Consider the following 526,496-nt stretch of genomic DNA (forward strand, 5'->3'; position numbering starts at 1 on the left):
CAGCAGAGGAGGAGGGGGGCATTGAGCGGTGGTTGGCTCGGGGAGGAAGCAGACAGCTCGGCACCTTGGTTGCCTGCTCCACTAGGGGAGCTGACATCCTTGTCTTGCCGGCCAGGACGTGGAGGAAGTGGACCCAGGACGTAGCTGGGTGGCATTTGACCAACATGGTGGCTAGAATAGCACCTAGCCGTCAGTGGGCATTAACCACATACAGAAGTCTTGCCGTTGCATTCTCTCATGAAGCCTGTCTTTACCTAAGCTAGGTCCTGATTATTCACCTGTTCTATAGACGAGGAGGATGAAGCATAGAGCGGTAAGTAGCCTGCCGAGGTCAGAGAGCCTGGTGGAGCTTGGGATTTGGACCCCAAGACTCCGACTTGAGAGCCCGATTCCTTCATCCCTGGCCTGTACAGCAGGTGGCAAGAGACAGATGTTCCTTTCCTTCCAGACCTTCCCTCCTCCTCTCCCCAGCCGGAGGGGGCCTGTGGGAGGGCTGGTCAATGCTGTCTGGTGCCCCTCCCACCTCTGGGACAAAAGCAGAGCCAGGGGGGCGATCCACAGTGTCTGCCCCTTGCCTCCTCTCCCTGGGGTAAGGTGGGGGTTTGCCTGTTGGAGAGGTCCCTTGGGACATCGGCGGCATCCACAGCATGGCATTCTGCCCGAGGAATGTACCAGGGGCTTGGGGAAGGCCTCCCCCAAAAGGCAGGATCTCGCTAGTGAAGCCACATTGCAGTCCCGATGGGAAGAGTTCCAGAGGGATCAACAAGGGCAAGGCAGAAACACACCGGGGACAGCGTGTCATGTTGAGGGACCCGGAAGCAGTTCAGGGTGTCCCTGGTACCCTGATGCGGTGTAGGAGTCGGGGGAGGTGGGCAGGAGAGGGAAGGCTAAGGTGACCCCTGAGGACCTGGGAAGGCCACACTGAGCAACATGTACATTATTCCATGGGCGCAGGGGTTTCAAGCAGGGGAGAGTTTCTGAGCAGGGAGACATATGGTTGGGTCTGTGTTATAGAAATATCCTTTGGGATCTAACACCCTGCCGGTCCGGGGGTTGGAGGATGGAGTCTGGGGGAGGGAGAGCTTAGGCTGAACAAGACATGATGAAGCCAGACTGAGGCCAAACAAACAAGGACACTAGAAGAACTTAAGGCCACTGGCACCTAAAGCTACAGGAACCATTAAACCGAACCAACTCCTAGCCAGACTAACATCAAACTTGACGTTAAAGGTCTGTATCAGTCCCTTTAGCTAATAAATCATGCATTACAAGCCTTGCTAAAAGGCAAGAAAAAAAAAAACAGACTGAAGAAAAGAGAGCAAGAATCAGAACCAAACTCAGATATGACACAGAGTTTGGAATTACAGATAGGAAATTTAAAATAACTATGACTCGTATGTTAAGGGCTTGGGATATTATGATTTGTCAGAAATATATATTTGGTCATTCAGATGACCAAAAGATATTTCTTCTCATATATTTGGTCTCCATCCATGGTTCCTGGCTCACAGCTCATAAAAACCCTTGGCATTTCCTCAGTAATAAGAGCAATGGGAGCATCTTTGGTTATAATATTTGGTCTCTTGTCCTCAGTTCTGGAAATCATTGAGAGCCGTAAAGGTGAAATGGGTGTCTTATTATTCATTATAAGCCCCTTAATACTACAACTGGGTTTATGGGGTTTTTTTCCTAAGATTTATTTATTTATTTTAGAGAGAAAGAGAAAGTGCACAAGCAGGGGAGGGGCAGAGGGAGAGAGAGAGAGATTCTCAATCAGATTCAGTGCTGAGCTCATGGCCTGAGCCAAAACCAAGAGTCAGATGCTCAGCTCACTGAGCCACCCAGGTGCCCCTCATTTTTAGCTTGAATAATTTGTGTGTGTGTGTGTGTGTGCATTCTTTAGGATTTTCTATATATGGGATTATGTAATATGTAAATAGAAATAGTTTTTCTTCTTCCTTTCCAATATAGGTGCCTTTAATTTCTTTTTATTGCCTACTTGCCATGGCTAGAACCTTCAGTACAATGTTGAATAGAAGTGACAAGAACAGACATCCTTGTTTTGTTCTTGATCTTAGGGAGAAAGCTTTGTTTTTCAACACTAAGTGTGATGTTAGCCCTGTGGTTTTTGTAGATATCCTTCAACAGGTTGAGGAAGTTCCCTTATACTTCAAATTTTTTGAGTGTGTTTATCATGAAGAGGTGTTGAATTTTGTCAAATGTTTTCTCTGCATCTATTGAGATGATGATCATGTGGTTTTTGTCCTTTATTGATATGGTGTATTGCATAATTGATTTTCAGATATTAAACCAACCTTTATTCTTTTTATTTTATTTTTAAAATATTTTATTTAAAACCAACCTTTATTCCTGAGATGAATCCCACTTGGTTATGGTATATATACCTTTTTTATACATTACTGGGTTCAATTTTCTAGTATTATGTTGAGGATTTTTGGGTACACTTTAATGAGAGATATTGGTGTGTGGTTTTCTTGTAATATCTTTGGTTTTGGTATCAGGGAATACTGGCTTCAAAGAATGAGTTAGAAAGTGTTCCTTCCTCTTCTGTTTTTTTTTTTTTTTTAAAGATTTATTTATTTATTTATTTGAGAGAGAGAGAATGAGAGAGCAAGCACATGAGAGGGGGGAGGGTCAGAGGGAGAAGCAGACTCCCTGCCGAGCAGGGAGCCCGATGCGGGACTCGATCCAGGGACTCCAGGATCATGACCCGAGCCGAAGGCAGTCGCTTAACCAACTGAGCCACCCAGGCGCCCTCCTCTTCTGTTTTTTGGAAGAGTTTGTGAGGAAACTGAATTTGTTTGTGAGGAAACTCATTCATTTTTTCTTCAAATGTTCGATAGAATTCTCCAGTGAAGTCATCTGGGCTTGCGTTCTCTGTGTGTGTGTGTGTGTGTGTGTGTGTGTGTGTGTGTGTGTGTGTGTGTGTTTGTGTGTCAAATTTTTTAATGACTAATTCAGTCTTTTTCCTTGTTGTAGGTCTGTTCAAGTTTTCTATTTCATCTTGAGTCAGTTTTGGTCATTCGTGACTTCCTAGGAATTTGTTCATTTCATCTAATTTATCTAATTTGCCAGCATACAGTGCATAATATTCCCTTATACTTCTTTTTATTTCTGTAAGGTTGATAGTAATATTCCCTCTTTCATTCCTGACTTGAGTAATTTGAATTCTCTCTCCTTTCTCTCTCTCTGTCTCTCTGGATGTTCCCTCCACCCCTTACTCCCAGTCAGTCTAGGTAAAGGTTTGATAATTTAAAAAAAAAGGTTTGATAATTTTGTTGGTCCTTTCAAAGAACCAAGTTTTGGCTCCATTGATTTTTCTCAATTTTTTTAATTCTTTATATCATTAATTTTTACTCTAATCTTCATTAGTTCCTTTCTTCCTCTTGCTTTGGGTTTAGTTTGCTCTTCTTTTTCCAGTGTCTACATATATATAGTTAGGTTATTGATTTGAAATCTTTTCATTTATTAATATAGTTGTTTACAGCTGTAGGTTTCCCTCGAGCCTCTGTGTTAGCTACAGCCCCTAAATGTTGGTATGTTGTGTTTTCTCTTTCATTCATCTCAAAGTATTTTCTAATTTCTCCTGTGATTTCTTCTCTGGCTAATTGGTTAGTTAGGTGTGTGTTGTTTAATTTCCACATATTTGTGAAATCTCCAAATTTCCTTCTGTTATTAATTTCTAATTTCCCTCCATTGTGGTCAGAGAATGTGCTTTCCACAATTTTGATCCTTTTAAATTTACCGAGGCTTATTTTATGGCCTATCATATGGTCCCTTCTGGAGAAGTTTCCAGATGTACTTGAGAAGAATGTGTTTTCCGCTACTGTTGGGTGATTCTGTACCGTCTTTGGTTTTTTGACATTTAAAAAAATAAATAATGTTTATCCAAATTAATTTCACCACTTCCAGATATTTGCAAATTATCAGACTCACTTCTCATACCAGGATTTATCTAAGGTGTCCCGTAAAACCAGATGAGCCCTGCTCAAAAAGTCCTCTACTCATTGCAGGAATATCATTGAAATAGCCATTTCTGACAGGTAGCATATCCTAACACACACTACAGACTTTCCACTCTTGAGTGGATTGCTTAATCTCCAACTGCAGTTTCCTCACCTCAAAAATGCAATACCTGCTTTGCAACTTTGCTTTGAGTATTAGGAACACTGCATAAAGCACCCATGTCAATGTCTGCCATGTGATAATGCTCAATAAACATGAGTCATAATCAGTATTAGGCTATTTATATGCATCCTGTCTAGTTTAATATGTAGTACACCATAAACTAGATATTATTAAATAATGATATTAGGAGCGCCTGGGTGGCTCAGGTGGTTAAGTGACTGACTTGATTTCAGCTCAGGTCATGATCTCAGGGATCAAACCCGCATCGGGCTCCATGCTCAGCCCTGAGTCTGCTTGAGATTCTAACTCTCCTCCCTCTGTCCTCCCCCTGCTCGCTCTCTCTCTAAATACATACATACATACATACATAAATCTTTTAAAACAATAATGACATTATTAAATCTGTATTTCCTTCCTTCATAAATTAGACATTATTGGAAAAACTGAGGCTATAGTTAAGTGACTTGCTTAAGTTACCTACACGGAGAGTAAATGCCTGAATTTCAACTCTGGTTTATTTCATTGGAAAGTCAATTTTCCTACCACTGTTGGAAAAATCCTTTCCTCTAGCCTTTTTTTTTTTTTTTTTTTTTTTTTTTTGCATTTGGGGTTTAAGAACAGAAAGAAAGAAACTTGAATCAGGCTATGCTGAATTATCAGAGGAGAAATAATAAGGAAGCAGAGACCATGACATATTTTTTTAAGTTTTTATTTTATTCACCCGGTGCTCATCCCAAGTGCCCTCCTTAATTCCCATCACCTATTTCCCCCATCCCCCCACCCACCTCCCTTCTGGTAACCCTCAGTTTGTGCTCCGTAGTTAAGAGTCGGTGTCTTGGTTTGTTTCTCTCTCTCTCTCTTCCTTTGCTCCTGTGTTTTGCTTCTTAAATTCCACATATGAGTGAAATCAAATGGTGTTTGTCTTTCTCTGACTGACTTATTTCACTCAGCATACTACCCTCTAGCTCCATCCACATTGTTGCAAGTGGCAAGATTTCATTCTTTTTCATCGCTCAATAATATTCCTATATATATATATATATATATATATATATATATATATATATACACACACACACATATACCACATCTTCTTTATCCATTCATCTATTGATGGACACTTGCTTGTTTCCCTATTTTGGTTATTGTAAATAATGCTGCTACAAACATAGAGGTGCATGTATCCCTTTTGAATTAGTGTTCTTGTATTCTTTGGGTAAATACACAGTAGTGTGATTGCTGGATCATAAGGTAGTTCTATTTTTAACTTCTTGAGGAGTCTCCATACTGTTTTCCAGAGTGGCTGCACCAGTTTGCATTCCCACCAACAGTGTAAGAAGGTTCCCCTTTCTCCACATCCTTGCCAACACCTGTTGTTTCTTATATTGTTGACTTCAGGCATTCTGACAGGTGTGAGGTGATATCTCATGTAGTTCTGATTTGCATTTCCTTGATGATCAGTGATTTTGACATCTTTTCATGTGTCTGTTGGCCATGTGGATGTCTTCTTTGGAGAAATGTCTGTTCATGTCTTCTGCCCATCTTTAAATTGGATTATTTTGGGGGGGGGGTGTTGAGTTGTGTAAGTTCTGTATGTATTTTGGATACTAAGCCTTTGTCAGATATGTCATTTGCAAATATCTTCTCCCATTCTGTAGGTTGCCTTTTAGTTTTGTTAATTGTTCTCTTTGCTGGGCAGAAGCTTTTCATTTTGATGGAGTCCCAATAGTTTATTTTTGCTTTTATTTCCCTGGGCTCAGGGGACCTACCTAGAAAAAAGTAGCTGTGGCCAGTGTCAGAGAAATTTGCTCTCTTCTAGGATTTTTATAGTTTCAGGTCTCATATTTAGGCTTTAAATGCATTTTGAATTTATTTTTGTATACAGTCTAAGAAAATAGGGGCACCTGGGTGGCTCAGTCGGTTAAGCATCTGCCTTCGGCTCAGGTTCCTGGGATCAAGCGCCATGTTGGGCTCTCTGCTCGCCAGGGAGTCTGCTTCTCCCTCTCCCTTTGTCTGCCACTCCCCCTGCTTGTGCTCTCTCTCTGTCAAACAAATAAATAAAATCTTAAAAAAAAAAAATAACATGGTGTAGATATGAAGTGCCTAGCACAGATAATAGGTGCTCAAATTTAATTATTTTTTACCTATCCTGGGAGACAGGGGGATTTATTCTTCCTGAAAAATGAGAGACCATTTTTTTTAGATGTATTTTCTTGCTTCCAAGCACAGCTTCTGCTAGTCAAGGTCCTATCACAGCTGTGGAGATTTTTTTTTTTAAGTTTATTTATTGATTTAAGTAATCTCTACACCCAACATGGGGCTCGAACTCACCGCCCCGAGATTGAGAGTCGCATGCTCTACGACTGAGCCAGCCAGGTGCCCCAAAGCGTGGAAAATTAAAGCGTGTTGACATTTCTTTTTTTCTCACACCTATTGCTCTTGAACGACTTACACAATTTGGATGAGCCAAGCATAAAAGGGAGGACGTCACTAAGTTTGGTTCAGATGACTAGGGAAATTCTGAGATTAGGACATGAGCTATTTCTGGCTTTTAGGTCTGAACCCAGATCTCTACTTTTAGAGGATTTTTCTCACATTGTACATTCTCATGAGTAGTAACAGTAACTAGCACGTTTCAGTGACTGGGGGCAGGAAACCCTCACTTTGCAGATGGGGAAATAGGTTCAGGGAGGATAAGGTTCTTGCCCACTAGAAAGGGGTGGGAGGCTGGTCTTCCAACCCAGTCTGTCTGCACTTTTCAATGGTTCTATGTTGAGTGACTTTACCCAAGCCTTGGGCCCTACCTCATTACAGTCGGGAGATTTCCCCTTTAACAGGGTCCTGTGTTGGCACTCTCCTCTCTTTGATAGACCCTCGCTTTGGCTTTCCTTTTCACAACTTCTACTCCTGCCTTCCCAGAGAGGACCCCTGATGGGATGAAGTATGTTCCCAATAGAAGGAAACTCTAGGGAGAGTTTATTTTCCTGGGAAAAATGGAGAAAACATTCTAGGCTCATTGGTTAAAATCAAGTCTACCTACAAAGCCCTATAATCTGAGCTGCTGTTCCCCCCACCATCCCCTTCCAAGTTTAACTAAACATAGAGAGCGCAGAATGTTGCATGACAGCCTATACAAGAGGAAAATGGTCCCCCCAGACATTTAACCACAAGAATTTTGTTGTTTTGGGGGGCACCTAGGTGGCACAGTCAGTTGGGCATCTGACTCTTGGTTTTGGCTCAGGTTGTGATCTCAGGCTTGTGGTATTGAGCCCCGTGTCGGGCTCCGCACTCAGCACAGAGTCTGCTTGAGATTCTCTCTCTCTCTCTCTCTCCTTCTGCCTCCCCCTCTAAAATGAATAGATAAATCTTTAAAAAAAAAGAGGTTTTTTTTGTTTTTAATTTAATTTGAATGCCTCTGTGCAGAGTACCACCACCCTGCTGTAGAAACCAGCTGTTTCACCTTTTCCAAGGTATTTAAGTTTTTCAACCCTTGATCCCCCCATTTTCTGAAGAAGCACTAAGTAGACCCTCAGGGAAGACCCTGCTTCATTTCTAGAAGAGATGCAGAGTCAAATCTTTTAATTTCAGCAATTCTTGAAAAGCTGCATTTTGGTTGATCTTAAGTAAGTGGGAGGCTCTGGGAAGCACTGACATATATGTCCCGGTCATGAATTGTAGACAGGCTGGTTAAATAGCTTCTTTTTGTGGCGACTCTGACCTGAGTGTCTACAGGGAGGAAGTTTGCAGGACCATAAACCCCTTCCAGGAAGAACAAAAGGAGGCACACCTCTTTATGGAGGCCTTCCTGAGGCTAATCTCTCGGACTTCTAGAAGGACGGTATGAGTTCGCATCGTGTGCATTGGCAATGGAGGGCACTGTGTGTTCACAGCTGTGGTTTAGTTGAGATGTGGTTATGTGAATGCACTGGAAATCACCCAGGGCTTGAAGACTAAAGAAAACTGAGGAAGATGTCAACAGGACTCCCATTTTAATCTCTTTAGAAAAAAAAGCAGAGGCGTTATTTATTTATTTATTTTTAAAGATTTTATTTATTTATTTGAGAGACAGAAAGAGAGCACAAGCAGGGCGAACAGCAGAGGGAGAGGGAGAAACAAACTCCCCACTGAGCAAGGAGCCCGACACAGGGCTCAATCCCAGAACCCTGAGATCATGACCTGAGCTGAAGGCAGATGTTTAATGGACTGAGCCACCCAGGCACCGCAAAAAAGCAGAGGTTTTGTTTTTTTTTTTTAAAGATTTTATTTATTTATTTGAGACAGAGAGAATGAGAGAGAGAGAGAGAGCACATGAGAGGGGTGAGGGTCATAGGGAGAAGCAGGCTCCCTGCCGAGCAGGGAGCCCGATGCGGGACTCGATCCAGGGACTCCAGGATCATGACCTGAGCCGAAGGCAGTCGCTTAACCAACTGAGCCACCCAGGCGCCCAAAGCAGAGGTTTTAAATGACAAAAGGAAAGTGTACTGTTTAAGACAAGACTTTATGTGGAAGTAACACAAGAGTAGGAAACTCTGAATTGACAAATGACCACCACCACCAAAAGACACTTTTACTCTTTTTTTTTTTAAGATTTTTATTTGTTGGGGCGCCTGGGTGGCTCAGTCGGTGAAGCATCTGCCTTCAGCTCAGGTCATGATCCCAGGGACTTGGGATCGAGCCCCGCATCGGGCTCCTTGCTCAGCAGGGAGTCTGCTTCTCCCTCTGACCCTACCCCCTCTTGCATCCTTCTTTCTCAAATAAATAAATAAATAAGTAAGTAAGTAAGTAAGTAAAAAGACTTGCCCTCCAGCTTTGAACAGCCCAGAACAGACTGCCCGCACCGGTGGCCCGGGAACCAATCGCCGTCATACACTATCGCCCTGATTAACCTGCTCGGTCCCTAACAAGGAGGAAGATTCAGGAACCAGCGTGTCTTCAAGGCCAGGATCACCGGGCTCTCCCTTTTGCTCAAGGAGAGTAAAAGAAACAGGGAGTGGTCAGTCCTTCAGTAATTATCTGTTGAACCAAGTGCTGTGCAGCAGTGACTGACCCCCCCTCCCCGGAGCAGACAGCCTGATGAGGACCTCAGACAGCACACACATTAGCCAAGGGGACCGTGGTTACAAAAGGTAAGCATGGGATATATGGGAACATGAATGGGGAGCCGATCTACTCCAGGACGCGAGATGAGGGAACCCTTCTCTCCGACGGTGGCTTGCCTTTCATTGCCATTTGAAATTTCTTCATAAAAAAATAAAATAAAGTAAAATAAAGAAATAAATAAAATAATAAAATTAAATTAAATTAATAAAAAATAAAAAAAGAAATTTCCTCATGAAGAGCAGACCCGGTGAGAGGGCTTTCTCAGGCTGAATCCTGAGATTCAGGCTATGTGAATGCACTGGAAATCACCCAGGGCTAAGAGACTAAAGAAAACTTTAGGGGTCCACCCTAAAGAAAAATAAAGTTGGACTACTATTCAGCCATCAAAAAAAAAAGAAAAAGAAAAAAGAAATCTTGCCATTTGCAACGACGTGGATTGAACTAGAGGGTATGATGCTAAGCGAAATAAGTCAGTCAGAGAAAGACATGTATCATATGATCTCACTTATATGAGGAATTTAAGAAACAAAACAGAGGAGCATAGGGGAAGGGAGGAAAAAAATAAAAGACGAAACCAGAGAGGGAGACAAACCCTAAGGGATTCTTAACCATAGGAAACGGAGGGTTGCTGGAGGGGGCGTAGGTGGGGAGATGGGGTAACTGGGTGATGGGCAGTAAGGAGGGCACGTCATGCAATGAGCACTGGGTGTTATATAAGACGAGGAATCACTGACCTCTACCTCTGAAACCTCTGAAATTAATTGAATTTAAATTAAAATTAAAAATGGGGAAAAAAAGAATCCTGGGAGCTCCTGTTTTTGATGTCTTGAAATGGCTTGAAAAAGCTCAAGTTAGATTGCTGCTGGGTGAGAGACCACAGGGACAGAGAGGTTCTGGATGATGAGAGGCTCTCTTGGACATTGGGCCTCAGCCAAGCTCCCAGCAGAGTGCTGCTTCATGAGTGAGCTCAGCCTACACCAGCAAGAAACCGCCAACTGAGCCCAGACAACCTCCAGAATTCTAGGAAATAAATTATTGTCGCTTTAAAAAAATAATAAAATAAAAATAATAAGATAAAAATAAAGTAAGCTCTACACCCAACATGGGGCTTGAACTCACGACCCTGAGATCAAGGGAGATATGCTCTGCCCACTGAGTACAGCCAGGTGCTATACTTGTCTATTTAGACATCTGTTTGCCTTCTACACTCGTTCCTCAAGTGCAAGAAGGTGTTTTATGTAACTATATGGAACTCAAACATAAGCTATCCATAAATAGACCTCAATTTTCCAGGCTTTAGGAATCATTCTTTTCTTTAAACCCCTGGGGAAGCAACAATCCAGACCCCAGGAACTCGCCAGTCCCCGCACACTCACTCTCTGTGGGTCACTTTGCCACTGTCACCACCCTCCCCATCCCATGTGGCCTGAGTATGAGCAGGAGACCCTCTTCTTATTCCCCCAAATAAAGATAACAGGATATAATAGGAAAACCTTATTGAAGACTCCGGGACAACAGAAAAGAACTTCTGTTTCAGTGCAGAAAAGGTAATTTAAAAATAAGATAGATACCAATTATTTCATTCAACACATACTCTTAAGCTTCTGTGCCAAGCACTGTTCAAGGTTTTGGGCATAGGGGCACCTGGGTGGCTCAGTCAGTTAAGCGTCTGCCTCCGGCTCAGGTCATGATTCCGGGGTCCTGGGATCAAGTCCCGTGTCAGGCTCCCTGCTCAGCGGGGAGCCAGCTTCTCCCTCCCCCTCTGCCCCTCCCCCTCTGCCCCTCCCCCTCTGCCCCTCCCCCTGCTTGTGCTCGCTTGTGCTCTCTCTCAAACAAATAAATAAAATCTTAAAAAAAAAAAAAAGATATTGAGCATATAGCGATTAACGAGACAGACACAAAGTCCCTACTTTGAGGGGCTTGCATTCCTGCCAGGGGGAGAGAGAGAATATGAACACACTCTGATTTCAGGGAGTGGTAAGAGCTAGAGCTATGATAAGCCAGGTTGATGAAGGGGCTACTTACTGACAGGGATGGCGGTGCTTCTGGGGGGGGGGGGGTGGGAGGAAGGATCTTCAGCCAGATTTTCTGTTCAAACCAGGATTTGAGGCCAGATAGTAGTAGCTTTGAGACAGGATCATTAAAAAAAAAAAAAAAAAAATGTAGGCACACGGTTAAACTCCCATGGGGGGCAGGGCAGCAGGGGCAATGCTGGGGAAGAGGGGTGGGCGGTGGTGAAATTCTCACCCCAGCTGCTGCCCAGATTGGTGAAAAGGAAGGTGTGGGCACAACTTGTTAATGAGCGTGGAGCTCAGGGCCTCTTACAGACAGCTTGCTCGGGTGGGTCTGAATCATCCATCTTGAGTCCCCTTTCCTGCAAGCTACAAAGAGCGCCTCCTAAAAAAGCCAGCTCCTTTCTACCTCCCTGGAGAAGTCAGAGGAGGTTTCTTCAGGAGGCAACAGGAGGAACACTGGTTTTAAGTATCGTCCCTATGTTAATTACAATTCTTGTTCCCCAGGAATAGGACACAGAGGAACAGAGACGTGAGCTGGTTTGGTTCTCCTCCCTATTAATGCATGGCCCCACTGGTGGCAAACTGCAGTGTTTTTGCTTATAAAAATATCTTAATGAGGGGGTGCCTGGGTGGCTCAGTCGTTTAGGCGGCTGCCTTCAGCTCAGGTCATGATCCCAGGATCCTGGGATCGAGTCCCGCATCCGGCTCCCTGCTCAATGGAGAGCCTGCTTCTCCCTCTCCCTCTGCCTGCCTCTCTGCCTACTTGTGCTCTTTCTCTAGCTGTCTGTCAAATAAATAAATAAAATCTTTAAATATATATATATATCTTAATGATTCCTCTGATGTCTTAAAAATGACGCAGCCAAGAGTTTGCAAGCTAATAAGCTTCTCACACTCAAACCAATGACTCCCTGGTGACTGTTTTTCTAGATCTTTGCATTTTAATTCTATTCCTTTCCTCTGTTGGACTCAGCCTCCTTTTGGTTAAATATCATTCTGGAAAAGAGGGGGGACCTTTAAGATTTGGGCGGTTTAGGTCTTTATGCAACAAAATTATTCAGCCTCTGAGCCTTTCTAAATGAGAGGTAAAAGTACCTCTGAATCTTGAGGATTAGGTGAGACCCTCATCATATGGAAAGTCTATTAACTCTTCATGCCGACAAACCCAGAGGTTCACATTCTATTCCACAAAAAGGATGTAACTTTGCTCTATATACAAACATAAAGTAAAATGGCATTAGATAGTTTTTCCAGGGACTTCAAACAAGGAAGGAAAAGATTCCCCAAAGAGCTAAACACAGACATTTGCAACGACGTGGATGGAGCTGGAGAGTATGAGGCTAAGTGAAATAAGTCAGTCGGAGAAAGACAAATACCGTACGATTTCACTCACATGTGGAATTTAAGAAACAAAACAAACTAGCAAAGGGAAAAAAATAAGAGAGAGAGACAAACCAAGAAACAGACTCTTAACTATAGAGAGGTCACCAGAGGGGAAGGGGAGGTGGTGGGGGGATGGGGGAAACAGGTGAAGGGGATTGAGGTGTGCACTTGTGATGAGCACTGGATGTTGTATGTAAGTGTTGAATCACTAAATTGTACACCTGAAACTAATATTATACTATATGTTAACTAACTGGAATTTATTTTTAAGATTTTATTTATTTGAGAGAGAGAGAGCACATGAGCAGGGGGGAGGGGCAGAGGGAGCCGAAGGAGTAGACTCCCTGCCAAGCAGGGAGCCTGATGCGGGGCTCAATCCCAGGACCCTGGGATCATGACCTGAGCCGAAGGCAGACGTACAACAGACAGAGCCACCCAGGCAACCAACCAACTGAAATTTAAATAAAAGCTAAAAAAAAAAAAGGGCTAAACATAGAATTAGCATATGACCCAGCAATTCCACGCCTAAGTATATGCCCCAAAGAATCGAAGACAGCGACTCAAACAGACACTTGCCCATCAATGTTCTAAACAGCACTATTCACAATGGTCAAAAGGTGGAAACAACGCAGTGTCTACCAACAGTTGAATGGATAAACAAAATGCAGCCTATCCATGCAAGGGGACATTAGTCAGCCCTAAGAAGGAATGAAGTTCTGACATGTGCTATGACATGGATGAACCTTGGAAACATTATGCCAAGTGAAAGAAACCTGACACAAAAGGACACATATTGTATAATTCCACTTGTATGAAATATCTAGAACTAGGATCCAAGTGCCCCGTCTTACTGATTTTTTGAAAAGTTATGCAAGTAATACATAAATGTTCTCATTGGAAACCCATGCATTTTTTTCCCAGGAAAATTCAAAAGTTCCAAATTGCCATATCTCTCTGGATATCTGAGGCTGGATGAGCTTTCATGATCGCAAACCAGATTCTACCTTTTGATTTCCCTACTTTTTTTTTTTTTTTAGTGAGGTGAACTCCAAACCTCAGAACTATCCTCAGTGCTTTCCTCTCCCCAGCTCCACATTCCAGTCAATCCGTAAACTCTTCCTTCGAAATGACGGGTCCTTAAGCTCCCCTCTGCCAAGCTCCCCTCATCACCTTGTGACTCCGTCCTTTTGCATCCCTGACCTGAGCTCCTTGCTGTCTGATGTAGGTCTCTCTACTCTGTGCTGTACACCAGGGATTGGCCAATTCTTCCTGTGAGAAGAGCCACATAACAAATATTTTAGGCTCTGTGGGCCATACAGTCTCTATAGCAATGACTCAATTCTGCCTTTTTGGCATGAAAACAGATAGACGTAAAAGAATGGAAGTGGCTGTGTTCCAATAAAACTTTATTTACAAAAACAGGTGGGGGGCCAGAGTTTGACAACCTCTGGTGTACCCCACAGAGTATACACCTCCACCCTCAAATGTCATTTAAAATAAGATTCCCCTTTATAAAGCAATCATCAATGGCTCCTCGCCACCTAGAAGACAAATTTCAAACTCTACAGCTTAGTGTTCGGGGTTCTCCTGATCAGATCTCTACCTGCCTTTTCCAAGCCTAAAAGTGCCTCTGCTAATTGAATAACTCCTCTGTTCCAGCCAGATGGTCACCTAAGGAAGTCAATTCAATTTTTCCCATCTTAACTTTACTCTTCACATGTCTCTTACCCAGAAGGTCTCTTTTCTCCCCCAAGATATTCGGATTATACCCCTTCTTCACCCCCTGTCTCAAGCCCTACCTCTCATGGAAGGCATCCCTGACAAACCCAACTTTTTTTTTTTTTTTTTAAGATTTTATTTATTTTTTGACAGAGAGAGACACAGCGAGAGAGGGAACACAAACAGGGAGAGTGGGAGAGGGAGAAGCAGGCTTCCCACTGAGCAGGGAGCCCGATGTGGGACTCGATCCCAGGACCCTGGGATCATGACCGGAGCCGAAGGCAGACGCTCAACGACTGAGCCACCCAGGCGCCCCGACAAGCCCAACTTTTGACAATTACTCCTTCTGGCACACCTCGTCTCTCTTGGCATTTAGCCTAGAGTTTTTGTTTGAGTTGTAATAAAGAGAACGAAGTACAGCTACTGTTTGTCTGGAGGTACCAGGCTTCTCAGAGGACACGGCTTGCTGTGTTTGTTGTGATCCACAGTCTGAGTCTCAACTTGGAGTCCAGAAATGGAATACAGCCAGGACTCATGAATGGCTTCAACTGGGTAAATGAGACACCGAAACAGTAATTTATAGTGAACCAGGTTAACAAATTTCTTAAATGAGAGTCCCCCAGGGAGAGTGTAATGATTACTGGAAGGTCGCTTGAGCCAGATCGACCCTCAATGACAGAGGTCCTCAGGCCCAGACAGGATGCCACCACCATCTCACTGCAGGGACAGACCCGCCCGGGACACTAACATGGTCTGACTCTCTGGCTCTGCTTTCCTGGGTATAAGCCCCATTCTTTAAACACAGCTTCTCTGAGGCTCAGTAGAATGGATTGGATTTCAATTTTGGTTAAACGCAGTTCCTAAGGACGTACTGGCCTGTTTGGTTGGATGTTTGCAAATTTCTTTGGACAGATGCCTCCTGAAATGTCTGCAGTAACTATCCTCATCCTCGTGTATTGGTTCTTTCAAGATTCAGTCTCTACCCTTGGAGATCGTTTTTCAAGTTTGGAGGGTAATGTATTTCGCCTCCTTTTTTACTGACCATATTGTGTTTATGTCTTATATGCCTAGTAAGCATGGAAGCTTCTGTAGGAAAGAACTGTCTGTAATCCCCTTGCTACTCAAAACTATCTCCTTACCACAGACTTACTAAGTCACACCTGCATTTTAACATCTTGATGAATCGTGCAAATTTTTAACAGCTTTAATTCACCCAGTTAAGGTATACTATTCAGTGGTTTTCAACATTTTTACAGGGCTGTGAAACCATTACAAAATCCATTTTTAAAACATTTTCTTGACCTCCAAGAGAAACCAGTATCTATTAGCAGTCACTCCTCCCTCCATTTTCCCACTGCTGTCCTCCTCAGTCCTTGGCAACTAATAATCTATTTTCTGTCTTTCTAGATTAATCTATTCTGAATACTTTATATACATGGAATCATACAACATGTGGTTTTTTGTGACTGGCATCTTCCATTTAGCATAATGTTTTCAAGGTTCATCCATGTTGTAATCTGTCAGTACTTCATTCCTTTCTATGACTGAATAATATTCTATTGTATGGACATACCACATTTGGTTTATCCGTTCATCCATTCATGGACATATGAGTTCACAAAGCTATTGTAAATAGTGCCACTGTGAAACATGTGTGTACATGTTTGTTTGGTGCTTGTGTTCAGTTTTCTTGGAATGGGACTGCTGGATCAACTGGCAACTCTGTTCAAGTTCTGGAGGAACCGCCAAAGTGTTCTGTAAAGACACTGTGCCATTTTAGATTTTCATCATCACTGCACACGGATTCTAGTTTCTCCACATCTTATCTGCCTTTTTGATTATAGCCATCCTAATAGGTATAAAGTGGTATCTCATCACGGTTTTGATTTGTCATTCCCTAATGACTAATGATGTTGAGCATCTTTTCATGAGCTTATTGCCAGAACACGTAACTTCTTTGGAGAAATATCTACTCAGATCCTTTGCCCACTTTTAAATTAGGTTATTTACCTATTTAAATTAGGTTTAGCATCTGACTGGCTCAGTTGGTAGAGCACACAACTCTTGATCTCGGGGTGGCGAGTTCAAGCCCGAGGCTGGGCGGAGAGCCTACTTAAAAAATACATAAATAAATAAGTTAGGTTTTTTACCTTTTTATTTTTTAAAAAAGATTTCATTTATTTATTTGACAGAGAGAGAGATGGTGAGAGAGGGAACACAAGCAGGGGGAGTGGCAGAGGGAGAAGCAGGCTTCCCACTGAGCAGGGAGCCTGACACGGGGCTCGATCCCAGGACGCCGGGATCACGACCTGAGCCGAAGGCAGACGCTTAACGACTGAGCCACCCAGGCGCCCCTACCTTTTTACTGTTGAGTTGTAGGAATTCTTTATGTATGCTGCATACTAGACTCTTCTCAGATATAAGATATGTGAATATTTTCTGTGGGTTGTCTTTTCACTTTCTTGTTTTAATCACATTGTCATAAATGTATGCACATGTATAAAAGATGATTCTAAGAGTGCTTGTATTTTGTTGTTCTTTTCACTTTCTTGATATTGATGCACAAATTGCTAAGTGTTGATGAAGTCTAATTTCTCTATTTTTTATTTTGTTGTGTGCTTTTGGTGTCATGTCACAAACCCTTTGCCTGACAAGAAGTTGCCCTTTGTTTTCTTCTAAGTCTTTTATAGTTTTAGCTCTTGATTTGTGTGTATGGAGTGAAGTTGGGACCCGACTTCATTCTTTTGCAAGTGGATATCCAGTTGTCCCAGCACCGTTTGTTGAAGAGACTATTCTTTCCACATTTGTTAGAACAACTGTTCTGTATCCTTAGCACATTTGTCTTAGCACCCTTGTCAAAAGTCAACTGACCACAAATGTATGAGTTTATTTGTGGATTCTTTATTTTATTTCATCGATATATATGCCTAACTTTATGTGAGTCCCACGTTTTTTTTCTTTTTAGATTTTTAAAAATTTTTAAGTAATCTCTACACCCAACATGGGGCTCAAACTCAAAACCCCGAGATTAAGAGTCGCATGCTCTACTGACTGAGCCAACCAGGTGCCCCCAGGTTGTCTTGATAATTGCATTTTTGTAGTAACTTTTGATATCAGGAAGTATGGGTCCTCCCAACTTCTTTTTCAAGATGTGTTGGCCATTCTGGGTTCCTAAAATTTGCAAATGAACACCAGGATGAACCTTGAAAACATTATGCTAAATGGAAGATGCCAGTCACAAAAAACCACATGTTGTATGATTCCATGTATATAAAGTATTCAGAATAGATTAATCTAGAAAGACAGAAAATAGATTATTAGTTGCCAAGGACTGAGAAGGAAGCTTGTCAATTTCTGCAAGCAAGCTAGATGGGGTTTTGATGGGGATTGCACTGAGTCTGTAAGTCAATGTGAGAAGTATTGCCATCATAACAATTTTAATGATCCATGAACATAGAAGGTTTGTTACATCCCATACATTTCAGTATGTTGTATTTCCTATTTTATTCATCCCAGAATGTTTTCTATGTGTGATTTCTTCTTTGACTCATTGACTATTTAGGAGTGTGATATTTGATTTCCATATATTTGTGAATTTCCAAAAGTTCTTCTATTATTGAAATCTAACTTCCATTGTGGGCATAGGCCAGACTTTGTATGATTTCAATCCTTTTTAATTTATTGAAGCTTGTTTTGTGGCCTAGCATATGATCTGTCCTGGAGAATGTACTATGTGTGCTTGAAAAGAATGTGTATTCTGCTATTGTTGGATGGAGTATTATTCTAGAGATGTCTGTTGGGTCTGTTGGATTATAGTGTTCTTTGAGTCCTCTACATCCTTGTTGCTCTTTTGCCTGATTGCTGTATCTATTCTTGAAAGTTGAGAATTGAGGTTTCCAAATATGATCGTTTAATTGTCCATTTCTCCTTGTTATTCTGTTGTTCATTTATGCATCATATTTTGGGGGCTCTTTTGCTAGTTGCATATGTTTATAAAAAGTTGTAACAGAATAGATAAAACTTTATGGCAAACATCTTACTCTAAAGTTAAAACTAAAGCATTGCTTTTATGAAGCATAAAAACAAGGAAGAAATAACAGCAGCTGGGGTAGAAATTGTGAGCAAATAGGATAAGATAAAACATAATCTGTCAGAGCTCAGGAAAGAAGTGGAAGAATAATAAAATAAATTCATCACTGCAATGATAATGAAATTCAAAGACCTCTGAAGCAGATAAAGACCCTAAAGTACCCTAATAGAGGACACATATGGAGAAAGCAATCAGGATGAAGTTGAACTAAAGGTATTAAAAGAGGGGCGCCTGGCTGGCTCAGTTGATAGAGCATGCAACTCTTGATCTCGGGGTTGTGAGTTTGAGCCCCACATTGAGTGTAAAGATTACTTGAAAATAAAATCTTTAAAAAAAAAAGGTATTAAAAGGACTAGAGGGAAAATTACAGCTATAGAGAACAGACAGAAAGACTCATGTAAGGACAGTCCTTCAACAGGAAAATCAAAATAAGATAACAGAATATGTAAATATTTAAAAAAGACAAGAAGATTATAAGTTTCTAAATTACAGACCTGTACTGTCCAATACAGTAGCAACTAGCCACATGTGGTTATGGAAACTATAATTAAGTAAAATGTAAAATTCAGTTCTTCAGTCACACTAGCCACATTTCGAGTGTTCAGTAGCCACGTGTGCCTAGTGGCTGCCATACTGGACCACACAAGATCAGAACATTACATCATCACTGAACGTTCTATTGGACAGCACTGTTACAGACCAATAACTTCTCATGAACAGAGGTACAAAATTTTTTTTTTTAAGATTTTATTTATTTATTTGACAGAGAGACACAGCAAGAGAGGGAACACAAGCAGGGGGAGTGGGAGAGGGAGAAGCAGGCTTCCCGAGGAGCAGGGAGCCTCACATGGGGCTCGATCCCAGGACCCTGGGATCATGACCTGAGCCGAAGGCAGATGCTTAACGACTGAGCCACCCAGGCACCCCCAGAGGTACAAAATTTCTCAAAAAAATATTAGCAAATCAAATCCAGTGGCATACAAAAAGGATGATATATCTGACTAAGGCGGGTTATCCCAGAAATACAAGGTTGCTTTAACATTAGAAATATCAACCAACCACCACATTAACCGAATAAGAGAGAAAAGACACAAGATTAGATGTCGAAAAAGCATCTGGAAAAATTCAAAACCCATTAATGATTAAAAAAAAATACCTTGGTAAATTAAGAGGTGAAGGGAATTTCTTCAATCTGATAAAAGTCATCTACAAAAAAACCTCAACTAACATCTTAATTAATGGTGAAATACTGAATGACTTTCCCCCAAGATTAGGAAGAAGGTAAGGATGTCTGCTCTCATGATTACTATTCAGTGGTGCCCTGGAGATGCCAGCAAGAGCAGTATGTCAGGAAAAATAAATAGAAAGCACAAAGATTGAAAACAAGGACGTAGGGGCGCCTGGCTGGCTCAGTCAGTGGAGCGTACCACTCTTGATCTCAGGGTCATGAATTTAAGCACCACGTAGGGTGCAGAGCTTACTTAAAATTAAAAAAAAAAAAAAGGAAAAACATGAAGAAGTAAAGTGGTCTTTATTCACAAATGCCATGATTGTATACATAGAAAATCCTAAGAAACATACCAAGAAAAAAACCCCACTTGGAGTAATAAGTGAATTTAGCAAATCACAGGTGAAAGGCCAATTCACAAATTTAATTGTATTTCCATATACTACCAAAAAAGAAGTGAAAAACAAAGTTTTTTAAAAATACATTTTATAATAGCATCAAAGACATAAGATACTTAAAAATGAATTTGCAAAATATTTGCAAGACTTTTTCATACTTGCAACTACAAAACATTTCTCAGAGAATTTAAATACCTAAATAAATGGAGAGATATACCACGCTCATGGATTAGAGATTTACATATTATTAGGATGTTAATTCTCCCCAATTTGATATATAGGCCAATAAACACATGAAAATTTGCTCAATATCATTGGTCATCAGAGAAATGCACACTAAAACTACAATGAAATACACTTCACACTCACAAAAAAATGGAGCTCATATTACAAAGACTGACTATACCAAATATTGTCAATGATGTGGCATGATTGGAATTCTCGTACATTTCTGATGAGAGTGTAAAATGGTACAATCACTTTGAAAAAGAGTTTGGCATATTCTTATGAAATTAAACATACACTGACCCTATAACCCAGCAATTCCACCCCATCTATTCACCCAGAAGAAATGAAAACATGCCCCAAAATACACTTGTTCAAGGATATTCATAAGAGTTTTACTCATAATTGCCCCAAGCTGAAAACAAACCAAATGTCCATTAATGGGAAAATAAATAGACAAATTGTGGTATACTCACACAATGGAATACTACTCAGCAATAAAAAGGACTTACTTATACATGCAACATCATGGAAGCATTTCACTTGTTTTTTTGAAGATTTTATTTATTTATTTATTTGTCAGAGAGAGAGGGAACACAAGCTAGGGAGTGGCGGGCAGAAGGAGAAGCAGGATCCCTGCTGAGCAAGGAGCCCCATGCAGGACTTGATCCCAGGACCCTGGGATCATGACCTGAGCCGAAGGCAGATGCCCAACTGACTGGGTGCCACCCAGGCATCCCAGCATGGAAGCTTTTCAAAAACATTATTTAGAGGCACCTAGCTGGCTCAGTCAGTGGAGTGTGCGACTCTTGATCTTGGGGTCATCAGTTTGAGCCCCACATTGGGTATAGAGATTACTTAAAAAATATATATTTAAGTATTTTTTTTAAAACTCACATTATTTAAGCAAAAGAAGCCAGACACAAATAGTACATACTCTATGATCCCATTTCTGTGAAGTTCAATAATGGATAAACTATTATTATTATGTTACAGAACAGAGCCTAGCACTTCTCCCCAGACTGACCTATAGATTTCAATACAATACCAATCAACATCCCTAAAAATTTTTTGTGTGGAAATTGTCAAGCTCCTTCTAAGATTTATATGGAAATGCAGAGGGCTGAGACTACACAGACTCCGAGAAGAAGAATGAAGTAGGGGGACCTTCCTACAGGACAAAGAGATGAAATCTACACTGTGGTGTTGGCACATGGCTAACAGACCAAGAGAATAGCCTAGAAACAGGCTCAGGCATACATAGATATTAGGTTGACAACAAAGATATTAAATCAGAACAGTGTGGAAAGAACAGTTATTTATTTATTTTAGAGAGAGAGAGGGGAGGGGCAGAGGGAGGGAGAGAATCTCAAGTAGACACCCCGCTGAGCACAGAGCCGGATAGGGGGCTCGATATAACGACCCTGAGATCATGACCTGAGTCAAAATCAAGAGTCGGACGCTTAACTGCTTAATCAACTCAGTCACCCAGGTGCCCCAAGATTTTATTTTTAAGTAATCTCTACACCCAGCATGGAGCTCAAACTCACAACCCCGAGATCAAGGGTCCCAGGCTCCACTGACTGAGCCAGCCAGGCGCTCCTCAGTTTCAATAAATCTTGCTCAGACAATTGGGTATCTACATGGAAAATATAAAAACAACCCATATGTCACCTACACACAAATACCAGTTCTCGGTGGATTACAGATTTGTTTGGAAGAGGTGACTTGATACGGCTTCTAGAAAATAATAAAAGAAAATGTCTCCATGACTTTGGGCTAGAGAAGGATTTTTTAAATAGAACTAAGAAACTGTAACCATAAAGGAAAATATTGACCAAGCAGACTATTTTAAGAACTCTTAATCCTGTGACACAATTGAGAGAACAAAGAGGCAAGCCACAGAGTAGAAGTAAATATTTGCAACACAAATAACCAAGAAAAGGTCTGTGTGTCCAGAATATCCAAAGAGACTCTGTCAATCAATAAGGCAGACAACCTGATAAAACACAGGCAAAAAATCTCTTCAGGAGGACAGCTAAATGGCTAACACAGGGGCGCCTGGGGGGCTCAGTCAGGAGGACAGCTAAATGGCTAACACGGGGGCGCCTGGGGCGCTCAGTCAGGAGGACAGCTAAATGGCTAACACGGGGGCGCCTGGGTGGCTCAGTCGGTTAAGCGTCTGACTCTTGATTTCAGCTCAGATCATGATCTCAGGGTCATGAGTTCAAGCCCTGTGATAGGCTCCAAGGTCAGCATGGACTCAGCTTAAGATTCTCTCCCTTTCGCTCTGCCCCTCCCCACACTATTGCGCTCTCTAAAATAAATAAATAAATCTTTTAAAAAATGGCCAACATAGCATGTTTTTGCTCAATGTTACTGGGAATCAGGGAAATGCAAATGAAGACTACATTAAAATGCCAGTCACCTACAAAAAAGCTAAAATTAGAAAGATTGGCAAGATGGTGTATTGGTGTGAATGTGAAACATTTAGAACACTCATACACTGCTGAGAGTGGTGTGAACTGGTTCAAACACCTAGAAGACAGCTTGGCACCACCCTCTACAGTTGAAGATATGCATACCTTGTGGCCCAGCGATCTCAACCCTTAGCTCTCCCCAACGAACGTGTGCAAACGTGTAGCAAGAAACACGTGCAAGAACGAACAGTAGCATCATTTATTTTTTTTTTTAAGATTTTATTTATTTATTTATTTGACAGAGAGAGAGATAGCAAGAGCAGGAACACAAGCAGGGGGAGTGTGAGAGGGAGAAGCAGGCTTCCCGCTGAGCAGGGAGCCCGATGCGGGGCTCGATCCCAGGACCCTGGGATCGTGACCTGAGCTGAAGGCAGACGCTTGACGACTGAGCCACCCAGGCGCCCACGGTAGCATCATTTATAATGGTAAAAACTGGAAACACTCCAGATGTTTACCAACGGTAGAAAAGAAGGGATGCCTGGGTGGCTCAGTCCGGTAAGCATTTGCCTTCAGCTCAGGTCGTGATCCCAGGGTCTTGGGATTGAGTCCCCGCATTGGGCTCCTTGCTCAGCGGGGAGCCTGCTTCTCCCTCTCACCCTATTGCTCCCCCACCACCACCACTTGTGCTCTCTCACTCTCACTCTCTCACAAATAAATAAATAAAATCTTAAAAAAAAAAAATAAATGCACCATGGTGTATACATATAATGGAATATCACAGAGCCATGAACATGAGTGAATTATGGTTTTCCACAATACTGATGAAGCACACAAACATGGTTAATGAAATAAGCCACATTGGGGCACCTGGGTGGCTCAGATGGTTAAGCGTCTGCCTTTGGCTCAGGTCATGATCCCAGGGTCCTGGGATCGAGCCCCGCATTGGGCTCCCTGCTTGGTGGGGAGCCTGCTTCTCCCTCTCCCTCTACTGTCCCCCCTGCTTGTGCTCTCTTGCTCTATCAAATAAATAAATAAAATCTTTAAAAAAAAAAGAAATAAGCCACATTAAAAATATATATATATTCTATTATTCCACTTATATTAAGTTCAAAACTGACAAACCCAAACAACAGTGTTTCAGGGTATACATTCTTGGATGGTAAAACCATGAATATGAAGGCTGGGTGGTGATCAGGAGGGAGCCCGAGGAGAGCTTCTGGGGTTCTGACAGTGTTCTTGCCCCGACTGGTGGTTATAAGGACATTTGCTTCATGGTCTCACTGAACTTTACGTTTTTGTTTCATCCCCCTTTCAGGGTGTTGTATTTCACAACTGAAACAAGTTTTTTGGTTTTTTTTTTTCAAGACTTTATTTATTTGAGAGAGCGAGCAGGAGCGGGGTGAGGGGCAGAGGGAGAAGCAGACTATCCTCTGAGCAGGGAGCCCGACATGGGGCTCAATCCCAGGACCCCAGGATCATGACCCGAGCCTAAGGCAGACGCTCAACTGACTGAGCCACCCAGATACCCTGAGCTGTTTTTTTGTTTTGTTTTGTTTTGTTTTGTTTTTTTAAGTAATCTCTACACTCAGCGTGGGGCTCAAACTCACAACTCGGAGATCAAGTGTCACATGGTCCACCGATGGAGCCAGCCAGGCACCCCACAACTGAAACAAGTTTAATAGTTCACAAAAACTTTCCCGAAGTGAAAGTAGACTTGAATCTACATGTTGGAAGGGAACTCTGCATCCCCCCAAAATATGATCAAATTGGACTAAACTGAGTCACATCCTAAGAAAAGTAACTGAGTTTTAAATATAAAGATAGACTCCTTTATGCAGCTAAGCAAACAGATAAGGTTACTTACGGGGGGCGTGGGGAATCAAGCTGGCCTCATACTTTCCCACAGCAATTCAATTTTAGAAGAAAATGGAATAACAGCTACAAAATTATCATTGAAAATTGACCCAACAGACTATAAGAACATCCAGGAATCACAACATTCACATACACAAAAAATAACCAGTAAGAAGGAAGGCCTGGAAGAGAAGATCCCCATTCACAGTAGCAACAAGAAAGAGAAATTACGTAGGCTTAAGCCTTTCAAGAAATACGAAAACCAAAAAAAGAAAAGAAACATGCAAAACTCCATAAGGAGAACTAAAACACTCTTGAGAGACAAAAGTAGACCTGAACAAATGGAAAAACATTTGTTCTTAGATAGGACGACTCAACATGACAAAGATGACAATTCCAAGTTAATTTATAAATTAAAGGATGTCAACTGAAAAACACAAACAGGCTTTTTTTTCTCTGATGCTAGATAAGTTGATCTAGTTGATATGGAAAAATAAGTAAGAATAGGCATTTTATTTTATTTATTTTTATTAAATTTTTTTTTTTAATATTTTTTTATTCGACAGAGAGAGACACAGCGAGAGAGGGAACACAAGCAGGGGGAGTGGGAGAGGGAGAAGCAGGCTTCCCACTGAGCAGAGAGCCCGACGCAGGGCTCGATCCCAGGACCCCGACGCAGGGCTCGATCCCAGGACCCTGAGATCATGACCTGAGCCGAAGGCAGACGCTTAACGACTGAGCCACCCAGGCGCCCCTATTTTTATTAAATATTTTATTAAGTAATCTCTATACCCAGCGTGGGGCTTGAACCCACAACCCCGAGATCAAGAGTCTCCTGCACTCCACCGACTGAGGTAGTCGGGTACCCCAAGAATAGGTATTTCCTTTTTTCTTTTCTTTTTTTAAGATTTTATTTATGTAATTGAGAGAAAGAGACCGAGAGAGAGCATGAGCAGGGAGGAGAGGGACACTTGATCCCAGAACCGGGGGATCATGACCTGAGCCAAAGCAGACGCGTATCTGACTAAGCCACCCAGGTGTCCCAAGAGTAGGCATTTTCAATAAAACCCTTAAAATTAGCCGTTAGGGCGAGCTAGCCCTACCAAATATTAAAACATTTTATAGAGCTCTATAATATGTGGTATTGGTGCATAAACAGAATAATGGAACAGAACAGGAAACCCAGAGATAGACCATCATGCAGAGGCAAATTTAGCACAGTATAAAGAAGGCATATTAATTTAGTGGGGAAGGGGTGCCTGGGTGGCTCAGTTGGTTCAGTGTCTGCCTTCCGCTCAGGTCATGATCCCACCATCCTGGGATCGAGTCCCCGCGTGGGGCTCCCTGCTCAGTGGGGAGTCTGCTTCTCCCTCCCCCTCCGCTTGCGCTCTCTCTCTAAAATAGAGAAAATCTTAAAAAAAAAAAAAAAAAAAAACTACTTAAAAAAATCAGTGGGCAAAAATAAAAATCTGGATAGGCGAATGGCCACTTGGGGAAAGATAAAATGGGATCCACTGTGCACTTCATGCACCAGAGTCGAAAGCGTAAAACCATGAAACCAACCTCGGAGCAAGTGATGAGGGGACGTTTTCTCTTTGTGCTGAATCATTCGCTTGTCAGCGGGGCTAGTGTGGCTCTTCCCAGAATCCCCTTCCCCCCGTTGGCCAAAAGAGGAACTCGCAGGTGGCGTGCGAGGTGGCCGGGAGGCCGTGGCTGTGACATTCTGAAGACCAGCGCGGGCAGGGCCGTGGTGACAAAGCATGCACGGGGGCCAGCGAGCTCGGTGGGTCCGCTCCTTCTCTTCTGCACCCTTCCAACGTGTGGCCTCGGGGCCACCACCGAGGGTTTGGCTGTGGTCATACCGAGGCACCAGCTCCCCCTGCGTGGCCCCACCTCAGCTTCCCTGATTGGCTGGTGGCTGCTCCCAGCCTCCAACCTTGACTTCCGGAGCTCCCCTCACACTTAGGGAAGATTGAGTTCCAATATGAGATCTTTCCGCTTCCCTGGTTGAACCCCAGGCCGATGGATTTACTGGTGCTGGAAACAAAACCCTAAAGGCGTTGGTTTGGGGTCAGCTAGAAAGTGGCAGAGCAGCAAGGAAGTTGTCATGAAATGTATTTTTTCTTTTTTTTTTTTAAGATTTTGTTTACTGGGGCACCTGAGTGGCTCAGTCGTTAAGCGTCTGCCTTGGGCTCAGGTCATGATCCCAGGGTCCTGGGATCGAGCCCCGCATCGGGCTCCCTGCTCGGTGGGAAGCCTGCTTCTCCCTCTCCCACTCCCCCTACTTGTGTTCCTGCTCTCACCGTGTCTCTCTCTGTCAAATAAATAAATACAATCTTTAAAAAAAAAAAAAAAAGCCACTCCATGCTAGACACAGGTCATTCCCTTTAGAATAGGATTTCTTAGTGAAGTCAAGAGCCACTGGGAACAACGAACGGCCTAGGAAACCACTCCCAGAAAGCAGATCTGGGTCCTAATCAAGAAACATTCCCTGCTTCTGGAACATTCCTGGAATATTCCCTGAACATGTGTGCCTTGCTGAATTTCAGAGTTTTTATGGGATCTGTGATTGTTTCATGTGTCCCATTCTTTCCCTTTTTGAACAGCCAGGTTTATTGTGGTTTTCCTTATCTGGTTTTAATATTGCACATTGGATGTATGGGGGGGTGGGGGTGCGGACAAAAGAGGAATCGTGTGTATTGAGTGCCATCTATATTTGAACCTGATTTAGATAATGAGATAGACTTTAAACCTGACTAATGATATTATAATGAGATAGGATCTTTGGGGACCTTGGGAAGGGGTGAGGTATTTTGCATCTGGGAAGGGTGGAGCTTCCCAGAAGGGCTATGGTAGATAGTCTCCAAACTTCCTTCCCTCTCTAACAATACATGTCACCTCTCACAGCATGTGGTGGGTTCCATCCTATCTCTTGAAACAGGGCAGATCTTCTGACTTGCTTTGACCAATAAAATGTGAAAAGAAGTGATGCTGTTGCAGTGATCGACCTAACCTTTAAGAGGACTGCGGGGTTCCACTTCATCTCTTGGAAGTCTCCCTCCATATAAGAATTCCAACTGCCCTGAGACCATCATGCTGAGGGGAAGCCCAAGCTAGCCATTCGGAGAGGCCACACAAGATGAAGAGATGCCTGGCAGGCCCTCGGACGTGCTAGCCACCTGACCATGCCCCAGACTAGCAAGTGAAAAGCCCTCTTGTATATTCCAGGGCCAGAAAACACCACCTGCAGGACAGATCTGGTTTCAGAATCATGAAAAATAACAGATTGTTTTAAGCTACTAAGTTTTGGAGCTATACACCAACAGAAAGCGACCTCAGTGATACATTGTTGAAAAGGCACGCCTGGCTGGCTCACTTGGTGGTGTGGGCGACTTTGACCTTGGGGTTGTAAATTTGAGCCCCAGGTGGGGTGTCCAGATTACTTAAAAATAAAACTAAAAAGACAAAGAAAAGGCACAGAACAATGTATACAGCAAGCTATCGTTCATGTGAGGGAGGAAGGGAGATATGAGTATGTGCGTGTGTGTGTCTTTGTATGTGCAAAACAGATTCATTTAAAAAAATGCACAAATTAAAAAAAAAAAAAACAGATGCAATGCAGTTCCTGGCAAAATCTCAAGAGGGCTTTCTCATAGAGCTTGATAAGCGAATCTTAAAATTTATATGGTAAAACAAAGGCCAAGAATATTTAGGCACTCCTGAAAAGGTACAAGGTAGGGAATTTGCCTACCAGATATCGAGACTTATTATAATGCCATGGTAATTACCATAGTACAGTACCGGCAAAGGGACAGACAAGCAGATCAGTGAAACTAAATAGAAAGCCCAAAGACAGGACTGTAAATGGGTGTTTGAGCCCATAGGAGGTGAGGAAGGCGTTCAGAGGACATACCTCTTGAAACATACATACTGAAATGTTTACATGTGCAAACATACGATTTGTTTGAAATAAGGATGTGGAGGGCGCCTGGGTGGCTCAGTCGGTTAAGCGTCTGCCTTCGGCTCAGGTCATGATCTCAGGGTCCTGGGATCAAGCCCTGCATTGAGCTCCTTGCTCAGCGGGGAGCCTGCTTCTCCCTCTGCCTGCAGCTCCCCCTGCTTGTGCTCTCTCTCTGACAAATAAATAAATAAAATCTTAAAAAAAAAGATTTACTTACTCTGAGAGAGAGAGGGCATGTGGGAGGGGCAGAGGGAGAGAGAATCTTAGGCAGACTCTGCACTGAGCACAGAGCCAGACATGGGGCTCGATCTCACCACCCCAAAGTCAGGACCTGAGATGAAACCAAGAGTCGCCGCTTAATTGATTGCACCACCCAGGCGCCCCGAAGTCTTCTAATTAAATCATCACTTCTACTTATTTGGAAAGCCTCCTTCAGACTTAGTTTCTTCTGTAAAACAGGCATAATTGCTACCTTATGGGGTTATTGTGAAAATTACATGAAATTATCTAGGCTCGAGATGCAAGGAACGGAAATCTTTCTTTTTCAAATTACATTAGACAACAGCTCCAGCACCTGGTGGGAATCTAATCTTACCTGGGGGGTGGGGGGTGGGAAAGAGCCCCCCCCTTTCTGCATCATCATAAGACTCTCCCATGCTCCCACAGTCCCAAGAAGGTCACTGGAGATTAAGAACACCTAAGGGACACATCCACCAATTGCAACGTGTGGACTTTAGGTGGATCCTGAGCCAGACCAATGGACCATAAAAACACACTCTTGAGCAAACCAAGAAAATGTCAACAAGGATCGAGTATGGGAAGATGCCAAGGTGTGATAATGGTATTGTGCTTGGGTTCCAAAAAACATGCTTATCTTTTAGAGATACAGCCTAAAATATGTGTGGCTAAAATGGGATCATGTCTAGGATTTGCAGTAACAAAATCCAGTGGTGGAAATGGAGAGGAGATGGATACAGGGGTAGCTGGCTGGTAGGTCCAAGGGAGTTCATTGTTCTCCTGTTCTACTTTTAGGTACGTGTGAAATCTTCCATGGAGTGGGGAGGGAAGGGAGAGGAGCAGGGAGGGAGGGAAAGATGGAGGAGAGAAGATGCTGGGAACATTCCCTGCCAGGTAGAGAAGAGCTCCCTTCTCTCAGAGCACAGCTCAGCTCTGCGTGGGGACGCGGGCTGCCTCCTGCAAGACATAACGTTGCTCGCCCACGGGAGCTTCAGAGGACAATGGTTCCCCACACCCTGCCACTTTTGCCCAGCCTTTTTGGGGGTCAAACCCACCCAAAAGGCTGCTGTATCAGTCTGAGCAGGTTCAGGCCCCGGTCCCTCCTGGATCCCGCAAGCCCTGTACTTCTCAGTCCCGGGAAACCATGACTAAGAGGTGGGGCCACTTCCCTTTCTCGACGCCCTCAAAGACCACAGCAGTCCCTCCTCCCTCTTGAAATACACCAAACATTTCCGCCCCTTTGGGCACAGCCTGGCAGCCCTCGGGGAGCTCTGATCTGAGAACCAAAGAGCCTGGCCACCCCTCCCCCACCCCCCTGCCCCTTCCTCCCAGTAATTCCTGTTCTTCCCCCAGCCAAATGCAGACAAGACTTCTTGCTCTAGAAGTGCCACGATAAACGTGAAGTGCCACGGGTCCCCATGCTACCAGTAACGGGAACCTCCAGGGCGTCCCCAGTACTGAACGGCAGCCGTCCCTTCCCTCCAGGAGGAGCTCCTCGCGCATCCACCAGCTCTTACTGCCCCCTTGTGGTCACTTGCTTCCCATCACTGTTCTCGCCAGATTCCCGCCCCCCCCCACCCGCCGCCCTAGGTGACAAAATTGCCAACCCCCCCCCCCCGCAAACCTTACACTGGGCCAGTCTTCAGAGGGGTAGACATTTGGCTCCATAGTGAGAAAACTTCGTTCATACATGAGTATCTTCCCATTTCTTTGCTCTTTAAAAACTTTATTGGTTGAGATTTTTTTCTTTTTTTAAGATTTATTTGAGAGAGAGCACGAGCGGGAGGGGCAGAGGGAGAGGAAAGACAATTTCAGACAGACTCCGCACTGAGCGAGGAGCCCCACGCCGGGCTCGACCTCAGGACCCCCGAGATCACGACTTAAGCCAGAACCAAGAGCCCACCGACTGCGCCCTGAAATTTCTCAAAGGTGGGGATAAAGAAACCTTGCGAGGTGGCGATGGGGAAAGGGGTCGGGATAAATGCTCCCTGCTTCTATATAGGTGACAGAAGCTCTAATTCCTATAAAAATGCCCCCAGCGGACACTGCACTTGCTCCTAGTGTGGTGTGACTGGATCTAACTCCCACGCACCTTTTTCGGGGGCCCTGGTCGCTGTCGGTGACTTAGCCTCTGGTCACAGCAGAACAGCGTGTCACAGCAGAACAGCGTTTGGAGGCGCAGTGTGAACTGGGGCGGCAGTGGTATCCCAGGCTGGGGCAGGCCACGTGACCCTCCTGTTTGCTGCCTCCACTTCAGGGGTACGGAGGGTGAGGTTCTAGACCCCAGGGAGAGGAGGGCACAGGCAAACGATCTGATGAAACCAGTTGGTGGCTGGACCACTGTTTTCTCTCTTTTTTTTTTTAATTTAATTTATTTATCTGAGAGAGAGAGAGAGCACCCATGAGCAGGGGAAGCAGCAGAGGGAGAGGGAGAAGCCGACTTCCCGCTGAGCGGGGAGCCGGACGCGGGACTCGATCCCAGGACTTTGAGATCATGACTTGAGCGAAAGGCAGACGCTTAACCAACTGAGCCACCCAGGCGCCCCTGGCCCAATCCTTTCCGTCTGGTGTGAGCCGGTTCTCAGCACCCCAGAGAGCAGATCTGTCCCCAGCTGCTCCAGATGTCTTACCCCTGAGCAGACAGCGCCAAAACAGCGGGAATCCTTCCAACTTACTCCTACAGTCTAGAAACCATGTCCTCTGCCTCATCGCTGTAGCGTAAAGCACCGCACAGTTGGGTGGCTTTTTGTTTTGTTTTGTTTTTTGTTGTTTTTAAATGTATTGCAATGCAAGTGCCAACTTAAGCTTTTGATTAAGCTTTAGACTGCGGAGGCACACATCAAAGACTGCTATCTTGAACAAACCCATTACCAGCCTTGTGACTTGGTACTGAGCCGGCCTGAGTCCCGGCAGATCCTTTTACAGACCTTTGCTCTGGCCACTTGTTTTTCTTCCCAAGCTGAGCTCTAATTCCCCTTCTTGGGTTTTACGTTCACCGACAAAGAGTGAGCCCAAGAAACCGAGGCCCCTACCCTTGACCTCAAGAGCAGCAGAACCCCAGGTTCTCCCTCTACCTGTAACCTTGACGGTGTGGCCCCAGGCATGGCGTGTACCCTCCAGGACTCGTAATAAACCCTGCTTTCTTTTTTCAAAGTTTCCTGGGTTTTGCTGAGATGTGTCTTGCAGTCCTATCAGGAACCACAAGGGCTGGTCCAGCCACATCCCTAGTTATTGAGATGCTAAGATGAGCACCAAACACCTGCTTTGCCCAAAGGTGCCTTCTTTCTCTCTGGCTTCTGGAATTCACCATCAGCAATGTGCCTGCAAGGTAGTGTTTTCCCATGACTTGGAGGAAAGCTTGCCTTTCTGACTGGTGCAGCTACAGCTCTGGAGAACTGGGAGGGAGGCCCGTGCAGCGTAGATGCCCAGGCTGGGTAGCCAATAGTCCCAGATTCAATAACCACACATCCTTGGGAAACCCGGCTAACCCCCAAAGCCTCTTTTCTCAGCTCTAAAAGAAGGAGAACACCAGCACCCACCCCAAGAGTGTTGGTGTGATATGTGTGGAGGATGGTTGAGATATGCCCATATCACTGTTTCCATGTGCAAAGTAAATGTGGTCAAGTGCATCTCCTTCACAAGTCATGGGGGTGGGGGCTGGGGTGTCAAGACTTCAGCCCAGCAACTCAATCTCCTCTGGTCCAAACCATCTCTTCCGTGTCCCTTTGCATGTACAACTTTGAATTCGGGATGTCTGACAGTCTCTTCAGCAACCATCTCTTTCAGATGAACTTTCTGTCATTTGATGGAAATGATATTGTAGCCCATCCTTGTGTGCCTCTCCAAGATGGCACCGGGGTGCACGTGGGAGTAGGGGCAGAAGGGCCAGGAATCCACTGCACATCCACGCTGATCCCTGCAGCAGAGGGTCAATCTGGTTTGGTCTGGCCGTGGATATGTGAGTGTTGGGGGGTGACTGGTCCCATCTGACCTTTGGGCCACTACTGAAGTCTCTGGGTCCAGCCATTTGCCTGTGACCATAAAGGCCATGCATCTTGCAGCCCATCTGTCCCTACCCTAGACCTGTCTGCTGGCCCACTGGCCCCCTCAACCCTTTCATGTTCTCCCCATGAGGTAGGTGGGAACTTCTGGATCCCTGCATGCCTCCCCCAGGCCATCAGGAGCCAGAAACCCTGTCTCAGGCTCATCTACCAGCTGCTTCCCCCTGCCCTTGTGTTAGGGACAGAATGTTAGTGCCCCCTCCATCATATGTTTAAATCCCAACTTCTGGGGCGCCTGGGTGTCTCAGTTGGTTGAGCATCCGACTCTTGATTTCGGCTCAGGTCATGATCTCAGGGTCGTGGGATCGAGTCCCACGTCGGGCTCCACGTTCAGCGGGAAGTCTGCTTACGATTCTCTCTCTCCCTCGCCCTCTGCCCCTCCCCCCACTCGAACTCTCTCTAAAATAATAAATAAATAAATCTTAAAAAAAAAAAAAAAGAAACCTAACTTCCAATGTGAATGGGATCAGTGTCCTTATCAAAGAGACCGGAGAGAGTCCCCCTGCCCTCTCTGTATGTAAGGACACAGCAGGAAAACCACCTGCAGCCCAGAGGAGGGCCCCCGCCAGCACCCAGACATGCTGGCACCCTAATCTCAGACTTCCAGCTTCCCAAACTGTGAGAAATACATTTCTGTTGTTCACAAGCCACCCAGTCTGTGGTTTTGTCGTAGCAGCCTGAACTGACTCAGACACCTGCGACTGCTCTCCTGCTCCTCCCTGGATGTATCTATCAGGCCTCCCAGACCGTGCTTTCACCCTGACATGGAAGCAAATGGAACATTCGCCTCTGACCTCTCGATCCTCTCTCGGCCTCTCTGCTCCTGCCCTCATTCTTTTTTTTTTTTTTTTTTAAGATTTTATTTATTTGACAGAGAGCACAAGCAGAGGGAGAGAGAGGGAGAAGCAGGCTCCCTGCTGAGCAAGGAGCCCGATGTGGGGCTCGATCCCAGGACCCTGGGATCATGACCTGAGCCGAAGGCAGATGCTTAACAACTGAGCCACCCAGGCGCCCCTCCTGCCCTCATTCTGTGGGGGCAGGAGGAAGGGACATGCTGGACCTCCCTCTGCCATAGTCCCTTTGGCTCAGGGCCTTCGTGGGATCACTCAGTTTCTTCTATGATCTGGCCCATTGGGTCTCCAAACCGAGCCTGTTCGGGCGCCTGGCTGGCTCAATTGGTAGACCGTGTGACTCTTGATCTTGGGGTCGTGAGTATTGGGCCCCATGGAGGACGGAGAGATTACTTTAAAAATAATAAGAAGATTTAAAAAACAAACACGCAGGGCACCTGGGTGGCTCAGTTGGTTAAGCATCTGCCTTTGACTCAGGTCATGATCCTGGGGTCCTGGGATCGAGTCCCACATTGGGCTTCCCACTTAACAGGGAGTCTGCTTCTCCCTCTCCCCCCCATCGTGCTCTCTCTCTCTCTCTGTGTCTCTCTCTCAAATAGATAAAATCTTGAAAGAAAGAAAGAAAGAAAGAAAGAAAGAAAGAAAGAAAGAAAGAAAGAAAAACTGTGTGTACCCTCTTACACATTTTTAAGATGACATCTAAAATAATCACTAAATAGATTTTTGCAAAGGGATAGAATTTCCCACCTTTGTAAATACTAATATTTAACATAAAAAACTGTTAATGTCAGTATTCTAAATGTATCCAGTGGAATCTAAATATCATGGGACACCTGGGTGGCTCAGTTGGCTAAGTGACCGACTCTTGATTTTGGCTCAGGTCATGATATTGGGGTCGTGAGACTGAGCCCCGAGTCGGGCCCACTGCGGGGCATGGAGCCTGCTTAAGAGTCTCTCTGTCCGGGCGCCTGGGTGGCTCAGTTGGTTAAGCAACTGCCTTCGGCTCAGGTCATGATCCTGGAGTCCCGGGATCGAGTCCCGCATCGGGCTCCCTGCTCGGCAGGGAGTCTGCTTCTCCCTCTCCCGCTTCCCCCCTCTTGTGCTCTCTCTCTCTCAATAAAATAAATAAAATCTTTAAAAAAAAAAAAAAAGAGTCTCTCTGTCCCTCTCCCTCTGCCCCTCCCCTCCCCACTCTCTCTCTCAAAATAAATAAGTAAATAAATAAATAAATATTGAAACACTTTTTACCCATTATCTTCAAGTTTTTTTTTTTTAAGGTTTTATTTATTTATTTGACAGAGAGAGACACAGCGAGAGCAGGAACACAAGCAGGGGGAGTGGGAGAGGGAGAAGCAGGCTTCCAGCTGAGCAGGGAGCCCAATGAGGGACTTGATCCCAGGACCCTGGGATCATGACCTGAGCTGAAGGCAGACACTTAACCGACTGAGCCACCCAGGCGCCCCTATCTTCAGGATTTTAAATCCACGAACAACCTCTTCTTCAACATTTGGAAATTTTACATTTTTTCCTTTTTCTCCTTAAATTCATGTTTCCATTCCACATCCTCTGTATATATTCGCCATAAGGGGATGTATTTTTAGGCTTTAAAGTCTTTTATCGACCTTTATCATATTTAGCTAGAACAAAAAAGTATATAAACTGAAATATTGAAGTTTACTTTATTCCTGATCAACTGTAAATCCTAAGTGTTAAACATGTCTTCTGAATTGAATTATTAATACAAATAGAATGAGTACACATTTGACCAAAACGACAGAAATACAAATTTTGACAAATAATTCTTAAACATAAAAAGCATCTTTTATTGAGGTATATACTGCTTAAAACAAATTGATCTGGTGCTAGCAATTCTTTTTTATAATAAAATATATTAAACATTTTGTAAGATGAAAACTGTAATTAGAATAGTTTATACGATTTGATAAAACAGGTTACACTCCATTCTTGAAAAACACGAAGAATCTGAAAGAAATACGGAAATACTGGGGTGCTTGGTTGGCTCAGTTGGAAGACCATGTGATTCCTTTTTTTTTTTTTTAAGATTTTATTTATTTATTTGAGAGAGAGAGAGAGCATGAGAGGGGTGAGGGTCAGAGGGAGAAGCAGGCTTCCCGACAAGCAGGGAGCCCGATGCAGGACTCGATCCCTGGGCCCCGGGATCATGACCTGAGCCGAAGGCAGATGCTTAACCAACTGAGCCACCCAGGCATCCCAAGACCATGTGATTCTTGATCTCGGGGTTGTGAGTTTGAGCCCCATGTTCGGTATAGAGATTACTTAAATAAATAAACAAAAAAAAAGAAATATGGAAATAGCATCTGTCAGTTTCAGCCAATGTGTCCTGAGAAGGCTGGTATTCCCAGAGACCAAGCACATTGCTCAGCATCACTAACCTCCACGGTACCTGCTTTCAGAGGCTCGTCCCCCCTAACTAAGGATAATTCTTCGGATGAGCGCTGAGAACACAGAGCTGCCTCCCAGGGATGTGTTTCCTACCTGTGATCTTTGCTTTGCTCCTAGGGAATTTGTTCAAGAGCAGTGCATTTCTAGACAAAAGGAGAGGTGAGTAAGACAGTAGATCTTAAAAGCTCTCATCACAAGAAAAATATGTTCGTTAACTATGTATGGTGGCGGCCATTACCTAGATTTTTTGTGCTGATCATTTCGTAATATAGAAAAATATCAAATCATAATGTTGTACACCTGAAACTAATATAATGTTATAGGTTAATTATACCTCAATTTAAAAAAAAAGGAAAAAAGGAGAGGTTGAAAAGGTAAAGCAGGGGCGCCTTGGGTGGCTCAGTTGGTTAAGCGTCTGCCTTCAGATCAAACCCCACATGGGCTCCCTGCTCAGCAGGGAGTCTGCTTCTCCCTCTCCCTCTGTTACTCCCCCTGGTTGTGCGTGCTCTCTCTCTCTCTCTCAAATAAATAAATAAAATCTTTAAAGAAAAAAGATTTTTTTCAGATTCTATGTATTAGTCAATAAAGTAGTAAAACCTATTTTCTGGTTTCCCCAGCCCCCACTCCTGGAAAGACACTGTGCACCCCAGAAGTTTGTGTACCCTTGATTTGAAGACATCTGAGCATGTCTACGGGGCCTGGGGCCTAAACAAGTTTACAAAATCCTTCCCATTTTCAATCCTGTCGGCTCTCAGCTCTGAGCCGGAGTAAAAGCTTTGGATTCCAGCAGCAAGACCAAGGCAAAAAAAAAAAAAAGACTTTGGCAGGGAGGTCACATCCAAAGGAAAGCAAGAGAAAAAAAATCATAATAACACAATTCAAAACTCTTGCCCGCATTATGCCTGTAAAGTGCTCAGCGCAGTGAGTGGCTAAGCAGTAAATAAAGGGGAGAACCTAGCAGACAGATTTCACATGCACACGCCTCAGTGCCCATTGCGGTTCTGAGCCTCAAATGTCATTCACTGTGGGCTTTAGTAGCTTGGTGCAGAGCTGTTCCTGCCGAGCGAACAAGGTAAGATTTCCACCACCCAGATGTGAACAGTGTACACACTGTGCCCACCCCCCCAGCCACTCTGGCAGCCCCCTCCCCCCTTCCCAGAGCCACTGTGTCCTCTAAGTACTGAAGGACACCACTGCGGGCTTCAGGCAGGGGAGATGGAGATGGAGAGTCCCTGGTAGGTGGCTGGGAGCCTGCCAGTCACCCCGGGTGGTCGCTCCAGTCCCCCTCCCCTGACTGCAAGCTGGGATCTGGGGAAGAAAAGGCAGAGAAAGGCTCAGAGCGGAGGAAGCCCACCCTTCCGCCTACCCTGGCTGGAAGCTCCTGGAGAGCTGGCCCCTCTTTGCTAACCAGCAACCCTCAAGGAGAATGAACACGAGGGCTGGAGTCAGGCAGACCCAGACACCCATACGGCCCTGCCTGGTCGCCCACAAAGCCAACAGCCGCCAACTACTCTGCCTTGGCGGTCTACCCCCCTCCTCCGCATGTGCGGATTGGAAGCGCCTCATCTGATCATCACAGCCATTACCCGATTAACCGCGACGCCCAAGGAAGAGCTGCCGCCCTGCTCCAACGGGCTGCTCCGCATGGTCATTCCCCTCACCCCCCACGCTCTGTCCCCTTGATTTTATAACCCAAGCCACGTTGGGACAGCCTCTTCCCGTATCCGATTTCATCTCCCCACCCTCTTGAGAGCTACCTTTTTTCATCATCTCCAGGGTCAAGACCTCGGTCTGTGCTGTACTGACCTCGTTCTGTCCGACAGTGAACACTCTGCCTTTCCCACTGGTCCATAACTGAATCGCGGGAAAGACAGACTCTATGAAGGCAGATACCTCCCTCCTCCAATGAAACCCAGGGGAAGGAGGAGGGCCCAAGTTTTGGGGTTGGAAAAATTGCAATTAACATACAGCAGCTGCAGGCGGAAGGCGCGCTCGTGGCAAAGACTGTCCTGCAGGGGGTGCTGTCCCCTCAGTGACCCTCAGCCGCCCTGGCGGTCGGCGAGGAGTTTGGCTTTTTGCCCGGCTCAGTCCCGAGTGCTGGGAGGTGATTTACTAAGTGTGTAATTATTAAAATGTTTGCTTTGCTATAAGCAGTCCCAGAGAGCTCAAGCAAATAACACTCTTCTTTAAAGTTACAAGAAAGTACATGTATCCTGCAACACACACACACACACACACACAATTATTTTAGAAATACGCCATCAAACCACTTCTACAAGCTTTAGCAAAGTTCAGGGATTGTTGAGCAGTTCTTAGCCTTGGAAAATGCTGTTAGTGGGTACTGCAATCTAAGCCCCTTAAGTGTGTGTGGTAATGTTATGGATTTGATACATGATTAGGTATGTTTTTTCTAATCGTAGTCAGTTTCAGGTTTCCTTTTTTCCCCCTCTCTTTTGGTTTAACTTTACTTTTAGGGATATGAAAAACAATTTTGTGATTCTAAAGTAAAAAACTATATAAAAAAGTGAACTCAGAGAAGTCTATTCCTTTAATTCCAACCTGTGGGTGTTTTCCCCCCCACCTAGTGATTCTCGGGCACCAACGGGGCATGCTGTGATTCAACTCAGTTCGACACTGTCTACAAGGAGAGTCAGACGCCACAGGGTGAGGGCTCAACCCGATAAGCCCACCCCCACCCCCACCCCTTCAGATGCTAATCCCAAATCCAGGTAGTCGCCTGTGCTTTTAACTGATTGGCTACAGACGGCAGGTTCCAATGACCTCCTCCCGGGTTTTTATGAACTTGCTTGAAGAGCGGGTCACAGAATTCAGGGGAACACTCCCCTTACTAGATTCCCAGTTTATTATAAAAGACAGAACTCAGGAACAGCCAGATGGAAGAGATGCATCGGGCAGGGTATGGGGAAGGGGCGCGGAGCGTCCGTGACCTCTCCAGGAGCGCCGTTCTCCCCAAATCTCCCTGTGTTCACCCACCCGGACGGATGCTCTCAGAACCCCATCCTTTTGGGTTTTATGGAGGCATCATGACGTAGATGTGAGTGATGAAATCACCGGCCACTGGTGAGATTGGTTCAACCTCCAGCGCCTCTCCCCTCCCCTCAGTTCAGAGAATAGGACTGACATTTCCAACTCTCTAATCACATGGTTGGTTCTCCTGGCAATCAGCTCCCCCCTTAAGGGGGGGGTCCCCAAAGTCGCCTCATTAACATAACAAAAGACACCTTGGAGGCTCTCACCACTTAAGAAATGCAGAGGGTTTTAGGAGCTCTGAGGCAGAAATTGGGACGAAGACCAAATATGTATCTGTTGTTACAAGTCACAGTATCACAGCTCCCTTTCCCATCTTGGAAGTATATTTACAGTAGCTGCCTCCAGTAAGTCCTCCACGCCCACTGCTCTGGCCTCCACTCTGTCTCTCTTGGATGGAGGGCTCAGCCGTCCAGGTGTCTGTCAGGGCATCGGGGGGCCCGGAGCAGGCAGGGCCCCTCCACGTCATGCAACGAGACTTAAAATCGGGTAAGTCAGGCTTCTGGCCATCTGGGCAGGACCAGAACCCCGGCCTTGGGCACACTCCCTCCAGGAATGGTAAGGCCTCTGGCAGGGCATTGGCGGGGGGAGGCGCCCACCTTTATCCAGCTGCTTCTACCAACCGGCGGTGTTTTTCCCTCTAAATCTTTACAACCCTGTAGGAGGGGTACTTTACCACGGGAGACACAGAGAGGCACGTGAAGGTTAAAAGACCCGACGGCCCCGACCCAAAGCCCCCGCTTATCACGCTGCACCACAAAAAACATCCTGCCCCTCCTGCTACTCACTTGCATCCTAAATTCCCCACTTGTCCCACCAGCAGCCAGCTTCCAAGCCATCTTTAGCTCTTCCGGCTCCTAACCCCTGGCATCCTCTCTGTGGGCACAGAATCCAGCCCTCTAGGGCTGGAAGAAACTACAAAGGGCATGCAGTTTGGCTGCCCACGCAACGATCGGATTCCCTGTAAAGCGTGGTGGCGAAGCACCTGCCCACGCTCAGCCCAAACGCTGCCCCCCAGCTCTGTGCCAGGGAGTTGGCCACTTCCTGACATTATCAGTTGCATCTTGAAGCGGTTCTGATCTTCAGGAGTCCGCCTTATGTGGCGCTCAGTCGGCCTCCCAGCTGTCTCTCCTTCCCACCTCCTTCACACACGTTTCCACCAGTCCTAGATTTTTTCTGGGGATTCACAGAACAGACTTGTTCCCCCCCCCAATCTTAGTCCTTTATTTTCTTTTATTTTTTAAGATTTATTTATTTATTTGAGAGAGCGCACATGCAGGGTGAGAGAGGGGCAGAGAGAGAGAGAGACTCCCAAGCAGACTCCATGCTGAGCGCAGAGCCCGATGTGGAGCTAGATCCCGCAACCCAGAGATCAGGACCTGAGCTGAGATCATGACTTGAGCTGCAATCAAGAGTCAGACGCCCAACCGACTGCAATACCCAGGCGCCCCCCCCATCTTAGTCCTTTAAATGTGAAGGCTAGGATCATGCCCCCAGAGGGTGAATATCCCCCATGGCTCCAGACCCAGACCATAGGACATGGTTTCAAGTCACTAGCCAGTCTGGCCCCTACTCAAACACGCTCCGGTTTATCCAAATCAAGCATGGTAAACTCTGCCTGTGAGGGTCAAGCGAGTGACCGCAGTGAGTGAGGTGGGTAGGGCGCAGAACAGGGAGTGGTGGGGACTGTGGCAAAGAGAGTACGTCTCCCGTCTATTGCAAACAGCAATCTCAGTATCAGCCAATGGTTGCCATAAAGAAGGGAGGCTCCGCATGGCCAGATCTCATTTTCCAGCAGCAACAGGAAATTTAGATTTGAAACGCCTGCATTTTTTTAGGTCCGTGATTCATTTAACACGTGTGCACGCCTGCATTATAGGAGTCCAACACTAGGCAGGCAAACAAAAACTGTGGGCACCAGTATGCAACTTCTATTTTTCTTTTTCTTTTTTTTTTTTAAGATTTTATTTATTTACTTGAGATAGTGAGTGCACGAGAGGGGTGAGGGTCAGAGGGAGAAGCAGACTCCCAGCAGGGAGTCCGCCTGCAGGGCTCAATCCTGGGACTCCAAGATCAGGACCTGAGCCGAAGGCAGACACCACCGACTGAGCCACCCAGGCGCCCCCACCAGTATGCAGCTCCCACAGGCGTGTGAACACGTGACCTGTCCCATCCATCCCTCCTTGGGAAGGCCTATTCCCTCCCCCCCCCATATTCACCATTTCAGGTCTTTATCATCTGTCACCCGACCAGGCCCGGAGTGTCCTGACCAGCCAACCGTCTCTCCTTCCCCAGCCCTCCTCACCATGGCCCAGTGCACCCCCTGTCACCAAGGCCCCTGCCCTAGGACCTGCCGTGGCCAGGCCTCAGTCAGCCAGGTCTGGCTCTTTCTGGAGAGCAGGCCCCCTCAGCCTCTCCCCTCTTCTGACTCCATACCTGTGCTCAAGCCAGGCCTCCCTCTAGGAGGCTCAGTGCTGATCCCACATCTTAGGCTCTTCCACATCTGCTCCTCTTATCTTTCCAGCAAATAAGAACTCAGAACGTGGAGACTGGCAGACCTGGGTCTGAATCCATCTCTGCCATGTCTTACCTGGTGAAGTCATGCAGCCTCTCAGCCTCTGGAAAGTGGAGCTAATGGTTTTCACCTGTCAAGCTGGTGACACGAAGCAACGAGGCAATGTCTGCAAAGGTTCTAAGTAAACTGGGAAGAACAGCTGGGAGAAGCGCCAGTTCCCAGGGGAGGAGATTCCAGACCAGCCACCAGACTGCGGGAGTCCAGGGAGACCCGGAATGTTCGGCAAGTAGCTCCTGAGCAGCTACTCTGGGCCAAGATGAAGGCTCAGTCCTTGAAGTAAAGGCTGTCAAACCACCTTGAAACCTCCCACCACTGGCCCTCGGCTCAGTCCGCCACCCGCCCTCCCTCTCTGTGCACACCCTCACCCTTTCCACACCTGCTCACTTCCCTTCCCAGACTCTGCCCGTCCCTTCCTGGGACATGTTCGTTCACTTACTCCTTCATGCATTACACAATGATTTATTCAAGAGTTACCCGATGTTCTGAAAACAAACACCAGAATCCCTGCCCCTCGTGGGTCTTATATTCTAGTAACTCTGGTAACTCATTACATCACTTCTTTGCTTTAACAATTCCACTGGTTGCCAGTTACTTACACCTTTGTCGAACATCTTAAACTTGGCCTTGGGGACAGGTCAGGACCTGGCTTCCCCCCTTTTCAGTCTCTACCCGCTCCCCTAGGAAAGAAGGCTCTCACGGGCTGCAACGGCCCCACACCCCCCCCAGACTGGGTGCCTTTGCTCTGGTTGTTGCCTCAGTCCCACGAAACCGCCTGCCAAGTGAGAGGCAGCTGAGTTTTCTCAGTAGGGGAACCTCTTCTCAGCCCTGCCCGCAGCCTGGGTCAGGGGCCTCTCCTCTCCAGGGCGCTCCCAGAGGTTAACTGTCCTTGTTCTTTCCCCAGCATCTGCACCATGGATGCTCAGCCTTGGGAATCTATTTGCATGTGTCCACACGCACTGAGGAAGTGGCTGGTAATGTATCAGTCGTTTGTGGATGGCCAAAGAAGTGAGCGGAGAGCACCCTTCAGAGGAGAGATTACAGAGAGGGTCTCATGGGGGATGTCCATGTGGCCTGGGCCAGGATGAATGAGCAGGACGTGATCACAGAGAGGAGGATCACCTACTGGGTGGCTGGAGGGAGCAGCGGGTGAGGCGACAGGATGGTGTAGGGGCGCAAAAGTCTCCTTCCTTCTGAGGTCTTTGGCTGGTCTAATAATTAAACTGATGCAAGATGAACAGGAGAAAAGCATACAGAAGTTTAATAACATGTATACCTCCTGTATACAAGGGAGAGACCCAGGAAAACTGAGGAACACCCCTCCCACCCCACCCCAGCTCCTCGCTCCCCACCCCTCCCCACCAAATGGCCCAAGCTCCTCATCTTAAATACCATCTTCAGCTAAAGACAAAGGATGTTGGGGGTGGGAGTCAGTTATGGGAGGGTTTACCAGGAAAAGCCCGGTAAACAAGAGTCAAGTTGTAATGCAGATTTAAATGCGGGCCTTATCCACCAACAGCAGATCCTAGAGATTTGGATCTTCCTCTTCCTGGTACTTAAGGGGAGACACCCTAACAAATGATTTCTCTTGTAAATGTTTCTTACTAAAGGGTAACCTACTTAGTTTCCAGAACTTCGCCTGTGGCTGCTTTTTTTTGTTTTGTTTTTTTAAGATTATTTATGTATTTGAGAGAGAGAGAGAGAGCACGAGCGGGGGGGGGGGGGGGGGGGGGGGGTGCCGAGGGCGAGGGAGAAGCAGGCTCCCCACAGAGCAGGGAGCCTGCGGGGCTCAATCCCAGTACCCTGAGATTGTGACCTGAGCCAAAGACCAATGCTTTGCTTAACTGACTGAGCCACGCAGGTGCCCCGTGTCTATTGTTTCTGAACAATAACCAGCATTTAAAATATATATATATAGCCAGCATAAAATAATCAATATGCCAAAGAGGCATATTTGGGGGTGATCTATTTTGCCCCCCTTCAGGGGCCAGACGCATCATGGGACACACTAAGGAGCCATCCAGCATGCCATGGGCGAGGATAGGAAGGCAAGAAACAGAACAGAGAAAGAAGGTGGGAGGGAGGTCACCTGCCCGGGGAAAGGCCTGGAGAGCCAAGCTGGGGAATCTGATCTCAGCAGGCCAGGGGTCAAAAGCTCAGAGGGGACAAGGACAGGTTATGGAGATGAGGCCCAGGGGATCCAGGATAAGGGGAGACTGGGGCCTTCTAAAAAGGAGAAGCAGGAGCACCTGGGGGTCTCAATCGGTTGAGCTTCCGACTCTTGCTTTCAGCTCAGGTGGTGATCTCAGGGTCGTGAGATCGAGCCCCCCGTCAGGCTCCACGCTCATGGGGGAGTCTGCTGGAGATTCTCTCCCTCTCTCTCTGCCCTTCCCCTGCTTACGCGTGCTCTCTCTCTCAAATAAATAAATCAATCTTAAAAATAAAAAATAAAAGGGCGCCCAGGTGGCTCAGTCGTTGAGCTTCTGCCTTCCGCTCAGGTCATGATCCCAGGGTCCTGCGATCAAGCCCCTCATCGGGCTCCCTGCTCAGTGGGGAGTCTGCTTCTCCCTCTCCCACTCCTCCTGCTTGTGTTCGCTCTCTCTCGCTGTGTGTGTGTGTGTCTCTCTCTCTGTCAAATAAATAAATAAAATCTTTAAAAAAAATAAAATTAAAAATAAAAATAAATAAATAAATAAATTAAAAGGAGAAGTATTCTCAGCTCCTTAGTGATGAAGACAACGTGGATAAACAGGCTCAAGGCTGCCGTGGCCTCATACTTCCTTGAGAAGCCGGAAACCCAGTCTTTGTAGTGAACTGTCCTGATTGCACACACACACCGCACCCCCCAACAAAACATGATCCCGGGACTTCAGTTTGCAGCCTCGGGGGGAAGGGGTTTGGGCGGCAAGATCAGAGCTGTGCACCGGCCTGCTAAGGCTGGTGACTGGCGTGGAAAATGGCCCGGAAGGGTCCAGAGTGAAGGCAGGGGACTGCTGCAAAGGGGCGGCCGTCCTTGCTGCGGGCCTGAGTCAGGGGTGGGGTAAAACGGAGAGGGGTAAGGTTGCCAGACAAAATACATAAATCCCCTAGTTAATTTTAATTTTAGATAAAAAACTTTTTTTTCTGGAGTAGAGCTGACACTCAACGTTACGTTAGTATCAGGCGTACAACTTAAGTGACGCAAAACAAATTTTTTTTGGATTAAAAAATGGTACAAAAAATAACTTCGTTTATCTTAACTTCCAACTTACTTGGGGGTTCTGTATTTTTTTTAAGATTTATTTATTCGTTTATTTATTTGAGAGAGAGAGAGGACATGAAGGGGGGAGGGTCAGAGGGAGAAGCCGACTCCCCGCTGAGCAGGGAGCCGGACGTGGGACTCGATCCCGGGACTCCAGGATCAGGACCTGAGCCGAAGGTAGTCGCTTAACCAACTGAGCCACCCAGGCGCCCCTAGGTGTTCTGTGTTTTTATTTGCTAAATAAACCTGGCCATTCTAGAGAGGGGCCCTATGGCAAACAACCAGGTATATGGGGAGTGGGCGGCCGCGGTGGTGCAAGGTGTCCGGTGGACGAGGTCAGGGCAGCAGCACCTCCCTGGGGTGCCTGGTGAGGGCAGACGGGACCCCATAAACCCAGGCAGCCATCCTGGAGGAAAGAGCCAATTGAATCCCAGACGTCCCCACCCCGCCTCCTGGCCCCAGGCCATTCTCTGCAGGGTGACTCTTAGGCTGGGCTCCGGAACAACAAGGAGACTCTGGGTCCCTGGAGGAGGAAAAACGGAACCCCTTTCTCGGGGTCTCTTCCCACAGCACAGCCTAGCGCTGCCTGCCTCCCCTCGTCCCGGTCCTCTGCCCCCTGCTTAGGAGGATGGCTCCCCATCCCTCAGATCTCCCAGACCAGCCTTGTGCTGGAGTGGGTGGGTGGGCTGGGTGTTGTAGTGCGGGTGGGGGTCCGCCTGGCCCGCTACTCCTCCTCCTTGAACTGCCTTCACCAAGGGCCTTCAGCCTTGACCTTGAGCCCTGTTCTGTCTCCAGACATCTCATTACCTCTGGGGCTTCAGTGACCATCTGTATGCTGAGTACTAAAGCAGGATTTTGATCCTGCCTGTTTGAACGCCAAGGGCATATCTGACCTGCTATACTGGGCATCCTTTTCAGCCTGCCCACCCCTCTCCCCCTCTCCTTCCCTCCCTCCCTCTCTCCTTCTCTCCCTCCGCCTCGGTCCCTCCTTCTCTCCCCTCCTTCCCTCTCTCCCCAAGTCCTTGTATCTCTTCACTTTTCTTTTCTCTCTCCATTTCTGTCTTGTTCACAAAACCGCTTCAGAATTTCTCCTGGAGGGGCGCCTGGGTGGCTTAGTCGGCTGAGCGTCAGAGTCTTCATTTTGGCTCAGGTCATGGTCTCAGGGTCCTGAGATCCAACCCCACGTGAGCCCCACATGAGCCCCACATGGGGCTCCATGCTCAGGGGGGAGTCTGCTTGAGATTCTTTCCCTCTCCCTCTGTGCTCTCCCCACCCCACTTGCGCACCCTCATGCACTCTCCCTCTCTAAAATCAATCAATCTTTTCTCTATTAAGATTTTATTTATTTACTTGACAGAGTGAAAGAGAGAGAGAGCACAGAGAGAGAGGCAGATGCAGGCTCCCCGCTGAGCAGGGAACCCGATGCGGGGCTCGATCCCAGGACCCCGGAATCATGACCTGAGCTGAAGGCAGACGCTTGATGCCACCCAGGCGCCCCATAAATAAATAAATCTTAAAAAAAAGTTTTTTCTCTCCTGGATTCCCTAAGAAATGTAGACCTTCCCTCCTCCACCCAACCACACAAAACGAAACTGATAAAGAAACCCGCACATGGTAAGAAATCCGCACACGGTAAAATGTATGATTGCCTTAAAAATGTTGGAAAAGTCGCCTCTGCTTGACACAACGGAGACCTGCAAAATCTGATCCAGGAGACTGGCACTGACAGAAGTAAAAGTTGCGGAAGTAAATACAAACTGACTGATGCAGAAATTGACTTTGTTTAGATTGAATAGGGCGCCTGGGTGGCTCTGTCGGTTGGGCGTCTGCCTTCGGCTCGGGTCCTGATCCTGAGGTCCTGGGATCGAGTACCACATCGGGCTCCCTGCTCAGCGGGGAGTCTGCTTCTTCCTCTGCCTGCCGCTCCCCCTGCTGGTGCTCTCTCCCTCTCTAATAAATAAATAAATCTTTTTAAAAAATTAGATTGAATAAAATTAAATTGAAAGGAAGGGATAGCCATGAAAGTAATTTTAGCAAAATAAAATTTAAATGCAAAAAATAAGAAATGGCTTGACTGTGCTGTACTTAATTTGAGATCAAGAAGTTAATTTGCTTTGGGTAGCCACGTGCAAAAGAATGAAATGGGGACACTATCTTATACCAAACACAAAAGTGAACTCACAATGAATTAAATTAAAGACTTAAACGGAAGACCTGAAACCATAAAACTCCCAGAAGAAAACATAGGCGGTAAGCTCTCTGACATCAGTGTTGGCAATGATTTTTTGGATTTGATCCCAAAAGCAAAGGGCAAATGGGCAGAGGATCGGAATAGACATCTGTCCAAGGAAGACATCCAGATGGCCAAGAGGTACATGAAAAGGTGCTCAACATCACTCGTCATCAGGGAAATGCAAGTCAAAACCACAAGGAGACATCACCTCACACCTGTCAGAAGGCTATTATCAGTATGGAGGTTCCTCAATAATTTAAAAAGAGAACTACCCTATGATCCAGCAATTCTATTTCTGGGTTATGTACCCGAAGAAAACGAAAACACGAACTCAGAAAGACATATGCACCCCCATGTTCATTGCAGCATGATTTACAATAGCCAAAGGATGGAAGCAGCCTAAGTGTCCATCAATGGATGAATGGATAAAGAAAATGTGACGTATTTATACCATGGAACATTTAGCCATAAAAAAGAAGGGAATCTTGCCACTTGTGGCAATGCAGATGGACCTTGACAGCATTATGTTAAGTGAAACCAGTCAGACAGAGAAAGACAAATACCACACGATCTCACTTATACGTGGTATCTAAAAAACAAAGATAAACACAAAACCAAGCTCAAAGATAGAGCAGACTGGTGGTTGCCAGAGGCAGGGGGTGGGGTGCAGGGCATGGCTGAAATGGATGACAGAGTTCAAATGGTACAAATTTCCAGTTATAAATTAAATAAGTCATGGGGATGTATGGTATTGAGTAGCACATGATGACTATAGTTGCTGATACTGTATTGCATATTTGAAAGTTGCTAAGAAAGTAGATCTTGAAAGTTCTCATCACAAGAAAAAAAATTCTGTAATCATGTATGGTGACAGATGTTACCTAGACTTATTGTACTGATCATTCACAATATATACAAATTTGAATCGTAATATTGTATACCTATAACTAATATAATGTTGTGTGTCAATTATAGAAAAAAAAGAAGTTAATTTGCTTTAGTGTAATTTACTCCAAAAATGCTTTATTGACCCAAGAAGAAAAATCATAATTCTAATTAAAATAAAAAATTCTAGGGGTGCCTGGGTGACTCAGTCAGTTAAGCGTCTGCCTTCAGCTCAGGTCATGATCCCAGGGTCCTGGGATTGAGCCCCGCGTTGGGCTCCCTGCTCAGCAGGGTATCTGCTTCTCCCTCTCCCTCTGTGTCTCCCCAGGCTTGTGCTCTCCCTCTCTCTCTCTCTCAAATAAATAAATAAAAATCTTTGAAAAAAATTCTAATCAAGATATTTCCATTCAAGGAAACCACAGGGTCAAAATGCCCCTCACCTGTTGAAGACTAGTAATTTTATATAATTGCCTGAACTCCAGACACAAATATGCAACTCCCCACAGAACGTTCTCACTTAGACATCCCAAAGCCTCATCAAATATAGATGCCCAAAACCAAACTGTTGATTTTCTCTTACCAAATTGTTCCTCCTCTCAGACATCTGTCTTTGATTTTGGGACCATCACCCATTTCGTTACTCATGACCAAGACTAACAAGATAGGAATGGCTGTGTGGAGGTCTGGGAGAGGATAAGATTTCAGAGAGGTGACCTTGATACTTGAGGACGCAATTGCCCTAGAAGCTTTTGCCAATTGAAAATAAGTGGCTGGGAGGGCAAGCTCACTTCTAGTGGCCTTGCGCAGCTAGAGACAAAAATCAGAGTCAGGATGGGGCACCTGGCTGGCTCAGTTGGTAGAGCATGCGATTCTTGATCTCAGGGTTGTGAGTTTGAGTCCCACATTAGGTGTAGAGATTACTTAAAAATAAAATCTTAAAAAAAAAAAACAAAACAGAGTCGGGGGCCTGCCATAGGTTGGGTCCCAATAAACCCTACATTGGGTTAAGCCCCAAAGGACTGCACCCTAGAAGTAAAGGTGAACTGAAAGCAAACCAGCCCTTCCCTGAATCACAGTCCAGCTCTGAGTCATCCTGGGGCAACATCATGCCCTAAGTATGAACTAACATGATCTCAGTTTGCTGATCCCTCTGGGCACCTGGCAAAAGCAATAGAAAATTCTCTTTGGCAAATGACAAAATCACCCCCCCGCAAATTATTTCTACAAATAATATCATAACTGTAATGTTCAATGTACAAAAACAACCAGACACATGAGGAGGCAAGACTCCTTGAACTAAAACCTTGAACTAAGCCCATCCGCAATGACAGTCAACAGAAATAGAACCGGAAGAATTCCAGACTATAAAACAAATTACACCTACTATGCTCAAGAAATTAAGTACCAAAATTGAAACTTTCAGCAGGGAGCAGGAAACTCTATGAAAGTCTATAGCACATGTGAAAAAGGAATAAACTGAAACTAAAAACTGAAATTATAAATTTCATGGACTGTTTAACAGCAGATTTTACAACACGTCTAAAGAATGAATTACAGAACTGGAAGGCTGGTCAGAAGAAACAACCCGGGAAGAAGTATGGAGAGAAAAAACAGGATGGAAAATACAGAAGAAAAGTTTACAGATATGGAAGTTACAGAGAGAAGATCTCACATATGTCTAATTTCAGTCCCAGAAGAAGAGAAGAAAGAGAGACCGGAACAGAGACAATATTTGAAAAGATGATGGTTGAGAATTTTCCAGAATGGATGGAAGATATCTATCTATAGGTTTAAGAGCTGAAATGGATCCCAAGCAGAATAAATAAAAAGAAATCCACACCTTGACCCTTGATCATGGTAAAAATGTAGAAAATCCAAGACAAAGAGAAGAACGGTAAAAGCACCCAGAGGAAAATAATAGATAATAGTGCTGGTTACCTCTTGTCTCTCAGGTTACTACTCAGGCTCCAACCTGTTCTGTGATGCTGGGGCTAGGGTGTGCAAACTACATTTCCCAGGCTGCCTTGCCAACTGACTTCCTGTTTGGTTGGGCCAGTAGGAGGCACTAGAGGGAGATTAGCAGGTGGAAGAAGGGGATTCCTGCCTGTGGGCTTCACTTCAGGCACCTCCAGCTCCTTTCAACACTCCCAGCACCATCCGGGCCAAATCCCCTTGCAGGCAATAGCCCAAGCCATCAGGACCCCTCTTCTGAGGGTCCCCAGGTGGGGGTCCTCCTCCAAGACCCTAGCTGCTATTAACCTTACCTCTTCCCAAGCCCAGGAGAGGAAACTGTAAACTGGGCTAACCTCAGCACCCTCTTTTGCTCTTTCGGCCTTCCAAAATCTGTGTAAACAATCCACTTTGTGTATTATATCCCCTTTGAAAAAACTAGCATGGTTTATGTTTTCCTAAGTGGACCCTAAGGGATCCAGAACTCCTTAAAGGAGCCACAGAGGGGGAACCTGGGTGGCTGAGTCCGTTGAGCGTCTGACTCTTGGTTTTGGCTCAGGTCATGATCTCAGGGTCATGAGATTGAGCCCCGTGTTGGGCTCTGCACTCAGCATGGAGTCTGCTTGGGATTCTCTCTCCCTCTCCCTCTGCCCCTCCCCCCTGCTCGCAATTGCACGCACGCTCTAAACAAACAAACAAACAAACAAACAAAATCTTTTTTAAAAAATTAAGGAGCCACAGAGAACATGGTAGATCGCATCTTTGTCCCCGATTATTTGCCACCAGTTCCTGTGGGAAGCTAGTATTTTTCTACCCTGGTGACATGAGGCTTTAGCCAGTGACATGCAAGGGTAATGATATTTAAGGATAAGCAACACCTGCTGTCACTTCTCAGAAAAAGCTTTAAGAGCCATCCCATGATTTTGCCATGGCTCTTTTCCCTCTGCCAGGAGACTAGCGAGTCCCAGGTAGGAGTTGCAGCCGACTACCCCAGGGCATGAAAAGCGAGCTAAAAATAAACCTTTGTTGTTGCAAGCCGAGGAGACAGAGGGGGATGTTTGTCATAGCGACACCTGCCTGATGCACACAATTGGACTGCACCTCACTCCTCAACAGCAAAAATGGAAGGCAGCAGACGGTCAAACAATAGCTTCCATGTACTGAAAGAAAATTACTGACAACTTAGAATTCTATACTCAGAGAAACAATCCTCCAAGAAGAAACACTATCAAGATGTCCTCAGGCAAAAACTGGGAGACCAGGCCACCAGCAGACCGCTACACATTAAGGGAAGCTAACGACTGTTTCTGCAGAGAGACAGAAAATGATCCGCGAAGGAAGATCGTGGACACAGGAAGGAAGGAAGGAAGGACAAAATCCATGGTCAATAGATGGGTCCATCTAGCAGAAGACCGAGTGTATGAAAGAACAGGAACAGATACAGCACACAGCACGTGGCTGGATCCTGAACCAGAAAAGGGTGTTGGTGGGAAGCTGGCTGAATCTAGATGAAGCCTGTAGTTTATAAGACTGGGCCTCTGCTAAGCCCTTCACTGTCATCACTGTGCTGTATGTATGATGTACGTATGATGTTAACACAGGGGGAAGCTGAGTCAAGGATCAAGGATATCAGCGAACTCTACTTTTTTTTTTTCTGCAACTTTTCTCTACGTCTCAAACTGTTTCCAAATAACAGAACCACTGGGGTCCTGTGCTGCCGGGCGGTGCCCTCTGCCCAATCCTGCTTCCTCTCCTTTCTTTCCCAGGTGCTCCCGCCCATAAACCCTTGCACCCCGAACCCCATGTCAGCATCTGCTTCCCAGAGGATCGCCCCACAACAGGCTCTTTGGTAGGCTGTGTGACCTTCCCACCGGCTCATGTGGGGGACCTAGCCCAGGGATGGCGGGTGGTCTGTGTCCCCATCAGCCTGGTAAGCCCCCTGAGGCTAGCAGCTGTATGCAAAGTAAGAGGCTGGTACAGGGCCTGAACCCCCGACCTCCACACCTGCCAAGGGCATGATGAACACAGGCGTGGAGGACCTTGCTGACCCCGGGAGGGTCTGTGTGTGGGCCTGGGTGGGTGGACAGAGTGGGAGGGGAGCTGCTGCCCAGGTAGGTTGGGCTGGAGGGTGGGGTGGGGGCGTGGCAGTGCCGGGCAGGTAAGGGTGTGTGAGCCTATCTGGCTCCCCTGGGTGGGGCTGGGTAAATGTTCAGGTGCATGGCTCCGTGAGTCGGGCCTGCTGTGGGCTGGGGACGGAAGCCAGATAGCAAGGCTGTGTCGTGCACATCTACTCAGCAGGCCGAGGAAGCAGGAGAGCTGAGGCCGAGGAAAATCTCTGCCTCAGCAGAAGAGGCAGGGGAGAGGGTGCTGATTTTCAGACTCTAAGGTCTGGGACGCCTTAAGTACCAGGGCCCAGGGCAGCGAGGGCCGTGCCCCGACTTGGCTGACCGGCAGGATGTGGGCAGATGGAAGGGTGGGTGAGGGGCCCACTGGGTGGACACGTAAGTAAGGGAGTGGGTGGGTAGCCAGGTGCCTGAGACCCTCCCCCCGAGCCCAGGACCTGACCGCTCAGGGCTGTGGCTCCTGTACTCTGTGGAAAACAGCCCCCTCCTGGCACCGAGACAGTGTGAACTGGCATATGAGCTCATTTCTCCACATGGGCAGGAGTCCCACAGGTGACCCCAAGATCACTCCTCCTGGCCTTTCCTAGAGGGGAGAGCTTCCCCATTCTCCCTCAGGAGAGCCGTGTCCATGGGCAGGTGGCCCGAGGGCTGGTGGAGGGCACAGCAGAGAGGCCTGCCTGGCCGATTCCCCAGGAGCCTGAACCCTTCAGCTTTGTCTTTGGCCATCGTACCGGATCAACCACACACCCCAAAATGAACGCCAATTACAATGTAAAATGTTTGTCTACACTGAAAATATCGATGGACGAAATATCATAATGTCCCGAATTGGCTTTCAAGTAACCTGGGAGTGGGGGAGGGGCGGGGGCATGGAGGGAGGGTTTATATGGAGACGAATAAAATCCTAAAGTGCGGTGATGAGTACCTGGGAGGGTTTTCATTCTCTCCTCTTGACCTTTGTGCATATTTGGAAATTTCTGTAATGAAGCTTTAAAAGTAATCTAGGTGAAAAAATAAAAAAAATAAATAAGTAAACGTAATCTAGGTGAAGTCCTTGTTCAAAGGGAAATGACTGACCCTCCACCAGCGTCTTTAAGGGGATGCGGGAATGTGAGGATTCAAGTTCACTCCAGCGTACCGCTGGTTTTTCTTTCTTTTTCATTTCTTTTGTTTTTTTTAATTTTGAGTGTAGTGGACACACAATGTTACATTCATGTCGGTGTTCAATGTGGTGACCTGACTTTTTTTTTTTTAAGATTTTACTTATTTGTCAGAGAGAGAGAGAGAGAGAGCACAAGCAGGGGGAGCGGCAGAGGCAGAGGGAGAAGCAGGCTTCCCGCCAAGCAAGGAGCCCGATGTGGGACTCGATCCCAGGACCCTGGGATCATGACCTGAGCCGAAGGCAGACACTTAATCGACTGAGCCACCCAGGCGTCCATAACCTGACGTTTTTTTTCCTCCCTTTGTACATTTTCTCAGTTGTGGTAAGATACACATAACACGCAATTTGCCATGGTAACCATTTGTAAGCGTGCAGTTCAGCGGTGTTAGGCACATTCGTGCTGTGGTGCAACTGATTTCTAGAACACCTTCATCCTGTTGATGTGCAGTTTTGCAGTGACTTCCCCAGGTTTCTCTTAATACTCCCTTCACCCCGTCCCACCCATAACTCCCTTTGATGGAGGGATGGGAGAGGCCAGGTCTCCCCACCTCCATCCGGGTGGCAGCCGGGCCTGGGGCCAGGTTTCTGGGGACCCGCCAGTGGGCCAGCCGGGCGGCCTCGACTTGGGGCGGCGTTGGCACTGCAGTCCCAGCTGGCTCCTGCAGGTCTGAGCTCTCTGCCCCAGGACAGGCACCCGAGCAAGCCCTGGCAGCTCTCAGCTTCCACCCTAACCCGCAGCCTGGGGCTGCCCCGGTCACTGGGGGAGGGCGGGCAGCGGGGGTGAATAAAGGCTCCTCCCCTGCACGGGTGACTCAGGGAGGGCCGTCCAGGTCCCGGGAGTCCACTTTCACCCCAGGGTGGGGGGCACGTCTCCCTGGGTGTGGTGGCGGGGCGGCCGCACTTGGTCGTACCGGCTTGACCCTGACAGTCACAATGCCACAAAGTGGCTTTTTTGCAGACGGTGTGTTGGAGCTGAACCCAGCCAACCGTCAGGTCCTGGAGGAGGCCCTGGGGGAGTCTGGACATAGACTGGGGGCCGGTCGCTGTGTGTTTGGGGCTTGCTGTCTCCTGAGGGTGACAGACAGATGAGCCACAAATCTGCACTGCGACTCGTGTTGCCACAGTAACAGCGGATGGGGGCGGGGGCGGGAAGAGGGACACAGTGCCCTCAATGCATTCTCCCCAAGACTGGCGCGTACAGATGAGGACACTGAGGCAGCCCCCAGGGCAGAGGCGCACCGGGCCGGGGCAGGGGTCAGGCCCGAAGGAGCTGCAGGACCGGTCCTAAAGCTGGGGACGCCATCGCTCCAGCAGGGGAGACTGGGGACAGAATGCGTGGGCTGGGATGCACCCTCTGGGGCAGGGTGGGCGACAGCTGGGAGCCCAGGCAGCCAGAGTCAAGTGGACCATTCCTAGGCTCCACGAGCGGCTCCTGGATGTTAGAGTCCCGGCCAGTCTCATGCATATCCTCGCCTGGGGAGACAGACCCAAGGCACCACAAGTGCACGCTGGGTGGGGGCCAGCCACTTCAAGACGGGCTCCAGGAAGCATTCTGTCCTTCTGACAACCTTTCCTCCTTTTCCCGTCAGAAGGGAGAAGGACAAACTAACATGTTCAGACGCCTACCATCTGCCAGGAGCCGCGTTGCGTGCTTTGCAGACGTTATTTCACACGAGCCCCTTGTTTGAGATGAGAAAACGGAGGTGCACAGACAGAAAGTAAATGGACCAAGGTCAGCCGATTCCGGAAGTGGTTGCAGCCACGGAGCTTGCTTCCTTTCTCGTGGCCTCGTGCCCTCAGGGCCTCAGCCCTTGGCACCTGGGCGTTGTGGCTGAACCTGGCAGGCTAGGAGGCAAGAGACCCAGCTCTGCCAGTAACTAGCTCTGATGTGTGTTTTGGGGGAGTTTTTCCATCAGAGGAGGTTGGACAGAAGGGACCCAAGGGTTCAATGTGAATGCTCTATGGTTTACGCCCTAAGGTATGTGCTTGTGAATCTGTGTAGGAGGGCATGAAGGTGAAGGGCACAGGGTATGAGGAGGCGGACAAGGAGGCACTCCTTGGATTGGGACCAAAGCTGCCTCTCCCCTGGGGCAGCTGGTCCCCTTGGGTCCCCGCACTCCCCATCCAGGGGGAGCAGGACAAACTCCAAAGGCTCAGAGAAGCCAGGCAGGAAGGAGCATCTGCCAGGCCGGCTTCCCAACTTCCAGGGAGGGGTGGTGGTGGTGTGGGGTGTTCTTGGCAGCCTGGAGCCCAGAGCCCGTGCAAGAGGTGAGGGACAGACAGCCTTGTCCAGGCTGGAGGGGGCGTGGACAGTTTAGTTTCTTTGACCGAGAGCTCTGCTAGAGGGATAGAGCCAGGCTGCTCTGGTGCACCTCCCCCGACCCCGCCAGCTCCAGCCCCCTGCACTCTGCACCCAGCCCGCTTCAGAGAAGTTCAACAGGTTCAACAGGCCTCTGCTCTGCAGTTGCCCTTCTTTGCTGGGGGAGCCGCTTTCTAGGGATTCCGTTCAGCCAGGACCCTCCTGCCCTTCCCTCCCCTCTCGGTGCTAAACAACCCTCCTGTTGGGAGGTTCCAAAATACTGCACATCCTTCCCCTCCTGCCTCCCTCTGGCAGCCTGGTGCCGGGAAAGAACACTGGACTCGGGGGTCACGATCTTGAATAAGTTGCCATGTTTATAACAACAAAAAGGGGAGGGGGGTGAATCTGAGTTTTCACCAGAACCTATCTTTGATGCCCCACCTTCTCCTCATGTAATTTCTTGCCAAAACAAGACAATTCTGCATTCAAACTATCTCATGAACCTCCTCCATCTCTTCCTCTCCCCACTGCCCCTGCCTTCTGTGGCTCTGTTTCCTTTTCTTTTTTTTTTTTAATTTTTTAAAAAAATTTATTTGACAGGGAGAGAGAGCACAAGCAGGGGGAGCGGCAGAGGGAGAGGGAGAAGCAGGCTCCCCTCAGAGCAGGGAGACCGAGGGGCGGGGCTCGATCCCAGGACCCCGGTATCATGACCTGAGCAGAAGGCTGACGCTTAACCGACTGAGCCACCCAGGCGCCCCGCGTGGCTCTGTTTCTGTTCCCTGAGATCCCTATAGTCCAGCCTCCCTGCCTGGACCTCTACACAGGGCCTGGGTACACAACACCCCAAAGTCCAGCTTGGTCCTCACACCTCCCTCTCTCAACAACTCAGAGGCTCCTGGCATGTAGTTGGTTTGTTTTTTTTTTAAGATTTATTTATTTATTTGAAAGAGAGAGAGCACGAGCGGGGGAAGGGCAGAGGAAGAGGGAGACAAAGCAAGACAAAGCAAGCCCCAACTCAGGGCTCCATCCCAGGACCCTGAGATCATGACCTGAGCTGAAATCAAGAATCAGAGGCTTAACCAACTGAGCCACCTGGGAGCCACCCTCCCCAGCACCTATTTCTAATTAATAAGCTTGCATTCCCCAGAATGTGCTCTGCCTTCTCTGGCTAGAGGCTCCTGACCACGGTGAGCCCTTTCCTCCATGGAAATGCTTCCCATCCGTCAAGTACCACCTCAAAAGCCATCTCCCCAATGAGGCCTTTCCTCGGGTCGCCCGAAAGGTGAAGCGTGTCCTTGTGCTGAACCTTCATCTGTCCCAGCGAGTAACCCCACCAGACTGGGGTGCTCCTCGAGGGCTAACATCCAGAGTAGTAGAGAGTTTTCTTAGAGATGAGTCCCCTTAAGTTTGGCACTTCCATCGTTAGCAAATGGGTAAGGACAGCACTAAAGACAAGGGGTTGCAAATTGGTGACCCATGGGCCCAGAATGATCCACGGGGGACACAATTTCTCTTCTTCATTGTGGTAAAATTCCCACACCATAAAATCAACCATTTTCAAGTGTACAGTTCAAAGGCATTTAGTACATTCACAAGGTTGTGCAACCACCACCTCTCTCTGGTTCCAAAACATTTCCTCATCCCAAAAGGAAACTCCATGCCCATTAAGGAGTCACTCCTCATTTGTCTCTCCCTACAGCCTCTGGCACTAATCTGCTTTGTGTCTCTCTGGACTTACCTACCTCATCTAAATGGAATCTTACCATAGGGGGCCTTTTGTGTCTGGTTTATTGCACTTAGCCTCATTTTTTTGGAGGTTCATCCATGTTGTAGCAGGTATGAGCACTTCGTTCTTTTTTATGGCTGAATACTATTCCATTGCGTTGATATACCACAGTGTGTTTATCCATTCATCAGTGGATGGGCAATTTGGATCTTGTCGCCCACCTTCGGCTATTGTAAAGAGTCCGGCGGCAAACATTCGAGTACAAACACTTGCCTGGGTCCCTGTTTTCAATTGTGGGGATATACCTAAGAGTGGAATTGCTGGGTCATAGGATGACTAGGTTTAACTTTTTGAGGAAGGCACGCGCTTTAATTGTTTGAATCTGGATACCTTCAAGTGTCCATCTCTGTCTGTCTCCATCTTTCCTGCATTGTCTTACGCCCGTTTGACTCACATTATTTGTCTGGCCCCTGAAGGCATCTGAACTTGCTGCCCCTAGAAGGCTCTGGCGGCAATAAATAAATAAATAAATAAAAATAAAATGCTTAGCGCTGAATTCAGTCGCTCAGGAGCCAGAGACCTCGGTCTATCTCTCCATCTCTCGGAGTACTATTTTGCTCCACCTCCGAACCGGTAATAATGCTTACCTAAGAGGAGGCGGCGAGGATCTGTGGGTGATGGACGGAAGGCGCCTCTCCGGGAGCTGCCGAGTTCTGGAAACGGAGAGGGGCTGGCGAGGCCAGGAGGAGGAGGAGCGGGGCGGGCAGGGCGCCCTCCGGGGACCTCGGCGGCGCCGCGGGGGCTGCCGACCCTTCGGGGATCGGCGCGGCGCGCACGGGGCGGCGGCGGCGCGGGGCGCAGCCGGCAGGGAACCTCGGGCGGCTCGGGCGCGGGACGCCTCGGCCGGCCGCGGCGGCGTTGGCGCGGCGAGTCCGGGCGGGGCTCAGGTTGGCTCGCGGTGGGCGGGGGTTGCCCCCCGTCCCCGCCCCCCACATCCGGGGGCCCGGCCGGGCTCTGGGCTGGCGGCGCGCGGGTGAGTCAGGCCGGGTTTTCCCTCCGCCTCTGGGCCAGGCGAGCGAGCGCCGCGGAGCGCGCGTCCCTCCCTCGCCAATCCGGCTCCGGCGTCCGCCCGCCCGCCCGGCCGCGTTTTCCCCGGCGTCTGCCGGCCGGCCGCTCCGGGCCGCCTCGCAGTCTCGCCCGGAGCCGGTGCCTGGAGGGAGGGTTCGAATCCGCGCGAGGGAATTGCAGCGCGCGGGGGGCACGGAGCGGCGCCAGCATGGTGAGTGCGACGCGCCGGGGGCCGGGGACTGGGCTCGGGGGTGGGGCGGGCCGCCGAGGTCTCGCTTTCCCGGCGACCTTGGTCAAGCCGCAGCCCTTGGCCGGCGAGGTGCCCGTCTGAGAAGTGCGCGGGGGTGACGGGGTGCGGTGTGCGCCCAGGTGCCCCCTGCTTCCAGACACTGAAGCACCGAAGCGCGGGATCAGGGACCGACCGCGACGGTCCTCTGGAGGGGCAGGGGGCAGGTTACGCTGCTCTCTGCAACCCCTGCAAATGTGCTCTCCTCGGAGCAGCGCCCGGGACCCCTGCGCCGCGGCTGGGGTGGGGCAGGCGCCCTTGGCGCGGGAGTCTGACCCGGGCTTCGGTACCCCAGCTCCGCCGCTCCCGGTAGGCCCAGGGAGGGGCCAGCAAGAGACGCCCCCTCCCGCCCCCCAGGTAGCCCGCGGACCTCCCGCAGTTCTGGGGAGCCCACGCCTCCGCCACGATCTTCCCGGCGGGGAAATTCTGTGGGGATGCCAACATCGTCTGTTCCTCCACCTTCGCCACGAGACCCCTCTCCCGCCCCCTCTGGGATACCCCCTTCCTGCTCCGGTCTCCTGTAAGGGCGGCAGCTGCCGGCCCGCTGCTAGTGACCAGGGATCCCCGTCCTGTGGGGACACTACCAGTTCTTGGAGGCCGGAGCACCATCCCAGTCTGGCCAGAGCCTTTGGCCAAAGCGAGGGCCTGCCTGGGGCCAGGGCGACATCAGGACCCTGACTGTGTCTGGAAAGAGGACTGAGCTGGGACCTGTCGCCTCCCACCCTGTACCCAGCCCCCCAGTGCAGATTGGGGCTTTCCTCATTTGCATCTGGGGCTTAGCCTGGCTGACCTGCGACATTGGCCCCCGTGCCCTCTCCCTGCCCAGCCAAGGAGGGAGTGGAGGCAGGAGGCCATCCTGGGCCCAATGATCAGCCTCCTCCCAGGGCCCTCCTGGGCAGGGCTCCCCTGCTGGCTGGCTGAGTGTGGGTGTGTATGTGCGAGACTGTGAATGAATGCGGCCAGCCTGCTCCCGCCACCGCCTCTAGAACTAGCAGCTTCCAGGGCTCCGAGTCCCCAAGCAGCAATGCTTCCGCTATTTCTCTCTGACCCAGGCGAGGCAGGAGGAGTTCCATGCTGAGGGGACTGGGGTCCAAACCTGCCTGGTTTCAGATGCCCTTGGGGGATTCCGCAGCTGTGGGGGGCTGGGCGGACATACATACACTGCCGCGTGTGCCCATGGAGGGCAGCTGGTGATCCCTGCCTGGGACAGCAGTAGAGAAGGGCCTTGCCCAGGGAGTTGGAATTGTTCATCATTGTGGGATCTTGGGCAACTGGCTCCTGGGCTTCAGTTTCCTTGCCTGCCCCCCACTAGGCTGTTACAGAGATGAGCTCAGATGATGAAATAAAAGGGCTCAGAGAAATTGTGGAGTGGTATACATCTCTACGTGACTCTGTGGTGATACTAAGACTCACTCCTATGGGGTTAGATGCAGGGCTCTGACTCTTCAGGTGTCTCAGTGGAACTGGGGTATGCTGGCCTCTCCCATCAGGGCCCTGGGCCCCCCTCACCCACTGCCCCTCCTTTGGAGCTGGGACATTCCAGTCCAATTCCTCAGGGGCAGCTGCAGACACTCCCTTCAGTGAAGCTGATCCCCCAGCAGGTGGTGGGACCCTCCCCTGGGGCCTGGGCTCTGGAGGGGCTAACCACAGCCAAGGCCAGACTGGGAGCTTCAGGCCCACATGCTCTTGGATGGGCCAGTCTAGAGGAGAGGCACGCTGGGGTCAGGGTGGGCTTCTTCTTGTTTTTTTTTTTTTTAAGTTTTTTTTTTTTTTAAGATTTTTTATTTATTTATTTGAGAGAGAGAGAGAACAAGTGGGTGGGGGGAGGGGGAGAGTCAGAGGGAGAAGCAGACTCCCCACTGATCAGGGAGCCCGACAGTGGCTCGAGCCCAGGACCCTGGGATCGTGACCTGAGCAGAAGGCAGGTGCTTAACAACTGAGCCATCAGGGTGGGCTTCTAAACCTGAGGAGCTGTGTACTTTCTCCAGTGCGGCTGAACATGACCTCAGGCACGTGCTTTTACCTCCTGGGCCTCAGTTTCCTCTTCCGAAGGGGAGGATGTCAGTATTCCCAGGTCTTGTGAGGCTGGGGTGAGCCCCATGTCAGGCTGACTAACGGACGCCGGGGTGCTTCCCTGCGTGTCCTGTCTCTGTTTCATGGCCAGGGTGGCTCCCTAGCCTCGTGTTCCTGTCTCCACCAAGGGCTGATCTGAAAGAGATGCCCCTCTGTGTCCAGGGCTTTCAGTGCTGCTGGCTAATCTTGGGGCCAGGGGTTGGGGAACAGGAGCTCAGGGGTCCTGTTGGGGCCAACTGGGTCCTGTGCAGAATATGGCCCAGCCCAAACCTAGCCAGCACGGTGGTGGGGGGCGGGGGCGGGTTTCAGCTCAGTATGGAGCTCTGAGCCCCAGGGCGCGTACTGAGCTCTGGGCAGAGGAGCCCTTGGAGGCACTCGGAAGAGGCCCTGCTTTTTGCTCTGATGTTCCCAGAGGGGCGGCAAGGCACTTGCCTTCCTCCCTCCTCCCCCACCAGATCCTCTCCAGCCCAGCCAGCACAGCTGCCCTGGCCTGATCAGGCCAGTCCCTGGGCCTCCAAGCAACGGGGAAGGAATGTGTGTGTTGGGGGGGAGGTGGGATGGACCCCTTTAGGAAAAGGGACTGTCCCCAGACTGAGACCTGGGCAGGGTGGAGCCTCCTAGAAGCCCGGGGCCTCAGCCCTGCTGGGAGAGCTGATAATACAGCCTGAGAAGTTACCTAGGAAGGCTTGGGTGGAGGGCGAGGGCCTTGGGGAAAGACAAAAGGAAGGGGCTGTCTTTGTCCCCTTCATCCAGTTCCACAACTCTTTCTAATTGCTTAGGTCACACATGGAGAGAAGCCCCTCATCTCACTCACACACACACACACACACACACACACACACACACCTCTCTGTATCTAGCGCACACACACACCTCTCTGCATCCAGCGCGCGCACACACAGACACACACCTCTCTGCATCTAGCGCGCGCACACACACACACACCTCTCTGCATCTAGCGCACACACACACACCTCTGCATCTAGCGCGCGCACACACACACACACCTCTCTGCATCTAGCGCACACACACACACCTCTGCATCTAGCGCACACACACACACACATCTCTGCATCTAGCGCGCGCACACACACACCTCTGCATCTAGCGCACGCACACACACACCTCTCTGCATCTAGCGCACGCACACACACACCTCTCTGCATCTAGCGCACACACACACATCTCTCTGCATCTAGCGCACACACACACACCTCTCTGCATCTAGCGCACACACACACACCTCTCTGCATCTAGCGCACACACACACACACCTCTCTGCATCTAGCGCGCGCACACACACCTCTCTGCATCTAGCGCGCGCACACACACACCTCTCTGCATCTAGCGCGTGCGCACACACACCTCTGCATCTAGCGCACGCACACACACATCTCTGCATCTAGCGCGCGTGTGCACACACACATCTCTCTGCATCTAGCGCGCACACACACACCTCTCTGCATCTAGCGCGCACACACACATCTCTCTGCATCTAGCGCACACACACACACATCTCTCTGCATCTAGCGCACACACACACACCTCTCTGCATCTAGCGCGCACACACACACACCTCTCTGCATCTAGCGCGCACACACACACCTCTCTGCATCTAGCACGCACACACACACACCTCTCTGCATCTAGCACGCACACACACACATCTCTCTGCATCTAGTGCGCACACACACACACACCTCTCTGCATCTAGCACGCACACACACATCTCTGCATCTAGCACGCGCACACGCACACACACCTCTCTGCATCTAGCGCGCACACACACACATCTCTCTGCATCTAGCGCGCGCACGCACACACACACCTCTGCATCTAGCGCGCTCGCGTGCACACACACCCACACACACACACACCCTCTCTGCATCTAGCCTGGTGGCTGAGTAGGACAACTGGGTCTTCTTGCTAGTGTAGTGCTAGAGCATTCGCATGTCATGTGTGTGTCCCAGAGGGTGCTCAGCACTGTGAGGGTGACCTTGTCCGTGACTGCTGTTGGACGTGACCGTCCGTGCTATGTCCTCTAACACAGGAACTACCATGCTGCTCACTGACTGGACTGCGGTTTGTGGGGGAGGTATGTTCTCTTCTGGCCCATGACTGCCTCTAGTTCAAGGACTCTCTCCTGGGACCTGAGATCCTTTGTGGGGAACAGAGGATGCCTCTTATCCCTCCCTGAGACAGGAAGTCAGGATCTGTGTTTGGGGGCAGGTGGGCGTATTCGGCACCCCTGCTACCATCCCCACCCCCATGCTTGCACTCGGCTCCTGGTTCCTGAGACCCTTCACCTCAATTGTCTCTGTGATGGAAACCCAAAAGAAAGACAGGGCAGGCAGTCTCGCCCACTTCAGAGATGGGGCAACTGAGGCATGGCAAAGGGAGAAGCCATAGTGGCCAGGTCCCTGTGGAGAGACAGTGGGAGGACAGGGCTGGAGACCGGGTTCTTGGCTGTCCACCTCCCTGAGAAGCAGCGACAAGAGCTGAGTGGGCTCAGACACAATGGGTGGGTGTCACTGGGTAGGCCTGTCACAGTAAGGAGGTGTCAGATTGGGAGGGCAGGATACTTCAGTTCTAACCCTTTGGGCTGTGGGTGCTATCCGGCGCCCCCCCAGACATTCAACAGCCATCCTGCTGAGATCACAGGCATCTCATTCCAACCAGCTCTGTGACCTTGGGCAAGCCACTTCACCTTTGGGAGCCCCAGTGCCCTTGCCTTCAAAGAGGGACAACAGCTCTATCATGGGACTCAGACCCCTACGCAGGGCTGTGTCGCTGGAGCTGGCCAGCACCTATGATTCCTTAACTGGATGAGTCCCCCGACCCTGTGTGCCCTGTGACCTCCTCAGAGGCTATTAGCTGGCCACGGGGTGGGGGTGGGGAGCAGGGCCCTGCCCCCCATCCCTCCCACTCCCAGAGAGCTTTGTCTTCCACAAACACAAAACCTGGAAATGGTTGAGGAAGATGGAGCCTCCTAACGACCATTGTTTGAGGTGGGAGTGGGTGTCCCGGAAGCAAATTGGGGTGGGTGGGGGGTGCACAGCTGCTGCATACCGGCTGGGTGTCTGTACGGGAATGGGAGCAGTTGCTCGCAGGGGGGCGGAGGCAGAGAAGAAGGTGGCATTCGCTCATTCGGCAGGTCCTGTCTGCACATCTACCGTGTGCCAGGCCCTGGACTGGACAGGGGATCCGGAGGGGAACTAGGGCCAGGCCCCACCCTCCAGGGTGTGATCTCAGCACAGGTGGGAGCTGGTCCCTAACCTGGTTTCTGGGCCGCCTGCCGGGGAGGAGGTCATGTCTGAGCAGCTGAGCTCAGCTTCAGGCAGCCTGTGTTGACCCTGGCTATGGGCCAGGCCCTGAACTGGACACTTTGTCCTGTTATCTCAGCCCATCCTCCCAGCATCCCTGAGTGATAAGACTGCTCAAGGAAGCTAGGGCCCACACGTGATTGGCCCCACGCTGGGTCAAGATCTGGGACACCCCCCCTCCGGTGGTGGGTTTTGGGGTGGCAGGGGTTCCCACTGTCCCTTCCCTCTGTCTCCCACCACTGCCCCTATGACTACGTGAACACCTGTTCCGGAAACTGGCCATTGTTCCCGCCATCCTTCCTCCCCTAGGCCCTTCCTGTTTGTGTCCCTCCCACTGCAGCCCCCAACCCCACCCGTGCCAGGTGCTTCCCTAGGGGAACTCTGACCCACTGCAGGAAGAGGGGCTGAACTGGGTTTTCCCCCTCCCTGGAGAAAAAGAAGGAATGGGAAGCCATAGGCCACCTCTCCAATTTGGGTGAGGAGCCTGGCAGGAGAGCGAACAAGGTCAGAGTCACACAGAGCCTGAGTCCTCAGCTGGCCCAGTCCTGGGAGGGACCCTATCCCACTGCTTTGGGCCTGTTGCCCCATGTCCCCCAGTCACACTGGCCCGTAGCTGCAGCTGGGGCACCAGGCTGGTGGCTTGGGGGCCTCTACCCCCTTTCTCTTGCCAGCCTGGGAATCCTGTCCTGGATTCTGTCCAGGACCCATATCTGCCTCCTGGGCCTGGGCCAGGTAGGGAGCTGACACAGAGAACACATACCTGGTTTTAGGGGATCAGGGAAGTTGGGCAGCAAGTGCCCACCTGCCCCTGATGGAGCCTCCCGATCCCCAGAAGCAGCTGCCTGTGCCCTGTTGAAACTTCATGGCCACAGCCCCAGGCCCTGCTGGCATTGCCATGGGCAGCGTGGGCAGCCTGTTGGAACGGCAGGACTTCTCCCCCGAAGAGCTACGGGCAGCACTCGCGGGGTCCCGGACTTCCCGCCAGCCTGATGGGCTCCTCCGGAAGGGCTTGGGCCAGCGTGAGCTCTTCAGCTACCTGCACCTCCCCAAGAAGGACGGCAAGAACACCAAGAGGGCCCCTCGGAACGAGCCTGCTGACTACCCCACCCTCTACTACCAGGAACATCCTCGGGCTGGCGACTTCAGCAAGACTTCGCTGCCCGAGCGGGGTCGCTTTGACAAGGTGCATCTCTGCCCACTTCCCTCCCTAGTGTTGGAGGGTGGGGATGGGGGCGGCTTGGGGTCCCCTCGGAGACCCGGGTCCTCGGATGGGGCTGGGACATGAACCTCCTGCTGTAGGCCGGCCTGAGGCTTGGTCACAGGTCACCGCCCCCTGGGGATGTGCACCCCAGAGTCTCAGGATCCCGGGGGGCTGTGGGGACGTTGGAGGGCAGAGGTGAGGTCTGCCCGGGGCCTCAAACCTGCCCTTTTTCTTCCTGGCAGTGCCGCATCCGCCCATCGGTGTTCAAGCCCGTGGTGGGCACTGGGAAAGGCTTCCTGTCCATGCAGAGCCTGGCCGCCCACAAGGGCCAGAAGCTGTGGCGCAGCAATGGCAGCCTGCACACGCTGGCCTGCCACCCCCCCCTGAGCCCAGGGCCCCGGGCCAGCCAGGCACAGGCCCGCGCCCAACTCTTGCATGCCCTCAGCCTGGATGAGGGTGGCCCCGAGCCCGAGCCCAGCCTGTCTGACTCCTCCAGCGGGGGCAGCTTCGGCCGCAGTCCTGGCACCGGCCCAGGCCCCTTCAGCTCTTCGCTGGGCCACATTAACCACCTGGGGGGCTCCCTGGACCGGGCCTCACGGGTCCCCAAAGAGGCTGGGCCCCTGGCTATGCTGAGCTGCCTGCCTGAGCCACCACCCCCCTATGAGTTCTCCTGCCCCACTGCAGAGGAGGTGGTGGCCATGCTGCCCGACACCTGTGAGGATCTCAAGAGGGGCCTTGGTGATGAGGATGGCTCCAACCCCTTCACACAGGTGAGGGCGCCCCCCTCCACACCTTGGGGTCCTGTTCTGCCCCTTGGCATTGGGGTGAAGGGAAGACTGGAGGGGCCCCAGCCAGCTCACCTAGGTGGCTCTGGCCACAAGAGAGTAAGGAAGATGGAGGTGATCCAGTCCCCCACCCCCCACGTGATGGGGATGTCGTGTCACTGGCTGCCCTGGCTAGCGAGGAGTTGGGTGGAAGGGAGGAGGAGAGACCTCTTGGGAGGGTCGTGTGTTGGGGACACTTCCCCTCCAGCCACGGCTGGGGTGTTGTGGAGGGGTCTAGCTATGGGAGCGGGGCCGTGTGCGGATTTCCCAGCGTGGCAAGCGCCTCTTGCCCTTGGTAGGTGCTGGAGGAGCGCCAGCGGCTGTGGCTGGCTGAGCTGAAGCGCCTGTACGTGGAGCGGCTGCACGAGGTGGCTCAGAAGGCAGAGCGCAGTGAGCGCAACCTCCAGCTACAGCTCTTCGTGGCCCAGCAGGAGCAGCGGCGGCTGCGCAAAGAGCTGCGGGCGCAGCAGGGCCTGGGCCCCGAGCCTCGGCCCCCCGGCGCCCTCCCAGAGGCCGACCCTAGCGCCCGACCCGAGGAGGAGGCCCGATGGGAGGTGAGAGACCAGGCATCCTATAAACCTTCCGTCCCCTCCGCCGCCTGCGGTCGCGTCCTCTGCCGCCCGCCACCCGCCCTTACCCGCTCTCGCCTGTCCTGTGTCCCTCCAGGTGTGCCAGAAGACAGCAGAGATCAGCCTCCTGAAGCAGCAGCTGCGGGAGGCCCAGGCTGAGCTGGCGCAGAAGCTGGCGGAGATCTTCAGCCTGAAGACGCAGCTGCGGGGCAGCCGGGCGCAGGCGCAGGCGCAGGACGCGGAGCTGGCCCAGCTGCGCCAGGCGGTGCGGAGCCTGCGGGAGCCGGGCCCGCGGGAGGAAGGCCCGGGCAGCTGTGAGACGGACGACTGCAAGAGCAGGGGGCTGCTGGCCGAGGCGGGCGGCAGCGAGGCCGGAGGGGGCGGAGGGGGCGCCGAGCAGCTGCGGGCCCAGCTGGTACAGGAGCGGCTCCGCGCCCAGGAGCAGGCGCTGTGCTTCGAGCGCGAGCGGCGGACATGGCAGGAGGAGAAAGAACGGGTGCTGCGCTACCAGCGGGAGATCCAGGGAGGCTACCTGGACATGTACCGCCGCAACCAGGCGCTGGAACAAGAGCTGCGGGCACTGCGGGAGCCCCCAGCGCCCTGGAGCCCTCGACTGGAGTCCTCCAAGATCTGAGGCCAGCGGCTGAGCGGGCGGCAGGAGCACCGCCGGAAAAATGGCCTGGACAAGCCCGCCCCGAGATGATGGCCGGCTCCTTCCTTACACTGGTCTGCGGCAGAAGCTGCGGAGGCCGGCCAGGGGTGGGGAGGCCCACAGCGAGGAGGACTACCGTGGTGTCGTGGGCTGGATAGGCTGCCAGCGGCAGGAGCCAGGGCAAGGCTTCCAGGCAGAGGAGCCCCTTGGCAGGGCCTCGCCCCGCTCCCGGGAGTGAGAGGTGGCCCAGAGGAGGAGGTTGGGGAATGGAGAGCCCCATGATGCAGAAGGGCAGGCGTGAGGAAGGGAGGCTGGGATGGGAACACTGGCCTCCCCCAGAATAAAGCCACATTTTCTACAAGGAGCCCCCTCCCCCTCTCCCCCCCCCCCCCCCCCCCCCGCCAGGGGCTACATTGGGCCTGTCCCTGGCCTGAGTCTATAGAGAATTGTGGATGGTTGGTGTCGGGGGCCCTTTGACTGGGCTGTAGCTCCCCTCCATGGTCATGGTCCGTGGGAGGGTGTGCCCTGTGCCCATGTGTGTGTGTGCGCGCGCGTGTGCAGCTGCTGGGCATGCGCGTTGGGGAGTGGAGGAATCCTTTTGTCCCGGCACCACACGGTTCCTTAGCTCCCGTGTGGGCTGAAATGCCTTTCTTCAGCACCAGTGGGATTTTGCAGAAGGAACAAGGCCAGAGAACCCAGAAAAAAGCAAAAGGGCAAGTCAACCAAGGCATGGCTAGAACATGAAACATTCTCTTGGTAGGAAGTCTGGGCCCTGGGTACCCAGACCCCTGCTGGGTTTGGGGCTGGCCTAATACAGCTTCCCCCTGGAGCACCCAAAGGCTCCAGGAGGGCCCTGCCCCTCCTAGAACGCACCTCCCATCTTTCCGTCCGCCTGTGGCACACCCCTCCCTCCACAGGAATGGGGGGCCCCAGGAAGGTGCAGGAAACAGGCAGAGAAAACTTGTGGGTTGGTTACTTGGTAAACGGCCTGCACTGCAGCAGGGAATGTGGCCATTTCCCTGTAGGCAATGGAAGGCCAAGGGATATTTTTAAGCAGGGGTGAGATGTGATCTGACTTGTATTCTTGAAAGCTCTGTGCTGAGAGGAAGCAACCCTCCACCTCCAGCCCCACACCAGGCTCCCTGACCCTTGGTCTCAGCCCAGGCTGATCCTCTGACCCCTCCAGCCTACTCCCACCCCTAGCCTCTCAGCAGTCCGGTTTCCCTTCTGGACTTTTGCTCCCTCCTGGGTGGGTGGCCCAGAGCACAGACCTAGTCTGGCACGCAGGTGGCCCGTCCCCACTCCTTGCAGTAAAGTTCAGCATCCTTATGGGCGCATCACTGTAACTGCTGCCGGGCATTGAGCACCTCCCGTCTGTTAGGCCTTCGGTGCGTGGGCTCTCGGGGTTGAATTAGATGGTGCTCCCCGCTGCAGGGGAGCCAGCCCACAGACCTCCCAGTCTCTGCTCTGATGGGGCAGCTGCAACCTCTGACAAGTTCTCTGCAGAAACCCCAGTTTGCTCCCGTCACCCATGATTCCCCCTTCCCAGGCCATGCCTGGCCACTCCTCACGCCCCAGCAAGTGGGTCCTGGTGGAGTCGCTGTGCTAGGGTACCCACGGGGCTGTGGAGCATGCGCTGATGTGCCCTGCCTTTTCAGGATGGAAAATGGGGTGTGTGAGTTGTCTGCCGTGGGTATGGTGTGTTTATGGCCATGTAAGTGGCAGGTGGATGTGGAGCCGTCTTGTGGGTGGTGGGTGTGTCTGGGGGTGTGTTTGGGGCTCCCGGGTTGGGAGGCCGGGAGGGCTGCTTCCTGGCTGTTCCTTCTGCTCCATTTCTTCCCACCAGCCCCAGCCCAGCCCCTCTTGGCTCTGGCCAGGCTTAGGTCGAGCCTGTGGCCAGGACAGACCCCCGCGTGTAGCTGAGCCTGGGTCCTCTGCCGGGGGAGGGAAACTGGGAGCACTCAAGTTAAGCAGGCCTGTCTCCCACAGGCCTTGGAACCTGTTTCACAGATCCCTCCAAACCAAGGTCTCTGGGCCAGTGACCCTCCAGACCCTCTAGTGATCTAAAGCCTGGGTCACTCCCTCCCTGCAACCTGGAGCTGGTCAGGCTGGGTGCCCACGTGCCCCACCGCGGCTGGGGTCCACCTTCCGGTGTACCATCTCTGCAGAAGGGCTCCCCACCCAGCAATTAGAGAGCTGGGCCGGCCAGTACAGCCAGCGGGGAGTGGGTGGGCGGTACCAAAACTTGGCAGCTCTGCCAGAAACCAGGGCCAGACCCAGATGCAGGGGGAGGGCGCGAGAGAAAACTGAAGCTGGGGTGGCTCCGAGGGAACCAGATCCCTGCCGGGCAAACCAGTTCCCAGGTCCCCAAGCCGGCTGGGTGGCTCTGGGACCAGCCGATCACAGGTGCCACGGCCGCGGCCCCTGCTCTGGAGCAGCCCCTCCCTCCTGCGCCCGGTGGGCCTGCCCCTCAGCTGCCCAGAGGCCCCCTCCCCCAGCAGACTAGGGCCAGACAGCCAATTTCCAGAACTGAGGTGAGCTCCCCAAGCTGGGCTCTGTGCCTCTGATGTCTCCTGTTCACAGTTCAGAGTGTCACATCTTCCAGTGTCTCCCTGGGCCCCCTTAGTCTATCACTCAAAGCATCTGACAGCCTGACTTCCAGATAATGGTGCCCTTTCTGACCCCAGCAGGCCCTCGCAGGCCCTCGTCTTCCAGGTAGAGCCTCCTCACAGATCTTACTTCCTCGAGAAAGCCTTCCTTGAACTCATGCCCTGCCCTGCCTGGGCATTCCCCCCCCCCCACCCCCCCTGCTTCGCGTCCACAGACCCGTATGTTTGCTGACATTGTGGGTCTCTCTCCACGGGGCTGTGGGCATTGCCAGGCAGGGCTGTGTGTTTTTACCCCCAGAGTCTGCTCTGGCTCCAGCCTAGAAGGCACTGGGGGTGGGGGCGGGGGCTTTGGAGTCAAGAGGGACCAGACCTCTCCCTGACTGGCATGGGTTCGAGCTGGGGGTGGAGTGGCGTGGGTGGGGAAGTCTCCAGCTCTGGGTGTTCATTCATCATTCATGGACACCTGGGCCAAGCACTGGAGCTGCAGAGCTGGTCACCATTTCCTGCCCAGTGAGGTACGACATGCCTCCCTCAGGGCCAGGCCTGGATCTCAGATGAGGAAGCCATAGTGGCCAAGGCCTCTCTGCCCGCATGACCCCTGTGGGGGGAGGGAGACAGCCACACACATACGTCCATGGTAGTGACCAGACCAGAAGAATGCAAACATATACACACACGGGAACAACGGAGGGCCTCCACGGTGGCAGGTCAGCAGAGCATGGAAAAGTACATTTCTCTGAGACCGGGGAGGGGGGGCTATAGGTATTAGGGAGCCTTTCTTCAAAGACTGTGCATGCCCCACAGTGACAATTCAGACTGAGTAACTCACCACCTGAGTAGGTGGGGCTTAGTCCTCTATATTGGATTCAGAAAAGAAGAATGTGCTATTTCTTGCAACAAAACAAGAGTGAAATAGGTCATGAGAGGTGGGGCATGAGTACAGTGGGATTCGGAGGAAAGTTGTTTCACTTTTCACTACAGGTGATGAGGGGTGTGCCTTGGGGGGGGGGGGCTGGTGTGTGTGACAAAGATTGACCAGACTTGGGTCCAGCACTTGTAACCTCTCTTTGCTCCTGACCTTGGAAGGTAGCCCTCCTTTACAGTCCAGTTCTAGCAAGATTCCTGCTAAGTTAGTTTAGCCAGAATCCCCATCTTCCATATCTGACTCCCCTCCATATGTAATCTGGTTCTTCATCTTCCACCATCCCCCAGGTGATGGCTGGCCTGCCTTCAGCAAGACTCCTGTGAGGTACAGTTAGCCAGGCTACCTCCTGGCCGTCCCCCCGCCCCCCCACCCCGGAGGTGTCCTCTTAGTAATTTTTCATCTACTGATCCCCCACACCTGCTCCTTGGCCATCAATTCTACTTTTCCTTGTTGTATTTGGAGTTGAGCCCACTCTCTCTCCCCTACTACAAAACCCCCATTGCAGTATCCCCTCTTGAATAAAGTCTTCCTTACCACTCTTTGACAAGTGCCGTGAGTACTTTTTTCCTTAACAGGGATAAACTTCTCTGAGGAAGGGAAATTGGGGGGATTTCCTCAGGAGCAGGGTGGGATGAGGGCATCCAGGATCAGCCTGGAACTGAACACAGGGAGGTGTGGGGCAGTTCGGAGGGAGGGTCCTGTCTAGAAGGACTTGAGGGGAGGCAAGGCAGCCCCTAGACAGACTGGTAAGTTGGCAGAGGAGGACTTCAGGCTGTGAGTGGGTCCCTCAGGCAGCCAAAGGGGAGGGCCAGAACCAGGACTAGCTTTACATGTGTGACCTGTGTGGTCACTCAGGACCACACTCAGAAGGGCCCAACACTAACTGCGAGGCGCTGCTGTTGCCATTTTTTTTTTAAGATTTTATTTATTTATTAGAGAGGGAGAGAGAGAAGCAGAGTCCCTGCTGAGCAGGAAGCCCAACACGGGGCTCCATCCCAGGACCCCGGAAATCATGACCTGTGCTGAAGGCAGACACAACCGAATGAGCCACCCACACGCCCCATCTGCTGTTGCCATCTTGAACTTCTTAATCATGCTCGAGCAAGGGGCCTCACATTTCCATTTTGCTCCAGAGCCTGCAAATGATGTAGCTGCTCCTGGCCTAAACCAAGGCCTTACAAGGAGGGGCAGAAACAGAGAGGAGGAGGAGACTGGTTGGGTGCCACCTGGAGGGTGGAAGGAAGAGGCCTGAGTAGGCAACCTGAGCTCCATGGGCTGAGGCCCGATGCTCCCAGGTTCCACAAAGGGTAGGCAGTGTCTGCCTCACCTGCTGTTGCCCTAACCCCAACCAGCTATCAGGGGAGGGTCCATCTTTTCCTAGCCTGGCCTTCCAGGGCTCAACTCAGAGAAGCAAGGAAGGCTGTATTTTCAGGAGAACGCTTGTCTTGTCTGCCATGAACCTTTTTTCTTTCTTTTTTTTTAATCTAGTGTGTTCTTTGTGTACCTGGTTCCCCCCCCCCCCCAGCATTTTTTTAAGGTATAATTTACATACAGGAAAATGCTTCCTTTGTAGAGTACAGTTTTTAGAACTTTGACAAACGCAGAAAGTTGCATAACCAACACTACAATCAAGATACAGAATAGCTCCATCATGCCCCCCAAATTCCCCTGTGTCTCAGTCAGCCCTCCCCCCATTCCCCAACAACCAGTGATCTGCTTTCTTTTTTTTATTTTTATTTTTATTTTTTTAGAAGATTTGTTTCTTTTTTTTTTTTTTTTTAAGATTTTTTTATTTATTTATTCATGAGAGAGCGAGAGAGAAAGGCAGAGGGAGAAGCAGGCTCCCAAGGAGCAGGGAGCCCGATGTGGGACTCGATCCCAGGACCCTGAGATCATGACCTGAGCCGAAGGCAGACGTTTAACCATCTGAGCCACCCAGGCGCCCAGTGATCTGCTTTCTTAATACCCTTCCTTTCCTTTTTTTTCCTCTTTGTGAGCCGTGTATAACCCCTCCACATATTAGAACATATTACAAAGTAGCAAGTAAAACAATAATACTACACCTCAATGGAAAGAATGAAGAGCCAGAAATAGATTCCATTCTGTAGAAAATCTTAACGTTAGGATAAAAGGCTTCCAAATGAGAGGAAAAAGGTACGATTATTTAGTAAGAGGTACTGGGGTAACTGGACAAAAATTTGGGGGAAAAAATAAGCCATACTTTGCACTACCCCCTGCAAAATAAAATGGACATGTATTGAGGAGTTAAATTTAAAAAAAAATCAAATCCTAGGAAACTAGCAAAAGATTAAAGGGACAATTACTGCGTTAGTGGAGACCTGCTAAGTTTTTCTGCTTCGAAGCAGCCCCACCCCTCAACACAAACAAAACAAAACAAAAGCCACAGTCCCACCGAGCAAAGATTGGCACAATCATCTGTGTAATAAAACGGTGCACGCTGAGAAGTAACAAAGCTGCCGTGCAAGGAGAGCCACCTTTGGGGTGGACGACAATGACAGATAGAGGTGGAATGGCCTGGTATGGGTGTGTGCGTGTGCGTGTGTGTAATGCGCGTGCGCGCGGGCGGGACATTCAAAGTCCTTGGAGAAGCCAGGCTTTGCTCACGCCCACCTGGGCTGTGAGGCAGGCAAGGGCTCCCCCAGAGGAAGTGAGGAAGCCTGGGGCGTTTGGGCAGGTCTGTGAGGTCCTGCCGGCTTGGAGGCGGCTTCAGCCTAGCCGGTGGCCCCAGGAAGGGTTCACTCAACTCTCCGCCCCCGCCGCCCCCGCGTGGGCCAGGACCACCCAGGCTGGAGGTGCACAGACAGGCCTCTCTGGGATGCTCCGAGGACGCCCCCGCGGGCTCCCCGTGGGGCCGCGGACCGCCCTCTTCCCTGTATGTGTCATATGGTTTTGGAGCCGCCGGTTCCCTCATTCATAAGTAGAGCATATTGGCTACCTGGGAGTATTTTTTTTTTTTTAAGATTTTATTTATTTAAGAGAGAGAGAATGAGAGAGAGCACATGAGAGGGGATAAGGTCAGAGGGCAAAGCAGACTCCCTGCCGAGCAGGGAGCCCGATGCGGGACTCGATCCAGGGACTCCAGGATCATGACCTGAGCCGAAGGCAGTCGCTTAACCAACTGAGCCACCCAGGCGCCCTACCTGGGAGTATTTTTGAGCACTCACTGTGTTCCAAGTACATGGTGTTGGGGATACAGCAGTGATGAGTACAAAGTCCTGGCCCCAATGGACCTTTTATCCTAAAAGGCGTGTGTGTGTGTGTGTGTGTGTGTGTGTGTCTGTGTGCGTTAGGGGCAGGAAGACAGAATGAACGAATAAACACACAATTTCGAGTCAAATGCTATAAACAAAACAAAACTGGATTGTGCAAACGCTAAACAGAAAACAAGATTGTGCAAGGTGTTTAGGGGGGTGGGGGGGAGGGAGGGGAGGTTGCTCTGGAATGACATTGATCCCCAAAGGGAGCAGGAAGTCAGGGAAACAGAGATAGAGCCTTTTCTCTTGGGCTGTTTCTAGTCAAAGTCCCTGAGGCCTGCGGAGGAAATGGGGGTTGGGGGACTTCTCTGCCCCTCCCCTGCATAGCAAGGGGGCCTGGCAGGATCGTGAATTCAGTCCTGGCCTGCGTTTGGGGTCACCGCCTTTCTCTTCCTTCTTAACCTTTACCCTTCCTCCTTAGGACGGTTGTGCAATCCCCCTCTCTCCCCCTCCTCGGCCCCCCAAGGAGGGCGGTCACCGAGGGCGGCAAGACAGGGTAGATCAAGTACAGGCTTAGGGGACCAGCGAGGCTGGGGTAGAAAAAAAAGGACTTTTCTTTTAAAGATCACTTGATACTTTTTAAAAAGAGCACCAAGGAGCCACAGCAGGAAAGCTTAACTCTTGGACCCCTGGCATGCACTGTGCTGTTCGGGTTTGTCTTCATTTTGAAGGAGGGCGAAAGGCAGGGCGCCGAGAAGGCAGAGTCGTTTCGGGGTTCGGGTTTCCGAGAGCCGAGTTGGGGCGCTGGGACCCCGGGAAGGAAGGGGAAGCCCGGCCCCGCAGGCCCGCGCACCCCCACTGGCCCGCAAGTGGGTCGGTCCGATTCCTTCCCGCCGAGAGGGAGGGTCGCGGCTCCCCCTGCGGCTGTGGGCACCCGGGGAAGTCCCGGGGGCGACAGCCGAGCGGCGGGAAGCCCGGCTTCCAGCGGCAACCCAGCTCCTGCAGGCGACTCCACTCCAGGCTCCCGGGAGGGGGAAGCGCGGCGCTCGAGCAGAAAGCCGCGGGCCCGCGGGACGGCCACCCCTCCCCGAAGCCGCGAGTGGGCGGGTCCAGATCCGCCGCGCAACCGCTGCGGCTTCCGGTTCCGATGACAGAGGCGCTGGAAGCCAGGGCCCCGGCTGCGGGGATAAGGTGAGAGCCGGCTGGCTTCCGGGCCGGGAGGTGCGGGCGGAGGGCGAGGTACGCCGGGCGGGCCGACGGGGGCGAGGGAGACGGCAGCTCGGCCGGGCTCCCAGGCCCCAGGCCTTCTCCGGAGCCCCGACAAACCGCGGCCCCAGCCTGCCCCTGCGCTGGCTTTCCCCTCAGTCGTCGGGCCGGGGCCGGGAGCTGGAGTCCCACGGACTCGTAGGACCCTCGAGGAGCCGCCTCTGCCAGGGGAGTCGCGCGAACTGAGACGTCCGGTCCCGGTGCGACCCGGTCGGGTCGGAGGTAACCCGGTGTGGACGAGGGGGCCAGACGGGGCATTCGAGCAGGGAGGGTCTTTGGAAGGATGAGTGGGAGTTTGCCAGTCATTTTGCACGTTAATACAGGTGAAATTCTAGTAGGAGCTGCAGCCTAGGGGAGATGGTGAGCTTTGCCCTCCCTCCGGTTTCCGTTAATAACCAAAAAAAAAAAAAAAAAGATTTGAAACTTTAAATAGAGATGTGCAGTGAAGAAAAGGAACAGAGTGATAAGATGGAGTGTCTGGCGTGGGTGTGGAGCAGAGGGGTCAGCATTAGATATGGGTAGGAGAACATCTCTGAAGAGGTGACGTGGACACAGGACCCTGATAAGGAGCAAGTCATGGGAACATTTTGGGGAAGAGTTGTATCAGGCAGAGGGAACAGCTAGTGCAAAGGCCCTCAGACAGAAATAAACTCTTGTCAAGGACAGGAAGGAGGCTAGTGTGGTTGGAGTATAGCCAGTGAGGGGGAGAGTGGTAGATGAGGCTGGAGGGGTGGTTGGGAGTCAACTCATATAGAGATTCCTAGGCCATAAAAGGGAGGGTGGGGGGGCGGCAGGCGGGCTCAGTCAGAGGAGCATGCGACTCTTGATCTCTGGGTGGTGAATTCCAGCCCCACATTGGGTGTGGAGATTACTAAAAATAAATAAATAAAGGAAGGGGGGGTATTCTGAATACAGTAGGAATCTATTGGGTTTTAAGCAGAGGAGTGGTGGGTAGGGTGGAGAATGGATAGAGTTGAGGGGTGCAGAAGTGTAAGAGTTGGGTCAATGGAGGCTGCCCAATTCTGTGTCAGGCAAAGAGGACCTTTCTATGATTTGCACAAACTTCTTTCCTTTCGCCCCAGAAGGGTCCCTTCTGTTTCACGATGCTGAAGTCTGGGGACAAAACCCATGCATGCCTTAGTGGGGATTTTAATACTTCAGTCGTAACTCTTCCTGTCAACCCCCCTGCAGGTTTGAGCCCAGGCCCCCTAGCCCAAGAGTTAGGATGTGGATGCACCATTTAATCAGCAACCATTCACTGAACAGTCACTGTGGACCAGGCCCTGGGCTGGGCACTGCGGGGAGAAAGAGGACAAGACTGGCCTCCAGGCCTGAGCAGCTCACTGTCTGGTGGGGGGAGACCTGTAGACAGGCAGTTACTGTGCCACAGAGCTGAGGACTCAGAGGTGTGCAGTATGGGTGTCCTCCACAGAGGTGTATGAAGCAGAGGAGACTGGGGGATTTCACTGAGGGCTTTTTGGGGAGCTGGTGATTAAACTGCATCTTGGGGTCTCTGTGCAGAGAAGTGCAGAGGGCATTCTGGACACAGGAACAGCTTGTGCAAAGGAAGTGAATGTGTAATTACACAGGGCTTGTGTGTCAGACCATGCAGTGTTGAGTCAAGGGGTGACAGGATTTGATGTGTTGTTTTGGAGAGATCACCTGGTGGATCATTTCTGTACAGGTGAGACCTTGGGGAGGAGGGCTTGAAATGGACATGAAATTCCACTGGATTCATTATGAAGTTGTGAAAGACAAATGCACATACTCATCCGCCCCAGTGCCAGATGACCGAGTGGGGTTCAGGCAGAGTGGCTCACCAGGGACAGACTGAGTTAGCCTCCTGGGCTTTCTGGGTGGGATACAGGCAAGCCATTCTGTTTCCCCAGCTTCTTTTTCTTACTTTCCCCAGCTTCTTTATTTTATTTTAGATTTTTTTATTGAGTTAATCAGACTTCTCAGTTCATTATACATTTAATTGGTTCAGGCAGGGCCTTCATCTCTTTTGTATTTATTGATGTATTCCCTTTTATCCCCATTCCTCCTCCCCCACCCACCGTAGGAAACCATTCTGATGTGTTTGCATGTGTCTTTGGTTGTATGCATAGATTTTTTTCTTTAAGGACACACTCTAGGGCACCTGGGTGGCTCCGTTGGTTAGGCGGCTGCCTTCCGCTTGGGTCGTGGTCCTGGGGTCCTGGGATCAAGTCCCGCGGCGGGATCTCTGCTCAGCAGGGAGTCTCCTTCTCCCTCTGATCCTCCCCTCATGCTCTCTCTCAAATGAATAGATAAAATCTTAAAAGAAAAAAAAAGACACACTCTAGAGGCACCTGGGTGGCTCAGTTGGTTAAGCATCTGCCTTCAGGGGCGCCTGGGTGGCTCAGTTGGTTAAGCGACTGCCTTCAGCTCAGGTCATGATCCCAGGGTCGTGGGATCGAGCCCCGCATCGGGCTCCCTGCTCGGCGGGAAGCCTGCGTCTCCCTCTCCCACTCCCCCTGCTTGTGTTCCTGCTCTCACTATCTCTCTCTCTGTCAAATAAATAAATAAATAAAATCTTTAAAAAAAAAAAGCATCTGCCTTCAACTCAGGTCATGATCACAGGGTCCTGGGATCGAGCCCCCACATCAGGCTCCCTCCTCAGTGGAGAGCCTGCTTCTCCCTCTCCCTCTGACACCCCACCCCTGTCCTGTGCTTGCTTGCTTGCTCTCTCTGTCTCGTGCTCAGTCTCACAAATAAATAAAATCTTTTGGGCGCCTGGGTGGCTCAGTTGGTTAAGCGACTGCCTTCGGCTCAGGTCATGATCCCGGAGTCCCGGGATCGAGTCCCACATCGGGCTCCCTGCTCGGCGGGGAGTCTGCTTCTCCCTCTAACCCTACCCCCTCTTGCGCTCTCTCTCTCTCTCAAATAAATAAATAAAATCTTTAAAAAAAAAAAATAAAATAAAATAAAAAATAAAAAATAAAATCTTTTAAAAAATTTTTTAAAAGACACACTTTATTTATTCTTAAGATTTTTTTTTTTTTTTAAGATTTTATTTATTTATTTGACAGAGAGAGACACAACGAGAGAGGGAACACAAGCAGGGGGAGAAGGAGAGGGAGAAGCAGGCTTCCTGCTGAGCAGGGAGCCCGATGCGGGGCTCGATCCCAGGATCCTGAGATCATGACCTGAGCCGAAGGCAGACGCCTAATGACTGAGCCACCCAGGCACCCCTTATTAAGATTTTTTAAATTTAATTTTTATTGAGAGAGAGACCTCCTATGTGCACATGCACGAGGTGGGGAGCGGGAGAGGGAGAGAGAATCTCAAGCAGACTCCGCTCTGAGAGTGACCCTGAACACATGACTTGAGCCAAAATCAAGAATCCGACGCTCAACCAACTGAGCCCCCCAGACACCCCTATTTTCTTTTTTTCTTTCTTTTTTAAGTAGGCTCCATGCCCAACATGGGGCTTGAACTCACAATCCTGAGAACAAGAGTCGCACGCTGTACTGACTGAGCCAGGCAGGTGCCCCTGCATGTATACATTTTTAATTTACATAAATGGTATTCTGCCTAGAGTTCATTTTGCTTCTTTATTTCCCCCTCAGTACCATGTTTGGGGATGTTATCGATGCTCCTGTGAGTATATCTAGAACATGGTTTCTAAGTGCTATGCAGGTTTCCATAGATGCCTCTCCCACGTTTTACTTACTTATCAGTTCCCCCAGTGCTGAGGCTCCTAGATCGTCTGCCCCTTCCTGCCACAATACAGAGTGCTGGGATGAAAATCCTTATGCATCTCCTTCCTCAGCTTTTTTTTTTTTTTTTTTTTTAAAGATTGTATTTATTTGAGAGAGAGCAAGCAAGCAAGCATGAGTGGGGGAGGAGCGGAGGGAGAGGGACAAGCAGATTCCCCGCTGAGCAGGGAACCCAACGTGGCTGGATCCCAGGACCCTGAGATCATGCCCTGAGCCGAAGGCAGATGCTTAACCCACTGAGCCACCCAGGCGCCCCCTTCCTCAGCTCTTTAATACAATTTCAAGATGCTGACTTGGGCTTCCCTGAGATAATCCTTTCATCAGTTGGTGTCCGCAGGGCTAGTCTGTTTGACCTTGGTGAGGTCCTGACCTTTTAAATTTTATTTATTTATTTGACAGAGGCAGAGAGCACAAGCAGGGGGAGCGGCAGGCAGAGGGAGAAGCAGGCTCCCTACTGAGCCCGATGCGGGACTTGATCCCAGGAACCTGGGACCATGACCTGAGCCGAAGGCAGACGCTTAACCGACTGAGCCACCCAGGCGCCCCGGTCCTGACCTTTCTTGAGCTGTATTTATATTTGGTAAATTGTGATTCTGGTTCCCAGACTCTTGGCAAACATTTCTCTTGTGCTGCCATCTTTCCTAGGTGACCGTCTCACAGCCTCTGTGGTTAATTTCCCATTTCTTGTCATCATTAATCATTGCTATACACTTATTCCAACCACACATCTTGGCCACTTTCCCTTCCTGGTGAGATAGTGGGCTGTTAAGCTGGTCCAGAGAGTAATGTGATGCGAAGTGCTTCTGAGAAGGGCTCTGGAGCCAGAAACCCTGGCTTCACTTCCCAGGTCCTCCCTTTCTCAGCCGCGTGACCTTGGGCAACTTATTTAATCTTCCTGTGTCTCATTCTCTTATCTGTAAAGTGGGTCTAATAACTGTACCTACCTTATAGTGTTTTGGTAAGAATTAAATAAATTAGTTGATGCATGCAACGTTGTTAGAATGGTGCTTGACACATAATAAGCCCCAATGAAATGATAACAAATAATAGCAGTAATAATTATGATTATGATATTGTTTCAGACAGGAGTCCCTGGTATATTTTGCTCATAATGGATCATATTCAGTTGTAGGGTGTTTGCTTAGGGGGCACAAAGAGGAAGGCATGTCTTCCGGACATCATGATTATGATTACAAATTCTAGTGTGAAGGCATCAACCATAAGGAGAGAGGGCAAAAACACATCTCAGTCCCTGGTTGCCATTTCCCCACCGCTCATCCACTATAAGGAGACAGTAGCTACGGGCTGGGCCAGGAGGATGAGGCCAGGACTGGCAGTGCCAGGGGGAACGGGGAGTCTGGTGAAACCGGGAGCATCCCAGTGGTCACCTTGGCCGTAGGATTCTTGTGATGTTACTCTGTACCCTTCTTTGAGAGAATGGACAGCTGGCCAGATTTGAACATTTGAGAGAGCCCTTCATTTCAAATCCTTTAGACAGAAGGATAGGGAGGAAAGTCTGTCGCCAGCATTTTGAGGGCTGTTCACATGGTCAGCATCAAAGGCTGCTCTGGAATAGAGGGGGGCAGTGGCCCAGAGTGGAAGGGACTTAGGAAGGGCACCTCGCTGGTGGGACCAGAAAAGTCAGCTTTCTTTTAGTGGTATAATGAGGAGGGAGGGGTGTGTTACATCGACAGGAGATGTTCTAGTCTGATGGGGGGGAAGTGGGCCCTGAAATAGGTCCTTACCTGGTGATCAAAACTGAAACAGAAGGGTGCCACGCGGGAGCTGAGGGAGCCAGGTGGCAGCAGGGAGGAGGGGATGGCTGCTGGAGGAGGTGGTCTCTGAGCCGACCTGGAAAGGATGAGCCGGCTTCTCAAGCAGTTGATGAGGGGAGGGCTAACAATCTATCAGGGAGAGGAAGCAGCATGAACCCGGGCCCGGAGCTGGGAGGGAGCAGCGGTTCTGGCTGGCTGGACACAGGGTGAGCAGCAGGGGAGACTGAGGCTGGAGTGGTGGGCAAAGCCCATCAGGCCCACGTGCTTGGCATTTGTTCCTTAGGCTGGGTTTTCAGTTATCAGCCATTCAAGGGCTGCCTTCATGGCTTCTATCACTGTAGTCTGTGGAAAACCAAGTCCACTAATTGAAGAGAAGGTACTTATGATGAGTATATAAATATACATGCAATATGAAAGTAGGTGGTATTTGTATGTATTTCTAGTAGATAGCATTGCCTGCTGAGGACTCTGTGAGGCCTGCTCTCTCCCCTGATTCAAAAGAATGAAAAGAGTTGGAAATGGTAATTTGGTCACCATGACTCAAAACACCTGTCCTCACGCCCGCCTGGTCCCTCTGGGGCACCCTGGCTCGGGGTGACAGGCGCTGTGGACACGTATGTTAAGCCGGGAATTTCTGCGTGAGGATAAATGATGTGGGTGTGGTGAGGGGGGCCTGGGGACCCTCCGCGGCGAGCCCCCCAGCCCAGGTGGGGCCTGCCGCAGCCGACCCCTCCCGCCCGCAGGCAGAGGCCACCATGGAGCAGTGTGCGAGTGTGGAGAGGGAGGTGGACAGGGTCCTGCAGAAGTTCCTGACCTACGGGCAGCACTGCGAGCAGAGCCTGGAGGAGCTGCTGCACTACGTGGGCCAGCTGAGGGCTGAGCTGGCCAGCGCAGGTGCGTGTGTCCCCCCCACCCCCAGAGCCCCAACTCTGCCTCCCCGGGGGCCTGGGAGCTCCCCAAGGCCGCTTGGTGACAGGCTTCTAGAAGGATGATGGTTTGGACATCAGTCCGTGGATGCCTAGGCCTCCTTCGGGTGGGGTCATGGAAGTCATTCCAAGCTATTTCAGAAAGCCCAACAGAAATTATTAGTTTACCTGAGATTATTTTCACTTAGATTTTCATTTTATTTATTTATTTATTTATGTAAAATTTTATTGTTATGTTAATCGCCATACATTACATCATTAGTTTTTGATGTAGTGTTCCTAGATTTTCATTTTATATTCTGTTTTCCATTTGCTTTTCTACTTTGAATTTTTTTTTTTTTAAATTTATTTTTTTTAAAGATTTTATTTATTCATTTGAGACACAGAGATAGAGAGAGAGAGAGCATGAGCAGTGGGAGAGGCAGAGGGAGAGGAAGAAGCAGACTCCCCGCTGAGTCAGGAGCCTGATGTGGGACTCGATCCCAGGACCCTGGGATCATGACCTGAGCCGAAGGCAGACGCTTAACCATCTGAGCCACCCAGGCGCCCCTCTACTTTGAATTTTTAAGACATTTTGAGATCGTTTCAAATTTACAGAAAACACCAACTGCTGATACGGTGCCATGCTGGCTTTATCGCTTCTTTTGCCTACTCTTACTTTTTAACCATTTGAAAGTCAGTTGCAGCTATCGTACCACTTTGCCCCTAAACTTTCAGTGTGTATTTCCTAAGGTCAAGGGCATTCTTTTATGTAAATACAGCGTAATTATTAAATCAAGAAGTTAAACATTAATACAGTATTATGACCTAATGAATATAGCTCATACTTCAGTTTTGTCACTGTCCAATAATTTTCAGAAAACATTTTAATTTTAGTCTCCATTCTAGGATCCAATCCAAGATCAGGCACTGCGTGTGGTTTCTCATGTCTCATCTTTGGGTTTTTTTTTTTTTAAGATTTTATTTATTTGACAGAGAGAGACAGCGAGAGAAGGAACACAAGCAGGGGGAGTGGGAGAAGCAGGCTTCCCGCCCAGTAGGGAGCCCGATGCGGGGCTCGATCCCAGGACCCCAGGATCATGACCTGAGCAGAAGGCAGACGCTTAACGACTGAGCCACCCAGGCGCCCCTCATCTTTGGTTTTTTTAACCGGGGACATTTCTCCCACTTGCTTGTCTTTCATGACATTCACGATTTCGAAGCAGTAAGGCTAATGATTTTGCAGAATATCTCTTGGTTTAGGCTTGCCTGCTGTTTCCTCCTCCTCGCCCAGATGTTGCATCTTGGGCAGCACAGTACTTTGGAAGTGATCTGGTTCTCAGGGCGTCAGTCACATCAGGAGGTACAGGGTGTCAGCTCGTTCCCTGATTGGCAGTGTGAACTGTGATCACTTGGTTAAGACGGTGTCGGCCAGGTTCCCCCCGTGTAAAGTTAATATTTCTTTACAGTTAATTAGTAAGAAATTTTAGGGGAGATGCTTTGAGCCTCTACAAATGGCCTGCACTTTATTGTATTTGAGCCCACTGGCCCAGGGGTGATTCTTGCCTGATTCAGTTATTATAAAGCAACACGGGTGACTTTTCCTGCTCTTTCATTCCTTACATACAGTTGGCCCTTGAACAACACAGGTTTGAACTGTGCGGGTCCACTTACATGCAGATTTGTTTTTCAGTAAATACAATAATGTAAATGCATTTTCTTTTTTTATGACTTTCTCAATGACATTTTCTCTTTTTTTTTAGCTTTATTGTAAGAATACAGTATATAACACAGGTGACATACCAAATATGTGTCATTTGACTGTGTTATTGGTAAGGCTTCCTGTCACCAATAGGCTATTAGTAGTTGTGTTTTGGGGGAGTCAAAAATTATACACAGATTTTCGACTGTGCACGGGGTGGTGCCCTTAACCCCCATGTTGCTTAAGGGTCAACTGTAGTTGTTGGCATTCAGCTTTCCTTTTTCCCTTATTTATTACCAGCTCATGCCTCATAGATTCTTATTTTATTCGTTGGGTTAAAATCCGTTACTGTTATTATTTATTTTGATGCTTAAATTGTCTTAGATTTGACCAGAGGTCACCCCTGATTCCTATGTCCTTTTTTTTTAATTGAGCTATAATTCACATTAAAATTCACCTTCTAAAAGTGTACAATTTTTGAGTTTATTTTTAGTATATTTACAGAGTTGTACCATTATTACTACTGTATAATTTTAGAACATTTTCATCACCCCAAAAACAAATGCTACCCACTAACAGTCACACCGTTTCTCCCCCTCTTTCAGACCCTGCAACCACTTACCTACTTTCTCTGTGGATTACCTGTTCTGGATACTTCATATAAATGCAGTCTTACGATGTGCAGCCTTTTGTGTCTGGCTTCTTTCACTGAGCATGTTTTCAAGGTTCATACCTGTTGTAGCATGAATCAGTATTTGATTCTTTTCTGTCCTGGGTCATATGGTAACTCTGTTAACTTTTTGAGGAACAGGCAAACTGTTTTCCAAATGTAGTTGCAATAATTTACTTGTTCCCACCAGCAATGCATGAGGGTTCCAATTTCTCTGTATCCTCACCAAGGCTTGTTTTTATCTGTCTTTTTGATTATGGCCATCCTAGTGGGTATGAAGGGCTATCTTACTGTGGTTTTGCTCTGCATTTCCCTAGTGACTAATGATGCTGAGCATCTTTTCATGAGTGAGCTTGTTGACCATTTGTTTATCTTCATTGAAGAACTGTCTACTTAAATTGCTTCCCATTTTTTAATTGGGTTGTTTCTCTTTTTATTGTTGAGTTGTACGAGTTCTTTATGTACTCTTTAATACTAGACCCACACTGGATATTCTATCATATGGGTTGTCTTTTCATTTTTTTTTTTTTATATTTTATTTATTTATTTGTCAGAGAGAGAGCACAAGCAGGGGGAGTGGCAGACAGAGGGAGAGGGAGAAGCAGGCTCCCCGCTGAGCAGGGAGCCCGATGTGGGACTCGATCCCGGGACTCCAGGATCATGACCTGAGCCGAAGGCAGTCGCTTAACTGACTGAGCCACCCAGGCACCCAGTCTTTTCACTTTTTTGATAGTATCCTTTGAAGCATAAAAGTTTTTAATATTGATTAAGTCCAATTTATTTTTTCTTGGGCTGCTTATGCCTTTGTTGTCTTATCTAAGAAACCATTGCCTAGCCCAAGGCCACAAAGATTATACCTCTGCGTTTTCTAAGAGTTTATAGTTTTGGCTCTTACACTTGGGTCTTTGATCCGTTTTGAGTTAATTTTTAGATATGGTGTAAGATCCAACTTCGTTCTTTTACATGTGGATATTCAGTGTTGCACTCTTCTTTCTGTTCTTTCTCCTCCTGTGTCCTTTTCACATGGCCCATCCTTTTTTTTTTTTTTTTTAAAGATGTTATTTTATTTGAGAGAGAGAGTGAGAGAGAACACAAGAGGGGGTCGGGTCAGAGGGAGAAGCAGACTCCCCACTGAGCAGGGAGCCCGATGTGGGACTCGATCCTGGGACTCCAGGATCATGACCTGAGCCGAAGGCAGTCGCTTAACCAACTGAGCCACCCAGGCACCCTAGCCCAGCCTTTTTATTTATTACTATTATTATTTAGCACTTCCTAGCTTTCTGGCACATTAAGATAATTCCTGGAGTAAGTAATTTCTGCAAGGAGATATTCTTTGGGTGAAAAATGGTATTTGGAAACCAAGGTCTGGGTTGTTACTGAGGTGTCGTTTCTGTTTTTTTAGCAGACAGATCTGTCTCTGCATGTTGCAGGCCATGAGTTTACAGATACCCAGTTTCAATCCTGTATCACAGGGTTCCTCCTAGACCTCCCCAATCCATAGCTATATCTCTTTTCTGCAACAGTGCGTATGGTGACTCCAAACACCGGCAATACATCTCCCATCTGCTTGATTTCTACGGTACATAGAGAGTATTTTCGGAATTGCTACACTTTGTACCTCCGTGAAAAACAAATCTGCAGAGTAGAGTTTGTTTCCTTTTAATGTTTTTTTTTTTTTAAAGAAAGCATGCACATAGGAAAGACTTCAAAGTCAGAAGAGCTTACAGGGAAAGTGAGTCTCCCCTTCAGCCCACCCCACCCCCCGAGTCACCCCTGCCCCCAACTTCCCAGGCACGCCTCCCAGACAGCGTCTGTGTGCACACACAGGTGGCATGTGTGTCTATCCCCTCCCTTTTTTTAAACACAAAGGGTAGCCTCAAGCGTGTGCTTTCCTGCACCTTTTCCCCCCTCCAGTTTGTCTCCGAGAGTATTCTGTCTCACTACGTAGAATTCTGCCTCATTCTTGCACCTGGTTGCTTACCATTGCATCGTGTGGTTGTGCCATGCTGTAGTAAATGCCCAGGCCTGGGTCCTTGCTTCCGATGGCAGGTTAACCGTTGGTAGAATGGGTATGAAATGCTCTTATGCTGTGCCGTTGGTTAACAGGTGGTGGTGGCCTGCTGCAGGGTGTTTACAGGGAGACCACGTTTTCTCAGATGGGGGTTTGTCAGCGCTAATGGTTTCAGGGGCGTCCTTGGGCAGAGAAGATTTGGGGGTTTCAGGTTAAAAGGCTTTGGTTTCGGGGTGCCTGGCTGGCTCAGCCAGTGGAGCATGTGACGTTCGATCTTGGGGTTGTGAGTTCAAGCCCCATGTTGGGCCTGGAGCTTACTTTAAAGAAAGGATGGGGAGCTTTGGTTTCCTGAGAGCTGTTGCTTTGTCCTAAAGGGAATGTGGCCAGGGACTGTACAGAGTGTGGTCCTCTGTGACCTGGATGGAGCAGAATGTGAGAGATGAGTGGCAAGCTGGGGTTTGGGTGGGTGGCAGTGTCAGAGTGGAATGTGGTCCTGCCCCGTCTCCCTGTGTAGGTGGGGGGCCTCCAGTCGTTATTTGTCAGAGGCATTCAGTTACAGGTGCCAGCAACCCAGCTCAGACCAGGTTAAATGAACAGGCGGGGGTGGGGAACACTGGATTCATGGACTCAGGTAACTTAAATGTCCAGGCCCGGCTGGATCCAGGTGCTCATGGGATCCCCTCAGTCTACACTGTCTTCATTCTCAGAGCAGTGCCCCCCCGCCCCCCCCCAGGAGGTCACGGTGCTCCAGCAGCTCCAGTTCCCATTCTGTGTTCAGTGACTTGGTAGAATGCATCTCTCTTCCAGGGCTTCTGGTCTTGGAGCCGAGACGCTCCCTGGCTCTCCTGGGTCATGTTTCTTTCCCTGAACCAAGGCGTTGCCATCTAAAGAAGGCACCTAGATGCTGGGCTGGAGAAAGGGGCGGATGTTCTGTCTGTCCTCCTCTCTTCCAAGTCCCATGTGCTCTTGGCGGTGCGTCTGGTTCTGGCCCAGCCATGGGGGTGGGAACCGCACAGGCTTGGAGTCCTGAGCCAGAAACATCCCTGAACTTCCCTGGCAGTATCCTCTGGGTTGGTAAGAGGCATTAACCTGGGGACAGCGCTCATGGCCCAAAGCCTTCTCACACGTGGTGTCTCACTCAAGATAGTAAAGAGCCATCCGGTGTGGTGGTGAGGAGCATGTGCTTTAGCTCTGTCATTGCTGTCACTCAGCAAGCTACCGCCTCAGCTCCCCCAGCTACAGGACAGGATACTAACAGTGTCCACTGCAGGGCACAGTGGGGAGGATTAAATGAGCTGAAATATAGTACTTTCCCGTAGGAAGTGCCGAATCAGCTACAATTCACAGCAAAGGACAGGGCCGGTACTATCACCCCATTTTACAGGTGAGGAAATGAACCGAGAGATGAAGCCACTCGCCCCACTTGACCAGTTCCAAGGCATGCAGTTAAAAAGTGGCAGGACCTGGAACAGAAGCTGGGGTTTTTCACCCTGGAGTTCAGGGCTCCCTCCTGGGCCTCCGGGCTGGTGTGGAGAAGAGAGGTAGCAGGGGCCAGATGTGCTCCTCTGTGTCCTGATTCACTGCCAGTGTTTCCCTGCAGCCCTCCAGGGGACCCCTCTGTCAGCCACCCTCTCCCTGGTGATGTCCCAGTGCTGCCGGAAGATCAAAGACACCGTGCAGAAACTGGCTTCGGACCACAAGGACATTCACAGCAGCGTCTCCCGAGTGGGCAAAGCCATCGACAGGGTGAGCGTGCAGGCAGCCTCGGGCTGGGGGTGGGGATACCCCGGAGCTAGTGCCTGGGGGGCGGGGCTCAGCAGGAAAGGCGAATGCTGAGTCACAGGGCCCTGTCTCTTGTCCTCGTCAGAACTTTGACTCTGAGATTTGCGGCGTCGTCTCCGATGCGGTGTGGGACTCGCGGGAGAAGCAGCAGCAGGTCCTGCAGATGGCCATTGTGGAGCACCTGTACCAGCAGGGCATGCTTAGCGTTGCCGAGGAGCTGTGCCAGGTAATGGCCTCGCCGGCAAGGCGCTGGAACCTGTCTCTTCTGCTTCTATTCGATGGCTGTCTTTATATTTGGTTTCCTATTCTTTATATAAACTTATTTTAGAAGGGAAATCATTGCCCCTGCCATAAATAGAAGATAGCTCTAAAAATACATACGATGGCAAGTGAAGCCATGAATCTCTAGCTAGAGTTGGTTGCCGGCCAAGGTTCTGAGCTGACGCCTGATATCGTTTTCTTAAAAAGGGAGATTAGTAACATGACAAAGTAGCACTTGTTAGGTGTTAAAAACACACTAGCAGTAAAAGTAAGGGTACTTTCTCAATGTGATTAAGAGGACTGAAGAGGAATCATTTTCTCACCATGCTACTCAACACAGGTCTCTAAGACCCTGGGGCTGGGTTGGGTTTTGTAGTCTGCACTCCGGGAGGCCAGCCCGCAACACTCAGCCTTACAGAACTGGAATGTTCTGGAAACACACTCCTTCAGCGGTGGGATTGTGCTCTCCCCACAGGAGTCAACACTGAACGTGGACTTGGACTTTAAGCAGCCTTTCCTCGAGTTGAATCGAATCCTGGAAGCTCTGCACGAACAAGACCTAGGGCCGGCATTGGAGTAAGTTGGCCCTCGGATGGGCCAGTGAGGGGACGGGGCCTGTCTGTGGTCTTCCTGTCACCTGGTGTACTCGACACGCCTCCAGCCCTGTCTCATGGGCCTCACTTTGGCTTTGGGAGCCCACCTCTCAGTCCCGGCTCCACCAGGGCCCCTTCTCCTGCCCCACCAGCTCCCTTTCTCCCCAGATGGGCCGTCTCCCACAGGCAGCGCCTGCTCGAGCTCAACAGCTCCCTGGAGTTCAAGCTGCACCGCCTACACTTCATCCGCCTCCTGGCAGGCGGCCCTGAGAAGCAGCTGGAGGCCCTCAGCTATGCCCGGCACTTTCAGCCGTTTGCACGGCTGCACCAGCGAGGTAAGTGCTCAGGGTGCTGGGGTGGGGGCTGCCGGGCTCCGGCAGGTGTCAGCAGGGCTCAGGGGGTTGGGCTCCGAGTCCCTGCCCCACCTGAGGGGCTGTGTGTAACCAGGATGCCTTTCCCCAGCCTGAGAACTCTGACCCCTCCCTCACCGTCTCCCAGGTGAAGTCCAAACCCCACGCTCTTCCCCTGCATCCGCCTCTGCCATATTCTTCCAGCTTCTTCTCAGGCCGCTCTGCACACCTGCTGTGGGGCACACCCACACTCAGCACACAGGGCCGTGTGCACCCCTGAGCCTTAGCCCGGGCCTCGCCCACCTAGAAGCAGCCCACTCGTTTCCTTAAAACTCACTTGGCGCCTCTCCACGGCTTCCTTCCGTCACACCAGGATTTCCAGACCTCAGTCCGTGGAGTCTCCCCTTCCAGATGCTCACCATTAGTAACCACTCCTACTGGTAGTAACTGGTTCTCTAGCTCCACTCCTACCCATTTGTTACCTCACATTTTGTGAAATCATAAAGACCAAGCACTGTCAGTAAATCTAGATACCACCTGAAAGTTTTTAAAAGGGAGAGTAGCTAGTGTTGGAGAAGAAAAACGTGAGCGCTAACCTGAGACTCGCTCCTTGGTGCACTTGGAAGGATGGGAAGAGAACTCAAACTCAGCTCCCTACTGGATTGCCTTGTGCCTGATGCTTGTCCTTGTCCCGCAGAAGCAGCCCTGAGACTCCGCCTCCACACTGGATTTTAGTGAAAATCAGTTTTGCCTGAGGGCATCTCAGGGCCCGTTCCTCCTGGTCAGGGGCCTGGGATCTGCGAGGCCCAGCCTGCGCCCTCTGATCCCCTGCTCGCCCTGACCTGTGCCTGCCTTGCAGAGATCCAGGTGATGATGGGCAGCCTGGTGTACCTGCGGCTGGGCTTGGAGAAGTCCCCCTACTGCCACCTCCTGGACAACAGCCACTGGGCGGAGATCTGCGAGACCTTTACCCGCGATGCTTGTTCCCTGCTGGGGCTCTCGGTGGAGTCGCCCCTCAGCGTCAGGTACGGGGCAGCCCTGTGGGGGCAGCACAAGTGGGAGGGTCTCAGGGGAAACAATTGGTGGAGGCCATTCCATGTGCCAGGGGTGGTCCTTGGTTCTTTCAGACCTAAACTGGCTCTCTTAGTCATGCTTCCGGGGAGGAATTATCTGATTTTACGGTTGGAGAAACTGAGGTTAGGAAGAGTTGTGGCCTGCCGTCACTGCAAGGTCAGTAGCAGGTCAAGGTTCCCCTTTTTTTCTTTTAAAAAAGATTTTATTTATTTATTTGACAGAGAGAGATAGCAAGAGCAGGAACACAAGCAGGGGGAGTGGGAGAGGGAGAAGCAGACCCCCCGCTGAGCAGGGAGCCCAGTGTGGGGCTCGATCCCAGGACCCTGGGATTATGACCTGAGCTGAAGGCAGACGCTTAACGACTGAGCCACCCAGGCGCCCAAGGTTCCCCTTCTGTAAGGTCTTGAATGAGGTCTCTGTCTCGCCTGCAAGGTCGGTGGCAGGGTCAGGGTTCCTTCTTTTTTTTTTTTTTTTTTTAAGATTTTATTTATTTGACAGAGAGAGATAGCGAGAGCAGGAACACAAGCAGGGGGAGTGGGAGAGGGAGAAGCAGACTTGCCGCTGAGCAGAGAGCCCGATGCAGGGCTCCATCCCTGAGCCAAAGGCAGATGCTTAACGACTGAGCCACCCAGGCGCCCAAGGTTCCCCTTCTGTAAGGTCTTGAATGAGGTCTCTGTCTCGCCTGCAAGGTCGGTGGCAGGGTCAGGGTTCCTTCTTTTTTTTTTTTTTTTTTAAGATTTTATTTATTTGACAGAGAGAGATAGCGAGAGCAGGAACACAAGCAGGGGGAGTGGGAGAGGGAGAAGTAGACTTGCCGCTGAGCAGAGAGCCCGATGTAGGGCTCCATCCCTGAGCCCAAGGCAGATGCTTAACGACTGAGCCACCCAGGCGCCCAAGGTTCCCCTTCTGTAAGGTCTTTTGAATGAGGTCTCTGTCTTGCCTGCACCTCCCCCCTCAGTTATCACAAGACCCTCTGCAGCCTGGCTTTCCCTCAGACCACTTTCCTTTGGGGAGATTTGAAAGTGCCTGAGTAACACATATGTAGACTTTTCCCCTGGAAGGCTCCTGCACAGTAACGTTCTCATGACTCCACGAGGCCCTAGGAATTACAGGTAGTTTTCCTCATTTTACAGATGACAAAACACACAGGCCCAAGGCACACGCGGACTTGCCCAGGGCCTCGCAGGGCATAAAGGGCACATGGACCCGGTCCCAGAATCCCACGCTGCACCACAGTGCATCTCCCGCCCCACCCCAGGGGGAAGGTTTCCAGTTAAAGGACAGTGTTTCCCAGCAGGAACGCCAGGGACACCTCACGATGGTTCTCGGGTGCACAATTTTCCTGAGCATCATAGGTACTTAGCCCTCGAGGCGCCAGCCAGTTGACTCCCCGCCCCTGCCTGAGTCACTGCGAGATTCGGATCTGCCCCCGTGTCTGAGTGTCCGCGTTGACGGTAACCGGTTGCAGATGGGCATTACGACAGCAGAGTGGGGGAGACAGGCAGGCTGGGGCCCTTTGAAACTGATCGCTGGCTCCATCACACCAGTGGCATTCCAGTGGTTTGGGTGAGCAGGTATCTGCCCCCTAGATCTTCCTTTTGTTTTTCCCATAGGCCCCCAAACTCTGGGGTGCATTAGAATGACGCTAGGGTCGGACACACATAGCTACCTGTGTGGCGCTTTATGAGCGACCGGGGAGATTTTCAAGGATCAGTCTGACCATGTGCCACTTGAGCACCCCGCCCCAAGACACAGGCCGACGACCAGTGTGCTGGTGCCTCTGTCTGTCCGCCGGGCTCTCGGTGTGGGCCGCTGCAGCCCCTGCTCTTTGTTCCGCAGCTTTGCTTCTGGCTGTGTGGCGCTGCCTGTGCTGATGAACATTAAGGCTGTGATTGAGCAGAGGCAGTGCACGGGGGTCTGGAGTCACAAGGACGAGCTACCGGTGAGGCCTGGCAGGGCGGGGTGGGGCATGGGGGTGTGTGTGGGCAGAAGGCCCTGGAAAGGGCGGCCGCAGCTGGAAGTGGGACTCAGCCCTCCGCTGGCTTCCCCAGATTGAGATTGAACTGGGCATGAAGTGCTGGTACCACTCGGTGTTCGCCTGCCCCATCCTCCGGCAGCAGACGTCAGATTCCAACCCTCCCATCAAGCTCATCTGTGGCCACGTGATCTCCCGAGACGCCCTCAACAAGCTCATCAATGGAGGAAAGTAAGTGCCCCGGGCTCTGCTCCATCTTGGCTCAGTTCCCCCCCACCGGCCAGCCGCCGAGACATTGTCTGTTCTCCCTGTGCAGGCTGAAGTGTCCCTACTGCCCCATGGAGCAGAACCCAGCCGATGGGAAGCGCATCATATTCTGATACCTGCCTCGAAGGAACTTTGTCAGAAGGGCTTTCCAGCCATGAGCCTTGCTCTGTCCTGGTGGGGGTGGCTGGCTTCAGTGGACTGTGGTTCATTTCCGAACGACTGGCTGAGCGCCACCGTGGGCAGAGGCCAAGAAGGGAGATGAACCCGTCTGTGCCGGGCAGCCAGCTCCTTGGCCGGAAGGACAGGAAGACACTGGCCTCGGCATTCCCGCGGTTGCCCTGTTTCTCTCGGCCAGTGACTTCGTAGCAGCCCACAGAGAAGCAAAGCACTTGGCCAGCAACGCAGACCTTTTCAGCCCTGCCCCCAGCACCGCGCCCGCTCCTCCCATTGTATGTATCCAGTCCCCACTGTAAATAGTCCGGTTCGAACCGAATGCCCTGGTTTTATAACTGAGCAAATATATTCACAGGCCTTCTCCTTACCTCACCTGCCTTTAGCTTCACAGACAAGGAATTACTGCAGGCTCACCGTGCCCAGAGAGAACCCAGCGTGCATCTCTGCCTGGGTGAAAAGGCCCGGGGATGTCACCCCAGACCACGGGCCTGAGGCTGTTATACAAACGTGTCAAATCTGATGCCCTCCTTACTAGGAATAGGAAGCGGAGCGAGGGGATTTAGGAAGATGAACGGACTTGCCCTACAGGGCTCACAGCTTGTAAAGGAGACAGTTCGGAATCGAAACTGGATCCGACCCTCCATCCCAAGCTCTTTGCGGTTGACTCCAGGGTGCCTAGAGCTTGGTCGCTTTGTGTCCCCACTAAGCCCCGTGCTGGGCCTCAGGGAGCAGGAAGACACCCGAAGTCTGAGACGTCTGAAGGGACTGGGTCACCGGGGTCATTACACCAAGCAGGAGAGCTGGCCTGGGGTTCGTCTCTAGCTTCATATGCCTACTTCAGATGTGCTGTATGCGTGGCTAAATGGCTTCCAGAGGTTTCCCAGTGGCATTTCGGGCTTGTAGGGGCAGGGGAAGGAAGAAAGAGGAACGGGGGTGTCCCCAACACAGGGGCCGCAGGCTTTTGTGTATGGCATCTGCTGCGGCAGCCTTATGGTGTGGCTCCCACCAGTGGGAGGCGGAAGCCGGGGGTGGGCAGCAAAGAGTGCTCTCAGCTGGGGTCTGGCACCAGCCCCGGCTGCCCAGCAGAAGCAACACCCTGAGTCCGTCGGGTTCTCTGGTGAGAAAGGCTGTATCCACTCTCCCCTGCCCACCACCTCCTTGGCCCCACCAGCAGCTGCTGCCGAAAAACACACCCACAGGCTCAGCACACTTTAGTCTTAGCATTTACTTCCCCCACGCTCCATTCTCGGACCGTCTGCACATGCGCGCAACAGAAGATGCTGGATGCTGGCTCCCGCCTTCCGGAAAGAGCTGATGGAGCAGCCTGGGAAGAAGGCAGGCCGCGGGGCCCCGGGAGATGTGTGAGCATGGGCGGCAGGAGGCCAGCCAGCTGGCCCACCGCCAGCCCCGCAGCTTCCAGAGCAGGTGCCCGAGTCTTTCACATGGGGGGGGGCAGGGCCTGCACCTCCTCCAGGCACTCGTCATAAGCCTCCTGGTACTCCTCGTGTGGCTTGACCATGATCACGCAGGTGGGGCGCTTGGAGCCCGCGGCTGCACCCAGGTCCTGCGGACAAGGGAAGGAAGGCCTATGCGGGGGGGGGGAAGGCTGCACCGCCTGTATGCCGGGGAGTCATGGACCCCTGACCCACTGGCCCCATCCAGCCCTCAGACACGTCACACTGGCATTTCAACTCTGCCAACTTTCAAGCCTCAGGCCCACCACGCTGGGCCTACACTGGGCTTCTGGTCCCAGAGGCTGCCGCCTGAGGCAGGGCCTGTGTTCTGGTCCTTACGTGAGGACCAGGCCAGCTAACGGTCCCTTGAACACCCCCCTCTTCCCCGAGCACCGCAACCACCCATCAGGACTAACACGGGCTTGGCATCTGCACTGACGGAGCATGTCCAAGCACACCTCCTTTGTCATTCCTGCAGTCCACAAGGGCAGGAATTCCCAGTTTCTGAGAAGGAGACTGAGCCAGGGACCAGCAGAGCCAAGGATCCATCCACATCAGTCTCAACTCCAAAGCCTGCATTTTCCCCCACTATGGCCTGCTCCCACAGACCCGCTACCAGAACCCCCTCCTCCAATGCTGACCAAGATCCGGGGGGGATCGTGTGTGCCTTACCGTCTTAGAGGGGATATAGACGTAGGGCAAGTTCCGGTCCTCACACATAACTGGGAGATGGCAGTAGACCTCAATGGGCAACGTGTCTCCTGCCAAAACCATGATCCTGTGGTGAGAGAAACACCGTCATTTCTAACTTGCCCATTCCTTCTTTCAGTCAATAGTGCTACCCTACCTCTGGACAGAGAAAATGGCCTCAGCCCTCAAGGACCCCAGATGTGAATCTCCCACCTTCTGAAAGTGCATGCAAATTTGTGTTTGGTGATCACTTCCTCTGGGGAGGTGAGCCCTAGTTCTTGGCAAATAAGTAAATGCCACGCAGGGCGACAAGTGGGATTCCACTGGGACAGGTGAGCTATGGGAGTGACACCAAGGAGTGAGGAGAGCTCAGCTCTCCTTGGAGAGTCAAAAAAGGAATCAGGAGGCGACACTAGATCAGAAACCTGAATGAAGGTGTCAGGCAGCCCTTGGAGGGGCTGGAGGAGAGGAAAGCATTTGAGGCTGAGAGAATCCAAATGGCTGCACATAACCCAGGAGCTGGCGGATGGGGGCCTGGGATGGCTTTGAAATCCAGGGTAGGGATGGGGGCAGACAAGGAGGCTAGAGAGATGGGCAGCAGCCACACCCCGGGACCTTGAGTGCCAGGCTGGGAAGCCTGAGCTCAGTCCCCAGAGTCACAGGGAACTAATGAAGGCTTGCCCGAGAGCCCTCAGGTAGGACTCCTGGCTGGCAAGGTGTCAGGGCTCTGGGGCAAGGGCCTTGGGAGTCCTGAAGACACCAAGGAAGAGTGTTGTCCGGGGGGGTGAGAGGCAAACACAAGGAAAGAGCTCTTGGTTCCACGTACTGGGCCCACTCTCCTAGTTTTCCTTTTGTCTTCCAGGCTCCTCTGTTGGCACCCCTTCCTTCGAGTGGCCTTTCAGTGCTGGTTCCTCACAGCCTAATCCTTGGCTGCCCTCTCAGTACCTTCTCCCTGGCTGACCTGGGCCACGGCCACGGCATTAGGTGCCATGTATGTGCTGACAACTCCCAAATCTGTTCTCTCCTGCCTGGCCTCTCCCTTCCAAGCCCCCAGTCTGTATGGCCATCTGCCTATTTGACAGTTCTGCTGGGGGGAGGGGGGTGTCACATGTCTAAAAGGCACCAAACTCGTGATCTTCCCACACAAACCTGGGCCCCTCCACTGTTCACTGTATCAGTGAGTGGGCCCTCTACTCAGCTGGAATCAAGACCTCCTCACTCCGCATCCCAAAGTCCTCTCAGATTCACCCACTTTAATTCTGTTTCAGCCACCAATAACCTAATCAACATCGCCCTCACCTCTCCTACACTGGGGCAGCCTCCTAGCTCAATTTCGTCTACTCTTGTGCCCCTGATTCTTTGCAGAGTTGCCAGAAAAATCTTCGCAAGGGTAAACACAATCATGTCACTCCCTGGCTTTAACCCTCGGTGGCCTGCAAAGCTCTGAGTACAAAAACTCAATTCACCATGGCTTAGGAAGCCCAAGGAGAAGGCAATGCTTCTGTGGACCACTATCCTCTCTCCTGCCTGGGACCCAGTATCTTCTGGCAGAACCCCTGCGCCCTAGGTCAGACTTCCCACTAAGCATCACATCCCCCCAGCACGATTTATCTCTTGAGCACCAACAAGGTACCGGGATACTTCAGAGACCGAGCACTGAGAGGCTTTAGGGTCTGGCCTGACGGGGAGAAAGATGTCATGAAGGCATTCTCACTGCACCCTGTACATTCCTTCGCAGGTATCTCAGGACTTTCTATGAGGGAATGAAGCTGGGCTCGACCCTGCGTGAGCCCCGGAACTCACTTTCCCGGTGGTGTTCCTCTGAGCTCTTGTGAGTGACGTGTACCGGAGGGAACTCACCGGCGGCTCCATTACCTCGTGTATAGGGGGCGGATCACATTTACCGACTTTTCGCCAAGCACCTCCCAAGCAGTGGGGATACCCGTGCTACCGTCCAGAAACGCAACACCCGGCGGGAGGGGGGCCTTACCCTTTCTCGCCTTTGTTGATAAACTTCTGAACCTCCTTCACCCCGCGCCGAATCTGCTTCTGCTTCACGGCTGCAACGACAGAAGAGTCAGTCGGGGGGCGTCGGCCCGCCCCCCGCGCCACCACCGGCCACCGCGGCAGCCGCAAGCACCTTTCTTGATGCACTTGTAGAGCTTCCGCGTGAGACGGCGAGAGGCCAGGGGCTGCGCGATGGGGTTCAGATTCACCAGCAGCTCGTGGTAAGTGCGCTCCCCGAGGCACGCCTCCGCCTGAGCCTCCGGCCCGTCCGGATCTGTCTTTATTTTGGTCATCGCAGCGGCCGCGGCAAACGGATACCCCGCGCCAGGCGAATCCACGCGGCCCGGGCCTCAGGAATCACTTCCGGGTTATCCCGTACTGCGGGAAGCCGGCAGTACAGCACAGCCAATTAGGGGACGAAGTCTCTGACTCAAACCAATCGCTGACGCTCAGCTCTTTAAATACAGACCGGGAGGGGCGGAGTCTCGGCTGAAGGGGCGGGACTCGCCCAGGGGACTCGGAGGCGAGGGGCGGGGCCCGGCGGGAGGCGGGGCCCGGCGAGGGCGGGAAGGGACGAGGACGCAGGCTTGGGCTGGTCTGAGAGCCCCGCCTCGCGCGTACTGGGAGCGGAGGAGGAGGCCGTGGCTGTGGGGGCGTAGACATGTCTAAGGGGGCGGGATCTTCCTGCCTGAGAGGCGGGGTCTGCGGCGGAGCGGAAGAACGGGGATTCTAAACCACCTTAGAGTAAGATCCTCACGTGGTCCTGGGAGAGGTGCCACAGGTGCCAAGGTTAAGGTAGAGCCTGGCGCTGCTAAGGGCTTCTTCCGTTGTAGCAAATTTTCTCACACTCTGCTCTCTCTGTGGCCCCACTCACGGGCGCCTCTCTTCACGCAGCGACCTGCACTAATGTTACCCCCCGGGAGAGGTTCACTTTTGCCACCCTATCTGAAACTGCGGTCCCCGTCGACCTCCACCGACATCCCCTACTCCCTTTGTTTTCCTCCTAGTTCCTACGGCTGCCTGGCATTAAGCACAATCCAAGGCCTGGCGGAGACGCCGGCGGGGGCGAGGGGGAGGAGAGCGTGAGCCCCCCCTCCCTGGGAACACTGGGGGCGCCGGCACTGGGCCCGAGACTGCGGGGCGCGGTGGGGGACAGCTCCGAGTAGGCGCCCCCTCTGCAGGTATCCCTAGAGCATTAGTAGACGGTGACGCTGGGGAGGTGAGCAGGCCCAGACTCAGGTGGATCTCGTTTCTCCGGCTAATTTCTTCCACTGTGTCCTGGAACACTGGATGGATATGAATTATATCGTTGCTACAAATTAATTGCCTTTGATCATGCTGTGGTAGGCCTGACATTTTTGTGGTGGTGGAATAGGCCAGTAAGTGGAACTTTAGAAGTATGCAGGTGGCCGTTGGGAGCACAGGTTGGTTAAGCCAACTTAAAAATTGAACTTTTAACCCTGTAACCAAGTGCAAAGTCATTCAATAAAAAACAAATCAGTCTTCTCTATTTTGCATTTCAGTAAGAAAAATCGGGATGCAAGCCATCCTAACCTTGGACCCCAACTAGTTTTCACAAGTAGCAACGTATGTCAATTGAACAATGAAAATGCGTTCTATAAGTAATGAAAAAATAATTTGAACAATTTGTACGCACAAGGTAACAGGATAATGACCTTTTATAAATGTTCTCACTTTGGAATTTCTTTTTTTTTAACGATTTTATCTATCCATTTAAGACACACACAGAGGGAGAGAGAGAGAGAGACTGAGAGCGAGCATGAGCAAGGGGAAGGGGCACAAACAGGCTCCCTGCTGAGCAGGGAGCCCCATGTGGGACTCTACCCCAGGAGCCTGGGATCATGACCTGAGCCGAAAGCAGACGCTTAACCAACTGAGCCACCCAGGTGCCCCACCCACCATGCTTTATTTATTTATTTATTTATTTATTTATTTATTTATTTATTTATTTATTTATTTTAAAGATTTATTTATTTATTTGAGAGAGCGAGAATGAGAGAGAGAGCGAGTACCTGAGAGGGGGGAGGGTCAGAGGGAGAAGCAGGCTCCCCACTGAGCAGGGAGCCTGATGCGGGACTCGATCCCGGGACTCGATCCCGGGACTCTGGGATCATGACCTGAGCTGAAGGCAGTCGCCCAACCAACTGAGCCACCCAGGCGTCCTTTTTTTTTTTTTTTTTTTTAAACCAGGCTCAGACCTGTATGCCAAGTGTGAAGTGGCTTGTGTAACTTTGCTGATTTCTTTCCAACGGCTATTGGAGCTCACTTGAAGCAGTATAGACTGGGTGAGACCATATGGCTATGCCCAATGGGCAGTAGACCAGGGCTCTAAAGGACAAGTGACTTTGGGCAATTCATTTAAACTCTCTAGGCTTCAGCCCCTTGTCTATAAAGTGAGAAAGTTGGACCCAGCTGCACTAAGGTCCCATCTTTTGAAAAGTTGGGGAGGGTGATTTTTTTTTTTAATTGTGATAAAATTCACAAACCATACAGGTTGCCCATTTAAAGTGTACACATCAGTGGTTTTATTTTATTTTATTTTTTAAGATTTTACTTATTTGAGAGAGAGTGAGCGAGAGAGCACAAGCAGGGGGAGAGGCAAAGGGACAAACAGACTCCCCACTGAGCAGGGAGCCCAATACAGGACTCGATCCCAGGGCACAGAGATCATGACCTGAGCCCTGAAGGCAGACACTTAACCGACTGAGCCACCCAGGTGCCCCCAAATCAGTGGTTTTAGTATATTTAGTGAGTTGCGCAGACATCACCACAATCAATTTGAGGACATTTTCATCCCTTCAATAAAAACCCCTGCACCCTGTGGTTATCACCCTCTGACCCCATCAGTCTCCCCAGCCGTAAGCCACCCCTAATTTACTTTCTGTTTCTATAGAGTTCCCTGTTCTGGACATTCCACTGAAAGGGAATCATATAGTATGTGGCCTTTTGTGTCTGGCTTCTTTCACTTAGTATAATGTTTTCAAGGTTCATCCATGTTATAACAGGTATCAGCATGTGTGAATATTTTTCTGTAAAATTCCATTGTATGGATATTCTGCATTTTATCCATCCATCAGTTAATGGATGATTGGGTTATTTCTACCTTTTGGCTATTGTGAATAGTGGTGCTAGTTTTCTTGTGGGCATATGTTTTCAATTCTCCTGGATATACACCCAGAACTAGAATTTTTGGGTCTATGTTTAACTTTTTGGGGAACCGCCAAGCTATTTCCCAAAGTGGCTGCACATTTTTATGTTCCTAGCAGCAGCATACGAGCATTCCAGTTTCCCCAAATTCTTACCAACACTTGATGTTATCTGACTTTTTTATTGTAGTAATTCCGGTGGTTGTGAAATTCAATCTCCCTGTGGTTTCCATTTGCATTTCCCTGATGGCTAATGATCCTGAGCAACTTTCCAATAAGCTATTTGCATTCCTTTGGAGAAACGTCTATTCAGATCTTTTGCCCATTTTTAAATTGAGGAAGACTTTTTTTTAAGATTTATTTATTTGAGAGGCACCTGGGTGGCTCAGTCATTAAGCATCTGCCTTCAGCTCAGGTCATGATCCTGGGGTCCTGGGATCGAGCCCTGCATCGGGCTCCCTGCTCAGCGGGAGGCCTGCTTCTCCCTCTCCCACTACCCCCTGCTTGTATTCCCTCTCTCTCTCTGTCAAATAAATAAATAAAAAATCTTAAAAAAAAAAAAAGATTATTTGAGAGAGAGAGAGAGAGAGCAAGGACACGAGCACAAGGGGGGAGAAAGGGATAGAGGGAGAGGGAGAGAGAGAATCTCAAGCAGACTCCCCACTGAGCGTGGGATCCCAAGACGTGGGGCTTGATCTCAAGACCCTGAGATCAAATGACCTGAGCTGAAATCAAGAGTCTGGCACAACTGATTGGGACACCCAGGTGCCCCTTGAGGATGACTTTTTGTTTGTTTGTTTGTTTAAAGATTTTATTTAGGGGCTCCTGGGTGGCTCAGTCGTTAAGCGTCTGCCTTCAGCTCAGGTCATGATTCCAGGGTCCTGGGATCGAGCCCCGCATCGGGCTCCCTGATTAGCCAGGAGTCTGCTTCTTCCTCTCCCACTCCCCCTGCTCCCACTGTTCCTGCTCTCGCTGTGTCTCTCTCTGTCAAATAAATAAAACTTAAAAAATATATATAAAGATTTTATTTATTTATTTGACACAGAGAGAGAGACAGCACCCAAGCAGGGGGAGCAGCAGGCAGAGAGAGAAGCAGACTCCCCGCTGAGCAGGGAGCCCGATGCGGGGCTCGATCCCAGGACCCCGGGATCATGACCTGAACTGAAGGCAGATGCTTAACCAACTGAGCCACCCAGGCACCCCCAGAGATACGATTTATAATTGCTCCAAATAGTATCTCGCCAACACTTGCCAAGACTGGGTTTTCGCAACTTTTTGGAGAAGGGAGAAGGTTGGTGATGATCCAGTAGGGACAAATGGTGTCTTGTGTTCATTTACATTTCTTTAGTTCTCAGGGAAGCTGGATATTTCACATTTTTATAGCTCTTTTGTGTTCTATTCTTGTCCAGTTTTTCTGTAGGGTTTGTCTCTTACCGCTTTAGAAAAGCTTTTAGGACTTTAAGGAAAGTTTTCTAGTGCTTTTGTGGTTTCACTGTTTGTATGAAAATGTTTGATCCATCAGGTTTAATGTGATGTTAGGAGCAAAGCTGGGCTCCAGCTTGATTTTCTTCCGGATGGCTGAGCCATTGTCCTGATGCCATCTACTGAACTCTTACTGGTGCCGTGCATTCATTTAAAATGCCTCTGTTGCATACTAGATTCTAATATGGGTTTGGGCAGTCCTAAACTGTTTTGATGGTTGTAGCATTTGCTTGCTTGTTTTTAATTTCTTTTTGAACTATTTTTGGTATCTACTGGGGCTTTGGCAGCTCACCAGTTTTAAAGCAAGCTTGGGGGGACACCTGGGTGGCACAGTCGTTAAGCGTCTACCTTCGGCTCAGGTCATGATCCCAGGGTCCTGAATTCAAGTCCCGTGTCAGGCTCCTTGCTCGGTGGGGAGCCTGCTTCTCACTCTGTTTGCTGCTCCCCCTGCTTGTGCTTTCTCTCTCTGACAAATAAATAAAGTCTTTAAAAAAGAATAAAATAAAACCAAGCCTGGGGAAAGGCTTGATACCAGGAAAGACAAAGGCTCTGGGAGTCCAACAGGCCAGGATTTGAATCCCAGGTATACAGGTTATCAGCTTTTCTCCCCCTGGGCAAATTGTTTAACGTTACTGTGCTGGTTTCTTGCCTTTAAAATCAGATGAGGATTGAAGGAGCTGTCTGTCGCCAGGAAAGCCCCCGGGGCTGCTGTTAGGCTTCTGCTGGCTGTGTGGCGGTTCTCTCCTGGGCCTGAGCTTGAGAGGGCCAGGGTGAGGAAATGTGCAGGCCCAAGACCTGGAGATCAGGTCCCCCCACCCCCAGTCCTCCGGCCGGTCCATTAGCAGGGCCTGCTCAGCCCTCTCCCACAATCTACTCTTCTGAGGGAAAGCTGTCCCCATGGATCTAAAGGGCGGCTGAGGTATGGGTGGGCAGCGTGTGGACAGACTGCAGACATCTGGCTTAGGGCATCCACCTATGTGCCAGTGGGTCCCTCCCTATAAGAATAGAGGGGGGCTTGTAGGAATAGAAGAGGGGGTTCAGGGGCTCCATCCGTACTGTTGCTCTGAACCCCTCCAATGTGAGGGGTGGGCCTCCTTCTTTTCTTTCTCTCTCACTGATAGATTGCCGGCAGGAGGCGTCAGGGCTGGGGGGAGTGGGGAGGAGTGGGATGTATTCATCTGTTCAACGAGCAGGGACTGGGAACCGACTGACTCGGTGTCTTAACTGCCCAGGGCTGCCCTAATAAAGTACCACAAAGCGAGTGGCTTAAAGCAGCACAGATGTATCGTCTGACCATTCTAGAGATGAGAAATCCAAACACAAAGTATCAGCGGGGGCATACTGTCTATGAAGGCTCTAGGGGAACATGTGGTCCCTGCTTTTCTCTTAGCTTCTTGGAATGGCTGCCAGGCCCTGGTGTTCCTTGGCTTATAGACATGTCACTCCCACCTCTGCCTCCCTCCTCATGTGCTTGCTTTCTGGGCGTCTCTCTCCTGCAAAGGACACTGGTCCTATGGGGTCAGGACCCGCCCTCCTAGCCTCATCTTGACTTGATTGCATCTGCAAAGACCCTATTTCTAAAGAAGGTCATGTGTACAGGTAAGGGGTTAAGACTTGAACAGATCTTTTTTTGGGGGGGGTGGGGGGGCCACAATTCAACCCAGCCCTGGAAACTTGACCATCAGCGGGGCATGAGCTGGAGGTCTGCGGGCAGCCGAGGTCGGGTGAGGCTGTGACAGCCTCATGGGCCATCTGGCCGGGGCTGAGGTGGTGATAGGACTGAGTGCTGGGCCTGGAGGGGCTCCTGTCACTAGGCCGTAGGGCTTGGGCACTGACGCTCCCTTCCACGCCCCCAGCTGGTGGCCCAGGGCAGGCAGTGACATGTGGCTCTCATTTCTGGCGGGATATAATTAGAAGGGAGGCCTGGACTTTTGGAAGCCAGAGGCGCCCTGGGGACCGCCTAGTGCAGACATTTCACGGACGGGAAGCCAAGGCACTTCCCCGAGCCGCTCCGTGTTCTGTGTCGGGTGCCAGCCCGGAGATGGGCAGTGAGGGGGGGCTGTGGGCCCCTCGGCTCCCTTGGGGCGGGGGAGGGGGTGGCTGCGGTCATCCACCCCCGGGCCCTGATCAAAGCCTGAAGCAGGGTCTACGGCAGGCCACCAGTACCCGTCCACAGTGTGTTTTTCTCCGCTGGGATTTTGTTTTTTAATCTGGGGCTGCCTGGAGGAAGAGGTGGGGTGGGTGAGGGGAGGGTGTCGCCCTGTGTCAGTCTGACTCACGCTGCCACCATCCCGGTGCCTGTGGGTGTCAGGAGGGGCGGCCTTTGTCTCTTACCCTCGGCCGTGGGCTTTGCCCGCTCCCAGGATCTCTCCTCTGCTGGAGACTCTTCTCTGGCGTTTACTCTCCTGTTTTGGTAGCTTGGCGGGGCTGTAACTGTGTGTGTGTGTGTGTGCGTGTGTGTGCGCCCGCGCGTGCACAGGTGCGCGTGTAACCTGCCCCCTTTGCAGGGCACCATGCTGCCTCCACGCTGTTGAACAGGATTCTGGAGTCCGTGCTTCCTGAACATGTTCTGTTCTGGCGCCCTCTCTCCGCGGCCCCCTGGAACCAGCATCGGCAGGCCCGCCAGACTTATGCCGCGGAGCTCCTTCCGTTCCCTAAATAGCTCATCCCCACGCAGCACCATCCTGGGCTCCAGCTGCAGGTCACAGCTAAGGCCAGGGCCCACGGGGCCAGCGTGGGCACCCAGGGGCTGGAAGGCTGAGCAGCCAGACTCTTTGCACTTTCCATTCATTCCAGAACATGTACTGAGCACCTGGAGTGTGGCAAAGTCTGTGCTAGGCATTGGAGGGAGCCATAGTGAACTAGAGAGAGAAAGCCCTTGCCTCTCCAGAGGTTCCTAAGAGCTGGCAGAAGATGGAACTGGCACCTGGGAGGGCATCTGGGAGAACCTGCTCCCGACTGTGATTTGCTGGGTGGGTGGGGGAGGGGTGCCGGGCATGCCTTGAGGTAAGGAGAGGAGGGGCGAGGTCAGGGCCGAAGTCGCTAGGTGGCCAGGCCCACTGGGATGGCCACCCTCAGTGCTCACTGCAGCCATGCTCACTGTTGGGGATCTGCTATGTTACGACACAGAAAGCTCCAGAAGGGCATACCTGGCAGGGAGTCAGTGCTCGGAAAACACTGGAGTGAATAAACTTCGTGGGGGGGTGGGGTGGGGGGGAGTGTTGGCGGGGGCACAGCAGGAGTTTAAATTGGGGAGTAGGTACCCCTGGCTGGCTCAGTCGGAAGAGCATGCGATTCTTGATCTTCTTTTTTTTAAGATTTTATTTATTTATTTGACAGAGGGAGAGCACAAGTAGGCAGAGCGGCAGGCAGAGGGAGAGGGAGATGCGGGGCTCGATGGGATCATGACCTGAGCTGAAGGCAGACGCTTAACCAACTGAACCACCCAGGCGCCCCGCAACTCTTGATCTTGGGGTCGTGAGTTTGAGCCTATGTTGGGTGTAGCGATTACCAAACAAACAAACAAACAAAAAACCCTAAAAATAAATAAGTAGGGGCAACTGGGTGGCTCAGTCAGTTGAGCATCAGACTCTTGGTTTTGGCTCAGGTCATGATCTCAAGGTCGTAGGATCAAGCCCCTTCGTGCTCAGCAGGGAGTCTGCTTGGGATTCTCTCTCTCCCTCCCTCTGCCCCTCCCCCCCACGCATTCTCTCTCTCTCTCTCTCTCTCAAATAAATACATAAATAAATCTTAAAAACAAATAAATTTAAAAAGGGGCTCCTGGGTGGCTCAGTCATATAAGCCACTCTTGATTTCAAGTCCAACTCTTGATTTTGGCTATTTTGGCTCAGGCTCAGGTTGTGTTCTCAGGGTCGTGGGATCACTCAGTGGGGAGTCTGTTTGGGATTCTCTCGCCCTCTGCCCCTCCCCCTCCTCCTCCCTAAAATAAATAAATAAAATCTTTTTTTTTTTAAAGATTTTATTTATTTGACAGAGAGAGAGACAGTGAGAGAGGGAACACAAGCAGGGGGAGTGGGAGAGGGAGAAGCAGGCTGCCCGCAGAGCAGGGAGCCCGATGTGGGGCTCAATCCCAGGACCCTGTGATCATGACCTGAGCCGAAGGCAGACGCTTAACAACTGAGCCACCCAGGCACCCCAAATAAAATCTTTTAAAATAAATAAACTTAAAAAACTAGTAAAATAAATTGAGGAGTAAGCCAGTTAGCTTTGTGCTTTTGGAAGATCATTTGGCCACCGTGGGAAAAGAGGGCCGTGGACAGTGGAGCCTGGGGATGGGGGAGAAAGATGAGCCATGAGAGGAGCCCAGGGTGGTGGGCGTGAGGCCTGCGCTCAGGGAATCTGTGTGAGCGATGTGTAGGACATGGCAGGACTTTGAGACTGGGTGTGGTAGTGGGGAAGCGGGCAGGTGGGGAGAATTTCTAAAATGGCCCCCCAGAGAGGTCCTGCCCTAAACCCCAGAACCTATGAGTGCTGGGGTATCCCCTGCTGTGAGCATGTTATTTGGCACCCTGACTGTCCTGGATTATCCAGGCTGGAAAGCAGAGCGCTTCTCTGGCTGGTGGCAGCGGGACAGCCAGAGATTAGAAACCGGCTGTGAAGATGGGAGCCCTGGGCAAGGACCGAAGAGGAGCTGCAAGGAGCTGGAGGGACCCCGGCTAGGAGGAAGGGGGAACCCCACTCCAGCGGGTTCCCATAAGGCACTGAATCCTGCCAACAACAGGAACGAGCTTGGAAGAGGAGCCTGAGTGTCAGGTGAGATCACAGCAGGCGGAAACTTTGACTTCACCTCCTTGTAAAGGGCTGAGCAGAGCACCCAGCTGGGTGCCATCCTGGATTTCTGATCTGGGAGAGAAGAAATGGATGTGGGTTTTTTTGTTTTTTGGGTTTTTTTAAAAGATTTTATTTACTTATTTGACAGAGAGCACAAGTAGGCAGAGTGGCAGGCAGAGAGGCAGGCAGAGGGAGAGGGAGAAGCAGGCTGAGCTGAGCAGGGAGCCCGACGCAGGGCTCCATCCCAGGACCCTGGGATCATGACCTGAGCCAAAGGCAGACATTCAACCGACTGAGCCACCCAGGCGCCCCTGCATGGTTCAAAATTATACAAAAAAGTTATACAGTGAAAATTGTCCCTTCCATGCTTGTTTCAGTTTCCTGTTTTTCTAACCAGAAGCAGCCCGTGAGAGGCAGTTCCTACTTTGCCTTCCATAGACAGTCTCCATCTATCTATCTATCTACCTACCTACCTACCTTCCTACCCACCTGCTTATCCCCAGATACTGTTTTTTTCCTCCTTTTTACAGAAGTGGTCCAGACCGTGCACGACATTTTTGCATCTTGCTTTTTTCAATAGGAGATTGTTCCTATGAAATTGCTAGTGTTTTTGTTAGGATAGCAGTAACAAGTTAATCAAATGTCGATGGGAGGTTTGACATCTTCATGATCTTGACTCTTCCTGTTCAGGAACACGATAGGCCTTTCCATTCGCTCACGTGTTTTGTGTGCTCAGCATTTCCTATATTCTTCATCTTTATCTTGAATATTTGTTAAGTGTATTCCTAGGTGTTTTGTATCCTTTCTTCCTTTGTATCTTCTGATTCTTGTTAGCATATATAAAAGGCACCTTGCTGAATTCTCTTATTGTTTATTTAGAATAGTGTTTTGGCTAATTCTCTTTGGGTTTTCCACGTATGTAATCATATGATCTGCAAATGGTGATGAATTTACCTACCCTTTCCCTATTTCATGCCTCTAATTTCTTTCTCTTGTCCAATTACATTAGCTGTTCCTCCCGGAAAGGTTAAAGAATAAATGGAAGAAGGTATTGTTTCATACTTTAATGAAAGTGCTTCAGGAAGATGACATTTGGATTGTTGTTTTTTTTTTAAAGATTTTATTTATTTATTTGAGAGAGAGAGTGAGAGAGAGAGAGAGCACAAGAGGGGGGAGCGGGAGAGGGAGAAGCAGACTCCCCGCTGAGCAGGGAGCCCGATGCGGGACTCGATCCCGGGACTCCAGGATCATGACCTGAGCCGAAGGCAGTCGCTTAACCAACTGAGCCATCCAGGCGCCCTGGATTGTTTTTATAAGTGTTTATCTTATTCTATTTTGTCAAGAATGTTTATTAAAAATGTATGTTGAAGTTTATCAAATGCCCTGTTCATATATATTGATAAGACTTTTATCCCCCTTATTTTTCCTATTAATATTATCATTATATTAGCAGAGTTCCTAATATTAAACCATCCTTGGCTTTCTGGAAGAAGCCTTGCTTCGTTATGATTTAAAGTTATTATTAGGGACACTTGGCTGGCTCAGTCGGTGGAGCATGTGACTCTTGATCTGGGGGTCATGAGTTCAAGCCCCACACTGGGTGTAGAGTTTATTTAAAAATTTTTTTTAAAGATTTAAAATTACTGGGATGCCTGGGTGGCTAAGTCGGTTAAGCATCTGACTTTGACTCAGGTCATGGTCTCCAGGTCCTGGGATCGAGCCCGGCTGGATCTGCTTGTCCCCCCCTCTCTCTCTGGCCCTTGTGCTCTCTCACTCTCTCTCAAATAAATAAATAAAATCTTAAAAAATATATTTAAAATTACTAACTTGCTGTTGGATTGTATTTACTTATACTAACATTCTTTCTTTCTTTTCTTTCTTTTTTTTTTTAAGTAAACTCCACACCCAACATGGGGCTTGAACTCATGATCCTGAGATTAAGATCTGATATGAGCTCAAGAGTTGGACGCTCAACGGACTGAGCCACCAAGGTGCCCCTACTCACTAGCATTCTCGAATCAATATTCATAACTGAACTCCGTCTATGGTTTTCTTATATTGGGCGTGTCGTCTGATGCCTGAGTTGACCTCCATGCAGAGGTGTGGAGGCCGCTCCAGGACCTTCTGCATCTGGAGCTTGTGAGGAACGGCCAGACTGGAGAGATAGGTTGGTGAATCTTTCACATATAGGCAATATCTTGTGCTGAAACATGGATAAACCTGGAAAACATCATGCTAAGTGAAAGAAGCCAGACACAAAAGGCCACATATATGATTCCATTTAAAGATTTTTTTTTTTAAGATTTTATTTATTTGACACAGAGAGAGAGACAGCGAGAGAGAGAACACAAGCAGGGGGAGTGGGAGAGGGAGAAGTAGGCTTCCTGCTGAGCAGGGAGCCCGACGTGGGTCTCGATTCCAGGAATCCTGGGATCATGACCTGAGCCGAAGGCAGACACTTAACGACTGAGCCACCCAGGCACCCCTAAAGATTTTTTTTTTTGACAGAGAGAGAGAGAGACAGCACAAGCAGGGGAGAGGGAGAAGCAGGACCCTGGGATCATGATCTGAGCGGAAGGCAGACGCTTAACCGACTGAGCCACCCAGGCGTCTCTATGATTCCATTTCTAAAAACTGTCTAGAATATGTAAATCTAGAGAGACAGAAAGTAGATTAGTGGTTGCAGGGGCTGAGGTTGGGTGGGTGGGGATGGGAATGACTGCTAATGGGTAAGGGGTTTCTCTTTAGGTGAAGTGAATGTTCTAAACTTAGGTTGTGGTGACGAATTGCCCAACTCTGTGAATATATGAAAACCATTGAATTGTCCTTTTTTTTTTTTTTTTTTTAAGATTTTATTTATTTGACAGAGAGAGCGAGAGCAGGAACACAGCAGGGGGAGTGGGAGAGGGAGAAGCAGGCTTCCCGCTGAGCAGGGAGCCCCATGCAGGGCTCAATCCCAGGATCCTGGGGCCATTACCTGAGCAGAAGGCAGAGGCCTAAAGACTAAGCCACCCAGGCGCCCCACAATTGTACATTTTAACCGGGTGGATTTTATGGTATGTCAATTATATCCCGAGTAGAATGTGGGGGGAGGAAAAAAGAAACTGAGAAGTGGCTAGACTGTGGAAGTAAAATTTGCTAACTGGCATGAGGAAGCTGCTCTCATCCTGGGTCAGGGCTGGAAGCCCCAGTGGGAGGCCACTTCTCACCTTTTTGGCAAAATGGAGGAATGTGGACTGGGGACAGGAGTACTTGGCAACAAGATCCATTCTAGGGTATCATTCTTTCTTGCTGGAAGTAGTTCTGACCCAGCAGCCAAAGGGAGGATCAGTTTTAGAAGGAACACTTCCCCAGGAGGAAAAGATTTGCTGGCAGGACGCGACAGGAAGATGGGTGGGCCAGGCGGGAGAGCCTAGACTAGCCCAACATAAAGAGGTGGCCAGGTCGGCGGTGGACGGGACGAGAGCAGTACAGGAGGAGGTTCTGGAAAGTCAGACGCCCTCAGAAGGCCTGGCCGAGGTCGGCGATGGGGTGTCTGGAGGACATAGTCCTGGCAATCTGGCCCACGTCTCCCTAAGCCAGTGGGGAGTATCTCTCGGGAGCCCTGCGAGCACGAGAAGTCTGCCCAGGAAGGCGCACGATTTAGTCCTAGCCGGCAGCGACCTGAGCCGCGCATGCCCAGAGCACCCGGTGGGCGTGCCGGAGGTGGGCGGGGCGAGCGGGGGCGGGGCGGAGCTGTGAGTGGGGCGCGCTGCTGGGGCGGTGGGCGACCTCTGGGATGGTGGGACGCTGTTCGAAGCAGGTGGAGGATTGCACTGCCAAAGTGATCCAGAAGCCACCGAGGTGGGGCTCCGGCCATTGGAGGCGGGGATCGATGAGGATGCTGGGAGAAGGCGACAGGTGTGGCGTCACCTGCACGAAGTACTGAGTCCGGTGAGGGGGTGCTCGATGGGCCGGTGCTGCAGGTGGAGGTGTGAAGACTGGAAACTTGAGAAGGGGAGACTGGAAACGAGTCACCAGTTCTATGGCCGGCGCTGGAGTGTCACTCTTAGACCCATTTGAGTGCTGGCCCGATTTTCAAATGAAGAAAGGGAAAATGACTTGTTCTGAATCCCAGAGTTGGGATGCTGGGTGGGAGGCAGGATTTGAACTGGATCCCCTGATTCCAAAGCCACATCTGGCACTCCTGTATTGGAGTTTAAGGGACAGGTGAATGGCCTAGAACAGAACTGGACAAATATTACCCCTACGGGATCAGATAGTAAATACTGTATTTTCTGCCTTGAGGGTCAAGAGGCATGCTATTATATAGGTAAGTACATAGTATAAGAAGAGATGAGGGGCGCCTGGGTGGCTCAGTCGTTAAGCATCTGCCTTCGGCTCAGGTCATGATCCCAGGGTTCTGGGATCGAGCCCCACATCGGGCTCCCTGCTCGGCGGGAAGCCTGCTTCTCCCTCTCCCACTCCCCCTACTTGTGTTCCCTCTCTCCCTGTGTCTCTCTCTGTCAAATAAATAAATAAAATCTTTAAAAAAAAAAAAAAAGAAGAGATGAAACGGGTGTCAGCTGGATCAGTCGGTAAAGCATGCGGCTCTTGATCTCAGGATGGTGAGTTTGAGCCCCACCTTGGGCATAAAGATTACTTTAAAAAGGAGGGAAAAAGGAAAATAAAAAAAAAAAAGAAGAGATGAGACATATCTCCATATGCTTTTTACTGACAGACTATCTTTATTTACAGACTCTAACTTTGAAATTCATGGAATTTATGTGTCATGAAATACTATTTTGTTTGTTTTTGAGAGAGAGAGACCGAAGTGTAGGAGTGGGGTAGGAGCAGAGGGAGAGAGATAATTTTTTAAACTTTTTTTTAAAAGATTTTATTTATTTGTCAGAGAGAGAGAAAGCATGCACAAGCAAGGGGAGCGGGATGAGGAGCAGAGGGAGAAACAGTTTCCCCACTGAGCAAGGAGATGGAAGTGGGACTCCACAGGACCCTGGGATCATGCCCTGAGCCGAAGGCAGACCCTCAACGACTGAGCCACCCAGGCGCCCCAGGAAATGTTAAATTATACATGTGTTTGCATTTGTGGCTTGCATCATATTTCTGTGATGCAGCACCGCTGGAGGTGTAGGCTGGGGGGACATGGGATGGGATGGCCCCTCCATTTGTGTTGAGGGAGGCGGGAGGAGATGTGGCCTGGCTTCAAGCAGTGGAATGTTGGGCCACGTGGGGACAGCGGGTTTCATTAAGGAGAGGTGGAGGGGCAGGCTGGGGGGGGGTACCAGACCGAGGAGGCTTCTGCAGGACTCTGTTTGAGATGGGGGGATGCTTCAGGGACTAGGAGGAAGGAGCTGTTTTGGGGGGCAGCCCCAGCTAGCTTTGCCTTGCCCTTGGCTGTGGAGGGAGTAGGGAGGTGCCAAGAAGAGGGTACCAGCCCGTGGCTTCCTGTTTCTGGGGGGAGGAAGGCAGAGTTCCTGCGTCCATGTCTGAGCTCCCTGGGCGTAGGAGGTGGAAACCTCAGCGGGCCCCTGGTCTCTTGCCTGCAGCTGCCTGGGGCTCGGAGCGGAGCCCCCGGGTGGAGAGGACCCGACCGAGAGAAGCGCGGGTTCCAGGCCTGGTGGCACTGGACGGTTACCCGCACTCCACCTCCACGCTGAATGTCTGTGCCCTCCCCCAGCTCATATGTTGCAATCCTAACCCCCAATGGGATGGTATTCAGAAGTGGGGCATTTGGGGGGCTGGAGCCTTCCACCCTGTGAGGATGCAGGGAGAATCAGCCATCCGTGAGCTGGGAAGCGGACCCCGCCAGGCACTGGGTCAGCCAGCGCCTTGATCTTGGACCTCCAGCCTCCAGAGCTGTGAGAAATAAATGTCTGTTGTCGTAAGCCGCCTAATCTACCGTAGGTTTGTTGTAGCAGCTTGAACGGACTGAGGCCCTTTCCTTCTATGACCTTTGGTTTTCTTCTCTGTTAACGAGGGGCTTGGACTTACCTTTGAAATGGATCCTCTCTTGATCCCTTGCTAGCCATTGCAAGAAATGGGTGACGTGAGATTAGAGTCAGGTGTAGCCCGGAAGCGAGGGGGCTTTCCCCCGTGGTGCGGGTGGTTTCCTCCTTGACAGAAGCAGACAGTATCTGCCCACCACCTTCCCTGCCAGGCTCGGCTTTCAAAGCCCACCCCTGGGTAGTTCTGGTCCAGCTTTCCAGCCTTCCTGCCCATCCGCCCCCCCATGCCTGGGCCAGGGTCATAACTATGTATAGACACAAAATTCTGCCCACTCACCCTCCTTAATTTTTTTAAGTTTTTTTTTTTTTTTTTAAGATTTTATTTATTTGTTTGACAAAGAGAGGTAGAGAGAGTAGGGGGAGCAGCAGAGGGAGAGGGAGAAGCAAGCTCCCTGCTGATCAGGGAGCCCGACGCGGGGCTCGATCCCAGGACCCTGAGATCATGACCTGAGCTGAAGGCAGACGCTTCACCGACTGAGCCACCCAGGCGCCCCACCCCCCCTTTTTTAAAGCTTTATTTATTTAAGTAATCTGTATACCCAACGTGGGGCTCGAACTCACGACCCTGAGATCCAGTGTCTCCCGCTCCCTGCCCGAGCCAGCCGGGCTCCCCGTCCTCCTTAATGCCTCTCATTGCCTCTCCTTTCCTGGACTCCTGCCATCGCCATCATCACTGGCTTCCTGTTTCCTGTGGATAAACGGATCCCTTCGTCAGGGCACAGTCTAGATCCCCTCTGTCGGGTGGGGCTCCTTGCAGTCTTTGAACCCTCTGTGCCTTCGCTGGGTGGGTCTCTGCCTGCACCCACTCCTCCCCCATCTCTGCCCGGAGAACCCCCCCATCCAGTGCTCATGGTGCAGCAGGGCATCTGTCCTTCTCACCCACCTACCTGACTTGGCTCGGCATCCCTCCCACATGTCTTGTCCCCCTGTGCCGGGGGGGGGGGGGGTGGCCTCTGATGGTGGAGGCCAGCAGGTTACCCAAGACAGGGGCCTGGTGACCTCCTCCGAAAATCGAGTGGAGGACAGCTTGCCTCTTACGTCTCCCTTCGTCATCATCGACACTTCGGTTGTCGGAAGCCTGTCGTGAAGCAGGGGCCCCAGGGTGTCCTTGCCTTCCTCGTGCAAGTAGCTAAGCTCGTTTCTCAGTGGCCCTTGCGAGGCGGCCCGACAGCTCCAGGCGCACGGTGTGAGTAGAAGCCAGGCCTGCTCCTCCCAGGCCTGGGCCCCCAGGACGCACACGGTCCTTCCTGCTTGCTTCCTTCTGCCGGCTGCAGGCGCCTGATAAGGCGCGAGGGGGGCTGGCGCCCCAAGATGAAGGGGACTGTGCCTTTAAATGTCGCATGGAGGAGAGCCACTTCTCTGCGCATGACGGAGGAAGAGAGACAGGTTGTTGGGGCCCAGACGGCAGATCGGGTGGGGGAGGCGAGGGAAAGAGGGCCACCGAGGCTGAGCCACCCCTGCTCTGGGCCTGCGCACGGAGCTAATAGCAGATGTGTTCTCTGTAGCCAAGGACACCATGGAGGGGCCGGGCTGGGGGGGCGGGGGTGTCCCGTCTGGGACATGCTGAGATGGAGGGGCTTGGTGACACGTCAGGAGGACTGTTCAGGGTGGTTATCCTTGAGGGGTTAGAGCTCAGGAAACGAGTCCGTCCTGAGGGCCGTGGGCATGCCGATGGCGCGGGGTTGAGGGGAAGCCCAGGCGTTAACAGGTGAGCGAATGGGAGGCATTCTTGCAGAACCAGAAACTGAGGCTCCAAGGGACAGCGCGACCCCATAAAGAAAAGAGCCTCCCGGGCTGGTCTTTGGCGAGACCTCTGAGAAGCAGCAGTGCCCTTCCCAGTTTCGTCGGCCGTCCCCGGCCTGGTCTGCAGCAGTGGGGTCCTCGGTTTGTCCGCGTTCCAATGCCTGGTGCCCAGAATGCTTTGTAACAGTGAGGTGGGGGGGTCCAGGCCCGGGGCGGGGGGAGCGGCAGCTGGGAATCTGGTTTCTGAGCTTTGCTGGGGATCGGGACGTGAAGGCCGGGCGTTCCCTGTAGGCAGCCCCAGGGAGCTCCTGAGGACACTGGGAGGGTCAGGTCTGTCCATGAGCCACGTGTTCCATTCCTGATTCCGGAAGGGTGGCCCAGGCATTTCTGATTGGCCTCTGGTGGGCCCGGGGCGGCTGTTGTAAGAATGTGCCCGAGGGGAGGGGGCTGCTGCTGGCTAGCGGAGCTCCTTCAGCTCGTCCAGGTCTGTTTGGAGGATCTGACTTGAGAGGGTCGCAGGGGAACTCAGCAGGTGAAGGAGTCTTCCCTTAGATCTGTTGCTATTGTTGTTAGTAATCCAAGCTGCTCTGCTTTCCACCCCCTGCCTGCCAGGCCCTGTGCTAGACCCCGTGCAGATCTTTCCTCCGGTCCCTGCTGCGGTGCTGCCATCCCTGTTTTTTTTTTTAAAGATTTTATTTAGTTCTTTGACAGAGAGACACAGTGAGAGAGGGAACGCAAGCAGGGGGAGTGGGAGAGGGAGAAGCAGGCTTCCTGCTGAGCAGGGAGCCCAATGTGGGGCTCGATCCCAGGACCCTGGGATCATGACCCGAGCCGAAGGCAGACACTTAACGACTGAGCCACCCAGGCGCCCCTGCCATCCCTGTTTTAAAAGATGAAGAAACCCTTTAAAAGATGAAGAAGGTGCCTTCAGCTCAGGTCATGATCCCAGGGTCCTGAGATCGAGCCCTACGTTGGGCTCCTTGCTCAGCGGGGAGTCTGCTTCTCCCTCTCTCTCTCTGCCCTTCCCCCCCTGCTCGTTCTCTCTCTCTCGCAAATAGATAAAATCTTAAAAAAAGAGAGAGAGAGACTGTTTATTCATTCTGCAGGTGCTGGGGTGCTCACTGGAGGTGCTGGGATGAAGGAGACCGACCTGGTGAGGATATCATTGAGCTCAGTGTCCGTGCTCTGAGAGGGGCCCTTCCTTGGGCCATGACAGAGCACTTCCTGGAGGAAGTGGAAATCTCGTGGAGGTTGTATTAGTCAGCTCAGGCTGCTGTAACAAAGCAGCACAAGTTGGGGGGCATACAACAGAAATTTGTTGTCTCACGGTGGTGGGAGTGCCGTGCTCCAGCTGAAGGCCCTAGGAGAGAATCTGTTATGTGCCTCTCTCTAAGCTTCTGGTCTCCCCAGCCCTCCTTGGTGCCCCTTTGTGCCATGGACTGAATGTTTCTGTCTCCCGCCGATTCATATGTTGAAGCGCTAGTCCCCGGTGGGATGGTATTTGGGAATGGGGCCTTTGGGAGGCAATTCAGTTTAGATGAGGTCATGAGGGTGGGGCCCCCACCACAGGGTTAGTGCCCTCATAGGAGGAGACATGAGAGGGCTTGCTTCTCCCTTCCTTCTCTGCCGTGTGAAGATATAAGAAGACAGCCGTCTGCAAGTTAGGAAGCGGGTCCTCACCAGATACCAGATCTGCGGGCACCTTGATCGTGGGCCTCCCAGCCTCCAGAACCGTGAGAAGTAAGTTTGTGGTTTAAGGGGCACCTGGGTGGCTCAGATGGTTGAGCATCTGCCTTCGGCTCAGGTCATGATCCCGGGGTCCTGGGATGGAGTCCTGCCTGGGGCTCCTTACTCAGCAGGGAGTCTGCTTCTCCCTCTCTCTCTGCTGCTCCCCCTGCTTGTGCTCTCTGTCAAATAAATAAATAAAATCTTAAAAAAAAAAAAAAAGAAGTTTGTTGTTTAAGCCGCCCAGCCAGAGCTGATTTAGACACCTGGCTTGTAGACCCGTCCCTCCAACCTCGGCCCCTGTCATCATGGTGTTTTCCTTCTGTCTCTGTCCCTGTGTGTCTTCTCTTCTCAGAAGGCACCAGTCAAGTTGGAGTAAGGGCCCACACTACTCCCGGGGGACCTCATCTTAACTCGCCTGCATCTGCAGAGACCCTGTTTCCAAATCAGGTCACATGCACCGTCGACCGTATCTTTTGGGGGGCATACAATTCAACCTCCACCAGATACGTAGAGCAGGCAGGCAAGGTTTGGGGAAGAGTATTCTGGGGAGAGAAAACAGCCGGTGGAGAGGCTCCTCCAGAGGCAGAAGGATGCAGGTGGGTTTCTGGAAATAAATTCAGCGCAGCTGGAGTGGAGAGTGGCCGTGAGATGCTGCCGGGGTGGCTCCTGCTGGACCCCACATATTGTGTGGAATGCTCAGGGCTGGCTAGGCTGCCATTAGAGATATACCCCGAAATCTCAGTGGCTTGACATAGTTACAGCATCGTTTCTTGCTCAGGGCAAGTCTGTCCTAGGTTGGGCATTCGTTGGCGGTGACATAGCTCCGCTCTGCAGAACATGTGGTCTCCAGGGCAAGAGAGGTCTGGGGGAGGCCCCTGGGCTCACGTGCCCAGACCTGGAAGCGACGCTGCCATTCACACCCCACCCTGCAAGGGAGGCTGGCGGGGAGCATGGGCTTCCGTGAGCCCCCACTCTCTCCCTCTCTCACCCGAATTCAGGGCTAGGACTTCATCCTCAGAGCGCTGGGAAGCCCAGCCAGGGTCTCCATGAGGCCTGAAGATGCCACTTGCATGTTAGAAAGCTTCCTCCAGCTGGAGCCAGACTCAGCCCTGGCACAGGGGGGCTGGAGCCCGGGGAGCTGAGGAGTGTGGCCTGGCCCGCAGTCACAATGCCCTGGCAGCTTACTCTTGCGACTTCCAGCTTGCAGGCTCAGCCGAGAAAAACAAACAAACAAACAACAAAAGAATAAAGGAGAATGCGAGGAAAATCAATTCATGTACAGCTGACCCTTGAACATGGGTTTGAACTGTGCGGATCCACTTACACACAGATTTTTTTTTTGTAGATTTTTTTTTTTTGTAGATTTTTTTTTTTAAAGATTGTATTTATTTATTAGGGAGAGCGGGGGGAGAGAGAGCAAGAGAGCACAAGCACGGGGAGCGGCAGAGGGAGAGGGAGAAGACTCCCTGCTGAGCTCGGAGCTCAATCCCAGGACCCCCGAGACCACAACCTTGAGCCGAAGTCAGATGCTCAACTTGACTGAGCCACCCGGGTGCCCCCTTTTTAGATTTTTTTTTTTTTTGATAAATACAATACAGTACTGTGAATGTATTCTCTTCCTTATGACTTTCCTAATAATGTTTGTCTTTTCAGTAGCTCACTTTATTGTAAGAATATAGTATATACTACATATAACATACAAAATACTTGTTAATTGCCTATATTATGGGTAAGGTTTCTGGTCAACGGTAGGCTATGAGTAGTTCAGTTTTGGGGGGAGTCAAAAGTTATATGCAGATTTTTGACTCTACAGGGGGTTGGCACCCCTAACCCCTGCATTGTTCAAGGGTCAACTGAAGTTTTAAAAACTTGCAAAATGCATTTTGTTCTCTCTCTTCTAGGTTGGTTATTTTTTTAAAAGATTTTATTTATTTGAGAGAGAGAGAGAATGAGCAGTGGGGAGGGGCAGAGGGAGAGAGAGAGAGAGAGAAGATTTCCTGTTGAGCAGGGAGTCTGATCCAGGGCTCCATCCCAGGACCCTGGAATCATAACCTGAGCCAAAGACAGACGTTTAACAGACTGAGCCAGCCAGGTGCCCCTAGGTTGGTTAATGTATGTATTCTTACACATACGCTGCCCGACAGCCTCAATCCCCAAAGCCAGGAGATTGTACTATATGGGTCTCTTAAGGGCATTTCAGGGGATAACTGGGCTCCTTGCTGATTTGAGAACCTCACACAAAGATGTCCTCTATTCAGGGTCTGTAACGGGGACCCAATAACTGGAGTGGGATCCTTGCATCAAAGGGACTTCCTGCTGCTTTCAAAGAGCCTGGTGCCCTGCCCATGTCAGAGACACCATTGGGGGCAATGTAAAAGCATTCTGTGCTGAGACTGACCACCTCTTGTCTGCAATTCTTTAGAGTTTACAAATTTTCTTTCTTTTTTTTCTTTCTTCTTTCTTCTTTCTTTCTTTCTTTCTCTTTCTTTCTTTCTTTCTTCCCTTCCTTCCTTCCTTCCTTCCTTTTGTTTTTAAGATGTATTTATAGGGTGCCTGGGTGGCTCAGTTGGTTAAACGTCTGCCTTCGGCTCAGGTCATGATCTCAGGGTCTTGGGATGGAGCCCCGCATCAGGCTCCCTGCTCAGCGGGAGTCTGCTTCTCCCTCTTCCTCTGCCTTTCCCCCCTGCTCGTGCTCTCTTTCACTCTCAAAAAAAAAAAAAAAAATCTTAAAAAAACAAGAGAGTTATTTATTTATTTGAGAGGAGGGGGAGGAGAAGAGGGAGAGGGAGAGAGAATCTCAAGCAGACTCCGTCCTGAGTGTGGAGACCCACGAGGGGCTTGATCCCACAACCCTGAGATCACAACCTGAGCTGAAACCAAAAGTCAGACTCTTTTTTTTTTTTTTTTTTTTTAAAGATTTTATTTATTTATTTGAGAGAGAGAGAATGAGAGACAGAGAGCATGAGAGGGAGGAGGGTCAGAGGGAGAAGCAGACTCCCTGCCGAGCAGGGAGCCTGATGCGGGACTCGATCCCGGGACTCCAGGATCATGACCTGAGCCGAAGGCAGTCGCTTAACCAACTGAGCCACCCAGGCGTCCCCCAAAAGTCAGACTCTTAACTGACTGCGCCACCTAGGCACCCCATAAATTATTTTCTAAGCTATTGTTTCATTTGAGCCTCAAAATAATTTAATCTGATAAGAGATCTAATTCAGACCAAGGAACTCAGGAACTCAGAGACCCCTTGTCCTTCGGTAGCCAGGAGCCCTGGAATCAATGCAGGGTTGGAGGTACTGGCTTCGTGCCTACAATTTTAGATGTGATTTCAGTGTTTTTGGGTATAAACTACGGATACCCTCACACAAAAATTATTTTGAGGCTCCAATGAAGCAATGTTGGGGAAAGCATTTTGCAAACTGTGAAGCGCTGTCCAAATGCTGTCATCCTCAGATTTGACATGTCTAGGAAAGTGTTTCCCAAGTTATGGGAAAAGGCATCTGTGTGGAGCAGAGCAGGAGATTAAGTGAATGTAGGCTCTCATCAGTAGTTATGTCCTGTGGCTGTATTTAGACTATTTGACTTTGAACTTAATTGCCTGTATTATCTTCACGCTGGAGCAGCTGTGTCCATCAGCCCCTGTGCACAGCATCCCTCCCTGGCCCTTATTTCTGTGGGAGGGCACGGGCTGGGGTGGAGAGTTTGTGAAGGACTTCCTGCAAGCCTTTTTATCAGCTTTCAGTGACATGACCCCAGTTTTATGGAGATACTCTGGGTTTTAGTTGTGGAATCTGGCCTGAAAGTGACGCAGTCAGGTGGGCCTTGGGGTGAACCAGAGGGTATTTGCTCCTCTGGGGACAGGTGCCCCTGCCCTAGTTGATGGATACCTTGGGGGAATGCAGTGCTGTGTGGCCAAGTCTTCGGGTTTTCTATAGTCGATTATTTTTTCGAAATGTGAAATGGGTCACATTTTTCATTCCCTCTGCAACTCCACTGGCAGGCCGGATTCGGGAGTGAGTCTTGGGCCAACGCCCTGGGCTTCAGTTTTCTCATTTATAAATTTGTGATGGTATCACCTTCCACTGGGTTGTTAGGTGACCAGATGAGGCACTAGAACCCCCAGCCCCCAACACCGGGCCTGGCTGCAGGAACCCAGCGGGAAACGTCAGCCACTTGTGTTCTGTTGCTATCTGGTAATCCCCAGGCTTCAGAGGTTGTAATCCTGGTCCATGTGGGGCCCCGTCACCCATATGATTAAAAGGAATCATGGGATTACGCCGGCCTTCCAAGCTTGGTGGTCAAGGAGATCAGATGAAGGGGTTTAGTGTATTAGAGAAAGAGAACCGTCCCGCCCCGCCTCCAACTTCATGATTTCAGGGAAGTGGTGTATTTTCCTTAAAAAGAAATTTCAGCAGGAATACATGAATTAACTCAAATAAAAAACGTTAACCCAAAGTGTGAAGACAAGGCTAATCGTCTAGGTGGTGCCGGACGACCTAAGATTGGGGAACACCGCCGTCCCACCGTTTCTCCCGCCGCATCCTGCCCGAGCACCATTGGCACCAGACGCCCGGCGGGCTCCACCCCCTCTCCGCTGCTCGCCACTGGGGGAGGCGGCAGAAAGGGCGGGAGCGCGGGGCCGTGAGGGCACCAAGGTCAAGGGGGAGGGCGGGCCGCGTCCGGGTCCCTTCGAGCCGTGCCGCTGGCCTTGGGGGAACCCTGCGCGCCCAAGCTCGGCAGCCCGAGTTCTCCCACTTCCAGCCGGGCGACCTTGGTTTGCGAGACTTCCTGGAGCCCCGTTTCCTTTTGGGGGAAAACAGTGGGCGAAGCTGCCAGTGCTGGGATGGGGCGCACCGGGACGAGAGACTGCGGCCTCACAGGGCGGAGGGGTCGGTCTCCGGCTCCCGGGCCGCGGGGTTCCGGTTGCCGGCGCCGCTCAGGAGGACGCTGTGGTCCCGCCCGGCCCCGGCAGCCCTCGGCAGGGCCCTGACTCGCGCGGGTTCTAAAATGAGGACAAAGCCCGCCCGGATTTAGCGTGCGCGCGCCGCTGCGGCCAATGGGACGCTGGCGCGGGGTTGAGTGGCGGGCGGGCACAGCCAATGAGCACGCGCCTTGTTGCGAGGTGCGCCCGGCCCCCGGCATTATAAAGAGCGCCACGAGTCGGCATTGTCAGGCGGCGGCACCGCGCGGGCCCGAGTGAGCCAGTCGGTCGGTGGGCTCCGAGCGGCGCGGCGGAGGGCGCGAGGTCGCGGCGGCTCCGTCGGCGGACGGAGGGGAGGCCCGGCAGCGCGGGCGTGAGCGCGGCCGAGCCCGCGGCGCCTTTCCGGCGGGTGGGGACGAGCGGGCCCCGCGGCGTCATCGGCGGCGAGGTGAGCTGCCGGGCCCGCGGACGGCGGGCGGGAGCCTGGGCGGGAGCCGCGCGGGCCTGACGCGCTGGGGCCGCTCGTTGCAGGAGCCGCCGCGCCCCGGCCTAGGATGTCGGAAGTGGGTGAGGAGCAGCCCATGGAGACGACGGGCGCCACCGAGAACGGACACGAGGCCGCCCCCGAAGGCGAGTCGCCGGCGGGGGCCGGCGGCGGGGCCGCGGCGGGCGCCGGAGGCGGGAGCGCGGCGCCCCCGGCCGGCAACCAGAACGGCGCCGAGGGCGACCAGATCAACGCCAGCAAGAACGAGGAGGACGCGGGGTAGGTGCGGCCGCGGGCCGACCGGGGCCGACCGGGGCGCCGCCTTTGTTCCCGGGCAGCCTTTTGTTGGCGCCACGCGGCGGGGGGAGGGGCGGGCGGGCGGCCGGGGCCTTCTCGCCGCCCGCCGCCCGGCTCCTCGTCGCCCGCCGCCCGCCGCCCGCGCCGGAGTTTGCAGGAGTTTGTTGGGTCGACTTTGGCGCCGCCCCGGGGCCGCTCGCGCGGGGCCGGGGGTGGGGGTGGGAGCGGGCGGCACGGAAGGGGGAGTGCGCTCGGACCCGGGGTCGGGCCGGCCTCGGGCTCCGCGGGGCTGCGTGGGCGGAGTTGGCGCGCGCCCCGGCCGCGGCCTGCCTCTCACCCCCCACCCCTGCGGAGGGCGGAGTCACGGTCTGAACGCGGTCTCCGGCCCCCGGAAGCTTCGAGTTCCTTGAGAGCGAGCTCTCGGCGGGGTGGGGGGGGTGAGGCCGGGCCGGCGGCCTTTTGCCTTACGTGCTCCACGTTAGTCAAATGACTTCCAGTTGTGAGGGTTCAGGGCCTCTACCCCAGGCCAGAGTGCCCTTCCTTCCCCTGCCCGGTCGGGGGCTGCGCAGTCTGAAGCTTCTCCCCGGTCAGGGTTGTGTGCGAGGGTAGTGAAGATTGGGTGACACTTAGGACCCTTGGGGACTCTCAGGGCAGGCCCGTGTTCCGGATGGCGGCTTTGCTTCTGAGCCTTTAGCAGTGAAGGTATCGTCGGGGCCAGTCCTCAAATCACGCTCTCTTGTGAGGCTCGTTGGCACGTGTCTTTACTGTTTCAGAAAAATGTTCGTTGGTGGCCTGAGCTGGGATACCAGCAAAAAGGACCTAAAGGATTACTTTACCAAATTTGGAGAGGTCGTTGACTGTACAATAAAAATGGATCCCAACACTGGTCGGTCAAGAGGGTTTGGGTTTATCCTCTTCAAAGACGCAGCCAGCGTGGAGAAGGTAAGCTGGGCGCTTGGTGTCTGCAGCCTTAAGTTTGTTCTAAGAGGATAGCAGTCTGAGAGCATGATGAGTTCGTGTGTTCTGTAGGTGGTTGAGGTGAGGAACTTTTACTGTTTTTGAAGGGATTAAAGAATAGATTAAGTGGTGAGGGGTATGGGTTTGAGTGGTCCAGGAGGATCATCGTTGGTGTTTATTGCCTTTTTTGTGTCTCTCCTGGGCACTGATAAAGCAAATGTGCTATTGTGAGGACTAGAATGAAGAGTCCAGGGTTGCTATGAATGAACTAGGCATTATTGTAGCTCCATTTTGTGGAAAATGAAACAAAGGCTCAGAAGTGTAAGTAGAAGAGCTCACAGCCAAAAAGGGGTGGACTCCAACCCTAGCAGCCCACCTCCAGCCTTTCTCACTGCTGCTTAACTCATGAAAGAGACGGGCTTTAAACAGACTGTCCCCCTCGGGTAAAGCAGTGTGGGGGGGTGAGGCCTGTAGGCGTTCAGATAAACGAGCTGTACTTGAAGTTTGGAGATGAAGTTGGGTTGCTAAGTCAGGTTAGGGGTGGAGTTTGGAGGGGCCAAACACGTTTTGTGTACCAGCGTTGGGGTCTCTGTGGCTGAGAGAGAGGGCCTTGTTGAGGGTGGTGCTGCTGAGTTACAACCTAATTTTCTTCTGTTGGGACAGGTCCTAGACCAGAAGGAACACAGGCTGGATGGCCGTGTCATTGACCCCAAAAAGGCCATGGCCATGAAGAAGGACCCGGTAAAGAAAATTTTTGTGGGGGGTCTGAATCCTGAAGCCACTGAGGAGAAGATCAGGGAGTACTTCCGCGAGTTTGGGGAGGTGAGTATGGGACCCTGGGAGTGGCCTGCCGGTTGCTTTCTCCCTGCTCCTTGGCAGCCTTGGCTGGCTATAGCCCTCCTCTACAGACAGGGCTGCTGTATTCACTCAGGCCTTCATGGGTCTTTTCTCCTGGGAGTTCCCTATGAGCCCTGGGGGTGGGAAGAGGCATTGAATCTGAGCTTTGCATATGTTTCCAGATCGAGGCCATTGAACTTCCAATGGATCCAAAGTTGAACAAAAGACGAGGCTTTGTTTTCATCACCTTTAAAGAAGAGGAACCTGTGAAGAAAGTTCTGGAGAAAAAGTTCCATACCATCAGTGGAAGTAAGGTAAGGTGGTTCCAGCTCTGTCTCTGGCCTGCTGCTGGATAGCTGGCTCTTACAGGGGTGGGTTAGCAGTTGGGCTACCTCTCCAGGGCAGTCTGACCCCACTGTATTTCTGCCATGCCTGCTGTCCTGATTGGGGCCGATGGTCCTGTCCTTCAGGGAGTTCCAGGCTGGTAGAATTGGCGGAAACCCAGGATGTGTGGGAGGCAGGAGAAAGGGTGGTTTCTAAGGGCTAGAGCATGTTGAGTAGCCCCTTTGATTCCTGATTGAAAGCTAGAGGTCACGGTGTTCCCAATCTAGGGTCCAAGGTGAATATGGCCTGCAGTTAGTCTCAGAAGATTCTAGAACTTCTGCTATTTATGGGTTTCTTTCCTTTGGGTAAAGTCTTTCCTGCCGTGGAGCTTTTTCCTCTTTTCTGTCACAACCAAATCTTTGTTCACTTCCACCCCCTTTGGATCTGGTTTAGTCAATTCCCACCTCAGGTGAAGATTCTTCCCAAAGCTCCCAGGGTTTTAGCAGCTCGTGTCCATGGTCCGTTTTTGCCTGAGGTGAGCAGTGCTGTGCCTGAGAACTGCAGCCCTTCCCTCTGAACTCTGGCCAGGCCGGAGGGGAGGAGGGGAGGGAGTTTGCTTCAGGTATTCTCTAGGTGGCCTCGAGGCAGGTGAGGGTGTGGCTCGCTGGCCGGGTGTGGCAGGTCTGAGCGGGAGTGGCAGCCAGATAAGGTGGGACGGGTAGTAGGGTGGGGCTTCTAGAAGTCTTAATCCTGGCTGGGAAGTTAGACTGGATTTAGGATCGGGCCCTTAGAGTTTACGTCAAATGAGTTTGAATCCTAGGCGCAGCAGCTGGTTAAGAGCTGTTCCCCCAGTGGACAGTGAATGCACAGGACTTTTTTTTTCCTGTGTCTTAATGTGAAGCGGGCAGGAAGTACCTGTAAGGTAGGCAATTGCTACTGGTGGTGGGTTTTGAAATAAATGTATTCAGCGTTCTTAATTAAACAGAAGAAATCAAATGGCATCACTTGGTGGGGGTGGTTTCCTGGTTCGTTAGAGTATGCTTGAATGGTGACATACCGTATAAAATGGTATTTTACAGGTCCTGATTAGGGGAGCATATGTGCTAGGGTACTTTAAAAAGTAAACTGATTTACTTACAAGAGCACTGGGTGGTGGGAGGTCCCTGACCCTAACCCCACCCACAGTGGGCAGATTTTTGAGCAAAAAGGAAACTGACTCTTTGGCTCCTAAGGGGACACCGCTATCTGGCCCTTCCCAACAACAGGACAGTGGTTGGGGGAAGGGGGGAGCAGTGTGGCTGCAGGGAAGCCCCGCCCTGAGCGTCAGTGGCTTTCTTCCTCAAAGCCAGAGGTCAGGGTCGCCGCCTCAGTGTGTTTGAGTGGGGTGCTTCATTTCTTCTGTAAAGAAAAGACAAAATGAGAAAGTGTCCCCTCCGCCTTAAGGCCCCTGATCTGAGAAGCCAGCTCTGATCGCCCTTGCCCAGTAGGACGGCTGGCATCAGACCTGCGCCCGGTGTGGGCTCTTGCTACACTAGGTTGGCATTGGCTTCGCTGTCTCTCCTCCCAGTCGTTAGATGCGGAGTTGCCCCTGGGCTGCCATCAGCAGGCCTGGGGTATAGCTGTCACCGCAGTAACTTCTCTGGGGAAAGGTTTTGGCCAAAAAGGCCCTAGTGAGCCCTGGTCCATTGAGATTTTAGTTCTACCGAAAGCTGCTAGCCCAAACGTGGCTTCCCACTTCAGCATATTTTTTTTTGTTGGTTTGTTTTTCTAAGGATTTACAGAGAGTGCGCGCGTGTTGGGGGGACAGGGAGAGAGAAACCTTAGCAGACTTTGCTCGGCGCAGAGCCCCATGTGGGACTCAATCCCACGACCCTGCGCCCAAACCAAGAGTCGGGACACTTCACCGACCCCGCTGACTGCACCCCTGGGCAGATTTTGTTCTTGAGCAGACGGTCCCGATTGGCCATCTGAGTCTCCGTCAGCAAAGGTCTTTGTCCACCGTGCCTGCCCAGAGCTTGTCGCAGTGGTGTGACCCATTGTTCTCTCTGCTTTCAGTGTGAGATCAAGGTGGCCCAGCCCAAAGAGGTCTATCAGCAGCAGCAGTATGGCTCTGGGGGCCGTGGGAGCCGCAACCGAGGGAACCGAGGCAGCGGCGGCGGCAGTGGAGGTGAGTGGAACCTGGCTCAGTGAAGATGGGTGCTTGTCTGGGGGGCTCTCGCCGGCCTCCGGTGCATGCTGCGCTAGGCCGGGCGAGTCACGGCGGTGCTGCTGCTTGGCATGGCATGGGGGAGCCTGGCTCTCTTGGGGCCTGGGGCCCCAGGGCAGAGGGGCATCCACATTGCAGTCAGGGTGTGGGGGGCATGAGGGGGCGCGCTTGGCTCGGTGGCGGTCCTGAGTCTCGGGACACCCGTGGGCGGGTGAGCAGAAGGTAGGGCAGGGCTGTGCCAGGCGCTTTACCTCCTTCTGTCCAGGCCCCTCTGACTCCAAAGCCTGAACTTCATCCTTTTTTAAGGCCAAGCTGCCAGGGAGCGTGGGGGGGGTGAGGAGAGGGACATTTGAGAGAGAGTGAGCTCCTGCCTCATTTGCCCCGAGAGGAGTTAGCCGTCTGGTCTCTCCTGGCCGATCCCAGGCTTGGGTTTCCGACGCGGGGCCGGGCCCAGGGCCCTCGACCCCAGGACAGCAGCCCCTTGGCTTCTACCTCTGAGTTGCCATAGTAACCCCGCCACCCGAAGGGCAGGATTTCCTCCATCCTAGCTCCTGCGTGTGCTAAATGGTCCATGGGCCCCTGTGCCCTGCTCCCCCCACAGGTCAGAGTCAGAGTTGGAATCAGGGCTACGGCAGCTACTGGAACCAGGGCTACGGCTACCAGCAGGGCTACGGGCCCGGCTATGGCGGCTACGACTACTCGCCCTATGGCTATTACGGCTACGGCCCCGGCTACGACTACAGTAAGTAGGAGAGAGGGAGGCCCCCGCCGCTCACCACCCCTCCCCCGGGAGGCAGGACAGACAGTGCAGGGGCCACCGGCAGCAGGGGCTTTGGAGTCGGACAGGCTGGGCTCGGGGGTCTGGCGCGGCCGCTGGCAGCAGGGAGGAAGCGCTTGAGCTTCTGGGCCTCGGGGAGCCCGTCCCCGCCAAGCGCCTGGCACAGCGGGGAAGGCTCAGGAAGGCGGAGCTGCGACCATTGTCGTTCTTGTCCCCAGGTCAGGGCAGCACAAATTACGGGAAGAGCCAGCGCCGCGGCGGCCACCAGAACAACTACAAGCCGTACTGAGGCTTCGGCAGGACGCCCGACCGATCGCACACGCTTGTTTGGATCTCGAGTGAACACAATTATGTACCAAATTTAACTTGGCATACTTTCTATGGCCTGTCCCATGTGCATCTTATTTAAAATTTCCCCCTTGGAAATCACTCTCCTGTTGACTATTTCCAGAGCTCTAGTTGTTGTAGGCAGCGTGTGGGGGTCTCCGAGGCCGGAGCGGCGTGAGAGGCTGATTGTATTCCCAGGTCCCCCAGAGCCCAGCTGCCAGGGTCTGCTTCCTGCTGCCGCGCCTGGACCTGTGGACCCTGGTTGTAAAGAGTAAACTGTATCTTAGGAAACCAGTGTCACCTTTTTTTCACCTTTTAATTTTATATTATTTGTGTCATACATTTCCTGTTAATGGAAGTGTTAATTTTACTGTACTTTTTGGTACCTTTTGGGAATCTAATGTATTGTAAGGTATTTTACACGTGTCCTGATTTTGCCACGACCTGGATATTGAAGCTATCCAAGCTTTTGAAATAAAAATTTAAAAACCCCCAAAGCCTGGGTGAGTGTGGGGTGTGCTGTGAAGAGCGGGGAAGGGCCTCCTGAGCCTTCGAAGCTCTAGTACCCTCCATGACCAAACCGCAGTTCTCTCAGGCGGGGCCGTGGACGCTCAGCATCGCCAGTGAGCTGCTTGTAAGGACCGGTCCTGCCCAGGACTTGAGCCCTTTTAGAGAAAGTTAAAGGACTCTGACTGGAGGCAGCTTCAAAGGGGTGAAGGTGGTACCGTGAGGGATGCTGCCCCCAGGGCAGTGGGGTCTGAGGCACCTGCAGACTTTTCTGTCTTTCCTTGCTGGTGTTAGTGGGATTCGGTTTCCCAGCAAGGACAGTGTGAAGGCAGTGTCCTAGGGACCGGCTGGATGGGACACAAAGTGCCCCCTCTGGCTGAGCCTCGTTGCTGGCTGGACTGAGGCCCCCCAGAGCTGGTGGTTGAGGCCTCAGACCAGCAAAGACTTGTTTCCCCTCACTTCTAGAACTGGCTTGGGGAAGGCGCTACTTCTGCCCTCTCCCATCAGCTATCAAGTGCAAACTGCTGGGAGAGGTTTCTGGCAGGATGGCTGGAGAGGACCCGGTTAAGAGCAAGGTTTGGCTTGCTGAGGGTGCAGACCCTGGCGGAGGGTCACAAGGAGCGAGGCCCACTCACCTGGGGGAGGGAGGATGTGACGTGGCAGGGCTGCCTCAGGGCCGGAGCCTCAGGGTCTCACAGCTTCTCACCTTTTCTTCCATGTCTGAAAAACAGCACAAAGCGCCCCCGCTTAGCCTGTCTCCAGCATCCAAGCTTCTTGGATGACGGTTTGGAGACTGGGCCCTAGTCCAGCCCCTTGACCATGTACACAGGCCAAGCCACAGGGTCAGCAACGCTGTCCCGAAAGGACAAAGCCAGACCTCCATCAGGTTTCCTGAGACTTGAGGCTCAACGGCAGCCCCCTCTGCCCAGGAGAGCAAAGCCAGGTCCATGCCCAGTCAGCCTGCCTCTCCTCCCCTGGGCAACCCCCCCCACAGCGGGGGCGGGTTTCTGCAAGGAGCTGGGATTTTGCCCACTGGCCACCCCTGCTCCCAGCTCTGCACGTGCAGCATGGCCTGGAGAGACCTGTCCGCTTCCGTCGCTCTGGGGGGCCCGGTGAGTGCATTTTAGGGGAGACCCTGGACTGATCCTCATGTTTCCTCGGGGACCGGAAACCTGTGGAGGAGTCTCCTTTTGCATTTCATCGGTTCTGGGTGCAAATCTCATTCCAGCCGCTCAGCAGCTCAGCCGCCGAAGGGGATACTGGCCTTCTAAGTAAGGCACCAGGCTCCTGCCACCCACGTAGTACGTCCCCGCGGCTTCACGGGTAACACGATGGGGGTGCTTCCCTGGAGCTCCGATTCCCTTGCCCGGCGTCCAGACTGGTGCCGCCCAGGCAGGATGGCGAGCGGCTCAGGAAGCCCTTCCTGTCACACCGCAGTTCCTTGGTCCCTGCACGGTCTGCAGGACTCGCGGCCTGCTGCAGAGCCCCCTTCCTGGGCGCCCGGGAAGGTCCTAGCTCCTGGCCGCAGGTTGGGCTCTAGAGTCGAGGGCCCCCAGCTCACCTGTCAGGATGGTATCCATCTTGGCCACCACGTGTCGCGCGTTGTCCACACTGAAGCACATCGGGGGTTTAAACTTCAGGACGTTCCTCCCAGGGCCGTCGGTGCTCAGCAAAATGTAGTTCTCTTTCAGCCTGGGGGTGGGGGGCGGGCAGCACATGGTAAGGCCCTGCTGCCCAGCAGCCAAGGAGCCCTTCATGGGGCCTCCCCGCCCCCCCCAGGCCGTCCTGTCCCCGGGAGCCCCACCCCTGTCCAGGTCCCACCAGGACACGGCCCTGGCTGCCTCTGCCCGACCTCCTGCCCGCCCGTCCTCCGGAGCCCAGCATTAAGGGCTCCCGTGTGGGGTGCCCTGCCCCTGGCCCCCCCGCCGCCACCCCCGGAGCCCCGGCCTGAGCCAAGCATTCCTGCACTGCACCGATGCTCACAGGCTGGTACCGTGAACCCCACGCGCCCCCGACCTAGCTTCAGCAGCTTCCCTGCCAACCCTGTTTCTGCTTCCTGCCCCAAAGTAATCTTGAAATCCCAGGGTACTCTCCAGTTTTAATTTCCAATTCTTTCTAGGAAGATGACTTCACTCTCCTTAATATTATTGGTACCTAATGACGTTAACATTCCACATTTGCACTTCGACCTAGGAAGGTAATTTGGCCAGAAAGAAAGGGTCTGACGTGATTGTATTTACGTTCTGACCCCCACTTCCATTCTTTCTCATTCCTTCGTTATTTTTAAGTCTTGCCAGTTTGGCTCCTTTCGCCCGTACCGTTCTTGCCGGCACGGACCGTGGTCCTATTAGAAAGAACAAGGTCTGGACTTGCGATCCAGCCCCACCACCTACCAGTGGGGCCCCCGTGGGTGCCACCCCCCACCCCCACCCCGGTTCTGGTTTCCTCTCTGCACTGGAGAACTCAGGTCTGGCTGCCTCGTTCCCACTGACCCTGAGCCCCGAGGCTCCCCGGAAGGGAAGGCGGTGGGTGAGCTGCTGAGTGCACCTGACCTGCAGAGAAGGCAGGGCTCGGGCGGCAATGGGGGAGGGGGGTCAGTCTCAAAAATCCCAAGGAAGGGAACATTTTTACATTGTTTCTGTTCACAGCTCTTAGAATGATGTGCATTGCACGATCTGAGTAAGGACACACATGGAACACCAGAGGAGTTTGCCAAGGTGGGGGAAGGGTGCTAAGAAGAGAGTCACAAGGAAAAGGGTTGTGAGGCTCAGGCCCCGCCTGGGGTCGGCTGAAACAACACGCGAACTGGGGCTGCGGTGGGGGACCCCGGAGTCCTGCGATCCCGGTCCTCCACATGCCTTCCACCCAGACAAGGAGCAGGAGGTCTGTCCGTCCCGAAAGCCCACTGCTGTGGGAACGGGGAGCCCCAAGTCCGCCTCTGCCACCGTCCCTGGTGTGGCTGCAGGGAAGCTGCTTCCCTTGGGGCCGCCAGGGGCTGTGAAACGCGGCTTTCGGCTCTGGCACCCTCGGCTGGGAACCGGGAACACGCCGCCCCCACCTGAAGCCTTTGTGCAGGGCCCTGGCCACGGAGCTGGCAGGGGACACACAGAAGGGGGCCCCTACCCCGCTCCGGCCCAGATGCCACCTCCTTCAGGTCACCCTCTGTGGGCCTCCAGCCGAAGCAGAAGGGAGGCTCCTTCCCAGGCAGGGCCCCAGAGGCTGCAAAGGCAACTTGTTTCGAGCAAAAGTACCTGGACACCACGTAGTTCGCCTCTTCAGTTGCTGGTGTCCTGGTTGCCGTGTCTTTGATCAGGTCCACACCAATAAAGAGCCCGACGCCCCTGAAGCACAAAGGTGACATCTTTGGAGGCCAGGCTGAGGGGCCGCGGTCCTTGCTCTCCCCCCGCCGCCTGCGCCTGTGGAAAGCACTGGGGCCTGTGCCTCTGCTTCCTGGGGAGGCTGGGAGCTGCAGAACCCTTGGAGGGTGGTGACCCAGTGGCAGGAAGTGACTGCGAGGGGAGGGGCCCCAGGTGTGACAGCGGAAAGGCTGGGGGTCAGAGCCCAGGTGGACCCTGCTTTCTCTTTCCCTAGAAGCGCCATCTTGGGCAATAGCCCCCCTCGGCGCTTTAGCTCCTCCTCTGTGGGCACACAAGTCCCCACCGACCCGGGTGGCGATGAAGTGACCGAGGAAGCCCCCCTCCGCCCCTGGCCGGTGTTCAGTTAGCGGGTAAGGACCGCTGCCCGAGCCTCACCTGACGTCCCCGATGATGGGATGTTTGGCTTTCTGCTGTCCGAGGAGCCCCATCAGGACGCTGCCCACGGAGGCGGCGTGGGCCTGCAGCTGCTCCTTCGCCAGAACGTCCAGGACGGCCAGGCCCACAGCGCAGGACACCGGGCTGCCCCCAAACTGCGCCAGGGGACAAACGGCGGCTCAGATGCCGAACCCCTCAGAACTCCAAGTACTTGGGGCTAAACGGGCTCCCCCTGAAGCCCCCATGGGCTGTCCTCTTGCCTTTCCCGGTGCTAACATGACTGGGACTCAGGCAAGCTACCCTGGGGGGTACAGGAGGAAGCCCCAAGAGGCAGAATCAGAGGAGAGGGTCCTGTGCATCCCCACAGAGCTGGCTCTCGCTGAGAGGCGCTAGGGCCCCAGCTCACAGGGTAGGCACGGACCCAAAGCGTCCGACTAGGCCCCATCACCTCCGAGCCTGAGCCACATCCAGGAAAAGCCACTTTGTAACTGTACTCAAGGCTCTGGTGGAGCTCCGGGCGGATTCTAGGGCCGAGAGCGTAAGCCGGCTGCCTGCAAGCACGTGTGGCCTGAGGGTCGCTGCGTCCGGCTCGGGCGGCATTATGAACAGCTCTCAATTCGGTGCTCACGTTAACTATGTGGTCCTGACTGACACCTGGCCCACCTGGCTCCGCCGGCAGGGCTGTCCCCTCCAGGCCCCCCGGAGCTTCGGCCCCCTTCCTCCACCTGGCCCTGCAGGTGTCCGAGCGGGGGGGCCTGTGTCACAGAGAGGGAGGCGCGAGGGTGTCTCTTGCGGACCGCTTTTTTTTTTTTTAAACTGTATTTAAAAAGAAAACTTTATTGAGGTAGACTTCACGTCCAATAAGCTGCAAATACAGTGTATATAGTTCAATGCGACTCGACAAGTACACATACCCGTGGAACCTCCACCACAACGAAGATACAGAACATTTCCATCACTTCCCAAAGTTCCTTGTGCCCCTCCACTGCTGGCTCAGGCGACCACTGACCTGCTTTCTGTCACTACAGTTTTGCTGTTTCTGGAATGTTCTCTTTTGTGCCTGGCCGCTTCTGCTCTCCCTGTTTTTGCGATTTCCTGGCTTGTCCTGTGTCTCAGGAGCATGTTCATTTTACTGGTGCATAGTATCCCACTGTATGGACGTACCATCCTTTGTTTATCCAATCTCCTGTTAGTGGTCCCTTGGTTATTTTGATTTTTGGCTACTACGAATAAAGCTGTTTAAGAACATTTATAACAGGGCGCCTGGGTGGCTCAGTCGTTAAGCATCTGCCTTTGGCTCAGGTCATGATCCCAGGGTCCTGGGATCAAGCCCCACATCGGGCTCCCTGCTCAGCGGGAAGCCTGCTTCTCCCTCTCCCACTCCCCCTGCTTGTGTTCCTGCTCTCGCTGTCTCTCTCTCTGTCAAATAAATAAAATCTTAAAAAAAAAAAAAAAAGAACATTTATAACAAATCTCGGTGTAAACAGATGTCCTCATTTCTCTTGGGTAAAACCTAGGAGTGGAATTGCTGGGTTGTAATCATAAATGTAATAGCTTTCTAAAGAAACGGTGAGACTTTCCCGAGGTAGTCGTATCGTATTACATTCCCACCATTAGCCTACAAAATTCCAGGAGCTCCCACCCTCAAAATGATTTGGAATTGTCAGTCTTTTTAACTGCAGCCATTCTAAAGGGTGTATAGTTGCGTCCTCTAGATCATCTTCAAACTGGGTGTGCAGAGCCCCGTATTTGAGATCATACAAAGCTTCCTAGGTGATTCTGCCATGAGGCAGATTTCTGATATGTCCAAAACAAATTATGTGTGGAACGGACACAGAGGATGGATTGAGGCTACTTCTTGTATAATATTATTAACCACGAACTTGTTAAAAAGTGGAGTGTACGTATTAATAGCATCTTTTGTTTAGAATCATGACCCAGCCGAGATGCTGAACTAGCACAGTAGGTAGGTCATTGCCCCAAGATCACCCCAGAGGAGCAAGAGGAGGAAAATGAACAAGTTCTGACATAGTCCTGGGCATCTAGAAGGTCATGCATACACATAGGGCTATGCGCATGCCCTGTGCCATGTGCATGTTCAGGAAAGACCTGAAAAACTCTAAGCTCTTGCCGGTGGTGAGCTTAGACAAGTTGTAGGCTGAGACAGAGTTGTAAGCTGCTTGGCTGGAAGCCAAGATGGTAAGTCTTATTAGACAAAGACATTAAATCAGATGTTATGCATGTATTAAAACAACTAAAGGAAACCATACTGCAAGAACTAAAAAGCAGGGCGCCTGGGTGGCTCAGTTGGTTAAGCGACTGCCTTCGGCTCAGGTCATGATCCTGGAGTCCCGGGATCGAGTCCCACATCGGGCTCCCTGCTCAGCGGGGGGTCTGCTTCTCCCTCTGCCCTCTTCCCTCTCGTGCCCTCTGTCTCTCATTCTCTCTCTCTCTCAAATAAATAAATAAAAATCTTAAAAAAAAAAAAAAAAGAACTAAAAAGCAAAGCATGAAGATGTCTCACCAAACATGAATATCATTAAAGAGAAATTTTTAAAAAGAACTAAATAGAAATTCTGGAGTTGAAAAGCATGGTAACTGTAATGAAAAATTCACCAGAGAGGCTCAACAACAGATCTGGGCAAACAGATGAAGGAATCAGCAAATTTGAAGATAATGTCAACTGAGACTGTCTGGTCCAACCAGAAAGAAGAAATGAACAGAGCTTCGGCAACCCATGGGACACAATGAAGCAAACCAACATTTGCATATGAGAGTCCCAGAAGGAGAGGAGAGAGAAAGACACACAAAGACAAAGAGGGGGGGAGAAATGGGTAAAGGTGGTCAAAAGCTAACACATTTCCAGTTATAAAATAAGTAGGTCATGGGGATGTAATGTACAGCATGGTGACTATAGTTAATAATATTGTATTATATATTTGAAAGTTGCTAAGACAGATCTTTTAAATTTAAATTTAATCAGCCAACATATAGTACATCATCAGTTTCAGGTGTAGTGTTCAGTAATTCATCAGTTAACGTATAACACTCAGTGCTCATCACATCATGTGCCCTCCTTAATGTCCGTCACCCAGTTATCCTGTCCCCCCATTCACCTCCCCTCCAGCAACCCTCAGTTTGTTTCTTATAGTTAAGAGTCTCTCATGGTTGAGACAGTAGATCTTCAAAGTTCTCATCATGAGGAAAAAAAATTATAACTATATGTGATGATGGATGCTAACTAGACTTCTGATCATTTCACAATATATACAAATAATTGAATCATTATGTTGTATGAAACTAATAGAATACCGTATGCTAATTATATCTCAATTAATAAAAGACAATACTGCAATCAGCAAGAGAGAAGTGACTCATCACATGCAAGAGATCCTCAACAAGATTAACAGTTGATTCCTCATCAGAAACCATAAAGGCCAGAGGCAGTGGGTTGACATATTTAAAGTAATGAAAGAAAAAGACTGCCAGTCAAAAATTCTACGTAAAAGTATCCTTTAAAAATGGGGAAACTAAAGACAATTCCAGATAAATAAAAACTGAAAAAATGTGCCACTAACATATACTTCACAAAAATTACTAATGGTATGTCTCCAGGCTGAGATGAAAAGACATCAGATAGGGATGGCTGGGTGGTTCAGTCGTTAAGCATCTGCCCTCTGCTCAGGTCATGATACCAGGGTCCTGGGATCCAGTCCTGCGTCGGGCTCTCTGCTCAGTGGGGAGCCTGCTTCTCCCGCCGCCTGCTGCTCCCCCTGCTTGTGCTCGTTCTCTCTCTCTCTCTCTGACAAGTAAATAAAATCTTAAAAAAAAAAGACATCAGATAGTAACTCAAATCCACATGAATAAAGAGCACTGGTAAAGACACAAAGAGGTTGAAAGCAAAAGGGTGGAGAAGATACACCATGCAAACAGTAACCAGAAGAGTTGAAGTAGCTGTACTAATATCAGACATAAGAGACTTGCAGATTAAAATTGGTATTAGCAACATAGAGAAACATTTCATAATGCCAAGAGTTAATCTATCAAAAGGATATAACCATTACAGACACATTTGTACTTAAAAACAGCCTCAAAATATGTAAAGCAAAAACTGACAGAAGTGAAAGCAGAAATGCACCATTCAGTGACAAATGGAGCGTTCAGTCTCTCCTTTTCAGTACCTGATAGAACTATACAGAAGATCCACACAGAAAGAGGGGATCTGAACAACACTATAAGCGGACTAGACCTAACAGACACATACAGAACACTCCAAAAAAGCAGAAAAAACACTTCCCAAGTGCACCAATGGACCAAAGAAGTCACAAGGAGATTTAAAAATATAGATTAATGAAAAGGAAAACCTAGCAAAACTTACAGGATGCAGCCAAAGTAGTACTAATGTGAAAATTTCTGTCTGTAAACATGTATGTTAAAAAAGAAAGATCTCAAATGAATAATCTAACTTTCCACTTTAAGAAACCATAAAAAAGAGCAATCAAAACCAAAAGCAAGAAGGAAGGGAATGCTAAAGACTGAAGTGGAAATAAACAGAAATACACTTCTCTGCACTGGGAGCAGCTCTCCTTCCACGGCCCCTCATCCCCTGAAAATGTCCGCCTGTGCAAAGTTCGTCTCCACCCCCTTCTTGGTCAGGAGCACCTCTCAGCTGTTGAGCCCATCACTGTCTGCAGTGGTGCTAAAAGCACCGGAGACACTGACAGATGAGGTACCTTATAAGAGCCTCAGCAGCTTGGCAGCCCCACGTCCCCTGACCTCACTTATTCCTAGCTGCAGCTTCCAAACCAGTGCCATTTCAAGGGACATCGACACAGCAGTCAAGTTCATTGGGGCTGGGGCTGTCACGGTAGGGGTGGCTGGCTCTGGGGCTGGAATTGGGACTGTGTTTGGGAGCCTCATCATTGGTTATGCCAGGACTCCCTCTCTGAAGCAACAGCTCTTCTACGCCATTCTGGGCTTTGCCCTCTTGGAGGCCATGGGGCTCTTTTGCCTGATGGTGGCCTTTCTCATCCTCTTCGCCATGTGAAGGAGCCGTCTCCACCTCCCATAGGTCTTTCTCCCGTGTCTTGTCTGCCCTGTATGTTCCTTTTCCTATACCTCCCCAGGCAGCCTGGGGAAAGTGGTTGACTCAGGGTTTGACAGAGGGAAGACAAATAAATACTGTATTAATAAGATCTTTAAAAAAAAAAAAAAATAGAAATACAGAAAAATAAAAAAAACCCAACAAAATCAAAAGTGGGTTCTTTGAGAAGATCAATAAAATTGACCAACTTCAGCTAGAATGACCAACATAAAGACTCAAATTCTAAAAGCAGGAATGAAAGAGGACCCATCACTACCAAACTAACAAACTTAAAGAAGCAAAAAGTATTATAAGGGAATAATATGAACAAATGTATGTCGACAAGCTAGATAACTAGGATGAAATGCACAAATTCATAAAAGATAAAAAATACTGACGCTGACTCAAGAAGAAACAGAAAATCTAATAGACATATGCAAGTAAAAAGGAAAAAATAGTAATAAGTTCCCATAAAGAAAAGCCTAGAACCAGATGGCTCCACTGGTGAATTCTACCACAGTGTTTAAAGAAGAATTAGCACCAATCCTTTGAAAAGCCTTCCAGAAAACAGAAGGGGCATAAACATTTCTCAGCTCATTTTTTTTTTTTTTAAAGATTTTATTTATTTATTTGACAGAGAGAGACACAGCAAGAGAAGGAACACAAGCAGGGGGAGTGGGAGAGGGAGAAGCAGGCTTCCCACCAAGCAGGGAGCCCGATGCGGGGCTCGATGCCAGGACCCTGGGATCATGACCTGAGCCGAAGGCAGACGCTTAATGACTGAGCCACCCAGTCGCCCCTCTCGGCTCATTTTTTGAGGCCAATATTACACCGTGATACCAAAACCTGACAAAGACATCAAAAGAAAACTACAGATCAGTATCTCTTAAGAATACAGATGTGGAGGAAAGGTTCAAGATGGAGGTGTAGGAAGATCCTGAGCTTACCTCCTCCCCAGGACACAACAAATCTACAACTACCTATAGGATAATTCCCTCTGAAGGGGACCGAGAAATTGGAGGAACAGAGCCTCTGCAAGAAGGGACAGCACTGAGACAGATAGCAGAGACAGAGATATACTCTCACTAAGGGAAAAAACCATACCCCAGGGGCAGCATTCCACAGTCAGGAGGGATCTTAAAGGCCCACAACTTTTCCCTGAGGAGTGAGCGATTTGAGCGCCGCATCAGGCACTCCAACCCTTAGATCCCGAACAAAAGAGACAAGATCCCCAAACACCTAGCTTTTAAAACCAACAGGGAGTACATCTCAGAAAACTCTAGAACTACAGGGAAATGAAAACTCTCTCTTAAAAAGCTTACACATAGATCAACTTGACTCGGAAACCAGTGCAAAACACCAGATCGAAAGGTACATGGACCAAAGGTGAAGGAGTCCCACTTACTAATCTTGGAGGGTCTGTTGGAAACATAGGAGGCAGCTGGGCCACTCTTCGAGGACTGAGACTGTGGTGGCAGCCATTTTTTTTTTTTTTTTTTTTTTAAAGATTTTATTTATTTATTTGACAGAGAGAGAGCGAGAGCAGGAACACAAGCAGGGGGAGTGGGAGAGGGAGAAGCAGGCTTCCTGCCGAGCAGGGAGCCCGATGTGGGACTCGATCCCAGGACCCTGGGACCATGACCTGAGCCGAAGGCAGACGCTTAACGACTGAGCCACCCAGGCGCCCTGGTGGCAGCCATTTTTGCTATCCTCTGTTCTGATCTGATCCTGGCACTGGTAGGTACCATTCTGGAATCCTCCCTCCAGACTGCTAACCCTATGCAACCATGCACCTCAGCTGGGCTTCACAGCTGAATGATAGCCCCTCCCACCAGCATGCTCACAGCAATACCAGCCGGGCAGGGGACCAGCCCCACCCAACAGCACGCCCACAGGAGTTGCAGGCCTGCCACAACACAAGGGTGCACACAGCCCACACAGGGGACACCCCTGGAGCACCTGGGTCTTGTGGCCAGGAGGGACTGCACTTCTGGGCCCCACAGGACATCTTCTACATAAGGCCACTCCTTCAAGATGGGGAGATGTAGTTGAACTATCTAATGCATACAAACAGAGAATTGAGCAAAAGGAGGAGACAGAGGAATATGTTCCAAATGAAAGAATAAGACAAAACCCCAGAAAAAGAATTAGATAAAATGGAGATGCTTATCTACTAATCTACCCAATAAAGAGTTCAAAGTAATGGTCATAAAGATGCTTACCAAACTTGGGAGAAGAAAGGATAACCATGGTGAGAACTTCAACAAAGAGAGAGAAAATAAAAAAAAATACCAATCAGAGCCAAAGAATACAATACTAAAAACAAAATACGCACTTGAGGGAATAAACAACAGATTAGATGGTACAGAAGAATGGATCAGTGATCTGGAAGACAGGGTAATAGAAATCGTCCAATTAGGACAGTAAAAAAGAAAAAAGAATTTTTTAAAAAAGGAGGATAGTTTAAGGGACCTCTGGGACAACATCAAGTGTACTAACATTCACTGACTGCAGTCCCAGAAGGAGAAGAGAGAGTCAAGAGACAAAACACCTATTTGAAGAAATAATGGCTGAAAACTTCCCTAACCTGGCAGAAGAAACATACAGGTCCAGAAAGCACAGAAAGTCCAAGTTAAGATGAACCCAAAGAGACCCACACCAAGACACATTATCATTAAAATGTCAACAATTAAAGGTAAAGATAAAAGCAGCAAGAGAAAAGCAACTAGATATGTATAAGGGAACCCTGATAAGACTATCAGCTGAATTTTCAGCAGAAACTTTGTAGGCTAGATGACAGTGGCACAATATATTCAAAGTGCCGAAAGGAAAAAAAAAAAACACCTTACAATCAAGAATACTCTACCTGGCAAGGTTATCATTCAGAACATAGGCAGAGATAAAAGAATTTCCCAGACAGCAAAAGCTAGAAGTTCATCACCACTAAACTGGCTTCACAAAAAATATTAAAGGAACTTCTTCGAGCAGAAAAGACAGTAACTAGAAATAAGGAAATATATGAAAGAAAAAAATCTCACTGGCAAGCTGAGCCACTAATAAAACTAATGAGGGTTAAAGACAAAAGTACTAAAATCAACTACATCTGCAACAATTAATGAATACACAAAATAGATGTAAAATATGATATCAAAACAAAATGTACGTGTGCGTGGGTTGGGGGGAGTAAAATGTGGTTTATGTATTTATTAAAGATTTTATTTATTTGAGAGGGAGGAGGAGGGAGGAAGGGAATGGGGGGAGGGAGGGAGGGAGAGGGAGAGGGAGAGGGAGAGAGAGGGAGAGAGAGAGAGAACAAGCATGAGCACAGGAGCAGGGCAGAGGGAGAAGCAGAGTTCCCACTGAGCAGGGAGCCTGATGCGGGGCTCAATCCCGGGACCTGGAGATCTTGACCTGAGCCAAAGGTAGACACTTAACTGACTGAGCCACCCAGGCAACCCCAAATGTGGTATTTTTAGAATGAGTCTGAACTTAACCACCAACTGAAAATAGACTGCTACACACAGGTTGTTATATATGAACCTCATGGTAACCACAAACCAAAAACCTATAATAGATACACAAAAAATAAACAGAGAGGAATCTAAACATAACACTAAAGTCATCAAATCACAAGGGAAGAGAATAAGAGAAAAAGTAATAGAAAAGAACTGCAAAAACAACCAGAACACAGCAAACAAAATGTTAGTAAATACATACCTATCAATAATCACTGTAAATGGACTAAATGATCCAATCAAAAGACACAGGGTAGCTGAATAGATTAAAAAAAAACCCAGGACCCATCTACATGTTGCCTACAAGAGACTCACTTCAGCATTAAAGATATATAAACTTAAAGTAAAGAGATGGAAAAGGATATTCCATGCAAATTGAAGTGAAAAGAAAGCTGGCGTAGCAATTATTATATCAGGCAAAATAGACTTTATTTTTTCAAAGATTTTATTTATTGGGGCACCTGGGTGGCTCAGTCAGCTAAGCATCTGCCTTCGGCTCAGGTCATGATCCCAGGGTCCTGGGATCAAGTCCCGCACCAGGCTCCCTGCTTCTCCCTCTGCCTCTGCTTCTCTCTCTCTCTGTCTCTCATGAATAAATAAATAAAATCTTAAAAAAAAGGATTTATTTATTTGAGAGAGCGAGAGACTGCAAGCATGAGCAGGGGGAGGGGTAGAGGGAGAGGGAGAAGCAGACTCCCCACTGAGCAGAAGCCTGACGTGGGTCTCGATCCCAGGACCCTGAGATCATGACCTGAGCCGAAGGCAGACGCTTAACTGACTGAGCCACCGAAGCGCCCCAGACAAAATAGACTTTATTTTTTTTTAAGATTTTATTTATTTATTTAATTGACAGAGAAAGAGAGAGACAGCGAGAGAGGGAACACAAGCAGGGGGAGTGGGAGAGGGAGAAGCTGGCCTCCCGCGGAGCAGGGAGCCCGATGCAGGGCTCGATCCCAGGACCCTGGGATCATGACCTGAGCCAAAGGCAGTCGCTTTACCGACTGAGCCACCCAGGCGCCCCGACAAAATAGACTTTAAAACAAAAACTGTAATGAGAGACAAAGAAAGGTATTATATAATAAAGGGATTAATCCAACAAGAAGATAAAACACTTGTAAATATTTATGCTTCCAATGTAGGTGCACCTAAATATATAAAGCAAATGTTAACATATGCAAAGGGAGAAACTGATGGTAATACAATAATAGTAGGAGGACTTTAACACCCCACTTACATCAATGGAGAGATCATCCAGACAGAAAATAAGGAAACACTGGCATTGAATGACACATTAGACCACATGGACTTAACAGAACATTCAGAATACTCCATCAAAAAACAGCAAAACACACATTTTTCTTAAGTGCACATGGAACATTCTCCAATACAGATCACAAGGCCATAAAACAAGTCTCAATAAATTTAACATTGAGCATCTTTTCCAACCACAACAGTATGAAAGTAGAAATCAATTACAATAAAAGAATTGGAAGAAACACAAACACATGGAGGCTAAACAAGGTGCTATTAAACAACCAATGGGTCAATGAATAAATCAAAGAGGAAATAAAAAAAACCTTGAGACAAAAATAAAAACACAATGGTCCAAAATCTATGAGAAACAGCAAAAGCAGTTCTAAGAGGGAAGTAAAGTGACACAGATCCAGATCAAGAAACAGGAAAAATCTTAAATCAACGATCTAACCTCATACCTAAAGGAATGAGGAAAAAAAAGAACAAACAAAGCCCAAAGTTAGTAGAAGGAAGAAAATAAAGATCAGAGTGGAAGTAAATAAAATGGAGATTAAAAAGAAAAAAAAATAGAAAAGATCAATGAAATTAAGAGCTGGTTCTTTAAAAAAATAAACAAAACCGAAAAATCTATAGCCAGACTTGTCAAGAAAAAAGAGAGAGGAACAAATAAAATTAGAAGTGAAAGAGAAGTTACAACCGATACCACAGAAATACAAAGGATCATAAAAGATTTTCATGAACAATTATATGCCAATAAATTGGACAACCTAGAAGAAATGGATAAATTCCTAGAGACATCCAATCTTCCAAGACTGTATCAGGAAGCAGAAAACCTGAACAGATTATTACTAGTAATGAAATTTAATCAGTAATCCAAAAACTCCCCAAAACCAAAAGTCTAAGACCGGAGAGCTTCACAGGTGAATTCTACCAAATATTTATTTTTATTTATTTATTTTTAAAGATTTTATTTATTTATTTTACAGAGAGAGAGAAAGAGAGAGCACAAGCAGGAGGAGGGGCAGAGGGAGAGGCAGGCTTCCCGCTGAACAAGCAGCCCAAAGTGGGACTCAATCCCAGGACCCTGGGATCATGACCTGAGCCGAGGGCAGATGCTTAACCAACGCGCCCCTCTACCAAACATTTAAAGAGTTAATACCTATCCTTCCCAAAATTTCAATTTATTTCAAAAAACTGAAAGGGAAGGAATGCTTCCAAACTTATTTATGAGGCCAGTATTACTGTGATACCTAAATCAAAGACACTGTTAAAAAAAAAAAAAGAATAAAATTACAAGCCAATATCCCTGATGAACATAGATGCAAAAATCCTCAACGAAATATTAGTAAAGCAAATTCGGTTAATACATTAAAAGGATCATACACCATGATCAAATGGGACTTAGTCCCAGGATGCAAGGATGGTTCAATATCTGCAAATCATTCAATGTAATACACCACATTAACAAGACAAAGAACAACATACTTAATAGTGAAAAGTTGAAAGCTTTTTCTCAAGATCAGGAACAAGACAAGGACGCTCACCCTTGCCACTTTTACTGAACACAGTACTTGCAGGTCCTAGCCATAGCAGTCAGGCAAGAAAAGGAAATAAAAGGCATCCATATTGGAAAGGAAGAAGTAAAACTGTCACTATTCACAGATGAGCTACTGCAATATAGGAAACTATAAAGCCTGCACCCAAAAACTATTAGTTTAACAGAATTCAGTAAAGTTGCAGGATACAAAATGTACAGAAATCTGTTCTTTCCTTTTTTTTTTTTTTTTAAGATTTATTTATTTATTTTAGAGAGTGAGAGAGAAGGATGAAGGGTAGGGAGAATCTTAAGGAGACTCCCCGCTGAGCCTAGACCCTGACGTGGGGCTCAATCCCACAACCCTGAGATCATGACTCTAGCCAAAACCAAGAGTTGGGTATTGAAGCGACTGCACTACCCAAGTGCCCCTGTTGTGTTTTCATCTACTAGTAACAAACTACTGCAGAAATTAAGGAAACTATCCCATTTACAATTGCATCAAAAAGAATAAAATAACTAGGAATAAATTTGAGGAGATGAAACACCTGTAGTCTGAAAATGGTTAAGACAATGATGAAAGAAATTGAAGATGACACAAATAAATGATAAGATATACAGTGCTCATGGATTGGAGGAATTAATATTATTAAAATGTCCATACTATCAAAAGCAATCTACAGATTCAATGCAATCCCTATCAAAATACCCAATGACATTTTTCACAGAACTGGAACAAATAATCCTAAAATTTGTATGGAACCACAAAAGACTCTGAAGAGCCAAAGCAACCTTGAAAAAGAGGAACAAAGCTGGGGGTATCATGCTCCCAGATTTCAAACTATACTACAAATTATAGTAATCAAAACAGTATGGTACTGGCACAAAACCAAACACATAGATGAATGGATCAGAATAGAGAGCCCAGAAACAAAATCACACTTATATGGCCAATTAATCTACAACAAAGGAGGCAAGAATATACAATGGGGAAAAGACAATCTCTTCAATGAATGGTGTTAGAAAAACTGGACCACTTTCTTACATCATATATAAAACTAAGCTCAAAATGGATTAAAGATTTAAATATAAGATGTAAAACTATAAAACTCCTAGAAGAAAATAGGCAGTAAACTCTTGTACATTTGTTTCAGCAATACCTTTTTGGATCTAGAGAAGGACAACAAAAGCAAAAACAAACAACTGGGACTACATCAAATTGAAAAACTTTTGCACAGTGAAGGAAATCATCAATAAAACCTACCAAATGGCAGAAGATAGGCAAATAACAGATCTCATAAGGAGTTAATATCCAAAATATATAAAAACTCGGAAAACTCAGAATCAATTGTTTTTTAGATTCCATACAAAAGTGAAATCATATGGTATTTGTCTTTCTCTGACTGGCTTATTTCATTAGCATTATGCCCTCCATCTCCATCTGTGTTGTTTCAGATGGCAAGATTTCATTCCTTTTTTATGGCTGAATAAAATTCCATTGTGTGTGTGTGTGTGTGTGTGTGTGTGTGTGTGTGTGTGTGTAAGAGAACTTACAACTGACTGAACTACCCAGGCATGCGCGCACATGCGCGTGCACGCACACACACACACACACTACATCTTTTTTTTTTTTTTTTTTTTAAGATTTTATTTATTTGACAGGGAGAGACACAGCGAGAGAGGGAACACAAGCAGGGGGAGTGGGAGAGGGAGAAGCAGGCTTCCCACGGAGCAGGGAGACTGATGCGGGGCTCGATCCCAGGACCCTGGGATCATGACCTGAGCCGAAGGCAGACGCTTAACGACTGAGCCACCCAGGTGCCCCTCACACTACATCTTTATCCATTCATCAACTGATGGGCTGCTTCCCTATCGTAGCTCTTGTAAATAATGTTGCAATGAACACAGCAGTACATAGGTCTTTTTGGATTGGTTTTAATTTTCTTCAGATAAATTGCTAGAAGTGGAATTGCTGGGTCATACGGTAGTTCTATTTTAACTTTTTCCAGGACCCTCTGCACTGTTTTCCATGGTGGCTGCACCAATGTACATTCCCACCAACAGTGAGTGCACAAGGGTTCCCTTTTCTCCATATCCTCGCCAACACCTGTTATTTTTTTGTCTTTCTGATAACAGCCATGCTGACAGGTGTGAGGAGATATCTCACTGTGGTTTTGATCTGCATTTCCCTGATGATGAGTGATGTTCAGTATCTTTTAATGTGTTTGTTGACCATCTGTATGTCTTCTTTGGAAAAATGTCTATTCAGGTCTTCTGTCCATTTTTCAACTGTGTTTTTTTGTTTTTATGTTGTGTAAATTCTTTACATATTTTGGATATTAACCCCTTACTAGATGTCTGATTTGCAAATATCGTCTCCCAATCAGTACGCTGCCTTTTTGTTTTTTTGATAGTTTTCTTCTCTGTACAAAAGCTTTTTAATTTGATGTAATCCTATTTGCTTATTTTAGCTTTTGATGCTGGTCAACTTGGACCAGGATGCCAAGACCATTCAATGGGATAAAAATAGTCTTTTCAGCAAATGGTGTTGGGACAACTGGTATCCACATGCAAGTGAGTCAAGTTACCCCACCTCATCCCATATGCAAAATATTAGGTTGAAATAAACCAAAGACCTAAGTTTAAAAGCTAAAATTATAAAATCCTTAGAAGAAAGCAAAAGTGTAAATCTTCATGACCTTGGATTAGGCAGTGGTTTGTTAGATAGGACTCCAAAGCACTAGCAAGCAAAGAAAAAATAAATTGGACTCCAACAAAATTAAAAACCTTTGTGCTTCAGAGGAGACTACGAAGAAAGTGAAAAGACAACTCAGAAATGGGAGAAAATATTTCCAAATTATCTGATAAGGATTAGTACCTGATAAAGAATTCTTACAATTCAGCAAAAAGAAACAAGTAACCCAATTTAAAAATGGGCAAAGGACATGAGTAGACATTTTCCAAAGGATATATACGAATGGTCAATAACCACATAAAAAGATGCTCAACATCATTAGCCACGAGGGAAATGCAAATCACAATGAAATACTATTTTGCACTCACTGGGATGGCTATAATAAAAGACGGAAAATTACAAATGCTGGAGAGGATACAGAGGAGCTGGAACCCTCATACATTGTTGGTGGGCGTGTAAAGCGGTACAGCTACTTGAAAAAAGTCTGTCAATCCTCAAAAAGTTAAACCTAGGATTGCCATATGATCTAGCAATTCCACTCATAGGGACATACTCAGTAGAACAGAAAATATATGTCCAAACAAACACATGGACGCAAATGTTCACTGCAGCATTATTCATAATAGCCAAGAAGGGGAAATGACCCAAATGTTCATTAAGCGAAGAAGGGATAAGTGAAATGTGGCATATTCATACAATGGGATTATTATTCATCCCTAAAAAAGAATGAACTACTGATTCATGCTAGAACATGGATGAACCTTGAAAGTATTAGGCTACAGGGCAGAAGTCAGACACAAAAGATCACGTTTTTGTGATTCCATTTATATGAAATGTCAAGAATAGGTAAATCTGTTAAGACGGAAAGAAGGTTAGTGACTGCCAGGACGTAGAGAGAGAAGGCGATGGGGGAGTGACTGCTAATGGGGCTGCATTTTGGGTGATGAAAATGTTCCAGAATTAAGACAGTAATGGTGGCTGCACAACTTAATGAGTACACTAAACACCACTGATTTGTACGTGAATTTGAACCCACTGAATTTGTATTTAAAGTTTATTTATGTGTTGAAGTAATTCCTACACACAACATGAGGTTTGAACTCACGACCCCGAGATCAAGAGTTGCACGCTCTTCTGACTGAGCCAGCCAGGTGCCCCTGAATTTGTATTTATTTATTAGATATTTATTTATTTGTTTATAAGAGAGTGTGTACGTCCACGAGTGGGGGGAGGGGCAGAGGGAGAAGCAGGCTCCCCGATGAGGAGGGAGCCTGATGCGGAACTCAAGACCAGGACCCTGAGGTCATGACCTGAGCTGAAAGCAGCCGCTTAACCGACTGAGCCACCCAGATGCCCCAATTGTATTTAAAAGAGTGAATTTTATGAGTATGTAAATTATATTTCAACTGAAAAAGAATGGATGATTTCAGCTTTTTCTATATCAATACTACATGCAGGGTTACAATGGAATATACTTTTAACATGTTGGAGGAAAATAGGACCTAGATTTTATATTTAGTTAAAATATATAAATATGGGAGTGCCTTGGTGGCTCAGTCAATTAAGTGTCCGCCTTCAGATTGGGTCATGATCTCAGGGTCCTGGGATCGAGCCCCACATCGGGCTCCCTGTTCAGCGGGAGGCCTGCTTCTCCCTCTCTCTGCCGCTCCCCGTCTGTGCTCTCTCATTTGCGTGTTCTCTAATAAATAAATAAAATCTTTAAAAAAAATAAAATATATAAATATGAGGGCCTGATAAAAATATTCCTAAGCACACAAGATTTCAGAAGCCTTGCAATATAAAGGCTTGCACTGAAAATAATTCGGGATGAAATACATTTTAATTTTTTTTTTTGGTAGATTTTATTTATTTATTCATTTGACAGAGAGAGAGAGAACACAAGCAGGGAGAGCAGCAGAGGGTGAGGGAGAGGGAGAAGCAGACTCCACTGAGCAGGGAGCCCGATGTGGGGCTCGATCCCAGGACCCTGGGATCATGACCCAAGCTGAAGGTAGACAACTGACTGAGCCACCGAGGCACCCGGAATGAAATACTTTTAATACAGATACCAAATAAAATAGGAAGGATTAAAAGAGACAGAAAAATATGATAAACTGAAATTATAAATGAAGGTGTTAGCAAGAGGCCTAAATATATCAATAGTTACATTAAACTTAAATTGTCTAATCACTTTAAAGTCAAATATTGACAGATTTGGACAAAAAACCAAATTCTAGATACATGCTTGTTAAAACAAACATACCTAAAGCTAATTGAGAGCTGGAGCAGCTTTACAACATCAGATAAAATACAATTTAAGAGCCAAAGTCATTATTAGGAAAAAATTATTCCTTATGATAGATTCAATTCCTGGAAAACTGGACTACTATTTTATACCATGTATAAAAATTAACTCAAAATGGATTAAAGATTTGAATGTAAGACCTGAAACCATAAAACTCCTGGGAGAAAACATACATGGTAAGTTCCTTGACATCATTCTTGGCAATTTTTTGGATTGAACATCAAAAGCAAAGGCAACAGAAAGCAGAAATAAACAAATGGGACTACATCAAACTAAAAAGCTTCTGCAGAGCAGAGGAAACCACCCACAAAACGAAAAGGCAGTTGACCAAATGGGAGATAATATTTGCAAATCATTTATTTGATAAGGAGAGAATATCCAAAACATAAAGATTTCATACAATAGCCAAAAAACGAAGAATACGATTAAAATGGGCAGAATATCTGAATAGACATTTTCCTGAAAAGACATACAGATGGCCAATAGGTACACGAAAAGGTGCCCAACATCACTCAGCATCAAAACCACAATGAGATATCGCCTCACAACCTCTGAGAATGGCTATTACCGAAAAGACAAGAAATAGCAAGTGTTGGCGAAGATGTGGAGAAAGGGAACCCTCGTGCACTGTTGGTGGGAATGTAAATTGGGGCAGCCACTCTGGAAAACAGTATGGAGGTTCCTCAAAAAATTAAAAATAGAGCTACCATATGATCCAGAAATTCCACTTCTGGGTATATATCAGAGGGAAACGAAAACGCATTATCTTGAAGAGATATCTGCACTCCCGTGTCAATTGCAGCACTATTTTCTTTTTCTTCTCTCTTTTTTTAAGATTTTATTTATTTATTTGACAGAGAGAGAGATAGCGAGAGCAGGAACACAAGCAGGGGGAGTGGGAGAGGGAGAAGCAGGCTTCCCGCTGAGCAGGGAGCCTGATGCGGGGCTTGATCCCAGGACTCTGGGATCATGACCTGAGCTGAAGGCAGACACCCAACCGACTGAGCCACCCAGGTGCCCCAACAGCACTATTTTCAATAGCCAAGACACAGAAGCAACCTAAGTGTCCACACATGGTTGAATGGATACAGAAAATGCAGTATATATACACAATGGAATATGATCCTACCATAAAAAGGAAGGAAATCTTGCCATTTGTGACAGCATGCCTTGTACCTTGAGGACATTATGTTAAGTGAAATCAGTCCGATAGAGAAAGACAAATTCTGCATCTCACTTACTTGTGGAATCAAAACAAAAAGCAAAAAACAGGGGTGCCTGGGTGGCTCAGTTGGTTAAGCGTCTGCCTTTGGCTCAGGTCACGATCTCAGGGTCCTGGGATCGAGCCCCGCATTGGGCTCCCTGCTCAGTGGGGAGTCTGCTTCTCTCTCTGCCTCCACCTGCTGCTCCCTGCCCTGCTCGTGCTCTAAGAAATAAAATCTTAAAAAAAAAAAAAAAAAAGCAAAAAACAAACCCAAAATGGAATGCTTCGATCCAGAGAACATATCGGTAGTTGCCACAGGTGGTGGTGGTGGGGGATGGGTGAAATGAGTGCAGTTTGTCAAAAGGTACAAACTTCCAGTTACAATAAATAAGTTCTGGGGGTAAAATGTGCAGAATGGGGACTATAGGTAATAACACTCTACCGTATTTTTGAAAGTTGCTAAGAGAGTAGACCTTAGAAGTTCTCACTGCAAGAAAAAAAAATCTGTAACTATGTGTGGTGATGGATGTTAACTAGACTTGTTTTGGTGATCATTTTGAGATAAATATCGAATCATTATGTTGTGTACCTGAAACGAATATGTCAGTCATACCTCAAGTTTTAAAAAAGATTCAAGAGGTGCCTGGGTGGCTCAGTCGGTTCAGCGTCTGACTTTGGCTCAGGTCATGAGTCCAGGGCCCTGGGATCGAGCCCCGCATTGGGCTCCCTGCTTAGTGGGGAGTCTGCTTCTCCTTCTCCCTCTGCTCATGTTGTCTCTCTCTTTCTCAAATAAATAAATAAAATCTTAAAAAAAAAAATAAAGAATCAATTCCCAGGGTGCCCGGCTGGCTCAGTAGGTAGAGCATGTGACTTTTTTTTTTTTTTAAAGATTTTTTATTTATTTGACAGAGAGAGACACAGTGAGAGCAGGAACACAAGCAGGGGGAGTGGGAGAGGGAGAAGCAGACTCCCCGTGGAGCAAGGAGCCCGATGCAGGGCTCGATCCCAGGACCCTGGGATCATGACCTGAGCCGAAGGCAGACACTTAACGACTGAGCCACCCACGCGCCCCTATAGCAGGATTATTTATTTATTTATTTTTAAAGATTTTATTTATTTATTCGGGAGCGAGAGCGAGAGAGAGAGAATGAGAGAGAGAACACGAGAGGGGGTAAGGTCAGAGGGAGAAGTAGACTCCCTGCCAAGCAGGGAGCCCGATGCGGGACTCGATCCCAGGACTCCAGGATCATGACCTGAGCCGAAGGCAGTCGCTTAACCAACTGAGCCACCCAGGCGCCCTAGCAGGATTATTTATAATAGCCAAGATATGAAAGCAGCCCAAGTGTCCACTGACTGATGAATGCATAAAAAAGAAGTGGTATATTTATGCAATGGAATATTACTCATCCATAAAAAAGAACAAAATCTTGCTTTTGCAACGATATGGATGGACCTAGAGAGTATGAGGCTAAACGAAATAAGTCAGAGACAGACAAAATACTATGATTTCACTCATGTGGAATTTAAGAAACAAAACAGACAAGCAAAGGGAAAAAAGAGAGAGAGAAACAAGTCAAGAAACAGACTCTTAACTACAGAGCACAAACTGATGGTTAGCAGAGGGGAGGGGGTGGGGGACGGCTGAAGTAGGTGAAGGGGATTGAGGTGTGCACTTGTGATGAGCACCGGGTGATGTATGAAGTGTTGAATCACTACGTTGTACATCTGAAACTAATATTACACTGTATGTTAACTGGAATTACATTAAAATAAGAAAAAAAAATACATAAAGATGTTTCACATAATTTGAAACCAGGCAAGGGCATGTCAAGACCATTACCTGATTTGAGGGGTTACCATTTTACACCCCACTTGCCTGGTGAGCATTAAAAGGTGTTTGAGAGGAAGTAGACCCATAGAATCTCTTATCCACCACTGGTGGTTAACTTGTGAACTACTTTGGAAAACAGATGTCATCATCTCTTAAAAATGGAGAGTGAACACAGACCCCATGACCCAGCAAGTCCACTTTTAGGTCTATTCCTAAGAAAAACTCTTGCACGTGCACAATAGAAACTTATAAAAATTGTTTATAGCAGCAAAAACCATCCCCAAAGCACATCACCAGGAATGGACAAATAGATCACGGCACATTCAGACAGTGGGATATTAGGAAGCAGTCCAACTTCGGTGACCAGCCATGTGGACGACTCTCAGTAATATCATGTTAGGTGCAAAAAACCAATCTCCCAAGAGAACACACAGCATGATACACTTTTTATAAGGATAAAAAACAACTAGAATGAACAATGAACCCGGAGGTGGTTATCGGGTGGGGGGGTGGGGGGGGTAGCCAGCCATATGGGTAGATGCAGGTTACCGTCCAGGGCCTAACTTTTACTTGGAATGATGGCTTCTTGGATGCTTACGACATTAATAAAAGTTATTGTTACTTTAACTGGTTAACGAGGAGAGAACCGCGCAGGGACAGAGGTTTATATAATCTAACTATGTGCACTTCAGGTCAAGACAAAGAAACAAAAAAAAAGCTGTATCGTGCTCCACTGGGTAGTGTGCCCCCAGGGCTAGTCCTCCCACACCTCTCCTCTTCTTGGCAACCCCGCCCCCCGCATCCCTTGTGCTGTCCCCGTGCTCTCCGAGCGCTGACGTCACACCCCTTCCATCAAGCCCTTCTCTACACCTCTGATCAGGTGTCTGTCTGTCTTCCTCAACAGGGAGCTTGTCCAGGGCAGAGGCTCTGTCTGCGTGTCCCCTGGGCATTGAGTGACCATTTGCCGAATTGTCAGCCCTCACCCTTCACGACCTTCTCTGCCAACTCTCGACCATCTTGCCCAATCCTGACATGTTTCCGTCTCCAATTCAACCTGACTCTTTCTGGGAAGTCACAGTGAGTTCTTCTTCCCCTCGATGCTTTCCCTTCCTATTTCTTCTCTGTGGCTGGTGCCCAGATTTGGGCCTCCTCCTCTCTTGCCTGCATCAGGCTCCCCACCTTTGGTTCTTTCTCCACACTGATCGCCAGAGATCCTTCTAAAGTGTATTTCACATCTCCTCTATCCCCAGTGAAAACCCTTCCATAGGTTGTCACTGCCCTCGGGACCAGTCCGGACTCCTCAGCTGTTTCTAAGGAAGCCCCTGGGACCACCATGCTCCCCTCACCCGCTGTGTGTTCTCAGCCAGCAAACACGCTGTGGCTTCTCCTGCAACACAAGGACCCACTTCACTTAGGGGAAGCTCTCTAGTCTGTACCCCAAGGACGAGGAGCCATGTTCTCCTCGAAGCTCCTACTGGAATATCAACTCTGTCCCCAGACCATTCGTCATCCAAACAGGTGGAGCTCCTCACACATCTGCATCGGCTCAGGCACAGGGCCTGGCACAGAGCAGGTCGTGCCTGCTGGAAGGGAGGGAGGGAGAGCCCCTTGTATTCTTTCTGTATACTTTACAAGGCACGATCTCTTGTGACAGTCTTTGGATTGATGCTAGTTTTTAAGGTTGTATGTTTTTTTCCTCTGACCTGCGGTAACCCCCAAGGATAGCATCTTAGGAATCTCTGTGCTGGGCACAATGCTAGGCCTGAGGCCTTTGCTCATTAAGGACAAGGAGGGTGAGGCCTAACAGACCCCACAGTGCTCCCTTGCCCTGGAGCCTTCACTCACCGTGTTGAAATACTCGACGCCGGTGGCTTCAAAGGCCCTTGCCACAGCTTGGGTTGTGGCCACACAGGCTACTGGGTGGCCATTGCCAATGGACTTGCCCATGGTGACAATGTCGGGGACAAAGTCTTCTCCCTGTAGCTGGAAGGCCCAGAAGTGCTTGCCTACTCGGCCAAAGCCCACTTGAATCTCGTCTGCGATGAAGAGCCCTCCAGCCCTGCGGACGTGCCTATGGCAGAGGACAGACGGCTGACGGGGTCTGCGGTAAGAGTGGATTGGACCAGGAGCTGGGGGGTCTCGGACTCTGAACCCTGGCTCTGCCAGCAGTAAGGCGGGGGCATTAGGCAGGTGGCTGGCTTTCTCGGGGCCACCATTTCTTCTCAAAATTCTGGCCAATAGGCCAGGCTGAGGCTGGAATTTGGAACAAAAGGTCGGGAAGCCCCATTACGGCCCTGCCCTCCCTGAGGCACCCTGTCCCAGCTACTCACTCTGCCACTTCGGGGAAGTAGCCAGCCGGGAGAATGATCTGCCCCGCAACACTGGGCAGAGACTCCACAAAGAAGGCTGCGATCTGTGGAGGAGAGAGAACGCTGGGGACACCACCGGGGAGGCACTGGGTGCTAGGCGAGGTGCATCCTGCCAATGCTGGCTCAGCGCTGGCTCCTGGCGGGACGAGTCACCAGCGTCGCCGTGTGGCCCCTTTGGGCTCCAGATCACATCTGGTCTGGGACTGGGTTTTCTTTCGGGCTGCAAACCAACTCTTACCACGGGGAATTCTCCAGACTCCTTGTACTTAGCATGTCCCGGATGAAAGGCACTGATTTCTCCCTCCTTGGCCTGTTCCCTCCCTGCCCCGGTCAGTGACTCCCATCACCCCCACCGAGAGAAATGAGGCCCCCCTCCGTGATCCATCGGTCAGCACAGCTCTGCCTCTCCACCGTCTGTACGCCCCCCGCGTCCCCTCCACCCCGACACACCTGTCTCGGCCTCCCGCGGGTGTCACCTAACAGGATGCCTCCTGCAGTCAGTCCGTCCTCCAGTGGCCACCAGGGCGATCCTCGGCCCAGTCACTGTCCTGCTTAAACCCCTTCAGGGACCCCACTTCTCACAGCTGTGACCTCCAAGCTATGTCGGGTCTCGGAACTGCTTCAGAGACTACCGCCCAGATGGAGGGCCAATGGGGCAGGAACTGGTCGCCCCTGCTGCCCCCAGAGCTGTCACTTTCCTGGTTTTCTGTAAGCGGAGGCAAAGCGTCTGAAACGCACACGCCAACCTCCCCTGATCCGGTTCTGCCCATCTGTCTGGCTTCACCGCCTGCTTGTCTTGGCCATCCATCCTGCGTTCAGCTGTCACTGCATCAGCGAGGCCTTCCAGAAAGCCCTCCCGCCACGAGCTGACTCCCTCCTGCTGCTGTCACCACGGCCACTGCTCCCCTAGAGCACACACACCTCTCCGGTTTGCCCTTGCGCTCCATCTCGCTGCAACACCCTGGGTGGGGCCTCCTCACGGCAGCAGGCCGGCCCCACGCACGTGCATCCCCCCGACTCGTCACTCTCCCTCTGAACACCCTTCAGAGCTGCCCAGTGGCCTCCAGCCCCTCAGCACAGCCCTGTGGTCCTGTGGCACGGGGGTCCTGCCCGCCTCTCTCGGCTCGTCTCCTGCCAGCTCAGCCGGGCCCCACACTGGTGAGGTTCCACCTCTGCAGGCCGCCCCTCTGCTTAGCATGCCTTTCCTCTCCTCCCCCCAGTCCCCACCTTGAGCGCTAACCCCCCTACTCACTGCAATCAGGCAGCACCTCCTCCAAGGACCCTCCATGCCCACAGCAGTCCAGCCCAGGCCCCTGCACGCCTGTCACACCCAGGACAAGTCTTTAGCTAAACTCTCTCCTGAGCACCTAAACCTCCTCCTAGATTCCTAAAGGGTGGGCCCCGGTTCCGGGGTCTCTCAGGGTGCCTGGCCTCTAGCACTGCACTGACAACAGAGGAAATGACGGGTGCCGTTCTGTTCACGGGGCCTGTGCAGACGCAGTTACCTTCCTGCCCTTCTCCTGCACGCTGTTCACCACGCGCTTCACCTCGCTGGCATAGGCCCCAGCTGGATCGGGGTGGTCCTCCCGGTAAAGACCCCGGTAGGTGTCTGGGAGAGGTGCCTGTGGGGAGTGACAGCACCATGTCATCTGGGCTGGGGGGTGGGCACCGACCTGTTGCCCGCTTGGGCAGTGCATACCACATGGACCCACTCCTTCTGGCCATCCAGGTCTCGGAACTTGTAGGGACTGATGTCGATCAGGGAGCTCAGGTGACCGTGATAAGCACTGAGAGGAGAACGGAGAGGGGCTCAGGCCCAGGTGGCACACACTCCATGGCCCGGCCCCGACAACTGTCTCCCCACCTCAGGAGCTTCAGGACAGACCAACCTGACACAGCCCCCGAGTCCTAGGGCTGGGAACCAGCACAGGCCTGGGAGCCTGGGAGCAAGACTTCCTGAGAGGCTGCTTACTAGCTAGGTAATGGTGACTAATCATTTAACCTCTCTGGGTTCAGTGCTCTCCTCTGTGAAGTTGGGGGCTGGGGGCTTGGTTTCCTCCTACAGAACTGTAATGAATCCTGGATGGGATAATGCTCCAGCCCTGGGCCTGGGCCCCGTGCATAGCAGATACTCAATAGCATCAGGACAATTTTAATACCTAAAATGTGGGGCCAAGTCTCACCACCTTAAAGAGCATCCTCTGCTCCCAGAAAAGAGGCCCGGGGGAAAGAGCCCCCTGGTGTATGCAGGGGTGTCTCTATGGCCGGGTCCTCATGCTTCCCTCCACGAGCCCAGGCCCCTCATCCTCCTGCCCAAGGCACTCAAAGCTAGAGCCTCAATGACCCCCAGTAAGTGGTGGGCCCTGGCTTCTGGAAAGGGCACTTACTGGTCTAATACCACCACATCCCAGTGTTCCGTGTACTGGCGGGCCAGCCTCAGGGCCAGGTCATTGGCTTCTGACCTATGACAGAAAAGGAGAGCAGTGCTCAGACAGCTGTCCAGGTCTTTCCTCCTGGATACCTGCTTCCTACAGAGAACAGGGAACGAGGAGCCCTTCCAGCAGCAGGAAGAGTCTCAGGATGCTATTTGTGAGTCGTCTGAGTTCATTCATTCAATGAAAATTTTACCAAATGCCTTCTATGTTCTATGAGCTGGGGGGGCGGGGCAAGTAGTAAGTCAAACAGGTCCTGGCCCTTCTGGAACTTATATTCTAGTATGCGTCATGAAAGCCAAGCCAAAACAAACCAAAAACAACAAAAAAAGGAAAGAATGATCATTTTGGTAAGTGCCCCCAAGAGAACCACACAGGGCCTCCCTTTAGATAAAGGGGTGTGATGGGCTGAATTGTGTCCCCCCAAATTCCTATGTTGAAGTCCTAACTCCTAGCACCTAAGAACATGACTGGATTTGGAGACAGGGCTTTCAAAGAGGTGATTCAATTAAAATGAGGGCAGCAGAGTGGGCCCTAGACCGGTTGGACTCGTGTCCTCCTAAGAGGAACTGTGGACACACAGAGACACAGGAGGGGTGCAGGCACAGAAGACTGAGTGAAGACACAGCAGGAAGGCGGCCAATCACAAACCAGCGAGAGAGCCTCAAGGAAGCCAAAGCTGCTGACCCCTTCTTTTGGATGTTGGCCTCCAGGAATAGGGGAAATACATTTGTCACTTAGGTCTCCCAGTCTGTGGTGTTTTGTTACGGCAGCCTAACCTAATACAGGGGTCAGAGAAAAACTGTGAGGAGACACCATCTGAGCTGTGGCCCCACAGGGAAGGTTCTAGGCTGCGTGAGCAACACGCTCAAAGGCCCTGTGCAGGAAAAGTGCTCAAGTGTGCTCAGGGAACCGAGACGGCACAAGGGAGGCCGGGGGCAGCACGGGAGAGGAAGTGGGGAGACACTCAGGGGCCCTGGAAGGTGCTGGATTTTCTTGTCAGTGCTGTGCCAAGCTATTGAAGAGAGTGTTTTTTCCAAAACATTTTAAGTTATCTCCACACCTGATGTGGGGCTCGAACTCACAACCCAAGATCAAGAGTCACATGCTGCACCGACGGAGCCAGCCAGGCACCCTCGAGAGTTTTAATTGGAGAAGGGACATGATTTAGCTCCTACCTGGGGAGGAAGTCTCTGGCTGGGTGGGGCTAATGGAGTAGAAGGGGATGGGAGGAGAGCTAGGAGGACACCATGAACAGCAGAAAGATGGACGGAGTTAGAAGACAACCTGCGGACAGACGACAGGGACGTGATGGGGGCCTGGGAGGAGGGTGTGTGGCTCCTGCCTGGAGCAGAGATGCAGATAGTGCCGCCTTTACGAGGTGAGACAGGGTGGGCGTGGCAGTGGGGGGGTGTCCTCCTGGGAATACCCGGGAGAGCCAGTGCCACGGTCCCACACCAGCTGTTGGCGGAAGACCACCAACTCTGGACACATCAAGTTGGAGACGGTCCGGTTGGAACCTTGAGGCTGGAACACATGGGAAGCACCTGGGCTTGAGGCACAAATTTGGGAGTCACCAGCACGCGGATACTATGCTGGCCCACAAGACGGGGTAAGACCACGGAGGGAGAGGGCTCAGAGAACCAGCTCCTTAGGACCGGCCCTGAGCAAGAGAGGAGGAGCAATCAGCTGAGGAGACAGGAGACTGAGGCATGGCCAGAAGCTGGCAGAAACCCCGCAGCATGAAGCGTCCTGGAAGCAAGACCAGAGAGCACTTCCAGACAGTGGTAATGCTGAGTCCACTGCTGGGACAGGGTAAGACAAGGACAGCAAAGACATCACTGGATTTGGCAACGTGGAAGTCACTGGAATCCAGCCTGAATGTGGCGGCATCAACCAGCAACCCTGCCCCCACTGCCCAGCCCAGGAAGCTGACTCCTGGACCCAACTCTCTGCTCTTCCCGGAGAGGCTCTGGTTCCGGCTCTGCCTTCTCCCACGTGGATGACCCCGGGCAAGCTGGATCCTTTCTCTGAACTACCATTTCCTCATCCGCAAAGCGAGGATGGGAAATTCCACTTCCTAGAAATGACCGGGGACTGGTGCATGAAGAGGACATCACTTTGATCCAAATGCCGCGATGCGGGATTTGTGGGAATGTTCTCTCCCAGACAGGCTGGGCTGGTTCTATGCACAAGTCATCGTGTGCTGATGTGCATCATCGCTTCTGTCCCCACTGCCACTCCGGGTGTGAGCGACCATCACCTGTCAGCTGGCTGTTCAACTGGTGCCTAACCCTGTCCATTCTCACTCTTCCTTGGCCCCCGATGACATCACTTGCCTGATTAAAACCCTCAGACGGCTTCCTGAATGCTCTCAGGATCAAAACAAACTCCTCACTTTGAATGTATCCGCTCGTACCTGCTCCTCTCCCTTTGGGTCCTCAAGTGTGCACAGGGCCTTTGCACAGGCTGTTCTGTGGGCTGAGGAACCCTGACAAGAATACTTCCAACGGGGTGGGTAGCTTCCTTCCTGCTCATCAGCTCCGTGCCTGGTAGTGCTCCTTCAGAGCAGCCTTCTCTGACCGTCTCTGAGCAGGAGCAGGCCCAGGGCCCCCCACTGCTTCTCCATCTCATCAGGCCCCTTACTTCTCCTCCAGACAATGACCCCCCAACCTTAGGAATTCTGCATTTATGTGAAGGACCCCTAGTGACGAGGGCGGGGATGTTGGCTGTAAGCCCCCAGTTGTGCCAGTGTACTCATAGGGCAGAAATAAAGGAACGTATGACCTGGGTAAGCCCCAAGGACGATCATGGAACGGAGGTAAAGGCATGCCTTACGAAGAGACCAGAAAACTGGATCCAACAGAGCCAGCACCCAGGTCTACAGGCTGAGCCGGGGCAAGCCTGGCTCTCCCCCAGAACACATTGGGTCCACTACACGAGGTTTCGCCTGCGGGAGCAGTTCTGTCTGTCTCCACCATCTCACCCTCTGGCCCGGGGAGGCGGGGGCGGGGAGCTGGCCGAAGTCCACTTACCCAGAATTCAGGAAATAAAACACACAGAGCTTTTCTGGCAGGGTCTCTGCCAGCCTCTGTGCGTAGTCCACGATGTTGTCGTGCAGGTACCGGCTGTTGGTGTTGAGCACCTGGTTCTGTCCGTGTGCGGCCTGGACCACGAGAGGGTGGCAGTGCCCGACTGGGAGAGAAACACCTGCGTCACTCAGCGGCTCCGCTCAGCTGGCCCCACTGGGCCTCCCCCAGCCCCGGGCCATAAACCTAGCCAGAGGAGAGCAGTTGGGTGGGAGAGGAAAAGGGGGGGGCTCAAGATGGTGTGTGTGTGTTGGAGTGGGGGGGACGGAGATGGCGGTTCTGGACAGGGAGACCTGGAAAGGAGTCCCTGAGATTCTGGCAGAAGGAAAGGCTGCTGGCGGAGACCCTATCTAGAGAATCCAGGTCTTTAGGGAAGCTTCTTGAGGCCGGTTAGGCAAAGACGGGATGTGGGGAATGTCTGTCAGCAGGCTTGACTTCAACTAGTCAGTGGGGGGCTGGAGGTAATGTGGATTGCCAGCAGCCGGGGATTATAACAGTGACCATGTGCCGAGAGCTTGCCACGTGCCAGGCACACTCAAAGCAAATTATCTGAATTAACTCATTTATTTCTCCAAAACACGTTGAGGTGAGGTGCTAGTATGATCGTGTCTGTTTTGCAGATCAGCAAACTGAGGCACAGAGAATTAAGTAGCTTGCCCAAGATCACAAAGTAAGTGGAGGGGAGGGATATGAACCCAGTAGTCTGGACTAGAGCCCCGGCTTTTAACCTCTACTTCATTAACCCCTAACGTGCCTGTTGGGTCAGACTCCCTTTTGTTCCATCAGTTCTGGGGGCCCCACCTGGGTAACTGAATTCCTACCTCAGTTTCCTCGTCTAGCACCTGAGAAGGTCCCTGGGGCTGAAGCCCTGCCATGACCCCCAGCACTTGGCCAGGGCCCTGCCGTGTGGCTGGTCATGGCCAGGCTGACTGACACTCTCTGAGCTCACCATCAGTCCCAAGTGGGCCTGGACTTCAGACCTAGGTTTCTGACTCCTGTCTGGTTTAGCACAGCTACCACCTGGATACTCTAGAGTAGCTACACCAGAAAGACTGGGCTCCTCTCCTCAGCTTAACCCAAGTTCTCCACACCTCTCTGCAATCTCAGGATCCCCCTGGGACCAGGTTCACAGCCTCAGCCCGCTCCCCTGCCCTGCCAGCCCGAGGGATGATACTAACCATGAGCCACATTGTTGATACAATCCAGGTATTCTGCACCCTGTTCGTCATACAAGTACTGTCCTTGACCCCGGACAATCTTAATAGGATCCTCCGGAAAAAAGAGTCTGCAAGAATCGCTGTGAGAACAAGTGGACAGCCATGTCTGAAGATCTGAATGGAAAAGTCCACCCACCACAGCCTCCCCCCGCCCTTTTCTGGAAGGGACAAAAGGTTGAAGGGCACAGTGGTGCTTCCTTGTTTCTGGTCCCCCACTGTATAGGTGGCTGGAAAGGAGGAAAGTGATGTGTTAAAAAGCTGCTAAAACTGAAATTGCTGAAGTCATCTGAAGGCTGTATGACCTTGCTCATTTCTGCATGTGCCCCCATTAGTCCCTGGGATCCCAAGGAAAGGTGGCTGCCCCAGACCCATGGGGACTCCTTAGGGCAGTGTTTCTTTGCTGGGATGGGCGCGAGGGAGGGCGCCCCCTTCACGTGGCTGGCGCTCAGCCCCGAGTGGTCCTTGCCAGCCAAGTGTCTCTGCTGTCCCGCTGGGTGTCAGCCCCAAGCTCTGGCCAGAAGCTGCCTCACGCCCCAAGTGCCGCGGAGAGCACGGGTGGACTTTCTCTAAGGCTTCTTGGGAAACGCCCCTCCCCGCCCATGCCCACCCTTCGTCCGAACTTTCAGCCTCTTCCCGGGTCACCCGCAGGCCAGGCCCAGGTCTGGGGGGCGGGCCAACCCTGGGGGAGGTCCTCCCAGGTGCCAGGGCAGAGGCCTCCTCCGAGGGGCAAAGGCTGCCCAGAGCCGGGCAGCGGCCGCCGCTGGGGGCGGCCCGGGGAGGACGCAGTGCGGGACGCGGCCGCGGGGACCAGCTGCTGGCCGCCGGGTCTGGCGGGCCGGGGAGCTGGAGCCCGCTCGGGGCCCAGGGGCTGGGGTTCCTGGGCTCCGCGGGCTCCGCGCCCGACGTGCGTGCGTCGTGCGTGAGCGCACCGCCCCGCGCCGCCGTCTCGGTACCTTATCAGCCGCCGCCTCAGGGCCAGAGTCTCGGCCTTCCCGCGCCGATCGGCGGCCATGGCACCCGGCGGCTGGTCGCGCGGAGACACTGCGCCGAGAAGCCTCTCGCCTGCTCGGCCGCCAGGCCCCGCCCCCGCCGCGGCCCCGCCCCCGCCGCTTCCCTCCCTGGGAAGGGCTCCTGGGTGACCCCGCGGCTGCTCTGTATCGCTGCAGAGTTCTGAGCCCAGGGTGTCTTTATACACCAGCCTTCCTGGTGTATAAAATGGGTTGCCCCGTGAGCGTTAACTGGGAATGTGTGACAGACACCTATCCCAGGGCCTGGTTCACAACAGGAGCCTCAGGGGAGGAGATGAGATCATCAGGGCTGGGGCCCGACCTAGGACTCCCCAGTCTCAGGAACAAGCAGCAGGAGGGCGCAGTGTCACTGCTGGGACTGACCAAGGGGGTCATGGGCCTGGCTAGAATCCAGGCAGGGTGAAGGGACACACGCAGTGTTTTGGCAGGAAGAGCGTTGGGAGGCCTGCTGGGAGACCCCGGGGCCCGGAAAGGACAGGGATTGTGCTCCCCAGACACACAGCAAGTGTGCAGCCGAGGCCAGACTCCAGCTCGGCTCTGCCTGTCAGTCCAGTGAGTGAGAAGCAATCGCTGGCCCCCAAGGCGCTGGGAAGCTGGGCAACCAGAGAGATAACCCCGACTCGGGTGGGGCCCGGGACTTTCTGCCTTGACAAACCCAGAACAAGGGCCCTAGGTTGCAGCCTGAGCAAGCTGGGGAAGGGGAGGTTCCTGCTGTCCCTCCTGTCACCTTTCAAGAGTCTGAACCCTCTGCTTTGCTCCCTCATTGCTGATTTCTTCATCTCTTCCCCCCACGCCGTAAAATGCTTAAGGTATTTATTAAAGAACATTTGGAGTTTCTTTTTTTTTAAGTTGTGGTAAAGTGTACAGTTCAGTGGCATTTTAAGTACATTCACGTTGGGCAACCATCACCACCATCCAGCTCCAGAACTTCTTTGTCTTCCCAAACTGAGTTAGAAAGGAGTGGGGGAAGGGCGCCTGGGTGGCTCAGTCGGTTAAGCATCTGCCTTCTGCTCAGGTCATGATCCCAGGGTCGTGGGATCGAGGCCCACATTGGGCTCCCTGCTCAGCGGGCAGCTTGCTTCTCCCTCTCCCACTCCCCCTGCTTGTGTTCCTGCTCTCACTATCTCTCTCTCTCTGTCAAAAAATAAATAAAATCTTGGGGCGCCTGGGTGGCTCAGTAGTTAAGCGTCTGCCTTCGGCTCAGGTCATGATCCCAGAGTCCTGGGATCGAGCCCCGCATCGGGCTCCCTGCTCCGCGGGGAGCCTGCTTCTCCCTCTGCCACTCCCCCTACTTGTGTTCCCTCTCTTACTGTGTCTCTCTCTGTCAAATAAATAAATAAAATCTTAAAAACAAAAAAAAAAACAAAAAAAACAAAAAATAAATAAAATCTTAAAAAAAAAGGAGTGGGGGAGGGGAAGTCTGAGAGTCCCGTTTGGGCCCCATCTTTGGCCCGGTCTCTTGCCCACACACAAGCCTCTTGTGGCCCAGGGCAGCGCAGACAAGTCAGGTTGGCTCAGGGACTGTCCCTGCCTTGGGGTAAGGGTGAGAAGGTTGCAGTCAGGCCCATATCATAGCTCATCTACTCCTGGGGTGTCTGGGTCCAGGAGGCAGTACCAGGAGGCTGGAGGTCAGAGCGGGCTGGGCCATTTCTGGGCCAAGAGTGTCTCCAACACGGTCAGGACCACAGCAGGAAGCTTCGCCTTCTTCCTGCTCAGAAAAGCCCACTCCTTGCCTCCACGCTCAGCACTCCTCCGTTACCTCGAGGTACCACCGGAGGCCTAGAGGGCAGGGGGTGGGAGGAAGGGGCTGAATCCGGATTTGAGTGTCAGCAGTGTCCCCCAGTCACTGTGACAACCACTAGCACCCCGTGTGTTTCTAGCAGTATCCTGGGGATCAGGAGGCCTGCGTAGACCTCCTCTTCCACCTCAGTTCATCTGGAAAAGGAGATAGTAATCCTTGTGGTTAGTCTAGCCGCCATGGCCCACAGCGGGGCTCAGTAAATGTGCTTCCCTCGCTTTGGAAGGGGGGAGTCTGAGGCAGAGAGACACGAGGCTCTCAGTCCTTGAGGCTCAGCTGTGAGGCCGGGAACAAATCCCGAGTCTCAGCTGGGACCTCGAGCACATCATTCTTCTCCAGTCTCTTGCCCCACCAACCCAAGGTTTTGGAGGACTCCACCCGCTCTGTACTTTGAAGCTTGTTGGAATTTGTAGACCTGATGATACACGGTCCGAGGCCACAAGGGGACAACAATGGGCTATGAATGGACTTGTCTGGCCAAGGGAGCTCGGAGGTCTGGGGGGAAGAGGGTACGTGTGGTTGCCACCCCCAGGAGGATCGGACTGCCAATCACCCAACATCTTGACCCTGCCTAGCCGACTCCATGCCCTGCCAAACAATTTGGAAGGACCAACTGGAGGCTATCCAAGAACCTGGGCCCAGTCTGCCTGTCACCCTGTCTTGGCTGTACATCCCTGGGCAGGTGACGAACTGCTCAAGAACCTCAGTTCCCTCATATGTACAATGGAAACAGGGACACGGATCACATAGACCCTGTCCTTCACAGGACTGGTTATGGGATCCAGTGAGGCACCTGGGTGGAGGGAGGAGCGGATTACAAACTGTTGAGTACATTCGATCTGTGAGGTTCTGCTGGGGCTCCAAAGGATGCTTGGATACCCAGTGATCTCCATCAGGCACCCGAGCCCCACTGTGCTTCTGTCCCTGTCCACAATCCTGACTTCCCCAGTGAGCCCCACAACCACCCAGCTGAGCCCATTACCCCCAGAATGGTAAGAGAGAAATATTGTTGTTTCAAGGTAAGCTCTGGGGTGATATGTCACGCAGCATTCATTGGTCATCGGATCAGGGGGGCATACGAGGACTCCGTGATATGAGTGAGTGGACGCAGGGCTCAGACGGTATATGGCAGGGCCAGGCCTTGGGTCTTTCTAACTCCAAACCCTCTCTTTGCCCTGACCCTGAACAATCCTCTGGTTTGTTCCTCTGGTTTCTGGGGTGGGTCTGACCCAGGGAGCGTCCCCCTTGTCCCTCCCCACCCAGAGGTGCTCAGGGGCAGTGTGCAAGGACAGGCACACCCAGACACACATTGGGGTTTATTACACGCAGTGATATCCATCTATACAGAGAAGGGGGGCAAGCTGCTGCGCTGGAGGTGGCAGCTGGGGACTCTTGTTGGAGGTGGGGAAGCCTCTTTCCAGAGCACTGGTGGCTGGGTCTCAGACCCTCCTGCGCAGGCTGGCCCGGAACCAGCCCCAAGGCCCTCTTTGTCTGCACAGCTCATCCAAAGGACCAGTTTTGGCAGGCTGGCCAGAGTCTTCTCCCGTGGGAGAGTTGGGGCCAGTGAGACCCAAACTCTGAGCTGCAGGCCAGTCTCCTTGGGCTGGCAAAGTCTCATCGTGACCCTCTTCTGGGTGCTGCGAGATACCTGGGAAGCATCAGCCCCTCCCGTCTGGGACCCCGCCGTCCTCCGCACTCGGGGAGCATGAGGCTTCTTTGCAGTTGGGTCCTCAGGTGGTGGTCAGAGTGCTTGGCCTCTCCTCCAGACCAGAGGACACGTGTTCTCATGGCAGGCTGCACTCCTGAGGCCTCCTGAACTCGGTGGGAGCTAGAGCCCCTGGGGGCTGGGCAGGAATCTTGTCCTGCCCAGGGGAACCTGGGACCCAGAGGGGTCCCGAGGGGTGGGCAGCTAACTGTGGCTGAGTCCAGAGGCCAGAGAGGCTGGGACAGCTGCATTTACTGTCCAAGCTCTGGGCCTTTCTGGATGGAGCCGGCCCCAGGGCTCTGGAGCTTCGGGGGTGGGGTGGGGTGGGGTAAGTCTCTCTGCTAATCAGGTGGCTGAGGGCCCAACCCAGCATCTCTGCAGCCTCTCCTGAGCCAGGCGCTTTCACCTTCGTCTCCTTCCTGGGAAAGCCAAGTCCCACGGCTGTCCCCCCACGAGGACACAATTCCCCTGGACTGGACTGTCCGCTTTCCTGCCAGCTTCCAATGCTGATCATTCTGGGGCTGGGCCACGCACCCTCTTGAATGTTATAAGGACACAGGGGGTGTATCCCGTGAAAAAAGATCAATATATTACTGTTTTTTGTTTTTGTTTTTGTTTTTTTACAAAAATTAAAAATGTCCACACTCATCTGTACAGGTTGTGAGCTGGGTGCGGGGGTCACTGGAAGAGAAGGGAGAGACCGAAGGTGAGCAAGGAGGCCCCAGAGGCCCCGCCCTGGTCTGGACGTCCTGTCCTGCCCATTTCTTCTAGAACACGCGTGCCCCAGTCCTCTCATCCCCGGCTCAGGGCTTCTACCTCCTCTCAGTGGGGCAGTTTGGACAAAATCCCAGGCTTTGTCCTGGCTGGGCCAGGCACTGAGTGAGCCCTGAATGACCACCAGGGTGGGCTGTGCCCAATCACCCAGGACCACGGCCCCAAGCCTTGAGCCACCTGATGGGAGAGTCAAAACTAGGGTCATGTCATCATGGGGAAACCCAGCTATTCAGGTGCTGTTGGGGAGCTGCAGATATCAGCCCCTGGGGGCCCCCTTGTTGTCCCCCTCCTCCCAGCCTGCCCTAGAGACTCTTCCCTGCAAGGTACCTTATGCCAGCAGCCGGGCACAGGCAGCCCATCGGGGCCCTGGAAAAGAAAAAGGTTTCAGTGATGGGGCTGGGGGACTGATGAGCTCCCTGCACTCCATACACTCTTGCCCTGGGTGTTGGGAGGTGTAGGCCTGGGAGCTGCCACGCGAGGCCAATGGACCCCACCGAGGCAGGGCGCGAATGCTTGTCCACCTGGGTAGTCGGGTCACGAGACAGGTGGGCCTCTCACTGCGCGTGCTCTGAGTGCGTCCCTACGGGGCTTTGTTTGTTGGGACACCTGAGCAGGGGACAGAACCGGGGCACCGTGGAGGATCGGGGATTGTGCTGGAATCTGCTGGCCAGGAGATCGAAGCTCCTGACGCTGGCTCTGGCCCCTCACGCGGGAGCCTGACAGCTCTCGGGAGTTTCTTCAAGAGCATTTGAAGGACAGTCCAGGAAGCAGGATGCCCCTGCGGCCTGTCCTGGTCCCTGTGTCTGGGTCTGAGGGGCAGACGGGGCAGGACGATGCTCTCAGGGTAGAGAGCGGGGTGGGGGCTGGGGCACCAGCAAAGCCAATGCTGGCTCAGCACTCAGACACAAGGTGGGGTGGGGCGGGTGTCCCAGGCAGCCCGGAGGGCGGGGGAGCTGGAGAGGGGCCATGGTTGACCCGTCAGTCAGCCTTGAGTCCCTGGGGAAACCCGGCACGGAAAACACTTCACTCTGGAGGCACCCATGGGAGCACAGAACTGCCGTGGCCCCACCAAAGGGAAGGGGGCAGGAGGGGCTGGAAGGAAGGGAAGGCAGGATAGAGGAGAGGGGGGTCAGAGTGGTGGGCACAGGTGCCCGGAATGCCCTGCCCTGCCCAGCCCCACCCAGCCCAGCACACAGCACACAGCAGGCCACATCTCATACCGCAGGGCAGGGCCCCCCGGAGCCCGGCGCCCCTCGCTTGCCTCCACATTTGGGATTCTCCTGTTTCAAAGACAAAGGCTGAATGACTTGGATGAAGTCTCGGCCCAGGGCCTGGAGCAGCGAGGCTGGGCCCCCCGTGTCCCCCTGGTGTCCCTGCACTTTGTGTGTATGCCTACCACTCTGCTCTTCTTGTCTTTTTCTCATTCACCCCTCAAGCCATCTGGGGGTAGGGATTAGCACCCTCACTGCATGGATGGGAAGACTGAAGAACAGAGGACCGGGCCTCTGGGATCCCTCACCCCGATCCCCCTTTGTTAGGCGGCCGGCACGCACTGGGGCTGGGGATGGCTGGGTATGGCTATCTGCTCGGTCTTAGTCTGGAAACGCCCTGCTTTGCTGAGCTCCACGTCAGAGTCTGATGTGTGAACCCTCCCAGCCCTGCGGGGAAGGGAAGTGAAGTGTAGTTCCTTCAGGTCTGTGGTCTGGTGGGCCGAGAGAAGGAAAGGAGGAAGGTGTGGGGAGCAGGGAAGGATTCTGGGGCATGCAGAGGAGGTGCAGGGGCCAGGTGGGGCCACCCACACCAGCCAAAGCCTCCTAACCCCCTTTAGGGACAAGGAAGCTGAGAAAAGAGGGGCGGTGACGCTGGCAAGGACTCTGCCCCGGGGAGGGGGTGGGTCCCCCTGAACCATGCCCCTGGAGGGGATTCAGGACCAGAGCGAGGGGAGCCTCCATGATGGCAGGGACAGCCATGGTGGTCTCTTGGGACTTGCAAGTGAGCTCTGAGGACAGAGAAGACACAGTCCCGAGGCGGCGAAGACCTGGGGTGGGGCTCCCACTCTGCTCCGACACGTACCACAGGACATGGCTGGTCCAGGCCCGGCGGTCCTGGCTCACCCTTCTGGCCCTTCACGCCTTTCCGGCCCGGGACGCCTCGCTCCCCCTGCACAAGGAGGGAGATAGGGGCATGGCCATGGCTGCCAGGCCCAGGACCCCTTTTCCACTTCTCAGAGGGATGGGCCTCCAGCTGGCAGCCACCCCTGTCGTGCTGCGCCCGCCTCCAACCTCCCCCTGCCCTGGCTCCTTTCCTGCTGCCCCCCTTCTCTCCACCTGCTCCCCACCTTCTCTCCACGTTCGCTCCGGTCACCTTTCTCTCCTCGGGGTCCAGGGAACCCCTGGCCAAAGGAATAAAATGAGGTTTGAGGTTTGCTCTTGCTCTCCGTTCATCTCCATGCCCTTCCCATCCGTCACTGCCCTGCCCCCATGCCTATTGGTGGCAAAAACTGGGCCCGGTCCAGCTCCTAGGTGACACGTAGGCTGGGTACAAGGCTGGTTTAGAGACAAGCATGCATTCAGGACACCAGCGCTGCTTCCTCCACGGGAGAACAGTGCCGGTGTCTCTGAACAGACGCCCTCAGGCAGAGTGGCCGGCCAGGGGCTTTCTCTCGTGTCTCTGTCCCATGCAGCTGGTGCTGGCCCAAGCGTGGCTAGGGACAGAGACCCAGGAAACTCGGGATGTTTGTGTCACTATATTTGCCAGACTAAGAAATCATGACCTCCATTCTCTGCCTCTGGCTTGATCTCTTATGCCCCTACCCGCTCATCCATCCATCTGTCCATTCATCCATTTGTCTATCCACTCATGCAACCAACATTTCTAAGCATCCACTAGGAACTGCGTTGTGGGCTGGATACTGAAGACAGAGAAACGGATTTGATGGGTCTCTCCTCTCCCCCTTTTTATTTTCTGTGTCTGAGGATGTTTTGACATCTTGAACTTGCTGGGCAGGGACAGGCTGCCCCGCCCTCACGCCTGCTCTTAGGGGTAACAAAGGGCGGGCCTGGGAGCACGTTTCATATGTAAACCAACAATCCCCCCCGCCCCCCCCTCCCCCGTCATCCCCCTTATCTGCCTCTCACGCACAAGCTGATACTTCCTCTGCCCTAAATCATCCCCAGGCCGGGTACCAGGACGCCAGGGGCCACCCCTCCAGCCCGGAGCCCGCCTGCATCGTTCATACTTGCCCGTCTTCAACTATTTCCTGTGCCCGGCCTGCCTTCCCCGAGGAAACCCCCATAAAAGCTCTGCCCCCCACCCCTTTCTTTCCCTCCACCAAACCTGGTGCTTCCCCATGGGGCCCTGCATAGCGAGGTGAGCCCTTCCCTCGGGAACCCTAATAACCCACTTTCTCTTCAATGGCATTGACCTCTCTGGGTCGTCACTCGGTCACCTCCGTAAATTAAAACCCCGCAGGAACAAATGGGACTCTTCCCTCACGGTCTAACATGACAGGCAAGAGGGCAGAGAAGATGATGGTCGATGCTCAGTGACACAGGATGAACCAGATGCCACGGGGTCCTGGGGAGAGGGGCTGTTCTACCCGGGTCTGAGATCAGGGAGGCTGAGCAGAATCCCCATGGCAGCTGGGCCTGGTGGAGTGGGCGCGGGGCTGGAGGCTTGCCAGCTAGAGCAGGTGGGCATGGCTTTGAGATGCTGCTCTGAGCCATGAAGGCCACCGAGGCCACACTCTGGACCTCCCTGGGTCCAGAGGGTGAACAGGATTCAGCATTGGCTTCTTCTCTGGACCGTCTCAGGGATGGACCACCATCCTCCCAGTCAGAAACTCTGTGTGTCTGCAGTTGCTCTCCAAGGGGACATTCTCTCCTCCAAGTCCAGGGTGGACACCAGAGTCCCTGATTCTGGTCAGGGAGCATGTGATCAGGCCCAGCCAACCAGGGCACTGCATTTCTTATGGCCAAGTTGATGTTTCAACATTGACCCAACTGGGGTCAGTGAGAACTGATGAGTCTTTTCTAAAAGGAGAGTGAAGCACATAGTCTTTCTCCAGGGTTTGGGTCTGGGAGGATGTGGGTCTGGGGCTACTGCCTCCATCGCATCACCACACCTAACTTGAAATGATACCCCCACAGCAGAAGCACAGATAATAAGCTCGAGAGGCTGGGTTGTGTGGATTGTGCATTGTCCCTCTGGATTTTTCAGTTAGGAGTCAGTTTAAGCCAGTTTGAACTGTTTTCTGTTGCTGGCAACCCAGACACTTGATCCAATCAACTTTGGACTAATATTTCCCCTCCTCTCCTTCCCACAGTAATGTCCTAGCTGAAGCTTCATCATCTCTCACCAGGATATTGCAACACTGCTCTCCTCACCTTCCTGTTTCAATGCATCATCCTTCTGTCCAGTTATCCATCATCCATTCACCCATCATCCATCTACCCATCTTCCATCCACCCATCATCCATCACCCATCTTCCATCCTTCCACCCATCCATCATCCATCCACCCATCTTCCATCCTTCCACCCATCCATCATCCATCCATCCATCTTCCATCCTTCCACCCATCCATCATCCATCCACCCATCTTCCATCCATCCATCATCCATCCACCCATCATCCATTCATCCACCATCCATCTACCCATCATCCATTCTTCCACCCATCCATCACCCATCCACCCATCTTCCATCCATCCATCACCCATCCACCCATCATCTATCCATCCATCCACCATCCATCCAACCATCATCCATTCATCCACCATCCATTCATCCACTATCCATCTACCCATCTTCCATCTACCCATCATCCATCTACCCATCATCCATCCACCCATCTTCCATCCACCCATCATCCATCCTTCCACCCATCCATCACCCATCCACCCATCTTCCATCCACCCATCACCCATCCACCCATCATCCATCCATCCATCCACCATCCATCCAATCATCATCCATTCATCCACCATCCATTCATCCACCATCCATTCATCCACCATCCATCCACCCACCATCCATCCACCCATCTTCCATCTACCCATCATCCATCCACCCATCATCCATCCACCCATCTTCCATCTTCCACCCATCCATCACCCATCCACCCATCTTCCATCCATCCATCATCCATTCATCCACCATCCATTCATCCACCATCCATCCACCCATCTTCCATCCATCCATCCACCATCCTTCAACCATCATCCATCCACCCATCTTCCATCCATCATCCATCCACCCATTCATTCATCCATCCATCCATCATCCATCCACCCAACTTCCATCCTTCCACCCATCCATCATCCATCCATCCATCTTCCATCCTTCCACCCATCCATCATCCATCCACCCATCTTCCATCCTTCCACCCATCCATCATCCATCCATCCATCTTCCATCCTTCCACCCATCCATCATCCATCCACCCATCTTCCATCCATCCATCATCCATCCACCCATCATCCATTCATCCACCATCCATCTACCCATCATCCATTCTTCCACCCATCCATCACCCATCCACCCATCTTCCATCCATCCATCACCCATCCACCCATCATCTATCCATCCATCCACCATCCATCCAACCATCATCCATTCATCCACCATCCATTCATCCACTATCCATCTACCCACCTTCCATCTACCCATCATCCATCTACCCATCATCCATCCACCCATCTTCCATCCACCCATCATCCATCCTTCCACCCATCCATCACCCATCCACCCATCTTCCATCCACCCATCACCCATCCACCCATCATCCATCCATCCATCCACCATCCATCCAATCATCATCCATTCATCCACCATCCATCCACCCACCATCCATCCACCCATCTTCCATCTACCCATCATCCATCCACCCATCATCCATCCACCCATCTTCCATCCATCCATCACCCATCCACCCATCATCTATCCATCCATCCACCATCCATCCAACCATCATCCATTCATCCACCATCCATTCATCCACCATCCATCCACCCATCTTCCATCCATCCATCCACCATCCTTCAACCATCATCCATCCACCCATCTTCCATCCATCATCCATCCACCCATTCATTCATCCATCCATCCATCATCCATCCACCCAACTTCCATCCATTACCCATCCACCCATTATCCATCCATCCATCCATCTTCCATCCACCCATCACCCATCCATCCACCCATTATCCATCCACCCATCATCCATCTACCCATCATCCATCCACCCATCATCCGTCCACCCATCTTCCATCCATCCATCCACCATCCATCCACCCATCATCCATTCATCCACCACCCATCCAACCATCATCCATCCACCCATCATCCATCCACCCATCATCCATCCACCCAACTTCCATCCATTACCCATCCACCCATCATCCATCTACCCATCAACCACCCATCACCCATTCACCATCACCCATCCACCCATCATCCATCCATCCATCATCCATCCACCCATCATCCATCCACCCATCATCCACCCATCACCCATTCACCATCACCCGTCCATCCATCATCCATCCATCCATCCATTCATCCATCCATCCACCATCCATCCACCCATCTTCCATCCATGCATTCACCATCCATCCACCCATCCACCATCCATCCACCCACCCATCATCCATCCAACCATCATCCATCTACCCATCATCCACCCATCACCCATCCACCCATCATCCATTCATCCACCATCCATCCACCCATCTTCCATCCATCCATCATTCAACCACCCATCATCCATCCATCCACCATCCATCCACCCACCCATCTTCCATCCATCCATCTTCTATCCATCCATCCACCATCCATTCATCCACCCATCATCCATCCACCCATCTTCCATCTACCTATCATCCATCTACCCATCATCCATCCATCCACCATCCATCCAACCATCATCCATCTACCCATCTTCCATCCATCATCCATCCACCCATCGTCCATCTACCCATCATCCACCCATCACCCATCCACCCATCATCCATCCATTCATCCATCCATCCATCATCCATCCATCCACCCATCTTCCATCTACCCATCATCCATCCACCCATCTTCCATCCATCCATCCATCCACCATCCATCCATCCATCCACCATTCATTCATCCAACCATCATCCATCTACCTATCTTCCATCCATCATCCATCCACCCATCATCCATCTACCCATCATCCACCCATCACCCAGCCACCCATCATCCATCCACTCATCATCCATCCACCCATCATCCATCCATCCATCCATCCACCCACCCAACTTCCATCCATTACCCATCCACCATCATCCATCCACCCATCACCCATCCATCCACCCATCACCCATCCATCCATCTTCCAGCCACCCATCATCCATCCATCCACCCTCATCCATCCATCCATTATCCATCCACCCATCTTTCACCCACCCATTATCCATCCATCATCCACCGATCCATCATCCCTCCACCCATCTTCCATCCACCTATCACCCATCCATCCATCCATCCATCCACCCATCAAGTACCTACTCTGGGCTGTGAACTAGACTTGGCACTGGGGACCCAGAGGGAACCAGTCAGTTGGGAGTCCCAGCCCTGGAGAAGGGGGTCACATCCAAGCCCAGCAGATGAGATTACTGTATGGCCAGTGCAAGGGCAGAAGCTACACACAAGAAGAGCCTGATCACTGTGAACGATGAGATACTTACATCTAGTCCTGGCTCCCCAGGTCTTCCCTGAGGAGAGACAAAGAGGACATGTAAGGGGCCAGGGAGGGGGTGTTGGGAGCACTACTGCTGGGATGTTCAGCCTTGTGAGTTGTCCACAAGCCTGATTTCTGGCCCTGGGATGGTGTAGTGCAGGGGGTTGAGTCCCCAAGGCCGAGTGACACTGTAAATGTGCAGCCATACTTGGTAGGCATTAAAGGAAGGTCGTTACCTTCTCTCCTTTGGTTCCTGGCAGCCCGATAAGGCCTGGCGGGCCAGCTGGCCCCTGGGTGGAAAAGGAATGGGTCAATTACAGGAATTAGTTATAGGAATTAGTGCCCCAGAGGGATAAACGAGGCTCATGACACTCACAGGCAGGCCGCTGGGGCCTCTCTCACCCGACACACCCTTCTCTCCCTTTACTCCGTCCAAGCCCTGGAAGCAAAGAGGAGACATCGGTCAGGGGGAAGGGCTCAGACAGACAGCAGGACAGGAAAGCTTGGGGCCTCAGTGTGAGCTGGGGAGTGCAGGGCAGAAAGGACACCAGGCTCTCACGGGCTTGACCCCAGCTTCCTTCCAGTACAAACAGTAACCAGAACCCACACATGGGCTCCTTCACACCCATTTCACAGATGAGTAAAGACAGGCAGAGCGAGGGGCAGGGACAGGTCCAGCCGCACAGCCAAGAAGCAGCAAGGCTGAGGACCCGTCGGGTTTCTGAGCCCCAGCCTTGGACCTCATCCCTGACAGCAGCTGCCTCTTCTAAATACGACCTGGGGAGGGCCGTGGGGCCAAACAGAACCAGAAGCAGCACATCTGGTCGGGCCACGTGCTCGGCCCCGCTCGGCTGTGGGATTCATGTCTGAGTCCTGCTGGCCTCTGGGCTGGGGAGTCAGAGATGTACTCTCCCCCAGAGTGAGTGGAAGAGAAACCAGACCTAGCAAGCTGTGAAGCCAGCTGGCCTCCCCCACACGGGGCACATGGGCAGGCCACACTCATGGTTTTAATTTAAGAGCAGAGATCATGACATTATGTAATACACACCAAACCCAAGACTTCATGTCCAGCCTGTGGGCAGTTGAGAGACAGCTGTGTGCGTAGGGGGCAGGGGGGAAGCATGTACAGAAGGGGGGCGTGGCACAGGGAGGCAGAGGCTGCAGATGAGGGCTCGGGCAGAGGGACAGGGTGAAAGTACAAAGTCCCAGTGTAGGGCTAGGGGGCACCAGCTCCGAGGACATTGGGGAGGTTGTGCTCCAGGGGATTCAGAATGTTCAGGCCCTGGGATAATACAGAGCTGGTTTGGGGCCAAGTGCGGGGCTCTCACTGCTCATTAGCAAGGCTTTCTGGAACTATCCAGGCTGGGCATCTGCAGTGAGTAGAGGGGTTTCCAGAACTTACCTTGGGACCCTGGATTCCCTGAAGGCCCTGGAGGAGGAGGAGAGTGGTCACAAAGGCTTATAGGCCACTCACTAGCCCCGTGGCCCTGACCTCTACAGACTCCCAAGCCCAGACCCAGGCTCTCCCATATTGCTTGATGTGCCCCCTCCCCACCGGAAATCCTGTCCTCCCCTGGGTCACAGCTCCAGGCCTGGGCTCACCACCCCCTGCGTATCTCAGCTACTTCACGCCAAACGTTCTTACCATGGGGCCTGGGGGACCAGGGGGGCCGGGGGGCCCCGGTGCCACTATGATCTGGGCCTAGGAAGCAGTCAGAGATGGGTTAGTCACCCCCGCCCCGTCATACCTCAACTCGCCCATGCTTGAACGCACTGGACATCAGATGAGCACTCCTGGCGGGGTGGTGCTGGGCCCTGAGCCACTGGGCTGAGTCCCTCCAGAAGGGCACTGCCTGGTGGAGGGCCCAGGGGCTGGCCTTTGGGGTTCTCAGACGGGCCTCAGTTGGAGGACACAGCCCGAGGTGCCCCCTTCCCCCTCCCTCGCTGCCCACAGAAAGGTGGCCTTTCTGTCCCAAGGTTCGGGGCCCCCAGGCATTGAGGGGAGACCCTGGTCCTCAGCAGCCCCCCTTACCAGGCTCTCCCGTAGGCTGTCAGATGCCGACTCTCCCTTTTCGCCCTTGCGACCATCGGTGCCCTGTAGGACAGCCTGGCCTTCAGCCCTTTCTGCCCATCACCAGACCCACCACCCACGGTGGTCATCACCTCCCCTGCCTTCCCCATGAGGCCTCCAGCAGCAACGATGAGTTGGCCTTTGCAGCTTGAAGCAGTTTCCCCTAAATTGGTGACACGCTTCGGGTGCCCAGCAAGTGGGTGTTTGGAGAGCACATTGACAGCTGTATAAATTGTTTCCTGGGGGGCAAGGGGGCACCCAGCTCTCTAGCTGAGGGAGCCCCGTGGATGGACATCAAATGCGAAGAGGGGGCACCTGCTGGCCACTTGAACCCACAGCTCTTTCTGTCCAGCCACAATGACTGTGACGGTGGGTATTTTATCACGTGGCCAGCCACCACTCTCAGCCCTGTCGGGCAGGCCCTCGTGAGTGGGAGGAGGTTATCATCCCCATTTTAGAGGTGGGGAAACTAAGGCCCAGGGAGATCAGGACACTCGTGCAGGCTTCCAGAGCCAGCAGGGGACAGAGCAGGATGCAAACTTGAGCAGTCAGGGTGGGCTCTAACCACCCTTTGTGCCACCTTTGTGGAGGCCTTGGGAGGTAGGCGGTAGGTCCGTGTACAGAGGCTCAGAAGACCAAGCAGCGAGGGCTGAGTCCGAGCTTTCTTTCCAAGGCTCAGTGCCCCTGGGCCAGGTGGAGTTGGCAGGGCCCCAGCGGTGCCCCCCTTCTCCGCGGCTGCTGTTTTGGGCACACATTGGCCCTGGAACCCCACAGGGGGCAGAGTAGGGTGGGGCCCGCGCAGCCACCTACCGGGAGGCCCGACAGGCCCATTTCGCCCGCCTCCCCTTTGGGTCCGGTCGGCCCAGCCTCTCCCGGGTCTCCTTTGGCTCCTTTGGGACCCTGCGAACCACAAGAACAAGGGGTCGGTAGAACTCAGCAGCTATGCTCCCTTCCCCCATCCCAGAGGGTCCCCAGAGCTTAGTCCTGGACAGACTAGATCCCCACCCCCATGTCTTCATCTTGGGTCCCTGCCTCTGGCCCAGGCGGTGAATGCACCGAGGGGCCTGGATGAAGACAAGGGTGCAAGGGGGTAGGGGTGGAGGGAGTGGGACTGGGCAGCCCCTGCAGGGGCGCTTACAGAGCTTGGGGAGGGTCAACCCTGAGCTCGCATCTCAGGAGCCTGCACCGGGAGCCCGCAACCCCCACGTACAACCAACCATCCACCCAGTGCCCCTTCCGGCCACTCATTCTCTCTCTCAGCCAATCATGGAAAGTCCAAGACACGGCCCTAAAGCCACCGCCATGAATGTCCAGTGATGCCCCTGACACCGTGCTGTGTGTGGAGGGACACACAGGTGTGTACTTACAGCAATACTTATAGGGCCCAGAATAACGGGAACGACATTAGCTAGCATTTGAAGACTCTTCCCTAGATTGCGCCCCGCACACTGCTCTGTGTTTTCCACACACACAATTATATAAGTCTTACAACTGTGACCATCCTCCCCTCCAGGTGAGGATCTGAGGCTGCCAGAAAGTGAGCAGCTTGCCCGAGGCCTAAGGGCAGAACCAGGACGTGTGCCCAGGCAGCGCACTCTGTCCTGTGGCCTCTAACTCTGCACACACACACACACACACACACACGTATGCACGCACACACATGCACACACGCAGCCCACCACTAGGCACCAGGATCACCAAGCAAACGAAAGGCCCAGAGACCTTCTCTCCGTCGATTCCCGGGACACCAGGCAATCCCAGCTCGCCCTGGAAGGGAACAGAAAGCAAGGGAGGTTACGGTGTCCCGTGGTCCCCAAGAGGGCCTTGTGGCTGGGCTGCCTCCTCTCCCCGATCAGCACGACGTCCCTGGGTTGGATCCCTAAAGTGGGTGGGGTCCAGGAAGGTGCCCACTGGGTGCCCAGCACCCTCCTCAGCTCCTCTGGGCAGATGCACACCAGGGCTATAATTTACAGTCTGGGAAGTTACAGCTTGGGAAACTGAGGCTCGGGGGGGGGGGGGATCCAATGACTCGTTGCAGGCCACACAGCCCAGGGCAATGGCCGGGACCAGATCTTGCGATTTCCATGTCTCCTGAGCCACGCAGGCAGGCGGTAAATGATGTGTACGGGCCATAAGAACGGCTATGTCTGTCATCTATGGGACCTGGGGACATCCCAAGGGCTTACGCGTGTGACTGGGGCTTCCAGGGAGGAGCTAGGGCTGGGAGCAAGGCATCCAGCTTGGTTAGGAAGGAGCGGGGCCACGTCCTCTGAGCCCCCAGGAGCTGGGCCAGGATGCCAGGAGAGAAGAGGGGTGAGCATGGCAGAGAGGAGAGGGGAGGTGGGCGCTGGAGTTAAGGGGCTTGGAGGGGGCCCCACAACAGGCCTGTGAACTCACCTTGGCTCCGGGGATCCCAGGTGGCCCTGGGGGTCCCTGTGGCCCAGGAGGACCCTGTATGTGAAAGTCAAGCTGGTCAGTGTTTACGCAGGTCCTCCCCCGCATTGCTGGCTCACCCCTTCCCCCCAGGGGCCAGGGCTCTGTTGGGCTGGCCTGCAACAGGTTGAGGGCCCTCATAGCCTGCTTCCCACCCAGTCCCCCGACTCTTGTCTTGCAGCGGGGGGGGGGGCAGGGAGGTGGCACCAGGGACCAGGTGGGATACCACGGTGTCCACTGCCACAGTGGGTCCAGAATCCCCCTACCTTCAGAGCTAGTATCCCTCAAATATAGATTTCTTCACAATACTCCCCTGCTCAAGATCCTGCGATGGCTCCCTATGGCCTCTTGCAGCAAGCATAAATCCCCCGTTGGCATTCAAGGCCAGCTAACAATGTTATCCCTGACGGTGGCCCAGCACTGCCCTCTCTGTCCCTCCCATGAGCTCTCTGCCCATCGACTCTGCTGCCTGCTGTCTGCTAGTGCTGGAGAGTCCTGGGTAAGGGATGGCACCTGCAGCATCTCTAGGTCTGACCCCGCTCCCAAGCTCCCGCTCTGGCCCAGGCTTCCCACAAACCACCCGCCCACTGTGGCTCATCGTTGCCCTCCAGACTTGTGCCACCTCCTCAAGGCTGCACCCCACCCAGCCCCTCCTCCCAGCGACCTGTGCCCTCCTTGCTGGCACCTCCATGGAGACATCTCTGGTCTTCCTATCTTCCTCCATCCCCCCACCCAGGCCCAGAGCCCACCCCCACCCCGCCATGGCCTCCCTGCCTCCAGTTGCCCCCACACCCACTTTTATTCACCTTCCATGCCATTCCTCAGCTAACCTGCCCACAATATGTATGTGTATATATATATTTTAAAGATTTTATTTATTTATTTGACAGAGAGAGAGAGAGAGAGAGAGAGAGCGCACAAGCAGGGGGAGGGGCAGAGGGAAAGGGAGAAGCAGGGAGCCCAACTCGGGGATCAATCCCAGGACCCTGAGATCATGACCTGAGCCGAAGGCAGACGTTTAACCGATGGAGCCACCCAGACACCCCACAATATGTATTGTGAACCCCACTTCTTGGCTCAAGAACCAACTGTGGCAGCCCACTGCCCATTGGCTGGAGGCATCATTCCAATCTGGCATCCAGAATCTTCCTCCTGCCTCCCTGCACTCAGGCTGCTTCTCCAAGCGGGGCCTGGACACACCATGCCTGTGCATGCCCTTGGGCCACGCCACGCCACACCACGCCACACCACACCATGCAGGCCTGGGGTGGGCCACAGTTACCATCAGCTTGTACTTCCCCGAGGCCTGTGGGAGAGAACTGGAATGGAGCTCAGGTGGGGTCAGGTGCCGAGGGCCCAGTCTGGTCTCTGATGCCTGCCCTTCGCCCTCCCGAGCTCCCTTCCTCGGGAGTCGTGAGTGGCTGGCACCCAACCCCTCTCCCCACGGGGGATGGGTCCCAAGTCTGTCGGCCACCGGGCAGGGCTCAGTGGCCGCGCATCTCCTGAGGCTCCTTGGGGGCAGGCCGGGCCGCTGTCATCCCCCCACCCCAACAGCTACTAGAAGACCTAGCCCTCCAGTCTGTGTTCCCCGGGAAGGTGCCAGGAGGTCCTGCGGAGACCGGACATCAGGAAAGGCTCTGCCTCCTGCCCGTGAGCGGGAAGCTTCCCTTTTTGCTTTGGCCTCCGGGGAGCTTGGGGCCACATAAGCCATATTCACGGCAGCTCTTAGCATCCATGGGGGGGCTCAGCATAGCCCTGATTTCCTTATTGGGGTGCACCCCTCCCCCCCCCCCCCCCCCCCCCCCCCCCCCCCCCCCCGGCCGTAAAGAAATGCAGGATTGATATGCAAAGTATGTGGTTGTGTTCTCCGGAGAAGAACCAGGATGTATCCTGCTCCTGCCAGGAAACTACCTTAAGGGCATCCAGGATCCTGCCATCGTAGTCAATCACCACTGTGTCTCCTTGCTCACCCTTGAGGCCCTGGGGACCCTGAGGCAGAGGAAAAGAGAAAGAGTAAGAATTTCAGGGCAGAGCCTTGGCAGCCGCGTCTGTATCTCAACCAGGGACCCTAGGAACCTGACCCCCACGAAGGAAGGTCCGTGTGCCGTGTGCTGGCTCAGCTGTAACCCGATGGGACCCCCGCGAGTTCATCCTCTGGAATCTACGTGCCCACCGGCACCCTAGTCCCTGAGAGAGCGTTCCAGGGCCCAGGCAGCAGGCATCCCGGAGGAAAGCCGGGAGGGAGGCCTAGAGCCAACGGAGGAACCTGCCCGCGCCGGGTCTGGCTGCCTTTGCGTGGGACTTGAAGTCCGCTGAGGTCTTATCCCGGAGTGCTCCGATTTTTAATCTCTTCCGATTTTGAAATGTCGGCCAACAAAGGCGCAAAAATCAACACACTCCCCCAAACGCCCAGACACTGTGTAGACCAAGTGCAACTGTCCCAGCTGGATCTTGGCCTTGTGCCCCCGACTCCTAGGCTCTGGTCGAGGCTGTGCATGCCACGCACTCGCAACGAGCACACGTCCACCCAGGCCCGCACGCTCGGTCTGCGAACGCACGTGTCCCCGCCCACCTGTCCCGGCCCGCACGTGCTCGGCTGCCGGCCCTGCCCTTCCTTTCCGAGCCCCAGGCTGCTCTCTGCGGGGGCCCACCGTGAGAGGCGGGCAGCGCTCTGGTCAGGGGCCGGGGCCTCAGCTGCCAGCAGCCTCCTCGGTCATGGTCACACAGAATCCCACAGCCAGTGCCTCATCCAGCCCCGGCCACCTGCGTGATCTTGTTTTTTCGGAGGAGAAAAGCAGCCTCCGGGAGCATGAGGGCACCGAGCAGAGAGAACAGGATCCCGGATGTTGACTTAAAAAGGTGGGTTGATAGCGACTGGTCACAAAAGGTCACAAAAGATCGGAGACCAGCTGGGGAGGCTGTGGGTCTGGAGACAGGAGCGAACCTCAAGGTGGGGCAAGGCCCCCCGCAGGGGGAGGGTTCCCCCCTCCCCAGGTGGCGCGTTGGAGGTTTGTGCTTGAATATGAGAAGACAAGACTCTGGGAGGGTTAACACTCACCTGGCGAGGCCTTGCTTTCGCACATGTGTATTTGAACGTTTTACCAAAAGCAGGTATTGTGAGATTAAAAAAAATTTTTTTTTAAATCGCTAATGAATGATTATTAAAAAAAGACTCCCATTTCCTGGGACTCTACTGCTCCTCTGGGGCCTCCCCGGGGGACAGGGCCTTCTGAAGAACCCGGCCCGTGGGTCCCCTCGGTGTGGCCAGAGGGGAGACTTGCTTACCCGCAGTCCTGACACTCCATCGGCGCCTCGCGGGCCAGGCTCTCCCTGTGGAGACGTGAGGTTGCAGCCATGTGCGCACGGCCGCCCCACGCCCCTCCAGTCTCCAAGTCACCAAAAAGTGCAGGGCCCACGTGCTGGAGCCCCAAGGGACCAATGTACACGGCTGGCACCCCAGGAACAGGGATCCTGGAAGGAGGGCCTGTGGGAGCCTCCTTGGCCCCACGGTGTGTAGAGATGGGCCACCGAGGGAGACCCTGGCGCCCCTGGCTACAAGGTGATTTAGCCACATGGCTGCGCTTGGTGGAGGCTTGTCACTCACCCAAACCCGTGGCCACCCCCCCGGCCAGCCTCTGACTGCCTGTGGAACGAGACCCCCAGGCCCATGCCCTCCCAGGACTCCCCAGTTTCACCCCAGGATGGGGGCACTGGTCTGAGCCGCACACTGTAAGGCACCTTTGGCCCTGGGGCGCCGTCCACACCATTTTCTCCTCGAGGCCCCACGTTCCCTGGCTCGCCCTGTAACAGAGACATTCACAGCTGAGTGAGGGCCAGGGGCAGGCTGGGGGCCACCTGGGCCTGCTGGCTTTGAGAGCTTCCTGGGGAACACGCCTTAGCCCCTGTGGGGTTGAGAGGAGATGGGCCTCAGGACTCCCCCCAGCCCTGGGGACTCCGGACCACGCCACCTTCTCTGGTCTGGGTCTTGGCATATAAGTTAGGGCCCCTCAGGGGCTCTGGAGATATTTTGGAGGCAGGCTGGCGGTCTCCATGGTCTGAGGAAGCAAGGATGATATCCTGGTCCTAGCTGGGGGACAGGATAGAGCGGGGGGGCCACCTGAGATGGGAACTAGGAGGGCCTGAGGGTGTACGGGGAGGCAAATGGCTGGATGGGATGCCCCACCTGGTGTCAAGTGGGATCCGGGGCCTCCCCTGGTCTCTCTCTGGCCTGCCCTCGGTGTCAGCAGGTGCCCCCCCCCACTGTGAAAGGGTCAGCTGGGGGCCTCACCAGACCGATGGGAACTGAGGGAGGTGTGAGGCAGGGGGCCCTGTGGGGGAGGCACAGGTACCTACCTTGGGGCCTGGGGGTCCAGGGAGCCCTGGCTGGCTTGGCGTCCCGTCATCCCCCTGAGGAGAGAGCAGCTGACGTGCAGCCCTCAGGCCTGGGCAGACCGCTTGGCTGTCTCCGCCCCCGTCCCCGCCCCCACACCAGCCCTCTGCTGGCACCAGCCCTGGTCACACTGGGTGGGGACACGGGTGGGGCAGGTCCCCTGGGGCCAGCCCAGAGCACGCGTCAGCAAGGGTGCACTGAAGGAAGGGGTGGGTAGGTGGAGGGGAGGGGATTCGTTCCTTCAGTCAACACATAGCTTGTGAGCACCGTGAGCACCGTCTGTGGGCCAGGCAGGCGGGGTCCCTGCTCAGTGGGGGAGAGAGAGGCCTGAGGGCAAAGAAATGTCCAGATAAACACCTAGGGCCAGGCCAGGAGGTAGAAGCAGTGCTGGGAAGAGAGTGTAAGAGGGTGGCAGATGGAGGGACTGAGAGGGATGGTCACCTGGGAGAGGGGACAGCTTTTTGGAGACCTGGCAAGGGATGGGGTGGGGGGAGATCACCCCAGGCCAGTGGTTCCCAAATTTGAGTGCGTGCCACCATCACCCCAGGGGGGCTGCTGGACAGACGACGGCTACAAGTTCTGGTCACCAGGGGGACGCGTGCGTGGCTCAGTCGGTTAAGCGTCTGCCTTGGGCTCAGGTCATGATCCCAGGGTCCTGGGATCGAGCCCCTCATTGGGCTCCCTGCTCAGCTAGGAGCCTGCTTCTCCCTCTCCCTCTGCCCCTCCCCACTGCTTGTGCTCTTTCTCTCTCTGTGTCTCAAATAAATAAAAAAAAATTTTTTTTAAAAATAAACAACAAAAAAATAAAAGTTCTGGTCACCAATTCTGATGGGCACGGGGTATGTCCATACCCCCCAAGCGATTCCCCACCACCAGCCAGGCGTCCTACAATTCAACCCAATTCTGATACTTGTCTACCTGGAGAGAACGTCGGATCCCACCGGTTAAGGGCCCAGTCCTACAAGACTGCCCCAGCCCCCCAGCCCACTCCGGGGAACCAGGAGTAAGCCGGCTCTCACTTGTGTTACAGATCAACCCGCCATAGACTGAAGATTCCCACCACCTCGTCCTTGGGTTCCATTAACTTGCTAGAGCGGCTCACAGAACTCAGGGAAACACTCTGCTTACTAGATTCCCAGTTTATTATAAAGGACAGAACTCAGGAACAGCCAGATGGAAGAGATGCAGCGGGCAAGGTATGGGGAAGGGGCGTGGAGCGTCTGTGACCTCTCCAGGCATGCTGCTCTCCCCAAATCTCCCTGTGTTCACCCACCCGGACTCTCTCAGAACCCCATCCTTTTGGGTTTTTATGGAGGCTTCATTCCATAGGTGTGAGTGATGAAATCACTGGCCACTGATGAGATTGGTTCAACCTCCAGCCCCTCCCTGGAAGGGTGGTGACCAGGACTGAAAGTTCCAACCCTCCAATCATGTGGTTGTTTCTCCAGGCAACGAGCCCCCATCCTGGGGGGGGCTGTGTGTCCCCAAAGTCGCCTCATTAACATAACAATAGACACCTTCAAATCAGGTTCATCACCCAGGACATTCCAAGGGTTTTAGGAGCTCTGCTCCAGAAACCAGAGGACTGAGACCAAATATGGATTTATGATAAATCACAACATCCCAGTGGCCCACCCCTAGTGTCTCTGACTAGGTGGCTCTGAGGTCGGCCCTGAAATGTGCCCGTCTAACAAGCCCCCAGCGATGCTGATACTAGCTGGTCCCAGGAACACACTCTGAGAACCACTGTCCAGACCCCTGAAGTGGGAATAAATTTGCTGTGTTTGAGGAAAGGAAAGAATGCGCGAATAAGTAGTGAATGAACGAAATCGGGCTTCAGAGACAGAGGATGGAGCAGTCATCCACAGTGAGGGCTTGGGTCTGGTGAGGACTTCCCTGTGGCCAGCCCCTGGCCCTGCCCCATGGGGAGCCCCTGCCCATCTCCCCAGCCACTTCCCACACCCCCACCAAAAAGCCCCTCCTGGGGGCCCCCCTCACCTTCTTTCCAGGAATGCCGGGCTCACCCTGAGGGGGGAGGCAGGGGGATGCAAGAGAGAGATCAGAGCCCTCAGAGCATGGCCCAGACACCAGACCACTTGCTCTGGTAGAAGTGGCCTCGATGACTGGATACAGCCAAGAGATCCCGGCCCCCCAGAGAGGTGCACATGGATGGTGGGTGGGGCTGACAGTCCTGGACTCCACTCCTGACCCGGTCCCTCCCACGCTGAATGACCCTGGGCAAGTCACTGCTCTTGCAAGTGGGGATGTGACGTCCCAGCCTCCAGGGGGTGTTTCTGAGATGAGGAAGAAAGCAAGGAAAGCCCTTCTCCTTCGGGGCAGAGCCCAGCTCCACCCCCACCCCAGCAGGCAGAGAGGAAAAGGAAGAGCTGACCTGTGGGGTAGGGGAGGTGAGGTGAGCCCATCCCTCCCAGGCCTGGGGCAGCGGACAGGGAGGGGACAGGGAGTGAGGAGCACTCACCTTGGGCCCTGGGGGTCCCTTCAGGCCCTGGAACAAGAGAAGAGAAAGTATTAAATGGGGTCCTGGAGGCTGCTTCTGGGCCTCCTCCTCTTCTTCATTGTACAGAGGGTGATATCAAGTGCCAGAGGCCAGGCCTGATGCCCTGTGTCGAGGGCCGGCCTCCCCAAATGCCCTGGATACTGACCATCTCGCCGTCCTGTCCAGTCTCTCCTTTGGGACCCTGAGGAGGCAGAAGAGGAGAGCCTCTTGAGGGGACGCAGGGGATGAGGGGACACAGGGACTCCCCGGTTAACAGAGCCCACTCCCCGCGCCAGGCCCTGGGCTGGGGCTGCAAGCAGTCTCTTGTTTCATGAGTTCTTATTCCCACTTTGCAGATGAGAATGTTGAGGCTCGGGGAGTTAGGTGCCCAACGTGAATAGGAATGGATGAGCCATCTGTGTAGCTGGCTGCCCTGAGAGTGGACCCTGGTGGCAGTCTGGTGGCAGTCTGGTGGCAGAGCTGGCTCTGCGTGGGATGGGAAGGACAGGCCTGAGTCCCTGCAGTAGGGGAAGGGGTAGTACCACGGAGTCTGGCCTCCAGGCTCTGGGTAGAACTATAGGAGGACAACTGAGCCTAACTAGTTAGTACTGGAGGGAGGGAGGGAAGGAGGAGGAGAGAAAGCCAGAGCTGGGGGGGGGGCGTAAAATCTGGGGAGGAAGCGCCCCCATATGGGTCTCAGGGTCAGGGTTAGGAATGCGACTAAAATTGCAACCAAGGTCAGGTTTAGGGGTCAGAGGTAGAGTCTGGATAATAGCCAGAAATGAGGGTGCGGACCAGGATTTGGGAATGAGTTTGGGGTCAAGGTCTTAAACGGCATGAGGTATAAGGCTGGAGTGCGGCAGGTGTCTGGGTTGGGGCTGGGGTTGGGGTGCGGCATGGGTCTGGGTCTGGACTGGGGACAGGGGTATTCCACCTTTGTGCCCTCTCTTACCGCCGGGCCTTGTGCTCCCCTGGGGCCATCTTTCCCTGTGTCTCCGGGAGGGCCCCGGGCCCCAGGGGGTCCAGGGGGCCCCGGAGGCCCAGCAGCTCCATCTCGCCCTTGGTCTCCCTGGAAGAGATGGGGCCTGGCTTACTGTGAGGGGGAGGGAAGGGGCTCTGGTCTCCAGAGAGGAGCCTCTGCAGACGGACGGCCCGATGCCTTCTCTTCCCCAGCCCTTGGTGGGCTCAGAGCAAAGTGTTGGGCTTCTCCCTGCTTCTTGGCGGCCGCAGGAAGGGACAGGTCCCTGTACTTTGGCGTAAAAGGCTAACAGGACCTTCTACACTCCAAGGGATGTGCCATCTTCCCAGCCCTTAGTGCCCGGAGCCCAGCTCTGGTGTTTCGTTGAGAGATGAGACACGCTGGGTGCGGGAGTGAAGCATGTGGGCCCCACCAGCCCCCTTCTTCCTGGAAAGGGGGCGGCACACGTCCTGAAGGACCCTCCTCATTGGTCAGCTCCTACTTTATTCAGTGCTGGAGGTGCACTTCTGGGCACTTACCCAGAGAGATGAAAACTCACGCAAATCCTCACAGCAGCTCTTAGGTGTAACGGCCCCAAACTAGAAGCAACCCAAATTGTCCTTCCGTGGGTGGATGGTTAAGGGACGGGGCTACAGCCCTGTCACGGAGCACTGCTCGGCAATAAATGGAAAGGAACAAGGAGGCACAGCCACGTTGCAACGACTCGGATGCATCTTGAGGGAATGTTGCTGAGTCAGAAAAGCCGATCTTACAAGGTGACCATACTCTATGGCTGCAAATACACCACACGGCTGACACGGAAGGATCACAGAGATGGAGCATGGGTCAGTGGCTGCCCGGGGCGGGGGTAGGGATGGGCGACTGTAGCAGCACAAGGGATCTTCGTGCGGTGGTCACTGGAATCTCCTGAGCGTGATGACGTCGCCCAGACTTAAGCACACCCAGATGGGCAAAATGGCTGAGCTCCGAATGGGGCAGGTGGATTGTGCCAATTTCCTGTTGGTGAGACTGTACTCCGGGGGAGGCAGGATGTCACCATCGGGGGAATGTGGAGGACAGGTGCACGGGGTATCATTTCGTACAACTAATTGTGAACCTACAGTTATCTCAAGATAAAAAGTTGAAAAAAAAAAAAAAAGAGCAACGAAGGGCCACAAAGTCTCAGTCATGCAGCATCCTGTCCCCGACTCAAGGACCCAGTGTTAGTACGGGGTCAGACCTCAGGCAGCCGGAGCCCTCACCTTGTGGTCCCAGCTGCAAGGATGGGGGAACCACGGCGCCACCCGTGCTTTCTGTGGCCCCCGTGGTTCCCGCCCAGCACTGGCGCCGAGCATAGTCATGGGGCTTGGCTGGCTCACTACGACAGCAGCCCCCAAACTTCCCGTGGACAGGAAAGGAGGAAGCCTCTTGTGGAGGTAACCCCCGCTGCGTGCCCAGCTCTGACCTCCCCGGAAGCTGGCTCGCCCAACCCTTGCGACCACCTGGCCAAGGCCCTGCTATGGACCCATTTTACAGATGGAGCGGTCGGGAACAGAGAGGGTAACTGCCTCCCCAGGGTTACAGAGCTAAGAAAGGCAGCACCTCTTCTGGCCACTGAGGCAAGCGATGCCTTTTGGATGCATTTTTAATCCCTGGATCCCATGATGTGAAGGTTCACCTTTCTGGCCAACTGGACTTTCAGACACAGTTCATTTGTTTCCCCCAATTAAAGAATTAACTGAGGCTCTCAGTGTCCACCACTCAGGGTCCCGATGCAGAGGCCATGACTCCAGTCCGAAGTAAAGAAAACCGACAGTTTGGTTAGCTCGCCCAGGCGCAGTTGGGGATGGTGGTGGGTAATTCCTGTTCCATTTGATGCTGTGTCAGGAAGACTTGGAAGATACCCCATCCCCCGCTGTTCCCTCCACAGCCCAGGGGCCCCACGATGGGCACCACTGGCCGGACTCTACTTAATGAGAAGGAAAATGGGTTTCGACACTTGAGCAGGCCCCAGCAGAGGTTTGTAGGCTTGGCCTTGAGTGACTTGGGACACGAGGCTGGCCTTGTATGCGCACTGGGATCGGCTGGCTGAGGTCTAACCCTGGAAATGCAGGGGTGAGTCAAGGGAGCACGCAGACCAGCAGGCCCGGACACGCCACGGGGCCAGGCTACCTTGAAGACGCGGCGACTGTACCCGTGATGGTCTCTACTTATAAAGCCTGGATTGAGCCGTGGGAAAACCATCTGGCCAGCAAACAGGTTGTGTGGTCAGGAAGGCAGAAAGGGTGACTTAGGAAAGGACAAGGCTGTTTCTGAGGGCAAAGCCACTTCACCCAGACCAGCGACCGGGAGAGGCAGACTACGTTCTCCAAAGGTAGTCACTACGCTCGTTCCCATCCCACAGGCCCCTTGCAATGGGGTCCCACCCACCACGCCCCATCGAGAGCTGGGGGCCTGTTCCTCTCTCCCCACCTTGACTTTGGATGGGCCCCGTGACTGATGGGACGGACAGGATGCTGAAGAAGTAAGGCCTGCCAGGCTCTTAACTGGCCTGGCAGGTACGCTTCCAGCCTCCTGGAATGCTAGTCTTGGGATGCCCCTCTGGGAGGCCCACTGCCACACTGGGAGAAGCCCTGAAGCACAGAGATCCCCCCCAGCCGAGCTCCCAGCCAACAGCCGCACCGACCGAGGCCAAGGGAGGGTGCCATTGTCTTGGGCTGCAGGCCCAGCAGCCTCTGCCTTCGATGAGCGAGATCCCCCCACCAGCCCACGGGGTCATGCGGGACAGTGACACGTTGCTGTTTTAAGCCCTGGAACTCTCAAGGGCAGAGGTTGTTTTGGAGGTGGCTTGAACCTTGGGACAACGAGAGGACACCCATGAAGGGCGGAAGAAGGGCTTTGGAAAGGATGTCTCGTGACTCCCGGGCTGGGGGAGTTCTAGTCTTTTGAGGCGTGGGCACCCCCTTTTCAGAAGATCAGCGTGGCCAGCCGGGGCTCTCAGCTCCTGCTTGTGATCATCTGTGATGTGGGCCCTCCCGGCCTGGTGCACAAAGCAGGCTCGGAGCTGTGAGGCTGCAGAGCTGGGACTGGGACCCTGCCCACACCTGGTCCTGCAGCTGCTTTCCCTTCCCATCCCCCATCCACAGTGCCCACCTCTCAGCCCTGCTCCATCCCTGCCTCTAGGGCTTACAGAGGCTGGCTGGGGGGACTCGCTCACCCACTACAATTTCCACCCATAACCTTGAAAACCCCTGGGAGCACACCCCTCTAGTGCAGTCAGGCCTCCACCCCGGTGGTGGTAGGAATGGTGGCGGCATGCCTTTGGGGCCCCTTACATGACCCTCCCTCTGCCCAGATCTGCTTTGTGGGGCCCACCCCACCCGGGCTCCGCACTCTGCTTCGTTGAAGAGACCCCAGGTTTGGCATGAGGCGCTTCTGGGTCCCTTGGGCCTTGGGGACACTGAGGGCCAGGGGATCTACTGTCCCCATGCTGGGTGCTGGGTGCCCATGTTTATGACTGCAATGAACCTTCGCCACAGCAGCTTGGGTCAGGGGCTGTCAGTCCCATCCACCACAGTTGGAGAAACTGAGTCACAGAGGGGAAAGTGAGTCGCTCAAGTTTACTTGGCTGGTAAGTGGCTGAGCTCAGCTGCTGACCCATAACCTTCCCTCTTCCTGGGGTGCCAGCCATCCTCAGGAAGGTTAGTCTCGGGTCTGGGGCCAGTGCTAGCCCTGCTGTCTCCCCCGCCCCCCATCCATGGTGACAAGTAGGACTGGGAGGAAGCCCTGGGACTTCCATCCTGTGGCCACTTAAGTGAAACCACACAGAAGGACGGACGGTGGGTGGTGGGCAGAGACCGTGGGCCCATGTGGTAAGGTGTAGGGAGCCAGAAGAAATGCTAGATACGCCTTATTATACGATAACACAAACTGTGTGGGGCGGGTGAGGGGGTCTTGCGTCAGCTCTTACCCGAGGGCCAAGGTCTCCAGGTGCACCCTAAAGACAAGAAGCAGGAAGACAGATCACTGCTACTATTATTACTTTATCATATGTATTGAGCATTTACTCTGTGCTCCATGCTTTACACGCGTAGTGTCACCCAAGTCTAACAAACATAACACACGGGCTCTATTTTTAATCTCCGTTTCCAGTGAGGAAACCGAGGCACAGAGAAGCTAAGTAACCAGCCCAAGGTCACACAGCCAGCACACGCAGGGCTTGGAACCAGGCACTGTGTTGTCTGGGGCCAGCCCCTAGACACAGCGGAGCAGAGACGAGCTGCTCCCACCGTGTCCTCTTGGAATCCTAGAACCTCGACACAGTGAGGGCTGGTAATTACTTGATTGTTTGAAGTAACCAAGTTTTGGGGCAGGATGTTACGAAGTGACGGATGCCAAGATGCCAATTTCTCTCTGGGTTCAAAACCTCTGCTTTGTTCAGCCGGAGCCAACGAGAAGGAAATCTCTGTGAGGTTGCTTTAACTGACAGATGGAGAAACTGAGGCCCACGGAGCCGGCCAACCCATCGAAAGCCATGCAGTTGGTGGTGGAGCCCTAACGCAAACCTGGATGCTCTGAGCCCCGGCTCCTGTACCCGGCACAGCTCTGAGGGTGGATGGGGACCCTGGCCACCCTTACTTACCTCAGTGGGCACATCAGAGCGGGGGGCTGGGGTGGACGCGGCTGGGGTTCGCCCAGCCTTCCCTAGAAGCGTCCTGCCACACCTGCATCTGCTCTGGCCCCTCCCTAGCTCTGATCCCACAGTGGGACACACAGGTGGCCCCTCTCGCCCCCTCCCTTCCGTGGCACTTGGAGGTCCCAGCCCTCCAGGGGTCTGCCGTGACATTTCATGCCGAATGCCAGGGAAGCCTTTCTCACAAGGGGCTGTAAAGATCACAGGGGCAGCTCTTGGCCATCTGTTTGCCTGGGGGGGGGGCATGCACTTGTCACAAAGAATACGATCTATAATGACTGTTCAACTCTTCCCCCCACCAGGCTCTCCTCCCCCCCTCCCCCCCCCGCCACCTTCATGATTACTTGCTTTGGAAACTCCTTATTCTGGGAAGACTGTGCTTTGAGTTTTGTCTTTCTCCGGTGGAGGGTGGGACTCCAATGTCACCCCCTGGGCACTTGAAATTGTTAAACATAAGCCGTGTAATCATTAGGAGGGAGGCACTCTTAGCCCCACTTTCCAGATGGGGAAACTGAGGCTCCAGGAGGGGTGTGACGTGCCCGGGGCCACACTCCGGAGCTGGGGTTTGGGAGCAGGTTTCTGGCGTCCATCATATCCCCAACTAGACAGCTGCCAGCATCACTTACCTTTTCCCCTTTGGGGCCTGGAAGTCCCTGTAGAAAAAAGGTGCAGAAAGACAGGCATGAGCGAGGAGGACTGGGCTGGCTTCCCTTCTGGCTTCCCTAAGGCTGTGGGGGCAGAAGGCCCTGTGAAGCTGAGCAGAGCTGTGGGTAGCTGGGTGGGGAAACACGTAAGTCTGTCTGCTTTTAATGAGGGCTGCCCTTGCCGGCCCCAAGGAAGCTCCACACCCCAGTCCTCTGCATGAGGGAGGCAGGGGACTTGAGGGTCGCCGGGACCTCTCAGTTGGGGTAGGGGCGCATGTGCTGTCACTCCCCCCAGAGAGCAGAGCCCTTCCAGCTCAGCCCCTGCTGTGCCCGGCGGCCACTGCCCCCTAACTGTCCATTATCCCTTCAGTCCATAATGGTTTTGCTGGTTCATTCACTTAACAACTTGTCCATCTAGGAGGTCAGTTCATTCCTCCATCCTCTAATACGGTACACATCATCTGGCAACACCTCAATCACTTCTTTCATTTATTCCTCACTTCCTTGTCTGCTCAACCATCATGCATCTGACTGTTGGTACAATTACTGATTCATTACCTCATTTGACTATCTTTCCGTCCAAACATCCTTCCTTCCTTCCATCCACCCACCCATCCATCTGTTCATCAGCCCATTCATCTATCTATCCATCTGTCTATCCTTCCATCTAAACATTCATCAATCCATTTGCCCATCCATCCATCCATCCATCCATCCATCCATCCATCCATCCATCTACTGTACCTTCCTTCCTTCTATCCTTCCATCTATTCATGCATCCATGCATGCATCCATCCATACTTCCATCTATCCATTCATACATCTTACCTTCCATCCACTCACATATCCATCTGTTCATCAAACCATTCATCTATCTGTCCATCTGTCTGTCCTTCCAGCCAACCATTCACCAATCCGTTTGTTCATCCATCCATCCATCCTACCTTCCTTCCTTCCACCCAACCATCCATCCATTCTTCCATCAATCCATCATACATCCTCCCTTCCATCCACTCACCCATCCATCTATTCATCAACCCATTCATCTATTTATCCGTCTGTCTGTCCTTCCATCCAACCATTCGCCAATCCATTTGTCCATCCATCCATCCATCCACCCATCCATCCATCCCTCCTTCCATCCTTCCCTCCTTCCATCAATCCATCCATATATCCATCCTTCCATCGATCCATTCATATATCCTTCCTTCCATCCACCCACTCATCCATCTGTTCATCAACCCATTCATCTATCTATCCATCCAACCATTCATTATCTAACTATTCATTATTCATCCATCCATCCATCCATCCACCCACCCACCTACCTATACATCCAAATCCAACTATATATTTAATTATGCTGTCTCCCTGAGCAGCTTATTCATTGTGCTGAAGATGCCTGTGGACTGCAGGCTCCTGCCCCAGATGTTGAGACCTCATCAGCCCGATGCCTACCACTGAAGTCTTGAGACTGCATGGGGAGATGCTCTGTGCCTGGGGCTGGCTAGGAGGGGCTTGTTTGTTTTGAAGGCTGACTAGATGTCAGGGATGGTGCTATCCACACTTCTCCACATCCCCAGCATGTTGGGCTGGGTAATGTGGGGAGCGTTAACAGACCCATTTGACAGGGCCTCAGGCTTGGGACGTGAAGGGGCCTCCCCAAGGCTGAATAGTCAGCAGGTAGTGAAACCGGATTTGAACTTCAGTCTGATGCCTAAATGACTTCTCTCCATGCTGAGCCATGTATCCAGTGGCCCCTTCCCTCCGGCACCCCACCATCACTTCCAGCCCCACAAGTGGCCCAGTCCCAGGACCACTTAGAATTGCCCTGTCATCACTTACGGGCTTGCCATCCAGACCCAGTGGCCCCTGGAAATGAGAGAGACAGAGAGCACAGGTTACACACCAGAAAGGCATTTCCTGAGTGTTTTATGACCCAGAGGCACTACTGAGTATCAGAGACCAAGACCTGACATGAGCCCACGGTCTGAGTACATTTCACACGGACCTGGAGTGCAGGCATCTGGATCTTGCTGCCCAGAATCCCCTCCTCTGACAAAAGAGCCCCTCTTCTTCTCCAGGACCACCCCCATCTGCACATACGGGGCTTGGGCGTGTGGTCACATTCCCTCAACCAGAGTGAGTGGTTCAGGGATGAGCATCATGTCTGGGACTTTGAATGGTGGCCCCTTTAGGAGAAAGAGGGCTCTTTTCTCCTGATGGGGCTAAGGTGGAGCTCCTGGGGGTACCAGGTGGCTTGAGGAAGAGCCAACAAAGAGGAAGTCAGAGTTGAAAGACAGAGAGAAAAACGGGGCAAGGGGTCTGAAGCTGAAATCACCCACCCCTGCACACTTCCATTTGTCCACGGTTTTTCTTTAAGCCAGTTCGAATTGAGTTCTGTCACATGTAAGTTGGCAGGGACTGAATGTGTCCCCACCCCCCAAATGCATGTGTTGAAACCCAGTGTGATGGCGCTAGGAGGGGGGTCTTTTGGGAAGCGATTAGGTCATGAGGGTGGAGCTTCATGAAGGGATGGCAGCCTATTTAGAAGAGAGGTTCCAGAGAGCTGCCTGCCTTTGTGTCCACCACAGGACACAGGGAGGAGACGGGCGCCTGCAGCCTGGAAGAGGGCCTCCACCAGAACCCGACCACGCCGGCACCCTGACCTCAGACCTCCAGCTTCTAGGACTGCAAGAAGTCAATTTCTGTTGTTTCTAAGCCACCCGGTCTGTGGTGCTTTGTTGGGGCAGCCAAAACAGGCTAAGACAGGACTGGAAGAGTCCTGAAGGCTCTTTGAGTTCCCTGCACTGCTGTGGCCTTTGCAGGCCAAAGTCAAGGTCAAGAGAAGCCAAATCGCTCAAGGCTGGGTCCCAAGGGCTGGGGCATCTCAGAGGCTCTCGGGGCTCCGTGGTGTCAGGGACCGCTGCCAAGCAGCCCCCACAAGCGCCCTCCGCCTGTCCAGCCGCTGCCCACTTAGAAAGCTCCGCTGAGCTCCACCACCCGGTGGGAGTATACAAGAATCCAAGGGCAGTGCCGCAAACCGGGTCCATCCGTTCTCTGTCAACCCCTGTCCTCCTCCCTGCCACGGCCTCCTCATCCCCACAGACACCGCAAATGTTCTAGTCAACTCCACTCTCCCGAGTCTTCGCGCACACCGCCTGCCCGCCTGGCACACCCTTCGCCCCCTTGTGCGCCATCTTCAGCTCAGTCACCTCCTCCTCCATGAAGCCCTCCAGGCTCCTCCACTCCCCAGAGTCAGGCCATCTGCTCCTGCACCCAGCACTTTTTCTAGGTGTCGCACATGACACCATGCATTGTTACCGGGTGGTCTACACAAGTCTTCCAGTGGATCCAGGAAAACGGTCTGATCCCCGTGTCGCCAGTGCTCGGATGAAGCCTGGCGCAGAGCGTGCACCTCTCAATGTGTATTGGGTCAAAGCAAGGAAAGGTAGCGAGAAAGAAGCGTGTGCAGACACATAGGGGATAAGACGGAAAGTTCAGGGGCAGGACAGACAAAGGGTTCTGCCAATTCTGAGCAGGATGACAGCCTGCCAGGCTCTGGGGGTTACTGGGAAAGATTAGGGAGCGCTAGCCTGAGAAAATAGCATTTGGGCATTTAGGGAGGGCACCATGGGCAGAAAGCACAGCCCAGAGGCAGAGGGCCTGTGGGCAGAGGGGCAGCTCTGCCTCGCATCAACCTCCCTCCCATCCTGGTCTCTCTCACATGGGTCTGTCCCTGTCACTGTGGAGGCTGTGCTCCCCGGCCCAGCTCTGGAGTCCTCTTGGCCAGGGCCGGCCTCTGCCTTGTGGTTGTCCTGTGTCCCTGGTCTTCCCAAGCTCTCTGCTTCTTTCCCATCTTCATGCCTTCGCATGGGCTGTTCCCTCTGCTCGCTGGGCCCTTCCCTGGCTCCTCCATCTGGGAGACACTCTCTGGCTCCGGGAAGCCAGTCTCTCCTCCCTCGGGTCTGCACACGGCCTGGGAGCCAGCAGCCCTGGCAGCCGGGCCCAGCAGGGAATAGCCAGTTTCCCTGGCTCAGCCACCAGAACTCCCTGAACCATACAAGTTCCCAGATGCCCTAAGAGGGGCTACTCCTTGAGGCGTTCACACCAGGGCCTCGCTCCAGGCAGGAAACCAGGGCAATTCTGAAAATTTGTCCCTTAAGTGCCTCTGGCCACCAGCCTCGAGGTCGGCTGAGGGTCTGGACTTCGGGGCAATGCCCTGGGGGCAGATGGAATCCCAGGAGATGGGTAGTGGGGCCATTCCAAAGTCTTGGGGGTCTCGGCTCTAGGGGCTCCTGGTCAGGTCCTCAGCCCCAGCCCCAGGCCGAGGCCTTGTTGCTGAGGCTCACCAGGAGCTGCCCTCACTGGCCCATCTGCTGGCTCCTGGCTGTTCTGACCCCTGGATCCACATGCCTGAGGCCTCCTCCCCTTAGTCTGCTAACACTGGGCCCTGCACCTCCTCTACTCCCCACGCTCAGGCCCTGCTAGGCCTCATGGGGCTCAGTCCCACCCTGGGTCTCACCTGGGGGCTCTTCGTGGCCCCCATACTCAGTCTGAATCACCACAGCAAGCGTGTAAGGCAGGTCTTGTCATCCCTCTCTTACAGAGGAGTAGACTGAGGCCCAGGGAGGGAAGGCCTTGCCCCAGGCCAGGCAGCCAGTAACGAGGCAGGGCTGGAGCCCAGAAAGGCACTTCAGGTCTCTGTCCTCTGGGCGCCGATATTCCTGGCCACGCACCCTCATCTGCCCAAATCCATCCTGCAGATGAAGAAGACTGAGATGAAAAAGAGACGAAGGTGCAGCTTAGAGCTAAGTTAATCTCCTTTCTCTTCACGCACTGGGAGGGAGGACACAGTGGGCCTCACGGCCAAGTCACTGGCAGCTAGGGGCCCCTGACAGGGCCTGGGACGCCGTGCAGGGCTGGTCTGAGGGAAGCGGGCACCCCTCCCCTTGGGGCCACAGAGGCAGAGACTCTCCAGGGCAAGTCTACGAATGCTCCAATGCTCATCCACATGGACCCCACTGAACCCTGCCATACCCTGCACGGCTTCTGCTCTCACTGCCGCCCTGGGAGGCGGACCCCGGGGCCCCATCCTGCAGATGAAGAAGCTGAGCCGGTGGGACCGCCCAAGGGCTGAAACAGGCTCTCCTCTCTACGCAGTGCTCCCTCCCCTGCAGCATAGGGCAGCACGGTTGACAAGTGGCTGTCCTGGGGGACCTAGGATGGAGCCTTGCAAGCCTTGCCTTCCTTCTGGGATTCCTGGGATGTCTGTCTCCCCAGCTGAACAGACCTTCTCTGGGCAGGGCTCTCTGGGCCCTCTGTCACCCTAGCCCTCTAGCAGAGGGAGTGCTGTGTGGACCTGGGAGAGCCAGTCAACCTCTCTGAGCCTTAGCATCTTCCTTACCTGTTCTCCCCAGCAGGGCTGTTCCTGCCCTGGGTTCGCCCCAGTTTTCCCCTAAACTCTGCCACACCACAGCCTCCTGGTGGCCCCTGGGATTTGGAGAGAGCTGCTCCAGAGGTCTCAGGGCTACATCGGGTGCCTCTGGAGGCCCACGGACTTTCACCCATCATGCTGTTTCCTGGCCCCAAGCTCTGCTTTCCCAGTTCTCTCCACTGCACACAGTCCTGCCTCCACCTGGAGAACTCGTACTCATTCCCCAAGGCCCAGCTCAGATGGCCCTTCTGGGAGCCTCCCCAAGGAGAAGAAGCATCCCCTGAGTCTGTCTGCCCCAGAGCTGGGTCCCCATCCTTCTGGAAGAGAGCCCCGTGGCCGAGCTCCAGGAGACACGCCAGGCGGTCAGAGGAAGCTGGCTCTGGATTCAGACACACCTGGGACCAAATTCAGCCTTTCCCACATGCCAGCTGGTGACCTGGGCCTCATCATCTGTGACAGGGAGATGCAGACCTCCCTGCGTTGCTGGCCTGTGTGTGCGTGTGTGTGCTGCTGAGAAGGGGCTATGTGTGCTGAGTGAAACATAGGAACTGTGCAGACAGAGACAGGACAAAGCAAGCCTCCTTCTCTTCTCCCCAGCTACTCTCCTGGGGGGCAGCACAGGCACCGGTGTCAGCATGACCCCCCCCAGGAAGCAGTCCGTGCCCTGGAGAAGCACATACGTGGACCCCCGCCTTTTTTATTTTGAAAGCCCTCTATGGGCTGAGCAGCATACATCTGTGGGTCCATCTGCCTTAATGGTGCCAGGGAATCTGGTCCCTAGCCCTGCAAGGCACATCATAGCCCTCCTCACTGCATTCCAGGAAAGGCCTATGACATATACCGAGACCCGAGCATCATCCCCATGGTCCTTCCCTAACACCTGTGGTCTCTCCCATGCAATGCCCTGGAGAACTTTCTAGAATGCAAATCTGCTCTCCTGCTTGAGCCCCTCTGGGGTGGCCTCACTCCTGAAGGATAATGTCCAGACCTCCCGGTCTGGTGCCCAAAGCCCGCCTGCCCCATCCTGGCACGGGGAGCATGTGTCCTGGTTTGGCCTTTCCTGGGGCTGGGGCTCCCTCTGGTCCATCGCTGGGTCCCCAGGCCCTGTTCCAGGATGTCCGCTGGGTGGACAGAAAACACACAGAGCTGTAGGTGCCCTGCTTTTCTAGAAGCGTCTGCTGCAGAAGGGAACCTGGGGTATTCCCTTAGCTTGGACCCCACAGGAAGAATCTCTTGTTGCCAACCGTCTCTGAAAGTATTCCAACGGCAAGACCTTGCTGTCTCTTCTTGAGAGTGACCTTGGACCTCCTGTCTCCTGGGAGGGATTCTGCCCTCTTTCAACTCCCAGATTATTCCCGGGGGGTCCCCAAGGCCTCTTTCTGGTGTGTGACAAAACCTACAAGTGGCAAAAACCCAATTTTCCTCCCTAGGGCCCTGACTCTATCTGGCATCCTAGAGCTCTCAGTTCCCAGGAGTTTTCCAAAAAAAGTCAATGAAGTTTGTAGTTTCCGATAAATAAAGGCAGATGGTGCAGTCTGAGCAAGAGGCTGAAGGGAGGTCATCCCCAATCCCCAGGAACCAAGATTGGAGCCACGGGTGGTTGGATCTGATGCTGAGCAGATTCCCGGGGCAAACACAGAAACCCCACGTGTGCATATTTGCGGAGCAAAGGGTGCTAGCCTGGCCTTGGGGTTGGAGCTGACCCACGGTGTGGCCCCGGGGTCTGGGCAGGTGGCTCTGGGCTCATCTCTGATGACACCTAGGCAAGAGAGCTGTGCTCAGGCCCCTGAATTCTCTGTCTGGGGAAAGAGCTGACCCCTGGAGAGGCTGCGGGGTGACAAGGGGTCACTGGGAGTCACTAAGGAGGGGACTCAGTGGGGTGGAGGAAGGAAGCAGCCTGGCTTTGGAGCCAGATGGACCTGCCTGGCTTGGGGGGGAGTGAGTGGATTCCTCTTGTCCCGGGGACGTCTGGGCCCTGGGCTGTGAACCCCCAGAGGACAGGCCCTGCTCCTAGTTATCCCACATACTATCTTGCCCAAACTGGTGTCCCAGGGAACACTATCCTGCAGGGAATGGATTCGCTAGTCAAGTAAGTGTGAGAAACACCGGGTTCCACGCTGTGAAATAGGTTTCTTTCCGGCAACTTGTCTTGTCTGAACCCTGGTTCTGCTTGTGGCTCCTCAGGAGGGCAGCGTTCCCAGCCTCACCAGGAGGCCTTGTGGACCATCTATGAACCAGGCGTTTCCATGGGCTGGAGGGGAGCCCGAGCCTGGCTCTGGGTGCTCTGGGAGGAGCAGAAACACTCCAGGGAAGGGCCCGGGGTTGGTCTGACGGGAGCCAAGGACAAACACGGGGTGGAGGGCATGGTCAGCCTGGACTGAAGTGGGGCAGGGTCCAGGCTAAGTGTCCTCGCCGACCACAAGCCAGTTTTGGGCAGAGCAGGGCCATCTGGGAAGCCAAACGGTCTGGAATAGGAGAGCTCCAGCCTGGGTGGGGGCATGTCCTTGGTGGCAGGGGTCTTGTCTCGCCAAGGCAGCCCGCCCCCGCCCCAGACCAGGGGCATCTCCCACAAGAGGAGCGGGGAAGGAAGGCACACGGGGCAGCCCACAGGTGAAGGCAGAGTTTCGGCCTTGCCAGGGTTCAAATCCTCTCTCTGAGCCTCCGCTTCCTCAGGACGGGCGCTCCGGAGGGTCAGACGCCAATAGCGCCATGCCCACAGGCACTCGGTTCCCACGGGCTCCCTCTCCTGCCTGATCAAAGCCATGGAATTCACCAGAGGTTTTCAACACTTTCTGCCTTCCACGAAACCCCACAACTGTTTACAAGCCTCGGTTCTGCTTTAAATCACTCTTCCCACCCTGTGCAGATCAGCAGAGCCCTGGGACGGCTTCCGGATGTGCTGCGCATGAGGTGCGGGCCAGGCGGGCAGAGAGCCTCTGTGTGCTGGCTCCTCGCCTTGCTCAGCGACCTGAGCCACCCAGGGCCTCAGTTCTCTTATCTGCAAAATGGGGGACATGTCCTTCTCCTCTCCAAGGACACGTCCAACAGGAGCCCCAGGTCTGTCTCCTCTCCCTCCTCTTCTCCCAGACCAACCAGACCCTGTAGGCAGGCTGACACAGGCGTGGGGTCTGCATTAGCCCTGGTGGGGGTGGGTGGGCAGTGCTGGGGGGTGACCTTGTGCGGTCTTCGGAATGGCAGGCGGTGGGACTCCGGCTGCACCGTCGTGGCTCTGCTCCCTCCCTCCCTCCCACCACTGAATATTTCCTAAGCAGGGTTCCACAGAGCCATCTTTTGGGGAAAATTAACAGGAGCGCAAAGGAGGGGAGGTTTTTTCATGAAATAAGTTTGGGAAGTGGAGTCTGCTGGCTCCATTGCTGGAGGCTCCATGTGCATCAGCTTGCGGGGGGGTGGGGGGGTGGGGGGAGGGACCCTGAAGCAAAAGGGCTGGGCCAACTGTTTACCCGACATGGGGGGCTGGCTCTGTTCTCCCCTGATTAGATGGAGCGCAGGCTTCCCAATCTGCGAGAGTGTCTGCTGCATTGAACTAAATCCATAAACGGGCTGTGTTTAGATGCAGACAGGAGTCAATGCTCAGACCGGCTGGAGCAGGGTGACTGTCTGGCTTGCCGGTTGTAATTCATGCTGATGGCTCCCGTCGGGGAATGGAGCCTCCAAATTGCACCAGGACCAGGCCCCTGGATGTGAAGGGCTTACCAGGATTATCAGTCCAGGGACCAGTAATTATGGCCCAGATGTTGACAATTCATCAAATTACAAGGCTGTTGGGCCCCAGGGTCCCAGGCTGGGACGTGCGCATTCCTGTGTGAAGGCTCCCTCATTAGAGTGGGTGGGCAGCCCCCACGGGGCAGGTCAGCCCCATGTGGTTCTGATTTCTCAGACCAGGCTTCACACACATGGACCACAGCAAGACTGTCCGGGTCTAGCGATTTCCCAGACTCGAATTCCGCCCTGGGGTAAAGAGAGGACCCTTGCTTCTTAGGTCCAGCCCCTGGTGGTGGCCCCCCCCCCCGTTCCTGCAGGGAACCCCGTCCTGGGATCTGGGGCCCTCTGTAGAGCCACCAATGAATCACGCCCCAACTCAGCCAGCCGTGAAGACTTTAGCTGGGCGGGGTTCGAGGAACCTGCCGAGGTTAGGGGCCTTCTCCTGCTGCCACTCTCCTACTATTTGTAGGGCGAAGGGCTGGCCTGGAGCCAGGTTTGGTTTGGTCCGTACAGTTAAAAAACCCAAACCCAAACCCAACGAACTGAATTAGTTGCAGTCTTTTAAAATTGTGATGTTGCGAATAAACATCCGGAATTCGTACTTTTCTAGAAGCGCTGGAAGATGGTGCCCGCCCCGCCCCGCCCCAGGTCTGCATGCCGGGCAAAGCCACTGAGGCAAGAGCTCCTTTAGCGTGGCTCGGGCCACAGGCTCCGCCCCACCCTACTGCCCCACGCATGGCCCACCCAGTCCAGGTGACCTGCCAGCTCTGTAGACGCATCTCAGTTTGTAACCCTCGGCTTAGAAAATCTCCTGGGTCCCTTTCAGCTCTACGGTTCTGTGAGGCCAGGAAGCCAGCTGGCTTCTATTTTGGGAGGAGGACATGCTCAGTATATCCTGTGTGCGCTGGAAGCAATTACGCGTATGTCCGTATTATACATCATGGCTGGAAGAGGTGGTGCTATGCCTTTGAACGGATCCCCAAATACCTGCTTAAATTACACATTTGCCTGCTACATGATTAGCTTGTCAGGTATCGGGAAAGCTCGTTCCTGGGTGGGGTGAAGGGAGTCTTGACTCCCATTGGGTGTGGGACCCTGGAGGATGGGTCTGGGAGGTGCGCCGTGTGTGCCTGAGCGGCCCGGCCTCTGGGCTGGGTTCTCCAGCTCGGGCACGTGGGGCTGGTCTGGTGGAAGGCACTGGAAGTAGCAGACAGGCTGGGGCACCCATTCTGGTGGCAGACAGGCCAGGGTGGGGAGCTAGCAGGACGGAGCCACTGACGAGGCGGGTATGGTCTGAGTGTGGCGTGAACCACAGATGGAGATAGTCTAAGAGAGGCTGAAGGTGCAACCGAGACCAGGGGACAGAGGAATAGGGGACAGACTCTGAGGCTGCAGGTCCTCCGTGGGGACCCGTGGGGTCCCGGCCATGCCCAGGACTCTCCGGTCGCCACCCCCTGGGCTGTGGGGCCGGCCCTCCTTGGTTTCCAGACAATGCAATTATCACTCACTGGTAGTGAATTGGATCCCTTAAGGATCCAAAGATTTTGTGTGAAATCTTGATTTCCAGCTTCTCTTGAACAGTTGGAAGCTGAGATAATGATCAAGGTGCGTGGGCTGCACTGTGGCGCCCCCTTGAGGTGGGACGTGTGCCCCCCAGTTCAGCCTGGGCCACGCTCCCCCCATTCCCTGCGCTTTCTCACACCCAGTCAGCCTCACCTACTCCTCATCTGGCTGGCCCATATAGGGAATGCATCAAGGGGCGTGTGTCTGCATTTCCAGCTCTCAACCATCTATCCAAACTGTGGACCCCTCTCCAGCCCCCCACCTGTCCCCGCCTAGACTTGGCCTCTCTCCCACACCAGCCTCCACCAGCCTCCCTGTCTCCAGCCCCCACATTCCCAGCCTTCCTTGGGGAGTCCAGGCATGGTCAGGTCTGCCTGGGACACAAGCCTGAATCTCGTGCCTAAATCCTGCCTCATCATCCTCCTCTGGCTTCGGCAAGCACCTGGCAAGTACCCCCACACCAGGCTCCCCAAGCTAGGTTTGTGCCATCCTCTTGCACTGAGTTTGGGTCTGAGTAGCCCCCCAAAGAGGCCCTATTGGTGGAACAACTCACTTGTGGGAAGATGACCCACTGGAGCCAGCCTCTCCTTAGATGTCCTTCCTGGTAAGTGGGTGTGCAGCCCTTGCATACCTCCAGTGATGGGGAACTCACTGCTTCCTGGGCAGCCTGATGGGTTTGCAAATTTTTTGTGTCCATCTGGTCCTCCCCAGGTTGGAAGCTGTTGCAAATTCCCTCCACCTTGAGGCCTCTGGGGAGGCAGCCAACCGGCTTAGAGATGCTGGGTATGTCAGGGCCACTGGCCTCTTCCTCTCCCACCCCCACCCTTTCCCTAGTCAGCCTGGCCTGCATCCTCTGTCTGGATATTCCTCTGCAACTCCCTGTGTCAGCACCTACTTGCCTTTTGCCCTCAGCTCACATCTCCCTCCCCCAGGGCAGGACCCCTGACCCCCACCAAGCTAGGCCATGGTTGCAGGTGGTCTCAGCCCTGACCTTGGTGCAGAGTGAGGTTGAACTTTGTTTGAGTCTCTCTCCCACTCAGCCACAACCTCTAAGGGGGTAGGGACCCCTGGATGTTTTTCTCGCTCTTCTGTCCCAAGTGCCAAACAAAGTCCTTCATACATAGTGAGAACACAATATACAGTTGTTGAAAGCACCAGCTGCCAAGTGGATGCCTCTGTGAATCAGTGTCCAGTTTCCCACTGGCCCTGGTGTCTAACCCCTGGGGTCACCAGAGGGCGCTCTCGACCTGCTGAAGGCTGCCCTGGGCGCCTGAGGACTGCTGCCCTCTGGTCACCGCCAGGGTGCTGGGCATGGGGGACACTGGCCCAAAAGGGGCTCCTTCAGCCTCAAGGGCTCCTCTCGCTGAGGTCAGTGGCCATCATGATGGCGGGAACTGTCACTCACTGAACCTAGCTTGTTTGCCCAGCATTAGGGCTCTTGTGGGGTCATTTGCGGGTTACCCCAGTGGCCGAAGACAGGTTAGGGATGTGCCTGAGGCCATGCCTACCCCGTGCTGGTGTGGGACCCTGGGGAGGAAATCCCATCGAGGTGGCCCTTTCCCTTGAGCCCAGCTGTGTCTCCCTGAGGTTCCAACCTGGGGGCCATTATCGGGGGCTCGGGAAGTCTCCTTTCATCCCATCCCACTCCACCCGGAATCTGGGGGGCTGGGGAGCGGCGCCACAGGGGGCCAGATGAAAATTTGGTTGTCGAAATCTAAAAACAGATGAATTTGGAATATTACAGATGAATCATTTAACTAATTACATTTTTACAATCAAAGCTGTTTTTGAACTTCGAGAGTGCAAGAAAGCATATGGATGTGTGGTGCTCTGTGGTCCTTTTTGGCTCACTTGATTAATTCCAAACGGTCTAACTGAGTTTTGCAGTTCAAAATTGGTCCCAGGCTGAGACTCTGTCTCATCTACCACAGTTCAGCTCAGAGCTAGGCTAGGCTTTCCCTGGGACCTGGGTGCTGGTTTCCCTAGTCTGGGGGTGCACCCATTGCTGATTCTGGAGACACAGTGCAGGTCCTGCCCCTCTGCCCTTCCCCATGCATTTCTCCTGATAGATCCAGGTGGTGCTCAGGGGGTGCGGCTCTGCCCAGCCTGCCCAAGGAGCTCTGGTTCCAGTCCCTCACCTGTCACCTGGCCTGCAATTCCTGCCAGCTCATTTCTGACATCTGTCCCCTTTCACTCCGTCCTCCCCGGGGCCGTCTTGACCCCAGCTTCATCTGCGAATTACTGCCCCCGCCTCCTACCTGGACCGCCTTCCTCCAATTTCTGCCCCGTTGCCAGGGAGGTCTGTCTCTTCAGTGTTCACACCCATCCACGTCACTCGGGGTTTCTGTGGCCTCCAAACTCTGCTGCTGGGTGGGTGGGCGCCCCGCACTCAGCTTCAGCTCCTTCCTTTCCCTGCTGTCCCCAGAGTCACTGTCCCCGGGGGACAAGGGACCACATTGTATGCTCTGTGGGGTTAACGGCGCCTACGTGAGTGCCGAATGGAATGTCTTCCCAGCTTGCCCTCCTGCCAAACTCCTGCTCCTCCCTCAAGACACACCTCAGGCATCCCCCGGGCCCAGGCAGAGTTAGCCACTTCTTCCTCCACGGGGCCCAAAGCCCTGTCCCTATGTATTACAGCCCTACCCATGGCGCCGGAAAGTTCTCTGTATGGGAGGCTCTCATGGCCTGGGTTTTTGGGGGTTTTCAGGAGGGAAGCCAGGGCCCCCGTCCTTGCCCACTGTAAGCTTCAGCTTTTCAAGACATCCAATGGGCACAAATCAGCACGTATAGGGTTGGGACGTGCTTTGAAATTATGAAGTGCCGCACAGATCTGATTCCTGATGTTGTCACCAGGCCAAGCCTCACACTTGGCCAACGTGGACACAGAGGCTCATAAGGCCTAAGTGATTGTTGGGGCCCTGCTCCATTCGGCTGCTCGATGACAGGGACAGGATGCTGGCCACGGAAACAGGATTGCACATTTCATCACAAGGGGGATGCCTTTCTTCCTAATTCCAAATAGTGGAACAAACACATGAACGAGGAATAGCAAAGATGGTGGAAGGGAAAAACGGACTTCTTTAAGTTAGGCTTGGCTTTCCATTTTGGTTTTTCCGGAGAGCAGGAAAGGGTCTGGACAAGCTGGTAATGGGTGTGGCATGCAGGGTGAGTTCCAGCCCAGGATAAAAGCAAGGGTTGAGGACGAGAGAAGAAATTGGCTCCAAATAGCGGTGTCCCTGGGTGCTAAGAGGAGAAAGACCCTCCTGAGCCCCACCTGCTGCTCCAGCCCACTTGCTGATAGGGTGGCTGGTGTTCTGGAGGAGTCCCCAGCCTGTGCGCGAATCTGGGCTTTGTCATGCGGGTGGGCCTTGTGTCTCAGCCAAGTGCTGTTAGCCTGGGCGCTCAGCCTCCTCATCTGTCAAGTAGGGAGGAGACCATGGACCTCCCAGGGCGAGAGCCAGCACTCAATAAGTGCACTTGCTTCCCGGGCACGTTGGAAGGGCTTGGGAGGAGGGGGGAGGGGAGGAGACAGTCCTGTCTTCCCTCAGGAGTGGGGGATCTCTGAGCCCCTGGCAAGGCAGCTTGTGGTTTCTATGAACACAAAGCCAAGTTTCCTTGGCCTCCAGCCTTGGTCAGTCTGTTAGCCTACAGCCTACAAGCTTCTGCACCACGCAGCTCTGGAGATCTCTCCGGCTTCACCACCCCCCCCGCCCCATATCCCTCTCGTGTACTCTGGATGCATGAAGGTCGACCCCACCCCATGACCTCATGCACTTGCTTTTTTCTCTCCACAAGATCTCTGCATCATTTTCACCATTAAAAGCTCAGCTTAAACGTCATCCTCCCCAAGAGCCTTCCAATGACTTAATCCCAGTTATCCCCACCCATGCACCCAGCTGGTACTCTCGATACATCCCTGCTTTATTCTCTTCCTAGCACATTTCACTGTTGGTTGGTTTGTTGGTTTCCTTGTTCATTGTTTTTCTCCCCTTGTCTCTCTCTCTTTTTTTTTTTTTTTAATTTATTTATTTGACAGAGAGAGATACAGCGAGAGAGGGAACACAAGCAGGGGGAGTGGGAGAGGGAGAAGCAGGCTTCTCGCCAAGCAGGGAGCCCGATGCGGGGCTCGATCCCAGGACCCTGGGACCATGACCTGAGCTGAAGGCAGATACTTAACGACTGAGCCACCCAGGCGCCTCTCCCCTGTCTGTCTTGTTCAGTGCTGGTCCAAAGACCCAGGAAAGCATCTAGCATAGAGTTACTGACCAACGGCTCGGTGAGCACAGTTCCCCACCCTGGCTTCACTGGATTTCATCATCTCTATGCACCTCTAGCCTCACAACCTGACGCTCTCCTCATACCTTCAGGTACACAGAAACCTGTAAGATATGCCACAAACACATTCTTGGAAAAATGTTTAAATTGCTCTCTGAAGGTATAAAACAAACCAGAAAGTCACTCAAGCTCAATGTTAAGAGTCAAAAGAATCAAAACACCAAAGAGGAAGAGTTTCGATGTTGTAATCAGTGGATGATGAGAGTCTGATGTTTTCCGTGCAAAAGTCAAGGTGTAGGCAAGATTGAGCCTTTTCGTCTTAGACAGAAGCCACGGTTTGGAGCAAAGAAAGGGTCTGTATAAGAAATCTCCAGGGAGTCACAGTGACCCCTAACATTTCCTTCCTCTCTATCCCATGGCAAATTGGTTGTGTTGGTCCGACTCCGTCACAGCTCCCCAAAGACTATGAGTGATTCATCTTTGTGCTAGCGCAGTACCCAGCACAGGGCATTACACCGTCCAGATCTGTTGAACAGTCCAAGCCTCCTATGTATGAGATGGCAAAAATCCCTTTATCAACATAAATGTTGATTACTGCCCCCCAAATGCAAGATGAGCACAGTGCCTAGGGCTCCTCTGTGGGTCCCACCTCTGACTCACAATATTTGGAGCTCAGAATTCCCCCTAGGCTGCTGATTGCATGATGTCCCGGGACCAAAGGGGATCCAGAAGCTCTTAAATGCGGATTTCCTCTTTCAACTATACCTGCAATTCTAAGCTCTACCACCAGGTGGCAGTTAGGTTTACACAAACTTTATTAAAACTAATTTAATCTCCAAGACTGTACTTCTCATTAAAATATACCTTAAATTAAAACAAGATACATATATGCACACATTTTTTTAACTTATCATATTGGCATAGATTTAAAAGTATGATAATACCCACAGTTGGTCAGGGTTTGGGGAAATATGCAACATTCCTACACTGTTGGTGGGAATGTAAATTAGAATAGCCTCCAGGAGGGCAATTTGCCACACATCAAAAGCCTTCAACATGTGCAAACCCTTTGGTCCAGCAATTCAACTTCTAGACATTGATTCTAAGGAGATAATCATGGAAATACACCTACATTTATTCCCAGGATGTTGACCATAGGGGTTAAGAAATTGTCAATATAAACACCATAACTTGGACATGGGTTGAATTATACAGATGATAAAATACTATGTAGCTACTACCATCTAGAAGAATTCTGAAGGATGTGGAAACATCTCATGCTATGTTAAATGAAAAGAAAAAAAAGGCTCCAAAAAAGTATGTCCAGTAATCCCATTTTTAGAATAATAAACATAAAAACAAACTCACACATAAGAAGTCTGAAAAGAACAACCACGGAGATATTGGGAAGACTTATCTGTGGGTGGTAGAATTATGGATGATTGCTTTTTCCTTTTTTGTGCTTTTCTCTATTTTGGGACGGTTCCCTTTTTTTTTTTTTAAGATTTTATTTATTTATTTGACAGAGAGAGACACAGTGAGAGGGAACACAAGCAGGGGGAGAGGGAGAGGGATGGTTTTCTAATAAACATGCTTCTGTTGTCATTGGCAGGGAGCTATTTGTGAACTCTTGCAGGGACGGGGCAGGCTGGCCTCTTTGCAAGGAGGCTGTGCCCTTGTCAGTCCACAACCTGCCCCACCGTCGTGCTTGGCTCCTGTGCCCCAGTCCACATATGGACCTGGTTTCAGCTGGTCTCGCTCAGGGGAGGGGCCGGCCTGGATTAATCCAGAACACACAGCCGGCACAGTCTCCAGCACGACCCTCCTGCTTGACATTTTTCTTGCCCTCACTTCCTTTTAGGAAGTGACATTTTTCTAACACAAAGAAAAAAAAAATCCTCCCTGAGGCTGGTCCTGAAGTTTCCTAAGCTGCAGAAAAACACCTTTTCCTAAAACTGACCGTTCTCAAAGCCATTTTCCTTTCCCAACACTGCCAGTGTATGCTGGTGGGTGAGAGTGATTTCCCAGGCGCCTGGGTGGCTCAGTCGTTAAGTGTCTGCCTTCGGCTCAGGGCAGGATCTCAGGGTCCTGGGATCGAGCCCCGCATAGGGCTCCCTGCTCAGCGGGGAGTCTGCTTCTCCCTCTCTGTCTGCCCCTCCCCCCGCTCTCTCTCTCTCAAATAAAAAAAAAGTCGTTTCCTCAACCTGTCTTTCCTCCTCTTTCAGCTTTCCTTGGTGAGGAAAGACAGCAGCATGATCAAGGGTCTGCCGCATCTACACTGCGTTTGGACCCTGCATATGTTACCCTATTTTAACCTTCCAACTCTGTGCCTGTGACCTCCCCAGGCTCCGAGAGGCCGCGTACCCTGCCTGAAGCCACAGAGCAGAGCCAGGATCCTGAGTTGGGTCTGAACGACTCCAAGCCCGTGGATACTCAGTACATGAGGTGTCTCTTAGGCGGCCCGGGCCTCTCCAGCGGCGGCAGTCACCCTAACCTCTGGGATGAGCACGGTGGAGCCGTCTGTACCCGCCCCCCAGGCTGGGAGCCAGGCCCTCCGCGGGCCAAGAGATCTGAATTTCAGCTCAAAACACATGGGCCCCACGAGCCCACAGAAGATCGTCCCACCTGCCTCCTGCCCGCATGGGCCTGCTTTCCTCCCTTGCAGGAGCACGGCGGGGTGTCACTCCCAGCCCGTGGGCCCCCTGCAGGGGACCACGTGAGCAGTAGGACTGCTGGAATAAGGGTGCTGGGAGGCACACGGCAGGGCCTGGCTGGCTCCTGGTGCTCAAGGCTTGGACACCTGGGACTCAGCCCAGCTGGGGAGGATGCCCATATCTGTGTGGAGAGGGCAGCACGGGTTCAAGCCGGGGCTAGGTGACCTCGGGAAGAGGGGCGCCCCGGCCCTGTACGCTCACGGGTGTGTGACCCGAGATTTTGACAAGGTCCCCTCACCCTTCACCGGGCCCAGCCACTCCCTTCCCAGAAAGCTCCCAACTTCACACCAGAGGGACACACTGCCCTTGCATCCATCCCCTTACCTCCCCTCCCCCAACTCACGGAGCCCCATCTCTGGCCCAGGCTGGGCACCAAGCCCCCCACATGCTAAACCCCAGGCTTCATTCCCCGACAGTCCTGGAGCAGCCCCAGTCATGTGTCCGCAGTGACCTTTGGTGTTGGGATGCTCCAGGCAGGACCTCACTTCTCCTGAACCCCACTGCTGTCTTCACAGGGAGGGAGCTCACAGCCAGTGAGCAGGCACTCGAGCCCTGACTTCCTAACTCCCCACCTGGACCTGGGGGCTGGTCTGGAACCCTCGTCCTTTACCCGGGAAAAATTATTCCCACCATCAGCCAACATCCTCTCTCATGCTCACAGCCCCGGAGAAAGGAGTCAATGTCACTCTGCGCTCAGAAAAGCCAATATGGGGGACGAGGGAAGAAACCCATTCACCCCAGCCACCACCCACTCTCCCTGGGGCACCCAGCTGGGAGGCACAGCACTGACCTGCAAGCTCAGATCTTTCTGGTGCTAGGTGCTGGATTGCCATCCACAGCCTCCTGGGAAGGCAGCTCCAGCAGGACTGGGGGACACCCCCCTTCGCCCTCCATCACCAGCCTGTCCTGACTCTGGACAGAGCTGGTCATTAGCAAGGGCTCTGAATCAACCAACATTTTACTCCCTGCATCTTCTTGGCCTGAGAGCACAGAACAACTTCTGTCCCCCAACCACACCCCAGGTCCCACCATGCTCTCCTTCCACGAGGTCACCCCCCTGCTCTGACACCTCAGGATTTCTGGACGCTGGGGTCACGGTCTTTAACCTCTCTGAGCAGGACTGGACATCAGCACAGCTCCATGTAATTTTGCTTTTCATGCAGTGCTCACCCAGCCCGGGAGGGGGACGTCGATTCCAAATATAAGCCAACTTTGAGGTTTAATTCAAAAGATCTGAGAAGTGATGACACCACAGAGACCACACTGGAACCAACCAGTCTCCGGATCCCAAGTGCTGACAGATCGCGGTGGGCTGGGACAGGCAGCCCCCTTCCCACTGGGGAGAGGCTGACAGCCGAGCCAGCCCCGGGGGGCGCTCCACAGCCAAGGGCCGGACCCTTGGCTCAGGGTGGACAGGCTGGGCAGCAAGAGTGTCCGGAGGATTCGAGATGCCAAGGAGCCTCCTCCTTGAGCCTCTTTGCTTTGCCTGCAGGACAGCTGGAGCGGCAGACAGATTCGCAGAGCTACTGCTAACCCCCCTCTACAGACAGACCTCAGCCACTGAGAGAAGGGGGGGTGGGCAGGAGCGTAGACAGAGTTAAATAAAGGCTCAGAAGAAGAAGATCAGCTCGAGAGAAAAGGGCACAAAGAGCAAAAAATAAATGGCAAATTACCGGGTAGCCATCTCGTCCTGATTGCCCCTGTGGTAATTAATACGTCATTAATAATCAGACTTTGAGCAGAAAACCATATGGCAACACTTACAACTCAAACGGGGCCCCCTGGTCCCCCCATGTTCTGCGGGGTTTGCAGCAAAGGCTGATGGTTTAGTAATGACTCCTGGTGGTGGTGGTGGTGGGGGGACACTCAGGGCTCCGCTGGGTCTGGGAGACAGAGCACCCATTTCCTGCCTCTTGGAGCCAAGCTGGAGGGGCCACCAGGAAGCACACCCATGCGGTTCAGGGAGGGGGGGGACATGGTGAGGACCACAGGGGGTCCTGAAGGGTGGTGTCACCGCCACCATGGAAAAGGCTCCCCGAGTCGGGTCTAGAGAGCAGAAATGGCTCTTCCTGCCTGTTGCCACTGGGAGAAGGTAGACGGAGGAAGACAGCCTTGGAAGCCGGAGATATGGGGGTGGGGGGGTGGGGCATTTCTCGCTACTGGATGCTTCTCTGCTCCCCACCAGCTCAGAGCATTGACTGCCAGGGCCAGTGTCCCACACATTGGCATCCATCTCAGGCTGCAGCTTGAGAATTCTGCAGAGTTTAACAGCCAAGTCAAAAAAAAAAAAAAAAAAAAGAGAGAATCACTCCACTGCCCTCCGCGTTACGCACTTCAAGCAAGTTCACACAGGCTAGCCTCCGCGTGACAGCCAGGAATGACTCAACAGCCAGAAACTGCTTGTGGCCAATAAATCTACACATTCTCGCAGGCTCGCTCCCTGGCTCAGTGCGGTGCCGCCTCATGCACGGAGGAGCCCGGCTTCTGAAGGGTGCCGATTGGGAAGTGAATCACGGTAAGGGGAAGTCAAAAATAAAACTGTTCACCCGAAAGGAATTCCTTTAGAAGGTTCACTTTGGCCCAAGCGAACTGTCAGTGTGCTCCTTGAATTGATTCGTCAGGATTCATCGGGCTCTGAAAAACTGCCAGGATGAATCAAAGACCAACTCGTCACATGTCTTTGGAGAAGGACCTGGGAGTTCCGGGGCGCTGACCATCCCCTGCGTTCTATGCTGTCCCCTGGCGACCAGTCCCTCCCACGCACCCTCGTCCCACTGGCCAGTGAGTGGTGTTCCCCGTGCTCCTGCGAGGGCTCAGCTGCTCGAGCCAGGGAGGCAAACACATTTTGGCAAATCGGGGAAAGGGACCCCATGAGTCCTGGCACCGCTGCCTGACTCCGGGGCCCTTTGTGCCTAAGCACGCGAGACAGAAACATTTAAACAGATTAACTGCCGCAGAGCATTTGGAAAACGAGGACACGGTGCTTGCATCTCTGTGCACCAAGTTGAGCCGAGACCCGGCGAGGAGCAGCCAGGCCCAAGAGTGCCAGCTCTCTTGGAAGGAAAAGGGTCACAGAGTGCTTCACAGGGCAAGTCAAGCCCATAGAATTCTGTGCCGGCATTCATCTACGAATTAAAAAAATAATATATGGCCCCTGTCCAGGACTGATTTTTTTTTGTTTTAAAGGACACAACACACCTCTCTAACTAAAAATTATTTTCATGGAATAGTTACGGAAGAGGACAAAATGTCTTATCTTTCAGGAGCAGAAAGCATCATCCAGGACACTTACGGGAGGACCTGCAAAACACAAGCAGAGAACCTACAGTCAGCATCACAGGGAGAGAAGGTCCCTTTGCCCAGGCCAGCCTCTCTCTTGCACAGCTACAGGCCACCCCTCCTTGCAAGCCTTTGATGCTCTCACGGGCCCCAAAGCCAAGTGGCAGGGCAGAGGGGGTGCTTTTGCCCTTGCAGGGGCAGGTGTATGGGTGGTAATGACAATCCTGTGTGTATTGGTTCTGGTGTTCGTTTCCCGGGGCTACGGTTGATCCCTGCCTGGGGCCCATCCGGGTCCGGTTTTGGCAAGCCAGGTAGGAATCAGACCTGTTCCTGCTTGAAGAACAAATTTTGGTGCTCACCTGGGGTCAGTTCATTTCTACTGAAGGGGAAAGACTTGGGGGAGAAAACATTTGGGGCAGAGGGCAGAGCACTCCTAAGGGTGCAGGTCTGGGTGGGGCTGAACAGACACGCAGGGGGTGCCTGTGGCTCAGCCTGGGGTTAGGGGCACCGAGTCTGGGTGTGCGTGGGGAAGCTGAAGGGGCTCAGTCCAGAAGTACAGGGGGCTGCTCTGGGAAAGGCTCGTGCAGCACGCTGACACCTGTCCACCCCCAGCAGATGAGGGCTTGCTGAGAACATTCGCGAAACCCACAGGTGTCTTCTTCACCTTCTGGGGTGCAAACCACACTGCATTTGACCTTCTCAGCCATCTTTGCGGGAGGTGTGATAACAACACAGACGCTCAGGGAGAAAGCAGGGACTTGTCCAAGGCCAAATGGTTGGTTAAGGGTTGGAATTCATCCTGGAAAGAGCTCTCCCAACTCTTGAACCCCATACACTTTCCGCTAAAGGCATGCCGCTGCCAATCCAGTAAACTCTCTGCTCCCCCGCAGACCCTGGGCCTCAGTCTGGGTAGCTCGGCTGGCAGTAGGCCCACACATATTTATGGATCGCCACCTATGAGCTGCCGCCTCCCCGGGGGGGCAAGTAAGGGGACCCACTGGTGAGTACAAGAGGCAGGATCTCTGACTCGCAGAATTTTTTCTGGGAAGGATAGATGCTTAGGAAAACAGTGACTCAGGGAGAAGCGCAGCAAGTTCCTAGGCAGGTGGGGTCCTGAAGGTGAGACATGGTTATCTCAGGGAGGAGAGGGGAAGGAGCCGTGGGGCAGGGATGGCAAAGCTCCCAATGCGCCAGATCACTGGGCTTCTGAGGGGCTGGGATCCACAGAGATGGGGCAGGGAAGGCGTGGGGAGAAGGCCAGCCAGAGCTCGGGGCCCTGTGTCCATGCCATGGCCTGGGATTTGAAAGGCAGGGGGAGGCAGGGGGCACAGAAGGGTCCTGCTCGGAGGAGGGGTGGGAGGGGGTGAGAGTGGGTGCAGGGCAGCTGTCTCCATGTAGGTGACGGTGGCCAGGACTCTGCATGCTCACAGTGGAGAGAAGTGAGTCAGAAGACACTTGTCAGTGAGGACCCACAGGACTTGTTCATCCAATTAATGGTGTGTGTGGGGGGCTTGTGCATGGGGCATAGAGAAAGGAGAGACAAGACAAAGATCTCTGGCCTGAAAAACTGATGTACGGTGGTGCTAATACCCGAGAATGGTAACATGGGGGGCTGTGGGTCCCCTGAGTCTAGACTAGGGTGGGGCAAGGCGTTGGCCATGTGGACAGACTTTTTCACCTTCAGCTAGGGACCTCGTGCCTTGTTTTCCCAGGAAAAGAAAAGCCACTGGACGGATGCCACACGCACGTCATCTCTCCGATGCCACACGCACACACCAGCCTGCCCCTGCGTCTGTGCCCAGCCTCCTGTCTGTGTCCCTCCGGGGAAGTCGCAGGAGCCAACCCGCCCCACCTTCCAGGGGCCCTGCACCCACCACTGCCTCCCTGCCTATTGCATCGAACCCACTTTCTCCAGCAGATGCTTCCCAGCAGCTCTGGAACAGCTCCAATTTCTCTGCTGAAAGCCCATCCTTTGCTCACACGCCCTCCTCTGCTCCGGCCCTGGCTCTCCTCTCCCTCACCGCTGGGGAGAGGGGTTTCCTGTCACTGTCTCTAAATTTCACACCTTCCATGCACCTCGTGACCCTCTGATATGGGTTCCATCCCTATCACCACCAGAACGGCTCTCACCCAGTCCCCAACCACCTGCCTCCACATCAGTCAGCCCGCCAAGGATTTCTCCTCCTCACCCCACGCTGCTGAGCACGCCTGCCTTCTGGAAGCGCTCTCTCCCTTCGGCTTCCAAAAGGTCATGTTCCTCCCACTTCGCTGGCTGTTCAGCTGGCTCCATTTCTCCCAGCCTCACGCAGAGGCTCCTCAGAGCTCATGGCAAAGGCTTTCTTCTCTTCAGTTCTTCGCTGGGCTCATCTGTCCCCGCTCTCTCCTGTCTTCCCCAGGGATCTCATCACGCTCTTGACTACCCTAGGCAGCAGTGTCCCAAGTGGGTGCCTCCTGCCTCAACTGTGCCTCAGAAGCCCAGACTCCCTCCCTCCAGCTGTCTGCTTGCCATCTTCCCTTTAACAGTCCCCAAGACTCCTCAAGCCAAGGTGCACAGACACGCTCATGGTCTTCTGCCCACAAACATGCTCCTCTCCTGGTTCCTAGTCTCTGTGGGGAGATTCCCTCCCGCCCAGTTGGTGACCCGGACAATGACGAGTCCCCCTCGACACGCTCTCCCTCCCCAATCTATTGGCACATCCAATCCAGACATTCACGGAGGGCCTGCTGTTCTGGATGCTGTTCTGGGCATGTGGGATATGGCAGTGATGATGGCAAAGATCCCCGTCCTAAGGAGCTCACCTTCTAGTGAGGGAGGTAGCCAAGATACCATAAGCATAACGAACAAGTACATCACCTACGAGATGACACGTACAACGGAGAGAGAGGCAGCGGGGCAGGGGCAGGGGTGCAAGGGGATGGACTCTGGATGGATTCTGAAGGTAGAGCCAAGTGGATTTTTCTCCGGAGTGAGAGAGAGAGGAGTCAAGAAAGATGCCACGATTCTAGCTGGAACAACTGCAGGGATGGAGTTGCCATCAGCAGAGGTGGGGAGACTGGGGGTCGGGTGGGTTTGGCTGGAAGGATCAGGAGCTCAGCCTTATATACACGTGGCGCTCGGGGGTGTCCCAACAGTTCGAGGTTGGGAAGAAGAGAAGGAATTCCTAGAGGAGGCTGTTGCCTGTGCCTCTCACTGCGGACAGCTGAGTAAGATGAAGACCAAGACCAGCCCACTGGGGGCGCCTTGGCGGCTCAGTCAGTTCAGCATCTGTCTTCAGCTCGGGTCATAATCTCAGGGTCCTGGGATCGAGTCCCATGTTGGGCTCCCCACTCAGCGGGGAGCCTGCTTCTCCCTCTGCCCTTCACCCTGCTCGTGCGCACTCTCTCTCTCTTTCTCTCAAATAAATAAATAAAATCTTAAAAAAAAAAAAAAAAGACCATCCCACTGGCTCTAGCCACACAGGGGTAAGGGCAGGGGGAGTGATGGGTGTGCAAATCTGGCTGGAGATGGTTTCCAGGAGAAGGACAACGAGGAATATGGGCAGCGAGCACTTTCAAGCAGTTTCGCTGCAAAGGGAAGCAAAGACACAGAGCAGGTGCTTTGGGGACATGGGGTCCAGAGAGGGCTACTTCTTCAAGATGAGAGACACAACTGTATGTGTGTATAACGGGAGTCATCCGCAGGGAGGGGAGGATCCAACATGTTGGAGAATGGGGGATTCCTGGAGGGACGACCATGAGGATGGCACATAGAGGTGGCCCTGCTGGAGGCAGGGGCTGGACATCCGCATGTGGGTCTGGCATTCAAAGTGTCACCGGCCACACGGGTGCTGGAGTGCGTGTGTGGGATTTGAGCCAGACTGGGCAACACAGTGGGATCCATGGGTTGGAAGATGCAGGAGATGGAAGGAATGTGGGGGTCAGGGAAGAGGCAGTGGGCTCGGGTGAATTGTGTGAATTGGGGTACAGTGACGCTGTATTTGCTGGTGATGATGAGGCATTGGTCAATACCATGGGAGGGAGGGCGGCTGGAGGTCCAGCTCACTGAAGGAGGCCTGGGTCTGTGAGGGGCTTCTGTGTGCATATCAAGATCCCCAGGAACTGACCCAGAAGGAGTGTTGGTGGGAGGGCTGCAGACCCAGGAGGTCAAACCCACAAGCAATGAGGGGGATGTGCCGGGGTCAGGGCTGACATATCGCTACTCCAATCTCCACTCTGGGGCCAGGGTGCTGTTTTCAAGATGCAGATCTGAGCATGGCACGCCTTCTCCCCCCAGTCCTCATTTTCCCATTGTTCTTAGGGACAAAGGCCCCAGTCCTACATCACATGCTGCGATCTGTCCCTGACTCTCCACCTGAGCCCCTTGAACCCATGGGAAGAGGGGCGGTGTTACTAAGGGGTGCTGGGCAGACTGGTGGTTATCAGGACAAAGTGAAGCTGGATCTGTGCCTCAGCATGAGCCATGATAAATTCCAGAAGGATCAAAAGACTTACAGGTTAAAAAAAATTCTTAAAAATCTTAGAGGAAAACAGACCCATAAATACGGAGAACAAACTGGTGGTGGCCAGAAGAAGAGGGGGATGGGCAAGACGGGTGAAGGCTTGGGGGGGATGCAGGCTTCCAGTTATGGAATGAACAAGTCACGGGGATGAAAGGTACAGCATAGGGAATATAGTCAATGATACTGTAATAATGTTGTATGGTGACAGATGGTAGCTACACGTGTAATGAGCACACACAACCTATAGAGAAGTTGAATCACTATGTTGTATACCTGAAACTAATGTAACACGGCGTGGCAACTATACTTCAATTAAAAAAAAAAAATCCTAGAGGAAAATTCCTTTCTAACCGTGGAGAGGGACAGGCTTTTCCAACTACAGTCCCTAATCCAGAAGCCATAAAATGAAAGTCTGATTCAACCGTATAAAACCAAAAATGCCTACAAAGCAGAAAGCACCATAAGCAAAGTCAAAAGCCAAAGTGGGAAAGATATTTCTGACTCATGTCACAAAGGCTGATGTACCTTGATGTAAAAATGCCCCTACAAATCAACTCTAAAAACATCGACGACCTAAGAGAAAAATAGTCAAAAGATATGAACAGAGAGGTCAGAGAAAACATAAATAGCATAGGGGCGTCTGGGTGGCTCAGTCGGTTAAGCGTCTGCCTTCGGCTCAGGTCATGATCCCAGGGTCCTGGGATTGAGTCCCGCATTGGGTTCTTTGCTCAGTGGGGAGTCTGCTTCTCCCTCCGCCCCTCCCCCCACCCAACCCCCAGCTCATGCTTGCACTCTCTCTCTCTCACTGAAATAAGTAAAATCTTTAAATATGTAACAGCTTGTTCTCCATGAGAGCACATAGAATCACATTAGTCTTTTTCATAACTGCATGGTATTCCATTTAGAGTTGAAACATACCTCCGCATTTCCACTGTGCTATTTCTAATTTTTGGCCATTGCAAACAGTTCTGCTATGGATATTTTTATAAACCTGTCCTTTTAACATATATTTGTAACATATATTTGTAACATATATGTAACACATATATGTAATACAGATGTGTTAACGCATCTACAGAATACATTTCTAGAAGGATCACCGTTGTGGCAATTAGCACAAACATTTTAAGTCCTAATTAGCATTGCCAAATGGGTATCTGCTGTGATTATAGTTTTAACCATCATTTCTCATATTATGAATGAAGATTCGCTTTTGTTTCATATACTTAAAGGCTATTTATGTTTTCTTTCTTTCTTTTTTTTTTTTAAGATTTTATTTACGTGACAGAGCCCGTGAGCAAGCAGAGTGAGCAGGAGAGGGAGAAGCAGGCTCGCTGCTAAGCAGGGACTCAACTGACTGAGCCACCCAGGCGCCCCTTACTGTTACATTTTTAAAAAGGTATGCAACAGTGTATTACTATTTATTTAGCCATTTGAGCTAAGTAAAAAAACCGAGAGGCTTTTGTTTGGATAAACATGGTACATCTCTGGGTGTGGACACAGACAGTGTTCATCAGGTTGCCTGTGGGGAGGGGCACTGAATGGCGGGAGGATAGAAGCCTGGGGGGGGAGGGGAGACTGACTCCCCCCGCCCCCCCCCCCCCCCCCCCCCCCCGCTCTTTGATGTCACTGGATGCATGTGCGGGGCTTGCCAAGTCAGAAAAGGCAATAAGCTTTAACTGAAAACTGGCTGGAGTGAGGTCTGTGTTTTTGTCTGGTCCTCTGGCTGTGGCTGCCCTTTCTCACCCTCCGCTCTAAGCTCCCTCCAAGAAAGCTCAGACGGGGGCGGGGGGGGGGGGGCAGCGCGCAGTCGGCTGAGCCTCCGACTCTTGGTTTCGGCTCAGGTCCTGATCTTAGGGTCGTGAGATCGAGCCCCATGTCAGGCTCCGTGCTCAGCGTGGAGTCTGCTTGAGATTCTCTCTCTCCCACTCCCTCTGCCCCTCCTGCTCATGCTCGCTCAAATAAATACATCTTTAAAAACAAAAACCCAGAAAGCTCAGACTGGATTATCATTGGGAGCACCCGGGGTCCTGAGTGTGCAGCCCGGGGGGCCGGCAGGAGGAGGGGCTATAAGAGTAGCCATCACTCACGCCCGACTCCTCGAGCGCGCTGGGAACCACGCGGTTTCCCCAAACATCTCATTTAACCCCCGCTGCGTCCTCCCCGGGCACAGGTTACAGATGAGAAGACAGGCTCAGAAAGGTTACCCGGCCCAGAGTCACGTCCCGTTCCCCTCAGGCCAGAACCCAGGCTGTCTGATTCTAAGCCTAACAAACGGGGCGGAGAGAAACAGCTTTGGCAGCAAAAGCTTCCCCCAAGGTGCCAGGGAGCATGCGTGGCACGTCTGAGGTCACCAAGCTAGTGAGGGGGCAGCCCGGGCTGGAGGCAGGTCTCGTGGGACCCCAAACCCACAGCACCATCCGTGTCTCCAGAGGGGCGGCCAGCGCGGGAACGGCGGCATTCCGGAGAGTGGTCCCATTGCTAGGGGGACAGGTCACATTTAACCCACCGGAGAGTCTCCAAAGCACCCTAGCCACCACCTCTCTTGGGTGCTGCTGGCCTGACATCACCAGGCCACCACTGCTTTCTATCAGCACTACCCCACAGCCTCCTAACTGACCACCTCTGGGCCCCCCGGGACCCACCAAGTGGTGGGGCCTCTTAAAAATGCCCAGCCCTTCCCAGGGCTTTCCCTGGCGCATGGAATAGCATCCGAATTCCCCTGCACAGCTCTTTGGCCTGGCCCTGCACCTCCCCAGTGCCCATGGCCTTGGTCTCAGGACATCCATGTCCACCCCGGCCCCACGGTCGACAGGCTGTGGCTTTCCCTCCTTTGCCCTCACTGGTATCCATCACAGCTTCCTGCTCTATTTCCCTTCCAAGCACTTATCACCATCTTTAATTAGTAACCCAATTTCCTTGTGGGTTGTTTATGGTCTGCCAGCCCCCCCCAGCGAGGCCGCTCCCTGAGAGGTGGGACCCCAGCTGCCAGCTTGCTGCCGTCTCCCTGCTGCCTTGCACAGGGCCTGGCAGGCAGAGCTCTTAGGGGATCAGGGGGGACAGACAGGCAGCTCATCACCACTTCCAAGCCCTGGGCAACCGACCATGCACAGGGTTTGGGCTGTGGCGGCCGTGGCCTCTGGACACGGACGCTACGGCCTTCAGGGAGCTGAGCAGCCATGGGTGATGGATCGGGCGGAGGGCTGGGCTCAGGCCGTCCAGGGGTCCCTGTTTAGAAAGTGAGGCAGGCTGCAGGGCCTCCCACGGCCCGGCCCCGTTCTGCACACAGCTGTCCAACATGTGTGCCAGGCATTGCCTGGATCCATTGACTTTGCTGTCAGGAATGTGGGGAGCAATGAAATAAGAGCCAGATGACTTGGGAACTAAATAAAATGGGTCAGAGTAGAGGGTTCACTGATCCTGTGGCTTCTTGAACTGAACCGATGTAGCCCAAAAGGGGTTCCCAAACCAGGAGCTCTTCGTCCCTCTGGGGAATAGACATTTCCCGAGGGTTTCCCAAAGGGTATATTCCTGGAAAAGCAAACTGGGAAGAATATTTCCCACTGCCTGGCAGGTGCCCAGCCCACACACCAGTGGGGGGGAGTAGGGCACGGCAGCCTTGGTGCCTGAGGCCCTGTGGACAGTCTGCACCTGCTCCTCTGTGTTGTGCCTGGACTCCTGAGTCCCGCTCTGCCTGCTCCCTGCTCTCTCCAACAGGCCGTGGCTTGCGCAGCCCTCTGCCTCTCCCCACTCAACCTGCTCTGGGTAAGAGGCCGTGAAGACCCAGTCCACCACGAAGACAGAGACCTTTAGCCATGCTTCTCTGGGGCTTTTAAACTGAGCGGACTTTTTTTTTTTTAGATTTTATTTATTTGAGAGAGAGAGAGAATGAGAGAGAGAGAGCGCACGAGAGCGGGAAGGGTCAGAGGGAGAAGCAGACTCCCTGCTGAGTGGGGAGCCTGATGCAGGACTCGATCCTGGGACTCTGGGATCATGACCTGGGCCGAAGGCAGTCGCTTAACCAACTGAGCCACCCAGGCGCCCCTTAAACTGAGTGGACTTTTATTTATTTATTTATTAAATTGTTATGTTAATCCCCATACATTACATCATTAGTTTTAGATATAGTGTTCTATGATTCATTGTTTGTGCATAACACCCAGTGCTCCATGCAGAACGTGCCCTCCTCAGTACCCATCACCAGGCTAACCCATCCTCCCACCCCCCTCCCCTCTAGAACCCTCAGTTTGTTTTTCAGAGTCCATCGTCTCTCATGGTTCATCTACCCCTCCGATTTCCCCCCCTTCACAGACGGTTTTTATTGACTGCTTTTTTTCCTTTTTCATTGCCATACTTTCTTATATCTTTGTGTGTCTCACAATTTTTTGTTAAACACTGGGCATTTAAAAGAATCTAATGTGGCTACTCTGGAAATTAGATATCCATCCTCCTTTCCAGGATTTGTTGTTGCTGTTTGTTATTATTGTTGCTCTTTGTTTGCTTAGGGGTTTTCCTGGACTAATTCTCCAAAGTGTGTACTCTTTGTCATGTGCAGCTTCTGAATTCTCTCTTGGTTAGCTTAATGGTCAGCTGAGACAGAGGTGTCCTTTAATGCCTTGATTCAGTACGTCTCCCATTCTGTGCCAAGGGGCTCGTTGTGTGTGCTGGAGCACAACTTCAGTGCTTTGCCAGGTTACAATTCTGCCTTTGCCTTCACTTCCTGCTTGAGCAGGGCCTCAAGGTCAGCCAGAAGTGAGAGACTGGGGCTCTCTCAGGTCTTTTGTGGACATGTACACAGCCTTGCACATGCATGTGCCTTCTGGATTCCCAGCAATATGCTGGAGCATTTCAAAGCCCCTCTGCGTGGCTCATCCCCTAGATTTTCATTTAAGTGTTTGTGTCAGCTTCTTCCTGTTCCAACTGGTGTTGCTACCTTAGGCAGCTGCGACGTTAAACAATTGCTGCTGAGTGTTTTTAGCAAGCACTCCGGGATAGAGCTTTTCCCAGTGAGTGAGCTCTGCATCAGGTCAAATAGAGACAAGTCCTATATATGGGCTTTTCCTGGAAGCTGATAGATAATGACAATTCTCTGGGAATGAGCAGTTAGGGACCTTCAAATTGTTTTGCTTCCTTCAGTGGCTGCTACTTTTCACAGGTACTGTGATTGTGAGATTGATGGTTTTTAAGGCTACCATGGCGCTGGGAAATGGGCAAGTTAAAATGCTACAAACCTCACTGTTCTTAGCAAGATATTTGTCTTGAATAAACATTTCTTGGGTTGTTACCAGACATTAATTTCCAGAGTTCTGAAAAGGCCTATTTTTTCCTCTAGTGTTCTTGCTGTTTTTTATGGAGAAGGAGATTTTCAGAGGTCCTTACTCTACCATTCCAGAAGTGCTTCTTCCATTGGATTTTTAGAAAGGATTTCTTGGGGTCAGGGTAGATTAAAAACCCTAGCACTGACATGGCAAGACAGACCTGCATGATTGTAGTAGAGCCGATATGTAGCTATCCTTTCAAGTCCTAGTTCTTAAATCCCAGAAACTTCTGGAACTCTGAGACCTAAGAACCGACCCCCTCCCACCCCCCCAGGGTCCAGGGAAGGAAGGGAATGGCAATATCATGGTCTCCGTGGACCACTGAACAAAGGAAGAGAACATTGTTGTATGAATCAGAACACAAAATATCAACGATTATCTTCTTACAGTCATTTGTCAACTATATGGCTCCTGTTCTAGAATTTTTCAGTGGGACTCACAGAACTCTTTCCTACCCTAAGAGCCCTAGACTCCTGGGGAACGCATGTATAAAATGCATAATTAAGGGTCCTCAAATCCAAATGCAAAGGAAGCATCGTTAGTAGAATGAATAAATCTCTTCTGCACATAGATGTACTTTCAAATGCATACTGCCACTAATAAATGCACAAATCCATTTAAAGCAAGGACAGCAACAATAGAACTCTAGCACCGAGACTGCTGATTGAAGGCTGGCAGCTGCAGAGATGGGGTGAGCACCTCCATTTGCCTCCGCAGGTGTAGCATGGCCACCAGCCAAGCGGCATTCGATTGCTTCGTCCTTGTGTCTCCTAACCCTTTATCCATCATTTACCCACCAATCCCTCTTTCTCGCTTCCTCCTCCCTTTCTTCCCTCTTTCTTGTCAACAAGCGTTTACTGACTGTCTCCTGAGTGCCTATGGGTCTGGTCCCAGCTTTGAGGAGCCCCTGCCTTGGTGGAGAAGGACAGGTGTGCAGAGCAGACCCCCCCGCAACCAGGTGCAGAAATGCTGGGACAGAGGGAGGTATCTGGGGAAGGGGGAGCTAGGGAGTGGAGGCTCTTGGGGAAAGGCGGGTCTAGATGGAAAAAGGATCCTGCCCAAGGTCCCTAGAAAGAGGACCCCAGAGTGCAAGAGCAGTGTTGGGCTTCTCGGGCTGAGAAATGGGGGAGATGAGAAATCCATTCCATTACGATGGAGATGCATAAACACTGCAGGGCTCTGGAGGTGTTTTCCAGGCAAAGACTCCCACGGACAGGGCGAGCTCTGTCTGCAGGACTGGGGCGGAGGCGGCAGCAGCAGGAAGGCATCTCGGCCAGATACTGGTCCACAAGACAAAAAGAGCCTTTCTCCCTGGGATGCAGGAAAAGGCCTGGTTTGTGCAAGGGAAGGCGCCAAAGCCAGGATGTGCATGTATGCGAAACTATCTGGAAATAAACAGGGGGCCCCGCCAAAGCTAATCCGAGAGGGACATCTGCTCTGTGCTGCTCACACCACTCCCTGACAGGCAGAGAATCAGGAACCCGCATGGGAAAGGTCACTGAAAGGAGGAGGGGCTGCCTACACCTTGCCCAGCAGCTGACCTTACACAAGACACTTAACCCCTTGGAGCCTCAGTTTCCTTATCTGCAAAATGGGAATGATACCATATTTTTATCTTTTGCAGGGCCCTGTGAAGGTCACATTAGATGAAGAACTTGAAAGGACCCAGCCCAGAGCCCAGTAAATCCTTGTCTTTCTTTGACTTTTAGATTGTTTTAAAGTGGAGGCCGAATTCTAAATGGATTTTTGAGGAAGCTGAGTAAAATTATACTTTATCCTAAAAAAAAAGTCCCTAATTTCCTCATTTCCTTCCAAAAAGGACATCAGAAGCTTACAATAAAATGCAGAGAAAGGAGAACTGAATGATGCAGTGTGTTTTTGGAGAGCCGGTAGTGTGTGTGGGGGGGTGGGGAGTGGGTTGTGGGTGATTACACACAAAACCCAAAGTAAAGAAAAGCCCTAGCAATCAAACACAAAAGAGCCTTCAGCTCTGGAAGTCAAAGCGAGCAGAGATCCATGAAGGGCATTTCTTAGCAGTGAACTCTAGGGAGCTTATCTGCAAGTCCTCTGTATAAGGAATGAGATAAGGCAAGCATGCAGTGGTACAGGGGGCAGGAAGCCCATGCCCAGTGCCCAGGAGAAGACTCTGATGCACAGAGAGAACCTGCCCCGTTTCCCCCTGGGGTGCAATCTGCCTGGGGTCCTGGTGAAGCAGCTTAGGAGCTGAGCATGGGTGCGTTCATTCCTTCCCTGTTCTGTGCACCTGCCTTCCCTGAGCCTACTGTGTGCCGGGCTCTGAAGACTCGGAGTGAGAGCCCCCAGCCAGCCGGGGGTTCGAGAAGGCTTTCTCTAGATGTAAGGACAAAAGGGTAGTGAACTTGGGCCGAGAGTCCAGGGAGAGGATAAGACACCCTGGGCAGGCTCAGATGGGAGGCTCTGACCCCCTGGGTGAAGCTGGAGGTGGGGGACATGGTGGGAGGAGAGGGGAGAGCCCTGAGAGGCGGTGGTGGCATGGACAGAAGGGGGCACGGGTCCAAGGTGTACGGAAGGGGAAACTGACCAGGACTCGGCATGGGAATGGGGACCGGAGGCGTCGAGGATGCTGCCCTGGGGTCTGCACAGGGAAGCAGTGGCCGGAGGTCTCCCTGGGATGACAGGGAGCCACAGGACAGCAGGTGGGGGGGTGCTGGTTTGGGGGGGCACCTCCAACCTCAGGGCCCAGAGATGACTGGGGTGGAGGTGTCGTCAGCATCATGGGGGAGCCGGAGCCCCGGGGGTGGCAGAGAGGACAGAAGAGGGCCACGGGCAGGCTGGTTTGAGAGGCAAGTGGGGTCCAAGGGAACAGGTGCAGAGGGAGGGGTGGGAGATGCGGGAGCACATGCAGGCTGGCGCTGAGCCGGGGACACTGTGGCCAAGCTGACGTCACCGGCAAGGCCGTGAACAGACCAGAAGCCTGGGATGATGGAAGGCGAGGTGGGGAGTGGGCGTGGGGGGGGGTCTGGAAGCTTCACTGTCATGGGGGTTGGGGGTGTGCGGGGTGAGTGCATTTTGGGTGAAATGAAGGTGGCAGGAGGGAGGGGGCGGCGAGTAGAGTTGAGTCTGTGGGTTGTGTGGCAGGGAGGTCGAGGAGTCAGGGGAAGGACAGTCCAGGTCTGGGGAGGGCAGGGGACACACCCAGGAGGGCCACCAGCAGCCCCCACAAAGGGAAGAGGATGTTTTAGGGGCTGACAGTGACCTTCAGGGAGTGGCCAAGGGCACAGAGGGACTGTCCCTGGAACTGCAGGTGCCGAGAAGCTAAGGCAGTACTGGACCAATGACTCGGGGGACAATGGTCAGCTGGAAGGGAGAGGAAGGCCTGGCCTCGGGTCTGAGCATCCCGAGTTACGGGGCAGGGCGAGGACCGGGACCTCCAGCCAGGGCTCAGGTCAGGTCTCAAGGTCAAGGGCAGATTTCCAGGGCTGGGTTTGGAAACCAAGAAAACCGGGGACTCACCGGGGTCGCCTCTTCTTCCAGCCTTGCCGCGCCGTCCGGGAGGGCCTGGGCAGGAGAACAAGGACAGACTGGTTGAGAAGGGAAGCCAGCAGGCTTGGGCGCAGCCCACCCACCCCGCGCCGGTGCCCACCGCCCACCGCCCACCGCCCTGCTGGCTGCATCCTTCCCCTTCCTCGCCATCCGGTCACCAGTCTTTCACGAGTCATTCCCCACTCCCAGAGACTGACTCCCTGGAACTCTACAGGCAGAAGAGTCTGGCACTGAGAAACTGGATCTGGGAGAAGAATAGAGCCGAGTGAGGTTGGGAGTCCTTTTACGAAAGCCCCGACGAACGCTTTTTCATATCCCCTAAGGTAAAATGTTAGAGACGACACACCACATAGAGACACTACCATGGCCTTCCAAATGCCTGAACTCGGGAACAGCAGGTGCTGTTCTGTCCACTGCCTATCCCTCCTCTGCCCTCCAGAACCTTCCGCACCCCTCCCCCACAACCCCGGGGGAGCAGCTCATGAATTTCTCGTGATTGATTGCACTTAAGGTCCACCCCAACGTGCAGCATCCTCCATCCACAAGTTGTGAAGTCTTTCTGAATTTGTGCCACGGATCACCCTGCCTCCACCTTCTCCCCGCTCTGCCCACGTCGGTCCCCAGACCCAGCGACCATGATGCTGAAGGAGGAGAATGCCGACCAGCCCCTGGCCCGAGTCAGGGGTCGTTTTCTCAGGTGCTGGGGGAAAAGGTGTGCAGAAGTGAAGGTGTACGTACTAGACTGCCGTTTGAGATGCATGTGACACCTCTCCATCCATGGTGCCCACCGGCTGCACGCTGGCCTGGTGGGGCCCGGGGGCGGTAGATCTACAGGCTCGGACGGTATTGCAAGGAACTGCTCTTTCCTATCAAAGTCAACCTTAACCTCCCTCCCAAATCCCCGGAACAACCACAGGGAAGAAGCAGAGGCTGTCCATGAATCAGGTCCGAGGCAGGATGGTTTACTAAAAAATTCATGTGGGGCACCTGGGTGGCTCAGTCGGTTGAGCATCTGCCTTCAGCTCAGGTCATGATCTTGGGGTCCTGGGATCCAGTCCCACGTCAGGCTCCCTGCTCATTGGAGAACCTGCTTCTCCCTCTCACTCTCCCTCTGTGCTCTCTCTCTCTCAAACAAATAAATTAAATCTTTAAAAAAAAAAATTTCATGTGTATGAATTTTCCTTCCTTCCTCCTGGTTTCAAGTGGGCAGTCACTGTGCACCCCAGACCAGGGATTGGGATGGGTGGAAAAGCAGAAGAAGCCCAGGGTCAATGGCACTTCTAGACTTTTGTTCAGGAGAGTCCTGAGTGATGAGGAGGGAGGGTCTTTAAGGAAAAGAGAGAGAGAGAGAAGAAAGACTCCTCTGGACGTGGAGGGGGGCCCTTTGTGCTATGCTACACCCTAAAACCTTTGCAGGTGGCTGGGGGTGATCGTATGTATACACCACGTATTGTTCATCCATTCATCTCATCAGGTGATGGACGCTTGGGTTGTTTCCACTCTTGACTATTGTGAATAGTGCTGGGATGAACATGGGTATACAACTACCGCCTCAAGATCCTGTTTCCAGTGCTTTTGGATATATACCTACAAGTGGTAGGTATATACTGGGTCATACAGTAATCCCATTTTTAATTTTTGGAGGAATCTCCATATTGTTTTCTATGCTGACAACACCATTTTACGTTCCCACCAATGAAGGCTTCAATTTCCCCATAGCCTTGCTGACACTTGGTTTTTGTTTTATATTTAATTAATTAATTAATTCATTCATTCATTTATTTTTTGGTAGTGGCCGCCCTAAGAGGTATAATGTGATACTGCATGGTGGTTTTAATTTGCTTTTCCTTAATAATTAGTGTTGTTGAGCATCTCTTCATATGCCTGTTGACCATCTGTATGTGTATGTCTCCTTTGCAGAAATGTCTAGTCATTGTCCATTTTTTAGTTGGATTTTTGTTGTTGTTGAGTGGCCAGAGTTCCATTTTCTGGATATTAACCCCTTATCAGGCACATGGCTTGCAAATATCGTCTCCCATTCTGTAAGTTGCCTTTGTGCTCTGTTGATGGTTTCTTTTGCTGCATGGAAGTTTTTAAGTTTGATGTAGTCCAATTTGCCTATTTTTGCTTTTGTTGCCTTTTTAACCTTTTGAGGTGTGAGGTAAGGGCTCTGAGTCATTCTTCTACATGTGGATATTCAGTTTCTCCAACACCATTTGTTGAAGAGACTGTCTTTTCCCCCCTGGACAGCCTTGGCCTCTCTGTTGAAGATCATTTGACCATATAAGTGATGCAGCCCTGAGTTCTGAGAGCAGAAATTCCTGCTGGTCATATGGCCCTGGTTTTTCTTCAATACCCGACTCAGACCTTGAATTTTGTGCTGGAATCACCCACGGGCCATGTTGACTTGGCACGGCTGAGATTCTGGCACTTTCATAACAGACAACAGCTCCTCACCCTGGTGAGGGATTTGCAGCTTATGGAGCACCTCCAGATCCGTGACCTCAGTTGAGCCCACGCCGCTCAGTCACCTGCCAACCTAACATCTCTATGTGGATCTCACCAACATCTCAGGCCCGTCATGGCCAAAACATACATCCTGGTCTCCTTCCCAGCTCCTGTGCGCAGCTGGCCTGGTGTTAGGCCCTTTCTCCTCTCTGGGCACATCTGTTTTCAGGGAGAGTGAGGGTGTGGGAATGGGAACCCCACTGGCACACATAGCATCATGCTCCTCTGCTTGTAGGAGGGAAGAGGCCCACTTTCACTCACAAGGCCCAGGGCGCTGGTCACTGGCTTCTGGGCTTTTGCCAGGCCACAGAAGCTCATGCTCGGCTCAGGAAGGCTGCTTGCCTTGGGTCTTAGGCTGAGGTGAGGGACAAGGTAGGAAAGGGGCCCCCAGGTGGGACAGTAAGCCAGGCTCTTCCTTCTGAAAGCTAAAGCACACCATGGTTTCCTGCTGGTCATTACTGGGTACGACTATAAAATTCTCTGTCTGCATAACTCAAGCCAGATGAAGACATTTGCCTTCGCTGGAGTGACTGAATGAATGGGTTGGTCTGGTGGTTCTCCTGGGTGGCATGGTTAGGCAGAGGGCCCAATGAGGAGGGGTGCTCACAGGCAAGCAGCTGCCCAGGCAGGGTGCGGTGCCCCGTCTCCTAGAGCCTTTGGGGAAGTTCCCAGCAGGCCTGGAGTGGGGCAGGGCCTGGGTATCCTCAGGCATCCGGGGCCTGTGGGGCTGCAGGCCCAGCAGGCTGGACAGGACTCCCAACTGAAAGGGCCTTGGTAGAGGAAGAGAATGAGCCTGATGCTCTTGAATCCTCTCCCAGACCAGCCCAAACCAGATACTAGAGGCTTCAGTGTGAACAACTCACAAATCGACAACTGGTCAACCTTTGCGCCAATAAGCAAAAGCAGGCCTCTGGCCCAGCGGTTTGCCCCAGAACTTTCTCCTTGCTGTTTTTTCTCTTTCCCTTCCTTTCTCCAGTGGGAAAACCTCTCCCACCGTCAGCACACACTCAGACATTCAGGCTGCCCTGGGAGGCATCTGGGAGTAGGTCCTGATTGGCCTGTTATGTACAGATGGGAAAACTGAGGCTTTGAGGGGGAGGACAGGTCTTGCCTAAGGATGCTGTTGGGAAAATGGTTCCAGCTGGAAAATCTGTGCGTGATGAAGCCCAGATCGTGCTGTTCTCCCCGCCGCTGCGTGGGACCCACATAGTGGTGGGGATGCCACCCACAGGGGTATCCATGAGGTGTGGGCAACAGACACCAGCCAGGCAGGGGCAGTGCAGGACGGGAAAGATATGACTGACATGGAAGCTATTTACCTGGGGCAGGTTACTCAGCCTCTCTGGGCCTCAGGTTCCCGACCCACACGGATGGAATTTTAGGGGTGACAGCTGCCGTGCCGAACTTAAACAGAAGAGCTGGTGGTATAAGCACCAGCTCGGAGGCACAAAAGGGGTGCCTATTTGGGATCCCAAGAAGTAACTGGCTAGACGGGCCTTTGGGCCTTCAAAACATGGTGCCCTGATGTCAACAGCCTCCTGTGTGTCCCCCAGGGTGGGTAAAGCCTGAGACATGGCAGCTGCAGGTCAGTGACTTTGTGGGCAGGGTCTGAGTCTCGACACAAGGCCAGTCTGGAGGTTTCCCATATCCCTCCTCACGGTCTGTCTGGGGACCTGGGCACCAGGATGCAGGGGTTGCACGGCCTGGGGATGGGGTTTCTCAAAGACATCCCGAGGTTTCGGGCCCAGCCTGGGCTCCAGCTTGCTGTGAAATGATTCTGGATGCCCGTGACGACCATCTGCCCAGTAAGTAACCATGGAGGATGATGGTTTTCTTAAGTACCGTTTGAAGCCAGACAATATGGAACCATTTCTAACTCATAAAAACCTCATCTCTGGTTGGGCTGGAGAACTCACGCACTGACCAGATCCAATGTGGGGACCGCACCCAGACAGGCTCTCTTGGAGGTCTGAAGCTTGAGGAGGTGGCTCTCAAAGTGGTGGCCTCCTCGAGCCTCCTTGGCACCAACACCCCCCAAGACTCCTCCTCCAGCAACGTCTGCCTTATTACGGCCTGGACATGTGGCAGACAGCCTGCCCAGGCCCCCGTGTTTCCCAGGTCACCCAGTCCTCGGCCCTTCCCATGCTCCTCCTAGGACAGAGGCTTTTGTGCAATTCATCTTATTGAATCTATACATAGTTCTAGAAAGTGTTTTATTTTTTTTTAAGATTTTTAATTTTTTTAATTAAAAATTTTTTTTTTAATTTGACAGAGAGATACACAGTGAGAGAAGGAACACAAGCAGGGGGAGTGGGAGAGGGAGAAGCAGGCTCCCCACTGAGCAGGGAGCCCAATATGGGGCTTGATCCCAGGACCTTGGGATCATGACCTAAACAGACGCTTAACGACTGAGCCAGCCAGGCGCCCCTAGAAAGTGCTTTAATCTCTTCCCACTCTCTTTTCCCTCACAACTGGGGAAAAGGAGACTCAGAGACGTCAAGAAATGTTGTCAGAGGCAATAGCCAAAAGGTGGAAAAACCCAAATGTCCACGAATGGTTGAAGAGATGAAGAAAATGTGCTGTGTGCACACAATGGAATATTATTCAGCCTCAGAAAAGAAGGACGTTCTGACACATGCCACACCATGGATGAAGCATGAGGACGTCATGTTAAGTGAAATACGCCAGTCGCAAAAAAAGACAAATACTGTATGATTGATTGCCCTTATGTGAGGTGCCTGGAGTCGTCAAATTCAGAGAGACAGAAAGCAGAAGGGCGGGTGCCAGGGGCTGGGTGGGGGGGGGATGGGGGTCAGTGTTTAATGGGGACGGGGCTTCTGTTTGGGAGGATGAAAAAGTTTCACAAATAGATCGCAGTGATGGTTGCACAACACCTCGAATATACCCAATGCCACTGAATTGTCACACTTAAAAACAGTTAACATGGTAAGTTTTAAGTGGTGTGTATTTTACCAAAAGTTAAAACAAAGAAAAGGAATGCTCCCAGGGTTCTCAGCTCCCAAGGGCCGGAGCACGAGTGTGAACTCAGGTTGGCCTCTTAGAGACCACAGAAATGTCGTTGGCGGTGTGGCTGACGACTGTCCACAGCTGAGTGTCTGCCAAGAGCCTGGCCTATGTAGTCACGGGGCACGGTGGTGTCCCTGAGGTCACACAGTGAGGAGATGGCAGAACAGGGACTTGAACCCAGGTCTGTGTGACTCCAGCTCATGTCCTCTGAACTCCTGGGTCGTTGTGACCAAGGCCGAGTTCTTATCAGCATCCCAGGATGTGTCCAGAGCCTCCTGCAGCCTTAGGACCTGGCCCTTCTCATGGGCACTGGGGGCCCCTTTCTCTGACCCTCTTCCCAGAACTCTGGGAAGGAGGCTGGGGGTCAGGTGGTTTGAATGCTCCAGACCTTTGGTCTGGAGCTCCCTGCGGTTGCCCGACGCCCCGGGGGCCATCGTGGGGGTGCGTGCTGAGCAGAGGAGGCAGGGGAGGTCCCTGGATTTGAGCTGCTAAGACCAGATCATGAAAACACCTCCCGAGATAATTTTGTTTTATAAGTTTCAGACCAACCTTGGAGTTGGAAACTCTTGCTCAGGGGAAGGGGAGTGTTCTCCCTGCTCATTTCCTGCCTGGGCTAACAAAACCCCCTGTCTCTCGCAGGAGTGGGGGCAGGTGTGTCCTATGGACACCTCGGGGAGGGCCTGGGGGCCATGGCCCTCCTGGAGGGGCTTTGCCTCCTGGAGTAGCTGGCCACCTGGCAAATTGCTTGAGCTTGGCCAGCATCGAGGGCCATGTCATCCTCCAGGAATTAAAATCACGGCTTCTTACTCAGCAAATACAGCTCATTCCAGAAGGACTTTATTGTCCCCAAAGGCTCCACCATGCATCATGCTATGGGGAGTCCTGCTGTGTTTTGGAAAGTCCTCAAGCAGTTTGGAAGACCAAAACCACAGGCTGCTGGGGTGGTAGGGCAAATGTTTGTTTGGGACGGGGGTTGTGTCCAGACTGGTGACAGATTCCTACAGTCCCTATGACCAGATCGGGCAAGCCCACTTAGATATCACTCCCTTCAGTGGCTGAATGAACAGGGCCCATCTTGGGGGGGGTGGACTGGTGGGGGACCCCAACCTCACCTTCACAGAGGGCCTCAAATGTGGACCCTGCTGTTCTCTCCAAAGGAGCTGATAGTACCAGACAGCCCTAGAGGCCCCCTGATGGTGTTTAATAAAAATAACAGGGAGCAACACCATTTATTGTTTGCTCTACGGCTGGTACCAATCTCGGCTCCACAGTATTGACCCATCTACTCTTCACATCGAACCTATGAGGAAAGCTACCATTGTCATCCCCATTTTATAGAAGGAGAAACTGAGGCACAGAGAGATGAACTGACCTTCTGAGTCATACTGCTGGTAGCAGGTGGGGCTGTGCAGTGTAGACCCTGAGCGTGTGAATCCAAACCCTGCTACCCACCTCCCGCATGAGGAGATGCTCACTGGAGGTGAGAGGTGCCCACCAGTGCACGGGTTCCAGAACCCTTTCTTGGTATTTGTTATTATTATAGTTTTTAGAATACAAGACCCACACACAAAGGAAGGGGGCCGGGGATGGCTCTCAGAGGTCTGTGAATTAAATATTGAATTAAAAGGCCACACGTTGCCACCAGCACCAGCCTGGACTGACTCCAGCCGGATTCTGGCATGGCCTCCTCACGCCATCCGATGCGCCCACTGTTTCTAGGCTGCTTCCTCTCTGAGTCAGGAGTGGCTTTAATAAAGTGTTTAAAATAGGATCAAGGAGTTCAGACGTATGACTCATGCCGGTGGCACACCGGACCCAAGGGTCCCGGCGGGAAGGGCTCCCGTGAGGTGGGGGCAGTGAGCCCGGGGGTGGGGCGACCCGCTGCCACCCACTGAGTGCCTCTGCCCTCTCTTTAATCCTGTTCGTCACTCAGAGATGCGGGTGTGAACAGGGACGGAGACCAAAGGGAGGTGACCTGTCCAAGTCACAGAGCTCATCAGGAGCTGAGGGTTGGGCCGGCACCAACGCTGCCCTCCTCAGTTCCTTATTTTTGGGGAAATGGACCGTGGTTGAGGTGCCAGCACTAAAAATATGGAATATCTCTTCCAGAGGTAAGAACAAGGAGGACTTGGGAAGAAGCAGAACGTGGGTGGATAGTTTCTGGATCAGAGTGACGGGGCTCACGGAAGGGCTTCTGGTCAAGGGATGTGTGTCTTAGCCCAGAGACTTCAAGGGACTTCTTGAAGGATACTTTTGAGTGACAGCTGTAAGGCACATGGGTACCCCATGTTGGGGTCACCCGGTCACAGGCCATTCCTTGGGCTTGGCAGAGTTCCCTCCCCGCTGCCCTTGGCTCAGGCTACGGAACGGATGAAGCAAACTCACAGGAACAGTGAAAAGCCCCTTGTGGGGGGAGCCGGGACACACCATGGTACTCCCCTCCCACGGGGCTCAAGGCCACGAGAGCATCTCTGAAGGCTGAAGAGGCCCTGACCCGCCCGCTGGACTGGAGCGGAAGGAAGGGGAGTTTAGGGAGGGACTCCGGAAAAAAGAAGAAGGACCTTCCTGGGCTCTCAAAGGTGGAGGTTGAGAGGTTGCCCTGCATATGGAAAGCGCTGGAGCCAGGCTAAGAAAGGTACTAGATCCTAAGGAATTATGGCTGCGCAGGTGGGGAGTACAATGGCGTCACCGGCCGTGGGTAGCTGCTGTTGGGTGGGAGGGCCTGGGGTGACTGGGGCTTGGCCAGACCCAGATCTGTGCTCGTGCAGATCAGCTTCTCCCCAGAGCCTATCATCTCCTGAGATTCCATTTCCTGTTGGAGAACAGGCTCCAGAGAGGCACACAGAAACCAGCACCCCCCAAAAAAACCAAATTCCTCAACTCCCCATGCACCCCAAAGCCTTAATCACTGACACATGGGCCAGGGTATCCCTCCGAACTTAATGAAGGCCAGGATTTATTGCTTTCAGAGAATGAGGAGATTTTAATTTTATTTTGTTTTATTTCTTTTTTAACTTAAAAAGCCATTCGTAGGAGCTTTGACTTTCATGAGAATTCCTCATAACCTGCAGGTTACAAGCCCCGCCCTGTGCCACGCAGAAGGTTCTAGAAAAGGGCAGGTGAGGCCGGGCAGCTGGAGGTCTTTGGAGCGTGGCCAGCATGGTGGCTCAGGAAAAATCTGGCCACTTAGCATGAGCCACCTGCTCCAAGGTGACCTGACCCAAGGGGCCCTGGACTGTGGACTCCTGGCTCCCCGTGACAGGAGGACAAAGCTCTCTGGAGGGAAAGGCATGCCAGCCCCCAGCAGGGCCCAGGGTGCTTTACCTTCTGCATCTAGTAAATATGGGGGCAGGTGGGCACTAGGGTGACCAACCATTGCAGTGTGCCCAGGACTTTTCTGGGACTTCCAGTGCTAAAACTGGGGCAGTCCGAGGCAAACTGGGATGGGCGGTCACTCCAGTGGGCAGCCCGTGAGGAAGGAAAGAGGCTCTCAACACTGCCTATGTACCACCTGCTTCCCCCCCACTTCCCACCCTCTGTCACATGGCCTTCCTTCTGCTTCTCAAATCTGCCAGGCCTAGTCCTACCCCAGGACCTTTGCACGAAGCGTTCCTTCTGCCTGGGGCTCTTGCGCATCTTTATGCGGCTGACTCCTCACTGTGCTTCCTGGACATCTTCCCTGACAACTGTCTAAAAGTCCCCTGCCCCCAGGGGACTCTCTGTGATGGTTTCCGGTTTTCTTTTTTTATTTGTTTTTAACATTTTATTTATTTATAAGACAGCATGAGCAGGGGGAGGGGCAGTGGGAGAGGGAGAAGCAGGCACCCCGCTGAGCACACTAGTGTCCCTTGTTACAGCGTGGGGGAGGGAGGAGGGCTTCCCAGAGGTGTGGGAAGTTTCATGGGGTCCCCAAGGGGCTGCTGCCAGCATCCTGGCCCATGATGACCCTGCAGACTGACTCACACTCCCAAGGGGACAGAGTGATTCACCCTTTGTCCCCCTTGAGCCCCAGGCTGAGGCCCACATGCCCTCTGGAGACTTTCAGCGGGGTTTATTTCCCCGGCCCTCATCTGCCCAGTCTGTCCGGCTTAGGGGTGACCCCACTGTCTTCCAGCTGCCCCATCCCTCATAAAGCAGTGGCTCCCTGCCCTTCAGGGCCGCTGGGCCTTTCCGGGGGGCCGGGAGGTCACAGGGGTGCTGAGCAGGGACCTGACATCTCCACCCACTCAGAGGGGCGGGGCCCGGCAGGCCCTGGTACCCCGACACCTGCAGATCTTTCTCCCGGCCCCAGGACGGTCAGCCACACTGTGTCCACCTGTGTTTGGGGCAGCATTACTGTCTAAAGAGCTTCACTGAGACATTTACTTCACATACCATACAATTCACTCCATGGCATTGGTATAGGACATTCTGTTTTAAAACATATTTATTATTTTTTTAAAATGGTGGTAGGGGCGCCTGGGTGGCACAGTGGGTTTGAGCGTCTGGCTCTTGGTTTCGGCTCAGGTAATGATCTCAGGGTCGTGGTATCGAGCCCCGCTTGGGGCTCTGCGCTCAGCAGGGAGTCTGCTTGAGGATTCTTTCTCTCTCTTCTCCCTCTCCCTCTGCCCCTCCCTCTTGTGTTCTTTCTCTAAAATAAATAAATAAGGGGGCGCCTGGGTGGCTCAGTCGGTTAAGTGTCTGCTTTCGGCTCAGGTCATGATCCCAGGGTCTTGGGATGGAGACCCACGTCGGGCTCCCTGCTCAGCGGGGAGCCTGCTTTTCTAGAACTCTCCCTCTGCTGCTCCCCTTGCTTGTGCTCACTTTTTCATGCTCTCTCTCTCTCAAATAAATAAAAAAAATTAAAAAAAATTTCTTCCTTTTTAAGGCCAAATAATCTATTTTATTGTATATGTATTCCACATTTTGTTACTATATTGTTTTTTTAAATGCTGGTAAATTGTACATAACATAAAATTTGCCTTTTAGACAAATGTAAACATTTCTGTGTGCTGGGTGCTGTTCTGAGCTCTGTTACGCCAATCCTTATGAAATTTGCACAGCTGCCCTCTATCTCATCCTATCGAGGAGGAAACTGCACTCAGAGAGGGCAAGTCACTGCTTGAGGTCACACAGCATCAAGCGGCAAGGCCAGGATTTGGCCCTGGGGTAGTCTGGTGTCAGAGTTCATGGGTTATTCTCAGCTGGGACAGAAGACCCTCACCCGTTCTGGTGGAAACTGGCTGAATAGCCTATACCAAGGTCCTCATTCCCCGTCCCCCCCTCATTTCTCCATCTGATTCCCCAGTCTTTGTGAATAGCATCATCATCTACCCTACCGTAGACCCTGGGAATGCAGGTGGATGCATCTGGTCACAATTTCCGATCACTGCCTCCAAATATGAAAGGCCACAGGGTGCTGATCTGTGTGACTGACCATGCCTCGGCGCTGTTCTGGCATTTTCCATGTTTTACTGGAAACTCCACCACAACTCCATGTGGCAGACACTATTACCCCCATTTCACAGATGTGGAACCATAGCATCAAGAGGTGAGGTAACATGCCCCAAATCACAGTCAAGAAGAGAAAGCATCACAGTCATCCCCTTTCTGTCCCTACGGGGTCTCGTGCAAGCATCTCTCTATGGGTTGATGGTCACAGCCTCCTCTGTGGCTCCCCGTTTCTTCTCATTCTCTACCTGGTGGTCCCTTTGAAGCCATCCACAGGCTCCCCACTTCCCTGAGACACAGTTTAAGCTGGTTGGCCAAAGCCCTCTCAAGCTGAACCAGACATCCCCCTCTGGCCTGCTCTGCCCACCCCGCACTTGTCCTCTATACATCACTCCTGGCCTACCTTTTGCCAGAACACCATGGCCCCTGAGCTGTGTTGCTCATGTCTCCAATGTCCTTTCTCCCATTTCTTGCCAGAAAACTCCTACTCATCCTTCAAGACCCACCTAAGACACGCACTGTCTTCTGAGAAGTCTTCCCAGTTGCCTGCCCACACTTGGTCAGGGATATTTACTTGCTATAATCCTAGTGCACTGGGATGGAGCCGTCTGCCCATCTGTCTCTCTGCCAGCCCCCAAGCCCCACAAGCAGGGATCACATCTAGTTTGCCTGGGTCCTCTGAGAGCTGGGTCTGAGGCCCAGGCCGAATCCAGCTAAAGTGGACCAAGGTGGCTGGTCACCAGTGGCCCTGGAAAGAGGCTCTGGATTGTAGGGTGTCCACCAGCAGCTTGTGTCCGGGTCTGATCTCCGGTGGGCAGGGGGAAAGGAAAAGATGCGATTTTTATTTTTAGGTACCTGTGCCTGTCCCCCTCTGCCCACTGGGGCAGGAAAATGGCCGTTTATGAACCAAGGGCAAGCTCTTTCTAGCCAGAGCTGCTGGAAACCACTTGGGGCAGATGGAGTCCAGGGAAATGGCTCTTAACCACTCTCCAGGGAGAGCCCTGAGCCCCCAGATAATTAGCCACATGTGTGTGGGAGACAGGCCTGTTTTTTTTCCCAAGGATTTATGAGAAGGGGGAGTATTCTCATTGACCTCCATTTCAGGAAAGGCCTCTTTCTGGAACACTTGCCGAATATTCCATCGACAGCAAAGTACATATACTGGCAGTCAGCCTGCTTGACATCGTCATACCCGGCATATGTTTCTTGTCTCATGCGCATTTTAGCGCTCGCTGCAGGGACTGCGTGTATTTCTGAAGGTCCCTAAACACAGCTCTGAATGAGGCACTTATAATTTACCCTTCATGAAAGCCGTCTCTGCTCTTTCCAAACATACTTGGAAGTGGATTCAAAGTTTATTATTATTTTTTTTAATAGACAGAAAGAGAGTGTTTGTGAATTCTTCCTCACCAGCCCTCCTCCTTGGAACCCTGGGAACGAGTCCTTCGGCTCACAGACACCGACACCCTTAGGGGTGACCGTGGAGGTGTGGACACGGGTCATCAGTCCGCTCAGACGTTTCTCGAGTTCACCCTCTACTCATTTGTTGGCTGTTTCTTCCTCCACCCCACTCACTTTCTTTCTTAAAGATTTTATTTATTCATTTGACAGAGAGAGAGAGAGAGAGAGAGAGAGAGAGCATGAGCAGGGGGAGGGGCAGAGGAGAGGGAGAAGCAGACTCCCGGCGGAGCAGGGAGCCCGAGGCGGGACTTGATCCCAGGACGCCGGGATCATGACCTGAGCCAAAGGCAGACACTTAACCGACTGAGCCACCCAGGCACCCTCACCCCTGCTGTCTTTCGGTTCCTTCTACTCAGGCACTGCTTCCTTATTATGATTCATCCACCCACTGAGCCCTCTGTCGAAATACGGCTCAAGACATCACGTGTCCAGGTAACCAAAGCTCCATCTGGATATTTGTTTGCCCATTCGTCCACCCACTGAGTTCTCCATCTTTGTTTATCCATCCTTTGGCTCGTCCATCCTTCCAACGTTAGCGCCCTTGGTGCCAGGGACTGGGGAGGCGCCAGAGGAGCTGGGAGGAGCCGCGCAAGCAGCCAATCAGGACGCGGCATGGGGAGTCACGGGAGGGACAGGTGCAGTGGGGGCGGGGCACGGATGCCCGGAGCGGCCCCGGCTCGGAAGGGAAGACGGAGCCACGCGCAGGGGGGAAACGTGCCCCCTCCGTCCCTGGTCTCCTAGAACCCACAGAGCAGCAGCTTGGGGTCCAGGGCCACCCCGCGGCCCGAAACTGTTGTGTCAGAAATAGCTTTCTTCACTGGGCCTGCTCAAATGTGTCTCTCTCTTACTGATCCTTAGGGCCATCCTGCACCTCCATTCTGCAGAGGAGGATGCCGGGGCTCAGGAGAGCGGAGAGGCCGGAAAGAAGTGGCAGAGCCCACCTGTCACAGTTTGGGGACTGGTGGTCAGCCTGCGCAGCCCACTGCAGCCAGTGGCCAGTGGGAGGCCCCCAGGACAGCACCAGTCTTCGGCCTCTCTGTTTCCCCTCTGTTTCCAGGCTGCTTGGGACTTGGGCTCCGTTGCTTGGGGTTGCACCCCACAGGTCCTAGAGCTAATGGGACATCCTGACAGATAAATTGTGATCCCTCTCCAGGAAACCTAAGGCTCAAAGTCCCCCTCACCCCAACCCTGCTATTTCACTGCCTCTTTTCTCCCGGCCTTGGGCCAAGGGGCTGGGAAAGAGGGCCTTGCTTACAGAGCAGGGACCACGCAGGCCACATTCCAGGCTCTGGATCCTGCAGAGAGAGTGGCCATGGTCCCAGAGAGAGCATTCTGGGAGCTAGATCGCCCAACACTGCCCTGCCTGGGTGAGCACGGCAGGCAGCACCCCCCCCTCCCCTGCAGGGCCTCAGAAAGGAGGGAGTTATCTTCTATTTAATTCTTCACAGAGGTCTTTAACTTAATGTGGTACATTAATTAATTATGTGGTTCAATGAATTTATTAAAACAACAACAACAACAGAAAAGTACCATTAGGTGAAGACACACAACCAACCCTAATTGATGTTAGTTCTAGATGCTTCAAGAGGGAACGAACCTGAGGGACCTTTTTTTTTATTAAAAAATAAATAAAAGGACGGGGCGCCTGGGTGGCTCAGTCATTACGCGTCTGCCTTCGGCTCAGGTCATGATCCCAGGGCCCTGGGATCAAGCCCCGCATCGGGCTCCCTGCTTGGCGGGAAGCCTGCTTCTCCCTCTGCCACTCCCCCTGCTTGTGTTCCCTCTCTCGGTGTGTCTCTATCTTCAAATAAATAAATAAAATCTTAAAAAAAATAAATAAATAAATAAAAGGAGCCTGCCCAGTAGTTAAAGATGGGAGATGGAGTGCATACATTTATCTCTACTATGTCCAGAACCCTGAGCTCCAAGGGCAGAGAAGTCAGGAGAAGACGCTCCAGCAGTAATATTTAAGAAGCTGGGAAGGAGACCAATGAGGGGTTATTGCCTGTACAGAAATGGGACAGACAAAAATTTAGGCCAGCAATGGGGAACACTCAAGAATAACCAATCTGCCATGCTGAACACCCAAAGCTCAGGAACTTGAAGCACCAGTTACCAGGGGTCTCAAATTATGGTCCAGGGGCCAGATCTGGCCCACCACTGATTTTTATAAAGAAAGTTTTATTAGGACACAGCCATGTCTTTACTTATGGACTGTCTATGCCCGCTTTTGTGCTATAATGGCGGAGTCAGTTTCAACGGAGATGGTATTGGCCCCTAATCTGGACAGTTGCCCTTCCTCGAGCTAGGTGGCAGCCTGGAGCGGGGGTGGGGGGGCGGTTATTTTCTGGAGACAGAAAAATAGTGTCTAGCCTGCAGGACGCCAGGCAAAGGTGAGGGAGGAGTACCATTAACTGGAAGTTTACACATGGAATATGGAGGCCCCTCCACATCTCCTTCCTCAACAAGGCTCCAGGATGTGGTCAACCAGGCCTTTGCTTACAGGCAGGAGTTGAGAGGGCTCATCCTAGGGAATCTGATGAGCCCAGGAGAAAGATCCAGCCAGCTTCCACCCCTGCAAATCCACCGTTGACCAGTCCCCTCTGTGTCCATGCAGCTGCTAATTGGCTTTTTTAGGTTTCCACCATGAAAAATGAACCAAAGTTTCTGGACAGCTGAGAGAGTCTCTTGATGAAAGACAGAGGCCAAAACAAGTGGGGAAAAGCAACTCAGAGGATGCGGGTTTTCAAAAACAGAAAACATAACAACAACAGCAGAAGTAAGTTCAGAGAAATGGTCGATATATCCATGAAACAAGATCGGAAGGAATGTCCAGCGAACATTTGCACAAAATGGCTTGCAAATTGAAAACATGGAGGCAAAGATTAGAATGTCACTAGAAGTAGAGAATAAGAATGAGGCTGGGGGCCGGGTGGGTAGGCACCTGTTGTAGTTATGCAGGAGGGAGATGATAGGGCCTCCCAAGCCAGGCAAGGGACTAGAGGTGGAAAGGGCCTTCAGATGGATGGCAGGATTGAGGATTGATGGCTTGAGGACAGTGAAAACCGACCAAAGGGTGTGTAGGAAAACAGCCCGCTTGGGTGGTTCTGGCCCTGGGGGCCCGGGATCGGACTTCAGGCTCCCCAGTGCTGTCAGCTCCAATGCCTCAAAGCCCCTTGGCCCGGCAGGAAACCCTTCTCCAGGTGGCCAATTTCAAGTTGCATGTGTCAGCTGGATTTTCGGCTCACAGCCCTGCCAAACCTGCCCGACAGTTCACTGCCCAGTTGATTTCCAAATTTTATGAAACGAATTCCTTCCCAGGTGAAAACAACCATATCTGATTTCTTCTGCAGATGACCCAGTCAAGATGGAAATCTGCTGAATCTGACGTTAGAATCCACCAGGGTCAGCTTCCATTTCTTTTTCTTTAATTTGAAAAAGATTTTATGTATTTAAGAGAGAAAGAGACAGGGTGAGTCGGGGGAGGAGCAGAGGGAGAGAGAGAATCTCAAGCAGACCGTGCTCTGAGCAGGGAGCCCAACCCGGGGCTTGAGCCCACGACCCTGAGATCATGACCTGAGCTGAAATCAAGAGTTGGACGCTCAACTGACCGAGCCATCCAGGGGCCCCTCAGCTTCTGTTTCTAAGACAATTGGACAAAGCCTCTGTTCCAACTGGGCCCCTCAGTTGGGGTGGCCTTCCCCCTCCCCCGCCGCCAAGCCCGACCTCCTGCCCTGCTGCCCTCCCTCGGCAGGGTCTGCAGGAGAAGGGCCTGGAGACTCCCACCATCCCGCCGATGTCAGAGCCCCCCGCTGTCCCTCCCCCAAACATTATGAAGTATGACTCCCAGACGTGCTGTATTTCTGTGGGCTTTGACTTCCTTGGGCTTTTTCTGTCCCCAATCCCCACAGCAACTCTGCACACATCGTCCACTTCCTCCTGTGTCACACAGGGCGTGTCCTTCCCCTGATCAAACCCTCCAAGCCTTCCTCTGCGCCTCCCCTTGGCCTGCACCGCTCTGTCTCCGGGGCTACACCTGTGCCCTCATTTCAAAGCCCCCGCCCCCGTGAACAATACGCAGACCTTCTCTCTGCTCTTCCCACGTGCCCACCTCTGGTCCCGCTTCAGAGGAGGTGGCCCTCGGCCTGGGAAGCCCTGCCACCTCCCCGTGGCTGGCTCCCTCTGTCATTGGGGTCTTAGCTCAAATGTCACCTTAGCTCAAGTGACACTCTCTCCGCCCAGGTCCCCAGTGCCATCACCATATCTTGTCACCTGCCCACTGCCGGTCTTCGTGTTGTGAGAATGTAAGCTCCTTGACAGGACAGATCTTGTCTGTCTCAGTGCCTAGTGCTTGGCATAGAGCAGGAGCTCAGAAATACTTGTTGAACACATGACATGAGAAAACAGAGGCCAGTAAGGAAATGACTCACCCCCAGTCACACACTAGCAGAGGCCTGTCCAGCCTGGGCACAGACCCGGCTGTCACAGTGCTCTGTCTGCTGCCGGGTCCCCTCCCCTCACTTGGGTACCGCTGATGAATGCCTCCTGGCCAAAGGAACCTTCTAGAAGGCAGAGATGCTGCTTCTGGGTTTCTCTTGCAGAGAGAGATGCAGAGCCTGCAGACCAGGGTGCATGGTGCAGGGGTCCCACGTGGAGGCCTGGGGAGCCACCCAGACCTGGGCTGAATCCCAGCTCCGCCCTGGGTAGCTCACCTCATTTCCCTGAGGCTCGGGTTCCTGATCTGTAAGCCCAGGATCACATGGCGTCTACATTCTGGGGTTGTGAGGCTTATGTAAGACCTGCCACTCAAGGGCTGAGCACCAACGAGGCGCTGGGGGAATGTTGCAATCAAAATGAAAGAGGCCGCTCTGCCTGCCAGGGACTGAGGCTTGGAACTCACAATCCAGCTTGAGCCCCCTGCTCTCATGAGGGGTCCTGGCCGTGGGCCCCCAGGGCTCCGCACATGGCCCCCAGGGAATCCGTGGCTCGCTGATAGTGCCCCGTCGGGTGGGATCCTTGGGTGCGTGGGGCTCTGAGGACGGACACAGCCGCCACCAGGAGGGTGGGGCAGACCCGAGTGCCACAGGGCACAGGGGTCTGGATGCCTACCCTTGGCTTCTCGATTTCCGGCAGAGCTGGGACATCTGCTCGGTGTTTCATCTTTTAATCCCAGCTGTTATCAGCTGCTGGGAAAGAGCCCAGCCCAGTCTCCAAGCTGGCAGAACCTTCCTCTGAATTCCATGAAGAGAACAAAGAGTTCCCCAAGAGGCAGGGCCGGGCCGGGAGGGAAGCACGTGCAAGCCGAGTGAAGATGCCTGGCCAGGGGGGTGGGCAAAGCTGCCAGGAGGCTGGCCTGCCAGGGACCCCCCCGGGCTCCGGGCGTCTGAGGCCGTCTTTTCTATGAGCACTGCCTTTGTATTGGGGAACTTAGGCGCCTCCTGGTAAGTGTGAAGTTCCTGGTCCAAGACCACCCCGGGCCAGGTGGGTGGCTTGGCTATGTCTCTCCAATGGGTGCCCCCACCCCCCTAGACACCAACACTCCCCCCTTCCCCAGAGCTCGAGTGGTCAATGGTCATTTGTGGCCTCCCCAAACCTTTCGATCACCCTCTTCACTTCTGGATGCTTCCCCCTAAGCATCACCTTGCAACACTGGTTACAAACTTCCCTGCTTTCTTGGGTTGAGCTGTAGGTGTGATTTGTAGCCCACCCATCGGTCACGTCTGAGCTGAGTTCCATGGGGACAGAGGTGGGGCTCAGGGCTCCCATATTGCGGGGAGAGGCAGTGGGCTTCCGAGCCAGCAGACACGACGCCCCCCCCCCCCCCCCCCCCCCCCCCCGCCAACTGATCTGGCAGGAGCGCTCTTGGCAGGCTTCCTCAGAGGTGGCTCTGGGAGCCATTCATGGAAGCTTTGTCTTCCTTCCTATCCCTTAATGAATCTGTTTTTCTTAAACTAGGTGGAGTGGTTCTGTTGTCTGCAACTCTGGATCCCGACAAACTCATCCAGTGACTCCCTGGCAGGGTTTCAAACCCTCTGCCCTACAGGGATAAGTGGGTTCCATAGATCAAGGGAACAGACTCATTAGCAAAAAATGATGAGACAGGCCTCTTGGTCTATATTTGATATTTGGCAGAAATGTGGTTCAAAGAAGCTTTCTTTACTAAGAGAAAAGAGAGTGCAGGCCCCAGAGTAGATGGTTAATGATAGGAAATTTAGGGCTCGGGAGACAATAAGGAAGAGTGGGGATTGTAGCACCCCAGAGACAGTATACCTAAAGGGGGCAGTTACAACAAACTGTTTCCAGATCCTTCCATTTTTTAAGAGAAGCCAGAAAACAGGACTTTTATGTGAAATGTCCCATATTTTTAGATGTCTTTATTTTATTACTTATTTATTTTTTAAAGATTTTATTTTTTTTATTTATTTAACAGAGAGAGAGACAGCGAGAGAGGAAACATAAGCAGGGGGAGTGGGAGAGGGAGAAGCAGGCTTCCCGCTGAGCAGGGAGCCCGATGTGGGGCTCGATCCCAGGGCCCCAGGATCATGACCTGAGCCGAAGGCAGATGCTTAACGACTGAGCCACCCAGGTGCCCCAAGATGTCTTTATTTTTAAGTCATCTCTACTCCCAACGTGGGGCTCGAACTCACAACCCCCGAGATCAAGAGTCACATGCTCTACCGACTGAGCCAGTCAGGCACCCCTAAAATGTCCCATATTTTTAATTGCTAAGTCACGCTTAAAAAATACATTCCAGGCCAAAAAATCCCCAGAAGCTCAACATCTTCAAGTCTGGGTTTTGCCTTGGGGCTGCCCCTTTGTGACTACAGCCTAAGGGATCAAGTTCCAGCTCTTTTTTATGGCATTTAAAGCCCTTTGCAGGAATCCAGCCTGGGTCCTCCCCCATCTCCGTTCCTCTCCTCCCCCACCCTGGCATGCACAGACCCTTTGCTTTTTATCCAGGCTGTTTCCCTGTCCAGCCACACCCTTTCTCTCCTCATTCCTGTGCCTGGTGAATGCCTACGCATCCTCTAAGACCACTCCCATAACCAAGTCCTTGGTGAAATGCACCCCAATCTCCTGGATCTGAGGCATCCAGCGCTGGGGCTCCCACAGTCCCCTCTATGTCCTTCTGTCTTGGTGCTTCTAACCAGCAGGACCTCTCTGTCCCCAACCCAGTGCCAGGAGGATATCCAAATTTACAGAAAGCATGGGCAGTGGGCTGCTCCTGGGGTCTGAGAGAGCACCTGTCCTAGTGGAATGGGGGGGGGCTGAGTTTTGGGAACCCAGCATGGGGAAAGCAGATCTGTCCTGCTTCTTTCTGCCTTGGTGACACGGGGATCATCCCCAAACCTGGCCAGGGGGGGGCAATGAGGGAAACCACAGGGCAGCTGGACTCCTGGCCAGTGAGGGAGCCCCTGATCAGCCCTCTTTCCAGAGCTTGAAGACATCTGCATACCTTCGGGGAGAGATTTTCCCCTTTCACCCTAGGGTAGTAGCTAGCGGAGTGTGTGGTCTTGTCTCTGTCCTCCATCCCGTGCCCTGGGGGGAAGAGTTTGAGGCCCCCCTGGGGTGCAGGCTCAGCACCCCAGGCCCTTCCCTTCCTCCATCTTTGACTGAAGAATCACCTTGCCTTTCTCCTGTTCTCCTGGGTGGGTGGGGATGCATGCCAGTGTCCCCCCACCTCCCCCCAACTGTAACCTGGCTCACTTTACATCTATTAGGCTCTGCATAGTGCTGGGGGAGGCCAAATCTCCAGGAAGCCTCACGATGTCTCTCTTAAGTTGGTGTTAATGCCCGTTTTAGGACCGAGGAACCAAGGCTCAGAGCGGCGACGTGGCCTGCCCAAGGCACGCACTTGAACCAAGACCATGCCCTTGATGCCAGTCCTGCTGTCTTCCCAAAAGTAAGGATTCTCTATTGCAGGGCAGGAAGGGAGCCACCAGGAGGCACCGAGCAGCCTCTCCCTTGTCTCCTGCTCCCCAGCTGAACTGAATTGAGCTTATAGGAACACATCCCTCTTAGCATTTCCCAGGGGGCCAGAGTGCTAACCACTTGCATGTGGGAGAGCCTCTAGCTGGGGAGCATTACCTAAGCAGTGCCCCGGTTTGCTTTTCCTAAGCTGTGCTTTCTCTTAAGACGTGGAAGATCTGAAGGGAGAGATGCAGCCCTAGAAAAGCCCCACTGGAACTTGTCATTTACCTTCCATCTGTACGTAGGCAACAATACATGTTTGTTTTAAAGATTTTATTTATTTATTTGACAGAGAGAGAGACACAGAGAGAGAGAGAACACAGGCAGGGGGAGTGGGAGAGGGAGAAGCAGGCTTCCCACTGAGCAGGGAGCCCGATGCGGGGCTTGATCCCAGGACCCCTGGGATCATGACCTGAGCCAAAGGCAGACGCTTAACGACTGAGCCACCCAGGCGCCCCAACAATACATGTTTTTTTTAAAGTTTATTTATTTTTAGTAATCTCTACCCCCAGCGCAGGGCTCGAACTCACGACCCTGAGATCAAGAGCCGTGCGCTCTTCTGAAGGCAACGATAAATCTAACAGATGACGTGAGCCCAGCATCTACTGCTGTCTGAATATTTTCACATGTGTCAAACCATGTTGTCCTTCTACATCTTAGGAGGTGGGGATATGATCACTAATTTTACAGATAAAGGGGATGGAGCCCAAAGAAGTGACCTTCTTGAGGTCACACATTCCGTTAAGAAGGAGCTGAGACCCATACCCAGGACAGCTGACTTCAAAGCCTTCTCCACATGCCGGGCCTGGCAGCCTGGGCATATTCCCAGTTTTCTTCAAGGCAAGAAGAGCACCCTCCATAGTTGGAGGTGCCCCCCACTAAGGCAAGGGAGCCCAGCGAGTGGGAAGACCCTGAGTTAAACTTAGAGCTTGTTCATGGCCAAAGGCAGGACAGCAAGATGGGAAGGTAAGCTTTATGGTTCCCTGAGGACCAGCTGTTGTGTGCCAACCAAGAGAGATTTTTCAGAAGCAAAAAGTTTTCTAATTAAATAACAGATGGGATTGCAGAGCGATGCCCCATTTTGAACCTTCTAAGACCTTTGAATGCAAATGATGTGTTCATAATCATTTTGGGGTACTACATAATTTCCAAATCAAACCTGTGTTTTGGGACTGAAAGTGATGGATGGAAGGTGACCAGGAATGTCACGGGGCACAACGGAACTTTCATCCAGTGTCAGGGGAAGAATATTCCCCATCAGCAGGTATAAGGAGCAAGGAAGACAAAAATAAGGATGTTGGTTGCTTAGATCACATGACTTCCTGACTCCCCCTTATTCCATGAACTTATTCTATGAATCTGGGCACAATCACACACTGGTTATTCTCTTCCGAACCTCCGAGCCAGGGCAGGTGGTCTGGTTTCCATTTAATACCTGGAGACCCTCATGCTAGAATTTGCCAACCCTTCCAACCCTATATGAAACTTCAGTATCTCCCTAGGGAGGGGAAGAGAGCTCAAAAAAGGAGTTTCTGCCCAACCTGTTGTCAGTATAGACTGACAAATCCAAGGAAAGGGTCTGCAACAAGCCCAGCAGACTTGGAACTACTATTAGACACTGTAATAATTTGCAAAGTTATTGCAAAATGCCAGTTCGCTCATCACATTGGAGCTATAATTCATCAACCCTGTTTGCAAAGAATTCCAAGTGACCCACGGTATGCAAAGAACTGCTCTATCACCAGTCTTGTAGGGGGCTATGTTTGCCATCTGGTTGTGGGCTCTGTCTTGCCCTATATGAGCTGGGAGGCAGATGGGGAAAAGAAGCCCTTTGTGACATGGGCAGAGTAAGCCAAGAGAGGCACAGTTTTGGGGCTATGAGGAGGGTGAGATGAAGCTGGGACCTGGTGTAGGCTGTGTCTGAATCCATTTGAGCTGCTATAATGAAAATACCAAAGGGTATTTCTGGGTGGCTTCCAAAGAACAGAAATTTATTTCTTACATTTCTGGAGGCTGGGTGTCTAGTGAGAGCCTGCGTCCTGGTTCAGAGATGGCCAACTTCTCCCTGTGTCCTCACCTGGCGGAAGGGGTGGGGGAGTTCTGGGGTCTCTTTTATAAGGGCACTAACCTCATTCATGAGGCTCCACCCTCTTGATCTCATCACCTCCCAAAAGACCACCTCCTAATGCTACCACGTTGGGGGTTAGGATTTCAACATACGAGTTTGGGAGGAACACAATCAGTGTAGAGCAGGCTGGCACACATACTTAGGTATTCAATGACATCTAAACGAATCTGGCTGTTCCTCAAAAAGTGAAACAGAGTTACCATAAAATTCAGCAATTCCACTCCTAGATATATACCTCCAAAGAACTGAAAACAAGTGTTCAAACCACATGTACAAGATTGTTCAAAGCAGCATGATTCACAATAGCCACAAGGTGGAAACAACTCCAATATCCAACAACATATGAATGGATAGAATGTGGCACAGCCGTACAATGGGATATTATTCCACTATAAAAAGTAATGAAGCACTGACACACACTAGGACGTGGATGAACCTTGAAAACATTATGCTAAGTGAAAGAAGCCAGACACACAAAGCCACCTATTATATGAGTCCATTTATATGAAATGCCTAGAAGAGGCAAATCCATAGAGATAGAAAGTGCATTAGTGGTTGCCAGGGAGTGGGGGGGTGTGGGTAGGGGTGACTGTTCATGGAAAGGGTTTTCCTTCTGGGGTGCCAAGAATGCTTTTGAACTAGGTAGGGGTGGCGGTGGTGGTGGCACAATACTGTGAGTGTATTGAATACATCGCATTGTTCACTTAAACTGGTTAATTTTATGTTATGTGAATTTCACTTCCATAATTAAAAAGAGAGAACCCAGCTCTGGCAGGGCAGCCTGTCTCATCTCTGACTTAATAATGCTTTTAAAAATAAACAAAATTTAAATGGGGGGACTGGCTATGGTAAGTGGGGAGAAGGGAAAAAAAAAGAAGGCAAAGCTGAAGCAAGTGCAGCTTTGGTGCAGCTGGTTTTCCAAGCCCTCCGTTTTACCGAGGCATGGCTTGCGCTTGCAAAGAATAAAAGTACTTCTCTGGAAAAGCCAGCCAGTGGCTCAGGGAGGCAGACACAGGAATCATGTGGATGTCTTCCCTCTGTCCTTGGCCCACCAGCAGAATTCATTTAGAGGAAGCAGTTCTTTTCAGAGGGGTCTGAACATGGAGACCTGGGTGTGTGGGGAGAAGGGCTCCCTGGCCACCCATCCTCGTTCGGGCTGGAGGGCAGCCACCGCCCTGTACCCCCTCCCGTGCTGCCAGCCCCCAGGAAGGAGTTCATGTGTCTTGTACATGACCCGGTTTCACCCACTTTTTCAGCCTGGAGGCAGGGTCTTATGGCAAGGTCCAGATATCGCCTCTCCCCAGTTTTAAAATGAATGCCATAACATGGAGTAAATTCAAACACATGAGACCCTTTCATGAGCTGGGCTGGCTGCCAGGCTCCCCAGAGGTCTGGAGTGGGAAGGAGGTTGGGGTGGGGCAATTCCTTCCAGATCCACTGTCTCTTGCTCTAGGGGTACGTGGGCTCTGCAGGGATGGGGGAGGCTCTGCAAGGGGCTCTCTGCTCTACAAACTTTCTTCCTCTGGGCACAAAAGCAGCATTCACTGTCAACCACCCTATCATCACTTAAAATATATATATATATATATTTATTTATTTATTTGAGAGAGAGAGAGAGAATGCATGTAAGCAGGGGAAAGGGCAGAAGGGGAGGGGAAGGGAGAGAATCTCAAGCAGACTCCACGCTGAGCGCAGAGCCCAACACGGGGCTCGATCTCATGACCTTGAGCCGAAACCAAGAGTCTATCTGCCTGAGCCCCCCAGGCGCCATCCCCCACCATCACTATTTAGTGAGGGGAAGGGGTTCTTGGGATCATGGAGGAGTCAAACTAATAATGAGGGAAGTTGGGATACCTGACATTTATCGAGCACGATGCTAAGTGCCTTGTGTGGGTCGTCACACGCAGGCAGGGAATATTCCTGGGTTACCACTGAGGAAACAGGGTTGGGGTGGTGAAGTAACACACTCTGGGCCACACACTTGGGGGTGTGGACGGGGGTGCCACTGGGGCAGTCTTACCCCAGGGCTGCACTCTTAGCTGCATACAACTTTCTGTACCTGGGACCTTTGGGGTGTCCATGTCTGGCCTGTGTTCCGGAAGCTTCCTTGTGTCCCACCTGGGAGGCAGTGTGACGGTGCAGAGAGCACAGGTAGGGACATGGAGACCTCAGAACCAGCCTGCCCAGAGGGACAGTGACACCTCAGCTGGTCACTCCGAGCTGCATTTCCATGATGTCCAGGGAGCACAGGGAGATAACAAAAGCAACCAAGCATCCGGAACATACCTCATGCACATAAGGAGCTATAACAAGCCTGTCCTACTTACACCAAGGACAGGCTTTCCCAAACATGGTGGAGCAGCAGCTTATGGTCCAAAGGCAGCTTTTTGGGCAAATCCGTGCATGCCTGAAACCATCCTGGAAGATCCCAAGGAAAGTGTCAAGCCAGAAGCAACATCCAGTCTCTTAAGGAGGCTGGGGCAGCAGTCTGTTCCTCCCAGAGCTGGTTGCTCCCAGGTCCGTGCTAACACCAGTTAAAGCAGTCACTTGTGTCTGGTGGAAACCATGTACTTAAAGCCTAGATGCTCCCTGGGGACCATACAGAACAAACCCAACCACTCCGCCCAAAGGCCCCTAAGAGATGGACAGGCACAGTCCTGGGCCCAGGTCCCAGAAGCATTTCCGTGAAACGTGAATTCCACAGCCCTATGCCATCCTGGAAGCCTCTCTAGCCTTGCCCCATCTAATACGTTCCTTCCCTCTACACCATGGTTCCCAGAACTGAGCCCTCAGGGCAAAGCGGAATTATCACCTCCCTTGTTGAAGATGTTATGCTCCTGTTGATGATCCTGCACTGGCATGCAGGCCCAGGAAGCCATGACGGGTATCTCACTCAAGGCTTTCTGCTGCCCCTCTCTGGGCCTCGACTCATTCATGTGTAGAGGGTGCACAGGTAGAGGTCTGATCTGTTTCTGTCTGGCTGGTCTGCTGTGGGATGAGCGGGAAGGTGTTGGATAGGTGGGGGAGTGAGTCCCTAGCCGTCCCTTGGCTGTGCAATGGAGATACATTCTCACTGGCTCACCACCAACTATACGTGTTTAGGGAAAACATGAGAGAAATGATTTGAATACCGAGGCTATATTCCCTTATGCACTGGAGTAAATTTAAGACGGGGACATGAGTCTACCAGCCCCTGAGTACACCTCGGTTCCCACAGGCCTTGTGTGAGGGAGAGTCTCCAGCTGGACTTCCAGCGTTTGGTGGCGAAAACCTTTCTGGTCCTCAAGTGCTCCTGAATGCCAGCTCAAGCTATTTGCGCCTGTTCCCCCCCAGCACTGGAGCAAATACTGGCCCTGTGGGGTTTCAGAGAGATGGTACATTCCTGCATTTTAGGGGCAATAGGGGAGATTTTCAGGAGGAATGGGCCATGTAAGATTTTTGCCTTATGTAATCACTTTAGAATAAAAATCCCACCTAAAATGTGACTTTGCAACAATTACTGATTTTGCACTAACCCTCCAGCTCTGGGAAGACAAGGGTCATGTATTTCAGTTACCTGTGTCTCCTCAGGGCACAGTCTAGTCATTGGGACATCACAGAAAGGGTGGAAGGATGGGTGTGTGAATGAGTGCTGAATGCGTGGATTGGGAAGATGAATGGGTGGAGAGTGGCCAGATGGGGGGATAGAGCGATGAGTGGGTACATAGGTGGCAGGTGGATGGATGGCAGAGGGAGAGATGGGGGAGTGGATGGGTGGGTGGGTGGGGGAATTTATAGGCACATAATGAATGATGGATGGGTTGAGAGGATGAGTGGATGAAGTGTGGTCATACTGGGGGGTAATGGATGGACCAGTGGGTTGGGTAGGTGGGATATGGATGGGTAGGGGAGTGGATAGGTGGGGGGGTGGATGGGTAGGTGGATAGAGGGGCAGGGGGTAAATGGGTGGGGGTGTGGATGGGTGAGTAGATGGTTGGGTGGGGGAGTAGATGGGCATATGGATGGGTGATGGATGGGTTGAGGGGATGAGTGGGTGGAGTGTGGCCATACAGGGGGTAACGGTTGGACAAGGGGGTTGGGTAGGTGGGGTGTGGATGGGTAGGGGTGTGGAGGGGTAGGTGGTAGAGGGGTAGAGGGTGATTGGGTAGGGGAGTGGATGGGCACATGAATGAGTGATGAATGGATGGTTGAAGGGGTGAGTGGGTAGATATAGCCAGATGGGGGTAATGGATGGACAAGGGGGTTGGGTAGGTGGGGGGTAGATGGGGGGGTGTAGATGGGGTGTGGGTGTATTGGTGGTAGAGGGGTAGGGGGTGAATGAGTAGGGGAGTGGATGGGCACATGGATGTGATGAATGGATGGTTGGGGTGGTGAGTGGGTGGATATGCCCAGATGGGGGTAATGGATGGACGACTGGGTTGGGTAGGTGGGGGATGGATGGCTGGGTGGAGGGATGATGGGATTCTGGTGTTGCCTATCACTAACCCTTTGACCTTGAGCATATCACACCTTTGACTTTGGGGATGATATTCCCTCCTTGCCATGTTCTTGTGAGGAATGAATCCACGAAAGCATGGAGCCTGAGGCAAGGATGGGCCTGGCCGAGAACCAGGCCACCTCTCTGACCAGCATCCCCCAAAATGGGCTCACGTAAGAGTAATAAGCAGCTTCCCAAAGGACCTGTGTCAGAACAGCTTTATGGGTGCTCCCGAGCAGGAGCAGAACAAAGGGCGAAGAAAGCTGGTGGTCTTGGCAGCTAACTTTCCCTCCTGCCTTTGCCTCCAGGGCAGAAAGAGTCCCCCCTCAGTCCCGCTGCTCCAGCTATGAAACCGGCTCCGAAGGCCAAGTCGGGGCCGCCCCGCCTCACCATCCCCGTCCTCCAGGCCTGGGCTCCCCAAACCTCCCAGAGCTGCTGATGCTGTGGCCCACGGCATGCGTGGACCATCTACCAAGGCTCAGGAGTGTGGGGCTGCCATTGCCTGAGGTCCAGGAGAAACGAGCGAGGCTGGTCACCAGAATAGAGGTGGACAGGGGCGGGTCCAGCTTTTCTTACATGACATTACCACCTCCCCTCCAAAAAGCCACATGGTCATCGTTCCTTCTGTGTGGACAAGGACCGTGAGACAGAGCTCCGTGGCTGATGTGTGCTGGCTGGGGAGCCGAGAGGCAGGTCGGGTGGCATCAGAGCCCCTGTAGCTGTGGCCGTCGCACAAGACAGGGACCTCCCACCAACCAGCCAACTAGGTCTGTCCCTGCATTCTGACGGTGAGCAAACGGAGTCCCTCATGCTGAGACACTCGGTCTGACCTCCCTCGCGGCCACAGTGATGGTGAGCGGGACCGGGCCTTCCCTGCTGCGTCTTCACAGAGAGAATGAGAACCTTGTCTGGGGAACGGAAGGCAGTTCCTGCTTCCTCCCCCAAACAGCCCCCAAACGCCCTGAGCTGAGACCCTTGTGGGCGGGGGGCACTGTGGCTTGCCCCTAGGACGAGTAGCCCCCTCTTGCAAGCTCCTGCTAGAATGGGGCACGGAAAAGCTCATAAAAGCCTCCTCCGCTCTGAGTGACAGGGTCCACACTTTGTCTCCAAAATCTCCAAGTCAACAAGGACAGGGAGGTGATGTGCTTCCATGTAAGGCCGTGCCTTGGGCTTTGCTCCGGGCCCTGGGCTGGGGAGGCCAGGGGAGGGTCAGGAGAGTGGACGCTGGGTCCCAGGTGTGGCCTGCCTGCATGACCACAGGCTGGCTCCTCTCCGTCCCTCTGAGCCCCTGCATGATCTGGGCCTCTGTTATCCCCTGAGCCCATCGGCCACCACTCTCCCTCTGTCTCCCTCACCCCTGCTCTAGCCAAATTCGTCTCTGTGCTATTCCTGCAATACCTGCATGCCTCTCACCTCAGGACCTTTGCACGGGCTGTTCCTGCTGCCTGAAACACTCTACCTCACTTGCCAATCAAAGAGTTCTGCCAGCAGAGCAGGTAGGACAGAGGAGCAGCCCCATCGCTGCCCATGTCCAGCTGGGTGACCCTGGATGGGCCCTTCACTTCCCGATGCCACGGACTCCTCCTCTGCAAAGCAGGATCTACCAGGAGGGGCTGACGCGAGCAAGAAGCCCACCCGTGGAGCCAGCACAGGGCGAGGACAGAGAAGGCTGTTGGGAACACTTACTTATTTAAAGAAAGAAGATGGTTGTGACGTGACAATAATTCTCAACCCTTCCGTTTCAAAAGCTCCCCCTTTTCTATTGATATGCATTCTTATTAGGTCAGAAATCAGGCTTTATTAATATTTCATACAGAAACTGCCAAGAGTACCTGGAGAAGGAAATGATTAAATAATAGAGAAATAGTAGAAATAGATAGCTCTCTAGATTTAAAGAAAGATGGAAACTCTCAGATGGCCAAGGCCCGCAGCACACCAGAGTTTGGAAAGAACCCATACCTCAGGTTGTCACCATGTTCCTGTCCGCGATCACTGTTGCCAAGAGCAAGTCAAAAACCATTCTGGTGAAAATGCTGAGCCAAGCTGGGACAGGTTACTCCTTCAACACTAAAAGAAGCCGACTACGGGAGAAACTGACTCTCTTGCATTATGATCCAATTGTGAAAACAAAAGTCCTCTTTGTGGAACAGAAGAAAATACGTTCCCTCTAAACAATAGATTGAAAATGAATTTGATTGATAAATGAGAATACTGAGGGTGGGATACTGATTCAGAAACTCTGCAGCATGTAAAAAAAGAAGAGGAAATGGCACGGAATCACTGCCTCCTGTGATTTGAAGGCCATTGTGAAGAAAAACAATGTACTGAAAGAAAGTTCTTCATTTTAGGACATATATCATTGCATCACATTTATTTATCTTTCTGGATATTTTTGTAGCCCTTAATAAAAAATATTAAAATAAAAAAAAAAGAACCCATACCTCAATGTGTTATAGTGAAGTTCAAGAGTGTCAGAGACAGCAAGGTCTAAGGGAGAGAGAGAACCGACCCCATGACGAGGGACCAGACTCAGATCGACACCACGCATTCCAAGGGACCGAGCGTGTTGAGAACTGACATGAGTTTTGAAGTTTTCACAACTGCACCTGGAACCTGGAGCTTTACATCTGGCCAGCTGGCAACCGAGTATGAGGGGGTGACCAGGACATTCTCACACAGGAGGCCATACGAAGACCCACCCACGGGCAGCAGTCTCGGAGAAAAGACTCAGAGCAGCCACGGAGAGGCCCCAAGACTCACACGATCAAGCGGTGGTCAGATTCCCAAGTGAAGACTGTTGCCTCCGCCCCCAAATCAGTTAATACCAAGAAAGGAGACAGGGGAGGCATGCCCCTAATGACACGATGGTGAGTATGCGGGGGGGGGGGGCCACATCGGGGACATGAGGTCACAGTAAGGGTCGTGTCTTGACAGAGAGACATATGGATCACAATTTTCTTTGTAAAAAAGAAAGCATTCCCAGAGAAACAGCAAAAAGCAGGAGACACGCTGAAACCATAAACTTCTCAATAAAAAGACAGAGACTGTTCGTTGGATAAAACTCAAAATCCAGCTGTAAGCTTTTTACAAGAAAGACAACTGAGCCATAAATCAAAGTAATGAAGGGGAGGAGGGGGTGTATCTGAAATTTGTTGAAGCCGGATGTAGGTCCATGGGAGTTCATTACGCTACTCTGCCTACTTGTGCAAATGTCTGCATCTTTTTTCTTTATAAAATACTTTTTAAAAGAGTATTTTTTTTTAAGATTATTTATTTATTTGACAGAGAGATAGAGAGAGAACACAAGTAGGCAGAGTGGCAGGCAGAGGGAGAGGGAGAAGCAGGCTCTCCGCTGAGCAGGGAGCCAGACGCGGGGCTCGATCCCAAGACCCCAGGATCATGACCTGAGCCAAAGGCAGCCGCTTAACCAACTGAGCCACCCAGGTGCCCCTAAAAGAGTATTTTTTAAAAAAGATTTATTTATTCATTTTAGAGAGAGGGAGAGCAAGCAAGCGCGGGGGAAAGGGGAAGGAGCAGAGGGAGAGGGGGAGAATGTCCCAAGCAGACCGTGCAGAGCGTGGAGCCTGATGTGGGGCCCCGACGCAGGGCTCGATCTCATGACCCTGAGATCATGACTTGAGCTGAAACCAGGAGTCGGATGCTTAATGCACTGCGCCACCCAGGCTCCCCTAAAAGAATGTTTTTAACTAAGATTTCTCTCTTCTCCAAAAGTCCAAGACAGCTGTGAATTGCTAATTTTTACACTGTACCCATCACTCGAACTTTCAAAAATGGCTAAATAGAAACGAGCTTATAGGAACAGCTTTTATTGCGTAGAGATACAAGCATGCCCAATACCTCTGGAAATGCCCCAAACTTCTCTCGAGAAAGATCACTGTAAATTGTCAGGGGTGAAAAAAGAATTGTGTGTTTGAATCGACCTTTTAAAATTAAACACAAATACATACAGAGACTCAAATATCATACCTATAGGCCTATTTCTACGTGTGTACCCTCACAACGCTCCCCAAAATCTTAATCTTGAGGCCATCAACAAGAATGCTAATAACGGTTGCCTCTGGATGCTGAACTCACACAAGGCTCCTTTTTATGCTTTTCCTTTCCCTCCGAAAAGATCATGTGTCCCGAGCTGCATGTACAAAGTCATCTTTATTAATCAGAGTCCTAGGCCATGGCCAGTGGGAGCCTGTGATGGCTGCAGATAGGGGGCATTCCTAGCCCAAAGGAAAGAAACCCAAGCGCTGGGTCAGCCTGGCAGGCTGATCCCTTGGCAAGCCTGATTTTCATCGGTTTTGGAAACAGCAAACATCATTGGTGGAGCCCATTAGGACAACCACGGGGGACCCAAGAAGAGGACCATGAGTCCACGCCCACCAGGCGGGCAGGGGTGGGGCTCTGCTCCCATCCCCCCCCCCCTTCCGTCCGCTGAGGGCATTCCGGAGGGACACCGCCCCTGTGAATTTTCAATATTCGCTGTGCTGTCCCATGTGGAAGCTAAATCCATCTGTGGCTACTGAGCACCTGAAACATGCCCAGTGTGGCCGAAGAACTGAATTTTTCATTTCATTGATCTTTAATTAATTTAAATTTAAACAGCCATGGATGGACCTTGAAAACATGATGCTAAGTGAAAGGAACCAGGCATAGAAGGCCACACATCGTCGGATCCCATTTCATAGGAAATGTCCATGGTAGGCAAATCCATGGAGACAGAAAGTGGATCAGTGGTTGCCAGGGAGTGGGAGGAAGTGGGAGTTAGAAATGGCTGCTAGGGAGGGAATGTTCTGGACTCAGGTAGTGAGAAGATGGTGGCATGGCATGGTGATTATCCTAAAAACGACTGAAGTGCATACTTTAAAAGGGTGCATTTTATTTTTTTTTAAAGATTTATTTATTTATTTGAAAGAGAGAGTGCACACGAGCAGGGGGGAGGGGCAGAGGGAGAGGGAGAAGCACACTCTCCGCTGAACAGGGAGCAGGACCCCGGGGTTCATGACCTGAGCCGAAGGCAGATGCTTAACCGACTGAGCCACCCAGGTGCCTAGAAGGGTGCATTTTATGTTGTGTGAATTATATCTCAATTTTAAAAAACTACAAATAAATTTTTAAATAGCCACATGGGTTAGTAGCTATTACATTGGACAGCACAGTTCTGTAAGCTTTCGAGGAGGAGTCCAGGCCTTTGATCATCCCCTCTCACCCCAAATTCATGCCTCCCAGCCCTAGTGGGGCTGCTTAGGGGTCTTTCCTGCCTTTCATGGACTCCTCATCCCCCGCCCCCCAGTGCCTCCACGCCCCCTTGTTCCCGCCCCAGCTGCAGCTTCTCTGACCCCTACCCATGATCCATGGTGTCCCTGGGCTCCTCACCTGCTGCCCCTGACCCGGGGGCAGCCTCCTCCCACCAGCTCTGCGTCCTCCCTCCTCCAAGGTCTCCTGCAGGGACATCTCCTCCATGCTCCCTCCGCACTTGGTATGGTGACCCTCAGGTACCTTTACTTGCCACACTCTTCCTATTATTTTGCTCAAAACACACCTTGCAGGGCTATTTTCCCTTTGGGCTTTCAGAGGAGGGGGCATCTAAGGCAGGAAGCCACCCCCACCGGCCCCCTCGCTGGCCGCCCCCCTCCCCCCCCCCCCGCCTCCTCTGACCCCCGCCTGCCGGGGGTGTGGCCTCGGCGCTGAGCACAGGGCTGGGCGGGGCCCCACGGGCACAGATCTGCCGTACAGACGGTGGACAGCCACGATGACACTGTCACGCCTGGTTAGCTGTCCCCGAGGTGCCTTCAGGCCCATTCACTCCCGGGCTTCTGGGCTGAGCTCTCCGCCTGGGCACAGCCCGTCCTCCTTGGGAGGGGAAGGAGGGAAGGTCTGCAAGGCCCCCTCTCAGGACCAGCCGCCCATGGGTGCTTGACGGCTCCTGCTTCCCTAAGCCTGAGTTAGGGAGGGCTCCCTGGAGGTCCCGGGTCCTGCTGGCCACCTGCTCCCAATCCAGCATTTCCCACCTGAGAGCCCCCACCACAAGGTGCGCACAGCCCAGGGGGACCGTGGGGGGACCTGCTGACTCGGAGGGGGAGGGGGCGGAAGGAGAGAGGCCTCGCTGAGGGTGGCAGTTCTCCCCACCGCAGGCGGCCAGCACCAGCAGGACTGGCTGACCCCCAAAGCCTACCCGAACCCGGTGCAAGAGTTGGGGGCAAGCACGTGTGAAAAGGTGCTTCGCTAAACACAACAGAAGGCGGCATTGTTTGCCTGCGCCTCGGCCAGGCCAGGTCTGGAAGGGATTCCTGGTAGGAGCACTGATGAGGGCTTACCAAATTCTCAGCACAGCGAGGACCCGGTGATTGATGCAGAGAAAAACATTTTCACCAGCTCCCTCATCTGGTTTGTATTAAGAGATTTCCATGCTTGGATTTTTTTTTTCCCCCAAGGTGAAATTGGACGATTGGTTGGGAGCGGAGAAACCACGGAGGGGGACAGGCAGCTGGGTGGGGGGAAGCCTGACTGAAAGAGGGAGGAAGCCCCCTACCCTCTAGGCCAGCAGGAGACCGAGGCCCAGCCCGGCGGGTAACCCAGTGATGATGGAGGTGCTGTGACTGGTGACCGGCTTCCTTTCTCACTTTATTAAAGTCACAGTGGGGTTGGCAGCAGCAAAGGGGGTCCCTAGGAGCCCTCCTCTGAAGGCAGTGCCACCGCACCCCCTCGCCCCCCTCGCCCCCTCGCCCCATGCCACGGCCTTGCCCCTTCCTGCCTTGTCTTTCCCCAGCACCAGCAGCATCTGATGTATCTAGAAGCTTCCCTTTCTGTCTGTCGTCTGTCGCTCTGCTGCAGCAGGTAAGCCCCGGAGGACAAAAGGGTGGCTGACTGTCAATGAAGGACTGACCCAGTCGGGCCTTCTCCGGCCGCCACCTGGGCGCGGGGCCTGTGTGGCTCCAGCCAGATGGGGGGTGATCCTTCAGCTTCCCCCTGGGCTCCTCTCTCCCTCCCAGGCCTGGAGAGGTTGGGGGGAAGCCAGTGCCCCACCCCTCCCCCCCGCCCAGGGCCTCAGCTCCAATCATGTCTCTCTGGCTATTCAGGTCCTCAGGTTCTCGGACTCTCCTTTCTGGGCACCCACGATCAGATTACGAAGCAGAGCAGGCTGAGCCCACAGACCCTAGCCTGGGGCACACTGTTCTCCTGCCTAGAATGACCGTGAGCATTTCCCACTTAGCCGGCTTCTACTCATGCCTCAGGGACGAATGTCCCTTTCACCTCCTCCAGGAAGCCTTCCTGGTCCTGCCCTGCTGTTCCTCCTTGCTCCTGGCCCCACCTTGCTCCGAAGCATAGTCTATTTCTGCATGATTTCTTCACCTGGTGAGAGCTCGACACATGGGGGGGGCCTGAAGTGGGGGTGTACAGGTTGGGGTGAATCTGAGAGAGAACAGTGTGTCTACAGTGGGGTAAGCCTGAAGCCGCGGGAGTCAGGGACCAGGCTTGGGGTCACACTGAGGATTTGACCCTGCTGGGGGGAGTGATGACATGATGCTTGGCACCTGGGCCACATTCTGCATCCCAGGCTGTTAGCGATGGGACTGCGTCCCTCCCAAATTCCTCTGTTGAGGCCCCAACCTCCAGGGGCCCTGGTCATGAAGGTAATTAAGAGGTAATCAAGATATAATGAGGTCATAAGCACGAGGCCCTAATCCAATCTAATCCAATGGGACTGGTGTCCTTAAAAGAGGAGGGCTCTAGCTCTCTTTCCACCACAAAGAGAACCAGCGGGAAGATGGTTGCCTATAGGCCAGGGAAAGAGCTTCCAATGGGAACCAACTTGGAGGGTTCCCTGATCTCGGACTTTCAGCCTCTGGAACTGTGAGAAAGTAGATTTCTGTGGTGAGAGCCCTTCAGTGTGGGGTGCGAGGTGGTACAAAACCTCAGTGGCCTCAGGCATTCAAATATTTATGAAGAACGATAATTCGCAATAAAAGAAGGATTTAATTAATAGGGAAGATACGGAAGCCCAGAACTTTCTTTCTTTCTTTTTTTTTTAAGATTTTATTTACTTATTTGAGAGAGCGAGTGAGCGACAGAGAGAGCACAAGCAGGGGAAGAGGCAGAGGGAGAGGGAGAAGCAGACTCCCTGCTGAGCTGGGAGCCCGATGCAGGGCTCGATCCCAGGACCCTGAGATCATGACCTGAGCTGAAGGCAGAGGCTTAACCGACTGAGGCACCCAGGGGTCCCAGGAAGCCCAGATCTTTCAAACTCTTGTCTCTTTCCAACATACCATCAAGACAAACCTCTCCATTTTTTCCAGCAGAAAGGGAGAGATGAAGCACCCGAGCTTTGAGAAGGGTCATTGGTTTCCCCACAGCCTAATAGACAAACTCATGATAAAAACTTTCCAAAGACAAGTCAGATGTCCGAGGCTGTCACTTTGTAGGCCGCGGTCGGATGCCCAGCAGGTGTCAGGACAAGATCAACCCCATCACCGGCCCAGCTTGTTGAGAGGGAGGTCTCCACCCCAAACGCTCCAACAGGCCTGTTTGTCCATCCTCCCCACACTGTTTTGCAAAGAAAAGAAAAGAAGATGTTTTCCATTTGAAAAAACAAGAAATGCTGGCAAAGCTGAGAGGCAGGGCACTCTCCGCACTACCGAAAGAAAGAACACAGGACAACCCCCTTAGAAAAACAATTTGGCCCCCTATTTTCAAAATCTAAAATGCTATGTCCTTTGATCTAGCAATTCTACTTCCATGAATTTGTCCTCAGGTAGACTTCCCCATGTGCACACAAAAGCAGGACGCACCGAGGACTCGCTGCAGCATCGCGTTTCAAACAAAGGACAAAACAATGCAAACGCCCACTAACTGGAGACTGGCGGGGTAAATTATGACAGACTCCTGCAAGGAAATTCTAGGCAGCTTTTGAAAAGAATGAAGCAAAATGAAGCCATAAACGTACTAAGAGGAACCATAAATTTCTTTTATAATCTCTGATTTGAGAAGGACCTTTTATATATGACATAAACCTCAAACTGTAAAATAGACGGATAAATGGGACGACATTCCCATTTCTTTCTTTTATTTATTTTTTTTGCATGACCCAAAAGAAAAACAAAAGAAAAACCGAATCTATCAAAGGAAAAGCATAAAACGGTGAGAACATGTTTCTAACTCATAGGATAATTTTCTTTTCTTTTTTTTTTTTTAAGATTTTATTTATTCATTTATTTGAGAGAGTGAGAGAGAGAGAGAGCACATGAGAGGGGGGAAGGTCAGAGGGAGAAGCAGACTCCCTGCCGAGCAGGGAGCCCGATGCGGGACTCGATCCCGGGACTCCAGGATCATGACCTGAGCCGAAGGCAGTCGCTTAACCAACTGAGCCACCCAGGCGCCCGGATAATTTTCTTAAAGCATTCCTGCAAATCGGTAAGAAAAAGATGAACAATCCAGCGGGAGAATGGACCAAGGATCTGATTGGACAATTCACAGAAAAGGAAATAGAAGTTTCTCTGAAGTATATGGGGGAAAAAATGCTCAACCTTCATCAAAGAGAACTACAAATTAAAACTCTCCTGGGATATCGTTTCTCATCTCTTAGAATGATGTCTAATGAGCTACAGTTGATCTTTGACCCACACAGGTCTGAACTGCATGGGTCCACTGACATGTGGATTTTTTAAAAAATAAATACAGCATACTGCTGTACATGTATTTTCCCTTCCTTATGATTTTCTCAATAACATTTTCTTTTCTCTAGCTTACTTGATTGTAAGAATTTATTGTACTTTATTGTGTTAATTGACTGTGTACGTGATCAGTAAGACTTCTGGTCAACAGCAGGCTATTAGTAGTTAGGTTTTTGGGGGGAGCCCAAAGTTATACGTGGATTTTTTTGGCATCCTTAACCCCCATGTTGAAGGGTCAACTGTGGGACCACGTTGCTTAGCCAGGACCCAGGAATCGTGTTCTCTTCTGCAAGGCTGAGGACAGTAGAAAAGGAATGGGTACTATCGTGTCACAGATGCTTTGATCCAGAAATCCTACTCGTAGGAATTCATCCTTCAGCTGTATGCACCCACCAGGCCATTTAATGCAGTGGTTCAAAACTCCATCTGAGAGACAAAAATATTTCAGATATTCTATGAAGTGGAAACAAGGGAGAAAACAGTGTGTGTGCTGTGCGTTACCCTCGAGTTAACAAAAGAGCAGGAAAAGACTGTATTTATACATGTTTGGACGGGCTGCATTTACACCCTTGGAAGGAAGGCTGGGAGATGTCTGGGAAGGGTAACTTGGCTGCTAAAGGACCAGGGATGGAAGGGACTCTCATCCCTGGAGGCTTTTTTATGCCTTTGGAGTCTTGAATTGGAAATATCTGGCCACAATGAGGCAGATCTGTATGTTCCGATATGGGATGATTTTCAACTTCCTCGACGTGTAAAAGGCAAGGTGCCGAGCATGCTATGACATGGACAAACTTTGAAAACATTGCATTACATGCAAAAAGCAGGCACCAGAGAGAACATATTGTGTGATTTCCATTTATAGGAAGTGTCGAGAATAGGCAAGTTTATAGACATGGGGTAGATTAGTGGGTAGGGGACTTCTTTTGGGGGTGATGAACATGGTCTAACATCGGCTCTGGTGATGGCTGCATAACTCTGTGAATCTACTAAAAACCATCGACTTGTACACTTCAAGTGGGTGGAGTGCACGGTATATGAATCATATCTTAGCGAAGCTTTAGTCCAAAGAAAAAGGCCAGGTGCAGACCAGTGTGTAAAGCATACCGTAGCTTGTCTAAAAGAGGGGCATCTGTTTGTGAGTTACGGTATGGACACAGGAAATGAGTCCTCCTGGAACAGGGAAGGAGAAGGGGGCTGCTCATCACAAGCTACGGGGGTCCCACGGCCTGAACCTCAAAGCCTGGCTGCCATGATAGGAGCCACGGAGGGAAAAGTGCACTCATCTAAGGTTCAAAATGATGACGGCCTTTTCCGGCAGCGTGGAGGACGGGGCTTTGCTGGCTGTCCCAGGCAGTGTGTAGTCCCCAGGGGCAGGCCTCCCCGGGGACCCCTGCAACAAGGCTGGTGAGGACAGGGTGAGGACAGAGTAGTGGGAGCTCAGAGAGGCTAAACAACTTGCCTAAGCCACACCGACACATCAGCGCTGACCCTGCACATGACGCAGGGTCTTCTATTTAGCATTTCAAATGCTCATTCCAACGCAGTTGCCCTCTGGTCTGCAGAAATGAATGGTGCAGAGAGCAGTCTGGGAACAGGCATGCGCCCTGCTGCTTCAAGTGCAACTCTCTGGAGCCTGGTAGGATTAGAAACGGACTACTTGCCTCCCATCGGAGCTTATGGGATCCAGTGCCATCACCCCTCCCCTTCCTCCCCTGCCCAACATCCCCTTCAACTCCCGTTGCCTCCACCTCCTATAAGGAGCAGGGTCAGCTAACGCTCCCTGGCACTTATTACGTGCCTGACAGTTGGCATCCGTTGCTTGTTCGATCTTCAGGAAGTTTACCTCCAAACCCTCTCAATAAGCCTTGTGAACACCAATACAGAGCCCAGTGTTTCCAATCAAAGTTCCACTTCATGGGTAAGGTATTAGGGAGAAGCTGTGTAAGATAGGACTTCTGGGAGAGTGGCAAGACAGTCAAGGATCTCAAGTCGGGGGACCTTCTTGGTCATCTAGCTCAACCTTCCACCAAGCATGGAAATGTGTCCATCCATCTATCCATCCATGCCTCCACACACCCACCCGAGCACCCATCTACCCATCCATCCACCCATTCATCTATACACCCATCCATCCACCCATTCACCCATCCATCCACCCAGCCATCTATCTATCTATCCATCTATCCATCCACCCACCCATCTACCCACCCATCCATCCATTCATCCATCCATCCATCCACCCGTTCACCCATCCATCCACCCAGCCATCCATCTATCTATCCATCCATCCATCCACCCACCCATCTACCCACCCATCCACCCATTCATCCACCCATCCATCCATCCATCCATCCATTCATCCATCCATCCATCCCTTCATTCATCCATCCAACCTTTATTTAGCATCTACCCTATTGTCAAGCAGTGGACCCTATATATATAGGACCCAGAGATATAATGCTGATTCACATGTTGTCCTACTCATGAAGCCAGTTTAATGGGGTTCAATTCAGCATCTTTTCCATAATGGCCTTGAAGCCTGTGTTTGCTTACTTCTCATGCTGGGGAACTCACCACTGGACAAGGAATCCCATTCTATGTCATGGGACACTTGGACTGTTCACCCCCTTCGTTTCCTAGTTGAGAAACTCGGCCCTAGGCAAAGGACTACATGGCTGAGCTCATACCACACACCAGTGGCAGAGCTGGATATCTGACTCACTGCTGCTTCTTCCCATCGGAGCTCTCTGCGCTGCGGTGTGTTGCCTGCGGGTATTATTTGAGATACTAAAGCATTAAAAATTCATAAGAAGTTGACGCTGGTGACCAGAACTTCTATTTAGCATTTCAAATGCATAGCATACTGACAGCTGACTATGTAAGTGCAAAGTCAGACAAAATCAATTTCTCTTTTCTTCTTAAAAAAAATTTTTTTTTTAAAAAGAGATTGTGTCTCCCCACCCTAGCCCCAGGCCCCCTGCTCCAGGAGATTGTGTCTTTGATCCCAGGCTCCAACAGGGGGCCTGGCATGCAGATTGTCTAAGGAGCAAGAGAAAGAGTTGGGACTTTTGGCCTCAGGCTCTGGTCCCTGCTTAGGCCCCAGTGATCTGTCCAATTTGTCCCTCTGAGCCTGTTTCCAAACCAGGATCCTCGTGCCCCTTCTCCAGATAACCTGAGATACTACATATAAAAAAGGACTAATGTAGAGCCTGACATTAATGAGTGTCAACAGCAAAAGCCAGGTTGGGTTTTTCAACAGAGGCCTTTGAATCGAATTAAAGTATTGTCTGAATCCTGCAGAAGAAAGGAACAATGAAGGAAGCCCTTTACAGGATGCTGACCCCTACCCCTCTGCTCTTTCAGTCCCTAATTGCATTAAGCACTGAGTTCCCTCCCTGGTGACCCTGGGCTGCCCAGCAGGAAGTGACCTTGAGGCCCCGCCTGCCCAGAGATCTGCTCCCTGAAGTCCGGATGATGTGTCCCCTCAGATGTGACCCCGGCCTTCTCACGGGCTTCCCGGTCCAGCCCGGCCCACCAGAGAATGCTTTTTCTGTGCTCTTCTGAAAGACCCACCACCTCTGAGCTTGGTGCGGGGGAGCAGGCTGTGCCCAGAGGAGCGGGCCAGGGAGGCCGCAGGGCTGGGGCGGGGGCAGCCACGTCTCTGAGAGCATTTACAGTGAAATGAGGTTAGGCAGGGTCAGGCGAGGCAGAGATGTGGGGTCTTGCTGAGAGCAACACACTGAGGAATGACACACCTCTGAGGTTTGAACCATCCACTTGGGAAACTCTTCAGCGACTTCTTTAAAAGAAAACATATTTTGGAATTTTGGTCTGATGATACCACAAGGAAGGCAAGGCGGCCTGACTCCTAGGGTAGAGCCAGGCTGATGACGAGTGTGCCCTCGATTTCAAAATGTTGGCTCCAAGTATAAAGGAATGTACCCGTCTGCGGAAATGCTCAGTTTTTATTTTGCCTAATGTCATGTCAGATTTAAAAGATGTGAATACGTGTGTATGTTTAAACATGATATACCCACGTCAAATGTAATACATGTTTCAGCAACCCACACACATATAAAATATTTACACACATGATACATTTTTCAGATGCCTGCTTCTTTATAAAAGTCCCGATGACAAAAAACATTTAAACCAAAGGGAGAAAATGAGCCCTGATCCCATGATCTTCACATGACGAGGGTTACAAGTGAGTGCCTTTTGTTGTGGGACAGATGTCATGTCAGTGTGTCAAATGGAAGACTTCTGATGTGTTCTAGAAGAGTCAGGGGGGATCTATGGGGAGAGAAAGCACAGAGGGAACAGCTGTGTGCAGAGTGGAAAGGGCTTGAGCTTTATAGGGGGTCACACCTGGCTTTGCTTCCAGCACGGAAGTCATTATTGGTGTGACGGTGTGACCTTGGGCAAGTCCATGAGCTTCAGTTTCCCCCAGTGACCCAGATGGGTTTCTGCACAGAAGACGGAGCAGGGCTATGAGGGTTCCCAGGGGTGGGGGGAGAAGAGAGAGCAGGGGAGGTGGAGGGAGGAGGGTGGGGGGCTGTGAAGAGTGGTGTCGGGGCGTAGGGGTGGGGTTAAGGGTGAGTTACGGAAGCAGGAAAGCTTGAGGCCAGACCTGGTGGGAGACATGCAGCGCCCCAGGGCCCCCAAAGTCACAGGGCTTTGGCGACAGCTCCAATTACCTTCTGTGGTCCCCATAAACTACCCAGTGTCCTGGGATGCCAGCCCTCTGACATACAAACCACATCTCCCAGAGACAGCCCCTCCAACCTCCCACCCACCCTCCCCTCCCCCCCGGCCCAGAAATGGCCTCAAATTCTTTGTCAGTCCCAGTGTAGGAATTTCTGGTTAGGAAAATGTAACCACTGTGAATTTCACAGAAGGTGGCACAAGAATAGAAACTGCTAGATGATTTCCAAGGAAACATAAATTTATCGCATTTGTAAAATCTCTCCCCAGTGGGGACAGGTCCATTTAAAGTGGTGGCAGCTGTGAGGAGGTGACGCACGCAGCCAGGTTCTCCCGCCCGTGAGAGCCACACATCCCCCGGGAAGCCTGGCGGGGCCTCACGCGAGGGAGGTGAGGTCCTACGTGGGAGCTGATCTCCTGCTCGGGCAGAGGCCACGCATCACCCGGCAAAGAGCGTGGGAACAGGCAGCATGCAGATCCAGCTCCGAATCCCTCACACGGTGCTAGCTGGATGACTCGAGGCAAACGCCTCTCTGAGCCTCTGTCTTCCTGCCCTGAAAGTGGGCATTATTATACCCGCTTCATTGGGCCACAGAGAGGACTGAATGAAAAACAGATTACAAACTCACACGTGGGGCGCCTGGATGGCTTAGGCGGTTAAGCGCCTGCCTTCGGCTCAGGTCATGATCCCAGGGTCCTGGAATCGAGTCCCACATAGGGCTCCTTGCTCCCTGCTTCTCCCTCTACTCCTCCCCCCTGCTCGTGATCTCTTTCTCTCTCATGCTCTGTCAAATAAATGAATAAAATCTTAAAAAAAAAAAAAAAAGAAAAAGAAACTCACACGTAAGACCCAGCCCACAGAGGTGTTCAGGACGTGGTGTCCTTGTCATACTCAAGGCAGGCATCACCACGTCCTGCTGTTTCTGCGATGAAATCCTTTGGGGAAGCAGTAAGCTCAGAGAGCTGTAGATGCTCTAGGTCCTTGGACTGGAAATTGGCCAATAGAGCAAATGTGATCGGGGCTTGAACAAGAACAAGTTCTGTGGTCTTTCTTAGGTCACCAGGATAGTGGAGAATGATGGGAAGATTTGTTGACACTCAGCTTCAGAGTCAGCAAACAGGACTGGACCGCACTTGTCAAGGACACACTTGGGTCCCATCTTCGTCATCTCAAGCCAAGGCTACCCAGAGCTGCTCTGAGAGTCTGTTTTGGGAGCTTTAATCATTCTTGTGCCATCTGCACCATTTTTATAACCCTTTTTTCCTTTAAACTAGCTTTTCTTTCTTTCCTTTTTTTTTTTTAAGATTTTATTTATTTGAGAGGGAGAGACAGAGATAGCGAGAGAGAGCATGAGCAGGGAGGAGAGGGAGAATCAGACTCCCCACTGAGCAGGGAGCCCGACATGGGGCTCGATTTCAGGACCCTGAGATCATGACCCGAGCCGAAGACAGACATTTAACCGACTAAGCCACCCAGGCGCCCCTAACCTATGACTTTCTTTTTTTTTTTTAAAAAGATTTTATTTATTTGACAGAGAGAGAGACAGCGAGAGCAGGAACACAAGCAGGGGGAGTGGGAGAGGGAGAAGCAGGCTTCCTGCTGAGCAGGGAGCCGGATGTGGGGCTCGATCCCAGGACCCTGGGATCATGACCTGAGCCGAAGGCAGACGCTTAATGACTGAGCCACCCAGGCACCCCTAACCTAGACTTTCTTACTGAAAGAAATATGTTTGGAAATGAAACTTCCATTGCAACCACTATCACAAAAGGAAAACCGGCCTCCCGTGCCATAAGATGGTTATTGTTAAAATAATACACAATGCAAGCTACATCATCCAACAGAGTTCCAGCCAAAACCCTTGCCTGAGAGCACTGAGCCTAAGATCTGAACCATTTGCAAAAAGGGAGACTACCACATATCAGAGGAGCACCAAAGACACAGTAGGACCAAACTGAGATTGATCTCTTGGACCAGCTGGGAGGACTGAAAGAGACTTGAACATGGGCTTTTTTATGTGGAGTTCCTGTCCTTTGATATTGAATTAGTGCTCTTGTGTCCTCGCTCTGAGATGCTGCCCTGGTGGAAATGTGGGTACACTGGGCCTGAGGAACGCGTAAACGGATGTTCTTGGATTCCCTTCATCCCACATCCCCTGTGTGCACGTTTCCTCCTGCGTGACTCTTATCCCCACTTCTGTGCCTTTCCTCCTGCAGCCTCCCCTGGGACCTCCACTTTGAGCCTTCCTATGTCCCTCTGCATCTCTAACCCTGACTGCTCCCCACTCCACTCCTGGGGTCACCCATGCCAAGCTGGACCCTCGTCCCCTGGGGGAGACCCAGCCACCCCCAAGACAGGCGCTTTCATATAGGTGCATTCACTCATGTGGGGCCCTCCCCTGGTTGGTGGCCAGGCGGCCTCCTCATCCTGACTCCGCCTTCCCTCCAAGGGTCTTCCCACCATCTCACTCTGGAACTCTCTCTGCAAACCACAAGCTGAAATAACACAGGGAGCTACAGGCACTGGGTCTAGGAGTTACAGAGATAAAAGAGTTTTGATTTTTACACAAAGGCATCCCTCTTCCTCTCCTGGGGATGTGGGGTCATTATGACCAGCAGCAAGGAAGCTTCCCAGGTCTGGCTCCTTCGAGGTGACATAATGCAGGTGTCACAGGGATGTGGAGGAGAAAACATGTTATGGGTCCCCTTCTCCAACTCACAGCTGGCTGGCTCAGGACAGGTCTTCAGGGGTCACTCCTCCTGTCCCTGCCTGGGGGCTGTTAGGTAGAGACACCAGTCCCATTTCTACCCAGATCCCCAGAGAATGGAGGGGGCCTGAGTTTGGAGCCAGACGGGTGAGGGTTTGAATCACAGCTTCGCCATAGACCCCAAGGAAGGGGAAGGATAGGAGCCTCTAGGATGGGGTCTGGCCTGGAGGTAGCATCCATCTACTACCTATAGTTACAGTTTATCATGGGTTTGTTACATTTTAATTCTGTCCTCTGATACAGTTATTATCATCCTCTGTAAACGGGATCACTGGACACCTTTTATGTCTTTAAGTTGTTAGAAACAATTAACAGGGTAGGCCTAAGTACAGAACCCACAGTCCAAAAGAAAAAAGCTACCTCTTAGCTGATAGTGGCCCCTTCCTTCCTTCCTTCCTTCCTTGCACCATCCATCCCTCCCTTCCTTCCTTCCTTCCTTCCTTCCTTCCTTCCTTCCTTCCTTCCTTCCTTCAGTGTTTACTGAGTCCTACCTGGGGCCAATCACTGTTCTGACTGGCTGTGACTTTAACCACACCAGCCCGACTCTGGTCCAAATGTCTCCTTCTCAGACAAAGAACCTGGACATTTTGTCCACCTGTCTGAAGTCCAAATGCAACAGGATTAAACGGGTCATGCAGGAGACCTGCTTGGTGGGCAGCTGGTACCTGGGGGGCCCTGATGCTCACTGTCAGCTGGTCACAGAGCCCACGGGCTCTTTGCTTCCTCATCTGCTCTAGACATTGGACCCACATCCCTGTCTGGCTCACCACCTGGAGTTTCTAGAATCTTCTGAAAATGGGGACAGGTCTGACGATCCATCCCATCCTCTGTGCCTCCTCAGAGACACAGCCCTATTTCTATAGTCACATGAGCAAGTTCTTTCCACGCTCTGGGCCCAGGTCATGTGGACCTAAAGACTCAATTCATGTGGTGGGGTTCATCCCATGCTTTTTTTCGCACCTGCTCTGTGACAGAGACTCTTCCTCTTACAACCTCCTCCCGCACCCCTTTTCCACGTCCCTCTGCACTGCTGTCCATCAGACACTCATGCTGAGGCCTCGAGCATCCTCTGTTCCCCATCCTCTGTCCCCACTGCTGTCTGCTAATCCTACGTCTGGGGTCCCTAGCCCCATGTCTGGCTCTTTGATCTTCTCCTTATGCCAAGCAGGCTTTTAAAAACCAAATGTGCTCTTCTGCACATTTTTTGCCATCCCTGGGCCTGTTTTCTGGGCTGTGGCCCAGCTCCTGTCCCTCCCATGTACACGTACACGTACATACACACACACACACACACACACACACACACACACACACACACACACATCCTTTCTGAGTCCGAGAAATGCAAGCCTGCCCATCCCCCACCCTTGGAGAGAGGCCTTTGGTTTGTCTTCAAACACCCTGACATCTGCTTTCCTAATTTCCAAGACAGGAATCTTTTGGTTTGTGGGATGGTTCGCTGCAGATCCCCAGGACAATGAGCTAAGGATGGGGTTGGCCCACAAGGGGTGGAGAGGACACAGTCTTGCCGCTGAAACATAGGGGACTGGTCACTTGGTAGTGCCGGGGGTCATGCCCATTCCTCATAGGCTCTGTCTGCATGGTCTTGCCCCTCCCATCTCTAATGCCAAAGGACACTAGATTACCTTTCTAGAATGGGGGGAGTAGAAGAGGAGGGGGAAGGCCCTTGGGAATCATATGATCCAGCAGTTACACCTTTAATTAGCGGAATTACCGGGGCAGACTTCCCTGTCCCCACCCCAGAGAGAGCCACGGAGTCTGGGGGATGGGTCTCAGGCACCTGGATCTCTAAAAAGCATCCTAGCCCCTATGACTGCTGAGAAGCCCCTCTGGGAGCCCCCTCACTCCGCACGGGGTGCCAACAGCTAGGATTCCAGCGTGAGCTCACGGAGCTGCCCGGGACCCGGGCTCCTGCGTGCCCGGCCCCGTATTCCCATACGGTCGTGCTGACTGCAGGCTTGGAAGCCCCGCGCTGGGGGGCTGCTTCCTTCCACAACCCTCATAAAGACAGCCTGGGCTTATTGAGCAACAGGGACCATGCTGTCCAGCCAATAAACAGATGCCCAAACAGATAAATCAATGAAGCCATAAACCGCAGGGGCCATAACAATCTCCTTACAATTCTTCTTTGGGGGTGGGCTCTGCAATGTTGCTTTGTGTTATTTTCTTTTCAAATAAGCAAAATTGTTTTCTTGGGACTCTGTCCAAGAACATTAGATAAATAGCTGTGATCCAGCTGCTTGCAAGAAATCCTGTTGGGGCAGACAGTGTGGGAGAGTGAGGCTGTGCTTTGATGTGCAGGGTGGGGGCACCCTGGGGCCATGGGGGCCTTTTGTGAAAGCCCCAGGCTCCACAAACTCTGGCTCAGCTTCCCCATGGGGCCCCTCCTCCTCCTCCCCGCCACGCTCACACGTGCTGGATCTGACCAGGTACTTCCCTCCCTCAGCCCGCAGCCCCCTGTGTCCCCTTGATGCCTTGGGACCAAGTTACGAGGCTCCTGGCCGGTGTCAAGGTGTGGCCCAGGGCGTCCCCGTCTCTATCGCATGGCTGGGCTCTGCCCACTGACCGGTCGGCAGCCACCCAGGTTTGCAGGGACCCTTTGCCCTCCTCAATGGCTCTATGTCCTCTTTGCACTTTGGGGCAGACCCTTGAGTTTCCCGTATTTCCCCTGGAAAGCCGCTCCTCCAAGCCTAGCTCTATCCTCACCTTCCCTCCCCCCGCCCCCAGAGAAGCCCCTCCCTGACCCCACATGGGGGCCCGACAGGCCAGACCCCTCAGGGGTCTGCTTCTTCCATGACTGTGGGGCTCGTCGAGGGTAGAGCCTGGGTCCCCTCTGGCTGGGCTGAGCATGGCAGGAAGGGCAGCAAGGGCTTTGGAGGTAGACACATGGGGTTCGAATACCACTCCCGCTCTCAGCAGCTGGGTCACTCCATAGAGCTTGTGACATGATCTGCTGCCATGCATCCTCCCAGCCTGCTCCCTCCCTCCATCAGAGCGGTATCCCATCTGATAAGGGTCCATCTCCCCTCCCAGCCTGGGAGTCCGTGCAGCGGGGTGGGTCTCATTCCTCTCTTCCCCCCAAGCCGGGTCCAGAGGGTGGGACTCTGCTGGCTGCAGGGGCTGTTCCCAGCCCTGCTTGCTGCCCCTGCCTGTGGCTGGGGTTCCCTCTGCACCCCGTGGTGGGCATCACCCCAGGGCACTCGTCACTTTTACTCTGAACCCCTGCGCGTTCAGCCTCACCTGGCTGCTGGGTCCATGGCCCCAAATCTCTTCTCCCTCTCCTCACCATCTCCAGAGCTGGCCCCCATGTGCCCGTCTTGTTCACCCACACTTCCCTTTACAGCACCCCATCTGACCTGGCAGGCCATTTCCCACCCTGCCCCCGAGAGGGTGCTTTCCTCCACCCCTCTTCAATCACCCATCACTGTGACTAGTCCCCATGTCTCTCTGTCTACGCCCTACCCACTTCCAGCTTCCTCTAGGACCCAAACAGCGCCCTGCTCTGGACCCATGATGCAGCCACATGGAGCTCCTGCAGCCTCCCCGGAAGCCTCTTCTCCCCTGTTCTGAGCTTGTCAGCATCAATAGCTACCGTGCTGGCCCAGAGCAGAAGTCCAATAAAGACTTTTCTGAGTCTCGCAGGGAGTGGGGTCCCGCCCTCCTCCACTGCCTAAGTGACCCGTTTTGGGCGAGGAGTCAGGATGCCAGACTTCCTGGCCATAGCAGCCAGGCTGGGCTGTGTATACCCAGCTTTGCCAGCATTCTGTCCAGGCCTGGAATGGGGTGGGCACTTGGTAAGTGTTTGTCGAAAGTCTTGCACAGTATGCATCTCAGACCCCACTCTGAATGGGTTTGGGTCTGCATGTGAAGCAGTCCATTTGCTATCAGACAAAACTCAGTTGTGGTCAGGCCAAAATTTTTCTGATGGCCAAATCATTATCTGATGATTTCGCTGGAATATAAATCAGCACGATCTCGATCTGCTTGGAAACACCCGATGGCATTCCCTCCAAGTCGTTTGATGATGTCCAGATGTCGGCTGCTGCTGTGAACTGTATTTTCTGTAATTAAGCTGACAGGAGCTCCATGTTTGACAGGGGGGTTTGGCCGTGAGCAGGTCAGCTCTCCGTGTGCCCTGTTTCTCCTCTGGAGCACGGAGGGAGCACCAGCTGGCTTGACAGCGAGTTCCTGTACAAGGTGGAATGATGCCTGTTTTTCTGAGGCAGGCTATACTCTGAAATCAAGTACTCTGCACATTTATATAGAGCTTGGAGCCCCCTGTAGCCTGGGTGTGCTCCCTGTGGCCTGGGACACCTGGCCTTACCACAATGCTGAAGAGGAGACCCAGAGGTGGTTATCAGTTCCCACTGGATAAGCTGGGAGCCTTGAAGTATTAGGGAGGTTGGGGTTCAAATCCAAGGTCAGGCAGGCTCCTGGGGGCTCGTCTTATTCTGTGGCCAAATAATTGCCGGCTACCATCCTACAACTGTGTCTTTTCTTTCTAGTACACCCATCAAATGTGTCCTCTTCCCACTTTGGGGGACTTCTTGCTCCTTCCTAAATGCAGCAACTGTCCCAGGGCACCAGCAGATGGGTGTAGAGTTGCTCATTAGCCCAGGCTTCCTGGGGGTACCTCTGCCACCCTCCAGGGTCACGACCGGGCTAAGCCCTCCAGGGAGAGCAGAGGGATGAGATCCAGGCACTGTCCCCGAGGAGCTCATGGCCAGGCCAGGTGGACTGTTCTAAGGGAGGTGCCACAATGCACGACAGAAAATCATCGGTCAGGTGCATACTTTCTGCATATGGGGGATAGGAAATGTTTTTATTAAGGAGGCCATATTTGAGCAGGGCTTTGAGGCTAAGAAGAACTTAGACACAGTCTGAGATGAGAGATGGAAGCCAAGTAAGCCTGGATCAACTTGTTGTTTTTTTTTCCTAGAATTTTCCATGTGTGAAAAGCATGGGCATAAAGTCTACATGGCCAGGACAGCAGGTTAAAGAGGGGGAACTCCATGGATTGAGCAGAGAGGAGCTACTATAGATTTGTGTAGGGAAGTACCAGGGCCAGGCAGGGCTGCCAGAACACACATTCTTCCAAAGGAGCACCATGGCGATCTTCCCAGGGATTTTCCTCCAGAAAAGACCTGGTACATTTGGCATCACTCCAAGCCAAGTATGGTTGCTTATTTGGACACCAAGCACTCTTTATTGTTCCTAGGCTGTAAGACCATAACGATGCTTTTCCCCTGTTGTGGACTTGCCTGCTAACCGATTCCTGCTGGCAGACAAGCACATCCCCTGCTCACAGAGCTGCTCCTCATTGCAGCAAACCCTGACCGGTCCAACCTGGGAGAGACAGAGTGGGAGCAGACTGTACGGGTGTGGGGTGGGAGAAAGAAATGAAGAACTGCTCACATGTGTGTGACCCGTCAAGGTTTCAAAGGTCCCCCCACACCCACCTTCCCGACAAAGCCATCGGTGAGGACAGTGGGCTGTGTTTGTCAGGCATCCTTTGCCCTGGGTGGGGGGCGGGGGGGTGTTGGCTGAATCCCTTTAGCAGAGGACACATGAACACATCCGGGCAGGGCTCAGAGAAACTGGCTTGGTGGTGGTGGTGGTGGTGGTGGGTTCCTGTCCAGGGGTGAGTGAACAGGTCTGGGGACCTTTACCACCCTGACCTCTGGAGAGAGGAATCAACCCCCCATACCACCCTCCCATCCCTGTGCAGACAACCTGCTCCCCAGTTCCGCTTCTCGGGCAACCGGACACCAGGGAGGAAGTACCTTGGGTTAGGGGTGATGCCCTTCTGGAAACTGGGAGGGCCGCCCCCATTGCAGATCAGAAGAGAAACTTTATCTTGATTTCTTTTCTACCGTCCTTTTAGAAAAGCCTTCAGACACATTACAAAAATATATTGTGTTCAACGGGGCAGGATGAAAACAGGAGCCAAAAATAAATGACCCCATCGGGGGCAAGAGAAGGGTCCTGGACTCAAGACTCGAGGTTCTATGCCCTTTCTAGATGTGCGTCCCAAACGTACAGAGTCAAGTCAACATGGAACCCAACCACGGAAGCCATTCACAGCATATCGAGGACTAAAAACCATCCAGCAGCTCAGGAAAAGCACAGCCCAGAACCAAATCGACGCCGAGTGTCCCCGCAGCAGGATTCTAAATGACGTCCCTGATGCACGGCCCCGGAGAGGTGGCCGGAGCCACAGGAACCGTGGAAGCTACCGGGGACTTGCGCTGAAACGACTGGCTTCAGCAGCGCATGCGCGGAGCCCAGCCGCTGACCCGCAGACCCGCAGACCCAGAGCCCGCTTTCCTTCTCCGCCTGTTTGCAGCGTCAGAGGAAAGGTTCTGTGCAGATCCGACTATCTGTACATCCTCATCCTAAGTGGGTTGTCACCGTGCAGCAGCCCCCAAACCAAGCTAGGCGCCCCCACGCCTGGTTTGCAGGGCAAGAGGGGCGAAAGGATAGTCCTGACTGCAGGGGATGGGTCAGATGGGTCTCCAGGGGCTCAGCTCCGGCCCAAAGCCCCCATTCCCCTTGCCTGAACTAGTTGACCTTAGGCTGGACAGGCTGACACTGGGCAGCTGGGACGCAGGGGCCCAAGCCTCTTTCTGGGGCATGGTCCCCAACTCCCTGGGCTGATAGGCCCCAGCACCACCTTGCCTTGGCTTCCAGCTCTCCCATCCCCAGTGCCCTGAGACCAAGAGCCCCAAATCCACGGTCCCTTCTGAATGGTAGGTTTCCTACCGACTTCTAAATGGCTTGCCCTCTTCTCATCTCCGAGCCCCCACCTTCTGGCCCCCAGCCGGGCCTCTACTGACAGGTCCCCGGTACACAAAGCCAGCCCCCACCCCACCCCACTGCAGGACGGGTCCCATTGCCTCCAACCTTGAACCTGAGGGTGAAAATGTTTCCAAGCCTTAATTTTATAGCTCTTACCAACCAGAGTTCAACCCTTCCGATGTAGCTCTCCCTCTAGAACTACAGTTCCGAAGGCCCAATAGGTTGGTTAAGAGGGACTTCAGGAAAAAAAAAAAAAATCAAACCTGACCAACTCGACGCTAGGAAATCCAGTATAATTTTTAGATTAGAGGTTGCACAATGATAGCCGTGGGCTGGAGGTGACCCACAGACATGTTTTGTCTGGCCTGCAGAGTGTTGTTAAAACATGGGAATTCGTGGCCCAGAGTTAGAAGTCGGGTGATTTTACACACGGCCGTGGACTTCTGTTCCTCTCTGGGAAGCGAGGGGCTGGGGCGGTCTGAGGACGGGGACCGGCTCAGGAGGGTGAAGGTGGGTGTGAGGGGTGGGGTGGGCATCGGGAGGCACTGGGAGAGAGTGCTGCTCACGGAGAACTTCGGCTCCACGTTCCTTGTTCCGAAAGCAGACCTGGCTTCGCTGGGAGCCCTGGCATGATTTACGGACTTGGCAGGAGAGCCATTTCCTCGTTTTCTGTTTCTCATTAAAGCTTTTAGGCAAAGGGCTTAGTGGCTGATTCTGGTGCCGGAGTTAGCCCTGGCCTTATGAAACAGAAATGGACAGCCAAGAGGAAATTAAGGAGGAAGGGCAAAGTGGGACCCAAACCCAGAGCACCTCTACGGGAGTCAAATACTGGGGGATGGGCTGGGGGGTGCTGGTGGGGGAGATAGGACGGAAAGGAGCAAGATGTAACTGTTTCAGATTTCTCAGGAGAACTGATGAGTCCATGGGAGCAAGGAATCCATCCCCTTGGCAAAAAAAAAAGTGAAGGCTTACAACCCCCCCACCCCCACGAAAAGCTCTCATGCGGGTTCACCTGCTCTGTACCCTCCAGCCGCTGGTGGGCTGGCCCCTCTGCTAGCCTGTTTCCTCAGCTGTAAAATGGGCACAGTGTTGCTGAGGTGAAAGCAGGAGGTGGAAGCCCACCAGCTCAGCGGCGGGACGCTGGCTCTGCCCCCGGTGGTCCCATCAGGGCCACCACAAGCTGAGTCACGGGAGACCGATCTGGACAAAACCCACTGGCGGGGGGCACAGTCCCTCCAAGTACCTCTCACCTTGTCCTGCTGCGGCTGCCTCCCACCGAGGGGAGCAGTGAGTGCCCAAAGGGCCACTTGGGGTCAAAGCAGGCAGTCAGAGTTAGCTTTAAACACACCTGAGCAGAATGCTCACTTGGGCACTCGCCAATGCGTATAGCCTATGCAGACTCCTCCGTGCGCTATGAGGTGTTCAAATAACGCATTCACTTGTTTTTAATCAAGTGGACCCTGGAGGGTAGAATTCGAAGCATATACTGGCTTCCTTTCAGGACTGAAATATTTGATCTAAAACTACCATGCTGAAGCGGATAACAGGAGAGTGAAGGACTTTGGCGAGGGAGGTGGTAAGCGCGAGCTGTTTCCACCTGAGCCAGCCCTCTGCTCTTCCCAGCCTCTGCCTGCCCTTCCATCCCCCTGACCACTGGACATGCTCCTACTCACCCTCCCAGGCCCAGTTCAGCTGCCGCCCCCCAGAGCTGCCGTGATCTTGCTGCACACGCCCGGTGGAGCTCCTATGGAGTTCATGGGCGCATCTCCCACGCGGTAAGGTTTTTGAGCACGGTCAAAGTCATGGGCTCAGGACCTAGACTGCCTGGGTCCGCATCACAGCTCTGCCACCCGTGGACATCTCAGTGCCTCAATGTGCTCATCTATAAAGTGAGGATGACTGTTGCACCTACCTGGGGAGGGCTGTTGGGACCACCAGATGAATGAACGACCACGAAGGTGTTGATAGTGGCCGCCCTCAGCAAGCCCTGAAAATCTGCGAACTAAAACCACAGTGGGCTACCACCTCACACCTCCCCCCCCTCCCCGGGACGGTTGATGGTGGAGCCCCTTGGGGAACTGGTCTGGAGTTTCCTCGAACAATTAAACAGAGAGTTACCGTATGACCCAGCAATTCCACCCCTGGGTGTCTGCCCACGAGAAATAAAATGTATTTGCACACAAAAAATTTGCAGATGAACGTTTGTGACAGCGTTATTCATGAGTCTCAGACTACTAACAAATGTCATTCGATGGACAAATGGATAAAGAAAGTACTTGGCCCTATGGGCGCCTGGGTGCCTCAGTTGGTTAAGCGACTGCCTTCGGCTCAGGTCATGATCCCGGAGTTCCGGGATCTAGTCCTACATCGGGCTCCCTCCTCAGCGGGGAGTCTGCTTCTCCCTCTGACCCGACCCCCTCTTGGGCTCTTTCTCTCACTCTCTCTCAAATAAATAAACAAAATCTTAAAAAAAAAATTTGGCCCTAAAAAAGGAATAAAGTACTGATTCTTGCTACAGCCTGGACGAACCTTGGAAATCTTATGCTCAGTGAAAATGCCAGTCACAAAAGGCCACCTACGATGGGTTTCCATTCATATTAAAGTCCTGAACAGAGAAATCTCTACAGACAGAAAGAAGGTTAGCGGTTGCAGGGGCTGGGGAAGGGGTGGGAGGTGAGGGGGCGCTGGCTCAAGATCATGGAATTTCTTTTAGAGGTGATGAAATCTTCTCAAATTGACTGTGGTAAGGGGTTGCACAATTCTGTGAATACCCCAAAACCACCAAATTGTACACGAGAAATGGGTAAATTGTATGTATGGCATGGGAATCATATCTCAAAGAAGCTGTCTTAAAAAAAAAATACTCAGTTGCCCACCAAAGGAAAAAAAAAAGAAGAAGGAAAGAAAAGAAAGTCATTAGCTGCTATAATCTGTCTCTTTGCTACACAGGGTCCAGCCCAGAGCAGGTCCTCAGTCAAGTCTGGGAAAGCGACGAGGTAAAACAGATAATCAGCCATTAGGATTTTCCCCTCTGCCTGGAGCCCACGTCCCCCCGAAATCCTCTTGACTCCCTCTCTTTTCTACTTTAAACCTGGGCTCAAACATCCCCTTCCCAGTGGGACCCCCAGAGCTCCCCCGCCCCCCATATAATACCTCCACCTGCACATTCCATACCCCAAGTGACTTCATCTGCTTTTCCTCTTTTCCACAGCACCTGTCAGCTTATAAAGTACGCTACGATGTATTTATTATAGTCTTCGTTTATTGTCGGTCTCCCTGCTACATGGGAGCCCCATCAGGTCAGGGAATTTTTATTGTTGTGTTGATTTATGTATCCTCTCCTATTGGTAGGCTCCAGAAACATTTGCTGAGAACTTGGTCTTCACAAGATCTCTGATAAGTAGGCTTTATTTTTTCCCCCTTTCCCTGATGGGGATACAAAGGCTCCACTAGGTGAAGACAGCTGCCCAGGGTCCCATGGCGGGTAAATGGAGCTGGACAGGAAGCCCAGATGGCATGGTGCCTTGGCCAGCTCCTTTCATATCGCAGGGGGGCCTCTGGTTCCCTAAAAGCAGGAGGCCAGGTGACAGTAGCTCCTACTTATGAACCAAGCATTGAGTTAATGTGCTTTATTTTATTTTATTTATTTTATTTTATTTTATTTTTTAAGTGGGCTCCATGCCCAGCATGGAGTCCAATGCGGGGCTCAAACTCAAGACCTGAGCTGAGATCAGGAGTCTGACGTTTAACTCACGGAGCCACCCAGGCGCCCCGAGCTAGGTGCTTTAAATACGCCACCTCTAATCTTTACGCAGTCCTGCAAGTTCGGACTTTGATTTCCATTTACTGGGGAGCCAGGAAGTGTTCTGGGACTTGCCCAAGGCCATGCAGCCAGTAGATGGCAGGGCTGAATGTTTATTTGTATTAAAGGGGCCGCAGCTGAGCTCCTTCCTCTCCCCACTCCCCAATGGATAAGTCACGTCCTGTCTCCTTCTACGAGGTAAGCACCCTTGGGTGAACTGTGCTCCCGAAGCTAAGCTAGGACTTAGCGAGTGGGACAGAGGAAGGGACTCATCAACAGGCCAGCTCTCTTGACATCCTCAAAGCAAACCCCACCGCTTTTTTCTTCCCCTAGAGAGGCCATCCTGCTGCATAAAGCATCCTCGATCCATCTGGCCCTTGGAAGGGGTCGCCAGCTGGAGGACGGCTCGAGGACGGCTCAAGGCTGGCTCAAGGACAAGGGCGGCCACCCCGCGGCCAGTTGTGCAGGGTCTGGAAGGAAGCTGCATGAGACCGGTACACCGGCGCCTTCATGGGCAGACGTGTGAGTCCGCGGTGGGCGGTGGAGGATGACCGCGTATCCGCAGAGTAGAGTCACTGTTAACATAATTGGAGTAAAGACTATCCCGTAATGGGCTGATGTTTCACATCTGTCAGATTCTAACCGCCTCCCTCAAACAAGGAATGCTTTTCCTTCCCGGCCACGCAAAGGGAGCCCCTCCTCCTTGCTTTTTGGGGATGGAGGGATGGACCCCATGCTGTTTAAGTGGCAAAGTTCTGGCCCCCCGTCTCCAAAGGGCTGTTACCCCACAGCTGCCATAGAATGAGCCCCAAAGCATCGGGCAGTCAGTGACTGTGAGGCCAGACATCCCAGTTTGTGTTAGACTCTCCTTTTTTTCAGCCTGGGCCACCGGCCCCCTGGTCCTGTGATTGCAGCACCTAATGTCCCTGGGCGCATTTCCCCACCCCACACTCTCTCCAGGGTAGCCCGCAGAGTTCCTGGCCCAGTCCGTCTCCCAAGCCTTGGGGGTGTTGGGATGGCAGACAGGCAGAACAGGAGGAAGGACAGGCAGGGCCGAGGGAAGTGAGTATACCTTTGATGAGGAGGGGAGGACGGTCTGGGGACAGCGAGGGATCCTCTGCGTGTGGCAGGAGACTGGGGCCCCAGACACGGGGCAGAGAAGATACTGTAGAGCAGGCAAGGTCAGAGGAGAAGGGCTTTGCCTAATATCCATGATGTTAACCCTCCAAGAGGTTAACCACTTCCATGAAGCCCTCGGGAGACCCAACGGTGCCTCCCAACTCGGCTCCAATTCCAGGGTACTCGTGCATTCCCTGAAGCCTGCTGTCTCCGCCCCACGGCAAATGGGCCTCTCACTGGGTAGGAAATACCACCTTCGAACCTGGGCTGCAGAAGGATTTGGGAGATGACTGGGCAGAGGGAGGGAAGAGAAGGGACAGTCTAGGAAAATTCCACAATAATGCAAAGATCTCAGGTAAGTCCAGTGAGGTCCCAATGGTAACGACGGTGCCAAAGTGAAGCGGGGGATCAACGCCAACTTGAGAGGGAAAAGACAGCTCTGGAGATTGGGGAAGCTCCCTGGAAAAATGAAGATACAGAGGCAGATTCCTTAGCTCGCAAATGGGATGGGGTCGGGGGGAGCAGAGAAGGAGCTCGTGGGATGCACCTGTCGGAGCAGCTCCAAGTGCCAGAAAAGGTCTGGTGCCTCTGGGGCCAGGCTGCCCTGCCTGGTCCTCACACCACACTCCCCCTCTCTGCCAGCTCTCAGAGGCGGAGAAGAGAGACAGTGAGGACAGGGAAGTGTGGTGGTGGGTGGGCCTCCCCCAACCCCCCGTTTCAGCCATGTTTGCCCAGCAGGTCTGCATGTGCGGCACCTACAAGCAGAGGCAGAGGCTCAGAGGTGTCTGGGGGGCTCAGTCGTTAAGCATCTGCCTTCAGCTCAGGTCATGATCCCAGGGTCCTGGGATCAAGCCCCGCATGGGATCAAGCCTCGAATTGGGCTCCCTGCTCAGCGGGAAGCCTGCTTCTCCCTCTCCCACTCCCCCTGCTTGTGTTCCCTCTCTCGCTGTCTTTCTCTCTGTCAAATAAATCAATAAAATCTTAAAAAAAAAAAAAAAGAAGCAGAGGCTTACCCCCTTGTCTTATCCCAAACCCCAAAAGCTCTGAGCTGAGAGTCTATCTTCCCAGGCAGGCTGATCTAGAGGCAAGCCCAGCCTGATGTGAGGCTATTTACAGATTTTATTCATCCCATTGTATTTATACATTTCACTGCAGAAATGTTAGGGTGTCTGGTTCCGGGAGCTGCCCTGGGCATGTGACCTCTCTAAAATGGAGCAATGCTGAATTCTGTACACACCAAACCCGAAGGAACTGGAGACCATATCGTGACCTGTAGTAGGGAAAGTGTGATTCAATTATTGTACCTCTCTGTGGCAGTCAGAAAGAAAACACGGCAAGATCTCCAAGACATAGGGTTCAGTTGGAAGAAAAGGTGCTAATTTAACCATGCAACAAAAATGTGCAAAGTACCTAATGGGTCAGATGCTATTGTAGGCACTGGTATTAGAAATATCAAAAAAATGTAAAAATACTAACAAAGCTCTCTGCATGCACTGTGCATAAAGAAGCCTTGATGGACCCATAGGAATCTGGTAATAGTGGGACCTCTGGGGAGAGGGATCCTGTAGGGATGAAGGTGGACTCTGACATTTTATTTTATAGACTTTGGTATTGCTTATGGTTTTTTTTTTCAATAAATGCTACAGACTGAATGTTTCTGTCCCTGCCAAATTCATCAGTTGGAATCTTGACACTCAAGGTGATGGTATCTGGAGGTGGGGCCTTTGGGAGGTGATTAGGTCATGAGGGTGGTGCCTCGTGATGGGATTAGTGCCCTGATGAACCAGACCCCAGAGAGCTCCCTCATCCCTTCTGCCATGTGAGAATGCAGGGAGACGACCGTCTATGAGCCAGGAAGCGGGCTCACCAGACACCCAATCTGCTGGCGCCTTGATCTTGGACCTCCAGCTTCCAAAACTGTAAGGAACAGATGTCTGTTGTTTATAAGCCACCCAGTCTACGGCGTTCTGTTATAGCAGCTCCAACAGACTAAGACAGTAAGCGAGAAATCACATAGGACTCCTTTAATTAATAGAGAAAAAAAAGGAGCCAGAACCATAAAAACAAAAACAAATAAAAACAAAACAAGGAAAAAGAAACCACCCATGAAGTCCAACCTGTTTGTTTCACAGATGGGGAGACTGACACTCAGGGAGGCCCCACAGCTCCACAGCCTCATGTTTGGAATTGGAACCCTGTTCCACAGACTGGTCCAGAGCTTTGCTCCTGAACCCAGGCTGCCTCCAACACAGCCCCCCAAATGATACCATCAATGCGAAGGTGCTTTGTGAACTGTATGCATGTCACTCTTTGGTGGATATAAAATTCCATATTTGGTTTGTTTGTTTTTTTGGACCAAGGCCTTTCTTGTTTCTTTTTCTTTTTTTTTTTTTTTAAGATGTATTTATTTATTTTAGGGAGAGACAGCACGAGCAGGAGGGGCAGAGGGAGTGGGAGAGAGAGAATCTCAAGCAGACTCCCCACAGAGCACAGAGCCCGACACAGGGCTTGATCTCATGACCCTGAGATCCTGACCTGAGCCGAAACCAAGAGCCGGATGCTTAACTGAGCGCACCACCCAGATGCCCCTGGCTAAAGCCCTTCTGACTACTGAAGGACCACTCTATTTGTTATCTGTAGTAGCTATGGCAAGGGCCTTTGAAGGCAGGGAAAGGTCGACAGGTCGAATGTTGTCCAGAGTCAGAGCAGTTGAAGTCTCTACCCTGGAGGTGGGACTGTGACCCTGGGTCACGGGTGACTTTGGGGAGGGGGGTGCAGCATGGGCACTGTCCTGTGACCTGGCAGAGGGGGTAGCCACACTCTAGTGTAAAAGTTAGCATCCTCAGATTTCCAGCGCTTGTACTATTTTTTTGTGGTTTTCTCTTCTCTGCTATTGTATTTCCTTCCTGTTTTCTTTCTTTTTTCCAACAGTGCCACCCATGGCATCGGACGAGAAGTTCCAAGTTTTGATTTTGCAATTGCAGTTGGTTTCATTCATGATTCATGATGCTTAATGTAATGCATCATTATTTTTTTTAACATGGAAAAAAAAATTTTTTTCCAACATTTTGAGAACTAGAAGGAGTGAATGAAAAGTGACATTTGAGCCAGCATCAGGGAGAAGCTGGGGCAGCCGTTAGGGGAGAGGCAGGGAAGACGCGGCCCATCCGGCTAGGCTCACTCTAATCTGTGATTGCTATGACATAGGGCACAATTTCACCTAAAAGTCGTGATTCCTCGCTTGAAAAAAATCAGAGGTTTCCGACCTCCCTGGGCGTCCGTCACTGAAGGGGACCCGGGCTCTGACCCCTCCCAGGCCTCACTCATCAACTGGACCCATCTGAGCTAGCAACTCCTGCCCTCAAGAGATATTAGGAAGTGGCTTTGATGGACCCCTTTCAGCTTGAAGGGAGGGACAGACAGTAGGCCAGCAGCCGGCTCTTGCTTAGGACTGAGGGGAGCGTGGAGGCTGCATGGGCTATGGTGGGGGGCGGCCCGCTCATGCCTTCCCCACCCTCCACTGGGAATGCTGGAGGGCACACAGCAGGCTCTCCTGGCTGCCCGGATAGGCACATTCAAGGCCCTCTTACTGGGAGATTAGAACCTAAAGGGGCACGTGCAGGGGGTGCCTGGTTAATAAGGACCTCGAAAGTCCCTTGCATGGTCCAGTAAGTGCAGTGGCCAGAGGGATTATGTTCCAAAGGATGCCCTGACCTGGATTTCTTTGACCAAATTGGCACATTCCTTCTCTCATGGGGAATCCAGGGGCTTCCTGAGGGTGGTGCAGTCTCGACCCTGAGTCTCTCTGTGACGCAGTCTGACCTCGGCAGAGACTCCTATTCTGGGGCTTCACACTACCCTGGAGTCTTCCTGGAGAAGCCCGTTTCAGCACACGGCCTGTGGGGCTGAGGTTTCTAAGCCGGGAGGCTGAGGCCCAGAGAGGCTGGCTTGTCTGCCCCAGGCCACACAGCTGACAAGGACAGAGCCCCAGCGCAAGATGTTTGGGGCCAGCAAGCACCCTGGCTCCTGATGGGAATGTTGCATTGTTAGGGTGGGAAGGAGAAGCTCAAAAAACAAAAAAGTCAACTTTCCAGGGTTTTTGGTTTCTTCGTTTCAAATTGGTTCTTCGAATGCAGGTCTAGAGGTTTTGCCGTAACAATGGAACGAGGTTCAAGTTGGCGACCCCACCTGCTCCTTCCTCCTCCTCAAGTGAAGGGGACTAATGGGGGAAGGGGACAGGGGCATATGACCTAGAGGAGGTAAGCACCTGACACTCCACTGGTGGCCAGAGGCAAGGAGCCCATGGGGGCCCTGCCCAGCTCTAAAAGTTGGGGGAGTGGCTGGGCCACAGTTGGTTGCATCCTGGGGTCCCACGGAGCCTAATGGGAGCTGTGTTCCCCCCCCCATGGTATGAGTAAGTTCTAGGCCCCCTTCACTCCCAGAGGGGTGTGGGATGGAAAAGAGAGCCCGGACCCAGGATGACAGATGGACAAGCCCAGCATGGCCACATGGGTTGGGAACTGTCTCTACCCCTGGGACTCCACTCCTGCTCCCCACCTCCTTCCTCCGAGGCCTCTCAGGCCAGAACGCCCCCCCCCCCCCACAACCGAGGGGGAAAGTCATAAAGCTGAATGTCAGTTGTGGTTCAGGGCAGCCTGGGAGTAAAGTGAATCCAGCTGGCAACCGGGGGAAGGTGGTGGGGAGGGCTACAAGGGGGGGTGGGGAGGAAAGGGGGCGAGGAGGGAAGTGGGGTGCACACCAGCGCAGACCTGGGAGGTCTGTTCACAATAGCCACAAAGTAGGAATAAGGCACCCCCCCCCCCCACGGATGAATAGACAAAGTTGTGGTCTAACCCCTACGATGGAATATTATTCAGCCCTCACGATGAGACGAACCTCCAAAACACTCTGCCAAGTGAAAAAGGAGAGAACACAAATGGCTACATATCGCAGGGACCCATTTGCCAAGTGTCCAGAAGAGGTAAATCCACAGGGACAGAAAGCAGATTCGTGGTCTGTGGGGGCTGGGGGAGGGGGAGGCGGGAGTTACTGTAAAAGGTGCTGGATTTCCCTCGAGGGCGATGACCGAGTTCTGGAACTAGACGTTGGCCACCATTGCAAAACACCGTGCCTATACAAAGTGCCACCAAAGTACCACATGCTTCACCGTGTCCCCGGGCAGAGTAGCCTCCCCAGAGACGCTCCTCATCTCGAAAGGGCAGCGATGATGAAACAAAGCTGACTGAGAAGGTGTTCTCAAGAAATAACAGGTGCTGTTTTAGAAATAACAGGTGTCATGAGCAGTGTCAACCCAGACCCACCAAACGCACTGCGCCGGGGACTGGAAATGGAGAGTTAGCCAAGCAGCTTTGCCCCCCTCACCGGCCCCCGCCTCTACCTGGACTGGCTGTTTTCTCACAAAACAGATTTCATGAGGTGTTGGCTCCTCAGTCCTGACAGGAGACGGAGCCTCAGGAAATCCCAGGGACGTTCATCCGGGTCATAAATGAGGCCCTGACGTGACGTGACGAGCACTGGGTGTTATACACATTGAACACTGCATCTGAAACTAATGATGTGCTGTATGTTGGCTAATTGAATTTAAATAAAAATAAACAAATAAATAAGTGGGAAAAACAGCAACAACAACAAAAAAACCCAAGGCCAGGGCTTTTCAAAGGCTGGCTTCTCCTCCCCAAGCTCCCCTGAGCCCACGCGTTATGGAGGCCACATGGATGGCTTTGAGTGAAGTCCTTCTCAAGGGCCTGAGGGACCCCGGGCCAGCAAAACAGGTGGCCCACAAAGGTGACCCCTCAGCTGGGCACCTTCATCTCCCTCCCCTCTCCCGAGTGGATTCTAAGCCCACTCTGGGAGGTCGAGGTTTGCAGGAGGGGAAACCAAGGCTCAGTGGGTTGGGAGGCAGTCCTGGATTGGCTCTCAGGCGTGCTGAGGTCAGAGCCAGGAGCCTCCTGGGACCACTGTGACTCACCGGGTGGGTGCTCATGGGGGTGTGCAGGGAGGGCCCACCCCATGTCCCTGTGACAGTGGCCTAGCCTGTGTACCCAAGGGGGAATATCCCAACACAGCCTGGGGTGTGCAGTCCCCCCAGAGAGAACTATCTCCTAACGGAAAGCCTGATAACAACCTGTTAGGAAGAGGCCAGAAGAGAGACTTGCATTTCTGAGCTGAGTCCCACATTCCCTGCTCGCAGTAGAACCAGGCCTACTGGGGTGCCCCCGCCCACCCCCCAACCCCCTCCACTCTGGGGCTGGATGGGCACAGAGCCTGGATGGGCACATTTTCCGTGTCCTCCCGAGAGCAGCGTGGGCCCACCCCAGATGCGTTCATGCGAGGAAGTTTGTCTAGGCGCTTCCTCTGAAACTCGCCACAGATGGGTGATTTGCTATCTGTGGGCTCTCTCCAAATGATCTGCTGTGACTTCTTGGAGTGGTGTTGACTACACCTGGGTCCCAGAGTCACCTGATGTAGGAGACGGTAAACCCAAAGCCAGGCGCAGCCATGCCCCCATCAAAGGCATCGATGATCAAACTAGGACGGTGGGATCAGAGTTCCCACATGGGCCTCCAGGGCATTCAAGAGGCTCATTCAACCTAGCTTAGCTTGGATTGAATATCAGATTTTACCGACTTCACCTACACTCATAGTAAACCTGACATTTCTTGGAAAATTGAAATCCGTGCGTGCTGCCCATCTTGTACCAAAGCATAGGAAAGCGAGGCGCGCAGAATTTACCAGTTCGTAGCTGCATTAATGGCAGAATGAACGCTCACCGTGGCCGGCTACATAATACCACACTTGTATACAACGAGGGCTTTTTGTGTATGTGGCTGTGCAGGTTTTTTCCATATTATTATGAAAAAACATTATATTATTCCAGGAAATTTTAAGAGTAAGACCCACCCACAACGCCACCGACCTAGCACAAATATTTCCATTTTTGGACATTTGCTTCCAGCCTGTTGACCTGAAGAGTTGTGGGCATGTGTGGAGGGATGAGTTTTGATAAAGGGCGGGGGGTCCTGTTTTCCTCCCTGAACTTCCTATCCCCGCAGGTCACCGAGACCTGGGGTGCCCGTGACCCCAGGGGAGGGAAGCATCCACAGGGCAGAGGGGTACCCCCACCTCCTGTCCCTGTCCCATGAGGAAACTCTAAGAGGAAATCATGGCTTCTGGGGGGGAGGGGCTGTGGCTCTGTTCCTGGGCAGGGGGCTCCCCACGAGATGGCAAGACGCACACTCCGCATGGCTGTGAGTGACACAGGCTTTCTTTGTCATAACGTCTCACGGCTCCATACTCTGCATTATGATTTACTTGGCCATTCTCCCTTATCGTAGACATTGACGTGGCTTCCATTATTTTACTATTCACGTGGGTGTGGTGTATGTCCCCACGCAGACCTCGATTTGGCCCTCAGATGTAGGCTCTGGCGCTTACCTCTGCCCAGCCGCTCTGGCTGTCCACCCCTCTACACCCCGATCTCTTCAGCCTCCCTGGAGCTGACATCACCCCGGTCCCTCCTTCCTCTCTTGTTTTACCCATCTCGGGGCTGCCGGCTCACAATGACCCTGGCCATGAACCTTCCATGGCTCCTGGAGAAGAGCCACACTCTCTAGCGTGGTGCTTGAGCCCCTCATCCCCTGGGTCCGGACTCCCCACCTCTCTGCGTCCTCTCCTTCCACAGGCCCTTCAGAGGTCAAGCTCTGGTCAAACCAAACCACTCCCAGCTTCCTAAGACACCGTGCACAGTCTGGCTTCCGTGCATTTGCACATGCAGTGTCCCCCCCACCCCCCACCCCGGCTCCCCAGAGCACCCCTGCCTGAAAGTTCCCATCCCCCATTCCCTCTCCTCTCCTAAAATCTCAGCTCCAGCCTCAGCCCTGCTCGGCCTCCGGCCCTCAGCCTTTCCAGGTGGGATCAGGACTTGCCTTCTGCATCTCCCTGCACGGCGGGCACAGCTCTGTCATGCTGGAGGCTCACGACTGCTCATCATTTACCCCCAACACAAATACAAAGCTCAGGCCACACACCACACTCAGTAAACACAGGATGGATGAATGAGTGGCTTCGGGAGCGAGCGAGTTCAATCCCCTGGCGGTGTGTGGGGCTGGCCGTGGCATCCCAGCCGAGGGCCCCTCTCTCTCCGGGGCTTCCACACCCAGGGCAGGAAGAGGGTCCGTGGGCGGCTGTACAGAAAACAGGATGGAAAATCCTGAGCTGTAAGCAATCTGCCTGCGAGGCCCTTCTTCCGAGTCTTTATAGCTACAGCAGCATCGAAGGGAGTAGAACAGAAATCAGTGAGCAGCAGAGAACAATGCAGAAAGCCTCGCTGTCCCCGAGGCCCGCCCACACCTGCACCTGTTCTTTGCGCAGTTTTACCAAACTCCTTTCCTGTGCGGTGTCATTTGCCTGTAAGTCACAGCTGGACAGGCAGTTTGCTGCCTCGGAGTCTCCTGTGCTTCATCGGTAATTATTCAGAGACGCCCGGCATGTAAGCCTTCTGCCGGCACGCAGGTCCGGTTAAGATGCAAGAAGTGTTGTGAGCGCTAGTTTTGATAATCCCAGGGGAGATCCAGTCCGCTCCACGCTGCTTAAGAATTTAGGGGGGGCTGGGGTGGTCTGGGGGTTTATTGGATTTGATCTGTTCTCCCTCTTCTTGAAAGGTAAAGAAAGGCAAGACGTGCTCTGTGGGAAGCAGGTGTCCGTTGGAGCCTTCAAGGGAATGGCTCGGGACACAGACCTGCACTTACTGAGTGTAAACACACACAGGCAGGAAGAAGCCTGTCAGATGCTCCTTCCCAGGCCTCGGAACATCCCAGGGGACCATGGCCGCTGACAGCATCCAGAGCAGAGAGGCTCTGGGATGGAGCATCAGCACAGCCCCAGGCTCTCACTCGTCTCTCCTGCTTTCTATGGTCAACTCCTTCCCCATCGAGGGATTTTGCTGGGTCCTTCCCAGACATCCAGGTAGCTACTGAGATGGACCTTCTGACTTAGCCAGTGTGACCAGCCACCTTGTGGACTCCCTGCCCCCAGCACGGCCGGGGCATCTGACCCTGTCACTCCCTTGCCCTGAAACCTGCAGTGGCTCCCTAGTGCCTGAGCTATGCTTCCTGTGGAGCACAAAGGCTACAGGATGGTTTCATGGAAACCCTGAGTAATTAGTCAAAAAAGTGTTTGCTGCAGGACTTCTCAGGGCCTTTACTATGTTAATATGTTTTGTAAGTCTCCAAAGTGGGAGATTCCGGGAGGAGGGGTTGCATGTGAGGTCTCCCCAGCTTGTGTGACTGTGGAACCCTTCGTCCCAGGAGCATCTCATGAATCTGTTCCAGGGATACTGATCTGGGTGTCGCTAACCAAAGGTTAAAATTCACATTCCTTGGGGCACCTGAGTGGCTTAGTCGGTTAAGCGTCTGCCTTTGGCTCAGGTCATGATCCCAGGATCCTGGGATCGAATCCCACATTGGGCTCCCTGCTCGGCGGAGAGCCTGCTTCTCCTTCTCCCTCTGCCTGCCTCTCTGCCTACTTGTGCTCTCTATCTCTCTGTCAAATAAATAAATAAAATCCTTAAAAAAATTTTTAAAATTCACATTCCTTATCAAGGCAATTAAAGCCTGCATAACCTGGCCTCACCTCCTTTCCCACACACTCCTACAGCCTCAGTACTTGCTTTACAAAGTGCCTGCTGCCTGGAAGCTCCCTTCATCTTCCTCCACCTCCTCCCAACACAGCTTCCCTGGGGTCACCTCCTCCGGGAAGCCCTCTCCTGCTCCCCTTGTGCATGGGGATTTTCCTGCATCTCCCCCAGTGTGACAGATAAACAGAGCATAAGGCAACATTTGCATTTCATCACATGATTCTTTGGTTTGTGCTTAGAGGATAAGCTGTATGAAAACTTCCGCCCTCGCTCAGATGATCAGACATTCATTCACAGGGCTCTCAGGAGTTGATTGCCCCTTGCCCTGGCGGGGGGGAGGGGGGGAGCGGGGGGAGGAGGGTGCTGCACATTCTCATCCTTCCCCACAGAGGACACCTGCAGGCACTGCTTAAATTAGCTCTCTTGCTTTTGTGCTACTCCATCTGGATTTTTTTTTTTTTGCCAAGGTATATCTGGGTTTGCATTAGTTAGGTGTGTATATAACAGTGTCCTGGGGAGTGGGAGGGGGGTGGGTGAAATGGGTGAAGAGGATTCAAAGGTACAAACTTCCAGTTATAAGATTCACTAATCCTGGGGACGTAATGTCTAGCGTGCTGACCACGACTCTAATACTGTGTTGTGTATTTGAAAGTGGCCAAGAGAGGAGATCTCAAAAGTTCCCCTGAGAAGAAAAAAAAAATTTAGTACCTCTGTGTGGTGATGGATGTTAACTAGACTTACTGTGGCAATCATTTCGCAATATGTACCAAATCATTATGTTGTACACCTGAAATTAATATTATGCTGTATGTCAATTATGTTTCAACCGAAAAAAATACATTAAGAGAGGCGCCTGGCTGGCTCAGTTGGTGGAGCGTGTGACTCTTGATCTCAGGGTTGTTTGAGACCCATGTTGGGCATAGGGATTACTTCAAAAAAATACATTAAGAAAACTTAAAAAAATGAAAATAAGAGAGTTGCGGGGTGCCTGGGTGGCTCAGTTGGTTAAGTGTCTGCCTTTGGCTCAAGTCACTATCCCAGGGTCCTGGGATCAGGCCAGTAGTGGGCTCCCTGCTCAGCGGGGAGCCTGCTTCTCCCTCTCCTTCTTCCCTTCCCCCCCATTCTCTCTCTCTCTCTCTCTCAAATAAATAAAATCTTAAAAAAAAAAAAGAGTGTTGGCTTAGTGAAAAAAACAAAAACACATTATTTCCTCCTATTGCCTTTCCCCTCTTGTTGCGGGGGCGGGGGGGGGGGTGGAGTTCCTCCAGAGATGTCTATTCATCATTTAGTGGCAAGGAATTGTACGTCCTGTGCTCCTTGAGGCTGTGGGATGGGCGCACACAGGTGGCATGGGCAGGGACAGCCATGTCTGGCTCTCCTGACCCTTTCGGAAGTAGAACTCGGCTGCCCGGGCCAGGACACTGGTAAGCTCTCCAACTGGGCTAATCCCAAAGGCTCCCACAGACGGCTTCTTGGCCAGGGGAGCCCGAGGAGGCTGCGCATCTTGCCAACCGTTGTGCTTGCAGTGGCTTTGTGGCATCCGGACCGTGTCTGCAGAGGCTTTAACTTTGAAATGCAAGTTCAGTTCTCCCTGTCAGGGCAAAGGGTGGCCTCGGATTCCGAATACACGGTTTGGGACCCACGGACATTCTCATCCCAGTCTTTGCTCTATGAGCAGGTGACTCCATAATTTATCATCCAAATCAAGATATTTTATTTTATTTATTTATTTTTTAAAGATTTTATTTATTTATTTGACAGAGAGAGAGAGAGATCACAAGTAGGCAGACAGGCAGGCAGAGGAAGAGGGAGAAGTAGGCTCCCCGCTGAGCAGGGAGCCTGATGCGGGGCTTGATCCCAGGATGCCAGGACCATGACCCGAGCTGAAGGCAGACGCTCAACTGACTGAGCCACCCAGGCACCCCCAAACCAAGATATTTTAAAAGAAGAAGACTACGTATCATGGGACTGTCCCAATATGGTGGCACATACGGTCTTCTTAGCTATGGCCAGCTTGGGGAGGTCAGTGAGGAGCAGGGAGGCATGGCACTTGGTGGCAGATCGCCTATCTATGGACATCAGGCACGGTGCATGCAGCCTTCCCTGGCCAGACGCATTTCCTTCTCAGGTACAGAGGTGTATCCATGAAAAGGAAGAGTTGATACCATCCATTCTAACCAGCTGTCCTCCCAAGGGTCTTCCAACCCAGATATCCACCCTGTTCCTACCTGCAAAGTGCATAGGGCTTTGTAAAGCAGAGACAACTCAACAGAGGGCCCTGCAAGGCTTCCAATGTTGCGTGCACCCCTGGCCACCTGTGGGCCATGTCGTGGTGGCTGCAGTCCTGCACTCAGGAAGGTTCTTAAAACCTCTTATTCTGATGAGGATGCCAAGACAATTAAATGGCGGAAAGAATAGTCTTTTCAACAAATGAGTCTAGGACAACCGGATACCCATATACAAAAGAATGAGGTTGGATTCCTACCTCACACCATATCAAAAAAATTAACTCAAAATGGATCAGAGGCCTAAATATAAGAGCTAAAACTATAAAAATCCTAGAAGAAAACATAGGTGAAATCTTAGTAACCTTCGATTAGGCAATGTTTTTTAGATAGGACACCAAAAACACAGGCAACCAAAGGAAAAATATGGATATATTGGATTTCATCAACATAAAAAACAAAACAAAACAATTTTTGTGCTTTATAAGATACCATCAAGAAAGTGAAAAGGCAACCCACTGACTTGTATCCGGAATATATAAACTCTTTTCACAATTCATCAATAAAAACACAAAAAGATCAATTAAAAAATTGACAGGGCACCTGGGTGGCTCAGTCATTAAGCATCTGCCTTCGGCTCAGGTCATGATCCCAGGCCTGGGATCAAGCCCTGCATCGTGCTCCCTGCTCGGCGGGAAGCCTGCTTCTCCCTCTCCCACTCCCTCTGCTTCTGTTCCCTCTCTCGCTTTGTCTCTCTCTGTCAAATAAATACAATCTTAAAAAAAAAAAAATAGAGGGGACTGCCTGGCTCAGTTGGTAGAGCATGTAACTTTTGATCTCAGGGTCGTAAGTTTGAGCCCCACCTCGGGTGCAGAGATTACTTAAAAATAAAATCTTTTTTTTTTTTTATTTTTTTTTATTTTTTTATTTATTTATTTTTTAGATTTTATTTGTTTATTTGACAGAGAGAGACACAGTGAGAGAGGGAACACAAGCAGGGAGAGTGGGTGAGGGAGAAGCAGGCTTCCTGCTGAGCAGGGAGCCCGATGTGGGGCTCGATCCCAGGACCCTGTGATCATGACCTGAGCCGAAGGCAGACGCTTAACGACTGAGCCACCCAGGCACCCCAAAAATAAAATCTTTAAAAAAATAGAGGATTTGAATAGACATTTCTTCAAAGAAGATACACAAATGGTCAATATAAGCAGATGAGAAGATATTCGACATCATCAGCCATCTGGGAAATGCAAATCTAAAGTCACCATGAGGTACCACTTCATACCCACTAGGATAGCTGAAATCAGAAAGGCAGATAATAATTAATGTTGGCGAGATGTGGAGAAATTGGAACCCTCACATACTTCTTTGTGGGAATTCAAAATGGTGCAACAGCTTCATAAAATGGTCCTGCAGTTCCCCAAATGCTTAAACATCGACTGTTACATGACCCAGCAATTCCACTCATAGGTGTTGACCCAAGACAAGTGAGAAACCCATGTCCTCCCAAACACTTGTACACACATGCTCATGCAATATTTTCACAATAGCCAAAAAAGTAGGAATAACCCGAATGTCTGTCAGCTGATAAATGGATAAATAAAACGTGGTATATCCATACAACAGAATATTGTTTGGCAATCCAAAGGAACGAGGTACTGATTCATGCTTCAGCATGGGTGAATCTTGCAAAGATTCTGCTAAGTGGAAGAAGCCAGTCACAGAAGACTACAGACTATGTATTATACGATTGCACTCATATGAAAACGCAGAACAGGGAGATGTATAGGGACAGAAGGTAGGTTAGTGGTTGCCAGGGGTTGGAGGGTGAGTGACTACTCATGTTGGGGGGGCTACTTTTTGGGGGTGATGATTCGTCCCAAAGTTGATTTTGGTGATGGATTCACAACTCTGTGAATATATTGAAAACCACCGAAATGTGCACTTGGCCTCGGTGAACTGTATAGTAAGCAAATGATATCTCAGTAAGGCTGTTACAGAACGAACCCCAACTGCGAGGCTGAGCCAGCAGCACACTCTGGCCCACAGGAGTCTCAGGCTACATTCTTCTTGTATCTTTCCAACAACATGTCCACGGCATTTCCATCTTTCTCCTAAAAATCAAAGGAACTGTATCTATGGGACACATCTTAAAACAAACAAACCCCAAACAAGATTGTTCCCGGACATACACCCCCAGGCACTAACTGTCGGACCATGAGGAATTTTTTTAAGAGGCAAAAGAACAAACGAGTGGAAGTTACGAGTTCTCTGTCTTTTTACCACAATCCAAGGCCATGGGCTGGCGCAACAGAAGCTGGACGGCAGAGCTGATATTTATGTAGACAGAGCAATCCTGGCTGGCCTTCTGGAATAAGGGAGGAGAAGCCACACCACCCTGTTGAGGAGAGCCCTCGATCCCCTTGCATCTGACACCTGACTCCACCACCTGTCCCTGGAACCAGATCACTCATCTGATAAGAAGATGATGCCAAGACGTGGCCCTGGGCAGGACTTAGGAACTGCTGTCTCCATAAGAGGTGGGTGGCTCATGGGGATCTGCCTGTCTGCAAGGGGGATCGGGGACGGAGGTCTTGGGCTTGGTCGTTTGGCCTCTCCTCATTTATTTGAAGAAGCCCATCCTGAACTTACATCATTTTTAGAATGCTTCCTGCCCTGTAGGAGCAAGGTTTGCAAAAAAACTGTTGTGTCAAGAGATCTTCAGTGTCAAAGAACTAAAGTAATATCGATTTGGCAACCGGAAGTCCAGCCGGGCCCCAAGCAGGGTGGCCTTGGCATGCTCCAAATCTAGGGATCCAAGTCAGAAGTCTGGATAGCCACTAATGGGATACACGAGGCTGACGATCAGCTCTGCACGGAGGAGGTGTCGGTGAGCACGGCAGCCCAGGGCCAGTGGCTGCAAATGGAGCCAGGCCACACGGGGGCAAACCGCAGATGCCCAGCCAGCCAAGCAGGAGCCCCAGCCCTAATCATTGCCCTCCACTGGCTCCCCTGACGCTTGAAATCACCCGCTGGGGTGTCTGGGTTTTGCAAAGGACGAGAGCCTGGGGACCCTGGCGGGCACATGCCAGAGAACAGCTCACACTCAGGTCTTCTAACCCCACACCATGTCCCGTTAGGTGATTTTGTCCGAAGTGCATACAACATTTGGCCCAAAAGATGTCTTGGCTCCAATCGGGTGAGTGGGGCCACGAACTGATAACAGCTGTCAATCAAGACTCTCTCCCTTCTTTTCAGCCACCGTCCCCAGGACGCCAAGGGGTAGGAGGACCCACCACCACCTGGCCCACTGTGGTCGACAGGGAAGGAAGGGCAGGACAGAGCCCCTTGTCCCAGGGCGGGAGGTGCACAGTGTGGCCAGACCACCAACACTCGCAGTATCAGGGGAGGAGGCAGGAAGGGCCCCAGGTGTGCCTGAAGGAGACAAGGATCCCGAAGGGCAGTGCAAGCACAGTCATCTGTCCAGGGGTCCTGGAGCTTCCACAGGGTGGGTGCAGGGCTGCGACGGGCGGGGCACCTGGTATGGGCCACTCCTCCCCCGCTTCCAGCTCACTCCCTGAAGATCCCCAATGGACAAAACCATATTCCCAGGGTCGGGGACTCTTCTGCTCCAAGACACGAATTCATCTGCAAAGCCTTGGGGTTCTGGCCTACACGTGGTGTCTGGGCTGTTACAAGGCTCATGTGGCCTGGAGGTTCACATCTTTGGAGAAACAGGAAATAAGCCTGAACTAGCATTTCTGGCTCAAAGCTCAGCCCCCACCCCCCCACCCCCACCCCCGCCCCAATCCCCGGTTCCTGTGCCCGTCTCAACAGGGAGAGGAGGAGGATGTTGGCAGCCTTCCCCTCTCGGGCTCCCAAAGGGGAAACTGAGGCCCAGGGAGACGAAATAGCCCCCTTAGGTGACAAGTGCACAGTAAATCCAGTGGGGCTGGAATTTCAAGCACCCAGGTCTTGGGCAAGGGCTGCAGGACTCAGCTGAAGGCTCTTGGCCCTGCCCACCCCAGCTGTGGCTCCCCTCCCTCCTCCCCCTCCACCCCCTGCGCCCCCCTCCATCGACCCCGTCAGGCTCTCTCGCCTCACTGGCCAGTACTCCGGGCTCCTGCCCAGAGCTGCTTGGCGTGGACTTCAAAGGAGCAGGACAGCTGAGCATCTGGGGCCTGCCTGGTGTGCGCTGAGCGGGCGTCAAGGATGCTGCGCCGCAGGGCCACCTGTCCTACGGGTGGAGGCTTTCTGGGCCACAGCCCGCCCGGCAGCTCGGTTGGCTGAGCCCCCCCCCACCCCATGGCAGCTGTGCACACAGGGTCCAGGAAGGGCATCCAGAACTTCTGCCACACACGGCCAGGCTGGCGGGACCACCGAGGTCCCACTGATAAGACAGCCTGGCCTTTTATAAAAACCCGAACTCCGGGCAAGTCAACGAGTATCTCTGCACCTCAGCTTTCTCATCTGTAAAATGGGGCTAATAATGCTGACACTTTGGGGCTGTTTGTAGAAATTAAATCAGGTGACACATGGAAGTGCCTGGAATGAAGGAGGGCTGAATAAATGTCACTTCCCTCTTCCCGGGGGCCCTGGGGCACATCCGGGCCCCTCTTGACCTCTTTTGCCTGTTAGAGGTACAGCTACTTGGGGGCCCCTTGGTGAGTGAGGAGGGGCTGATGGGCTTAGTCCTGCTCTGCGTCCGAGCTCCACGTCAGGCACTCAGCTGTGGCAGGTGGTGACCGCACTGGGCTGAGTGTCACAAAACCTGGCTCGAAGTCCCGGCTCTGCTCCTTACCAGCTGTGTGACCTCGGACAAGTCCGTTCCCCACTCAGTGCCTTGGTTTCCTTGCCTGAGACGTGGAGAAAACTGTACCTCCTGACTCTCCTCTGATTGTCGTGAGGATTCATGTGGCAGGCATAACAATGACTCTCCCCCAATATCCATGCCCTAATCCCCTGACCCTGTGAATATCTTCCCTCTCCATGATGTACTGGGTTGTAGAGAGTCCCTCAAAATTCATGCCCACCCAAAACCTCCGAACACGACCTTATTTGGAAAGGGTCTTTGCAGGTGTAATCAGTAAAGATGAGGTCATACTGGATCTGGGTGGGTGCTAAATCCCATATGACTGGTGTCCTTATAAGGAGAAAGAGACACACACAGACACACGTACAGGGAGACAGCCACGTGAGGACAGAGGCAGAAACTGGAGTGATTTAGCTCTAAGCCAAGGAATGCCAAGGATTGCTAGCAACCACCAGAAGCTAGGAAGAGGCAAGGAGGGGTTCTTCCCTAGAGCTTTTGGAGGGAGCTTGGCCCTTGATTGTGGACTTCGGGCCTCCAGAACAGAAAATAAATTTCTGTTGTTTAAAGCCACCAAGTTTGGGGTGCCTGAGTGGCTCAGTCAGTTAAGCGTCTGCCTTTGGCTCAGGTCATGATCCCAGGGTCCTGGGATCGAGCCCGGAGTTGGGGGCTCAGCGGGCTTAGCCCTGCTCAGTGGGAAGTCTGCTTCTCTCTCTCTCTCTGTTGCTCCCCAGCTTGTGCTCTCTCTCTGTCTCATAACTAACTAACTAATAAATAAATAAATAAATAAATAAATAAATAAAATCTTTAGTCTGGGTATTTGGTTGTGGCCCCGGGGAACTAATGTATACGACAAAAGACCCTTTGCAGATGGGATTAAGTCAAGCAGAGGGAGATGGAAAGATTATTCTAGGTTATCCAGGCAGACCGAAGGAATCACAAGGGTCCTTATGAGAAGGGGCGACAGGAGGTCAGAGAGAAGATGATGTGATGACAGAGCAGACATTGGAGGGATGTGGTCACAAGCCAAGGAATGCCGGTGCCTTCCAGAATCTGGAAGAGGAATGGATTCTCCCTGAGAGCCTCCCGGAGGAGCCTGCCCTGCTGACTCCTTGCTTTGAGCACCAAGAGAGCACCCATTCTGGATCTCTGACTTCCAGTACCGTAAGAGAATCAATTTCTGGTGCTTGAAGCCCCCAAGTCTATGGCAGTTTATTATAGCAGCTCCAGGCAATGAACACGATTCAGTGTCTTGACAGCTCTGGGGTACATGGGAGGCATCCAACTCCACCCTGATGGGTCTACGCTAGGCCAGGCTGCTCCACCATCTGGGATGGTTTGCTGAGAAATGCAGAGCCTCACTCAGACCAACTGGAGGGCAATTGGGGAAGTGATATCTGGGAACCTGTGTTTGACCAGCTTTGGGTAATGCTGATGTGCAAGCAGGCTTGGGGCACCCCGGGCCCCAGCCCACAACACATGCTCATTGCTTGGGTCACGGAGAGCTGGAGGGGAGGGTTTTAGGCTCAAGGGCTACACTTTCCCTGGACCAAAAATGTGGGTACTTTCCCTTCTTCCTGCCTTTATTTCAACTGAAGAAGTATTCTGCATTTGGTCCTGGGGATTCACAAGGAGTCTGGTGAAGGAGGAAGATTTGGTCAATTTGGGGGGGGTGTTGTGCAAATAGAGGGGGTGCCATAAGGCCTGCGGGGCCCAGGAAGGAGGGATCAGAGTGCTGGGGTGAGCAGGGAGGGCTTCTTGAAGGAAGAGGCTCTGGGGCAGAATCTAGAAGGAGGAGACAGATGTCAAGGAATCAAGGGAGAAGATGTCCCAGGGGGAGGGGAAGTTGTGAATGAAGCCTTTGAGATGTGAACCAGCATCGGCCACATGGGGCCTCACTAGAGGCCCTCCCAGGGCTGACATTGGGCAGGGGGTAAGGACTCACCACTGCAGTGGGTCATATTTCTGTTTCAGAAGGAGAAAAACATTCTCAGGCACTGTGCAGCGGGTCCTCGGGTGACTATCCACAGAGAGAACACCAAATCATCAGAACACAAATAGTGACGACTAAGCTGACCCTTTCTAAGATCAGCCACAGTGAGACACACCTGCCCCCTGCCCACTCATCCTGTGGTGGGCAGTTTCCAGATGACCCTGAGTGTTGTAAATGCACCTGCTGGTTGTGACTGTAAATCATGTGATCCAAATCCACGGCAAGAGAAATTGCAAACCTTGTCAAAAGACGCAGACTTGAGGGGCGCCAGGGTGGCTCAGTCAGTTAAGCGTCTGCCTTTGGCTCAGGTCATGATCCCAGGGTCCTGGGACCGAGCCCTGCGTCGGGCTCCCTGCTCAGCAGGAAGCCTGCTTCTCCCTCTCTCACTCCCCCCTGCTTGTGTTCCTTCTCTGGCTGTCTCTCTCTGTCAAATAAATAAATAAAATCTTTAAAATAAATAAATAAATAAATAAATAAATAAATAAATAAATAAAATTCTCCCAGAGTTGAAATTATAACTTAAACATTGTTAAATATGGGATAAAATTACAAAAATGACTTTGTTTTTGGTCTCTATTTTCAAGATTTAGTCCCAATGAGTCCCTGTGTTGACTCGTTACAATGAAATTCAAAGGCCTTTTGCTGGGCCCCGCTGTTCTTACATAAAAGGGCACGCCTTTTTCTCCAGATCTGCGTCTCTTTAGAACATGGGCTTTGAGGGCAGTAGTAATGTTTTCATCTTTGTATCGCTGGCACCCAGGCAGCCTAGCATACAGTGGACACTCTGCAGGGTCTGTTACACAGATGAATCAAGAAGACACAGAAAAACAACTGTATTTTGTGTCTCTTACTGGGCTGTTTGCTCGGTCACGGTCTATAGCAATGGGCTCGGAGGGTCCGCATGAGGTGGAACAGATGGGGGTGGGGGCCCTGGGCCTGTGGATTCAAGCACTCTTGCCGGGCTGAGAGAGCGTGTCTGAGGAGCAGGGCAAGGCAGGGAGGCCCTTGAGCAAGTGAGGGGCACACCAGGCATGGCAGGTGGAAGGGGACTGTTCCACGTCATGTGTGTGGATACTGACAAATTGCTTCTCAGGAGGAAAATCCTGAAAGCAAAATGACTTCCAGGAGTATGGTGTCTCTCTCCAGGAGGTCTCTCCGGGGGTGCCTAGCTGAGGAGCTGAGGCTGTGAGCGGTCAGCATGGAGGAGAGAGGTCAGGAGGTGAAGGAAGGGCTGGATTGGGAGAAAGAGGGAGGAAAAAAAAGATAAAGACAGAGACAGAGAATCCGAAGGATAGGAATTAACTGCTGGATCCAGCTGTGCCTGAAGCTAGTCAGCCCGGGGAGCCTTTAAGTTTTCTCAGCCGACACCTTCAGTTTTTTTTGTTGAAGCCAGCCACGCTTACTTGCAACTTAACTGTCTCTTTTAGCCGATCTCTGGGCACGGGGGAGGGAGAGGCCTGCAGCAGGCTGAAGGCAATGGCCTGCAGAGGGAAGGCCTTGAAAACCTGGACTGTTTCTCTAGTTTTAAGACACCCTTGCTCAAGGGCGGGAGGCAGGGTAAGGAGACCCGCAAACAAAAGCACAAACCAGAGATGGCTTAAAACTGGAGCATCAAAGGGAGGCAGACCAAAGGAGGCAGATGTGGAGGGCTGCTGTATAAACATACTTAACTAAAAAATGACTTGAGAAGGTATTAAAACATTCAGAGCCACCCACTTTCAGCTGGTCTCCCATGGAAAACTTACTGACATGATTTTTATCAAAATTACACTAAGGCGGCCACATTGTTCTCATCTCCATTGGCTCATCTGTCTCCTCGGGATCCACCCCAAGGCCAACCCTAGGGTTCTGGGGAGCATGGCTTGGGCCTCATGCACAGGTGGAGTTAATTAATATTTGTGGGCTAAATGAATGAACTAAAAGAAGAGTCAGAGCCCAGCTGGAATGCCTCTTTTTTTTTTAAATTTAATTTTAAATTTACATTGAGTAAAATGCATTCTTTTTGGTGTACACAAATGAATAGTCACAGGACCACCATGACAATCTAAGGGGCAGAATAGCCCCCGTCCTCCCCCCAATTCTCTTGACCTGCATCTCCCTCTCCCCCACGACCCCCACTCACACTCTTTTCCTCTCTCTCAAATAAATAAAATCTTTAAAAAAACTTAATAAAAATTCCGTTGTGTGCATACACCACCTTTTGTTTATCCCTTCACCTATGCGTGGGCATTTGGGTTGTTTGTACCTTTTGATTATAGTGAATACAAGTTCTATGAATGTGAGTGTACACATACCTGTTTGACTCTCCGCTTTCAAAGATTGTCTCTACCATTTTGCCTTTTACAAAATGTCATATAAGTACAAGCGTATAGTGTGCAGTGTGTTTTTTTTTTCCAGTCTGGCTTCTTTTTCTTAGTGTCGTGCATTTGAGATTCACCATGTTGTCGTGCATATCAACAGCTTGCTCCTTTTTACCGCTCAGTGGTACTCTGCTATATGGATATTCCTCTGTTTTTTTTTTTTTTTTTTTTATCCATTCTCCATCAGAGGGACATTTAGGTCATTAAAAAAAAAAGATTTATATATTTATTTACTTATTTGAGAGAGAGAGAGACAGAGAGCACACAGAGGGAGAAGCAGACTCCCCGCTGAGCAGGGAGCCCGACGTGGGACTCAATCCCAGGATCCTGAGATCATGACCTGAGCCAAAGGCAGACACTTCACTGACTGAGCCACCAGTCACCCCCATTTAGGTCATTTTTAATTTTGGGTAATTACGAATCCTGCTCTACAAACATCGGCATCGAGATCTTGGTGTGAACGTAAGCTTTTGGTCTCCCTGGGTAAAGACCTAAGAGGGGGATTGCAGAGTCATGTGAGGGGTGGATGCCTGCCACAGCGGCCGTGCCATTTTACATTCCTGCCGGCACCACATGAGAGTTCCAGTTGCTCCGCATCCTCGCCAACACTCGGTAGTGTCAGTTGCCTTGGTCTTTTTTAAATCCATACACTCTCCATTGATTGCCAGATCGAAATAATAGAATGATTTTCATGGTGAGAAGTAAGTGAACGAAAATGGAATTTACTGAGGCGTTCCATGCATCACACACATATCAAACTAGTGCTGTGCATCACATGTGGTCCTTAGAGCTCCTCACGTGTTATCTCACCTAATGCTTCAGTGATTCCCGATTTCCTGAAGTGGTGCCTAGACACAGGAGAAATAACCTAACTGAGGTCACTGAGTGGATGGTGGTGGAGCCAGACGTGAACTGAGGTTCTGATCCACCATGTCTGTGCCTCCCTCACATACAGGTGGGCGCTAATAAGTGCCACTTCTCCTTCCTTCCCTTGGGGATTTTATTTTTTTATTATTTTTTTTAAAGATTTATTTATTTATTTGAGAGAAAGAGAGAGTGCACGCACAAGCACGAGCGGAGGGAGGAGCAGGGAGAGAGACAGAATCCCAAGCAGACTCCCCACTGAGCGCAGAGCCCGATGCTGGGCTCGATCTCATGACCCTGAGGCCACGACCTGAACCAAAACCAAGAGTCGGAGGCTTAACTGACTGAGCTCCCCAGGCGCCCCATCCCTGGGAGAGTTTAAAGGCATTGTCTCAACTGTTGCAACACCCCCTTCAGGGTAGGATTATTCTTCCCATTTTAGAGATGAGCTTTGCCCAGCCAGCACTAGGCTCAAGCCTCGGAGCCTGGGTCCACGGCCTCCTGAGTCTCAGCCCCTCTCAGGGACACGCCGGGTTCACAATGTGCAAACTGCTGCTTTCAGACAAAAGGCCTGAGCATTAGGTCTGTCCCCCCGGAAACAAAAGCCGAGACCCGACACCCAACACCCTGCAGTCATCCGAAGGCTCAGCACCCCCAGGGGTCTTTATAATTCCTGGCCGGGATGCCTCCCAAAGGTCCAGCCACTGTTTGAAGCCACCTCCCTCTGCTCCAACTTTGCCCAACATCTGCAACGCTTTCTAAGAAAGACAACACGAGGCCAAGGGAAAGAGAAGAACAAATGCCTTTGTGAAAAGCCCACGGATTGGAAGGCGCCTTCTAGCCTTCTGGGGCAACCCCGAAAGTGACAGATGTGGGAGGCTGCCACCAAGGCTTCGAAACCACAAGCTCGTCCAACTCCCCACAACCGAAGCCTCAAAAGAACAAGAGATTTTTCTAAAGGGAAGTTCAAAGGGTCTTGTCTTGCCTTCGGTTGAGATTCCTGGAAACAGAAAGGCAAAGGAGACAGAGACTCAGGTCGGGGTGTCCTGCGGCCCATGTCTCCCCGTGGCCCCTCCACCTCCCCTGCCTCCATCTACATGGCGAACACAACCCGAGGATACGGACGCCTCACTGAGAGCCTACTGTGTGCCAGGCGGGGCCTGCCTCCAATTCTGGGGTTCCCTCCCCGGATGCCCCATTAGGGACCATGCTCATCAGAAGGAGTAGCCACGCTACCGGGTGTGGGTGCCTTAGTAATGTACTCGGTTATAATAATCGCTGTCACTCTTCATCCATCCATCCATCCATCCATCCATTTCATGTAACTACAAAAGGGCCACAGTTCAGTAAGGGACACAGAGGTAGATGCAGTGTGGTCTGTGAACAGAGGCAGTCATCACCTTTGTGGTGGCATCAGGAGGAGGAATCAGTTCTGTTGGGCATAGCACACTTCATGGAAGAAGCAACTTGAGCTGAGTCTGCAAGGAGGAGGAGTCTGCCAGGAAGAGAAGGGCATTCCAGGTCAAAAGAGCAGCATATGCAAAGGCACTGAGGTCTGAAATAACATGACATGTTTGGGGGAAACACAGGTAACTCCTTATGGTGGGAGTATGGGGTGAGGAAGGAGTACGAGATGAGCCCAGACCAGCCGCCGCCCCCCCTCCACCGTTGGCTCCTGTGACCCCCAACTCTCACCGTATACAGCAGGCACTCAATAAATCAAGCTACTGGGCAGAGACCAGTGGTCCTGCAGGGGCACAGAGATCACTGATAACCAGACCCCTGTTTCCAACACCCCTCAGAGATGCAGATGCCCACACAATATTGAGGATGGGGAGGCCCTGGGGCTCACACACAGACCCAGGCCCATACCCCTTGGCATTCCCCAGGGGACACGAGCAGAAACTCTCCTCTTCTACTCAGGACACCAGCATGAGAACGAGGTCACCATGCTGCTAACCTGCATTTTGCTTTAATTTAGCAAAGAAAAGGATATCATTCACCAACCTTGGTCCTTTGGCTTCTTTTGATAGCACATGACCAGTGGCGCCCCCACACCAGGGTGCCTCAGTCGGGGTGGACCCTCCCTGAGCTCAGGCAGGTGACCCCCTGCACCCCGCTTACAGCCTGTCTTCACTGGCCCCATGGGCACTACAGGCCATGATCACAAGCCCCAGAAGGGTTTGCATGGCCTGCAGAGTGTCCGGTCCTGTGTTTGCTCTGGGAAATGATGACGGTGAACCACCCAGCTCTGCCTGAGGCCAGTGCATCCTGAGGCTTCTGCTGCTTGGTTCTGAGTCAATACATGAGTCAGTACATCCACTCAGGCTGGTTTACGTGGTGACATGTTCCAAGACTTCTCATTAATACCACTCTATTCTTGTTTAGATTATTCTCTAAATATACCATGATTCCATTCTTGAATTTTCTTTTGGACCCACCAGTTATTTAGGAGAGTGCTTTTAAATCTCCAGATGGCAAGGTTTTTCTATGTGTAAGTGCCTTTGTGATTCATGCCTGGTTTATGACATTGTGATAAGAGGGAGAATAGAATCGGTGAGTCCTCTCTGCTGCATGATTAAAAAACAGTGTTTCCAAACCACAGTCCGATGTACTGTCATGCCTCACACTGAAATGCTGAAAGCACCCCCATTAAAGTCAGGAACCAGATGAGGATGCACCACCACCGCCATTATGGAACAGCTTTCTGGAAGGCCACAAGAAAGGAAGGAATGCTAATGTTGGAATGGAATGTGAAAAATATAATTATTAACACATGCTAGAATTTGATACCTACAATCCATGAGAATAAACTACAAACCACTAGAAACAATGAAGGAATACACTAAAGTGGATAGACATAAATGTAATGTGCAAAAATGAATGGCATTCCCATATATGAAGAATAACCAGTGAGGAAGGCATCATAGAAAAGCGTTCCATTTGTAATTGCTCTAAGAAAGGATGGAGCACTCAAGAGTCAACTCGACAAGAAATCAAAGGATCTCTATGAAGAGAACTTAAAATACGTCTACCGAGGAATTTTGCGAAGGCGAGCATCCTGGAAGTCATCCTTGTTCTCAGAGAGGGAGACAGAGGATTAGCATGGAAAAGATGCTCATGCTCCTTAAATTATCTACAAAATTGATGAGATACAACACTCGTAGCTACACTCTTATTTTTGAAGCTTAAAATAATATCAGGGTTCACCTGGAGAAAACACATAGAATAGCTTTGATAATTCTGAAAAATAAGAGTGACGAGTGAAGACTAGCCCAGCTAGAAATTTGAAGCATGTTATGAAATTACAGTAACTAAAAGTTTGGTGGAAAGATGGAGCAGACATAACTGTCCCTACTTGTCCTGTGGAAAGAACAGCTGAAAACCCTGGATCATATATATGTGTATATAGACTCTGTATGCATATACATAGACTCTGACTCTCCCCGCCCCATGCTCTCTCTCTCTCAAATAAATAATAAAAGACTTACTTGAGAAAGAGAGAATGAGCACAAACAGGGGGAGAGGCAGAGGGAGAGAGAAAGTGAGAAGGAGACTCCCCACCGAGCAGGAAGCCCCACGCGGGGCTCAATCCCAGGACCCTGAGATCATGACCTGAGCCAAAGGCAGACGCCCAACTGACTGAGCCACCCAGGCACCCTTGCCTTTTTTTTTTTTGGTCTCATCTATTCCAAACTGAGTGCTGGAGAAGCCGGCAACTCAGAAACACCAATGGATATGAACAAAAAAGTCTTCAAGAAAAGCCCGCTCTCTGTAGCCAACCTAGAAAGGGGGAAGTATAACAAGACAAAACTTCCAGAGACTATGAGCTCTATACCAGGTGTATAACCCAAAAAACCCCAAGGCCCCACTCCTCCCTCCATCTAGCAGGGCAGAATGGGGAGCAGACTGCCTTCTTAGCCAGACTATTACAACACAAAGCCCTCACTGGGGTGGTATCAAAGGAGGATGAGTGGGGAGGCAGAATTGCAGCCTCCCTCCCAGGAGTAATGAGGAGCCTCCCCCATCTTGGATGTCAGTGGAGGCTGGATGGAAAACCTGGCCTTCCATCCTGCTGGAAGTAATGAGCATGTGTCTGAGGAGGCCAGCTAAAACACAAGATTGCAAGTAAGATCCCAGGTCTTATACTACCTGAAATGTCCAAGAATCAATGGAAAATCACTCATCCTACCAAGAACCAGGAAAACCTCAACTTGAGTGAGAAAGACAATCCACAAATGTGAACACCAGTGTGATATGGACGGTAGAATTATTTGACAAAGATTTTTTTTTAAAGAGAGAGCAAGAGACTACATCGCACATGCGGGTGGTTGGGGGGAAGGGGCAGAGGGAGAGAGAGAATCTTAAGCAGGCTCCACGACCAGTGTGGAGCCTGACGGGGGGCTCGATCTTATAACCCTGAGATCATGACCTGAGCCGAAATCAAGAGTCGGATGCTCAACCGACTGAGCCACCCAGGTGCCCCTGACAAAGATTTTAAAACAGCTATCATAAAAATACTTCTGTGAGCAATGAAGAACACACTTGAAACAAATGACAAAAGCAGAGATTCTCAGCACAGACGATATAAAGAGAGAAGATATAAAGAAGAACCAAATGAAAATTTTGCAACTGAAATATACAATCATTCAAATAAAAAACTCCATGGATGGAGCTATCCTGTCATTTGCAACAACATGAATAAGTCGGTCACAGAAAGACAAGTACCCATATGATTTCACACATATGTGGAATTTAAGAAACAAAACAAATGAGCATGGGGGGGAAAGAGAGAGAGAGAGACAAACCAAGAAACAGACTCTTAACTATAGAAAACAAACTGATGGTTACCAGAGGGGAGGTGGGTGGGAGGATGAGTTATATAGGTGATGGGGATTAAGGAGGGCATTTGTTGTGATGAGCACTCGGGGGTGTATGGAAGTGTTGTATCACCATATTGTGCACCTGAAACTAATATTACCCTATATGTTAGCTAACTGGAATTTAAAGACAAACTTATAAAAAAGTGAATGAACTTTTGATACATGTAACAACTTGGATGGAACTGAAGGGCATTATGCTGAGCAAACAAAGCCAATCCTAAATCATCACATACTATATGATTCCAGGCATAAAGTTTCTTAAAATGACAAGTGTATAGCTATGGAAAACATATTCGCAGTTGCCAGAGGTTGGGGCTGATGGTGGTAGAGGTGGGTGGTTTCCCACTGATAAAATAGTGCTGTACTTTCCTTGTTTCATGAACCACATCCATGATCAGATGGCACAGAACTCTACACACACATTGTACCAAGGTCAATTTCCTGGTTTTGATATTGTTTTAGAGTACCTAAGGTGTGACTATTGGGGGAAATTGGGTGAAGAGTACATGGGACTTCTCTGTACCATGTTTGTAGCTTTCTGTGACCCTGTAATTATTTTATTTATTTATTTTAATTTTTTTGAGAGGGGAGGGTGGGGAGGAAGTAGAGAAAATCTTAAGCAGGTTCCACGCCCGGGGTGGAGGCCGACACCGGCTCAATCTCATGACCCTGAGATCATGACCAAAGCTGAAATCAAGAGTTGGATGTTTAACTGACTGAGCCACCTGGGTGCCCAGACCCTATAATTATTTTAAATAAAAAACAACAACAAAAAAATTAAAACCAGCCAGTTCGGTGGTGGAAAAGAAATCAACAAGACAATGACAAAGTATACAGTATTCAGGATGGCATAAATCCAGAGTGTCATCAAGATGGCATTTCCTGCAATGCTAAAAGATGGATTATTCTTGACAATTGGCTAACCATATGAAAAACCACAAAAGTGGATGGCTACTTGACTTATTATATCAAAAACAAATTCCAAAATTATCAATGATGTCAATATAAAAATAAATAAGATTACCAGGATAAAACCTCAGTGAATTTATTTACAATGTTAGATTGGACAGAGCTTTCTAGCAGGATATAAAACACAGAACTCATAAAAGACTGATACCTTTGACTATATTTAAAAAACAACAATCTTGTACATATCAAAAATTATCCTACATAGGGTCATGTGACTAACATCAAATTGGGAAAAATATTTACAGTATCTATGACGAAAAATCTGTTTCTGTATTTAAAACACTTAAATGAAGCAGTATGAAAACATAAACACCTCATTAGAAAACAGGGAAAGGATATGAATAGATAATTGATACATACATAAAGATGAAAATAAATATATGAAAAAATATACTTCGCATCTCATGTTTATAGGTAGGGAGACTTAATATTGTTAAGATAATAATACTTCCCAAAGCAGTCTACAGGTTCAATGCAATCCCTATCAAAATTCCAATGGCTTTTTTTTTCTTTCGAAGGAAATGGCTCAGCCAATCATCAGATTCATACAGAATCACAAGAGGCCAATTGCCAAAACAATATTGAAAAAGAAGAACAAAATTGGAGGACTCATACTTCCCAATTTCAAAACTTACTACAAAGTTACAGTAATCGAAACACTGTGGTTCTGGCATAAGAATAAACATATAGACCAGTGGAATAGAATTGAGAGTCAGAAAAAGGCCCCTACTCCTATGGCTAATTTAATTATTTTTTTAAATAAAGATTTTATTTATTTAAAAGAGAGAGAAAATGAGAGAGCACGCAAGTAGGGGGAAGGAGAGAGAGAATCTCAAGCAGACTCCATGCTGAAAGTGGAGCCTGATGAGGGGCTTGATCTCATAACCTTCAGATCATGACCTAAGCTGAAATCAAGAGTCAGAAGCTTAACTGACTGAGCCACCTAGGCACCCCTAATTTAAATCTTAACAAGGATGCCATGGGAAAAGAATAGCCTCTTTAACAAATGGTGGTGGGAGAACTAGATATCCACATGCAAAAGAATGAAGTTGGACCCTTACCTCACACCACGACAAAAACTAACTCAAAATAGATCCATGACCTACATATAAGGGCTAAAACTATAAAACTCTCAAGGAAAATATAGGGCTAAATCTTCATGAGATTGGATTTGGCAATGGATTCTTGGATATGACACAAAAAGCAAAAAAAAAAAGAAGAAAAAAATAAATTGGGCTTCCTCAAAATTAAAAACTTTTCTGCATTAAAGGACATTATCAAGAAAGTAAACTGCCAATTTTTAAAGTAAGCTCCATGCCCAACATGGGGGTTAAAATCAGGACCCTGAGATCAAGAGTTGCATGCTTTAGGGACTGAGCGAGCCATGTGCCCCAAGAAAACATTTTCAAACCACACATCTGAGAATGGTCTGGTATCCAGAATATGTCTAGAATATACATCCAACATAAAAAGAACTCTTACAAACCAACAACAGAAAGACAACCCAATTCAAAATGAGCAAAGGACCTGAATTGACATTTCTCCAAAAAAGACATACAAATGGCCAACAAGCCCATGAAAAGATGCTTAATATCATTAATCATGAGGAACTGCAATCGAAACCACAATGATCTGTGGACTCTGCTCTTTGAGGACTGCTGCTGTAAGGATTACTGTGCTCTGTCAAACTTACATCTTATTCGATTTATGGAAAAGCCTAGAGTTACTAGTCAGACATTCCTCACAGGTAAAAATGGATTCAGGGCTTGCATGAGGCGTGCTTACGTCTACGAGGGCCTGCTGCTGCTAGGAGGGTCTTGGGAATGAAAACAGGAGGGAAATTCTGTTCTGAGATCCTCTCTGCCTCCACAAAGGATAAGGGGACCATGTGGGCAGTCACTGAGGTGGACAGGACAAGGACACTTCGATGCCACAGCTGTGGCAGAACTCCTGCCAGGCACAGGGATGCTGAGGATGGAAGCCACCGCTCTCCCCGACAGCCCAGTGGAGACAGAGAGGTGAACGACCAGACCGTGAGCTCCTCCGGCACATGACCTCAAGAGGTGAGAGCCAGGCTGCTGCAGAGGGGAATACTGAGGACAGAGGGGGAGCGGGCGGGACCAGAGGGGACTGGGGTGGGGGGGAATGGAGCTGTCAGGGCTGGGTGGGGCCAGAAGGAACTTCCGGGGGTAGAGCTGTCAGGGCTGGGCGGGGCCAGAGAGCTGGAGCGGAGAGGTCAGGGTTGGGTGAGGCCAGAGGGAGCTTCCGGGGGAGGAGCTGTCAGGGCTGGGCGGGGCCAGAGTGGGAGGAGCTGTCAGGACTGGGTGGGGCCAGAGAGAGCTGGGGTGGGGAGGTGATGCCACGGCTGGGTGGGGCCAGAGGGAGCTTCCAGGGGAGGAGCTGTCAGGGCTGGGTGGGGCCAGAGAGCTTCCGGTGTGGGGGGAGAGAGGTCAGGGCTGGGCGGGGCCAGAGTGGGAGGGGCTGTCAGGACTGGGCGGAAGGAGCCCTTCCGGCCAGAAGGAGCTGGGGTGGGAAGGTGATTTCAGGGTTGGGAGGGGGCCAGAGGGAGCTTCCTTGGGGAGATGTGAGGGCTGGGCCTTGAATCCAACTTGATGGGTGGAGGGGCGGCAGGCAAACCAGGGCACGCCAGGATCCCTCAGCCATGGACCAGGGACAGAGGTTCAAAGGCAGTTTGCCAGGTCATGAAATCCTGAAATCCAATCCAACATCAGTTGCCCTGATGCCATTCTCCCTCAGTCCAGACCTTCCCATTCACTCATTCACTCACTGAATACACCTGAGAGCACCTACTCCTCGCCAGACACTGGATACAGAGAAGACAGTGAGCATCCTTGTCCTTGAGAGGCTTATATTCTAAGAGATGGACAAAGATACAGGGCTCTGGAGGCCAGCCCGCCTCACTCAGGAAGCCCCCAGGGTGCTGAGTCGCTGGACCTGACGGGCTCAGTCACGCACGTTGCTCCCGTCACTGGCTGACTGCCAGGGATCAGCACCTACCCTCCCCTTTCTGCCTGGGTGAGATCTCTGCCTCAGGGAAGACCCCTAGGGTAGCAGTGCTGGCTGGAGGGTCCTCTGGCTGGAATGTGTATGGAGGGGAGAGGGCCTAGAAAGAGCTGTTGCCTGGGACCAGGCTAATGTAGTGGAGTTAGAGAGAGACAGGTGGGTTCCACATGTATGCAGAGAGTAGAATTCACCATTTTTCAAGCTCTCACTCAATCTTCCCAACTGGTAATAATATCATTCCCATTTTACAGATGAGAAAACTGAGGTTCAGAGAAATTAAATAAGGTGTCCAAAGTCACACAGCTGAGTAGGTGATTAATGGGATCTGGAGTGGGAGTTGCTGCAGATGGCCGGTTTCTGGACGGGCTGATTCCTGAGATGGGGAGCACAGGCAGGCAGAGCATCCAGCAAGAGGAGGTGGCCAACATCCGGGCCCATCACAGCCTGACCCACGACCTGAGGTCTGGCCTCCTCCCATTCACCTCCTGTCCCTCCTGGAGGTATAAGTCTTCCCAAACAGAGCGGGAGTTTTCAGAAGTAAGGGATGTCATGTGGTTAAGCATCAGCCCAGGGCCTGTTGACAAACATACTTGTCGAATGAGTCACGACTCAACAAAAACATTCCTAATACTGAATCAACTTCGTTTGATCTGAAAATGAGGCTGGTGCTTACTAGAATTCGGGACAAGGCAGAACCACTGCTCCCGGATGGAGGGCTCTTCCAGACCCACACATACACGCGCAAACACATGCGTACGGGAACGCACATGCCCAAGACATGCATGCATACACACACCCGAACACACATGTACACACGTACCTGGAGGACATAAAGATACAGGCTGATGCACGTACATGCATACATAGAAATCACTCACAGTCACACACACATGGGAACTTCTAACTGTGGAGGCTTAATCCTGCTGACTGCTGCATTCACATTAATGTCTGGGAAGCCCGCCTTCCTTACTGTGTGTGCTGTTAAGTCACTGCCAGTGTTTCTACAGGTAAAGAATCTGACCTCTCTCCGGTAGCAAAACTGTGCTTCTGGTCCCTGCTCGAGGCAGGGAATCAGGCATGCAACATTCCAGATTGTCTGGGAGAAAATCCAGTCCATCCCACATGCCCCCAGCGAGATATCATTCTACAGCAGAAAACCATGGGGTCTGTATCCGAGGGAAATCCAACCCTTGATGATAAAGGGACATTTGAAAGAATGCCCAGGAATACCGATATCTGATTAGATGGTTTTTATAGGTAGCTATGCTCCTGGCCTCTCGTTGCACCCTCCCCTTCATCCAGGCCAAGGAGACTGGGTTCATTAGCAGAACAGATGGGGCCTGTCTCTACCATTAGGATAATGATCACAAACTCCCCGCAGAAACGAGGACATGCTGAACCTGGGCTGCACCAACAACATCTGACTTGGGCCCAAAGAAAATTGCATTTTTCCCCTTCAAGTTCAATTAACAAACATTTATTCAGGGCCTGGTATTTGTTCAGCTTCACATTTCAGTCCTGGCTCCTCTGTCAAGGCCTCCCCCTAATCCTGGGATCAGCCCTCAGGAGGCAGCCTGAGGTGGCCAGCTGGTAGGGCTATAGGATATTAGTCCTACATGGAGGACTCAGCGTCTGGAAGGTCTGACACCTTGTACTCACTGGGTTCAAGCCCTAGCTCTTCCACTCAGTAGCTGTGTGACCTTGGGTAAGTTACTTAACCTCTCTGTGTCTTGGTGTTGTGATGATTGAATGGGCTAGTACCCATAAAGTAGGAGACTTTTATGCACTCATTAAGGGTTGGCTATTATCACTACTACTAATTTCATATCATTATTATCAGGTTAGCTGAACCCTCTTGCCTGAGCCTCAGGTCTGCCTCTCATCCTCTGCTTGTCTGCATCCAGAGGTGGCCTCACTCTAAATCCTTGGTCAGGGGGAGTAAACAACGTAGTTTCAGTTTGAGCGGAATTGCAGAGATCCAGGAATCGTGCCAAGACTAGATCAGGCAATGACAGATTTAATGTTTGCCCCGGGAGAGCAGGAACCTGCCTGCCCTCTTCACTCCTTAGTGCTCGGAATGAGGTCTGACCCACAGGAGATGCTCAAGAAAACCCTTGAGGAATGAATGAAGCCAACGCAGTCGCCCCCACACTGCCTGTCCCCTGCTCCCTTCCATCAAAGGCCTGGGCACCAGTTTTGAAGGAGAGTGGCATAGCCTGTGTGTCCAGTTGGCCAGGCCCGCACCATGGGTTGCTGCCCTGGGACCAGGGGAGAACAGGCAAGCTTCTAGCCCTTTGATGCCAGGGCTGACGTCATTGATAAGGACGCTAACCATTTACTGAAAATCTGTTCTGGGCCAGGCGCTGGGGCTAGGAGCTCTTCACCTGAATTACCTCCTTCCATTTGCCCAACCATACAAGGTAGGTATTACTATTATTATTTTCCCCTTCTGTAGATGAAGAAGGAAAGCACTGGGTGATGAGCAAGAGCCCAGGGTCACAGGGCTTTAAGTGGCAGCGCTAGACTTGAACCCAGGTGGCAGGGTCCAGACTCGGCCCCCACCTCTGCTGCTCCGCTGTCCCCCTACTCGCAGGCCCGATCCCCAGTGTTGGCGGGTTTCAGCTTTTTCTCCCCACTCTGCTTGCAGCTTTGGGGAAGGCTGACCCAAGCCTTCTGTTGCCAGCAGGCTGAGTTTATGCCCCAGCCTATCACTTACCAGCCGTCTGACCTGATGGAAATCATGCTGTGTCCCTCAGTTTGCTATTCTATAAAATGGGGATGAGGGGGGCACTTTTGCCAGCCGTCCTGCAGATTCCAGAAGCAGCAGAGGACCTCCTACAGAGCAGGTCCTAATTCCTTCCTCCCTGTTGTGAGATGTTACTTCCCTTTTGGCTCTCACACAGGGGGAATGTGGGCTTTGGGACTTGAAAAGCGCAAAGAATGTCCCAAACAATGGGAAACACTGAGCTCTCAAGGCTTGTGCTTTGGGTGGTCATCACACCCACCCGGGGGGAAGGCCTGACCTCACGGGGGCCTTTGTTGTTTTCATTTTATGTGTAGAACTTGAAACAGAGTTCCATTCCCAAGGAAAACTCCCATGAAAGCAGAAATAAAAACAGAACGCCCCCTTCCCGCTAGAGGGGTCAGGGAACCCCAGCCCAGGAGAGGACAACTGATGTTCTTTGTTTACTGGGAGCCTTTAAAACTATCTGTTCTTGTTTCAGTTTTCTCTTCGTAAAGAGATGGGGCCGGCAAAAAAACGATGCTGTCCTTGTTGAAAATTCCCACAGTGTAACCCCAAACCATCTTTGAAGCACATGATCAATTACGATAGTCACGATCTCACTTTTGAGGATGTAGGTTGACCCAATGAGCGCCTTTAATAAGAAAAATGTTTTTCTATAGGAGAAGAACAGACATGGTGGACAGTCGGCTGAGGTAAAACTGAATGGGCCTCGGACTCTCCTCGAAGGGCTTGGATTTCCAAGCCGACTCTGCCCTTACCAGCTGTGTGACCTTGCTCAGATCACTCAGCCTCTCTGAGCTTTGTTTTCTGCACCCGTAAAATGGGGGATAGTTACACCTGTGCTGGGAGCCGAATTTGGTGAGGGATGAGTCTCCACACAGGGCAACCCCTCCTCTCGCGCATCAAACACGTTTGCACGGGGACCCTCCCTGCTTTCGTTTGTTAGCAAAATCTGAGACTCGTGGCATAGCAGGACAGGCAGGAAGGCAAGTGTGAGGCAGAGGGGGGGAGCACACAGACGGGGTGGGGGCCACCAGGGGCCCGTTCTGGTACTGACAGCCCCTCACTGGGTTGACTGCGTTCTTGCCCCTTTCCAAGGTGAGACCTTGGGCTTGATCTCAGACCCTCCATGCTCCCCAGTCCTAAGACCGTATGTATACTAGCTGCTTCCAGTACCCACATCTCCAGTGTGATTTAGAAACGCACAGTACTTAAGTAACACGTGAGCCCCTTGCACTCCACGGCGGTGGTGGGGGGGCAGTCCCCAGCTCCGCACCTGCTGGGAAACTGCTGTCTTCGGGGAATCTTACGAAGGCACCCCCCGCCCCCACATCCCCTCTGGAATCCTGACACTTCCCTCAGGCAGCTGCATCTGCCCCAAAGCCACTTCAGCACTTCTGCTGAAAAGGCGACAAAGTTCTTGAGCAACTCAGAGCAAAAACCAAATCAGAGAAGACAGGCAGCTCTGGGGACTGAGAGACAGAAGGGCTAGCAGGCAGCGGCCACATGGACGACTCGGACAGAGGCTGTGCCCAGATGTAGCCCACTCAGGAGGCACAGGGTCACAGATCCCGGGGGGGGGACTGTGAGCTCCCCCCACCCGCGACAAGCTCGGCTGGCCACCGTCCCCCGATGGCTACCGAGGAGGCTGGGAGCACAGCCATTCTGCATCTACATCCTGCTTGTCCCTTGTCCTTCAGCAATATAGTTGGGAGCAATGACAAGAAAAGCACTTACCTGAATAGGTCATCATAATCGCATGAAATAGCACCTGTAGCATCTATGATTAAATCTTGATTATATATACATACAACCATGAACACGTATACAAAGCCCTGGCATGTTCCTGCTCCTCCTTTGATCCTTGCTCTAGCACTAGTCCTGGAGGTACATTTACTGTCCTCGTTGGACTGTGGGGAAACTGAGGCTCCGGGAAGGCTGCTGCAGGGTGCGGACTGGGCGCTGTGTCCCAGGGTCATGCTCGCTAATGTCAGCATGCTCCGTCTGCTCTGGGCGGAGATGTCTATGAGCTGCAGCGGCTGAGTGGGGGTATGACGTAGCTGTGGTCCTCACCCTCCTGACCTAGCAGGTAATCCAGGAGGGCTGAGGGCTAAGAGGAGGGAAAAAGCCCATTTTACAGATGAGGATGCTAACACTTGGCTGTTGAATGATTATCTGAACAGCGCACAATTAAACATCGGAATCCAAGGCCTTATTCCTTGAGGAAGGAACAAAGGAGGAGTTGGATGAAGTTCAAGCTCACTCCCTGCCCTAGGGGGGCGGGCAGGAACTAGATCAAGCAGCCTTGCTTGCAGACAGGCATATATTTGTTCATACATCATGCATCCACTCATGCACTCATGGTGATTTTCCCCTGTGTTAGATGCCAAAGCACCTCTCCAATCCTCTCCGGGACAAAGGCCATAAAAACGCTTGTGAAAGCAGTTTCATTGCATTGGGCATGGAATGTTGTGTGAACCTAAAATCTGGCCGGCTCGCCCAGGACCCTGGGGTGAGCGCTGTTCCACGGGAAGCAGACAGAACAGCGAGACTTCAGGGGAAAACCCTTTGATCTGGATCCCGGTCACGTCCTCTGTCTCACCACTGCCTTCGAAGAGGCAGTAAAATGTACACATCAGTGGGAGAGAGAACATTGAATGCTCTTCTCTGGAGCTGAACAAAGAGAGGGTCAACCAACAGCTCTTGGATCTGAGACATCTGAGTGGTTGTAGTCACTCAGTGTCCCCTGGGTCAGAACAAAAGGTCCACACTCTTAAATAACAATCCCTCTAAACCTGAATGGTCACGGTTATGGCTCAGGCCCACCTTGGCAGGTTAGTTATCCTCTGAGTTCCAGACACCGTCCATAGAGTGCAGACTTGCCCAGGCCACCTTGAGGATTCAGGGAGATCATGGGTGTAAAGATGGCACAAAATGGGGGTTCAGTAAGTGACCTGGGGCACCCCTCTCGGTCTAGGGGACCAAAGAGGGGTCCTGGCCCTCACCTCCTCCTCGGGAGGCACGGTGGGGTAGAAAGGGGCAGAAGGACTGTTAGCCAAAATATACAAAGACAACAAGAAGAAAACAATCTTAACAGGTACTTCACTAAGAAGATATACAGATGGCAAAAAAGCACATGAAAAGGTGCTCTACATCATATGTCATCAGGGAGGTGCAAATCACAACATTGATTTTTTTTTTTTATTTGACAGAGAGAGTCACAGTGAGAGAGGGAACACAAGCAGGGGGAGTGGGAGAGGGAGAAGAAGGCTTCCCGCGGAGCAGGGAGCCCAATGCGGGGCTCGATCCCAGGACCCTGGGATCATGACCTGAGCCGAAGGCAGACGCTTAACGACTGAGCCACTCAGGCGCCCCAAATCACAACATTGAGATACCACTACACACCTATCAGAATGGCCAAAATCCAGACGACTGACACCACCAAATGCTGTCGGAGATACAGAGCAACAGGGACTCATTCATTGGTGTTGAATGTGAAAAATGAGACAGTCACTGTGGGAGGCCGTTTGTCAGTTTCTTACAAAACTAAACATACTTGTACTATACGATCCAGCAATTACACTCCTTGGTATTTACACAAAGGAGCTGAAAACTTCTGTCCCCACAAACAGCTGCACACGGCAATTTAGAGCAGCTTTATCCATAACTGCCAAAACCTGAGAGCAGCCCTCGGCAGGTGAATGGATTCCTACACTGTGGTCCATCCAGACAATGGAATATTATTGGTCAGCACTAAAAAGAAATGAGCTATCAAAGCCATACAAAGATATGGAGGAAACCAAAATGCATATCACTAAGTAAAAGGAACCGATCTGAAAAGGCTACGTGCTACGTGATTCCAACTATAGGACATTCTGGAAAAGGCAACACTTGGGAGACAGTCAAAGATCAGTGGTTGCCAGGGCTCTAGGGTGGAGGGCACGTTCACCTGTGAAGCCGTGGCAGGAGTTGGATGGGTCAAAATGAACTAAATATTGCTCCCACTAGGGAAAGCGGGGACAGACCCCACAGACAACACCGCACTCACATTGGAACAGTCATCCTTGCGTGCGTGCTGGGAGGTGAACGTCTCAAAGCTCCTACTCCATGCTATCAGCAATCACACAGTGAGTCCGTCCCAGGCTCTTCCTGCATGCCGCCTCGGACCCTGTTTCCTCTGGAGTTTGCCCTGGAACTGGGGCCAGAGTCAGGAAGTAGAAGTGAGGGTGCCAGTGGATGAGGGGCCACCTGGTCGAGGGACCAGCACTGAGAGGGACTTCCAACTGCAGAGCGCAGAGCCCAACGTGGGGCTCGATCCCAGGACCCTGGGATCATGACCTGAGCCGAAGGCAGATGCTTAACGACTGAGCCACCCAGGTGCCAAGCCCTCCCCCCACAACCCGGCATTAAAAATTTTTTTTTTTTTTTAAGGTTTTACTTATTTGCGAGAGAGAGAATGAGAGACAGAGACCATGAGAGGGAGGAGGGTCAGAGGGAGAAGCAGACTCCCTGCTGAGCAGGGAGCCCGATGTGGGACTCGATCCAGGGACTCCAGGATCATGACCTGAGCCGAAGGCAGTCGCTTAACCAACTGAGCCACCCAGGCACCCAGCACAACCCGGCATTTTAAAAAAGATTTTATTTATTTATTTATTTATTTATTTATTTATTTAAAGAGAAAGCATGTGAGAGAGCGGGGGGAGGGGCAGAAGGAGAGGGAGCGAGAGAATCTCCAGCAGACTCCCTGCTGAGCGTGGAGCCCGATGCGGGGCTTGATCTCAAGACCCTGAGATCACAACCTGAGCCAAAATCAAGAGTCTGACGCTTAACCAAGTGAGCCACCAGGCGCCCCATGTAGTGATGGATATTAACCAGACTTACTGTGTTGATCATTTGCAACACACAGTTGACCCTTGAACACCGGGGTTGGGGGCACGGACCTTTGGGAAGTTGAAAATCCACATATAACTTTTGACTCCCCCATAGCCTACTGTTGGCCAGAAGCCTTACCAATCACCTCATTATTATTAACACGGATTTTGTATGTTTTAGGTGTGATAGACTGTATTCTTACAATAAAGTAAGCTAGGGAAAAGAAAATGTTAAGAAAATCAAGGATGAGAAAACACATTTATAGTGCTGTATGTATATGTACTGAAAAAATTCCACACTTAAGTGGACCCGAGCAGTTCAAATCCTCATTGTTCCAGAGTCATCTGTGGACAAATATCAAATCGTTATGTCGTACACCTGAAACTAATATAATACTATATGTCCATTATAACCAATTAAACAAGTGCCCTGGGCATTAACCATGTCCCAGGGCCATGCAGGGAGATGCTTCTCTCCCCCTGCCCACTTATCCACCTTGGCCCTCACCACAAGTTTTGGGAAGAAACTCTCTGCCATCTCCTACCCGCCTCACTGGACCCTCCGTGCAGCAATGGGAACGATGCCTGTGGTCAGCAGTCGGGGCAGGGTTTGTCCACCGTGGCCTCTGTCCTCCCACTGGGTGGCCACAAGTGTCTTCGCTGTCCCGGGCCCTTGAGGAGGCATGGATAGGAGCCACCAACGGCTGGCTGAGTGGGTGTCTGCATGTCACCCTCCGGGACCCCACAGTGTGGACTCAGGGAAGGAGTGTCGGGAAGCCTGCTGGGCCCGGGGCCGCGCCCTTCCCTCCAGCCCAGCCTTTTCAGCAGTGAAGCAGGCATTCTGACCCCTGACAAGTCTGTCTGTATCCTCAGTTGCCTCAGATCTCAGGTAGCAGAGGGGTGAGGGGAGGATCACAAGTCCTCGGAGGAGACTGAGCCCCCTGTGCTGGGAGAGTGGCCTCTGGCTTCCCAGGCTGACTTCCATCCAGGTGAGAAGGTAGCCGAGGCTGGCCTCCCTTTCTGGAACCAGAGGGACCCCTGGGCCAGCTCTTCTGCTTTTTAATTTATTTTTTAAGATTTTATTTATTTGAGAGAGAGAGAGAGCACACGCAAGCATGTGAGGGGGACAGGAGCAGAAGGAGAGGAGAGAATCTCAAGCCGACTCCCCGCTGAGCACGGAGCCCAAGGCTGCACGACCCTGAGATCCTGACCTGAGCCGAAACCAAGACGCGGATGCTTAACTGACTGAGCCACCCAGGTGCCCCAGCTCTTTTGCTTTTCAAACTGATGGGCTTGAGCATAAGGAGAAGCTATCCTGGCCCAAAAATCATTCAAGAGACTTTTTCTTGTTAAAAACCTCCACCCAGGGGACGCTGCGGGGCCGGGACGAGATGGGCCCCATAACCCTACAAGTTTCTCATTATTTTTCCGAAACTTCAGGCAATTAAACCTAATTACATGGAGTCATGATATAAAAGTTGAACATAAACTTCAGTAGTTTCTACACAGAAACCACGAATTCTCTTGGGAGGGACAAGTGGCTTTGTGTTTACGCGCTAGGGCCTCAGTGCCTTGGCCCTGGAGGCCAGTGGGGGACGCACACATGCCAAGCTCTGTGTGGGGCCCGTGACCCCCCGCCACCCTGGCAGGGACAGGGAGCCAGGGACGGCCTCCAGGGCCTCGGCCCCGTTCTGTTCCTCGGCAGTCTTTGTGAAGAGGACCGAAGGAATGTTCTGGTGCTGGATGGCGCCTCTGCTCAGCACCCAGGCCTTTCCAGCCCCGGGACCGAGACAGCCGCTGTTCTCCTGACCTCATTATGTCAGCGCCCAGCTTGTGAGCTGGGGCTGGGCTGGGGACAGGATGTCTCCTGCTCTCTCAGGACATTGGCACTCTCTTGGCCTGTGGCGATTTATTTCAAGGCCTCATTCTGTTCCTGAACTGGGACCGGCATCTGGACTTTTAACCCCTTGGTTGCCTGATGGGGGCTGCAGAAGCTGAGGCTACAAGCCCTGCGGCTCCTGGCCTCAGATGCAGCCTTGGGTGTTGGGTGGCGTCCCCATTCTACACCCAGGGGGGTGCGACAAAGGGCAGAGCCGGGGTCTCAAGCTCAGCCTTCCTGCTACCACGATTCAAGCTCCCCCTTTGACACCCCAAAAGTAAAGTACCTCTCCTCTCCTTTCCTCTGGAGAAAGTTGCTCCGCTCCCTTGATCTGAGGCTCACGGTAATCTAGGCCCATGGGGCATCCATGCTGGGGACACCCCAGAGTTCCAGTCTGACCCCCCTCTTCCTGGTGGGGCCACCTGGTCTCTTGCCGGGACAATGCAAAGCCCCCCAGCTGTCTCCCCTGGCTTGTTTCCACACTGATGTCAGGGGGACCTTCTGTGAACACAGGGATGGGATTCCTTCCCCATGAGGGATTTCATCTCTGCACGCAGTTAATAACGACCCACAGGTGACCTCACCAGGGCCCCCACACCCAGGGCCTCTATCCACTGGAATTCCGCCACTGTGGCCAAGAATTCCAGAACTGGATTCCGATTTTTCCAAGCGTGTGAGTGGCAATCCCAACCCCAGGGCTCAGGGTTCCTTGGAAAGGACAAAATGGGAGCTGTTTTTTAAAGGTGACCTTTATCTATTCCTAAGGACTGTCACCTGCTTGGCTTGTCCACCTCTGCGGGAAAGGTGCGTGCGGGTGAGCACACACCAGTGTGAGTGCGCAGGGGACACAGTGGCTTACTTCTGATCTCCAGGCAGAATGTGGAGAAAGGAGACCAACAGAATTCCATGGTTCTTTTAAATGGCATCTTGGGAAATAAGGTCTTCCAATGAAATGAGAACAAGATCATCTGTGTGCATGACTCCACACAAGTCGCGTTCCCTGAGTTGTCGGCTGCCTCCCGGGCCCTGAGACCCAGGTTGTGACTCTTCACTCATGCTCGTGCTCACGAGGAGTTGCCAGGTATGATGGGGTTAGAGGTGAGGGAACAGGTCCCTACCCGGGGAGTCAGGCGGGGTAAGTCCACTGTGATGGGTGTGTTAGCAGCAGACCCAGAGACGGGAGCATAGAGCAGGGAGATGTGGGAGGAAGCAACGTGGGGATGGGCCTTGAAGGATGAGCAGAGTGCTCCAGGCAGAGGAGAGAGACAGGAACACGGGCAGCAGGTCAAGCATGAGCAAGGGCACAGAAAGCGCATGCTCAGTTTATGGAAGACAAGCGGGAGAGCCAAGGCTGTGGGTGATGGAGGACCTGTGGGAAAGCTGCCCAGAAGGCCAGTGGGCACTTGCAGGGTGGAGGCCGGACTTGGGTCTGCGAAGCTCATACACATGGGGTATGTCCTGGTTGGAGCTGGTTTTTGGAAAGCTCATTCTTGGGGGAGGGGGGCAGAAGCTTACTCACACAAAGAAAGTTCTGGAATACAGCTGCCATGATGAAGTTCTGGAAGACACTGTGGTTGGATAGGGTAGAATAGTGGCTCCCAGAGATGTCCCTGTCCTAATGCCTGGAATTTGTGAGTGTTACCCAAAATGGATAAAAGGGACTTTGCAGATGTGATTAAGTTAATGCTCTTGAGATGGAAGATTGTCTGGATTATCCCTAAAAGTGACCACGAGTGTCCTTATGAGAGGGAGACAGAGGGAGAGGAGAAGGCAATATGACTATGGAGCAGAGACCAGAGTGATGTGGCCACAAGCCGAGGGACGCTGGAGTCCGCCAGAAGCCAGGAGACGCCACGAATGCGTTCTCCCCCCAGAGCCTCTGGAAGGAACCAGCCCTTCTGACGCCCTCATTTTAACCCCCATAAAACTCATTTTGGACTTCTGGCCTCTAGCATTTTCAGAGAGTAAACACAGGTCGTTTTAAGCCACTGAGGTTGTGATAATTGCCAACCGCGAAAACGCTCACGTTGTGAAGGATTCTATCAAAGGTGTCTGTGGTTACTTCAGCTAAGGAGGCTCACCGTGGCCTGGGGAGAAACATCTTTCACCAAAACTTTCTGCAGGCAGAGAACAGAAATCATTCAGAAATCCGTGAGAAATGAGAGCCATGAATGCCAATTCTGATTAGAAGGGTAAGCAGCTGAAAACTCCTGCTGGAAGAGAAGAGGACATTTGCAACCTGCTTTTGAGGTCTTGGATAAAACAGTGGTACGTCCTTAAGCGTTGTAGGACTTTGGCTGCAATTAATCACTGCAGAGCCTATCAAAGTAACTTCTAGAACCCTGTCCTTTTACTGTGAAGGCTTCAGAAAAAAAAGTCTTTACGTGTATTCACATAGACAGGGTTGAACTAAGACAAGAGGAAGGAACACAAGTATTTACAACAGAGGGAATTTAATGCAGGGGGCTAGTTACACAGGTGTTGGGCAAGTCGAGCAGCCAACCCGAGGACGTTTAAAATAACCCAAAGTTTAGCAACAGTAGGAAGCTACTCCCACCCCCTTAAGCTGGGGCGACAAATGAGAAGAGGCCAGGGACTGAGTCACCAACAGAAGCTGGAACGACCACAGGCCATGTGGCTCCTGGCCAGAGGGGCGGGGAGAAATACCCTGGCTTCTCCCTTCCGCCCTCTAATTCCCTCCTGCGATCCCATTGGCTGAAACCAGGGGGGAAGGCAGGAGACCCCAGAGCAGGGGCACACAGCCTGCAGGGGTCAGTCCCCAGTGATCAGAGCGCAACAGGAAAGAGGCTGAGGGCCCAAAGGCAGGATCATTTACTCATGGTTGCAAACGCCCAGAGCTGGGTTTGTGGATTTGCACCCAGGGAGGCCTGAAGTCACCCGCCCACTAAAGAGAGTCCTGCCAGGAAGGAGGAAGAAGATGCTGGGCAGAGGGGGAAGGAAGAAGGATGAAGGCAAGTGAGGAACCTCTGGGGCCCACACCCCACTTACACAACTGAGGCCCGAGCGCCTCCCGGCTGTCCACCCTCCTTCTCTCCTGCTCTGTCAGCACAGTCCTGGGCATAGACCCCCATTTCAGCTGTTCTAGCTGCCCTGTTTGGGGCCCTTAGCCTTCTTGTATTGGTCACTAGCGCCCCCCACAGGTCTTCTCTCCCACCAGCCAACTGTCAACTCAGATCCGAAAGACCCTCACCGCTCTCCACCCCACGCCCCTGGACCTGAGCTGCTGAGACCATCAAAGCTCAGGTGCCCTGAGCTTTTCACTCTCTGAGAGGTCCTTTTCCCTCCTGACACCCAACACGTGGTGTCATTTCTAAACTCGCTTCTCCAATTCTCCCTCATCAACTAGGGGTCCTACAGTTTGATTCAATCCAGACGCTCACCACCCGTGAGTTAGCACAAACCCCACAGGTATCAAGGCTCAGTCCCACAGGCTGCAAGTATCAGGCCACCTGAACTTCTGACCAACTGGCTATCAATTGGGGGTTCCCATGAATCCCTCCTCGGGTCTCATAATCTGCTAGAACAGCTCACAGAACACAGGAAGTCACTTTTCCTATGCTTACTGGTTTATTAGAAAGGATATAGATGAACAGCCAGATGGAGGGGCACAGAGGGTGAGGACCAAAAGGTCCCAAGAGCAGGAGCTTCTGTCCCCAGGGAGTTGGGAGTGTGCCAACTTCCTGGCATGGAAGGGGATGCTCCCATCTCTGAACCTTGTTCCTTGTACTCATCAACCTTGAAGTTCTCCAAACTTCAAATCTCATCCTCTGGGGATTTATGGAGGTTCTATTAGTAGGTGTGACTGATGAAATCATTGGCCATTGGTGATGACACTCAATGGTTAGCCCTCTTCCCACCCTGGAGAGGGTTGGGCGGGGGGCGGGGGGGATGGTGGGTGAGAAAGCGAACTGTAAGTTCCAACCTTGTTATCATGGATTGGTCTTTCTGGCAACCAGCCCCCACCTGCAGCTCTCTGGGGGACCCCAGACACCAACCATCTCATTAGCATACAAGATTCTTTTTTTTTTTTTTGAGAGAGAGAGGGCGTGTGCATAAGCAGGGGGAGCAGCAGAGGGAGAGGGAGAAGCAGGGTCTCCACCGAGCAGGGAGTCCGATGCAAGGCTCGATCCCAGGACCCTGGGATCATGACCTGAGCTGAAGGCAGACTGACCCACCCAGGCGCCCTGCATACAAGACTCTTACTACTCGAGATTCTGAGACCTTAAGGAACTGTGTGCCAGGACCTGGGGACAAAGACCAAATATTTATTTTTCATTACAGCACACTCTCCCCTCATTTAACCCTCTGTGTGGGCTCAACTGTGTCCCCCCCCAAATTCATATATTGAAGTCTCACCCCCAGGACCTCAGAATGTGGCAATATTTGCAGACCAGTCCTTTCAAGAGGTAACAAAATTAAAATGAGGTCATTAGGGTGGGCCCTCATCCATAGGCTGCTGTCCTCATAAGACAAGTTCGGGACACAGACAAGCACAGAGGGGAGCCCATGTGAAATCACAGGGAGAACACAGCCATCTGAGAGCCAAGAAGAGAAGAAACAAAACCCACCCACAACTTCACCTCGGGACGTCTAGCTTCTAGAACTGAGCTCATACATACATCAAGCATGCAGTCTGTGGTTCTCCGTCATTGCAGCCCAGCGGGCAGATACAGCCTCCCATCCACCCCCAGAAGGCAGGTGCTATCATCCTCCCTGCTTTACAGATGGGGAAATCAAGGCTGGTAGAGTTTAAGTAGTGGCGCAGGGTCATGCACTCTTGCCCAAGGCCACAAAGTAGCAGGCCGTACTCTTTCTCAAGGGGCTCTTTTGCCTCCTCGTCACACACTCCCTGGCTCCTGAGTCCCCCTCTTCAGGACAGACCACACGCAGTCCCACCAGGATGGCCCCCCCACACCGCAGGGGGGTTGAGCTAAATGCCCGGACCGGGACTTGCACGTTGGGTTCTGCCCCGTGGCAGCTGTGTGGCTGGTGGGGGCTCTCCCATCACTGAACCTTGGTCCTCATCTGTAAAATGGTGAGGCAGGGTGAGGCTAGCAGAGGCTGCTGGGCCCAGAGACAGGGTTCAGCGCAAGTGGCTCAGGCTGAGCCTCCGCCCAGAGCAAGTCTCTCCTGGGGCATCAACTCCCTGGGACCCCAGACTGGAGACCTCACTTTGTACCTCACAAGGGCAGTTTGAGGCAGGGGCCTCTGGTCATGACGCCGCCGAGGGAGGGAAGGATCCAGCACCACTGGTGCCCCTCTGGAGGCCAGGGGCTTCGCCCCCACGTCCATTCTACAGCTGAGGGTGCTGGGGGGTGGGCAGGGAGAGGGTACAACTTTCTCAGGGCCACCGAGTTGGAACTTAACAGAGGTGGAATTCAAACCCAAGTTTGATCTCAGACTTTCTGGCCCTTTCTGAAAGGTCCCGTCTGTCCTGGCGCCCAGTGTGGTTCATGCAGGGCATCCCAGCACTGACCCCGGCCACCAGCCGCCGCTGGACCCTGCCTTTCTCAGGAGCCTCTGCTGTCGAGGGAGGGGGGTAGGCACCAATCCAGAGCAGCTCGCTTGACTCCGAGAGAGCACCGGATACAGACGCTGCTTGCCCAGTAGGGTAAGCAATAACCTTTTCGTCTATTCCTGGCTCCTGGAGATTTGCCTCTCTCTGGGGAAATTACTTCGGGGTCATAGTGAAATTTCTGTGACAGCTAATAAAGTAACTTTTCTGTTTCTGGAACCAGATCCTGGAGCCCGGGACCCCTGGGGGTGGCATGTATTGTATTTTTCCTCCTCCCTTTTAATCAGATGAAGTGGAAAGGGGTGAGCGGGCGAGGGCAAGAACTCTGAGCTGAACTCCCTCCCTGGCTAGAGTTCATTTTGACTTTGTCATTTGCAGACTCGGAGCCCGGGAGACTGGGTGGCCTCCACTGGGGTCTGCAGTGACCCTCAATGGTATGTAGGTGGTGCAGGAGTCCCAAGTTCAACCCTCAACCCGGCAGAGCTGAGTACACTGAAAGGCGGGGAGGCCCCCCGAATTCCGGCTGTGGGCTCACAGAGGCTGATGCATGGGGTCCCAGTCCCGGCTCTGCCAGGTGACCCGGTCGGCGGGTACTGAGCTCTCTCAGACTCCGCTTCCCCATCTGTGAAACTGGATAATCGTAGGACCCATCTCCTAGGCTTCCCATGGCTGCTCGAATTTCTGATTCTGAAAAGTGTAGTGGGGCAGAGGTGGGGGGAGGCGATCCAGTTTCAGGGCAGTGAGGGGAGAGCCACAGTTGCATGCCAGGGCACTGTTTTCACTTAGATGGTGTGTTTTGGGGGTGGCCCCGGGGAAGGTCTTCCCGCCCCCACCCCGTCCCCAGCCCCCTGCGACTTCCTGGCCCTGCCGCTGAGGAATGAACCAGCCTGTGTACAAGAATCGCCCTAGTACAATGCTTGCCACCTAATTAGCACGGAATATGCTGACTGCCATTCTTTTACTGGTGTTTTTGTTAATAATAGGATATGACGCTTGCCCTGGATATGTTCACGGAACAGCGGGGGAGGCGGCCATAGCGCAGGCCATTAGAAACAGCACCCTCATGGGCCAGGCATTACGAGAGGACACAGAGAGCCTGTTCCATTCGGCCTGGGCATCCAGGGCTGGCTTCTCAGAGCCTCTGCCATTTCATCAGAGCCTCGAAGGATGCTCTGGGCTCAGGGCAGGGCCTTCCGGCAGAGGTCAGCGTGAATGAAGAGGGAGAGTGCGTGATGAGTGACCGGCAAACATACGCATTAGGACAGCATCGGAGGCCGGGTTGAGGCAGCTAAGCTCGGAGGGAGAGGCTTCAGAGCTCCAAGCTCAGCGGCCTGGTGTTTAGCTGTGTTGGCTGTGGGGAGAGACAGACGGGGAGGCGGGGAGGCCAAGGAGGAGGCTGCCAGTGTCCAGAGCCGAGGTTGTGGGAAGGACATCGAGAGGGCACAGGGTGTGGGCAGAGGGGGATGGGGGGGTTGGAAGGGCCCCAGCGGAGGGGCCTGAGGTGGGAAGGGAAGGAGGGCAGGGTGGGTGGTGATGCTGCGTGTCAGAGAATGCACAGAACACCATCTCTGGTGAAAACCATCAAGAAGCACCCTGTTTGCTTTTCCCAAAATGTACCTCCATCAAGGACTCCCCAGGGCTGCCTGAGACCAAAGGCACCAGAATGGTGGACAAGCATGGTGTCACCGTGCAGCATCTGGTGACCCAACCAAGCCACCCCTTCTGAGCCGAGAGGTGGGACCCAAAGATGAACTGTGCTCGCTCCTCAGCCTGCCTGCCTGCCTAGGGCATGGAACCAACAGCTAACATTTATCGGGGGCTTATCTGTGTAGAACGGTCATTCAACTCATTCAGTCCTTGAGGGGTGAGACCCTTATTTTGCAAAGGAAGAGACCGAGGGTCAGAGGTTCCTTAGGCCTGTCAAAGTTGCAGAGTGGTGGGTGGACTGCCTGGCCTGCACAGTTGGCAGAACACGTTTAGGGCCCCAGGTCCTTGAGACTCCTGTTTCCCATCTGTCTCCCTCTTCAAGATCACAATGTTGGAAGTGGTAGACTAGGCACTTGAATCCAGGACATCTGTCTCCAAGTACAATCTTCTTATGCCCCTGCTGTCCACCTCCATGGAGTATAATCTTGCTCTTTCATCGCATTCCTGGTGGTATCTGACCATAATCACCTTCTGGCTCTTTATGCTCTACCTGGGATGAAACAGGCCTGGGCAGGGTTTGCAGGTGAGGAACTGAGCAGGTAGGCACCAGGAGCCGGCCCACTTCTATGGTATCCTGGGGCCCAGAATGAGCCTCATGATGAATTGTTCCTGGTGCATGAATAAATGTGTGGGACTCCGGGCCTCTGCCTCAGTGTCCCTGGTGGGACTGTAGCTGGGCCCCAGCTGCCACCTGCCTGGCATGACCTGTGACCTGTCTTTTGCTTCTCCACCCAGGTCTGAATCCAGTCGCCAAAGCTCTGGCCCTGGGTCCTGATCTGAGTTCTGAGGGACCAGGCCCTGTGGGTGCTCGCTGTCCACCTGGATTCCCTCTGTCATGGCCCCATGCTCCCCATCCCTCGTCTGGCCCCTCTGAAGCCAGCCCTATGTCTCCATCAGTGCTAGTATCAACTGCCTCCCCAGGTTCATCAGTCAAGAAGCCGTCCCAGACCTGGGGGACACTGGGAGTCCAGACCCAGGGCCCCAAGCCAGCAAGGGGTGGGATGGACCTCAGCCAAGCGCCTCGGCTCCTCATGTCTGGTCTAAGTGCCCACTATGGGCTCAGAGGCCCCTGACGGCCACAGTGAATAAACCTGAAGTTGACCCGAGGCTGCTGGTCAGGCCTCGACAAATCTCAGCCCAAGTGTGATAATCCTCTGGAGGAGGACCAGGGCCAAAGACAAGCAGGCAGGGCTCCTCCATGGCACCTGTCTCCACCCTAAGACTCTGCTCTGGTCCACACCAAAGGAGTAAGGCATTCCGTCTGAAGAACGCAAACAGCACCTAGAGAATTTAATACGCTTGCTGAAACAGTCCAAGTTAAAGAAAAAAAAAGCTGGCTCTGGCCTCCTCCCCAGGTTCCTGCTGGAAGAGTTAAAAGACCGGCAGGAATGCACAAATGCCAAACACCTGGAGAAACAGAAAGGTGCGAGCCATCCTTCTGTTTGTTTAATTTACCGTCGGAAACTATTCGGGCCAGAAAAGCATGCAGCGGTGAGCTTTCCAATGGGGTCCTAGTGAAATAAACTGTTTTACCCACAGATACTGAGTTTGTCGTGCGTCTGCTCTGTGTTTCAGCACACGTGTGCTGTGTGGACCACAGGGCCAGCCACGTACAGCTAACACGCCCGTTCCTTACCCACCAACAGCTTTAAATTCCTTCTGTATCCGTATTTATAAATATTTTATGTAAGCCAGATGGATTTATAGAACATGTGCCCTGGAATCTGGTTTTGTTTTTTAACAGCATGTAGTATAAAATGCTTCGGAAAAATGATCTGCGTGCACCTTCTCGAAAGGGAAAAGAAAACGAATTCTCTGTCTTGGAAATGCTGGTGCTGGACGTCGGTGCTTGGAATGAACTCTGCGGTCCAAATGAGCTGCAGGGGGTCTCCAACTTGGCCGCACATGATGATCACCTGGGGAGATTTTTTTTTTAAAGTTCTGGTGGTCAGGCCTCATCCTTTACCAATTATGCCCAAAGCTCTGGGTGGGATGCAGGCGTCCGTAGCTTGTCAAACTCCCCAGGGGTTTGCAGTGTGCAGCCGGGTGGGTGGCCGTGCCCTGGAGTGGAGGTTCTCCAGGTGCATACTGGAGTCCCCCAGGAGCTTGGAGTCTCTCCACGTCCGGGCTGTGTGTCCCCCAGAGCAATGACACCAGGACCGGCCAGCAGGTGCTCTTAAAGTTTCCTGGGTGATTCGTATGTGAGGCTAGGGCTGCCAACCACGTCGCTCAACGGACCTGGGAATGACCCTGGGGGCACAGGACTGGTGAGCTGGCCTCACTTGATAGGAACCCGAGACAGGCCAGAGGCTTCAGCACCGCTGTCTCAGTCCAGAGGCAAATCTTGTTCCTGGATGACTCCTGTCTTCTCTCTCTCTACCACTTACTGTGTGACTTGGAGCCAGTTTGAGATGCGCTCTGTGGTCCTGTCCGTGACGTCTCCCTCTCCCTGTCCTTCAGAAGTAACCCCCACCGTGCAACTGGAGGGATTTTTTTTTTAAAAGATTTTATTTATTTATTTGGGAGAGAAAGAAAGAAAGCACAAGTGGGGGGGGAGGGGCACAGGGAGAGGGAGAAGCAGGCTCCCTGCTGAGCAAGGAGCCCGATGTGGGACTTGATCCCAGGACCCTGGGATCACGACCTGAGCTGAAGGCAGACATGTAACCGCCTGAGCCACCCAGGCATTCCTAAACACATATTTACCATCTGATGCAGCAATTCCCTTCTTGGATAGCCTTGGGAGAAATGAAAACATAAGTCCACACAAAGACGTGGATGCAAATGCTCCTAGAGGCAATATTCATCTAGCACCAAACTGGAGACAACCCAAATGTCCATCAGCGGGCCAATATGTATGTATATATATATATGCTACACTGCAGTATATCCAATCAATGGAATACTACTGCCCGCAGCATGGATGGGCCGTGGAAATGTGATACCAAGGAAAAGCAGCCAGACTCAAAAACTGTGATTGCATTTGTACGAAATTTCTAGAAAAGACAAATTGAGAGAGACAGAAAGATCAGTGGTTGCCTGGGCTTGGGGAAAGAAGTGGGGATTCACTGGAAATGGGCACAGGGAACTTTCTGGGGTGATGGAAAGGTTCTAAATAAAACTGGATGGTGGTAGTGGTTACACAACCGTATAGACTTACTCAAAGTCATGGAACTGTACACTCACAATGGGTGAGTTTTACGGTGTATAAATTACAGTTGACCCTTAAACAATTCGGGGATTAGGGGCCCTGACCTTCCCCATGCAGTTGAAAGTCCACATACAAGTTTTGACTCACCCCAAACTTAATACAAATAGCCTACTGTTGATGGGAAGTCTTACCAATCACATGAACAATCGATTAACATGTATTATGTGTGTTATGTGTATTATCTACTGTGTTCTTCCAATAAGGTAAGCTAGAGAAAAGAAAATGTTATTGAGAAAATCAAAAGGAAGAGAAAATACATGTATAGTATTTAATGACAAAAATCTGTGCCTACGTTGACTCACGCAGTTCAAACCCATGTTGCTCAAGGGTCAACTGTTTTTAAAAAAAACCCTTCTGGTGGCTCGCACAGGACAATGAACAAATTCCTTGCCTGGTAGGCAAAGTTCTCCACCATTTGCTGAACTATGTTTCCAGGACGCTCTCCCCAAATCGGGACAATGAACAAATTCCTTGCCTGGTAGGCAAAGTTCTCCACCATAGGCTGATCCACCTTTCCAGGACCCTCTCCCCAAATCCTCGAGCTCCATGGAATTCTCAGGCTTTCCCAAGTGTATACGTGGCCCCTGTGTCTGGAATGGCTCATAACCATGGCCAGCTTCTCCATCTGGCCAACTCCTTCCTAACCTCCAAGACTCAGAGCAAATAACACTTCATCGGAGAAGTCCACACCACCCCTATGTAGTATTACACTTCTCAAAATATCCTTATTTGCTTACATATCCACCTCTCCCATCACAGCGGTGCTTTTAAAACTGAAGCTACTGGGTGTGAAATCAACCAGCATTTTTAAGAAGTGAAATAAAAACAGAAGAGAAAATAGAATGCCCTGTACGTAGGAAGCACATCGTTCTGTGAAACTATCATTTCACGATTCTATGGATGTATATTTGTATGTGTACTGAGTTGCTTATGACTTACTATGAGTTGAGGCTTCAAAAGTCTGAAAAACACTTCATTAGACAAGGGGTTTCTAGAGGCAGGGGTTGTACTGTGTTTCTCTCTGTATCCCCATGGTCATCATGAGCTTGGTACCCAGAGGTCACCCAGTGCAGTATCTTCAATGGAAGACGGGTTTTGTGCACCTGTGAACCCCCCTACCCCCACGCTGCAACTTGATTATGGGTCCCTGTGTGTCTTATGTTTTCACCTCTCCTACGATATGTGCATGGTTTTTAAAAAAGTTGTTTGTTAGCCAACATTCTCCTACGGTTAGACTGGGTAGCAAACCCCAGCAAGAAGTGCAAATGATTGCTATAAATAGTGAGTTAGAACTGTTGGTGGGAATGCAAGCTGGTGCAGCCACTCTGGAAAACAGTATGGAGGTTCCTCAAAAAGTTGAAAATAGAGCTACCATATGATCCAGCAATTGCACTACTGGGTATTTACCCCAAAGATACAAAAGTAGGGACCCGAAAGGCTACGTGCACCCCGATGTTTATAGCAGCAATGTCCACAATAGCCAAACTGTGGAAAGAGCCAAGATGTCCATCAACAGATGAATGGATAAAGAAGATGTGGTATATATATACAATGGAATATTATGCAGCCATCAAAAGGAATAAGATGTTGCCATTTGCAACGACGTGGATGGAACTGGAGGGTATTATGCTGAGCGAAATAAGTCAAACAGAGAAAGACATGTATCATATGACCTCACTGATATGAGGAATTCTTAATCTCAGGAAACAAACTGAGGGTTGCTGGAGTGGGGGGTGGGGTGGGAGGGATGGGGTGACTGGGTGATGGACACTGGGGAGGGTATGTGTTCTGGTAAGCGCTGTGAATTGTGCAAGACTGTTGAATCTCAGATCTGTACCTCTGAAACAAATAATGCAATATATGTTAAGAAAGAAAAAAAGAAGAAGAAGAATGTAGCAGGAGGGGAAGAATGAAGGGGGGGAAATCGGAGGGGGAGAAGAACCATGAGAGACAATGGACTCTGAAAAACAAACTGAGGGTTCTAGAGGGGAGGGGGTTGGGAGGATGGGTTAGCCTGGTGATGGGTATTGAGGAGGGCACGTTCTGCATGGAGCACTGGGTGTTATGCACAAACAATGAATCATGGAACACTATATCTAAAACTAATGATGTAATGTATGGGGATTAACAACAATAAAAAAAATTAAAAAAAAATAGTGAGTTAGAGGATGAAATGCAAATGTCAAGTACACTTTTCGAGACATAAAAATAATAATGGGATAACAACAATAATTTCAATCGAAATCTCCAGAGAAGACTGGCTATATAATTTGTGGGAGTCCAGGGCAAAATAAAAATGTGGGGCCCCTGTGCAAAAACTATTAAGTTAAGATGGGGACAGCAGAACCGTTGGCCCAAAGGAGGGGCCCCTCTCGGTGTGGGGCACACGGTGATCACCCATAAAACCTCGCCCTGACCCCAGACACAAGGACAGAGACTGGGGCGCAGGGGAATTTAAAAGCTTCCTCTCAGTCTTAATGGATGGGGCACAGAAGATCCCATTTAACTCCTGACATTTAGAGAAACAGGGATTCAAGATGCTTTTGAAACAAACAAACACAGGGCTGGCAGGCTCAGCATTAGGCTCTACCACAAACCCTTCTCATATTTTGGCAGAGCACTCTGTATCATTTTCCCAGATCACGGGAGCCCACCCAGCGCAATATGGTGGCAGTGAGGAAGAAAGCCCATCGGATGTCCAACAGGGGCCCCGAATTACCCATGACAGAAGGATTTGGGCTTCCCAAAGGAAACTCTGTACTCCATAGCCTGAACATGACTGGGCTGAGGACCCATCAGTCAGTCTGTGCCTCAGTTTCTCCGCTCTGCACCTCCCCCTGTTTGGCCAGGGCCTTGTCTTTCAACCCGAGCTCATACCCGGTGGCCTGGCCTTCTGGGACATCCCGGTTGATGCCAAGTCTAGTGGCCTCACCTGTGTCTCCAGCCTGGCCCTTGCTTCTCCTCTTATCCTTGGCCAAGATCCCCCAAATTAAAAGAGTCTGAACATGGTCTCTACATGTTAGGAAACCCAGGGGTGGTGGTGGTGGTGGTGGTGGTGGTAGTGTGTGTGGTCAAGAAAGATGAAGAGATGGGGCACCTGGGTGGCTCAGTTGGTTAAGCATCAGCCTTCGGCTCAGGTCATGATCCCAGGGTCCTGGGATCGAGCCCCCCGTGTAGGGTTCCCTGCCCAGTGGGGAGTCTGCTTCTCCCTCTCTCACTCCCCGGCTTGTGCTCTCTCTCTCTCAAATAAATAAATTCTTAAAAAAAAAAAAGGAAAGATGAAGAGACATATTGCAAGCACAAAAGGATAATGCAAGGTCCTCCATGCTGCTAATTCCAGGAAGAAAATTGCCTTTGACTTGTTTGTACAAACAAGCTTGCAAATTTAGATGGGAACTTTTTTTAAAGATTGACCCTCCCTCCACATGACTTAAAATGTCACTTAAATCATTTGGAGCTCCTTGTGAGAAACTTTCTACCCTTAGGCATGTCAAAAGCAATTTTCTTTAAATTTTTAAAGATTTTATTTATTTGAAAGAGAGTGAGTGAGAGCACAGCAGGGTGGAGAGACAGGGGGAGAGGGAGAAGCAGGCTCCCCGCTGAGCAGGGAGCCCGACGTGGGGCTCGATCCCAGGACCCCGGGATCATGACCTGAGCCGAAGGCAGACGCTTAACCCACTGAGCCACCCAGGCGCCCCAAAAGCAATTTTCTATAGTGAAGCCTTCATGAATCCAGAATGATAGGCCTGAGCATCTCCCTTAGGAGAGCTGGGGTCAGGGTCCACAGCAGGAGGGCGGATTGGGCGAGCTTCTAGCTGACTCAGGGAATCAGGAGGCCCCTATGGAACCTTACAGATCACCTGGTCCCGTGGTGATTCAACCTTGTTTAAAGCAGCAGAAGCTGCTCTTTAAATCGAAGGCACCTTGCAGAGGCCAAGTCTATAAAAGAATCAGAATACAACAGCTTTGGCTGTCGCCTGGCACAAGGAAGCTATGCCTGACTCCCAGCATGCCCTTCACCACACCTCCCCATGCCCTCCCCATCCCCTAGACATGGGCAAAGCCCAGTCTGAGAACCTCTGGTCTATTCTGTCCCCTTTTTTCCTATTTTACAAGCCAGGGAGACCCACCATCACCCCAAGCCTTCCCCTGTCTCCAGGCCACGGATGTTTCCAGCACCCCAGGAGGCTTCTCTGTTTCCTTCTAAAGATTCAAAGCAGGCTTGTGCATTTGTGTGGTCCCAGTGGGGTCTGGTGTGTGCCACGGCATTCACTTGGGCCTGTGTGGCCTGCAGTCCTCTGTTGGAGGCAGCTCGTCCACACGTCCACACCCCTACCCACCTACGGCGTTTCCCTGAAACCCATTAGAGTCACAGAAGCGGTGCCCATGTGAAAACACTTAACCATGTGCCATTTCGGTTCCAGGCAGCAAACGAACCCCACATTTAAAGGGAGCCGAAACTGGAGAGACTTGAATGCTCCACCAAACCAGCACCCAAACCCCCTGCTTTGGAAGGTGATTCAGCAGCAGGCACGCAGGGGCCAAATGCCCTGTGGCCACTTGCCTTCTCTTGGTTCAGATTCTGGAAAGAGTTGTAAAAACTTAAGCACAATAAAATTCTGTTTTTTTTTTTTTTTGAGTGGTGTGACATGCAGATTCTTATAATTGCCACCACTTAATGAGATAAAGGACAACTCCCCCCAAAACATCCCCAAAAGTCCTTCACGCAATCCCCTTGCAGTCAGACTGGCCCCCTACGTCTAACCCCCATAACCACTGATCTGTTCACCATCACTAGTTTTGCCCTTTCCAGAATGTGATATAAATGGAATCACACAGCACGTAAGTAACCTTTTGCAATTGATTTCTCTCCCTTACCATAAGACGTTTAAGGTTTATCCAAGTTGTTGTGTGCATTAAGAGTTCATTCCTTTTGGGGCACCTGGGTGGCTCAGTGCGTTAAGCATCTGATTCTTGATTTCAGCTCAGGTCATAGTCTCAGGGTCATGAGATCAATTCCTGAATCAGGCTCCACGTTTAGCACTTAAGATTCTTTCTCTCCCTCTCCCTCTGCCCCTCTCCCCTTCACGTGCATGTGCTCTTTCTCTCTTAAAAAAAAAAAATTCATTCCTTTTTCACTGCTGACTAACATTCCAACAAAATTCTTTATCCATTCACCAGCTTTTGGTGATTTTGAATAATGCTATTATGAACATTCATGTATAGTTTTTTTGTGTGAACTATGTTTTCATTTATCTGGGATAAACACCCAAGGGTGAGATAACTTGGTCATTTGCTAAGAGTATGTTCACTTTTGTAAGAAACTGCCCCATGGTTTCCAGAGTGGCTGGACAATTTTGCATTCTCACCAGCAAACAGGAGGGCTCCAGAGGCTCCACATTCTCGTCCACATGGCATTGTTGGTATGTTTTTTAGCCACTTTGATAGGTACATGATGGTATCTCACTATGGTTTTAATTTGCATTTTCCTAATGACTCATGATGTTAAGGGTCTTTTCATGTGTTTATTTGCCATCCATGTATCCTCTTTGATGAAGTGACTTTTCCTCATTTTTTATTGGGTTGTTGCTTTCTCATTGTTGAATTTTGAAAATTCTTTATATTTCTCGATATAAGTCCTCTGTTGGATATATGATTTGTAAGTATTTTCTCCATGTGTGCATCTTGTCTTCTCATTCTATTTGGGATGTCCCCACCAGAACAGAAGTTTTACATTTATGTCCACCTTATCAATTTTTTAAAAATAGATTGTGCTTTTTGGTTGTCATCTCTAAAAGCTCTTTGCCTGATATGAAGATTTTCTACTATAGGTTCGTTTAAGAGTTTTATAGTTTTACAGTTATATCTGATCCATTTTGATTTAATATTTGGAGATGGTATGAGATTTGGGTTGAGGTTCATGTTTTTTGTTTTTGTTTTTGGGTTTTTTTTTGCATATGGATGTTTAGCTGTTATAGCACCATTTATTGAAACTGCTGTCCTTCCTTCAGTGAATTATCTTAGTCAAAAATCAGTTGACTCTATTTGCATGAGTATATCCCTGGACTCTCTCTGCTGTTCCACTGATCAATATGCTATCTATTTGCAAATATTACCCTGTCTTGATTTGTGTAGCATGACTCCTCCCATTTGGTTCCTCTTTTTCAAAATTGTTTTCGATATTCTAGTTCCTTTGCCTTTCCATATAAATTTTAGAATAAGCTTGTTGACATCTACAAAGATTCTGGTTGGATTTTGAGAGGGATTGCACTAAATCTATGCGGAGATAAATCAACTTGGGGAGAGATGACATCTTAACTATATTGAGTCTTCCAACTCATGAACCGAGTATGTCTCTCTGTTTATTTAGTTTTTCTTTGATTTCTTTCACTAACATTTTGTAGTTTTCAGCATACAGATCCTATACATATTTTATTATATTTATGCCTAACTATCTCATTTATAAGGGAGTACTGTAAATGAGGCTACTTGTTAAATTTTGGTTTCCAATTGTTTGTTGCTAGTGTATGGAAATACAACAGTTTTTTTTTGTTTGTTTGTTTGTTTTTAAGGTGATCTTGTATCTTGTGATCTTGCTGAACTCATTTATTAGGTCCAAGAGCTTTTTTTGTTTTTTGATAGTTCCTTTGGATTTTTTTATGTAGACAATCATATCATCTATGAATACAGATAGTTTTATTTCTTCCTTTCCAACTTGAATGACTAATTTCTTTTTCCTACTTTATTGCATGTGCTAGAACTACCAGTACAATATTGAGTAGGAACACTCTCCTTGATTATTGGGAAGCATTCAATCTTTTACCATTAGGTATGATGTTAACTGTAGGTTTTTGTAGATACTCTCATCAGTAATACAATCCCCCCGACCCCTGACCCCTGGAGACCACTGATCCATCACTACAGTTTTGCCTATCCTGGAATGTCATGCAAATGCAGTAATACCTGTTGAGATTTACCTTTGGTTTCAGGTGAAAGGTGTTCCTTTCTATTTCTGAGAGTTCCCTTCTAGTTTACTAAGAGTTTTTATGGTGAATGGATGTTGAAACCTATCAAATACTGTTTCTGCATCTATTAATAGGATCATGTGATTATTCTTATTTAGTTGTTAATATGAGGGATTTCATCAATGGATTTTAGCATGTTAAACCAGTCTTGCATGGCCAGAAAATTTTAAGCACGACATCTTTTACTTTCTACTGTGTATTAAAGCTGTTTAAATGTATGTTATCTCTCTATGAGGGTATGACTGCCTTTTTTTCAAATAACTCAGATTCATCTCATGTGTTTTGAATGCCCACTAAGTGCCAGGCACTACATAAGTTCACACACACCACCTTATTTAATTTTCACATAGCACCTGGAGGTAGATATTATCATGTCCATTTTATCATCAAAAAAACCAGAGACAGGAGATTAAGAGGCTTAGCTTACTCATATGTAGGTCACCCAGCCCTACATCCAGTATTCCTCCTGCTGTAACTGCAGCCTCCAGTTCATCTGAGAACCCACACCAAGTTCAGCATGGTGATGGCACACAGCAGGAGGCCCATAAACACTGACTCAGAGAAATGATTATGCATCCTTGCATGTGTACCACTTATAAAAAAAAACCCTCTTGCTGGATTCCAGCATTATATGAGCTTTCTTACACCTTATCCAAAGAAGTTTACTAGTAAACCCAACTTAAACAACCCAGTCTCAGGACAAGGACATGGAGGTAGCTGGTTTTTACCTACTGGATCTCAATGAAAAGAACAACTACACTTAGACATGTCATCATTTGTCTACACTCTTTGACCACAGGTGATTCTGAAGAAGGAGGATATCAAGCTGGAGAGGGCTAGGTGAATTGCAGAATGAGCAAACCCATCAGGCACACAACTCCTGAGGTCAGACAGTGGTGAGTCCTGGAGGTGCTCTAAGGACAAATCATTACAAATTACCCACATTTTTTTTCTCAACAGTGTGGTGAGTATTGTGGGCATAGTGTAGCCACAAAGCCCCTCATCTCTGACATCTGGAATGAGGATTAACAAATAGGCAGGTGAAAAAGTCTCTCATGATATCCTTGTATACTAACTGCATAGGTGCATTCTGAAAAGGCTGCCAACCGTGTCCAAATATCTACTCTACAACATGTCTCCTTCCATCTTCTTCCCCACTAACTGAACTCAAGTTTGGTCAGGGAGAACATGGAGATGCTTCAATTTCATGAAAGGTAGGTCCCCAGCCCAGACCCAGACTCAGATCCAGAGTTGAATCATGGCTGGTTCATTCTCCTGGATGGGCAGGTAATGATTCAGGCTAATGAGACAGAAGAGGGAGTTTGTAAAGGGAGGGCCACCTCCCTGAATGGAAGGACCAAGCCGTGCCAGAAGAAAGCTTTTTGCTCCTATTCTTTCTCCCTTTCCGGTACAAAGACCTAATTGCTGGGGGTGGAGTGGCCATCTTGGGACCATGGAAATCCAAGTACGAGATCCAGAGCTGACACACTAAAGACGGTGGGATAGAGAGAGCCTGGGACCCTGATGGCATTGTCAAGCAACTGAGTCAACCCCAACAACTGTCTACCTCCAGAGTTCTGGGCATGTGAAAAAAAAATGAACTTCTATTTGTTTAAGGCACTATGAGTCTGGTTTTCCGTTACTTGCAGCCGAAGCATTCCACTTGTAGAACCAGCTTCATCACAGCCTCTGCTCCCTGAGACCCCCATGCTGCTCTTGCTCTGGACTGGGGGCACCAGCACCAGCCCAGCAATGCCCCTTTCCCAGACACAAACCACAGGTGACATTTACTGAGTATGTATGATATGCCAGGGATGGGGCTAAGTGCTGTATACACATCAACTCCTCTAGTCCCATGAAAAAGAAAACCACAGGCTCCAAATGGCATTAGTACCTAATCTAATTCCAGCTTCAGCTTCCCCCCAGAAACATAGTTGTAACTAGCTAGTCAGGAAATTTTCAGCCAGTGCCAATGAATCTGCCACACGGGGGTCCCCTCCATCCCCCAAAAGTAAGATGGAGGTCCTCAGCATGATAAGACCCCTTAAGGGAAAGCCACCTTGTCTGGAGCAATCCTTTTCTCTTGCTAAAAACTTTCTTGCCCCACTCTCCTTCTGTAAAAATGTTCTATTTTGTACATTGGAGCTCTCCTCTCCTTGCTGGATGGGATGCTGCCCGATTAATGAATTGTTCAAGAAAGCCAATTAGATCTTTAAAATTTGGGGCGCCTGGCTGACTCAGTTGGTTAAGCATCTGACTCTTGATTTCAGCTCAGGTCATGATCTCAGGGTCATGAGATCGAGCCCACACTGGGCTCCATGCTCAGCGGGGAGTCTGGGATTCTCTCTCTCTCTCTCTCTCACTCTGCCCCTCCTCCCTACTCACGCGTACTCTCTCTCTCTAAAAAAATAATAAATAAATACAGTAAAATTTACTCAGTTGGATTTCTATTATTTAACAGTCTTCATGTGAGGTAGGTGCCGTATTACCCTCATTTTACAGATGGGGAAATTGAGGCAGAAAAGCTTAAGTAATTTGCCTTAGTTGTGTCATTAAACTGTAGTGTCTCACCATTTCATTTCACTTGCTCCTCATTTCAAAAATAAGAGACATGGAGAAAAAAATCTAATACACACCCACACACACTCAAAGTAGAAATTTCAAGAGAGAACTAAAGAAAATAACTGTGAAAGAAATACTCAGTAGGCTTCCCTGAGTCTTAAGCTCAAAAGGTCTCACTGAGTAGCAGCTAAAATTAATAACAAGAGACCTACCTTGATATTTTGGGGAATTTATTGACATTTTCTTTATATCTCTGTATCTTTCTTCACATAATATATTTTCATAGGTGACCATATTTTAAGTCACAATATATTATAGTCAAATCAGAAGGTACATAGGCTGACCATCAGGTTATACAACTAGAAGTAAATAATAAAAGTTCAAATGCAAGAATAGTTTGGGGCACCTGGGTGGCTCAGTCATTATGTGTCTGCCTTCGGCTCAGGTCATGATCCCAGAGTCCTGGGATCGAGCCCCGCATCGGGCTCTCTGCTCAGCAGGAAGCCTGCTTCTCCTTCTCCCACTCCCCCTGCTTGTGTTCCCTCTCTCGTTGTCTCTCTCTCTCGCTCTGTGTCAAATAAATAAATAAATAAAATCTTTAAAAAAATGTAAAAATAATTCAAAAAAATTTTTAAAGACTCCTATTTTTTTTTTTTTTTAAATGCTTAGACCCAAGGGGCACCTGGGTGGCTCAGTCAGTTGAACATCTGACTCTTGATTTTGGCTCAGGGCATGATCTTGGGGTCGTGGGATCGAGCCCCATGTGGGCTCCATGCTGGGTGTGGAGCCTGCTTGGGATTCTCACTCTCCCTCTCCTTCTGCCCCTCCCCTGGTTCGCACACACACACACTCTCTCTCTCTCACACAAAAAATAAAAATTTTAAAAAATGCTTAGATCCAAAAGAAAATAAAAGCTTCAATTGCAGGGATATAAAACACATATATTTTTGGAAATCCTAATCTAGAATAAATAGAGCAAAATCACTATATTTAGCAGCAGAGATTAGAGGTATGGGAGACTAGAAAACACTGTAGGGGAATATTACATACAACTCAAAAACTTTTTTGAAAAGAAAAACAGAATTACTAGAATGACTAGTCCTGGGTTCAATTGGTGTTTTGAGCATGTTGCTTGAACCATTTAAAGAACACACAATTTTTAATTACTTTAAACTTTTTCCACATCTTAAGAAATACAGAAAGCTTCCCAGTTCTATTTTCTAAGCTACTGTCATCCTTCGTACTTTGGGTAGATATTTATCAAGTGTCTACCATGTCAAAGACACTTGGCCAAGCACTGAGTTTTTGGTAGCAAACTTAAAGACAGACATGGCACCTACCATCATGGCACCCAAAGTCTATGGGGGAGACAAGAATAAACCAAAAATCACATCAGTAATTAGTTACAATACCCCTCTCCCAAGACCCCAGCACTAGCAATAATTAGTTACAATAAAGGTCACTGCTATAAAGAAAGTTCAAAGTACTGTGAAAGGGAATGACCAGAAGAAACTTAAACTACTATATATGTAGGTTGGTGATTCAGGCAAGATTTCCAGAAAGATGAGTCACACTTAGCAGGATAAAATAGAACAAGAAGAGATCTGGAAGGTAGCAGGAAGAGAATGTGCAAAGGTCCAAGGGCAGTAAAAGGCTTCATGGGTCAGAGGAGAGCTTCCCAGCCTATGTGCAGTGAAGGGGTTTAAGGTTTGTTTCTGGTTGAGAATAAGTAATGTGAAAAATGTTGTGCCTGGAGCAGAGCAGGAAATGAGGAGCAAGCATATTCAGAGTTTAGTGGGCATCAGCACAGGGTATTAAACTTGAGAGCATGGTGAGCTAATTGTGCTTTCAATTAAAAAAAATATTTATTTATTTATTTTAGAGAGAGCATGTGCACACACACAAGTAGGGGGAGGGGCTGAGGGAGGGAGAATCCTCAAGCAGGCTCGCCAATGAGCACAGAGCCTGATGTGGGACTCAATACCAGGACCCTGAGATCATGACCTGAGCCAAAATCAAGAGTCAGCTGCTCAACTGACTGAGCCACCCAGGCACCCTTTCTTTTTTTAATTTTTTAAAGATTTATTTATTTATTTTACAGAGAGAGAATCTAACTGTGCTTTTAAAAGATCACTATGTAACATCAAATCTTCTCAAACTCTTCCAAAGTATAGAAGAGGAGGGAACACTTACTTCATTCCATGAGATCAGCATTATTCTGTAACAAAGCCAGACAAAAACATCACAAGAAAACTATAAGCTTTATGAATATAGATGCAAAAGTCCTCTATAAAATACTAGCAACCTGAATCCAGTAGCACATTAAAAGGATTCTACATCACAACTAACTTGGATTTGTACTGGGAATGGAAGGTTGGTTCAACATACATAAAATCAATCAATGTAACATACAGATAATAGAATGAAGGGGGAAAACCCTACTGATATCTCAATTGATGTGGAAAAAGAATTTGACAAAATCCAACACCCTTTCATGATAAAACACTTAATAAACTCAGAATAGAAGGGAACTTCTTTAACAGGATAAACAGCATCTATGAAAAACCTATAGCTAACATCATCCTCAATGGTGAAAGCCAGAAAGCTTTCCACCAAAGATCAGGAATAAGACAAGGATGCCTGCTTTTGCCACTTATATTCAACATAGCACTGGCAGTTCTAACCAAAATAATTAGGCAAGAAAAAGAAATAAGAACATCAAAACTAGAAGAGAAGAAGTAAAATTGTTTCTATTCATAGATTTTATATATAGAAAATCCTGATAGATACACGCATACATACACACAAAACAGAGCTGATAAATTTAGCAAAGTTGTAGGATACAAGATCAACACAGAAAATCAGTTGTATTTCTATACACTAGAAATGAAAAATCCAAAGAGGAAATTAAGAAAAGAATTCTATTTACAGTAGCACCAAAAAGAATAAGGTACTGGGGTGCCTGGGTGGCTCAGTCAGTTAAGCATCTGACTCTTGATTTCAGCTCTGATCTTGATCTCAGGGCTGTGAGTTCAAGTCCCATGTTAGGCTCCATGCTGGGTATGTAGCCTACTAAAAAAAAAAAAAAAAAAAAAGAATAAGGCACTTAGGAATAAATTTAGCCAATGAAGTGCAGGTCTTGTACACTGAAAATGATAAAATATTATTAAAAGAAATCAAGAAGACCTAAACAAATGAAAAGACATCCCATGTTCATGGAGTAGAAAACTAAATATTGTTAAGATGACAATACTCCCTAATGTGATCTACAGATTCAATGCAATCCCTCTCAAAACCCCAAAGGCCTTTTTTTTTTTTACAGATGGAAGCTATGGTCCTAAAATTCATATGGAATTGCAAGAGACCCAAGATAGCCAAAACTGTCTTGAAAAATAAATAACAAACTTGGAGGACTCATACTGTCCCATTTCAAAATTTACTACAAAGCTACAATAATCAAGCAAAGTGGAACTGTCATAGGACAGTCATATAGATCAATGGAATAGAACTGACAGTCCATAGATAAACCCATATATCTATGGCTAATTGGTTTTCAACAAGGGCGCCAAGGCCATTCAATGGAGAAAGAGTAGTCTCTTCAATAAATGTAGTGGGAGAACTGGATATCCCCATGCAAACTCTTACCTCACACCATACACAAACATTAACTCAAAATGGTTCAAAGACCTAAATTTAAGAGCTAAAGTTGGCAATGTTCTCTTAGAAGTGTTGGCAAGGATGCAGAATAAATTGGAACCCTCACACATGCTGGTGGGAATGTAAAATGGTTCAGCCACTTTGGCAGTTCCTCAATAAGGTAAATATAGAATTACCATATGATTCAGCAACTCCATTCCTCCATTGAAAATAGGTCCATCATTTGAAAACAGATATTCAAAAAATAATCGTACACAAATGCTCAGAGCAGCTCTATTCATAACAGCCAAAAAGTAGAATTAACCCAAATGTCCACTGGAGGATGAATGGATAAACAAACTGTGGTATATTCATACAATGGAATATTGTTCAGCCACAAAAGGAATGAAATTTGGGTACATGCTATGACATAAATGAACCTTGCAAACATTATGCTAAATAAAATAAGCCAGACACAAAAGGCCACATATTGTATGATTTCACTTATATGAAATATCCCAATTTGGCAAATGCACTGGGACAGAAAGCAGATTAGTGGTTGCCGGTGGCTGAAGGTGGTGGAGAATGGGAAGTGACTGCTTAATAGGCATAGGATTTCTATTTGGGGTAAAGAAAAAGTTCTGGAACTAGATAATAGTAATGGCTGTACAATATGGAGAATGTACTTAACGCCACTAAATCATACACTTTACATCAGTTTCAATGGTAACATTTTACATGATGCGTATTTTGCATCAATATAGAAAAAATGCAAACCAAAATACCCCCAACTAATCAAGCAACTTACACTGTTTTTTACTGATTGCAAAACTTAATAAACAGACATTTTATGCAAAAACAAAAACAAAAACAAAAACAAAAATAACCAGCACACAAATCACCTTAGCTGTTATAAGGACACGGGGTGGAGCAGAAACCACAGCGGAGGTGGGCAGCCATGGGAAGTAGAGCCAAGAGGGAGAGAAGGATGGATTTGGGAAATGCTTGGAAAATGATTCTGGACTCTGGCAAGGTAACTGGGGGAGGGAGAAGTGGGCACATTATCACAAGTTCAATTCTAATACCCAAACTTTATAGCTATAAGGACCAGTGTCACTTATGTAGAAAGGTCCTTAACATCTTCAATAAAACATTAGCAAATCCAATTGTGACACAGACTAAAAGAATAATATACGATGTACCATGAGTATTTATTCTAGAATTGTAAGGTTGGCTCAGTGTTACAAAACTTGTTCATATAACTCAAAACATTAATAGTCAAACTCAAAACATTAATAGTCAAACTCATTCATGTTAACCATCCTTCCCTTTTCCGCTGATATGAAATATTTTGCTCCAATGATATGCTGTACTAAATTACATTATATCCTCGGGTCCGTTTCAGAAATTTCCATTGTTTGATTGATTTGACTGTCTCATCCTCGCAACATGTAGTTTTCATTTTCATCACCATAACTTTATCATACATTTTAATATCTGACAGCCTACATCCCTCTTCTTTGAATTTTTTCTTTCTAAAATTTTCTTGGCTGTTTTTATATGTTGATTCTCTTAGATCAAATTTAGAATCATTTGGTCAAATTCCCAAAATAGCTCATCATGATTTTTTTAAAAGATTTTATCTACTTACTTGAGAGAGAGAGAGAGAACGAGCAGGGGGAGGGGCAGAGGGAGAAGGAGAAGCTGGCTCCCCGCTGAGCAGGGAGCCCCACACGGGGCTCCATCCAGGACCCTGAGATCATGACCGGAGCTGAAGGCAGATGCCTATCCGACTGTCATCACCATTTTGATGGAAACTGTAAAACATTCATAAATTGATTTGGAAAGAGTTGGCATCTAAAATAGCCAACCAGCCATCTCTGTGACATCACTATTTTGAACGATTTGTTACCTAAGTTAGAGAAAAAAAGTAGATTAGAACCTATACTTACCATGTGACATGATGGAGGATAAGGAGGCTAAAGATTTACGTATAGACAATGAAATCTTGCAAATACTAAAGGAAAATATGTGTGATGCTCAGAGTGTGGCAGACTTTGCCAAGGTATGACACCAAAGACAGGTGCCATGAAGGAGAAGATAAAAACAAAACAAAACAAAACAAAACAAAAAACCCAAAAGACACATACATATACACAAAACCCAAAACAAAAACAAAAAACAAAAAACCACCAAACCAGAATAAAATGGAGAAAGATTCTGCAATACGGTAAAGAGTTTAGATATCTAATGGAAAAGAGAAAAAAGTAACAGAACAAACAATTCACAAAGGAAGAATACAACTGTCTGATAAGCATATGAAAACGTCTTTCATTTCTTTAATTACATGAACCCAAATAAGTTAAAAACTACTAACTAACAGAGTAATAAGGTAGTTTTTTTACCTGAAAATTTCCCAATATATAACTTACTTAACATTATAACAAATACTCAATGCAGGTCTAGGGGTGTTCTTACATACAGGAGTCTTAAAATTGCAAAGACACAGTTTACAAATGTGGTAATACAATATTATTTAAGATAGCAGAAAATTGAAAAGAATCCAAATTTCCAAAACTGGGGAATTTTATGAAAAAAAAATATGTTATGTCCTAAAAAGACGTTCACATAGCATAAAACTGTTACGTGAAAAATATTTGTATTCCATTTTTAAAAAGCAAATAAAGAGAAAAAGGAAGGGGGGAAATTGGAGGGGGAGAAGAACCATGAGAGACTATGGACTCTGAGAAACAAACTGAGGGTTCTAGAGGGGAGGGGGTGGGAGGATGGGTTAGCCTGGTGATGGGTATTAAAGAGGGCACGTTCTGCATGGAGCACTGGGTGTTATGCACAAACAATGAATCATGGAACACTACATCAAAAACTAATGATGTAATGTATGGTGATTAACATAACAAAAAATAAAAAAAAAAGAATGCTTCCCATGTAACATAACATATCAAAGAAGCCTAATTAGTTTAATCTCTCTTTTTATAAGGAGAAATAACAAATTATTTTTCTTTAAAGTTTTTATTTAAATTCTACTTACTTAACATATATGGTAAAATTGGCTTCAGGTGTAGAATTTAGTGATTCATCACTTACATATAACAGCCAGTACTCATCACAACAAGTGCGCTTCTTAATACCCACCACCCATTTAGCACAACCCTGATCCACCTCCCCTGTAGCAACCCTCAGTTTGTTCTCTATAGTTAAGTCTCTTATGGTTTGCTTTTCCTTCCCCTATGTTCATCTGGTTTTTTTTTCTTAAATTCCACATATGAGTGAAATCATATATCTCTGAAACAAATAATACATTGTATGTTAAAAAAAAAAAAGAAGATAGTAGGAAGGGAAAAATGAAGAGGGGGAAATCGGAGAGGGAACTGAACCATGAGAGACTATGGACTCTGAGAAACAAAGTGAAGGTTCTGGAGGGGAGGGGTGTGGGGGGATGGGTTAGCCTGGTGATGGGTATTAAAGAGGGCACGTTCTGCGTGGAGCACTGGGTGTTATATGCAAACAATGAATCATGGAACACTACATCAAAAACTAATGATGTAATGTATGGTGATTAACATAACATAATAAAATTTAAAAAAAGAATGAAAGAAAAAAGTAAATTATATATACATACTTTTAAAACTTCAGATAAGATACATACCAAAATATTACCAGTGTTTATGGTACAAGGGCAATATTAAAGTAATTTAAGTTCTTTTTGGCTTCTCTAAGTCTTATACAAGTATGTATTACTTTTTCCAATAAGAATAAACAATTTTTTTCCGTGGATTATTTTCACCTTTTCAAAGCAGGAAAAAATTTAGAAAAGAGCATGATAGTCCTTACTGTCACAGGTACCGACTAGAAATGTCCAGCTCTCAGGACACTGAAAGTAGCATTTTCAAACATTACTTGTGGCATGATAAATCAGTATGCAACTTCTGAACACCAATTTTGCAATGTTAAAGACTATACAACTGCATTTCCTTTGACCTTGTGAATCTATCCTGGAGAAATAGTTCAAAATACTGAAAAAGTTATGTACATAAAAATAAAAATTTTCGCTGTAATGCTCTTTGCAAAGGTGAAAAATTAGAAGCCAACCATAATGTCTTACATGAGGAGAGTGGTAAAATAAAATAGGATTACATCTATCGAGCAACTAGAAAGAAATTTTAGGGAAAAGCTAATTAACACATTGAGAGAAAACCAAGATAAAAGGCTGTTTATCAATTATCATTAGGATTATGAGGATAATTATGCTTATGATTGAAAATACTAGAAAGACATGTATGAAAATTACAGATGGCTGTTAGGATGTAAAATTATACATGATTATTTCTTCCCTTTTTTTTTTAAAGGTTTTGTTTATTTATTTGAGAGAGACAGAGAGAAAGACAGGGCATGCTCATGTGTGAGTGGGGGGACAGGAAGAAGGAGAGAGAGAAGCAGACTCCCCGCTGAGTAAGGAGCCCGATGCAGGGCTCGATCCCAGGACCCTGAGATCATGACCTGAGCCGAAGGCAGACACTTAACTGACTGAGCCACCCAGGTGCCCCATGATTACTTCTTCCTTTTTTCTGTTTCCTGAATATAGTTGTATTACTTTTATTCTTCCAAGAAATTATATGTGGAAGAGGAATAGAAGAGGGAAGTTAGGTGGCAAGACAGAGAACATGATGGAAGGGGGACAATGGGAAGGGTCTGAAGCAGAGAAGGGAGAACGTCGGTTCGCCTGGTGGGGACCTTGGAACGTGGGGCTGACACCATTTCTAGTCTGGCCAATGAGCTGATAGTGATGGCTTAACCTGGAGTGAGGACAGTTTGCATAGCATGTCAAGAATAAACTAGACGGGGGGACGCAGGGGTGGCTCAGTCGGTTAAGTGTCTGCCTTTGGCTCAGGTCGTGATCCCAGGGTCCTGGGATCGAGTCCTGCGTCGGGTTCCCTGCTCAGTGGGGAGCCTGCTTCTCTCTCTCCCTCTGCTGCTCCCCCTGCTTCTGTTCACTCTCTCTCTCTGACAAATAAATAAATAAAATCTTTAAAAAAATTACTTAGATGGGGAAATGTCCAGCTCTCAGGACACTGAAGCTGCCTGCCCGTGTCTGGCACTGTTTTCCCAAGTGGCTACCACTGAGTGATGGTCATGGGAAGAGGGGCCCCACCCAGGACAGCCCGAATCCAGTGGTTCCCTGATAAGCGACTGGCTGTGGGTCTTCTGGCCAACGCTCTCCTGCGAGGTTTCTGGCTCAGAATTGCTACAGACCCAATAGCAATGACTCTGTCTTTCAAGCTCAGTGAATAACACTGTTTTACATGCTTGGATGCTAAAAGCACTCTTTTTTTTTTTTTTCCTCCTTGAAATGAAGGCATTAAAAATAATGCTCATTAAAGTCAACTCAGACAGGATAATTAAAGGCACAACTGTCCCGGCCTAAACACAGCTTTCAAACTCAAAAGATGCCGCACCTCCCCCACCCCACCCCATCCTTTTACTTATGATTTTTCCTAATTAGAGAAGGGGCCTGAGAAACAGGGAGGCTTTTGTTGTCTGGTCTTAATAAGTTGCTAAGAAGATTTATACATAAAACATCCTCTTCCACATCCTGAGACAAAAGCGCTGGCACGCGAGCCCATCCCTTGCTGTTTAGCTGGTGATGTGAAATGAACGCTGTTGACTGTGTCCAAACAATCCTTTCACTAGAATCAGCCTACTGGTCATCACTCAACATTTGCGGGCACCTACTACTGTATGCCTGGCACTGTCCAGGCACTGAGATGGTAACAAAAGAGATCAAGGTTTGACGTCTCCCAAGAGTGTCTGCCTCACCCCAGCAAATATAAAGATACCTGGGTCCAGGTTCTACCTCATCGCCTCACATTAAGATCCACTCACCAAGAAATGGCAGCCTCCCTGAGCAAGCCCTAGAGAACGAGCAAGGCTTATCTGGTTATGGTGACTGCACACTCTCATGGGTCTACAGGGAAATAAGGCACAAGATCAGATTCTGAGCCCTCCCATTCCCACCATCCCACCGCCAAAATGGGTCTCAAGCAGGCCCAGGATGTGGCCATCTGGTAGTACGTGGGAAGTGTCAATTTCATATATCAAGCATGGCTCCGACTGCTAGTGGTCCCCAGTGTTCATTTTCCCCTTCTTCTATATTAAGAAACATTTTAGAAGGGCATCCACACTACATTTCCCAGGCTCCTTTGCAGTTAGGTGTGGCGATAAATCTAGTTTATGGCCAAAGGCACATGAGCAGAAGTGATGAGAGCAGCTTCCTGGGCATGATCTAAAAGTAATTTCTTTTTTTAATTTTTAATTTTTAATTTTTTAAAAATTTTATTTTATTACGTTAGTCACCATACATTACATCATTAAGTTTTTTTTTTTTTTTTTAAAGATTTTATTTATTTATTTGACACAGAAAGAGACAGCGAGAGAGGGAACACAAGCAGGGGGAGTGGGAGAGGGAGAAGCAGGCTTCCCGCTGAGCAGGGAGCCCGATGCGGGGCTCGATCCCAGGACCCTGGGATCATGACCTGAGCCGAAGGCAGTCACTTAACCAACTGAGCCACCCAGGCGCCCTACATCATTAGGTTTTGATGTAGTGTTCCATGATTCATTGTTTGCATATAACACCCAGTGCTCCATGCAGAACGTGCCCTCTTTAATACCCATCACCAGGCTAACCCATCCCCCCACCCCCCTCCTCTCTAGAACCCTCAGTTTGTTTCTCAGAGTCCATAGTCTCTCATGGTTCTTCTCCCCCTCCGATTCCCCCGCCCTCATTTTTCCCTTCCTATTATCTTCTTTTTTTTTTTAACATATAATGTATTATTTGTTTCAGAGGTACAGGTCTGTGATTTTTTAAAAAATATTTTATTTATTTATTTGAGAGAGAGAGAGAGAGCACAAGCGGGGGGAGGGGTAGAAGCAGAGGGAGAAGCAGGCTCCCCACTGAGCAGGGAGCCCGATGCGGGGCTTGATCCCAGGAGCCTGGGATCATGACCTGAGCCGAAGGCAGACGCCTAACTGACTGAGCCACCCAGGCACCCTCCTGGGCATGATCTTAAGGCCAAGGCGCATGTGCCCCCCCCTTCCCTTTCTTGCTTCCCACGGGCTAAGTGATGATGCCATGGCAAGAGCTGGGGCAGCCATTGGGGGCCATGGGATGACCCATGTGTTGATGGTAGAGCCACAGAACATTGGGAACCTGGGTCTCACTATACTCACTGCTTGAACAACCACACAGGAGGAAAACTTCTGTCTTGTTCTACTATAGTATTTGGGGGTCTAAGTTACAGCAGTCTAATTTGTAGCTGAACACATGGTAGCTTAAATTAATAGATATGTTAATAAAAATAGCCAACATGTGTTGACTACATATAGCATGCAATGTGCTAGGTGCTCTCTCAATATATATGATCTCATTCGATTCCGTACAATAAACCCTGTTCGGTAGTTACCCTCAGTCCTCTTTTATAAATGGGGAAACTGAGGCCCGAGGAGGTAGGGGACATTATAATGATTTGGTGACAGAACCAGGGCTTAAACTCGTCTTTGAACTCAGCTTAGGGCTCTTCCCATTACCTCGTGCTGGGTCCTTACTCTAAGTTAGGTACTTTTTCTTTCCACATAATTGTTTTTGAGAACATACTACTTCTTAAATCAAGATTAATTCTGAGCACAAATAACATCAGGAATTATAGATCTCTGTTTTATTAAAACCAAATCCTGGTAGAACTCAATTTTTGACTTTTATTACACTGCTTTCAAAGCAATTTTTTTTTTCTGTTTATAAAGGGGAAAAAAGGGGGGAAACTTTAAATCTATTGAACAACTATTTACATTTTAAGAACTGGTATTTTCGAGACATAATCCCCCAAAGGAGAAACATGAGATCCCCATTTCCTTGTTAATTGGTAACATTATTAACCTCTTTTCCTTACCACCTGAATTTTACCTCAAAACGCTTTGATCTTTGATAGAATTGTTTACCTAGAAATTCCAAGAGAATCATAAACAAAGAATTCAGCAATATGGTGACACAAACAAATGAATATAGAAATCAAGAGCTTTCCTATATAAAAACAATAACCAAGTTATTGTTTCTAATGAAAGAAAAATCCTACTTCTATTATATTCTATCCTATCCTATTCTAAAATAGAAGATACCTAGGAATAAATTTAATAAGAAATTTACAATATCTACGTGATGAAAAAGCTTAGGTCTTCTTTCTTTTTTTTTTTTAATTTTTATTTGCTTAAGTAATCTCTACACCCAACGTGGGGCTTGAAATCATGACCCCAAGATCAAGAGTCGCATGCTGTTCCAACTGAGCCAGCTGGGAGCCCCCAAAAAAGCTTCAGCCTTATAAGAGATGCAAAAGAAGGTTTGAGCCATTGGAGAAACAGACCCTGTTGTTGGACAGTAAAATTAAACATCATAAAGGTATCAATTCTTCCTATGTTAACCTTTAAAGTCAACACAATTCACACACACAAACAAATACCACCAGATGTTTCTTTGAACTAGACAAACTTAATCCTAAGCTCATATGGGAAGCGAAACAGGCAAGACTAACCAGGAAAATTTTTCAAAGAAGAGTAACAAGGTAGGAACAGCCCCATCACACATTAAAACAAATTATAAAGTTTTGGTAATTACATGGCATTGACACATGTATAGAAAGATCAATGGGACACAATAAAAACTCCTAAAAACAGATGAAGCCATGTACAGGAATTTAATTTATGAGAGAGGTGACATCTCAAGGATGGAATATGATAGTTGCAACAACTGAATAGCCATATGAAAAAAAAAGCTGGATTCACAGCTCATACTTTATGCAGGATAAACTGCAAAGAGATTAAAGATTAAAAGGTAAACATGAGACCATAAAATGGTCTAAAAAAAACCAAGGGAAAGTTATTTTAGAAACTCAGAATGGCGAGGCTCTTTCTAACCCAGTAGACATAAAATGATAACACGGACTATATGAAAAGTAAGAATGTCTACACATCTAAAAACTACCATATGCAGAATCAAAAGACTAATGATACACAGGGAAAAAAAATACATTCAACTCATTTTACAAAGAGCTTTCGTCCCTCATACACAAAGAACTCCTACATACTGTTAGGGAAAAGCCCAACAACTTAATAGAAACAAAGGCAAAATGAGGACACAATAACACACTAAGGTGAGGGTAAAGGAGCACAAAACAGTACACTTTGATAATAGGCAATTTGTCAATGTCCATCAACATTAACAATGTGGGGGGTGCCTGGGTGGCACAGTCTGTTAAGAGTCTGACTCTTGGTTTCAGCTCAGGTAGTGATCTCAGGGTCGTGGGATTGAGCCCCCGCTGGGCTCCACGCTCAGCGGGACCTGCTTGAGATTCTCTCTCTCCCTCTCCTTCTGCCCCTTACCACTTGCCCTCTAAATAAATAAATAAATAATAAAATATTTTTAAAAATTAACAATGTAGGTATCCTTCGACCAACGATTTCCACTAGGAATTGATCAGCTGGATGTCTACATGTACAGGAAATGGTGGATACATAAGCTTATTCCATGGTACTGCTTCTAATGGCAGGAGAGTAGTCATAACCTAAATGTCCATGAGGAGGGGACTGGCTAAAGACACCAGGACACATCCATGCAAAGGAATACTATACAGCAGGAAAAACAGATGAGGAAGCTCTTTCTATACCGATAGGGAAAGGTCTCCAAAGTGTATTGTTAAGTGAAGGAGACAGGTGGAGTGCGGTGTGTGCTGTGTGTTTGTGGGTCGTAAAAAAAGGGAAAAGAGATATAGAAGTCCCCCTCATCTGTGGGAGATCCGTTGCAAGGCCCCCAGCGGATGCCTGAAACTGCGAATAGTACTGACCCCTATGGCCTATGCTTCTTCCTATATATACACACCTATTAAAGAGTTTGACTTATAAATCAGGCACAGTAAGATTAACAATAACTAGTACTAAAAAGGGACGATTGTAACAACACATTGTAATGTGTATATGAATATGGTTTCTCTCTTCCTGAAAATATCTTATTGTTCTGTATTCACCCTTCTTATGATGATATCAGGTGATAAAATGCTTGCCTGAGGAGGGGAATGACACAGGTGTTGTGATGTGTTGTGATGTGGCTTTAGTTAGGCTACTAGGAATGACCTTCTGACAATCCGTCAGATCACCGGCTTCCAGACTTCAGGGGACCGCAGGTAACTGCAGATAAGGGGTGGGGGAACGACTGTATACACAAAAATAAATATTTATATATGTATAAAAAAATCCCTGGATGTGTACTGAATACAACCAAAGCACTGGGGTCCCGTGAGGAAGAAAACTGGGCATCCAGAAAACCATATATACAGCATGCCCTACATACATCAACATTTTTCAACACCGTGAGCGGATGACCTATTACATTTTTTTTCAGCCATTAAAAAAACAAACATGTTGGAGCACTTTTCTTCTTATCTCACTGACCCACTCACACAAGGTACTTCCTGTATATTATGGTGCTCTTATAAGTGCTTTGGGAGACTGTGATGTGGATTTGGAATTTTATCCAATTCTATTAATGGCAACATTCATCCTCAAGTACCCAAGCTTCATCGAGACTTGGAATCTGCTCCTTAATGAAAAATTTTCAACTTCAGAGGCACCTGGCTGGCTCAGCCCGTAGAGCATGTGACTCTTGATCTCAGGGTCGTGTGTTCAAGTCCCACGTTGGGAGTGGAACCTACTTAAAATTAAATTTTTTTTTTCAAAAATTAAAAAAAGTTTCAACTTTGACAGAATCGCAGAGCACAGAGCTACTAGGGATTTTTAAAATTTTTAATTTATTCTGAGAGAGAGAGAGAGAGACAGTGTGTAAGCAGTGGGTGGGCAGAGGGAGAGAGAGAATCCTCAAGCCGACTCCCTGCTGAGCATGGTGCCTGACATGGGGCTCGATCTCACGATCCTGAGATCATGACCTGAGCCGAAGTCAAGAGTTGGATCCTCAATCAACTGAGCCACCAAGGCACCCCGGATTCTCTCTCTCTCTCTTTTTTTTTTTAAAGAAATGGTACTTGAAATTCCTTTTTTTTTTTTAAAGTAAGCTCCATGCCCAACATGGGGCTTGAACTCACCAGCCTGAGATTAAGAGTCACATGCTCTATGGACTGAGCCAGCCATGCTGCCCCAGAGATACTAGGATTCTTAAGACCCATATACTTAGGGGTGGCCAGTCCATCTTTTCAACCAACCAACTTGCCATGATGAAGATGAAGGCAAAGATGATGATGATGATGGATATTCCCTTCTGCTCCACTCTCCTATGCAAGTGTGACATCAACCGCCTCTTTACCATGCCTTCAGCAAGCTGCCTCCGTGCTGGTCTAGCCAGACCCCACTGGGGGTCTGCATTCTTCTCCTGTACAGCTGCAATCCGCCCCCCCTCCCCCTGCCGCCCCCGCTCCACATGGGAAACACAGACCCTAACACGTCACTCCTCCTGTGTAATTCGCCTCGGCTCAGCACACGCTCCCATCGGAGAAACTCCCAACTCCATTTCAAGCCATTCCAATCAACAGATCACGGGTTTCACTTGACAAAATAATTCTCCTGGGTATTCAGACAATAAACAGACAAGAACAGCGACGGCATTTTTGCAAAGGAAATATAACCAGAAAGTGACTCGAGTTGTGAAAGGAGTATTATTACATAACCACACGAATTAGAACAAATTGGCATTGGTACAGATTTTTTTAAAAAAGGTGCTCATGTAACCAAACTGTTTTGTGTATGATATAGGAGAAAAGCAGATTGTGTCAGCATAACTAGTTATTTGGAAGACCTTCAAGTTGGATCTTCTCCTCGCTCCGTGTACCATAATAAATTACAGATTTTAAAAAGTTAAGTATAAACATAAAGGATGCCTCTATGTTTTCCCTCAGCTTTCATAATTCTGCAGCAAACACATATTCCTTTTGTAATAAGAGAATGAACAATAAAGGTGGAAAAAATAAATTAAGCCTTATATAAACCAGAAAGAAGGAAAGAGAGGTGAATATTTAACTGATATCAGGTGGGAATTTCTTTTTTTTTTTAAGATTTATTTATTTGAGAGAGAGAGCACGTGTGTGCTGCACACACAAGTGGTGGGGAGGGGCAGAGGGAGAGAATCTTCAAGCAGACTCCCGGCAGAGCGTGGAGCCCAAACGTGGCGGGCGGGGACGGACCCTTCCTCTCACAACCCTGAGATCATGACCTGAGCCAAATCAAGAGACAGATGCTCAACCGACAGCCACCCAGGCCCCCCTCGGTGGGACTTTCTCAGCATAATAGCAATGAAACAAACAGATCAACAAAATTGATGCATTAAAAAATTTCAAGTGATATACATTAAAAAACCCCATGAATATCAAAAGGCAAGTGACAAAGTGAGAAAAACATTTGCAACAAACATAACAAAGGATTACTGTCCTTAAGATATTAAAAATATCGAGGTGCCTGGGCGGCTCAGTTGGTTAGGTGTCTGCTTTTGGCTCAGGTCATGATCCCGGGATCCTGGGATCAAGTCCCGCATCAGGCTCCCTGCTCAGCGGGGTGTCTGTTTCTCCCTCTCCCTCTGCTGCTCCCCCTGCTTGTACTGTCTCTCTCTCTCTGTCAAATAAATAAATAAAATCTTTTAAAAAAAGATATTAAAAATATCTTGCAAATCAGTAAGAAAAACCCTAAAATTCCCTGCTTCCTCACCGCGAAAACAATTCTAAATAGAACTAAGACCATCTAATAAACATATGGCTGGTACTAATAATTTTAAAAACTGCAGAGATAAAACCACGAGGCACCCTCTCTTGGGCCTATTTGGTAACACCGAACCATTCATTATGGAATATGTTGACCAGGATACAGGGATGCAGGTCCTTCCAGGCACAGCTGGTTCTGAGAAAGGCACTGTACTCTGTGTGTGGGGCTTAGAAATGTCCACTACCTCTGACTGTCTCCTTTCACTCCCCAAAGTCTGGCCTAAAGAAATTATCAGAGATAAAAGAAAAGGCAAGGATGTTTATCACAGCATTCTCTGTAATAGCAAAAATTTGAAGTTAACCCTAATGGCCAAAAAGTGGAGAAAATTCTCCCTCAAATATGGATTATCATGCCCCTCTCTCCCAAAAGGTTTTCCTTACAGACCAAAAGGAATACCCCCCAAATTAAACTCTGTATAGTAATCCTATTATTGAAGATAGTGTGACAATTTTATTCTAAGACTGCTGTACCTGTACCATAGGACAAAGCAAGTGAATTCGGTGTGTTGTTGAGAGGCAGGATTTTCAGTATGAAAAAGACCACGTTAAATGAAAACCCAGCAGGCCTAACTTTGAATTGAAAATAGCGGCATGATCTGAGGAAGCATTTTATCTTAAGAACAAATAAACATCTTCTAGTTCTTTCCACTGAAAAGGCCAAAGACAAAAATGACTAACCCAGTACCAGTGGGTTACCCACAGTGTCCAGATTATAGTCTCTATAAACTTCCTACTTAAAGAAATATACAAGCTGAATCTGGACCATCTTGTCATTGTCAAAGCAAAGGAAATGCAGAAACAACTAAGGTCCTGTCAAAAGGACTCATGGCTCACCTTGAAGAAGTTCCCATTAGCCAAAGACAGGACCCCTTAAACATCAATAAAAATAAGTGCAAGGGATTAAAATATACCAAAGATGTTTAAATGCATGTCATAAAGGTACTAAGAAAGAGAACTCAGCGGTCACCTTGCAGGATGCTAAGGAGGAAACTCATTATTTTGAAAACTGGTAAATAATTGGGGAAAAAAACATATATTCTGCTCTTCTTAAGTGTATTCTACCACAGGTTAACCCAAACAGTTGATCTTTACAGAAGTATTCCAGCTAACAAATAAAGAAGAAGAGCAGAATTAGACTGTCACCATTTTACAAATCCCTAATAAAATAACGGATCTGGGCAAGGACCATCAATGTCCGTTGACATCACAAAAGAGACACATTCCACTGTGTGCTTCCTGGCGCAAGCACACACCACTGCTTGGTAAGTATTCTTCCCCCCAAAACCAACCCTGAATCTCATCAAGCCTCTAAATCTACCCACCAATTTACAGGAAATAGAGGCAGAGGAACATATTAAATGACACCGCAGGAATGCAATCATCAAAATCCAGACTGTGGGAAACTCTGCAGGACAAACGACCAGTTTCTTCAATAAATACATCACAAGGAAAACTGAAAGAGAAGGACATAGAACCTATAGATCAAAAGAGACTTAAGAGATATAAGAGATGTATCAACCAATCACTAATTTGGATCCTGATTTAAACTCTTTTAAAAAATCATGAAAAAATGGGGGAAACTTGAACACCAACTGTATACTTAATTGATATTAAGTATTTGCTAACTTTATTTTTATTTTTTTAAGAGAGAGAGAGTACGAGTGGGAGGAAGGGCAAAGAGAGAGGGAAAGTATCTTAAGCAGACTCCATGCTGAGGATCAAGCTCAACGAGGGGCTCGATCTCACGACCCTGAACAGAAATCAAGAGTTGCATGCTTAACTGGATAAGCCACCCACACACCCCAGTATTTGCTAACTTTAAAATCTTTGAGGTGCAATAAATGGTATTTTGGCTATGTTTTTTAAAAATGCATTTGAGGGCACCTGGGTGGCTCAGTTGGTTAAGACACTGCCTTCGGCTCAGGTCATGATCCTGGAGTCCCAGGATCAAGTCCCACATCGGGCTCCCTGCTCAGTTTGGAGTCTGCTTCTCCTCTGACCCTCTCTCCTCTCATGCTCTCTCTCTCTCTCTCAAATAAATAAAATCTTTAAAAAAAATAAAAAAATAAATAAAAATGCATTTGACTTTTAAATAGTTATACTGAAATATTTACCACAAAAAAAAACTATGATGCCTATAACTGCTTCCAAATAATCCAGGTGGTTAATAGGTGGGAGCTGAGATGCAACAAGATTCCAGTGATTATGATTTGCCAATTGTTGAAAACCAGTGATTGGTACCTGGGGTTCATACTATTCTATGAAATGTTTACAATTTTCCAGAATAAAAGATTTTTAAAACATTGAAAATTACATTTTTTTCCAAAAGAATTTAATGACATGAGGAAATGCTCAAGATATGGCAATGGTGGGAAAAGCTACAAAACTATTATGTAGTGTAATCTCAGTCTTACACATACATCAAGAATTCTGAGGCAAAAAGTAGAAAATTCAACATAATTGTTATCTCTTTATGGTGGTTGTGTTGGGTGGTTTTTATTTCTATGTATTTTGTTTTCTACACTTAGTAAGCCTTACTTTATAATTACAGAAATATATTTTTGAAAGCATTTAACTTGGAATTTGTCAAGGGAAACCAAGTTGTTATGCTCGCCGTGTGTTTATTTCTATTTCTGTCTAATCACTTCCAACAGTCTCTGGAACTGCTGTGAACCCAGAGACCCTCACTGTGCCGAGAATCCCCAGACTTGATAAAATAAACAACGTTCAGTAGACCTAATACGGAAGCACCTTTCTTGGGTCAAGGCTTCATGGAGCCCCCGAGTCTCTACCCCAAGGGAAAGAGAACCAAGTGGAAAATAATCCCTTGCAAAGATGAGCACAGCAGTGCCCCTCCCAGCAGGGGACAGCTGGTCCCAGCTCAGGGCCTGACAGGGGCCCCCAGCCCACGGGGACAGAGCAGTACCAGGCAGTGGGCCCATGACCATTAGCCAAGACGGGCATGGGATCTGTGCCAACACACACAAAACCTGTAAAGAAAGCTCTGTCAGTGAAAACAAACCCAAATAACCTAGGAATCCCAACTAGGAAACATAATTTGGGCTACCAGAAGAGGCTCTGCGAGGAGGTGCAGTGGTAAAGACGTTCATTTCATTGGGAGTGACCACTGTCCTCTCTTTAGTAAAGATTCACCTTTAAGATTCAAACTGTTGTGAAAGCCTGGCTTCCAGAACGCTCCACCATCTAGTCTGACCAATCTACCCCCTACCTAGCTGCCTTGGGTTCTAATGAAAACAGACATACCCATGGAACCCACTTCCTTCCTTTTCTTGCCTTATACCTGCTCCCCTCGGAAAAAGAAATGGACTTTTTTTTTTTTTTTTTTTTTGGTCCTTTGCATTTTTTAAAAGGTCTTATCAACTCTACCGACCCTACGTCATTAGGACCTGGGGGGTGGGGAGAATTAAGTCCCAGGCTTTGTTGATGCCTGGTTTGCAGTCCCCTGGGGAGGGAAGTCAGACGCCCAAGATCACCCGACCCCCTTCTCCACATTTTACCATAGTCAAGCTTGGGTGTGTGTGTGGGGGGGGGGGCTGTGGATGGGGTGTCTCAGTTCACACAAGCGTATTTTTTAAAAAACTTAAGGTTAAGGAGATGAAGAGGAGCGATTGCCATGGGAAAGTCCGGACGGCACCTCCTTGAAGAGAGCTGTTCTCTAAGGGAGGCAGGCGGGCAGAAACCAGCTGCTGCACCTGGTTTTGGCAGCCGGACCTAGAGTGTGGAGATGGGAACTGGCTGCAGCCCAGGGGCTGGATTCCCGGTGCTGCCTCACCCCTTGGGGGCGGGTCACTTCCCCTGACCTTCCAGCCAAAGGACAATCCAGGGAGCTGCAGGGTGTGTGCCCAGGGTGCTCACCATTGTTATCAGGCGGGGCCATCTCTGGTCACCCCTCCTGACTGTAATGACCATTTCCACCACAGGGGGCAGCAGCAGCAAAAGAGGCCAGTCGGCCCCACGCTGGGGAGAGGGGTGGATGGGGGCGGGGCAGGGACCAGGGGGCTGACCACTCCCTATGCCCCCTGCTCTCCCAAACGGGGCTGGAGCAGGAGCCAGGCCAGGGCGGCACAAGGCAGTCCCACCCAGGGAAGGGCCACTTGGTGGCGTGGTGAATGGGTACTGCTCTTGGAAAATACAGCACCAATTTTTAATAGTTTGGACAACTGTGGAAGCACTTTGGGACATTTAAAAACTTTCTCTACTCTGGGGGCACCTGGATGGCTCGGTCGGTTAAGCCTCTGACTCTTGATGTTGACTCAGGTCATAGTCTTAGGGGTCGTGAGATCTGCCCGTGTTGGACTCTGTGCTGAGCATGGAGCCTGTTTAGGATTCTCTCTCCCTCTCCCTCTGCCTTCCCCCGTCCCTGGCTCAAGTTCACACATGCATGTGTGCATGCACTCTCTCTCTCTCTCAGGAAAAAAAAAAAAATTAAAAATTAAAAAAATTTTTCTCTACTTTGGGGAGATGAGGGTAGCCAACATGCCACAGTTTACACAAAGGCACCTCATCCGAAAGTTCCTTCAAGCTCTGTAACCTCGGCAATTTGCCTCGCCTCTCTGGGCCTCAGTTTCCCCTTCTCTGGGCCTCAGTTTCTCCTTCTGTGACACAAGGAAGAGCATAGCATTTACCTCAGGGGGTCTGTGAGAGGACTGAGGCTGTGGGCCTGAGGCAGTCTTGGCAAACTGTTCAAAATAACAGGAATTCGACACAAATTCAAGAAGACACTGAAGGAAAATGTTGGGGGGGGGGGATGCCCAAACGCACCCACCTGCCCCTGCAGATGTGGTTCTCAGTGGGTGAGTTAGCTCAGCGCTGGGCTCCTGGCACATAGGAGGTGCTTATTCCATATTCCGGAAGGAGTTAGGATAAAAGCAGCCACACAAGCAACACTTGCTCTGTGCTGTGCATGGTAAACATTTCCATGTAATTTAAACCTCGTTCTATGACCACAATTTCACAGATGGCACTGAGTCTCCAAGAGGTTAAGTCCCGGGTCTCTCCCCGCAGCAATCAGCCCCAATCCCCAACACAGCTTTTAAATAAAAGCAGCTGAGGCATGTACCCAGGTCAGTAATGAAAACTCAACATTCTTCTGTCATTGATATGACTTATAGGGAGCTTTTCCTATTGATTCCTTTTATCTTTGCATTTGAGGCTCGCATAAACCTGTATGCATTTAACTTATTTCGGTCATTTAAAGAAATAAAGAACAAAAGAGAAGAGTCTGTATTAAATCAGACGCAATAAGAGGAAACATTTTTTAACAAAATATTAAGAGCTTCGAGTTTCTACAAATCACCCCCATTGAGCTCTGAAATCCCTAAATTACTATTGTTGGGCTCTTCAATATTCCCCATCCATCACAGCTAATGAAAATACAAAACCAGACCAAAGAGTCGTGGAAAATTTAACTTTGTTCCGACTCTGCTCTACTGAAACAACAACAACAAACAAACAAAAAATCAAACCCCTCCAGGATGTAGCCAATTTCACTACAAATTACAAGTCCGATCCTTTCAACAATTAAACGCTCGTCTGAGAACAGTTCCCAAATCAGATTTCCCAGATTTCTCATTAACAAACGTCCCCACGGTGCCCTCTTCAGAACTAGAGCCAAAGTGGAAACTGGTGTGAAAATTAGTGAGCATTTACGTACAGCAGAAAAAGGAGAGAAACGGGAGGGCAGGATTTGCTCTGTATTTGGTGTAATTAGCAAAGCAGGACCAGCTGAAGGCTGGCACCGCGTACCTTGCCCCGATGCTCAGGGAGGGGGAAAATGTTCAAAGGGCCCAGTAAGTGGGTGGTTAGGTGCAATTTCACGCCTCACTACCCAGCTAAATAAAGGGAAATATTTTTTTAAGTGTAATTGAACTTTAGAAGCCCCGATGGGCTGTTTTGCTCTGGGGATCCCACTTCTTTGGAGAGCTGCCGCACACCTTTCTAGCCCCGACCAGGGGTTTGACATCAGGCTAGGTGATATGTGAGTCAAAGAAAGATTTCTTTCTGCTCTCGCTGGAGAATACACAAACATTCCGAATTTTAAGTGTTTGTGAAAACTCTGCTTTTAATTAGATGCGTGGAGAGGAGTTTATTTTCTCAGAAAGCCCAAGATGTCCGTGGATTTGGCTTTCTTTTCCCAGGCTGGGGCTGTGGGGTTGAGTGAAAGCATTATTGTCTGGAAAGGGGGCAGCAGAAGCAAGAGGCGGGATGGGGGGGAGGGCAGGGAAAGAGGGGCTAGCAGGAGGATAGCACACCCATACCAAGCACTTGCTGCGGGCTGGCACTGTTCTGAGTGCTTTGCAAACATTCCTTGAGACTTGGCCCTACGAGATAGGCATTATTAGCATCTCTATCTTACAGACGAGGAAACAGGTAGGAGAATTTAATTAACTCCCTGAAGACCCCACAGCTAAGGGTGGCAGGGGTGGGGGGCAAGAGCGACTGGCCCCTGGAGGCTTCCAAGTGTGCACGGCCGACCCCCCCCCCCCCCCACCGCTTCCATCCTGTAAACACGGAGGGTCTGGATGGGAACAGACGCTTCATTTATAAACAAGGGAGAGCTCAAACATCTGGTCTTGCTTTTGCAGCTGAGGACACTGTGCAGGTACGGGCCCTTTGGCCTGCCTGGGCCATGTGGCATAAATACCAGGAGGTCTCCCCTCTTTGGGGAACCAGCCTGGTTATGGAGCGCTCCTGGGGAGGAAGCTACTTGCTCCTTGTTGCACTGGGTTTCCAGGGACCCTAAATGGGCAAGGGTGCAGGCTGAGGGGCAGAAATCTGACACCCCCAGCAAGCAGGCCTCAGCAACTCATCCACATTTTTTCCATTTGGTAATGTACACATCACATGAAATTGACCATCTTAACCATTTTAAGTGTATAGTTCAGTGGTGCGAAGTCCATTCACATCTCCACGTTTTCATCATCCCAAATTTAAACTCTGTCCCCGTTAAACACTAACTCCCCATCTCCCCACTCCGCAGCCCCTGGCAACCACCATTCTCCTTTCTGCCGCTATGAATTTGACAAATCCAAGGTACCATGTAAGCGGAATCCACTCCTCATATAAATGCAATCATACACTATTTGTCTTTTTGGGACCTGCTTATTTCACTTAGCATGATGTCCTCAAGCTTCATTCCATGGTGTGGCGTGTGTCAGAACGCCCTTCTTTTGGAGGCTGAATAATATTCCGTTGTAAATAGCACATTTGTAAATTTCTGTGCTCCAATATAAAGGCCACGTTTTGTGTATCCATCTGTCTGTCGATGGACAGGTGGGTTGTTTCCACATTCAGCACCCCTTTGAGACACAGTATCTTCTTCCTGATGGGCACGTAATTACAGCACATCGATATTTATAAGGCACTGCTGTCATCCCCGGGGTACATGTGAAGGCTGTCGCTGTCACTCAGTCCTGACTCTGGAAATGCAGGAATGCCACCCTCTGTTGCTACAGCTTCCCACTTGTTAAAGAACATGGAGGGGCACCTGGGTGGCTCAGTCGGTTAAGCATCTGCCTTCAGCTCAGATCCCCAGGGTCCTGGGGTTCGGGATCCCCCACGTCTGGCTCCCTGCTGAGCGGGAGGTCTGCTTCTCCCTCTCCCTCTGCCTCTCTCCCTGCTCATGCTCATTCGCTCTCTCACTCTCCAATAAATAAATTTTAAAAATCTTAAAAAAAAGACATGGAAAGTGGGATTTTAAAGGGACACCTATATTTTTAACTGTTAACTCAAAAGCTTTCCAATGCTGTGCCTGCCAAACAGCTAGGTCTGCTGATCCCCTATGTGCCCAAGGCCTGATAACAGCTCAGTGAACAGGGTTTTGAAGAGCAGGAAGCATAGCTCAGAGAGTTTAAGTGAGTTGCCCAAGGTCACACAGCAGCGACTGTACTCGAACAGAAGTATTCAACTTAAGCTGTCTCCTTCCAAAATGCCACTATTTTGTAAATGACAACACAGGCCATGTATTTAACACGTTATTGTTAACAGGAGTGAAACGGCGGCTCTGAGTAGAGCCCTAAAAAGAGTTAATTCGATTTAGAAAGCATATCAAAGCCCCCAGCCAGGTGGAGAACACAGGTCTTATGAAGGGCTCCTGACCTCCCAGTGGCAAAAGAAAACAGTACTTCTACCTCTGTGACCCGCATGATGTGTACATTGAACCCTCTGGGAAGCAAGGGTGGGCCCTCCAGTTGTTAATCAGACCCTGACAGGTGATGGGCTTCTGAGGGCCGGGGTTCAGAGATCCTGCAGCAAAGTTCTGGGACTTCCAAGATTTGGTCCTGGGAACATCGGGCTCTCATTAACCCTTAGGGTCCAAAGGCCAGAAATTATCTAGCTTGGGCCGAGTCCCTAAAACCTCAGATGCTGGGCTCCTCCCATGGCAAGAAGGGGTTAAAGCGTGCATCTGTTTTCTCTCTCTGGGGAGGTCAGGAACCCAGGCATGGGTTTAATAGCATTCTTCACACAGCCGCAGATAACCCCCCTGACATTGCCCTCCGAGCAGGCCTGCTGAGCAGCATGGCTGAGCCTGGTCAGCAGGGAAAGCTCCGACCTGGCTTGCCTGAGAAGTGGCAGGAGAGCCTTGTCTGGCTTGGCTGTGCTTCTCCCCCCGCATATTCTATCTAGCATGATCTGAGCCCTTTGATGCGGGGACCACAGCCGTGAACAGAACTGCAAACATGCCCCACGTAACTGAGACTTTGCACCTTTGACCATCACCTCCCAGGGTTCCCTGCTTCTATGAGTCTGTTTTCTGAGATTCCTCATGTAAATGCGGTCATGTAGCATTTGTCTCTCTGGGTGGTACTAAGTATTAACCAGTAAGTGACACGGGGATGCTGGTGACCACTCAGTCGTTTCTAGACCAGCTTCTCCATCAACTCCAGATGTTCGTATACAGTGCATGCTTCCGAAAACCTCTCAGAAAGCCTCTTAGGTGTCCACACCGACCCACTCTCCGAGCCTCCCTTGCTGCTACACCTCAACTCTGTCCTCCTTGGTGGTCATCGCCGTCCTGGAGAGGGAGGGCTGCTCACCTCCCTCCTAAATGCCTCTCCACATCTTCCCTCGCTTGCTGTTCTCACATCTTCCAAACAGGAGCTTCAACAAGACCCACTGGGTTGTGGGAGGACGAGAGGAGCGATGCTTGCTGGCCATCAGGAGCACCATCGTAAGAGCGGAGTTTTGTCTTGTTTTGTTTTTTTTCTTATCGCTCTCACAAAGGAAAGTGCCAACCTTTCTTCATGGGATCTTTCTGAGGTTCCCCAGGCTGGAGGATCCCAGTGCTTTCAGACACAGCCTCAGTTTTCCCGGCTATAAAATGGGGATCATACTCTCTCCACCGAGGGGCTTATTTTGAAGAATAAATAAAATAATATTTGTGGAAAGAAGGTATGAAATGTAAAATGCCAGAGAACTGTAATAATACACTCGTGTTATTACAAGATGAAGTTGCAGAATCTCGTAAAAAGATGAGTGGAGCCACGTGGACAAAATTAATTCACAGGGCGCTCAGGGGACAAACAGGAACATCTGTGCCTGCACTAACGGGGCCTTTGGGAAAGAAAGAAGGCTGGGAGAGCTGACCTCACCTGTCCCCACCCCCCGCCCGCCCCCTGCTCACCGTCCACCCCGCCCCCGGCGGGGGTGGGGGTGGGGTGGGGGGCGGAGATTCTTCCGCCCCTCTCAGCCAGCAGCCTGGAGGTGACGATCACTCCTCATGTCTGCTCCAGGCTGGATCTGCGATGGGGGCTGGGGACCCAGAGGTGGCCCCGTCACCGCTCCCTGTCTCAGTAAACATATTTTTTACACCTACAAAGAGGCAATTTCCATAGAGCCATGAACATCAGCTGCTCTCCGCGCTGTCTTGTTGGGGTGCTGGCATGTCAGGGAGAACCACGGAGAAGAGCTCAGGTCTGAGCTAGTGTCTGGAGGGTGCACAGGAGTCTCTAGGGCAGGGTCTCCCAAACCTCCGACCCCGTGTTGCCAAATCCGCACCGCGCTGCGCAACCCCCTCCGTGAGTCCCACCAGAGCCACACACTACTCCTGTTCCTGATTTAATATCTCTCTTTAAATCAACTCACGGTTTTTTTTGCACGCAGAGTTATTTTAAAAGTAAACGCTATACACTACGGTAAATAGAAAACCAGTTCCACTTGCCAAAAATAGAAAGAAACCCTAAAAATACATACAAGGAAAGGAAGTTATTAAATTATAACCAGACACTGCAGCTTGGTGGAGACACGGAGTCTGAGGCCTGCGCTCTCCGTTGGCGAAAAGGGGGGAATCGGCCGGCGTTAGAAGCTGTTAAGGACACAGCAGGCTTTCTGCTCAACATCAGGGCAACATTCTCCAAAGCGGGTTGATGTGATTTGATGTTTGGGTGCACGCGCGCGCGCAGAACAATCTCTGCTGGGGGATGCGCATACCTCGCTTTGGGAGAAGGTGCTGTAGCTGAAGAGGTGGTTGGATTCCGCTGTGGTTCTGCGCTTGGGGAGCTCAGAGTGGGGGGGACCCGGAGTAGACAGAGCTCAGAGTATGAGGGTGCTGATGACTGAGTGCAAGACCAGCAACAAGCCCAACCCGCATGTCCTGGGCGGAGGGGGTCTCAGCACTGTCCTCAAGGTCGTGGCAGCATCATTTCACTTCATCTTTACCCCAATTCACAGGGAGAGATGGGTGGGAAAGGAATACTCTCTGACTGAGGAGAGACCTTGCAGTTCTTGGCCTTGAGCTTCAAAGCCAAGCTCCTCCCTCCCTCCTCTGTGAAAGTGTTGGAGAGCGTGTGCCCGTGTCTCACTCACAGCCGCGCATCCCTCCCCCATCCCTCTGAGCCAGGTGACAGTGCACACACACACTGGGGTGACCACAAGCACTAGGGGAGGGGGATGGGCTGATGGTGGGGCGAGCCCAAGGAGGGCCAGGAGCAGAGCTGGGCACCTCCCTCCGTCCTCAAGGTACCCCTGCTGCCCAGACTCAGCGGGGAGGATGGTGCCAAGGCCTCAGAGCCTATGGCTCCCCTCTGTGGCATGCTGGGGGTCTGGACCTCACGTTTAATTTATAAAACCCCAAGTTAAAAAAAATATTTTTATTGTGGGAAAATACACATAGCATAGAATTCACCATTTTGGCTATTTTTAAGTGCATGGTTCAGTGACATTAAATCCGTTCACGTTGTTATGTGGTCATCGCCACCATCCAGAATTCTTTCTTCTTTCAAAACTGAAACCTTGCCCCCACGAAACAACTCCTCATTCCTCCTCTCCCCCAGCCCCAGGCAGCTACCATTCTACTTTCTCTCTCTGTGAATCTCACTAGGCTAGGACCTCATATGGCTGGAATCATACGACGCTTGTCCTTTTGCGACTGATAAATTTCACTTGGCATCGTGTCTTCAAGGTTCGTGCATGTTGTGGCATGTGCCAGATTTCCCTTCCTTTTTAAGACTGAATGATACTCCACCCTGTGGATAGGCCATATTGTGCTTCTCTATTCATCCCTCATTGGACACGATGGTGAAAAATGCTGCTATGAACTCTTTGGAGTATGGGCGCAGAAGTGGATGGATTCTCAACTTTAAACATGAGCAGAACGGGACACTGCCTAGGGGGATGCTCCCTCCATCCAGCTCCTGTCTATCCCTCCGGTCTGTCCCAGCCTCGTCTGCCTGGGCAGCGTTCATATCCTTACTCTGAGATATTGTTTCTATCAGCCCCACCAGGTTCTACAAAGTCTATGCATTCTATAAACACGCGCTGGAGACCAGAACCCAAATGGAAGCTGTGTCAGTTTCAGGACTAGGGCTTGGAAAAAGAGCAGGAGACAGGGCGATCTGCACCCAGGATCCTGGAGAGAGGCCCCAGGCAAGTGCCCTTGGGTGAGCTGAGCACCAAGCAGGCCGCCAGGACTGGCGCTGGCGTCTGTCACCAACTGACAGAGTGGGGGCGACCTGCTACCTGCTGCCCTCCCCAGAGAGCCTGTGCCTGCAGGCTGAGTGGCCAAGCTGCCCATCTCCCGGCCAGGTTGGTGGTGGCTGGTGATAAGCAGGCTTGGTCGTGGCAGGAGATGGCACGTTCCTCCCTAAGAGTCCTAGAATGGATAGAACCTTCCAGTCCTGGAAGCAGGCATGGGCCACAAGCATCTCACTGTGCAGAGGCCCAAAGGGAGCCTTTGTCGAGCGAACAAGATTTTGTTTTCTTTTTCTCAAGCATCTCCTCTCACTGGCCTTTCTTTTTTTTTTTTTTTTTTTTTTAAGATTTTATTTATGTATTTGACAGAGACATAGCGAGAGAGGGAACACAAGCAGGGGGAGCGGGAAAGGGAGAAGCAGGCTTCCCGCGGAGCAGGGAGCCCGACACGGGGCTCAATTCCAGGACCCTGGGATCATGACCTGAGCCGAAGGCAGATGCTTAACAACTGAGCCACCCAGGTGCCCCCTTGCTGGCCTTTCTTATGGCAAGCATGGTAATAAGTCATTCCTTTAACAATGAATTTTGTCTTACAGGGCAAGTGACACTCCAGGCAGCTGAATCAGCACCTTTAAAACTTTACCCTTCACACTCCAAGGACTTCATCCCCTCCATACCCAGACACTGGAGGTTCAGCATGCGGACATCTGCCTGATAAACAGAGCAGCTGTTGGGCCACGCTCGTAAATCAATAGACAGTCCTGACGGGTCAACGTCTGGCTCAGTCCTTTCTCGGGCTCCTTCCCCCGAAATGCAGCTTGCTTCGAGCTGACGATCCAGGCTCTGCTCTGGATCAGCTGCGACCCGAGCTCTTGGCTGCCACCCAGCATTGCCCTCTCTGCTCCTGTGTCCTTCCTTTGCCAGGAGTCAGTGTCCGAGGGCCGGCCATGCAGGCCTGGGCTCCTGTGATTATAGATCCCTGCAAACCCAGCCCCATCAGTCCTCCTGGTACTAGCCACTGTCTAGAAGAATCGTCCAGAGCCACAGAGCTGGGCAGTGCCCCGCCCCCCCCCCAGACCGTGAAGCCTCCCAGCTCCCCAGTCAGACCCCAAGCTGGCCTTCAATCCAGGAGTCATAGCAAGTGGGGAGCAGCAGAGGATGCAGGCGGGAAGGGGGAGGGGAGGTCTAGATCGAAGCTCGTTAACAGGCCAGAGGGTGGAAAAGAACGCAGAGCTGCAAGACAGGGAGAGGAAAGGACACCATAATGTGGATCAAAGATGGGGCATTGGGGGAAATGCCTAGCTCATGCTATTCAAGCAGCTCACCTAGCTGGAAATCTGGAGATGCCCCTGTTCCTGGGCACCTGCTGCCTGGAGCCATCTGGATGGACTCTCATGGAATATAGTGGCTAGGGCTAGACCACTGGACATGGACACTGCCTGTCCTGAGGAGCCAAGCCCCACCCGGGGACCCCACCAAGTGGCTACCAACTCCCAAAGGCCCACCAGGAGAAGCCGGTCTGAGGTCTGCAGCAGGTACCTGAGCCTCAGAAGCCTGTCACAGGACGACTCCCCTGACCCCGACCCCGCCCCAGCAAAACCTATGCTTTTGTCTGTTCCCGGTTATTGCATGCAACAACCATTCTCAAGTCTCTGCTCCTCACTGGCTTACTGTGAAGGCCTAACCAGACCGTCTGAGCAGGCTCTGCAAACTATGTGCTCCGTGCATGCACGAGCTCGTTCTGAAAGACCCCCTATTCCAGCCACTGGCTGCAGCAGGATCTCCTGGGGGAGTGTGTACCCTCCTCACATGTCTGTCAGGCCCCTGGCAGAAAACAGACAGCACTCTCCGGGGCACAGTTTGAGGAGAGGTTAATAAAGAAACTTACAAGGCTCAAAAAAAAAAAAGAAAGAAAGAAAGTAAAGAAACTTAAGACTGCAGACAAGGGATGGTGCAGCTCTCAGGGGCTATAGACACACTCATCACCTTCTGTTAGTTTTTGTGTTTTATAGATTTTTTTTTTTTTTTTATGTTTTATGATGCCCTGACATCTTCTGATGCTTTGCTGGCCAGGAAGTGACCAACCCTCTATCTGGGTAAGTGAATTCCTAAGAGACAGCAAACAACTTTCCTTCAAGCCGCATCTTTTAGCTGCAGACCAACCAATCCAAAGCCCATACGTACCCCTAACTGCCTCCTTTAGCTGACTCTCACATGCCAAGCAGCAAGCCCTGGGCCCCAGATCACCCCAGGGCTGGGTCCCAGACGACTAGGGACCATCCCTTTTGTCCGGAGCCTGCCAAAATTATTCAAACGATGTAATCCTGAACTTGCTCATCTTGCCTATCCTGCCTCATCCCTTCCTCCCCACGAAAACCACAATACAGGCTCTGGCCATGCATCCCCTCACTCCCTCTGCCTCCTGGTGCTTCTCCGTGTGGCCCTGCACGGCAGGCCGTGGCCCCTCTTCTTGGGAACTGTGAAGAATAAATGCTTCCTTCAAGCCTGTTGTCTCTGTGTCTGTCATCTTACCGCCCTTGATTAGAATGAAGTCCCAGGTACACACTTAAACAACCAAAAGACTAAAGGGGCTGGTAGAGGGAACATCCCTTTGCTTGAAGGATCCAGTGAGTCCTTAGTGACCTTTAGGAAGGTCAACTGAGACCCAACTGGAAGCCACTGGCCATACTGGGTGGCCTCATGGGGCCCAGAACAGGGTGGACAGGCTGTGGAATGATCTGGAGAAGCCAACGGCAGATGCCCCGCGTACCTGGGCCCGACTCCTAGAAAGTCTGATTCAATAGTTCTTGGGTGGGGCCTGGGAGTTTTTCTTAAATGCTTCCTGGATATTTCAGATACACGGCCAGATATGGGATATCCATCACAAACTGTAAGGTACTGTCAACATTAATAATATTACCAACAGCTACCACTCCCGGGCCTGGTGCTTGTAATGCATAATTCCTCATCTCCACAACAAGCCCGAAAGGTACGTGTTATTAGTCTCATCTTATGTGGAGGGAAAAACGGAGGCTCAGGCTGGTTAAGTAACTTGCCTAAGATCACTCAGCTTGTGAGTGGGAGACCTGGGGCTTTGAGTCTGCCCAAAGCCAGGGCTGTTTTTCCACTTCTTTCTGATATTTGCCTCTGAACAGTCAAGGCCACAGGCTGATTAACACCCTGCACCCCCAAAACCTCCCTGAGGGGGCGTCATGCAACTCTTACACCCTTACCGGGCATACCCCTGTGGGGTTTTGTTCCTAGTTGCTTGAAACAAAGTGTCCTGAGAACTTTGAAAGAAAGAGGTTGAATAACCACACGGGGTCATTCATTTTGCAATCGTCCAAACGATTTCATTTCCCTGAATAACAGTGAACCATTTTTATTTCACTGTGATCTGAAGAGATGGTGTTTGGCCTTGATGTACAGACACCGCCCCCAGCTCGCCCCTGGCCAAGGGGATGTGGACTTCGGCAAGGGGACAGGGGTCAGTCCCAGTCGGGAACGTGGATATGCTTTGACAGATCCTTCAGGACAAGAGTTCTTCACCTCGAGCCTCAGCAAATCCTCAGAACCCTGACGCCACATGTGAGGGTTTGCATGAAAGGGCACTTTTGTCTAAGTCCTTAGCTTTCATCAGATTTTCAAAGGAGCCCCTCGAAAGTCAGAGTTTTGTATCAATTTCATTCCTAATTAACTTTAAGGGTTACCCTCCCCAGTCCCTTTCTCTCTTGTCGTCAGCGAAACTACGTCCTGCTCCCAAGCCAGGTGGTCAGTGGAATTTAGCTCACATGTCGTCAGCGAAACTACGTCCTGCTCCCAAACCAGGTGGTCAGTGGAATTTAGCTCACAAAGAGTTTATGCTCCAGCAGCAGGCTACAGGAAAAATAAATTTTCAATACTTCTGTCCCTTTTTCTTATTCATAATTAAATCATTATTTTCTTAAGTTTCATGTCTGAGGTTTTTATTGGAAATAATCTTTTTTCTAAAGATTCACTATCTTCTCTTCCTTTAACATCTCACTAACATCTCTGAGATGTTAAAAAATAAATTCATTCATCGTGAAACAGATCAGTGGAACTCACCGTATTTCTTAACCTCTTTAACAGTAGAAGAATGTGGCATATACAGGATTTATATCATGGGCCCTTTTTAACTAAATAAATATTCATCAATTCACTCAGCACATTCTTATTAAGTCCTGTTCCAAGCAAGCACTGATTTAGGTGCAAGGGGTTGCCCTGGGAACAAAAGAAAGTCAACTGTTCTCAAGAAACTTAATGCCAGTGGGGAACGCAAACTATAAACCATACACTAGATAGAGAGAGAGATAGAAAGATCAATCAATTGATGGATGGATGGTTGGATCAATTGATGGATGGATGGATGGATAGATGGATAGATAGAGAAAGAGAGAGATGGTGATAAGTACTGTATTAGTATCCTTTGGCTGCTATAACAAGTAGGCACAAACTTGGAGGTTGAAACAGCATAAATTTATTGTCTAGTAGTTCTGGAAGCCAGGGGTCCAAAATCAAGGTGTCAGCAGGGCCATGCTCTCTCTGAAAGCTCTAGAGGAGGATCCTTCCTTGCCTCCCTAGTTTCTGGTGGTTGCCAGTTGTCCTCGGCACTCCGTGGCTTATAGATGCATCATTTCAATCTCTTCCTCCTTCGGTCACATGGGGCTCCCCCTGCATGTCTGTGTGTCTAAATTTTTCTCCTATGGACACTAGTCATTTGGTGGCCCACCCTAACCCAGGGTGATCTCCTATTAACTTGGTCACATCTGCCAAGATCTGATTTCCAAATAAGGTCCCACTCACATGGAGCAGTGGTTAGAACTTCAACATATCTTTTTGAGGGACACAATTTAACACATGACAAGTACCACCGTGAAAAGAAATTAAGTGGCCATACAGGAGACAGAGAGTGATGGGTGTGAGCATGTCAGGGAGGTCTCTCGAAGGAGATTTCCCAGAAGCAGGAACCTAAATGAAGTGAAGAAAACAGCTCTGAGGACATCTGGGTCCAAGCAGGGACCCTGAAGTAGAGGCATCCTTTAAAGGCCCACCTGGATTCCTAATGCCTGGAAACTACGAGACAATAAATGTTGGTGGTTTCAGCCATTAAGTTTTGTGGAAATGTGTTCACAGCAACAGATAACTAATCGTCACCCTGCAGCGGCTTCACCCATGGCATTGGTTTTCTGTTGCGACAAACAAATTGCGACACACTTGGCAGCTTAAAACTTAACTCACAGCTTCTGTGGGTCAGAAATCTGGGTCCACTGCTCAAGGTCTGTGTGTCCTGTGAGGGCCGAAATCAAGGTGAAATCACATTCCTTTTTGAAGCCCAGGGGCCTGTTTTAAGCTCACATGGTTGTTGGCAGAATTTAGTTCCTTGCAGTTGCAGGACGGAGGCCCCTGATCTTTTGCTTGCTGTTGGCTGGGGGCCGCTCTGAGCTCCTAGAGGCCATGTGGCCCTCTGTAGAGACCTCTCATGCTTCAGATCCCTCTGACTTCTTGCCTCTGACTTCTCCACCCAGATTTAAAGGGCTGATGCGATTAGGTCAGGCCCACCCAGATAACCTCGATGAACAACTCAAAGTTAACCTCAATTCCATGTTCAAAATCCCTTTGCTGTCAAATGTGACATCATCCAAGGAGTAATATCCCACCACCTTCCCAGGCTGCCCACACTCAAGGGAAGAGATTTCAGAGCTACACCAGCCCCAGGGCAGAATCTGCCTGCCGCTCCCATCCTCCATGCCCATCATGGTAACACCGGCCGTCTGTGGGCAGCACGACACTCCATACGTGCCTGCATGCGCTTGCCAACAACATGGGTGGGGCTGCTTGGACACCTGACTCTTTGCATCTGACGTAGCAAGAATAATAATGATGATAATTAATAAGAGTCTTAGCAAGAATGATGCCGCCTCCCATTCTGGGGACCTTCTATGTGCAATTTCATCCAACCCTCCCTTTGGTCCAGGCATGATCGACTACTCTGTTATACAGATGAAAAAAACCAGGGTTCCAATGACTTTAGTGACCTCTCTAAGCTCCCAAATACCAAGTGGCACAGCTAGGATTTGAACCTGGGGCGTCAGAGAATCAGGAGTCCAGCTCTAACATTATTACCTTTGTCACTCCACTCCCCTGAGCCTCAATTTGCTCATCCATGTAGGGGGGTTAACAGAATATCTGTGCCTCCCCCCTTCTCAGGGCTAGTGTTTGGGTTCTCTAAGCAATCATGGCCGAACTGCATTTTCTAAACAGCAAAGGGCCATAAAAGGCTTGAGGGATTGTGACTGTTGACGTTCCCGTTAAGTACTTTTATCTTCTTTTACTGGAAGAAGTTGTTTTCCAGGCAACCCACGGATTCAGAAAACAACCAGAACATGAAGTCATCTTGAGGCTCACAAAGCTCTGAGCGGGAGAAACAGTGCCCGGGCTTTGGGGCGGGGGGGGGCGGGGGGAGGCACGCAGCCCCGAGCAGAGGCAGGGTGGCGGGACCCGCTCAAACGGGAGGCACGCATGCGCAGTACCTTCCGGTGTTCCCAGCGCTCCTGCAGGGCACCGACTCACCCGCGGAGCCCAACAATCCATCTTGCATGCAAATAAACGGCTTGTTTAAATGGAAAGCAGACAGTGTAAGCGGAATTGTCCCCCAAAGACTGTCTTTCATGCCTCCTTATTAGGCGCCAGTAGGTCTTTTAGACGGTTTGGCCCAAAGGGAAGAATGGTTAATCACTGTGCCTCTTGCCTAATCAGGAAGCAAAGACCTTGAAGGGCACATCTGAAGGCTCCTCGCAGAAATGCAAAACAGCTTGAGCCCCTCTCCAAGCGAAAACATCTATGTTTACAACCATCCGCACATCCCCCTTTCTATCTCTTCCCCCAAAGAACATAAAGTAAGAAAACACTTCAAGTAGAGCAGGGAAGTCATTCGTTTCACAGGGTAGGACCGTTTGGGACGTTGACTCCCCTGGGTGAAGTGCGCCGTTGGGAGGCGCATGACTGCCCGATGAAGGAGCAATGATCATCCCCATTTCGTGGAGGAGGAGCTAAAGGCGAGATGGCCGAATGCCAGTTATCAGAGACGCAGACTCTCAGGCCCCTTCTTTCCGCCAGGAGGTGTCAGGGCCTGGACGTAGCTGGGCACACAGGTGGGGTGGGGGTGGGGCAGGGAGACACCTCCTCCTGCCCCCCCCACCCCCCCTCCCCCCAGCAGGCAGGGAAGCAGTCGGGGCTGGGGGTCTGGCAGGGTTTGACCCAGTTGGGTCAGATGGCTCCAACGTGTACCCTGGCAGACCCCACTGAACCCCACTGGGGCCTTCAACATGAAAGCTCTCCCCGAGCCCCATGCAGGAGATTTACATACGAGATGGGAAGATACCAGGGTTTGGCCCGAAGAACCAGTGGGTTTCCAAGATGCCTGGGAGGGGCAGGCAGGAGAATTCACTGAGGGTTTGGGACGTGGAAACAAACCAGGATTATCCTGTGCTCCCTGCAACAGCTGTTTCCCTGGGCTACACATCTGACTGCTCCAAAAGGAGCCAGCCTCCAGACTCAAAACAATAGCTGTCGTTTCTTATGTAATCTACATGCTATTTGTTACCCAAATGCTGCGGGTTTTCCTAGCTCTGGTCCCTTTTACTTGGAAGTTGCTCTTCCCTTCCAGCATCCTCTGTACCAACATCGAGGCCCATGGCCTGGGGCACATCTGGGTGGCCTCCCCTAGAATGGGTCCCATCTGGGCGGCGAACATTCCCTGTGCCAACCTCCTCCCTTCCTGTGTCCACGGAGAGAGTGTCTGGAGGAATCTAATGTTTTAAATTAATATTTGGGAAAAACACCCAGGCCAGTTGTGTTACCTTTGAAGCCAGATCTCCTCAGGTTGAAAGAGAAGTAGCTATGAAGGTAGCTGGTGTGGCCCTTTGAAAGAATCCATGCCTTCCATTTGTCCTTCCATTGACTTACACAAGACTTTGTCCAAAGGTTTCCCCCGGAGAACAAGGGCACAGAGAAATGTGAGCTGGAACTGAAATTCTGCCACAATATCTGGACGTGGGCACCATACTGGAACATCAGAACACCATTGGGCTTCCAAGAGGTACTACACTTCTTCAAATCATTGGGTTGCCCTATAAGTTTGGTGTCCCCAGGGACACAGCCAAGAGCCAGGTTATGAGCCTCAGTGGCCTGTGATCTTCACCAGGTTAACAATAATCACCCCAATAATGATTACGGTGATGGCACTGTTGACAACAGCCAACCTTCTCTGAGTATTAATAATGCTGTTGGGCCCTCTATGTGCACTATTTAATACGAAGCAGGACTCTTACTGTTCTCATTTCACAGCCAAAGTAATGGAGGTTCAAAGAGGTAAAGTTGATGTAGGAAAGACGTTAGGGTTCGAAGACGACGGCCAAGAAAGAATTCTTGAGACGTCTTTGGTGCAAAAAGGTGATTTTATTAAAGCACAGGGACAGGACCCGTGGGCAGAAAGAGCTACACTGGGGTCATGAAGGGCGGCCCATTATATACTTTCAAGTTGGGACGGGGTTAGGGATAGTGAAAGTCTCTAAGGAATTTTGGAAGCAAGGTATCCAGACCTTGAGGGGGCTAGCTATTGTTGGGAAAAGGTCATTTATTACCATTTAATAAAACCTTAGTCATGAGACCCTTCAGATATATATCGGTGAGCCATATGCTTGGGGGATGGTTACCAACATGTATCTTGGGGGGGGGGGTTAGAGATAAAGGAAGTTTCCAAAGGAATTTTTATACGTTAAAGTAGACTTACAGGATCGTGGGGGTCAGGCTAAGGTTGCCTTTTGTCCTTAGCAAAGTATTAACTTCAAGGCAGCTGAGTCCTTAGAGAAATGTCACTCTGCCCATTTCAAGGGCTTGTCAATGGGCTGTAGGTAGTACGGAAATTTAATAATTTTTCTTCTGCCTTTGTTTCCCACATCAAAGCCACCTGCCCAAGGTCACACACACTGGCGACAGGAGCCAGGACCTGAACTCAGGCTATCTTACGGCAAACCTGTGCTCCTAACTGCAGACATGCACAACCTGGCGCTGCTGGCTCCCTCCCCCTCTTGGCTCCTCTACGGGCAGTCTCACTTACCCTGATGCTGGGAATGCCAGCTGCCCCCATGACCATGCTCTCCCGCAATACACAAGTATTTTCAACTCTTGATTACATTCCAGAAATACTTCCGGCTCCTTGAAGCCAGAGGATGTGGGACTAGTTCCCAGGAAGGGGCCAAAGGGGGTCTGCATGATACTATGCTAAGGTGACATGATTTAATTCAAGTGGAGAAATCTGAATTCGGACTGCAATTATGTGATATTCAGGATTCGTATTAATTTTAGGTGTGATAATGGCACAGTGGTTATAAGGGCAAAAAAACACAAAAAACAAAAAAACAAAAAAAACAAAACCCCACATAATCCTTGAGAGATGCACAATGAAATTTTTTTTTTTTATTTAAATTTTTTTATTGTTATGTTAATCCCCATACATTACATCATTAGTTTTAGATATAGTGTTCCATGATTCATTGTTTGTGCATAACACCCAGTGCTCCATGCAGAACGTGCCCTCCTCAATACCCATCACCAGGCTAACCCATCCTCCCACCCCCCTCCCCTCTAGAACCCTCAGTTTGTTTTTCAGAGTCCATTGTCTCTCATGGTTCTTCTCCCCCTCCAATTTCCCCCCCTTCATTCTTCCCCTCCTGCTACATTCTTCTTCTTCTTTTTTTCTTTCTTAACATATATTGCATTATTTGTTTCAGAGGTACAGATCTGAGATTCAACAGTCTTGCACAATTCACAGCGCTTACCAGAACACATACCCTCCCCAGTGTCCATCACCCAGGCACCCCATCCCTCCCACCCCCCACCACTCCAGCAACCCTCAGTTTGTTTCCTGAAATTAAGAATTCCTCATATCAGTGAGGTCATATGATACATGTCTTTCTCTGTTTGACTTATTTCGCTCAGCATAACACCCTCCAGTTCCATCCACGTCGTTGCAAATGGCAAGATCTCATTCCTTTTGATGGCTGCATAATTTTCCATTGTATATATATACCACATCTTCTTTATCCAGCACAATGAAATTTTTGCAAGTAAATATAAGGGGTCTGGGATTTGCTTTAAAATACTCCAGAAAAGGGTGCCTGGGTGGCCCAGTTGGTTAAGCATCTGCCTTCGGCTCAGATCACCATCCTGGAGTCCCAGGATTGAGCCACACATCGGCTCCCTGCTCAGCGGGGAGTCTGCTTCTCCCTCTGACCCTCCCCCCTTCACGCTCTCTCTCTCTCACTCACTCTCTCTCAAATAAATGAATAAAATCTTTAAAAATACTCCAGGGGCACCTGAGTGGCTCAGTAGGTTTAGTGTCTGCCTTTGGCTCAGGTCATGATCCCAGGGTCATGGGATCAAGCCCTGTGTCAGGCTCCCTGAGCAGGGAGCCTGATTCTCCCTCTCCTGCTCCCCCTGCTTACGCTCTCTCTCTCTCAAACAAATAAACAAAATCTTTAAAAATAAATAAAGAAATGAAAATACTCCAGAAAAAGGGCACCTGCGTGACTCAGTCAGTTAAGCACTCAACTCTTGACTTTGGCTCAAGTCATGATCTTGGTGTCATGGTATCAAGCCCCATGCTGGATCCATGCTGAGCATGGAGCCTGGCTGGGGCTTGGGAATCTCTCTGTCCCTCTCCCTTTGCCCCTCCCCCCCAATTGTGCATGCTAAAAAATTAAAAATAAATTAAAATTTTAAAAACATTAAAAATTAAAAAACTCCAGGAAAAACAAAAGGCAGAGGAGACAGATGAAACCAGATCAGCAAATTGATGATAACTGCTCAAAAAGGATACAGAAGTCTGTTTTTCACAGGTTTAAGCAGACTTGACTTGTGAATCCATCTTTGTATAAGATGTGGGATATTCATAAATATTTTTAATATCAAAAGTAAATATGACCACATACAAAAATTAACTTAATGTGGATCAAAGACCTAAGCCCAAGAGCTGAAACTATGAAACTACTGGGAGGAAACATAGAGAAAATTTTTCATGACATTGAATATGGCAATGATTTCTTGGCTATGATGTCAAAAGCACAGGCAGCAAAGAAAAAAACAGATAAAATGGACTTCATGAAAACTAAACAATTCTGTGCATCAAAGGACACTATCAATAGAATGAAAAGACAACCTTCATAATGCGAGAAGATATTTGCAAATCATATATTTGATAAGTGATTAATATCCAGAATGCAGGAACATCTGGTTGGCCCAGTCAGTTAAGTGTCCGACTCTTGATGTCGGCTCATGTCGTGATCTCAGGGCTGTGGGATTGAGCCCTGTGTTGGGCTCTGTGCTGAGTGTGAAGCCTGCTTAAGATTCTTTCTCTCTTTCCCTCTGCCCCAACCCCTGTTCAGCCTCTCACTTAAAAAAAAATAGATAGATAGGTAGATATAGATAGATATAGATATATCTAGAATGCATAAGGAAATCCTACAACTCAACAACAAAACAAAACAATTAAAAATGTGCAAAGGACTTTTAATAGACATTTCTCCCAAGAAGATATACAAATGGTGAGTAAGCACATGAAAAGATGCTCAATATCAAAATAAAAAACACAAGAAACAATACGTGTTGGCAAGGATGCGGAGAAAGGGGAACCCTGCACTGTTGGTGGGAATGCAAACTGGCCCAGCCATTCTGGAAAACAGTATGGAGGTTCCTCAAAAAATTAAAAACAGAAGTATACTATGATCCAGCAATTGCACTACTAGGTATTTATCCAAAGCATACAAAAATACTGACTCAAAGGGGCACATGCACCCCAATGTTTATAGCAGCATTGTCAATAATAATCAAACTATGGAAATAGCCCAAGTGTCCATTGACAGAAGAATGGATAAGGAAGATGTGGTATACACACACACACACACACACACACACACACACACACACACACACCAGAATATTACTCAGCCATAAAAAGAGTGAAATCTTGCCATTTGCAATGACATGGATGGAGCTGGAGATTATTCTGCTAAGCAAAATAAGTCAAAGAAAGATACATACTGCATGATTTCACTCATATGTGGAATTTAAGAAACAAAACAAAGAAAAAAAGAGACAAACCCAAAAACCAGACTCTTAACTATTGAGAACAAACAGATGGTTACCAGAGGGGAGGTGGGTGGGGGGACGGGTGAAATCAGTGAAGGGGATAAGAGTGAGTATAGAAGTGTTGAATCACTCTACTGTACACCTGAAACTAATGTAACACTATATGTTAACTATGCTGGAATTAAAATCTTTTAAATTTAAATTCAAATTTAAAAATACATATATAAAACAAAAAATACATTTACTGTTCCATTTAAAAAAGATGCTCAACATCATTTGTCATTAGTAAAATGCAAATTAAGATCACAATGAGATACTACTTCACACCCATTAATATGGCTATGATGGAAAAAAAAGGAAAACAGCAAGTGTTAGCGAAGATGTGAAGAAATTAGAGTGCTTGTGTGTAAAATGGTACATAAAAATGTAAAAGTGGTATAGCCACTGTGGAAAATAGTTGGGCCGTTCCTCAAAAAGTTAAATGAGGAATTACCATATGACCCAGAAAGTTGGTACCTTCCCAAAAGAAATGAAAGCAGGGACTCAGACAGATAACGTGCACACCATTGCTCATAGCAGCATTATTTGAAATAGCTGAAAGATGGAATCAACTCAAGTATCCATCCACAGATGAATGCATAAACAACATGGTCTATCCATATGGTCTTAGTCTGTTCTGGTTGCTATGACAACATACCATGGGGACTGAGGGGCTTATAGACAGCAGAAACATGTAGCTCACAGTTCTAGAAGTTGAAGTCCAAGATCGGGGTGCCAGTATGGGTTGGGTTCTGGTGATGGCCCTCTTCCAGCTTTGAGACTGCTGATTTCTTGCTGTGTCCCCGCATGGGGATGCCCCCGGGGTCTCTTTTATAAGGGCACTGATTCCATTCATGAGGCTCCACCCTCATGACCTAATCAGCCCCCAAAGGCCCCACTTCCTAATGCCATCAGCTGGTGAGTTTGGACTTAAACATATGGATTTGGGCGCCTGGGTGGCTCAGTTGGTTGAGCGACTGCCTTCGGCTCAGGTCATGATCCTGGAGTCCTGGGATCGAGTTCCACATTGGGCTCCCTGCTCAGCAGGGAGTCTGCTTCTCCCTCTGACCCTCCCCCCTCTCATGTGCTCTCTCTCTCTCTCATTCTCTCTCTTAAATAAAAAAAAAAAAATCTTTAAACATATGGATTTGGGGGAGGGGCACCCAAACATTCTAACTGTAGCACACAGAATAGAATATTATTCAGCCAGGAAAAGGAATGAAATTCTAGTAACAGGTTACGATATAGATGAACCCTGAAGATATTGTGCTAATGTGCTTATTAAATAAGCCAGATGCAAAAGAACAAAAACTGTAGCATCCCACGTATATGAAGTACATAGAGTCATCAAATTCCTGGACATAGAAAGTAGGAGGGTGCTTTCCAGGGGCTGGAGGGAGGAAAGAACATAGAAGTTATTGTTTGGTGGGTACAGAGTTTGAGTTTGGAAAAATGAAAAGTTTCTGGAGATGGACAGTGGTGATGGTCACACCATGTGGATATACATCATGCCACTGAACGGACACTTAAAAATGGTGGAAAAGGTAAATTTTATGTTATGTATATTCTATCACCATAAAAAAAATCATGAGTAAGGTCAACCAACAGGTCACTGATGAGCACTTTGGGGCACCATGAAGGCTTGCAAGTGATCAATTTTGAGCTATCCTGACACCTAGGTAGAGTTAAGCATTTGCATGTCATTTCACATAATTCTCCTTCGAAATGAATTACTGGGGGGACAATCATATAGGAATTTATTGGAGAAGGCAAGAGATGCCACATGAAACAGGAATTAAAAAAAAAAAGAATCCCAAAAGGTGGCTAACTTGGGGCTGGGCAGCGTCCCCAGCAAGATGCGATCAGATTCAGATCCAAGGAACAAGAGAGCTCACGGGGATAGCCTCCCTCAAGATGCACAACGTGGGAGATTCTCTCTGCTCATGTCCTCCCTTCTGGCTTTCCGGAGCCTCAGCTGACTACAACTCGGAAGTGGGGAGTCACATGTGAGCAAATAAGTATAAGGTCAAATTTCCCCCCCAAAAAATCATTTAACTTTCTACACGTTTAAATATTTACATGTTTCCAAAGTCCCATCTAAAAACCACAAGTCATATTCAGAAAAATTCAGCTTCTATCCCTATGCTTTGCTTCCAGTTCTCTCCCTTGCTTGTTTTGTTTTGTTTTCTTCTGATTTTGTTTTGGTCTTGGTACATTCTTCCGATATTAGGTTCAGTTTGGCTTGTTTGTGGGTTCTAATTCCAACTTGACCATCTTCATCCCATAGAGCTGGGTTTGTTTGTTTTTTTTTAGATTTTTATCTATTTATTTATTTATTTGAGAGAGAGGGAGAGAGAGGGAGAGCCAGCCAGCGAGAGAGAGAGCATGAGAGGAGAAGCGGGCCTGGGATCATGACCTGAGCCGAAGGCAGATGCTTACCCGACTGAGCCACTCAGGCGCCCCGTATCCTACAGAGTTGTAAGGAGCCTTGTGCAAGAGGGCTTGTCTTTTTTTTTTTTAAAGATTTTATTTATTTATTTGACAGAGAGAGACACAGCGAGAGAGGGAACACAACCAGGGGGAGTGGGAGAGGGAGAAGCAGGCTTCCCGCTGAGCAGGGAGCCCGATGCGGGGCTCGATCCCAGGACCCTGGGATCATGACCTGAGCCGAAGGCAGACGCTTAACTACTGAGCCACCCAGGCGCCCAAGAGGGCTTGTCTTTAAAAGGAAACTTTCATACTAGGGTTGGTAAGTGCACAAAAGAAAAAGGATACTGATTCAGGAATGCCCATTTGCTTGCCTCCAGTACAGCACGCATACACTCCCCTGGGCACCAAACTCTGCTAGGCATGAGATTTTCTTCTTTCCTTCCTTCCTTCTTTCATTCCTTTCTTTGTCGGGAGGGTGGTGGGGAAGGGAGAGAGAGAGAAAGAACAAGCAGGGGAGCGGCAGGCAGAGGGAGAATCAGGCTCCCTGCTGACCAAGGAGCCCGATGCTGGACTTGATCCCAATACCTTGGGATCATGACCTGAGCTGAAGGCAGACGCTTAACCAACTGAGCCACCCAGGTGCCCTGAGGCACAAGATTTTCAAAAGAAGTTTATTTTCGTTTGTTCTGTTTGGAGGATGATTCAAATGACAAATCTATCAAAAATACAACAAAGCAAAATAAGCAAATGAAACTCAGGGCAGTTTGTTGAAAGAACAAGGACAGGGTCTCCAGGGCAGAGCTACTGGCCCCATCCCATGAACCTTGTACAGGAGACTCTCAACAATGACCATGTGAGGGGCGCCTGGGCGGCTCAGTCGGTTAAGCAGCTGCCTTCAGCTCAGGTCATGATCCCAAGGTCCTGGGATTGAGCCCCGCATTGGACTCCCTGCTCACCGGGGTGTCTGCTTCTCTGTCTCCCTCTGCCACTCCCCCTGCTTGTGCTCTCTCCGTCTCTCTCTCAAATAAATAAATAAAATCTTAAAAAAAAAAATGACCATGTGTTATGATGACCGTTCATGTGTCTGGGTCCCCAGACCATAAGCATGATGGGACTGGACATGATGTTTCCTTTCTTTCTGATCAATATTTGTAAAGAGTCCAGCATACAGGACGTGCCCTTCAGATGTCAGACTCTGGTCAGGGGTCTCCAGGGCTTAGCAAATGAGCACGGTGAGCATCCAATAAATGTGTGTTGAATAAATGAATGAAGAGAACTTTGTCAGGTGATGAGGAGTTACCATACAGCTCTAGCACTTTGAGCTTCCAAAACATTTGTGAACTGCATAAAAACGTCCTCCTAAAATTCCAACAATAAGATATCGGTCAATTTATGCATTTACTTCCCATCTCATTCCAATAAGATGAAATTGGTATGATTTTGCTCGTCAAGAAACTGGGTGCAGATATAAACCTTGGCATTAAAAAGGAAACCCACCAGCAAGTTGAGTTTGTAAGTAGAACCTCAATTCCCAAGTGTCTGTTGCATTGGGCAGTGGGGATGGTGGGGGAGGAAGGACTCTGCATAAAAAAAAAACTCCCATGGGATGCCTGGGTGGCTCAGTCTGTTAAGCGTCTGACTCTTGGTTTCAGCCCAGATCGTGATCTCAGGGTCGTGAGATTGAGCCCCACATTGGGCTCTGCACTGAGTGCAGAGTCTGCTTGAGATTCTCTCTCCTTCTCCCTCTGCCCCTCCAGCTTGTGCTCTCTCCCTCTCTAAAAATAAATAAATAGGGCGCCTGGGTGGCTCAGTCGTTAAGCGTCTGCCTTCGGCTCAGGTCATGATCCCAGGGTCTTGGGATCGAGTCCCACATCGGGCTCCCTGCTCGGCAAGAAGCCTGCTTCTCCCTCTCCCACTCCCCCTGCTTGTGTTCCTGCTCTCGCTATCTCTCTCTCTGTCAAATAAAAAAAAAAAAAAAAAAAAAATAAATAAATAAATAAATAAATAAATAAATCTTTAAGAAAAAAAAAAAGTCTCCCAACAGCAGGGAATATAAATTGCATATCCCTCGACCTTTGAAAGATGGCAAAAACGTCTGCCCTCAAATCTCAATGCCTTAACCAGCTAAAATTGTGTGAAATGAACTGACCACCACACACAAGCCTACAGCACGGCACTTACATAGCTGCACCTGTGTGATTACATATGTCAATCTAGGTCATACACGTGGTGCCGAATTTGACTATTGAAAACTTCAACACATGATTTAAAAAACACTCCCAAAGGTATGGATGACCTTGAACATTCTGAAGATGTGGGAGCCTTCGAAGAAGAGATTCAGGAAGCTGCCAAGTCAGGACAATTACACTCAGTGACGCCGTGTCATATACGGGTTGCCAAGACCCCTCTTGTGCATGAGCAGAAAGGTCAGGGCTTTGGAGGGGCCCCTCCTGTGTCGCAGAGAAGGTCTGGTGCAGAAAATCCCGAGGGCATGAACCAGGATGGGAGTCCGAGAAGTCCACTGTGCAATTACCATGTTTTGGAAAGTGAAATGTTGACAGAACGTGGTCATTCATTAGGGAAGGGCAGAAGGAACATCAAAGAAGCTGAACAAGACAAGGAAATGTGGGGGCTTAAAAGAAAATGAGTAACTGGCAAATGCAAAGAGGCTATTTCAGGGAGAGGCCAATGGCTTTGTCAAAGCGGAGATAACTCCAGGTCACAGGGATGGAGGGCACTGGGGAGACAGGATGAAGGGAGAGCCAGAAGCTAGGCACCCATTGGGAACCCAGAGGCTGCTTTGTACATGCAAGGCAGAGGTATTTCCTATTTTAAAAAAGGGCCAAGGTGAGTAGGACCTGTTGGAAGGTACCCTTGGGAATGTAAAGATTCATACAAACCTAATGTATCTTGTCATGGACCATCAGAACGGTACCATCAGGAGGGCATTCTACACCATTAGCAGAGAACTGGGGGGGTCAGACAGGATGTGGTCAAGTGAAAAATCCCACCTCTGGGCCTTGGGGTTCTGCTCTCCACTATCAGCCACATTAATGCCACACGAGGTCAATTAGACACGCTGCGCCTGATCTTTCAGTCTGAATCCATTTTTATACCAGTAAGTCCAGGGCTTCTAAGTTCTAGAATCAACCTACTCATCACATGTCTCTCCCCCAGCGCCTCCCATCTCAGGTGGCTCTGCAGGTGATGCTCTCGGAATCCAGATGCTCCAGGGGCGGGGCCACGTCTGCTTCCCAACTTACACGTGATCTCCAGCACAGAGCAGGGCTTGTCTTATTTTCTGGAAGCTTTAGAGGAACTTGGGTGTAGTGTGGGTCCTCCCCAGGAAAGCCAGGGACCTATGCAGGCTGGAAGGTTCCCAATGTGATACTTGCCCTGGGAATGGCTCTGGGGATTCCAGGACCCAGCTCCTGCCGAATATCACATCCCTCCTGGGAGGGCTGGTGGGATGCACACATGTTGGTACAGGAAGAGATGCCTCAGTTACGCTAGTCTGCATTTCCTCTAGCTCTTTCATGATAACTACCTACCCCAATTCCAACCAAACTTGAATTGAAACAGGGTACCAAGACCCACTGAAACCCTGCACCCAGAACTCGTTAGACAGACATGAGTCACATTAGAAATCACCTCTGCTAGGTCATAAAGTTTGTTTTTAATTGAGATATAATTGACATACAACATTGTGTAAGTTTCAGGTATACAACACGTTGATTCGATTCATCTGTATACCGCAATATGGTTACCACTGTAGTGTTAGCTAACATCCCTATCAACCTCACATACTTTTCATTTCTTTTTTGTGGCAAGAATAATTAAGATCTGGTCTCTTAGCAACTTTGAAGTTTACAACAGCATTATTGACTATGATCATGATACTGTGCTGCAGATCTTCAGGACTTATTTATCGACTGGTGGCAAGTCTGTATCCTGAAACATCTCTCTGATTCCCCTACCCACAGCCCCGGTGAACCACCATTCTACTCCCTGTTTTTACCAATTTGGCTTTTTTAGATTCCATATACGTGCGATCATACAGTATTTGTCTTTCTCTGCCTGACTTGTCTCACTTAGCAAAACACCCTTCAGTTCCATCCACCTTGTTGTGAATGGCAGGACGCCTTCCTTATTTCTCACGGCTGAATAGTATCCTATTATATATTGGGTCATACGTTTTAATTTAACAACCCTGCCCCATCAGCTCTGTGCAGAAGGGGCTCCTCGTGGGTATCTGGCTCCTGGTGGGTAGGGCTTAAGAACAAATCAATATTTTAAGCTGTAAGATCCTGGGTAGGTTATTTAACCTCCCCGAAACTGTAAAGGACATGAAAGCCTTACTTTTGGGGGTTATTATGAGAAGTATTTGAAATAATTCTGGGCATGTGGCAAAGAGTGAGCCCTCTTAGTGACTGCTCCCATTCCTCACTGAGGGGACAAACCTAAGACTGAGCTGTCATTTGGCAGGGCTTGGGGTGATCCAGTTCCTCAGCCCTCTCAATTTATATTAAATCAGAATTGAGGGAGGATGACAAGCCCCAAGAAAAGTCTGCTGTGGATCTGTTCAGGGAAAATCCTCTCATTAAACAATACCTCTCTGATGCAGACTTGTTGCATCTTCCCATCAATCGTCCTGAATGCTTGCACAGATCAGAACATAATCCCTGGCCCCAGACCTGGAATCTCTAAATTCAGGTGATAGACTTCCTTTCACTTTGCCACACAAAGAGAAAACTCCAGGCCGAATCCAGCATTTTCTGCCCTCTCCTCATCTCTACCTCTCTCAGATGTCAGGTTATTTGCAAAATGCAATGTCTTCTGTCTATCATTGAAATCTTGAACCAATTTGACTTCGTTATCCTCCAGCTCAGGTTTGCAGAGTAGGCCTCCACTGATTTAGACAAAATGGTGCACAGGGTTGGAAGCCCACCAATGCGCCCATGACTTTTAATGGACATGACTGAATGAGGCTCTGGGCAGGAGATCCACGGTTCTATGAGAGCAGTTGGTGGACCACAACGGTCTCTGCCCCTGCCAGGCTTCGGAGTGAGGAAATGATGTCCCAGTACTTCCCCAGACTTCTTCAAGGTCAATAAACACACAAGCCACTGGCCAACAGTGGTTAAATACGTCCAGCTCTCCATAGGCCTCCTGGCCGGATTTCCCACCAGAGATCATTGGAAATCAGTCAGCACAGGAAGCAGGGCTCTCTCACAGACCAAGGGAGAAGCCAGGAACAAAGGACATGAACTGTTCGTGATACCGAAAGAGGAGACTGGGAGGTGGGGAGCGTGGGGTGGGGGCAGGGCCAGCAGAAAGCAGTCACCCATCAGCTAAGTGCAGCCATATCTCTGACCCCTCGTTTCTGTCACCTGCCCCCGTCTAGTCGTCTAGGGGAGGTATCCAGGAAGCAGATTCTCACGACTTTGGGCTCTAGTGGGCCAGTCTACTCCCTGAACCACTGCCCAGCTGCATTTTTCACCTTCAGTCTGGGCAGATTCAGTCACCTCCTGCCCCATCTCCTTTCCTGAAACCTCCTCACTGTCCAAGAGGGAGCTTTCCAAAAGTTTTCCATGCATCTGGGTATGTCCATTTTTTCCCCCCAAATCATCATCTTATGGGTTTTTTTTTTAAAGATTTTATTTATTTATTTGAGAGAGAGAGAGAGAGAATGAAAGAGAGAGCATGAGGGGGGGAGGGTCAGAGAGAGAAGCAGACTCCCCGCCGAGCAGGGAGCCTGATGTGGGACTCGATCTTGGGACTCCAGGATCATGGCCTGAGCCGAAGGCAGTCGCTTAACCAACTGAGCCACCCAGGCACCCCCATCTTATGGGTTTTTTGACTATATACACTTGTCAAACTCCTAGGACAAACCACAATGAGATACTGCTTCATGCCCATCAGGATGGCTATTCTCAAAATACTGGAAATAACAAGTGTTGGCGAGCATGTGGGGAGATTGGAACCCTTTGTGCATTGCTGGTGGGATCATAAAATGATCTAGCCACTCTGGAAAACAGTATGGTGCTTACTCAAAATATTAATCATGGAATGAACATAAGATCCAGCAATTCCACACCTAGATATACTAGATATATATCCCAAAGAAGTGAAAGCAGGGACTCAAATAGATGTTTGTACACCCACGTTTGTACACCCACGTTCAGCATTATTCACAATAGTCTCAAGGTGGACGCAATCAACGTGTTCAACGACAGACACAAAACGTGGTATATATGCACAATGGAATATTAGCCTAAAAAAGGAAATTCTGACATACGCCACAACACAGGTGGACCTTGAAAACATTATGCTAAGTGAAATAAGCCCGTCACAGAAGGACAAATATTGTATTATTCCACTTATATGAGGGCTCTAAAAGGCAAACTCATAGAGGCAGAAAGTAGAGCAGAGGGTTATAAGCAGCTGGGCGGAGGGGGACGTGGAGAATTATTTTTCTGTGAGTACAGAGTTGCAGTTGGGCAAGATGCAGAAGGTCGGGAGGTGGACGGTGGGGATGGTTGCACAGCGCTGGGAATGTACATAATACCACCGAACTTACACTTAAAAATGGTTGGAATGGTCAATTTTTTGTTGCATATATTTTTCCTCCAGTAAAAAAAACTGTATATCAAAAGCTCAGAGCTGAACACCTATAATGGTGAATTTTACTGTATGTAAATTACACCTCAGTGAGATTGACTTTGAAAAAATCACCACTTTTAAAGATTGTATTTACTTATTTGTCAGAGAGGGAGAGAGCACAAGCGGGGGGGGGGGGGCAGCAGGGAGAGGGAGAAGCAGACTCCCTGCTGAACAAGGAGCCCGACGCAGGACTCAATTCCAGGACCCTGGGATCATGATGTGAGCTGAAGGCAGACGTTTAACCAACTGAGTCACCCAGGTGTCCCCCCAAATCACCACTTTTAAGCCTTTTTGGAAATGTTAACTGTTTATAATAAATTGTTCTCTCAACTCTGCAAAGTTGGGGACCCCACTCTGTGGGGGGTGGGGTGCAGACTCCACCAAATGCTCATCTCCTGAAAGGCGTTCTGACTGAAAATAAACACCTTGGTTATTCGGCCATAGAAAGGAATGACGTTCTGCCGCAGGCTACAGCGTGGATGAACCTTGCCAACATAATGCGAGGTGAAAGAAGCAGATGAGTGGTTGCCAGGGGCTGGGGGTTGGAGCAACTGCTTAACGGGTACAAGGGTCCCTTAGGGGTGATGAAAATGTTCTTCAAGGAAACAGAAGTGACAGGGCACCCGGCTGGCTCAGTCGGGGGGAGCAGGCGACTTTTGATCTCAGGGTTGTGGGTTCAAATCCCACAGTGGGTGTGGAGATTACTTAAAAATAAAATCTTGAAAAAAAACCCCCAGGGGCACCTGGGTGGCTCTGTCGTTAAGGATCTGCCTTCGGCTCAGGTCATGGTCTCAGGGTCCCGGGATCGAGCCCCGCATCGGGCTCCCTGCTCCGCGGGAAGCCTGCTTCTTCCTTTCCCACTCCCCCTGCTTGCGTTCCCTCTCTCGCTGTCTCTCATTCTCTGGCAAATAAATAAAATCTTAAAAAAAAAAGAAAGAAAATGTTTAAAAAAAGAAAAAACCAAAACAGACGTGATGTTCGTGCAATAGCGTCGATGTACTTAATGTCACTGAATCATACACTTTAAAATGGTGGAAATGGTAACTTTGATACTATGTGCATTTTACCACACTATGAAGAAAAATAATTTGTAACATCATGAAAGCCAAACAGGGGGCCACGTTCAGCCGCCCGTTTGGCACGTCCACTTCCACGCACTGGCTGCCCGGGGCTCACACGCAGACTCGATCCCAGCCCTGCCCCCGACAGCCTCCCCACCTCTGCACACCCGTGCCCTCGCCTGGACTGGCTTTCTCCACCTGCAGGATCCTCCACCCCAGCTAGCCTATCAAGTCCTGGCCCCTGGGCAGCATCAGCCACACACCCCCTTGGGGGGTCCCAACTCTCCCCTGAGAGGCATCAAGAGCACGGAGTCTGGGGCCAGGCTATCTGCAATAGATGGCCAGCTCGAACCGTTTACCCTCCTGTGACCTCGGGTCAGTTACTAAGCGTCCCAGTAGCTCAGGTCCCTCATCTGTAAAGTGACAATAATAGTGGTGCCAAGCTCACAGGGTTATCGAAAGGATTACATGACGTGATTCGTGCCAAGTGCTCACAACAGGGCCCGACACTCAGTAAGAGCCACATAAGTGTTATCTAGCAGGTCAACCTTTAACTGTAGGTCTCAAACCCTGAAAGCATATATGCCTTGAGGGTGGGGACTCTGTCTGATTGGGGATCCCCATTTTCTGGCTCCAGGCTGAATGAGTGCTCTGATCCTCACTGTCATGGGCAGGAATCTCCAGGGACCCTTAGTTCAATGTTCTGTGGACCATGGAGCCCAAGAGATCTAGAAATACCTTCCATGCCAGAATCCCTCCCTAAAAATCTACGAACATGGCCCTGTTGGAACCCCTCCTCCGAGCTCAGCAGGCCCGGGGCTCACCAGGACTGGCAACTTTTCTTGGAAGAGTTTTGTAGTGGATTCTAAGCCCGCAAACTCAGATCTTGTCAAGGGAACCATGAGCAAGCTGCAACAACTCCCCACCAGGAAAGAGCTCTGTCCGCATGGGGTCAGCCAGCTTCTCTCTCAGGGTCTGAGGCCAGCAACACCGCCCCTCCTGCCCACAATCCTCACATCCACCCCCACACATCGAGGGTCCTGGAGAGGTGAGGTCAAGGGCGGCACTTTCTCTGTTGGCCCATCCAGACGTGGGTGGGCCAGAGGTGGCTGGCAGATGTGACCTCTGCAGCCACAGGGGATGCAGGAGAAGGACCCCATACCCTTCCGAAGCAGAGCCGTCAACTCTGGGGACCTGCCTTCCTCAGGCTCGTAGGCTGAGCACCCCCCGCACTTGGCAGGGTCTTCTCCAGGAGAAACCAAATCCCACCAGCTAGGGCCAAAACCTGCCATCATGCCAGACCACAGGTCACTGCCAATCTCACGCCAATTTCCTTCCCAAATCCCAGGGCAGACTTTGTAGGTAGGAGCCACCAGTGTGGACACAACTGCCGCTGCTTAAGAAAATGCAATTTAAGCCCCTCTTTCCTACGTGTGGAAACACAGGGGTTTGTTGTGGCAAAACTTGGTCTGTTTCCAATTCAGCTATTGCAGAAACCACAGCAGGGCAGGGGGAAAGGTAAAGAGGACTGTAGATCCGGTCTCGTTTTGCAATACCCCAGGGTGTCTCAATTATATCAAGAGGGGGTTGTGAAAATCTTAAAACACTCTTCACATAAAATCAGCTTTCATTCACCTAGAAGGACACATTACTCAGTTTTGATTCAGCAGACATTTATGGAGGGCGCCAAGCCAGACATCAGGCCCCCCTTCCTTTAAGAGGCAAGGTGGTCAGCAGGGGGCTGGCTCAACAGCAGCAGGTCACATGCCGTGAATGCGATGTGCTGCGAGGGTGGTGGGTGTTATGGACTGAGTTGTGTCCCTTTGGGATTCAGATGTTGAAGCCCCAGCCTGCGATGTGACTGCATTTGGAAGACAGAAACTTTAAGGGGGTAAATGAGGCTAAAGGAGGTCATGAGGATGGGGTCCTAATCCAACAGAGCTGTGGTCTTCTAAGAAAAGGAAGAGACACCAGAGCACTCTCTCTCACCCTCTCTCTCTCTGCATGCACAGCACATGTGAGGACAGTGAGAAGGTGGGGGTCTGCAACCCCAGGAGAGAGTCCTCCCCAGAGACCAACCCTGCTGACACCTTGATCTTGGACTTGCAGCCTCCAGCACGGAGGGAGGATACATTTCCACTATGTGAGCACCCCCAGCCTGTGACATTCTGTTATGGAAGCCCAAGCAGACGAACACAGTGGGTCACCACTCTAATGGGGGCAAGGGGTCAGACTCAGGAGGCCTCGTTGAAGTCACCTCTGCCTCAAAGGCTCAAGGTGAAGGGCACAGGCATCAAACACAGTGACATGCTTCCCACTGATGTGCCAAACAAGAGAGTACCACTCCCTGTGCGTTCCTAACACCACCCGAGTTCCCCTTCTACCGCCCTGTCCAGTATTCGGGATTCTTCCTGCTCGTCACTGTGGGTGCTACCTGAGTTATGCCCTGGGAAACCTCTGCCCCCATCATCACAAGGAAGAAAGGACTTTTTCTTTCCCCTGCACGTACGCATTTGTCTCTGGATCCCAGTAAGTCAGGGGCCACATGTGGGTGGCATCAGATAACAGGTGGGGACAGTGTGACTTTGACACCAATCATGATGCCATCTTGGATCCTCACAAAACTGGGGTTGCCAGAGATGTGCCTGGTGTCCTCCTCCTGATCCTGCCAGCTCTGAATTGAGATTTGCCCAGGACCCCAGCACTCAGTCTCCCACATGGGCGGTGACCACCCACCAACATGCCCCCAGGCACGAGACTATGTTCCCTGGACCACAGGCTCCCTGGGCCCATCCATGGTCATGCAGGGTCCTCAGTGTTGCTGGGGAGGTCAGACGTCCCATAGAACAACCTGGGGTAGGGCTGGCAAGTAATTCAGAGAAGCAGGAATTTGGGACTTACGTAAGTTAAATATTCTGATCATGGGGAGAACTGTAAGTGGCCCAAATCAAGGATGTGAAAAATGCTCTGACACAGCCCCATACTTGCAGGCCAATCATGAACCTGAGAAAGGCATCTGAGGCACTACTGGGATGAATGAATGAATGAATGAATGAGGAAATGGATGAATGAATGGAAAATTTTAACTTAGCAGCCTGAATCCTAAGGAAGGATGCTAGCTTCTACTCTGAGATGGGGAAGAAGGGTGGAGAAGTTGACCATGAGTTGGATAAAGGGCATCACTGCCCAGAGAAAAGGTTGGTAAGGAATTAGTAACCATCAGATTGTGAAGGAACCTGAAACCATGAAGGTGGATGAAGTTGGCCAAGCAGAGTGGGAAGAGAAGGAGAGAGGGCACAGGGGCCAAGACAGCAACAAGTTGCAACAAGAAAGTAGTGGGGTCTTAGCTGGAGATGCCCATGGCACAAGTTAAGTACAAAGTGGGGGGAAAGTCCCTGGAATGTGACAATTGGGAGGCTCCAATGGCATGCCTCTGTTCAATGTAGCCCTTGCAGCAATAATAATCATGGTAACAATAATTTAAAAACTAGTAGTCACGGGGCACCTGGGTGGCTCAGTTGGTTAAGCATCCAACTCTTGATTTCGGCTCAGGTTGTGATCTTAGGATCATGAGATAGAGCCCCACATTGGGCTCTGCACTAGGAGTGGAGCTTGCTTAAGATTCTCTCTCTCCCTCTTTCTCTGCCCCTGCCCCCTCTGCACACGCACGCCGCGTGCATGTGCACACACGTGTGCATACACACACACATTCTCTCTCCCTCTAGAAAAATTAATAAAAAAAATAAAAATTAGTAGTCATACTAATGGTTAACATTTAAGAGTGCTTGCTGTATGTTCTAAGTACTTTCCCCACATTTAATCTTTTTGTCCTTATAACAGATGTGGGACGTAGATACCATTACTTTTCCTACTTTACAGATGAAAAAACAGAGGCACAGAGAGCTTAAGTAACTTTGCTGAAGGTCACACAGTAAGTACGTAGTGAGTGGTGAAGGAACCAGCTCCAAAGCCCATGTTCCCAAGCACTTCATTTCACACCTTCACTCAGAGGAGCTAGTCAATAACTGTGACTCAAAAGATAGGACAGGGCAGAAGTCAGAAATCACAGAATGAGCCTGTCAAGGGGTACCAGTCCTGCCTTCTATAATTCAGGGATGTAAATGCCTACCCCTTTTCACCTGCTGTGAACACAATGTCTGTTAGTCTATTCTGAACTCTCTGGGAGAATGCCTTAGTATGTCCAAGGTCTAGTTCTTTTTTTTTACTTATATATATTTTTTATTAACATATAATGTATTATTTGTTTCAGAGGTACAGGTCTGTGATTCATCAGTCTTACACAATTCACAGCGTTCACCATAGCTCATACCCTCCCCAGTGTCGGTGGCTGGGTGATGGACAAGGTTTAGTTCTTACTCTGAAGCAGAGTGAAGCCCCCCAGAACAATTCACTCCACACCCCTGGGCTACCATAAAAGCAAAATAGGTGTGCAAAGAATCCCAGTTCTGCACAGTCAGGCCACAGCTCCCCTCAAGGGGGGAGCAGAAAGAGAAATGCCCTCATGTTCTACAGGAAGTTGTATTTGCTTACTCATGCCTTAGAAGCTTCAGGAGTTGTAGCCAGATCAATCTGCATAAATATTTCAGATTATGCCTTCCCTTTGAATATTTTAAGAACACAAGAGAAAGAAAGGTAAATGTAAAATGTTTATAACTTTAACTTAATTTACTCATAACTTGGCTCTTTCCATAAAAGAGATATAGAGGTAGATAGAGTAGAAATCCATTACCATATAGACATAAACTAAAAGTCATGACTTTGTGAAAGAGGAAAAAGTCCTCTTTTTCAGTCCTAAGGACTAAAAAGCAGATTTGATTTGGCATCTGTTTTGACCAGTGCTTCCTGTCAGCTTGGGCAAAAAGGGAAATCAGATGTACTATAAAACTCTTGCCATAAGGCAGAAGAAGTTGGCCAATCTCTCTGGGAAGACAAGATTTTTCCTGGCACTAAGTTCTGAAAAAAAATTTCTTCTGCTGAATCTGGATATAAAGAACATGGTGACTAATGGTTTTCTGAAACCCTGGAGCCTGAGACCTGATTTTTCAAGGCCACAGACTACTCTGAATGAGTCCCCATTCAACTGAGCCACATTTTTCTAAGTTCCAAAGATTACATTTCAGTTCCTGCCTGATGAGTTAAAAATCTTTTCTCAGAAATCTGCTTCTAACATTATGGATGTCAAGGTGTTCTGGACAGGAACCACTCTTTGAAGCAGTGCTGCTAGCACACAAGTAATGCTCCATCAAGGACCTCACCCACTAAATACAAAACAAAACATAAGGTACACGTAGCCTGAACAGTGAGGGGCCAGAATCTCTCCTAAGGGCAAATGGCAATAGAAGCGTATCAGGACATAGTACCTTGGCTCAACAGCCAAGGGTCTGGAATTTCCACCTTCACTAGGTCAAGATCCCAAAGAGTGGCTGATATAGTTTCAGGGCAGTGACTCCCCATGGCAGCCAGCTGAAGGACAGGTAAAACTAATCTGGAGGAAATCTTCCCCAATTCAGACTCAGGAGTCTTGTAGATTAGTATCAAGCATTGGACTCATAATCAAGGATTAACATGGGATAAGGCAAGACCCTACTGGATAACAATCAGCAGAAACAATAAACAACAGATATCTTCTCTCCCATATTGAAAATTTCAGAAACAGAATTACAGAAGCTATATAGAAATGTTTACAGAAAAAAGAAAATACAACCACAAAGATGAGAAAAAAACAAGAAGAGACTATGAGGAATTAACAGGAAGTTTGGTGGGGAATGTGGCTTCTATATGTGAAAAATATCATGGTTGAATAAAAAACTCAATATAGGGGAACCTGAGTGGCACAGTCAGTTAAGCATCTGACTCTTGGTCTCAGCTCAGGTCGTGATCTCAGAGCCATGAGGTTGAGCCCCATGTTGGGCTCCACACACAGTCTGCTTGAGATTCTCTCTCCTTCTCCATCTGCCCCTCCTGCTCATGTTTACTTTCTCTCTAAAATAAATAAATAAATCTTTAAAAAAAACCTCAATATATATGTTAAGCAGTAGACTAGGTAAAGCTGAAGAGAGAGTCAATGAACTGGAAGATGCAAAGACATCACCAAAAATGAAATAAAGTAATACAGGGTATGAATAAGAATGAGACATTAAGAGATACTGAGAAAAGAATAAGTCCCCAAAAGAAAGAATAGAAAAAATGGAAAAGAGGCAATATTTTTAAAAGATAATGTCTATGAATTTCTTAGGACTAATAGGGAAAACAAAATGAATCCACAACTCTAGGAAGCAAAACATATCCCAAGTAGGATAAATAAAAAGAAGTCCACATCTAGGTACATTAAAACTACATAACATCAAAGACAAAGATCTTAAAAGTATCCACAGGAAAAAAAGGCAGTTCACCTTTATTTTTTTTTTTTAAAGATTTTATTTATTATTTATTTGACAGAGAAAGTGTGTGAGCACAAGCAGGGGGAATGGCAGGCAGAGGGAGAGGGAAAAGCAGGCTACCTGCTGAGCAAGAAGCCCAACGTGGGACTCGATCCCAGGACCCTGGGATCATGACCTGAGCGGAAGGCAGACGCTTAACCAACTGAGCCACCCAGGCTCTGGGAGTTCACCTTTAAAGGAACGCCTATTAAAAGGACAGTATATTTTTTCAACACTCTCCGTACTATCTTCGCACTTTTTCTGCAAATCAAAATCTATTCTAAAATTTGAAAGTTTATTTTAAAAAAGAACTTTTTAAAATTAAAAGCACAAGGGGCTTGGTTAAGCTTCTGACTCTTGATTTCAGCTCAAGTCATGATCTCAGGGTTGTGAGACTGAGCCCAATGTCAGGCTCCATGCTGGACATGGAGACTGCTTAAGACTCTCTCTCTGTCCCTCTGCCCCACCCCTTCCTTTTTAAATGATAAAAATAAAAAATAAAAATAAAATTAAAATTAAAAGCACAGTAGCAGAATCAAAAACTCCTTAAACGGATTAGGAAACAGTTAAGATAAAATCTCAGAAAGTAAAGCAAAAATTAAGAGTTTGAAAGTAGAATGGTAAAAATAAGAAAATTAAAAGACAATCCAACAGCCAAATGTGTCAGGAAGAAAAAAAAATGGAGAAAAAAGAAGAGAACGTCATCCTCTAAAATAATTCAAGGAAATTTCCCAAACTAAAGGACATAAATTTCCAAACTGAAAGAGTCCACTAAGTACCCAGCATAATAGGTCCCTTTCAAACACTGGGGACAAAGAGAAGACCACAAAACTTTGAAAGAAGACGACAATGGAGTAATTCATTCACAGTTCTGAAAGCATATACTTTCTTTTTATATATATATATATATACATTTTTTTATTATTATATTATGTTAATCACCATACATTACATCATTAGTTTTTGATGTAGTGTTTCATGATTCACTGCTTGCGTATAACACCCAGTACTCCATTCAATACGTGCCCTCTTTAATACCCATCACCAGGCTAACCTATCCTCCCATCCCCCTCCCCTCTAGAACCCTCAGTTTGTTTCTCAGAGTCCATTGTCTCTCATGGTTCATCTCCCCCTCTGATTTCCCCCCGTTCATTCTTCTCCTCCTGCTATCTTCTTCTTCTTCTTCTTTTTTTTAACATATAATGTATTATTTGTTTCAGAGGTACAGATCTGTGATTCAACAGTCTTGCACAATTCACAGCACTCACCATAGCATATATCCTCCCCAATGTCTATAACCCAGCCACCCCATCCCTCCCACCCCCCACCACTCCAGCAACCCTCAGTTTGTTTCCTGAGATTAAGAATTCCTCATATCAGTGAGGTCATATGATACATGTCTTTCTCTGATTGACTTATTTCGCTCAGCATAACAACCTCCAGTTCCATTCACGTTGTTGCAAATGGCAAGATTTCATTCCTTTTGATGGCTGCATAATATTCCATTGTATATATATACCACATCTTCTTTATCCATTCATCTGTCGATGGACATCTTGGCTCTTTCCACAGAAGCATATGCTTTCTAATGTAGAATTCTATACCCATCCAAATTACCAATGAAATGTCCAAGTAAAATAGTGATATTTTCAGACATAAGAGATGTCAAAAATTTTACTTTAAAAAAAAAACACACATCTTACTGAAGGTTGTTCTCCACAAAAGTGAGAGAGCAAACTAAGAAAGAAAGAGACATAGGATCCAGAAAATAGGAAATGTAAGACAGGAAAAAAGGTAAGAGACTCTCCAAATTAAAGAGGCAACATCCTGGGATAATGACAGTTACCAAGTATACAGGGCAACCAGTCCATATTGGAACAGTGTTACTGAAGAGTAAGGTGTATGGACCGTGCCCACCAGCATGCTTTCCACCACTGTACTGCTATTTAACCTGATGAAACTCCTGGAGGATAGACTCCACAAAGCAATGAAATGAATGAAAAAAGAGAAAGACATGAGACCCAAAAAGTAAGACAAAAAGATAATGTCAGGGGATGACAATGTGGGAAGAATTAGCAATAGACCCACACGTAAACAAATGAAGCAAATACAAATTCCAAACAAATATTAACTTCAAGCAAAACAAAAAGAAACCAGAACGCATTCAGAACTATGAATAATATTGGCATACCCTTAATTATACAATCCTAAATGTTGATTTAAGTAAAAATTATATATAAAGCACATAAAAAGATGCTCGATATCATTAGACATTAGGGAAATACAAACTAAAATCACAATGGGATGCCACTATACACCTGTTAGAATGGATAAAGTGAAAAAAGCTGACCATACCAAGTGTTGGTAAGGATGTGGAGCAAAGAGAACTTTCATACATTGCTGGTAGAAATGGAAAATTTAGGGGAAACAGTTTGGCAATTTCCTAAAAAAGTTAATCATACATCTATCATATGACCAACCATTCCACTCCAAGGTATTTTTACCTAAAAGAAATGAAATCATGTTCCATGCAAAGCCTTATATACACATGTTCATAGCAGCTTTATTTGTAGCAGTCTCAAAACGGAAACAACCCAAATGTCCAACAAGTGAATGGATAAACAAACCGCATTACAGACACACAATGGAATAGTATTCAGCAATAAAAAAGAATGAACTATTGATACATGCTACAACATGGATGAATCTCAAAATAATTATGCTGAATGAAAGACAACAGACCAGACAAAAATAGTATGAACTGAATGATTACAGTTATACAAAAGTCTCAGAAGTCCATACTTCTGTAATCAATCATTACTAGAGTAACAAAAGCCAATCAGTGGTAGCCTGGGACTGGAGGGAAGGTAGGGAGTTTCAGGGAGGAAAGGTTACAAAGGGGCAGGAGGAAACTTTTGGGGTGATGGATATATTCATTTTCCTTACTGTGGTGATGGTTTCACAAGTGTATACATATATATGTCAACATCTATTAAACTGTACACTTTAAATATGTTTTCTTTCTTGTATGTTAATTTACACTTCAATGAGGCTTTTGAAAATATGAAATTGGACCCCTGCCCCATAACATAACCCCAAATCAGTTCCAGGTGGGGATTAAGAACTTAAACATGAGAAGCAAAAGCATTAAAAATTTTAGAAGAGATTATCTTTCTACATTTTGGGTTTGTTGTTTGTTTTTTTTTTAAGAGAGAGAGAGAGACCATGCACACACAAGCGCAGGAGGAGGGGTAGGGGAAGAGGGAGAGAGAGAATCTGAAGCAGGCTCCATGGCCAATGTGGAGCCTGATGTGGGGCTCGGTCTCACTTCCCTGAGATTGTGACCTGAGCTGAAATCAAGAGTCAGACGCTTAACTGCCTGGGCCACCCAGGCACCCATATCTTTCTATGTTTTGGATAAGGAATTATTTCTTCAACAAGAAATAAAAACCACTAACTCTAAAAAGAAAAAGGGAAGACTGGTAAGTGCAAACTACATCAAAATCAAGAACATCCGATGAAACAGATGTCAAAAGCACTATCAAGAAATTCTTTTAAAAGCCACTACTCCTTGAGTAAGGATTAGTATTCACAAGACAGAAAGAGCTCTTACAAGTCAGCAAGAGTTCTGCTTCTCAGAAGATGGGGTAGACATACTTTTTCCTATTTCTTCCACTAAACACAATGAAAAACCTTGGGCATTATATAAAAAACAAGTCTATATGAAACATAAGAACATACTTATGGCGGAGAGAAGAAGGCAGACCACCTTGGTACCTCAAGACCCAAAGAATGGAACGGCATAGAGCTGAGTCCCGGGTTTTCTTTTTGCCTCATCCACCCCAGACTTGGAGCTGAAGAAGCCAGCAACCTGCAAACGCCATTAGGCCCCGACAAAACCACTCCAATCAAAGCTGACTCTCTCTCGCTGAAGGATCTGGAAAGGGGCATCTTGGCATGGCGAGACCATCGCTTCTCTACTCCAGCCGAACACTGCAGAGAAAACCGTGACTCTTCTCTCGCCCCTGCCATCAAGGATGTGTACATGAGGCCATGTGCAAGGGGGCATCCTAATACCTCTGCTGGGATGGTTTCAGAGAGGGCCAAGTAGGGGGCCGGGACTTTCACCCCAGCAGGTCAGTAATGAAGCACCACTTGGGGTATTACTGGAGGCCAAACAGGCTGCCAGAACTCCCACACCACCCCCAGCAGTCACATGGAGACCCGCTCAGGTGTCGTCAGAGGCACAGTGGGGGACCTGGACTTCCACCCTCACTGGGCACTCTCCCCTTCCCCTGCCAGGGCAATGTCAAGAAAACCAGCTAAAGAACCAGAACATGTGAAGGACTCAGGACTTGTTGGAAGAAAAAGACAATCTGATAGGAAAATGGGCAATATCCATAAATAGAAAAGAGGGTAATAGAAGTACCTATCTCATTAGGTTGTTTTTAGGATTAAATGCTGTGCATTGCTTAAAACAGTTTCTCACGCATAGTAAGTTGTAAACGAGGTGGTATTCTAATGATTATCACTATTACTACTACTACTGTTTCACAAGAAATGGCACACATATGCTCAAAAAACACGAAAAGATGCTCATCGCCATCAGTCATCAGAGAAAGGCTCATGAAAAACATCACAAGACAATAATTTATCTATTATACACTATTTATACACTAGGTGCCCAAAGAAACCAAAGTTCACAGGCGCTCTTACTCATTGCTCGTGGAGGATAAGACACATCCGCTTTGGAAAACAATTTGGGATGATCTTGAAAAGCCAAACATTCACAGGGTTGATGGTCCAGCAATGCCTCTGCTGGATACACCCCCCAACCCGAAAGAAACTCGCGCATGCGCACCAACAGACATGCACAGGGACGATGTTCTTAGCAGCACTGTGCACAGGAACAAAAGACTAGAAACACCTATTACTATCCCTCGATGTGCAAATAAATGGTAGTGCATGCACACCCTGGGGCGGGATTCAGGACGGACGACAAAGGAGTTAGGGCTCTACGTGCTGAGCCTTAAAAATACAACGTTAAGTCACAGAAGAGCACATTCAGACCCAGGAAACAACCACTCCAACTCAAAACAAGGAGCGTTCTTTTTTTTAATTATTTATTTATTTATTTTTAAAAAGATTTTATTGTTTATTTGACAGAGAGAGACACAGCGAGAGAGGGGACACAAGCAGGGGGAGTGGGAGAGGGAGAAGCGGGCCTCCCGCTGAGCAGGGAGCCAGATGCGGGGCCCGATCCCGGCATCCCGGGATCATGACCTCAGCCAAAGGCAGACGCTTAACGACTGAGCCACCCAGGTGCCCAGCGTTCTATTTTTTTTAAAAGGGGAGGAAGGAGGGAGAGAAATTTTTCCAAAATGTCAATGGTATGAAATACAAAGTCTGTGGAAATGTTCCAGATTAAATGATGCTAAGGAGACATACAGCTGGATCCAGTACTGGAGGGGGGAAAAATGCTATAAAGGGCAATATTCAGTCAATTTATTAAAGTTAAAAATTGTAGGGGTGCCTGGGTGGCTCAGTCGATTAAGCAGCTGCTTTCGGCTCAGGTCATGATCGTAGGGTCCTGGGATCGAGCCCTGCATCGGGCTCTCTCCTCAGCAGGGAGTCTGCTTCTCCCTCTCCCTCTGCCCCTCCCCCTGCTTGTGCTCTCTCTCTCCCTGTTTCTCTCTGTCAAATAAATAAAATCTTTAAAAATACATAAATAAAGTTAACAATTGTAATGTGGTTTGAGTGAGAGGATATTCCTATCGTTAGGAAATAAATACGCACTCAAGTATTTAGGGGAGACATGACAGCCTCAAATGGTCCCAAAAATACTATGTATGTATGTGTATAAGTGTGTGTGTGTGTGTGTGTGTGTGTGTGTGTGTAGGAAGGGGCAGACAGAATGAGATCATATGATAAAGATAATGGGGTAAAATGTTAACAGTAAGTGAATCAAGGTAAAGTCTATATGGGCGTTCTTTGTATTCTTCTTACTTTCACAAATTTTCTGTAAATTTGAAATTATTTCAAAGTAAAGAGTTCAAAGGAAGAGGGGAAAGGGGAACGATAAATTCAGGGTAACAAGCAGCTGAGGCGGGGTGGGCAGAGGAATGGGCTAACTCAGGAGAGGACTGCGGCAAGCTTTCATTTGTGTTCGGGCTCTGGATTTGGGAAGCAGGTCCTTGGGTGTTCATTATGTTATTATGCTTTATAACTCAACCGTTGACATTTGCATGGTATCAAGTACTATATATGAAAAGGTGTGAAAGAAAAAGATCTTACCTGAGAAAGGACATTTCAGGCTGATACCAGCTAGAGCTCCTAGAATCTTTTCACTGGAACGATGAAATGATCCACATGTTTTCTGTTCTGCATATTCCACAATTTCCCATACCACTTCCCCCATCGGATACTTTTGAGTTGGGGCAAGGAGTAAGAGTATAAAAAAACTGCTGAGTTGGACAGAGAGGTCAGTTTACTGCTCTGGAGTTTTCAAATGATCATTTTTTTTTTTAATCTACTTTCCCTTGATAAAAGGGTCAACTGCTGGGTCTGGGACTGTGGACAGTGGGGCAGTGGGGTGGGTCAGGAGAAATGGCCTGGGCACCACTATACTGCCCGCCTCGGGGCAGGTGGAGCACAGGCGCTGGGGAGGATAGCGAAAGGCATGGGGTGGGGCCGGCGGGGTCCAGAGTGGAAGAAGGGCCACCTCCCAGGTGGAGAGCAAGGTGCAAGGTCAAGGGCGGAGGGCACAGACAAAAGGCTGGAATCTCAGTGGGTGGTGGTGACAGCTGATGACAGGTAAGTGGACTGGGAGTGTTTGCGAGGTCAGGAGGACCTATAGCCCTGATCCTGGAGCAAAGATCAAAAACTCAAATGCCCCCTGGGGCCAGGCTAGTCCCCCACTGAGTGAAGCAAATGCATCCGTGGGGGTGAGGCACCTTGTCTGTATTATACATATGCCTCAACATGCACAACATGACATGAGTTGGTTGTAGGATCTGTGGCCAAAACATGGGCAGCCGTGACTGCCCCAGCCAAGTATGGCCAAGCAGGAATGGCCTGGGGGTTAGCGGATGTTCCGACTTTTCAAGGGAAATTAGAAATCTGAGGGCTGTGGATTTACAAATCTTGGCTCCAAGCTTTTTAAAACAAGAGGCAGGCCCCACAAACATGGGATGACCACCACTGGGTGACCTCTTTGCTAAGTGTATTCATTTTCTGCCCCCCTGCCCCAAGAAGGGCACGAGGGGCCAGCAAGCCTAGCAGGCTGTGACCCTACGCGGAGTCTCACAGATGCCCCAGTGAAGATGGTCCCTCAAGTCCATGGCTTCAGACCCTGAATGGGGCCTCTGACGGGACAGGCCCACCCAGACCCTGCGAAGCACATGGGAGGCCAGGTCTGCTGAAGGATTTGAGAAGCTGGGTTGAACAAATAAACAAAGAGAGATTTAGAAAAAAACAAAACAAAACAAAACAGCAAAGGCCTGTTTCTGGACCAGGACAGAATGACCATGTCACTCCCCAGGGCCGATGCCTGTCCTGGCAGTCGGCACTCAGCCTGAGGGGGTTTCGGGCTTCAACAAGGACAGCTTTCCAGCCTGATCGAATGACTGACAGTTGTTGGAGGCCTCAGGCTTCCTGGGTGTTCCATACGTGCTCAGCGGGTGGCGCCTGCGCCCCGGGGGGGCCTTGATCAGGAAAACCAGGTGGCCCAGGGGCACATCCTCCAAACAGACTTTGGAAATACGTCTTCGCCCCATCCAGCCAAAGAACGTCCACCTAGACTGTGCTGCACAAAGAGGACCGGGCGGACCAGTGGGGAAACGGAGGTTCCGTGGGAGGTTGGAAGGAGGGTCTGACCCAAGGCGGGAGTTGCGGTGCGGGGCTGAGGTTGCTCCTAATAACAATAATGTCATGGCTTGTGGAATAAAGCGGGTACTTTCTGCTACAGTTTCCAATTCTCATTCACGACAAGATTTACTTAATTTCCAGGATTTTATATCTGCACGCCTTCCCTTACAATGAAAACCCTGGTTCCCAAAGACATGAATATAACTATTCATGGTTAAATGTGTATCTTTGTATATATAATAGTTCCAAAACAATACCACTTTGATTACCAACAATGACTGCTGAGGGCAGTTTAGGTTCTATTTGTGGTTATTCTCGTCTTGGTCCCACGTGAAATGGGCAAATTGTTTCAAAGTCCCTTGAAACAATTCTCCGTGAGATTATGCCATCAATTACAGGACTGTTTGTTTCGGTTTGTTTTCAATGTTACGAGGCAGCTTTTATTCTTTTGGGTTTAATTTTCATTTTTAGTTATGGAAAATGTTTACATGGGTCCAAAGCCAACTTAGGAAGCAAGGTACATTGTTTGGCTTGTAAACCTGTGGTTTATTCTTCTATTGCTTCTTTTTTGAAATATAAGCAGATATGTATGTATATTCCCATCCCCCCCCTTCTCTAATATAGAAGGCAGCGTACTATACACGGTTCTGTACTTGGTCTTCCTCAGTTTGCAATATATCCTGACAATACTTCAGGGATATAAAGACCTCCCCATGGGGCACCTGGGTGGCTCAGTCCATTAAGCATCTGCCTTTGGATCAGGTCATGATCCCAGGGTCCTGGGATCGAGCCCTGCATCAGGCTCCCTGCTCAGTGGGGAGTCTGCTTCTCCCTCTCCTTCTCCTCCCCCACCCCTCGCCCTGCTTGTGCTCTCTAATAAATAAATAAAATCTTTAAATTAAAAAAAAAAAAGACCTCCCCAGTTCCCTCTTACAGCTCCACCCTACACTACTGTGCAAATGTGCCATTCCTCTCTGGATGGATCCTTGGGGGATCCTCCACCACTGGCTTTGCTAACAGTGCTGCAAAATACAGCCTTGCTCATGTCTCCTTTCATTCTTTGGAGAGACTCCAAGTTGGATCTTCATTTTTCATCATGAAACCTTTGGCTGGTCACTTAACATTCCAAACCTCAGCCTCCTCATCTGTAAAATGGGGATAAGAAGAGTATCTAGTTCACAGTTCCAAACGAGTCACTGTGTTTTTAAAAATAACATGTTTAAAAGGCCCGGAACACAGTAGAATCAAATGTGTGCTGTTGCTTTTTGTTTTCCATTTTGTTTTAATTGTTTATTGCCTAGTACTTTCCAAAGCTCACTATCTAGAAAGAGAGAGAGAGAGAGAGAGAGATGTAAAATTTTAGTTGCTGAATAGGGTGCTGAGTGCTACCAGAAGTATAGAACACAGCAGTTGGAGCACAAAGTGGCGGCTCACCCACCCTGCCTGGGGATTAGGGGAGGTGCAGGAGTCAGCGCTTGATTCGCCCACCCTGCTGACCCTTCTTCTTCTTCTTCTTTTTTTTTTAAAGATTTTTATTATTTATTTTTTGACAGAGAGAGAGAGACAGCGAGAGAGGGAACATAAGCAGGGCGAGTGGGAGAGGGAGAAGCAGGCTTCCCACTAAGCAAGGAGCCCGATGCGGGGCTCGATGTGGGGCTCGATCCCGGGACCCTGGGATCATGACCTGAGCCGAAGGCAGACGCTAAACGGCTGAACCACCCAGGCGCCCCTGCTGACCCTCTTTCTTGTGTAAAGCACTCCCCAGTTTTCCATTCTCAACCAATGGAGCTGCACCAACGCCCCACCCTCAGGATGTGCACAAGACCCAGGTGTGGCCTTTCAGGGACTCAATGATTGGCTCAAGGATAGGCACATGACCCAGTGCAACCAATGAGAGTCAGCCCTGGCGCTCACTAGGGTGTACTAGAAAAGAGACTCATTTTCCACCAGGGTGTTGATCTGGTTGGATATAAGTGTGGAGCTGCCAGAGGCCAACACATGGAGAGGGAGAGCATGAAGAAATCTGAACTCAGAGATGGAGGAGGACAGACTCCCAACACGGTCGCTTGGATACTGGGGATTTCAGTCAGGTGAGCTGAAAAAAAAATCCCTTTTCTGACTAAGCCAGCTTAAATTGGGTTCTCATTTACATCAAGGTTGGCAATGACAGAGGAATCCTCAGGTCCGAAGCTTAGTAACTAGGGGGATAAGGAAAGACTTTCCAGCAGAGAGAAAAGCATGTGGGAAAGTCCAGAGGAAAGGTAGCAGTCAGCCTCTTTTATAGCGTTAACTAAAGCAAGACCTGTGGGCTGACACCCATCCATCACCTGAACAAACCTACCTTCTCAACTGGAAGACTGAGTTCCAGATTCTGGGGAAGAACAGGGCGTTCTCACCTGGATAATCATTAGCCAGGTGATGTCAGAATTGATAGGAGCATGCAAATAAGTTGACGGTCATGTCAGAGACTCAGCCTTCCTGGGTGCAGGTTGGAGACCCTGTCTTCCCCTGTCATCAAGTTCACAGCTAACATTACTCAGGACCTTCACAATCTGCAAGATGTCCTCACAGGCATGCTCTCCATTGCTAAGTGTGGGCCTTAACTGGCATCTGCGTTTTACTCCGGGGCCTCCATGTCCCTCACAGGTCCCAGCTGTCACCCGGTATCTTTGGTTTCTGAAGCCTCCTTTGCCCTAGAAGTCCCACCTTTCATGCCCCCATGTTTTTGCTCAATGCCACTTTTCCACACTGAATCAACCAGTGAACTTTCACTGGGTGCCCAAATTGAAACATACCATATAACAGCTTGTGCTGAGCAAGGCAAAAGGGTCAGCTGTGTATGTCTGGCTTGGAGCTGGTGGGGGTGGTAGCAGAGGAAGGGGGGGAGGTGAGATTGAGAAACTGGACTTTGCTACTTGGAGGCTTTTTTTTTTTTAAACTTTTTACTTTGAAATAATTAGAGATTCACAGGAGGTTACAAATAGTACAGAGAAGTCTCTAGCACCCTTCGCCCAGTTTTCCCCCGGGTTTCATCTTAACTATAGTGCAATCTCAAAACCAAGAAGTTGACACCAGTGCACTGTGTGTGTGTGCGCTTCTGTGCCATTTTATCACAGGTGTAGATCAGCATAACCACCGCTGCAATCAAGATACAGAACTGCTCCAGCGCCTTCCTCCATTTACAGCAGTAATTGTGAATTTGTCTGGTTCGCTTTTCAGGTTTTTCCATTGTTGCTTCACATTTTTTTGCAGGTCTTTTGTTTGGACCATACACATTAGGATCTTTTTAATCTCTTCCTGCTGGATAGACCCTTTTATCGTTATATAATATCCCTGTCCAAAGTAATGTTTTGCTCTGAAGTCTACTTAATTTGAAATTAATATAGCCACTCCTGCTTTCTTTGATCAGAGTTTGCATGATATATCTTTCTCCATCCTTTTACTTTCAGCCTACCTATATTCTTATATTTGAAGTGAGGTTTTCTTTTTTCTTTTTTTTTTTCACATTTTAAACTTTTTATTTGCATATTTAAAAATTGTGCATTCCAGTAATTAAAATCATACAAAGAAAAAAATGGCACTCTGATTAAACTGCATTGTACAGCCTGCCAGATACCTTGGACCAACTTAGTTTTTACTGGTCGTCCCACCCAGCTTCTTCCTTCACCAGCATACAAGTTATTTTCCTTCCCTGCCAGCCAGACAGGCAGATGGAAAGGAGGCTTGGCGTTCCTGGTCAGTAGTTCAGATTCTTTGATGTGAAAAGGGGCAGCACAGTCATTTAAACTTGATCCAACCTCTTTGCATCTTACAAAGTTAAACAGCTAAAAGAAGTAAAATAAGAAGGCAATGCTTGTGGAATGTACAGTGCATACTGGCGGCGCGCACCTCACTACGATTCGCCTGCTTGCTTCTCCTGTTCAATCATTTCTTTTGAAGGCAGTGGATTTTTCTCTTGTGTTTCTGTCTTCTTCAATTTCGGCTTATCGAATTTCTCAATCTCAGCCATATCAGGTTTGTCAGACATGGTTGCAGAGGAAGCGGAGTGAGGTGCGCGTGCAAGTGAAGTCCGGCCCGCTCAGTGGCCGCCGCCGAATGCCTCAAGTGAGGTTTTCTAAACAGCTTATAGTTGGGTCCTGTTTTTATAATCCGCTCTGATCATCTCTTTTAATTGGCATATTTAGACCATTTACATTTAATGTAATTATTAATACGTCAGAGCTTAAGTGTGTCATTTTCATTTTAATTCTGTTCGATTTTTTTCTTTTTCTATTTTCCTGCCTTCCTTTGGGTTATGTGAACATCTTTTTACAATTCCATTTTGGTATATCTCTAGTGTTTTTGAGTGTTTCTCTTTACATAGCTTTTTCAGTGGTTGCTCTAGGTATTACATTATATACACGTAACATCACAGTCTACTGGTGGTGTCATTTTACCAAGTGTAGAAAACTTCCCTCCCTTTAAGTCCCTTTACCCTCCTCCCGCTTATCATGTAATTGTCTTAACTATTTCCTCTACATACATTTATAGAACCACATCAGACAGTGTTAAAATTTTTGCTTCAGCTATTGAATTTGGAAAATTAGAGAGAAGGAAAATGTATCATATTTATCCATTTTTAAAATTTGTTCCATTGGTCTTTCCTCTTTCCTGATGTTCCAAGATTCCTTCTTTTATTATTTCTTTTCTTTAGAGGATTTCCTTTAGCAATACATTTAGTGTAAGTCTGGTGGCAACAAATTCTATTAGTTTTCCTTCATCTGAAAATGTCTTGATTTCCCTTTCATTCCTGAAGGATATTTTCAGTATAGGATTCTGGGTTAACAGTTCTTTAAGCGCTTGAAAACTGTAATGCCACTTCGTTCTGGCTCCATGATTTCTGACGAGATATCTACTCTCATTCAAATTGTTTTCTTCTATGGGGTACCTGGTTGGCTCAGTTGGAAGAGCGTGCGACTCTTGATCTCAGGATCATGAGTTCGAGCCCATGTTGGGTGTGGAGATTACTAAAAATAAACTTCAAATTGTTTTCTTCCTATAGATCATTCTAACATCTCTGCCATCTTGGTGTGGGGCACTGTCTTTCCTCATTCAGGTTGTAATTTTCCTGGTTCTTGTTATGATGAGTGGTTGTCAGTAAAAACCCCACACATCTTTTTATTTAAATTCACTTAGCCACCATATAAAAACCCATATATTTTGAATATTATATTATGAGACTCTAGATCTTATTTAATTAAATCTTCCATTTTATAGCTGGCTCCCCTTCTACCACGCTGGCAGGAGAAGGGAGGTACCACCTCATCACTGCCAGGTGGGGGGTAGATGGGTAGGTTCCCCACTTGGCCTTTGTTGTCCCCTGAAGGAAGATACTTATAGGTGGGAGCAGGAGTTCCACCCCCCCCCCCCAGGCTTCCACTGACCCCACCCTGGCTAGGAGGGGCCGCTCTTCAGGGAGCTCCACTGAAACCATGGCAAAGGCGGAGGCAGGGGGAGAGTTCTTTGGCAGGAGTTAAGCAGTTATCATTGAAACTTTTCTATCTTGCTAGGCTCCCCCTTTCTGGGTTCTCTGGCTACTGGGAGCAGGCTTTTGTTAAGAACTCACCACGATGTCATTCCTTGTGTCCTGAGGTCCCTAGGGGGCCTGCCTTCTCTCTACCTTCTCAGCCTTCTTATGTTTGTATTAAAAATAATGCCCATGGCTTTTAGTCGTTCTTAGCAGGAGAACAGGGAAAAATACTTCTCCTCCACCCTTCCATAAGTGGAAGTTACTTGGAGCGTTTTAAAATACATTTCAGATGCCAAAGTGGAACAAAAGTTAAACAAAGCCAGAGTGCCTGGGGGCAAATATTTTGACATCTTAGATGACACTGAAGGTAGTGGGGTGACATGGTGAAAGAGCATGAGCATGGGGCTGGAATGGCCTCAAAGGGAATACTAATTCGACCTTAGGCAAGCTGCTTTGGCTGTCAGAGGCTCAGTTTTCCTTCAGGAAAATAAAAAGCAAGTTCCTTCTTATGCAGGGGTGTCATGAGGAGTAAGTGAGATAAAGTAGGTCAAGTGCCTGGCATTGAGAATACATGCCATAAATAATTTCTTTACTTTTCTCCAACAGTTCCAACCTCATATCCTAATATCTCCTAAGTGAGTCGTCAGCTGTGGTTCAAACTGTTTGTAATTTTCCTGCAGCTGCCGCCAAGCTCCATGATGTTGGACCAAGACCCTTTCCCAAGCTGGGACTCAGTTTCCCCAACTTTATTTATTTTTTTAAATTTATTTATTTGACACAGAGAGAGACCGCGGGAGAGGGGACACAAGCAGGGAGAGTGGGAAAGGGAGAAACAGGCTTCCCGCCGAGCAGGGAGCCCAATGCGGGGCTCGATCCCAGGACTCTGGGATCATGACCCGAGCCGAAGGCAGATGCCTAATGACTGAGCCACCTGGGCACCCCCAATTTCCCCAAGTTTAAAAAGAGAGGATTCGTCTAGATCCCCTGTTACCCCATGGATGAATCAGAGCAGTTTCTGGGACCTTGTTCAAAATGCAGCATCCCAGGCCCCACACCAGACCTCCTGGATGAGAACCTGCATTTGAACAAGACCCCCATCCATGTTTGGCACATTGAAGTTTAAGAAGCAGGGCTCTGGGTGACCTCCAAGGCTGCTCCCAGCTCTGACCTTATCTGTATTAGGCTCTCCCACCTCCACACCCCTGCTGGAAATGCTCTGACCTTTCCATCTGGCCACGGAGTGCTGACCATCATTGAAGGCGTAGCACCATCCCTCCCCACGCCTAAAGCTTTCTCTGACCACCCCAAACCTGAAGTCATCCTCAACACGCTTTAAACAGCCACTCTCTGGACCATTCCTTGGATGATTAATTACGTGCTTTGTGATAGTTTGCCTGTTCTTTTCTTCAGCCACTGTGTAAACCTTGTATCATATCTTCTTCTGAAACTTTCTACATCTTCTAGGATCCTGAGGTTGCAGACAGCTCCTGGAAAGCTCTCGGGGGACAGAGACCATGACTTACCACGTGCCTTTAGTGCTCACTAGCTGGTTCCCCACACACAAGAGATACTCAAACACATGATCATTTACACTGTGAGCATGTTCTAAGCACGCCTTTCAAGACCCTACTTACGAGAAAATGTTATGATCAATATTTCAAAAGAGCATAAGTAAATCCATATTTTCTGTTCCCAGAGATAGTAAAAAGGAAACTGCTTTTTCTTTTGCATGATGATACCCAGTGCTGGAGAGATGGTGCTGAAACACAGGTCTTTCACAAAACACAATGGCAACATGCAGTATGAAACAAACAGAGGTTTCCAGAAGGCCCACTCCTGGGACTTTACACTTCACCTTAAGCAAAAGGAAGGGTTTATTTGTATGAAGAGTCATGATATATAACTGCGAAACGTGGACATAATCTAAACGCCAAACAATTAACTAGGGCACATCCATTTGATGGATGACCATGGAGCCATTTGAAATAATTAAGATGGCTGTATTCAAACATAGAAAAAATGCGTATTCAATATTAGGTAAGAAAATAAAAACACAAAATAACATACGCTCCTGACTATAACTAATATACATAAACAAGAACTTTTTGAAAAGGAACAAAAAACTAGAAATCACTCTTAAAATGGTAAAATTGGATTTCATTTCCCGTACTCATTTTTCCCCCAATTTTTCATTTTGCCAACTTTTCATTGGATTACAAAGAAAACTTTTAAGTGACACTAAAAGTAGATTTGGAGATCACCCTGGGACGATGCACTTAGGAAGAGATCTAAGCCCATTTTCTTAGTGGGTTCCCCCATAATGCTGTTACGTGGGACCTGACAGTTATATGACATTTGAATTAATAACTGAGGTCTTGGCGCCAAGAAGTTCTCGGCAGCAAAGGAGGCCCCAAGGCTGGAAAGCACCATCTTGAACGAGAAGACATTCATTTATAATCTGTAGCTGCAAGCTGTCATTCATTCATCCCCAACCCCCACTAAAATAAGTCTTTATTTGCAGATTGCCAGTGGGATGGAGGGCATTAAAGAGTGTGTTTAGCCCACATACCAACCCTATCTTTAGCACTTTGCTCATAGGGAGCCCCAGTTCACCTCCCTCCTGTGGTTGTAGGAGCAGTGAGGGGGGCCCAGTCACCCTCACTGGTGACCCATGGGTCCCCTGATCTGCAGTGACCCCTGCCTTCCATGACCCTTGACCAGTTCCTGAGCCTCCTCCATCTACCAAATGGGGATACTGCTACTTTCCTCAGAGATTAAATCCCATGGTCATGTTGAACATTCCTCAAACATGGCAATGATTCATACATGTTCTCATCTCAGATCTCAGTTATATCCTACCAGTGTTTTAAGGTAAAAATTACAGGGGTGCCTGGGTGGCTTAGTCGTTAAGCGTCTGCCTTTGGCTCAGGTCATGATCCCAGGGTCCTGGGATCGAGCCCCGCATCAGGCTCCCTGCTCCGTGGGAAGCCTGCTTCTCCCTCTCCCACTCCCCCTGCTTGTGTTCCCTCTCTCTCTCTGTCTCTCTCTGTCAAATAAATAAAATCTTTAAAAAAATTTACAGGGGCGCCTGGGTGGCTCAGTTGGTTAAGCGACTGCCTTCAGCTCAGGTCATGATCCTGGAGTCCCAGGATCGAGTCCCACATCAGGCTCCCTGCTCAGCAGGGAGTCTGCTTCTCCCTCTGACCCTCTTCCCTCTCGTGCTCTCTGTCTCTCATTCTCTCTTTCTCAAATAAATAAAATAAAATAAATTTACAAAAATTTTAATCGATACCACTCATTGCTAGAATGAGAATGGACACTCTTGTACATTCCTAGTGGGAGTCTCTATTGATACAACCTTTGGAGAAGGCAATTTGGAAATACAATGTGTAACTGAAGCTTTACAAATGTGCATATAGCAGGTGGGGGGGGGGCGCCTGGCTGGCTCAGTTCGTTGAGTGTCAGACTCTTGATCTCAGCTCAGGTCAGGATCTCAAGATCGTGAGTTCAAGTCCCGTGTTGGGCTCCACACTGGGCATGGAGCCTACTTAAAAATAAATGTGCATACCATTTGACCCAGCAAATCCACTTCTGGGAATCTGTCAAAAGAAAATTAAGTAGAAGAGAAAATGTGTGTGTGCAGGGCTGCTCAACGCTTATAAATAACATAAGCAGAAAACTGGAAACAGCCTAAGTGTCCAACAGTAGGAGACTGTTTAAATTTTGGCACACACACACCTGCAGTGGACTCTTACGTAGTTAATCATGTGAAGGAATGGTCGTGGACGACTGAGCTATTTTAAGCCGGAATATTTACCATGTGATTGTGTTTTGAGAGGAAAGAATCTGTCTGTATATCTAAAATGTAGAGATACATGGACCATATATATGATACCCAGTCTGAGAGAGTATCATTCATGGACCTTTCTTGACCGGGTACTTCCTGTGTATCCATGCTGTGGCAGGTGCCTGCAGTGAATTAACACAGCTCCTGCCCAGTGGGGAAGAGATAGCTATGTACACAGAGTGCCACGGAAAAGGGATCAATGGAAAGGTCCAGAAGATGAGCGGATGAAGGAGGAGGACACTGTGCTCCAGGAGCTCCAGCTGGGGAGGACCCGCGTGTCCCAGAGGGTGTGATGGGGGTGTGGGGCCCCCAGAGGGTGGTAGCATGCAAGAGAGCCCCAAGGGAGGATGCCCGCAGGGATGGCAGTAGCAAGAACAGTAAGAAGCCATGTGGGGACTCCCAGTGATGCCAGGTGCCACACAAAACACCGGCTACGAACTCATTTAAACCTCACCAGGATCCTCGAGGTGTGTAGACACCCAACTGACCGCTAAAGAAAGTGAAGAAAGGAGCTTAAAAAACTTCTTCAAGGCCACCCAGCTGGAAAGGGAGAGAGCTGGGATTCAGTCTTTTTTTTTTTTTAGTGACTGGAAACCACACAAAGTAATTATTTTTGTGTTCTGTGAGTCAGAAGTCCAGTATGTGTCCCGTCAGACTAAAATCAAGGTGTGGCCCATTGTGTGCCTTTCTGGAGACTCTGGAGGAGAATCTGCCGCCTCCTCATTCAGGGTGTCAGCAGAATTCAGCGCCTGTTATCACACTGAGGTCCCCCTTTTCATGCTGGCGGTAAAATGAGAGCAGATCCCAGCCTCTAGAAGCCACTGCGCTCCTTGGCTTACGGCCCCCTCCCTCAATCTTCAAAGTCAGCTGTGGAGTCCTTCTCACGGCTTCTCTCTCTGACTTACCTTTTTACCTTTTCCAAACATCCTCCACTTTTTAAAAAATTATTTCTTTAATTGCGGTAACATATACGTGGCATAAAATTTACCATCTTTTTTTTTTTTTTTAAGAGAGAGAGAAGGCACCTGGGTGGCTTAGTCGGTTAAGCGTCTGCCTTCGGCTCTGGTCATGATCCCAGGGTCCTGGGATCAAGCCCCGCATCAGGCTCCCTGCTCAGCCGGAAGCCTGCTTCTCCCCTGCCTGCTGCTCCCCCTGCTTGTGCTCTCTCTCTCGCTCGCTCTCTTTCTGTGTGTCAAATAAATAAAAAATCTTAAAAAAAAAATAGTGCACAGATGTGTGTGAGCATGTGAGGGGAGGAGAGGGAGAGGGGCAAGAGAGAGAGGGAGAGAGAGAATCCAAAGCAGGCTCCATGCCCAGCGTGAAGGCTGACATGGGGCTCAATCTCACAACCCTGAGATCATGACCCAAGCCGAAACCAAGAGTCGGACGCTCAACCGACTGAGCCCCCCGGGTGTCCCAGAATGTCCTTCCTTTTTAAGGCTGACTCCATGCCCTTGTGTGGATAGACTGCATTTTGTTGATCCATTCATCCATTGATTGGACACTTGGGTTGCTTGCACATTTGGGCTACTGTGAGTAACACTGTGAAGAACACAGGTGTACAAATACTTCTTCCAGACCTTCCTTTTTTTCACCCTTTTGGATATGGACCCAGAAATGGAGTAGCTGGATCACATGGTAATTCATACCACGTTCCATAGTAGCTACACCATTTTACATTTGGAAGCCAGGCAATCTTAACCCATAGCCTGCACCCTTAATCCTGTGCTGTCTGACCCAGGGTGTTCTGGGTTCAAGGACCCAGGGATCAAGCCTCAGAGGCAGAATGAGCACCTGTGTTTGGAGAGCAGGGAGGAGGCCATCCTGGCTGGTGTGGAAGCCCCAGAGGTGCACTAGGCTGACATTTAGACTTGAGGTTGAAGAAACAGGAAGCCACTGAAGGCTCTGAGAAAAGGAGGGAGGGTGAAGACAGGGCTTCACTAGAAGGTTCTGGTGGTGGCATGTGGCCTGGATTGGATTGAGAGGGTCCAAAGCTGGCATGAAACACACCCCGAAGCTCATGGTTCCCTGCGAGGAGCCGGATTATTCCCTCTTTATGCATTCATTCGTTCATCCAACAACCCACTGATGCAAAATCCATCGCCACATCCTGGGGCTGCTGGGGCTGGGGCTACAGACAGGAACCGACCTGGGCCTCACAGCCCAGCAGGAAGACAGACACAGGAGCCCACTGCCCCCAGCAACATATGAAGAAGATGCTTTGGGAATTCAGGTGTGTGACCCGGCACAGACCATCAGTATTTGTAACTGACATGTAAGGAAGGAAAAACACCACAGCCCAAGGCACTGGTCACCTCGCAGTCAGAATCCCAGCTCCTCCCAGAGCACAGGTCACTCTCGCCCACAAGTGTATCACGCTGGCTGTAAATTCAAATTAAGACAGAATTTTCAGAGCTTGGCTTATATCTTCAGGAACAAAGCCGAGCCAAGGAACTGAGGCCCATTTGCGTTTTCTGCCGAGGTTTCCTAATTTTTAGAGTTATTCCCCCCTAGAGTCCAATGAAAATAAAATCACTCACTCTGAAGCAAAAACTGTTCCACCACGCAGAAGAAAGTTGCTGCCTGTTCTAATGGACACCCAGAGCCATGTGCTACCCAGCTTCTCGGAGGCGGCTGAGCTGCAGATGTGTTGTAGGGCTGGCCGGGCTCAGCTCCCAGCCAGCCCTCCTGGGGACATCTGCTACAGGGGACGTTTCCTCTAGAAGCCACACTGCCCTGGGCCTCTTCTGCTCCTCTCCGTGCCCCATCTGCAGCAGCGCCCCTCAACCCCAGCCTCCATGCCCACGCAGGCTCCTTCTGCTGTCTGCCCACCTTAGTGGGGACGGGACCAGGACCCAGCGAACACCTGCTGTGAGCTTGTCCTTGGGCAGAAGTCTGCCCAGCAGCCACACGGGTCCAAGACTGGTGTGGAGGTTTCTGGGGGGGGGTGGGGGAGGGGGTGTAACCAGCCTCAGCAGGGAAGGGGTGGCAAGGAAGGGGCATGCCAGACCCGCAAATCTCCTATGGCCCTCAACGCCTGGACGCCTTCCTCCTCTTGGCCATTCAGCTCCACCAGCCTCTGCTGGTTCTCAGCCTGCCTCTCCCTTCATCAAAGAACCAGAAGCAATGGGTGGGGGGCAGCTCTCAGCCTCCTGACACTCTCCTGTCCTTCCCCACCTCGTCCTGCCTCTTTGGGACCCCCATACCATACTCTGGTCTGGCTCCACTGCTCAGCTGTCAGGCACACTCACTGCTCCTTCCTCTTGAGCACCTCCCAGCACCCCGTGCCCCTTCCAGGTGCTGCCCACTCCGCCTAATCTCTTCCTTTCCTCCCCACCTCCCACCCGTTCCTCAGTCAGCTCCCCCAGAAACAATACGCACCAGGTTTTATATCCAAATCCAGTTTGAGCATTCGCTGTCACCTGCCCCTGGTAACCGGCTCACGCAGGGCCTCCATTCCATGGCTGGCCTTCCTCCCCACTCTGCTCCATCTGCTGCCTCCTCTGTGGGCCCCTTTTCAGCACCCTTCTGGTAACCAGGGTCCCCTTCCTCTTGTGGGTTCTTCAGGATCTCACTTCCTCCCCGGCTTCGGTCGCTGTCCATCCTGAGCCTCAGAACCAAATTCCCAGCCGCATCCTGGGCACCTCCACCATGAAGTCTCCCCCTGGCCGATCCCCACTCTACCCAACCTGCTCCTCATGGGTCCTCAGCAACCCCAGAGACCTCCCATGCCCTCCCTGCCCTCCCCTCCCATAGCTAATGAAACCCAAGCCCCAAGCAATGCCGCTCCTGAACACCTGTATTCAAGAATCATTTACTCCCTACTCCCCTCACCCCAGACTGCTGAGCAGGCTGCTAACGCACCCCAGCCCCTGCCTGAGGTCAGGCCCCTTAAATCCATCCTCATCCAACTCAAATGCCCACATGCTCAGTGCATGCCTGGGCCGAAAACTCCCCATTAACTTCCTGGCTCTTAGGATAAGTTCAGACTCCTGACCATGTTGTAGCAGGACGAAATGATCTAAATGTCCATGGACCCTCTTTCCAGGCTTGTGCTTGGCCTTCCTGCCCTTCTCCCGCTAACCCCTGGGCCCCCCTCCTCCCCACCACACTCACGGACAAACCCTACTTTTTAACCATCCTGAACCAACTCTCAGTTTCTGGAACGCTCACGTGCTCTCTCACTGTCCACGTGCTGTCTTCTCGGCCTGGGGAAGACTTTCATCTATCTTCCCAATTCCTACTTACCCTCAACTTAGGTGCCATGTCCCTTTGGCAGCGTCCCGACTCCTCCGGCCCGGATGGGGTGTCCCTCCCAACCACTCCCCCAGACTCTCCAGATACTCCATGAGGGCAGGGACTGTGCCCACCTGGCCCACCAGGTCTCCCTGCATATCACGCTTGTCCGGATGCTAAATAATCGCAGTTACATACAAGAATGCAGATGTGTGATGTGCCGTGTGCTGGCAGTAACTGGCACGGGGGGCCTCCCTGAATACAAAGCTAAACCGTCCCGGGCTGTGTGCATGGAAAGTGTCTGTTATCATGGACAGAGGAGCCTCTGGGCAGGGCTCCAGTGGGCGTGCACCCTCGTCAAAGCTCAGGACGGAAGGAGGCCGTGATGGGCTGTGGCTGGACCCTGGGCCAGGACTCAGCTGGGACCGAGACTCTAGTGGGTGGAGAACCTCAGCAACCGTACCCTGCCCCCAACTATCCATCCATCCCCACAGTCAAGAAGCAGCCGAAGCGTCCAGCACGCATGGCTAGATGTAGCTGCCATATATGCCTTAGCCCAGTATCATATCCCCAGTAGTTAGAATGGTCCCTGGCAAATGGGTGCTTAATAGAGAATTGTTGTAGGGGTGCATGAACGGATAAAAGCAATCCTGTGGCCCTGATGGGTGGGAGAGGAGTGCATAGTTCCAACAACCCAACATCAAAGACACAACAGGAAGGGTCAGAATGCTCCCCGAGGCCCGTCCAGACAAAGAGGACAAAGAGCCCCACCCGGCCACCACCAAGCAGCACGAATGAAGGACACCGCTGAGCGGTTCACCTCAACTAAAAGGAGAGTGTGTTCAATGCAGCACCCATGCTACTGACAAGGCCCCGACTCGCTCTCTCCTGATTCAGACTTTCAGCGAGGGCAGCCCCCATGCTGGGACAGCATGCTGCAGTCTGCAGACCTTTTTCAGCTCCTTTATCATCTTCGCCCTCCCTCCCCCATCCCCCACAGTCACTGTGTAGATGAGGAAACTGGGAGTTCCGGGGCAGAATGGGTCAGAACAAAGCCCAGGCCTCACACTGGGTGGGTGGATGGATGGATGGATAGATGGATGGATAGATGGATGAGTGGATGATGGATGGATGCATGCATGCATGCATGGATAGAGGGATGGATGGACATATGGGTGAATGGATGGACAGATAGACGGATGGATGGACAGATGGATGAGTGGATGGATGCAGACATGGATTCATGGACAGCTGGATGGATGTCAGATGTTCAGATGGATCGCTGGATGTCAGATGGACAGATGGATGGTCAGAAGGAAGAGAGAGAGGGAAAGGGAGGGAATGAATGTGTGACCAACAAGGTTGGACAGTCCCCGACTTTGCTGCCAGAGCAGAAGGCTCAGTGGAGGTAGCTGGTCACTGGTTCCCCAATTGCAAAGCTGACAGATCTCTCATTACTCATAGGCCTCTTCCAAACTCCCCAACACCTCCCTAAGAGCAGGCACCCCTGACTCCTCCATACTCTCCCTCATCACTGAAGAGTTGATATCTGATATACTAAGGACAAAGGACAAAATCTGGGTCATTTTGGACCATAGCTCAAAGCCCTGTTGATGTACTTGGGAAGAAGGCATCTGTGACAGACACACCTCTAAATGTGACAAAGCAGCATGAACCAGTTTCTCTCCATGATTAAGGAGAACAAACAGAATGGGAACACGTGGATTTGGGAATTAAGTGGACCAGGATTCAAAGCCCAGCTCAGCCCCATACTCAGCTATGTGACCTTGAACAAGTCCCTTATGCTCTGAGATTCAGGGTTTCCATCTGCAAAAGGGGATGATGATACCTACTGCATACCATGTTTGTGAGGAGTAAATAAGATGATACTGTGTGCACGGGGCTAGCACGGACCCCAGTTTATGGCAGACAGTCAATAAACGTTAGGTCCATGTCATGCTATCTAACTGTCCAGGCAGTATTATGAAATGACTTGACAGGAATGAAGTGTTAAGATTCAATTTACTCCACCCAACTATTCAAGACCAAAATCTAAGAACAAGGAGGTTCAAATGTCCATCAATGGAACAGATGTACAAAGTGTGGGACGTACCTACAATGGAATATTATTGTCATGAAAAATGTTTCATACTCAAATGTGCTAAGTAAAAAAAAAAAAAAAAAACTGGACACAAAAGGCCACATATTGTAAGATTTGGTTGATATGAAATACCTAGACTAGGCAAATTCATAGGGACCCAAAGTAGATTGGAGGTCACCAGGGGCTGGAGGGTGGGAGAAAAGGGTTACAAAGTTTCTATTTTGGCTGCAGAAAAAGTTTTGGGAGTGGAGTAGACATTGGAAACAGTTGCACAACGTTGTAAATATAATTGATGCCACTGAATCGTACACTTAAAAATTGGTTACGACAGAAAGTAGACTTTACCACAATAAAAGAATTTTTTTAAAAATGGGAGGTCTGAGCAAAGTAACAATTCTCCTAGTCAGCCTAAAAAGGGAGAGCACTACACGACTTTGTGTCGTATAAACATTAAAAACATTTAAAGTTAACTAGATGAAGGTGTCTTTTTGCCCTTTGAGACCTGCAATGTGTTTTCGGTTTATGAAATGAAATTTGGAAACATGACCTGGATGTTTTGCTTTCTGTAATTTGGGGGCAGGAGAGAGGAGAACGAGAAACACAAACCAGGCAAGTGACTTCTTCTGGAAGACAACCAACCATGGAACAGGCTTTTTCCCCCTCTCAAATTAAGCCCCATGGATTCAGCCCACATGAATTCCAGTCAGAACCTATTTTAATGGGGACAACAGTCTGGTCCCCTGGGACCGGGAAAGGCCTCTCCATCTGCCCCATGCAACCAGGAGGTGGTCTGCACACGGCACAGACCCTAACCCAAGCTGTTCAGTGAGGGACATCAGGGCCACCCACAGCCACCCTTAGCCCACGAGCTGTGTCCACACGTCTTTTGAGAGAGAATGCACCCAAGGGTAGGCGATGAGCTTATATGTGAGGGCAAGGGGGCAGTGCTGGAGGGCAGGATGGGGGTGGGGGCTGCCTGTCATCCTCAGGCAGTCTGCTGACATGTGCCAACACCACAAATCATCATCGAGGCAGGCACCAAGCACTCATCACGGGCACTGCCCAGGGATCAGAGGAAGCTTAGAGACACTGCTCATCACTTCCGCCAAAGGGCATCCTTTCTCTTATCTTGCAGCCCCCCGCCCCCCACTGTCTGGGAAGGAAGGTCCGTCTTGAACCCTTAGACACCGAGCATGGGTGTCACGGTATAGCTCTGGCACAGAGACAGTTCTAGTAAGGGGCTGTGCACCCCCCGCCCTATAGTCTCTGTCTCCAGCACAGCCTCCAATCCGGGCGCAGAAGTGAACTTGAAAAAACTCCATGATGTGGACATGTTCCAAGTGATCCATGTGGCCCCAGAGCTCAAGATGTGTCACTGGAAGGGGCCGGGCAAGAGCAGCTCCAAAGCCCTGTTCCTGCTTAACCACGGACAGAAATGTGCATCCTCTGTGTCCATGGAAGCGCTCGGGTGGGTGCTTTGTATCATTTTCTTTCATTCACTGCCATGCTTTATCCGCGCGTGTGATTATTTCCATCACCAAACCGGCAGCGCGTGTGAAATCCGAACCGACGTACCCAGAAAAAAAAACTAAATGAGATCTTGAACGACGAACAACGGGCAGGAAACTCTTCTCAATGTGGTCAACACACATTCCAGATCCTGACGTCCCTGAGACGGGGCCACAACACGACACGGGGCTCTTTCTGAGGGGGGGACAAGTTCTGGTACAGGGACCGTGAACACGGCTTTCGCTGAACTGTCTTAGTGACGTCCTGAGAACCTCGAGGTCCTGGCTAGGGCAGCTCATTTAAGACCTCTAAGAAGGACCTCTAAAATGCAAACACCCACGGGAATGAGCATCAGTAGGGCACTCTATCAGCCAGGATTTTTTATCTCCCAAGGTCAGAACCGGGTCGCATTAACTTAAAAGGCAAAGAGAATGCACTGCCTCCCTTGACTGACAAATCCAGGCAGATTCGAGTACCGCTAGATCCAGGTGCTCCGATGACATCACCATCACCATCAGGACTCTCCTTCCCCACCTCTCAGCTCTGGTTTCTCTGTGTCGGATTCATTCGCAGCAGAAGGGAGGAGGGCCAGCCATACTATGGGCCCCAGCTGCTCTGGGATTACATTATACCAGCTTTGTAGCCTTAGTGGAAAGAGACCCTCTCTATTTTAAAAGTCCCAAGAAGGTGCGCCTGGGTGGCTCAGTGGGTTAAGCGTCTGCCTTCGGCTCAGGTCATGATCCCAGAGTCGTGGGATTGAGTCCCGCAGGCGCCCTTCTCAGCGGGGAGCCTGTTTCTCCCTCTGCCTCTGCCCCCCCCCATGCTTGTGCTCTCTCCCTCTCTCTCTCAAATAAATAAATATTAAAAAAAAAAAAGTCCCAAGAAAAGCCTGGAATCTGCCTCTTTGGGGGCAGACCGGGTCTTGTGCTTATCACTAGATTCTAGAGGGGTCAGCCCACCCTAAGCCATAGCCTTGGAACAGGGAAAAGGGGTGCTGCCACCAAAGGACGGGGGACAGACGCAGTGTTGTCCAGCACAGGCAGACATTCTGCTCATGGCCGGGCCCTGACCTGACCAGCTCCTGGCCCTTGCCAGCCTCCTCTTCTCTGCCGGATGGGGCCAGCTGACCACCCCCTGCTGATTCTTCCGCAGCTCTGGCCCAGCTTCTAGACCCGCCCGGCCTAAGGCAGGCAGGCCATGGCTGGCTCTTGCCCCGATGTCTATGCTGAGGGCTCTCCAACACCATAAAACAGGATTTTCTTTTTTCATAGAGTTCCCTGTCTAGAGTCCTACACGCCAAGTAGGACTGATTCACTCTGACTGATTCACTCAGTGACTGATTGACTCACTGACTGATTCACTCACTCATTTACATCCCAGCTGTTCGTGAGCCCCATTCTCAGCTTCCATACGTGCTCCTGTTCAATCCACATAGTTCTTTAAGGTAAGTGCTCCTCTCCCTGTTGCAAAGACAAAGAGATTCAGGCACCAAGAGGTTGAATGACGTGGCTAAGCTCACACGGCGAGTGAGGACAGGCTACAACAGTGGTGCAAACCCCAAGACCCTGAGGCTTTGCCTAATAAAACCCATGCAAAGGGGAAAAAGATGATGGGTCCAGAACTCACAAGAAAAGCTTCGCTGATATAGAAGAAGATCCCACAGTACGCGTGGGGCAAAAGCCCAAATGCGTGAAAAGCTGAAGATGGTAACAGCCTGAGGTAACAGACAGACACAGCCTGGACAGGCTGAAAGAAGCTGAGGGTCCAGGGAGTTCTGGGGAGGAAGAATGCAGAGAGGGCTGGAGTAATCAGAGGTGGCTTCCTGGAGGAGGTGAGTGTGGGAGGACCTTGAAAGTGGAAAGCCCCTGTGGGATGCTTCTGGGCCTGCGTGGCTGTTAGGATGTGGGCCTGGAGCAGGCAGGGGCTGTCACCACTGCTCCCAGGGGAAGACCCCACCTCCGAATGAAGCCGACATAAGTACACAGAGCCGGGAGGATGCCAAGGAGTGCTGGTGGAGGCGTGGAGCAAAAGAGGTGCTCTCAGTCCACCTGAGCCCGGAGTTGGTGGCAGCCCATCTTGCCACCACTTAGAGAGGGCATATTAGTCATCTTCGGCCGCATGACAACACGACCCAAAACATAATGTCCTAAAACATCAATGAATTGCTTCTCATGATTCTGGAGATTGACTGGGCTGCGAGGGGCAGTTTTGTTCCACATGGTGACAGGTGAGGTCATTCGCGGGGCTGCGATTCAGTGGAGAGCTTGTTCAAGTGGCTGGGATGTCTGTGACAGCCTCCCCTCCACGGTCTCTCTCCATGTGGCCTTCTGGGCTTCGGTCATCTAACCTTGAGCTGCTTCCTAGCTGGGTGGCTGGGTTCTATGAAGGGAGTTCCACCAGCACAAGCCCCAGCATACAAGTGGCTTGTCCTACTGTACACGGACCACACTTGCTAATGTCCAATTGCCCAAAGCAATCTGCACAGCCAAGCTCAGAATCAATGTGGGAGGGAGCTATGCATGGCATGAATATCAGTTTCTGTCACTGACCAAGACAGTGGCCAGCACTGTCTCTATGCCAAGACCAGTGTAGACGCTGACACAGGCTGAAATCAGACGTGGCTGACTCAGCTAGGTGGTAGTATTCCTGGTTGTCTGCCTCCCCAAGAGAACTACAAATTCCCAATGGATGGGGCCAGACCTTGGGCCTGATTTTTAACTTATTATGCCCAGCACAGTGCTAGGCACATAAGGAACGGTCCATAAAAGCTCATTGATGAACTTACCTTAGAACCCATTGACCACATTGTGGGCAAGTCAAGTGGCCACACGGAAATCCAGATGCAGCTCCAGCTGAGGTCCCAGGGAACGCCCCCATCCCCTGCCAGACAGAGTGTGAGCCTTCAAATGATCCCAGCCTCCCAGCTGAGACCACCTGTCCTCACCAAGCCCTCCCCATATTGCGGATTCATAAGCAAAATAAACATCTTAAGCGACAAAATTTGGGGGGTAGTTTGTAACCCAGCAATAGATGTGGAACCTGGAACCAGAAGGAAGGGAATTTTGAGATAATATAGTGCAATCTGGCCATTTGACAGATGGGGAAAAGTCCAGAAGATGGAAGCGATTTGCCCCATGGTGGCCCAGGGAAGGACGTGAACTCCTATGTCTTGATTGTAAGTCTAACACTCTTTGTATCGCCTACCTGGGGCTGATGCAACACTCGTTCCGACCCCATTCTCCCTGACCTCTCAGTGAAGATAAAAGTCTGCAGCAAAGGATGGAGGGATGAAAAGAAAAGGAGCCAGGTTCCGGAAACATCCTTGAGCAGCCACACCAGCCCTGGGCTGCCCACCTCCGGAATTAGCAAGCAAGGAAAGTAAATCCCTGTGAGTTTAAGTTAGGGTTTCTGTTATCTGCAGCCAAATGCATGCCTAACTGATACACTGGCTTTTCAGGCTGCACTGGATTCAAAGTTCCTACCGTGGTGTTTCCAACTTTTTGTGGTGCTGTTGCCAAAACCAAGTAACCAAGCTAAACCATGAGAAGCTCCAGGGGCAAGGTGAGAGAGCGCCCCACCGCCCTGCATATTGCCAGAATGTTCAGAGCAAGCTGGTCCTCGCCCACCCTCAGCTTTTGAAGCTGACTCAGGCGGGCCCCAGCATCCTGAATGCTCGCTCTAGCTGATGAAGAATCAAAGATGCCTGGTGATTTTCTCAGCACCTACAGTGACTGAGCTCCAGCACCAGCCGCGCCGGGGACTGCCACAGCCCTCAGAGGGGGTGACGAAAACAAACTGACAACCAGAGCAGGGGAGGCCCCTACTCCAGTGCGGCCACACGCTGCACCCCCGTGAGCATGCGCACAGGCTGGCTGGAGTCCGTCCTCTGCTGACATGGGCGGGGTTTGCTCAGAGACACGCCCCCCTCCTTAGGCTCCCCCACCCCCACCCGCAGCTGAGCCCTGAGGTCACCCCGTGCAGAAACCAAAGCTGACCGGGCGCTGACGGGAGGCTTTACGCCAGGCACATTTTTTCCTGAGTCTGTTTACCTGGTCATGATTTAGTATTATCCCTTTTAAAATAATCAGGTTTTCTTTAAAGATTTTATTTATTTATTTGACAGAGCGAGAGAGCACAAGCAGAGGGAGTAGCAGAGGGCGAGGGAGAAGCAGGCTCCTTGCTGAGCAGGGAGCCCGACGGTGGGCTTGATCCCAGGACCCTGGGATCATGACCTGAGCCGAAGGCAGATGCTTAACCATCTGAGCCACCCAGGCGCCCCTAAAATAATCAGGTTTTCAAGAGAAACTTCCATGGCCGTGTCTTGGGCAAGACCCCTGGGGATGGCTTAACTTTGGGGCTGCATCCATCTAAAAAGCAGGAGCATGGAAGAGGCCTTTTTAGGAGCAGCCTTGCAGAGATGAAACAGCAGGACTGTCCTTCCACCGAATGCGATGTACCCTTGGCTAAAAGGGCCCCCAGCGTGCCTGGGACAGACTCCAACGGACCCCTGACAAGTCTAAGCTCCCAGAGCCGCAGCTGACAAAGGTGTCTGCACCTGTCACCTCAACTGAGTCATATGTTAGCCCCATATAAGTGACTGTCCCTATTTTACAGATGGGGAAACTGAGTCTTGAGGCACTAAAGGGATTTGTTCAAGGCCCCAGGCAAGTGAATGGGTGCTATGGATTGAATGTTTATGTCCCCCACCCCCAAAATGCTTGCGTTCAAGCCCTAACCCCAATGTGATGATATTTGGAGTTGAGGCCTTTGGGAGGTGATTAGGTTTATGTGAGGTCATCCGCATGATGGGATTAGTGCCCTTAGAGGCAGAGGAAGAGACCAGAACTCCCTCTCCCTCCACAGCCTTGCTGTGTGCTCACAGGGTAGAGAGAGAGTTCATCTCTCTTTTCCTCATAACCATTTTTAAGTGTGCAGCTCAGTGGCATGAAGTCCATTCACACGGCTGTGCAACCATTATCATCCGAACTGAAACCCTGTCCCCATCAGTCACCTGCCCGTCCCCTTCTCCCAGCCCCTGGCAGCCACCAGTCTACTTTCTGTCTCTGTGAACTTGACTCCTCTAAATGCGCCGTACACATGGAATCAGTCTTTATCCTGTTGTGATTGGCTTACTTCACTCCACACAGAGTCCTCGAGGTTCATCCATGTGGTATCGAGTGTCAGAATGTCTTTTTTTTTTGAGGCTGAAATACATGTACATAGTTGAGCCCTGAACAGCACGGGCATTAGGGGCACCAACCCCTGTGTACTCAAAAACCTGCATGTAAGTTCTAACTCCCCAAAAGCTTAACAACTAATAGCCTGCTGTTGACCGGAAGCCTTACTGATAACGAAGTCAATGAACACATATTTTGTAAGTTAAATTGTATTATATATCATATTAATTTTAGGGGGGGAGGGGCAGAGGGAGAGGGAGAGAGAGAATCCCAAGCAGACTCCCCACTGAGCATGAAGCCCCACGCGGGGCTCGATCTCATGACCCTGAGATCATGACCTGAGCCGAAATCAAGAGTTGGATGCTTCATCGACTGAGCCACCCAGGCTTCTTACAATAAAGTGAGAGAAAAGAAAATGTGATGAAGAGAATCATAAGGAAGAGAAAATGTATTTTCAATGCTCTGCTGCAGATCAATGGCCCTGCACAGTCCAAACCATTTTGTTCAAGGGTCCACTGCACATTTGTGTATCCATCCGTCTGATTGACCATTTATCATCATCATTAGCGCAGAGGACCTGAAATGGGAGCTCTTCCTCCCTTCCCACCACCGCATCCCAAATGGCTTTGTCACTTCTCAGCCTGTGGCCTTGGTCTAGCAGCTGCACTTCTCAGAACAATTTGTCCAGAAACACATGAGCAAGGAGGCGCACCACCCGACCTGTGGGGGAGGGCCAGCCGTGTTTTTCACCCTGACTTCCAGCTCATCAGGGGCCAAGGCTTTGGGTAAATCCAATAAAATGATGCAGCAGAAAATAAAATTTTTAAAACCAAAAACATGAAAGTCCTTGCCCGTGTTTTTTATTATTAGATTCAACAGACATAAAATTACCACTTCAATTGCTATAAAGGTTTCCAAATTCTCTCAGTTTCTATCCTAATCTTGTTACAGGCCTGTAGCAAACGGTTCCTAGGCCAGCACCCACTGGCAAGCGGTGTTTTGAGTAGCAGGGCCTGGAGCACAGTTCAACAGCAAGAATGCAAACATCGTAAAGGCACATCCATAACGCAGTCGTTAAATACGCTTTGGTATATGTGTGTTATGGTTTTGCAATAAAAAATAATGAAGGCTGTGAGTCAGCAATTCCACTCCTGAGTATGTAGCCTAGAGAAATGGAAACACATGATCACATAAAAACGTGTACGCGAATGTTCGTGGCAGCTCTATCCACTATAGTCAGATAGCGGAAACCCGGATGTCTATTAATGGGTGAAGGGATGCACAGTATGTGGTATATCCAGGCGATGGAGTATTATTCGGCCTTAAATGGGAACGGCGTATGGTGCACGCCACATGAAGGTGAACCTGGAAAACATTATGCTAAGTACAAGAGGCCAGACACAAAAGGCCACATCGTTAGGATTCCATTTATAGGAAATGCCCAGAAGAGGCAAAATAAGAGAGAGACAAAAAATAGATGAGCATCAAGCAGGGGGAGCGGCAGGCAGAGAGAGAGGGAGAAGCAGGCTCACCGAGCAGGGAGCCCGATGCGGGGCTCGATCCCAGGACCCTGGGATCATGACCTGAGCCGAAGGCAGACGCTTAACGACTGAGCCACCCAGGTGCCCTGAATCACACATTTTAAACAGACGAATTATATGGTTTGTGAGTTCCATCTTTTTTTCTTTTTAAAAGATTTTTTAAATTATTTTTTTAGTAATCTCTACACCTGACAGGGCACTCGAACTCACAACCCTGAGACCAAGAGTTGCATGCCCTTCTGACTGAGCCAGCTGGGTGCTCCTGTGAGTTCCAGCTTAATAAAGCTATTATAAAGACATAACAAGGGGCGCCTGGGTGGCTCAGATGGTTAAGCGTCTGCCTTTGGCTCAGGGCATGATCCCAGGGTCCTGGAATCGAGTCCTGCATTGGGCTCCCTGCTTGGGGTGGTGGGGGGGAGTCTGCTTCTCCCTCTGCCCCTCCCCCCAGCCCTGCTCATGCTCACTCGCTCTCTCTCTCTCGGTTGCTCTCTCTTTCTCAAATAAATAAATTTAAAAAAAAGACATAATGAGGCAGAGTCCTACAGCTATTAAAACAAATGAATTAATTATTTAAAACCTTAAGAAAGGGGCCCCTGGGTGGCTCCGTCTTTAAGCATCTGCCTTCGGCTCAGGTCATGATCCCAGGGTCGTGGGATCGAGCCCCGCATGGGGCTCCCTGCTCCGCGGGAAGCCTGCTTCTCCCTCTCCCGCTCCCCCTGCTTGTGGTCCCTCTCTCACTGTATCTCTCTCTGTCAAATAAATAAATAAATAATAAAATCTTAAAAAATAAATAAAAAATAAAACCTTAAGAAAATCCTACATCTGGATGTTTTGACTAGTGACTTCTCCCAAACATTGAAGAAGGGAGCAACGCTAAATCTTACACTATTCTTCCAGACAGAAGAAATGGGGGTAACATTTCCCACCTCATTTTATGAGGCCAGCATAACCTTGATACCGAAACCTGACAAGAGAGGAAAAGGAAACTTCCAGGCCATCTCTCTACGTACGAAGACAGATGCAAAATCCCCAAACACCATGTTGGCAGACTGGATCCAGCAACATATTAAAATCACATACCCCATCCAAGCAGGGTTTCTTCCAGGACGCCCAGAGCAGTTAATGTTCTAAAACCAATCAATGTAATTCACTGTTTTGACAGGAAAAAAAAAAAGGAGAGCTATCCTACGATCAGCTCATAAATGCAGAAATGTCACCGGACAAGTTGTAACACCCAATCCTAACTTAAAAAGACAAACAAACAAATCTCTCCGCAAACTAAGAAAAGAAGACTTCTTTAACCTGATTAATATCTGCAAAAACCCTAAAGCAATGGTTGTACTTAGTGTTTTCCGAGCTCGGTTATGAAACGGGATGCCTGGTCCAGAACTGAGAATCCTTCTTTCAGCACAAGGGAAGATCTGACCCAAAGCAATGAGTCCAGTAAAAGGAAATAAAAGGCACAGAAAAGGAAACAAATAAAACTCTGTTTGGAGACAAGATGATAGAAACTACGCAGAAAATCTAAAGACTGTTGACCTATTAAGCGTTACTCGGAGATGCCAAGGCCCCTGGAAACAGGAGCCACATGAAGAATTCTCGGCAACAAACAGAAAACAAATTTCCAAAACTATTATCATTTCAAAGAGCAGCCGAAGGCAAAATCAGAGAGGGAGACAAACCGTGAGAGACTCTTAACCATAGGAAACAAATTGAGGGTTGCTGGAGGGGAGGTAGGTGGGGGGATGGGGTAACTGGGTGATGGGCAGTAAGGAGGGCACTTGATGTAATGAGCACTGGGTGTTTTATAAGACTCAGGAATCACTGACCTCTACCTCTGAAACTAATAATACACTGTATGTTCATTGAATTTAAATTTTAAAAATTAAAAATTAATTAATTAATTAATTAAATAGCAGCGCCGCTCAGAAGAACCCCAACCAGAAACTGTCCAAACGCCCAACAGCAGTGAAATAGTGAAATGAATAAATGCGCAATCCACAACCACATGCGGCAAAATGGCCAAATCTCATCACGCTCCACGAAAGACACAAACGAATCTATACCGTGTGATTCCATTCGCATAAAGTACAAAACCAGGCAAAGCTAGTCTGCTATGTGAGAAATTGGGATAGGAGTCACCCCCCATCCCCCGGGGGCAATTGTGGGGGTGGGGGTGGTCTCTGGAGTGTGGGTCATGCGCTGTTCCTTGCCTGGGACCCAGGAGTGTGCTGTCTGCAAATTCACGGAGCTGCAAATTTAGGATATGCGCTTGGGCTATGGTAAGTTCTATGTGGACAAAAAGTTACGACAAACAATGAGGCAGACATCGGAGGAGGGACGGATCTGTTGATGTTACGGTGACCAAAGCTACTAAGGGCTGCAGAGACTCAGAATATTAGCGGTGTGCATATTCACCCCCTTTCTTGCCGCCAGAAGCAGAAGGAGCCGGAGACAGGAAGGGAGACTTTTGCACTGGAAAGAGTGAAAGCCACCGGTGTGGAAGGAATTGTTGGAAAGGGTCCAGGAAGGCAGAGGGAAAAGCGGGGAAGCTGCCCCAGCTCCCTGCCTGGAGTCACGGGTTGCTGTTTATTTGAACGGGTCCCCACGGAAGTGTGGCCAGGGGCCCCTGGAGCCCATGCAGGTTGGACTGACAGAAAACTGTAGCTTTAAATTGAGAAGACAAAAAAAAAAAGTGCAGAATACCACACATTATTTTATTTCTGCAAGAGTTCAAATGTGTGCGTTTGTAAAATATTTACATCCAGGGAATGGGATTGGAGGGGGTGGGGAGGTGGGGGGCAGGGGACAAGGGAGACTTTTCTTTGAACTTCAGATCTATGTTGTTTTTGAGGAGGGGGGGTAATTTTAAGAAGCACAGCTTGCTTTTATGATAATAATTTTTTTTTTTAATAAAAGGAGGGCAGTGTGCTAAGAAGACTGGAGAAGGGGGCCCTGTGGGGAGGTGGGGACCTTCAGGAGTAAGCAAACAGTCCGTTCTAGGTAGGAAGGGAGGCACTCCCTCATCAAGAGGCGCCCTGGAGACCAAGTGAGTCAGCCCTGGGGGCTGGGGGAGATTCTGGGCAGAGGACTCGGCACCAGCCTGAAGGGCTCAGAGCCCCACCCCTGGTGGGGACAGAGTAGACACACCTGAGTTCACCAGTCACTCCCCCCTCCCTCACCCCTCCCTCACCTCTACCTTCTTCCACCAAAGCAACCCCCCTGCATTCACCCTCCTGCAAACTACCCCTCCCGTAAACCCTCCCTCCTGAGTTCATGCCCCCGCAAGCCCCCCACGTGCAACCTACCCCACCCCACAAGCAGAGAAGGGGCCAGTGTCCAGGTAGCAGAGCATGACCCTCACAGACCCCTCCTGATGGGGCTCCCGGGTCCCAAGCGGGGAGGAGGCAAGAGGAGAGGATGTACATTTTGGGGAGCAAACAGGCGTGGGGGTGGATAGAAGGCACTACCTTGTCATCCTGGAAATTAAGCCCAAGTCCTATTGGGGGGTGCAGGGTCGGGGGGGCAGTCACTCCTCGCCTTCCTCAGGAAGCAGCCCCCTGTGTCCTGTCATGCCCCCCCCATACATATATTCCCTGAGAAAGTGTTAAGACCAGTGCCAGACCCTCCCTGGACACTCGGAGGACCACAGTCCCCTAGTAAGTGCGCCACTCCTGTACACCACTGACCTTCAGCGAGCACCGGGGCCAACACAGCCCGCCTCTGTCCTTGCCTGCGTGACAGGCAGTGACGCTCAGGGGTACAGTCACTGTCCGGTCCTTCTGTGGGTGCCACAGCTCCGGTGCATTCCCCACCCCGCCTCCAAGTCACCTGCCGCCCCCACCCTCCCAGGGGCATGTGGTCTTGTCTATATATTTTTAAAGATTTTTTTATTTATTTGAGAGAGAGAGCGCATGAATGGGGGGCAGAGGCAGAGGGAGAAGCAGACTTCCCACTGAGCAGGGAGCCTGATGCAGGGCTCGATCCCAGGACCCTGAGCTCACAACCTGAGCCGAAGGCAGATGCTTAACAGACTGAGCCGCCCAGGCGCCCCCAGGAAGGGTATTTCTTAAGTGTTCCCTGGTAGGGACTACATTTCCGACACAGAGCTGCAAGTGCCCCAAGGCAAGGCGGCAGGAGCGGATCTGATTCACAGGGAAGGGACCCTGGCCAATGCCAAACCAAACACAAATGCTTCCAGTCATCGGACCCCGGGGCCAACTCAGAGCTCAGCCGAGCCAAGCCCTGGTCAGAGGGAAGCCTCAGTGAGCAAGGAGAAAAAGCCAAGGGGAGAAAACACTGGAAAGAATGGAAAGAGAGTCAGTATCAAGTTTAAAAACAAAAAGGAGGCCAACACCCCTCGAAGGGGCTTTCCCATGGTGGGGTGAGGGGCGAGAAGCTACCCAGCTCCTGGACAGGGTAGAATTCCAGAAGGACAGTGTCAGCCCTGGCAACTTCCTTAATAGATTTTATTAGCCTTTCCCTGAAACCATCCTGGAACAGACCTGTCTGTCATGCTGCAAATCACCCAAATGTATTTACAGAAAGAGCTGAGTTCTGCGTGCTCCCTTTGCAAGGGCTGAGTTTGTCCTTGTTTCCTGCCACCCCAGCCAACACCTGTGGAGGGTCTGTTACCAGCCCACCGTGCAGCCAGCGGATCCTGAAGAAAGAATGTGGATGGATTCTTCCAGGAGAACCACCAGGAGGAGAGTGACTTCAGGCAGAGGAACGACACGCAGGTTCTGGTTGCGAAACTAAGTTGTTCCCCAGGGCATAGGATTTGAGATAGGAAGGTGATATGATGTGAGAGATGGGTGCAGGGAAGGAGGCAGGAATCCGATGGAGAAATGCCAAGACACAGATTGCACACTCGATCCTAAAGACGGTGGAGAACCATGGAAGGCTTTGAAACCGAACATCACTTTGCCCCCGTCCTGAGGAAGGTCTGGAAAGGACAAGAGTCGATGAGGGTCTGGAGGAGGCAGTGGTGGACGGATGGTGTAGGGAGGAGTCGTTAACATATGGGAAGCAGGTAAGATAACTGACTGGAGAGAGAGCTGGGGGGCGGGGACGAGGAGAACCCAAGAGAAGTAAGAGATGAAGGTGTGACAGTAATTTCATGGGTCAACTTGGCTGGACCCTGGTGCCCAGATATGTGGCCAAACATTATTCTGGATGTTTCTGTGAGGATTTTTTTTGGATGAGATTAACACTCAAATAGGTGGACTTGGAGGAAAGCGATAGTCCTACATAATGTGGGTGGGCCTCATCCAGTCAGTTGAAGGCCTGAAGAGAACAAGAAGACCGAATTCCCAAACAAGAGAGAATTCTCCAGCTGACTGCCCTTGGACTTCATCGGCAACAACTGCCCACGAGAAAGATCAAAACAATGTAAACATTATCAATCTGATCCCTGAAAACAGTATCTCATTTTACTGGGAATTTCCACAATTTATTCATGACAGATGATCTTTTCAAGTGCCCTCAGCAGTGCCTGGCACAGAGTGGGTGCCCCATAAGTATCCCCTGAAGGAAAGTGTCACCATTTGTATTTTTCATTGGCGACTCCCCATTCATATTCTTTGCCCATTCTTCCACTAAAATATTTGACTTTTCCTTATTCTTTCGCAAGAACGTTTTATATCTCATGAATATTAACTATACATTTACTGTATATGTTGAATTTTTTTCAGCTTTTTATTTATCTTTAAACTTTGTTAAGGTGAGATTTTCTATGTAGAAACTGTAAGTTTTTAAAAAGATTTTATTTATTTATTTGTCAGATAGAGAAAGAGAGCACACGCAGGGGGAGCAGCAGAGGGAGAGGAAGCAGCAGCCTCCCTGCTGAGCAAGGACCCCGATGTGGGACTCGATCCCAGGATCCTGGGATCATGACCTGAGCTGAAGGCAGACTGAGCTACCTAGGTGCTCAAAAATGTAAGCTTTAAGCTTAAAATATTTACAAAAGTATTTTACAGTCTGGCAGGGTTTTTCAGCCTCGACACCACTGACATTTGAGGAAGGGTCATTTTTTGTGTTGGGGGCTTTCCTGTACCTTGCAGGATGTTTAGCCACATCCCTGGCCCTCCATCCACTCAATGCTGGTAGCATCCCACCACACCCCACGTTGAGACAAACCAAAATGCGTCTGAACATTGCCAAAACTTCCCCAGGGGCTAAATCTTCCCTGGTTGAGAACCACTGCCTTATGGTTTCTGACTTCAACATTTAGAAAATCTGCTTCTTCCTCACAGTTTTTTTCAGTGACCTACTGTATTTTTGTCTTGCCCTCCATGGTTTCATTTTTCACATTTAAGTCTTTCATCCATGCAGAATATACTTTGGCATACGGTGTAAGGTGAGAAGCCATATATGATGATCCCATTGAACCTACCCTGAGAAAAGGCAATGCCACCACGTGAGCGGCTCCTGATCTGTGGGACATTTAATAATCCTAACCTCCAAAGTTACATGACACCCCACGCAGTGAAAAGTTGCACCTGTCACCCAATATTTGGCAAAGAGTTGGCCAAGCTCAGGTCAGACACTTTGAGTCCTCTCTTCCCACAGCTTCAGGATTCTCAGCTACAACAAAACCAGATGGCGCTCAATAAATGTTGGGTGGGTGGGGCAGGTGTTCCAGGAATGCGTTCGCTGGTGGCTGTTTTACCCTTCCCATAATTTATCCCAGCTTCCAGGAAACCACTTGCTTCTGGAATCTTCTGGAAAATTCTGAGGAATCTTCCATTTTAGTAGAAAAAACACCAGAGTGGGTGCTTGGCTTTATGTCTCACTTCTGGGTGCTTTCCAGTCATTTAAAAAAAAAACAACCCTAATTATCCATTGCTTTTAAATTCCTGTTAAATTTCTATAGAATTTAATGAATATAGTGGGCTCCCTCTGGTGGTCACAAGAAAATCTCCAAATTTCAGCAGACAGCACATAGTTAAACCCCAAGACTCTACTTAAGGGACATGGTATATTTCGTAACTGGCAGACTCAGGGTAGCTGGACGATGCCCTCAGAGAAGACCTCTAATTAGCCTCTCCCATCCATCAGTGGGTCTGTTAATTGGTTCATGAAGCCACTCACTGTCCAAAACCACGCTTACCATCTTCCCTTCCAAATCCCTCTTTGGGGATTTCCTGTCTCTGTTCAGGGCATCGCCCCCCCCATAGCCTCAGGCACCTCTGTCCCCTCCTGTGCCCATCCATCCTGTTTGTGAGTTCCGTCCACCACGTGGCCCCGTGCCTCCTGCAGCTGCTCCCTGCCATTCAAGTTCTCAAGACCTCTCCTCCACGGAAGTCATCCAGCAGACGCGCATCGTCCCTCCTTTGCGTGCCCAGCACCATTCTAGGCTCAGGAGACCCGTCAGGGAACAAGACAAAGACCATTCCCCACCCTGAGCACCCTCTCCAGGGGGCTTCTCTGCTGGAACCAAATCTGCCTCTGGTCCTTACTCCGTGCTGTTTCTGGGGTCCTCTTAATGCTGAACTCTACAGACATTCCCTCAGCTGTGTCCTCCCTTGGCATAACACCCACATCCCTCTCTAACCAGGACCCACCCCCTCACCTCCCACGACCACCTTCCAACCAAACAGAGCGACCCGTTGCCTCTGCTCAGAAGGGTAGGATCGTGGAATGTGTCCCCTGTCCCAGCTGGCTGAGATGCCAAACAGTCTTTCAAAACCCTGCCAGGCTATCATCTTCCCTCTGCCCAGGTCCCCCTGATCTGAGATGATCTCTCCCTTCTTCTTCTTCTTCTTCTTCTTTTTTTTGTTCCTACAAGACTTTTTTTCTCTCCAGGCTCTTCCCATTCTTAGGACGGTCAGGTTCTTGATTCTGCCCCATGACCTCCCAATGACAGGCTCTGCTGGCCATGCCTCTCCCAATCTTTGTCAATACTGCCCATAGGAAAAGCACAAAACAGGGGTAGGGAGAGATGAATGAAAGAAGGAACAAATATCTAGGCATAATGGAGTGGGCACCAGAGACCATCCTCCAGAGTGTTCCAGCCAACAACCAAGCAAACAAGATCAGGCACACAAATTAACTCCAACTCTGTGCAGTCTGACGTAGCGGGAGAACTGCCATCAAGCTGCTGTTTTATATCATAACTTCCAGCCAACTAGGATTTAACAGGTTAAAAAAAAGTGTTATTTTTAAAATTCTCTGAATAAATAATTCAAAAGGGGGAATAATAATTCCTTCACTAAGCTCTTTCCTATGCCAACAACTGAACAGGCGGAACCAATGTAACTTGTACCTCTGTTCCACTCTGTAACATTTGCTGTAAACTATCCATGAAATGTATCAGGTTCGACATCACGCTCTCCTGCTCTCCTCCGTAGGATTTCACTCCTCTGCTCAAACTGCCAAACGCTCAGACAGAGCCATGCATTTCTAATTCTGATTAATCTGTTCATCGGTGCACATCGTTTGGAAACCCCATGCAGCATCTCTGGTATATTTTGCAAGGATATAGAAGGGCCGGAAAAAGAAAAGTATTGCTACTTTTCTGAAAAATTCCTAACAAAGTTCCAGGGCAGGTGAAGTCCGGGGTGGAAACCAGTGTGAACTGTGTGAAGGGGACAGAGCCCCAGGCTTTGCACTCATCCTTCTGGATGCCTTTTAGTGGCTGACCAGAGCTCACCGGTTACACGTTTCCTGTTCCCTTCCTGTTCTCTCCCTCCTGGGCTCTGTCGCCAGCTTTTTCTCACCCACGTCCCCGAAGAACATGCCAATTCGGTCTGCCAAGCCTTTGTTCTTTCCCTCCAGAATATTCCCAGACAACCACTAACTTCAAATCTCCTCTCCCCATCTCTCTCTGGTGGCCCTGCCGGACATCAGCGAAAATCAAGAAGGTAACAGGCTGCGCGGGTGGGTCTGGATCAGCCTGGGGACGGTGGATCTGAGTTAATGGTAACCACAACTCACTCACTCTCAGGAAGCAACAGAGGTCCTGTTCGAAACAACTTACATGCATTAACTTATTCAATCCCTGGGACAATCCTATGATGTCCCTACTACTGGAAACCCCATTTCACAGATGAGAAACTGAGGTAGCAGAAGGATAAGTGGGTGAGTGTCCAAGGTCATGGAGCTGGTGAGGGACAGGATTTGAACCGGGCAGTCTGGGTCCGGAATCCAAGCGCTTGGTCACTGGGCCAGGCTGGCTGTTGGACAAGTTCAACAGAGGGAAAAGACCCCTTCTGTGCCCGGAGTGGAGACCAGCCTCTGGTCAAACCCAAACTCTGTCTATAGTCCCCAGCTGAGGGCCCCCTGGACAGGGCTGGCAGGCCGCCCCCGGAGTGGTAAGCTCTTATTTATGACTGCCCTGCTAAATCCATTTTGTTTTCTTCTGGGAACGGCACCCTGGGAATATTCCTTATGGTAACTACCCTGCCCATTCTCAGCCCACATGGCTCTAGCAGGGTCAACCCACCCCACGAGGCGTTCCCCCAGGTCCAAGAACAGGCACGTGACCCAGACCTGGCCAATCAATGCAGCCCATCCTCCAGGCACAGCAGTGAATTTAGCGATAGGCATTAGGAGAGTTAGCTAAAGCAAGCACTTTTAACACCAGAGTGGCCCATCCCAGGACGTGCTGGACCAGACCACACGGCAGAGTCGAGTCAAACCCAGGGCTCTCCAGCTCCAAGGATAAGCCCCTCCATTAGGATGCTCCTGGGTCACGACTGTTCTGAGCGCAGTGGGGCCGGGTTGTGCTTGTGCCTTCCTCTGCCACAGGACAGCTAGGGGGACACCCCTACAGAGCCCTTCCTGCAATATTCTAGAATTGCCGCTCTGAGGGCAGCCTCCCCCAGCAGACTGCGGGGCTCCTGTCCATCCAGCCCGACACCCCCAGGCCTGGCGGCGGTCTGAAATATACATAAACTACCTCAAAAACCCGGCCGCCCGAAACCAAAGCCACTAGCCACATGTGGCAGTTGAAATTCAAATTAAGTAAAAATTTCAAATTCAGTTCCTCGCTGGTACTGGCCACGTGTCAAGGGCTCAGCAGCACACGCGGCCACGAGCGGCTGCTGTATTCGCAGGATATCGCCCACCTCCACATCACAAAAAGTTCTGCTCTAGGACAGGTAGGGCCTCTAGAAAGGCGAGCAGGAGAACTGGGGAGAACGGGGAAGGGGAATTATTCTTCGCAGGTAATCTTTAGCAGTACTTGAGCTTCTTTTTTTTTTTAATCACATCATACACCATTTCCTATGCAAAAATGACCACTTTTAAACTTTATGTAGCATTTGTAAACTCTCAGCTCATTTTTAGACATGTAAATAAATAGGTCACACGAGAAAAGGGTGTTGGAATACCCCAGGGTGAGTCACGGGTGTCTAAAGCTGGAGCTGTCTGCTTTAGGAGCACAGAAGGGTCTCTTTGGGCAGGTGAATGAGAAAGGGCGGCATGGGGGAGGGGGGCTCCCAATCTTGATCCTCCCCCTCCGCAACCTCAGGGTCCTCTGGGTGATTCGCATCCCAGCCCACTTTCAGTTCCTAGGGCTGCCACACCAAATTGCCACAAACAAGGTGGATTAAAATGACAGGACATGGATTCTCTAGCAGTTCTGTGGGCCAGAAGTCCAAAATCAAGGTGCTACCAGGGCTGGTTCTTTCTGAATCCCCTCCGCACCCCCTCTCCAGCTTCTGGTGGCTGTGGGTGAGCCTTGGCCCTCCTGGGCTTATAGATGCATCATTCTCGGTCCTCCCAAGGCCTCCACTGTGTGTCTCTGTGTCTCAGATCTCTCCCTTCTGTCTGATAAAGACACTCGTCATTGGACTTAGGGCCCATCCTGAATCCTGGATGACCTCATTCAACCCTCTACACCGTTTTATAGATGAAAGGGGCAAGGCGCAGGCCCCTCCCTTGCCTGAGGTCACGGGGCCAGCTCAGGGCACAGCCCTGCCAGGCCTCCTGCCCCTGGCTCTGGCAGGAGGCCTGCCCCCTTCTTGGCTCCACGACTCTCGCTGAGGGCCCGCTTCACAATGGGCAACACATAGAAGAGTCTCTCCCTTCTCTGGCCTCGCTTATCTGTTTTATCAGATGTCCTAGGATCTGACAAAAGATCACACAGTCTCCAGGCTGTGAGAAGGAACTGGGTGGGCGGGGGGGGGGGGGGCGGGTATCTGCAAGTATCTCAAATCAGATGGGGCCCCAAGCTACAGAGGGCAGTTTGCAGGCCCAGACTCCAAAAGTCTGCAGGGCAGATCAGAGCCCGGAAGAAAGGGAGTCAGTTTGGTTTCGAGTGCTCGGAAAAAAAGACCTCGTCCTTTTTATGACAGGGAGAATGTCCAGCCTACGGGGTTTTGCATCGATGAAGGTGTCTGGTCCAAAGGGCTCAAGTGAGTCCTCCAGCTTGAGGTGACGGGGAGAAAGCAGGTGTGGACATGGGTGTGCATCAGGGCCTGGCCACACTGGCCACATGACCGTGCTGAGGACACCTCCCAGGACAGCTTGAAGGCAGCCATGAGTCCCTCTGACAACAGAAGCACAGTGCCAACACCCAGCAGGGCCCCCCCTCCAGCGGGACTGGGGGTTCTGACCAGCCTTTTAGCCCCCAGAGTCTTCCCTGGGACCCTCTTGGAGCCTCTGTTGGTGGTTCAGGACCCCCAAGGGAAGGCAGGTGACAAGACTGTCTCCGGGTCATGGGCTTTGACCTATACTCAAATACGAATCTCAAGTCTACGGAGCCCACTCCCATATTGTTATTCATTTTTGATAAAGACCCTGAGAGTTAATAAGCAGCAGACCAAGATTTGTCCCCGGCTCAGATTTATTCAGGAGCTCTGCACCCCCTTACTGCCTCCTTCTCCTTCTCTCCCCATCATCTGTATCTAGGACTTTCAAACTTCCGGTCAGCAACGCATAGCAGGAAACGCATTTCAATCACCATCCAGGTCATATACTCCAAATATAAATAGCTCAAACAAAAACTTCACTCCAATGTGTCTTTATTCCAGTCCAAAGCTAGTTCAAAATTTCAAAACACTGGCTGCAACCCACGGAACTGATTTCATATCCTACAAATGCTTTGTGACACCCAGTTTAAAAAATACTTCTCCACATAACTCACATGAATTGACATCCATACAGCACTCAGAAAGAGGAGGAAAAAAAAAATACAAAGAAACACAAGAGGAATCATCCCTGTTCTATGTATTTTGCAGATCGTCCAAAAACTCATCTGTGGATCTGGTTCCCTCCACCCTTTGAATCACAAAGTCTGACTTCCTGATCTGCTAATATGATGTCATTGCTTGTCAAGTCCTTTTCCCTCCTCTTAAAATGTTGGAGGTACTCTTGAAGACTAACTCAAGCTGGCCCATAAAATCCTCCCTGAGTGAATTTTCACACCGCGAGGTTCACCTCTGCAGAGATCCCAGGGCATCTCCCAATACATGGAGATGATCATTTTCCAGGAACTTTGTGTCTTGGCCAGCTGAAGTGGACTGAGAAAAGCCTGACAACTCGACTAGTGGATGGAGTGATGGCAAGGACAAGGGCCCCGGGGCTCAGCTCCTGTGTTCTCCACCTTGTCCTGCATGGTGGGGAGTCTAAGAAGTATTGCAATTTTCAACTCATTCACTGGTAAGGTACGACACATTGTTCGATAGAGGATAATTCTAACCCAGAAAATACCAGAGCCAAGGCCGCAACACCTAAATTCTCACTGATGGTCTGTGCAAAGCTCCCATGAGGACCATCAGAAGGCCTGATCAGACTCAGGATTCAGCCACAAGGATCAGGAATCCACAGACCCTGGTCTGATTTGCAGCCATCCTGGCTGCACCACCAAAACCCAAGACAGACGTGATTATCTGAATCATTCAGACCACATTCCCATCTTCCTTCCTCTACCTCCACCTGAAGAAACCAAAACCGAAAAACCCTATATTCACCAGATTCCTTATTCGTCCTGTCGTGTCTGAAATAGAGCTGGGGTCACAATGTTAATACTGTGTGGATGCTCGAGGCCTGTTTCTCGGTCTTTGAAATGGGACCGCTGTTACTTTCTTAGTATCTACGCCTTCATTACAAGTCATTTCTAACAGACCACGATCCTCATGAAACCAGGTCAGGTAACCTTGCTAGAATCTTTGACTGGTAAGCTTGTCAGGGAAGACGTAGGAAGAAAGACCCCGGATGGTCCATGAGCTACAACAGACAGCCTGAAACCCAGGGCAGCCTCTTGACCACATGCTTGGCAGTTCTGAGCACACAGGAGAGAGGAGGCCCAGCCTCGGGTAGTCAGGGGCCCACAAGGATCAAACATCCACTTACCTGGCGGGCAGACGCAGGCGGTCGGCGCTTCTCGAACTGTCCGGTGCTTGGCCAGTCCCTCCAACTTCTGAACCAGAAAAAAAAGAGAGGGGGGAAAAAAAACAAAAAAACGAGCATGAGTTTGAGAGAGGACAGGGGCAAAGGTGGAAAAATCAGCAAAGACCGATGTATTGGAAAGATCGATGGCAAGGCGGGGCGGTGGCATTGTTGGGCATATATATATATATTTTTTTTACAAGGGGGTTCAGTGCTACAGATAGTTTTAGTATGAGAGGAGAAACAAAAATAAACATGCAGCGATCACTCGGGAGTCCCTGAAAAGAAGGTGGCAGGTTTCTGCTTTGTTACAGCATTTTCTTTTTTTTTTTAATTTTTTAAATTTTTAAAAATGATTTTATTTTATTATTTATTTGAGAAAGAGAGAGCATAAGCAGGGGGAGGGGCAGAAGGAGAGGGAGAAGCAGACTCCCTGCTGAGCATGGAGCCCGATGTGGGGCTCGATCCCAGGACCCTGGGATCATGACCTGAGCCGAAGGCAGACGCTTCACCGACTGAGCCACCCAGGCGTCCAGTTACAACATTTGCAAACATGAATCCAGAAAAGTCAGAGTGACCGTGTAGTCCGCGTGAAGAGTGGAGGGCTGAGCAGAGGGAGGCCGGGCCTTGGCAGCCAACCCTTGGTCCTCAGATTGGATCCGAACCCAGGACACCCTGGGCCCGCTTGCTGCAGCCCCCACAGCCCATGGGGTCTCAGACGCTAGGCCCAGACCTAATCCGCCTGATGACATCTTCCTTCCTTCTCACCAGCAGGGATCCTTGGCCTAGAAAATTTGGCTCAGACCATTTAACAATGGACTGTGCTACATTTGGGGGAAGGGAAAAGAATTACCTCAGAAATGGGATCAAATATCCCAGCTCTGCTATTACGCTAACTCAAAGTACGGCTGTGGCATAATCATCACCTGATGGACCAGTCGGAGCAAGCTTGGAGGCCCGGATTGCCGTTCCTGCCTCGCACAGAGGGGACACGCTTGGAAAAAAAAAGAAATTAGTCCCCAAACCCAAATCCAGGTTGAGGAGAGTGAAATGACGGGCCCATAATTCCCAAACAAGTGAAAACTTGAGTCCTAACAAGAAAAAATAAAGTATATTGGGGTGCCTGGGTGGCTCAGTTGGTTGGGCGACTGCCTTCGGCTCAGGTCATGATCCTGGAGTCCCAGGATCGAGTCCCGCATCGGGCTCCCTGCTCAGCAGGGAGTCTGCTTCTCCCTCTGACCCTCCTCCCTCTCATGCTCTCTCTCTCTAATAAATAAATTTAAAAAAAAAAAGAAAAAAAGTATTAACCTTTCCCGAGGAAGCAAACACGTAAAAAAAAATCTCCCTCAAAGCAAAACAAAGCAAATCCCAAATGGGATAACTTGAGTGACAAAATGTGATACTACCAACAGAAGGTTCCAACATAAAAATGTAATCTTTCTGGGGATGCCCAGGGGGGCTCAGTGGGTTAAGCGTCCGATTCTTGGTTCCAGCTCCGGTCGTGATCTCAGGGTCATGAGATCGAGCCCCACGTCAGGCTCCGTGCTCAGCACAGGGTCTGAGTGAACTTCCCCCTCTCCCTCTGCTCTTCCCACTTGTGCTCGCTCCCTCTCTCTCCTCTCTCTAAAAATAAATAAATAAATCGTTTAAAAAATGTCATCTTTGTCCATAAGAATAAATAAATAAGAATTTAAAATACCTTGACAGCAAGCAAATAAAACTGTTGTTTTTAACTTTTTTTTAAGTCATCTCTGTGCCCAGCGTGGGGCTGGAACTCACAACCCTGAGATCAAGAGTCGCATGATCTACAGACTGAGCCATCCAGGCGGCCCCCGCCCCCCAAACTGTTATTTTTTTTTTTTTTTTAAGATTTTATTTATTTATTTGAGAGAGAGAGTGAGAGAGAGCACAAGAGGGGGGAGCGGGAGAGGGAGAAGCAGACTCCCTGCTGAGCAGGGAGCCCGATGTGGGACTCGATCCCGGGACTCCAGGATCATGACCTGAGCCGAAGGCAGTCGCTTAACCAACTGAGCCACCCAGGCGCCCCAAACTGTTATTTTTAAAGCACTGCTTTAGAGGAGGTGCAAAGGGCATCCCCAGTTTTGAGCCCCTGAGCACCAGGCCTGGAGTTTGCACAGGAGAGGGGACTCCCGCTGAGCTCGGTCTGCCTCTGGCTGGAGCAGCCCTGGACCGGGAGCTCGGGCCACCTGCCAACACTTCCAAGCGCACCCTCATTTTACAGATGGGCCACAGCGGCTGATGCCCACCAGAGATGCAGTGAAGGCCTGCAGGTTTTGAGGGAACACAGGGACGTGGTTATGCACCCCAGGCAGAGGCTGCGTGGCAGGAGTACCACGGACAGGCAGGGGGCAGACGGTGCTGCCTTTAGCTGCGCTGACTTGTCCATCTTCACTGCACCTCCCCAGTCTTCCCCAAGGCCTCAGCTTGCCCCAGAAGTCAGGACCTGGCTAGGCTCCTGGACGCAGGCTCCCAGCTCCCAACTGGACCCCTACCGTCATGCACCCCGGCTCTGGAGAACCTGGCCCAGAGCGACCCTAGGAGCAGCGCAGGCAGCCCCAGGCTCCAGAGGCCCCCAGAGCTGCCCTGGGCGCCCCCCTCCCGGGGGTGGGTGAGAACAGCTCCACTAGCAGCTGCAGACAGCAACCCCCCAAGCCCTACAACCCGCCCCCCCCAATCACCAGCTGGGCAGGCCCTGTAGCCCACTATCCTGATCAGAGCACGGATGCTGCCCGCTGATGCGGATACAGGCTGGAGCGGGATCTCAGAACTTTCTTCCCCTCCCACTGTATTTGCAGAGACTATTACAGATTTCAAAATGTACACGGCAAACGAATCCAGCCTTCGTCGTTTGGGCCCGTCAATTTGTGTGAGACGCTCTCATTTGTTTTTATCATGGCTAGACGGTCTAGAAGCCACACTCGCTTCCTTGTTTGAAACCAAAGCATTTAAGGCTAAAAACCAATTTGCTTTTAACAGCCGATCACATCTGGGCCGCTCTCCTAAAAGGGAGGGACGCTTTATCAAATACTGATAGGAAGCACAATTACTTCCAAACTGCTCTTATCGTAAAATAAAAAACTAAACAGGAAACTATGGGAGGGGGGAATAACCTCATTGTTAATGCTAGTAGGTGAGGTCATAACGTAATGGCATCGAGGTTTTGTTTGGTTGCTGACTCTAACTCCGTCTATGCGGGTGTTTCTCTGGATTACACGGTGAATCTGCAGTTTTATCTGCTAGTCCCCTGCCCCCCGCATCCTCCCTCTCCAGGCCCCTAACTTTCTGTGGGTTTGAAATGCCACTGCTATGAACAACTTTTGAATTAGAAATCCAATCCCACAATCTTTATTTCCATGCTTCGCTTTTTCTTCTTTAATTCTAAGAAAATATTCTTTTGTGTCCAAGTTTGTAAAAATGATTTAAAGGCCTCAACTTTTTTTTTTTTTTTGCCTTCAATTATCTGGCAGCACCCCTCGCATCTGCAAACAATATGGTCCTGGTTTTACATATGCAAACATGTCCTGACTCCAAAAGTAAATAAAGGAGGAGTTTTTAGAGAATAGACCCTGAGACTTTGGGAGCGTTCCCTCCACCAGCTACGGAGGAGGAGAACTTGAAGTTTGGGGTGGGGGAGGGGCAGCGAGCGCGGAGGGGAAATCGTGGTTCTCAGAAAAGCATTACACTGTTAGATGATAAATTTACTAATGACCTGTGGGAGCACTAGTCTGGGACGCTCCGCCAGATGTCTGATCACAGCCTCGAACGGGTGCATTTTGATGAAATATAGATTAATACACGTAGAAGGATGTCCCTATTTATTTCTGTAAAATGGGACAAATAAAGCCACAAAGCCATTCCTATCCTCTTTGACAGAAGATTCCTGCTCTAGGGAAGAAATCTCAGGAAAATAAAAATCAGCAGGAGCAAAGAATTAGTACGCATGAAGTTGCGCCCCTCCCCCCCAAACAGTGGGAGTGGTTTAGAAAAGGATGGCCAACTCCCCCCTGATGAAACTGTCATATTTCGTGAAATGTCATTAGGAACACTATGTAGCAAGGGGGGGATGTTTATGATATCATAAATAAAAGGTCTCTATCTGTGTAAAAATTTAGGCATGGGGTGGCAGCAACTACCAAAACATGAACCCCCCTGGGTGTTGAGATTGACTTCTTTAGAAGTCCTTGCTGTGTTGTCAGACCATCTTCACAGTTTAAAAAAAAAAAAAAAGCGTGGAAGTAAAAGAAGAACCAAAATGAAGCCCTCAAGTCTCCCCACGAAGGACAATTTGTGAATGATGGACAGATGATTCTAGCACCACAAGTACCATTTTACAGAAATAATCCTCTGGCCTCCTCCCGCCCCCACAGGGAGGAGCCCCTGCGTGCATTGTCGATGGCCCCAGCATCGCAAGAGGACAGTGAGATCTGGCCTCTGACATTCTTTTTTTCATACCTCATCATGGAGATGAGGAGGATAACAAACACAAAGTATTATTACTGAGTTACTGATTACTTATAATGGGCCAGGCACTGTGCCAACAGCTGTTACCTCATTCAGACCTGCCAAGAACCTTCCCCCCCTCACCACCACGAGGCGGGGTTTATTATTATGCCCATTTACGGATGAGAACATTGAGAGGTAAGCATCAGGGTGGGACCTGCATCCTGCTATCAACCAACTTGAATCACAGAGCATGGCAACCTCTGCTTACAAACAATCTTCATATCCCAACCAACCAAACAAACAAAAAGTTTCGATCCACCACCAGGCCAGACAGAACGAAAAGGGCAGAAATCAGATCCGAGGCTGCTGAAGGTTGAGGAATGTGAGGTGTGAAGTACAAGGAGACACAAGGAGACAGTGTGAGGCTGATGGAACTGTTCTGTATGGCACTGAGGTGCTGGATACACAGCTCTGTGCATTTGTCAAAAACAGTAAGACTGGGGCACCTGGGTGGCTCAGTCGGTTAGGCGTCTGCCTTCAGCTTGGGTCATGATCCCAGGGTCCTGGGATCGAGTCCCTCATCGGGCTCCCTGCTCAACGGGGAGTCTGCTTCTCCCCCTCCTGCTGCTCTCCCTGCTTGTGCTTTCTCTCTCTCTCTCTCTCTCAAATAAATAAATAAAATATTGGAAAAAAAAACAATAGACTGGACGTCACAAAAAGTGAACGTTAACGGATACACATTTACTTTAAAAATCAACCAGGATATCGGAGAATCCCTGGATGAAATGTAGGCTGTGATGAATGAATCTAACTACATTAAGACTGTGTGAGATAACCTTGAGGCAAGTGGTGGGGAAAAGCATGCAGCTGACCTAAGTAACTTTGCAAAACAGTGTTTTGATTGAGAACTATCAGGCTGAACACAAAAGGAGCCATACAGAGATGCTGTACTCTAGCAACGAAAGTTGTTTCTCACTTTCTCACTGGGCAACGGGCATTAAGAGGACAATTTTGAAAGGTTAGCAATGTTGAAACTACTTTACGTATACATTAGCATTGAACGAGTGAGTAAATACACTATGGGTGATGAGAGCCAGGCTTCTCGCTGTCCAAGAAAGAAGTTATAAATATGCAAAGGGGGAAAGACTGAATGATCCGTGTGGTGCCAGATGAGTCAGAGACGCCACTAAAGGTCACATCTAATGTCCACAGGAAGAGACATACGGAAATAATCATAGGTATGTATATATAGGGGGGTGAATATTCAGGCATATATATGCTAGCTGTGTGCAGAGAAGACCTACGACCAAGGACATCCTGGAAGCAGCAAGCACACCCAGGACCTGAATCTTGGTGTCTAAATACCATTCTTCAAGAAAAGGAACTGGGCTCCTTGGAGAAATGGCTGATTCTAGGCCCAGGACAGGAAATATACAAGATGAACCTCAAGTGTCTTGTAGTGGCAGAAAGGAAGGAAGCCCTTTTTGGAAAAAAGGAGGTGGGGGAAGAGTACGTCAAAGAAACACAAACCTACCTGAAAGGGCTCAGAATGGCCAAAGCTGGAACAACTTAGGCAACAAAATTAATAATGCAGTATTGGATTATAAGCCAAAGAATAGGTTAGAAACCCATGAGTTCATACTGATATAAATGATTGAATAAGTAAGTGGGAAGAGACAAATTTTCCAATAATATATGTAGATATGCCCTCTCCAGGAGGTGGAGCTAAATTCCCTTCTTCTTGAGTGAAGGCTACACTCACTTCCTAAAAGCAGAGAAAGGAAAATAGTGACTTTATAATGCGGAAATCTGGCAGATACTATGTTAACCAAGTGGTCAAGATTAATGTCACCAGTGATAGGTCATGTGACATCAAGGACCCCTGACATGAGCCATGACAATGGCCATCCACCACAGTGCTATTCTTCCCAAGCCCTCAGAATCCAGTCTAATCATAAGAGCAGCCCAAACTGAGGGACAGTCTACAAAATACCTGACCAGTATGTCCAAAATTTGTCAAGGTCATGAAAAACAAGGAAAGAGTGAGAAACTGTCATAGACCAGAGGAGACCAAGGAGACATGACAACAAAATGCAATGCGGTATCCTGTGTGGGGTCCTGGGACAGGAAATGGACTTTAGAGGAAAAACCAGGGAGATCTGAATAAAGTCTGTAGTTCCCTTTTTAAAAATGGGTAAAAAAAGAAATCACAAAGTCCCTTAAGACCCACTAAGATACAGCTTTGTTATTTTCTATAACACATCTACTTTTTTAAAAATTGAGGTGAAATTCACACAGCATAAAATTAAAGTGAACAAGGTTAAAGTGAACGGTTGGTGGCATGTGCAACTACCCCTTTATCTAGCTCCCTCTTTCTAGTTCCAAAACATTCTCATGACTCCGAAAGGAAATCCAGTGCCCACTAAGCAACTGCTCCCCATTCCTCCCTTCTCTGAGCCCGTGGCAGCTGCCGATCCTTCTGTCTCTATGGATTCACGTATTCTGGAACAGAATTACATAATATATGACCTTTTGTATCTGGTTTCTTTCACTCAGCATAATGTTCTTGAGCTTCATCTACTCTGTAGCATGTATCAGCAATTCATTCCTTTTTATGGCTGAATAATATTGCATCGGGTGTCTATACCACGCTTGGTTTATCCATTCATCTGTCGATAAACATATGGGCTGTGTCCACCTAGATGAATAGTGGGATATTGTTACTAAGGAATTGGACCTGGTCTTTTTAGTTAATAGTAATTGTATTAGTTTTTAATTGTTGCATAACAAATTGTCACAAAATCAGCAGCTTCAAACAACACATATTTACTAGGGTTTCTGCAGTCAAAGATCTGGACACAGACAAGTTTGGTTCTCGGCTCATGGTTTCCTGAGGCTAAAATCAGTGCATCAGCTGAGTGTTTCTTTCTGGACTTCTGGGTCCTCTTTCAAGCTCACGTGGTGCCCTGCAGTCTGTGAGCCCCATTCTCTTGCTGGCCAGGGGCTGCTCTCAGCTTCTAGAGGCCACTCATAGTCCCTTGACATGTGGCCCCCTCCACACACCCTCTCATGCTTCAGATCCCTCTGACTTCAGGAGGGGCCCGGTCCCTTCTAAGGACTCACCTGCTTATGTCAGGCCCACCAAAGATAAATGTTGTAATGAACTCAGTCAACTGATTGGTAACTCAGTCCCGGGAGTGATCCTATCATAATCACAGTTCTGCCTACACTCAAGGGGAGGAGATCACACAAACTGTGTACACCAAGGGGTGAGAATCCCAAGGGTTGTCCTAGAATTCTGCCTGCTAAAGTAAGGTATCACAGCTAATTTCTTACTTTGGATGAATGTGCTATGGTTATGTACATATGTAAGCATATTTTTCTATAAATCTAAAATTATTCCAAAAAATTTTAAAAGCCACATCATGGATTTCTACTTCCAGGCAAGATGGAGTAGTGCAACTATATTTATCCTCCTGCATAAAATAGTACCACCAAAAACCAAAACAACAACAACAACAAAATCTGCAAATGAAACATAGGAAACACAGGTTTTGAAGACACTGATACCAAGCAGGAAAGGAGAGTGATCTCAGACAGAGAACAAGGGCTCCACCTTCCTGCCTGGGGAGAGTTTCCAGGCTGTGGCACAGGGAGGGAAAACAGACATGGAGCCTGGCAGCCTTCTGAAGTTGGAGAGCTGGAACCAGAATGTCCACAATAGCCAAACTATAGAAAGAGCCCAGATGTCCATCGACAGATGAATGGATAAAGAAGATGTGGTATATATACACAATGGAATACTACTCAGCCATCAAAAAAATGAAATCTTACCATTTGCAATGACGTGGATGGATCTAGAGTGTATTATGCTAAGCGAAATAAGTCAATCAGAGAAAGACAATTATATGATTGCACTCATATGTGGAAATTAAGAAACAAAACGGGATCATAGGGGAAGGGAGGGAAAATAAAATAAGACAAAATCGGAGAGGGAGACAAACCATAAGAGACTCTTAACTATAGGGAACAAACTGAGGGTTGCAGGAGGGGAGGGGGGTGGGGGGATGGGGTAACCGGGTGACGGGCATTAAGGAGGGCATGTGATGGTATGAGCACCGGGTGTTGTATGCAACTGATGGATCACTGAACTCTACCTCTGAAACTAATAATACACTCTGTGTTAATTAATTGAATTTAAATAAAATAAATGTTTTTTTAAAAAAGAGATGGACCTGGGAGTCCAGGGATGCCAGGCAGTTGGGGCTGCAGAGCAGAGGACCCGAGAGAACCAGAGACCTGGGAGGGTTCTTTGCAGATGTTCCATGGAGCACTGATCAGTACATGGGGGAGGCGATGACCTGAGGCCAGGGGAAGAACCACCCAAAAGGATGCAGGGAACAGCATGGAGCTGTTACACGGGGCTGGGAAGGGTACCCATTCCCCCAGCCAGATAGGTGAACTCCCTCATTCATGATCATAAACCAGTGAGTAGAGCACCAAGAAGGGTCTTGCCTCAGAGATAGGGAGTAATCAGTCCTAGACTACCCATGGCTCTGGTTCCACCTAATGGATCCTAAAATCAGGACCCAAAGGATCCAACTATTTCCAAACAACTGTAACCCAACAAAGCTCATGAAAATTTACAGAAATACAAAAATATTCAACACCCATTGAGGTAAAAATCATAACGTTTGGCATCTAATAAGAAATTACCAGCAGGAAAACAGACCCCATAAAGAGAAAAATCAGTGAACTGAAACAGACCCACAACTGCCACAGATGTTAGAATTAGCCCCCGCAGACCTTGTAACTACATGGAACACGTTCAGGGAGTTCAGTAGAGGCGTCAAAGATACTAAAATATCTGCACTGAAATTCTAGAGGGAAAACTACCATGTCTGAGGTGAAAGACAGGACAGAGGGGATTGATGGCAAGATTAGACACCGCAGAAGAGAAGATTAGTGAACCTGAAGACAGCAATAGAAATTATCCAAAATGAACACAAAGAGAAAGAATGAAAAAGAAAAGAAGAAGAAGAGCATCAGTGAACTTTGGGTCTTCAAGTGCACAGATGAGTGGAGTCCCCAGATTGGGAGAGGGAGAGAGAGTGAGAAAGGGAGAGAACAGACAAAAATATTTGAAGCAGTGAGGGTCAGAACATTGTTCAAAGTTTGATGAAAACCATAAACCCACAGATCCAAGAATCTCAGGGAAATGCAAGCACAATAAACATGACAAAAATCACACCAAGGCAATTGCTTCAAACCAGTGATCAAGAGAAAATGTTAAAAGCAGCCAGAGGGAAAAGGACGCATTACGTGGATACATAGAACTCTTCTATTTATGCTGCAGGTGGGAATGTAAAATGATACAATAACTTTGCACAACAGCTGGGCAGCTTCTTGAAAAGTTAATCATACACCCATCAGAGGATCAACCACTTCATTCCAAGGTCTGCATAACCAAGAGACACAAAGCATTTGTGTCCATACAAAGACTTGTACACAAATGTTAACAGCAGCTTTATTTGTAATCACCCCAAACTGCAAACAACCCAAATGTCCATCAACAGGTGAGGGGATAAACAAAGGATGGCATCTCTCTATGATGAAATAACACTTGGTAAGGAAAAAAAAGGAACTAATAATATATGCAAACATATCAATGCATCTCTCAATAAGTATACTGAGCGAAGGAAACCAGACACCCCACCCCCTGTAAAAAAAAAAAGCATAATTTTGTGTCATCCTATTCATATAAAAATCCTAAGAAAAAAGAAGATGAATCAATAGTGAGAGAAATCAGCAATACCTGGGTGGCAGGTGGGAAGGGACAGAACTCAAGGGGGCAGGTGAAGCTTTTGAGGGTGATGGATATGTTCACTACCTTGACTGTGGAGATGGTTTCACGTTTGTACCCATATGGTCACAATGTCTCAGATTGTAATTTTAAAATATTTGGAGTTCATTACGTGTCAAATATACTTTTGAAAAATGATAAAAACAAAAACACTCTGGCCCTGGCTCCCACAGGCTTGCCCCCCAACCCCCAGGGTGGGGGAACAGGTGTCCTGGGGTCAGAAGGCATCACTTCACGCCACCGGGCTTGGGGTTCCACCTCGGTGCAAGGTAAACCCCGCCAGAGTCAAAGGAAGACAGTCGGTGAGAACAGCTAGCCGAAGCCAGGCGTTTGGCAGGAGCTCAGACACGTTTCTCCAAGGGACGTGGGGTTTCCTCAGTGACTCCCACTGGCACGCTGAGTGACTTCCAAACCACATGGGCACACATTTCCTTGGGGGTCCCTGCTCAGTCCTGAAACACGTTGGCATGCTTTGAAACATTCAGTGTGCAAACGAGAAGCAATTATTCAGCAATTGTTAATTCGCGTTCCTATTTATTTATTTTTCAAAGATTTTATTTATTTGTCAGAGAGAGGGCATGCGCGAGCACAAGCAGGGGGAGTGGCCGGCAGAGGGAGAGGGAGAAGCAGACTCCCCACTGAGCAGGGAGCTTGATGCGGAACTCGAACTCAGGACCCTGGGATCATGACCTGAGCCAAAGGCAGACACTGAACTGACTGAGCCATCCAGGTGTCCCTCGTGTTCCCACTTATGATTTTTCAAAGACACACATCCCTTCCTGTCAAAATCTACTAAGATTCACCGCACAGGCTGACAGGACGAAATCCTATCCACAGCCCTGGGTGGGGGGTGGACAGTCTCCACCACGGCTTTCGACAGGCTGAGGACAGCCCCCAGGCTGCCCCCAGCAGGGCCTCCAAAGCCTTCTCACGGCCCAGCCAGCCTTCTCCCGCAGTCCGGGTCACCGAGCCAGACCCTGCCACAATCCCCACACCGAGGTGGCCTGCTTCCCCTGACCCTCGCCTCTCGGTCTCGTCCACGCGGAATGCCTGTGGTTTCTCCTGGCCTGTCATCTGATCTGACAGCGTCTCAGGCCGACTTGCGTCCCCCCAGAGTCCGTATGTTGAGGTCCTAACCCCAGTCCCTCAGAATGTGACTGTATTTGGAGACACGGTCTTTAAAGAGGCGATGAAGCCAAAATGAGGTCAACTATGAGGTGGGCCCTAATCCAATGTGACTGATGTCCTTCTAGAAGAGATTAGGATACGGACACACAAAGGGAAGACCATGAGAGAGGACACAGAGAGGGCACGCTCATCTGCTGGCCGAGGAGAGGCCTCAGGAGAAACCAACCCAGCCGACACCCTGACCTCTGGCTTCCAGACTCTTCTGTTGTTTATGCCCCCCTGATTGTGGTACTTTGTTAGGGCACCCTGAGCAGACAAAGACAGATGGGGTCCCCCCAACACCCCACCCACCTCCTATGGGGATAGATGGGTGAGCAGGCAGTGGGGAGGCTAGAAGGACATGGACGCCTGACCTCGGAGCCAAGTGAGGGCCCACAGGCCATGGGAATCATTGAGGGTGGCATTCAGGGTGGATGGGGAGCGAGGGGAGGGAGATCCCACTGAGGCTATTTAGGAAGATGAGCAAGAATGCAAAGCTGCTGGGTCTGCCTGAGGCTCGGGGTGACAGGACCCAGAGAGACCAAGCATCTCCAGAAGGGCCAGGTGCTAACGGAAGGGGACAGAAGAAAGCCCGGGAAGGAATCGTCCCAGGACCACCCAGCTGGGATGAGGCATCTTTCTCCAGCTCACCCCATTCTTAGCCCCGGGGATGAGCCTCGCTACAGGCAGGGGGAGGAGGAGGAGGAATCGGCCCCAGGAAGGGCCCCGGCCCCGGAGGTTAATGGACACTCCACAGGCAGGATTAGCAGAGCGGGGAGCAAGGGGAGACCGATGGCTCACTCACTGTCCTGGGAAGTGAGTGTCACTTCATCCTCAGGGAAGCGGAGTGAAGCAGACACTGGCACCCTCTTTCCAGAGGAGGAAGGAGGGGCTTGGAAAGGCAACGCATTTGTCCCTGGCCACTGCAGCTGGCTTAGAGGCAGCTCCAGACGCAGACCCAGATCTCGCTGCTCTGGAGCCCGCAGCATGAGCTGGAGGGCCCAGTGAAAGGGGCTTTCAGGAGGACCCGGGTGGGACAATCTCTGTGGTGTGTATGTGCCCGCACACGCCCATATGCACACCCACGGGCACGCATGCACACACACACGCATGCATCTATAGGCACACATTCATGTGCGTGCACACTCACACGCAAGCACACTCACACACATGCATCTATATGCACACACGTGCGTACACACACACACACGTACTCACACACGTGGATCTATATGCACACACTCAAAGGCACATTCACATGCATGCACACTTTCACACGCATGCATCTATATGCACACACATGCGTGTACACACAGATGCACTCACGTGCGTGCATCTATATGCATATACTCAATGGCACATTCACATGCGTGCACACACTCACGTGCATTCAGACGCATGTGCGTGCACACTCTCACATGCATGCACACTCACATGCATGCACCTATATGCACACATGCATGCACACACTCTCACACGCATGCACACTCACACATGCATCTATATGCACTCATGTGAGTACACACATACAAGCACGCACACTCACACGCACGTATCTATATGTGCACACTCAAAGGCACACTCACATGTACTCACATGCAGGCATCTATATGCACACACTCAAAGTCACTCACATGCATGCACACAATCTCATGTGCATGCACACTCACATGCGTGCATCTAGATGCATACACTCAAAGGCACATTCACATGCGTGCACACACTTTCACACGCATGCATCTGCACACACGTGCGTGCACACTCTCATATGCACACTCAACGGCACACTCACGTGCATGCATGCACACTCACATGCGTGCATCTGTATGCACACATGTGCGTGCACACTCACACACATGCACACTTGCTCTCACGTGCATTTGCACTACCTGCACACACTCTTGTGCCCTCCAGACCTCAAAGTGGCTCACCCTCACACACAGGCCACACATCCCAGTCCAACTGCCACGTGAACTTGCCCTTCATTTGACTGCACTATACCATGGGGCTGCAAAGAAAATGCCGTGGACGGAGACAGAAAAGGCACTATTAAATCAATGGACAGACCGCGTTTGCGTGTGTGTGAAGATCCTCCTGGGAGGCCCAAAGCTGGGTAGGTTTTATTTAAACTGTCTCCTAAAAACCCCAGAAATCACTGTAATTGCTTTATGACTTGTTTCACAACTCAAAATTGGAGGCAAAGTCCGTTTTAGAAGCTGAAAATACCCATTTGAAAGCGCTTCCCCCCACAACCCTGATTTTGCGGCTACATCAAAAAAATAAAGATTTTCTCATTTACCAATGTGACTTGAAGCAGATGTGTGTGAGGCCTCTAATCCATCAGGTTAATCATGAGCATTTGGGGGGTGTTCGTGCCATGTTGTGTAACCGCAAGAACAGACTTATTATTTAAAGCGAATTTATTAGGTGTTCGGGTGCCCTTTCACAATGAAAAATCCATCTAATAATTTTTGTGAATACTTAGGTTTTTATTTTGGTCATAAACATGAATTTGTGTGTGTTTAAATGAAAAAAATCTCATTCCGCTGAAATGAGAAACTGGGGGGAAAATGGACTTATGAAGCCAATTCAGCCCTTGCTTTTCCTCAGTGACCAAGCAGTCCCACTTCCCATCACTGACGCGGACACTGGACCTGGGTTAATACCATTTCCACTTCTGTGTAGCCTCCGGGGACTGGTGGAATCCCAGCGTTAAAGGGACCATGGAGCCTCCTCTCCAATGTAAACAAGCATATACATGCGCCTTCTGGATGCACCCAAAGAAAGCCTTCCACTAGGAACAGCCATGAGCGGGACGTGGATGACATCTGGGGCACTTTGGGCCATCGGCTTGTTTAATCCCCACGGAAACCTCATGAGGCACGTATTATAATCCCCATTTAACAGCCGGGCAGGGGCGCCTGGGGGGCTCAGTCGGTGGAGCGTCTGATTCTTGGTTTCAGCTCAGGTCCTGATCTCGGGGTCCTGGGATCGAGCCCCACGTCGAGCTCTGTGCTCAGTGCACAGTCTGCTTGTCCTCCTCCCTCTCTCAAAGAAATAAATAAAATATTAAAAAAAAAACACACACACACAAAACAGATGGGCAAAACAGAGGTTTGGAAAAGCAGTCATTTACCCGAAGTGACACAGCTGGGAGATGGCAGAGCTGGGATATGAACTCGGATCTGCTTAAAGCTAAAGTGCTCCCTGCCATCCACACGTCTGCCCCCTATGGAGGGTGTCCACACTGGCAGGAAAGGCTGCTGCCCTGGGCTCGATGACTGCTTTCCGCAGCTGTGAGGCTGAGGGAAAGGGCTCAGGACCAGGAGTCAGGTTGCTGGGGTTCAGACAATCACCGCTACCTGGGGCCAGTCATTGCCCCTTCTGCCCAGGGTGAACCCTACAAGAGAGGCACTCCATCGCCTCCAGGAGCACACTGACACCCCTTCCTTTAAAACTACATCTGCAAATTTGTTTTTTCTCTCAAGGATTCGTGCTTCGTCCTGAAATCTATTTCTGGACATGATGAAGCGATGTCTTCCAAGGGCCTGTGTCAATTAAAGATTAATCCTGATCCAACACATGGGAGAAAACTGAATGAGGAAGGAGCTGGAGGTTGTGTGTGGCCTCCAGAGAGCACTCCCAAAACCAAATTACATTTGTTCGCGGACTTGGAAAGACGTCATGGGAGCACAGTGGGCGCGATGCCTGGCACTTCCAAAAAGCTATTCCAGAAAGGGGTCGGTGGCACCAAAGCAAAACAGGAGCCTGAAATCACTGCGATGAATCGTCAGTGTTTCTGGATCTTGTTTTAAGGCTTTCTTTGTTATCAGTTGCCTTTTGCTTTCAACAACAACAAATCCAACTGAAATTAAAAATCCAACCAAAAGACAGACGGACTCCACGCTGTCCATCAGAAAACGTGACTTCACAAGGGTACAGTTTTGGAATACCACAGGCGGATAAACGAGCCTGGCCTGGACAAACCTGGATATTTTAAAAAGGAAACAAAAAACAAAGCCCTAAAGATGTTCCTCTTTAGGCAGTTACTTACATCCTAGAGAATAACAGAAGGAAGACACTTGCCCCAGGATGCCACTGGCTGCGCCATTTTCTGTGTCAACAAAAATGTGGAGGAGGCCTAGATTCTGGGTGGACAGAAAGACGCGGATTCCATTGATGGGGTCAGATGCAGCTGTGAAAGACTGTGCAGCCCCTGGAAAAACATTTTTGATGTAAGGTCGGAATGCACACACGCAAGCTATACGTGGTGCACGCTCTGTGGTTAGCATTGGGTGGGTGTAAATCTGTCCGAGGATTAAGGACTGGACGAGATTATGCAAAATGTTAAATAGTCCTTGTTTTAGGGTGGTGGGGTTATCAATAACATGAATCATGTTAAAGCAACATACACTTTGGGGTTTTTTGTTGTTTTGTTTTTAAGAAAAGGAGGAAAGGGAAGGGTAGCCAAACTGGCATGCTATTGCCCAACACTGGGTCTAACATCCTGGATAAGGAGGTGGCCACAGCTCAGCAGCAGTGGGAGCTGGAGAGCTGGCGAGCACGGCAAGGGGCAAAGACAAAAGGGTCTGCACCTAATCCCGCAAAGAGCAGGTTTGGAAGAATGCCATTTTCCAGCAACACCTACCAATGCCTCATGGTCGGGGATAGAATTAATTAGGGGAAAGGGAGAAACGTGTAGAAATCTGGTAGAGGATACGGCTTCTCTGAAGGTATAGGATTATACCAAAACCCTGTGGGGCCCTGAAGGTGAAGGGCAGGGGATCCAGTGCCCAGAGCTCACCCCTGTGTTGAAACCTAATCTCCAGTGTGATGGTATTAGCAGGTGGGGACTTTGGGAGGTGAGGAGGAAACGAGTGTGGAGCCTCATGATGGGATTAGTGCCCTAACTTGGGGCTCAAACTCACAACCCTGAGATCAAGACCTGAGCTGAGATCAAGAGTGGGATGCTTAACTGATGGAGCCACCCAGGTGCCCCAATAAATTCTCTTTCTAATTAAAGCCAGTCCAAGCTGGGGTCCCATCACATTGCTATTTGAAGGTGCAAGAGTCCAAGGACATGTAGAAAGGCTGAATCTAATGAGATGATGCTCCTGAGGGTACAGGGGACATCTTGCTCTGGGGACCATGGTTATAATTGCACACGCTCTGGAAGGGAATCTGGGGGCCATGGTGACATATGGCTGCTGAGAAAAGCCACAGAGACCCATGGCTGGGTGTAAGGGAGGACAAAGAGGAGAGCTGTCTGGGCACATACCTAATGGGTACAGGGCTCCATACAGCAGTCTGGGTGTAGTGATCTTGTCCTCGGAGTGGCTGAGCCAGTTTCTCCAGCCTCACCAGCCTCCTCCACCTACTGCAGGGTGACATAGGTATTCCCACTTCCCCACTATGGGGTCCACTGAAGGGTCCACTGAAGCATCCACTGAAGGGTTAAAGACCATAAACTGCCAAGAATGGCGTTGTGCCAGAGAGAATCCCCGAACGCACCAACCTTGCCTTTGACTCTGGCTGGGGGCAGAGCTGGAATCAGGACCCCAAAGGAAACAGAAATTTTGTGGCTGAGGAATGTTCCCAAAGCGGATGTGGGTATGAAAACTGTGGTAGGCCAGTGGATGACCACCCCCCCAGCACATCCCCATCCTCCTCTGGGGTCACCTTCTACAGGCCCCACCTGACACTGCTGTTGTTCCCCAAAACATTCCCAGTCCTCCTCCTAACAGAGCTGCCATTCTCTTCCAGTGGCAACATGCCCGGCCCCAGGGGAGAAATCAAGATTGGTCCAAGCCTCCTATGGCAAGCCCGTTACCCTTGCCAGTGACAGGATGATGGCAATCGTGGGCGCTGGCTCTGCTCGGCGGCCATACGGGGAGTCTTCTGAGAGGTGCTGGGAGCCTCCCCCCCTCTGACTCAAACAAAAGAGAAAGCCTCTTGAGAAGAGGACTCTTTCTCCTGCCCCCTTCCCTTCTACCTCGGTTACTCTTGTGTGAAGATATGAGCTCGGAGCTGCAGCAGCCGTCTTGACACCATGAGGAAAAGCCCAGAGAATGGCAGACACTGACCCAGACCCACCAGTGGCCAACTCACTGAACTAACTCAGAACTGCCGACTAACTTCCAGGCTCCTCTGGTTACACAAGATAATTCAATGACTGTATTGTTGAAGGCACCACGCTCGGCTATTCCGCTACTCACCATCAAAAGCACACTTACTGACCAATGCCTTCCTCTATATTATTGTATTTGCTTGTCCCTGCACAGGTAGTTGTGAACTGCACATTAGGAAAGAGGTTGAAGAGGTTAGATGACACAGCTAGTAAATGGTAGGACCGGAGCCCTTCTCTGCCTGCTGGGATAAATTCACTCAGTTCATGGACGACCCAACCTCAGGAGCCATGCCGCAAACCTTCGAAACCAGTATGTAAAGGTCCCATTCAAACATTTCCAAAATACGTTTGCAAAAGAAATGCCCTGACAGTTGGCTTGTTCTAAACATGCTGCTACCTTTTTTTAAAAAAAATTTTTTAAAGAATTCTTTTTTTTTTTTAAGATTTTATTTATTTATTTGACAGAGAGAGACAGTGAGAGAGGGAACACAAGCAGGAGGAGTGGGAGAGGGAGAAGCAGGCTCCCCACGGAGCAGGGAGCCTGATGCGGGGCTCGATCCCAGGACCCCGGGATCATGACCTGAGCCGAAGGCAGACGCTTAACGACTGAGCCACCCAGGTGCCCCATGCTGCTAATTTTTAAAGATTTATTTATTTAAGAGAGAAAGAGAAAGAAAGGATGAGTGTGAGCGGGGGAGGGGCAGAGGGAGAGGGACAGGCAGACTCTCTGCTGAGTGCCGAGCCCGATGTGGGGCTCAGTCTCACGACCCTGAGATCATGACCTGAGCCGAAACCAAGAGTCCGTTGCTCAGCCGACTGAGCCACCCACACACTGCTATGTTTTAATACTCTGGTTTCTCTTCAGATTGCATAAATCTTTCACCTTTTCCTAAACATGTTGCTATTTTATAAAGCTCTCCCAAATTGCTTCCCCACCAAAAAATTAAAAAAAAAAAAAAAAGAAGAAGAAGGAAAAAATAAAGGGAGAAAGTAAGCATGCAGGAAGTCACCAGAAAGAAACTTTTTGGTCTGGGAGCCAGGAAATGTCAAGGAAACAAATGGAGCTACGATTGACCCTCCCATCTCCTGTTGAGCCATGGGATTCAAAAACTGGCTCTTTATTAACATGTTCTCCATAGGGCAGTCCTGACAAGTGGCAGGCCACCGCAGAGGCTGAGAAAGCTGGATGTGATTCTGGGTTTTACAGTAATTTAACCAATACATATAGTAGTTGATGGTAGGGGAGGAAATTGAATTTTACCCTGAGTCTCTGAGTTTTTCTTGTTTTCAAACTGATTGGTCTGGACAATGGAAGACCAGGAGCCAAAATAAATCCATTGTAAGCTGGAAATGCTCTCCTCTGAATACAGCTAAATATTTCTTTAATCCTTGCATTAAATTTGTTACTGGAGTATGAAAGCTATTTTATTTACTCTAAAATTTAAGCTGTTGTAATACTGTAATTATAGATGTAATGAGTGGGGGGTTGATTACTTCGGCAACCTATCTAAGGCACCTTAAAAGCATAATATCAGATGTTTGTTGTGCATTTATATTTTCGGGTCATAATGAAGATACTATCGTTAACGACTTTTTTATGTTATGAAAACCATTTCTTTCATTTTTGGATCATGGGAAGGGTCTTTAGTAATCCCAAGTTAGCATGAATATTCCTTTTTTGGAGTTTCTGGATCTACATTATCAGGCACATCAGCCAGTCCCCCCCAAAAACTTATGTCACACTTCTGTTCCCAAGGGAACAAAGACATCGGGTCCCTTATTAACAGTGGCTTTTGTTGGCTTATTTTGTAATGTTTTTCTCTGACATTAAAGTTGTGTGTGGTTGGCAAGGATTTCTCTTCCTCAATTTGGATGTGGTTTCTGCCTCTGAAACTCGGAAAACAAGCTTGTTGATAAAGGACAAGCTGAAGGCACCCTCGCATGCGTAACTACTTCAGCCACAGACTCAAAAGACGCTTCCCTGAAAACAAATCGGAGCTGAAAACCATGTTCAAGTTCAAATGTTCTTCCCTTCAGAGATTTTCAGCTCAGTATTTATTTGTCCTTCCTATGTAATGGTTCAAAAAAAAGTATCTTCACATCCATTTAAAGCCAATTCCCTGGGCACCTGGGTGGCTCAGTTGGGTAAGCATCTGCTTTTGGCTCAGGTCATGATCCCAGGGTCAAGGGATTGAGCCTCCTGTTCTCGAGTCCTCTGGCTCCCTGCTCAGCGGGAAGCCTGCTTCTTCCTATCCCTCTGCCCCTCCCCCTGCTTGGGCTCTCTCTCTGTCAAATAAATAAAATCTTAAAAAAAAAAAGGAGATAAAGCCAATTACCAACTCCTTGAGGTGCACCTCCCACACCCTCCCCCTCCCACCTCAGCCAGGGGCTTACATGTCCCATCCAGGGACATTAGTGAGAAGAACAGCTTGTTGCAGGAACAGACAGACTAGACCGGTGCCCTGGGAGAAAGACGGCTTCTCACAGGGGACCCCAAACAGCCAGAAGTTCAACTCCAAGTGCATTAAACCACGGCATCTCTGACATTCCACCCTCCAATCTGTGCTCCAAGCGCATACGCTCTTCAACTAACTAAACCCAACTAAGCCAAGTTTAGTTAGCTGGTAGTACAACCTGCCCATGGACACACGTCCTGTGCTCACGCCAGCCTGCGGAATGCTGCAGTGAATTTCAAGTGGAAATCCCTGGATGTGAAATTTGCCCTTGGCCTTTCTAACCGAGAGCAGAGAGACTGGGACGGAGACAGAGACATGAAGTCCCACCCAGGTAAAATCAGTGTCGCAGGAGGGGGGCAGAATGAAGCCACTGCAGTCTCTCCCCTCAGATCCTTAAGCCTCAAGGTCCAAGACTTGCGAATCCACCCTTTTCAGCAGGGGCTGCTTTGCCAGGGCATCCGCCCTGGCCCCACCACCATTAACCTGGACACAATTGGCAAATTCCTTGTAAAAATGTTTTACTGGGATTTCTGATTCACTCGGTCCGGGCTTGCGGTTTATTTTTACTAAGAGGGGCCTCCTCTTGGAAAGAACGGCTCCAGTTATTGCAGTAACAGAAATGTTACTGGGCCTCCATAAATCAATTCAACACCCTGGTCTCTAGGGATTTGCCAAAAGATAATGGGCTGCAATTATGGAAGCTTCAGCACCAGTCGCCAGCGGGGCTCCGGGGAGATTTCCGAAGTCTGTGGGCACTTTGAAGACGAAAAGAAGGAAATCAATTCACGAAGCAGCAATTCTGCCCCAAACCACGCTGCTGGAGGAGAGGTAACGCTGGCTTCAATTAAAGTCATAAGGAACAGGTACCCGGGATTAGAAGGTGTGGCACAATCCTCTCCCATTCCCTCAGAGATTCCAAAGGCACTCAACCATGGATACACAGGGTGATACATGAATAAAGATCACAGCTTGCACAGCTGAGGGGAAACGGTTAGTAACAGGCTTGGCCTACCTCTCCTCTACCTTGAAACCCTGGCGCTTTTCCTGCTACAATTGAGGATGCGCCTCTGGGCAGGATACTTGGGATCTGCTTTTCCCAGGAGGAAGAGGGTGGCAAGGGAGGTGAGCACAACCAGGAGACCCCCTGGCCAGTCCACCTGCCTGTCTCACTTCTAAGGGGAGGGGCACTGCCGCACAAAACATGGAGGTTTTCATTGAACATGATGGATGGGTGAGGGTTTTGCAGCTCCAAAGGTGGCGTCTGCTTTGAAGACACACAACCGCAGCCCTAGTAGAAGTGTCACAGCGTCTCATATGGCACTTCCAACGAGCCCATGAAAATTCAGCATGTATCTGCATCGCTTGAAACCAGAATTGGGCTTTTTTTTTTTTTTCTTCCCGTCATCCTACCAGGTTTCGTAGGCACTGGGTGCGCACTCACCTCCAAGAGCCCCAGAACACAGCATTTCCAGGATGGAGCTGGTCGGAAACAAGCCTTTCCGGAGGGAGGTGGACAGGGAAGGTGGGGCTGACCGGGTCCCTGCAAGGGCCCTGGCCGTCAGGTCCGTCCGAGGCTTCCCTCCGCCCTGGCCGCCGGCCTGCTGGGGAGCCCGCTCTTCTCCAGGTACACCAGCACGGGGCACAGTGGTTGCGAGGCTACCGGGGGCGAGTCACCCACACGACTCTTCCCACACGAGCCTGGTCATTCGTCCGGCGGCACCGAGGAGCCAGGCGCTCAGCGCCGGCGGGAGGCGACCGGTCGGAGCGCGCACCCCCGTGGAGACTCGCCCCCAGGTCTGTCACAGTTTCTAAGTCCGTAGGCTTTCCTCTCCCTCCCCTCTGCTCGTTCCCGAAACGGCACTTCCAGCTCGCGTTTCCCGCGGCCGCTGTGCCCTGGAACGCGAGAGACGGCAGGACCCCCCCCCCCCGCGCCGCCCCCCCGGGGACCCGCACCCGCAGCCTTCCCCTCGACGCGCAGGCCCCGGCGACCCCTCCTCGGAGACTCAGCCGCACAGCCCGCGCCCCCCGCGCACAGCCCCTGCCCCCGGCCGCCCCCGCGCCCCTCACCTCGCGCAGCAGGCGCTCCAGGTGCGGCTCGGCCCAGGCGGCTAGGGCGCCCGGCGGTCCCGCGCGCCGCAGCAGCTCCCGCTCCTCCTCGAGCGCCGCCACCCGGCCCTGCAGTGCGGCCGCCTGGGCGCCCAGCAGCAGGCAGGCGGCCGCTGAGCCCACGGAGAGCAGCAGGCACAACGCGCTCACCGCCCAGGCCACGGCCGCCGTCGCGGGGCGCCCCCCGCCGCCCGCCCGGCCGTCCTTCCGCGCGTCGCCGCCGGCGCGGTGGCCCGGGCTCATGGCGCGCGGGTTGCGCGTGGGTCTCCCAGGGGGGCGGTGCGGAGCCGCGGGCGCGGGCTGGCGCGCGGGGAGCCGGCGGCAGAGCCCGAGGCACGAGGTCGGCGGGGCGCGGGGCTTGGCCTCCGGGCAGCAGCGGAGCGCGGCGCACGCCCCCCTCTCCGCCGCCAGCTTCTCCACAGCGGCCACTTTGGGCAGTTTCCTCTATGCAAATAGACCCTGCCAGAAAAGGAGCGGGGACCCACCCAGGGGAGGAGCGGCCCGGCCGGCCCCGCGCGGCGAGGGGCGGGGGACGGAAGGGAGCTGGCTCCTCCGAGGCCCCCCACAACCCCCGCGCGCGCGCCTGGCCGACCCCTGGCCCGGCGCGGACCTCCGCCTCACCTGTCCCCGGCGCCGGGCTGCACCTCACTGCCGCGCGCGCACCTCCGCCGCTTCCCAGGCCCAGGTCCCCTGCGGTCCCGAGAGGACTGCGGTGCGCCCGGACCCTCGGCGCCTTTTGCAGCCCACCTCTGGCTGGAGCATCATCCGTGCCTGGGGGAAATGCACTTGTGAATTCACCTTCCCGACCCCCCCCCCCCTTTTTTAAGTTCAGAACTTCAAACCCCGTGGAAAACTTAGTGAGTCCAGCCTGGATGGTGCCCTGGCGCCGCTCGGTGGCTGAAAGCGATCTCTGCGCACTCGCGCTTGGAGACGCAGTCTGGGTTGTGATCTCGCCAAGCGGAAAGATGCCTCTTAGAATCTTAGGGCTCTCACCATTTATTAGGTGCTAGACATGTGGTGCTGGGAGCAGAAATTGTAGGACCTCGCCGCTGATCTAGAGAGGGTTTGCATTTGAGAAAATCGAGACTATCACAAATAGAAAAGATGGGGGGAGAGAGCTCCAACTTTTGTTCAGATGATGGCTTAATTCCGCAGTGGAAGCCCAGTTCGGCCAACAGTAATAATCCAGTATGCACCGCATTGAGCCTATCCCGCGGTCCTGCTGCAGACTTAGATCACAGGGTTCAGGTAGGAAAGCCTGAATGTAGAATGAAGAGGCCCTCACGGTCTTTCCAAGAAAAGGAAGAAAGGCTGGAAGTCAGGCAGGGTCTCTGCGTGGTCACACATTCATTCCTACCAGGTGTATTTATATCCTAAAACGGGTCTCACCATAACGCTTCCACTAAAGCCTGTAATATTCAAATAAAATCACAAACTAACTGCTCGCTTGGATCTTTGTGATTTGGGCAACTCCAAAACCTTTTTTTTTTTTTTTAGAAAAAGACCTGTTACATCTTCCTTCTCGCTCTCTGGATATCTGGATTATTCATTTCGGTGGCTAGATTACTCATCTCTGAAAACTGTTGAGGACCTCCAGCTGACATGTCCCTCCTTACTCCCTTAATCCAGAGGGGAAAACCACCTCTGGGATTGGAATAAAACAAGTGATTGGCGTCTTACCTCTGCAACTTTGTAGCTGTGACCTTCCTTAGGTAAATTGGGCTTATGGTTAGGTGATTATACAGAGATAGATCTTGGGGCTATGCTAAAATCCGGCATGTGCCCAATAAATAGTCTGAAAAGTACTTGCTAAGCAAACTAGATTGTCTACTCAGGAAGAGGCCAACGCCAGATTATAGGTTGGGACTTCAGTCTTACTACAGACACATGGGCTAATTGCCCATCACCTGTGTTAATGTTACTGCATGTCCCCATGTTTGTAGCAGCATTATCTACAATAGCCAAATTATGGAGGCAGCCCAAGTGTCCATCGACTGTTGAATGGATAAGGAAGAGGATATATATATATATATATATATATATATATATATATATATATGATAGAATATTACTCAGCCACAAAAAAGAATGATATCTTGCCATTTGCAATGACATGGATGGAGCTAGAGAGTGTTATGCTGAGCGAAATAAGTCAGAGAAAGACAAATACCATATGATTTCATTCATATGTGGAACTTAAGAAACAAAACAAATGATCATAGGGGATAAAAAGAGAGAGAGAAATGAAGCAAGAAACAGACTCTTAACTATAGAGAACAAACTGATGGTTACTAGAGGGGAGGTGGGTAGGGGGGATGGAGGAAACAGGTGATGGGGATTAAGGAGAGCACTTGTGATGAGCACCGGGTGATGTATGGAAGTGTTGAATCACTATACTGTATACCTGAAACTAATATAACACTGTGTGATAACTAACTGGAATTTAAATGAAAACTTAAAAAAAAAAGCCAAGCTCATTGATCCGTTAGGCCTTTGCCCTCGCCTACTACCTCACTATCTGGAACATTCTGCTCTCAGATCTTTGAACAGCAAGTTCTTTCTTCAGGTCAAGGTCCCCAGGTTCTCAAACCTCACTGGCTCTGAAGGACCTTCCCAGGCTGCCTAACCTAAGGCATCTCTGAGCCCACCGGCCCCCTCCAAAGGATTACTCAGGGGATCAGGCCACTTATCACTGTTTGAAGTTACCTTTTCATTAGCAAGACCTTTGTCTTGTTCACCACTGTTTTCTCAAAAAACAGAACAGGATCTGACACATGGCTGATGCTCAGTAAATATTTGTCAAATGAATTAAGGCAAGGTGAAAATAGGTTTACTGCCTGCAGCTTTAAAAGCCAAGGAAGAAAATACTCTATCTTGTTTTTGTCAGTTGGGGTTCTAGAAGGAACAGATCACCTCCTCAGGCCTGAATGTAAAGACTCTTTACAAAGGGGGCCAGCTGAAGGGAAGCCAACAGGGGATGCTGAAGAAGCCCCCTGGGGTAGCAACAGTGGGGAGCATTACCATTCCAGCTGAAGGGGTGAGGAGAAGGAGCTGTTGGGGGGACCCTATGAATGCTCAGAGCTATAAAAAGGTCTGAACAAGAGAAGCTGTGGACTTCAGTTAAGGGACACCATGAGTTGGAAAGTGGGAGTTGGGTGGGGGAGATAATTTTATCTCCTCCTGCTCTCTGATCTGCTGGGTCTCCCCCCTCCCGCTGACCAAACCCACAGGGCAGGGAGCCCAGATGATGCAGTGTAAGAGGTGAGCCTGCTAAAGACAGAGAGTCAGAGAGATTAAGAGCAGCTCTATAGAGGGAAAAAAGAGAGAGAGAGAGAGAAAATCTCCACCACATTACCTAACACGCATATAGCACTTAGCAAGCTCAATACAGCTACGGCTGCATCTGAATGGCTAAACTGTCAGCAACAGGTACTAATCCTCAGGGAGCCCAATTGGCCACTTGGTGGCAAATCAACTACTTTGGATTCCCTCCAACCCAGAAAGGCCAGCACTTTGTCCCTCATGGGGATAGCTAGCTATTCCAGGTATGGGCTGGTCTTTCCCATCTGTAGAGCCTCAGTCCGTACCGTTGTCCTGACAGACAGCCCAATCCATAGGTATGGAATCCCACACAACATAGCATCTGAGCAAGGGACCCACTTGACAGTGACTGTGGAATCCATGGGTCGGATTACATCCTGCACCAGCCAGAAGCAGCCAGGCTCACAGGACACTGGAACTGCCTTCCGAAGGCACGGGTGAAGAACCAACTCATATAGTATTCAGAGGCAAAATACAGGTGCAATAAAGGTGCCCTTTTATCCACGGCAGGGGTGGGGGGTGTAAATTCCAAGACCCTCAGGGGATTCCTGACACTGCAGATCGTACCAAACCCCATATATATTATATTTTTCTCCTATATAGACATTCCTGTGATAAACTTTAATTTATAAATTAGGCACAGTAAGGGATTAACAATAAAAAATAGAACAATTATAACAATATCTTGTAATAAAATTTATGTGAATGTGGTCTCTCTCAAAATATTACACTGTGTTCACCCCTTTTTTTTTTCTTTTTTTGGTGGTGATGTGAGGTGATAAAATGCTTTTGCGCTGAGAGGAAGTGAGGTGAATGATGTCGGCGTAGTGACGTAGCGTTACTATTGACCTTGCGATGATACATCAGGAGGATCATCTTCTTCCAGACCGTGGTTGACCGTGGATCACTGAAACCCCAGAACGTGAAACCGTGGATAAGGGAGGGCTCCTGTACTCTAAAAGCCTGCAGGGCCACCTTTCTGGTCGTGGTATATGATGCTGTGTTCCCAATAAAACATGGGTGTAGGAACCAAGGAGTAGAAGCGAGAGTAGCCCCACGCACCATCACCCCCCATGACTCACTGGGGGATTTTGTACTTGCTGTCCTCACAACTGTGGGTCCTGCAGGGCTGGAGATGCTAGTTCTCAAAGGGGTTATACTCTCTCCAGGGGATGCAGCAGGGGTCCATTCGACTATAAGCTATGGCTGCCACCCAGGGCACTTTGAGCTCTGTGTCCAGGGACCTGAAGTCAGAGAGTCACCATTTTGGTGGGGGTGACTGATCCTAATCAGCAGGAGGAGATAGGGCTGCTTTTATACAGTGGGAGCAGGGAGAAATATGCCAGGCACCTGGTGATACTCCTTTGCCCCTTGTAACTGTGAACAGCAGTGTGCAGGAACCCAGCCTGATGACTGACAAAGGCGCAGACTCTCCAGAATAAAAGGGACATTATAAAATATTTTATTAAAAAAAAGAGATTGTTTGGGTCAGATAGGGTTGATAACCATTGCAAAAGATCATAAGTAATGTTGATCGTGAAAAAGTTCAAATATGGGGCGCCTGGGTGGCTCAGTGGATTAAGCATCTGCCTTCAGCTCAGGTCATGATCCCAGGGTCCTGCGATCATCCAGCTCCCTGCTCAGTGGGGAGCCTGCTTCTCCCTCTCCCTCTGCCCCTCCCCCTGCTTGTGCACTCTCTCTCTCTCTCAAATAAATAAATAAAATCATAAAAAAAATAAAAAGCTCAAATATGTTCAAAATGCTCTGTTTAAGAAAGCAAGGGTACTTACTCATTTTTGTTTAATTACTAGTAAAAATGTTTTAAATTAAACTATACAGCTTAATGGGCTAAGCTTCAATTACCTGAGGAAGTTGTTGCATAGAAAAAGTGGTGTGATACAGTGGAGAAAACACCAGGTCTTGACGTTAACACCTGGATTCTAGTCCCAGCTCCACTGATACCTCCCAGCTACTTTCTATTTTGGACCCGCAGTTTTCCCGTTTATAAGATGGAGATACTGACAGAGACTAGATTTCCTCTGCCTGAAACAACTAGGAAGTGAGGCAAACTATATGAATTGGCAGTTGTCAAGACACTGGACACCAGGCAGTGAAGGCCAGCCATCCTTGGACGATGGGACTGCCCCATTTATTTTACTGTCAGGAGATGTTTTCAGGTCACGGTGCAGGGAGAGGGACCCGGGCAGAGCCACCCTGCGGTGAAGAGAGAGAGAGAGTGTTACAAGTCCAAGAAAGCCAAGGCGGTTAGAATTTGCAGGCTAGAAGAGTGGAGAGAGAGACCATCATCACATTTTCAAGGAAACTACCTGAGGTCGAGGAAGAACCACACAAAAGAACCAGGAAGGAAAAGCTGATCATTCACAGGGCATTGGATAGAGTAAGAGATTTTGCCTCGGTAGTAGGGAAAAAAAACCAAACAAACCCAGCCCTACACCAAATGCTACTCTGGTCCTTCCTAACCAAGCTTAAATCTCAAACCTAAAACGATCAAGCTGATTCAAGCAACTTAATCATGTCTCATAACAAAGCTCAATTACATAGGAAAATAAAAATATCCGGTATCCAACGAGGTAAAACGAAAAGGTAAAATTACCAGGCATGCAAATCAGCAAGAAAATATGGCCCATAGTAGAAGAAAAAGCAATCAGTCAAAACTGCTGCCAAAATGAGATAGAATTAGCAGACAAGGATATCAAAAGTTCTAATTTTATTCCATAGACTCAAGGAACAAAGAAGAAAGAATGAATATGTTAAGTAGAGACGTGGAAAGTTGGATTGCTTTTTTAAGAACTAAAGCAAAAATCTAGAGATTAAAATGAGAGTGTTTGATATGAAAAATCCAGCGGATGGGATGAAAGGCAGATCAGACACTGCAGAAGATTAAGGAACTTGAAAATAGAGCTATAGAAACTATCCAAAATGAAACAGAGGTGAAAAGATTGCGGGGGAAATGAGCAGAGCATCAGCAAGCTCTGGGACAGTTTCAAGTAAGTAACTGGAGTCCCCAGGGGAGAGGACCAAAAAAATTTTTGAATAATCAATGGCTGAAAAACAATTATAAATATGATAAAAACTATAAACTCACAGATCCAAGAATTTTAAGGAACCCAAGCATAAAGATCGTAAAGACAACCACACCACCAAGCACATCATAATCAAATTGCTTAAAAGGAATGGTAAAGAAAAAAACCTTAAAAACAACCAAACAAAAAGACATGTACAGAGGAATCAGCACAACAGTAAACTTTCCACTGGAAACAGTGCAACCCAGAATAGAGGGAAACAGTATCTTTTGTCAAGCCAGAATTCTATACCCAATGCAAGTATCTTTCAAAAACCAAAGTCTCAACAAACACTTTGATCCAAAAGCTAAAAGGATGTATTACCAGTCAGCCCACAATAAAAATAAATGTTAAAGGAAGAAATTCAAGCGGAAGGAAAAGCCATAACAGATGGAAATATGGGTTTACATAAGGGATTGAAAACCTCTGGAAATGGTGACTCTGTGGGTAAATATAAGAAGTCTTATTTAAATCTCTTTAAAAGATAATTGAGGTCTTAAAACAAAAATAACAGTGTACTGTGGGGTTGTAGCATATGGCTAGTAAAATGTGTGATGACAAGAGTACAAAGCTCAGGAAGGGAGAAATGGTAATTTACTGTTAGAAGATCCTTTTGCTCAGGGTCGTGAGTTCAAGCCCCGTGTTGGGCTCCACGCTGGGCGTGGAGTCTACTTTAAAATATATATATATATATGTGTGTGTGTGTGTGTGTGTGTGATCCTTTTGCTATATAAGTGAACTAGCATAATGTTACTTAAAGGCAAATTGTGATAAGGATGCATACTACAAACTCTAAAGCAATTGCTAAACACAACCCCTCCGCACACACACACACAGGGAGAATTGTAGGTAATAAGCCACCAACAAGGGGAGCCTGAGTGGCTCAGTCTGTTAAGCTGCTGACTCTTGATTTTGGCTCAGGTCATGATCTCAGGGTGGTAAGATTGAGTTCCAAGTCAGACTCTGCACTGGGCGTGGAGTCTGCTTGAGATTCTCTCTCTCCCTCTGCCCCTCCCCCGCTCATGTGCATGATCTGTCTCTCAAATAAATAAAATCTTAAAAAAAAATATAGGGAATAAATTAAGAAATTATGAAAATAATAACTACCATTCACTAGAACTTTATGTAAATTATTCCATTTAATCCGCACAATCACCCTTGGGAAGTTAGGTATTAGCACCCAGTTCACAGATGAGACTACAGAGGATATGTACCTTGCTCACCTATCTGAGTAATTCCAGGGTATGAATCCAGTGTGACTCTGCAGAAAAGCATTGCCACACTGACCAGATTATTCTAACATGTGCAGTTGTGAGACACACAAAGTAAGGTCAATGTTTCTGAAGCAATTTTAAAAATATAAAAAAGAAATAGTAAGATCTTTTAAAATTAAATTCCTCTACCAATGACATAGGCCTGTTCTTGTTATTCATTCAAAATTGTACCTGCCCATGTTGTCTTTAGTGAAGAGTAAATCCAGCAGCTTTAAAAAGCACTGGATTTTGTGGGGGGCGCCTGGGTGGCTCAGTCATTAAGCATCTGCCTTCGGCTCAGGTCATGGTCCCAGGGTCCTGGGATGGAGCCCCGTGTCGGGCTCCCTGTTCCGCGGGAAGCCTGCTTCTCCCTCTCCCCCTCGGCCTGCTTGTGTTCCTTCTCTTGCTCTTTCTCTGTCAAATAAATAAAATATTAAAAAAAAAAATAAAAGCAGTGGATTTTTATAACTTTAAAAAAACACATAAATTTCATTTATATTTCTAATTGGAAACATTTTAAGTCATGGGGTGGGGGAGGGGCATGGGACTGCCCCCAAATCTACAATTAATCTTTAATTCATCTCATTACATGTAACTACCATTAATAGTATCTGAAAGAACTAAGTCTGTGAGGTGCCTGTCTCAAAGGATATTTTCAGGTGGTTTCAAGTCTTCATAATTAAATCTATGTCTGTCTTGTGTAGATGTATAATTTCCCCCCAAAATTGCAAAGTTTAAACCAAACTAAAACAAGGAAAGGAGTGAATATCAGAAAATATATCTGAAGAGTAGACATTCTTGATTGGTAAAAACAAACAAATTTCTTTGAAAATCCTATTCTCCATGACATTTCAGTGAAATGTCACAATAAAAACTACAAATTTAGGGGATCAAAAATAGACTCCTTTATTTATTTATTTATTTTTTAAAGAATTTATTTATTTGACACACAAAGACAGACAGCTAGAGAGGAAACACAAGCAGGGAGAGTGGGAGAGGGAGAAGCAGGCTCCCAGCTGAGCAAGGAGCCCGATGCGGGGCTCGATCCCGCATATTTTTAATTTAATTTTTTTTTGAGAGAGAGAGTGAGCACGAGCAGGGGAGAGGGGCAGAGGCAGAGGGAGAAGCAGACTCCCCGTTGTACAGGGAGCCCGATGCGGGGCTCCATCCCAGGACCCCAGGACCATGACCTGAGCCGAAGGCAGAAGCTTAACGACTGAGCCACCCAGGCGCCCCAGAATCCTTTTTTAAAAAAAGATTTATTTATTTGAGAGAGAGTGGGGGAGGGGTGGAGGGGGAGAGGGAGAAAGAGAATCCAAGCAGACTCCCCACAGAGAGCGTAGTCTGACATGGGGCTCGATCTCACAACCCTGAGAACACAATCTGAGCTGAAATCAAGAGTCAGACGCTTAACTGACTAGACCACCCAGGCAACCCCCAAAATAAAATTCTTGATAGTTTAGTAATTTCTCATGCCATAAAGAGGAAAAATTAACTTTGTTAGAAAATTTTAAAGTCATCTGGGTTAAAACATTTACAGAAAACAAAGTAACTTCTTTTTATTACTGGGACACTAAATGCCAGGTAATCTGCTACATTTTAATCACCTGATAGCATAGATATTAACCCTAAGAAATTCCAAGTAACATAGTAAAATTACTTCAAATCATTTGCTCCCCAAACCCAGAGAAGATGGGGGACTGACCTTGGAACCATGCCGGTAAGAAGTCTGAACTCTTTCAATTCACTGAACTCTTACCCCAAGGAATTAGCTGATAGGTGAGAAATAAAAGACACAAAGGGCTGGAAGCTTCTTTACATTATGGCATTTCAACCTGGAGGCTTGATTAGAGCTAGGTTTTTGTTTTAAGGCCATGATACCTCACAGGTTCTGTGTATTTCCTATTTGAGTCACCCTGGAAGCACATCAGCACGTCATCTCATTGTCAGTCTGAGGTTCAGATTGATACCTGAGTTCACATGCTATCAACCCTCCATTATAAAGTTCTCCACCAGTTTTTCATCCGATGGTTTTAACCTCCACTGATGATTGCTGCCTGGATCCATTATTTCATTAACAGTTGCAACATAGTGCCTTTCTAACATCCCTTCTGTGTTTAGAAGGAATTCTATTTCAAAAAATTCCTTTCGGGGTGCCTGGGTGGCTTAGTTGGTTAAGTGTCTGCCTTCGGCTCCCGTTATGATCTCAGGGTCCTGGGATCAAGTCCCGCATTGGACTCCCTGTTCAGTGGGGAGCCTGCTTCTCCCTCTCCCTCTGCCCCTCCCCCCTGCTTGTGCTCTCTCTCTCTCTCAAATAAATAAAAATAAATTTAAAAATTCCCTTCATTAACTATAAGTTTACAGAGTCAGTGGGGACTAGAGAAATGGACTACTCTGGTGAAATACTGAATATGGGAAATTCTTTAAAGACAAATGAGCCAGTTTCATTAGCAAAGAAACAGAATTGGGGGGGGTGGGCAAAAGGTATACACCATGATTCTAAGGGACCTAAGACATATTAGCAGTTTGTGGATGCTGAAATGGGTCCTGATTCAAAGCAACCAACTATAAAATGACATTTTCTTAAGACAGACTTTAAAAATAGACTCAATATCAGATAAGGAATTATTTTGTTAGGTATGATAATGGTAGGGTATCTTTAAAAACTCATCTGTTAAAAGGTATACAGAAATAATATGGGTGAAATATGGTATCTGGCATTTGTATACAATAGGAAAATAGGTTGAGGAAGAGACGAAACAATTTGCAAAGTGTTTTGAAGCTAGGCTCTAAGTACTTAGAGGTTCATTATTCTTTTGTATTATATATATATTTTTAAGATTTTGTTTATTTGACCAATTGAGAGAGAGAAAGAGGGAGAGTACACAACTGGGGGAGGGGCAGAGGGAGAGGGCGAAGCAGACTTCCCGATGAACAAGAAGCCTGATGCGGGACTTGATCCCAGGACCCTGAGATCATGACAGGAGCCAAAAGCAGACATTTGACTGAGCCACCCAGGTGCCCCATTGCATTATATTTTTAAAAATTAATTACCAATATAGAACTAGTCATCTTCCCCATATGACTCAAATTAAGTGTATTCACATCACCTAAATCCCAAGTCTGGATTGACCAAATTGTAAAACTAACCTATCTTTGACTTTACATTCCCTCTATCTAAAAAAATAAAACAAAACCAAGTCACCAACCAAACTAAACTGTAGCTTAAGGATTTAGCTGGAGATGGCAACCTCTTAAAAATGGTAAAATGATCAACTCTTTTAAGAATTAAAATTGTTGGGCACTTGGGTGGCTCAGTTGGTTAAGTGACTGCCTTCGGCTCAGGTCATGATCCTCAAGTCCCGGGATCAAGTCCCACATCGGGCTCCCTGCTCAGCAGGTAGTCTACTTCTCCCTCTGACCCTCTTCCCTCTCGTGCTCTCTATCTCTCATTCTCTCTCTCTCAAATAAGTAAATAAAATCTTAAAAAAGAAAATTGTTTTGACCTATTTATTTGCAAACATTCAATCTATTAAGCCAAAAATTATTGACACCGCTCTTGGTACTATAATTCGAAATGAATCCTTCTGACCATACTTGAAAATGCAGTTTGTTAAGAATTACTAGATGTTTCCATTTAAATTATTTTATCTGCATCAAGTTTTGTGGGAATCCCAAACTTCAAATTGGGGAGGATTTAAAAACTCAGTGCACCTTCCTAAGTTTGTCTTCATTCATTTCCTCATGTCAAGATAAGTTTTAGGTACTGATATGTGCCTACCTGCTGAAAACACAATTTTAAATTCAAATGACCATACAATTTTAACCATTTTGATGGTTGAAGCTACATATCAACTATAGTAAAGAAAAATGTGAAGATGGAATCTAAGTAATAAAACTTTCTATTAACCATTACTTTCCATTTCAGCACAGCTCATTTCACAGTAGTGAACAAGAATCAAACTGATGGGAGTTTTGGACTCATTGAAGTGTGCTTTCACAGAAAGCTGGAATCTAGGAAACCTGAGGGTACGTCACAGCTCAGCCACAACTGAGAGACTTGGCCAAATCCTTTCCAGTTTCCGTAGCATCTAGCTCTTCAAGATTACTCAGAGGAATAGCTTTCAATTTTACGAAATGTAAGACTTCACAGGGTAATTTGCTGCCAAGTAATAGTGGTTGTCAATTTTATTTATCTGCTCTGAACATTCTGATGAATGAGTGGATGAATGAGAACACCCGAGAAATAAGCAGGAGCTGAAAACATTGCAAACCACCTATTTAGCTGCACTTTAAAAAATGCCTCATAAAAACCAAGCTTTCAAAATGGACTAGACTGAAATGTAAGAACTGAGTCCATAAATTTCCTAGAAGTAAACACAGGCAGTCCTTGCTTATCCATCTGGGTGATGATTTTGTGGATCTGACGCTAGAAGCAAAGGCAACAAAACCAATAATAAACAAGTGGGACTTCATCAAACTTTTACCTCTGCACAGCAACGGGCATCATCAACAAAATGTAAAGGCAAACTAGTGAATGAGAGAAAATATTTGCCAATCGTGTATAGGATGAGGGGTTAATATCCAGTATGTGAAAAACTCCCACAACTCAAAGGAAACAATCTCATTAAATGGGCATGACCTGAATAGACATTTTTCCCAAGAAGACATCCAGATGGCCAACAGACACCTGAAAAAATGCTCAACATTACCCATCATCAGGGAAGTGCAAATCAAACCCACAGTATCACCTCACATCTGTTAGAATGGCTGGTACCAAAGAAAGAAGCAAATGTTGGCTAGTAAGTGGAAAAAAGGGAATACTTGGGCGCTGTTGGTGGGAATATAAGTTGGTGTGGCCACTCTGGAAAACAGTATGGAGGTTCCTCAAATAATTAAAATAGAGCTACCCTATGATCCGGTGATTCCACCTTTGAGTTATTTGTCCAAGGAAAAAGAAAACACCAACTGAAAAGACGTATGCACCTCCATGCTCACTGCAGCATTATTTATGATAGCCAAGATAAGGAAACAACCTAAGTGTCTGTCAATGGGTGAGTGGATAAAGAAAACATGATACACGTGTGCGTGCTTTATCAGCCATTAAAAAAGAATGGTGATGGGTATTGAGGAGGGCACGTTCTGCATGGAGCACTGGGTGTTATGCACAAACAATGAATCATGGAACACTATATCTAAAACTAATGATGTAATGTATGGGGATTAACATAACAATAAAAAATTAAAAAAAAAAAGAAGTTATAACATAAAAAAAAAAAAAAGAATGCATCTTGCTGTTGCAAACAACATGGTTGGACCTTGAGGCATTATGCTAGTAAGTCAGAGAAAAATGCTATATGATCTCACCTGTGGAATCTAAAACAAAAACCACTACCAAAAAACCAAAACCAAACTCAGACGTTGATGGTGGTTTCAGGGGTGGGGGGAGGAGGTGCCAGGAGGTGGGCAAAATGAGTGAAAGGGGTCAAAAGGTATGACTTCTGGTTATGTCATGGTAACGCGGTGTACAGCATGAGGACTATGGCTAATAATACTGTATTTTTTATATTTGAAAGTTGCTAAGAATAGATCTTAAAAGTTAACACAAGAAAAACATTTTGTGTGGTGTGGATGTTCAGATTTTACAATATATACCAATAATGAATTGTTGTACACCTAAAACTAATGTTAATTATACCTTAATTTAAAAAATTTTAGGGCGTCTGGGTGGCTCAGATGGCTAAGCATCTGCCTTTGGCTCAGGTGATGATCCTAGGGTCCTGGGATCGAGTCCCGCATCAGGCTCCCTGCTCTGCGGGGAGCCTGCTTCTTTCTCTGCCTCTACCGCTCCCCCTGCTTGTGCTCTCTCGCTCTGACTCTCATGAATAAATAAATAAAACATTAAAAAATTTTTTTTAAAAACAAAGGACTTCAATATTTTTTACAAACTATGAGGCATCAGATTAAGAAAAATACCTAATTACAAATGATCTATATTTATTCATTGGCCATTCTAAACCTTTCCTGTGAGTGCTGAAGCTGCGTCACGATCAAGTGAAAATCTGGTGCTTTCAGAAAGAGTTCAGAAGCACAAGGATAAAGCCATAGGACCCTGAGAGCTCACAGAAGGGAAGGTTGGCAGTAAACATTCACATCATGATTGATCCCAGAGGTAACACCCTAATACTAAAACATTTCTTCTTAATTTACTGAGATTTCACTTTATTTTCCAAAATTCTAGGAACTATGCTTAGGAATTAGCCAACACTGTGAAGAATGTAAGTATTTTTGAGAAGAGAAAGGGGGTTAACGATCTTTAATTTCTTAGAAATAGCATGGATATTTCTCTTTCTTCCCACATCCTAAGTTCAGCTACTCCGAGGGAGGGAATTCTTGATGGAGGAGAAATTCAACATTAATTTGGGAACTTGAAGCACTTGTAGGGAAAAGAGCAGAGGCTCGGGTACTACAGAGCCCTGGTAGCACGGAAACGGAGGGAAGGTAAAGGATGGCAGGCACCTTAATCTCCATAGCAACATTGCTAGATCAGGGAGAACCTTCTCATCAAATGCTCCTTTAAAAAAACCTTGTTACACATCCAGCTAATACACACACATGAAAATATGTTCAACATCACTCATCAGAAAAATACAAATCGGAAGCACAAGGAGATACCACCTCACACCTGTCAGAATAGCTAAAATTACAAGAAACGACAGGTGTTGGTGAGGAGGAGGAGAAAGGGGAACTCTCACACTCTCCGGGCGGGGGTAGGGGGGGTGGGTGGGGATGCAAGCTGGTGCAGCCACTCTGGAAAACAGTATGGAGGTTCCTCAAAAAATTAAAAATAGACCTATCCTACAACCCAGCAATTGCACTAACTAGGTATTTACCCAAAGGATACAAAAAACTGATTCAAAGGGATACATGTACCCCAATGTTTATAGCACCATTATCAACAATAGCCAAACCACAGAAAAGAGCCCACATGTCCACCAATTCATGGATAAAGCTGATGTGGTATATGGATACAATGGAGTATTACTCAGCCATCAAAAAGAATGAAATCTTCCCATTTGCAACGACATGGATGGAGCTGGAGTATAATGCTAAACAAAATAAGAGAAAGACAAATACATGGTTTCATTCATACAAGGGATTAGAAACTAAGCAACCGAACATAGGAGGAAGAAGAGAGGCAAACCAAGAAAGACTCTTGATGACAGAGAACACACAGCTGGTTACCAGAGGGGAGGGGAATGGGAGGATTAGGTGGAAAATAGGTGATGGGGGTTAAGGCCACTGATTGTGATGAGCATCTGAGCACTGAGTGTTGTATGAAGTGCTGGACTGATGAAAATTCTACACTTGAAATTAATACTATACTGTATATTAACTGGAATTCAAATAAAAGCTTGGGAGAGAAAAACAAACACCTTGTCACAACTTACAGTTCAACTATTATGAGGGTAGTTACTGTATGTGGCCTGCATCAGAAGCCTGAGATTAATTTCTGCTGTGATTCTGCGGTAGAATTTCAGCTTTCTTAAATTCCTGGTCAACTTCAGGAACAGGAGCCTTGTTATATTGGCAAATGTCTCCTGTGAATAATGCAGGGGACCCAGCCTGGTTTCCCTATTTGTCATACAAGAAAATCCCATATGTTCTATGTTTAAAACACAGACAAACTCAAATCTTTGTGTAAAACACATAAAAATGGCAGTATTTTTGACAAACAAACCTGTATCTGAATAATCAGTTATGGATTCTATAACAAAAAAATATTTCTACCTAGCAGTTCTTGTTTTTTACTAAATTAAGTAACATTTACTTAGTTTCTACTGTGAAGACAGCTAACAGTAAGAAAAAAACACCTACAAGCAGACAGTTTATCATGTTAACCAATTATAGTCTGGAAATTTCTGCAGAGGTTTCCATAAAAATTTTAGGTTTGTTTATTCTAGCTCTGTGAAAAATGCTGTTGGTATTTTGATAAAGATTGTGTTAAATGTGTAGATGTGTAAATGGCTTTGGATAGTATAGATACTTTAACAATATTTGTTCTTCCAATCCATGAGTGTGGAATATCTTTCTATTTCCTTGTGTCATCTTCAAATTCTTTCATCAATGTTTTATAGATTTCAGAGTACAGGTCTTTCACTTCTTTGGTTAATTTTATTCCTAGGTATCAATATTTGTGCTGGGCCACTAGTCTTATGCCAGATCCCCTGAAGTGCTGTGGTGGCTGGGCATTGTGTGCTGGGGCTGCTGGGGCTGCAAAACTGGGCACTAATAGGGACACACAAGAAGATGGCTGGGCAAAACTGGGCCTGTAGCGTGGTGGTGTCTGGGGTCATGCACCTGGATGAGGTGCAGTGACTGGGCACTGTGTGCAGTGGCAGCTACGTACCTGGTGGCTGGGGGGTAGTCCATGAGGGTGCCTCAGGGCACGTGGCAGGGTGCAGTATTGCAGAAGTGCATGGGGCAGCAGTTCAGGGTGCTTATACGGCTTTAACAAAATTTGGCCTGAACCCAAGGCTGAGACCAGCAAGCTCGGAATGGGACAGTCCTCAGAAGAACACACTGTGAACAGGTCAGGCAGTGAATGTCTGTGCAGCCCCACTTTCTGCTGATAAATTATGGGGGGCAGGGGAGGAAAATGGTGGCTGCTAGCTCCCTCATTCTCAGTGAAGTCCCTCAACATGTTCCAAAATCAGTATGAAGAGATCTCTCTCCCATTTGTCCCCGGAATTTTTAAACTGCAGTTTTTATGTTGCCTCTCAGGGCAAGCTGCTGTCTCCTTAAGGGTGGTGACCCAGCTATAGACACCCAGGAATGCCCAGTGCCAAGACCTCCAAATCTCCAGGTTCCCAAAGCCACTGGCTTTATAAACTCATGGAATTCAGCCCCTTTGGTTTCTAAAGCCAGAAACCATGGAAGTTAGTCCTCCCTGTGTGAGTTCCCTGGTGTGAGGGGAAATTTCTCTGTCCTTTCCATGTGAGCAGACTCCTGCACCTTTCTGACCTTTCTAACTTTTCAATTGCAGCTTCTTCTCTATATTTAGTTGTGGAGTTTCTTCTACCAGTCTTCAGATTGCTCTATAGTTTACTGATTTGGTTGTGGATGATAGCTAGTTGAAAAGGTGGGACAGGGTGAGCTTAGGGTCTTCCTACTTTGCCATCTTCGCAAGCTCCTCCCTTCTCTTTCAGAGATGAACTTCAGACATTACTTACAACTTCCTACTTGCCTTTTATAGTGCTTAGGGGTGCTTCTATTGCCAGGAATATGAGATAGAAGAAGACATGACAGGGAGATGGGTATGTGCCACAAGACCTCTAAGTATGCCTGGAGTCTATTTCTAGGGGGACTGGAGAAGACTGTGATTCAGACCAGTCAAGGATACATGGGGCATAGTTTCAGGCTCAGCCTGCACTTGAAAATCAAGGATTTAACTTGAGCAACTGTCAAATGGGCTGAACTATTTTTGTATGTAACCCATTTCCCTTTATTCACCAAGTTGAATTTGAGATGATAAAATCCTAGTTAGTCAGAAAACATCTTAAGCAGGAAAATTATCACTCTTGATGAATCCTGAGTGGTGCCTTTGCATCACTGTGAAAATTAAGCTTTGTATTTCTCATGGAAAATTATTTTTAATTGTGATTTTTTAAGGTATTCAGCAGCATTTACAGCAAAAGTTTTCCTCATGTTATGGTTTCTGTGCCATGGAGTGAGAGTTGTGTAAAGCCTGGGTCTCTCCCCTTTGCCTCTCTCACTGTCTTGAGTCTCTCTGGGCCACAGCCAATTTCTGGCTTGGACTAAGGTTTGGCAGCATGTGCTGGGCAGAAAGGAATGACATCCAGAGAGTAGAGGCACTTTGTACCAGTTTTTCAACCTGGTAGAAGGAGAAGCATAGAAATGCTCATGGAAGTGGGTAGGGGTGGAATAGAGTGATGGTTTTTGTTAAGAGGAAGACATTTGACTTCTAAAAGATGGTGCAGTGTGTTCATTCACCATAAAACTTTCTCCACAAAACATATAGCAATAGTAGATAAAATATAAGAAGAGAAAACAACGAAGATAAAACTGGTTTCAACTATGAGGTTTTAAAAATAGTGAAATAGGAATAGAGAAGTGCCCAATAGTGAGCAAGACGGAAAGCCTGGGCTTGCTGAGATCTGGTCTTGGACACACTCAGGGTGGGCAAAAGTTCAGTCCTGCAGGGTGAAGTTCTGCAAATTTCATGAAAGATAAAAAACAAGAGCTAGCCTTTTGGGATGGGGCCAAGGGTTGGGGTAGAACTCCACATTAAAACCTGAAAAGAAACTGAAAAGCTGACTCTCAAGTGCCTTCTGAGGCCTTAGTTCCGGTGAGTCCCAGGCCTGGGGAGATACAGATGGAACTGGTGACTGGTCACTTAGCCTTACCATAGTGCTGACTTCATGTAGGCAGCAATAACAAATCCACATTTAAAAAAAAACTTTCAGGACGCCTGGGTGGCTCAGTCGGTTAAGCGTCTGCCTTCAGCTCAGGTCATGATCCCAGAGTCCTGGGATCGAGTCCCACATCGGACTCCCTGCTCTGCGGGGATCCTGCTTCTCCCTCTGCCTCTGCCTCTCTCTCTCATGAATAAATAAATAAAAAATCTTAAAAAAAACAACTTTCTTCAAGATGTGTTGCCCAGAATCTTGGAAGCTAGCAATAACCAACCACTTAGCAGACTGGGTTGGTAGGCACATGTTTTTAGAGAGAGATATGTGTGGGAGAGACAAAAATGATGATAATAAAATAAAAAATTAAATCTCCCCTACAAAAGGAGTTGAAAGCAAATAAAAAACTAAAACATCAGCCAAATCAACAGTATAATTTACTCAAGATGAAATTCACAATATGAAAGAACAGACAAAAAATTCAAAATACTATTTCAAAGTTATGTGAAGAGGAAATTAAAAGTGTATCTTTCACAAAAATAGAATACAAAATAGTAAAGCAAAAACAGTCATTAATGAACTACTAATGAAAACCCAGAAATAAGCCCACAAATATATGGTCAATTAATTTTCAATAAAGCAGTAAAGAATATCCAGTGGGAAGAAGTCATTCTGTTCAACAATTTTCCAGAGGAGTTGGGAAAACTGGACAGCAACATGCAAAAGAGTGAAACTGGACCTCTTACAACAAACGCCAAAATAAATTCAAAATGGAGCAAAGACCGAAATGTGAGACTTGAAAGTATAAAAATCCCAGAAGAGAACACAGGCAGTAAATTTTTTGACATCAGCTGGAGCATTTTCTTTCTAGATATGTCTCCTGAGTCAAGGGAAACAAAAGAAAAAAAAAACAAACTGTTGGACTACATCAAAATAAAAAGCATCTGCATAGTGAAGAAAATAATCAACAAAACTAAAAGGCAACCTACAGAATGGGAGAAGATGTTTGCAAATGACATATCCAGTAAAGGGTTAATATCTAAGATATATAAAGAACTGTAGGGGAAGCAAGATGGCAGAAGAGTGGAGGACCTCCTTTCATCTGGTCCCTTGAATTTAGTTAGACACCTATCAAATAATTCTGAGCAGCTATGAATTCAACCTGAGATGTAAGAAAAGAATTGCTGGAATTCTACAAATAGAAAAACGACCACTTTTTGCAAGTGAGAAGTGAATCTGAGGTGTTAGAAGATAAATGGCAAGGGGAGGGAGACTCTGGAAACTGGCTACCGGAAAGTCTTACAGCCCCAGAGTGCAAAATCAAAACCTTTAGAAATCTGCTCAAGTGAGAGCTGTCCCTGCCTGAAATGTGCTCAGGAGTTGAAGCAGGGCAGAATCCTAGCTGGGACACTGTGGCCTCAGGATCCCCTGGGTCACAGAAAGAAAGGAGGTGCCTGAGCCAACAGGTTTCCAAGCATTGGAACAAGGAAACCAGTCAGGGTCAGCGAGCCCAGGAGGGGGCTCTCAGCTCAGTTTACCATAGACTGAGAAATGTGGCAATATCCAGCAACAGCTCTCCATGAGGGAGCCATGCAAAGGGCAGAAACCCAGCAACCCTCTGCCTTCGCCTGGGAGGATCCTGGTGGGTGCTCACTGCAGGAGCCTGCAGAGTTTGGCAGTTATCCTTGAGGGTTTACTGAAGAGAGGGGACTGGGATCTTGAAGCTCCAGGGTTGGAGATCTGGGTATGGCCATTTTTATATTCATCCTCCAAGGAAATATAGAAAGCCTTCAGGGAACAAAAGCCACATAGAGCAACCCGAAGCAACTTACACTGAGCCCAGCCCCCTGGCAAAGGTCGGTGCAACTCCAACCAGGCAAAGTCACCTGAGAATCAGTGCAACAGGCCCCTCCCCCAGAAGGTCAGCTGGAAGAACAGGTGAACACCAAGTTTATGGAGCATGCAGGACTGCAAAACTCCAGCTCTAGGGGAAAATACTATATAGAATTTGAGGTTTTTTCTCATGATTTATCTTTCAGTTTAAAATTTTCCTTTTCTTGTTTTTAATTTTTCCTTTTCAACCAGTTTCTTATTTTGTCAACTCTTTGTTTTTAAGTTTTCTTAACTTTCATTTTTTACATTTACATTTTATAGATATAATCTTCATTTTTGGCCTCCTTTCACTGTATTCAATTTTTATTTTTTCTATATATATAAGTTTTGCTTTCTTTACAATCTGGAGATTTAGTGTCTTCTGACAAAAAGACCAAAATACACCCAGGACTAAGTGTATCACCCTGTTTTGACCACCTTGGAGATTATATTCTCCCCCCACCCTTTTTTGTCTTTTTCTTTTCTTTTTAGTTTCTGACCTCTTAGGATTTGTCTAGTGTGTATTTTGCTTGAGTCATGGTTGATATTTTTTATTTCGTTCTCTTGCTTGCCCATTCTTCTCTAGGCAAACTGACTAGAAGGAGGAATTCACAACAAAAGAAAGAATCAGAAGTAATACTCTCTGCCACAGATCTAATCTATATGGATATAAATAAAATGTCAGAGCTGGAATTCAGGAAAATGATTATAAAGTTACTAGCTGGGTTTGAAAAAAACACAAAAGACACCAGATAATTTCTTAGTGCCAAAATTAAAAATGCTTTAAATGAGATGTAGTCTAAATTGGATGCTCTAAGAACTAGGGTAAATGAAGCAGAAGAGACAGAGACATGGAAAACAAGTTGATGGAAAGGAAGGAAGTGGAGGAATAGTGAGAAAAACAACTAATGGACCATGAGGGGATGCCTCGAGAAATCAGTGATACCATAAAGTGAAACAATATTAGAATTCTTGGGTTCATAAGGAAGAAGAAAGAGAGAGAGGGACAGAAGGTATATTTGAGCAAAAGAAAGCTGAGAATTTCCTTAATCTGGGGAAAGAAACAGGCATACAAGTCCAAGAGGTAGAGAGGACCCCTCTCAAAGTCAATAAAAATGGTATATTATAATGAAGCTTGCAAATTTCAGAGATAAAGAGAAAATCCTGAAAGCAGCTCTAGACAAGAGTTTCTTAACCAACAGTGGTAGGTTACCATTCAGTTTTCCTTCCCTTCCCCTATGATCCTCTGCACTCTTTCTTATATTCTACATATCAGTGAAAACATATGATAATTATCCTTCTCTGATTGACTTGTTTTGCTCAGTATAATACCCTCCAGTTCTATCCACATCAATATAAATGGCAAGCATTCATCCTTTCTGATGGTTAATATTCCATTATATATATATATATATAACACATCTTCTTTATCCATTCGTCTGTTGATGGGCATCTCAGCTCTTTTCAGTTTGGCTATTGTGGACATTGTTGCTATGAACATTGGGGTGCAGATGCCTCTTCGGATCACTACCTTTGTACCTTTGGGGTAAATACCAAGTAGTGCAATTGCTGGGTCATAGGGTAGCTCTATTTTTAACTTCTTGAGGAACCTCCATACTGTTTTCCAGAGTGACTGTATCAGGTTGCGTTCCCACCATCAGTGCAAAAGTGTTCCCCTTACTCTGCATCCTTGCCAAAATCTGATGTTTCCCATCTTGTTAATTTTAACCATTCTGACTGTTGTGAGGTGGTATCTCATTGTGGTTTTGATTTGTATTTCCCTGATGCCAAGCAATGTGGAGCATTTTTTCATGTGTCTGCTGGCCATTTGCATGTCTTGTTTGGAGAAATGTCTGTTCATGTCTTCTGCCCATTTAGTGACTAGATTCTTTGTTTCTTGTGTGCTGAGTTTGGTAAGTTCTTTACAGATCTTGGATACTAGCCCTTTATCTGATATGTCATTTGCAAATATCTTCTCCCATTCTGTAGGTTGCCTTTTAGTTTTGTTGACTCTTTTGTTGTGCAGAAGCTTTTTATCTTGAAGAAGTCCCAAAAGTTCATTTCTGCTTTTGTTTCACTTGCCTTTGCAGACGTGTCTTGAAAAAAGTTAATGTGGCCTATGTCAAAGAGGTTGCTGCCTGTTTTTTCTACAGGATTTTGATTTGGGTCTCTAATTTAGGTATTACTACCTGAAAATTTTAGTCACATGGTCATTTTAAAAACAAAACAAAAAAATAGATATTTTTCCTCTGATAAATAAAAACACAGAGAATGTTTACCACTGAAGATTCCCACTGAAACAACTACTGAAGCATATACTTTAGTGAGTAGAAAGTGAAACATAGAAGGCTACAAGATACCGGAGAGACCTCAGTTACTGCTAAAATATAACTGAGTATAATTATCTACTAATTTTTAAAAATTCAACAACTCAGTTTTTGTGTTTAAAGGACATGTCAAACAAAATTTCCCCTGAATAGCAACTTTAAAAATATATATTTATTTATTTATTAGAGAGAGAGCACAACTGGGGGGAGGCACAGAGAGAGGGGCACAGGCAAGGCAGAGGGAGAGGCAGAGGGAGGGGGAGAGAATCTCAAGCAGCCTTCCTGCTGAGCACAGAGTCTGATGTGGGACTCAAACCAATGATCCTAAGATCATGACCTGAGCTGAAGTCAGATTCTTATCCGACTGAGCCACCCAGGTGCCCCAACCAAAATAGCAACTTTTGGCATAATCAGAAAAGAGACAAAAATGATGATTTGGGGGGGGGGAGATGGTAGCAAAGTAGGACTTGCCACATCCCTTGAACATAGCTAGATAATTATCAAATCATCCTAAATAGCCCAGAAATTGACATGAAGACTGACAGAACAAACTCCAAAACTAAAGAGAGAGAAGAGGCCAAATTGAAGAAGATAGGAAGTGCAAAGACCTGGTATAAGGGAGAAACAGATTACAGATGCTCTGGAGAGGAGGGAGCTGTGATTGCAAAGAAGAGAGAGAGAGAAAAACAGGGAAACAGGGAACATACATAGAGAACATTTCCCCAAGGCCATTGGCTTGGAAAATAAGAGTGGCTGAATTTTGTGAATTAGCGTTTAAAGCCTGGAGTTTTGAAAGACACCGGGCTTGGGTGGGATAGAGCCTTGGGGGTATTGCACTGCTCCTGGAGATAAGGCAGGAAAGCATCCCAGGGGCAGAAAGTGATCTGAAGAATTCCTGGAGCATACAGGGAGGAGATTACTCACTCTTCTCCGAGTGCATCCCTGAGAAGAAGTATTCACAGAGCTGCCTTTCCAAAAAAAAAAAGGAGCTCCTCAGGATCATTTCTCACCCTTGCTCCTCAGTAAAGCATAGAATCACCTGTGGGAAGCGGTGCACTGCAAATATTGGCTGCGTAACTTGCTTACACGAAGTCTTAACACCCTGTGCTCCAGTGGGACTGCACTTCTCACTCATGCTTGCCTCAGTCTCAGCACAGCAGGCACCTCACTTATAACACCAGCACAAACCACTACTCACACTACGCATGGCCTCAGTTCTGGTGGAAGTGGTGACAAGTCTCATTTCACAAGCAGGGTAGAGCATACCAGGTTAAAACTCACCACATTCGGGCCATGTCCCAAACACTGCCCACAGCAGGCAAAGACAGCCTCTGCAGATAACAGCCTTTGGCTCTGGTCATGACCCCAGGGTTCTGGGATTGAGCCCCGCATTAGGCTCCCCATTGAGTGGGGAGCCTGCTTCTCCCTCTGACTTTCCCCTCACCCCTGCTCCTGTTCACTTGCTCTCTTTTTCTCTCTCTCTCTAAAGAATGAATGAATAAATAAATAAATAAATCTTTTTAAAAATTTTTATTTTTTAAAAATTTATTATTTATTTATATGCAGATGAAAACACTGCTACACAAGAGAACTACAGGCCAATATAACTGATGAACCTGGATGAAAATTCCTCAATAAAATATTATCACACCAAATCCAACAATTCATTAAAAAAATCATTCACCACTATCAGGTTGGATTTATTCCTGAGTTGCCAGGGTGGTTCAATATTCACAAATCAATAAATGTGGTACACAACATTAATTTTTTTTAAAAAAGTATAAGAACCATACAGTCTCGTCAATAGATGCAGAAAAGATTTGACAAAGTACCACATCCATTCATGATAAAAAACCCTAACAAAGTAGGTATTGAGGGAACATACCACAACAAAATCAAGGCAATATATGAAAAACCCACAGTTAATATCATTCCTGAATGGAGATAAACTAAGACCCTTTCCTTTATGGTCAGGAACAAGACTGCGATCTTCACAATCACCACAACTATTCAAACACACCTGGAAGTCCAAGCCACAGCAACCGGACAACAAAAAGAAATAAAAGGCATCCAAACTGGCAAGGAAGAAGCAACATTGTCAATATTTGGAGATGACATGATACTCTATGTAAAAAACCAAAAGACCACCAAAAAACTGCTAGAACTGATAAATGAATTCAGTAAAGTCAACATAAAGAAATCTGTCTATTTCTATACACTAATAATAAAGCAGCAGGAAGAGAAATTAAGTCCACTTACACTTTTACCAAAAACAATAAGATACCTATGAATAAAACTAAAAAACAGGGGAAAGACCTGTACTCTGAAAACTATGAAACACTGATGTAAGAAATTGAAGCTCCCCAAGTTCTTGCCAGACACGTCTCCAAAGGCAAGGGAAAAAAGAATGAACTATTGGGACTTCATCAGGATAAAATGTTTTGCACAGCAAAGGAAATAGTCAACAAAACTAAAAGGCAATATAGGGAATAGGAGAAGATATTTGCAAATGATATATCAGATAAAGGGCTAGTATCCAAAAATCTATAAAGAACTTATCAAACTCAACAACCAAATAGCAAAGAATCTAGTCAATAAATGGGCAGACAAGAACAGACATTTCTCCAAAGAAGACATCCAAATGGCCAACAGACACATGAAAAAATGCTCAACATCACTCGGTATCAGGGAAACATCAAAGACACAATGAGACACCATCTTACAATGGTCAGAATGGTTAAAATTATCAACTGAGCAAACAGCAGATGTTGGCAAGAATGTGGAGAAAGGAGAACACTCTTACTCTATTGGTATGAATACAAGCTGGTAGAGACACTCTGGAAAACAATATGGAGGTTCCTTAAAATTTAAAAATAGAACTACCCTATGACCCAGCAATTGCACTTCTAGGTATTTATCCAAAGGATACAAGCATAGTGAGACAAAGGGGGCACATGCACCCCAGTTTTTATAGCAGCAGTGTCCACAATAGTGAAAGTATGGAAACAGACCAGATGTCCATTGACAGATGAATGGATAAAGAAAAAGTGGTATTTATATACAATGCAGTAATACTCAGCCATCAAAAAAATGACATCTTGCCATTTGCAAAGACGTGGGTGGAATTAGAAGGTATTATGCCAAGTAAAATAAGTCAAGCAGAGAAAGACAAATACCATATGATCTCACTCATATGTGAAATTTAAGAAACAAAGCAGATGAACATGAAGTGAAAGAAAAATAAGTTAAGATAAAAAGAGAGAGGGAAGAAAACCATAAGAGACTCTTCACTATAGGAAACAAATTGAAGCTGTTTGGAGGGGGGTGGGGTAATTGGGTGATGGGCATTAAGGAGGGCACTTGAAGTAATGAGCAGAGGGTGTTATATGCAACTGGTGAGCCACTAAATTTTACCCTTGAAACTAATAATACACTAAATGATCACTAAAGTGAAATTAAATTAAAAAAAAGAAATTGAAGCTGCCAGAAAGAAATGGAAAAACATTCCATGCTCATGGATTGGAAGAACAAATATTGTTAAAATATCTATACTACTCAAAGACTTTTGTACATTTAATCACTATTAAAATACCAACAGTATTTTCACAGAGCTAGAATAAACAATCCTAAAATTTCTATGGAACCATAGAAGACTCCAAATACTCAAAGTGATCTTGATAAAGATAAGCAAAGCACGAGGATCACAATTGGGGACTTCAAGTAATGTTGTGTATAACACCCCGTGCTCACCACAACACGTGTCCTCCTTACTACCCATCACCAAGCTACTGAACATATTAAAAAATAAAATAACAAACTAAAAAAATAAAACTGTAGTAATCAAACAGTATGATACAGGCACAAAAATAGACACATAGATCAAAGAAATGACACAGCTTCCTTGTCCGTTGAGTTGGGCTCAGTGAACAACTTGCAAGCATGTCCTGCATGATCCTTGAAGTCCTCAGAGGACTGAGCCCCACTCGTCCATAATAGTGACACTGTATCAGCTTTTTCCATTCATGCGTAACTTCATGCTTTTCTCTACATGCTTTCTGGGTCACTTCTCAAATATAATACATGCCTAGATGCCTAGACCCAGCTATGCCAAATTAAGACAACTGGTGATGGTTGGGATGTGTAGAACTCTCTTCTCTTCTACTGATATTAATAACCTAATAGATATTAAGAGATTGGGAGAGAAAATTAGAAAGATGAGCAAAAATAAAAATGAATAAAAAATTAATTTTGAAAAGAGGAAGGCCTGTTTCACAGCCAAGGGAGAGAGAAAAGCACAGAGAGATGCATTATCTTGCATGATTATGAACATTTTCCTGGGATATATAAGTGATAACAAGGTTGAAAAGGAAAAAGAAAATTGGTGAACCCTGACACCGGCCGGTGCAGAAGGCACCTCTTGACTCAGCTCTCGCTACCTGAAGCTAGTGCCGCTGCTCCATGTGTGCCTGCAACGCTAAGTCCTCCACACAGACTGGGAAGAAAAAATCTGTAAACAATCCCAGCTTCAGCTCAGTTCGCCTCTTCACGGAGTGGCAGCATTTTCAACTGTGCTAGTGTGCCAACCTGGGGAAGTGGTCCCAGATTAATTCCGAGGCAGAAAGAAGCATGGGCAGAAGGCCCCTCTCGACTCAACACTTGTTTCGGGAAGCTAGGTCGGCTGCCCCCGTGTGCGTGTAGTCCTAAGTGCCATCCGCCTAATGCAAAGGAACAAAAGTGTAGAGAACTCGTGCCTCAGCAAAGATCGCCCTTCCTGAGCATGAAGTTCATCTGCTGTGTGCTTTTGTGAAAGCCTAAGAAACGGGACCTAAATGTAAATCTGACTGAAAAACAGGCCTGTAGGGAAACCTACTCTCGACTCACCTCTTGTTTTAGGAGGTGAGCACTGCTGTTCTCTGTGTGCTTGGATGCCTAGGTACCAGGCTACCAACACAAAGAATCAGTGCTGTAGAGTTACTGCCCTTTTGCTAACATTGCCGTTCCTGAAGCTGGAGGAAATTTACCGTGTACGTCAGGGAGAGACCGGGGAAAGGGTCCCATACGTGAAATCGAGTGAGAAACAGGATCGCTTGCATGGCAGCTGTCAACTCACCTCTTGTTTCATGAGGCTGATACTGTTGCCCAATCTGTGCGTTCAGGCCTAAAGCCAGCCACCTAACTGCAAGAAACAGCACTGCAGCGACTCCGTGTTTCAACTTCAGTAGCCGTTCCTGCGAGTGGAAGCAGTTTGTTGTGTGCGCGCGTGAGAGCACTGCAATGAGTCCCAAACCTAGTTCTGAATGAGGCTCAGGCCGCAGCAGAAGGCAGAACACGACTCCCCACTTGTTTCATGGAAGCAATGTCCTGCTCTGAGGCCAGCTGCTGCCGGGGTCACCGGCTGACGGACCGCTGCAGAGCTTCATACATCACCTGGTCCTGAGAACAGGGGACAAGACAGACAGAGAGCAGATGAGTGAGATGGGGCTGACGTGCGTCTCCCAAACGTGCACGCTGATGTCCCACCCGCGCAGTGACCGCAAGAGAGGTCTTAGCTAACATTACCGTTCTTGAAGCTGGAGGAATTTTACAGTGTCCATGTGTGAGAGACAGCGGACCGGGTCCCATAGGCGAAATCGAGTGAGAAACAGGATGGCGCATAAAGCAGCTGTCAACTCAGCTCTTGTCTCAAGAGGATCATACCATTGCCCCGTGAGCGTGCAAGCTTAAAGCCAGCCACCTAACTCGAAGAAACAACAGGGTAGAGAAACCGTGCTTTAGCTACCGTCGAACTCTCTGAACGAGAAAGCAGTTTACGGTGTATTACGGGTGAGAGCCTGGGGAACGGGTTCCATACATAACACGGAGGGAGAAACAGGCGGGTGCAGAAGGCATCTCTCGAACCAGCGCTAGTTTCATGAAACAAGGATTGGTCTTGCACTGGTGAGTGGAGGTCTAATATCCAGGCACCTCGCTCGAAGAAACAACAGTAGAGAGAAACCCTACTTTAGCTACCGTCCACCTCCTTGAGGGAGGAAAAAGATTACCATGTACCGTGGGTGAGAGCCTGGGGAACAGGTTGCATACATAACTGGAAGGGAGAAACAGGCAGAGCAGAAAACACCTCTCGAACCAGATCTAGTTTCATGAAATTAACATTCCTTTTGCACGGGTGTGTGGAGGTCTAATATGCAGGCACCTCCCTCGAAAAAACGACAGTGTAAAGAAACCGTCCTTTAGCTACTGTCGAACTATCTGAGGGAGGAAGCAGTTTACCGTGTACTGTGAGTGAGAGCCTGGGGAACGGTTACCACATGAAAATCCGAAGGAGGCACAGGCCTATGCAGAAGGCACTTCTCGAACGAGCTCCAGTCTCATAAAACAGGCATTCCTCTTGCACGGGTGTGTGGAGGTCTAATATCCAGGAACTTCCCTTGAAGGAACAACAGTGTACAGAAATCCGGCTTTAGCTAACGTCCACTGCTTTTAGGGAGGAAGCAGTTTACGGTGTGCCACGGGTGAGAGCCTGGGGAACGGGTTCCATACGTAAATCCGAGGGAGACACAGGCCGGTGCAGAAGGCACTTCTCGAACCAGGTCCAGTTTCATGAAACTAGCATTCCTCTTGCACGGGTGTGTGGAGCTTTAATATTCAGGCACCTCCCTCGAAGGAACAACAGTGTGGAGAAAACGTGCTTTAGGTACCGTCCACCTCTCTGAAGGAGAAAACAGTTTACCTTGTACCAGGGGTGAGAGCCTGGGGAACGGGTTGCATTCATAACCCGGAGGGAGAAACAGGCCGGTGCAGAAGGCACCTCTCGAACCAGCTGTCGTTTCAAGAAACTAGCATTCCTCTTGCACGGGTGTGTGGAGCTTTAATATGCAGGCACCTCCCTCGAAGGAACGACAGTGACAGAAACTGTCCTTTAGCTACATTCCACCTCTCTGCAGGAGAAAGCAATATTTTTTTATTTAAATTTTTTTATTGTTATGTTAATCTCCATACATTATATCATCAGTTTTCGATATAGTCTTCCATGATTCATTGTTTGTGCATAACACCCAGTGCTCCATGCAGAACGTGCCGTCCCCAATACCCATCACCAGGCTAACCCATCCTCCCACCCCCCTCCCCAGGAGAAAGCAATTTACGTTATCCATGGGTGAGACCTGGGGAACGAGTTCCATACATAACACGGAGCGAGAAACAGGCTGTTGCAGACGGCCCCTCTCGAGCCAGCTCTAGTTTCATGGAACTAGCATTCCACTTGCACGGGTGTGTGGAGGTCTAAAAGGCAGGCACCTCCCTCGAAGGAACAACAGTGTAGAGAAACCGTGCTTTAGCTAGCGTCCACCTCTCTAAGGGAGGAAGCAGTTTACCGTGTACTCTGGGTGAGAGACTGGTGAACAGGTTCCATACGTAAATCCGAGGGAGAGACAGGCCGGTGCAGAAGGCACTTCTCGAACGAGCTCCAGTTTCATGAATGTAGCATTCCTCTAACACGGGTGTGTGGAGGTCTAATGTCCAGGAACCTCCCTCGAAGGAACAACAGTGTGGAGAAAACGTGCTTTAGCTACCGTCCACCTCTCTGCAGGAGAAGGCAGTTTACGTTGTCCACGGGTCAGAACGTAGGGAACGAGTTCCATACATAACACGGAGCGAGAAGCAGGCCGTTCCATACGGCCCCTCTCGAGCCAGCTCTAGTTTCATGGAACTAGCATTCCCCTTGCACGGGTGTGTGGAGGTCAAAAATGCAGGCACCTCCCTCAAAGGAACAACAGTGTGGAGAAACCGTGCTTTAGCTACCGTCCACCTCTCTGAAGGAGGAAGCAGTTTACCGTGTACTCTGGGTGAGAGCCTGGGGAACGGGTTCCATACGTAAATCCGAGGAAGAGACAGGCCGGTGCAGAAGGTACTTCTCGAAAGAGCTCCAGTTTCATGAATGTAGCATTCCTCTTACACGGGTGTGTGGAGGTCTAATATCCAGGCACCTCCCTCGAAGGAACAACAGTGTGGAGAAAACGTGCTTTAGCTACCGTCCACCTCTCTGAAGGAGAAAACAGTTTACCTTGTACCAGGGGTGAGAGCCTGGGGAACGGGTTGCATTCATAACCCGGAGGGAGAAACAGGCCGGGGCAGAAGGCACCTCTCGAACCAGCTGTCGTTTCAAGAAACTAGCATTCCTCTTGCACGGGTGTGTGGAGCTTTAATATGCAGGCACCTCCCTCGAAGGAACGACAGTGTAGAGAAACCGTACTTTAGCTACTCGGAACTCTCTGAAGCAGAATGCAGTTTACGGTGTACCATGGGTGAGAGCCCGGGGAACGGGTTCCATACATAGCACGGAGGGAGAAACAGGCCTGTGCAGAAAGCACCTCTCGAACCAGCTCCAGTTGCATGAAACTAGCATTCCTCTTGCCCGGCTGTGTGGAGCTTTAACATGCAGGCACCTCCCTCGAAGGAACGACAGTGTAGAGAAACTCTCCTTTAGCTACCTTCCACCTCTCTGCAAGAGAAAGCAGTTTACGTTATCCACAGGTGAGAACCTGGGGAACGAGTTCCATACATAACACGGAGCTAGAAACAGGCTGTTGCAGACGGCCCCTCTCGAGCCAGCTCTAGTTTCATGGAACTAGCATTCCACTTGCACGGGTGTGTGGAGGTCTCAAATGCAGGCACCTCCCTCGAAGGAACAACAGTGTAGAGAAACCGTGCTTTAGCTAGCGTCCACCTCTCTGACGGAGAAAACTGTGTACCTTGTACCAGGGGTGAGAGCCTGGGGAACGGGTTGCATTCATAACCCAGAGGGAGAAACAGGCCAGTGCAGAAGGCACCTCTCGAACCAGCTGTCGTTTCAAGAAACTAGCATTCCTCTTGCACGGGTTTGGGGAGGTCTAAAATGCAGGCACCTCCCTCGAAGGAACGATAGTGTAGAGAAACCGTACTTTAGCTACCAACGAACTGTCTGAAGGAGAATGCACTTTACGGTGTACCACGGGTGAGAGCCCGGGGAACGGGTTCCATACGTAGCACGGAGGGAGAAACAGGCCGGTGCAGAAAGCACCTCTCGAACCAGCTCCAGTTTCATGAAACTAGCATTCCTCTTGCCCGGGTGTGTGGAGCTTTAATATGCAGGCACCTCCCTCGAAGGAACGACAGTGTAGAGAAACCGTCCTTTAGCTACGGTCCACCTCTCTGCAGGAGAAAGCAGTTTACGTTGTCCACGGGTGAGAAACTGCGGAACGAGTTGCATACATAACACGGAGCGAGAAACAGGCCGTTGCAGACGGCCCCTCTCGAGCCAGCTCTAGTTTCATGGAACTAGCATTCCACTTGCACGGGTGTGTGCAGGTCTAAAATACAGGCACCTCCCTCGAAGGAAAAACAGTGTAGAGAAACCGTGCTTTAGCTACCGTCCACCTCTCTGAAGGAGGAAGCAGTTTACCGTGTACTGTGGGTGAGGGCCTGGGGAGCGGGTTCCATATGTAAATCCGAGGGAGACACAGGCCGGTGCAGAAGGTACTTCTCGAACGAGCTCCAGTTTCACGAATGTAGCATTCCTCTTACACGGGTGTGTGGAGGTCTAATATCCAGGCACCTCCCTTGAAGGAACAACAGTGTGGAGAAAACGTGCTTTAGCTACCGTCCAGCTCTGTGAAGGAGAAAGCAGTTTACGGTGTACCAGGAGTGAGAGCCTGGGAAACGGGTTGCATTCATAACCCGGAGGGAGAAGCAGGCCGGTGCAGAAGGCACCTCTCGAACCAGCTGTCGTTTCAAGAAACTAGCATTCCTCTTGCACGGGTGTGTGGAGCTTTAATATGCAGGCACCTCCCTCGAAGGAACAACAGTGTAGAGAAACCGTACTTTAGCTACTACGAACTCTCTGAAGCAGAATGCACTTTACGGTGTACCATGGGTGAGAGCCCGGGGATCGGGTTCCATACATAGCACGAAGGGAGAAACAGGCCTCTGCAGAAAGAACCTCTCGAACCAGCTCCAGTTTCATGAAACTAGCATTCCTCTTGCACGGGTGTGTGGAGCATTAATATGCAGGCACCTCCCTCGAAGGAACGACAGTGTAGAGAAACTGTCCTTTAGCTACCTTCCACCTCTCTGCAAGAGAAAGCTGTTTACGTTATCCACGGGTGAGAACCTGGGGAACGAGTTCCATACATAACACGCAGCTAGAAACAGGCTGTTGCAGACGGCCCCTCTCGAGCCAGCTCTAGTTTCATGGAACTAGCATTCCACTTGCACGGGTGTGTGGAGGTCTAAAATGCAGGCACCTCCCTCGAAGGAACAACAGTGCAGAGAAACCGTGCTTTAGCTAGCGTCCACCTCTCTGAAGGAGGAAGCAGTTTACCGTGTACTCTGGGTGAGAGCCTGGGGAACGGGTTCCATACGTAAATCCGAGGAAGAGACAGGCCGGTGCAGAAGGTACTTCTCGAAAGAGCTCCAGTTTCATGAATGTAGCATTCCTCTTACACGGGTGTGTGGAGGTCTAATATCCAGGCACCTCCCTCGAAGGAACAACAGTGTGGAGAAAACGTGCTTTAGCTACCGTCCACCTCTCTGAAGGAGAAAACAGTTTACCTTGTACCAGGGGTGAGAGCCTGGGGAACGGGTTGCATTCATAACCCGGAGGGAGAAACAGGCCGGTGCAGAAGGCACCTCTCGAACCAGCTGTCGTTTCAAGAAACTAGCATTCCTCTTGCACGGGTGTGTGGAGCTTTAATATGCAGGCACCTCCCTCGAAGGAACGACAGGGTAGAGAAACCGTACTTTAGCTACTCGGAACTCTCTGAAGCAGAATGCAGTTTACGGTGTACCATGGGTGAGAGCCCGGGGAACGGGTTCCATACATAGCACGGAGGGAGAAACAGGCCTGTGCAGAAAGCACCTCTCGAACCAGCTCCAGTTGCATGAAACTAGCATTCCTCTTGCCCGGCTGTGTGGAGCTTTAACATGCAGGCACCTCCCTCGAAGGAACGACAGTGTAGAGAAACTCTCCTTTAGCTACCTTCCACCTCTCTGCAAGAGAAAGCAGTTTACGTTATCCACAGGTGAGAACCTGGGGAACGAGTTCCATACATAACACGGAGCTAGAAACAGGCTGTTGCAGACGGCCCCTCTCGAGCCAGCTCTAGTTTCATGGAACTAGCATTCCACTTGCACGGGTGTGTGGAGGTCTCAAATGCAGGCACCTCCCTCGAAGGAACAACAGTGTAGAGAAACCGTGCTTTAGCTAGCGTCCACCTCTCTGACGGAGAAAACTGTGTACCTTGTACCAGGGGTGAGAGCCTGGGGAACGGGTTGCATTCATAACCCAGAGGGAGAAACAGGCCAGTGCAGAAGGCACCTCTCGAACCAGCTGTCGTTTCAAGAAACTAGCATTCCTCTTGCACGGGTTTGGGGAGGTCTAAAATGCAGGCACCTCCCTCGAAGGAACGATAGTGTAGAGAAACCGTACTTTAGCTACCAACGAACTGTCTGAAGGAGAATGCACTTTACGGTGTACCACGGGTGAGAGCCCGGGGAACGGGTTCCATACGTAGCACGGAGGGAGAAACAGGCCGGTGCAGAAAGCACCTCTCGAACCAGCTCCAGTTTCATGAAACTAGCATTCCTCTTGCCCGGGTGTGTGGAGCTTTAATATGCAGGCACCTCCCTCGAAGGAACGACAGTGTAGAGAAACCGTCCTTTAGCTACGGTCCACCTCTCTGCAGGAGAAAGCAGTTTACGTTGTCCAGGGGTGAGAAACTGCGGAACGAGTTGCATACATAACACGGAGCGAGAAACAGGCCGTTGCAGACGGCCCCTCTCGAGCCAGCTCTAGTTTCATGGAACTAGCATTCCACTTGCACGGGTGTGTGCAGGTCTAAAATACAGGCACCTCCCTCGAAGGAAAAACAGTGTAGAGAAACCGTGCTTTAGCTACCATCCACCTCTCTGAAGGAGGAAGCAGTTTACCGTGTACTGTGGGTGAGGGCCTGGGGAGCGGGTTCCATATGTAAATCCGAGGGAGACACAGGCCGGTGCAGAAGGTACTTCTCGAACGAGCTCCAGTTTCACGAATGTAGCATTCCTCTTACACGGGTGTGTGGAGGTCTAATATCCAGGCACCTCCCTCGAAGGAACAACAGTGTGGAGAAAACGTGCTTTAGCTACCGTCCAGCTCTGTGAAGGAGAAAGCAGTTTACGGTGTACCAGGAGTGAGAGCCTGGGAAACGGGTTGCATTCATAACCCGGAGGGAGAAGCAGGCCGGTGCAGAAGGCACCTCTCGAACCAGCTGTCGTTTCAAGAAACTAGCATTCCTCTTGCACGGGTGTGTGGAGCTTTAATATGCAGGCACCTCCCTCGAAGGAACAACAGTGTAGAGAAACCGTACTTTAGCTACTACGAACTCTCTGAAGCAGAATGCACTTTACGGTGTACCATGGGTGAGAGCCCGGGGATCGGGTTCCATACATAGCACGAAGGGAGAAACAGGCCTCTGCAGAAAGAACCTCTCGAACCAGCTCCAGTTTCATGAAACTAGCATTCCTCTTGCACGGGTGTGTGGAGCATTAATATGCAGGCACCTCCCTCGAAGGAACGACAGTGTAGAGAAACTGTCCTTTAGCTACCTTCCACCTCTCTGCAAGAGAAAGCTGTTTACGTTATCCACGGGTGAGAACCTGGGGAACGAGTTCCATACATAACACGCAGCTAGAAACAGGCTGTTGCAGACGGCCCCTCTCGAGCCAGCTCTAGTTTCATGGAACTAGCATTCCACTTGCACGGGTGTGTGGAGGTCTAAAATGCAGGCACCTCCCTCGAAGGAACAACAGTGCAGAGAAACCGTGCTTTAGCTAGCGTCCACCTCTCTGAAGGAGGAAGCAGTTTACCGTGTACTCTGGGTGAGAGCCTGGGGAACGGGTTCCATACGTAAATCCGAGGAAGAGACAGGCCGGTGCAGAAGGTACTTCTCGAAAGAGCTCCAGTTTCATGAATGTAGCATTCCTCTTACACGGGTGTGTGGAGGTCTAATATCCAGGCACCTCCCTCGAAGGAACAACAGTGTGGAGAAAACGTGCTTTAGCTACCGTCCACCTCTCTGAAGGAGAAAACAGTTTACCTTGTACCAGGGGTGAGAGCCTGGGGAACGGGTTGCATTCATAACCCGGAGGGAGAAACAGGCCGGGGCAGAAGGCACCTCTCGAACCAGCTGTCGTTTCAAGAAACTAGCATTCCTCTTGCACGGGTGTGTGGAGCTTTAATATGCAGGCACCTCCCTCGAAGGAACGACAGTGTAGAGAAACCGTACTTTAGCTACTCGGAACTCTCTGAAGCAGAATGCAGTTTACGGTGTACCATGGGTGAGAGCCCGGGGAACGGGTTCCATACATAGCACGGAGGGAGAAACAGGCCTGTGCAGAAAGCACCTCTCGAACCAGCTCCAGTTGCATGAAACTAGCATTCCTCTTGCCCGGCTGTGTGGAGCTTTAACATGCAGGCACCTCCCTCGAAGGAACGACAGTGTAGAGAAACTCTCCTTTAGCTACCTTCCACCTCTCTGCAAGAGAAAGCAGTTTACGTTATCCACAGGTGAGAACCTGGGGAACGAGTTCCATACATAACACGGAGCTAGAAACAGGCTGTTGCAGACGGCCCCTCTCGAGCCAGCTCTAGTTTCATGGAACTAGCATTCCACTTGCACGGGTGTGTGGAGGTCTCAAATGCAGGCACCTCCCTCGAAGGAACAACAGTGTAGAGAAACCGTGCTTTAGCTAGCGTCCACCTCTCTGACGGAGAAAACTGTGTACCTTGTACCAGGGGTGAGAGCCTGGGGAACGGGTTGCATTCATAACCCAGAGGGAGAAACAGGCCAGTGCAGAAGGCACCTCTCGAACCAGCTGTCGTTTCAAGAAACTAGCATTCCTCTTGCACGGGTTTGGGGAGGTCTAAAATGCAGGCACCTCCCTCGAAGGAACGATAGTGTAGAGAAACCGTACTTTAGCTACCAACGAACTGTCTGAAGGAGAATGCACTTTACGGTGTACCACGGGTGAGAGCCCGGGGAACGGGTCACATACGTAGCACGGAGGGAGAAACAGGCCGGTGCAGAAAGCACCTCTCGAACCAGCTCCAGTTTCATGAAACTAGCATTCCTCTTGCCCGGGTGTGTGGAGCTTTAATATGCAGGCACCTCCCTCGAAGGAACGACAGTGTAGAGAAACCGTCCTTTAGCTACGGTCCACCTCTCTGCAGGAGAAAGCACTTTACGTTGTCCACGGGTGAGAAACTGCGGAACGAGTTGCATACATAACACGGAGCGAGAAACAGGCCGTTGCAGACGGCCCCTCTCGAGCCAGCTCTAGTTTCATGGAACTAGCATTCCACTTGCACGGGTGTGTGCAGGTCTAAAATACAGGCACCTCCCTCGAAGGAAAAACAGTGTAGAGAAACCGTGCTTTAGCTACCGTCCACCTCTCTGAAGGAGGAAGCAGTTTACCGTGTACTGTGGGTGAGGGCCTGGGGAGCGGGTTCCATATGTAAATCCGAGGGAGACACAGGCCGGTGCAGAAGGTACTTCTCGAACGAGCTCCAGTTTCACGAATGTAGCATTCCTCTTACACGGGTGTGTGGAGGTCTAATATCCAGGCACCTCCCTCGAAGGAACAACAGTGTGGAGAAAACGTGCTTTAGCTACCGTCCAGCTCTGTGAAGGAGAAAGCAGTTTACGGTGTACCAGGAGTGAGAGCCTGGGAAACGGGTTGCATTCATAACCCGGAGGGAGAAGCAGGCCGGTGCAGAAGGCACCTCTCGAACCAGCTGTCGTTTCAAGAAACTAGCATTCCTCTTGCACGGGTGTGTGGAGCTTTAATATGCAGGCACCTCCCTCGAAGGAACAACAGTGTAGAGAAACCGTACTTTAGCTACTACGAACTCTCTGAAGCAGAATGCACTTTACGGTGTACCATGGGTGAGAGCCCGGGGATCGGGTTCCATACATAGCACGAAGGGAGAAACAGGCCTCTGCAGAAAGAACCTCTCGAACCAGCTCCAGTTTCATGAAACTAGCATTCCTCTTGCACGGGTGTGTGGAGCATTAATATGCAGGCACCTCCCTCGAAGGAACGACAGTGTAGAGAAACTGTCCTTTAGCTACCTTCCACCTCTCTGCAAGAGAAAGCTGTTTACGTTATCCACGGGTGAGAACCTGGGGAACGAGTTCCATACATAACACGCAGCTAGAAACAGGCTGTTGCAGACGGCCCCTCTCGAGCCAGCTCTAGTTTCATGGAACTAGCATTCCACTTGCACGGGTGTGTGGAGGTCTAAAATGCAGGCACCTCCCTCGAAGGAACAACAGTGCAGAGAAACCGTGCTTTAGCTAGCGTCCACCTCTCTGAAGGAGGAAGCAGTTTACCGTGTACTCTGGGTGAGAGCCTGGGGAACGGGTTCCATACGTAAATCCGAGGAAGAGACAGGCCGGTGCAGAAGGTACTTCTCGAAAGAGCTCCAGTTTCATGAATGTAGCATTCTTCTTACACGGGTGTGTGGAGGTCTAATATCCAGGCACCTCCCTCGAAGGAACAACAGTGTGGAGAAAACGTGCTTTAGCTACCGTCCACCTCTCTGAAGGAGAAAACAGTTTACCTTGTACCAGGGGTGAGAGCCTGGGGAACGGGTTGCATTCATAACCCGGAGGGAGAAACAGGCCGGGGCAGAAGGCACCTCTCGAACCAGCTGTCGTTTCAAGAAACTAGCATTCCTCTTGCACGGGTGTGTGGAGCTTTAATATGCAGGCACCTCCCTCGAAGGAACGACAGTGTAGAGAAACCGTACTTTAGCTACTCGGAACTCTCTGAAGCAGAATGCAGTTTACGGTGTACCATGGGTGAGAGCCCGGGGAACGGGTTCCATACATAGCACGGAGGGAGAAACAGGCCTGTGCAGAAAGCACCTCTCGAACCAGCTCCAGTTGCATGAAACTAGCATTCCTCTTGCCCGGCTGTGTGGAGCTTTAACATGCAGGCACCTCCCTCGAAGGAACGACAGTGTAGAGAAACTCTCCTTTAGCTACCTTCCACCTCTCTGCAAGAGAAAGCAGTTTACGTTATCCACAGGTGAGAACCTGGGGAACGAGTTCCATACATAACACGGAGCTAGAAACAGGCTGTTGCAGACGGCCCCTCTCGAGCCAGCTCTAGTTTCATGGAACTAGCATTCCACTTGCACGGGTGTGTGGAGGTCTCAAATGCAGGCACCTCCCTCGAAGGAACAACAGTGTAGAGAAACCGTGCTTTAGCTAGCGTCCACCTCTCTGACGGAGAAAACTGTGTACCTTGTACCAGGGGTGAGAGCCTGGGGAACGGGTTGCATTCATAACCCAGAGGGAGAAACAGGCCAGTGCAGAAGGCACCTCTCGAACCAGCTGTCGTTTCAAGAAACTAGCATTCCTCTTGCACGGGTTTGGGGAGGTCTAAAATGCAGGCACCTCCCTCGAAGGAACGATAGTGTAGAGAAACCGTACTTTAGCTACCAACGAACTGTCTGAAGGAGAATGCACTTTACGGTGTACCACGGGTGAGAGCCCGGGGAACGGGTTCCATACGTAGCACGGAGGGAGAAACAGGCCGGTGCAGAAAGCACCTCTCGAACCAGCTCCAGTTTCATGAAACTAGCATTCCTCTTGCCCGGGTGTGTGGAGCTTTAATATGCAGGCACCTCCCTCGAAGGAACGACAGTGTAGAGAAACCGTCCTTTAGCTACGGTCCACCTCTCTGCAGGAGAAAGCAGTTTACGTTGTCCACGGGTGAGAAACTGCGGAACGAGTTGCATACATAACACGGAGCGAGAAACAGGCCGTTGCAGACGGCCCCTCTCGAGCCAGCTCTAGTTTCATGGAACTAGCATTCCACTTGCACGGGTGTGTGCAGGTCTAAAATACAGGCACCTCCCTCGAAGGAAAAACAGTGTAGAGAAACCGTGCTTTAGCTACCGTCCACCTCTCTGAAGGAGGAAGCAGTTTACCGTGTACTGTGGGTGAGGGCCTGGGGAGCGGGTTCCATATGTAAATCCGAGGGAGACACAGGCCGGTGCAGAAGGTACTTCTCGAACGAGCTCCAGTTTCACGAATGTAGCATTCCTCTTACACGGGTGTGTGGAGGTCTAATATCCAGGCACCTCCCTCGAAGGAACAACAGTGTGGAGAAAACGTGCTTTAGCTACCGTCCAGCTCTGTGAAGGAGAAAGCAGTTTACGGTGTACCAGGAGTGAGAGCCTGGGAAACGGGTTGCATTCATAACCCGGAGGGAGAAGCAGGCCGGTGCAGAAGGCACCTCTCGAACCAGCTGTCGTTTCAAGAAACTAGCATTCCTCTTGCACGGGTGTGTGGAGCTTTAATATGCAGGCACCTCCCTCGAAGGAACAACAGTGTAGAGAAACCGTACTTTAGCTACTACGAACTCTCTGAAGCAGAATGCACTTTACGGTGTACCATGGGTGAGAGCCCGGGGATCGGGTTCCATACATAGCACGAAGGGAGAAACAGGCCTCTGCAGAAAGAACCTCTCGAACCAGCTCCAGTTTCATGAAACTAGCATTCCTCTTGCACGGGTGTGTGGAGCATTAATATGCAGGCACCTCCCTCGAAGGAACGACAGTGTAGAGAAACTGTCCTTTAGCTACCTTCCACCTCTCTGCAAGAGAAAGCTGTTTACGTTATCCACGGGTGAGAACCTGGGGAACGAGTTCCATACATAACACGCAGCTAGAAACAGGCTGTTGCAGACGGCCCCTCTCGAGCCAGCTCTAGTTTCATGGAACTAGCATTCCACTTGCACGGGTGTGTGGAGGTCTAAAATGCAGGCACCTCCCTCGAAGGAACAACAGTGCAGAGAAACCGTGCTTTAGCTAGCGTCCACCTCTCTGAAGGAGGAAGCAGTTTACCGTGTACTCTGGGTGAGAGCCTGGGGAACGGGTTCCATACGTAAATCCGAGGAAGAGACAGGCCGGTGCAGAAGGTACTTCTCGAAAGAGCTCCAGTTTCATGAATGTAGCATTCCTCTTACACGGGTGTGTGGAGGTCTAATATCCAGGCACCTCCCTCGAAGGAACAACAGTGTGGAGAAAACGTGCTTTAGCTACCGTCCACCTCTCTGAAGGAGAAAACAGTTTACCTTGTACCAGGGGTGAGAGCCTGGGGAACGGGTTGCATTCATAACCCGGAGGGAGAAACAGGCCGGTGCAGAAGGCACCTCTCGAACCAGCTGTCGTTTCAAGAAACTAGCATTCCTCTTGCACGGGTGTGTGGAGCTTTAATATGCAGGCACCTCCCTCGAAGGAACGACAGGGTAGAGAAACCGTACTTTAGCTACTCGGAACTCTCTGAAGCAGAATGCACTTTACGGTGTACCATGGGTGAGAGCCCGGGGAACGGGTTCCATACATAGCACGGAGGGAGAAACAGGCCTGTGCAGAAAGCACCTCTCGAACCAGCTCCAGTTGCATGAAACTAGCATTCCTCTTGCCCGGCTGTGTGGAGCTTTAACATGCAGGCACCTCCCTCGAAGGAACGACAGTGTAGAGAAACTCTCCTTTAGCTACCTTCCACCTCTCTGCAAGAGAAAGCAGTTTACGTTATCCACAGGTGAGAACCTGGGGAACGAGTTCCATACATAACACGGAGCTAGAAACAGGCTGTTGCAGACGGCCCCTCTCGAGCCAGCTCTAGTTTCATGGAACTAGCATTCCACTTGCACGGGTGTGTGGAGGTCTCAAATGCAGGCACCTCCCTCGAAGGAACAACAGTGTAGAGAAACCGTGCTTTAGCTAGCGTCCACCTCTCTGACGGAGAAAACTGTGTACCTTGTACCAGGGGTGAGAGCCTGGGGAACGGGTTGCATTCATAACCCAGAGGGAGAAACAGGCCAGTGCAGAAGGCACCTCTCGAACCAGCTGTCGTTTCAAGAAACTAGCATTCCTCTTGCACGGGTTTGGGGAGGTCTAAAATGCAGGCACCTCCCTCGAAGGAACGATAGTGTAGAGAAACCGTACTTTAGCTACCAACGAACTGTCTGAAGGAGAATGCACTTTACGGTGTACCACGGGTGAGAGCCCGGGGAACGGGTTCCATACGTAGCACGGAGGGAGAAACAGGCCGGTGCAGAAAGCACCTCTCGAACCAGCTCCAGTTTCATGAAACTAGCATTCCTCTTGCCCGGGTGTGTGGAGCTTTAATATGCAGGCACCTCCCTCGAAGGAACGACAGTGTAGAGAAACCGTCCTTTAGCTACGGTCCACCTCTCTGCAGGAGAAAGCAGTTTACGTTGTCCAGGGGTGAGAAACTGCGGAACGAGTTGCATACATAACACGGAGCGAGAAACAGGCCGTTGCAGACGGCCCCTCTCGAGCCAGCTCTAGTTTCATGGAACTAGCATTCCACTTGCACGGGTGTGTGCAGGTCTAAAATACAGGCACCTCCCTCGAAGGAAAAACAGTGTAGAGAAACCGTGCTTTAGCTACCATCCACCTCTCTGAAGGAGGAAGCAGTTTACCGTGTACTGTGGGTGAGGGCCTGGGGAGCGGGTTCCATATGTAAATCCGAGGGAGACACAGGCCGGTGCAGAAGGTACTTCTCGAACGAGCTCCAGTTTCACGAATGTAGCATTCCTCTTACACGGGTGTGTGGAGGTCTAATATCCAGGCACCTCCCTCGAAGGAACAACAGTGTGGAGAAAACGTGCTTTAGCTACCGTCCAGCTCTGTGAAGGAGAAAGCAGTTTACGGTGTACCAGGAGTGAGAGCCTGGGAAACGGGTTGCATTCATAACCCGGAGGGAGAAGCAGGCCGGTGCAGAAGGCACCTCTCGAACCAGCTGTCGTTTCAAGAAACTAGCATTCCTCTTGCACGGGTGTGTGGAGCTTTAATATGCAGGCACCTCCCTCGAAGGAACAACAGTGTAGAGAAACCGTACTTTAGCTACTACGAACTCTCTGAAGCAGAATGCACTTTACGGTGTACCATGGGTGAGAGCCCGGGGATCGGGTTCCATACATAGCACGAAGGGAGAAACAGGCCTCTGCAGAAAGAACCTCTCGAACCAGCTCCAGTTTCATGAAACTAGCATTCCTCTTGCACGGGTGTGTGGAGCATTAATATGCAGGCACCTCCCTCGAAGGAACGACAGTGTAGAGAAACTGTCCTTTAGCTACCTTCCACCTCTCTGCAAGAGAAAGCTGTTTACGTTATCCACGGGTGAGAACCTGGGGAACGAGTTCCATACATAACACGCAGCTAGAAACAGGCTGTTGCAGACGGCCCCTCTCGAGCCAGCTCTAGTTTCATGGAACTAGCATTCCACTTGCACGGGTGTGTGGAGGTCTAAAATGCAGGCACCTCCCTCGAAGGAACAACAGTGCAGAGAAACCGTGCTTTAGCTAGCGTCCACCTCTCTGAAGGAGGAAGCAGTTTACCGTGTACTCTGGGTGAGAGCCTGGGGAACGGGTTCCATACGTAAATCCGAGGAAGAGACAGGCCGGTGCAGAAGGTACTTCTCGAAAGAGCTCCAGTTTCATGAATGTAGCATTCCTCTTACACGGGTGTGTGGAGGTCTAATATCCAGGCACCTCCCTCGAAGGAACAACAGTGTGGAGAAAACGTGCTTTAGCTACCGTCCACCTCTCTGAAGGAGAAAACAGTTTACCTTGTACCAGGGGTGAGAGCCTGGGGAACGGGTTGCATTCATAACCCGGAGGGAGAAACAGGCCGGGGCAGAAGGCACCTCTCGAACCAGCTGTCGTTTCAAGAAACTAGCATTCCTCTTGCACGGGTGTGTGGAGCTTTAATATGCAGGCACCTCCCTCGAAGGAACGACAGTGTAGAGAAACCGTACTTTAGCTACTCGGAACTCTCTGAAGCAGAATGCAGTTTACGGTGTACCATGGGTGAGAGCCCGGGGAACGGGTTCCATACATAGCACGGAGGGAGAAACAGGCCTGTGCAGAAAGCACCTCTCGAACCAGCTCCAGTTGCATGAAACTAGCATTCCTCTTGCCCGGCTGTGTGGAGCTTTAACATGCAGGCACCTCCCTCGAAGGAACGACAGTGTAGAGAAACTCTCCTTTAGCTACCTTCCACCTCTCTGCAAGAGAAAGCAGTTTACGTTATCCACAGGTGAGAACCTGGGGAACGAGTTCCATACATAACACGGAGCTAGAAACAGGCTGTTGCAGACGGCCCCTCTCGAGCCAGCTCTAGTTTCATGGAACTAGCATTCCACTTGCACGGGTGTGTGGAGGTCTCAAATGCAGGCACCTCCCTCGAAGGAACAACAGTGTAGAGAAACCGTGCTTTAGCTAGCGTCCACCTCTCTGACGGAGAAAACTGTGTACCTTGTACCAGGGGTGAGAGCCTGGGGAACGGGTTGCATTCATAACCCAGAGGGAGAAACAGGCCAGTGCAGAAGGCACCTCTCGAACCAGCTGTCGTTTCAAGAAACTAGCATTCCTCTTGCACGGGTTTGGGGAGGTCTAAAATGCAGGCACCTCCCTCGAAGGAACGATAGTGTAGAGAAACCGTACTTTAGCTACCAACGAACTGTCTGAAGGAGAATGCACTTTACGGTGTACCACGGGTGAGAGCCCGGGGAACGGGTCACATACGTAGCACGGAGGGAGAAACAGGCCGGTGCAGAAAGCACCTCTCGAACCAGCTCCAGTTTCATGAAACTAGCATTCCTCTTGCCCGGGTGTGTGGAGCTTTAATATGCAGGCACCTCCCTCGAAGGAACGACAGTGTAGAGAAACCGTCCTTTAGCTACGGTCCACCTCTCTGCAGGAGAAAGCACTTTACGTTGTCCACGGGTGAGAAACTGCGGAACGAGTTGCATACATAACACGGAGCGAGAAACAGGCCGTTGCAGACGGCCCCTCTCGAGCCAGCTCTAGTTTCATGGAACTAGCATTCCACTTGCACGGGTGTGTGCAGGTCTAAAATACAGGCACCTCCCTCGAAGGAAAAACAGTGTAGAGAAACCGTGCTTTAGCTACCGTCCACCTCTCTGAAGGAGGAAGCAGTTTACCGTGTACTGTGGGTGAGGGCCTGGGGAGCGGGTTCCATATGTAAATCCGAGGGAGACACAGGCCGGTGCAGAAGGTACTTCTCGAACGAGCTCCAGTTTCACGAATGTAGCATTCCTCTTACACGGGTGTGTGGAGGTCTAATATCCAGGCACCTCCCTCGAAGGAACAACAGTGTGGAGAAAACGTGCTTTAGCTACCGTCCAGCTCTGTGAAGGAGAAAGCAGTTTACGGTGTACCAGGAGTGAGAGCCTGGGAAACGGGTTGCATTCATAACCCGGAGGGAGAAGCAGGCCGGTGCAGAAGGCACCTCTCGAACCAGCTGTCGTTTCAAGAAACTAGCATTCCTCTTGCACGGGTGTGTGGAGCTTTAATATGCAGGCACCTCCCTCGAAGGAACAACAGTGTAGAGAAACCGTACTTTAGCTACTACGAACTCTCTGAAGCAGAATGCACTTTACGGTGTACCATGGGTGAGAGCCCGGGGATCGGGTTCCATACATAGCACGAAGGGAGAAACAGGCCTCTGCAGAAAGAACCTCTCGAACCAGCTCCAGTTTCATGAAACTAGCATTCCTCTTGCACGGGTGTGTGGAGCATTAATATGCAGGCACCTCCCTCGAAGGAACGACAGTGTAGAGAAACTGTCCTTTAGCTACCTTCCACCTCTCTGCAAGAGAAAGCTGTTTACGTTATCCACGGGTGAGAACCTGGGGAACGAGTTCCATACATAACACGCAGCTAGAAACAGGCTGTTGCAGACGGCCCCTCTCGAGCCAGCTCTAGTTTCATGGAACTAGCATTCCACTTGCACGGGTGTGTGGAGGTCTAAAATGCAGGCACCTCCCTCGAAGGAACAACAGTGCAGAGAAACCGTGCTTTAGCTAGCGTCCACCTCTCTGAAGGAGGAAGCAGTTTACCGTGTACTCTGGGTGAGAGCCTGGGGAACGGGTTCCATACGTAAATCCGAGGAAGAGACAGGCCGGTGCAGAAGGTACTTCTCGAAAGAGCTCCAGTTTCATGAATGTAGCATTCTTCTTACACGGGTGTGTGGAGGTCTAATATCCAGGCACCTCCCTCGAAGGAACAACAGTGTGGAGAAAACGTGCTTTAGCTACCGTCCACCTCTCTGAAGGAGAAAACAGTTTACCTTGTACCAGGGGTGAGAGCCTGGGGAACGGGTTGCATTCATAACCCGGAGGGAGAAACAGGCCGGGGCAGAAGGCACCTCTCGAACCAGCTGTCGTTTCAAGAAACTAGCATTCCTCTTGCACGGGTGTGTGGAGCTTTAATATGCAGGCACCTCCCTCGAAGGAACGACAGTGTAGAGAAACCGTACTTTAGCTACTCGGAACTCTCTGAAGCAGAATGCAGTTTACGGTGTACCATGGGTGAGAGCCCGGGGAACGGGTTCCATACATAGCACGGAGGGAGAAACAGGCCTGTGCAGAAAGCACCTCTCGAACCAGCTCCAGTTGCATGAAACTAGCATTCCTCTTGCCCGGCTGTGTGGAGCTTTAACATGCAGGCACCTCCCTCGAAGGAACGACAGTGTAGAGAAACTCTCCTTTAGCTACCTTCCACCTCTCTGCAAGAGAAAGCAGTTTACGTTATCCACAGGTGAGAACCTGGGGAACGAGTTCCATACATAACACGGAGCTAGAAACAGGCTGTTGCAGACGGCCCCTCTCGAGCCAGCTCTAGTTTCATGGAACTAGCATTCCACTTGCACGGGTGTGTGGAGGTCTCAAATGCAGGCACCTCCCTCGAAGGAACAACAGTGTAGAGAAACCGTGCTTTAGCTAGCGTCCACCTCTCTGACGGAGAAAACTGTGTACCTTGTACCAGGGGTGAGAGCCTGGGGAACGGGTTGCATTCATAACCCAGAGGGAGAAACAGGCCAGTGCAGAAGGCACCTCTCGAACCAGCTGTCGTTTCAAGAAACTAGCATTCCTCTTGCACGGGTTTGGGGAGGTCTAAAATGCAGGCACCTCCCTCGAAGGAACGATAGTGTAGAGAAACCGTACTTTAGCTACCAACGAACTGTCTGAAGGAGAATGCACTTTACGGTGTACCACGGGTGAGAGCCCGGGGAACGGGTTCCATACGTAGCACGGAGGGAGAAACAGGCCGGTGCAGAAAGCACCTCTCGAACCAGCTCCAGTTTCATGAAACTAGCATTCCTCTTGCCCGGGTGTGTGGAGCTTTAATATGCAGGCACCTCCCTCGAAGGAACGACAGTGTAGAGAAACCGTCCTTTAGCTACGGTCCACCTCTCTGCAGGAGAAAGCAGTTTACGTTGTCCACGGGTGAGAAACTGCGGAACGAGTTGCATACATAACACGGAGCGAGAAACAGGCCGTTGCAGACGGCCCCTCTCGAGCCAGCTCTAGTTTCATGGAACTAGCATTCCACTTGCACGGGTGTGTGCAGGTCTAAAATACAGGCACCTCCCTCGAAGGAAAAACAGTGTAGAGAAACCGTGCTTTAGCTACCGTCCACCTCTCTGAAGGAGGAAGCAGTTTACCGTGTACTGTGGGTGAGGGCCTGGGGAGCGGGTTCCATATGTAAATCCGAGGGAGACACAGGCCGGTGCAGAAGGTACTTCTCGAACGAGCTCCAGTTTCACGAATGTAGCATTCCTCTTACACGGGTGTGTGGAGGTCTAATATCCAGGCACCTCCCTCGAAGGAACAACAGTGTGGAGAAAACGTGCTTTAGCTACCGTCCAGCTCTGTGAAGGAGAAAGCAGTTTACGGTGTACCAGGAGTGAGAGCCTGGGAAACGGGTTGCATTCATAACCCGGAGGGAGAAGCAGGCCGGTGCAGAAGGCACCTCTCGAACCAGCTGTCGTTTCAAGAAACTAGCATTCCTCTTGCACGGGTGTGTGGAGCTTTAATATGCAGGCACCTCCCTCGAAGGAACAACAGTGTAGAGAAACCGTACTTTAGCTACTACGAACTCTCTGAAGCAGAATGCACTTTACGGTGTACCATGGGTGAGAGCCCGGGGATCGGGTTCCATACATAGCACGAAGGGAGAAACAGGCCTCTGCAGAAAGAACCTCTCGAACCAGCTCCAGTTTCATGAAACTAGCATTCCTCTTGCACGGGTGTGTGGAGCATTAATATGCAGGCACCTCCCTCGAAGGAACGACAGTGTAGAGAAACTGTCCTTTAGCTACCTTCCACCTCTCTGCAAGAGAAAGCTGTTTACGTTATCCACGGGTGAGAACCTGGGGAACGAGTTCCATACATAACACGCAGCTAGAAACAGGCTGTTGCAGACGGCCCCTCTCGAGCCAGCTCTAGTTTCATGGAACTAGCATTCCACTTGCACGGGTGTGTGGAGGTCTAAAATGCAGGCACCTCCCTCGAAGGAACAACAGTGCAGAGAAACCGTGCTTTAGCTAGCGTCCACCTCTCTGAAGGAGGAAGCAGTTTACCGTGTACTCTGGGTGAGAGCCTGGGGAACGGGTTCCATACGTAAATCCGAGGAAGAGACAGGCCGGTGCAGAAGGTACTTCTCGAAAGAGCTCCAGTTTCATGAATGTAGCATTCCTCTTACACGGGTGTGTGGAGGTCTAATATCCAGGCACCTCCCTCGAAGGAACAACAGTGTGGAGAAAACGTGCTTTAGCTACCGTCCACCTCTCTGAAGGAGAAAACAGTTTACCTTGTACCAGGGGTGAGAGCCTGGGGAACGGGTTGCATTCATAACCCGGAGGGAGAAACAGGCCGGTGCAGAAGGCACCTCTCGAACCAGCTGTCGTTTCAAGAAACTAGCATTCCTCTTGCACGGGTGTGTGGAGCTTTAATATGCAGGCACCTCCCTCGAAGGAACGACAGGGTAGAGAAACCGTACTTTAGCTACTCGGAACTCTCTGAAGCAGAATGCACTTTACGGTGTACCATGGGTGAGAGCCCGGGGAACGGGTTCCATACATAGCACGGAGGGAGAAACAGGCCTGTGCAGAAAGCACCTCTCGAACCAGCTCCAGTTGCATGAAACTAGCATTCCTCTTGCCCGGCTGTGTGGAGCTTTAACATGCAGGCACCTCCCTCGAAGGAACGACAGTGTAGAGAAACTCTCCTTTAGCTACCTTCCACCTCTCTGCAAGAGAAAGCAGTTTACGTTATCCACAGGTGAGAACCTGGGGAACGAGTTCCATACATAACACGGAGCTAGAAACAGGCTGTTGCAGACGGCCCCTCTCGAGCCAGCTCTAGTTTCATGGAACTAGCATTCCACTTGCACGGGTGTGTGGAGGTCTCAAATGCAGGCACCTCCCTCGAAGGAACAACAGTGTAGAGAAACCGTGCTTTAGCTAGCGTCCACCTCTCTGACGGAGAAAACTGTGTACCTTGTACCAGGGGTGAGAGCCTGGGGAACGGGTTGCATTCATAACCCAGAGGGAGAAACAGGCCAGTGCAGAAGGCACCTCTCGAACCAGCTGTCGTTTCAAGAAACTAGCATTCCTCTTGCACGGGTTTGGGGAGGTCTAAAATGCAGGCACCTCCCTCGAAGGAACGATAGTGTAGAGAAACCGTACTTTAGCTACCAACGAACTGTCTGAAGGAGAATGCACTTTACGGTGTACCACGGGTGAGAGCCCGGGGAACGGGTTCCATACGTAGCACGGAGGGAGAAACAGGCCGGTGCAGAAAGCACCTCTCGAACCAGCTCCAGTTTCATGAAACTAGCATTCCTCTTGCCCGGGTGTGTGGAGCTTTAATATGCAGGCACCTCCCTCGAAGGAACGACAGTGTAGAGAAACCGTCCTTTAGCTACGGTCCACCTCTCTGCAGGAGAAAGCAGTTTACGTTGTCCAGGGGTGAGAAACTGCGGAACGAGTTGCATACATAACACGGAGCGAGAAACAGGCCGTTGCAGACGGCCCCTCTCGAGCCAGCTCTAGTTTCATGGAACTAGCATTCCACTTGCACGGGTGTGTGCAGGTCTAAAATACAGGCACCTCCCTCGAAGGAAAAACAGTGTAGAGAAACCGTGCTTTAGCTACCATCCACCTCTCTGAAGGAGGAAGCAGTTTACCGTGTACTGTGGGTGAGGGCCTGGGGAGCGGGTTCCATATGTAAATCCGAGGGAGACACAGGCCGGTGCAGAAGGTACTTCTCGAACGAGCTCCAGTTTCACGAATGTAGCATTCCTCTTACACGGGTGTGTGGAGGTCTAATATCCAGGCACCTCCCTCGAAGGAACAACAGTGTGGAGAAAACGTGCTTTAGCTACCGTCCAGCTCTGTGAAGGAGAAAGCAGTTTACGGTGTACCAGGAGTGAGAGCCTGGGAAACGGGTTGCATTCATAACCCGGAGGGAGAAGCAGGCCGGTGCAGAAGGCACCTCTCGAACCAGCTGTCGTTTCAAGAAACTAGCATTCCTCTTGCACGGGTGTGTGGAGCTTTAATATGCAGGCACCTCCCTCGAAGGAACAACAGTGTAGAGAAACCGTACTTTAGCTACTACGAACTCTCTGAAGCAGAATGCACTTTACGGTGTACCATGGGTGAGAGCCCGGGGATCGGGTTCCATACATAGCACGAAGGGAGAAACAGGCCTCTGCAGAAAGAACCTCTCGAACCAGCTCCAGTTTCATGAAACTAGCATTCCTCTTGCACGGGTGTGTGGAGCATTAATATGCAGGCACCTCCCTCGAAGGAACGACAGTGTAGAGAAACTGTCCTTTAGCTACCTTCCACCTCTCTGCAAGAGAAAGCTGTTTACGTTATCCACGGGTGAGAACCTGGGGAACGAGTTCCATACATAACACGCAGCTAGAAACAGGCTGTTGCAGACGGCCCCTCTCGAGCCAGCTCTAGTTTCATGGAACTAGCATTCCACTTGCACGGGTGTGTGGAGGTCTAAAATGCAGGCACCTCCCTCGAAGGAACAACAGTGCAGAGAAACCGTGCTTTAGCTAGCGTCCACCTCTCTGAAGGAGGAAGCAGTTTACCGTGTACTCTGGGTGAGAGCCTGGGGAACGGGTTCCATACGTAAATCCGAGGAAGAGACAGGCCGGTGCAGAAGGTACTTCTCGAAAGAGCTCCAGTTTCATGAATGTAGCATTCTTCTTACACGGGTGTGTGGAGGTCTAATATCCAGGCACCTCCCTCGAAGGAACAACAGTGTGGAGAAAACGTGCTTTAGCTACCGTCCACCTCTCTGAAGGAGAAAACAGTTTACCTTGTACCAGGGGTGAGAGCCTGGGGAACGGGTTGCATTCATAACCCGGAGGGAGAAACAGGCCGGGGCAGAAGGCACCTCTCGAACCAGCTGTCGTTTCAAGAAACTAGCATTCCTCTTGCACGGGTGTGTGGAGCTTTAATATGCAGGCACCTCCCTCGAAGGAACGACAGGGTAGAGAAACCGTACTTTAGCTACTCGGAACTCTCTGAAGCAGAATGCAGTTTACGGTGTACCATGGGTGAGAGCCCGGGGAACGGGTTCCATACATAGCACGGAGGGAGAAACAGGCCTGTGCAGAAAGCACCTCTCGAACCAGCTCCAGTTGCATGAAACTAGCATTCCTCTTGCCCGGCTGTGTGGAGCTTTAACATGCAGGCACCTCCCTCGAAGGAACGACAGTGTAGAGAAACTCTCCTTTAGCTACCTTCCACCTCTCTGCAAGAGAAAGCAGTTTACGTTATCCACAGGTGAGAACCTGGGGAACGAGTTCCATACATAACACGGAGCTAGAAACAGGCTGTTGCAGACGGCCCCTCTCGAGCCAGCTCTAGTTTCATGGAACTAGCATTCCACTTGCACGGGTGTGTGGAGGTCTCAAATGCAGGCACCTCCCTCGAAGGAACAACAGTGTAGAGAAACCGTGCTTTAGCTAGCGTCCACCTCTCTGACGGAGAAAACTGTGTACCTTGTACCAGGGGTGAGAGCCTGGGGAACGGGTTGCATTCATAACCCAGAGGGAGAAACAGGCCAGTGCAGAAGGCACCTCTCGAACCAGCTGTCGTTTCAAGAAACTAGCATTCCTCTTGCACGGGTTTGGGGAGGTCTAAAATGCAGGCACCTCCCTCGAAGGAACGATAGTGTAGAGAAACCGTACTTTAGCTACCAACGAACTGTCTGAAGGAGAATGCACTTTACGGTGTACCACGGGTGAGAGCCCGGGGAACGGGTTCCATACGTAGCACGGAGGGAGAAACAGGCCGGTGCAGAAAGCACCTCTCGAACCAGCTCCAGTTTCATGAAACTAGCATTCCTCTTGCCCGGGTGTGTGGAGCTTTAATATGCAGGCACCTCCCTCGAAGGAACGACAGTGTAGAGAAACCGTCCTTTAGCTACGGTCCACCTCTCTGCAGGAGAAAGCAGTTTACGTTGTCCACGGGTGAGAAACTGCGGAACGAGTTGCATACATAACACGGAGCGAGAAACAGGCCGTTGCAGACGGCCCCTCTCGAGCCAGCTCTAGTTTCATGGAACTAGCATTCCACTTGCACGGGTGTGTGCAGGTCTAAAATACAGGCACCTCCCTCGAAGGAAAAACAGTGTAGAGAAACCGTGCTTTAGCTACCGTCCACCTCTCTGAAGGAGGAAGCAGTTTACCGTGTACTGTGGGTGAGGGCCTGGGGAGCGGGTTCCATATGTAAATCCGAGGGAGACACAGGCCGGTGCAGAAGGTACTTCTCGAACGAGCTCCAGTTTCACGAATGTAGCATTCCTCTTACACGGGTGTGTGGAGGTCTAATATCCAGGCACCTCCCTTGAAGGAACAACAGTGTGGAGAAAACGTGCTTTAGCTACCGTCCAGCTCTGTGAAGGAGAAAGCAGTTTACGGTGTACCAGGAGTGAGAGCCTGGGAAACGGGTTGCATTCATAACCCGGAGGGAGAAGCAGGCCGGTGCAGAAGGCACCTCTCGAACCAGCTGTCGTTTCAAGAAACTAGCATTCCTCTTGCACGGGTGTGTGGAGCTTTAATATGCAGGCACCTCCCTCGAAGGAACAACAGTGTAGAGAAACCGTACTTTAGCTACTACGAACTCTCTGAAGCAGAATGCACTTTACGGTGTACCATGGGTGAGAGCCCGGGGATCGGGTTCCATACATAGCACGAAGGGAGAAACAGGCCTCTGCAGAAAGAACCTCTCGAACCAGCTCCAGTTTCATGAAACTAGCATTCCTCTTGCACGGGTGTGTGGAGCATTAATATGCAGGCACCTCCCTCGAAGGAACGACAGTGTAGAGAAACTGTCCTTTAGCTACCTTCCACCTCTCTGCAAGAGAAAGCTGTTTACGTTATCCACGGGTGAGAACCTGGGGAACGAGTTCCATACATAACACGCAGCTAGAAACAGGCTGTTGCAGACGGCCCCTCTCGAGCCAGCTCTAGTTTCATGGAACTAGCATTCCACTTGCACGGGTGTGTGGAGGTCTAAAATGCAGGCACCTCCCTCGAAGGAACAACAGTGCAGAGAAACCGTGCTTTAGCTAGCGTCCACCTCTCTGAAGGAGGAAGCAGTTTACCGTGTACTCTGGGTGAGAGCCTGGGGAACGGGTTCCATACGTAAATCCGAGGAAGAGACAGGCCGGTGCAGAAGGTACTTCTCGAAAGAGCTCCAGTTTCATGAATGTAGCATTCCTCTTACACGGGTGTGTGGAGGTCTAATATCCAGGCACCTCCCTCGAAGGAACAACAGTGTGGAGAAAACGTGCTTTAGCTACCGTCCACCTCTCTGAAGGAGAAAACAGTTTACCTTGTACCAGGGGTGAGAGCCTGGGGAACGGGTTGCATTCATAACCCGGAGGGAGAAACAGGCCGGTGCAGAAGGCACCTCTCGAACCAGCTGTCGTTTCAAGAAACTAGCATTCCTCTTGCACGGGTGTGTGGAGCTTTAATATGCAGGCACCTCCCTCGAAGGAACGACAGTGTAGAGAAACCGTACTTTAGCTACTCGGAACTCTCTGAAGCAGAATGCAGTTTACGGTGTACCATGGGTGAGAGCCCGGGGAACGGGTTCCATACATAGCACGGAGGGAGAAACAGGCCTGTGCAGAAAGCACCTCTCGAACCAGCTCCAGTTGCATGAAACTAGCATTCCTCTTGCCCGGCTGTGTGGAGCTTTAACATGCAGGCACCTCCCTCGAAGGAACGACAGTGTAGAGAAACTCTCCTTTAGCTACCTTCCACCTCTCTGCAAGAGAAAGCAGTTTACGTTATCCACAGGTGAGAACCTGGGGAACGAGTTCCATACATAACACGGAGCTAGAAACAGGCTGTTGCAGACGGCCCCTCTCGAGCCAGCTCTAGTTTCATGGAACTAGCATTCCACTTGCACGGGTGTGTGGAGGTCTCAAATGCAGGCACCTCCCTCGAAGGAACAACAGTGTAGAGAAACCGTGCTTTAGCTAGCGTCCACCTCTCTGACGGAGAAAACTGTGTACCTTGTACCAGGGGTGAGAGCCTGGGGAACGGGTTGCATTCATAACCCAGAGGGAGAAACAGGCCAGTGCAGAAGGCACCTCTCGAACCAGCTGTCGTTTCAAGAAACTAGCATTCCTCTTGCACGGGTTTGGGGAGGTCTAAAATGCAGGCACCTCCCTCGAAGGAACGATAGTGTAGAGAAACCGTACTTTAGCTACCAACGAACTGTCTGAAGGAGAATGCACTTTACGGTGTACCACGGGTGAGAGCCCGGGGAACGGGTTCCATACGTAGCACGGAGGGAGAAACAGGCCGGTGCAGAAAGCACCTCTCGAACCAGCTCCAGTTTCATGAAACTAGCATTCCTCTTGCCCGGGTGTGTGGAGCTTTAATATGCAGGCACCTCCCTCGAAGGAACGACAGTGTAGAGAAACCGTCCTTTAGCTACGGTCCACCTCTCTGCAGGAGAAAGCAGTTTACGTTGTCCAGGGGTGAGAAACTGCGGAACGAGTTGCATACATAACACGGAGCGAGAAACAGGCCGTTGCAGACGGCCCCTCTCGAGCCAGCTCTAGTTTCATGGAACTAGCATTCCACTTGCACGGGTGTGTGCAGGTCTAAAATACAGGCACCTCCCTCGAAGGAAAAACAGTGTAGAGAAACCGTGCTTTAGCTACCATCCACCTCTCTGAAGGAGGAAGCAGTTTACCGTGTACTGTGGGTGAGGGCCTGGGGAGCGGGTTCCATATGTAAATCCGAGGGAGACACAGGCCGGTGCAGAAGGTACTTCTCGAACGAGCTCCAGTTTCACGAATGTAGCATTCCTCTTACACGGGTGTGTGGAGGTCTAATATCCAGGCACCTCCCTCGAAGGAACAACAGTGTGGAGAAAACGTGCTTTAGCTACCGTCCAGCTCTGTGAAGGAGAAAGCAGTTTACGGTGTACCAGGAGTGAGAGCCTGGGAAACGGGTTGCATTCATAACCCGGAGGGAGAAGCAGGCCGGTGCAGAAGGCACCTCTCGAACCAGCTGTCGTTTCAAGAAACTAGCATTCCTCTTGCACGGGTGTGTGGAGCTTTAATATGCAGGCACCTCCCTCGAAGGAACAACAGTGTAGAGAAACCGTACTTTAGCTACTACGAACTCTCTGAAGCAGAATGCACTTTACGGTGTACCATGGGTGAGAGCCCGGGGATCGGGTTCCATACATAGCACGAAGGGAGAAACAGGCCTCTGCAGAAAGAACCTCTCGAACCAGCTCCAGTTTCATGAAACTAGCATTCCTCTTGCACGGGTGTGTGGAGCATTAATATGCAGGCACCTCCCTCGAAGGAACGACAGTGTAGAGAAACTGTCCTTTAGCTACCTTCCACCTCTCTGCAAGAGAAAGCTGTTTACGTTATCCACGGGTGAGAACCTGGGGAACGAGTTCCATACATAACACGCAGCTAGAAACAGGCTGTTGCAGACGGCCCCTCTCGAGCCAGCTCTAGTTTCATGGAACTAGCATTCCACTTGCACGGGTGTGTGGAGGTCTAAAATGCAGGCACCTCCCTCGAAGGAACAACAGTGCAGAGAAACCGTGCTTTAGCTAGCGTCCACCTCTCTGAAGGAGGAAGCAGTTTACCGTGTACTCTGGGTGAGAGCCTGGGGAACGGGTTCCATACGTAAATCCGAGGAAGAGACAGGCCGGTGCAGAAGGTACTTCTCGAAAGAGCTCCAGTTCCATGAATGTAGCATTCCTCTTACACGGGTGTGTGGAGGTCTAATATCCAGGCACCTCCCTCGAAGGAACAACAGTGTGGAGAAAACGTGCTTTAGCTACCGTCCACCTCTCTGAAGGAGAAAACAGTTTACCTTGTACCAGGGGTGAGAGCCTGGGGAACGGGTTGCATTCATAACCCGGAGGGAGAAACAGGCCGGTGCAGAAGGCACCTCTCGAACCAGCTGTCGTTTCAAGAAACTAGCATTCCTCTTGCACGGGTGTGTGGAGCTTTAATATGCAGGCACCTCCCTCGAAGGAACGACAGTGTAGAGAAACCGTACTTTAGCTACTCGGAACTCTCTGAAGCAGAATGCAGTTTACGGTGTACCATGGGTGAGAGCCCGGGGAACGGGTTCCATACATAGCACGGAGGGAGAAACAGGCCTGTGCAGAAAGCACCTCTCGAACCAGCTCCAGTTGCATGAAACTAGCATTCCTCTTGCCCGGCTGTGTGGAGCTTTAACATGCAGGCACCTCCCTCGAAGGAACGACAGTGTAGAGAAACTCTCCTTTAGCTACCTTCCACCTCTCTGCAAGAGAAAGCAGTTTACGTTATCCACAGGTGAGAACCTGGGGAACGAGTTCCATACATAACACGGAGCTAGAAACAGGCTGTTGCAGACGGCCCCTCTCGAGCCAGCTCTAGTTTCATGGAACTAGCATTCCACTTGCACGGGTGTGTGGAGGTCTCAAATGCAGGCACCTCCCTCGAAGGAACAACAGTGTAGAGAAACCGTGCTTTAGCTAGCGTCCACCTCTCTGACGGAGAAAACTGTGTACCTTGTACCAGGGGTGAGAGCCTGGGGAACGGGTTGCATTCATAACCCAGAGGGAGAAACAGGCCAGTGCAGAAGGCACCTCTCGAACCAGCTGTCGTTTCAAGAAACTAGCATTCCTCTTGCACGGGTTTGGGGAGGTCTAAAATGCAGGCACCTCCCTCGAAGGAACGATAGTGTAGAGAAACCGTACTTTAGCTACCAACGAACTGTCTGAAGGAGAATGCACTTTACGGTGTACCACGGGTGAGAGCCCGGGGAACGGGTTCCATACGTAGCACGGAGGGAGAAACAGGCCGGTGCAGAAAGCACCTCTCGAACCAGCTCCAGTTTCATGAAACTAGCATTCCTCTTGCCCGGGTGTGTGGAGCTTTAATATGCAGGCACCTCCCTCGAAGGAACGACAGTGTAGAGAAACCGTCCTTTAGCTACGGTCCACCTCTCTGCAGGAGAAAGCAGTTTACGTTGTCCAGGGGTGAGAAACTGCGGAACGAGTTGCATACATAACACGGAGCGAGAAACAGGCCGTTGCAGACGGCCCCTCTCGAGCCAGCTCTAGTTTCATGGAACTAGCATTCCACTTGCACGGGTGTGTGCAGGTCTAAAATACAGGCACCTCCCTCGAAGGAAAAACAGTGTAGAGAAACCGTGCTTTAGCTACCATCCACCTCTCTGAAGGAGGAAGCAGTTTACCGTGTACTGTGGGTGAGGGCCTGGGGAGCGGGTTCCATATGTAAATCCGAGGGAGACACAGGCCGGTGCAGAAGGTACTTCTCGAACGAGCTCCAGTTTCACGAATGTAGCATTCCTCTTACACGGGTGTGTGGAGGTCTAATATCCAGGCACCTCCCTCGAAGGAACAACAGTGTGGAGAAAACGTGCTTTAGCTACCGTCCAGCTCTGTGAAGGAGAAAGCAGTTTACGGTGTACCAGGAGTGAGAGCCTGGGAAACGGGTTGCATTCATAACCCGGAGGGAGAAGCAGGCCGGTGCAGAAGGCACCTCTCGAACCAGCTGTCGTTTCAAGAAACTAGCATTCCTCTTGCACGGGTGTGTGGAGCTTTAATATGCAGGCACCTCCCTCGAAGGAACAACAGTGTAGAGAAACCGTACTTTAGCTACTACGAACTCTCTGAAGCAGAATGCACTTTACGGTGTACCATGGGTGAGAGCCCGGGGATCGGGTTCCATACATAGCACGAAGGGAGAAACAGGCCTCTGCAGAAAGAACCTCTCGAACCAGCTCCAGTTTCATGAAACTAGCATTCCTCTTGCACGGGTGTGTGGAGCATTAATATGCAGGCACCTCCCTCGAAGGAACGACAGTGTAGAGAAACTGTCCTTTAGCTACCTTCCACCTCTCTGCAAGAGAAAGCTGTTTACGTTATCCACGGGTGAGAACCTGGGGAACGAGTTCCATACATAACACGCAGCTAGAAACAGGCTGTTGCAGACGGCCCCTCTCGAGCCAGCTCTAGTTTCATGGAACTAGCATTCCACTTGCACGGGTGTGTGGAGGTCTAAAATGCAGGCACCTCCCTCGAAGGAACAACAGTGCAGAGAAACCGTGCTTTAGCTAGCGTCCACCTCTCTGAAGGAGGAAGCAGTTTACCGTGTACTCTGGGTGAGAGCCTGGGGAACGGGTTCCATACGTAAATCCGAGGAAGAGACAGGCCGGTGCAGAAGGTACTTCTCGAAAGAGCTCCAGTTCCATGAATGTAGCATTCCTCTTACACGGGTGTGTGGAGGTCTAATATCCAGGCACCTCCCTCGAAGGAACAACAGTGTGGAGAAAACGTGCTTTAGCTACCGTCCACCTCTCTGAAGGAGAAAACAGTTTACCTTGTACCAGGGGTGAGAGCCTGGGGAACGGGTTGCATTCATAACCCGGAGGGAGAAACAGGCCGGGGCAGAAGGCACCTCTCGAACCAGCTGTCGTTTCAAGAAACTAGCATTCCTCTTGCACGGGTGTGTGGAGCTTTAATATGCAGGCACCTCCCTCGAAGGAACGACAGTGTAGAGAAACCGTACTTTAGCTACTCGGAACTCTCTGAAGCAGAATGCAGTTTACGGTGTACCATGGGTGAGAGCCCGGGGAACGGGTTCCATACATAGCACGGAGGGAGAAACAGGCCTGTGCAGAAAGCACCTCTCGAACCAGCTCCAGTTGCATGAAACTAGCATTCCTCTTGCCCGGCTGTGTGGAGCTTTAACATGCAGGCACCTCCCTCGAAGGAACGACAGTGTAGAGAAACTCTCCTTTAGCTACCTTCCACCTCTCTGCAAGAGAAAGCAGTTTACGTTATCCACAGGTGAGAACCTGGGGAACGAGTTCCATACATAACACGGAGCTAGAAACAGGCTGTTGCAGACGGCCCCTCTCGAGCCAGCTCCAGTTTCATGGAACTAGCATTCCACTTGCACGGGTGTGTGGAGGTCTCAAATGCAGGCACCTCCCTCGAAGGAACAACAGTGTAGAGAAACCGTGCTTTAGCTAGCGTCCACCTCTCTGACGGAGAAAACTGTGTACCTTGTACCAGGGGTGAGAGCCTGGGGAACGGGTTGCATTCATAACCCAGAGGGAGAAACAGGCCAGTGCAGAAGGCACCTCTCGAACCAGCTGTCGTTTCAAGAAACTAGCATTCCTCTTGCACGGGTTTGGGGAGGTCTAAAATGCAGGCACCTCCCTCGAAGGAACGATAGTGTAGAGAAACCGTACTTTAGCTACCAACGAACTGTCTGAAGGAGAATGCACTTTACGGTGTACCACGGGTGAGAGCCCGGGGAACGGGTTCCATACGTAGCACGGAGGGAGAAACAGGCCGGTGCAGAAAGCACCTCTCGAACCAGCTCCAGTTTCATGAAACTAGCATTCCTCTTGCCCGGGTGTGTGGAGCTTTAATATGCAGGCACCTCCCTCGAAGGAACGACAGTGTAGAGAAACCGTCCTTTAGCTACGGTCCACCTCTCTGCAGGAGAAAGCACTTTACGTTGTCCACGGGTGAGAAACTGCGGAACGAGTTGCATACATAACACGGAGCGAGAAACAGGCCGTTGCAGACGGCCCCTCTCGAGCCAGCTCTAGTTTCATGGAACTAGCATTCCACTTGCACGGGTGTGTGCAGGTCTAAAATACAGGCACCTCCCTCGAAGGAAAAACAGTGTAGAGAAACCGTGCTTTAGCTACCGTCCACCTCTCTGAAGGAGGAAGCAGTTTACCGTGTACTGTGGGTGAGGGCCTGGGGAGCGGGTTCCATATGTAAATCCGAGGGAGACACAGGCCGGTGCAGAAGGTACTTCTCGAACGAGCTCCAGTTTCACGAATGTAGCATTCCTCTTACACGGGTGTGTGGAGGTCTAATATCCAGGCACCTCCCTCGAAGGAACAACAATGTGGAGAAAACGTGCTTTAGCTACCGTCCAGCTCTGTGAAGGAGAAAGCAGTTTACGGTGTACCAGGAGTGAGAGCCTGGGAAACGGGTTGCATTCATAACCCGGAGGGAGAAGCAGGCCGGTGCAGAAGGCACCTCTCGAACCAGCTGTCGTTTCAAGAAACTAGCATTCCTCTTGCACGGGTGTGTGGAGCTTTAATATGCAGGCACCTCCCTCGAAGGAACAACAGTGTAGAGAAACCGTACTTTAGCTACTACGAACTCTCTGAAGCAGAATGCACTTTACGGTGTACCATGGGTGAGAGCCCGGGGATCGGGTTCCATACATAGCACGAAGGGAGAAACAGGCCTCTGCAGAAAGAACCTCTCGAACCAGCTCCAGTTTCATGAAACTAGCATTCCTCTTGCACGGGTGTGTGGAGCATTAATATGCAGGCACCTCCCTCGAAGGAACGACAGTGTAGAGAAACTGTCCTTTAGCTACCTTCCACCTCTCTGCAAGAGAAAGCTGTTTACGTTATCCACGGGTGAGAACCTGGGGAACGAGTTCCATACATAACACGCAGCTAGAAACAGGCTGTTGCAGACGGCCCCTCTCGAGCCAGCTCTAGTTTCATGGAACTAGCATTCCACTTGCACGGGTGTGTGGAGGTCTAAAATGCAGGCACCTCCCTCGAAGGAACAACAGTGCAGAGAAACCGTGCTTTAGCTAGCGTCCACCTCTCTGAAGGAGGAAGCAGTTTACCGTGTACTCTGGGTGAGAGCCTGGGGAACGGGTTCCATACGTAAAACCGAGGAAGAGACAGGCCGGTGCAGAAGGTACTTCTCGAAAGAGCTCCAGTTTCATGAATGTAGCATTCCTCTTACACGGGTGTGTGGAGGTCTAATATCCAGGCACCTCCCTCGAAGGAACAACAGTGTGGAGAAAACGTGCTTTAGCTACCGTCCACCTCTCTGAAGGAGAAAACAGTTTACCTTGTACCAGGGGTGAGAGCCTGGGGAACGGGTTGCATTCATAACCCGGAGGGAGAAACAGGCCGGGGCAGAAGGCACCTCTCGAACCAGCTGTCGTTTCAAGAAACTAGCATTCCTCTTGCACGGGTGTGTGGAGCTTTAATATGCAGGCACCTCCCTCGAAGGAACGACAGTGTAGAGAAACCGTACTTTAGCTACTCGGAACTCTCTGAAGCAGAATGCAGTTTACGGTGTACCATGGGTGAGAGCCCGGGGAACGGGTTCCATACATAGCACGGAGGGAGAAACAGGCCTGTGCAGAAAGCACCTCTCGAACCAGCTCCAGTTGCATGAAACTAGCATTCCTCTTGCCCGGCTGTGTGGAGCTTTAACATGCAGGCACCTCCCTCGAAGGAACGACAGTGTAGAGAAACTCTCCTTTAGCTACCTTCCACCTCTCTGCAAGAGAAAGCAGTTTACGTTATCCACAGGTGAGAACCTGGGGAACGAGTTCCATACAT

At 50.0% G+C, this 526,496-nt stretch overlaps 7 protein-coding genes, 3 long non-coding RNA genes and 2 pseudogenes across 25 annotated transcripts; 6 read left to right on the forward strand and 6 right to left on the reverse strand.

Moving 5' to 3' along the window:
* The first annotated feature begins 58,141 nt into the window (after positions 1 to 58,141).
* Positions 58,142 to 67,714, forward strand: N4BP3 (NEDD4 binding protein 3). 3 transcript variants are annotated; one of them, XM_036065965.2, is made up of 5 exons: positions 58,142 to 58,633; positions 64,940 to 65,287; positions 65,548 to 66,075; positions 66,429 to 66,683; positions 66,796 to 67,714. In XM_036065965.2, the coding sequence occupies exons 2-5, from the start codon at positions 64,967 to 64,969 to the stop codon at positions 67,330 to 67,332; spliced, it is 1,641 nt and encodes a 546-aa protein (XP_035921858.1). In that variant the 5' UTR covers positions 58,142 to 58,633; positions 64,940 to 64,966; the 3' UTR covers positions 67,333 to 67,714. The 3 variants fall into 3 exon arrangements, with proteins under 3 accessions (XP_035921858.1, XP_035921837.1, XP_035921866.1); XM_036065944.2 differs by having other exon boundaries at positions 58,144 to 58,633; positions 64,937 to 65,287; XM_036065973.2 differs by lacking the exon at positions 58,142 to 58,633 and adding an exon at positions 60,519 to 62,876 and having other exon boundaries at positions 64,937 to 65,287.
* Positions 67,715 to 75,155: 7,441 nt separating this feature from the next.
* Positions 75,156 to 93,011, forward strand: RMND5B (required for meiotic nuclear division 5 homolog B). Of its 8 annotated transcripts, none has more exons than XM_078067621.1 (12): positions 75,297 to 75,587; positions 78,956 to 78,986; positions 79,505 to 79,685; positions 81,624 to 81,774; positions 87,769 to 87,914; positions 88,036 to 88,176; positions 88,687 to 88,787; positions 88,973 to 89,139; positions 90,014 to 90,179; positions 92,068 to 92,170; positions 92,280 to 92,434; positions 92,520 to 93,011. In XM_078067621.1, the coding sequence occupies exons 2-12, from the start codon at positions 78,970 to 78,972 to the stop codon at positions 92,581 to 92,583; spliced, it is 1,392 nt and encodes a 463-aa protein (XP_077923747.1). In that variant the 5' UTR covers positions 75,297 to 75,587; positions 78,956 to 78,969; the 3' UTR covers positions 92,584 to 93,011. The 8 variants fall into 8 exon arrangements, with proteins under 8 accessions (XP_035921905.1, XP_077923746.1, XP_035921926.1 ...); XM_036066021.1 differs by lacking the exon at positions 78,956 to 78,986 and adding an exon at positions 87,488 to 87,552 and having other exon boundaries at positions 75,298 to 75,587; XM_078067620.1 differs by lacking the exons at positions 75,297 to 75,587; positions 78,956 to 78,986 and adding an exon at positions 75,236 to 75,290.
* An 843-nt stretch (positions 93,012 to 93,854) lies between these two features.
* NHP2 (NHP2 ribonucleoprotein) lies at positions 93,855 to 97,198 on the reverse strand. Of its 2 annotated transcripts, none has more exons than XM_078067624.1 (4): positions 96,929 to 97,198; positions 96,779 to 96,848; positions 94,771 to 94,876; positions 93,855 to 94,230 (listed from the first exon to the last, which is right to left on the reverse strand). In XM_078067624.1, exons 1-4 carry the CDS (start codon positions 97,086 to 97,088, stop codon positions 94,126 to 94,128), a joined length of 441 nt encoding a protein of 146 aa, XP_077923750.1. In that variant the 5' UTR covers positions 97,089 to 97,198; the 3' UTR covers positions 93,855 to 94,125. The 2 variants fall into 2 exon arrangements, with proteins under 2 accessions (XP_077923750.1, XP_035922017.1); XM_036066124.2 differs by having other exon boundaries at positions 93,855 to 94,208; positions 96,929 to 97,189.
* An 11,588-nt stretch (positions 97,199 to 108,786) lies between these two features.
* LOC144381155 (uncharacterized) lies at positions 108,787 to 113,335 on the reverse strand. 2 transcript variants are annotated; one of them, XR_013445870.1, is made up of 3 exons: positions 113,272 to 113,335; positions 112,802 to 112,928; positions 108,787 to 110,421 (listed from the first exon to the last, which is right to left on the reverse strand). It is a non-coding gene; the product is annotated as an uncharacterized LOC144381155 (long non-coding RNA). The 2 variants fall into 2 exon arrangements; XR_013445869.1 differs by lacking the exon at positions 108,787 to 110,421 and having other exon boundaries at positions 110,854 to 112,928.
* Positions 113,336 to 115,017: 1,682 nt separating this feature from the next.
* LOC118518870 (uncharacterized) lies at positions 115,018 to 120,246 on the forward strand. Of its 2 annotated transcripts, XR_004908906.2 has the most exons (4): positions 115,018 to 115,136; positions 115,620 to 115,723; positions 116,064 to 116,177; positions 120,121 to 120,246. It is a non-coding gene; the product is annotated as an uncharacterized LOC118518870 (long non-coding RNA). The 2 variants fall into 2 exon arrangements; XR_013445871.1 differs by having other exon boundaries at positions 115,018 to 115,723.
* A 607-nt stretch (positions 120,247 to 120,853) lies between these two features.
* HNRNPAB (heterogeneous nuclear ribonucleoprotein A/B) lies at positions 120,854 to 127,336 on the forward strand. Of its 2 annotated transcripts, XM_036065866.2 has the most exons (8): positions 120,854 to 121,077; positions 121,161 to 121,392; positions 122,184 to 122,352; positions 123,031 to 123,189; positions 123,387 to 123,518; positions 125,584 to 125,695; positions 126,336 to 126,476; positions 126,731 to 127,336. In XM_036065866.2, the coding sequence occupies exons 2-8, from the start codon at positions 121,184 to 121,186 to the stop codon at positions 126,799 to 126,801; spliced, it is 993 nt and encodes a 330-aa protein (XP_035921759.1). In that variant the 5' UTR covers positions 120,854 to 121,077; positions 121,161 to 121,183; the 3' UTR covers positions 126,802 to 127,336. The 2 variants fall into 2 exon arrangements, with proteins under 2 accessions (XP_035921759.1, XP_035921768.1); XM_036065875.2 differs by lacking the exon at positions 126,336 to 126,476 and having other exon boundaries at positions 120,856 to 121,077.
* Positions 124,472 to 160,695, reverse strand: PHYKPL (5-phosphohydroxy-L-lysine phospho-lyase). Of its 2 annotated transcripts, XM_078067625.1 has the most exons (14): positions 160,580 to 160,695; positions 159,588 to 159,706; positions 158,356 to 158,515; positions 155,276 to 155,350; positions 154,588 to 154,675; positions 154,394 to 154,510; positions 152,850 to 152,932; positions 152,365 to 152,590; positions 131,762 to 131,914; positions 131,099 to 131,253; positions 130,598 to 130,687; positions 128,908 to 129,038; positions 127,982 to 128,066; positions 124,472 to 124,926 (listed from the first exon to the last, which is right to left on the reverse strand). In XM_078067625.1, exons 1-13 carry the CDS (start codon positions 160,636 to 160,638, stop codon positions 128,017 to 128,019), a joined length of 1,506 nt encoding a protein of 501 aa, XP_077923751.1. In that variant the 5' UTR covers positions 160,639 to 160,695; the 3' UTR covers positions 124,472 to 124,926; positions 127,982 to 128,016. The 2 variants fall into 2 exon arrangements, with proteins under 2 accessions (XP_077923751.1, XP_077923752.1); XM_078067626.1 differs by lacking the exons at positions 124,472 to 124,926; positions 131,762 to 131,914.
* Positions 135,641 to 136,293, forward strand: LOC118518860 (ATP synthase F(0) complex subunit C2, mitochondrial pseudogene; annotated as a pseudogene).
* Positions 160,696 to 163,749: 3,054 nt separating the features above from the next.
* COL23A1 (collagen type XXIII alpha 1 chain) lies at positions 163,750 to 466,042 on the reverse strand. Its single transcript, XM_078067628.1, has 29 exons — positions 465,310 to 466,042; positions 443,130 to 443,196; positions 224,624 to 224,668; positions 211,328 to 211,335; positions 209,709 to 209,735; positions 192,169 to 192,195; positions 190,306 to 190,332; positions 188,957 to 188,983; positions 184,981 to 185,097; positions 184,195 to 184,230; positions 184,011 to 184,037; positions 183,530 to 183,556; positions 181,495 to 181,548; positions 180,880 to 180,942; positions 180,427 to 180,471; positions 179,053 to 179,130; positions 177,106 to 177,159; positions 176,431 to 176,475; positions 175,519 to 175,608; positions 174,670 to 174,732; positions 174,283 to 174,339; positions 174,040 to 174,066; positions 173,014 to 173,076; positions 172,874 to 172,927; positions 172,645 to 172,671; positions 167,270 to 167,323; positions 167,005 to 167,091; positions 165,259 to 165,297; positions 163,750 to 164,838 (listed from the first exon to the last, which is right to left on the reverse strand). Exons 1-29 carry the CDS (start codon positions 465,589 to 465,591, stop codon positions 164,836 to 164,838), a joined length of 1,620 nt encoding a protein of 539 aa, XP_077923754.1. The 5' UTR covers positions 465,592 to 466,042; the 3' UTR covers positions 163,750 to 164,835.
* LOC118542748 (large ribosomal subunit protein bL33m pseudogene) lies at positions 253,625 to 254,083 on the forward strand (annotated as a pseudogene).
* Positions 409,384 to 410,024, reverse strand: LOC118542749 (thymosin beta-4-like). The gene has a single exon (XM_036103183.2). It carries the CDS (start codon positions 409,935 to 409,937, stop codon positions 409,803 to 409,805), a length of 135 nt encoding a protein of 44 aa, XP_035959076.1. The 5' UTR covers positions 409,938 to 410,024; the 3' UTR covers positions 409,384 to 409,802.
* On the reverse strand, positions 457,062 to 465,125 carry LOC144381154 (uncharacterized). Of its 2 annotated transcripts, XR_013445868.1 has the most exons (4): positions 464,684 to 465,125; positions 459,938 to 463,997; positions 458,714 to 458,875; positions 457,062 to 457,705 (listed from the first exon to the last, which is right to left on the reverse strand). It is a non-coding gene; the product is annotated as an uncharacterized LOC144381154 (long non-coding RNA). The 2 variants fall into 2 exon arrangements; XR_013445867.1 differs by having other exon boundaries at positions 459,938 to 465,125.
* Positions 466,043 to 526,496: the final 60,454 nt, after the last annotated feature.

This window comes from Halichoerus grypus, chromosome 2, assembly GCF_964656455.1.
Source record: "Halichoerus grypus chromosome 2, mHalGry1.hap1.1, whole genome shotgun sequence".
Taxonomy (NCBI): Eukaryota; Metazoa; Chordata; class Mammalia; order Carnivora; family Phocidae; genus Halichoerus; species Halichoerus grypus.

Bases quoted from the DNA above. Each gene is read 5' to 3' on its own strand.
- NHP2 (XM_036066124.2), bottom strand. From the start codon at position 97,088: ATGACCAAAATAAAGACAGATCCGGACGGGCCGGAGGCTCAGGCGGAG. The intron at 96,849-96,928 runs GTGCTTGCGGCT...CTGTCGTTGCAG, and splicing joins CTACAAGTGCATCAAGAAAG to CCGTGAAGCAGAAGCAGATT. The intron at 94,209-94,770 runs GTAAGGCACACA...CCTTGTCCGCAG, and splicing joins TCTATATCCCCTCTAAGACG to GACCTGGGTGCAGCCGCGGG.
- N4BP3 (XM_036065965.2), top strand. From the start codon at position 64,967: ATGGCCACAGCCCCAGGCCCTGCTGGCATTGCCATGGGCAGCGTGGGC. The intron at 66,076-66,428 runs GTGAGGGCGCCC...TGCCCTTGGTAG, and splicing joins GCTCCAACCCCTTCACACAG to GTGCTGGAGGAGCGCCAGCG. The intron at 66,684-66,795 runs GTGAGAGACCAG...GTGTCCCTCCAG, and splicing joins AGGAGGAGGCCCGATGGGAG to GTGTGCCAGAAGACAGCAGA.
- RMND5B (XM_078067620.1), top strand. From the start codon at position 75,247: ATGACAGAGGCGCTGGAAGCCAGGGCCCCGGCTGCGGGGATAAG. The intron at 81,775-87,768 runs GTGCGTGTGTCC...GTTTCCCTGCAG, and splicing joins GGCTGAGCTGGCCAGCGCAG to CCCTCCAGGGGACCCCTCTG. The intron at 90,180-92,067 runs GTACGGGGCAGC...TTTGTTCCGCAG, and splicing joins GAGTCGCCCCTCAGCGTCAG to CTTTGCTTCTGGCTGTGTGG.
- LOC118542749 (XM_036103183.2), bottom strand. From the start codon at position 409,937: ATGTCTGACAAACCTGATATGGCTGAGATTGAGAAATTCGATAAGCCG.
- COL23A1 (XM_078067628.1), bottom strand. From the start codon at position 465,591: ATGAGCCCGGGCCACCGCGCCGGCGGCGACGCGCGGAAGGACGGCCGG. The intron at 180,472-180,879 runs GTGCCTTACAGT...ACGTCTCCACAG, and splicing joins ACGGCGCCCCAGGGCCAAAG to GGAGAGCCTGGCCCGCGAGG. The intron at 176,476-177,105 runs GTGAGTTCACAG...GTTCCCTTCCAG, and splicing joins CTGGGATCCCCGGAGCCAAG to GGCGAGCTGGGATTGCCTGG.
- PHYKPL (XM_078067625.1), bottom strand. From the start codon at position 160,638: ATGGCCGCCGATCGGCGCGGGAAGGCCGAGACTCTGGCCCTGAGGCGG. The intron at 154,511-154,587 runs GTATGCACTGCC...CACTCCCCACAG, and splicing joins AGAAGGAGTGGGTCCATGTG to GCACCTCTCCCAGACACCTA. The intron at 152,933-154,393 runs GTAACTGCGTCT...TCTCCTCCACAG, and splicing joins TGCAGGAGAAGGGCAGGAAG to ATCGCAGCCTTCTTTGTGGA.
- HNRNPAB (XM_036065866.2), top strand. From the start codon at position 121,184: ATGTCGGAAGTGGGTGAGGAGCAGCCCATGGAGACGACGGGCGCCACC. The intron at 123,190-123,386 runs GTGAGTATGGGA...ATATGTTTCCAG, and splicing joins ACTTCCGCGAGTTTGGGGAG to ATCGAGGCCATTGAACTTCC. The intron at 123,519-125,583 runs GTAAGGTGGTTC...CTCTGCTTTCAG, and splicing joins ATACCATCAGTGGAAGTAAG to TGTGAGATCAAGGTGGCCCA.